The sequence below is a fragment of the Myxocyprinus asiaticus genome, chromosome 19, assembly GCF_019703515.2.
Source record: "Myxocyprinus asiaticus isolate MX2 ecotype Aquarium Trade chromosome 19, UBuf_Myxa_2, whole genome shotgun sequence".
NCBI lineage: Eukaryota > Metazoa > Chordata > Actinopteri > Cypriniformes > Catostomidae > Myxocyprinus > Myxocyprinus asiaticus.
The window spans coordinates 40,509,872-40,996,248 of NC_059362.1; the positions used below are offsets into that span (position 1 = coordinate 40,509,872).

The 486,377-nt window shown below is 37.8% G+C and overlaps 9 protein-coding genes and 1 pseudogene across 30 annotated transcripts in view; 6 read left to right on the forward strand and 4 right to left on the reverse strand.

Annotated features, from left to right (window-relative positions):
* Positions 1-6,817, forward strand: part of LOC127410022 (cation-independent mannose-6-phosphate receptor-like) — a 63,907-nt gene extending 57,090 nt beyond the window's left edge. The window contains exons 42-47 of the mRNA XM_051645010.1: positions 582-728; positions 1,003-1,187; positions 1,507-1,693; positions 1,809-1,964; positions 3,817-3,886; positions 4,418-6,817. Coding sequence (XP_051500970.1) covers positions 582-728; positions 1,003-1,187; positions 1,507-1,693; positions 1,809-1,964; positions 3,817-3,886; positions 4,418-4,768 — 1,096 coding nt within the window. The 3' untranslated portion in view covers positions 4,769-6,817. The remainder of the gene's footprint in view (positions 1-581; positions 729-1,002; positions 1,188-1,506; positions 1,694-1,808; positions 1,965-3,816; positions 3,887-4,417) is intronic.
* A 1,134-nt stretch (positions 6,818-7,951) lies between these two features.
* Positions 7,952-10,824, forward strand: LOC127409866 (solute carrier family 22 member 2-like). 2 transcript variants are annotated; one of them, XM_051644777.1, is made up of 4 exons: positions 7,952-8,377; positions 9,063-9,214; positions 9,732-9,836; positions 10,367-10,824. In XM_051644777.1, the coding sequence occupies exons 1-4, from the start codon at positions 8,331-8,333 to the stop codon at positions 10,384-10,386; spliced, it is 324 nt and encodes a 107-aa protein (XP_051500737.1). In that variant the 5' UTR covers positions 7,952-8,330; the 3' UTR covers positions 10,387-10,824. The 2 variants fall into 2 exon arrangements, with proteins under 2 accessions (XP_051500737.1, XP_051500736.1); XM_051644776.1 differs by having other exon boundaries at positions 9,732-10,824.
* LOC127409864 (apolipoprotein(a)-like) lies at positions 10,787-89,976 on the reverse strand. Of its 3 annotated transcripts, none has more exons than XM_051644773.1 (40): positions 89,891-89,976; positions 89,759-89,788; positions 87,323-87,449; positions 86,669-86,775; positions 85,747-85,861; positions 85,473-85,612; positions 85,268-85,388; positions 76,488-76,606; positions 76,240-76,402; positions 72,057-72,181; positions 71,768-71,924; positions 71,369-71,538; positions 70,780-70,906; positions 66,955-67,061; positions 66,124-66,238; positions 65,851-65,990; positions 65,643-65,763; positions 65,071-65,189; positions 64,823-64,985; positions 64,621-64,745; positions 64,339-64,495; positions 62,909-63,078; positions 54,199-54,325; positions 53,309-53,415; positions 51,977-52,091; positions 51,705-51,844; positions 51,452-51,572; positions 50,742-50,860; positions 50,494-50,647; positions 50,271-50,395; positions 49,989-50,145; positions 14,390-14,580; positions 14,133-14,281; positions 13,940-14,033; positions 13,695-13,809; positions 12,739-12,816; positions 12,397-12,537; positions 11,903-12,009; positions 11,652-11,797; positions 10,787-11,475 (listed from the first exon to the last, which is right to left on the reverse strand). In XM_051644773.1, exons 1-40 carry the CDS (start codon positions 89,937-89,939, stop codon positions 11,314-11,316), a joined length of 5,115 nt encoding a protein of 1,704 aa, XP_051500733.1. In that variant the 5' UTR covers positions 89,940-89,976; the 3' UTR covers positions 10,787-11,313. The 3 variants fall into 3 exon arrangements, with proteins under 3 accessions (XP_051500733.1, XP_051500735.1, XP_051500734.1); XM_051644775.1 differs by lacking the exons at positions 14,133-14,281; positions 14,390-14,580 and adding exons at positions 48,761-48,909; positions 48,986-49,116; XM_051644774.1 differs by lacking the exons at positions 10,787-11,475; positions 11,652-11,797; positions 11,903-12,009; ... (4 more) ...; positions 14,133-14,281; positions 14,390-14,580 and adding exons at positions 37,208-38,450; positions 39,056-39,201; positions 39,995-40,101; ... (4 more) ...; positions 48,761-48,909; positions 48,986-49,116.
* Positions 89,977-121,636: 31,660 nt separating this feature from the next.
* LOC127410049 (12-(S)-hydroxy-5,8,10,14-eicosatetraenoic acid receptor-like) lies at positions 121,637-123,664 on the reverse strand. Its single transcript, XM_051645061.1, has 2 exons — positions 123,045-123,664; positions 121,637-122,740 (listed from the first exon to the last, which is right to left on the reverse strand). The coding sequence occupies exons 1-2, from the start codon at positions 123,570-123,572 to the stop codon at positions 122,720-122,722; spliced, it is 549 nt and encodes a 182-aa protein (XP_051501021.1). The 5' UTR covers positions 123,573-123,664; the 3' UTR covers positions 121,637-122,719.
* A 7,227-nt stretch (positions 123,665-130,891) lies between these two features.
* On the forward strand, positions 130,892-156,657 carry si:ch211-140l13.3 (centromere protein J). 2 transcript variants are annotated; one of them, XM_051645107.1, is made up of 11 exons: positions 130,892-131,023; positions 131,689-131,782; positions 132,008-132,208; positions 134,503-134,610; positions 135,919-135,979; positions 136,136-136,206; positions 138,589-138,726; positions 139,024-139,108; positions 139,208-139,333; positions 149,457-149,521; positions 156,556-156,657. In XM_051645107.1, exons 2-11 carry the CDS (start codon positions 131,696-131,698, stop codon positions 156,631-156,633), a joined length of 1,020 nt encoding a protein of 339 aa, XP_051501067.1. In that variant the 5' UTR covers positions 130,892-131,023; positions 131,689-131,695; the 3' UTR covers positions 156,634-156,657. The 2 variants fall into 2 exon arrangements, with proteins under 2 accessions (XP_051501067.1, XP_051501066.1); XM_051645106.1 differs by lacking the exons at positions 149,457-149,521; positions 156,556-156,657 and adding an exon at positions 139,409-139,683 and having other exon boundaries at positions 139,208-139,328.
* Positions 156,658-191,301: 34,644 nt separating this feature from the next.
* On the forward strand, positions 191,302-386,513 carry LOC127409839 (afadin-like). Of its 17 annotated transcripts, none has more exons than XM_051644699.1 (35): positions 191,302-191,656; positions 285,470-285,665; positions 286,007-286,119; positions 288,167-288,327; positions 288,555-288,715; positions 291,450-291,607; positions 300,867-300,960; positions 301,454-301,591; positions 304,006-304,047; positions 306,520-306,614; positions 307,418-307,671; positions 317,585-317,654; positions 317,744-317,850; positions 319,544-319,599; positions 321,032-321,237; positions 326,450-326,470; positions 328,037-328,182; positions 330,421-330,515; positions 334,008-334,273; positions 335,430-335,573; positions 336,333-336,531; positions 336,867-336,970; positions 344,534-344,614; positions 361,239-361,304; positions 361,450-361,523; positions 362,912-363,030; positions 363,818-364,006; positions 364,343-364,431; positions 366,791-366,976; positions 368,157-369,290; positions 371,386-371,421; positions 375,336-375,470; positions 378,826-379,360; positions 385,337-385,418; positions 385,706-386,513. In XM_051644699.1, exons 1-35 carry the CDS (start codon positions 191,555-191,557, stop codon positions 385,860-385,862), a joined length of 5,811 nt encoding a protein of 1,936 aa, XP_051500659.1. In that variant the 5' UTR covers positions 191,302-191,554; the 3' UTR covers positions 385,863-386,513. The 17 variants fall into 17 exon arrangements, with proteins under 17 accessions (XP_051500659.1, XP_051500660.1, XP_051500661.1 ...); XM_051644700.1 differs by having other exon boundaries at positions 378,826-379,165; positions 385,367-385,418; XM_051644701.1 differs by having other exon boundaries at positions 378,826-379,129.
* An 8,599-nt stretch (positions 386,514-395,112) lies between these two features.
* LOC127409840 (DBH-like monooxygenase protein 2 homolog) lies at positions 395,113-410,937 on the reverse strand. Its single transcript, XM_051644717.1, has 13 exons — positions 410,433-410,937; positions 407,029-407,175; positions 405,507-405,659; positions 401,966-402,049; positions 401,725-401,877; positions 400,971-401,073; positions 400,697-400,863; positions 400,522-400,613; positions 398,701-398,797; positions 398,463-398,522; positions 397,183-397,313; positions 396,979-397,087; positions 395,113-395,745 (listed from the first exon to the last, which is right to left on the reverse strand). The coding sequence occupies exons 1-13, from the start codon at positions 410,703-410,705 to the stop codon at positions 395,608-395,610; spliced, it is 1,707 nt and encodes a 568-aa protein (XP_051500677.1). The 5' UTR covers positions 410,706-410,937; the 3' UTR covers positions 395,113-395,607.
* Positions 410,938-422,428: 11,491 nt separating this feature from the next.
* Positions 422,429-453,715, forward strand: LOC127410011 (sorting nexin-9-like). 2 transcript variants are annotated; one of them, XM_051644986.1, is made up of 19 exons: positions 422,429-422,687; positions 427,942-428,028; positions 428,158-428,232; positions 428,879-428,977; positions 433,287-433,367; positions 437,310-437,472; positions 441,040-441,178; positions 441,300-441,381; positions 441,939-442,064; positions 442,154-442,271; positions 442,390-442,520; positions 442,850-442,956; positions 443,036-443,139; positions 444,458-444,535; positions 445,206-445,282; positions 449,453-449,542; positions 449,714-449,828; positions 450,102-450,193; positions 452,423-453,715. In XM_051644986.1, the coding sequence occupies exons 1-19, from the start codon at positions 422,676-422,678 to the stop codon at positions 452,468-452,470; spliced, it is 1,824 nt and encodes a 607-aa protein (XP_051500946.1). In that variant the 5' UTR covers positions 422,429-422,675; the 3' UTR covers positions 452,471-453,715. The 2 variants fall into 2 exon arrangements, with proteins under 2 accessions (XP_051500946.1, XP_051500947.1); XM_051644987.1 differs by lacking the exon at positions 433,287-433,367.
* LOC127409980 (fibrinogen-like protein 1) lies at positions 453,712-466,162 on the reverse strand (annotated as a pseudogene).
* Positions 466,163-474,168: 8,006 nt separating this feature from the next.
* LOC127410093 (pro-opiomelanocortin B-like) lies at positions 474,169-478,196 on the forward strand. The gene is made up of 2 exons (XM_051645157.1): positions 474,169-474,288; positions 477,699-478,196. The coding sequence occupies exons 1-2, from the start codon at positions 474,169-474,171 to the stop codon at positions 478,194-478,196; spliced, it is 618 nt and encodes a 205-aa protein (XP_051501117.1).
* Positions 478,197-486,377: the final 8,181 nt, after the last annotated feature.

Below are 486,377 nucleotides of genomic sequence, written 5' to 3' on the forward strand. Positions count from 1 at the left end.
TTATACGTGTCCAATGAGATGCTGGTGTAATTTAGTAAAGTACAGAAGGTTCTCATGGTCATGAAAAACATGAAAATATCAGGGAATTTAAAAATTTGGATTTTGAGGCCTGGAAACTGAGTTAAGTTGTTAAACACATATTATACATCTTTATATTGTGTACATTTTCATTTTATTATTTTCTGTTTATATATATATATAGTTTTTTTTTACTGTGTAAAGTGCCTAAGTTACCTTTTAAAGGTGCTATATAAAAATAAAGACTATTATTAATGTTATGAATTTATTTATTTATTATTATTACTATTATTATTATATTATAAATTATTATTGTTTTGAAATTATCATTATTAATCTAATTATTATTATTATTACTAAATTGAAAGTTAAGGAAATGTCAGAAGTGAATATTAATTTTTTTTAAGCTATGCTCAGCTCTAAAACATTTTTGTGGCAATAAATTGCTCTTTGTGAGTGTTATCTCTATAAAAGATCTGAACGACTAGAAATTAAGTCAAGTGGAAACCCAGTACAGAGTGACATTTTCACATTCTTTGTTTGTGTGTGTGTGTGTATTTTAGGGAGGATAAAACCACATGTGAGTTTTGGGTGGAGTGGGAGACTCGATCTGCGTGTGCTGTGAAACAGGAGGAAGTAGAGATGGTCAATGGAACCATCAAAGTACCAGAGACTGGAGCCACTGTCAGTCTGGGAGCACTTTATTACCAGTGTGTATCTCTCTCTCTCTCTCTCTCTCTCTCTCTCTCTCTCTCTCTCTCTCTCTCTCTCTCTCTCTCTCTCTCTCTAAATGGTCTCTTTCAACACCGTAATCACTTTGACAAATTTCAACCATTAACACAAAGCATTGTTGGATTTAACTATTTAAGTGCCTCGCCTTTATTAAGGGCACAATGGTAATACCTTGCGCAGAGGCATCAGTGATGTTTTTCAAGATGTGGAGAGATGAGACAAACTGGGACCATGTGTTTCTGTTCTTTTCAGTTTCCACAATGCAACAGGAGATATTCGTCTTAATGGAGACCGTTATATTTACCACATCCAGCTGTCAGGCATCACCGACAGCTCCATAACCAAGTGCCTGGGCGCCAGTATCTGTCAGGTCAAGATTAATGACAGTTACCGCAGAAAAATCGGCTCCTCCAGCAAAGCCAAGTACAACATCAAGGGTGAGAGGAAATATTTTAAGTGGTTGTATTGAGAATTACATTTTATGATCAGTGCTCAAATGTTTCTCCAACTGTACCATGTCGGTACTGCTATGGAAGCCCAATTTTCTACACCAAAAATATAATTTCTGTTAAATGTGAATATATTTTTTTTTTTTTTTTTTTTCTCCACATATGCATGGTGCTCCGGAAGGGCTTTTAGGGCTTGTAGCTTTTGGCTAACAGTTAGCATGTAATATCAACTTTGACCACTAGGTGTGATTTGTAAAGTCAATGATGTTACTATTCTCTGATTTGACTGGGTTTTATATTTCTTCAGGTGCAAACCTTGAGGTAATCGTACCATCTGAATCGTTATGTGGGCGTGACAAAACCAAAGCAGTGTCATCCACCATCCTTTTCCACTGCAGCCTCACGGCAGGAGAGGGCATCCCAGAATTCCTGCTGGAGACGGATGACTGCCAATATCTGTTTGTATGGCACACATCCGCCATCTGTAACTTTTCGTGAGTATCACTAAAGCCTATGTGTAACTTTCCACTTTAATTCACCAGTTTTGCCACATAGATTTGTAAGCAATAAAGTTTAAATCAAGTCACAAGTATATTGGTTCTCACACAGTTCGCTCAGCTCCATGGACCAGAACATTAATGATGGAGGGGAGGAGCAAGCTGGCTTGTCTGGGCGGAGTCAGACGCTAGGCGCAGTGCTTAGTCTGCTGCTGATTGTGCTCTCAATCAGTTTGCTGGTTCTTCTGCTTCACAAACAAGACAGGAGGTAAAAGAAAAAAAAACTCATACTGATATAGTGCACTTTGCATCTGCATTAAAGGTGCACCAATTAAAAATGCTTTTCGCAAGCCAATTCAACAGTGATCTTAGACTTTATATCATCCCCTATGTAAAATAAAACAGCTTTCATTAGGCTACTGATATTACTGTTGCCTTAATCTTATGTGAGAGAACATGACTTTTAATCATTACATACATTTGTCAGAATTATTATTTATTTCTTTAGGTGGAAAACCTCTTTAAGTGGAAAGCATTACTTGGTGCGCCTTTAACAACATAAACTCAGCAAAAAAGAAGTGTCCTCTCACTTTCAACTGCTTTTATTTTCAGCAAACTTAACATGTGTAATGAACATAAAAAGATTCAACAACTAAGACATAATCTAAACAAGTTTCAGACATGTGTCTAACAGAAATGGAATAATGTGTCCCTGAACAAAGGGGGGGGGTCAAAATCAAAAGTAACAGTCAGTATCTGGTGTGGCCACCAGCTGCATTAAGTACTGCAGTGCATCTCCTCCTCATGGACTGCACCAGATTTGCCAGTTCTTGCTGTGAGATGTTACCCCACACTTTCACCAAGGCACTTGCAAGTTTCCGGTCATTTCTGGGGGGAATGGCCCTAGCCCTCACCCTCCGATCCAACAGGTCCCAGACGTGCTCAATGGGATTGAGATCACTTCGCTGGCCATGGCAGAACACTGACATTCCTGTCTTGCAGGAAATCACGCACAGAACGAGCGGTATGGTAAGTGGCATTGTCATGCTGGAGGGTCATGTCAGGATGAGCCTGCAGGAAGGGTACCACATGAGGGAGGAGGATGTCTTCTCTGTAACACACAGTGTTGATGACAACAAGCTCAGTCCGATGATGCTTTGACACATCGCCCCAGACCATGACGGACCCTCCACCTCCAAATCGATCCCGCTTCACATTACAGGCCTCGGTGTAATGCTCATTCCTTCGACGATAAACGCGAGTCCGACCATCACCACTGGTGAGACAAAACCGCGACTCGTCAGTGAAGAGCACTTTTTGCCAGTCCTGTCTGGTCCAGTGAAGGTGGGTTTGTGCCCATAGGCGACGTTGTTGCCGGTGATGTCTAGTAAGAACCTGCCATACAACAGGCCTACAGGCCCTCAGTCCAGCCTCTCTCAGCCTATTGCGGACAGTCTGAGAACTGATGGAGGGATTGTGCATTCCTGGTGTAACTCGGGCAGTTGTTGTTGCAATCCTGTACCTGTCCTGCAGGTTTGATATTCGGATGTACCGATCCTGTGCAGGTGTTGTTACACGTGGTCTGCCACTGTGAGGATGATCAGCTGTCCTTCCTGTCTCCCTGTAGCGCTGTCTTAGGCGTCTCACAGTACGGACATTGCAATTTATTGCCCTGGCCACATCTGCAGTCCTCATGCCTCCATGCAGCATGCCTAAGGCACGTTCACGCGGATGAGCAGGGACCCTGGGCATCTTTCTTTTGGTGTTTTTCAGAGAAGGGTCTCTTTAGTGTCCTAAGTTTTTATAACTGTGACCTTAATTGCCTACCATCTGTAAGCTGTTAGTGTCTTAATGACTGTTCCACAGATGCATGTTCATTAATTGTTTATGGTTCATTGACCAAGCATGGAAAACATTGTTTAAACCCTTTACAATAAAGATCAAAGTTATTTTGATTTTTACAAAATTATCTTTAAAATACAGTGTCCTGAAAAGGGGATGTTTCTTTTTTTGCTGAGTTTATTATTTAATTATTAAAGAAAATGTATTTGTTTATTATTAGAAAAACAAGAAATTTTTTAGGTGCTTTGTTTTCATAATATGTATTTATGTATTTTTAGGGAACTTGTCTTGCAGAAAGTGTCCAGCTGCTGCAAGAAAGGAAATCCAGTATCTTATAAATACTCCAGGGTAATATTTCATCAAGTTATGGAAAGAAAAAAAAATCTAAATCAGAATTAAAGGTTTTGTTCACACTGCAGACAAATCAGATTTGTTGTTCAGACTGAAACACATTTCCCAAAATCGATTTAAAACCAATCAGGATTGTAAAAATAGTTTTTTTCATGTTGGTTGGTTTTTTTTGTTGTTTTTTTTAAGTTAAAAAAATAATTCCGGATACACAAAAAAAAAATAATAATATTTTTTTTTCTGCAAATTTGATCTTGTAATAAAAAATATGGTCTGGCTGTTTAGACAGAGATGCATTTTCCAAAATCAGATTTGGACCCACATACGAATGTGGTATTTAGTGTTTTTTTTTTTTTTTTTTTTTTTTTTTTTCCTGAAGTTTAGACAATAAATAAATAAACCGATTTTTGGATATGCCCAAAAAATTCAGATTTTTGCATTCTTTCTGAATAAAGCCAAACAAAATGAGTATATACATGTGTGTAGATCAGAAAGCATAACTTTCCACCTTATCCTTCTCTCTCTTTGTAGGTGAACACAGATGAGATGGAATGGTTGATGGAGGAAACGGAAACACCCACGCGGGAGCCGCACGAGAACGGACACATCACAACCAAGCCCGTTAGCGCCGACGCTCTGCGCACCTTCTCCCTGGACGAGCAGGACAGCGAGGACGAAGTGCTCACAGTGCCAGGGGTCCAAATGGCCCACCCTTCATCATCACGGCTGCAGTCAGCCTTGCTAAAAGCCGAGAGTGATGAGGATCTGGTGGGGCTTCTGGAGGACACAAGGAGCCAGAACAAGACCAAATACAGCGGTAGAAACCAGAAGAAACCACATCCAGACCCAGATGACAGCGATGAAGACCTACTCAAAGTCTGAGGCTGCGGGGTGGCCCAGCGGAACTTTTGAATGTGTCTGCCACCATGTTCCAAATGCTTAGTTGCTCCATTTCTGTTTTTCTAATGGGAAATCTATTTATCTGTGAGCTGTTTACCAGACAGCATTGCAGTTGGTTGATTCGTCTGCTAAATAGTCAATGCCTTCCTGACAAAAACCCATTTTTGTCATTTGATTATTTATTTTTTTGTGTTTGATTGCCATTAGTTGAGATGAATTATGTACAAATATATTATTATGTGAATTCATTTGGTCTCCTACAAACTTCAGAAATGGACTATATAGATTTTTTTATTATTATTTAAAGATTTGGGTACTGTTTTTGTTTTTTGCACCAGTTCACTGGGAAAATACACTGTTTATCAAAAAATAATGGATGGTTATGGCAGGTACAGTTGAAGAAGTTTCTAAACTGCAAACTGAAGCAGTATTTATTAAGCATATCTTGAGCCATGTAGCACCAAGAGGAGATTGATTAGCTTTGCCAAGTTCATATTTAAATCACAAATCTACGAATTGTCACATGCTTCGCATTTGTGTTCTGCATTAAAACTTTAAAGGGAAATGTTTACCCAAAAATGAACATTATGTCATTTACTTGCCTTGTTATTCAAAACCTGTATAACCTACTTTCTTCTTTGGGACACAAAAGAAGAAAAAAGCAGATTAAATGAAAAAAAGAATGGGGACCACATCTGTCCTTAGTCCCCATATACTTTCATTGTATAGAAAAGCGTAGCTTTGACATTTTGCAGAAGATCTCCCTTTGTGTTTGGAATGACAAGGGTGAATAAATGATGCCAGAATTTTCATTTTTGTCTGATTTATCCCTTTAACATCCATGTGTTGTTTAAATGGATGTTTTCTGCAATGCTTTTGCCCCTTTTTCTGCCAAAAAAAAAAAAGCATGATCTTCTTATCCTAATAGAACACAGACAGCATACAGAGTTTTAGTGCCATGAAGGAATGACATCGCATGTATGACTGCTGCAGGTTTCCTTTTTCAAATGCCATTTCTAAGCAAAATCCAAAGAATTGCATAGAGTTAGTACATTCACAATGTGGGGTTTATTTTGGTTATTGTTCAGTTGCTTTTTTCCTCTTTGTTTTAATGTACTCTTTGCACAGAAGAAAGTGCCTATGTAAAGCCACACGTCCACTTAGATGCATATAGTCGAGCTCACACCTAGAAGCGTTTACATGGCACTTTGTTCCTAAGCATGAATCGTTGTTGTTGCTGCTTTACAAATGTTGAATATGACATCAATGAACAGATCGCCACCTCAGAAACACCTGCAAATTATTTTTATTTGCTGAATATGTAATTTGTCCATTTCAGCTCAACTTTTATACACAGCATCCTGCTAACTAAAAAGTGTAAAGAATGATGCATAAATTTGCTCAACCTTTTTGCGGGGATTGTAGTCAGCCAAAATGTTCTTCTCACATGGGCAGTTGAAGTTCTGTTTGACAGCATGTAAAGTATTTGTATTTTTTTTTTTTACTCTGGCTCAGCATACGGTACATTTGAATAATAGCTCAGTAACTGAAATAGTTTGTCATTTTATGAATTCTGAAAATGTAATTCTCACCTAGAGTATATGGTTGCCAAATAAACCCACACCAGTTCTGTATGTTTGTCGTAACTCTGCACGTAAGCAGGCACTTTGAAGTTAAGGTACAGTACAGCAGGACTGGGTGTCATTGAAAAGAAAAGTTTATTTAGTGCTTTGCACTTATGTGGATGTTTTTGTTCTGTCATTTAGGGCAGAAGGTGGACGGTATCCTTGATTGCTATTGGTCATAACGGGTTCCCTCCTTTGCTTATTGAAAATGTCTGAAACTGCTGTATGGGTTATCATATGGTACAATTTTCAAAAGTCTTTGAAGAGAAGGTCTCGAGATCTTCAACTGACGTCTTTTTTCCGATTAAGACTCTGGCACTTCTGAGACTTGTATTTGTCATGTTTTACAGCATTTTGTTTTATTGTTTTAATGGTTTTTATCTCAATAAAAAAAGTTCAGCTCCTCCGCATGCATTCTTAGTGTTATTGTGGTTTTGATGCCATGTTAGAAGTCTCAATATATGAACAAATTAGCATTTAACAACCAGGTTTATTATAGTTTTGAATTGTGTTTCTATATCTATGTTATTTTCACATTCTTCTATTGAATTTAGTTTTATTTTCACTCTTTGACTGTCAGTTTTAGGTAAGTTTTATTTGTTTCAATGTTTTCAAGCTATAGTTTAGGCCTGATGAGAGGCATGAATGTAACAAAATTAAAGTCACCTTCAAATTTCTTAATATACTGTGTATCAGAAACTAAAATTTATTAGTGGTCATTTTTAATTAGTCATGTTTTAGTTAAGTTTCAGTTTTTCCAATTACGTTTTATTTTTTCAGCTAATGAAATTTTTTAATTAGCTTTTGTTCATGATAATAATTTTTAATCAGTTAAATCAAACATTCACAGCTTACTAACCCATAGTTGATAGTTGCACGTGGTGTAGTGGTTAAATATCTGGGTTAGTGATGATAAAGGTTCTTGGTTTAAACCCCAAAAAGTTACTGAGCTCCCCTTTAACAATTGAGCAAAGTACTAAATTAAAAATTGTTTTGGGTGAAAGTTGCTCGTTTATTCCATTGCAACATTTTAAACCACTAAAAATCAAAAGATCTCGTCAGACACCTTTGGGTTTTGTTAAATTCGTAAATGTTTAGTTATCCATAGTTTTGACATTGTATCAGCGGTGAGTGGTGGTGGTGTAGTGGGCTAAAACACTGAACTGGTGAGCAGAAGGTTGTTGGTTCAATCGCCACAGCCGCCACCACCACCATTGTGTCCTTGAGCAAGGCACTAGCTCCAGGGGGATTTTCCCTGTGATAAGGGCACTGTAATTTGCTTTGGATAAAAATGTGTAAATGTATCAATGCTTACTTAACCATTAAAAATGATACAGTGACAAATTATATAAACTCTATGGCATCTGAGGCCTCTTCTATTAAAATGTAACTTAGTGGCCCCTGTGCTGCCTCAATGCATTATTGGTCAGTTACAGCATGAATGAGTCAAAGATCAACCACCTTCTGGACTTTAGATCAGCCAGGTGTGGGTAAATACTCTGTCCCTGAACTTTGCAGGAACACTAAAGCTGCAGATTTCTTTAGGTCCTCCACTGCCACGTGTACTACACTGTGACCATAGCAACTTTTGATGACATCTTGGAGGAAGCTGGCAAGTTTGGTCTGTGCCAGATGCAAATTGTGTTTTCTGTTTTGTCTCCATGCCTTTCGTGTTTGTCTACGTGGGGATTGTGTTGGTGCCGTGACCCGGGTGTTAGTGAGATTCGTGGGCGTTGTGGCTGGGGTCTTCAAGACACATGCATCATAACTGTACCCCTGGTGAACAGTTCTGTTGGTGTAGTGCACAGTAAGTGTGAGAGATGCAACAGACTGGAACGCAACTAGTCTTACCTGTGAAAATAACGAAAGCAACCTCAGCCAGGCCCAGTGCTCTGTGTTGCCTTTGACAGCTTGTACGGATGGTTGGGAGTATGAATATTAAGGGAGACAGTCTTTCGTCACTGAGGTAGGATCTCAAAACAAGCACTTTCTTAGGTAATAATTGTGTCAAATGCATTTACAGTATAATGATTTGAATAAGATGTCACTGGCTCATGTAAGACCTGTGTGTTACAGTTTCACCTAGTGTGTGCATAAGCCAGCTAAGATGGTCTTGGCTGGCTTAAGATGGTCTTAGCTGGTCTCCCAGCCTGGCCAAGCAGGTGTTTAGCTGGTTTGGGTTGTCGGAAAGCTGGTCTCCCAGCCTGACCAGCTGACAAGTTCCCAAAACAGACCAGCCTCACCATGCTTGGTGACCAGCTAAAACCAGCAAACTAGCTTAGGCTGGCATAAGAAGTTTCAATAGGGATGAACGCATCTACAATAGATCAAAATTTTCCCTAAATTATTATGTTGGCTTTGTCAAGCCAGCATGCTGTTTTTCATCAGACTTGGTTTAGGGTTTTCCCTAAACCAACACCAAAATTAACATTGTAACTCCTAGTGCTTTCAAGCAACAGCCACCAAATTTGGCACAGACCTTCAGCCTGTTCTGACTCAGGTTATTATGTCTTTTCTAACTGATCAGAGTTCTAACGCACAGTCGAAAATGGTGATTGTCAAACCTTGCCTAGTTTATTTTGGCATGCACAAAATGAATGTTTCAATAACCAAATGTCTCATTGATTCACCTTTCTTGTTTGTTCTTTTAGATTTGGTAGAATGAAGACTTTCCTAATGACAAACATCATTGCAGTAACGGGAATTCTGGTTGCCACATCCTCTGATTACACTGCCCTGCTGGTGTTCAGAGCTCTGTTTGGCTTTGGAGTGAAGGGTGGATGGATGGTTGGATATGTGCTATGTAACAAAACATTTTCATATTATTTACAGTTAAATGAAGAATGTTTCTGTTTAAAGTCAAATTGTGACACTCATGAGTGCCCCTTTAACCTTAAACCATTTTGTGAAGCATGGACTTGCGGCATTACCAAACAGTGACATGACATTTATATTTTTTTATTTAACAGTCGCTCTTTTCCAAAGCTGCAAAGTTATCTTGTGTGAATGTACAGCCTGAGATGCAGTGGCATTGCATTAAATGTTTACTGCAGTACTGGGATTCTTGACATTTCAGATATCTAGTTTTCTTGGCTGTAGTCACTGAGCTGGTAGGGGTGGAGTACAAGAGAACAGTCAGAGTGACCTATCAGATGTTCTTCAGCCTTTGTATTCTCAGCCCGAGTACTGTAGGAAGCACCATTGTTGTCCCGATGAATGATGCCACTAACCATAAATATGTCATTTTTATGAGAAATTATTCAAGAGATGTTGTACTCATCCCAGTATGAGGTTGGTGAAGTGAATGTTTATTCTCACAGGTGCTTTTGCATTTGTGGCTGGTGGACTAGTTCTGCTGTTACCTAAAACCAAAGGTGTCCCTCTTCCAGATACTGCTGATGACACTGAATGTCCAAACAGGCGAGGTATTTTCCTTGCACATACACCCACTGGACACTTTATTAGGAATGCCTGTACATCTACTTATTCATGCGATTATCTAATCAGCCAATCGTGTGGCAGCAGGGCAATGCATAAAATCATTATGGGTCAGGAGCTCTGGTTAATGTTCACAACATCAGAATGTGGAAAAAATGTGATCTCTGTGATTTCAACCGTCGCATGATTGTTGCACAATAGTCTTTAGAATTTATTCAGAATGATGGCAAAAACATCCAGTGAGCAGCAGTTCTGTGGACAGAAACACCTTGTTGATGAGGTAGGTCAAAGGAGAATGGCCAGACTGGTTCGAGCTGACAGAAAGGCTACGGTTACCACAAATATAGTAAGCAGAATAGCATATCAGAATGCACAACATGTCAAACCTTGAGGCAGGTGGGCCACAACAGCAGAAGACCACGTCGGGCACATTATTAGGACAGTAGTGTTCCTAATATAGTGCTCAGTGAGTGTATTCACCATGGTAATATTTGTCCCTTTTTTTTTTAACCCACAGAAACAAAGAAAAACATCTGAAGAGCAAACAACTTGAAAATTTGCTCCCTACTGATGTGACATGAAACAAAGAAGTTACAAATGGCTGATTTTCACAGATTTTGACATAAGACAGAACACCAGCATCCATCTGTTTTCATTGGAGGATGTAATCTAAATATCTATAGTGGAATAAATTTGTCATTTTCAATATTTCAACATAGTTAAAACAATTTGAAAAATATGTATCTTTAAGTTGAACATTTTATATTTTTGTGTTAATTTTTTAAATAATAGCTCTCCATGAAAATATCAGTTTTAAAATGTTGCTCAATTATCCATCACTTACTGTGGTTTAAACTTTAGTGCTTGAATGACATATCACACTGTTTATAAATAAAACTGTAAATGTAACAACAAAATTGTTGGAAGGTTTGTATGGTAAGATACAAATAAAGAGACTTTTATTTTTTTAACCTCTTTAATGTAGGAAAACTATTTGTATTTAATTAATTTTGATTACATTTTAAGATGTGATAAAACATGCTGACCTGGATGGCCTCATAATAGAACACATCTGGCTTGTGCAGACAATTTGTAAAAACCACCACTTTTAAACAAGGTCTGTTACCCTAAAATTAAACTTCTGTCATATTTCACTCACCCTCATGTTGTTCCAAACCCTTACAATTTTCTTTCTTCCGTGGAACACACACACAAAAATAATATAAAAAGTTATGGAAAATGCTCACCTTAGTCACATTCACTTTCATTGCATTGCAAAAAAAAGGTGGTGACTGATGTATGACATATGGGTTTGGAACAACATGAGGGTTAGTAAATGACAAAATTAAGATTTTTAGGTGAACTATCCCTTTTAACTTTAAAATGGCATTTTTATCAAAATATAATTCATAAAAGTTGTACATTTATTGCACAGAATATGCTTGTGTTTAGGTTGAACCATTCTCAATTTTGTTTTATGCTTTGTTCAATCCAGTTGACAAACTTGGAAACACGGGTGTACACTCCTGGTTTCATGGCATTAGCACATCCAAGACCCCATGATGTCACTCCCTGAAGAACATATGTGTTCTGTGAGAAGCAAACGAGAGGCCCACCGCTGTCACCCTAAACGAGAGTGAACAAAATGCACATTTGGATAGAGTAACTTGCTGTGAAGTCTTACCATTACTGCAAATAGAATAAATCAATGTCTGGCTGGTTAGTTTCTAAAGCCCCTGCTGGTAGCTGCTGTAACTACACCATTGTGCTGGCAAAAAGCATTTTTTTCTATATTCACTTACCTGACAACTGTCAGTTCCACCTTCTATGTTTCCTGCACACATCTCATGGTCCTTCACGCGGCCATTCAAAAATGATGGACGGTTGCAGATTTTATTCTCAATTACTGGGAAGCCAGTTTCTTTCAGGACACCTTCACCACCAGTTCCTGAGAAACGGAAAAACATGAAGCTTTAATCAAGTCTTAATTTCAGAAATTTCAGACTCAATTTCATAATCAATCCATTTTGCTAGTCTTGTTACAGTGACCTACCCTGTGTCTCTCCCCAGCCTGTGACATAGCATTCAGTTTTACTCGGCACAATATAGTCCTTTTCTGGTAGGCAAACAGTCGACACCTTATCGTTTATTTTTACAGGCCTAAAATGAGACACACTGTGAGTTTGCCCTCTGTGTCATTATAAATCAAAAAGGTGAACTGCGAATTTTCTGTGCCACTAGTGTCACCAAACGGATTTACAAAAAGTTTCAAATGAGTTGGTTTGGTTAGGATACTCAACAAAAAGCAGTGCAATGTTTTAATAGCACCACAGATCCACAGTTTTTACAATTTTGGTGGGAATTAAACTTTAAATGGCTTACTTATATTTGGCTCTGCATAATCACGCTGGGATAGAGAATGTATTTTAACATCCGAAAAAAAAAATTACACAATTCACCTTTAATATTTTTGGGAGGTTATAAGTGGGTTATTTGAATTGCAATTGCAAGTAACAGACATCAACACTGGACAGAAGACTCTCTAACCTATCCAGCTTGAGAAGAGCAATGTCAGTCCCGCCTGGTCCAGTAATAATCTTAGAGACGTCTCGCTCTTGTTTGGATGATTCAGTTGCACGTTCTGTGTGGATTCCAAGGAAGATCTTGTAGGTAGATGGCCTCAGAGACCTACGGAATGATAGGTACACATTCAAAGGAATAGTTCACCCAAAAATGAAAACGCAGTAATTTACTCACCTTTGTGTTGTTCTAAACCTGTATGGCTTCCTTTCTTTTTAACATTTAGTTAATTTCTTAGGAAGCAATCTTAACCGTACATGTCAAGCAATTTTTTTGCCTCTGATCACCTCAAAAAAAAAAGGCACTCACCTCTCAAGGCAATGAGCTGCAGTCAGGACCCACTGTGCATCAATTAGTGTTCCACCACAGAAATGAACTTTGCCAATGCTATGACAGAAATTGACAGGTAATATCTGTTGAAAACCATTCTTCAGGAATTAATGATGTTAAAGAGATTATTGTATATATTAGTGTATAGGGGAGACTGGGGCTAATTGACATAATGAATGTTGAAAGTCAACATGTGTTCCATGAACACATCATTCACCTTTTGTGACATGCCCTAAAAGTGGTTCAAACATTCGGTCAGCTAAATGTATTCTAGTGTGGTTTCATTGTGTTTACCCTACAGCTATAGCAAACATATGATGATATTACATTTATGTAGGACAGAATTCACAAAAATTATTCCAAGAGGGTTTTGATCTACAGGTAGGTGTTTCAAAGCAACATACAAAACCACACCTAGAGAAAACATACATTTGTTGATCATTGGCCCCCAAGATTTTCCTTGTGCCCCCAGAGTCGTATGGGGAAACAATCAAGGTAAGACAGATAAGACAGAGAGAGAACCTACTGCCCACCCTAAAGGCCAAATTGCCTGCCCCCCCAAAAAAAGATCACATCCTAGAACTGGCTAGCATTTCAATAATTATGAATGAGTCTTCCCCTGCCATTCTATGTTTCAGAAATCTACATCCTGGTCTCCCCTTATTTACATACCTCTTGCAGAATCTTCCAGATGTTTAGCTTTTTTTTTTTTTATTTTTTTTAAAAAAAGGAGGGATGATAAAAATTCTATATTCCACAGTGGTAGAACAGACTTGTATGTCTAAATATCTGTTACCTTTTTATGGTTTGTTTCTCTTATTATTTTAAGAAATGCTAATCTATTTTAGATTCTCCAGGGGTCTGCAGATTGATAGTGTTTTAAATGAACTGTAAATGAGCATACAGAATGAGGCAGGAGGAGGAAGTTTGTATACCTGGTCCGAAGACTGATCTGCCATGGCCAGGAGTGTGGCTTAGAAACACATCCCCCAACAATCCGGCCAAAGCAGCGTTTGGGTTTTGTCATTGGCTGCCCACATTTCATGCTCTCTGATTAGAAGGGAAAATGCATTCCATCTATATTACATATCAAGTAATTTTGATTCGTGAGCCTAGATAATAACAATTAGTTTTTCAAATGGAATGAAGCATTTCCAAAAGGAATATTAAGAATCTTTACCACAGTCTGGGATCTGACAGTAATCCCACTTCTTGTTTCGATCTGTTGTATAGCACCAAGGTCCATTCACATCATTATCTGGGTTTCTGCATTGCTAACATCGTAACCAAGTAAAATCACGTTCAACAGTTATCTCCTTTAAAATTGGTCACTCATCTTATGATTCAACTTCAAAAATTCTGTTTAGACCTACATTAGACTCCAGGCCCTTGTCTGGATGTGTCTCAGAGGTAAAACTGGCATGCTGATGAGGGGTCATAGAACTCCATGCTTGGCAGGTCACTCCCATTATGGTCGTAGATGTGGGACCCCGGTAATCTGCTCCGTTGCCAACCTTACAATCTTAAAAAAACAAACAAAAAAAAAAAAACACTGCAACTCACACCCTCCCTTAGACAATACTATGGCACTTCTGGCATTTTATATCATTGATTAGCTTGTAAGTTGAACCTTTGTCTGAAGCAGAAGTGGATGGAGATACAACTACTGCAGGTTTGGTAGTAGATTGAGGTTTGGACATGCTGGGTTTGCCGTCACACCGGTCAATGTTGCAATACTCCCACCGAACAGAGGGGTCAGTGGTGTAGCACCAAGGGGCTCGGTCACCATCTGGGTTCCTGCACAGGTTCCTCCTCAGATCTCTAATGGGACAAAAACATAAACTTAAGAGCCAGAGGGAAGATCAGTGTAGCAAAAGGTGCAACACTACAAGTCCAGTGGTTCTAAGTGTGGGGCAGAAGTATCCACAGTTTTTCTGACCAACTGTCTGCTAAAAATATATGTTGATGCAAGTGGAAACACTGCAGACTGGAAAACAAAAATAGGCTTGTTATGAATCATGGAACACTTCCACTTTCAGAGAAAAGCTGGATTGCAAAGGGGATGTGGAAGTGGGAGACTTCCCTTGTTCTCAGCAGGCCCGGCTCCACAGGGGGGCTTGGGTGGGCCTGGACTCATGAACTTGGCCTACCTTGAGAACTACACCTACACCCACCCCTCCAACTGTTCGGCCCACCCGGCAGATCCTATGGCCCACCTTACAACTTAGAGTGGGAGCCAGGCCTGGTTCTCAAGTCCCATGCACTTGCACACATTAGCACTTCTCGTAGTGGACAAGTAGCCTACGGAAGCAAAGGCAGATCACCTTGTTGCTGAATACATACATAAAGATGAACAAGTACCCCACTGTTATTTAATCCCACCTCCTTGTCAAAATGCATTTATTTCCTTCTTAGGAAAGAAAACAAAACAATAAGTAGCAATATAATGCTTTAACATTTTCCAAATAAAGCCTACTACAGTATAAAAATAGAAATGCACTAAAATGGGGGCCTGGGTGGCTCAGTGGTAAAGACACTGGCTTTATTTGTTATATTTTAAATGTTTTATGTACTTTGCAAGTGTACAAAAAATAAACATATAGGCCCACTGACAATATATTAAAAAAAGTTTAGCCTAAAATTTCGTTATTAATCTGAAAAACAATATAGGCCTACAGCTGATAGAAAATGTATTTAATGTTTTTGTTCCACACAAATACTTCAACAACTGAGCTGCTAATATTATAAACTCATGCATCAGCTAAATCATGAAATATAGCACAGCAAGTCTGTCAAAAATATGGCATTGGCTCCTGAAAATGTAAGGGTGGATTATATAATAAAGTTGTCAGTCCGAACTTTGTACTTCTTGTATTTAGCACTCAAAAAACAGGACTGGCAACCATATTCAGCTCCTGTGTGAACATGGCCTGTGTCTATACTGAAAGTTCGTACCCTTTAGGGAAGTTTTGAGGTGTTTTGGAATGTTTATGAGGTTCCATAGATGTCCAGAACTGGCATTTCTTTCCACTAATGGTCTCTGACATGGCACCACGGTATGAGCTTCCATCATCTTCATAACATTCGTCCCCCTCAGGGATGACCGGCTCCTCTGGGAATAGCATATGTTACATACAGTATTAATCGGTTCAGGCAGCATATGAAATAACGAAAAAAGAAACCAGAATTCATTTTATGTGATGCATATTTTGAGTCATGTAACCACTCCCTCAAAACACACCAGGTCCAGGCTGATCTCCGCAGCTGGGCACAGTGCAGTACTCCCAGCGGGTCTCAGGGTCTGTGGTATAACACCAGGGACTTCTTTCATTATCAGGATTCCTGCAGTAATTCCCTTCAAGGCCTCTGGAATGGAAACAAACTATAGTTGCATTTTTATGCAAACAAATAGCAGTCTCTTGTATTAAATATGTGCCCAGAACACTGAAGTATTGTTACATAACCTGGTTCAGATCAGATTTTGAGAAGATGAGTTATACACAGTTTGAGGGCTGTCTACTTGTTTCTTCTAGTTCAGTGGTTCTCAAACTGTGGTAGGCATGTACATGACTCTGGAAATGTATTTGAATATAGTTTTGTACTTCTAAAGCTTAAAGTATACAACGGTTTTGACGCGAACGCTTAACGTCTGCGTACAGTCAGGCGTGAGCCTGTCAGATTATACTTCATTTGACCGTGCGCGCATACACAAGCGGTTGGCGCATGCACTCTACAACTGCAATTAGAAACTGGACCATTTCTCCACAGGAGTTTAGACATGAGTTATACAAATGCAGGGATCTCATGACCTCCTCACACACACGCGTTCTTGACGTGCGCATTCACAGTTTCCAAATTCATCTGCTGTTTTTTTTTTTTAGCAGCGATAACATCTAACGTTTCTTCATGACAACAATGGCTCAAATGTGAGTGTTGCCACCTTGTGCACCCACTAATAAGTACAAATAATTCAAGGCGCATGCCCATTCTGCGCATTTGGGAAAAAAACCAGGCTGCGTGCGTTCATTGCTCGAGCACTCTGCTGATGACGAGATTTGGCGTGCTGTCCATAACGGAGGGGCTCAAGCACAGGACTGGGCTTGAGTTCTGAGATCCTGAAAATGGTGTGCCCTTAAACATGGTTTTAAACTTGTTTAATCCCCAAGGCAAGAGACACTGAGGGTTTTCATAGGGGTTTTCCACAGACAAATTCAAACGAGTTCTGTGTCTCACACCACACTTCTTGCAGCGCCGTTTATAGTGATTTGTGCTGTGTGGGTAAAACTGCTCTGCGCTCCCACTGCTCTGTTCATTGAGCCGGTGTTGTGATAATGACACCGGCTGATAATTGATCCAGTTAGTGGCTAGCACTGTTACGTTCCGTTTTAAACAGCTGCTATACGATGACATTGCTGTGAATTTGTGCGTGTATATGGTGGGGTCCCTTTCGCTTCATACACGTGTCCCATTTAATGCACGCTGTGTAGAAAGCATGCAACTGACTGGTGCTGGCAAGTGTTATGTAGCGTCACAAATATGAACCATGTGAAATGTCAATAATTATTAGCGGTGCTCATAATTCAGCAGCGGCACAGCGCCGCTACTGAAAGCATATAGGGGAAACACTGGTGTGTGAACTGGATGGCACAATGTACAGTTACATTCTAAATGTTAGTATTGTGGTGAATGGGAGTTTATTTTAGATGCTACTTTGGTAGGATCCTTCCTGAGATTTGCAAAAGAGCCAAACACTGATGAGGGTTCTATAAAAACATGAACTACAGCAATATTGATTTGAGTGGCATTATTAATGGTGTTAAGATTGTGCTAAAAAAAAAAAAAAAAAATATATCAATTTGTTAAAGCTAAAAAGAAAAATAGTGGGAACATTAGCTGGGTTTCTAACTCTCTTTATGTGATTTTGAAATTGCACATAAGAAATCCTGGATAGAAACGCTTGATATTCGAATAAATCTCAAAATTAGCATAAAATGTAATGTGCAAAACGATGACGTGTTTTGACCATTTGTGCAAGAGTGTGTGATAGCTTGATGCGATTGGCTTAACGAAAGGTCATAATTCTTCGAACATAACCCTTGAATTCACACAACCACCAGAACAGTTTTTAGCACTGGCGCTCCCAGTTATGCGGAGGCTGGTGGTGTATGGGCATCACAGCCATTTCAGCCCTCATTATGTCAGATATTACACTTATTCTGCGGCATCTCTTGGAAGCATTTAATAAAACAAGGTACAGTTGCTCTAATCCTGCAAATAAAACACTCCTTGAAGCAAGGAGCTCATTCAGCTGCTCAATCAAGACAAGGCGGCTCCCTCAAGATAATGCACATAACATAGTGGATGGAAGCATGCAACAATTCTTATTTTCTTTAGTAAATTTTTTTTACATTTGCTTAAATGCAAAACATTTAGATGGAAACCCACTAGGTGGTACTGTGATGTTCTGATTTGTTCAAACCTGCTGCTTTGACACTTACTTGCATGGGTAGTTCTCTGGTGTTCTGGAATGTTTTTGAGGAGATTGAGATGCCCAGTTCTGGCAAGTTTTTCCTGATATTGTCACAGAAATAGTGCCTCTGTAGGAGCTACCTTCTCCAGTCACACAATTAAGCTCTGGTACAATTGTGGGTGGTTCAGTTGCTACAAGAAAAAGATAACCAATGAATGATGAAATTATAATTTGACACATAACCTAGAGTGTTTTTGTCTGACTGGAATGTAGCTTACTGCATCGAGGAATGGGACAGTATTCCCAGCGTTTGGCCAAGGTTGTGGTGAAGCACCAGGGCCTGGGCTCTCCATCAGGGTTCCTGCAATAGTTCTCCTCCAAGTACTTCTCAGGAAGACTACAAAAACACATACCATATTCAAAATGTGTACTTGCACATAATGTGCAATATCTTGTTCATGCTAGAATCATTGATGATGGCTCACGCTGAAGGGGTGTAACCATGGTTGTGAGGTGTCTGAGAGTCCCAGTGTTGGCAGTTCAGTCCACTCTCAGTCATGGAGATCTTACCTCTGTAGTTTTCTCCACTGCACTGTATGCACTCTTCTGCAGATATTTAAGAGATTTAAGAGAATTATATCCTGCCAAACAAATGGACTTTTCACAATTGTTAAACCAGAATGATTTTCACTAAGCACTTTATTAGGAACACCTATAGATCCACTTATTCATGAAATTATCTAATCAGCCAAACATGTGGCAGCAGTGCAATGCAAAACATAATGCAGATGCCAAAGTGGTTTGCGCTGACAGAAAGGCTAATGCATCATAAAAATCTTAATGATTACACTTGATTGTGTGTGAAGAAAACTAAGAAAGGCCAAGCTGTTATTTTGATTATGCAAGAAATAATTTTAAATATTTGTAAATATTATTTAATTGCATCTATTTACATATAGTACAGTACATGAAATGCAAGCTATTAAAATAGCCTAAGCAAGACAAAGCTGCCTTTTTTCCCCCAAAAATGTTTAAAATATAATTTTGACCACTGCCATTTGAAATGACAAATGTAATTGTAAACGGAATAAATTATATGAACTAGTAAGACGGTGAAAATTGTGTTTTAAGAGTTATTTTCTAAAATTCCACAGAGCCAAGAGTGACCATAGTTGTAGAAATGCCCATCCCTGGCAACACCATTTAATTTTGCGGTACTAACCCTGCTTTGGGCAGGGCTTCATAATCAAGGGTTTAATGCAGTGATAATTCTAAATTAGTGACGGATGCTACATTTTAAAATTACAAGTAGGAAAAGCTGCTTAACCCCAGGGTTAAACAAGTTAAACAAGGGCTATGGGTAATGTGAAAAGCTTACATTTTATGTACAGTTGAAAAAATTAACTGTTGAATGTACCTGTGCAGTCTTGAATATCACAGTGCTCCCATCTTTTGTCTGGATCCATGGTGTAGCACCAAGGACCCCCTTTGTCTCCATCTGGGTTTCGACAAAAGTTGGACTCCAGGTCAGCTTTTGGATGCGTCTTTGGTGTTATGCTGTGGGAAGTTGCTATTGAGGTCAATTACTGTTTGATCTAGAATTGTTTCTGTATTTCTTAAAGCTGCATTTGAGTATCATAGGCAAAAAAGTGAGATTAGGACATGTACTTTGGCTTATGGGGGAAAGCTCCCTCCCATCGCTGACATGTTTTTCCAGATTTTGTCTTGGATTTTGTCCCTCTGTAGTCTGTGCCACTGCCATTCACACATTCCAGTAAGTACTCTGTATGAAGGAATCATTACAAGAATACATAATTTGGGGGGAATAAAAAAAAAAAAAAAAAAAAAACTGATTCTTTAAAAATCCCAAAACACATACTAGAAGTTCATTGTGTTTTAATAAATCTATAGTTTCAAGCTAGAACATCCACTTGGGTTTCTAATGATGAATAGCACTTTTCTCATTGGTATTTATTCATAGTATATCTATAAAATGTTAAATAAAATGTAAACAATTAAATGCCATATTGTTGTACATTGTTTGGCTTTTATGTAGGCTTTTATAAGGGAAGCAGAAAATGCTTGCATTGCTTTTATAGTTGATGTCAAAGGCCACATGTCCAATCAAACTCTTTGGTTTTTTACCACAGGTTCATCTGTCACTTTGTAATATGGCTAATATTAATAGAATATTTGGTCCAGTGATCCATGGTGGCCTAAATCTGGTAAATCACACTTCTTACCAAAATGCTATTGTTGGGCTAATTCCTGGTTTCTTGTTTGATTTTGTGCAATAAACAATTTTAGTGCTGTGTTGGGTCACCACTTGATGTGATGATGTCCAATGTAAAATTGGATCCTGCAGTGAAACAAGTAGAAAACTGCTGCAGTACAAAATGCCTCTTTAAGACAACATTCATCAGACAGAGAGAGCCACCCAAAACTGAAACATTTCTTAAAGCTGATTATACACATAACTCAATGCGTTTTTGCGCTTTCAAAAGCAATCCTTTGTTGAACGATAGATTTTTAGATAATCCTCTTCACTTTGTTTACTGACATGGACCAAGCTACACTTTGATAAATATGTGAAGATTATATATTAACTTGGGGACAGAGAGACTTTTGAGAGGAAACATAGCATTCTCTTATCATTCATAATGTACTTTAAACTAATTGAAACAAGAGTAGTGCATTTAAAAAAGATGTTATAGAAGGGTAACAAGGTCATCTGATATTAAACTTTAAAATCTGTAAACTCTAATTAAATTGATTGAGCTATAAAGTCTTACCCTTTTTCTCATACAGAGAAGCACTCATTCTTCGTAGTATATGATCAGTCTTAGAGTTGCCGGGTAATGTTATACAATCCTGATCCTTTTCAATATATGTAAAGGATCTGCAAAGCACAATATACAGTACATTACTGTATATATTACAGACTTTATATACACCATAGACTACTAGACTATACAGTATAGACTATTTGCCATAGTCAATTATGAGATATAAATTAAACACAATACACATTAAAAAACTGATTTTAGTGTGGTGTAAACTGCACCTGCATATAAAGGATGTTTCTTTATTACACCTGGTGGCACATTCTTCCACTGAGTTTACAGTATACTGCATTTTTGGCAATTTCACTATCCAGGCCCCATCCGTTTTAATATATGCATCGAGAACATCTGTAGAATGTGAGAGTCATGGCAAAAGGGTTGAGTTTTCAAGTTACACAAATGAATTGGTGAGTCTAGCATTCTTTGGTTACACATTTATCATTCATCCATGTTGATCATGAAAGTTGTCTGGACTGTTGAGTCCTAAGTTCTGTGGATTCTGCTATTGACCTAGGTCACTAAAACCAACAAAGCCACACTGTCCTAAATAAGATCCCATGTAAGCTATAATGTTAATTTTTTTTTTTTTTTTAAATAGAAACCTAGTTCTTCATCTATACACTCATAGGCAAATGGGAATATCTCATTAAGGAATTTGATCAGTTCTGTTTCAAAAGACTGAGATGGGAATTGGAAGAACACTTTTGCTTTAAATTTGCAGATGACAACTCTAAACTGATAAACAATTTCTTACCTGTGCTTTCAGTGTGGCCCTCAAGGAAACCTGGAGGTGACGGTGTTAATCATATTAATTACATCCAAATACAATTAGTGTTATTAATTATAGTTTGTTTTTGGTCAGTTCTTTTTATTCTTAATTATTTAAAGAATAGCAGAAATAGACTAATAATTAAAGCACTTTTATGAATAAATGTTAATTGGCTTACCTGAAAAAAGGAAAAGACAAAGAGCTGCTCTGTGAACCTCCATGTTGGAGCATTGACAAGCAGATTGGGCAAGTACTTTAGGAGGTTTTGAATCCTTTAAACATGGCAGTTGAATAAACATCATAGTACATTCAGTCATCAGTAAATCATTGTCATAACAAGGACATGGACCTGGTCATGTTGTGTTTGTCAATCAGTGTGTTCTGAACCCACCATTACAGTTTCTGATCACATGATTTATCAGATCTAGACATGTGTTTAATGCTTCTGACATTAACAGAAGCATCATGCCCAATATATTTTTAGCCAAGTGGATTTTGTATGCAACCCCCAAAATACAAAATAGGTAAAGAAAATACTTGTTATCAGTGTGATGTCCTTAATTTTATTTTACATTTAAGCTATTCTTGTATTGGAATTGCACCAAAGAGGTAAAACAGGGGATAACATAATAAACAGATAGATAGAAAGAATCATTCATTTTAAAGCAACTTTAAAAAGCATTTAAATACACACATATTCCATCCCACTAAAAAGAATAGCCTATTCCCATCAGCGTACAAATCAACAAGTTAATCAGCAACTGAGAGACCAAGAGCCTTCGTAAGCTAACTCAATAAACAAACAACCTAATTTTGCAATTGCGAACAAGTCCCATTTGAGTCAAGTAATCCATCTGAAACCACTGTTGTGGTGTTTAAAGGTTTGAGTGACTGGAAAATACACTGGATGAGAAATAACATTGCTTCCAAGGCAAAAGGGAATCTATCAATACAAGAAAAATAAAAAGGTTTTGCAAAGTTTGTAGTTTCTTACAAACAAACTGCAAGCTTGCTTTTTCCAGCCCACACCCATTTGGCAAAATGTTAAAATCAATTAAGGTTTGTTCTTTTAATGTGGTATCAACGTGTTCTATGTTGTGGGGTTAAATTTGTGTCGGGACTTCTATTATCTCTTTCTGGTTTGCTATTATTTAATGCAGTTTTCCATTGCTACTAATGCAACTAATGGGATGTGGACTAATTATTAACTACTAAATTGACTCCCTGATGGACAGAGATGCTTTATTTAAAAGTTTGAAAACACTTAGATTTAAACAAAATTAAAGTATTGATCTAGACATGTACAATATGATTCCATTTAATAGTTTTGTTCACTTTAAGCAGTAAGGTGCACAGATATGTTGCTTGTATGTATAGCCAATTGATTTTGCTCCTTGCTAAATAAAACGTACACTCACTAAGCACTTTATTAGGAACATCTACCTGTACACCTACTTATTCATGTGATTATCTAATCAGCCAATCGTGTGGCAGCAGTTCAATGCATAAAATCAAGCAGATACAGGTCAGGAACTTCAGTTAATGTTCACATCAACCATCAGAATGGGAATCAGAATTTTTATCTCAGTGATTTTTTTGACTGTGGCATGATTGTTGGTGCCAGACTGGCTGGTTTGAGTATTTCAGTAACTGCTGATCTCCTGGGAATTTCATGCACAACAGTCTCTAGAGTTTACTCAGAATGGTGCCAAAAACAATAAACATCCGTTGAGCGTCAGTTCCACGGATGGAAATGCCTTGTTGATGAGAAAGGTTAACAGAGAATGACCAGACTGGTTCGAGTTGACAAAGGCTACAATAAATCAGTTTACAACTCTGTACAATTGTAGTGAGCAGAATAGCATCTTAGAATGCCCAACACGTCGAACCTTGAGGCGGATGGGCTACAACAGCAGGAGACCATGTTGGCCACTTTATTAGGACCATAGTGTTCCTAATAAAGTTCTCAGTGAGTGTATGCCCTGGGAATGACCTAAAAATAGAACACTTCTAGCTTGTGCATATGAGAAATATACAGTAGCCTAACAGTACAGTCTAACATGGCTATGTTTAAATGTAACCTCCGTTAATAATCCAACTAATAGCTCATTTGGAATGAAAAGCCTTCATGTAAACACCTTAGTCTGGAAAAAATGACCCAGTTAAGTTTGATCTGAATATAATGTCTATTCAATTGAAAGGGGTGGTGTAAATCTAATCTGTTAAATAGAAAAATATTAGCTATGTAAACCATTGAATTTCTCAATCGGATTCCAAGATACCTTGCTTGCAGTGGTCTGTATTGCTATTTAGATTTATTACACAATACTCGACGCAGGAACCTAAGTTATACAAAGCAGTGGCATATTATTAAGGGTATTGGGGCTCGTACTGAATATTTTGCAGGACACATACTACATGTATGTTCTTTTATGACATTACATGAAGCAAACAAAATAAGGTGGTGTCATTCTAAAAAGGGACTCAAAATAAAATTGCTGTTTTATAAGAAGTCACAGACAATTTTGCCACATGAGTCAGTTTATGGCTCTCCCCATTTATTTGTATGCTATATGCAAATGGGGATTTACTGTCGTAACACACTAGTTGACTGTTTCGCTCTCTCCTAGCCGCAGAGTTTGGTGTCTCAGCATAAAAAATGTCTACAGGTACGACGTTCTGTGTTCCACTGCATGGATTGCAAAATTTAGGGTACATGAACAGTACATTCTATAGTTGCACATTTTATGTACATTCTAGTGTTGCAAATTGTAAGACATTTTTCTTATTCGACAATTGTTAACATTAATGAATGAAAATCAATTAATTGTTAACAATAACAAAAATAAACTGTATGTGGTGAACAGCTTGAAACTCAAAAAATCCAGTATGCATATTTTTCTTCAAAGCTTTATTTATACAAATTTTGATTTTTGACTGGCCAACCACTCTAATACAAACTTGAATGCGTCAACATTGCACCGGAGAGGAACTGACGTGCGAGAAGTGACGTGATTAATGGTGTGGATGATAATGGGAGACCGACGGATGATACAGGGAGACTGGCGGATCAACAGTGCTTGTTGTCATTTAGTACTTTAACACACAATCACGTTTTACAAAAGCCACCGCCGTGATGGATGGAGACACCGGTAAACAAAGCACTGTGTTTCTCTGGTACCAACGAGATGAAGAAAGAAATTCGAAACATTGTGACCGCGAAAAACAATTACGTTTATAGGAACGCTGGATAATATTTCACGTATTTCTATTTTTTATCCCATTTTCTATTCTATACATACTGAACAAAAATATAAATGCAACATGCAACAATTTCAAAGATTTTGCTGAGTTACAGTTCAATGAAATCAGTCAATTGAAATAAATTCATTAGGCCCTGATCTAATCTAATCAATGCGTATGGAACATTTCTGGGATCTATTATTTCAGCTCATGAAACATGGGACCAACACTTTACATGTTGCGTTTATATTTTTGTTCAGTGTATTTGTATCCCATCAAATGGTAAGGTAAAAAATTAAAAACAGCTACTCACCTCTTAATGCAATGGGCTGCTGTTAGGACCCACTGCGCATCAATTAGAGTTCCAACACAGATATGTCGTTTGTTAGTGCTGTAAAAAAAAAAGTGACAGATAGCCTAATAACTGAAAAAATATGCTTTGCAACAAATAATGACAAATAATTTTTTTGTATGCAGATAATTAATGCCTTATGCATCATAACTGTAAATGAGCAAAGAGGCAGAGGGGGGAGTTTGTATACCTTGGCCTGATACTGATCTGCCATGGCCAGGAGTGTGGTTTCGAAACGCATCGTCCAACAATTTGCCCATAGCAGCATTTAGGTTTATCGCTGGTTGTCCACATTTCAGGCCCTGTGATGTACCATGCACGTTAGGGATATTTGATGGTTGAGCCCGGATAACAACAATTAGTGAATTAAACTTGTGAATTTCCATGCTGAGTCAAACTTTTCCAAGAGGAATATCAAAACTCTTTACCACAGTCTGAAATTTGACAGTAATTCCACTTATATCGATTTGTTGTATAACACCATGGCCCATCTGCATCATTATCTGGATTACTGAATTGCTAACATGGTAACCAAGTAAAACTATGCGAACGTGTTATTTCCTTTAAAAGTATACTTCATAAATTATAATTTAATTTAATTGAAGGATTACATTAGACTCCAGGCCCTTGTCTGGATGTGTCTCAGGGGTAAAACTGGCATGCTGATGAGGGGTCATAGAACTCCATGCTTGGCAGGTCACTCCCATTTTAGTTGTAGATGTGGGACCCTGGTAATCTGCTCTGTTGCCAACCTTACAATCTTTAAAAAAAGAAAGAAAAAGAAACCAAACACGTTACAACTCACACCCTCCCTTGGGCAATATTATGACACAGTTGGCATTTGATATACTTGATTAGCTTTTATGTGGATGATCCTCCTTCTGCAACTTGTGAAGGCTTTGTAAGAAGCGGAGGTTCGGATGTGCTGGGTTTGCCATCACACCACTCAATGTTGCAATACTCCCACCGAACAGAGGGGTCAGTGGTGTAGCATCAAGGGTCACCATCTGGGTTCCTGCACAGGTTCCTCCTCAGATCTCTGCATGATGGGATAAAAATATGAAATCAGGAGCCAGAGTGATAATTAATGGAGCCAAAGGTGCAACATTTCTGGTGCAAGTAAAGGTGCAAGATCATGCAGTCTTTCAAGACCAACGCATGAAATTCTGATTCTGAATGTGTGGGCTTACTGAATAACAAAACAAATAACATACCACAACACATCACACTAACTATAGCTTTAAAGGAATAAAGTAATTTATCTTATGCTTTAGGGTAGTTATTTGGTGTATTGGAATGTTTATGGATGTCCAAAATTGGCATTTCTTTAAACTAATGGTCTCTGTCATGGCACCACGGTATGAGCTTTCATCACCTTCATAACATTCCTCCCCCTCAGGGATGACCGGCTCCTCTGGGAACAGCATATGTTGCATACAGTAAAGCGCATTAATCAGTTCAAAGGAAACCAGAATCCATTTTATGTGATGCATAGCTGTGTTTTGTGTCAATGTTGAATAAATGTATATGTTATCACAAGGAATTTAAAAATAAAATCGCAGAATGCTGATAATTGTTGAAATCATTATGAATTGTTTATGAAATGTTCGCTTGTTCGCAGGGCCCCATAGGCTCGTCTGGGCCTTAGGTGGCCACCTGTATCGCCTTATAGGACGGGCCAGCCTTGGAAAATGGCAGTGTGGGCGGAATGTGTTTTGAAAACGAAAACACTGTTTTCAAATTTATCCAGATTAATGTGGACGTAGTCTAAGGCCATTTCTTCTGTATGTGTGACATCGCTGTTTTCTCTTAACAAATGCAATAGATCAGGGTTGCCAACTTTGGATTTCAGGCTGGAGTGAGATTTTGATGTCATGGTCAGGGCCGCATTAATGAACAGGCAAATCGTCGTTCAAGCCCAGGGGGACCCATGCCCATGGCACCTTGATGTGTCCCTGGACATATAGTGTGCATTCTTGATACTAGTAGGCCTTCTATCTTTAATTTCTAACACCACAACAAGAACTAATCCAATCCTACAAGGCAATTATTATTATTTGTATTTATTGGCTCACTTATGCCAATTTATCTACCATTCACAATTTCAAAACAACCATACACTATGGCACAACCAGGGTTTTTTCTGGGTCCAAAAATGGTCTTCGGTGATTGCTGAGATACCAAGCTCACCCACAAGCTCAAAGTTGGTTAGTTACATAACTGCAGTTAATTACTAATTAACAGAATTACTAAACTGCATTTCATTTTTACATTTGAAATCTGGAACTTTTTGAATTTTACAATTTTGTTTTACTTCAAAATGCTATGGGAACTCAAACTTAATTGACTTAATTTAAATAAGACCTTATTTTTATAGGGCTAGTTATAATATTCTGACAGTACCTACTGTATGAGTGGGCCACTTTACTGAGCTGGGACTGTACTTCCAGGAGAAATGTTTGTGTCCTTTTGAAATATTGTTTTCCTTTCATCAGGCTCTTAATAATTTATATTAAGTCATATCTTGAAATATCTTAAACACGGCCAGTTTGTTAGAACAGGATGAAAACTTTGTCTATAATTTGCCGAAATTCATGGAGGTCCAGATTTTAAACCCCTTCCCCTTATGAAGCCTGTCACAGTTCTTCCATTGTTTAATTGTCATTGGTAGCCTAATAATAGGGCCATAACCACAATGGATGGCTCCTCATCATTTCTTCAGTTAGGTCAATATAGCTAGTCTTTCTAAAAATACTAATTGTAATTGAAACATACATAATATTGGGTTTCTTAATCGTGGCCCCATCAGCTTTTGACATCAGAAAAGGGGTTAGCTAAATTTAAATCACAAAAATTAGTAGAGTAATTAGTAACAAACATGCAACCAACTGTCAGTTGCTCAATAAATCTGTCTGGACAGTTGAGTCATAAATTCAGTGGTTTGTGCTATCTACCTAGAATCGCTTAAACCATCAACCCATGTAAAAGATCCCATGTAACTTTTAGAGGGATCTCTAAAATATATACCCAGTTCTCTATCATATTATGAAACTTGATCAACAAAACTCTGTGTCAAAAGACTGTGATAGGAATGGAAAGAACACTTGCTTTGAAAAGATAGTTCACCAAAAATAGATATTCCATCACCATTTACTCCAAACAACGAAAGTGAATGGTGACTGAGAGGTGATGATAAAATGTTCATGGTTGAATGACCCAAATGACATGGTTGTTTTTTGTTTTTTTATAATACCATACTACTATGCAAAACTGTCTTCTTACCACTGCTTTCGATGTGTTCTCTTACGAAACCTGTAATTACAAAAACAGGATTAATCATATGAATCACATCCAAATCCACTTAGTATTGTTATAGGCTGATTTTGGTCAGTTTATTAAAATGTAATCATGTAAATGATAGCAGAAATAGAATAATTAAAACACTTTTATGAATTAATGTTAATTTACTTACCTATAAAGAAGATCAACTTAAAGAGCTGCTTTTTGAAACTTCATGTTGGAGCATTATTTAACTGGACAAGGAGGTTCTGAGACTTATGTCATGATATGTAAGTAAAACAAACATAGTGTATTTAGTATCAATCATAGGCTGAATGCACCAAGGACACGGACCACATCATGTCGTGTTTGTCAGTTATTTAGGGTGTACTGAACCCATCATTACTGTAACTGATCACATGATCCGATCTAGATATTTGTTTAGCTAAATGGCTTTGGTTTTACATCACATTCATTTGAACACTTGAACACATAACAATTTCCCACTGTATACTACATAACATGTTCAGATATTTCAGACTGAAGTGCTGCATTAAAAATGCTAAACTGATAAACACAGATTTTTTTCTTACTAAAAGAACCCAATGTCACAAAACATCAAGTCTATTATCAACTAGGAGGCCAAGAGACACAAATAACTCTCATAAAAAAGAAGTGCATTCACGTTAATTTAATGTGTCTTTGACATGAACTTGAAAACATTTAATAGGAAAAGTATACTTTCTGTTAACAAATTCAATTAAATTAAAATGATTCGTTAGTCACGAAATGCTACACTACGTAAAGACACCTTGTCCAAAAAGAATGATTCTTTACGGTCGTTAACGTAAATCTGGAGATATTAACATGATTCGACGGTAGAGGTAATTGTTGCCCCAAACATCGCAGTACAGTTCTACTCTTCTAATGCTAACCCATGACAGGAAAGATCTCGTGACACAACAGACAATGATCCGCGACCACGGATATTTATCAATGAGTCGTGACCCAGTGGTTGACCCTGCTTTAGTGTACTTTAAGGGAATATGCTTTCATGTGTTTCAATATACTTAAGCACACTTAAAATGTGCACTTATTTTTAATGTCAACATTGATGTGTTGATCTTACTGTATTAGATCACCTGAAGGTTCATGTTGATGAAAGAGAAATGGGCATTTCTAACAGCTGAGAATATTAGTAAGATTCTACTTGTCCTAGGAATTATATATATAATTCCTAGGACAAGTAGAATCTTACTAATATTTATATATATATATATATATATATATATATATATATATATATATATATATATATGTATATTTATATGTATATGTATGTATGCATGTATGTATGTACACTACCGGTCAAAAGTTTTGAAACACTTCATTCTTTATTTTATATATATATATATATATTTTTTTTTTTTTTTTTTTTTTTCACATTTTAGAATAATAGTAAAGTGATCAAAATTATGGAATATCATAAATGGAACTATGGAATATCATAAATGGATCTATGGGAATTATGCTGTGACTAAACAAAATCCAAAATAAATCAAAACTATGTTATATTTTAGCATCTTCAAAGTAGTCACCCTTTGCCTAGAATTTGCAGACGTGTACTCTTGACATTTTCTCATCCAACTTCTTGAGGTATCACCCTGGGATGCTTTTTAAATAGTATTGAAGGAGTTCCCATCTTTGTTGGGCACTTATTGGCTGCTTTTCTTTATTATTTGGTCCAAGTCATCAATTTCAAAATCTTTTTTCTTTTTTAAATAAAATGTTAGTTTTATAATGAAACAAATTATTATGGTGGCATGATTATATTTTTGTCTACAAAACATTTAAGCATACACCTTCAGATCAAAAGATTTTTAAGATCATGAGAAACATTTCAGTCAAGTGTTTCAAAACTTTTGACCAGTAGTGTATGCATGTATGTATGTATGTATGTATGTACAGTTGAAGTCAGAAGTTTACATACACCATAGCCAAATACATTTAAACTCAGTTTTTCACAATTCCTGATATTTAATTGTAGAAAACTTTCCTTGTCTTTGGTCAGTTAGGATCACTACTTTATTTTAAGAATATGAAATGTCAGAATAATAGTAGAGAGAATGATTTATTTCAGATTTAATTTATTTCATCACATTCCCAGTGGGTCAGAAGTTTACATACACTTTGTTAGCAAGGGCGTAGAATTTAGTAGGGACGCTAGGGACACGTCCCTACCAATATCCAGCAACTACTGAATTGTCCCTAGCAATAATTTTGATCAAACAATTAAAATATATAACCACTGTTGTCCGTCAGTGTCGGTGTCTATTTTATTTAACCAGGAAAAGTCTTATTGAGATTAAGAATCTCTTTTACAAGAGCATCCTGGCCCAGACAGGCAGCGTCACAATTTGTGTTACACAAACGGTTAACAGATTTTGTTCTCTACTACAAGTCCAGCCTCCCTAACCCACGTCGCTAATAGGACTGGCTTTGCTATTTCTTGCTAATGTGTGAGAGGCTGTAGATACATCCAGTTGTACGAAGCGCCAAAGCTCCCAACTAGATGCGCATAATCATGCAGGCTACCCAGTGTTTCCAATTTAGCGACTTTTCAGGCCCCTTTAGCGACTTTTTTAGCAGACTTTAGCTACTTTTCATTGAAAGAAGTTGGCAACACTGAGGCTACCGGTAAGTGAGGAAGACACCATCCTTATACCAACAGTTCTGTGCACGAAAATACGGGACAAATCACGTCATATAGATTCAGGGACAGTGCATTTTTTCAATCACGGGATGAGTGGCAAGCCTAAACATTAGAATGTGTGTGTGTGTGTGTGTGGCAATTAGGCTAATTTGGTGATATGCTGAGTCAGGATGACAGCCAAAAAAAGAGAGGTGGATATTAGGAGTTACTTTACAACACGTCAAAGTCACTTAAAATATTTTCTCAGTTGCTAATGTGTAGAGTCAACAGTAATGGTAATAATAATGCTTCACTAAGCCATAAATGTTTTTCCTTACTGTTCATATGGCATGCATCAATGTGTTATTTTGTCAGGTCAGGTGACAGAAGCAGTCCTGCCAGGTAGTAACTCAGACAGAGCAGGAAGAGAGGCAGGGTCACAGGTGAGGTCGAACAATGACATGGTGATGTGTTAGTAGTGAGATTCAGTATTGTGACAAATGTTAGGCTGATGATGTACTGTATGGTTCATCAATGTGTGTTTGAAATGAGAGCTTTGAATAGGCACATGTTGTTGACTCATTGTTCATATGGCATGCATCAGTGTGTTATTTTATCAGGTGACAGAAGCAGTCCTGCCAGGTAGTAGCTCAGACAGAGAAGGAAGAGAGGCAGGGTCACAGGTGAGGCCTAGGCTTGTAACAACCAGGGCTCGAGTTGAGGGGGATGCAAGGTGATGCCATCCCCCTTGTTGCAATAAATATGAAATAGCACCCCCCTGTAAAACCACCATCCCCTTTAGATCATTTGTGTTATGTGTTGCTAATCATGCAAGTAAAATATAAAATTTTCTACATTTGATAAATAACAGACTTTAAATAACGGCAATTTGCAGAATTAGATTGGCATGTTTGGGGTTGCCAAATGTCTATAGGTGAAATCCCCCAATCAGATCTGGACACTTGTACAGTTTGGATATATTATAAAAGACGTAGTTTTATTTTTTAAAAAAATTTTTTTTTGGCAAACAGGTATGTCGGAGTTTGACTTGTCCTTCCTAGTGTTCACATGAAACTTGCGCCACTGAAGGTAATGCAAGTTTTCAAAAGTTTTGCACACTTTCAGAAAGAAGGAGCTGGCTCTGGCCCTGGTCACACAATTCCCATGACTTAGAGATTCAGAGGGCAGTGGATATGTGAGTATGCTCAACCCCAGTTGTCAGAACACTGGTCACTTTCACACAGCAGCAGAATACAATTGTCAGTCCTGTATATAAGCACTTAATATGGTTACGTTCACACACAGTTCTGTTATTTACCGAAGTGACAACCGCATTCAATAACCAAACTCGCACCCGTAAATTTTAAGGACTCACAACTGCATGTTTGGCGAACCCGTGCTGTGTGAACGGAGCTGCACTATACAACTAATTGTCTGTTACGTCATACAATGCGATAGCCACTCTGTGTTGCACACACCCATGTCTTGTGTGTGTTGCATGTGTACATGTGGGGTTCTGGTAACTCACAGAGACAGAGATATGAGCTGTATGTCATAGATCCAGTCGCTGTCTTCCACCAGAGCTGCTCCCGTCAGTTTTGTGCAACTCTAATGCTGCACTTTACACTTGGGTATAAAAGTTGCTGTCAGTTGATTAAGATTTGTTGGATGAACTCAGGAGGATGAATAAGAATTTCCAGTATTATGGACATTGCCGTATTTGATATTTACTTTAGTCACTGTCACTGGTTACAGGTGATGTTCACAGCTATTGTGAGAACAAAAAAGGAATTGACATTGGTTACTTACATGCAGTAACTCAAATAATGTATGTATGTAAACTGCTGTGTGAACGGGACAGTTTGAGTCACACCTGTTATTAAATATGATTGTCAATCCCAAACACTGACTGTGTGAACATAGCCAATAAGGTCAACTAGTTCAATATTTTACAGATCAAACAACAAAAAGGGATATCAAGAGTCATCATTTACTCACCATTATGTAATTCCAAACTCGTAGAAATTAATTTCTTTTGAAGAACACAAAAGAATATGTTTTGAAGTAAAATATCCATTTAACTTAATAATGTTGATGTTTTAGGGAGTATGGTATACACAAGGGCGGTATCGCCATTCTGCCACAGGCTTTTTTTTTTTTTGAGGAACAAAAGTGCCTCAAACAGTCACAGTTCAACGTCAGGACAGAGGTCACGGACAATATATGAGCGCTGAGCTACTGTGACTGATCGCATCACTTTATTGCCAGGTGAGAAAAAAATATCACGAAGGTGCTGGAACCCATATTGTGTTTATTCTGAATAGTTCAGCTTCTTCTTTGAGACCCCTGGCTTAGGTTGTTGTGATATTAATTACTCTGATGCTCTGTGATTCGTGCAGATTCAGATGTGAGTGAGGCAGACAGTAACAAAATGACGGAGTGGCTGAAGAAGAATAAGCAACCTGTCAGTCAAGTTGAAGAGTATATGAGATGAACAACCATCTACCGAGCACAGTGGATAAGACAGAATGGAAGTCTTTAATGGAGATTAAATGGTCCAAGACTTATGGACACCCCTGGAATGGTAAGGAACTATTAAATCTGTTATAACAGCTGTTTTTCACACCAAGTTTTAATGTTTTAAATAATAACAATCACACAGACAGACACACACGCACAAATTTAAGCCATATCACACAAACAAGAGTACTGTTAGGCCAATCAAATTCGATGAATGGAACTAACTGTAATATAAACATTGTTTATATATAAACATTGTTTATATTACATACATGAATCCACTAGTATAACAGTAAGAAACCAAATGGAAGACTGCTACCATGGCTTAAAAAAGTGCTTTGCAGATTTTTTTCACCTTCTTATTTGGAGATTAATCCATTGTTCTTTCCTTTTAATGTAAAGACACTCTTGGAGATGTTGCATTAAAAGCCCTGCCAGCTATTCTTCCTCCATTGTCATACTAAATTGGTAGCAAGATGCTTCGGCTTTCTTACCAGGAGGCAAAACAAGCATTTGTTGATTTGCAGCCTCTAAGTACATAATTTATGACAATCCATTTTTGGGTATTATTTAATCCTGCATATGTGTGCATATTTACCATTTTAAAATTCTGTTTAAAGGTCGGAATGAACATAATTCAGTATTTGGAGGAAGAGGAGCAATGGAGGCAATTCCCTCATGTCCTACAGCTTGAAGATAATGTCAGTTGCTCTCAAGCCTTTGTTATTGCAGGAGAAATGGCACTGGAACAAGACAGTCTTTTACAAGCAGTTGGTACATGCTTTATTTTATGTAATGGACATTGAGTATCCCAAGCCTGCTGCTGCTGTTTGGCAGTTTCTACAGCACACAATGTATTCTGTGCCAGGAGGTGTTCCCTCAACACACTGTAGCCTAATTAGGCAGTTTATTATTGGATAAGCTGGACTAGCTTTTGTTTGTTTCTTTGTGGTACCTGATTCTTGTAAATTGAAACATAATTGCAAGTAAATTCATTTGTAACACAATGCATTCTGTGCCAGGAGGTGTTCTCTCAACTCACCATTGCCTATTTATTCATTACGTATTTATTTGTGGTGGTTCTTGTAAATCGAAACATGATTGCAAGTAACTTAATGATAAAAAGGAAGTAAATTGATAACACAATTGCAATCATTTACTTAATTTAATGAAAATGTTTGCAACTTTTATTTTAATGGGAATAAAGCATTTTCAAGATATTTGTAACTTATGCATTATAATTTATGTACACAGCAATAATAATAATAATGTTAATAATGATAATAGTACCAATAATACTAAGATGGTTAAAGCAACATTTTGGCCCCAAAAAATAAAAATAAAACCCAACAAATTAGTTATTTTATAACCCAATTTATTGGGTAAAACTTGCTACCCAATGCATTGGGTTAAAATGACCCAACAATGGGTCGGTGCTATATCAACCCACCATTGGGCTAAGTGTTGGGTCATTTTTAACCCAGCTGATTTTAGTGAGTACCTCCTGAGTCACTGAATTCTATTTGGTTCCAAATTCCTATTGTTTACCATTGGTCTATGATGTTTATTGTGGTCTGGGGCCGGATTTACGAAACATTCTTAAGAAGAAATTTCTACTTAACTACCATTTTCTTCTTAATATCTAACTTAAGATAAAAGTTAAGAATATGTTGTATTCCCGAAAAAAATATTGTTCTTAAGAAAAACTTATGCAGCATTCAAATTCTCGAGAAAAATTTTCTTTAAATATTGTCTTAAATAACATCTAAAAGTTAGGATAACCTCACAGTTGTCTTAAATCCTAAAAGGTAAGTTGTTTAATTAATTTACTGGGTTTTTCATGTTGAGTCTCAAGTAGCAGTGGGCTGTTTATGTAGAAATGTGATTTTAGACCAAAAAAAAAACATTTTTGACTGTTTTGTGTTTAATTATATTTCTGTTTTCAGCTTGTAAACCATGTAGCCTAAATGTTATCACAAAATTCAAACAATAAATGTTGTTTTGAAGCTTATTAATGTGGTGACCAGTCAAGCTTATTCAAACGGATGCGCTGCATATAGCGCTCTTTCCGCAATCTTTAGAGTTCATAGAAACACAATAATTAGAACATTAGAAAGCTGAGACTTTCTTTTTCTCCACCATCCACATCCATATCGGAGTTGGGCACAGCGGAGACAGCCTCCGCCACCCTCTCATTTACCCGCCTATTACTTTCCGACGTGAAATTATCAAGCTTCCCAAGAAGAACTTTTTCCATGCAGTAGCCAAATTTCCTCATCAAGAACATCCAGCTCTTGTAGATTTTGTTTCTTTTCTTTTACTCCATGTCAAATTAAATGTTAACAGCAAGTTAATTCTCCCATGACGGTTAATGTCGTTAAACATGGCTACCACCCCTGGAGTTCGATAGTTCGCTAGTTCGAATCCCAGGGCGTGCTGAGTGACTCCAGCCAGGTCTCCTAAGCAACCAAATTGGCCCAGTTGCTAGGGAGGGTAGAGTCACATGGGGTAACCTCCTCGTGGTTGCTATAGTGTGGTTCGTTCTCGGTGAGGCGCGTGGTGAGTTGAGCGCGGATGCCGCGGTGGATGGCGTGAAGCCTCCACATGCGCTATGTCTCCGTGGCAATGCGCTCAACAAGCCACGTGATAAGATGCACGGGTTGATGGTCTCAGATGCAGAGGCAACTGGGATTCATCCTCCCACCCGGATTGAGGCGAATCACTACGCGACCATGAGAACTTAAAAAGTGCATATATATATCTGAATACTGTTAATATGATTCCAGTTAAGGGTACATAGGAAACTATGGGGACTAATCAAAAGTACTATCTGGATATTGTAGCTTTGGTCGGCCTAACCAGATCTTATTAATCCCTTCCTCTGATGAGAATAGTTTTACTTAAGGGTATGCATATCTAAGGGGACAGGGTCGAGGCTTCAAGTGCTGGCTCTGGGACGACAGAGGCTTCAGGCACTGGCTCTTTGACCGTGACAGGCGTGGGCACTGGCAGCAGCAGGGGAATGGCCTCCAATGAAAAAGAGCTGGGTTTTCCAATGGGGTTGCTACCATACACTGCAGTATAGGAGGAGAATGTGAGCCTCAAAGCATAGTCGATGAATTATTTTTTTTGCAGGGAAAGTTTAGACACATTTTTACATGTATAAATCTTTGATACAGTACACAAATCATTGGACATGCTGTAATTAAAAGTTGGAAAAAAATCTTTTGCCATTTTACAGTGGACTTTTAAAAATATATATAGAATAAAAATGGGCAGATTAAATGAATATCAAGCTTTATTGGCAAGGGAAACTTAAACATACATTGTCGATGCATTATTAGACACTATACAAATATAAAGCATATTGAATGCTGAAGTTTAATTATCTGAAGTTTAAAATCTCAAAGCTATTATTTTCTCTGGCTGCAGTTCAGTCTCTACAAGAATACCTGGCTTGCTGAATGGCCACATCCTTCTCTGTCTCTAACGGGGTACAAGCTGGATCTCTCTCGTGCAGTTTTGCTTTTGACACTGGTTCAAATGACAGTGAGTGAGCATTTTTGGGCAATGCATAGAGATACGGCAGCTTGCCCGTATCTCTCCCACACCTGGCTCACCACTTGTGGGTGAATTCTTCATTCAATAATCTGCTAGCGTATTTATTATGCCAGGGACAAGTGTTGCATGTAATAAGCATGCACTGCTCCACACAATCAGTCAAGCGTGTACCTCCTGGAAATGTATATATGCCAATTTTAAATACAGGAAGTGGAAAAATGTAGGGAAGTGAATTTCCATAAAAGTGAAAAGATGGACAGTCAACAATTAATTGCAGCCCTAGACATACTATAAACATAAGTAATATTAGACTTAGAGTCCACTCAATGGGTTTTACTGTCTATATGTTCAAGATCATGTCTAATTATCATAACAACCCATTATTTGTTGAGTTTGTCAACTGGTTTCTTGCATGGCCACACACTGTATTAACAACGTATGTGTCTGATCAAAGTAAGTATGATTCGATGTGATAGTTTTGTTCACTTTTAGATGTAAGGTGCACAGATATAGTGTCTGATCTATGCCTCAACGGAATTTGCATTTGCAAAATAAACCATATTTACTGGGGTTAGCCTCAAAATAGAACACATCTGGCTTGTGCCTATAAGAAATTTAACTGTAGGTAAATGTAAATGTAAGCATAGAATAGATTACCTCTATTAAGCAGGTATTATTAAGATACCACTTTTGAACAGGGTTACTTAAAACACCCTAGTATCAAGATTTCATTCTTACACATAATTTTTGCAGTTAAATTGCATTGCTAACCATATGCTTGTGTTTACGTTGAACAATTCTCAATTTTGTTTCATGCTTTGTTCAATCCAGTTGACAAACTTGGAGACACGGGTGTACACTCCTGGTTTCATGGCAGTGGCACAGCCAATACCCCATGATGTCACTCCCTGGAGAACATATCTGTTTTGTGCGTAGCAGACGAGAGGCCCACCACTGTCACCCTAAACAAAAGACGACAAGAGAGAACAGGAAAAAACGCTTGTATAAATAACTGTAAGGTCATACTATCATTGCAAACAGAATAAAAATCAAAGAATTTATAACCAAAACTTAAAAAGATGATTCCCTGTGTTTAGCTCTATTTAGTTGGGACAATGTTTCACAGACATACTTTGCCATTTTAATCTCGCCTGTTTTGCGTGCAGTCTTCCGACTGACCCGATTTACTTTCTTAATGCATGTTCCTGGTATTATTGTGCACAAGTCAATGGGGCAGGTTATACCAAAGAGACATTTTTAGTCTTTGAGATTGTTCATCAAAATATATACTTGCTCCACTTCTGAAATTATTTCAGTATGGAACACCAACTTTTCACAAGCACTACGTAATTTGGATAAAACGAGTTGTGTTTTAATAATAATATATTTTAACAGCCATCACATTGGGAGTGCTTCTATGATGCCTAGATTATGTCTACATTAGCAGCTTTAGAGAGTTTTAGAACAGAGTCGATGAAGTCACTGAATATAGAGATTCTATAGTCCTGTATAATCCATGGGTGTTTTTTAATCTGTGGAAATGAGACTTCACTGTTAACTCCTTTACCTCACAACTGCCAGTTTCACCATCTATGATTCCTGCACACATCTCATAGTCCTTCACACGGCCATCCAAATTGGATTGAAGGTTGCAGACTTTGTTCTCAATTACTGGGATGATGATTTCTTTCAGGTAACCTTCTCCACCAGTTCCTGAGAAACAGAAAAGCTTGAATCTATGAAATCTTCAATCTTTAAAGGGTTAGTTCATGCAAAATGAAAATTCTCTCATCATTTATTCACCCTCATTGCATCCCAGATGTGTATGACTTTCTTTCTACAGCAGAACACAAACAAAGATTTTTAGAGGAATATCTCAGCTCTGTAGGTCCATACAATGCAAGTGAATGGTGATCAGGCCAGCAATCCAGTTGGTTTTGGGTGAGCACAGCAAAATGTAACTCCTTTTTCTATGTACATCTTGACAGCCATCTCCTTCCATGATTTCATGCTCAATTACACTTCCTATAGCACCACCTAGGGCTCTGTGCATGAGTCAAGCACTAGGAAGTGTAATCAAGCTTGAAATCATAATCGTGCCTAGAGACTGCAATGGCAAAATGTTCAGTGAAAAAGGAGCTACATTTGGTCTGTTCTCAGCCAAAACCAACTGGATCACTTCAGAAGACATTGATTAAACCACTGGTGTCTGATGGATTATGTTTATGCAGACTTTATCTCCTTTTTGGAGCTTCAAATGCCTGAATACCATTTACTTGCATTGTATGGACCTACAGAGCTGAAAAATTCTTCTAAAAATCTTCCTTTGTGTTCAGTAGAAACAAGAAAGTCATACACATCTCAGATGGCATGAGGGTGAGTAAATGATGGAAAAATGTAAATTTTTGGGTGAACTATTCCTTTAAGTCTGTAAGTCAGAAATGCTATTAAACAATATATAACAATGTATTTGATTAAGAACCTGTTTTGCTCCTAAGCCACCTACCCTGTGTGTTTCCCCAGCCTGTTACATGGCATTCAGTACCTCTGGGTACAATATAATCCTTTTCTGGTAGGCAAGCAATCGACACCTTATCGTTTATTACTGCAGGCCTAAAATGAGGCACATTTTGAGTTTGCACTCTTAAAGTCATCAATAAATGTTGTTAACATAGATTGCACTAGAAAGCTAAAATTGCTCTTAATTTTACACAATGTAGAAGTAAAAAAAAAAAAAGTATTCCTTTGTTTTACAGGATTTTGAGATAATTAGTGGGTAATTTTTCAATTGCTACAGTTCAATTGCTACAATTACAGACATCAGCAATGGACAACAGAAGACTATCTAACCTATCTAACTTGAGAAGAGCAATGTCAGCCCCATCTGGTCCCATAATAATCTTAGAAACATCTCGCTCCTGCTTGGATGGTCCTATCGCACGTTTGGCGTGGATTCCAAGGAAGATCTTGATGGCGGATGGACTCTGAGACCAATCATGGTTTTCTCTAATGATAGATACACATTTAACATTTCATCATTAATAGGGACATGCACAGACATTTTGGAGGACAGGGGCTCAAGTGGAAAAAAAGGGAACTTCTCATAATTATTTATTTTAAAACACATTTTTTTAAACAAAACGTTAAATATATTAACACAACTCTGACTTCCTTACCAATTTATTTTAATTCCCTCACACTCATGCAATTGTTTCATACTCAACAGATTTCTACAAAATAATCAGTTCACACGGAGACCATGGTCTTCTTTAGTATTCACTAGGTTTATCACAAGAGCAGGCAACAACAAAGGAAACGTCATGGTTACTGGTGTAACCTCCGTTCCTTGATGGAGGGAACGAGACGTTGGTGTCGATGTAGTGACACTAGCGGTCACTCTTGGGAGCCCGAAACACCTCTGGTCTTTGATAAAAGGCCAATTGAAAATTGGCGAGTGGTATTTGCATGCCACTCCCCCGGACATACGGGTATAAAAGGAGCTGGTATGCAACCACTCATTCAGGTTTTACGCTGAGGAGCCGCTATAAGGTCCGGCCATTTCAGCGGGTAGTTCAGCGTTGTGGCAGGAGGGACCAACGTCTCGTTCCCTTCATCAGGGAATGGAGGTTACACCAGTAACCATGACGTTCCCTATCTGTCACTCACTCGACGTTGGTGTCGATGTAGTGACACTAGGGGTCCCTATACAAAACGCCACAAGGCTGAACTGTGTTACGTGAACTGGCGGTGTGTGGTGGGCAGACTTGCTGTGTGCCTCATAGCCAGCACACCAGGTCGACACGTAATCTCCCCCAACACAGTTATGAGTGTCGAACGGCCCTTTTTGGGGACAAGTCGACTACCCAAAGATAGAAACAGGCTTAACCCATTCGTGGCCTCTTTTCCCCTTCTCTTTTTCCACTCCCTAAAAAAGAAGGGGGATTATCCTACTGGGCCACCGGGTCTAGTCGGGGGGTGTCCCTCCCAAGGGGAAGACACCGCGGAGACCACACCACGCCCCAAGAGAGGGAGGGGATATTTAAGTGGAAGAATACATCACATGGTCTTTCCAACCATGTGGGGAGCCTTCAAGGTAGATCCTGCCCAATGGGGGAGAAGTTACTACAAACATGGAGACTGGGGCAGAGGGGCTCTGCCCAAGGAAGACGCAGTTTGCCAGCAGGGAAACGAACTAGCGGAGGATATAGATCGCATGGGGTTTAGCCTTACAGGGAACCACCACATGCGGAGCACCTACCCCAGAACAGGGCTCTTAGTTAGCACGTGTACTGGGCTGGCAGTGAGTCTATCTGAAAACTCGACTGCCACAGGGCTCAGAGGAAGTCAACCAGGGAACAAATTTTGTGAACACTGCTGGGAATTAACGGTGCACGTCTTCAGCTCAAAAGGAGGTGGAAGGCGCTATGTGCAAGCGATACACCCGGCCGGCTATCCCGGGCTTATCCGCTCGTGTTGCGTGCCACTACCTGGGACAAAACCGGTTCCACCCGGAGGTTGTAGAACCTTGCAAAGGTGTTGGGTGTTGCCCAGCCCGCTGCTCTGCAAATGTCTTTTAGAGAGGCACCTCTGGCCAGGTCCCAAGAAGCCGCTACACCACGGGTAGAATGGGCTCGTAGCCCTACCGGGGCGGCATGTTTTGGGCGAGATATGCCATAGTTATGGCATCAACGAGCCAGTGGGCGATCCTCTGCTTGGAGACAGCGCTTCCTATGCGCTGTGCGCCAAAGCAGACAAAGAGCTGCTCAGAGACTCTAAAGCTCTGCGTGCGATCCAAATAGATGCGTAAAGCGTGCACCGGACACAGCACCGACAGGGCTGGGTCTGCCTCCTCCTGGGGCAGTGCTTGCAGGTTCACCACCCGGTCCCTAAAAGGGGTGGTGGGAACCTTGGGCACATAGCCCGTTCGAGGTCTCAGGATCACGTGATAATAACCCGGACCGAACTCCAGGCACGTTTCACTGACAGAGAACGCTTGCAGGTCACCTACCCTCTTGATGGAAGTGAGCGCAGTCAGGAGGGCAGTCTTCAAGGAGAGTACCTTAAGCTTGGCTGACTGCAAAGGCTCAAAGGGGCTCTCTGTAGACCCTGAACAACTACGGAGAGATCCCATGAGGGAACGAGGCGCGGTCTGGAGGGATTCAGCCTCCTGGTGCCTCTTAGGAACCTGATGATCAGGTCGTGTTTCCCTAAGGACTTACCGTCAACTGCGTCGTGGTGTGCTGCTATGGCAGCAACGTACACCTTCAAGGTGGAAGGGGTCAGCCTCCCTTCCAGCCTCTCCTGCAGGAAGGAAAGCACTGATCCAACTGCGCATCTCTGGGGGTCTTTGTGTCGGGAAGAACACCACTTAGCGAATAGACGCCACTTAAAGGCATACAGGCTTCTCGTAGAGGGGGCCCTAGCCTGAGTGATCGTGTCTACCACCTAAGACCACTTAGGTCTTCCGCGTCCCATCCAGGGACCAGACATGGAGATTCCAGAGGTCTGGGCGCGGGTGCCAGAAGGTGCCCCGTCCCTGAGAAAGAAGGTCCTTCCTCAGGGGAATTCGCCAGGGGAGAGCTGTCGCGAGGAGCGTGAGGTCCGAGAACCACATCTGGGTGGGCCAGTGGGGTGCTACCAGGACGACCTGCTCCTCGTCCTCCCTGACCTTGCACAGAGTCTGTGCAAGCAGGCTCACTGGGGGAAATGCATATTTGCGTAGTCCGGGGGGCCAGCTGTGTGCCAGCGCATCTATGCCGAGGGGAGCCTCGGTGAGGGCATACCAGAGCGGGCAGTGGGAGGATTCTTGGGAGGCGAACAGGTCCACCTGTGCCCGTCCGAATCGACTCCAAATCAGCTGGACCACTTGAGGGTGGAGTCTCCACTCTCCCCTGAAGGAAACCTGCCGTGACAGCGCGTCCGCTGTAGTGTTGAGGTTGCCCGAGATGTGAGTGGCTCGCAGCGAATTGAAGTGCTGCCGACTCCGGAAGGAGGAGATGGCGGGCGAGTTGTGACATACAGCGAGAGCGCAGACCACCTTGGCAGTTGACATATGCTACCGCTGCCGTGCTGTCCATCTGAACTAACATGTGCTTGCCCTGGATCAACGGCCGGAACCTCCGCAGGGCGAGCAGAATTGCCAGTAACTCGAGGCAGTTTTGGTTTTCGAGACAGCGCCCCAGCCCGTTTTGGAGGAGTCTGTCATGACCACGACGTGCCTGGAGACCAGTTCTAGGGGAACACCTGCTCGTAGAAATGAGAGGTCGGTCCAAGGGCTGAAAAGACGGTGACAGACCGACGTAATGGTCACGCGGTGTGTCCCGTGGCGCCATGCCCGTCTCGGGACTTGAGTCTGAAGCCAGTGCTGAAGCGGCCTCATATGTATCAACCCGAGCGGGGTGGCCACCGCCGAGGATGCCATATGCCCCAGGAGCCTTCAAACAGGCCAGCACCGACTGGGCGCGCTCGTTCGTAAGGCGCGCTGTCAAAGAGACTGAGTCCAACTCCAAACCGAGAAAAGAGATGCTCTGAACCGGGAGGAGCTTGCTATTTTCCCTGTTGACCTGAAGCCCTAGTCGGCTGAGGTGTGAGAGCACCAGGTCCCTGTGTGCGCATAACATGTCTCGAGAGTGAGCTAGGATTAGCCAGTCGTCGAGATAGTTGAGAATGCGAATGCCCACCTCCCTTAACGGGGCAAGGGCAGCCTCTGCGATCTTCGTAAAGACGTGAGGAGACAGAGACAGGCCGAAAGGGAGGACTTTGTACTGATACGCCTGACCCTCGAACACGAACCGCAGGAAGGGTCTGTGTCGAGGAAGGATTGAGACGTGAAAGTACGCATCCTTCAGGTCTACCGCCACGAACTAATCTTGATGCCGGACGCTCGCCAGAATGCGTCTTTGCATCAGCATCTTGAACGGGAGTCTGTGTAAAGCCCGGTTCAGTACTCTCATGTCCAAGATTGGCCTCAACCAACCGCCTTTTTTCAGTACTTCATCTCGGCTGGAGGAACAGGTTCTATCGCATCCTTCCGTAGGAGGGTAGCGATCTCCGCGCGCAGGGTGACAGCGTTTTCGCCCTTGACCAAGGTGAAGTGAATACCGCTGAACCTGGGTGGGCGCCTTTCGAACTGAATCGCGTAGCCGAGTCGGACGGTCCGGACCAGCCACTGCGACGGATTGTAAAGCGCAAGCCACGTGTCCAAATTCCGCGTGAGGGGGACCAAGGGGACAACATCGTCGGACGTACCGGCAGGTGGGGCCTCGCGGCAGAGCGAGAGGAGCCACAGCACATCGTGGCGTGCTGATTCTAGGGACATCGAAGCACTTACCTGGCTCCTTGTGACCACCCCCGGAACTGCCTGGGACGGGGGAGGAAGAGGCCTGTCCTCGTAACCCGTGGAGGCTGCTACATTGGGGGCGGCTGTGTGCCACATCTGGGCGCTCAGGGGCAGAAAGGGCACCGCTGGAGCGCCAATCCTGCAAGAAAAAGCCAGTGGACGGTAGTCGTGGTGACGACCGTACACACTGGGTATGGAGGAAAGGAAGCCGCTCTTTTGCTGAACTGTTGGGTACCGCAGCCACTTGGGCGTGCAGCGAATCAAACAAAAAGTCAACAAAAGGTTTTCCACCCGGCCCTCCACCGGGGGATGGAGTGGTCTTCCTACCAGCTCCACGTGAGTGGGTTCCCTCGTCCCTGGGTTGCCCGTCTCAGGGGTGCTTCGAGGACCTCTGTGGGTTCTTCAGCGCCGGCTGTGAGATGGGTGGCGTCAGCTTCCTGCGGTGAGCTCCACGCCGGGGCCGGGCCGAAGGGGCAGGCTGCGGCGGAGCCGGTGCAGTCACCGCAGGGGGACGCCCTTGGCGACGAGCAGACGGGGTGCGGGATCTTGAGCCGTGCCGGGGCAGGATGTGCCGGATTGCTTCCGTCTGCTGCTTCACCATTGAGAACTGCTGGGCAAAGTCCTCAACGGTGTCGCCGAATAGGCCCGCTTGGGAAATGGGGGCAGCGAGGAACTGTGTCTTGTCGGCCTCGCCCATCTCGACCAGGTTGAGCCACAGGTGACGCTCCTGGACCACTAGTGTGGCCATCGTCCGCCCGAGAGACCACGCCGTGACCTTCATCGCCCGGAGGGCGAGGTTGGTTGCCGAGCGCAGTTCCTGCATCAAATCTGGGGTGGAATTACCCTCGTGCAGTTCTTTCAGCGCCTTGGCTTGGTGGACCTGCAGGAGAGCCATGGCGTGCAGGGCAGAGGCGGCTTGTCCAGCAGCACTGTAGGCTTTAGCCGTCAGGGATGACGTGAGCCTACAGGGCTTGGACGGGTGCTTAGGGCATCCACGCCAGGTGGCGGCGCTCTGCGGGCATAAGTGCACCGCGAGCGCCTTATCCACCAGGGGAATCGCCGTATAGCCCCTGGCCGCCCCGCCATCGAGGGTAGTGAGAGCGGGGGAACTGCGGAGTCGGGGCCGGGCAGTGAAAGGTGCCTCCCACGACTTCGTCAGCTCCTCATGCACTTCCGGGAAGAATGGCACTGGAGCGGGGCGCGGCTGTTTAGAGCGATCCCATTGAGGTCCCCAAATCGCCCCCAGGGCTAGCCGCGCTAACCTCATACCCGTAGGTAGAAGGACCGAGGCGGGGAGCCGCTGGGGTGGCTTGCTTTCTTACGAAAGCAAGCCGCGACCGCAACGTTGCCATGGTCATGTTCTCGCAGTGAGAACATGAACCGTTCACAAACACTGCCTCCGTGTGGGTCGCGCCCAGACACGAAAGACAGCGATCATGACCATCCGAAGTTGAGAGAAAACAACCGCAACCAGGAATAACACACGATTGGAAAGGCATCTTTAGAAAGATGCGTCTTTAAAAAGACATTCCGTGTGTGCGCTCTCTATTTTCTCTATTTCTCTATTTTTAGAGAAATATACTCTTTTAGAGGGGAAAAATGCTCTTTCAGAAAATATACTCTCTAGTTTTTCTGCCGAAGTGCCCAGGGGCGTTCTCTGCAGTGCACCAGTGCAGAGGAGGGAGAAGCCGCTGAAATGCACCGTCAGATCCAGCAGAGGTGAATGAACCTGCTATTCAGCTCAATGAGCATGACCGTTCGGCTCCGAAGAGAAAATCTGAATGAGTGGTTGCATACCAGCTCCATGTCCGGGGGAGTGGCATGCAAATACCACTCGCCAATTTTCATTGGCCTTTTATCAAAGACCAGAGGTGTCTCGGGCTCCCAAGAGTGACCCCTAGTGTCACTACATCGACACCAACATCGAGTGAGTGACAGATAGGGAACTATGCCACAATGTGCATGTTTTCTCCTTCCTTTTCTGTATCCTTTCCTTTTTTTTTTCTTTTTTTTTTTTTTTTGCATTGTGCAGCCAAGCAACAGAATACTGAATTGCCTGAATACATTAATGTATTGATCAAATACATTATTATTATTATTATTGCTATTATAATTACACTTATCGTGCACGCGCACACACACACACACATACACAATAACTGATGGTGACAAGGACTTAATTTCACATTTGAGGGAGGGCTGTCTGTATCATGTAAAGATCTATAAGCATACAAAAAACTAATAGAATGGATAGTTATTAGATGAGGAGCCTACAGGGGTGTAAAGTAACTAATTACAAATTATCACGTTACTGTAACTACTTTTTCTCAAGAATTGTACTTTAAGTAGTTTAAAAATTGTACACTTTTACTTGAGTAAATTTTAAGTGCTGTAACTGTACTTTTACTGCGCTATTTTCCCACCATCTGTGTTAGCTACTTCCCTGTCCTGATTGACATTTTATTTCCTGATGTCTGTAGCTGCGCGCTGTTTGATAGACAGGCGGCTAATGTTTGAGCGCTAATGCGGGTACACGCCTAAACGATCAAATACACTTTATAATTCCGCCAGTGCCCGTCTTGGTTAGGATATAATGTAAATGCAATCGTTTATGTCTAAAGAGAACTTAAACAGTGGGACAAATTAAGTACAGTACATTAGCCTGTATGGCCATGATATATTGCCTTAGCTAAACTTTAGCTAACTTATTACATTAGCTAGTAGCTCATGAGTAATGCATGTTAGCAAGACACAAGTTAACTATATTTGTCTTATAGCTGTAAAGTCGAGGCACTGGTAGCTTAGTCTTTTGTTCATCACCACTCACCTCCACACAAGCCAAGAAAAACAACTGGGATAAGAGCTGGGAGGGGCTGCTGCCTGCCTGTGTGTCTGATGTGCCGATGTGTGCTGCACTGCTGTGCAGCGACGCAGAGGGAGGGAGGGCATCGGAACTTGATAAAGTCTCATCTCCCGACCTGATATTTTGATTTTTTTATAATTCAATAAATATATTTGTTTGACAGGGAAGCTGTGCGCAAACAGGAATATATATATTAATTTATAAAAAAAAATTTAAAAAGCACCCCAGAAAAAAGGGCACTTTCTCTCGAGGAAGAAAAAGGGCAGGTGCTCAAGCCCGCTTTGATGTCTATGTGTGCACGTGCCTGATCATTAATGAGATTGGAAAATAACAGAAAAAAAGAAAGAAAACATCAATTGAAACCTTGCATTTTCTATTCTTGTACAGCCAAATGGTAAAGTAAAAAAAAGAAAAACAAAAAGCAACTCACCCCTTAATACAATGTGCTGCAGTTAGTACCCACTGTGGATCAATTAGTGTTCCACCACAGAAATGTTGTTTGCTAGTGCTATGACAAAACATCACTGTTAATAACTGACAAAAGATACCCTAAAGCAAATAACAATGTTTTTGTTTGTACATAGAATTTATGAAGTTTTATAACTGTAATTATAAAGGCAGAGAATGGAAGTTTGCATACCTTGGCCTGAAACTGATCTGCCATGGCCAGGAGTGTGGTTTGGAAATGCATCCCCCAACAATCCGCCCAAAGCAGCTTTTAGGTTTTATCGCTGGTTCTCCACATTTAAGGCCCTCTGATAAGAAGGCAATTAGCGTGTCATGTATCTTACATAGCAAGACAATTTCACTTACTGTGCAAGAATTATTTCACTTGAGAATTTCTATGACATTGGAGTCTAAACATTTCCAAGCGGAATATTTAGAATCTTTACCACAGTCTGGAATCTGACAGTAATCCCATTCCTGATTTGGGTCTGTTGTATAGCACCAAGGTCCATTCTCATCATTATCTGGGTTACGGCATTGCTAACAGAATAACCCATTAAAACCATGTTAAACCATGATATATTGTTCTTTCAACTTATAATTCAACATAAACTAAGACCTACATTAGACTCCAGGCCCTTGTCTGGATGTGTCTCAGGGGTAAAACTGGCATGCTGGTGAGGGGTCATAGAACTCCATTTTTGGCAGGTCACTCCCAATATAGTTGTAGATATGGGACCCCTGTAATCTGCACCATTTCCAACCTTACAATCTTAAAAAAGAAACAAAGAACATTGCAACTCACACCCTCCCTGGTGCAACGACTGATGTTCTGGTGGGAGGCTCACCTGTGAATATGCTGGGTTTGCTGTTACACTTCTCAATTTTGCAATACTCCCACCTAACAGAGGGGTCAGTGGTGTAGCACCAAGGGGCTAGGTCACCATCTGGGTTCCTGCACAGGTTCCTCCTCAGATCTCTGCATGATGGTACAAAACCATAAAATCAGGAGACAAAGGGAAAAATTGCAACAGCTCAAGATTATGCTTTTTGTCATAGTCTTTTAAGACCACCACATAAACTCATACTGATTTTGAATGTCTATGTGTGATTCCACAACACATCAAACAAACAAAAGCTTTAGGCTCTGTTCCCACCTGGTATTAAGATGCATTTTTGGTGATCCAATCACATGTGGTCAGTCCTAAATACAGGACTAAACAGGGTCTAAACCATTTTGTGTTCAGATCACAAAAACCACAAACGAATGTGGACAAAAATGCACATGTCCATCACATTTGAGGTGTGAACGCTAATCAGTCCTGTACACGTCCCAGCAGCAGTGAAGCTTCACCCCTCGCCTGTCAATAAACCGCTGCGCTAAAACAAGAGTTTAAACTTTGCCATTTACGAACGGCTTTACAAGGAAATAATCGTCCGTTTGGAAAATTTTAAAAAGCGGACACATACACAATCATGAGAGCTTCACGGATCTTCTTTAGTGTGTCTGATATCAACACAGATGACAAGCACGAGCACAAGCACCTTTAATACAGGTAATAACAGAATTCTGCTTAAAAAGTTACTGGGAGAAACATCGTGCCATGTTTTTGACTTTGTTGTGCTTTAATATTGTGCAGCAACACACTGACATTGTGATTGATATATGTCATCATGAAATCAAGACCCTCCCCTCCAAATCTGAACACAAGTGGTCACAGGAGACACACTTAAGTGACCAGGTTTAAACAGTGATGTGTCTCACCTGACCACATGTGATCGGACCACCCAAGACGCATTGTAATACCAGGTGGAAACGGGGCCTTAAAGGCATAAAGTGATTTGTCTTACGCTCCTGGGAAGTCCTCAGGTGTATAGAAAGGAACATGTGGTTCACTGGATGTCCAGAACTGGCACTGTTTTCCACTAACGGTCTCTGATATGGCACCACGGTATGAGCTTCCATCACCTTTATAACATTCCTTCCCCTCAGGGATGACTGGCTCCTCTGGGAATCAAATGTTTTTGTTACATATGGCACTTTCACCAGTTGTAGTGGCACATGAAATAAACAAAAAAAAAAAATAAATTTGACAAGTTTTTGAGTCATGTAATAACTTCTTCCAAACAGACCAGGTTTCGGCTGATCTCCGCAGCTGGGCACATTGCAGTACTCCCAGCGGGTGTCAGGGTCTGTGGTATAACACCAGGGACTTCTTGAATTATCAGGATTCCTGCAGTAATTCCCTTCAAAGATTCTGGAATGGAAAGGTTCTTCTAGTTAATTATGGCAAACACATGGATACCTTAACAGCAACCAAAACCAGTTTATCAAAACTGCTGCATCGATGCTTACGTGCATGGGTAGTTCACTGGAATTTTGTTGTGCATGTGAGGAGTTTGAGATGCCCAGTGCTGGCAAGTTTTCCCCGATTCCGTCACAGAAATAGTACCACTGTAGGTGCTACCCCGTCCAGTCACACAGGTAAGCTCTGGTATAATTGTGGGTGCTTTAGTTGCAACAAAAAAACAAAAAAAAATCAATGAATGTTGAACTAATTATTTGATGCAAAACTTAGTTTCAGACTGATAAAAAGGCAGTACTGCATAGAGGAATGAGGCAGTAATCCCAGCGAATATTTGGACTAGTGGTGTAGCACCATGGCATGAACTCTCCTTCTGAGGACCTACAATAGTTCTCCTCCAAATACAGCTCAGGACGGCTAAAAAAAATTAAAAAAAAATAAAAAATCATTAAAGTGTATACTTGAACACATTTGGAAATGTATCAATATTTACAGTACATACAAAAACAATCACAAATGATTCTCGAGGCACTATTTGGGCTTACTCAGATATCACAACTTCTCAAAAGCCCTTTCAGTTCTCTGAGAAATGTATTAGCTTTTACAAAAACTCTAAAGACTGCCAATGGTTCCTTCAGTAGCAAATAGGTTTTTTCCCCCCTCAGGCTTTTAGGCTTCTGGAAATATTTAAGTGCAAACAATCACTTTATAAATGTGTAAGCATTGTTTATTGTTTTCTTGTATTCTTGTATAGTGATGTGCTGACATAAAGCTCTGTTGAATCTTGAATCTCATCAGTGAATGTTTTTTAGACACTTTGAAATAAATGTTGAAGTTCCTTGAATACATAAATAGGATTTTTGTGATTTTAAACTGTGCCTTGTGTTTCTCCAGATGGTTCAGCCAGTGTGGCATCTAAGAAACCCTAAATGCTTCTTTAAGTATCTTAATTTTACAAATTAAAACGTGCAATATCTCATTTATGCAATGTCAGTGATAATGTCTCACTCTGAAGGAGAGTAATCGTGGCTATGGGGGCTCTGAGAGTCCCAGCGTTGGCAGACATATCCATTTGCAGTGGTGAAGAGCTTGCCTCTGTAGAGTTCTCCATTGCATTGCATGCATTCCTCTGCAGATAATAAAGAGTAAGTCTTGTAAACTCACTAAAAAGACTCGGCTCATAAAAGTTATTAGTTCGGGAATCGGACAACACTGGTAGCACTGGTAACTGCAGCGCAGTTAAATGAACTGTTGAATGTACCTGTGCAATTAGTGATATCACAGTGCTCCCATCTTTTCTCTTGATCTGTGGTGTAGCACCAGGGACCCCCATTGTCTCCATTTGGGTTTCGACAAAAGTTGGATTCCAGGTCAGCTTCTGGATATGTCTTTGGTGTTATGCTGTGAGATAATACTGTTGAGGTTAATAAGCTGTTTGATGCAGTATTTCTGTTTTTCTTAAAGCCATTTCATTTTTTTATATAAATACAGTATCATAAATGTAAAGTCAGATTAGGACATGAGGAAATATACTTTGGCAAATGGGGGAAAGTTCCCTCCCACTGTTGGCATGTTCTTCCTGATTTTGTTGTGGATTTTGTCCCTCTGTATTCTGTGCCAGTGCCATTCACACATTCCAGTAAGTACACTGTATGAAGAAATCAATGCATGAACACAAGTCTAAAACTAATCTTTACATTGATATTGCAACATAAATGATTTTTTAAAAATGTACAAAAACTTTGTTTAGCCTGCAAAAAGTTTATTTTTTCTTGTTTGTGTTTTGATGCATCTGTAATTTTGTAATTTTAAGTGTAATCATTTCAGTTACTAATGATAAGTAAAATAATTTCCTCATTAATAGTTTTCATACATTTTTATCATTCATTACAGCAGTGGATCTCAACTAGTGGGTCACGATCAAAAATATATCAGTTTTTTTTTCTGATGGATGGCAGCAGGGAAAAAACAATGCTTCATTTAAATAATAAATGAATCTAATGATGCATTCTTAGGAACAGGGGCATCTCAGGATTTGAAAACAGCAGGGGCTATACACTCACTGAGCATTTTATAAGGAACAACTGTACACCTACTTATTTATGCAATTATATAAACAGCCAGTCCTGTTGCAGCAGTGAAATGCATACAATCATGCATATACTGGTCAGGAGCTTCAGTTAATGTTCATATTAACCATCAGAATGGGGAAAAAAATTTATCTCAGTGATTTCAACTGTGGCATGATTTTTGGTGCCAGACAGGCTGGTTTGAGTATTTCTGTACTGCTGATCTCCTGGGATTTTCACGCACAAAAGTCTCTAGAATTTACTCAGTTCTGTGGATGGAAATTTCTTGTTGATGAGAGAGGTCAACGGAGAATGGCCAGACTGGTTCAAGCTGACAGAAAGGCTATGATAACAATGGTAAAGGTGTACAATTGTAGTGAACAAAATAGCATCTCAGAATGCACAGCACATCGAACATTGAGGTGGATGGGCTACTACAGCAGAAGACCACGTCAGGCACTTTAATAGCACCATAGTGTTCCTAATAAAGTTCTCAGTGAGTGTATATTCACAATTATTATATAATGTTATTTTCATCTGTTCTTCAAAATATAATCAAGTGTGTTTCTTCAAATGCTTTTTGAAGAAATTACTTGTCATATGTCACTCCGAGTTGTCTTATGGGTCGCTTGCCACAGTGGCAGGTAGATGATCAAAATTACCCGCCACTACGCATTAAATAACCGCATTTGGCGGGTTGGTGGATATTGCTTTCAAAACCTGGTATTGTTGTTAAAATCCCAAAATTTCAGGGGAGGATAGAGCGGAGCCTCTAGTGGAATAAAATAAGACTTACCCTTTTTCTCATACAGGACATTACTCAATTTTTGTGTTACTTTATCAGTCTTAGAGTTGGTAGGTAGTGTTACACAATTCCGATCCCTCTCATTGTATGTAAAGGACCTGCAAATTACACACATGCATAGTATTTGTATCAATAGCCTAAATAGTCATAGTATTTCTTTAATATTATTGTAGCAAAGGGTCTGGGCCCAGTTGCAAATAACCCCTTGAGTTGAGAAAACCATTAGTTATAACTGAAAGTGTATTTTCACTAAGCATTTTAATAAGGGTTTTTTTTTTTGCAACCAGCTGCCGGTTCATACTGCAGCTTATTCTAGCCACTTAGGCTGGAGGACCTGCCTGACTGACATGTCAAGCGATCAGTCACTGTTCATATTGTTCTAATGTGCCATCCGGGCTTGTCCAAGATATATTATACCACAATAATAGAAACAGAAAGGACATAAAAATAAATGGCGAAAAATATATAATTTAGAAACTCTAAGTTCAATACTGTACAGTACAGAAAATTAGTTCAGGCTATTTCATACATGATTTCACAGACATACTGTAACTAACAAAACAAAGCAGAATATACAGTTCTACTAGTGAACACAAATTTGTTTCCATGTAGACTGACATAAAAGCCTATGTGCATTACTCTCAGGAGTTGTGTAAAGCCAGCCAATAAGACTAACACAAAGTATATTGAGAAAGTTTTTTCCAGTTTTGTGTGCAATATGCATCAAATAGTTAGTGAATGGACTGCATATAAGTATAAGAGTAGAGAAAATCACCATCTGCCATAGCTTCTTAATGTCAGATCAGACAACACTAGTTCATTTGTGAAAGGACTATTATACTGCAGAATAAATAGTTTTTTAGATGTGGTGTGAACTGCACCTGCATGTAAAAGACGTCTCTTTGTTACATCTGGCAGCACATTCTTCCGCTGATTTCACACTATACTGCCTGATGGTACTTTTCACTATACAGGCATCTTCAGTTTTAACATATGCCTTCAGAACATCTGTAGAATGTAAAAACCATTGGAAAAGGGGTAAGTTGAGTTTCAAGTCACACAGATTAGTGAAGGACATAGGTACAAACATGCAACCAACTGCTGGTTGCTCAAGAAAGCTGTTTCGATAGTTTTGTCATGATTTCTGTGGATTCTGCATATCTACATAGAGTCGATAAAATAATAATAGTGATATTATTATCCAAAGAATAGCATAGGATTTATAGACAAATGGAAGAGTTTTTGGGGAAGACTTGACCTGCTAAAGAGAGATGGACTCCATCTCTCCAGGGAAGGTGCCACTCTCCTCTCTAGTAATTTGGCTCATAGTCTTAATAGTGATAGTATTTGACTAACTGGGGCCCAGGTCAGGAAACAGACAAACTGGTTAATCCGAACATCTGCTAACTGCCTTGAGATGTTACACAGGCCACATAAACTACAACACATAGAGACTGTATCACCTAGATATCATATAGAGACTGTGTCTGTTCCCCGAACTACCAAACACAAACTCCTCACTAAATCATTTAGAAAACAATTTATTAAGGTCAAACTTGATTTTTTTTTTTTAAGATAAACATGATATAAAGGTTGTGCTACTAAACATTAGATCTCTTTCAACCAAAGCACTAATTTAAAATAAATTATTACAGATCATAGTTTGGATGCGCTCTGTCTGACCGAAACATGGCTTAAACAGGATGAATATATTAGTTTAAATGAATCTACTCCCCCAGGTTATTGTTATAAACATGAGCCTCCTTTGAAGGGTCGAGAAGGAGGTGTTACTACAATTTACAGTGAAGTAAATGACGTCCAGCAAGTTCAATAAATAAACTTCAATTAGTTCAAAATGTAGCTGCCAGAGTGCTGACTAGAACCAAGAAATATTATCATATTAGCCCCATTTTATCATCATTACACTGGCTACCTGTTACATTTTGTATTAATATTAACATTTTGTTAACTACATACAAAGCTTTGAATGAGCTAGCTCCACAGTACTTAAGTGACCTTCTGTCATGCTATATTCCATCATGTTCATTACGATCACAAAATTCTGGTCTGTTAATAGTTCCTAGATTATCAAAATCCACAAAAGGAGGTAGATCCTTTTCCTGTTTGGTTCCTAAACTATGGAATAGTCTCCCTAACAGTGTTCTGGACACAGACACACTCACTAAGTTTAAGCCTAGACTAAAGACTCATCTATTTTGCCAGGCATACACCTAATTTATCCATCAACTCACAATTAGGCTGCTTTAGTTAGGTCTGCCGGAAACAGAAACATTTCTCAGAAACATTTCTCATAATCTATAACCCTGCATTAAATTGAATGGCGTCTACACTAATATTATTCTATTTGTTTCCCTGTCTCAACCTCGGGATTCATATCCCGTATTTTACGATGGACTTCAGAGGATGAACTGATGCCAACTCCAACTGTAAGACATCGGATACTTCATATGCCACTGCCTGAACCTTGGACTGGTTGAACTGTGATGCACCTCATTGATCTCTGCCTGCATTACATTTGTCTATTGATGGACTACACTCTTGAAATGGAATACAAGAACTAACCAATGTAATACATCAGCCAACTAACAAAGGACAATGCATCAATGTGAACTTCTGCAGCTAATCCAGGATGGACTTTAAAGACATTAGTCATTGGGGTCGCGTGGCACCATGCGAGGTTCGGACGTGTGAACGGCGAGATCTGCTTACTTTGCTAGTTTTAATGCTTTTTGTGTCATAAACCGGTGAGATTCGTTACACCCTGATTCTTAACTGTTCTAGGAAGACAATATGTCAAAGAATTCAAAATCAAATAATGGAGACATTAAAAGACACTTATGCGCTCAAGCTGACACCCCCTGAGCAGCAGGCCGCAAGCCCAGGAGCCAATTTGGCCGGTGAAGTAAGGGAAATTCGGCGAGAACTGTTGAACGTGTCGGCAATGCTGATGAAGGTCATTGCTGAATTGGAGGATCTCGCTGTAATACGCTGATCGATCACTGCCATGGAGACAAAATTCACTGAGGTGGTTACAAGAGTGGGGGATGTTGAGAAAGGATCGATTATCTGGAGTCATCGGAGAGGGAATAGCTGCTAATCCGCTAGTGACCAGGGTGGATTTGGAGCATGTCTGGGAGAACCTGGAGGATTTGTAGAACCGTAACCGGTGGAATAATGTCTGAATTGTTGGAATTCCTGCTTGTTTGGCTCTTCTCGAGTCTGCTCGACATAACAGGCCATAAACTGGAAATCGAGCGAGCTCACAGGGTTCCGGCTCGGGGATCCGCTGAGGGAGGCAGGCCCCGATCAATTCTGGCCAAATTTCTGAGATCATCCTATAAATATCTTGTGTTACGCGAGGCGAGGAATAAAGGAAGGCTTTCTTGGAACAACCACAGCATTTTCTTTTTCCCAGACTTTGCAAATTCGACAAGAGAGAAACATGATCGATTCAAGGAATGCAAGAAACTCGTACATCAATGGAAGGTCGCTTTTGCACTGATGTTCCCGGCCAAATTGAGAATAGATGCTAAGGATGGCCACAAAATATTTACACTGCCCAGCAAGCAATTATCTTGTGATACTCACGTTGCAGCCAAGTGAGCCTGACTCACTGAACATTCATTTGACCATCCGAGGAAACTGAGTGCCTTTTTTTGTTTCTTTTTGTGCTGCTTCTGCCTAGCGACTGGAGTTGCTTTGCATTGTAGCACTCCTTCGGGACAGTGTTGTGTATGAATCTGCATGTTCTTTGTGCTTATGCCTCCTATTGTTTGGAGTTTGTTTTGTGGAGTATTTCTTGCAGGAAATTCAAATGGGCCAGCTTACTGAACATTCATTTGACTGCCCGAGGAAACAGAATTTTGTTGTTTTGTGCTGGTTCAGCTAGCGGCTGGAGCTTGTTTTGTGGAGGAACACACCTTCGGAGCAGTTATGTGGATGAATCTACATGTTCTTTGTATTTACTCCACCTATTGGCAGAAGTTTGTTTTATAGATTATATTCTGTTGTGTAATTCTGTCTCACAAAATCTGTATAGAAAGTGAGCAATCCGATTGCAGAGTTTTCACAAGGGCTCTCATAGGCGTACATGGACTGTTTGAGTTTAGAGGGATGGACGGGGTTAATGCGCACATTTTTCTTTTTTCTGTTTGTTTGGTTCGGGGGGAAGTTTGGGGTTTGATTGTTGCACTAATGTTGGAATTGGTCTTTAAAATTTTATTTTTGACACACAATCTATTTTTTCTAATATGTCAAAATGTAAAATGCTAATATGAGTGGATTGTCTCTCTTCACATGGAATGTGAATGGGTTGGGGCACTCCATAAAAAGAAGGAAGGTTATTTCTCTTCTTAAACGTAAGAAATATGATATGGTGTTTCTTCAAGAAACGCATCTTTCCCCACAGGAAGCTGAAAAATTTGGGAAGATATGGGGTGGACCTGTTTTCTTTAGTGTTGGCTCAAGTAAGAGCAGGGGAGTCATTACACTGATAAGTAAGCATCTACAATTCAAATGTCTCAAACCGATTAAAGATAAATTAGGAAGAGTCATTATTGTTTAAGCAGAAATTGAGGGGCAAAGGTTGATTTTGGCTAATATTTACGCACCTAACGCTGATGATCAGGGCATATTTATAGATCTTGAAGGGATGTTGCAAGCCGCTGGCACCCCTCATGGTATAATATTGGGAGGAGACTTTAATCTTTTGATGGACTCAGCCTTTGATCATAGTGAAGCAAAAGTGTGTAAGCCCCCTAGAGCAACATTGACGCTTCACAGGATGTTTAAAAATATTGGTCTTACAGATATTTGGAGACTTTTGAACCCATCTGGTAGGGACTATACATTTTTTTCCATCAGTCCATAAGATTTATTCTAGAATATATATATTTTTATATATCTAAGTCCCCCAATTCATCTGTTGTTGATTGCTCAATTGGAAACATCTTAGTCTCAGATCACGCCCTGCTGAATTTAGAGATGTTGCCACATACGGAGAAAAAGAAATCATATAGTTGGCGCTTTAATGTATCACTTTTGCAAAATCCTGAATTCCAACAAATGTTAAAGGCTGAAATCAATGTTTATATGGAGATCAACTGTTCCTCAGTATCCTCTGTGGGCGTGGCTTGGGATCACTTAAGGCGATTCTTGGGAGGCACTTAAGGCAGATCATACAGTATGCCTCATTCACCAAAAAATCCAAAGCACGAGAACTCGTGGAGTTGGAACAGAATATTAAAAGTACCGACGCAGAGCTGAAGCACCGAATGTCATCTGATGGCCTCAGAGAATTGACCTGATTGAAATACAGATATAATACTATTTTGTCGCAGAAGGTGGAGTTTTGGCTATTCAGGGCAAGACAGTCATACTTTGAGTCGGGGGACAAAGCAGGGAAGATTTTGGCTAGATATATAAAGCAGAGAGAGATTTTTTCTAACATTCCCTCAGTGAAATCTGCTGGTGGTAAAATATTTACCATGGCCATTGATATTAATAATGCTTTTAAAGGATTCTATCTTGATCTCTATAGCTCCACCTCTTCATCTACTGATGAAGACATTAGAAACTTTGTGGAACAATTAGAACTCCCGATACTGATGACTGAGCAAAAAAAAAATTCACTTGATTCTGAGATAAACTTGGAGGAGCTTTGCGAGGTAATTAAGGCCTTGCCTACAGGCAAGGCTCCGGGGCCAGATGGTTTTACCGCTGAATTTTTTAGATCTTATGCTACAGAACTGGCTCCACTTTTGTTAGAAGTTTATACGGAATCATTCAAGAATGGAAAGCTACTGCCAACCATGACACAAGCCCGGATCAGTCTGATTCTTAAAAAGGGAAAAGATCCAAGCGAATGTAAGAGTTACCATCCAATTTTCCTAATCCAGCTAGACGTTAAAATATTCTCAAAAATTCTGGCTAACCGATTAAATTATGACATCTCTTATACATATAGATCAGATAGGGTTTATTCGGGGCCACAGCTCTTCTGATTACAGTGGGCATTTTAGCAATATCTTGTAGTCAGTGGCGAATGATCAGACTCCAGTCGCTGCCATCTCACTTGACGCCGAAAAGGCGCTTGATATGGTAGAGTGGGATTATCTGTTTAAGATTTTGGAAATATACGGGTTCGAGAATACTTTATAGAAGTTACTTTATTTACTTCCCGGTAGCGGCAGTACAAACAAATTGATTAATTTCAGATTACTTTACTCTGGATAGGAGCAACCAGCAGGGTTGCCCTCTTTCCCCATTATTGTTCTGTCTTGCCCTGCAACCATTAGCAGGTGCGATAAGAAGGGAAGATGATTTTCCAGGGGTGGTGGTGGGAGGTATGGCGAATAAGCTTTTGCTTTACACTGATGATATTTTATTATTCGTCTCCGACTCCATTAGATCTATGCCTTGCCTCCACAGAATTATTAATTCCTTTTCTAAGTTCTCAGGATACAGAGTCAATTGGTCTAAATCCAAAGCTTTGGCTCTGACAGAGTACTGCCCAGTAACGGCTTTTCAGCTGGGCACCTTCCAGTGACCCAAACAGGGCATTAAGTATTTGGGCATTTTATTCCCAGCAAATTTGTCTGATTTAGTTAGTTCATTTTGACCCCTTAATAAAAAGGTTTTCGAGTGATGTGGGCAGGTGGGCTTCATTACATTTATCTATGATTGAGAAGGTTAATGTTATTAAAATGAATTGTATTCCCAAATGTAATTAACTGCTACAACCTCTCCCTGTAGATGTCCCCCTCTCTTATTTCAAGCAATTAGATAGCATAGTGAAGTCCTTCATTTGGAATGGTAAGCATGCTAGATTACATTTCAATAAGTTACATAGGCCGATTGACCAAGGTGGGCTAGGCCTACCCAAGATTTTGTTTTATTATTATTCATTCGGTCTCAGACATTTGGCTTATTGGTCACTTCCACCTGAGAGAGAGCCCCTCCCTGGTTTTGTATTGAACAGGAAGTTCTTGCCCCTATTTTGCCATTGCAAAGCCTTTCTATCAAACTAATCGGAGAAGTTAAGTTACACCCTGTTATCTCACATTTGCATTCGTTATGGACAAAAGTGTCCAGAACTCGGAAATGTATTTAAATGTTGCCTCGAGCATATGGCTGAACCTCAAATTACGTATTAATAAGTCCCCTTTCTGCTGGTCAGAGTGGATTGTGAGTGTTGAGATCCTTTGAAAATTTGGTTCAACATTTTGGGATTCCCAGATCTCAGTTCTTTAAGTATTTACAGCTGCACCACCTGCTCTGTACTATTTTTGAGAGTAGCACACCCCCCCCACCCCCCCCCCATAGCGGCAGATATTCTTGGAGTGGTGATTACTGCTTTTGGAAAAGGTCATGAGGCATCAGTGTATTACTCCCTGCTAATTCAGAGTCTGGGGGACAGAGCTTCAACTTCTCTCAAGAGATTATGGGGTAGGATTCTAAAAAACATTAAGTCTGTATCTAGAGATGCGAGGGTGCGCCTTATGCAATTCAAGATTTTACATAGATTCTATTAGATCCCTAGATTGTATAGGCTTGGTCTTAAAGACACACCCACCTGCTGGCGATGCCAATCAGAAGATTGAGACACAACCCATGTTTTTTAGTGGTGTGTTAATATCCAATAATTTTGGTTGAAGGTTCAGAGTGTTATGTGTGACATATTGGGCACTCAAATTTTATTTTGCCCCAGACTCTGTATTTTGGGCCATGGGGTAGTCATCAATATGGGGGATGAACATATAAAAAAATTGGGTTCTGACCAGTGTTCTGATTGTCAGACAGCTTATTTTAAGGGGATGGAAGTCGGCTGGAGCGCCCTCATTTCCGGAGTAGTGTGCGGAGATGGGGAGGGTGGCAGCTTTCAAGGAGTGTCATGTAGAAGGCTGGGGTTTTGGGATTTGTTTGACAGGAAATGGGGCAGTTATTTAGCATTTTTGGGGGACTCTCGGGGAGGGGCTCTGGAGAAAGAAGTATAGTTTTAATTATGTATGATTATTATATTTTCTCTTTTTTGTGTGTGTGTGTGTATGTGTGTATTCTTATATGTGACCACAGGGGTGTTCTTTGGGGGTCAGGGTGGGGTTGGTGATTGGGGAGGGTGAGGGGTAATAGTGGGGGTTAAATGTTGATTCAATGTATATATGTTGTGTTTTTCTTCATTATACATATTCGAATCAATAAAAAAATGTTAATTGGAAAGACAGGAGTCAGTCAATCTTCGGTTCCTACAAAATCTTTGTTTAAACACTGGACCTTAACACTTACTTAGTTTACAAATTTTAAACCATGACTTGCTCTGCACACAAATAACTACTATTGGCATTACATTCATTTATATTATTTATATTCATTATAGTCATGCTGTTTAGCCACAGGGCCCCCAAAGTGAGCCTGGTTTCTCCCAAGGTTATTTTTCTCCATTAATCAACATCTTATGTAGTTTTGTGTTCCTTGTCACAGTCGCCTTCGGCTTGCTCACTGGGGTTATAAATACAATTATTATTTAATTATTTATTTTTATACACAATTAAAAAATCATATTTAATCAAACTAGACAGTGATGACTCTAAGACTTCATAGATATTACAGTTTCATTTTCTGTTAATACACGATTTTCTGTAAAGCTGCTTTGAAACGATGTGTGTTGTGAAAAGCGCTATACAATTAAAAATGACTTGACTTGATATTATTAGTGATATTACACAAGCTGGGCTTTGAAGGCTGTATCAGTGGTGCATTAGGACTAAACCTAAATCATTAATGTCTTGAAGTGGTATTTACTTAGCTGACTTTTAGTTACTGCTGTCAACACAAAAACACTCTCCAAGAAGTTGCATCTCTTAATTATTATTATTGATTTTAATTCTCAATTTTCTCCCATTTTCTCCCCAATTTGGAATGGCCAATTCCCAATGCGCTCTAAGTCCTCGTGGTGGCGTAGTGACTCGCCTCAATCCAAGTGGCAGAGGACGAATCTCAGTTGCCTCCGTGTCTGAGACCATCACTCCACGCATCTTATCACGTGGCTTGTAGAGCGCATTACCGCGGAGACGTAGGGTGTGTGGCTTCATGTTATTCTCCGCGGCATCCACATACAACTCGGCACACGCCCCGCTGAGAGCGAGAACCACAATTATAGTCATCACGAGGAGGTTACCCCATGTGACTCTACCCTCCCTAGCAACCGGGCAAATCTGGTTGCTTAGGAGACCTGGCTGGAGTCACTCAGCACACCCTGGATTTGAACTCGCGACTCCAGGGGTGGTAGTCAGCGTCAATACACGCTGAGCTACCCAGGTCCCCCGCGTCTCTTAATTATTAAAAATTTGTGTCCCTCATTAAAAGCACCACTGCTAAAAATATTAATGTTGTTGGACGACTAGTCAATTAGTCAACCACCCTTGGCCGACCATGCCTAATTGGTATGGGAAGAACACTTTTTCTAAATAGTTTGATAGTTCACCCAAAGATGAAAATTCTGTCATCATTTACCCAATTTATTAGCTTTAATTTAGAAATTAGATTAATGTATTATCTTGTATGTGCATAAACCTCTTTCTGCATCTTGTGAAGAATCTGTAGGAAACAGAGTTGTGGGTATTCTGGGTTTGCCATCACACCGCTTAATGTTGCAATACTCCCACCGAACAGAGGGGTCAGTGGTGTAGCACCAAGGGGCTTGTTCACCATCTGGGTTCCTGCACAGGTTCCTCCTCAGATCTCTGTATGACAAAATTACAAAAAAAATATAAAATCAGAAGCCAGAATGAAAATAAGTGAGGTCAAAGTTGCAACAGCTCAAGATGAGGCAGTTTGGCATTGACTTTCGAGATGACCACAAACACTCAAAAACTTATTTTGAATGTCTATCAGCCCTTTTCCATTGAAATGGCAATGTTCTTGTACCGAGTCTGTGCTTGGCTGGTTCACGGCCAGGGAAATCTGGAGCCTATTGCAAAATGGCCGTGCTTTTCCACTGACTTAAAAAAGATAGTAGTGTGGTAGTTTTATGTGACTACCTCACCTACCCAAAACAAACCTGGTGTGTCACAGTGTTTGTGTACAGCTTTAACTCCTGTTATTGTGGACATATTTACATACAGAGAAATGCAATCCAACGTTATTACACTGCTCAGCAAGATTGCCAGAGATGACATCAAAATGACTGGTAAAGTGATCACATATTTTGTATCCAATTTTTAATGTTGTTTAACTTGTACTATAAACTGTAACAGTGGAATCGTTGTTATCATTGGTGTAGAAGATGGTTATATTTAGATTTTGCCATAGCAAATAATGTTATGTTTACAACTTTATTGAGAATCCCACCGGTTTACATAATAATAGATAGCTGCAATCTTCTTAAATAAGTGGGTAGTCCCCCTTCCTGAACAAAAAAATGCACAAAATAAGTTGAAAAGAGCGTAAGGAAAGCTAACAAAGTTGGCAAATGTAATAACTTACCGAGATCAGCTACAGAGGTACAGTTTATCTCAAAACACCAACATGCATCATTTCTTGCCTTGTATCCTCATAGACCTTTTTTGTCCTTTTGTGATCACTCTAGCTCATCTTATTGCAAATAGATTGCTCGTTTCAACTGAACGCTTTTGATGTCTGACATTTTTGTAGGTTTTTTATTGTTGTTGCTTTAGAGTGAAGAAGAACTCTTTTCTGCATAAGGTAGCTAATGTTGTTTTTTGGAAAAACTTTACCTGTTGATGATACATTAACCCGCCCTCCACCCCCTGACATAATTCAGTTTCTGCGGATGAGCAAGCTTTTGGAGCTGGGGTGGAACCAGTTTTTCCGCCCTGGAACAGTCTTTACCGGAGTGGAAACGCGCAGAACAGTTCCAAAATTCACACCAGCCCAGGAACTTGCCCCGAACCATGTCAGTAGAAAAGGGCTTTGTGTGTACTACCCAATTAAGAAAAAAAAAAAGATTTGACGACATCACACAAAAAAGTGATATGTCTTACGATTCTGGGAAGTCTTCAGGTGTATAGAAAGGAACATGAGGTTCTCTGGATGCCCAGAACTGGCATTGTCTTCCACTAATGGTCTCTGATATGGCACCATGGTAAGAGCTTCCATCACCTTCATAACATTCCTTGTCCTCAGTAATGAAGGGCTCATCTGGGAATCACATATTTACATTACACATGGCAATTTCAACAGTTTTAGTGGTACATTCAAATAAACAACAAAGAAAAAAGGTTATGTGGTAAGTTGTGTCATGTAATGAGTCCTTAAAAACAGACAAGGTGTAAGCTGATCTCCGCAGCTGGGCACATTGCAGTATTCCCAGCGGGTCTCAGGGTCTGTGGTAAAACACCAGGGCCATTTCTTATTATCAGGATTCCTGCAGTAATTCTGTTCAAGGCCTCTGGAATTGAGAGGTTCTTGTTAATACCTCAATGTCCCTCAAAACCAGTTTATCAAAACTGTCGCTTTGTTGCTTACTTGCATGGGTAGTTCTCTGGGGTTCTTGAATTTTTGTGAGAAGTTTGAGATGCCCAGTTCTGGCAAGTTTTCCCTGATTCTGTCACAGATATAGTACCCCTGTAGGAGCTACCATTTCCAGTCGCACAGGTAAGCTCCGGTACAATTATGGTTGGTTCAGTTGCTACAAGAAAAATATGACCAATGAAGGATGAACTAATTATTTAATGCACAACCTAGAGTTTCAGGCTGACAGAAATGTAGCTTACTGCATTGAGGAATGGAGCAGTAATCCCAACGTTTGGATGGACTTGTGGTGAAGCACCAGGGCTTGGGTTCTCCACTGGGGTTCCTGCAATAGTTCTCCTCCAAATACTTATCAGAATGGCTACAATAAAAATCCCTTTAAAATTAGTACTTGCAAATTTGTCAAAAATAAATAAATAATAATAATAATGTAAAAATTAAAATATTCGAAAGGCACCATTTGGGATTCCTCAGATGCCACACTAGCGGAATATCAAAAGCAGGGTTTTGCGAACCTCTGAGGGTTCATGAGGGAAATGCAAGGGGGTTTGTGAGATGTGATGAGGTTTAATTTACCAAATATGAAAATGTGCTACTAAATTTTTATGTGATATTTTTTTTATTTATTTTTTACTAGCACCAGTGTTTACACCTGAAAAAGTAAGTATATAGCCCTGCTTTAATGGGTGACTTGAGATACTTCTGAGGGTTCTGCCAGTTTGGCATCTAAGGAACCCCAAATGGAGCCTCAAGTACCTTTTCATTGTACATTTATTTCAATAACTCAGTTATGCTATAAATGATAACGTCTCACTCTGAAGGAGAATAGTTGTGGTTGTGGGGGCTCTGAGAGTCCCAGCGTTGGCACATGTATCCATTCTCAGTGGTGAAGACCTTGCCTCTGTAGTTTTCTCCATTGCAGTGCATGCAGTCATCTGAAGACAAACAAGAACAGATTCAGGAGGATGATATCCTACCAAACTATGCAACACACAGTTGTATAATTGGCGTGTTGAATGTACCTGTACACTTCTGGATATTACATTGATCTGTTCTTTTATCTGGATCTGTGGTGTAACACCAGGGACCCCTTTTGTTTCTATTTGGATTTCGACAAAAGTTGGACTCCAGGTCAGCTTTTGGATGTGTCATTGCTGTTATTCTGTGGGAAGGTATTAATGAGGTTAATGGACTGTCCGATCCAGTTGTGTTTCTGTATTTTTTAAGCTGATTCTGTTTTACATAAAAACAGTATCATAGAATTCAAAGTTAGATTAGGACATGAGGACATGTACTTCGGCAAATGGGGGTAATTTCCCTTCCAGCGCTGGCATGTTCTTCCTGATTTTGTTGTGGCTTTTGTCCCTCTGTAGTCTGTGCCAATGCCATTCACACATTCCAGTAAATACACTATATATAGAAATCAATGCATACAAATAAATATAAAAACTCATATCCACATTGATATTGCAACATAATTTTTTTATAAATTCCAAAAAACTTGGGCCTGCAAGAAGTAAATTGTTTCTTGTTTGTGTTTTAATACATCTGTAATTCTACGCAAATGCACTCATTTCAGTTCCTTATTGTGACCATCCATTCCTATGGCTCACTACAGCAGTGGTTTTCATCTAGTGGGTTGTGACCCAAATATAAGTCCCAGGTCTGTTCTGATAAGGTCATGGGCAACAGGGGGAAAGTAATGCTAAATGCAAATAAAATGTATATAACCATATATTCACGCATATTTATGCTAGCAAAATAAAAAGGCTAATCAACTTTGAAAGGGAAGAAAAAACGCTTCCCATGTTTTTGTTGTTGAGGTCAAAGACTGTACATCCAATCAAACAGTATTTTGCCAATTCAAATTCTGCATTTACAGAATTTACCATTTTCCAATGCAGCCCATGCAGTAAATAATTTTGTATATTGTTGTATATTATTTTTTTAAGCTGCTGGATAAACTACACTTTGATTTCTGGGATGGAAGGAAACTTGATTCATAATGTAAGTAATTATGTAAGCTAAAGTAGTGCATGTTGAAAATATTTAAGGCAAGGGCCTTTAAGGTAATCTGATAGTAAACTTTCAGATCTAATTAAATTAATTTGGCTAAAAATTCTTACCCTTTTTCTCATACAGGACAGCATTCTTTGCCTTCATTACTTTTTCATTCTTTGAGTTGACAGGTGACGTTACACAATTCATAAAATAGTCCGAGAATGTAAAAGACCTGCAAAACACACACACTTACATACATAGAATTTCAATAATAGACAAGAGCAAATTAGTCTCGCCTTGACAGACATTTTGTGCGAAGGGGTCTGGTTTATAACGCAGCTTATTCTGGCCAAGAACCACCCACTTAGACTGAAAGAATCGTCTGACCAACATGTAATGTGTTTAATCACTGTTCATATTGTTCCTATGTGTCGTTTAGGGGCAGGTTCATCTGAGATATATATTATACAACACTAACAGACACATAAAAACACACCAAAATAAATAGCGGAAAATATGTAGAGACTAAGTACAGTACAGAAAATAAGTTTCACATAGGAAAACAAAGCAGAATATACAGTGTTTCCTGCACTGCAGTTTAGCTGCAAAAAGTGCGATGATGTGCACTTGCTGTCCAACTTATAAAATACTGGGTGCTCCAAAATAAGGAATAAAGCATGCAACTTTCTATTATATTGTTCTGTATGGGTTGGACTCAAACAACAGTCACAAAGCGAGATATTGCGAGGCAACTCTCATCTTACAAAGCGACCTCTCCATCAGCTCAGTCTACACTAGCCCATCAGGATTTTTCCTGCATTGAACATTTTTTGGCAACCGCCTAAGTGAAATTTCGGGCTGCCGAAGCAAATTCAGTGATATTGGAGTGATTATTTGGATTAGGTTTAAATAGCACCTGCCACACAGTGCAGCTATTTGCCAGTGGCAATTTCTCAGGGCCAGCAAAGCCTTCTCTGCTGGCGTAACATGCCTAATAAATATTTTTTCATCCTTTCATTCTCAATGACCTTTTCGCATATGGATTTTCAATCGCTATCCACTCCTAATTAATCTATAAATGAATAGCAAAAAACAAATTATCCAATCAGAATTTATTCCTCGATGCTTACAAGCAAAGTGTGATAACTGCTTCACAAATTGCATGCCCAAAGCCATGCTTCTTAGCTGAAGCAGCGCATGAGTCTGAGCTCCACCCCCTCAGGCCTTCAGAATTTCCACAGAATCCCTCAACACTGTATTGAATTGGCAGCTAAAGTCAGATTGTCAGCCAATCAGATTGATTTATTTGTTCTTGTGGGTGTGGTCTTTAGGATATGTCCCAACCCAGGCCTTCTAGTTGGCCTTGAGTGACGCAATCACGCTTTAAGTGATGTAATTTGAAAGCGAAGAGCGCGAGATCTTGCTGACGAGTCGGCTGTCATCACTGCCGCTATTGCCATTGAGAAAGAGATCCTTATGGATTTTAAAACCTGAGATGGTCTGCATGATCGTGCGATTGATTAATTAAACAGGAAAGGAGGACTGATTTTCACTTCAAGTAAATTGGTAAGTGCTTTTTGCATTGTTATAGCAACATTAGGAGTTTTCTAAGTGTAAATTAGGCTGCTTGAGCATTCAGTATCGGATCAAGTAGTGAAAAGTGTACCCTGACGAAACAAAATTTATTGCAAGCAAAATTGAAATCGCAAATATTATTAGAGAGCATTTTCTTGGTATTAGACCTCCTTGGTTCTGGTTTTCATGTGTGGATGTGTTTTTACAATTTCAATTGGTATTATTAATTGACGTCTTATTCATTGTGAAACTGTGTTTTCTTAATGGCATGAATCGCACTGAAGGCCTAGATTAAACTGCACGGGCCGCGGCTGCTATTTGCTCTCCAATAGTATGGTGGAAACGCAGAAATTAAAGACAAACTGCACCTCCTGTGTTGCTGCAGTGGTGTGAGGTGTAATGATGGTGTGACTATGCTTCTTTCGTACAGATGACCCGGCTTCGATTCCACCTTTTGTCCCACTTTTTTCCATCAGGTTTTCTCTCTCCACTATTAATATTCCTTTAATACTAATAATAACACATGAAAAAGAATATAAAGAGTGATTTCCTGGCAGTGATCGCTACAACACTATGGCCATTTTCCAAATGGCATATTTGTGTCCTTAAGAAGGGGACGCCACTCGAAGGGTCGTTCCAAACGAAAGTAGGAAAATATTTTTTTTCATGAAGGGCCCTTCCACAAGGCTCTTATTGAAAGGTATGTTTATATGGTAATGTCATGCTCACTTCAGAGTGTCCACATTAAGAGCTCTGTCCTTTCGCAGGGCAGTTTAATGACAAAAACGTCAAATGTAGCAACTTTTTTTCCTGCACCATCAAAATGTCATTGTGACACCGTTTAGGTACGTTATACTATCATATTTATATTTTAGATTCCCTAACCACACCTCATCCCTAAACCTAACAACTAATAAACAATATAAAACATGTAAGAGGCAAGTAAATGTAATATGCAATAAAATGTAATCATTTTATTTACATTACACTATAATCTAGACATTTTACACCTGACCCTACCCCATACGCCTAAACCTAACCAAAAAGATAACAACAATATAATCAACCAACAATATAAAAGACATAAGCAGATACAAGTACGATCACAATGATTAATTTAAAAAATTGACCGTAAAAGTTTTCTAAATAACTAATGAGTATTCATACGATAGCTCAGTGTGAGGAACAGAGTGAAACTGAAGGATTAATCACTAAAAACCTTCCTCTCTGTGAAGGCAGTCTCATCATCTCATTCAAAAATATGTATCCAAAAATTAGAATGCCGCATTTGGTCACATGACACGAGGGCAATGATATTTGACATCACTGACGTCACAGCTGTCTTAACCGGTCTAAACACTTCTTGAGGCAGCAATTTTAAATGTTTAAATGAGCTGCAGCTCAGGATCTGACTGATACGGCGGATGGGAGCACTGATTGTCTTACAAAGCGATCACATGGCATCGGAAGATCCGGAGTACAGCGCAGAAATACAGTAGCATGGATTATTTTGTGACTATTTTTACCGTATTTTTCACATTTTTTGAGCTGCAACTCAGACATTTTTCCACTGCACAAAAAACAAAAAAACAATGGGGAAAGAAGCAATAAATAAATAAAGCATTGAGTAAATAATAGCATAATTTTTTTTTAATTATTTTTATTAAAATTTTCTTTGGTGTTGGGTTAAGCAATGGAGTGCTCCGAAATGAGTTAAATCTGGCATCAGTGACATACTACCTACACTACTTTTACTGCTTACTGCTATGTATGGCAGAAATAGTGAAAGTAGTATGGTAGTATGCCATTTAAAACAAGGCCAATGTCTTGTTCTGCTTTTAGCATTAGCATTGCCCACTTAATAATACTTCAACTGAATTGTCCGGTAACTTTGAGCAGAGTGTTGACTGACTTTCCATGGGAGAACTCCAAAAAGCTAGCCTAACACACCTCATCATTGCCATGATCTATCGTGTGTTTGGCTTTTAGGTGATCTATGAATGAAAGTGTCCAATAACAGGAGAGCTACTGAGATTAAGCGAGTAGTATTAAGCGGGTCATGTGATGCTAATATGGCTGCCCCATGAGGCGCCCCTGCTCAATATAGACTAAAAGAGCTTTTATAAGGTATAAGGCTTTTATATACTGATATGACTGAACTCTACATCTCACATGTGTGGTCATGATTTTTTACTTATTTGCATGTTTCAAAATTACTATTCATTTCTTTAGAAGAAACATTTTTTTAAATAAGGAAATAAATTACTGAGTGAACCTTTACAGAAAATGTCAGACATTTTAAATAAGTTGCATGCGTTAACACATTAATTTTGACAGCTCTATAAAATACAAATTAGGTGAGTTGTGAACTGAACCTGCATGGAAATGACGTCTCTTTGTTACATCTGGAGGCACATTCTTCTACTGATTTCACTTGATACAATTTGCTGGTTCTTTTCACTATGATGACACCATCAGTTTTTACATATGCATCCAGAACACCTGTGGATTGTAAAAACCAATGGAAAGGGGAGAGTTTTAAGTCACAAAAATTTGTAAATTGATGAGTTACAAACATGTAACCAAATGTTGGTTGCTCAAAAAAGATGTCTAGACAGTTGAATTCTGTGGATTCGGTACATCCACCTAGACTCGATAAAACCAACAAAGCACCAAGGTCCTAAAAAAAAAAAGCCATGTAACCCAAGAAACTTGTAAAGAGATTTTTTAATTATAACCCAAGTACTGCATGTATGCACTCATACTAGGCAAATTGATAATTCACATTATGAAACTTTGTCAACAAATCTCTCTATATCAAAGACTTTTGATAGAAATGGGAAGAACATATTTTCATTAAAGTAATTTTATCACCCAAAAATGACAATTCTGTCATCATTAACTCACTCGATTACTTTTCATTTAGAAATGAGATATAATTTATTAGCTTGTATGTGGATGAACCTCTTTCTGCATCTTGTAACTGATCTGTAGGAAGCTGAGGTTTGGATATGCCAGGTTTGCCGTCACACATCCGAATGTTACAATACTCCCACCGAACAGAGGGGTCGGTGGTGTAGCACCAAGGGGCTTGTTCACCATCTGGGTTCCTGCACAGGTTCCTCCTCAGATCTCTGCATGTTAGGACAAAAATATAAAATCAGGAAACCAGAGTGAAAATCAGTGGAGTCAAAGTTGTAACAGTTTAAGATGATGCAGTGTGACATAGTCTTTCAAGACCACCACATACACTCAGATACTGAATTTGATGTCTATGTGTGCTAACCACATAACAAAAATACTGGAATACCACAACACATGACACAAACAATAGCTTTAAAGGCATAAAGTGAAGTGTCTTACGCTTCTGGGAAGACCTCAGGTGTAAAGAAAGGAACATGTGGTTCACTGGATGTCCAGAACTGGCACTGTTTTCCACTAACGGTCTCTGAAATTTCACCACGGTACGAGCTTCCATCACCTTCATAACATTCCTTCCCCTCAGGGATGAACGGCTCCTCTGGTAATCACAGATTAACTTTACATATGGCACTTTTAACAGCAAATTAAATAAACAGCGAAGAAAGAAAAACAAAATCTTTATCTTATGTGATACATTTTTGATTCATGTAATAATTATTTTATAACAGACCAGGTCCAGGCTGATCTCTGCAGCTGGGCACAGTGCAGTACTCCCAGCGGGTCTCAGGGTCTGTGGTATAACACCAGGGACTTTTTTCATTATCAGGATTCCTGCAGTAATTCCCTTCAAGGCCTCTGGAATGGAAAGGTTCTTCTAGTTAAAGGGTAAAGTTTATTGTTAAGGGGAAAGTGGTTATTTTTTTTGTTTTTGTTTTTTGTTTTATTGAGCCATTTTATTCTTCCAGTTTAAAAGCAGAAGTTTAAGTGACTAGGAATGGGTGAGATTGCACATTTTTGTTTTATATTTTTCAGCCTATTGACGATATTCGATATACATCTTGATAACTAGGTATTTGCTCTGAAATGGCTCAAAAGAGGAACCATAATTTCATCCAAACAGCCACTGTAGCCAAGTATGTAGATTTAATTTATTAAAGGCATAGAATAAAAATCTATTTTAAAATAATGAAGGCATGTTTCCTCAGTTTTTCACTAAATTATCTCAAAGGAGAATGAGTTCTAATCATTTCCATTGATATGCACATTTATATAATATATACTGTATAATGATACATAGTAGCTTAATAAAAAGCATTTTTTTACCTACATTTATTTTTACTTAAACATTTTTTGTGAATAAACAAGGTGGCGCTTTTATTTTGACGTCACTTTCACCTGGAGCTTTTATTTTGACATGGAAAGTGTTGTGTGTCATTCACAATGTTTCTCATCTGGTGAAACGATTTCATCTCTTCCTTTTGTTATCCAGTGCTAGCTTTGAAGATTTGTATAATAACTTGTAGCGGTTACTAATGTTTGGAATTGCGAATGCTTAAAACCTGCAGTACTTTTATTTCGCAATGCACACAATCTGCTCTAAAAGCGCTAAAAACACGAGCCCATAAGCCCCGCGTATACACAGAACAGTGCAACTTCTGAAGTGCACACAGACATGTTTATCTGTCTTTCACTGCAGCCTTTTGCAGTTTAATAATCACATATGAACATAAAACCGTTTTGATTGGTTGTGTAGCCCTGAAGGATTGTGAAATTAGTCAACTGATGCTCTTTATGAAGCTAAATGGCCAAATAAAAAGCATTTTAAAATCATTGTTATATAAACGATTTTGCTTAATTTTATATCGTCAGCAAAATCATCACAATTATATCATTAATATTCTATATATTGCCCAGCCCTAGAAGCAACGTCACAAAAATACAGATATATGCATGAACTCTGAGTTGTAATTGGTAGGACAGTACACATGTACGTTAGTAGATTCTGAGCGTTTTTTCACATTATTCACGAGAAGGAACGCTTCCATCCAATCACTGCGCTGCCTCATGCATGAGCTCACATTACTATGGAAAATTCTAAATCATTCACAGACGTAACAGCTTTTCCAGGCAGGCGAAAAGACTTCAGGCACTTGGGTAACAGTAATATGAGATACTTTTACACAAAACACCAAGGTGAGATCCAAATCACTCATCAAAATGGACCACAGTTCATAACCGCACCGAAGCGAGCATGTTTGTTGACCGGCCACTGTTGTGCTCCAAACATAAAGCAGCTGTGTTTGAAGAGAGGCTGTTCTGTTTAGATGGTGCACATTTTTCATGGCGTCTTTTTGCAGTGCGTCTGATTATGGACAGGATAACACGACAGCTTTTTCAAAACCAGCGGACAATGATGAAAACCGAAAACTCAAAGTCATGTCAGCTCTCTTTTTTGTATGAGGGCACGCTGGCTAGTTGTGACTGACATGTTGTTGTAGACACGTGTAGAACCATAAGGAGATGTTCCGTTATACACAAGTCCAGATGGTTGTGTAAGTAGTTTTAACTTGCATGATATGACTTACGTTATAGTAGTAGAATGACCATATACTGTTTGCACAATGTTATCAAACTAAACTTTTTGATTGCACAATGTTGTCATGCTTATCAAGTAAAATAATGGTATTTTACATTCTGTGTATTCTCCTGTTCTTCTTTCAAGGGGGAAATTTGTCTTAATTCACAGTAAGACAAGATTGACATCGAAGATCAGTCATAAAGTCAAATATTGCTTTGTATTCTGTTATTGGGGAAGAGGAAATAACTTTAACCCTTACCTCTTCAAGTCACACAATGTCGAATGAAAAATACTGCTTTAAAAATTATATAAAACTCAGGCCATACTGTGCTTGCATAACGTTGTTGAATGCAAACACAAACAATAAAAGACTGTCAAATGATTTAATAGATACATAAAAAGGAGGAACCCATCCACAAGAACACAGAGTTGAACCAATACAGTGTTCCAGAAGTATCCAAAATAAAGACAACTGTCTCATCAGAGCTTTGTGTGAACTGTGAATATAATGACAAGTGCATAGCCAGTCTCTCTCTGTGCCGGTTGCGCGGAAGCTGATTTAGATAGCTTTAGTTAGATTACGTTAACATTCAAACTGTGGAAGGAGACACACAGGAGAAATATTTATGTTGATAAATAGTCAGTCACCGTGATTTTGACAATCTTGGAAGCTGGTTTGGTATAAATTGGCCATATTGACTATGGATTATTGTTCTGATGATGTCACAACCAGACCTGTTTGCAACCCCCCCAATTCAAAACTGGTTCTGGTGCCTGTGAAAATATCCAAATCTTTTTGAGATTTGCAAAGTATTCTATTGTTTTCACTCTTCAAACTTTTTTCCCCATGACTGATATACAGCATAGTTCCCTCAAAACCTGTTTTCATCTCCACTCATAATGTGAAGTTCATTCATCTCTCTTGTAGCTCTTGACCCCCTCCCATGCTCCCACTTCCCACCCCATTTTTACATATTTTCACACCCATTTCATAAGCCTTTTTTCAGTCTGAAGTGTGAATGACTGGTGCTGAACTAGGGGGGTTTCATGACACTTTAATGCCTGTGATTCCTCAACTGCATGGACAGTGTTCACTGGGGAGAAGGAAGGGTCGGCGGCGGCCAGGGAAGAGAGGACTGGAAACGGGGGAACAGCCTCAGAAGCATTGACAGGTAGTGCTGGTGGCTGGGGAACAGCCTCCATGACCTTTGAAGCGCCTCGAGGGGAGCTGCAGAAGTGAGGGAAGGTGCCTCCAGGGACGCTGCAGTGGCGAGGGCAGGTGCCACCAGGGGGCAACAGCAGTCCTCCATCTATGACGACACTTGGCTCATGGTGAATCCGAGGGAAGGCAGGGCACAGACAAAGAGGATTTATCCGGTGTGAAGGAAGGGCCTCCATCTCTTTTAGCTGGCAAACGTGGTTCACAACTCCCCAATAGGGCCACAAAATGGCCACCCTCAGCTTTTCCGAGCTGAGAGGCTTGTCAAGTTTGGCTAGGAATAGGTGTTTGAGGAGAGTCTCACGCAAGCACAGCTCCTTGGCTGCATTGAGGAGAGCCACGGCATACTTAGCAATGGGTCAAATGTCTTGGGGGCAGTCCAAAAATGTGGTGTTCAGAGTTGTACTTCAGGACTCTGACTCCTGCCTGATAGGAGCGGGGCGGAGAAACTGACCCATAGAACAAGTGCTGACTGTGTGCTTGGTTCAAAGCTGGCTGGATTCTTCTGTCAGGTTTTGAACTAATTAACCCTATCACAGACAGTCAAAAATCTTTAAAATATTTATTATGGGGAAAAAATACAAAAACAAGATGCAAAAGAACAAAAAAAGGCCCAGACTGTTGCCAACAGATCAGTAAATGAAAACACCCATAAGAGGGCAAAACCAAAAAGCAAAAACAAACAAACTGGCAAACAAAACAACAAAAGGAAAAACAGAAAGAACTGGACCAAAATTCGGATTAAAAAAAATAAGAAAACAGTGTCAAAGAAAGTATCCATACAGACGGGGACACACAAAGGACAAGGAACAGTGAGAAAAAATCCAGACAGAGTACACAAGGGGAATATAAAGAGGTAGAAATTAGGAGGCAAACAAGCAGGTAAGGCAAATAAACAGATAATGAGGGAAACGAGGGGGCGGGGTCAGGGAATGACAAGGAAAGAAACAAGCAGGGCAGTGAGCATGATACACAACAAAGCAGAAGAAAAATAAACAGTATAATAAGAGTGTCAGTATCCTGCCACTAAAGTGAAAAATAAGACCAGGCAGAGATGGCAAGATTATGACACAACATCCCTCAAAACCACTTTATCATAATAATATTGATGCTTACTTGCATGGGTATATCTCTGCAGTTGAAACATGTTCATGAGGATATTGAGATGCCCAGTTCTGGCAAGTTTTCCCTGATTCAGTCACAGAAATAGTACCCCTGTAGGAGCTACCTCTTCCAGTCGCACAGGTAAGCTCTGGTACAATTGTGGGTGGTTCAGTTGCTACAAGAAAAATATGACCAATGAATGATGAACTAATTATTTGATGCACAACCTAGAATTTCAGGCTGACAGAAATGTAGCTTACTGCATCGAGGAATGGAGCAGTAATCCCAACGTTTGTTTGGAGTGGTGGTGTAGCACCAGGGCTTGGGTTCTCCTTCTGAGTACCTACAATAGTTCTCCTCCAAATACATCTCAGGATGACTATAAAAACACACTTCATCAAAATTTGTATTAGCACACATTCATAAATAAGAACAAAAATGTAAACATTTAAAGATTCTTGAGGCACCATTTGGGGCTCCTCAGATGCCACATTGGTGGCACATGCTAAAGAACTGCTTACAGTTCTCTTAGAAACGTACTCAAGTTTGTTGCGGTTGGCGCGTAGCTCAAGTTTGTGTTTGTAGCCTGCTAGCCTACATAGCATTTTCTATTTTTAACCTTCTAGTCTTTAATCTCTGCTATCTTAGTCTTATTTCCGCTTTTCTACTTTCATCATGATGCTACTACATCACACAATGTTTTTCTGCGTTTTCCACACTAATTATTGCATCGATCTCAAACCTCTGCTACTCAGGAACCTGTACAACAAAAAACTGTGGTAAGTCATGGAACCAACACGTTATAGCTACTGCATTCCATGCCACATGTTTAGCATAGCTTCATCCATCACCAGTGATGAATTTACATGCAATAAATGTAAAGAATTTACTAGGCTGAAGGAGAAGATTGATGAGTTAGAGACACGCATCCAAACGCTAGTGGAGGTCAGTGAGAAAGTGAAGCCGCTGGATAACGTTTCAGGTGCGGGTAGTTCAGCAAGCCATGCACACACTTTGGTTCCGGCAGTAGAGCCATTGCAGCTGGGCAAATAGACTAGGGGGGCATAGTCATAGGACAAAGCAACACCACACTTCCATTCCTGTAAGGATTTCCAACAGATTCTCCACACTCAGTGATGCAACCACTGAGAATCCTGTTGAAAGGGCCTTGGTTATAGGGGATTCCATTTTAAGGAACATGGAAATAGAGATGCCAGCCGCCATTATCAAGTGTGTCCCATAGGCCAGAGTGCCTGACATCAGATCAAATTTAAAAGTGCTGGCTAATTCTAAATGTAGATTTTGACTGTTATTCACGTAGGAACTAATGATGTCCAGCTTCGCCAATCGGGGATCACTATAGATAACGTTAAAGAGGTGTGTAAAATTGCAAAAATTATGTCAGACACTCCATTATGCTATGGCCCCCTCCCTGCTTATTGAAGTGACGAGACATATGGTAGATTATCATCACTGAATGGCTGGATGTCCGAGTGGTGTTCGGAGAATAGCATAGGATTTATAGACAATTGGACAAGTTTTTGGGGGTAGACTTGACCTGCTAAAGAGAGATGGTCTCCATGGTGTCACTCTCCTCTCTAGGAATTTTGACTCACTGGGGCCCAGTTCCAAAGGATTGGTCTATACCCACCAAGCTACTGAAAGAGGTGTTTCCTGTAAACTTAGAACCTGTTTTCAGTATTATTATCTCCTCGTTATAGTCAGGATTTAAGTCCTATCATAGTACAAAGACTACACTTATCAGTGTTACACATGACTTGCTCTTATTATCGAACCACGGCTGTATCCCTCTTCTAGTGCTATTAGATCTAAATGCTGCTTTCAACACCATAGATCACAACATTCTCTTGGATAGGCTTGAGAATTATGTTGGCATTTGCAGACAGGCATTAGCATGGATAAGGTCCAATTTATCCAACCGCTACCACTTTGTGTAAATGAGTAGGAATATGGAGTGCCACAGGGCTCAGTATTAGGTCCTCTGCTTTTCTCCTTGCATATGCTTCCCCTGGGAGACATTATTAGAAACCACGGAACTAGTTTTCACAGCCGACGATACTCAGCTGTATATTTCCTTGAGACTAGTGATCGACCGATATGTTTTTTTTTTAATGGCCGATGCAATATCTAGAGAGCAGGATGGTTGATATGCTGATATAATGCAGATATATATATACATTATATATATATATATATATATATATATATATATATATATATATATATATATATATTACACACCGCTCAGGCACAACATTAATACCACCTGCCTAATATTGTGTAGGTCCCCCTTGTTCTGCCAAAACAGCGCCAACCCAAACAAAGCATTTTGAGATGATAATCTTTTTACCACAATTGTACAGAGCGGTTATCTGAGTTACCATAGACTTTGTCAGTTCGAACCAGTCTGGCCATTCTCTGCTGACCTCTCTCATCAACAAGGCGTTTCTATCCACAGAACTGTCCCTTACTGGATGTTTTTTGTTTATGCCATCATTCTGAGTAAATTTTAGAGACTGTTGTGTGTGAATATCCCAGGAGATCAGCATTTACAGAAATACTCAGACCAGCCCATCTGACACCAATAATCCTTCATGTGATTATCTAATCAGCCAACTGTGTGGCATCAGTACAGTGCATAAAATCATTCAGATATGGGTCAGGAGCTTCAGTTAATGTTCACATCAACCATCAGAATGTGGGAAAATTTTGATCTCTGTGATTTGGACTGTAGCATGATTGTGCCAGATGGGCTCTGAGTATTTCTGCAACTGCTGATCTCCTGAGATTTTCATGTACAACAGTCTGTGCAGTCGCGCTGTGAATACTTTCCGGATGCACTGTATGTATATATATATATATATATATATATATATATATATATATATATATATATATATATATATATATATATATATATATGTATATACACACACACACTGGCAGCCAAAGGTTTGGAACAGATTTTGCTCTTATGGAAAGAAATTGGTACTTTTATTCACCAAAGTGGCATTCAACTGATCACAAAGTATAGTCAGGACATTACTAATGTAAAAAAAAAACACAGCACCATTACTATTTGAAAAAAGTCATTTTTGATCAAATCTAGACAGGCCCCATTTCCAGCAGCCATCACTCTAACACCTTATCCTTGAGTAATCATGCTAAATTGCTAATTTGGTACAAGAAAATCACTTGCCATTATATCAAACACAGCTGAAAGCTATTTGGTTCGTTAAATGAAGCTTAAGATTGTCTTTGTGTTTGTTTTTAAGTTCCACAGTATGTGGGCAAATTTCGCCATTTCGCTTCTATTCCGCAACACTCCCATAACGTGAGTCACATTCATTTATCGGGATGATTGGGACCACAGTCGGCTTCGATGTGTATCGTGCAGTCTGACATAATGTCAGTGTGCCGTGGCGATATCAATGATATCAAAAATCAATTTTGCTCGCATGTCCCCTCCGTGTGCGAATGATGCGAAGATCTATTGGGATTTTACTAAAGTTTGTCACTGAAAAGTTTTGCTCACAGACTTGGCACTAAACGGCACATGTAGCCTCACGAATGGACACGGAGTGGCTGCATCACACTTTTCTTTGAGCATAATATTGCACTATTGAGCGCTAAGTATTTTATTTATTTATTTTTCGAAGAGGAGAGAAAAGGCAAGGTTGCCAGATTGCATAAATTGAGTAAGGAAATATTTCACCTTTTGTCAATTTGTACAAGTATAAATTTCTGCTTGGGGTGTTCCATCTAATTATCTGGCAACCCTGAGAATATTACAAGCTTGTGAATGCGCGATAGGTCCCAAAGCCAGATAAATGAAAGATCTAATAAAAAACGTTCATGATAATTGGACCCGCGGGCAGTAGTTTGCCCTGGTCTGCAATTGAGGGTGTATAAGTAAAGCTTTATTTAGCACCCTCAAGCACCCCTGAGTGTTTGGGAATCATTCAACAATGGAGCTTGTATTTGCCACTCATTACATATAAACATTATGACACAGTTTTCTATTATTTTTACATTTCAGTTGATATTTTTATTATATTTTATTTATATAAAAATTAAGACATGTGTTTATTAACAATTAACTTTAAAAACCAAGCATGCCAAATACCTCAAAACATGTGAATATGCACAAAAAGGAATGATGACATTTAATGCATTGCCATGGCAACAGTATTTAAGATATCAAGAATCCCTTCAGAATTTTATATCTGCACTGTCTTGACATTATTCTAAAATTGTTTGAAGCAATTCAGGTTAACATAATAGGGATATTTCAAAGTCTGTTAAAAGTGATATGGGTTTCAGAATTGGGTGTGGCAAAATGGCTCGATAGCGCCACCTACAAACTTTCAATGATGTGCGCTTTACACTAAGTTTCACCTATACTTAAGAAAATCTGTACACGTGTAAGATGCCAATACCTACAAAAAAGTATCTTGGACCCATGCACTAAACTCAACAGGAAGTCAGCCATTTTGATTTTTCTCTTAAATTTTTGCTCAGTTTTTGCCATTTCCAGGCCTCGTACTTTAACAAACTCCTCCTAGAGATTTCATCAGATCTACTTCATATTTGGATATTCTAATCTAAAGGCCTTGGTGATGCTAAATTGCAAAGCTTTTGAGTTTTCACTGCATGGCGTGGCCGTGACACTCAGGGAAGTTTGATGTTTCGCCATGAAACAGGAAGTTGTTATAACTCATACATACAATGTCCAATCTGCCCCAAACTTCACATGTTTGATAATAGTCCCAGCCTGAATACATCTATGTGCCAATATTCAGTTATAGTCATAGTGCCACCTACTGGCTACAGCCAATTCCAAGTCTTGTACTTTAACAAATTCCTCCCAGAGATTAAATCAGATCAACATTATATTTAGTCAGTCTTAATCTAAATTCCTTGGTGATGTTAAATTGCGAAGTTTTTGAGTTTTCGTTGAAGGGCGTGTCCGTGGTGGCCTGACAAAATTTGATATGAAATGAGTCACATTTTTGAGACCTAAACATGCTCGAAAACTCATGAAACTTTGCACACATCTCAAAAGTGGGGAAAATGTACATCTGATACTGGTTTTAGAATTAACTGTGGCAAAATGGCTCGATAGCGGCACCTACAAAATTTCAATGAAGCAGCCCTCACGCCATGTTTCACCTACACATAAGAAAATCAGTAGGCATATGTAACATGTCAACACCTACAAAAAAGTCTCTAGAACCATATCCTAAAAGCCAACAGGAAGTCAGCCATTGTGATTTTTCTTTTAAATTTTTGATCCGTTTTTGCCATTTCCAGGCCTCATACTTTAACGAACTCCTCCTAGAGATTAAATCAGATCAACATCATATTCGGTCAGTCTAATCAAAGCCTTGGCGATGCTAAATTGCGAAGCTTTTGATTTTTCTTTGAAAGGTGTGTCCATGGCGTCCTGACAAATTTCAATGTTTTGCCATGAAACAGGAAGTTGTTATAACTCAAACATAAAATGTCCATTCTGCTCCAAACTTTACATGTTTTATAAGAGTCCCGGCCTGAACACTTCTATATGCCAATATTCAGTTATAGTCATAGCGCCAGCTTCTGGCAACTGGAAATGACATGTTTTACACTGTGATACACGCTTAACAACATTTAAGTGCTAAAAAAAAAAAAAAAAATTGGAGTGACATTCCCCTGGCACAGCAGCCCAAACGTGCACCAGGGTGCGAGGGCCCGTTCATCGCTGCTTGCAGCTTTAATAATAATAATTATTATTATTATTCTGTATTCTTTTCCAAAGTGAAATCGCATTTTTGAGGGCCTAAACATACATTGAAAACTCATGAAACTTTGGACACACGTCAGAAGTGGTGAAAATTTACATCTGATATGGGTTTCACAATGAAGTGTGGCAAAATGGCTCGATAGCGCCACCTACAAAATTTCAACATTGTGCGCCTCATGCTACGTTTCACCTACATGTACGAAACTCGGTGCACATATGTAACATGTTGAGACCTACAAATAACCCAAAACTTAACAAGAAGTCAGCAATTTTGATTTTTCTCTCTAATTTTTGCAATTTTTTTGCCATTTCCAGGCCTCGTACTTTAACGAACTCCTCCTAGAGATTTCATCGGATCGACATCATATTCGGTCAGTCTAATCTAAGGCCTTGACAATGCTAAATTGCGAAGATTTTGAGTTTTCACTGCACGGCCATGGCGGTCTGACAATTTTCGATGTTTCACCATGAAACAGGAAGTTGTTTTAACTCATACATACAATGTCCAATCTGTGCCAAACATCACATGTTTGATAACAGTCCCGGCCTGAATACACCTACGTGCCAATATTCAGTTATAGTCATAGTGCCACCTACTGGCAACAGCCAATTCCAGATCTTGTACTTTAACAAACTCCTCCCAGAGATTAAATCAGATCAACATCATATTCGGTCAGTCTAATCTAAAGGCCTTGGTGATGCTAAATTGCGAAGCTGTTGAGTTTTCTTTGAACGGCATGTCCGTGGCGGCCTGGCATATTTCAATGTTTCGCCATGAAACAGGAAGTTGTTGTAACTCAAATATACAATGTCCAATCTGCCCCAAACTTCACATGTTTGATAACTGTCCCAGCCTGAATACACCTACTTGCCAATATTAATTTATAGTCATAGCACCACCTACTGGCAACAGGAAGTTACATGTTTTAATGTATAGTTATAAAAATAATAAGTGTCTTACCACAGGAAAAATTTACTTTCCAGTCAGACATAGCAGAAGTAGGCCTACTAAACTGCCTGAGAAAAATGCATTGTCTTGTTTAAATATCTGCTGTGATATAAGATTCTGTCAGGCTATATGTCAGTATCATTATTCTGATGTTATTTCCGTATCACTGATAAAATTTGTTGTGAAATAAAAAGCCTTTACCTCTTAAGTCTCCTGTCCTTTTAAAATTACATACAAATACATGACCTGAAGAATGAAATACATTATAACATAAAAAGTGCTAAATAAGTGCTACAAAAATGTAATGCCATTCCCCTGGCACAGCAGCCCCAACGTGCAACAGGGTGCGAGGGCCCGTTCATCGCTGCTTGTAGCTTTAATTATAACTGAAGTGCATCCTTAATATCTACAGTATAGGCCAATACCTTGTCAGTAATCAGCAAATCCTGTACTACATTAAGAGTCCCCAAGCATTATTATGATCAAAATATTGTTTCATTACAACACATTACACAGTACACATAATACCAGTTCAAATTAATACACAGATAAATAGAAAATCATATTCATAGATATTCTTAAATATTTGCACACTGTGTATCTTATCAAACATTCAGAAATAGGTTTAATTCAGAAACACTAACCCTCTCAGAAAATTACAATTCTTGCCTTTTAATCTGAAATAAATGCCTGTCTGCTGTTCTCACCCTGAAAACAACAACTGATCATTTCTATGGATGCCTTTAACTTCTTCACTGACTCCACATATGACTCATGTGATATATTTCATGTTTTCTAAATTCATACGAAAGTTTTGTAACAGACCTACAGATAGAAATTGCACATGTTGTCAGTCAGTCATAAGACAGTCAGTCATAATACTGACTGTCTTATGATGGGACACAAAGTTTTCTTCCTGCAGGGGGCGCTTGATGCTCTGAAAACCGATTCCTCCATGCATCCGCATTTAAATATCAGGAGGTTTTATATCTCATTGCAGACATTTTACACTGTATAGTTATTTTTAATAAAAACTGATATTTGCAAGGACTCATACCTGTGAATGGAAATTTGCCTCAGCATTACCTATAAAAGCATTTTTAAAAACTATTATCCTGTAATAATAAATGGATGCCTTGCCCATCTTATCCAGCGCTGAGAAAAATAACAGGTACCGTGTGTCAGCACCGTCAATGTGCTGTTAATTATTTAAATCTCAGAACGTTTTATATCGTATTGAAGACGTATTTACACTGGATAATATATACTTTTTTTTTTTTTTTTAACAAAAACTAATTCTTGCCTGTGAATGGAAATCTGCCTCAGCATAATCTATATGATTTTTCAAATCTATATGAGCATTTTCAAAAATCCTCATCAAGAAATAATAAACGACTGTGATTGGCCCATCCTGGCCAGCGATGAGAAAAGTAAAAGGTAACGTGATAACGCCATTTCACTAGAGGGGATTTCACAACACTAGTTTGGCAATACCAACTCCTACAATGGAGGGGGGGACTTCAGATTTGTCTCATTTTGTCACGCTATTGCAAGATATCTCATATTAAATTATTTTCAATGTTGATAAAACATTTCTAAACAAAGATAGATGCATGATTGGGGGGGGGGGGGACAATTCACCCCCTTCCCAGCATTATGACGTGTCCCCCGTCCCCCCCCAATTCTACGCCCATGACTGAAGTTTAAAGGAGGCACTGAGACCAAAACTAAGCATTTCAGACAGAGGGCCAAAGACAGGATGGAAAATTATCACATATTACTAAAATATGACTTTTGGTGCAGATTTTGTTACTAACATTACCATTGGATCTCAGGGAAGATAATAAAATTATTAAAAATAAATAAATAAAACAAAATAGTATGTCATGACTCCTTTAAACTGCATAATGAGGACTTTTAAGACATTACAGCATAATTTTCTTTCACAGCATCATTTTCTGTAAAGCTGCTTTGAAATGATGTGTGTTGTGAAAAGCGCTATACAAATAAAAATTACTTGACTTACTCTTAGCTTCTGAAATAACTCTTAAGATTGCCAACAGCCTCTTCAGTAATACCATCATAAGGGAAAGGTTTCAAGGCACTTAATGTTAAAGTTCCTTAAGTAAACGGCATATTAAGATTCCTTTAAAGGGTGCAATGAGGTTCTTCTGAGTGTTCTACCAGTGTGGGATGTGAGGAACTCCAAATGGTGTCTAAAATATATTTAACATTTTACAAGTGAAACGTGCAATTTCTCATTTATTCTACAAGTCATAATGACTCACGCTGAAGGAGAATAACCATGGCCGTGGGGACTCTGAGAATCCCAGCGTTGGCACATGTATCCATCCTGAGTAAAGGAGATTTTGCCTCTATAGTTTTCTCCATTGCAGTGCATGCAGTCCTCTACAAATAATCAGGAGCAGATTCAAGAGTATATCACACCAAACTATGCAACACACAGTTGTTTAAATGGACTGTTGAATGTACCTGTGCACTTTTGGATATCGCAGTGCTCCCATCTTTTCTCTGGATCTGTAGTGTAGCACCAGGGACCCCCTTTGTTTTCATTTGGGTTTCGACAAAAGTTGGACTCCAGGTCAGCTTTTGGATGTGTCTTTGGTGTTATGCTGTGGGATGTTACTGTTGAGGTTAATGAGCTGTCTGATCCAGTATTGTTTCTGTAATTTCAAAAGCTATGTTCTCTTCGCAATAAATATAGTATCATAAATGTAAAGTCAGATTAGGACATGAGGACATATACTTTGGCAAATGGGGGGAAACTGCCTTCCAGCTTTGGCATTTTCTTCCTGATTTTGTTGTGGATTTTGTCCCTCTGTAGTCTGTTCCAATGCCATTCACACATTCCAGTAAGTACACTGTAGAAATTAATGCATGAACAAATTTACAAACTCCTCTCTAGACTGATACAACATACATTCCTAAGGCTCACTCCAGAAGTAGTTCTCTCCTGGTGGGTTGTGACATTAGGGGAAAAATCAATACTAAGTATTAATAAAGCTATTTAAATAATACAATTAAACTAACCATATAACTAATAGTGCATATTTAGGATAGCAAAATAAAAGGCTCATCAACTTTAAAAACACTAATAAAAACACTTTCCATATATTTTGTTCAAAGGCTATATGCTCATTCAAACTTTATATTGGTGCAAATTCACCTGTCGCTTAGTAATATCGCTAATTCTAAAGCAATAATTGGCCAGTGTTTATTTTGTGGTTCTGTAAATCTGGTTAATCACACTTCATGTCATGTTAATAATTTAGCAAATTCATCCTATACAGTTTGATTAACTGCACTTCCTACATTTTGCTAGTCTTCTTCCTGGGGTCCACATTTTTCAAAAAATAAAAACTACTGCCACCAAATCACCCAAAATACTTGTTTTCATATGAACATTATAAATTAAACACGAAACACAGAACAGAATTTAAAGAATGAAATAAAGTAATTGAAATGCCAAGCATCCAAAAAATAAAATTAAAAATTAAACAACAAGAGCAATAGAAAATAATATGAAGAGCACATCAATAATCCTGTGCTTTTGTGAGCATATCTTTGCATAGGAATAGTCATTTGCTCTGCGTATTATTTTCTTTCGTTATTGTCATTTTATTTTTGTTGATGTCTAATGAAATTGATTGGGCTATAAAGTCTTTTACCCTTTTTCTCATACAGGGAAGCACCAGCTCTTTCCCATAATTTGTCAGTCTTAGAGCTGGCAGGTAATGTAATACAATCCTGATCCTTGTCTATGTATGTAAAGGACCTGCAAAGCACATACAAATACACAGTCTTTCAATAACAGATTAATAGACTTTTGCATCTCATACTGGCCAAGAACTGCCACACTTCAATAGCAGTTGTATTGTATTGTTCCTATGTGCAATGAAGTGGCAGGCCTATATATTACATAACAATAAACACAAAAAGAACATTCATGAATAGCAGAAAATGTGCAGAGACTCTAAGTACAGTACAGAAAAATAAGTTCAGACTATTTCATACATGATTTCACAGACATAACTAGAAAAACAAAGCAGAATATACAATTATATACAGTGAACATGACTTCCAGGTGGACCGATATACAAAGCCTATGTTTTCTTACTCTTGGACGGTTTAACGGCCACTAGATTGAAAAAGGGTTTTAAGTTTAGTTTCAGTTAGTTAACAAACTGCTCATGGGTGTCTGAGGCTGAGAAATCACCATCTGCCATAGCTCCTTAACATCAGATCAGTCTATACTAATCCATTTGTGACTATATGACACAACATATATTAATAAACTGTTTTAGCTGTGGTGTGAACTGCACCTGCACGTAAAGGACGTCTCTTTGATACACTTGGTGGCACATTCTTCTGCTGTATTTACAGTATACAACTTGCTGGGTTTTTTCACTATCCAGGCCCCTTCAGTTTTAACATACTCCTTTAGAACATCTGTAGAATGTAAAAACCATCATAAAAGGAATAAGCTTTTCAATTCACACGAATTATTAGAGGAATTAGTTTCAAGTGTTGGTTGTTGCTGTCTGCTATTTTCCTAGACTTGCTAAAACCATCAAAGCCCCACTGTCTTATAAAAGAGCCCATGTTTTCCAACAGAAGGATTTCTAAAATACAACCCCTGGCAAAAAATATGGAATCACCACACTTAGAGGATGTTCACCCAGATTTTCTACTACAAATAAATCACAGATATGACACAAAACAATTTTTGTTTAATAGCTGAACATTCTGGCTTAGTCAAACATCCCTCAAACAAATTAAATTACATTATTTTAATTAATGGCATATTTTTTTCCAGATCAGGTAGAGGAAAAAATTATGGAATCACTCAATGTTGAGGAAAAAATTATGGAATCATCAAAAAATATAAATAAATAAATAAATATATAATCACAATAAGTTCTTTGTTGCTCCTCCTCTGGCTTTTATGACAGCCTGAATTCTTTGAGGCATGGACTTCACTAATGAAAAACAATATTCTCCATCAAGCTGGTTCCAACTTTCTCGAATAGCAGTTGACAGATCAGCTTTGCAGGATGGAGCCTTGTCATGGACCAATTCTTTCAAATTCCACCACAAATTTTCAAGATCCGGACTGTTTGCTGGCCATGTCATTGAGTTGATATGCCTTTCCTGCAGAAAAGCTTTAACACTCTTTGCTCTGTGGCAAGATGCATTATCATCCTGAAAAATGACCTCATCATCACCAAACCTATTTTCTATCGATGGAATGAGAAAAGTGTCCAACATCTCAATGTACACATGTGCGTTGACTGTTGAGGTAATGATTGCCATCTCCCCTGGTCCTTTACCTGACATGCAACCCCATATCATAAATGACTGGGGAAATTTGATTGTTTTCTTCAGGCACTAATCTTTATATGTTTCATTAGAACGGCTCCATACAAAAGTTTCAACATCATCGCCTTGGCCAATGCAGATTTGTGATTCATCACTGAATATCACTTTCATCCAATCGTCCACACTCCATAATTCTTCTCTTTAGCCCACTAGCCTTGTTTTCTTGTTTAGGTGTTAGTGCTGGTTTTCGTTTGGCTTTTCTATATGTAAATCCCATTTCATTCAACTGATTTCTTACAGTTCTGTCACAAACACTGACTCCTGTTTCCACCCATTTGTTTTGTTGTGCATTTTCTATTTTTAAGGCATATTGCTTTGAGTTTTCTATCCTGGCGCTTTGACGTCTTCCTTGGTCTACGCGTATGTTTTCCTTTTATAATTTTGCCATTTTGTTTATACTTGCACCAAATTTTAGACACAGCTGACTAGAAACAACCAACTTATTTTGCCACACTCTGTGAATTTCCTTCTTGAAGGAGTTTTATAATCCTTTCTATTGTTTCAATTGACAACTCAATTGTTGGGGCCATGTTTCCTTTCAATTAGCCAAGTCCAACAGCTCATTAATATCTGTAAGCACTCTCTATTAACTGCTGACTAATTTGCATTTTTTGACTTGTGCTGGTATTTGTTTTAGAAATGCAAATTACAAGGTGATTCCATAATTTCTTTTCTCGACATTGAGTGATTCCATCATTTTTTCCTCTACCTGATCTGGAAAAAAATATGCCATTAATTAAAATTATGTAATTTAAATTGTTTGAGGGAAGTTTCATGAAGCCAGAATGTTCAGCTATTAAACAAAAATTGATGTGTCATATCTGTGATTTGTTTAATCGCTACGAAGTAAAAAATCTGGGTGAACATCCTCTAAGTGTGGTGATTCCATATTTTTTGCCAGGGGTTGTATAAACCAGTTCTGCATGTAGACACTCATACTAGTAGGCAAACAGGCATACTGTATTACATTATGAAACTTGATCAACAAACTCTCTGTATCAAAAGACTGATAGGAATGGGAAGAGCACCTTTTCTTTTAAGGGATAGATCACCCAAAAATGACAATTCTATCATTTACTGACCCTCATGGTGTTCCAAACCCTTATGACTTGCTTTCTTCCAAGAGAAACAAAAGGAGATGTTGCATAAAATGTTAGCCTCCGTCAAGAATCACCTTCAATGCACTTTTTCCAAATACAATAAAAGTGAATGGTGACTTTATGCTAACATTCTGCCAAACATATTCAAAAAGTCATAAAAAATTATTACAGGTATGGAACAACATTAGAGTTAGTAAATTAACCAGAATTTGTATTTTGGGGTAAACCATCCTTTTAATTTTGCAGATGACACCTCATTCCTAAAAATAAATTTCTTACCTGTGCTTTCATTCTGACCCCTTTGGAAACCTGGAGGTAAAAGTATTAATCATATATCATAATCATTTAAATGATAGCAGAAATAGACATAATAATAAAATAGATATTATGAATTAATGTTCAGTGGAATACCTGTAAAAAAGAAAAGACAAACTAAAAGAGCTGCTTTTTTAACCTTCATGCTGGAGCTTTGACTGAGTGGTCAAGGAGGTTCTGAATCTTTTAAATGTGTCAGTAAAACAAACATATTGCATGGACAGAGTCCACATCAGTAATCAATTATTTAGGGTGTATTGAACCCACCATTACTGTATATGATCACATGATTTATCCGATTTGAACATTTGTTTAGCGCCCCAGCCAAGGTAATTTTGCACATTCCGTTTGTCTTAGGAAGGCAGTCTTGTTTAAACGAGGACACTCGGTATACTGCAGCCTTCAAAGGACACGTCCTACCTAGCATGCAGCCTTCCAAACGAGCCACAGCCACTGACATGCTTACTGTGCTACCAACACAGGGAACTGTTCACAGATCAGCAAAATGTTTTAGATGTTCTGTGCTCTTCGCAAGCAGTTCTTTAATCTTTACAGAATATTAATTTTCAAATGTTTTAAAATATGTATAGTGTATGAATGTTTATTTCTTAAAGAAAACCAAATACATTTACACAAACACTGAGCATCACCTAAGTGATCTTACCAAGGACTAAAAATGAAATGATTTTCATTTCGGTTAGTTCTGAGAAAATATTGTAACACAGACTCCGGGGAACAGGGATTAAAATCCATATGTGGTTTAACAGTAAAAATGCAACTCAAACAGAATCAGTAATCGAACAGCATAGGCAGACGAGAAACATATATAAACAGGCAAAGGTCAGGGCAAGCAGAAAACAATCACAGTAAAGAGTCCATGTAAACGATATGTTAACAAGGCAGGCAGCAGAGTATCAAACGGTGGGTAGCAGGCAGTATAAACAGAGGTAAACGCTCAGAAATGTTAGCAGGAGCAAAACTCAACTTTGCCATGACTAGTGTTTGAACAGGGCTTAAATAGGCTATGAAATAGGGAACAGGTGTGAGTGTAATTAGTCCAAGTTGGCATGCTGGGAAGTGTAGTTCGTGGTGCCCTCAGAACTCGGGCGAGAGAGATCTCTGGTGGTGAGCAGGAGGAGTCCTTGAGTTTGTGACAGATATGGTATTTTTTCCAGTGTTCTTCTTCCTCCTTTCCAATATGTAACCAGTTAGAACAAAATTAAAGAACGTTTAATAACATCCTTTTTTTTTTTTTTTTATCTCGGTACTCTGTGCTAAGGGTGGGTGATGTGCTTGAGGAATTTGAAACTTTAGGTCACAAGCCAGGACATTTTTGTGTCACTTTTTTAGACACGATGCAGTAAACCTCTATTTTTTCTTATAAGTACTTACTGTATATTAGCCTATTTGCATCCTGCTACATTCTAACTTAAAGCACCCAACAAATCTGTAGGCGCATTCCAAACAGCACACTTCTGCACTATTCTAAGTCATTTTGTCTTGTAAATAGTTAGAGAAGTATGTTAACACTACAAATGCAACAAAAAGAAGTGTACTTGAAGTACTCGGATGATGCACTTCTTCAACCGTCAAAACGGAGTATGAAATGTTGGACACTTCATGCACTCAGTGCTCGCAGCTTGCTGTATGTAGCAGAAGAGGCAGAATTACCTGGCTTTGTTGCTGGTCTGACAAAACAATTGTAAACTCGTGACTGTGTGAATGACTTTTGCTATATCTTTCCATACTGATTCACCTGTGTGCTTTCTGGTGCTTGAATCCAGCTTTGCAAAGAAACACTACCTTCTTTTTTGTGAAAGTGTGGTACTGAAAACAATGCAATAATTTGAACATATACAATATGCACAGCATAATGTGATGCCTGATATGCAGATCTGGTGTTATTTAACATTATGCGGTTAAATGTCATGGTTACTTCAGTGTTATGATCTCTGTCTTATTTATATATATAGGACTGAAATAGGCTTTATGTGTACTGTATATATTCTTTAATATACAGTAAATTGTAGCAGACAGCTTGCTTGATATATTCTGTTCAGCAACAGTTCAAGGGCTCATTTAATCTTTATCATTTATATTATAACATTATGATTTAGCAGTGCAGCAATTAATTGGAGATTCTTCAGTTATGTTTAAATAACAACTAAATGAAAGAAAAGTATTAATTTTTAAAGACTTATGTTAGCTCTGCGATCTGATCATTCACCTTATAAAATTGCAACACTCTCACTGATGATCTGGCTCTGATTAAATGTCTAGGGAAAACTACAATTAAATTACTAGTGATGCACTTATAAATAATAAATTTCAGAAAAATGCAGAATAATACAGAATATTAATCAAAAAATAGTCAACATCAAGGTTTAAATAAATTAAAAAGGAACATTTGGAGATGACTACAAATGTCAAGCACAAATACAATTAAACACTTCAAAACAAGACAGAACTAAAAAATATGTCAATTCAAACATTTAATTTGAACATAAGAAATAAAAGAAATGAAAAAAAAAGAACCCAGCTGGGGATCTGAGTCCCTCGTTGGCACGCATGGAGCTCAGTTTAGTTCAGAAATCAACTGTACTCACGAAATCCTGCTGAAGCATGAATTTTGAAGCAACAAACAGCAAAGCTCACAAACTCTGATGAGAAAGGGAGAAAAAACACAGATTTAAATGTTTCTGATGTCTGTCCGCGAAGAATCAGGCACGATGACGATGAAGCACGAAGAAATGTTACATGCAGGCCGATCATCTCGCTCGCTCACTCGTGCTCCCTCTCCCAGCTCGTACGTCTTCCCCGCTGTGGATTATGGGCAATTAACATCGAATGTACACTCGAAATAAGAGTGCATTTTGGGTAAGAATGAGTGAACAAAGTAGGGGAGTGGCTCATTCAGATTTCAGACACTCTTACAAAATGGTAGACCCCCGAAATAAGTGCACTATATAGTGGATGGAGGCGGTTTCAGACACAGCGTCAGTCTTTCTGCCACGAGCAGGCCCATCTGTTCACATTGACTTTCTCACTCGCTCCAAGTGAGTTGATACACTCTTAAATGTCCATCAATAAATCTATGATGAAATTTGAGCTAGAGTACTGTCTTTTTCAAAGTATTTTGTCTAATGGATGCACTTAAATCAAACAGTTCTGATAAAATTTCACAAGCATTACTTCCCATGTGCGCACCTCTTTGCTCTCTGCCGATCTGGGCACGTAATCCACGGAGTCCTTCTTTACGCTCTGAAACCTCACCCCTTTAACTTCAGAGGTTGAACAGTAAACTTCTCCCATTAGCTAACAGTTAGGATTTCTCAAAACACCAAATAATTGTTTTTTTTCTTTAAACAGAAACAATCATTTTAAACACTTTAGAATGAAATAACGTTAATTATGAATAAAACATGCTTATATTTTAAAACAATTTCCAACCATGAATTCTATCTTTTTTCATCCACATGACATCACAAACAGCTAATTTTAGCAGGGCTCTACACTCTCCCCCCACCAAACCCATTATGTCCTCATAACGAGGAAGAAGTTACAAATGTACAGAGAGGTTAACTGGGCATGTATTTAGTTAACGTGAAGGAATATTAATTCACAAAAACACTGTAGAACAGTATCTGACTATGTCATATGCTTTAACTTGAGCTTAGGCTCAAACGTTGGCTCTCCCACATTATCATAAGTAAAGCGCTTTGGAATGATAGCAGTTCTCAGTCTTATTTCTCAGGGACCTTCTGTAGTCTCCATCTACTTCACTACAGACATCTTGTTCTGTGACACACTCTACATCATGGGAGTTGTTGTGCATCCTCTGCATCGTCACAAGAATCTATAGATCTGACAAAATCTGTGAGCCATCTGAAAGTCTCAGAGGAGGAAGCCTTGTGTCAGAGTCTCCAGATTCATCACTCAACTCTTTAAGCAATTTCAACTATTTCATCAGATTGCTCCGCAATTTCTGAAGCAACATCATCAAAATTCAAATGATCGGTTTGTGAGTGTTTTTTCCTCTCTGGAATCACTGAATGTTTTTCAGGCACATGAAAGTTTCACATACATCATCATCACTACCAGAATCTCCTTCTGAACATCTCTGGTCTTTTCTTGTCTCTCAGTTGAATTTACAACCTCAGGTTCTGAAGTCTGTTTCTGCTCTTTGTTCTTTCTCTTTCTCAAGGTCTTTTTTAAGGCTCTGTATCAATGTCCATGACGGTTCAGTGTTTTCCTTTCTCCTAGATGACCTGCCATGGGATTATAATGAGCCGCCTGGAATACCATTTCCCGACGGCTCCTTGGAATCAAAAGTTGGGTTGTATCCTCTTTGGTCCGAGTGTCCTGTGTCACTCGATACAACCGCTCATTTATAATTGCAAAATAGGGGTATGAAAGTGCGATGTCAGGCTGGAGTCGTTGACCATCGATGACACTCACTTGGTCAAAGGCGTGTTTGAGGGTTTCGTCTCGCGACTGCTCCAAAGGGAAATCCCCCTCAGGGAATTCCCTGAGAAGGGGAGGGGCTGCAGCCTCTATCCCTCTCTCGTCATCATGACGTGGAGCTGTTGAGGACGGCCCCGGCTCCGCCTCCCCTGCCAGAGCATCGTACATCACACATCTCCCTATTTTCACACAGGACCCATCCGCGCAAATTCCCTTTAATAAAACTCTAAAATCAGGCCAATCAGTCCCCAAAATCAGCGGATGGGTGAGGCGGGAACTAACCACAGCCTCCACTCTATGCTTTTTCCCCCAAAATTTAATTGTCAAGGTCACCATCGGATATTTGTGAATATCCCCGTGTACACACTTCACCTTCACTGTTTTGGATGTGACCAATGCCTCGGGTTGAACCAAGCGTTGGTGGATAGTGGTTTGATTACACGCGGTATCCACCAACGCTTGGTGAGTACCCCCCTTGACACTTACCGGTATCCGGTACGCTCCGGCCCGGTCGGGGGCAGTCTGTGGGAGGTCAGAGACCCGTACCACCGTCCCCAGCTCCATCAGAGGGCACTGATCTCGGAAGTGGCTCGGGTCTCCGCACCTCCAGCAGGCCGGCCACTTGCGTCGGCGGGCGCCCCCCCTGAGGGGGAGAGCGGCGGGGCATTGGAGTAGGGGAAGGTGTCGCCTCCCACACCCGGGGAACTGGTCTCAGGGGCTGAGTTCCTCCTCGTCTGCGTGGGGCAGTAATGGGACCTGGAGAGAGAGCAGATGAGAGAGAGAGAGGGGAGGGGGAAGAAACAGAGGGAGGAGAGAAAACGTAGGAGGGATCTTCCGCCCTCGGGATCACCGCCATGTGGTCCTCCGCAAGTCAGATAGCTTCCTCCAATGACGCCGGGCAGTGGCACTGGACCCACTCCGCCATCCCTTTTGGCAGTCGAACTATGAACTGTTCCAGTACCACCTGGTTGATAATTCCCTGGACGTCACGATCCCCCGCTAGCAGCCATCTTCGGCAGGCGTCACGGAGCCGCTGGGCAAAGGCAAACGGGCGGTCAGAGCTTTCCAACTTCAAGCTCCGGAAGAGTTGACGACTTTCCTCTGGAGTGCGACCAACCCGTTGCAAGATGGCTTTTTTTAGATCTCCGTAGGCCAGGAGGCTCGACGCTGGCAGTTGTTGAGCTGCGAGCTGGGCTTCCCCAGACAATAGTGGGATCAATCGGGCTGCCCATTGGCCAAGCGGCCAGCCCCAGATCTCGGCGGTCCGCTCAAATAAATCCAGGAAAGCCTCTGGGTCGTCCGCCGCCCCCATTTTCTGTAATGCTGGCGGGGGTAATGGCGTGGGTGTGTCCGGGGTCATGGCTGAGGATGCCCCCTGGCTGAGGAGGCTCCGGATTGCCTGCTGGTCCTCGGCTTGAGCATGCATGAGCTCGACAAACTGGCGGTCTTGATCTTGTCGGAGCTCAAACAGCGTTTGTTGGTGGTTCCGATGTAGGCTGGCGAGGGATTGGAGGATCTCTGCCAACTGGGAGGACTCTACGGGACGACCTCCATCCATCTCCGACCCAAACTTCAATCCCGGGTTTCGGCACCAGTGTAAAAGAGGACGCAAGAAGCAGTTTTCCTTCTTCAGGTGAAGCTTTATTTCCCCTCTTCCTCGACACCACTTTACAGTTACCTTTATACGCTGTCTAAACCCTAACACACACTGTTTCTACAAATAAACTTTCACTACTAGGGAATCGTTGCTCTGGCTTGGCTCTGTCATATCCAGTCTTTCTCTCCACTGAGCGTTGTGTCGCTCTCTTTATGCCGCTCTCCCCGTGCTCACTGAAATTAGAGACAGGTGTTAGACATAATTTAGCTCAGGTGTAAGCGCCCTTACCGCTTTCTCTCTCTGGAGAGATGCTTGACCACGCCCCCACCGCCACACCCAGGCAGTTTACATATGGCTCTCATCCCAGAGGATGAGATATTTTCCAGCTCTCATCTCTTACCAGACTCCTGTGAGGATGATGAGACAAAGCATCAGTGTCTGTGTTTTGTTTACCAGGCCTGTACTTAAGACTGAAGTCATACACAGACAAAGCCGCTAACCACCTATGCCCTGCAGCATCTAGTTTAGCAGACATCAGAACATAAGTTAGCAGATTGTTATCCATCTGTACTTCAAACTTTGCTCCATAGAGGTAGTCATGTAGCTTGTCTACAACAGCCCATTTTTACACCAAGAACCCTTGACCTTGGTCTTGGTACAACACACTTCCCAGACCTTCACAGCATGCATCAATGTGTAACACATACGGTAACTTTGGGTCTGTAAAGGCCAACACGGGAGCCTGAGTAAGCCTATCTTTTAATTCTCTGAAAGCAGCTTCACATTTATTATTCCACCTGTTGTCAAAAGGATAAGATGCTTTGTAAAACACCTTTTCTGGGTTCTTTTCTGTTTTGCTTTTTAGGTTTTTGTTTGGCAAGCAACCCTGTAACAGCTGATTCAACGGGTAAGATACTTTGGAATAATGTTTTATGAAATGTCCATAATACCCACAGAACCCCAAGAATGAGCATAATTCAGACACGTTCTGAGGTCTGGGCCACGATCTGATGGCTTCTATATTAGAAGGATCAGTTGAGACACCATCGTGAGACACAATGTGACCAACATAGCTGACAGAGGTTTGACAGAAAGTGCACATGCCTTGTGATAATTTGAGTCCCTCACTTTGCAAGCGATCCAACACTTTGAGGAGCCTTTCCTCATGTTCTTCCAGGGTTTGCCCAAAGATGATGAGGTCATCTAAATACACCAAGACTTCCATCAGTTCATATCTCTGACTGTCTTTTCCATCACTCTTTGGAAAGTCGAAGGAGCTCCAGAAATTCCCTGTGGCATCCGTTGAAATTGGAAAAACCCAACTGGACAAATAAAGGCGGTCTTTTCTTTGTCAGCTTCACATACAGGGATCAGATAATATCCACTGCGAAGATCTAATACACTAAACCACTTGCTTCCATTTAGGCAGGCAAGAGCATCTTCAGTGTGAGGGACTGTGCATTGATCTGGGATGGTGTGGCGATTCAGTGTTCTGTAATCCACACACATTATTATCTGTCCATTCTTTTTCCTCACTACTACAATTGGTGAGGCGTAAAGACTCCGTGACTCAGAAATTATGACAGCATCCTTCAGCTTTTCCAAATGCAGTCTGACATCCTCAATGTCGGCTGGTGTAAGCCGTCGAGATCTTTCATGAAGTGGTTTATCCTCAGTCCTGCTGAGTACTTTTTGAGCAGCCCACATTAGGAGAAAACATCTTTCCTTTCCAACATCTTTTGAGCCAGCCTTTTCTTCCACTCCTCAGGTACAGGTGAATCACCAAAATTGAAGAAGTCTAATTTCAATTGTGTTTCAGAGCTGCTTTCACTTGATGAAGAGGCAGAAGGCACAACATCAACAGGAAACACATGAGCAATGGGCATACCTCGCTTAATAGTGATAGTTTGAGTGGAGACATTTCTGACAATGACACAAATTCTCTTAGAGTGTACAGCAGTATCTGGCTGCAATTCTGCATCAATGGTCTCAGTTACTCCAGCTACAGATCCTTGAAACTCAAGCTTAAGAGAGAAACAGCCATCATATGGGGACTGCTGAGAACTTAGGCCCCAAATTTCCAAATTCTCAATTGGCATTAATGGCAGGTGCTTCAGATACTTGTCATAAAAGGATCGATACAAAAGAGTGATTTGTGATCCATTGTCAAGCAAAGCTTTTGCACAGACTTCTATCCTCTCAGCAGCTGCAGCTAAACTATGCATCTTGGGAGATTCATGAGCCACAGGTTCAACACTGACAGTCAACAAACGAGACACTTCACTCTTTAACCCTCTAACTTCCTTCTGAAGTTTTTCAACTTCAGAGTCAGCTGAATTTGTTTTAGCACAAGACTCATTATTTGTGGAGGATACAGCAGATACAGCTATACTAGCCTGAAATGAATTTCTGTTGTGAATCATATTCTCTTCTCTCACCTCTTTCAAAAGTTCAGTGAAAGACGGTGGGTCACACAACTTGTGTGTCATTCTCAAGTGAAGAGCTACCATGTCATTAGGAAGAGCTCCTCTGATTATTTGCTGAACACGAAGCTGATTCATTTCAGAGAACTCAATGCCTCTTTTGCGCAACACACTGTGCAACAACTTCTCCAATCTCAGTATATACACTGAGAGCTTTTCACCCTTATTCTGAAAAGTACTCCTAAACCTCAACATCAGATCATCAGCATTTTCTGTGGTACCAAAAGCTGTCTCAAGTGCACAGAGATAATCACTAGAAGTAGCTGAGGGATTTTCAAACCTCACCATATCTGCTGCAGGACCCCTTAGACATTCTACAAGTCTTTGTTTCTTGATATTGTCAGAACACTGCCATTCTTCAAGAATGTGTGTGGTCTGTTCAGCCCACATTTCATACTCATCTTCACCATTTGGTGTGGGTGTCACCCCTGAAAAGGTACATAGCTTTCTGTAGCTTGGATCTTCGGCAGGTGAAACCAAGTGACAATTTTGAATAAGAGAGTTAATAGCCCTAACAAGCTCAGTGCTAAGGGAAAGTGAAGGGGAACCCATACTCTGGACGTTAGCTAGGGATTTTCCCTCTTGCTGTAGAAAAAAGAGAAACTTAGTGTGGAACTCATTACCTCTATTATGCTCAGGTGTTTGAGTTGTGAGACTAACAACATTTCTTATGAACTGTAAATTGCTTTCTGTAACTGAACCAAACATGTTCAAATGTCACGAGTTGTACAGATAGAGACTAGCATGCTTAAAAAAATTATTTGTGTAACTATTTCGGCCAAGGTCAGAGAGAAAAAGCAGGCAGATAGCTGTCTTATCAGAGGACACAGCCGAAGAGTGAAAAACATATTATTATGGTATGTACATAGACTAGTGTGGATGAAGATTTGTGTATCCAGCACAGGAACATGTCCATGTAAGGTGAACAAAGATAGGAGGCTCTATGGTAATTATTTTTTGTATTTTGCCAATCATTAGGTTGATTCTTTGTCTTCTGAAAAATAAATATGTATGATTGTGTTGAGTAAGTATTCTGTATTTTGTAACTGACCCTTGTAGCTCTCTGAGGTATGCTTTGGTGTTAAGAGACGCTACCCGGTCTCATGAATATAGATTTTCTTTGCTTAAGCTTTATCACTGGAGTGGCCTGATTCAATTTACAGGTGAATTTCCACCACACACATCAGAGCGATGGCCGCGCACTTTGGACTTACTCATGCCCGAAATGGCATCGAGTACATTGTACACAAATTTGTCTTCACAATCTGAAGGCACATTGCTCAAAATAATGGCATTCTCAAGTGCAACACGTTCCTCATTACACCAAGCAATGAACTCATTGACATCCATATTGCTCATCTGTCTCTTTAAGCAGTAGGCCTATGTGTGCAGAAAACATGTGAGTAGGCTTAAAATAAAAATGAACTGCTCAGCATTAAAGATTGTTCACACTTTGCCCACAAAAATACACAGTATCAATATAGATCACCCCAAATAAAAATAAAATAAACAGTAAAATAACAGTTCTTCATTTTTAAATTTCAGGAAAGAAAGAGAAGGGGAAAAAAATGGTAATCGATACCGGACAACGATGCCCCCACAAATGCAGCACTCTCACCGATGATCAGGCTCTGATTAAATGTCTAGGGAAAACTACAATTAAATTACTAGTGAGGTGCACATCTAAATAATATCAGAAAAATGAATATTAACACAGAATATTACTAAAAATATTAAACATCAGTTTTAAATACATTAAGGAAAATTTGGCAGTGACTATAAATGTCAAACACAAATACAATTAAACACTTCAAAACAAGACAAAACTCAAACATATGTCAATTCAAACATTTCATTTTGAACATAAGAAATAAAAGAAAGAAGAAAAAAAAAACCCAGCTGAGGATTTGAGTCCCTCGTTGGTGCACATCGCTGGAGCTCAGTTTCGTTCAGAAATTAATTGTACTCACGAAATCCTGGTGAAGCATGTATTTTGAAGCAACAAACAGCAAAGTTCACAAATTCCAATGATAAAGGGAGAAAAAACACAGATCTGAATGTTTCTGATGTCCATCTGCGAAGAACCAGGCACGATAATGATGAAACGCAATGACGATGAAGCACGATGAAATGTTACACGCAGGCCGATCATCCAACAGGCCTTGGTGAAACTCAGTCTTTCTGCCACGAGCAGGCCTGTCTGCTCGCGTTGACTTTCTCACTCGCTCCAAGTGAGTCGAAGCACTCTTAAAGACCCCATATTGTGCTAATTTACAGGTTCATAATTTTATTTTAGGGGCCTACTAGAATAGGTTTACTCTGATTGGTCAGCTGGCCTAGTCTGTTGTGATTGGTCAACCATATAGAGCGTGGTGGAAATGTAACGGCTAGTTAGTGAGCAAGTTAGCCGTGGACTACCTTGGATAGTGGCCGTAACATTACAGCTTGTAATTATAAGTAAACCTCCACACTTTACCACTGATAAAGACTCTTGAGATTGACCATTTTGTTACACAGTTTTAGGTCAAAGCCGGCCCACACTGAATAGGAAACCCTTACCAAAACAATAACATTACATAGCAAGTTAGCAGAGCACTACCATGGATTTCAGATGTAAAATGACCGTTTGTAAAAATAAATCCATCTCCACACTTGATCACTATACATGATAGTAAGAACGACAAACAATCTGCATAATTCTACACAATTGTAGGTAAAAGTGGGCCTGCTGCTGATTAGCAAAACTATTTCAACACAATAACATTAGCTAGCAGGTTAGCAGAGGCCTACAGCTGTGCACTGGGTGTACATAGTAGTTACAACACAAAACTCCACATTTTAACTCTCAGTACCAGATAAATCCACAAATAATCAAACATACTTACAGGTTGTGATCCTGAAGTGCCAGATTGTCCCAACAAAATGGGAACTACACCATCTTTCAGGGGTAACCGACTTGAAAATCCGGCATTGGTTGTAGTTGTACTGCTAAATAATTAAAATAAATTGGAACCACTGGTTCTTCAATTCATCTGCCTTTAGAAGTCCAAACAAAGAGGTTTTGCTTTCGCAGTGAAGAAAACAGCATCTTCTCGACATAGCGACAACACTAACCCAACTCATCCTGGCCTCTGCTATAACTACGTTTGATTGAGGGCAGGCCAAAGTAGCCCTTAGGTGGGCATTATGCAAATGTGTTACATAGTGACGTAGATACTTTATAGAAGAAATGGCTGGACTACAATCCAGCCATTTCTTGTAGTTCTTGAGTAGTGTAGTCTTGCATGGACTTTGTGCTTTGTAACTTTGCAGACTTTTAACATGCATAAAGAGCTATATTACACACTAAAGGGAAGGTAAAATCCCTAAAAGCATAACAGGGCCTCTTTAAATGTCCATCAATAAATCTGTGATGAAATTTTAGCTAGAGTCTTTTTTCCAAGTCTTTTATCTAATGGATGCACTTAAGTCAAACAGCTCTGATAAAATTTTGCAAGCATTACTTATCATGCGCGCACCTCTTTGTGCTCTCTGGCGTTCTGGGCGCGTAATCCACAGAGTCTTCGATACGCTCTGAAACCCTGCCCCTTGAACTTCAGAGGTTAAACAATAAACTTCTCCCATTAGCTAACAGTTAGGATTTATCTCAAAACACCAAATTACTTTTTTTCTTTAAACAAACAGTCATTTTAAACACTTTAGAATGAAATAACATTAATTATGAATAAAACGTCAGCAAGTCAATTCCCATCATGCTTCCAGTTTGCACAGCTCTGAAAAAGCAACTGCTCTGCCTGCTACAACTGCAGCCACTTTGCTCTCGTGTGACATTTTTTGACATACGTTGTCATGATATCGCAGCAAGTCGGACAGGTTTCTAACCGGCATGCACCTGTCGGTGATCGGTTCTATGCAGAACTTGCTCATCTCAAACGAGCCTTGTGTCTGAGTGTGGTCCGACTTGCTGGTATGCCAAAAAACTCTCGCGACGGCGAGGCGGCCATGCCGGGCAGTGCAGTTGGGTGCTGTTGCTCTTCCCCCAACTGCGCTGAGTCAAGGCATGATGGGAAACGACTTGCTGATGACACATCTTAATGCTCATTGGCTTAAACAACCGTGATGTTTCATTCTCTTCTAAAATGTTTGATTTTATCTCTAATATATTCTTTTTTTCTAGTAAGACCTTTGATATTATGGCAAAAATCATATTCTTGATTATAATTTTTGTCTTGTTTTCCTGTAAAAATATCTAAAAACCCTTAAAACAAGATCAGTTTGATTGATCTTGTTTTAGAAACAACACTGCATAAGATATTTAGGTTTTTCAGAGAATGTATTTTTAACATGTGTATTTTGTCTTACTGTACTGGCAGAGTTTTTATTGTTTTTACTTACCTTGAGTAATCTAACGGAATATGTAACAAATTACATTTTACAGCATGTATTCTGTAATCTGTAGTGGAATACATTTCAAAAGTAACCCTCCCAACCCTGTGCATATTTTTTATGAAAGTTTCAAGAATGAGGCCCACTGTGTAAATCATGAGCAAGACATCCGAAAGTTTTTGGTTCTTTCGGGAAAACTACCATGACTAGTGGCAGACAGAAGTTAAATGAAATAAGTAATGAAAAAAATTAATTTTTAAAAAGCAGTTTGTGTTATCTTTTTTTAAAAAAATAATTAAAAATATTTCTTTAATGAAAGGATCGGCAACCTATGGCACGCATGCTAGCATTGGCACGTGGAGGGGTAATCAGTGGCACGCCAGTAACGGAGAGAGAGGAGTAGACTATTTTATTTATATGAAATGCCACACCTGCATTCCAATCTACATCTCGATGTAATCCATCCTCATGATCACGCAGCGTGTTTTCATGAGCTGAATTGGAGGCTAAACAAAAAGTTAAAATGTGACAAGGCTGCAATATACCGAACAGACCCAATATTTTAACAGAAATATTTAAGATTCCACACATTCGCACATCATGAGCAGTGTTTCACTTTTGGTTAATCGGTGATTAAACGCGCCCGCTTTGCTTTGGTCAGGCTGCACGGATGACAGCTTACATTCCGTGTTTCATTTGTTTCTTTTTGCTTTCAGAACAATACTTGATGTAATAAGAAAAACACAATTACAGGTACACCCTCCTTAAGCCATGGTCACACTCAAAACATTAAACGATTTAGAGAGAAAACAAACCCATATCGTGGGGTTCAAAAATCTGAGCTATTAACCTGGAAATAAAGTTTTAGGATTTTGCAGGTGCGATTCACAGAAAAGGGCTAAATAGTTGATCGGCTTGTGATGCGCAAATGGCTTGCATGCGCAGTGTGAGTCTAGTCACACTTTAATAGTGTTTAACCTCCCATACAGCAGATGAAAACACGCTGCGTGATCATGAGGAAGGGTTACATCAAGATGTAGATTGGAATGCTGGTGCGAAAACTTCTCTCTCGCTGTTGCTTGATTGCTAGTGATTACCCCTCTGTGTGATTTTGAAAAAAGTATGACATAATTTAAGAAATATTTAAGATTCCACACAATTTCGTGATCAGTAATCAAATAAGCAAATTTGTGACATTAACTGTGAGGTTTTCTTTCATTAAAGCACTTTCACAAGATGCTCTGTGAAAATTCACATGCAGGATCATGATTATATCATAATAAGGATTGGGTTTTGCACAAATTTTTCACTCAAACTATAATGCTTATAATATCATTTGTAATGAAAAATAAATGATTAAATTAGAAAAATGCAAAATAGAAACATTTTCACAAGTGGACTCAAACTTTGGAAAATCACACAGTTGCAGTCAGAAGTTTACATACACTTAGGTTGAAGTCATTAAACCTCCTTTTTAACCGCTCCACAGATTTCATATTAGCAAACTATAGTTTTGGCAAGTCGTTTAGAACATCTACTTTGTGCATGACACGAGTAATTTTTCCAACAATTGTTTACAGACAGATTGTTTAACTTTTAATTGACTATATCACAATTCCAGTGGGTCAACTGTTAACTGTGCCTTTAAGCAGCTTGGATAATTGTCAAGCCTTTAGGCAATTAGCTTCTGATAGGCTAAGTATCTATATCCACAGTCAAACGAGTCCTATATTGACATAACCTGAAAGGCTGCTCAGCAAGGAAGAAGCCACTGCTCCAAAACCGCCATAAACAAGTCAAACTACAGTTTGCAAGTGCACATGGGGACAAAGATCTTACTTTTTGGTGAAATGTCCTCTGGTCTGATGAAACAAAAATTGAACTGTTTGGCTATAATGACCATCGTTATGTTTGGAGGAAAAGGGTGCGGCTTGCAAGCCGAAGAACACCATCCCAACCGTGAAGCATGGGGGTGGCAGCATCATGTTGTGGGGGTGCTTTGCTGCAGGAGGGACCGGTGTACTTCACAAAATAGATGGCATTATGAGGAAGGAATATTATGTGGGTATATTGAAGCAAAATCTCAAGACATCAGCCAGGAAGTTAAAGCTCGGTTGCAAATGGGTCTTCCAAATGGACAATGACCCCAAGCAAGCCTCCAAAGTTGTGGCAAAATGGCAAAACTCTTCATTTTTAGGAATATGTGTAACCGATGACTGTAATAATGGAAATCATTTAATATACTAATCAAATTAATGCAGGAAGTAAGGATAATTAGTCAATATAAAATATGTGATCATTTGAAGTGATTACAGTATGTTTTATACATAGAAAATGAAATAGTCATGCTTTTGCCATCATTGAAGCACGTTGGGGTCAAGGGTGACCATCTAGAAGGGAAATGGCGAAGATGAAACTAGGGAGGCATAAGACAATTTCATTGGATGAAGAGGCCATCACTCAAAGAGATAAGGGGGAACAGAAACTGTATAAAAAATGCATGATTCTGAAGTGTAATTTTAGATGCTCCATGGACCACCTCGGCTTTGTTACTCTGTAATAAAAGTCTATTTTTGGAATCAGAACTTTGCGCCTCCGAGAAATCTTTGACTCGTCTTTGCTTCGATGGCTGTTGTGGGGAATCTGACACGAAACTATTTGATGAGTTCGATGTTTTTTCCGATTACAATAATATGTGCAAACATTTGAATAGATTGTCAAAAAGGAACACTTCTGATTTGTCTGCAAATTTCAAAGCACTTGTTCAGTTTTGGTCATATTGCCTACTTGCATTGTAAAGTAGAGGTTCAAAGCTTTAAAACGATGCCTATTTTGTGGTTGTCAAGGAAGTTATTAACATTTTGATAGTTGTTTGTTATCTAATTTTTACTAAAAAATTAGTCTTCTTTTTTTACCACATAATATGTACTGTAGTGATAACATCATAACTGACTGAAAAATATGAAGTATGTGGCAGCACTGTGCAATCTACTGTTTGAAAAATGAAGTTGCTCAGCCCACTTTTGAGAAAATCTGAATTGATGCATTTGTGAGAGAATTTGAAATGCATTGATGCATTTGTGAGAAAATCGGAGCAGTTTTCAGCATATAGGGCATAAAACAAAGAGTGAATATGGGCATATTATGAATGAATTGAAGGAATGTGGTTGTCTGGCTAGCCTTTGAAGTTGCCTTTTAGACGATTCACTTGACACTGTCTTAGAACATGATCCATAAAACACGAAGTAGGAGTGTTATCACCCTCAGTTTAGAACTAGAACAAGGTACGACTTGTGACTTGTGGCTTGCATGGTTTTTTAGGTTGTGGCAAGGACAGTGTTATTCTGTGCTATAAAATAAGCTACCAGAAAATTCTGTCAATTAGTCAACCTTATGTTATTCCAAACCCATCTGCTGTCACTTTTTCTTAGAACATAAAAATAGATATTTGAATCAACTCTATTTCATACAATAGCAGTTTATATTGAGCAGAAGCTGTCAAGATTCAAAAAGGACAAATAAAGCACTAGTAAAGGTGCAGTATAAAGACACCTTAAAAGTAGTCCATATGACTTGTACACTATATTCCAAGTTTTCTGGAGCCATACAACAGCTTTGTGTTTGTGAAAAGATTGTGTTGAGATTCCAATGGTTAAAAAAAAAAAAATAAATAAATAAAAAAAAAAACACAATAAGGGACAACTTGAGGTTGAGTAAATCATTTTGTGTAAGTTTTTCTTTTTCTTTTTTTTTTTTTTTTTTTTTTTGGCTAGCCAGCTAACACAGTGATGATGATGAAAAGAAATTTGAATTATATAAATCTTTTCTTTGTATGTGCATAAACCTCTTTCTGCATCTTCTGAAAAATTGCTAGGAAACTGTGTTTTGGATATGCCAGGTTTGCCGTCACACTGCTGAATGTTGCAAAACTCCCACCGAACAGATGGGTCAGTGGTGAAGCACCAAGGAACTTGTTCACCATCTGGGTTCCTGCACTGGTTCCTCCTCAGATCTCTGTATGACAAAATCACAAAAATGTTAAATCATTCAGAGGAATCAGAGGAAAAATTCTGTGGTTTCAAAGTTGTGACAGCCCAAAATGATGCATTTTGACATCTATGTGATGCCACAACACATCACACAAACAGTAGCTTTAAAGGCATAAAGTGATGTGGCTTATGCTTCTGGGAATTTCAAAGGTGTTAAGAAAGGAAAATGAGGTTCTATGGATGTCCAAGACTGGCATTGTTTTCCACTGATGGTCTCTGATATGGCACCACTGTAAGAGCTTCCATCACCTTCATAACATTCCTTCCCCTCAGTGATGACCGGCTCCTCTGGGAATCACATATTTACCTTTCATCAGTTGTAGTGGCACACGAAATAAACAACAAATAAAGAAAAACAGAATCTACATTTTATGTGACAAGTTTTTGTGTCATGTCATGACTCCCTCAAAACAGACCAAATCTAGGCTGATCTCCGCAACTGGGTACATAGCAGTACTCCCAGGTGGTCTCAGGGTCTGTGGTAAAACACCAAGGTCTTCTCTCATTATCAGGATTCCTGCAGTAATTCCCTTCAATGCCTCTGAAATAGAAAGGTAAGTTTGGTTTAATTATGGCAGGCACATTAATACCTCAATGTCCATCAAAACTCTTGCTTTAAAGCTTTCTTGCATATGTAGTTCTCTGGAGTTCTGGAATGTTCATGAGGAGGATTCTGACACAGAAATAGTGCCCCTGTAGGAGATACCCCATCCAGTCGCACAGGTAAGCGCTGATTACAATTGTGGGTGGTTCAGTTGCTACAAAAAAAAAAAAGAATGAACATTACATTTATATAGCACTTTTCTGACACTACATTCAAAGTGCTTTACACAGTGAACAGGGGACTCTCCTCAACCCCCACCAGTGTGCAGCATCCACCTATGCTCACCACACACCAGCTATTGGTGGAGAGAGTGGAGTGATAGAGCCAGTTAATGGATGGGGATTATTAGGAAGCCATGATTGATAAGGGCCAATGGGGGGAATTTGGGATTTTTATTGACCACAGAGAGTCAGGACCTCAGTTTAACATCTCATCCAAAGGACAGTGCCTTTTTACAGTATAGTGTCCTCATCACTATACTGGGGCATTTGGACCTACACAGTCCACAGGGTGAGCACTCCCTGCTGGACCTCCCTAATACCTCTTCCAGCAGCAACCATAGTTAGTTTTTCCAGGAGGTCTCCCATCCAGGCACTGATCATGCTCAGCCCTGCTTAGCTTCAGTAGGCAACCAGTCTTGATCTACAGGGTGATATGGCTGCTGGCAGCACAAAAAAAATAAAAAATAAAGAATAAAAAATAATAATAATAATAATAAAATAAAATAAAAATAAAATAAATGACCATTGAATGATGGTCTAATTATTAACTAATTATTTCTTAGGCTCACAGAAATGTAGCTGACTATCAAGGAATGGAGCAGTAATCCCAACATTTGTTTGGACTGGTGGAGTAGCACCAGGGCTTGAGTTTTCCTTCTGAGTACCTACAATAGTTCTCCTCCAAATACATCTCAAGATGACTGCAAAAACAGACTTCATCAATGCTTACTTGCACACATTTATAAATAAGAATGAAAATTTAACAAATTAAAGATGTTGGGGTACTTCAGATGCCACATTGGTGGCACACACTGATGAACCGCTAGGCACCATTTCAGTACTCTTAGCTTCTGAAATAACTCTTAAGATTGCTAGCAGTTCCTTCAGTAACTCCACCATAAGGGAACATTTTCAAGGCACTATTGAAGTTCCTAGAGTAAATAAATAGCATATTGAGATTCCTTTAAAGAGTGACACAAGGTTCTTCTGAGGATTCTGCCAATGTGGTGTCTGAGGAACCCCAAATGGTGCCTCAAATATCTTTAAATTTTAGAAGAAAATATGCAATATCTCATTTATGCTACAAGTTGTAATGATTCACATTGGAGGAGAATAACCATGGCGGTGGGGGTTCTGAGAGTCAAGTCATTTTTATCTGTATAGCGCTTTTCACAACACATATCATTTCAAAGCAGCTTTTTATAGGAAATCATACATTAAAAAAATTAATAAAAATGAAACTGTAATATCCATGTCTTACAGTGATCATTGTGTAGTTTGATTAAATATGATTGTAAAATGTGTATAGAAATTAAATAATTAAATAATAATTGTATTTAGAACCCCTGTGAGCTACCTGAAGGTGACTGTGGCTAGGAACACAAAACTCCATAAGGTGTGGGGGCCAGTTCCCTGTTCAATGCTGTTCTACAAACATTGGAAATTTGATTTTCAAAGGACAAATTGGTATCAAATATAACACCTAAGTTCTTTGCAGAAGAAGACAACATAACAGTACATCCATCTAGAGTCAAATTATATTTTAGCTGCTTATTTTTAGAGGTTTTTGGTCCAATCATTTGAACCTCTTTTTTGTCGGAATTGAGTAGAAGGAAATTTCTGGCCATCCAATCTATGATTTCATTGATACACTCTGCTAATTTGGAGAATTGTGAATTTTCATTGGGATTCCTGATAATATCTCCCAGGGGAAACATGTATAAGGAGAAAAGCAGAAGTCCTAAAACTGATCCCTGTGGCACACATACATACTTTTGTTTGATTTGACAATTCCTCATTTACACATACAAAGTGGTAGTGGTTTGATAAATAGGACCTAAACCATGCTAATGAAAGTCCACTAATGCCAACATAATTCTACAGCCTATTCAAGAGAATGTCATGATCTATCGTGTTGAAGGCAGCAGTAATATCTAAAAGCACTAGAAGAGTAATGCAGCTGCGATCAGATGATAAGAGCAAGTAATTTGTTACTCTGGTAAGTTCAGTCTCTGTACTGTGATGGGGCCTAAATCCTGCCTGAAGTTGTTCATATATTCCATTTCTCTGTAGAAATGAACATAGTTAGGAGGTCACTACCTTTTCTAGTATTTTTGACATAAATGGTAGATTTGAAATCGGTCTGTAATTAGCCAATTCTCAAGGATCAAGCTGTAACTTCTTAATAAGTGGTTGGATAACTGTCATTTTAAAGTTTCTTGTGAGTTAATATTAAGAAGAGGTTCTGAGATTACTGGGAATACCTCTTTTAAGAGCTTAGTTGGTATTGGATCTAACATACATTTGAAGTCAGAAGTTTACATAAATTTAGGTTGAAGTCATTAAAACTAATTTTTTTAACCACTCCACACATTTAATATTAGCAAACTATAGTTTTGGCAAGTTGTTTAGGACATCAACTTTGTGCATGACACGAGTAATGTTTTCAACAATTGTTTACAGACAGATTCTTTCACTTTTAATTGACTAAATCACAATTCCAGTTGGTCAGAAGTTTACATACACTAAGTTAACTGTGCCTTTAAGCAGCTTGGAAAATTTATGTCAAGCCTTTAGGCAATTAGCCAATTAGCTTCTGATAGGCTAATTGGCTAATTGGAGTCAATTGGAAGTGTACCTGTGGATATATTTTGAGGCCAACCTTCAAACTCAGTGCCTCTTTGCTTGACATCATGGGAAAATCAAAAGAGATCAGCCAAGTCCTCAGAAGAAAAATTTGTGGACTTCCACAAGTCTAGTTCATCCTTGGGAGCAATTTTCAAATGCCTTAAGGTACCACGTTCATCTGTACAAACAATAGTATGCAAGTATAAACACCATGGGACCACGCAGCCATCATACCGCTCAGGAAGGAGACGTATTCTGTCTACTAGAGTTGAACATAGTTTGGTGCGAAAAGTGCAAATTAATCCCAGAACGACAGCAAAGGACCTTGGAAGATGCTGGAGGAAACAGAAGACAAGTATCTAAATCCACAGTAAAATGAGCACAATATTGACATAACCTGAAAAGCTGCTCAGTAAGGAAGAAGCCAATGCTCCAAAACAGCATAAAAAAGTCAGACTACAGTTTGCAAGTGCACATGGGGACAAAGATATTACTTTTTGGAGAAATTTCCTCTGGTCTGATGAAACAAAAATTGAACTTTTTGGCCATAATGACCATCGTTATGTTCGGAGGAAAAAGGGTGAGGCTTGTTGGCCAAAGAACACCATCCCAACCGTGAATCATGGGGGTGGCAACATCATGTTGTGGGGGTGCTTTGCTGCAGGAGGGACTGGTGCACTTCACAAAATAGATGGCATCATGAGGAAGGACTATTATGTGGATATATTGAAGCAACATCTGAAGACATCAGCCATAAAGTTAAAGCTCGGTCGCAAATGAGTCTTCCAAATGGACAATGACCCCAAGCAAACCTCCAAAGTTGTGGCAAAATGGCTTAAGGACAAAAAAGTCAAGGTATTGGAGTGGTCATCACAAAGCCCTGACCTCAATCCGATAGAAAATTTGTGGGCAGAACTGAAAGAGCATGTGCGAGTAAGGAGGCCTACAAACCTGACTCGGTTACACCAAGAGGTGTCATGCCCATTCAAAATAAGGGGGCGCATGCCCCCTCTTGAGCCAAGAGGATTTTAAATGGATTATTTGAACTTCCAAAAACATATTTTTACCTTTGATAATTAAATTGAATGATTATTACATGTAAAAAGAATGTGTATGTGGCAGAAATCTTTATTAACATTCTAAATTTGGTTTTTTTGTCAGTCCAATTAAGTCTGTTTCTTAAGGTGTTTCGCTAAAGACGACGTCCTGTGGCTGCTTTGGATCGCGCTCACGGGAAGATCGAGCACATATGGGAAAGCAGGTGTTAAGCTAATTAATTAAATCAACTTATATGCAGTTAACCTTTCCTAACTGTTTCTGTCTCAGTGGAACAGTCAATCTTTTTTTCATAGTCTAATACAGATTATGTCATTATTTTTGTTTGATCTGTTCATTTTCTTTGGTGCTGAAATGCGTTTGACTGGTTTTGCAGCGTAACACTCTTTTCTTCATGTTTAATGAAAGCAGCAGTTCCTCTCCTTTCCAGTCATTATAAAAACGTACTGTAACACAGTTATTAGCTTCATGGGAAAGGAGGCGGGAACCAGCTGAACAATCAAAGTAATAGGAACTTAAACAAAAAGACACAAAAACATAAACACACACATGGCAGCTGCATGTGGCTCTCTCTCTCCCGAATTGCCGCATTCCACTGCACTTATCCCTCTCCTCGGATGATTAGTCCGATTGGGGGCCGGGCGTGCATAGTCACGGCTCGGCCCCGCCCTCCTCCTCATTACACTTATTTATTTATTTTTTAAAGTAATGAAAGGCAGTTTTACATAGTTCCTCTGTAGCAGCAGATTTTGTATCTGTTGAGAAAGGCGGTGGGTGGTTGAACGGATCGAGACGACCCGCACTGTTTACATTTACTGTCTAGGGGAAAACTGTAATGTGTCAAACAGTGATGGCAATTGCGATAACTGGCATGTTGAAGAGACAGTATTCCGTGTTTTCTTGGCATTTATTTTTAAATGCATCGACAGATTATGTTTTTTATATATATATAGCCTACATATGAGCCATTAATTTATTATCGCAGTATTCTGAAACACTGACATTCGACCTGAAATTTAGACTCTTAGACTATCATCTAAGAGTGAGTTAGGCTGCCTTTTGTAAATTAATGTTTGGTTTGATTGTTCTAAAGTTGATATTTGATATATTTTATGTGTCATTTAATTTCTATATTTAGATTTTTTAAAGTGTAGGTTTAAATACTCTGTAGTTGAAATTAGAGGTCAAACTAAAGAATTTAGCCCTTAGAATTCATTTATGAAACAGAGATAGGCTAAATTTGCACCTCAATTAATAACATCACATTATTTCACACCTTTGTAAATGTACTATTACACCATATCTATTGTTTTTTAGTGTTATTAGTGCTCTTTTATTTCTTGTTTTGTACACCCGAATGTATATATCCAGGGCCATTTCTAGGCATAGATTAACTAGGTGGTCGCCTAGGGCGCCACCTGCTGGGAGTATCAATGTAAATCATTGTAAATAGAACAATTTATGCATGTGTACTATAAACATGTAATTTTATTATTTTTATATATGCAGATATATAGACATTTATTGATGGAATATAAATTAATTTTACCATTTTTCAAAAGCTAAAATGCAACCAATATGATGAAAAAAATGACAAAGTATAATTTGTCAAATTAATACTTTCAAATTGTATCTAGAAGGGTTACCTAGAAGGTTAGAAGGTCCTTTCATAATTATCAGCATGAGCTAAGAAATAATTTATTTTATATTTAAGTTAAATGGACATTGTAAAATATCAGTTAGCTAGATACGACTTTTTAAAACTACCTAAGAACAGAAATGTCTCAGCACTGACCAAACAACCTGGCACTCTTCTCATTTCAGAAATGTGCTGACTTTTCCAACAAGAAAACTCATAAATTTATACATGTATATTTTATTTTGTTAGTAGGCTTTGTATATTTTTAATAATGTATTGCTTGAGCCAAATTATATTTGCATTTAAACATAAAAGGTAATGAATTAGCATGGTTAAATATCTATCTAAAATGTTTATACTGGATATTATCCCCACCACAAACCCAAATTGGTCAGCGGGCCCTAAAATAATTTTGTGCCTGGGTCCCAAACTTGGGTGCTATGCCCCTGGAAACAGGGATGTAAGCCATGAAAAACCATTAGTGTGGTGGAGATTTCAGCTGAAATAGAGTGAATGAGAATGAAAGCTAACATCGCATTTAAGGCTATTCTCATTTGACAGAACTCAAGGTTTGTTGTTTTAATCTGATATCCATTGTTTACAGTTACTATAACTACTGACAGTTGAAGCTCTCAGCCACAGAGCTTGCATGTAGCGCATGTGTACATTTACTTAAAGAAGATTAAAGAACTGAGCAAGGCAAGTATGATTCTGTTTAATAGTTTTGTTCATTTTAAGGTGCGTAGATAAAGAGTAACCATAGGAAATTTGAATTTGCTTTCATATCTCAGTAGATTTAATAGAGTTGCCATATGTTTCATTTTGGTACCATTGTATCACAAATGTTTCTCTTATGGCTTAGGAGAAATAGACACAAATGAGACAATTGTTCCATACATTAAGAGTATAGAGCAATAAAAATTAACATGGACAGCATAGTTCAGCTAATTTGGTCATGGAATATTTTAATGCAATAAAGGTATATGTGGGTATGAAAAAAGAATAGATAATTCATAAACTTAATACTTTTAAATACACACACACACACACACACACACACACACACTTATAACATAAAATAACGTATAATAATAATAATAATAATAATAATACTTATTATTATTATTATTATTATTAGGCCTACTACACATACACACGGTTCAAGCCAAGCCAGTAATACAATTAGTACCTTTTATTCACCTGATTGTTATTATTATTTTACATTTATATAAAATAAGTTTAAAAATTAATAGTTTATATAAGTAAAAAAAAAAAAATATGTATATATATATATATATATATTAATTCCAAACTGTAAATTTGTATATATTAATCATAATCATATAAAATATCATATTGATTACATAATCATTACTCATATAAATGATAGCAAACAAACATGTGTTGTTTAAAATAAGCTGTTCTTTGTTTTTCTGTGTGTTGATTCTCTCTTACAACTGTACTGTTTTAACACTGTGCCAACCAACCCCAGTCTCCTCTAATCAGTGTATAGGTTTTTCATATGTCCTCAATATCGTTTACCATCCTGTTAGTCTTTTTTAAATATCCCTATAACGAATAGAAGCCAGTTTTTTAATTACATCATTCTCCAGGAAGTGACATCATTTTGGTGGGAAACTTCAGAAAGTCTTAACAATGGATTATGAGTTCTTCAATGTTTTGTAGTATTGCTGGGTTTGTCTAACTCTAAAACATTCCATCCTGTTTGAATCAGAATGATAATATCACAATTTCAAAAGATGGATATAAATGATCAAAATTAACTTCACGTTTGCACTTTAATGAAAGCAAACTCTCAATCCTTCACTCAGCAGTCGCTAACTTTAGCTCTTTCTTTTTCATTTGAAACTTCTTTTACAAAAGTTCTGCGATCAAACTTGAGGGTAATGTCTGCAGAAATACCCCAAAACCGAACTCCTGTAGAAAGCAGCTCTGGTCATAAGAAAGACACTTTGGGGACCATAGAGTCTGTCTGCTCTGTTGTCCAGTACCTTGAGGAAAACAAACCGAGCTGCCAGCAACCTCAGATGAGTGAATCTGACCCCAGTTTCCCATCTCAGTCATTGAACCAGGAGGCATTTGAAGGAGAGCAGATCTCTGACTTTGGCAGAGGAACATGCCAACCTGCCCAGCAGTTAATGTCTCAAAGATTTCCTCAAGAGGTTAGTCATAACACTTTTGATATTTGCCTATTAATTTTTCAATCTTTTAATATGTATTGTTTACTGCAGTGTTTGAATGTGCCATTTATGGAGACCAGGGCTTGTTGTTTTTACTTCAGTACATATTTCTCAGGGTGGCTTTATTTTTGAATGTCAATTTCTATATATTCACAAGCGTTGACTTGGCTACCAAAAAAAAAAAAGAAAAAAAGAAAAAAAAAATTTCAACCATTATAACACAGGAGAAAGACGCACATCATTGAGCACACGTTCAACTTTTGTGACAACACGACCCAATAGCAGGTTACTAGAAAAGACCCACTGTTAGAGAAAGCCCACGTTTGTGTAATTGGGCTTTTGACTCAAAACCTTATAGTTACTGAAATACTATAGCCCTTGTGACAACTTCCCCTATTGCACTTAACTCTTAATTCAGTTAGAAACAATCTCATGAAAAGTCGTACATAATTTAGGAGTTGGCTATTTTTATGGTCTTTGTTGTTCCCATAAACTCATAGGACTTCATCACGTGCAAATTCCCGGATGTCTAATGCGGAAGCGCGAGTTCTGCAGGAGGCGTCATACTTATTAATATCATGCCCTAACCCAAACCCCTTACCTAAACTTAACCAGTCAGTAGAGTGTGTAAACATGATAGGAAGCTGTTGTGTGTGACAGAAGCAAGTAATTGTTGCATATTAGGTGGAAACGATGTCCAGCGATGTCATTGGCTGTAGTGAAAGTCGTAGAGATTCAAACGAGTGCAGTCGCCTGGTATCATACGAATTAGCCAAATTTAGAAAAGTCGTAGGAATCCTGATGATTTCGCCATGAGAGTGTGTTGGTTTGTTGATGCCATATTTAAACTTAAATCCAATGCCTTGGTACCACCTTTAGAGGGCATTGTTACATTAAGATGTGAAATCACATGTGAAAAGGATGGAGTTAATGGTCCTGGTGTAGACTGTTAAATATCTCTGATTTTACATAGAACTGTTACAAAACAGTTTTATCATTATTCTGTTTTTCGTCTTGTTCTATTCTATTCTTCTGTCAAAAAGATCACATAGCCATCACGTATATTTGCAAAAACTCTTTGTTTGTGTGTAATTTGCTGCAAATGTGTTTGCAGCAGAGTTGCATGTGAAAATAAGAACCTGCAGCAATGTTAACCAGAAATTTCCCACATGGAAACTATATTTTGAAAGGGTGACCCATAGACAGTGACGCATGAAGTTAACCCTAACCCTTTCAGACTAAGGCTACATCCACACTAATACAGTTTCATTTTGAAAACACATTAATTTTCCTTTGTTTACACCTCTCATCCCCACTTGTATGGCATTTTCCTCCATCAAAAACTGAGTCTATAACTGTATACTTTGGAAAATGATATCAATAACTTAATAGATTAGTGTGGACGTTGCCTAAATTATTAAATATCAGACCCACCATTGCATACAGTATTTCTGCCAATTTATATAACCTCTTCAAACAGAAAATAGTTTAAAGCTTTTCCTGATTATTTATAAAGAGACATCTATTGTGTAACACCACATACAGTTGACTCTTCAGATGAAATTCAAAGGGATTTTGTGATATACTGTATATTATTAATTATAATTAATCAGGATAAACAGTATTAAGTAGAAATATAGATTTTAGAAATTCTATTTTAATTTAGATTTTATATCTAATCAGCTTGCTTTTTCTGAACAGATTCCAGGCCAAAATGAATTGCTCCTTCAACTTCAGGTGAAACAGTTGCAGAGGGTTTTACAGGAGCAGAATGCACTGTTATCTCTCATCAGTCCAGGTGGCTGCACGCACTCACATACATATCTTGAAAACCAGGAGCTGGAAAGAAAACACACTATTACTCGAAATGGCAAAGTGTTTTGGTTGCACTTTATAATAACTTTCATTAATTAATCATTAACAAAAAATTATATAATGCTTAACAGATCATTAGTTCATGTATATTCAAATAGTTAGAAATATGAGATAATGTGCTTGTTAATGTTTACTAATTAATTAAACTAACATTAACTAATGATCTGTTAAGCACTATGTACTTTAAATTCAAATGCTTACAAATGTTATCAAACTTTCATTCATATATGGCCTTACAAAATGCTTTTAACAAAGTTTATATTATGAATAACAGATCATTTGTTAATGTGCATTTGAATGCTTACAAATGTCATTCATCTTTTTCATAAATGATTCATAAATGAGCTCATGCACTTTTGCAATTTTCTTCTGAAATTATTCATATTTTTCGCCACACACACTATTTACTTCACACACTATTTATTTTAACAAATATGATATATATGGCACAACGGAGCCTGTTTTTTAATAATAAATGTGTTACTGAGGCAATAAACAGTTCTTCTCTCAAAGTAAGCTGTTCTTGTTAATATGTATTGTAATTGATGTCTGTTGCAAGTATACAACTAAATTGAACAAATCATCCCTCAGACAAACTTTGTTACTGTAGCCTTTACACAATAAACATTTACAATGTATGAATATTTGTAACTTTGCATTGGGTAATGCAAAAATATGAAAAAAAAAATATTTATAAATAATTTATAAAGATGTATAGAAAGTAAAGGCATAGTTGAGGAGATTACCCTATGAAAAGCGCTTTCAGTGCCTAGAAAAGCACTATATACAGGAAATGTAAGGAATTATACATACCACAAAAACCTTGGTTACTAATTGGACATTAATTAATCATTTGTAAACATTAATAGTGTTTGAAGTGGTGAAAAACACTAACAATTTCTGAAAACATTTGTAAATGTAAAAAAAGTGCATGAGCTCATTTATGAATCGTTTATAAAAAATAAAAAATAAAAGATTAATGAAATTTGTGAGCATTCAGATGTACATTAACAAATTATCTGTTAATCACATATAACAAAGTGCAAGGCCATATATGAATGAAAGTTTAATAACATTTGTAAGCATTTACTGTACATAATGCTTGACAGATCATTATTTAATGTTATTTGAATTCATTAGTAAACATTAACAAGCGCATTATCTCATATTTCTACTGTTATTGTTTGAATATAAATTAACTAATGATCTGTTAAGCATTATATAATGTTTGTTCATGATTTTTAATTATTATAAAGTGTTAACAGTGGGGTTTTTTCTGATTCCTTGTAGAAAGCACATCTACTCTTTATCATGTACAGTATGTTTGCAGTCTATAACTGGATCTGTAGAAGATTACCTTACCTGTGGAAAGATAGGTTGAGAGCAGGGATAATTGTAACACTTGAAAATGTTTAGCGTAATGCTTTGACATTTTGCCTCAAACATCTTCGACATGTCAGCAGTCATTATCTTTGTTGAATTAAATGTATAACTTAATCGAGTCGAATACAATTAAACTAAAAAACACAAAGGCTGATGTTACATTCATTACACCCATGCTGTATAATTGTAACAGTGGAAAGTAGGGGTCTGCCAATATTTTTTTTTCAGGGCCGATACCGATAACGAGTATTAGTAATCAAGGAGACCAGTAACCGATATTTGGGGCCGATATATATTTGCAGTACAAATAAAAATTTTAAATCAACATTTAAAAAGTCTCTTAAGAACTGGGCAAAAATGAGGACATTGTGGCCCAAAGACAACCAAAGTAGTGGGCTATGGGGAATCTTTAACTCTTTTTATATAGATAGGAAAGATACTGATGTGGGATTAGGGGTAACCCCTGAGAGAAAATGTACGTAAAATGTCTCCAAGTTTCTCCCCAATTTGGAATGCCCAATTCCCAATGCGCTCTAAATCCTCGTGGTGGCGTAGTGGCTCGCCTCAATCCGAGTGGAGGAGGACGAATCTCAGTTCCTCGCCCTCCACGTCTGAGACCGTCAATCCACGCATCTTATCACGTGGCTTGTTGCCGTTACCGCGGAGACGCAGGGCGTGTGGAGGCTTCACGCTACCCTCCGCGGCATCCACGCACCTCTCACCACGCACCCCACCAAGAGCGAGAACTACATTATAGCGACCACGAGGAGGTTATCCCACGTGACTCTACCCTCACTAGCAACCAGGCGAATTTGGTTGCTTAGGAGACCTGGCTCAATGAACCATTTTTATATTTTCCTTAAAATGCAAATCTACCAAAAACAAACAAACAAAGTACATCTAAATTGTGCAGTTTAAAAATACTGTTTGCTTGGGGGCCTGGGTAGCTCAGTGATAAAGATGCTGGCTACCACCCCTGGAGTTCGCTAGTTCGCTAGTTCGAATCCCAGGGCATGCTGAGTGACTCCAGCCAGGTCTCCTAAGCAACCAAATTAACCTCCTCGTGGTCGCTATAATGTGGTTCATTCTCTATAATGTGGGGCACGTGGTGAGTTGAGCGTGGTTGCCGTGGTGGATGGTGTGAAGCCTCCACACGCACTATGTCTCCATGGCAACGTGCTCAACAAGCCACGTGATAAGATGCGCAGGTTGACGATCTCAGACGCGGAGGCAACTGGTATTTGTTCTCCGCCACCTGGACTGAGGTGAATCACTGAGAGAACTTGTAATTTCAAAGTTTCAAAGAGATGATGTTATCTCTGATTAAGTTTCACAAAATTTAAACAAAAATCTCTGTTTATCATCAAAAGGCTCGAAACATGTTGATTAATAACGCTAAATTTAGACGGGAAAAAATAGTTTGTAGTCTAAAGGTGCTCTGGAACCACGATAGAGTGTCCTGTCACCAACCTTGCTTAGCTGAACCGTCGGAGTCATAATAGACACATGAAGATTGTTTCTGCTTCATTTTTGTTTTCTGCAGTGTATTTTAGCGAAAGATGCTCACTGTATTTCTCCACTACGGTCTACTGTCGTTAAAATAACCGCGTCTGCAGCTCTTCTATGCGGCGCCTCGTGACGCGGGCCGATGGAGAGAGGAAACGCATTAATGAAGCATGTTCTGTGCTAGAGAAAAATATTCAAAGGATATAGTGCTGAAAGATCAGTGCTACCTACGCACTTGTGGTTTACACAGCTCCGTCACGCTGCTAACCTAAAGTGTAGAAACAGTGTGATGGGACAACCGCTGTCATGATGTCTCACGGTCCAGATGGAACAAATCCGTGGTCCGCTAATTAGTGACCGCTGGGATAGAGTATTATGAAGTTTATTGCAACTTCAGTATCTGCATTCTTACCTTTGAAAACAGCTTGTCCTCTCAGTGATGCATATTTCTCTCCTGCTTTCCTTTTTCCCACCTCTCCCCAACGAATATGGAGTACAGTGTTGATTGGCCATTTACTCGTGACATAACCAACCCAATAATACTGTGGGCGGGACATTGAGCCAGACTACAAGCAGTAATCTTTCAGAGAGGGGCAGTGTTATCAGAGCCAACAGAGCGCATTTTAAAATGTATCGGCAATAAGATAAGCCAAAATAACGATTCCGATAATTAGAAAAATTATGAATATCGGATATGATTATCGGCCAGGCCGATAATCGGTCGACCCCTAGTGGAAAGTAATAATTGTAATAGATAAAGCTCTACATTATGCATAAAGTATGGTATTTGGACAACCTAAAAATGTGTGAATGTTATAATGATATTATATAATGAAATATCAAACCAAATATTTTAGGCATCAAATTATAAAACAATAGATAAGTTCAAGGTAAAGACAAAAGGTATTTGTACAATTTCTGGTTGTCAAACTTTGTAGAACATGTCCATAGTTATTATTATAGTTTCTCTGCAAGAATACCTGTGTGAACTTGAGAGAAGCTGACATCAGTCATCCATTATAATGAAATCAAAACCACTTCGAAAAGTGAAAAAAAAAAAAAAAAACTCTAGCATCATTTTTATCTAATACAATTATATTAAAAACATTTTTAAGTGTGATTTAAGTGTGGAAACGTGTGCATCACACAAAAGCAATAATTTTCAGGTACCAGTCCAGTGCAATTGTATAAATGCACTGCTTGCAGCCAACAATTATTAATTGATTCTTTGAGTGAAAATATCCCATAATAGGGGGATTACCAAGTTAAAATTAATAGTTTTATGCTGGCCATGTGATCTCACAATATTTGACCCCATAAGAAAGCTCATCACCATATTAAAAAACTTTAATGAAGCCTGACATGACTTGAGTCATCAATATTTCAGAAGTGATATTCATCTCTTTAGGTGTCAAAGTTTTATTAATGAAGAAAAAAATGATGAGTGTACCTTTAGCCACCTCCTCCATCACACATTTAATATTTACTTACTACCATATGTCATATAACATACAGTATAGTCAAATGTACCACTGTTTCTTTCACCTTTTCATTTTGTTCCTTTCTCTTCAGGATTGATTGTTTCTCCTACATTCTTAGCACACTGGCAAGCCCAGACACCTTCAAGCTTTCTGTACACCGATCCTGTCAACCTTACTGAGAATTCAGCTGCCTTGAAGGAAAGTTCACATTCTGGTGAGGTTGATAATGAGCCAGAGGCTCTGACAATTAATAAGGGCACTGGCAAGAATTGATTTGTTGGATCTTTAACTTCATAGAGGAAATGTGCACTGTATAATGCTGTACTTTACTTTATACTTTACAATGTTGTTGTAAGAAAATTCAGTTTAACATACCCTATGATCTAAATATTTATATACAAAATCATAAACACTTAAATGCAGATTTTGTTAGACTACAACAAAGTAAAAACCCGGAAATTGATCCTTCTCTGTGCCTGACAGAGAAATTCCCCACATTATAAGGGGCTGTTCACACCAAACGATTTGTATTTCTATGTAAACTAGAGATAGTTGTTGATTCTGGCAGTTTTTTCATTGTCTCACGCTGGGAAGCCACATTGTTTTTAGATGCTGTGTCAAGTCAGAAGAACTTCTTTTAGCGCAAGGACATGTTTGGTCTGAACAGCCCCTAAGGAGGTACAGAGAAACCAGACAGCTGTCTGCAATCACAGAACATGAATCAGATTTACATCACATAAATCAGCTTTGATAGAAAGTCCATTATGTGCAAAATAATAAAAACCCAAACGTAAACAGATGATTAATTAAAGAATTAAGGTGGAGATAGACATGAAATAGTTTTGGAAAGTTTAGATGTTAGAAGTTGACTTTAAAATAGGATATTGTTGATTCTGTTATAATTATACATTCCACTTTTATGAGAGAGTATATGGAATGTTTGTTCTTTGTTCTTAAAAATTAATTTGTCACACCGCCGGATCATAAAATTCACTAGTAAAGGGAAAAAGCAATGGTGACCAACAACAGCACCTAAAACGAACCTATTTTATATACATATTCAGGGGTGTAGATTCCGGGGATGAGGTGGGTGTGGCAACCCCCCAATAATTAAAACAAGCAAGTACAACACCCCTCCCCCCACCCCCCACCCTCCATTATTTATGCATAAGTACACATTTACATAAGTAACTGAATAAAATTTTCTCTAAAATGTCTTTACAAAGCATCTTTTTGACACTATTTTTGTTCGATCAGTCACTGGGAGTTATCTTCTGAAGTTTCTGTTTGTTCCTTCTCCAACAGACAGGGGAAATATATTGACTCGTATAACTTCTTAAATTTTGTGCTGCTCAGACAGTACAGAATTGGATCTAAAAGGCAATTCAGATAAGAGAGACAAGTAAGGCCATCAAATACTTTAACAAGAGTAACTTTTTTCTCTGACAGTACAAGTCCATTGCGCTGTAGCTGCACTGCCCTTGTAAAAGCATACGGCAAAAAGCACAGAGCAAAAACGAGAACAACTGAAGTGACAAGGAACATTGCTCTCTTGAGCTTCGTCCTGTCTCCCACTGTCTTCTGTTTAAGCCTGTTGATAATCCGTACGGAACAATACACAAGAACAAAAAAGGGGATCAGAATCTGGGTAAAAAACACAATTTCCCTCAATAGTACCATAAAGTTGAAGACGTCATTTTCATTGCTCTTGCATCTGATAAAGCTCTGCGTCATCGCCGGAATGGTCAGAATCCCAAGCAGCACCCAGATGAATATGGAAATTTGAGGCGATCTATTCAGAATCCTTATGACTTTCCTCTTCTTAGGATGAACCACGCTTAAATATCGATAAATGGAGACGACAGTCAGAAAGGCAATGCTGGCTCCTCGATTCAGAAACTGCAAAAAGAGCTGCACTTTGCAAACTACCTTATTTTCGCTGCATTGCTGAAAGTTATACGCCTTTACAGGCAAACCAATCAGCAACAAAATATCAGCCAAGACCAGATTGAACAGGAAAATGTAGATGGTTTTAGATTTCCAGAACTTGAGCTTGAAGATGAAGACATGGATAACAGTGATGTTCAGAAGGAGTCCCAAAATGAACTCAAACATTACCACAGAAGAGTAGAAAATATATAGCGGTCTGTATTTGTCTATGTTATCCTGACATTCTGTGTCACTGTCACTGTCACTGGTATTCATTGTGTTGTTGGATATCTTCAGATTTCCAGATTCCTTGTAATGACTGATTCCTGATGTGTGCACAGCTTTGGATGTCTGTTCTCCTATGAGCTGTGCATTTTAAAGCTGCTCAGACTTGTAGGCAAAGCCCTTCCTGAGCCTTTCAAGTCCTGACCTGTTAATGCATTAAACACCCAGTGTCACAGATTGACTTGACGCATACTTGTCATCAAAGAGAACTAAAAGAGATAGTTTACTCAAAATTGAAAATTCTGCCATCAAGCCACATGTTATTTCAGACCTGTATGATCTTTTGTGAAACACAAAAGGAGATGTTATGCAGAATGTCCCTTTAAATTTCTGTACACCAGGGTTTAAAAAATCAAAACAATTTGGCCCGTATAAGGTGACATTTAGTACAAAAGCTCCCATGCACTGTGTGCATGTAAGAGAGAGATTTAGGCCTTTAATTGATTTTAGATGGCCAGATGTATATTTGAAATATAGGGTTAGGTTTATATTATTAAAATAATATAAATTATGTAAAAATAATAATACATTTAAATATATTTATTAAAAATAAATTATTTTATAAAGGCTACTGTATACTCAGGGTGGGAGGGTTAATTTTAAAATGTATTTCAATACATATTACAGAATGCTGTAAAATGTCATTTGTAATTGTATTCCATTAGATTATTCAAGGTCAGTAATGTAACCTAATTACTTTGGATTACTTCTTCAGCACTGGTAGATTTTTTCACTTGTTTTGACTATAAAAACTCTGCCAGTACAGTAAGACAAAATACACATGTTAAAAGTACATTCTCTGAAAAAAGTCTAAATATCTTTTGCAGTGTTGCTTCTAAAACAAGATAAATCAAATTAATTTTGTTTTAAGGATTTTTTGATATTTTTATGAAAAACAATAAAAAAAATTATATCAAAGGTCTTACTAGAGAAAAAAAATATGATATAATTTGGATTTTTTTATACAAAAATATGATCGTGCCTTGTAAAATGGCAAGAAATAGCATTTTAGCTTAGCATAAAGCTAACTGTTTGCATGACAATTTACACAAGGTTTATTTCTATTTCTGCTGCTCCAAACTTACCTAAAACTTACTTCTCTGTTTGGTCTTATGAATGTAACACGTTTCTGTTCAAATGCTCTTTGAATCGCATCATTTATATGGATAAATATTTTCCATCTGAAAGCACTAAATATTAAATGAAACAAATGACAATAAAATTCAAAGTAATCTCTTCAGTAATCAAAATACTTTTTGAATGTAACTGTATTCTGATTACCAACTATTTAAATTGTAACTGTAGTGGAATACAGTTACTTATATTTTGTATTTTAAATATGTAATCCCGTTACATGTATTCTGTTACTCCCCAACCCTGTGTATGCTATGCTTGTAATGATTTCTATGCTGATAATTCCCCCACATTGGAAAAAATTGGATTGCTTATTTTTGCTTATTTTGGGTGAAGCATGTCCCTTATTTTGAGCTTGTTTTTCCAGACCAGGTCGTTTGTTTCTCTTGTGAGATCTGACAACACTGTGCTAAGAGAAGGTGATAGACCAGTTTCAGAGTAGTTCCATTTAAAAAAAAATAAATAAAAAAAAATAAAACATTTTTTATTTTGTTCTAAACGGTTACCATTTGGAAAGGAAGCTGCAGAATGCAATGCAACACAACGCAAAAAAAAAAAAAAAAATTGTGTTTTTGATCACAATGAATTACATTTTTAGTCCCTGCCAAAATGGTAGTTCTAAATGAATAACAAAATAAAATTTTTAAGATGCCTCTGAAACATCTTGCAGATTCTGCGAGGGGGATGCAAACTAATGCACTCAACTGTTGATCTTATCTCATAAGAGCTGGAATGTTAAAATGTTATTGAGGTGAGATCTTTAAGAAAGAAATGAGCAGATTAAGGCAGTACAATGGTATGGCATGTTGACTTTTCCATGCAAGTTATAACAGATGTACTGAGGGGGGAAAAAAAGAGTTTGGTGGTTACTGAGATGCTGTCTAAAACACCTACGCATGTTGGATGAGGACTTTTTATGGGCTTGTCCAGGCAAGCCTAAGTGGACTAAGGGGCCAATATTGCCTTTTATAGAAAGATGACATGGTCTGTTTAAAAGATTTCCACGCCCCCAAGTGTATTCACTTAACAAGCCGATTTTCAAAGCCGTTTTTTCGCTTTTTTAAAGGTGATGTGTGTAATTTTACAATAATGTTACAATACATTCTCATATCCCAGTATAATATGCAGAGACGACGATAAGTAAGCCATTTGTAGACAATTTCTCTGAAAGTTATCAAAACCTTATTAGTTTGTTTGAGCCAGCTTGGTATAGCAACATTGGCTTAACCAATGTTGTGATTTTTAGGTGGGGCTACCTATGGCCAATGGTAGACAGAGAGTGTTCGGGAATTTAGGTGTGTTCAGTATTATTTTTGTAATTTCATTTGGTGACCCTACTGCTGCACAAATTTGCACTATTCTAGGAACTGACATGTTTCAGATTCTAATATCTTACATAATAATTGGCACACAAAAAAAGATGAATTGCATGAGATGCCTCTCCCACATTTTGGGGGACAGCATGTCAAGTCAAGTCAAGTCATTTTTATGAGTAAAGCGCCTTTCACAACACACATCATTTCAAAGCAGCTTTACAGAAGATCATGCATTAACAGAAAATGAAAATGTAATATCTATAATGTCTTAGAGTCATTACTGTGTAGTTTGATAAATTACGATTGTGAATTGTGTTTAAACATAAGTAATTAAATAATAATTGTATTTAGAACCCCAGTGAGCAAGCCGAAGGCGACTGTGGCAAAAAACACAAAACTCCATAAGATGTTGGTTAATGGAGATAAATAACCTTGGGAGAAACCAGGCTCACTGTGGGGGCCAGTTCCCCTCTGGCTAACATCATGAATATAATGCCAATATTACTTTTGTATATTGCAAGTCATGGTTTAAAATTATTAAACTAAGCAAGTGTTAAGGGTCAGTGTTTAAAACAAAGATTTTGTATGAACTGTAAGATTAATGACTAATGTCTTTGAAGTTCATGCTGGATTAACTGCAGAAGTTCACATAGATGCAATTGTCCTTGTTAGTTGGCTGATGAAGGGTTTTGTTGGTCTTTGTATTCCATTTCAAGAGTGTAGTCCATCATTAGACCGAGGTGATGTAGGCAGAGATCAGTTAGGTGCATCGCAGTTCAACTTGGCCGGTAATTTCGGTGAGGTCTATCCTAAGTTCAAGGTTCAGGCAATGGCATATGAAGTGTCCCATGTCTTATGGTTGGAGTTGGCATCAGTTCATCCTCTGAAGTCCATCGTAATAGACTGAAGTGATGTTTGGCTGGCACCGGCTGCTATTAGTCATCATCACTCAGCGACACGTAGCAGTGGAGTCCAACATGAAGCAGGAATGGCAATTTATTTTAATTTACAACCAATTGGTTTCATTAAGGTTGGGGTTATCTGACTCATTATACACATAACTAAGTACGTCAGTAGGTTGAGTCATAACTTTAAAGGAGATATTCATTTGGATTGTAGATTTTGTACCATCAGCAGAACACAGAAGCTTATCTCCTATTAAAGAAGAGTTTTCAGAGCCTCCACAAGAGGACTGTCCTCTTAGCCCTTTTGGATCAAGATGAGATCACCCACCAAACCCAGAGGAAAGGTATTAAATATGATTCGAACATATATTTGTAAATGTATAGTTCCGACTCTATCTTCGTTTTATGAAGGCTTCGAAACCCAATCAGAATCCAAACGCATACATGTTACATGCATACATTCATAAATACATGCACATTCTATATTTAATGGATAGTTCACCTCACATGAAAATTCTGACATTATATGCTCACCCTCATGTTGTTCCAAACCTATATGCCTTTCTTTCATGGAACACAAAAGGAGGTGTTAGAAAGAATGTTAGCCTCAGGTACCATTCACTTTCATTTTGATGCAATGAAAGTGAATGGTGACTGAGGCCAACAAAGTTGCTTTGTTGTTTGACGACAGCCTACAGTTATTGAACTATATTACTTAGTACATGAAACTTTTATGATTAATAAATGTAAACTATTTATAGAATGTTGGTGTTTTTATCATATTGCTGCTGCCACTGTTTTATAAAAGCAGAAGGACACTCGAGGCGTATACAGTGATTTTTTTTTTTTACAGATAAGAGGTACTCTTAGCTGAAAAATGAAGCAAAAACCCCCTTAAATGTGGTAATAGTACAAATATGTCTTATTTTTATTATGAGAGCTGTACAATTTATAACAACAAATAATTGAATTTAAACACAGGCCTATTCGACCAGGATTGAAAGAGAAGCAAAGAAGTTTTGAAGAGTTTGTTGAGGAACATCTCAAAGTAGACCAGGCTGTTGTCCAAAAGGATAATCAGGTATGAATTGCATTTAAAGAGTAAAGGCCCCAATATACTTCTGGAGAATTTCTTCTTCATTCTTCATTCAGGGGTAAAAGGAAGTTCGAAACAGCCGAACAACGGTATACTTTTTGCAAACATTCGTGAACCCGCCACATAGCTGTGGGAGGTATTTAGAGGTACATTTAAATATGAGGACGCTTAAGACTACATGTAAAACCTTAAAGGAGACCTATTACTGCCCTTTTTACAAGATGTAATATAAGTCTCAGGTGTCCCCAGAATGTGTCTGTGAAGTTTCAGCTCAATATACCCCACGGATCATTCATTATACTATGTTTTAAATTCCTCTTTTTGGGTGGAATCAAAAACACGCTTTTCGTGTGTGTCTCTTTGAATGCAAATGAGCTACATAGCTCTGGTCTCCGTGAATACAATCAGAGGCAATGGTAACTTTAGCTGCATTAGCCATGGAATCAGCTAACAAGCACATTCGGAAAGGCGATTTGCAAACATTCACAAAATATAAAGTGTGATACTTACATCTTCAGGATATAAAGCTGGAACACGAACAGTTGGTACTGATCTATGCTTGAGAGTCAAATTTTTAGAAAATCCTGCTTTATATTGACCCTCATTCACAAAGCAGTCCGGTGTAAAATTATTTGCACAAACATACACGAATTTTGGTATGTTTTGGTGCACATTTGCTTCAAAAATAAAACTTGTCCACTGCGTCTTCAGTGGATCTGATGCCGGGAGTACATGAAGACACTTTTTCACTTTTACAGCCAACAACAGAACACGTATGACGCTTACGAAGCTGAGACATTATTCTTCTCACCATAGCTTCTCCAGCGCGAAAAAAAATGGCGGACTGTGTGTAGATCACTCAGGGGAGGATCTATGATAATAGGGTGGAGTCCGTCACCAGTCGTGGGTGAGGTCACGTTAGAGCAGAAATTAAAACCAATCACTTTGAGACACTGTTTTAGATTAATAGAAATATAAGAAAGAGTGGGTGGACTTTTAACATTGTAGGGTGGTTGTGTACACAACCTGCCGACTCACATTTATGTTCAAACACCATGTAAAAGTGAATTTTGCATAATAGGTCCCCTTTTACTAATGTGACATTAAAATGTATTAGCAACGACTTCATGCCAATAGAATTCACATGAGGTCAGTAAAAGAAGCTGTTTTAATGACTAGATAATGATTTACGGTATATATATATATATATATATATATATATATATATATATATATATATATATATATTAGTCAGTAGATAATGCTTACTTTGTCTTGTTTACATTCTGAATTCATGATGCTAATGCTCTAGCACGCTATACGCTGCCCTAATATGTGGTGATTACACTCTGTTATTGTAATATATGATGATACTGATACTACTGCAAATATGGGTGTATAAAAGAGTGTTAATGGGCAGAATACAGACAAAAGAATGATGATAAGAGAGGCATATCTCACTATGGGCATATGTGTGAATGGCTTTCAAATTTGCACCAGCTCGCTAATAACTTTGCATGCCGGTGTGTTCATGTTGACTGATCTTGACTGACTGAACAACGTAAACAGAATTAGCTGTCGGCCTCAAAGTAGGTTGAGCTTTAGGTCATACCTACTGATGTCGTGGACCAATAGCAGAAAGAAGGTGTTTAGCGGTCTCTAAGAAGTTTTCCTTAAAGTTTGCCCAGGCGAGCTGTTATGAACCACCGAAACGATCTCAAAAACACCTTCTTTTGGCCAGATTTTGTTCTAAATAACGTCACACCCATTCGTTATTAGATTTCGTTATGAAGTATATCAGGGCCTTAACGTGACATGTGACCCGCAGGTTCGATGTAGTCTAAATATTATCATCTCTCTTGTACAGGCTAATACAAAAATTGTAGGAGCAGAAAGGAGGAATTTTCTTCGTAAAGGTGAAGGAATGTCTAGAATTGCAAAGGTTAAGGACTGCTCACAAAGGATCCAGAGGAGAGAGTCTGTTAGTCCACAGATCCACAAGATGGTATGCCCCACTGAACTTTATCAAACTTCTGAAAAGAGAGAGATGCAAAATATCAGCCTTACCGAGCACAGGAGCAGTCCTGCATTAAGGCATTCACTGCCAAAGGTAAAAGACATAGGCAACCTTGGTGACCAAAGATCCAGCACTGAAGAATCTCTTAAGAAACCTAGCACTCAAAAACATGACACTATGCAAAAGCAGGCCAAAATCATATCATCAAACGACAAAGGGAAAATCAAAGCTCCAACTTCCAATTTCTGTGACAATGTGGTCTCACTTAAAAATAACCGTTATTTAGGTGTCCTGAGGAATTATGGTAAACCCAATGGAAGTAAGTGCCAAACAAGGGGATTAATCAAAAGCAGCACCACTCTGGCAGAAAGCAAATACGCCCAGGAAGAAAATGTCAGCTTTAAGAAAATCAATGACCACATTGTCAAAGTCAGTGAGAACAATGACCTTGTTACAAACCGTTTGTATAACCAGAGTGAATGTACCAAAGAGATGTCAAAAGGGTTAGACCTAACCAATGAGGTGATGGAGTCGCTGGCCCTTAGCGATTCCAATGACAGCACTAGCAGTGAGGATGGACCCCATTCTCAGTCTCACAGACCATTGCCTCATTATGTCTCAAGGCACACCGATCACAAAGATCAAAGTTTGGATCTGTCTGATGATGACTATGCCAGTGATGCCCCAAGTGAGGCAGAGATAGTTAGTTATCTCCATGACAAACATCGCACCTCTACTCCCACCTCCAGTTCCTCAAGCTCTAGCAGTGATTCAGAACTTCAGATCTTAATGGAATCTTTGGATAATCATTCCAAGATAACAGATGAAAAACTTGATGAATCTGAGAGCACAAGAGCAAGAGAGAACAAGCATTTCAGACCATCTACTTCCGAACCTCTTACGAAGACATTTCCTACCTCAGAAGATACTGCCCAGTGCATAGAATCAAAAAAGAAATCACAAAATTTAATCAGGTTTTGTATTAGCACTTACATTTTTACAATAGTTTACCATTTTTGTTGTATATTAAAGCCAATGTTTGTAATTTATTCAGTGTTAAAATCTTGTAACAAAGCGTAATATGCAGAGACAACTAGGTTGAGTTTACCTAAAAGTGTAACACTGTGGCTCTTTTTGTTTGAGTGGCCAGTCCAGTCCAACACAGCGATATTGAATCAACCAATGGTATAAGTTTGGGGCAGTGTAATCTGTTTGTTCAACCAATTGAACCTTTAATTTTTTTGGAATCTGTTTGAGAACAGTGTCTATTTTTGCAATTCCCTAGTTGTGCAGAAATTACAGGTTTCACTTTGGTAAAAAATGCATTCTGTAAAGATTCCTTCAGTATGAGTCTGTACAATTTTCCTAAAGGTTATTGTTTCTATGTGTGGTTTGATTTGAACACTATTTTCCTTTTTTGTTATTTTATCCTTAACATTGTATCAGGGTATGATTTGCATGTAAGTTTCCCCTGTTGTGAAAACATAAGTTACCAAAAAAGATAACAGTAATGAAACACTACCATTTTTTTCTATGCTTTATAATTCTTCAAATATATATATAGAGAGAGAGAGAGAGAGAGAGATGGGAAATTGTGTTTATTATTAAATATATTTAACATTTAACTGAATTTGACTAGGGTGGAGATGGGACAGCATTGTTTTAATGGTGAGCATGGCTACAGACCTTTGTCCAGGCATAAGGAGGATGCATCTGATGTTCATGAATCTCAGGTAGAATCAACAAGACACGGTCAGTAGCCAAAGCTACTAAATTTCTTTGTCTTCATGTAAGACCCTGGAAAGACCCACCACCCTACTTTTCTTTATATTTTAGGACATTGCCTTATCCTAAAACAGTTAAGGTTGCAGTATGCCTTTATATGCTGTTTTTTTTTTCTCTTTCTGTCTGTGTGGCATATGCACTTGTACTGTAAGCGCATGTCTTTTTGCATTCAGGACCTAAGACAGCAGATCGTATCTCTGAACCAGCAGTTGATGGATAAGGAGGCTCACTGGTTACAGGTCAGCAGTCTCCTGCAAAGCCGTGTGAAAGCCCTCACCAGAGAGAACCAGGAGCTTCACAGAAAGCTTAATGTGAATGAGATATCACACCAGAGGTCTGGTTTCTCTGGTCCTCAACCTGGATTAGACAGTACAGTGAGAACAATTGCATTATTCATTCTATGTTTACCCATGTTAGGATTTAAATTGTTTGCAGAAAATTGCATGTTTAAGTATGAACTTTCTAGCTTAGGCACACCGAACTCCCTTGTCCAAGTCGTCACACAGTTAGTTGTGATTAGTACACCTGTGCTGTTAAGATATTTTGCATAATTTCTAGGCTTGGGATCAATGCCTTTTTCATGCAGTGAAAATCTGAAGATTTTCCTGATGATTATCGATAAATATCGGGATTATTTTCAGATATAAATAAGGCTTTGCACAATATTCTTTTCTTTTCAAACATGTTGCGTTTGGTGGACAACATGGCACTTTCTAAAATTTGAAACAATTATTTTCTACAAAGGTACGAACACGTCAACGCTCAGCATCAAAATTCTGCAGTGCTACGGAGTGCAATTTGCATAGTTTTCCATTAAATTCAACAAAAATTATTTACTTTAGCTGTCAGTGGATGATTTATTGTGTATATGTATCTTACATATAGCCTACACTGTCAAAGAGCGAGACAAAGAGACCCAAGAGCAGAGGAACAGTTCAGAGGATTTATTAATAATAAATTATAACTTTAACTGTGCTGGCGAAGACCAGATGCAGTTGATGGAGTTTTGTGGTTGAGTGCGTGCCATAGCCGCACAATGGGCAGATCCATGAAGAGTGTGTTCGTAGATGAGTGTGTGCATTGAGGAAGTCATGAGCAGATTCGTAGGGATCCTCCGTAGAAGCGTAGTGAGGTGCAGAAAACAAAGGCCAGCAGACTGGAAGGCAATCACTTTCCCAACACGCGGGCAAAGACAAGGAATCCTCCGTTGAAAATTCATGAGCGCAGCGAACAAGCGTATAGCAAGCTGGAAGGTAACCACACTCCCGACATGTAGGCAGAGACGGGAAACCAAACAGATACATGAGACAGGACCAACTAGGCAGAGAGAGTGAGTTAAGTTACTTTACATCAAACAACAATTTAGTAAGGATACTGAGAACACTTATGGTTTAAGTAAAGAGTGAATTAGAGGAGAACCAGGTGTTGCTAGCATGCTAATTAGTGGCATGATCAGCGTTCCCCTGGGAACAATCAATGTTCCCATGGAAACACTGATCATGCATGCCGGCTTCACCTGCAAAACATGAGGGAGAGAAAATAACAAATCACACAGAATAAACCAACAAACTCACCGGAGCCGTGACTACACAATGTAGTTTCAGTTACAAGTATGTCGTTTTGGGGTTTGACAGGTTGAATGAAATCTATTCAAAGCTACATACAGAGAAGTTGCATAATAAACGTCGCCATTTCTAATCGTTCAGTTTGCGCAGTTACACCAGTTTCATACACTAACCTGCAAACTCATCAAAGTCACTTTGTTCGTTCTTGAAGAAGTACAGAAACCTTCATAACTTTGGACTGACATCTGCTGTGCCACTCGTCCTGTTTGTTTGTGTGTGTGTGTGTGTGTGTGTGTGTGTGTGTGTGCGCGCGTGTATGTATGTGTGTGATACCTTGACCGGCTTCATTAAATGTTATATCACCCTCTTGTGGTCTCCCAATGCTATTACACCAGATTGTTAAACAGAGGCCAACTGAGTGAATTGGAAAGCAAGCAAATTAGGCTTCTAATTTAAATGTCGGCTTATTTGAATGTCGGCTAATTTAAATATATCGATGCCTTCAAAAATGTATTGAAAAAATAATGTGCTGATCAATAATCAATATATCGATATTTTATGACATCCCTAATGATTTTAAAGGAAATACAGCTGTGTCTACTTAATTACTTAATTACAGAAGAAAGCACTGCATATACTCTATAAAGACCAAGGAATGTCTAAAGCTTTTAATGTTATTAAAAAATATTATCATAGGCATTGGAAAGTTGAATATAGAAAGCGAACTAAAAGCTGTATACCTTGAAATACTGTGTATTACAGCACTTCTGTTATTGCCTCCTTAGGATGAATCGCTTTGGATAAAAGCATCTGCTAAATTAATATATGTAAATGTGTGTATCATGCAAAAGGTGAGAACCACCCAGAACACCCCAATATGGGGCAACTACAACTCACATTTTCTGCAAAATGTAGTTCTTCAAATCTAATTGAAATGATGTTGATCAAAATATCTCATGGCTCTAAATATTTAAACATACCATTTATGTTGCTCAGAGTAAAAGTCAAGCCTGAGGTTTGTATAAGCTTTATGCAGTTCATTTTATCCATTAAAGAGATAGTGATTATTCAATAATGTACCCTCAATGTATGTTGTATTCCAGTGTAAGAAGAGCAGAGAGGAAACACAAAGGATCCCTTGTGTAAGGAGTGTAACTCCTGCCTTTAACAAACCCTCTGTCCATAAGAGGGAAACACTAACAGAATATATGGTTCGTAATTATTTGAAAACCTTTAAAACATTTTAATTGACAATATATATACTGTATGTCCAATAGCTTCCAAATACAGAGTGACTATTTGCCAACTATGTACACTCACTGAGCACTTTATTAGGATCATCTGTACACCTACTGATTCATGCGATTATCTAATCAGCCAATCATGTGGCAGTAGTGCAATGCATAAAATCATGCAGATACAGGTTGGGAGCTTCAGTTAATGTTCACATCAACCATCAGAATGGGGGAAAATGTGATCTCAATGATTTAGACTGTGGCATAATTGCTGGTGCCAGAGGGCTTGTTTGAGTATTTCTGTAACTGCTGATCTCCTGGGATTTTCACCCACAACAGTCCCTAGAGTTTACTCAGAATGGTGCCTAAAACAAAAAACATCCAGTGAGGGGCAGTTCTGTGGATGGACACGCCTTGTTGATGAGAGAGGCCAATAGAGAATGGCCAGACTGGTTCGAGCTGACAGAAAGGCTACGGTAATTCAGATAACCACTCAGTTAAATTGCAGTGAGCAGTATAACATCTCAGAATGCACGTCGTACCTTGAGGCGAATGAGCTACAATAATAGAAGACCACATCGGGAACTTTATTAGGGTCATAGTGTTCTTAATAAAGTGCTATATGAGTGTATATGTTATGCTATATATACTATTTTATAGGTTACATAATATACTATTTAAATAGTAAATGAATAGTAAATGTTACACTAGACAAAATGTAAATAGTATCTGTTTCTATTTACAGACAGGTGCAAATAGCATTTTTCAAACAAATATTTCCTTTTTTAATTTTTAGTAATTTTCCACTTAACACCCCAATCCACTACACGTGTAGTTGGGCTTAATTGAATTTTTATAAACTTACGAGTTGTATAATGAGCTCTGAAGTGCTCTTTTAGCTCTCCAGAAATAATTTATGGTGGCTCTCAAAGCCCAGTGTCAGATTATTGATATTGACTATTCATAATTTGTTCATACCTGTGCAATGAATCTACCCTTCTCCATTTCATACAATGTAAGTGTTAGATCCTGATTTTATATTGTAGTTGTTTGCCCTGTTCATAATTTATGAACACAAAGAACTATTCAACATAAATGGCACACAGAGACCCTGCCGAGGCCAGCATGCAGCATCAGTTTCACACATTATCTTTATCCAATCACTGTGCATGACATTGTGAAATGCATAAGCATAATTCTCTATTTCTTTATTTTTGCACACTATTGAAACAGTTGCATTTAAAATATGATTCTTTTCATTTCTTCTAAACCTTTAATGGACAGCCAAATGGACGCTCTGTTTCCAAAGCTAAGAAGATTACAGACTGTTCAGCCAACTCTTTTAGTAAGTTTGTGTTCTTTTGTTCACCTTTTCCTGTCAGTCGATATACAAGATTTCATCGCCTTAAGCTTATGTAAATAATGGAATTATAATGTACTTTATGTTCAACTTGTCATGTCTTGTGTACTGTATTGAATGGTTTTTCATATTTTTCAAAAGGTAAGAATTCTACATATCCCACTGGGCTTGACAGCCAAGGAAATAATGCCATGATTACACAGGGCAAAAAGGTATTTACATTTCACTTTTTTCACCCAAAAATGACAATGTTGTCATAATTTACTCAACCTTATGAACACAACAGAAGTTTAGAAGAATATCCCAAGTGCTCATTTCCATTCCAAGAGCACCTAAGACATTCTGCTTAACTTCTCCTATTGCGCTCCATGGAAAAAATAAAGACACATGGGTTTTGAACATGAGGGTAAGTAAATGACTGAATTTTCATTTTTGGGTGAACTATTCCTTTAACAAATACTCATATTATAGTGTATTATATGCAGTCTTCTTGTAAATTCCTAGTGGAGTGTGTCAGATCCATTGGTGAACTGATTCTCTCCTGGATGTTCAGGGCTTTTGTAGGCCTGTGGAACAGCCGATGAGAATCAGAAATCCACAGAATAGATGTTCTAGAGTCAGCCAACCATTATTAGTGCTCTCAGAATAGAATGTGAGGTACTGTAATTACACAAAAACCAGCATTCTATTGTATTTCGTTGTATGACTTTTTATGATGAAATAGTCTCTGCCACTGGTTCTATTTGTAACAGTAAAAGGATGGGCAAGGAGGTGGCTGGGAACCAGCTGAACAGTCAACATAAACTTTAATGATATAAATGAACTTAAAACAACATAAAACATAAGGACACAGACACACATGCAGCGCGGCCACATGCATCTCTCTCTTTCTCGAACTGGCGCCTCTGGTCCCCCTTTCTCTCGCTCTCCTGCTGATCAGCTGATTCAGCGTCAGCCATGCACCATCACGGCCTGGCCACGCCCTCCTCCTCGTCTATTGTACAATCATACTCATGCGTAATACCACATAGTATCATAATGACTTGTGTTTTCAGGGAAGTTTGTTTAACCATAATGTTGACTGCAGTGATGCACAAATATCACCTCAAGGCAGAAAAGATAACAAAAGGCAGGAAATACGCTATCCAGACGGAAGGGTAAGGAAGACGTTTTGCATTTTATATGGTAGATGTAACTGGGTCATTCTATGAAACAGACAAATACTGTTTAATTGTTAATAAATTGCATAGAACCATCTCAAGCTAAATTAATCAAATAAATGTATGTATTTGAATTATTGGAATTATACATATAATGTCTTTAATTACACTGAAAAAAAAAATTACTAGCAAGATTTACTTAATATTTATTTAGCATGTTTTTGCACACAGTAAATCTTAATGGTATAAATTAAGTAAAATCCACTTAAATTCATGACATAATATTGATTAAAATGAGTAAACTGAACTTAAACATTTGAGCAAATACAGTAAATTTTACTTACAAAGGTGTTTTACGTGGTACTTAAATAAACAGTAAAATTTTGTCACATTTTGAACTTTCCTAACAAACACATGTTTACCACATTACACACGGAAGCCTCCCACAAGAAAGCTTAATGCATGCTATACGGTCTGAGACAACATCACCTTGCATTACTGACCACAGAAACAAGATTCAGACCTCAACACCTGGTGCACAAAACACGATGATGGAATCAATCAACAGATCATTTTTTGGATCAAGAACGAGTAAATTTGAGTAGAAAATGAACTTCAGACTGCACAAAACAAGAAGTTACCAAACGTAACAACAAAATTAACAATAAAACAGTGTAAATAAACTTGCAAATAATGAAATCATGCAAGCTCATTCATTATTCAAGCCCAGTGCATACTGGGAACATTTTATTTTAAATACATTTTATTTATTTTATTTACCAGTTAATTTTTTGATAAGCCAGTCAATATGACAATTTTTTCTGCTTTCATATTGATGCATGATGACACTTTGTAGAGATAACAAACAATCATACATTATATTTATTTATAAGCTATAGCATTAATTTATACATGTTTGAATGTAGAATTTACTTAATATTTTCAAGTTCACGATTTAACTTATTCAATGTAGAAAGTACTTAATCTTTTATGCTATATTCACCAAAGAAAAGAAAAAAAAAAGAAATCTGTGTATTTCATTGAATTACCCTTATTTGGGGGCCTTTCTCACCAAATATTGATATATACAATAAATATGATTAATTAATGGGCATTTCATGTGATTACTTTGAATACAAATGTAATCGATGGACAGTCCTAATTTTAGTAAACAGTATGTTGTAATTGTGCCTTTATTAAGGAAACAGGGTTGATGGTAACAGAATTAACAGTCTTACAAAATTAAATTAAATTAAATTACTAAAGCCTTGATCTCAAGGTTACGAAACTACATGCTTATTTGAAAAAAAGGTAATGTTTACACAATTTTAAAAACATTTATATGTACTGTACATGATGGTCATAAATGGCACCAGCTTTGTTGAATATACTTTGAATGTACCTTTGTCCTCAAAATGCTCTACGTTCTCCCAGGTAGAACGTCTTTTGTTGAACGGATGTCGTATTATCACATTTCGCAATGGAACAAAGAAGGAGATCGGTGTTGACAAGTCTGTCACAGTTACCTTTTTCAATGGAGATGTTAAGCGGATACTGGCTGATGGGACTGTGGTATGTGTCATCAATTCTTTACAGAACATCAAAGTCAAAGGTATTCCCGAAATTTCTGCTGCATTGTCATTCACTAGAACAGTAACATGTTCCTACAAGCCCAAATTGTAGTTTTTTGTTTCTTGCAATTATATGAGTGTGCCACACCTTTTGTTTGAGTTTCTGACTTTCAGTTGTATAGGTCTTTGAATGGACTACATAATAGCCGCCAGGCAGTTTTTCTTCTGGCTTTAGGGTGATTGTTTGGCTTTTGGCCTGTAGTTACAACAAATTACCTCTTTACTGCTCTCCTTTTAGATATACTACTATTGTGATGCTCAAACTACACACTCAACTTATCCATCTGGTTTGGAAGTTGTACAATTTCCAAACAACCAAAGAGGTTAGAACAAAATCATGCAATGCCCTTTTGTTCACATAAATTTACTGAGAATTTGGAACGTTTGATGTGCGGTGTTTAAATGTCTCTTACTTTCCACAGAAAAACACCATCCTGATGGCACTAGGGAAATAGCCTTCCCTGATGGCACAGTCAAGATTCTCTACAACGATGGTCGAGAGGAAAGCATTTTTCCAGATGGAACTGTTGTCAAGATATCAAAGTACAGTAAGATTTTTTTTATTATTCTTTTTTTTTTTTTTCTGTTTTAATTTGTTTTGATAACCCCCTTACTGTACACAGACATGGGGAAAAGATGGTGGAGTTTACTAATGGGCAGAGGGAAATCCATACTTTACAGTACAAGCGGAGGATGTATGCGGATGGAACTGTAAAAACTGTCTACACAAATGGGAGGCAAGAGACAAAGTTCTCATCTGGGAGGGTTCGCATAAAGAACAATGAAGGCATCATTATAATGGATAAAAAATGAACTTCTTAAAACCCTTTTCAATGTATTTATATGATTTTTTAAATCATTTTATTTTATTATTTATATACATACACATGTTCATATATTATTTACATACACATATATATATATATATATATATATATATATATATATATATATATATATATATATACACACACATATATATATATATATATATATATATATATATATATATATATATATATATATATATATATATATATATATATTACCAACATAACATTAGTAACTACTGTAGAGTGTATGGCTTAGAGAATTTAAATTATACCAATTGATTTGATCTTATATAGCATGCTAAATAATGCATATAAAGTACACTCACTGAGCATTTTATTAGGACCACTATGGTCCTAATAAAGTGCCCTAATAAAGTGCCCACTGAGATACATTTTTCCCCATTCTGATGGTTAATGTGAATATTAACTGCAGCTCCTTATCTGTATCTGCATGATTTTATGCATTGCACTGCTGCCACATGATTTTATGATTAGATAATCACATGAATAATAGGTGTACAGGTGTTCCTAATAAAGTGCTCAATGAGTGTATAGTGTCTAGTATAGCAGACAAATACACATAAGCCATATTTAAGAAGCACCAGTATGTAAAGTGTAAAGTGTACTTTTAGTGACTACTGTAGAATGTAAGGTTTAGAAAAATTATGTGGAACCAATTGATTTTAGTATATACACAGCAGTATGAAAAATGCATATACAGTATATTATAGTGTCTAGTATAGACAAATCTACATAAGCCTTATTTAAGAAGCACCAGTGCATTTTAAAGTTTTTATTATGATTTCAACTGGCCTGAATCATCATTGCCTGAACTCTGTTTGAACTGAAGAAATAAATACACTGTATAGAACAATTAGCCTTTTTATTCTTACATATAGTGTCAGCAAGTTTCTTATGTTGCAAAGAGCAGCCTATTATTTATAAGGGTGTGAAACATCTCTCTCAGTACGAACACATCTGATACAGGTGAAGACGTGTGACCCTCTGACCTAGTGCTAACAGTTTACTACCCTGCAACTCTGGTTTCAGTTGAGGGAAAAATTTTCCTAAAATAGTAGGTGAGAGCAGGTACTGTATACAGTAAATGTAAAACTGTTAATAGCTCAATGCACTTACAGTTGAAGTCAGAAGTTTACATACACCTTAGCCAAATACATTTAAACTCAGTTTTTCACAATTCCTGACATTTAATCATAGAAAATATTCCCTGTCTTAGGTCAGTTAGGATCACTACTTTATTTTAAGAATGTGAAATGTCAGAATAATAGTAAAGAGAATTATTTATTTCAGCTTTTATTTCTTTCATCACATTCCCAGTGGGTCAGAAGTTTACATACACTTTGTTAGTATTTGGTAATATTGTTTAACTTTGATCAAACTTTTTGGGTAGCCTTCCACAAGCTTCTCACAATAAGTTGCTGGAATTTTGGCCCATTTCTCCAGACAGAATTGGTGTAACTGAGTCAGGTTTGTAGGCCTCCTTGCTCGCACATGCTTTTTCAGTTCTGCCCACAAATTTACTATTGGATTGAGGTCCGGGCTTTGTGATGGCCACTCCAATACCTTGACTTTGTTGTTCTTAATCCATTTTGCCACAACTTTGGAGGTATGCTTGGGGTCATTGTCCATTTGGAAGACCCATTTGCAACCGAGCTTTAACTTCCTGGCTGATGTCTTGAGATGTTGCTTCAATATATCCACATAATTTTCCTTCCTCATGATATCATCTATTTTGTGAAGTGCACCAGTCCCTCCTGCAGCAAAGCACCCCCACAACATGATGCTGCCACCCCCATGCTTCGCGGTTGGGATGGTGTTCTTTGCCTTGCAATCCTCACTCTTTTTTCCTCCAAACATATCAATGGTCATTATGGCCAAGCAGTTCAATTTGTGTTTCATCAGACCAGAGGACATTTCTCCAAAAAGTAATATCTTTGTCCCCATGTGCACTTGCAAACTGTAGTCTGGCTTTTTATGGTGGTTTTGGAGCAGTGGCTTCTTCCTTGCTGAGCAGCCTTTAAGATTATGTTGATATTGGACTCGTTTTACTGTGGATATAGATACTTGTCTATCTGTTTCCTCCAGCATCTTCACAAGGTCCTTTGCTGTTGTTCTGGGATTGATTTGCACTTTTCACACCAAACTACGTTCACCTCTAGGAGACAGAATGCATCTCCTTCCTGACCAGTGTGATGGCTGCCTGGCCCCATGGTGTTTATACTTGCGTACTATTGTTTGTACAGATGAACGTGGTACCTTCAGACGTTTGGAAATTGCTGGACCAGGATGAACCAGACTTGTGGAGGTCTACAATTTTTTTTTTTCTGAGGTCTAGGCTGATTTCTTTTGATTTTCCCATGATGTCAAGCAAAGAGGCACTGAGTTTAAAATACATCCACAGTTTCAGTAATGTTGCACAGGGCTATTTTTGAAAAACCGTTTTTAGTAAAAGTGAGTTTAGTAAAAATTTCTTAATTATATAACTTTGTGTCTGAGGGTCTTAGTTTCATTTGTAGTAAATCAAATTATACACACATCATTTTATAGTTATCTCTCTTTCAAAATGTACATATTATGTGTTTTGAAATGAGACCGTGTACACAATATATGGTGTTTTTCAACTTTGGGCACTTTTAGCACTGTGGACTTATAGAAAGTAAAGTCTTGTTAAAATATTTTTTGCACTCTCAATAGTTTAATTTTCCTGCTAACAATGTACAACAGTGTACTGTATGTACATGCACCATACGAGATTTATGTGATTTTTTTTTTCTCCTGAAATTCATAAGAATTGTGGCCACAGTGTCATTTCCACCACATCTCAAATTCTATATTGTGTTTAATAGAATTTTGTGGTAAAAATGACACTGATGGAAATGAAATTTTTACTTTCTAAATACACATAATTTGGCAAAATTACAGCTTGATTGAAAATGACACCCCATAAAAATATTCTGCTCACAAAAAAATATTTACCTTGAACATTTTATCTTTGTTTTGTTTATTTCAAACATCACTTGTCTCACATTTCATCTCTTTGTCCACTTGCTTAACAAGTAGGCAAAATTGTTTGGTGTGGTGTAAATTACACCATAACTGTGAGACTTTCGTTATTTTTGACAAACATATTTTTGATAAATTATTTTCACACAATAAATATTTGGTTTATGTTTAGTTCTCTGTTTCTTTAGATTATCATAGTTTTAAACATAATAATTCGAATTTTTATAATGGATTTTCATAGTTTAATATTGAAAATCTGGGTCTGGGAGCCTTAATAAAATCTATAAATAACAGGCATTTGAAAAGAACCAAAAATAATTAATGAAGGTTAAAAAGTTAGAAGTCAGTTTAAATGTGACCATATAACAAAAAGAAAAAAATTGAAATCAGTTAATGTAATAAAAATCAACTCCTGGGACAGTAAAAATGTCTTAAGTTGAAGAAACACCCATACACAGTATAACTTGATTAAGCTTTAGTCTAAATATTTTCTGAATACAAGAGCAAAGACCAAAATGCGGTACATTTATACACACTTTCCCTTAATATATCATTCTGTGTTGTAATAGATTACAGATTATTGAAAAAAATAGGCCTACTTAAATTATTATTTGATATCTGAACTTGAGGAGCAGCATTTGCTGAAAAGAGGTGGGTTTTTTTGGACCCTAAAGCAGAGACTCAAATTTGTCCCTGACAGCACCACCCATCTGGCTTTCGTCTATTTTCGTCCTCTCTTTCTCACTAAAAGAAGAGGCCAGTCAACTTGTGAGTTTATGGACCTCATTAACAATAGTTTTAACATCCACTTCATCCCAAGAGGCTTTCCATGTAGCCTCATTAAATGGAAATGTCAGTATGAGTTTGCCAACACGAAAAGGAGGGATGCTTCAGTCATGAGTTCTGCGATTCCTTAGGACGGTTTCGTACTTCGGTTTATGGGCATTGTAACGTTGAGGCAGGCAAACAGGAGTAATACAAAGATTAAGTTTTGGAGAACCCAAGTGCAGTTTAATTAGGTGACAATAAAACAAATACAAGAACCAAACTGAAAGACAAGACTTAACTATGACTTGACTGCGACTTGACTATGACTAAAACAATGAATAAGACCATGAATGCAACATTACAAGATCAATACACGACAAGAGACAAAGGCAGACATGAAGGCTTAAATACCGAGACTGGGGCAAACAAGATAACAAAACAACCAATGACAAGACTGAACTGATAACAAGATAACCAATGAACAGACAGAAATAAAAAGGGGAATAACAAGACTAATAAACATAAACCAATGAGAAGACAAGACTTATGAACTTGATAACAAGACTCATAAACATAAACCAATGAAAAGACAGGACTAATAAACATAAACCAATGAGAAGACAAGACTTATGAACATGATAACAAGACTCATAAACATAAACCAATGAAAAGACAGGACTAATAAACATGGTGAAACAAGAGGGTCACATGACAGTCACATGACAAGGAAACCACATGACATGAAAGAGGAAACAGGAACAAGGAACTAAACTATCAAAATAAAAGACATGAACACAAAACATGAACGAAAACACATTTAAACGTGACATATCCAACCACCCCCCCCAAAGGGGTGGCTCCTGACGCCAAAACATAAACAAAACTAAAAAGAGTTCATTAGGGACATGAAGAGAAGGTAACTTGTATACATGTGATTGCCTCGTGCTGTTACGTGCTGTGAGTTCATCGGATTCCACCTCATATTTTTGAGAGACATTAACCATTTGTTTATGAGAAGTATGATCCTTTTTATATCCACTGGAAGTGGATTTTGAATTGTGGTGATTGTGGCATGCAATGTTACAAGCACAGACTTTCACAGAGCACAACCCAGGGTCTTCAGGACTTGACAAGTTCAACATACAGTAGATTGACTCCAAATTCTCTTGCCCGACTGAGTTGCGTGCAAAATCTTGGGTAACAAAAACACTGGATGGATTTTTGGCCGTAAATAATGGCTACCCGAACAGCATGCCCTCGTAAATCTCTTCCTGAACTATTCCTTCTGTCTGAAACTGTTTGTTATCCTGTAGTTCATCAGGTCGATGATGTCATTGATCAGCCCTTTCTTGACCGTAACGTCTGCAGGACAATCCAGTGGAAGTGCAGGGCTGTAGTTCACCTCTAAAAGCCACAACTTGAAGCTGGCGTCAATGAGAATGTCAAACCCCAACAGTTCCAGACAGTTAGGGCTGGAGGGAACTGAAGGAGCGGCTGTGAGAAGAGGTAACGTGACTATATTAGTGATCCTACGCCACAAGAGACATTCATTAACGCCTTAGTTGTGAAGATAGCAGCGGAATTTTGTCATAGTCCACTTGCATCCACGGCCCACTCATTCTTTATCCGTAGTGTAGCACAATTCAAACTTATTGATGCTGGTGTTCATCAGGTGAGAGTACAGATTGTCTAAAGAGGCCAGGGTGTACGGACTCCGATGTACGTCATTGCTTAAGTTGCACGAGTGCCCACTACTGGTGGAAGACGTGCAGTGGGTTTAACTGGAACACCCTTAACCCTTGATCACTTGGAGCACATTTAGGGCTGATGTCAATTTGTGGAATTATTAAGTCATTTTTGCACCTGAGAAAACAACATTTTCGGAGATTGATGCAACCACAGATTTGGGTAAAGTTTAGTTGTAATTTCAGAGGCTTATGTATAAATCTCATATGTTTTTTTTTTTTTTTTTAAATTAGAATTAATTGTTAGAAAGGATTAATCAAGCTTTACAAAAACGAAAATGGTAATATAACAATGAATGCATAGGCTATAACTGTGTGATAAACAGTTTAAGGTAGCTACAAGTATTATGCTGTTAAATCACAATATAACTTTTCTAAACTGCTTAACTGACCTAACTTCACTTCCATCATACATTAGAGGGGTGGGGGTTGATGAAGTGCGATCTGCTGTCACGTCACAATCGAGTTGTGTTGTGAGATATACAACTGCCTGAAGCGTACATTAGAGTAGGCTCGTTCCTTCTGTTGAGGGTCTGTCAGCAGAAACTTCCATCGCTCACTGAATTAAGTGGAACAGACTTCCAAAATGGCAGCAGGATTCCCCTGAGGGGAAGTGCTTAGGGGAGTTAGCTAGTGTATGTTAAAAATTAAGTGGAACGCAGTCAGTGCTCCTTGTCGCTGACACGCAGTGTCATGTTGCGCACCTACAGCTGGTGACGTCACAAGTTTTGATCCAGTGTGAGAAGTAGCTGTGTCTGAAACTGCCCCTACCCACTATCAGGGTTGGGGAGTAACGGAATACATGTAACAGGATTACATATTTAAAATACAAAATATAAATAACTGTATTCCACTACAGTTACAATTTAAATCATTGGTATTTAGAATACAGTTACATTCAAAAAGTATTTCTATTACTGAAGAGATTACTTTGCATTTTATTGTCATTTGTTTCATTTAATATTTAGTCCTTTCAGATGGAAAACATTCATACATATAAATGATGTGATCCAAAATGCATTTGAACAGCGGTGAAACACTTTCTTATGATGTGTCACATTCATACGAGCAGACAGAGAAGTAAGTCTGAAGTTTGGAGCAGAAGCAATAGAAATAAACCTTGTGCAAATTGTCAGCTTTACGCTAAGCTAAAATGCTATTTCTAGCCATTTTACATGCATGTTATCAGGCACGATCATATTTTCTTATCAAGAAAATTCACGTTGGATCATAATTTCTTTTTTCTAGTAAGACCTTTGATTTTAGGGCAAAAATCGTATTCTTGATAATTTTTGTATTGTTTTCCTGTAAAAATATCTAAAAATCCTTAAAACAAGATCAATTTGATTTATCTTGTTTTAGAAACAACACTGCATAAGATATTTAGGTTTTTCAGAGAATGTATTTTTAATGTGTATTTTGTCTTACTGTACTGGCAGAGTTGTTATAGTCAAAACAAGTGAAAAAATCTACCAGTGCTGAAGAAGTAATCCAAAGTATTTAGAATACGTTACTGACCTTGAGTAATCTAACAGAATACGTTACAAATGACATTTTACAGCATGTATTCTGTAATCTGTAGTGGAATACATTTCAAAAGTAACCCTCCTAACCCTGCTCCCTGCCTGTGCACTATTTCGGGTGTCCAGCCATTATTTAGGAGTGTCTGAATTCTGAGTGAGTCACTCGTTCCCTACTTTTGTTCACTCATTCTTACCTACAATGCATTCTAATTTCGCATGTACATTCGATGGTTAATTGCCCATAATCCACCGCGGGGAAGCCGTATGAGCTGGGAGAGGGAGCGTCAGCAGTTTACTGCTCCTTTCACTCCTGCAGTGTTTTATGTCATGCTGAATATATTCAATTAATTTTTGACATATCATTACTTGATTAAAATAGCATAATAAAATATAGAGAGGCAAAACATACAGATACATTTTAAAAGGTACTTTTTATTTATATTTTATACAGAATTTTGCCATTAAACTGAAGAATTCTTTATTTACTAAATAATTCACTGAGGTGATATTAGTTTAACTCAGGAGACTGCACACAGTGGAAATGATAATTCTGTGGATGATTTAAATATTCGGTTATAACATGTAGGTTATGATAACTTTAGTGCTGTTTATGGTCGGATGAGAAATGCTACCAAGCTTGTATTGGAGTTTAAAGATACTAAAGTATAACAAATGAATACAATAATGTACATTTGATAAAATGTGTTTACTCTTTATATTAATATAATATTACAAATGACAAATAGAATGAAGATTTATTGTATTAATATATTATTTAATAAGAATAACAACTAAGGCCCAAGTATTTTAAAAGTTCATATGTGACGTTGTTTCTGCGACAGCACCAGAGCTCCGACGCTTGGTGTATGCGTCAGCGTCTGAATTAATTAACTCATTTTGTTCACTCACTGCTGAGATAGAGTGTACTCACTGCCATTCACTATATAGGGAATAGTGAATAAGTGAATGAGTGAAAGATTTCGGACATAGCTGGCACAAGGTAGTCCACTGTTGCCCATATTTGTAACGCTCTCGGGAGGCTATTTCCAGTCATGCCAGTGCAGCTCCTATCTACTTGAATGGAGAAAGACCAACTTCTCAAAAACAGATGGTCAAGATGACAATCTAAGAAAATTTTTCAAACCAACAATAAAATCTGACAAAACTGGTATCATAAATTGTGATTCTTTACCTCATATTACGCTAAAAAACGCAATTTCCCCGGCTTATATAGCTAATGCGCATGCGCGTTCTAGAGTTAATTGACAGGTGATGTCTGTATCTAAAAGGTGATTGGCTCTTTTAACTGTAAAGCGGGATTCCTTTCTACATCCGTTGACTGTTGGGCGCTCAGAGCTCCTTGGTTGAACGTTCCAACTTCTTCCTTTCATTTAATAGAAGTGGCCCATCTCTACTAAATATTCTTTGAAAGTAGCCATCAGTTATGTAAATTAGACAATAGCTAAACGTTAAAATATGAGCCATCTTTGTTTTTGCGTTCATGATTATATTACACAGCATAGGGTTGAGTAAAAGAACTATAAAGGGAAGATGTTTTAATTATTTTAAACGTATATAATACACAAAACCTTTATTATTATTATTATTATTATTATTATTATTATTATTATTATTATTATATTTAATACTTCTTTCTTTCCAGCTCTTTTCAAAATGTCATTAATATTGTGCACTTGGTTTACCTTCACCTTTTTAAAACAGTGGCACATTTCAAATGAATTGGCTTTTTTTTTTTTACTATTAGATTAGGTAGGTAGGTTACATAAAATAAGCTATTAACATAAAATTAGCCTACCTTGTAAAGTACCTTAGCTTTAAACAAATAAAATTTGGTCTTTTCTATGTTTATTAAATAAAACAATAACACAAATTAGGGTTTAAAACTGTATTTGGACAAAACTGCATACATCATAATAAATGAATAGAAAATTAAACAGCTCGTATAATATTTAGTTTGACCTCCTGAGATTGAATATACATTTTTCTGAAGGATAAGCATCTCCTGTCACTGATCTTTGGTTCAAAAAGAGAAAATGACTTCATTTTTAAGAGTTTCAGATGCTAGTTTTTTACGCTATTAAATAAGGTGTCTTCCATTTTTAACAAAGTTGGCCGGTGGTTCCTGTAACCATTTTTTGTGTGGAGATCTTTGCTTAGATTGCTTACCTAGCTTACGTTATCAAGTTTTTTCTCCATAACACTCTACTATAGTTTTGTCTCCACATAGTGGCAATTGCTCAGACAAATACAAAATATAGACAGGTGGAAAATGCTGCCACCCTCTTGTCATCAAAAATATTTCAACAAAAGCTTAAGGTTATAGTAATATCCATGAGATCCTTGTATGGCCAATACAAATGCTGCCATCTATTGCTCACAACCCCGAATATTGCATAACTCTTCTCATAATTCTGTTTTACAGTTGCTTGAGAGCTGCTATAAAATTATTTGTTGCAAGCTGTGAACTTCTTAGTTAAATATTTATCAACATCTTTCAGAGATTTAGTATAGGCCTACAGAATTACTGTATTGCCTTGTCTTAAAGATTTGAACCAATCACTTGCATTAACTCTCAAGATCCCAGTGTTGATTTATTTTAATTTAACCATTGCATTGATTCGCTGTTAAATTTCCTGTAATGCGCAGTTTTGCCTGTGGGGATGGGGGCATGGTCGTGTATCTGTCTGCAGGAGAGGGAGAGCGGTAAGACTCGTCACCTGGGCTGTCATTATCACTAACACCTGTGTCTTGTTATAGTGATGGCAAAGGGAGACCTGAAAAGGCAGACAGACCCATCAGTCGGCAGAAAGAGACAGCAGAGGGTGAGTCGGTTAGTGTGACCGCAAATATTGAAGTGAACTCTCATTGACTTGTTTGTGTGTATATTTGGCCACGAAGAGCCCTTTTTGTTTATGTTTTTTCTGACGCTGAAGGAGTAATAAAAATACTCACGTTGAATGTTTCCGTTGCCTCCTGACTCCTCCATTTGCCCCAAAATTACAAACTATGTTACACTGGTGCCAAAACCCAGGGTTTGGAGGATAACGTCGTCATGGAAGCTTCAACACTGGGCGAAGTAATCCAGTCCCTCGCCAGCATCCAGCAAAACCAACATCAAGCCCTCATGGATTTGCGCCTGGAGCAGGATCAGCGTTTCCAACTCCTGCTCCAGGTCCAAGCAGAGGATCGGCAGGCGTTCCGGAGCCTGAAGTGGTGTGCGGCGTGCCATGAATGTCAGTTGGTGAATCCACCGGCCACCCCAAAATTGTCATTGCTCCCTCTACCACTAATCGAGGTCCCCTTCGAAAGAATTGGCATGGACCTCGTTGGCCATTAGAACGGACCGTATGCGGGCATCGCTTTGTATAAGTTCTGGTGGACTATGCAAAGCGATATCCGGAAGCAGTGCCCCTGCGCAACATCTCAGCATGTAGTGTTGCGGAGACACTCTTCAGAATTATCTCCCGAGAACTGTTAAGTATTAAATCGATTCGCACCAGTGTTTACCACACACAAACGGATGGGTTGGTGGAACGATTTAATAAAACCTTAAAAAATATGATTCGTAAGTTCGTACAGGAGGATGCTAGAAATTGGGATAAGTGGCTCGAACCCCTGTTATTTGCAGTGCGAGAGGTCCCACAAGCCTCCACAAGGAGGGACCTTCAAAAAGTAAAAATGAAATTCAGTATGTTCTTGATCTTAGAGCAAAACACACTTTGCCACACTTTGGGTCAATTAACACAGGAGAATTTGCTCCAAGCTCAGGAACGTCAAAGCCAACTGTATGACAGGGGCACTCGACAATGGGAATTCACTCCGGGAGATAAAGTGCTTGTATTACTACCCACCTCTATCTCTAAATGACTTGCCAAGTGGCAAGGGCCCTTTGAGGTCACATGGCGAGTCAGAGATTTAGATTATGAGGTTAGGCGAACGGACAGGGACGGGGCACGTCAAATTTACCACCTCAACCTCCTAAAATCATGGAGGGAGGCAGTCCCTGTGGCCTTGGTGACGGTAGACCTGGAGAGGGCAGAGCTTGGGCCGGAGGTGACTCTCAAACCTAATTCATTCACCCCGGTCCCGTGTGGAGACCACCTCTCATCATCTCAGCTCACAGATGTGGCCAAGTTGCAAGTGGAATTGCAGATGTGTTCTCACCTCTCCCCGGTCGCACAAATCTCATAGAACACCATATCGAGACCACCCCGGGGGTGGTGGTTCGTAGCCGCCTTTATCGCCTTCCTGAATGCAAGAAAAGGGTTGTTCAGGAAGAGTTGGAGGCAATGCTCGAGATGGGCGTAACAGAAGAGTCGCACAGCAATTGGGCCAGCCCGGTGGTTCTGGTACCTAAGAGCGACGGGACGGTCTGGTTCTGTGTAGACTATCGCAAAGTGAACGCGATGTCCAAATTTGGCATGTACCCGATGCCTCGTATTGACGAGTTGCTCGATAGGTTAGGCGCTGCTCAATTTTATTAAACACTGGACTTAACAAAGGGTTATTGGCAGATCCCTTTAACTCCAATCCCCCAAGAATAATTGGCTTTTTCCACACCGTTCTGCTTACACCAATTTGTAACTCTTCCGTTTGGTTTGTTTGGAGCCCCTGCCACGTTTCAGTGTCTCATGGACAAAATTCTCAGACCACATGCAGCATGTGCTGCCATGTATTTAGATGATATTATTATTTATAGTAATGACTAGCGGCGGCACATGCAACATCTGAGAGCTGTCCTGAGGTCGCTGCAATGGGCGGGGCTCACAGCCAACCAGAAGAAGTGCGCAATTGGGCGGGTGGAAGTTTGGTGTCTGGGGTTCCACTTGGGTCACAGGCAGGTGCGACCCCAGGTGAACAAAACCACAGCGATCGTGCCCTGCTCGAGGCCCAAGACCAAAAAGGAGGTAAGACAGTTTCTGGGGCTGGCTGGCTACTACCGAAGGTTTGTGCCTAGTTACTCTGACGTCATCAGCCCATTGACTGATGTTACTAGAAAGGGGGCCCCTGATGCCAGCAGGCTTTCCTAAAAGTAAAGTCTGCGCTTTGTGGGGGACCACCTGCAGACAGATACATTCGACAGAGGGCTGGGAGCGGTGCTCTCGCAGGAGGTGGGGAGGGGGGTTGTGGCCGGTACTGTTCATCAGTCGCAAGCTCTCCTTGAGGGAGATGAAGTACAGTACCATCGAGAAGGAGTGTCTTGCGATCAAGTGGGCTGTCCTCACCCTCTGCTACTACTTGCTGGGGCAGGTCTTCACCCTCTGCTCAGATCACTCCCCACTCCCACTGGATCCACTGCATGAAAGATACCAACGCGCGGATCACCCATTGGTACCTAGCTTTTAATTTGAGGTGATCCACAGACTGGGGGCACTGTTGGCTGTGGCTGACTTTAGAAATGGTGTGGGGTGGGGGGGGGTTTGGCAGGCCGGATGTTGCCCCGACCTTAGTCGGGTGGTGGGGGTATGTGGGGATGGGGGCGTGGTCGTGTATCTGTCTGCATGAGAGGGAGAGCAGTAAGGCTCATCAACTGGGCTGTCATTATCACTAACACCTGTGTCTTGTTATAGTGATGGAGGAGGGAGACCTGATATCCAATTTCTAAGGCAATATCCAGAGATAAACAATCCAGAAAAGCACATAGGGCTGCGGCACTGCTGATATGAGATTTGGACCATGACGCATATAGCCTATGATTTGTTTTTTGTTTGTTTTTTGCAATTTAAGTTAATATAAGGTTTAGATATGTTTACAGAAGGAAGATAATTAATGGACGATTTCTTTTTATGGGCTCAATTACACCTTTTTATTATCTGGATCTTATCCATAGATTTTATTAAGTTGATCTGGCATATGATATTATACAACACCAAACTTTAAACTAATCTGATCCTCAGTAGTGCAATAAGAAACCGGCATACTTGCTGGTGTAATTTAATTCAAAATCATGATGTTTTCAAGACATGATTTTATGTTAAAACAGCTGATAAAAATATGTTCCATGTAGACATGAATGACAAAATTGGTAATATATTGGGACTATTTCCGATTGTATTTGATATGATATTTGCTATTGTACTAAATAAACACTTTTAATAATTAAAATCAGAGACCAAATGTTTCACTTAACCTGGTGTTCACATTGCATGAACATTTAACATCTGAGCATGCCATAAACACAATAAACAGCAGTATTATAGTGGTTCAAGAGATTTTTATATAAACATTTTAGCATTTTAATACATATGATACTAAAAGAAATAATTTGAGCCTTTGTACATTTAAATTACATTTAGAAATAAGCTGTCCTATCAAAATATTCATTTGCTACATCAGAAAACAGGGATCTTTCTCAACACTTTGTGAAAATACTGTAAACATAGTGTCTCAAAGAAGACAAAAACATTATATACACCTGAGACACAAATTGGGGCAGAAACATCAATCATGTATTTACAGCTGTGTCTGGTTAATAACATATTTCTCATATATATTTTCATTTATTTTAACATTTTTTTCTTCTTTGGGGTCATTCTTCTCTGAATTAAACATGCAAGTAATTTGTGCAGTTGGGTTCTTGTACTCATTGTACTCGACATATAGGTAAGTTACCATGGTAAGGGCCAAAACAGCTAAAACGATGTAAATCTTGGTGGATAGGCAGATATATGTGCTGTAAGCGAAGGCTATGACAAAACCGAGCGACTCCCACATGCGATAGTTAGCAAATGCAGCTTCTTTATGATCAGCAAAGAGAATCCCATACAGTGCTGCATTAAAATAAAAATGAAATATGACTTTAATTATATTGAAATATAAAAAATTAAATATAATGCTAAAGCATTAGCATAATATAAAGCACTCACCATTGGTTTGTGTTTGCCACACAGCATCTGCCATGCCCCACAGGGCAGGAATTACAAAAAATACAGGCAGCTGGTCTGGATGAGGGCTCCAGTACAGCAGACCCAAAATACAGCCTAGATTTGTCAGTGCAGCTGTGAAAGTCGAGAAAGACGGAATGAGCATTATTTCCAGCAACCATATTTAAAGGCAACCTGTTCTTGTCTTACCCAAGCAAAAGAGAGCAATTCTTCCAGTGTATGCCGCCAATCTCCCAAAGCCAAACGAGCACAGGGAGTTTGCAGCACCGAAGCAGATCATGACAAAACCAACATAGTGTATTCCTAGTGCACAGGTCACATAGTTCTGCAGGGAAAGGAGAATCAGACATATTAAAGGAATAAATTCTGTCATTATTTACTCGCCATCATGTCCTCTTAAACCTGTATGACTTTCTTCCGAGGAACACAAGGAGAAATAATTTTGTTTCAAGCTTATCTCAATAAGCTCCCTGGTTCAGTAGTCAGAGCACTGATCATTAAATCAGCCATTTTTAGGGCTGTCTCAGTCGCACAATCGTTCAAGTGCACTAAAATGTTCGCTCCTTAAAAATTCCCAGAATGCACATAAAAACCATGGAGCATCGTTGCTCTTTATGTTCCCTTACCAGAAACGTTGCAATGCCTTCTAAAGTCTTGAAATTCATTAGAAGACTAGCACAAGTGTAAACTTATGAAGTCAAAGCCTTATTTTCTCTTTAAAAGAGATGTTGTTTGAAATATCTTTCATCCATATTGTGCATGAAAAGGAAACATTTATGTAATTTATCTTTTATATTTACACTGTAATTTGTAATATCTACCACGAAAATGCACGGCAGTGTCATTTAGACAGCGATTTTGTTTATGAATAACAACTGAGCATTGAATGTGTGACCTTGTTATCATGTCGCAGGTCATAAGAGATGAGACTTAGCTTCTTTTTTTAAAAAAGTAGTTTGCTGCATAACAAGTAACTAACAAAAAGTAGCAAGCTACACTAAATTTTTTTTTTTTTCAAAAATACTGTATATCAATTAGATTCTGTTATTTAATTCTGCAATCAGAATTCATTAATATCACCTGCTATATATTTAATTAGTGTAATTAAATTGAACTTCTACATTTATACTAAATATTAACTAATACAATTAGAAAACACACTATTTTATCCACCTTATTTTGCAACGCGGAAGTAAGCAGCGGCTGCATTTCCGGCGAATGTGACAAAGTTCCGCTGGCTTTGACTGCGGTGTAAATAACTAGAAGGTTATAATACCAGAGTTAGTGATCTGGTGTTATAAACTATCACACAACCACAGTATGTACAGCAAAATTATGTGCCAATGTCGGATAATTTTCTAACATTTACAAGAGTAAATCATTCACTTGTTGCTGTGTGTTGTTGTATTGAAGAGACAGTAATAAAATCTGCTTCTTTCTTTACCGAGATTGTGACGATGCAGTCTCTTCTTGTCTCCATGTAAACTTCCATTCAAATGTACCTGCATTACCTCCGGTGATGCCAACCCAATCTCATGAAAATTCGTACATAATTTACGAGTTGGCTATTTCGTATGGTCTTGCACGCTGTTGTTCGCATAAACTCGTACGACTTCATCGCATGCAAATTCCCGGATGTCTAATGTGGAAGCAATTGTGAGTTCCGCGCACGAGGCGTTAAGGACATACTTATTAATATTATGCCCTTACCCAAACCCCTTATCTAAACTTAACCAATCAGTACAAAGTCATACGAATCCTGACAATTTCGCCGTGAGAGTGTGTTGGTGATGCCTTTATTTATTTAACGTTTGGTATTGTTAGTTAGATGGGTAATGATAATGAACGCTAATCTTGGCTCTTTTCCCTCTCTCTCTGCTTTCCACCACCCCCAAAGGTGAGATGAGCTTTACCTCAGGTACAAGCCCAGACACCCGGCACAGCTATTTGAGGGAAGCTGCATTTAATCAGAGCAAAATCTCACAGAATTCCAGTGGAAAATGTCAAATTAAGTTCAAGCAGTAATAAGACTATAATTGAAGCAAAATGTTTGTAGAGAAATAAGAAAAACGTGGATGTTATTGAAATGATGTGATAAAAGTTTACTTTGGGCTTGTTCTCATCACCCCAAAATCTCCTTTGTTGTGTGGCCATTCACATAACGCATTCTTGTGCCCAAAACAGCAAGACGGAGCACAACGGAATAGTGAATGCAAGGGTCTTAAGACACGTATTTGCATTATTTTTTAAGTGTTGGTCTATTGCGTCCATCTTTGGTCATTGCGTCACGTCTTGCTGCTTTTTATCGTGCCTTGTGTGTTCCGTTTTTAAGACGGTGTGTCAAGTTGAAAGTTCAGCTTTTAAAAATGCAACTTTTAAAAAGTTCAACTTTTTAATGAGTTTTAAAGTCGCGAGTTCAAATCCGGGGAGTGCTGAGTGACTCCGGCCAGGTCTCCTATGCAACCCAATTGGCCCGGTTGCTAGGGAGGGTAGAGTCACATGGGGTAACCTCCTCGTGGTGACTATAATGTGGTTCTTGCTCTCGGTGGGGTGCGTGGTGAGTTTTGCGCGGATGCTGCGGAGTATAGCTTGAAGCCTCCACACGCGCTATGTCTCCGCTGTAACGTGCTCAACAAGCCACGTGATAAGATGCGCATATTGACGGTATCAGATGCGGAGGCAACTGAGATTCGTCCTCCGCCACCCAGATTGAGGCAAGTCACTACGCCACCATGAGGACTTAGAGAGCGCATTGGGAATTGGGCATTCCAAATTGGGGAGAAAAGGGCAGAAAAAAAATGCGTCTTCAGACCTGCGCATTGAATATTCCGTTGTTCCGTCTTGCTGTTTTGGGCAAAAGAACACATTATGTGACCGGCCACACAGTTAAAGATGATTTAGAGAAGTATTGGGTGTGATGACTTCATTCAGGACTTTACCATCAACACTAATAAAATATTCTTTTCTTTCAGTGTTCACTTGATCCTGGTGGTGCTGCATTGAATGACAACGACTACTCCTTCAGTCTTTCACAAATTGTTATGCTTTAGTTCCTCTTTTCTTGCCATGCTCCAATAAAATAAATTTTTTTAAAAAAGATTGTGTTTTTATTATTAATAATAATAATAAATGATATATACTTAATAAAAACAAAGTATTAATGCATGACATAATTACAGCTAGTTACTGTACGATTTATATTTTTACAGTAAAATACAGTACCTCAGCTACCAATTACAGTAATCTGTAAATTACTGTACACAGCAATTGCAGTAGCTTACTGTAATCAGATTTTCACATTAACAAGCTGGCAACAGAGTTGCCAGAATGTTACTGTAAAAAAGCACAGTGAGGTCTAACAGTGCAGGATATTCTTAAAAAATCAACTGTTTGTGTTCCACATATGAAATAAAGTCATATGGACTGGGAACAACATGAGGGTGTATTTCTTTCATGGAACACACAAAAAGAGATGTTTAGCTAAATGTTCTTGCTGCTCTTTTCCATAGCAATAAAGTAGATGCTGACCTGGAGCTTTCAAGCTACAAAAAGGCACCATAAAAGCAGTCCATATGACTTGTGGGAAAAAAATTAATTCACATTTTCCCTAATTTTTCTCTTAGATTCGGATGTAGATGCAGACTTTAGATTGGTGTTGTCCCTGAAAACATGACTGCCCAAACTCCACATGCCCTCAGTGGTCTTTCAAGAGCTGTCTAGCTTTTATTTATAGAAAAATAAACTGTTGAGAATTTCAAACTTTTTGCACTAAGTTTTTTGCACTACATTTTCTAGTCACCACAGCTTTAAATGTAATATTACAATTTATTACTAAGTCTTAAGTAAGATTAGTACACATTCTTGTGTATATTAACTGAAATGGACATATTCAGCTAACTTGATATTTATTACTTAACTTACCCAGGAATAGTATGTTCACTTTACTTTTAGCTGATTAGTAATTTGACTTAAGTTTTACCTTTAGGTTTGCTTTGCAAAAATAAGGCAATCGGTTTCCAAACTTATAAGTAAACTGAAGATATTAGAATTTACAGTGCATCACTACATACAAAAGAAAGAGGATGTTTAGATGAGCTCCTTTGGCTCCATTGCTGCGCTTGCAATATAATGTGGTAATGTGACACCACCCCTACTCTACACTATGTAGCATGTTACTGGAAAAGCTACACTATTATGAACATAGCTGAGCTACTGTCACACTGTTGAATACTTGGTATAGCGCTTGAGTCACATGGACCACTTTTATGATGCTTTTATTTTGCTTCTGTGTCCTTTTTGAAGCTTGAAAGCTTTTGTTGCCTTTTAAATAAGCAACCAGTGCAGTCTTCAGAATTTCTCCTTTTGTGTTCCACAGGATAAAAAAAAGTCATGCAGGTTTTTAATGACATGAGAGTGAGTAAACGGTGACAGCATTTGCTTATTATGCCTTTTAAAGGAATAGTTCACCCAAAAATTAAAATTCTCACATCCTTTACTCACCCTCATGCCATCCAAGATGTGTATGACTTTCTTTCTTCTGCTGAACGCAAACAAAGATTTTTAGAAGAATATTTCAGCTCTGTAGGTCCTCACAATGCAAGTGAATGGTGGCCAAGAATTTGAAGCTCCAAAAGCTTTATTTAGCTTTTTTCTATAAATTCTCCTCCTTGCCCAGTAGGTGGCAATATGCACAAAGAATGTGAATCGTCAAAAACAAAACAAGAAGAATGTGAATGTGGAGATTTATAGTAAAACAATGACTTAAATATTGATCTGTTTCTCACCCACACCTATCATATCGCTTCTGAAGATATAGATTTAACAACTGGAGTCTTATGGATTACCTTTATGCTGCCTGTATGTCCTTTTGGAGCTTCCATTCCATTCCATTGGTTACCATTCACTTACATTGTGAGGACCTACAGAGCTGAACTATTCTTCTAAAAATCTTTATTTGTGTTCAGCAGAACAATCAGAAAGTCATACACATTTGGGATGTCATAAAGGATAGTACATGATGAGAGAATTTTCATTTTTGGGTGAACTATCCCTTTAAGCGCATACTTCAGAAGAAGAATTGGTATTCACATATCCCAGCTTCTGTTTATTGTACCTTTGTATATTCACTAGAAAGAAAGCTTTGTTCGAACCCACTGTACATGGTCAACGGAATGAGCATCAACAATTTAGGGTTTCTCAGGAGCTTAAAGGTGGCCAGAAAGGTGTTGCAAAAGGATACGTTGCCCTTGTTTTTCCGAAATTCTCTGGCCAGATCTCGGTCTATGTTGTCCAGAAACACCGCCACAAATATTATGGCTAGAAGCCCCACACCTACATGAACCAGAAAACAATAGGTTAGAGAGTCTTGACTGAACCTTTAGAGTAATGGATTCTCTATTTTTACAATTTATGAGAAAATGTGAGTGGTCCTTGCAAAACTCAATGCTAGGGTGTTTTGATTCTTTGTCAAAGCATTGTTACGGTTGCTAAATTGTTCTGAGTGGTTATTATTGCATTGTTATGCAGTTGCTAGGGTGTTCTGGGTGGTCCTTAGGTTGATAGGGTGGTCTTGTCATGGTTGTTTAATGGCTCAAAAGAGCCTACTCCTAAGTCTCAGGTCCCTATTTCAACCCGTCTATGGTATTTTTCACCCATTTAAGAAAATCACCTAGAAAAGTAATACCATATATTTCTGTCTGTAGCAGTAAGATGCAGAAGTTTAATACTTGGGTTTGGGATGAAGAAAAAACCCCTGACCCTAAGTAATGGACCCTTTTCACAGACCTTGTTGCCATTTTCCAGGCAGAATAACAGTTAGTGGTTTAAGTACTGCCAGCATTTTCAGAGCAGTTTCCTATTTAAAAAGAAAGTTACATCAATAAAGAGTGTCTGACCATGGACCACTCAGAACGGCCACTTTAGCAACATCAGGTATGATCTCACCTTAATTCATTCTCTTTATTATATGCATAATGTTAAAGTATTACATATACAAGTCTTATTTTTTCAGTAGGTTTTGTGATGCATGAGTCCACAGTACATGACCTTACATAATGAACACATAAAGAAAATACTGTAGACACTCCCATCTTTGATCCCAATCTCGTCTGAATAAGTACATAAAATCATAGACGTCCCATGTACTGTTTATAATGGTAACTCAAACGTCGTTTGGAAAACTAATTCTGTCCAAATAGTAAAACTATACATTTTGTAAATTATTTCTTTTATAATGTCAAAGAAAAAGCCTCTTCTTAATCTCAAGATAAACTTTGGAAGAGATTGAGATACTTACATTCATTATTCACTACATATAATGAGCAAGTCTGGCCACAAATATAAATAATTGTTGCCTACCAATGTAGCAGCCTAGCAGTGTGTCCACTAGGCGTTTTGCTGGACGGGTTGTGTTTCCAGTGGTGGTAAAATTCTCAATGCACAACCCTGCTCCACAGTACTGCAAGTTCTCCTCTGGAATTTCGACTATAAACACAAATAAATGTTCAATGCATTTAAAACAGAGATTAGTCGTTTACAGCAGTGTATAAAATTCAGATCTACCTATGTTCGAGTCCTGTCTAAATATTAGGGATGACATGAGGTTGCCCCACACTGCGGAAGACTGGAAAATGAAGAAGAAGAGACCAAAGTACTGGTTTATGATGTCCTGGCTTTTCTTGTTGTCTTTTTGGCCTTGTATGTTTCCACTTATTGTGAGATAAGCGCATTTTGCAGACCAAAGTGGTGAACCTCCCAAACCCAGAATGGCAGAGGTGGACATCAGACTTGCCCTGGGAAGAAAATATTTAGGACAAAATGCTGAAATGCACTGTAGATATCCTACTAACTCTGACAGAATCCAAATCAAATCCCTGAACTTTGTATTAAAGGAATAGTTCACCCAAAAATGAAAATTATGTCATCGTTTCTCACCCTCAGGTTGTTCCAAACCTATATGACTTTCCTTCGTAGAACACAAAAGATGTTAAGCAGAATGTTCAGTCTCAGTCACCATTCACATTCATTGTATTTTTTTTTTAATTTTTTTTTTTAATCTATACAATGGCAGTAAATGGTGACTGAGAAACATTCTGCCTAACATCTCCATTTGTGTTCCAAGAAAGAAAGAAATGTACACAGGTTAGGAACAACATGATGGTGAGTAAAATTTGAGAGTTTTCATTTTTGTGTGAAGTACCCCTCTAAGACATGAGAAATTGAGTGTTTTTATTAAACAAATGTTTCTGGTTAAATTAGGAGCAAAGCTACTTTTGACTAATCCCTCTGCTTGTAAAACCAAACAAAAAAAGTACATTGACAGAATCATCGCTACAAATAATGAAGGTATACATTTAACTACATTCCGCAGTATAGCGAGGTGGTGACGTTTTTGGTTTTTTTAAGTAATGTAGCTTAATTATTTCTTCAAGGCTTGGGATTTGGACACATTTTCTCTCCCATTTGCACAATATTATCAGTGATAATGTGTTTTTAGCTTTCTCAGTATCTGTGCAAGTATTGTTGATGAACAAATCATCAATGCAAAGTGCAAAGATATGTACGCACCAGCCTGGCGATAGGTTTCCAAAAGAATATGCCACATAACAACCCATGGAAATAACGATGGTCCATTTACAGCCCAGATTTTTTATCATTATGGGAGGCAGAAACATCGAGGATAGAATGATGGCTCCATAGATGACACTGAGAGATATAACACCCATTCCTTCCTCTGCATTCAGACTGCTCTGTAATATACAAGTTTTTCTCAAAGGAATACTCCAGGTTCAATACAAGTTAAATAATGTCAACATGATGTTGATTAACACACAAAAAAAAAGAAATACAAAAAATCAAGGTTACAGTCAGACACTTATGATGGAAGTGAATGGTGCCATTTTTTTTTTTCAGTTTTAAATACAGAAATGTGAAGCTTATAATTTTGTAAAAGCACACATGAATTCTTCTGGTACAAGTTGTGTATTATTTGAGATGAAAAGTTGTTTAAATCGTTGTTTTAATGTTTTAGGGTTTGCTGTGATATGTCCTCATGGCAACGAAGTTGTAAAATTGGATGTAACATTACACAGAAAAGATTAGTAAGCGATTTTATGCACTAAAATCATGTTAACATGCATATTGTTCACATCTTGTGGCTATACATTTGAAACAGGCAGTATTTCAACATTTACAGATTGGCCCCATTCACTTCCATTGTAACAAGTTCCATTGGGACAAGTTGAAATTCATTTCTGTGGTAATCAAAATTATTCCACAAATGGTGTCAGTACAGCATAACTTAAACCTGAAATATTCCTTTAAATATCCATGGCAAAGACATTAACTAAATACACATACAAATCGATACCAATAATGCGCTCATTTGTGCAACAAAGATGCAACATAACATGGTTGAGAGTTTCTAAAATATCATGTTATCCTGTATCTGGTGGCAAAAGCCAACCCTTTTATCCAGTTCAAATGTTACAATACCGCAACACAATCTGTGATTGGCGATATTTATATTTGTTACCTGTAAACTTTGCAGTCCTCCATATGCTGTGAATAAGAGCAAAAATCCAAAAGAAACCACAAGTACATTTTTAGTATTTCGACTTATCATTTTTGCAGGTCTCAAATCCCTTGAACACCTCAAACGGAATACTAGAGGAATCCTAAATGTCCAGAAAGTCCTGTTAAAATGTTAATGGATTATGGATTGACTCACATCCAATTTGTACAGAACTAATATAGCAAACCTGACTATGCTGTAGGACAAAGTTCAATGTATTGGAGTCATAAAGGTATTTGGTAGCTTATTTGGATGACTAAAGCTGGGTCAATGAAATCCCTTATCAGTCACTAAAATATGTTTTTAAGTTTTCTCACGAGCTTTAAGTTTGGACAAGCAAAAGCTTTGTGAGTTGGAAAATGCATTTTAACTGAAAACATTGAAATAAGGTCAAAATATATATGAATGATTCTTGTGTTTGTTTCTTGAGATTGTTATTGTCAAGTGAAATGTTTTTATGAGATCAGAGTGTTTATTGTTTTATCATGCTCATCTCTCACGTGTAATTGGACATCTGTAAATGTAGAATTGTTTGCCAAGGAGTAAATGTGCTGCAAATTTTTAACTGTAACATATTTAAAAGACAGGTTTTATGGTTTGTGCATGGTCTGTCCTCTCTAAATCTGCAGACAAGAAGATACTTTTAAAGTGCTGACTGTTTGTCTTGTCAATTTTAAGCATTTTTGTCACATGCTCAATGGAATGGCAGTGAAATGCTTTTTTTCTGCAAACTTCAATGCTGCTTCTAGGTAGAGTGAGCAGGACAGTGTCTGTTGCGATATCACATAGGCTACTGCATTTAAAGTGACTTACAATACACTTATTATTGGGACAGTTTCAATGAATAAAAACATGGACTTAAGCGTCTAACGGCACAGTTGAGATAGTTCAGGGATCGGCCCTTGTGGATTTTCAACCTGAAACCTTTCGGTTACTAGCCCAGATCTTTAACCACTTACTAGTTGCTACACCACTGACTTGTGCACCTGAAAATTTAGTATCCATGACAACACTGTGAATGGACAACATTCAAAAGTAAAGTAAACAAACTTTCTGGATGTGAATTGCTAATCTCAAACAGCCTTTAGTGGCAGTGGTTTTTAATTATTTATATTCTGCTAATACACTGAAAAAGTGGTAGGCTACCCTGCAATTGTTAATTCAAAGATATATGTCTACCTGATTGAAACAATTAAATGGACAGTTCACCCAAAAATGAAAATTATCTCATTATTTACTCACCCTCATGCCATTTCAGATGTGTTTAAGGCTTTCTTTCTTCTGCTGAACACAAACAAAGATTTTTAGAAGAATATTTCAACTCTGTAGGTCCATACAATGCAAGTGAATGGTGATCAGGACTTGTAGGTTCCCTTGCAATAAGGTTTGCGTGCACTCGGAATAGTTTTGCGTTCCATCGCAATAAATTTACCATGGTTTTACTATAGTAACTATATATTAACCTTGATATTTGTAGTAAAACCATAGTAATAATAGAGGAAAATGAAAACTATAGTAATAAATTCATAATTTTGTGGTTATTATGGTTTTACTACAAATATTTGTGGTAAAACAATAGTAACCACAAGAATTACCATGGTTAAGCTATAGTAAAACCATGGTTACTATATGGATATAGTATACTGTGTTAAGACCATGGTTCAAAACATGGTTAGCCTACAACATTCATGGTTACTACAATATTACTATAGAAAAATGATTTCAGCCAAAAACTATGGCTACTACAGTCTACAGATTAAACCCTTATAGTTAAACTATGGTATTTGTATAGTAAAACCATAACAACCATATTAATATAATTACTATAATATTAATTTTCCTGTATTATCACTATGGTTTAACTATCATGGTTAAAATATATTAATCAAATATCATGGTTAAAATATGGGTACTGTAGTAAAATATGGTTAATTTATTGTGAGGGAATGCAAACCTTTTGCAAGGGCACGCAAAACTTATTGCGGAGGAACACAAACTATTGCGAGGGAACGCAAACCTATTTCAGAAAAAAAAATCCCAACCTGTCCTCTAAGGGGCTCCGTAAGAAACAGATCAATATTTAAGTCCTTTTTTATTATAAATTCTCCTCCCTGCTCAGTAGGTGGCGGTATGCACAAAGAGTGTGAATCGCCAAAAACAAAAGAAGAAGAATGTGAAAGTGGAGATTTATAGTTAAAAAGGACTTAAATATTGTTCTGTTTCTTACCCACACCTATCATATTGCATCTAATGACATGGATTTAAGCACTGGAGTCATATGGATTACTTTTATGCTTCATTTATGTGCTTTTTGGATCTTCAAAGATCTGGCCACCATTCACTTGCATTGTATGGACCTACAGATCTGAGATAATCTAAAAATCTTCGTTCGTGTTCAGTAGAAGAAAGAAAGTCATACACATCTGGGATGGCATGAGGGTGAGTAAATGATGAGAGAATTTTCATTATTGGGTGAACTATCTATTTTACCAAGAAACTACAAGAAATTAGAAATTAAATTTTAGGTGTATACAGTATACTTTTTTTTTTTTTTTTTTTGGTATGACCAGCTGGTAGATAGTTTGTTCCTTTACCACGTTTTTTCCACACCCTTATGCATTATGTAATCAAAACATCTATTTATATATGGGGTTGTATTCATTATTTACTTTATACAAACCTTGAACTTTTGTAGCCATCATAAAAAATTATGTTAGACTGTTAAACATTACAGCCTATGTTTCAGATATATTGTATTTATTCAATAAAGTATGAGGGGTTGATATAGTGAATATAGTCATGCTTAAAGGGCTTTGTGGGGCACATCACGTGGCAGATCCTTCAAGCCATGACTATATTAAAATATGTATAACATACCTATAATATGCGCCTAGTGCCGTTATGCTTTAATAAAAATGGCTACTGCATAATTATACTATTAAGTACAAACATTTTCATCAAAACATTATTTTATATGCAACTTCATAAAATGCCATCCTTTCGCTTGAAGATATATTCTATGACGAGGTAAACAGTAAAACAGCAAAAAATAAAAATAAATAAATAAAAATTAAAAATTAAAAAAAAAAGAAAAAAAAAGCCATTTGATATAATTACGAGACACAGTTGTCCAGCATCTGCGAAGAGCATCAAAAACTAGCATGGGTGCAATAACGTGCAGTATTTTCACAAAGTTTAATTGCATAGGTCTAAGTTAAATTTAAATGTATATTTATATATTTACGTTTAGCAGGGAAATTTACAGCGCAAATCATAGTTACTCCAGGGCTGCTTGTGCTTCAGCATTAGACGCTGGAAATATCCCGCCCCTTACTGAAACGGAAAATATGATTGGTTACCAATATCCAATCGCGTCTGAAATGGTCGTTCTGATTGGTGGATCAGATTAGTCGGACTGTCTGTCTTGCCTGTGCCATCGGTTGCTCTCCCGCCTCCCGCTTATTAAAAACACACACAATTCACTCACCGGTGCTGCGGCATCGCTAGTAGATTCAAAAAGTTCCGGGTCAAAAGCCTAGTCGTTGTTCTGGCGGCCATATACGCAGGGCTCGAGCTGAGGGGGGATGAAAGGGGATGGCATCCCCCTTGTTGCAAGAAATATAAAAAAGTATCCCCCTTGTAAAACCACCATTACCCCCTTACCATTCCCTTTAGATCAACTGTTTTATATATTACTTAGAACTAATCATGCAAGTAAAATCCTGCATTTTCTACATTTGAAAAATAGCAGACTTTAAATAAGGGCGATTAGCTGGTCAGATTTTATTTCTACATGTGAGGTTGCCAGATTTGTATAGATGAAATCCCCCAATTAGATCTTGATACTTGTACAGTTTTGATATATTCTGGGAGGGCGACGCCCCGCAATCTGGCAACCTTGAGCGCGCGAGCTCTCTCTCCACTGTGAAAAGACGCTGGTTGTCGGAAAACACTGGCAAACATGTCGGAGTTTAGCATGGGTTGATTTGTCCTTCCTAGTGTTCACTTGAAACTTACGCCACTGAAGGTAATACACGATTTCAAAAGTTTCGCGGACTTTCAAAAATGGCCAAGAGAACAGATCAAGGAATTATTTAGCCTTTCATTAAAAAGAAGAGAACAGAATGTAAGATATTGCTATGACGAGTGTACAGTTAAAAATGTGCATGTTTTTATTTCAAACAATTTTCAGGGTTTCGCCTATAAAACGCTATATATATATATATTTCTTCTTTTCACAAGATTCATCATAAAATACAATAACGGAGGGTAACAGGTGCATGTTATGTCCATGTGTTCTAAGGGTTGATGCTAATACAGGTGCATCTCAATAAATTAGAATGTCGTGGAAAAGTTCATTTATTTCAGTAATTCAACTAAAATTGTGAAACTCGTGTATTAAATAAATTCAATGCACACAGACTGAAGTAGTTTAAGTCTTTGGTTCTTTTAACTGTGATGATTTTGGCTCACATTTAACAAAAACCCACCAATTCACTATCTCAAAAAATTAGAATACATCATAAGACCAATAAAAAAAACATTTTTAGTGAATTGTTGGCCTTCTGGAACGTATGTTCATTTACTGTATATGTACTCAATACTTGGTAGGGGCTCCTTTTGCTTTAATTACTGCCTCAATTCGGCGTGGCATGGAGGTGATCAGTTTGTGGCACTGCTGAGGTGGCATGGAAGCCCAGGTTTCTTTGACAGTGGCCTTCAGCTCATCTGCATTTTTTGGTCTCTTGTTTCTCATTTTCCTCTTGACAGTACCCCATAGATTCTCTATGGGGTTCAGGTCTGGTGAGTTTGCTGGCCAGTCAAGCACACCAACACCCTTGGTCATTTAACCAACTTTTGGTGCTTTTGGCAGTGTGGGCAGGTGCCAAATCCTGCTGGAAAATGAAATCAGCATCTTTAAAAAGCTGGTCAGCAGAAGGAAGCATGAAGTGCTCCAAAATTTCTTGGTAAACGGGTGCAGTGACTTTGGTTTTCAAAAAACACAATGGACCAACACCAGCAGATGACATTGCACCCCAAATCATCACAGACTGTGGAAACTTAACACTGGACTTCAAGCAACTTGGGCTATGAGCTTCTCCACCCTTCCTCCAGACTCTAGGACCTTGGTTTCCAAATGAAATACAAAACTTGCTCTCATCTGAAAAGAGGACTTTGAAACACTGGGCAACAGTCCAGTTCTTCTTCTCCTTAGCCCAGGTAAGACGCCTCTGACGTTGTCTGTGGTTCAGGAGTGGCTTAACAAGAGGAATACGACAACTGTAGCCAAATTCCTTGACATGTCTGTGTATGGTGGCTCTTGATGCCTTGACCCCAGCCTCAGTCCATTCCTTGTGAAGTTCACCCAAATTCTTGAATCGATTTTGCTTGACAATCATAAGGCTGCGGTTCTCTCGGTTGGTTGTGCATCTTTTTCTTCCACACTTTTTCCTTCCACTCAACTTTCTGTTAACATGCTTGGATACAGCACTCTGTGAACAGCCAGCTTCTTTGGTAATGAATGTTTGTGGCTTACCCTCCTTGTGAAGGGTGTCAATGATTGTCTTCTGGACAACTGTCAGATCAGCAGTCTTCCCCATGATTGTGTAGCCTAGTGAACCAAACTGAGAGACCATTTTGAAGGCTCAGGAAACCTTTGCAGGTGTTTTGAGTTGATTAGCTGATTGGCATGTCACCATATTCTAATTTTTTGAGATAGTGAATTGGTGGGTTTTTGTTAAATGTGAGCTAAAATCATCACAATTAAAAGAACCAAAGACTTAAACTACTTCAGTCTGTGTGCATTGAATTTATTTAATACACGAGTTTCACAATTTGAGTTGAATTACTGAAATAAATGAACTTTTCCACGACATTCTAATTTATTGAGATGGCCTGTATTTGTCCAGATCAATTCAATTAAAAATGCATAAAAAATGCAATTCAAGCAAACCATTTAATTGAATACTTCTATGATGAGCATATTTTCAATTTCTGAAATTGTAACATATTGATATTTTTTCTGGGGCTTAAAATAAAAAAGGTCATGTGGTGTCCAGAGACAGTAAAGTCAAAGTCTCATTAAAAAGTCAAATTCCTGAAAAAAAAAAAAAAATAAAATAAAATAAAAATTTATTTTGGTATGACTAGTGCAGAATAATATTTTATTGTTATTTCTTGAAAAAAAAAAAAAAAAAGCAGTGAAACAATTGTGTTTTAAAATATTTAAAAACGCTTTTGTCCAACAAATAAAAGTAATCGGGCGTAACCAACATGTAGGTTTATGTTGACCATAAAAACCATAAAACAGAGCGGACACCTTTAGACCCTCAAGACTGCACTGTAAAAAGTGATTCATGTTTCAAGTAAAGCTGATTAAAAAAATTAACATGAATGTATAAATATTATGGATATTTTATATTTGAAATGATGACCTTGCAATGTATAAAAAATGTTGGGTACATTTAACTACTACATTTAAGAGAGAAGACAACTACTTTATTTTGGGGAAATTTGTGCAGTTTTGTGGTTTAATTCATGGACACCAATTCAACTAATAAAATTAAAAAAGAATACTACCTAATTATTTTGGGAAAATTTGTACAATGTTGTGGTTTAATATATGGACACCAAATCATTTGAAAGTGCACAACTGCTAATTTGACGACTTTTTGGCAGACTGGTCGACATGTGTACACGCTAAAAGATAAGCCTTAATAATTTGTAATTTCCATTTATTTCTTAATTTTCTTGTTAAATGTTGACCAGGTGTGTTAAATCCAGTTCTGGAGCGCCACATCACATATTTTGCCTGGCACCCTTATTTTATATTCCCAGTTTATTTCGAAGCCTGTCCTGATGAGCTAGTTGAATCAGGTGTGTAAAATAAGTGAGATATCTAAATGATCGTTTATGATACCTCTTTTCTTCACCCATTCGCGCGGAGACGGCACATATGGTTATGCCATGTTAACTGTAACCCGAAAAAAAAAAAAAGACAATTCAAGATGTGCTTCAAAAACGGTTTGAAAACCAACGTGATCAGACTAAACAAATTGTCACTGTGTGCTTTATCTCAGTTCTTGTACATTGAGAACTTTGTTCAAGTTACGCTAGGGTGACCGGATGTCCCGATAAAACCGGGCCAGTCCCGATTTTACGGGCAGTGTCCATCCCGATGGTGTTACAGAACTTCATTTGCTGTGCTTTTTTATCATGAGCAACTTGCAACATATAATGAGAGAAACATTAATGCCTGCAGTCTCATAATCAGTGGTGCTGATCTTTCCCCCTCAATGCTGCTGTCTGTCAGCCCAGTATTTTTACCAAGCTTTTTATGGGCCATGCGTTCCCGCACCGATAAAGATTAGAGTCTTATTTTCTATAATATGCCCTGAGGAAAAAAACAGGTAAAGGTAGTCCGTAAACTTTAAACCAGTATTTTTCAAACATGTTCTTGGAGACACACAACTCTGCACATTTTTAACCCTTATTTAACACACCTGATTGAAATCATCACTCCATGACCTGATCTGGGTGTCAGATAAGGGGGACTTACAAAATATGCAGAGCTGTGGGTCTCCAGGAGCAGGATTGAAATCCCCTGGTCTAAAGTGGTTGTTTAAGACTATAAAATGAAAAGGCAGTTGGTTAAGCTTTATGGAAGAGAAAAACCGCCTAAATTAAAAATAAATTTCCAAATAAATATAAAAAAATAAAAAATGTGTACATATAAATAAATGTATTTTCAGGACCCTGTTGCTTGATAAATTACTTTGGTGAGGAGGAGAATGATCTCTTCTAAAAGCACGATGCAAGTACCTGAAACTATTATGAAAATGTATGATGTTTTCCACACACACACACAGACACACACACACACACACACACACACAAAATGTATTAGTACTTTTGTCTATTTAAAAAAAAAAAAATACTCAGCTTCATGTCTTTCTAAACCGGGACGAGTTTCTCTCTGTGAAACACAAAAGGATGTGATAGGTACAATACACTAGTAATAGTTTTGACTAGTGTTCATTGTTACAGCCTGGTAACTTTTAACAAAACTTTATCTGATGAATTTTGTGCACCCCCTCAAGAGTTGCATTGCAGAAAGCAAGTCAGAATGGATTTTATGAATGCAGTCAAAGAGTCACAATGTTTACACTTTTCAGAGAAATCAGACAACATATGGTTTACTAATAGTTGTCTCAGAATATTAAAATGAGATACAAGTATTTTAACAGAAAAAAATACATGCAACACTTTTTAAAATGCTGACATGCTAGAAACACTTGTGTGTTTGTGTTCTATAGTGCTCTAGATGTTCAGCAAGATCTCTTGCAGAACTTAATGAAAATTACTGTCAGCACAAGGGGTGAGCAGAAGGACTTCAGCATCATTTTGGAGGGGGTCCAAGTCATGACTGGGTTGGAAAATATGGCTAAAGCCTGTGCGATTCTTCTGGGACTCACATATGCCCTTAACCTCAGCTATCCCAAACAACTGAGGTATACATTTGAGGCCTTTCAGAAGATCTTATTAGAACTGGATGTATGCAAGTTATCCACCAAAATGCAAGCACTTAAAAACAAACTTATTTTATAGTGTTTTGCAAGCAAAGCCTTTTCTTTGTTTTTCTGGACCAGGTTTTGGTCCAGAATGCACTGAATAGAGGGATTTGTTCTTAAAGTTCAACATTAATACAAGCTTATAGCAAGTATCACTGTCATTGGTTTTGCAAGACAAGTTGTTTACCAAGTTTTATTCCAGAATAGTTTTTTTTTTTCCACAAAAACAATTCTGTTTAGAGACATGTTCTTGGAGAATGTTATTTTAACAGCAAGTGTGGGTATAGTCCAGTCCAGTTAGCCAAGTGTCATGTATGGCATTTTCAACACACTCTCATGGCGAAATTGTCAGGATTCATCGAACTTTTCTAAATTTGGCTAATTCGTTTGATATCGTGCGACTGCACTCATTTGAATTCCTACGACTTTCACTACAGCCAATGACGTCGCTGGACATCATTTCCATCTAACACGTGACACTTTTTTCTGTCATACAACAGCTTCCTATCATGTTTACACTCTCTACTGATTGGCTAAGTTTAGATAAGGGGTTTGGGTAAGGGCATAATTTTAATAAGCATGTCCTAAATGCCTTGTGTGCGGAACTCGCGCTTCCGCATTAGACATCCTGGAATTTGCACGTGATGAAGTCGTACGAGTTTATGCAAACAACATCGTTCGAGACCATAGGAAATAGCCAACTCGTAAATTATGTACGAATTTTCATGAGATCGGGTTGGCATTTTTGTTTTTGGAAAACATTTAAAGCTTTGAGATTTTACCTTGTTTTTAATGTCTAGCAGCTTTATATCATGGATGTGTTCTTTTTGAAAAGTTCTTTTAGGATATGTTTTATAGCCTAAAGGAATAGTTCCCCCAAAAATGAAAATTCTCTCATAATTTACTCACACGTGTGCCTTCCCAGATGTGTATGACTTACTTTATTCTGCAGAACACATACAAATCACAGATCTCACCTCTGTAGGGCCATACAATGCAAGTAAATCATGCAAGGCTCAAAGCACAAAAACATCATTAAGGTAATCCATAAGACTCTGGTGGTTAAATCCATTAAAACATTTGAAAATTACACTCTAGTATTTTAATACCTTTTAAATATGATAAATTCATTGAAAAATACTTTTGAAGCTATCTAATCAGTTTTGGGAAAGAACAGACTAAAATAAAACTCCTTGCTCATGATCGCCAAGGAGACTGCTGATGTCATAATTCATATAAAAATGAGTTATAGTTTGGTATTTTCTCACCCCAGACTCATTGGATTACTTAAGACATGAATTAAACTACTAGAGTTATATGGATTCATTTTAGGCTGTCTTTGTGCTTTTAAAATCCTCAAAGTTTTGTTCACCTATCACTTGCATTGTAAGGACCTATTTTAACGCTTTAAAATATAAATGATAAAGCGTTAAAAAAAATGCATAATGTAAAGTGTTTTAAGGTGGTAAAATGGCACTTTTATAATTTGTAAGCTTATAAAAATGACTAAATTAGCTTAATATCATTAGAAGAATAAAGCATGTTAGATTTAATTAATGTGATTTCATAAAAAAAAAAAAAAAAAAAAAAAAAAAAACAAGGCTTAATTACTAATTAATTTGGATGACTTCACATGATTTTTTTAAGGAAATTCCATTAAAAAAAAAAAACAATGCTTAATTACTAACTAATTTGGACGATTTCACATGATTTATTTAAGGAAATTTCATTTTAAAAAACAAGGATTGAAAAGTTCTTAAAAATATTACGTGTAATATTGTTATCATACTTTTTTTAAGTAGTTATCACATAATACTTTTTACAGTGTGAGTGTAAATTAAAAAAAAAAATCTGATATTTATTTTGACATTTTTATCAAAAGGCACATTTTGGGGGCCTGGGTAACTCAGTGGTAAAATACGCTGACTATCACCCCTGGAGTTCGCTAGCTCGAATCCCAGGGCGTGCTAAGTGATTCCAGCCAGGCTTCCTAAGCAACCAAATTGGCCTGGTTGCTAGGGAGAGTAGAGTCACATGGGGTAACCTCCTCGTGGTCGCTATAATGTGGTTCGTTCTCAGTGGGGCGCATGGTGAGTTGAGCGTGGATGCTGCGGTGGATGCCGTTAAGCCTCCACACGCCCTATGTCTCCGTGGCAATGCACTCAACAGGCCACGTGATAAGATGCGCGGGTTGGCGGTCTCAGACGTGGAGGCAACTGGGATTCGTCCTCCATCACCCGGATTGAGGTGAATGACTACACGACCAAGAGGACTTAAAAGCACATTGGGAATTGGGCATTCTAAATTGGGTGAAAAAGGGGAAAAATCCCCCCCCCCCAAAAGGCAAATTTCGTGAATTTGGGTGAAAAAGGCAAAAAGTCATGTGGTGTAATCCTGAGAAAACTTCTTGATAATTTTGACTCAAAAATTCATTATATATATATATATCTTGGAAAATGTGTTTGAAAACTTTTAGAAATTAATGATTAAGTTGTTTATACTCTCATGTATTCAAGGTGCAAGTATTATAATACATTTTACTTGATGGTTCACCACATGACAATTTTAAAGTTTAAATTTGTTTTGTAGAAAATCCTATAAAGGTTTTAAAAAAATGTATTAAACCAAATTGGAAACAAAGATTACATTTCTGAGAACAGAAATATATGTACGTATATATATATATATATATATATATATATATATATATATATATATATATATATATATATATATATATATATTGCGCTTGGGGAGTTGAAAAATATCTCTCACATATCCACTATTGTCTATATACAATTATAACACCCTCTAAATGTTGCCCTAGAACTGAAACGAATGCAAGTATGATGAATAAAAATAGACCATGACGGAAATGTTAGAATTTTTTCTGTCAGAGTGATAAAGATTGGGAGCTCACACGACAGCTGAAAATCCCACCGTGTACGCCCGCCTTTACAGGCTTTGTAGCCTATATATATGAATGTTTACTGAGCATGAAATTATTTAAACCTTTTTATTATTATGATATCTTTGCAGACACACCTTTCACAGTCAACATTCTTAGATAATGTTTTAGAAATAGGATTAGGTTTTGTGAAGCAAACTTATACGATAACCTGCTGTAATCACTGACATGTCTCTGATTGCAAAATGAATATTGTTTTACTGTGTTTGTAAAATTTAAACAGCTGAGTGGTAAAAAGTCACATCCACAGCAGTGACTCAACCCAATTTTATCTTTATATGTTTTACTCCTATTTCTCAGCATTTACTCTGTCAGACTATTTCAGCCATATCACTTTTTAATCTCTACAAGAACATTCCATGTCTTCCGCCAGAACAATTTAGTGTGCTATAGCTATAGATTACAAGATCTGTTATTGCTCTAAATATGATTTAAAAAGAACTTGCATAACAATTCCTTTTAATAAGAAATGTTAATTGTTAATGACTGGAAAAGATACACAATACAAAGCTCTGTAAAACTTACTGGGCATCACCTTTTCTCTTCTGCTTTTTCTGTATGTTTTTTGAGTTGATGATGTAAACTTGATACATTAACCTTCTGGAACTATATAAATCTGCTTTTCAGTTTAAAATGGTTAATCACCATAGTGACTACAGAAGGGCACATGATGACATGAAGTTTATCAAGAGTGGACAATCCAGGAGCAATGACCATTAAACATGTGCAGAGTGTCACACATACAAACAAAAAACACCATCAGCGTTGCACATGTGACACTAAAATAATGCAATAAACATTAACTGAACAACATAAAATATAACACAGAACACCCCAACGAACATAACTGATATAAATAAAATAAGAAGAAACATAACAGGCATATTAAATGAAGTATTGCGGGGTTCAAGGCAAGGTCTATACTCAACAAATTCACTTTCCTCTGTTACAAATAATTTCCTTCTTGAGCTAAATTCCTTGCATTACATATAAGGGTGAATAACGCAGACAGAAGTTTCTGCATTGCTAAATCCCCTACATATTTTAAAAGGCATGCAGGCAAGTCCAGCCTGAGGTCTTACATTTAATGGTGGAGAATATTTTATATTAGATTTCTAAACTGATCATTTGTCATAATCCTACATATATTGGTGGAGAATGCGGGCAGAAGTCCCAGCGTTGCAAAATCTCCTACATATTTTCGTAAGACATGCAGGCAAGTCTAGCCTGAGGTCTTATTTTTAATGGTGGAGAATATTTTTAATCAAGTTTCCAAACTGATCCTTGTCATAATCATACACATAACTGATATGAAAAATAAGAAGAAACATAACTATTCCCATAAAATGTAATGAAATGTGATGGAGCATGCAGAGAATTCTGGGAACACCCGATTATTGTTTTTCACTGTAATTTTAACAATAGTTTACTGTAAAAAGTACTATTCTCTTGTTAAACATAATATACATTTTAACAGTTAAGTAAATGGTAAAATTATACTTTTACATCTAAAAAACATAATGTTTTTACAATATTTTACCGTATATGTTAATTACCCGTTTACAATTAAAGGTTATTTTCTGTAGCATTTTAAACATTCTTTTACTGTTAAAATTACAGTCAATTTTTACAGTGAGGAAATTCTGCACAAAAAAAAAAAAAAAAAAAAAAAAAAAACTGTTACTGTAGCTTGAGACAAAAACATACAAAAACATACAAAATCAACTAGTCTTGTTGCATAGAAAATATATAGATTACCCAAAACCCCACGTGTTTCCATGTGAAATAAAAAAAATATTTACAGAAGTTCCTTTAAAGAGAAGTTTAGGCTTTACTGTCCTGTCCATTCCAGGTTTTACTATAATTTTCAGGTTTTCCTAAGAGATTGAAACCTGACACAGATAAACACAGGAGTGTGTTCATTTTTAGAGCACTCATGGGTTTTACGTTCTTTCCTCCATTGCTTCAGAGCTCAGACTGAACCCTGCAGAAAATAACTGACTAATAATTTCTGTATGGAATTTATTAAAACAACTAAATTCTGATCTCTGATGTCAGATAAGGCAAGAGAAACAACTCCTTTGGAGTTTAACTGTGTATTTGTTCTCAGGGCCACAGCCGAACAGTATTCTGATTTAACCCACAGAAAGCAGTCTGCTCTACAAAACATGTCTAATCCAGACCTTGTCTGCACTGCATACAGCATGTTTCACTTGTTACAGTACTCACAATTTATATCCCAAATATCCCAAAGATTTCCTCAACAGTGTGTGCAGTGTGCAGCTTACTGGACATTAGGGTGAAATAAAGAAACATCCAGGTCCTATTTAACACTTAAACTTAAATTATATTTTGCATAAAGAAAACAAAACCTATTTTAAGACTAATAAGATTTTTTGTTGTTGTTTTGTTTGTTTGTTTGTTTTGCTTTGTAACATTGCATTTTTCATGACACATTTCTCTCACAAATTCTCTTTACTACAATGAAATTAAAACATTTTGTTTACATTAAAATCACCATAAATACATTAATTAGGACCATAAATTAAATTCAGTACAATAAACTACCACGATTAACAATTATAACTATAATTTATAAGTATTTTACCATTTAAATAATGTATCATCACTGAAAAAAATAATTTTGTGGTAAAGTAAATATATCATAAAAGATTAAGTAGCCTACTTTCTACACAGAATAAGTTAGTATAACCATGAACTTGAAAATATTAAGTAAATTCTACATTCAAACGTACAAATTAATGTTCTAGCTTATAAGTAAATATTATTCATGATTGTTTGCTCTTTTTACAATGTGTCATCATCTATTAATCCTAAAGTAGAAAACATTGTCATATTTCTATGCTAATTTGAGTAACTTTCACTGGATCACGTCACTTTTTGAATCTGGTGTCCCCAGCATGCACTGGGCTTGAATAATTAATGAGCTTACATGTTTTCACTGTTTGCAAGTTTATTTACATCGCTTTTATTGTATATTTTGTTGTAACGTTTGGTAACTTTTTGTTTTGTGCAGTTTTAAAGGTGCTGTAAGTAGGGCTGGGAATCGATTCCAAAAAGAATCGATTCTTCGATTCCGAGGCATTGGGAATCGAGAATCGACTCTAAGGCTTGGAATCGATTCCGCTCGGGGAAATGGACTGATATGATAATTTCCGTGACCACTGAACTACTACACGTTCCGGAAGCCTTAACAGTACTAATTCAATTTACAAAAGGATTATAAAATTACTTCAGCTAAATGATCATCAACCTGATTCTGAATCTTTTGCAGTTAGTCATCCATAACATGTGCTCCATTTGTTTAAATCTGTATGACGCAATCGCACAAGCCTTTCAACACATCGGACAGCTGCTTTCCAGACTGTAGTCTGCCAGTATTTTACTTTGGATCAAACTAATAATCCAATAAAATACCAAATTTGTGATGAAAAATTGTTGTATAGTAACAACTTCACCGATGTTACAACACCTGTCTACAACCAGGAGATGGCAGAGGAGGATCAAGTAACAGCTAGTTAGCTTCCAAGTTCACATCAATAAATCGGTAGGTTAAAGTTTAAATGATGAATGGACTGCACTCATAAAAGCAAGAGACTAACACTTCTCTATTCATTCTTAATATTTTTGCACTAATCCTATGTTTTAAAACATTTTTCATATTTCATATTCTTTTTACACAATGTTTACATTAAAATTATTCTGTGAAATCAAATTCAAAACCAAAATTTTAAATACGCATTATGAAAAATATTGGAATATTATATGAAATAAACCAGTACAAAAACCTGGATTTTTAAATAAAACTAAAGTGTATGTTTGTACATTTGCATTTAGTGTACAAAAGGTAGTGGACAACTGCATACTAATATAAACCTCTTTATAACAAGAACTGATGTGTGGTAACACACTATTTCAATGTAGATAAAAGTTCCCTCAAATGGATCCCGATTGAAGCGTTGCACTTTGGGATGTGCATCTAGGACCAAATTTAATAGGCCTACTAGAACAGACCTATAAATAGTAAATGCCATTCATTCTATCACAAATAGTGCAAAGAACGCTTTAAAATGAGCTGTTTATTATGAGATTTAACTTTGCCTCCCTTTTTTAATGGAATCAAAAAAGAATCGAAAAAATGATTCTGGAATCGACTCTTGGAATCTTCCAAAAACAAGGAATCGGAATCAAACAACCCTAGCTGTAAGTGGTTTTAGCTGTTCTACTTCCATAAGACTGAGCGGTTGGATTAGCCACGCCCCTCTTTCCAAAACCCTGCACTTCAAAGATACCAAATGAGCTTTACTGATGCAGAAACGGTTGTTAAAAACAACAGCAGCAAAATAGCGCCCTCAACTGACAACTGTTCTGAGCAATGTGGCATAAAAATGTCATTAAGCCTCAATTCGCTGCAACTACAATACTATGAGAACGTGCAAAATGACTGACAGGTCGAAAGCGTCAGAGACCACAGCCCGCAGACACATATTTGTTTGCTGTTTACAGAGTCTAGTACTGTCACAGAGACAGGTGATATATCTCAGGGCACGTATTTCATTAATATCTTTCATGGAGTGGGTACATTTTTTGTATACCTTTCCATGAAAAAATCGCTTGCAGAACCTTTAAGTTAATTTTCTACTCAAAATTACCCATTCCAAATAATTATCTGTTGATTGTCACCATCATGGTGTTTTGTGCACCAAGTGTTAAGGTCTGCTTGTGCAACTCAATATTTTGCTGCTGTTGCCATTAATGCAGGTTGATGTTGACTCATAGACGACATATGATGTTCCCCATGCTTCTGTATATCACGTGGTACATGATGAAACATACATTGTGTTTATAAGGAGAATTCAAAACTTGACATGTTCTTATAAGATATTTATTTAAATTGTACTAACTTGAAGTACCATGTATATCATGTTTGTATGTTAACGCTACTGCATTTACTTAAGTTACATTTACTCACTTTAATCAATATTATGTCATAAAGTTGAGTAGATTTTAGTTTTATACCAAAAAGGTTTACTTAGAAAAACTGTGCAAAAACTTGCAAAAAAGTCAATCTTACTAGTCATTTTTTTCAGCAAGGAGAATTATATTTTTGATTATCTTACTACTTTTGGGGTAAAATAGGACGTGAATGTTTTTTCATGAGATTCACATTAATAATTAATGCTACACACCCTATCAAAGACACTTTGGGAAATGAAATACTTGTGAAAATGCTTACGGAAAAACATTTATTGACACTTTTCATGACATTCACATTAGCTCATCTGTTTTGTGGTCCAATGATACAACTTGACAAATACAGAGTAGAGCTTAGACATTCATAGAGTGGCTTTGGAAAGTGTGATCTTCATAAACACTTACCTTCTCTGATCTCCAGCTCCATTTAAATGATGTTTTCTGACTTGTTAACAGACCTCCTGCCCCCACTTACATTACTTTATTAAAGTGGCCTATAGTGTACTTCTTATGAGGATTAGATCTACATGCCTATCTGCTGAGGCACAGACATTCCCGAAATTGCTTAGTTCTACCAATTACTGTTTAATCAAAGAGGATTACTGGAATTTATCAAAAGTATCAAAAGTATGACATTACATTATAGCTCAATAATAAAATGAGCTGAAAATCAGTTTGAAACCATCCTGTATTCTCAATTATTTATTAAATGTAGATTTATAATAAATATATGACATACAGTACATTGTTTCTGCATTTGATTGTGTCTTCAGTCAACATTTTACTCAAATTATGTAATCCTATTAATTTAAATATCTTTTATTACATTTTTTGTATTACATTTTATGATTTTAACATGAATGTGAAGTATTTAATTAAACTTAATAAGTATAAACTTTTAAAAGTTCATAATGGTTTGGCATTAATTAAACTAATTTAATACTGTACTTTGGCTAAATGAAGCATTTTTAAGTACATTTAATTTAAACCATTTGTGTAAATCTTCCTATTGCCAGGAATCATCTGATTATACCACTAGAGATCAGTGTTTGACAAACCTTGGTGAGAAACCTTTACATGCAACACTACCTACCACTACAGTATACCTTCACACTTTTATATGAGAATGTATGATGTGACCTTTACTTCTTTTAACACTTAAAACAAACATCAGAACTGGTTAAACTACCTGGGGAAGATATTGTCCATACACTCACTAAATTAGCAGTGTTTCTGTGGAAGCTTTTTCCAGTTTTGCCCCCTTTATCAACCCTCCTGTTCTTGTGCAAATCCCCGATGGAATGCCAGATATTTATGCAGCAGTCTAATCCTGTGGGACGCTGAAACAGTCTTAATGGGCCGAACAACTAAAATACTTACACTTTTTAACCAAACGTCAGCCCTTCACTCACCTAACAAGACATGATAAAACAGTTGACCACAACCTTCAATGTTCAGCAGAATGCACTTTGCTTACCTAGAGGATATTTTTAATTTCAAATGAGACATTGTTGACCTATAGTGAGTAATCTCTGACTTTTGTTTGCAGATTTTGGTGTCATGTCAAGTCTGAGCACAGTTTGTGACATTGCTGAAAAAAAAATTTACATGACACATGAATTTCCATTTGCTCTTCATTTAAACTCATTGCTGTCTGGGGAGAAACAATTAAGATTTAAAAAAGATCTCACTTGTGATTTGTTCTTACTGGTTACTGTACTAATTCAGAAACTAGCCTTAAAAACTTTTTTCTGTCCTGAAGTCTGGGCGGGACATATCAAAGGGCTCATGCCTCGTGCCGCCGCCCCCCTGCAAGATGCCGCTCTGGGCAACGGCACATGTCGCCCATGCCTAAATCCACTACTGTGTGTATGACTTTCTTTCTTCTGCTGAGCACAAACAAAGAATTTTATATGATGAATATCTAAGCTCTGTATGTCCATACAATGCAAGTGAATGGTGGCAAGAACTTTGAAGGCCAAAAAGCACATAAAGGCTGCATTCCATGTCCATGTCTTCAGAAGCAATCTGATAGGTTTTGGTTAGAAACAGATCAATATTTAAGTCAATTTTTATTATAAATCTCCACTTTCACTTTTACATTCTTCTTTTGTTTTTGATGATTTGTATTCTTCATGCATATCGCCACCTACAGGGCAGGGAGAAGAATTTTTGGTAAAAAAAAGGGCTTAAATATCGATCTGTTTCTCACCCACACCTATCATATTGCTTCTGTTGATATAGATTTAACTACATGCCTTTACATGCTTTTTGGACCTTCAAAGTTCTAGCCACCATTCACTTGCATTGTGAGGACCAAATGAGCTGAAATATTCTTCTAAAAATCTTAATTTGTGTTCAGCAGAAGAAAGAAAGTCATACACATCTGGGATGGCATGAGAGTTTTTCATTTTTGGGTGAACTATCACTTTAAACACAAAAATAATAAGTATCGTATCGGTCATTAGAAAATAATATCGGTCTATCTCTAATTTTGACTGGATTACTTTTTTATTATTTTTTTTGTTGTTTTGTATGGCTTTAGTTACATTACATTATTAAACCATGATTTCTTACTTGTTGGTTGGTTGCAAGGGGGAGGGATCTTCTCATTCTAGAGAGCATTTGATTGGACAGAAATCTGTATAGTGCAAGCCAAGATGAGTCATCAATATTTATGGTTTGTTTTCCTGGAAGAGAAAGGCTCAATTTTAAATCTGTACATATCTGCTAAAGTACATTTTGTCAATGTTTAGGCAAACACTGGCATATAGCTGACCTCAAAGCAAACACAATATGCTAAGAGCCTCAAAACTAAAATTTTGATTGCATGGGGCCTTTGTTAATGGAAGCACTAAGAGACATTTACCAAAACACATAAATGGACAGTAGCGCATAATGAGTGCATGGCATCATTCCAATGCTATAGTTGGAGGCGCTGGTGGTTGTTACAATCAGGCATGGCCACCAGGTTTACATGACCCACGGAAGTTCATTTGTTTTCTTTCTGTGTGTGTGTGTGAGCAGGTTTGGGTGGTTTACGAGGACATTTTTAAGGTTACAAACTGGTAATTGCAAGGGTATTATGCTATAAATTTGGTTTATGAGGACATTTCTAGTGTCCCCATGATTCAAATCGCTTAAAAAAACATACTAAACGATGTTTTTTTGAAAATGTCAAAATGCAGAAAGTTTTTTGTGAGGGTTAGGTTTAGGGGTAGGGTTAAAGGATATAATCTATAGTTCATACAGTATAAAAATCATTATGTCTATGGAGAGTCCTCATAAGGATGTGTGTGTGTGTGTGTGTGTGTGTGTGTGTGTGTGTGTGTGTGTGTGTGTGTGTGTGTGTGTGTGTGTGCGTGCCTGTGTGTGGGTAAGCAGGCGAGACAGGTTTTTCCTGCTGATAGGGACCGATGACAGGCGTGAGTCATTCACAGTGTGCCCATTGTTAACTGTTTGCTGATGTGGATGTAGAGCTTCAGGGCATTTTCTGGTGCTGTTTCCAGCACAATGCTCAATGGTACAGAGATGCTGACACCCCACAAAAATGTCTTTATTTAGCAAAATTGATGCGGCTCACAGTGACATGAGTGTACTTCACCTCTGATTCTCCCTGTTTTCCCCTCACCTCCTTCCAAAAGAGAGGAAGGGAGAAGATAAACAATAGACAGATGGGGTTTTCCATTTGTCTGTTTAAATCTCTGCAGATACTCAGCCTTGTAAAACGTATGAGTTGTTATGAAGTTCTGAAAAGCCACAATTTGATTTGTCTGTTGGGATTGATTTTATTGGCCCATGGAGGCCACAAAAATATGTTTTCAGTCTTTAATTAAAGTCTTTCTGCTATGGGTCATGTTTATTAACTTTTGGTTTCTGTAACCAAAGAGATTTCTTTTTAGTTTAGTTCAGTTATGTATCAAGAACAGGCAGAAGTCAAAATTTTCAATGAATAATGACTTGAAATTTTGGTCTGTCTCTCACACAAAGCTATCATATGGCTTCTGAACACTTGGAATAAAGCATACAAGTTGTCTGGACCATTTTTATAATGATTCTGTGGGATTTTTTTGCCCTTTGTGGAGCTTTCCTGGGTGCGTTAAGGCTGGAAACCATTGCTTAGATCCTGTAAATGTACCTCAGTGCCTTTCAGCTCCTAATCGTACCTGTATGATCCTCAATGATGAGATCAGGTGAAGCAACAATGGCTGTTTTTGTGTGTGCATAGTTCAGAATTTAGTCAGATGGGGGGCACGCATGAATGACAGAGAAGGATGACATATTTGTGATCATGTCTGGGGCGTTAAAGACAGGATTTTCTGCAGAATGAGTGGTGTCAAGGCCGGAGAGAAAAAAATAGACAGAAAAGTAGTTTAACTGTGACAAATCTAACATGAATTATTCATATGCTCCTTTTGTCTTAAGCTCTTCTTCACAGCACACAGTCCTGACAGCTTTATTCCAGCTCAGTCTAGAGAGTGTCGTTTTCAACACCTTCTTACTTTACAAAATGGCCTTTTAATTATGCTGACAAATTACAGTCGAAGCTCACTGCTGCAGCTATTGGGAAAAGGAACTGTGGGAAATGTGTGTTCCTCAAGCGTTCTATTGTGTGCTGACTGTAAAGAGAAGTAGCAGTCGGTGGGAACCTATTACTGAAGCAAAAATTCAAAGCACTACCATTAGCATCTTTTAAAAGTGTCATTTTCTCTTTTACTCTGAATATTTCATCACAGATATTTTATATTTATAGGATTTCTAATGAAAGCACTTTTGAAAATTGATTAAAATGTTTTATAATGTATTGTTTGTGCTTTATAATGTTTTATAAAGTATAGATTAACATTAACATTCTATCGCCTTTTTTCAGTCGTAGCAAGTTTTAAATATTCTGTCTCTGTACGAAGATTGTTATAATTCATAACAATTTACCATGTTTGATCATTCACTCAAAATTTGTGTTTTAAATATTTATGTATTTCAATTTCATAACAAAATTCCTACAAATTGAATTATCTTTAAAAAAAAAAACCTAATTAAATAATCCTAAATATTTTAATTTTAAATGTTAGTAATAAAGCATTAAAATTTTGTTACAAATAGAAATGCGTAAATCTTAGAAATAGGCACAAAAAAATTTTTTACAGAATTATAATTTCTGTTTAAATAAGAATTCTATTTTCAAATATTATTATTATTTTTTATTATTATTATTATTATTATTTTAATTTTTTTTTTGTAAATAGATGGTAAATAAAATTGGCATCTGTGGTTGCCAGAACTTTACTGAGGGGAAAAATACAGTGACAATGTGTCAGACATTATTGGACAGAATTTTGGCTGCTGTGTGTTTTACAGTTATTAACTTTATAAATAAAAAAACATATATACACTCAAAAAATATTTTAGTTTTTAAGATTTACGCATATCAAATTTCATAACAAATTCCCATCATATTGAATTAAGTAATTTTTAACTAAATTATATTAATTAAACTTATTTTTGTTAAAGATTGCTTAATTTAATTGTTACATACATAATAGAAAGCTTAAAGGTGCACTCAGTAATCTATATGACTCGAGTTGTCTCCTGAAGTGATCACTTCAGGAAACAACTCGAGTCATATGGATTAACTTTATGCTGCCCTAATGTCCTTTTTGGACCCCATTGACTTGCATTGTATGGACAAAAACACCTTGTGCATCTTTAAAAATATATTTATTTGTGTTCTGATGGAGAAAGAAAGTCATACGAGTTTGGTACGGCATGAAGGTGAGTACATTAGAGAACTGTTATTTTTGGATGAACTATCCCTTTAAAAGTTGACAGCCCTAAAATACCCTAAAAACATTTTCCTCAAATTTTCTGCTGACCTCCTAGCACCCCCTTGCAGCCCCTGGTGGTCTGAGGACCACAGTTTGAAAACCCCTGATATAGTGCAGTTTCAACTTAGCTATGGAAAAGCTATGAGCAAATTGAATAAAAATGAGCTTACCTCAAAGAAAAGTAGTAAACTAATCTGATTCTACAATGCAAACTCTCTGCAAGATATTAGTTTGGTTTGAATTTTCTTCAGCTTGATGTACTTGATGGGCTTGAGTGTCTGAGTATGTGTATGTGGGTGTAACTCTCAGATACAGCACAGGTTGCCATGGGAAATGCAATTAACAGGTGCAACTTCAAGGCATCTCCTTTTCACTTAACGCTCATGAATCCTCCCCCATCATGCTTTATGGTCTGTTTAAACTGGTGGTTCTCTTCAGACCGATTCAACAAACATCAGTTGAATGCAAGAGAATGTAACTTATTGTTCATCCCATGTAAACTGAATTTTATCAGAACGGAGCAGCCTCTAATAGAAACTCACAGGCAGCCTATCTGTTTGTGTGGACGGCTAATCAGATGCGGAGACGTCTGCCACTTGACAGACACTGAGGCTCAGTGAGGTGAAGCTTCCCCCTTTGCCAAGCCATCACCACGGAAACAGCATTCCATGCTATAGCACATCCCCAGGGACTGGAGGCAACTGCCCACTGCTTCTATCTGCACTGAATAAGTGGGTTGAATAGGAGCTGGAAAGAGCACAGACACTTTCTCCGAAGACTTCCTCTGGCTCTGTGGGCACCGAGGCTTGTGCTGTCTCACTACAAAGCTGCAATAATATCGAACACAGCTGTGCCGGCTGAAAGCTATCACAGGCCAAGAGCTGACAATTTATGTTAGTTACTGGAGTGCTGCTCCAATTTGGCAACCATTTGGTTGTTAGTTCAGGGAGTCTAACCGTGACTATACCTACAGGGTAATGAAGTTTTTTACATTGAATCAGGCTCAGTCTTGGTAATTTGATTAAATACTATGACAGAAATGACACATGAGTCGATGCCTTTTAAATTACTGTCATTTAAAAAGCAAATTGGATATGTCCTTTTTGGACATAGAGTTTTCACAAAAGGGTAGTTGACAAATAATGTGGACATGAGCTTTCTCCAAGATTTTTTGCTTAAAATTTATATGACCGTAAAAGAAAGAGTCTATATTTAGATGCTGTAACTGGTCACCATTTCTTTTAAGTTTTTCAAGATTTTTAATTACCTGTTTAGATTTATAGTTGCACTCAGTAACTTTTGTCTTTGTGTCATCTTGAACTTACACTGACATCTACCGGCTTGGAGTCCTCATAAGGATAGCCGCACCAACGTGTGTGTGTGTGTGTGTGTGTGTGTGTGTGTGTGTGTGTGTGTGTGTGTGTGTGTGTGTGTGACTATATCTTATTCACTATAGTACAAGAATGTATTCAGACCAGTGCTTGAAGTGGGGCGGTACCCAGCACCTGCACTTCTATCATTTACTCTACAGCGTACCGGCAGGTTTTCTTGCATACCACCACTTCTCTTTTAAATACCTCTTTTAATGTAATTACATACTATTTTAATGTAAATAAATGATATCAGCAGTTTAATTTTTGTGTTAGGTAAGATAAATCGCGTATTTGATGGAAACAATATCCAGCGACGTCATTGGCTGTAGTGAAAGTCGTACGAATTCATACAAATTAGCCAAATTTAGAAAAGTCGTATGAATCCTTACGATTTTGCCATGAGAATGTGTAGGATTCAGACATGAGTCTATTGCTAATGTTTTGATCTCCAAATAGCACTGAAGAAAGAACAGAATCTAGTTTCCATTATCAGTACAGTTTTCATTGTCATTGTGTCCAGTGTGATGTGATGAAATATTCATCATCATTATATGTTTTTGCCAACCTTTCTGGGACAGCTTTATAAACCGCATGATTTCTCCACAGGCCGTGTGGGCCACTCCTAAAAAAAAGGGAAATTCTGTGTTGGAAACTACAGTAAATCGTATATTATTTGTCAAGATATGATACATCAATATATCCAACTCTTGACAAGCTGAAGCTTACAGTAACAGACTAAACTGACTAAAACAGTATAGTACTGGAGAATTTGCTGACTCAAATACTTCAAGAAATTCTTCCAAAGTGTAAAATATGGTAAAAGTTCTTAAAGGGATAGTTCACCCAAAAATGAAAGTTCTGTTATCGTTTATTCAACCTCACATTATTCCAAACCCTTAAGATCTTTTTTTCTTCTGTGGAACACAAAAGGAGAAGTTTTGAAGAATATTTATGTTGCTCTGCTCCATATAATGAAAGTGAATGGTGACCAGGATTATTAAAATATTTATATGACTCGTACTACATTTCAAGTCTTCTGAAGCCATATGGTAGCTTTATGAGAGATGGAGATTGAAATTTAAGTTGATATGCCTGCCTTGAAAATTGTCTTTCAGATGTCAGAAGAATTAAATTTCTAATTCGAAGTTCATTGTTAAACCTCAGCATAAAGTAAGCATGTATGTATGTGTGTGGAAGAGCAAGATAAAATGAAACTGGTGTTAAGAAAAGAGGCCTAGACCGCAGCAGAAAGCCATATTACAACAACATTCACCCGCTTCCTGTTTCAACCACAGATATTACGACTTGAGACACTGTGATTTACTTAATCTTACACTTGACCTCACATCATATCACAATTAAAATATGAGCAATGGACTTTTTTATTGCAACATTTTAGGTTAAAATTTGAATTTATTTTTTACAAGGTTTTTTATTTTTAATATCAAGATTTTAGGTTAAAATTTGAAGTTATTGGTATAAGCAAAAAATCAAGATTTTAGGTTTGTAACAGGTCACCATTTCTTTTAATTTTTCCCAACATTTTTAATCACCTTTTTGCTTTCACTAGTTTCACTAGGAGAAATGCATTTTAAGTACAAAATTCCAGGTATGTCTCTCAATTAATATGTGGTGATAAAAAACAGCAGCATTATGATTATAGTGCTAAAGCATTAGCAAAATGGCATTTGAAATTCCTGCTAAAAACATCCTTAACCAGCCTAAGCCGGTTTGCTGCTCTGTTGGCTGGTTTCGGAAGGGTTTTGGGCACTTTGCAGCTGGTAAGGCTGAGAGACCAGCTTGTCAACCAGCTGAGCACCAGCTTGACCAAGCTGGCAGACCAGCTAAGACCATCTTAAAGGGATAGTTCACCCAAAAACAAAATTCTCTCATCATTTAGTCACTTTCATGCCATCCCAGATGTGTATGACTTTCTTCTGCAGAACTCAAACAAAGATTCTTAGAAGAATATTTCAGTTCTGTAGGTCCATACAATGTAAGTGAATGGTAACCAGACTTTCAAGCTCCAAAAATCACATAAATACAGCCCAAAAGTAAACCATATGACTCCAGTGGTTAAATCTATGTCTTCAGAAGCGATATGATAGGTGATAGGTTTTTTTTTACTGTAAATCTTCACTTTCACTTTCACTAAGTGAAAGTGGAGATTTGAAGTAATAAAAAAAAGGATTGAAATATTGATCTGTTTTTCACTTTTTAAAATAGTGATTGCATTGCTTCAGAAGACATATTAAACCACTGGAGTCATGTGGATTACTTTTATGCTGCCTTTATGTGATTTTTGGAGCTTCAATGGTCTGGCCCCAATTAACTTGCATTGAAAGGACCTACAGGGCTTAAATATTCTTCTAAAAATCTTTGTTTTTGTTCAACAGAAGAAAGAAAATTATACACATCTGGGATGGCATGCAAGTGAGTAAATGATGAGAGAATTTTCATTTTTGGGTGAATTATCCCTTCAAGATTCTCTTAGCTAGTCTCCCAGCTTGGTCAAGCATGCTGGTCATGACATGCTGGTCAATGAGCTTTTACCTCAATGAGATAATATTACAGTTAATATGTAGCTTATTTTCTGTTTCGCTCTCTAAATTTGACTTCTTCAGATATTTCTAAGTTCTGTCCATTTGTGCTTTGTCATTTGCTACCACCCAAGCATCTGCGTCAATATGAAATAAGATAGATAGATTGAGGTGAAGAAAGCTGCCACAGAGGATGCTGACTCACACCACACATATCAGTTAAATTGCAAACGATGATTTGTTTGCTACTCTATCTTGTCTTTAATTTGCCCTTCAAATGGACAATTGATGTCTGTCTTTCCAGACCACCAAAGTGCTTTGCTAGATAGAATCTTCCTGTAGCATCCCTTTAGACGAAATGCAAATCAATCCTGTTTTTTGTCTTGGTTTTGTCTTAACCTCTTCTTTGAGGTTGCATACCACATTGTGTCAATGTTACCCACATTTAGTTTATTTAGATACTGAACTTCGATAGGAAACCCAACTAGATTTTTGCCTGTGAAAAACTCACCGCCATGATGCCAAGGTGTTTTACATTGCTCTATCCTAGGGTGTTCTGTTGTTGCTAGATGGTTGCTTACTGGCCCAATTTAAAAGAGCCCATCCCTAGAATAGTCTCTAGAATATTCTGGTCCCTATATGGTACGGGTCCCTTTTTTATGTTAGGTCTATTGGATATTTTGGGCTCTTTGGGCACACAAATGAACTTAATGTGTTATGAGGATGTAACAGGCTCATATTGAGTTATTTTTACATGTTGGATCTTCCTGGCTCATTGAGCTGAGTGCTATGCAGATGTGCACAGCTGGCCTTGCTAGGTCTAACATGATGCTCTTTGACTGAGCAAGTCTTGTGCCCCTCAAACCATGCATAAGCAAAAGAATGATGGGTACTTGAACCAGTGGACCTTAACCATAACACTATCAACATACAAAGGCTTATAGTAAATAAATATGGAAATGCTGTTAATTCTTATGCAAAGTATATATATATATATATATATATATATATATATATATATATATATATATATATATATATATGTAGTCAGCAAAACTACATCTGGTAAGAAACCCCATTAAGTTTTTACAATAAAACCTGTTTTTGAGTCAGAAGATTGGAGCCCCTAGTTTCATTATGTCATCGATTTATCGCTAAACAGCACGCTGTTAAACACAATGACCCCGTACATGGACTATAGGCTCATTTTCCTTAAAATATCCCATCTTCACTGAGCATTATCACATTGAGAATCAACGGGTTCATCCAAAATATGGAAAATGTTGCTTTCAGAGGCTGTATACAGAGATAGGATGAAAATAAGGTGCATTTCAAATTGTTCTGAGACCAGTGCAGACAGACAACACACTGGAGATTAAGTCATTCCCTAATTAGAGAGCAAGAGAGTATCCTATAGCTTTCCTATGCAGCCAAGTGCATTCACTCATAACATCCGGTCAGTAGTTCAGTTTGAGGCTGCAGATGATGCTTGGACCACTCAGCATGTTTGGCAGACATGGGACAATCATAATCAGTACATAGATTCAGAATTTGTAATGCAAAATTTTAATTTTACATTGTTGGCAGTGATTGACTGATGCTGGCCATTACTTTGAGTAAGAATTAAACATGATAATTTCTGATGTAATGTCTGTAATGTCTCAAAAACATGAATAATCAACACTCCTGGAAACACAGTAAACAATTTGATAAAAGAAAAATCTGACTTTCTACAGCTTGGTATTATTAAAAAAAATCACACTGTCCACAAATGTGGACATCAGTTTTTAGGAAATGTATCTGGTCCAAAAGAATGCATTTTTCTTTTACGCATATTTCTTAGGGGCTACTAGTTCAAATCAAAAATATTTTTTTCCGACCACATTTCAAAAAGTGGAATGGATAATGCACTCAGCAGTCACGCTCGGGTCTCAGGATTCGGGAGGTGTATCCTGAGACCCGAGCATGACTGCTGAGTGCATTATCCATTCCCCTTTTTGAAATGTGGTCGGAAAACAATCTTGAACGATCGTGATCGGAGATCACTAAAACGCTTTGTGAAGTCACATTGTAAAAAATTGACAGTAGAACTCACAACTATGTTTAATAGTGAAAGTAAGAGCATTTCCACACGCACAGTGCATCGAGAACTTACAGGATTTGGACTAAACAGCTGTGTGGCCACAAGAAAGCCACTTGTTTGTGAGCTTTTCACACATGAATTGGCCACCACAGAGTCCTGACCTTAACCTCATTGACAGTCTTTGGGAAGTGCTGGAGAAGACTCTACGGAGTGGTTCGACTCTCCCGTCATCAATACAAGATCTCGGCCAAAAATGAATGCAACTCTGGATGGAAATAAATGTTGTGACTTTGCATAAGGTTGTCGAAACAATGCCACAAGGAATGCGCGCTGTAATCAAAGCTAAAGTTGGTCCAACTAATATAATTCTTGATATATAGTAAGTATTGTGTGCAGTTAAGCACCAGAAAAATCTACTTTGCAATGCTTTTGTGGATCAGATTTTTATTTTAAATGTTGTGTAAATTAATAAATGAAGCTCAGAAGTATTAAAAAGTAAAAATCCTAACTTTTATCATGTCAAACTATTTGTCAGTTTTTGAAAAAAAAAAAAAAAAAAAAAAAAAATATATATATACCTTGATCATTTAGTGAAATAATTCCAAGTACAAAACAAAGTATTGCTTTATCGCTTTGAGAGAGAAATAAGTGCCTGGCACAGTTGGTTTCTTTAATTATTTGTTCATACACGTCCGTCAGCTTTCCTCGTGAATCGGGCGCGTGCACAGCTCCAGCAGTCATTCCCACCACTCTGCCACAAGGAGCGCGCACAGAGCACGAGAAGACAAACGAGAGCAGGGAACGCGGAAACAGTAGAAGCGGTGGACGCGAGAGCTGAAGTGTATACACCGGCGACTGCGGGAGAGAGCGATATTCACCACAGAAACCGCTTTAAAAGCCCATATTCTGGGTGTAGGGTATTTTCTTTTCTTTTACCTCGTCGGATAAGAAGCACGTTTGAGTGGATAAAACTGAAGCACCGACCAAAAGGTTTTTTTTTTAATTATTATTCTCCGACTTGACTAGATTTAGTCAGGATTTGAGCATGTCGGGGAGCCGAGAGGAGGAGCGGCGGAAACTCGCCGACATCATCAACCACTGGAACGCCAACCGGCTCGACCTGTTCGAGATCAGCCAACCGACGGAGGTGAGTCCGCGGAGCCGCGAACGAGCGCAGGCCGCACGCGCTCCTGCCAGTCGGTGTGCTGCGCGAGGGAGATCTATTCTCTCAGCAAGCGAGATTGTTATTGCACAGTATCCCGTATTGATGGTCTAAACGTGCTCGTTACATAGAATAAATGATCTTTTTTTTTGTTTTGTTTTTTTGTCTTTGAGTGCTCGTGGAAATTGTAAAAAAAGGAAACGAGATTTTCTTTGACTTTATATTTTGTTTTAAGGCAACAAATGTCATATTATGGCTTAATATTAGAGGTGAATACTGTAGGATCAATATTAGACAGGCACGTGTATCTGAGTTCCTGTTGCTTTTCAACATTATATTGGCCTCCTCGGGTCGTTTCTTCCCGTGATTGAGCCGGTGGTTACCGAGATTAAATCGGTGCATTTAGTTTGTAGTAGAGAGACATGCATGCATTGGTGTCCGATCAGATCAAACCTGCTGTATAATAATGCATGAGGCTTTAGGTGGCATATGTTAATATAATACATATTCACTGGTTGGTCAGGATGTCTGGTTGCAGAGGGCAAAGCAATGCTAGCTAAAACAAGTTATGTGGTCATCATAGCGGCCACAAGCTATCGAGATCGCGTTTGGTTATGTTTTTAGACATTTATAACGCAAGCGGTCATTGAATCTCATGCATGGTTACACCAGACTGGTGCATGAGGATTGCTGCTTGAATATTTAACCAGCAAGTTTAAGATGCATCTGGTAAACAAACACGAAATTAGTGGTATGTTTAACACGTATTGGTTTAAAAACGTAACCTGCTACAAGCATTTGGTACCTGCAGTTGCATTAGTTGCAAGCCAGTTTGCCAGGGAATTACTGCTTTTAGGCGGGCAATGCGTGAATGCATGAATGAAGGGGGTTGGGGATGATGCATCAGGTCGGGGGTCTTCCCTGCTGGTTTACTGGAAGAGCCCATAGACTCTGAGAATATCCTTTTGGCCCTTAGTAATTCATGCATAAGTGATATTAACCCCAATTGGGCACCTGCTGATGTCACATAAAAAAGCCCAGATTAGGTTTGTTTTGGTCTACAGGGTGATTAGAAAGAAGTGGACAATGCATAACACAACTCCTCCACACACCCCCTTTTAAGACCACAAACTCCTAGATCAGCAAGGGTAGATGATGACGTAATTGTCTCGTTCTCCAACCAATTGTGACAGCCTACCTCTATTGTCGCATATGATTCACTTGCACATTCTAAATTAATAACACCTCATTTTAAAGCGTATTAGCTCCGCAAAACATGCATGCATGGATAATATGCATATTTTAAATGTGTGCTTTTTCCGCATGGATGTTCAAGGGCTTAAACAGGGAGCTAAAGTGTATGGATTTGGACAGGTTGCACATTCTGAAACAGTTCAAATGTAAGGATTGCTTTTAAAACCTCGATCCTGTGTATTAGTCTAGTATATAGATTGGACTCACATTGTGCTTTTGTTGTGAAAGGACTGAAATCACTGCTGTTAAAAACATAAAAAGTACTGAATTTTCTTAATTTTTTGTTCTATTATTTCTATTCATTGCTGTTATTGTTATTTTATTACTGACTGTTTACTAGTCTTAATTATTATTAAATATTATTCATTTTTTTTTTTTTTCCTTTTTCTCCCAGTTTGGAATGCCCATTTCCCAATGTGCTTTTTAAGTCCTCGTGGTTGCGTAGTGATTCTCCTCAATCCGGGCGGTGGAGGATGAATCTCAGTGGTCTGAGACCGTCAGCCCGCGCATCTTATCACGTGACTTTTTGAGCGCGTTGCCACGGAGACCTAGCATGTGTGGAGGCTTCACGCCATCCACCGCGGCAACTACGCTCAACTTGCTACGCGCCCCATTGAGAACGAACCACTTTATAGTGACCACGAGGAGGTTACCCCATGTGACTACCCTCCCTAGCAACCGGGCCAATTTGGTTGCTTAGGGGACCTGGCTGGAGTCACTTCAGCACGCCCTGAGATTCAAACTAGCGAACTCCAGGGGTGGTAGCCAGTGTCTTTTACCACTGAGCTACCCAGGCCCCAGTCTTGAATAATTACTTAAGAACTTGAAACCATTCTTCTATTATTAACATATTAGTTAGTGTTATTATTTGTTGTGGTTTTGAAGCTGGTATTGACAATTGTCAAATTTCACTACCGACTACTGAAATTTTGGTATTGTAATAATGTATAGCCTTTATTGTACATGATAGATCTTGCTGCAATAACATGATGAAAAAGTAAATCTCATTCCATGTGAGCATTCCTGCTGATGATGATGGAGGCTTTCCTTTATTTGACTACCATACATAACATAAAATAATTATCATATGACAATAGCCTCCTCCCCTACACAGTGCAGTTTACATTTCTGTCGCAGAGACTTGAGTTGATTGCATAGGTACACTATTAGGTTGGGCATCGGTCATAATTTTAGAAAAATATACAACATAAACTTTGACATGTTACTTGAGCATGTAACTTAAATGTCCTTTTTTCTCTCCGGACAAGTAATTTTTATTTACTCGGACAAGAGAATGACCAATTTACTTGTCTGGAGGACAAGCACATGACAATGCTTAATGTCGAGCCCTGCCTGACAAACGTCTTTGGCTGCTGCATTGCGTCTTGTTGTTCCAGTGTAGCGTCTCTTCATTATTATAGGCTGTTATAAAATAATCTGTTACAAAATGTACAGAAGATTGCATTATCAAAATATAATGCATCATATTTTGTCATTATGTGAAGATATGTAAAGATAAACATCCAGATGTTGCATTAGGAAGAAACGCTTTGAACACATTAGAAAGTCTCTGGAAAAAGGCATATAGTTCATCATAACTAACATCGTAATATACAAGATGTATATGTTTTGAGTAACGTTTACCGTAACTTTCTTCGTCAGCATACCCAAGCCATATAAAATTACCTGTCAGCATTTGACATGAATCATCATGTAACTTGGCATGCTAACGTTGGCTAACTTTATCTAGCACACAGCAGATTTGTTGGACGCAGTCAACGGATAAAACACAAGAAAAAGAAACTTATCGGTTGACCAACATGTTGGCTCGTACTCGCTGTGTCCCCGGGATAAATCGATGGAACCACGTTGGGCTTCAATATTTAAGTTTAGTGGCAAAACCCATCTGTTTTTGGGTAAAATTTTCAAAAAAGTTCTCTGAAAAATGACTACTGCAAACCTTTGTGTTTTCTCTTAAGGATTTGCTGGTACATTATGAGTTTTCCAAATAAACTGCACCCATTTATCTCAGATTTTCAGATCCTTTGGTAATACATGAAGGCTCACCATTTGCCCTTTCGCAACATTGCATCTGAAAACTGAACATGTCTTGCAAAATACCAATACGTATCTACACCTGGCTTCTCCTGATACCCGTTGCTTAGCCTTAGCGTATGCTATTGATGTGGAAAGCTCCACCCCGCAAGTTGATGGGATTGGTTCCTTAGGTTTGTGATGTATGAAACCCTGGCTGTCTGAATCCGTGTTTTTGAGACTGTCTTTGGTACACTGCAGTTCCAAGGCGAAAATGCTCAGCCATGGCGTTGACTGCTGATTTCGCTCATGGTATGTCTTCTATCATATAAAAAAACATCATATGGACATGTAAACAAGGTTAAAAACTTGATTTTTACTCAAGGGGGTCTTTAAATAATAAATGTTGTAGATTGTGGTTCATCTAGTTTTTCAATAGGAATGAATGTGTGAGTGTAGGTAGATCAGGGTAAAGGTAATGTGAAACGGTACTCAAATCAGGTTTTCCCATGGTACTATCACAGCTTAACCCGACTGGTCAGTTTACAGCAGGTGATAGTTTAGGGTCACCTGTGGGCATGGTATAGTTTAGTATGCAGGCTTTCTATCTCTGTCCATCTATCTCTCTCATGGTTAAAGGACAGTTTACCATGCAGCTCTGTCTTTCTGAAAGCTTGGACAGTTTAATATAGTGCTTTAGATCTGATACAATTTACTTTCTCAAAATGTATGAATTCTGTCCACATGTTTCATGCTTCTATGTTTCAGTGTGAATATTGCTGATCATTTCAACATGTCTACTGTTAGTGAAGGCTGTGGCTATGTAACACCACACATTTATGAATGTATTGGTGTTTTTGTGTGCAAACCTTGTATAACTTGCCCTCTGAGATGTTGGAGAACATTAGATGTGACCTCTTTGCCTAGCATTATGACACTACTTGCTTGTGGATTATGATCCCATAAATATTATAATCATTGAACTTTAATTCTGGTTTCTTGGCCCACTGGAGACCTTATGTCTTTGTTTTAAATGAGGAGCATAACCTAAGGAGGTGGAATATTTTGATGAGTCTAAAAATGTCACTCTTGGAATGATGAGGTTTGTCACCTTACCAGTGTGAATCTCAGGGACATTTTCCATGGTGATTTTCATACCTTTAAATGTGCACAATATAAGCATGCATTTCCTCTTCGTTTTTACTGCTCTGTATTGCTGGGCGATATGCAGGAAAGATTTTCATGATAATTTTATAAAAAAAAAATTATGATATCAGATGTCATCGTCAATCGGCATGATGTTTCCAACTGGTGCGATTGGCAGCGTGTTGCATCAGCTGCGTGAGAAACTAGGGTTCAAAGCCAGGCAGTAACCACGTTTGAATAATCAATGACGAGCATGATTCGGAGGTTTCACTTTTCCCTCTAACATTACATTTTTACTCCACTAATGGTTAAGGTAATGTTTGGGTTTGCATTGGTGGATAGAATCTATAAATGTATGCTTTTCTCTTAATTGTATAACGTCCTGTAAAGCTGAAAACAACTTGCTTCACAACTAGCTTTTGGCGACCTCTCCTGGACATAAATGGAGCTCACACATGCCCATATGCTCTACAACACTTACCGCTTTGGCCACTGGGGGCAGTGTTTCGAAATTTCTGTCAACGTTTACCGATTTTGACGAAAGAAAAGTCGGTCTACTCTTTCCGATTTCACTGTGAGATCAGGCTGATGTAAATATATTACCTACCTGACATAAGTGATGAGCATAAACAGGATTAAAAAAGATAAAAAAAAACCCCATAAAAAATATTATTAAAACCTGCACCGAACAGAACGGCATCACATCATTTTCCCCTCATGTCCTGCAATCCGAAAGTTTTTGTGTGTCTGTGACAAGCAGTCAGAGCAGGTTTTCACCTGGTCATGTAGTAAGGCTATTTCATTCTGCAGTGCTTTAACCTTTGAAAAGGTGAATAGGCTTTTATTGCTTTCTAGAAACTGGGTTAGATGTCGCAAAAATAGGTTCAATTTTTGGCTGTACTTTATTCAATGATAGCTTTTTTTTTTTAATGTAAATATTGTTTGTGTGTTGGCCTTCCAGGTTAGGCCGTGGTAATTCATTTATTGAAACATGGAAAACTTAAACCAAAGCCATTTCTAAATTCAAATTACACTTCAAATGATTCGAAAAAGCAATTAAAATTACAAAGTCGTAAAAAATCATATATAATCACCTCCACAAATCTAATTTACCGTCTCCAATTTCCTCCACTGGTCCCCATTTGCCATGACGTAAGTATCTGTCTATGACAAGAGGTGGGAAATTATCAATACAATTTAAGATCATTAAGACAGTTCTAAATGTTAACATAATAAGTGAATTATAAACTTCAACACAACCCATATAATTTCTACTTTCATAAAACGGCTACAACAGTTTGTTTACTTCACTTAGTCTGTGCTTAAATGAATAGAAAACACTAGTTTTCCTGTTAGGTGTAAGCCTAAACTTCCCTTGTGTTCCCAGATTAATACTGCCTAATAATTTCACTCTGTTCTTATCGAATTTGTGTTTGTAATGTGTTTGGTTAATGCAGTAAAGCTGCCTAAAAAAATGAAATAAAACTAAAAATATTAGGTTCTAGGTGAAGGTTTTTGTTTTATTTCATGATTTAATCACTTTCATCTGTTTTTTTTTTTTTTCAACTGCTTTCCCTAAGCAAATCGTAAGGTTCTTTAATGGAGCAAATAATTAGATAAGATTTTCCATCACTCATTTTCACATTAATGACATTTCATAATAATGTCCTTTTAATGTCTGTATTTCCTTAATTATGACATTTCTAATGTGTGCTGTTTTTTATCAAGTTGCTAAGCCATAGCGTATTTGTTACAGTTAATGTCTAGAGAGTAGGTTATAATCATTTTGGAAAATGTTTCATGCTATTCGGAAAACATGTCAGCAGTAAAAATGAGCACGCAACCGACCACTTTAATCCATAATGTATTTAACGGTTTTATAAATTGAATAGTATCTAAAAACGTAAGTGTATGATAACTATTGGGCTAATATTTAATATTTTTTGCAACTTCCCAACTCCATGGTTTGTCATTTCCCGATATTGTCGATCATCACTCGTCTATGACTGTCGACATTGGGGTATTTGTCAGATACCATCGATATCCAGTTACATTGTCCTGTCACCCAGGACCAATCTGTAGGGAGCACGGAGGGGTGGGATTAGTGTCTTGTTTTCTATCTTTTATTTTGGTCAACAGATTTTTTTGTAAATAGCCAATAGGCTCATTTATATATCTCTGTATACAATACGTAGGCTACATAGTTTTCACAGCCTGGCAAAACCTCCTTTGAGAACTTGTCACACGGACAAAATTGATGAAGCTTTCAAAATGCAGAAATTACAGCCACTTCCTTTGCTACCAATTTATGGTCGGGAAAGGAAATTGGTTAGCACAACCAAAGATGCCAACAAAGCATGATTTACCACTTTCTATTGCTAGTTCGAAGCAATTGGTATTTATAATTTAGAGAAGGGCAAAGTTCTCATTCTATATTGGACAAAAGTTTGCATGTGTATAAGTGAACAAGATAACTCACTTTGTGCTCGTTCCATGAGCACTGATGGTCTCACACAATCAGCACTCGGACGCTTCACTGTGTGTATCACTCCGCTTGTGTTCGTGCTATTCTAAACTAAAGTGTAAGAGCAGTGCAGATGTGTTAAGAGCTACTGTATGCAGGGCTCAATGCTAAGGATCTTTTCTACTGGCACGGTTGGGCCAGTGCTTCAAATTTTCACTGGCCCTGCCAAAATTACTGGCCCCAACACAAAAATGACAAATAGCTGTTTTTACCATCATGGCTTTAAAAAATATGTCTGAAGATAAATATTTTTTTACATATCTTATGTTTTTAATACAATGCCCCCCAGGGGCCTGGGTAGCTCAGCGAGTAAAGACAATGACTACCACACCTGGAGTCAGGAGTTCGAATCCAGGGTGTGCTGAGTGACTCCAGCCAGGTCTCCTAAGCAGCCAAATTGGTCTGGTTGCTAGGGAGGGGAGAGTCACATGGGGTAACCTCCTCGTGGTCACTGTAATGTGGTTCGCTCTTGGTGGGGTATGTGGTGAGTTGTGCGTGGATGCCGCGGAAAATAGTGTGGGCCTCCACATGCGCTACATCTCCGCGGTAACGCGCTCAACAAGCTACGTGATAAAATGCGCGGATTGATGGCCTCAGACGCGAAGGCAACTGAGATTCGTCCTCCGCCACCCAGATTGAGGCGAGTCACTACGCCACCATGAGGACTTAGAGCGCATTGGGATTCAGGCATTCCAAATTAGGGAGAAAAAGGGGTGAAAAAAATAAAAAAATACAATGTCCCCCAAAATTGAATCACATTTATAAATTGCAAGATATGATTTATGCCCTATGTAATCCAATATAAGTGCTTTACAGATATAAATTCATAAATACATCTATATTTAAGCAATGTCTCACTCGCAATCATGCTATATGGCCCTAAATCAGCACTGCTGTGAATACCTACGGCACTCGGCCTGTGGCCTCGTGCCTGTGGTTGAATCGCAGCAGTGCTGATGTAGGGCCATATCGCACTCTTGTTTGTGTGATATTGCTTAAATATTTAATAAATCTTGGTCACTTCACTTCATGCAGTTATGTTCCATAACACAGTTGTTCAGGTTTTGATAAGTCTTTTTGTGCTCTTAGTGGCTGGTGTTTTTCTTTGAACCTGCAACTATTGACTGAGCTCCTGGGCAAAGGCTGTGTGTTGAATCATAACAAGCGTCCTCACGTGGTGCAAAGGGTGGAGTTCCTATTGGGATGATTGTATTCCACTCTCGGGCTTTTCCTCTTTGTACAGCGACTGCATTCCACTTGCTCACGCATTTGCTTCACCCATGTGCTTCACCCTCCCTACTGCAGGAGAGGTTGGAGAGCATTTCATTTCCCAGCTACAGGCTGAAACAGTTAATCGGCTCTATTGTGCAATTGCACCAAGTTCAGCAAGAGAAGTTGTCAACAGAGAATAGAGCCAACTTGATGTAGTAGTGCTAAAACTAACAACTTTTTTGATCATTTATTAAAGGAATGTTCCAAGTTCAATACAACTTTAGCTTAATCGACAGCATTTGTTGTAGAATATTGATTACCACAATTTATGTTGAATTGCCCTTTTCTTAAAAAAAAAAAAAAAAAAAATCTGGTTTACAATGAGGCACTTACAGTGTAAGTGAGTGGGACCAATCTGTAAACGTTAAAATACTTACCGTTTCAAAAGTATAGCCAGAAGACATAAACAATATGCATATTAACATGATTTTAGTGTGATTAAATCGCTTGCTAACCTTTTTTGTGTTAAGTTATAACCAATTTTACAATGTCAACAAACTCTAAAATCCTAATATGACTGTAAAAATGACGAAGAATTAATGTAAGTACTTTTTATATAATTATAAGCTTCACATTTTTGCCTTTTAAACCCTCAAAAAATTGCCCCGTTCAATTCTATTGTAAGTGCCTCACTATGTTTCCATCCAAGGGTTTTTGTTTTTTTTTGCAACAAAAGGTGTTGCGCATCAAAAAGTTTACCGATATAGCTGATGGAAATGCAAATTATCGATAAAATTTCACAAGTGTCGACATAATATTTTTCATTTTAACTCTAGATACACAATACTAGGAGAAAATCTACAGTGTGCTTTTTTGAAACGCTAACATAGTCCAATTCTATACAATTATAGTTTAGCTTACTTTTGAAAAAATGCTGGCAAAATTCCATGTATTAAATTAAAAAATTACCAAACGAATAAAGCATTAAATAAAAAAATAAATTACCAAATGAAAAAATAATATTGTTAGCCCTGTAAGCTTGCCTTTTCTTTACACAAACTTAAATTAGCCTTACCCTGTTCTGTAGATGGAAAAAGTCGACTGAATGATATTCTCAGAATGTTCTACACTTTTTCAAGATATAAACTATAAACTATCAGAACTATTTGTCCAATGCTGAGTTCACTTTCAGAAAACTAACTTTTGAACATTTTAAAACTTAAATTTTTTTTTTTTTTTTTTTTTCAATTTGGATTGCCCAATTCCCAATGTGCTTTTTAAGTCCTCGTGGTCACGTAGTGATTTGCCTCAATCCGGGTGGCGGAGGACGAATCCCAGTTGCCTCCGCGTCTGAGACCGTCAACCCGCGCATCTTATCACGTGGCTTGTTGAGCGCATTGCCACGGAGACATAGCGCGTGTGGCGGCTTTACGCCATCCACCGCGGAAACCATGCTCAACTCACCATGCGCCCCACCGAGAACGAACCACATTATAGCGACCATGAGGAGTTTACCCCATGTGACTCTACCCTCCCTAGCAACCAGGCCAATTTGGTTGCTTAGGAGACCTGGCTGGAGTCACTCAGCACGCCCTGGGGTTTGAACTAGCGAACTCCAGGGGTGGTAGCCAGTGTATTTGACCACTGAGCTACCCAGGCCCCCAACTTTTAAATATGTTAAATCTAACCCTCTTTCCCTCGGATTGCATTTGCTGTGCTTCTTCGGAAAATGTAAATTGCATTAGCATGACGCTAAAATTAATTTGAGATAACAATCAAGTTCGTTTAGTTGTTAAAAGTTGCTGGACAAATATGCGGGACATACTGCAGTTGTGATGGCAATGCTTTAGATTAGATGATTGCACAAAATAGCCTATTAATTATCAGTAATGTATCATGTAAACCCTGATAGATCAATTTTTCTTTAATAGCTGTGCACACAGCATATACACATCGATGGATGATCCTTGTACTAAGACCGAAAGTTTTCCCCACTACTTGATGCAGGTTGCCAGCTTGAACAGGGCCATAACTAGTGTTGTCAAAAGTACCGGTACTTCAGTACCAAGTCAGTACTAAAATAAAAAAAGATGTGTTTCTGCAGTACCGGTAGTACCGAGCACAGACTCTATCCGGTACCAGCGTGCAGCTTATTTTGAACACGTGCTTTGTTGCTCCTTTTACACTGAAATGGACAATTAATCCAAGTGACATGTCCTAGTGTGATTTATTAAACAGCTGAAGGCTGCAATCTTACTGTGGATGAGCTGCATACTTTAAATCCGACCGCTCATCCACTAGAAACTCCACAGACATTGAGAATCATTCACATTGTATCAGATGACAGAGCAGAGCACTTATCCATTGTGAACCACGCAGCACATGTAAAATATTTATTTATATAATTAAAATCACAACATTTGCACTTTAATCTTAGTTTATCTTTATTTATATCGCATTTAAAACAGTTGACCAAAGTGCTTCGCAGTAATATAATTTAAAACATAACATTTCACAATTACCACATACACAAACACCAGTAATCTAAAATACAAACACTCCAAAACTGTGTCCTAGATTTCATTTTTCAGACTCAAAGGACAGTGTAAAGAGATGAGATTTCAGACGTGACTTGCGTCTTCAGTTAACACACTGGGGTATGTCGTAAACTGTTTATCCGGTAAAGTGAAGCTTCTGGCAAAAAACACGTCATTATAAAAGCACGATTCAAAATAAAAGCTAGATGCTTGAAATTGAAGAAATTCAAAAAATGTAATAAAAATATATTATTAATACAACTGTGTAGTAAAATGTAATATTCTCTGTAATAATACTAATAATAGCAATAATTAATCAATTGATCACAAGCAAGACTGCTGTTGAATAAAAGTTTGGCAAAAACAAAATGCAATGACGTTAAGTTCTATTCACTTATTAAAAGTTTTAAGAATGAATTGATTAGACACCATTTTGATGACTAAATTAAACTTTAAAACATGTTCTGGAAAATAATAATTATTAAACTATAATTATTAAAAAATAACTAAACTTATGTGATCAATAGCACATTATCATATTAGAAAATTTTTGCTGTGGTATCGAAATTGGTATCGAGAACAGTGAAATTTCACTGGTATCGGTACTGACTACTGAAATTTTGGTACCGTGACAACGCTAGCCATGACGATTTGCTTTTGGGTCGGAACCGGTGGTAACCTGCGATAGGTGCAACATCAGGACCAATATTACAGTCCTATCAGAAGGGCAACTGCTCCCTTTTGATGACAATTCCTCATCTTCTGTTTGCATTTATTTGTGAAATTAAAATGACAGTAAGCTGACTAATTTCAATGAATTGTCTCAATACTCTCCCCATTTTACCGAAAAAATTAGGGACCTGTGGGAAGCGAAGGGTACACAATTAGCGATATACACACATTTCTGTATGGAAACGGCTTTAGGGCAGATTTCTTTTGCGATAAACCAAAACGTATGCGACAGTGTTTTTTAAGCATGACGTCATCACGCACACCATTTTTATCGCTAAAAGGCCATTTGAATGGAAACGGGCAGAAGACGGCAAATTTTGCAAATATTTTTTTACGCATTTTCACTTTGTCGACAACAAAACAGTGCGAAAAGTGGATGGACACTAAGTTACTGTAAACTTGATTTTTTCTTTATTTTAAAGAAAAGGAGGGACAAGTCGAAATTTTTTGTGGTAATCAACATTATGCCAAAAATGCTGTCGACTGAGCTTAACTTGAATTGAACCCAGATGATTCCTTTAAGCTCAATCGACTATTGTGTCATGATATTGATAACCACGAAAAATACTTTCAACTCGTCACTCGTTTACTAAAAAAAAACAAAAAGCAAAAATCCAGATTTTAAAATAAGCAAGAGAAGAGTCAAAAATATTTTCTATCAACATTATGCTAAAAATGCTGTTATTTGAGCTGAACTTGGATTTGACGTGGAACATTCTTTTAATCTGTCTATTAATTCTTTGATTACCTAATTATTTGGGGGGAAAGTTATTTTATTTCCAGCATTTTATTGAAAAATCATGTAAAATTATTATCGATTAGTTTTCTAGAAATGTCACAAACATTGTCATATTTCACTCCAAAATTAGGAAAAATATAATGTCTTGTTTCTTTAAGAAAATTAAGCTTATGTTTAAGACCTTTAAGATTTGTAGCATTTTATATAAGCATTTTCATGACAATTAAGCACATTTTAACCCCTCTCCCCAAATTTTCAGTAGCCTAACTGTACTTTTTTAAACTTTACTATAAAAATGTATATCGTAAAAGTATTTATTCATTATGATAGTATTTGTTTTACAAAATTTTAGCTGGTTTTAATAAAGAGAATTGTTTTTGGACAGGGTGTTTTTTTTTTTTTATTTTCTTTTTTTTTTTTTACAGTAATGAGTGACATTTTTTTCGCAGTTCCATAGTGAGAATAATGTAAGGGGTGTACTTGATTGTCAAAAATAATGTCACATTGTAAAAATCATAATAGTCTGAAAGGAGGATTTTCTGTTTGCAAAATATAAGTTCTAGATATGAAATGGACTAGAACTGGTCGAAATATTGAGAAGGTTTGTATTGGTTTATTCTGTGTGTTGCTGAAGATTTCAGTATAATACAGTTGTCTATTCACTGTTCAAGATCAAGGCATCTATTTCCTTCATCAACCCTGGCTACTTTGATCCTGTTGTTTTTGTGAGGTGGTTCTGTGGTCTGTGCAAACAAATCCCTTATTGTCACTATGTTGAATGGCTGTCGTTGGACTATGGATGTCCTGTGAAGGGGAGGTCTGAGCCCTGGCCTGTCAGTCTCTATTAATCTCCCTGGAGGCCCCGATGGTCAGTCACTGGCCGCTCCAGGTCTGACCCGATTGGCCATTGCTCCCTCCAACAAACACACTTTGTGTGCAGTCTTGCTGGCCTTGTGTGTTGTGTGTGTGTGTGTGTGTAGTCACACACAGGTGACCTCGCTGGATCAGACGGCTTTTCTGAGCTGTGGACATGTCTGTTTACACTGTTCTTTCTCACATGTTTTCTCTTCAAAATGTACATCCACACAGCAGATTTCTTATGCATGTGTTTAGGTAATTCTTTATTTTTAGTCTCACTGAATATCCTTGCAGTAAGTTTGGGTGCCCAATATCAGATTTCGTTGTCAAATCTTTCACAAATCAGTGGGAGGAAAATCACTGAAGATATTGCTTTGAATGCTTTGTGTTAAGAAATGTGACCTCTCACACCCTTCTAATATCTAATTCCTTAAACAGGCTTGTTTCTTAAGCACAAATGGCCCTCAATGCTTTGCCAAGTATTTTGGGGCGTGTTGCACATTTTGGAATTTAATTTAAAGTGTTTAATGTTTTTTTGGTTATTCTGTGTATTTTTTTATGAGTGTAAAAGTCACTCTTAGTAGTTGGGCAGGGAATGAAACAACATCTCTAAGGTCTCTCAAAGTCCAGCAGCCATTTGCAACAAACCCTGAAGTTAAGAAAACTCTGACTGACAATACACTTAGAAGTGTAATAACTAAGGGTTTTCTAGACTTTTTATAAAAGGAATAGTTCACCCACAAATTTAAATTCTCTCATCATTTGCTCACCCTCATGCCATTCCAGATGTGTAAGACTTCCTTTTTTTTCTGCAGAGAACATAAACAAAGATTTTTAGAAGAATATTTCAGCTCTGTAGGTCCATAGAGTACAAGTGAATGGTGACCAAATTTTTTAACCTCCGAAAAGCACATAAAGGCAGCATAAGTGTAATCCATAAGATTCCTGTGGTTTAATCCATGTCTCCTGAAGCGATTCAATCGGTTTTGGGTGAGAACAGACCAAAATATAACCCAGTTTACACTAAATCTCCTTACCGATCATGATTTCAAGCTTGGTTACACTTTCTAGCACCATATAGTGCTCTGCGCATGCATTAAGCACTTGGAAGTGTAATCGAGCTTGAAATCATAATGTGCCTAGATACTGCAATGGCAAGATGTACAGTGAAAACAGAGTTACATTTTGGTCTGTTCTCACCCAAAACCAAATGGGTTGCTTCAGAAAACATGGATTAAACCACTGGAGTCTTATGGATTACTTTTGTTGCTTTATGTGCATTTTGGAATTTCACCAATTTCAATTTTGTCACCATTCACTTGCATTGTACGGAGCTACAGAGCTGAGATATTCTTCTAAAAATCTTCGTTTGAGTTCTGCAGAAGAAAGTCATACACATCTGGGATGGCTTGAGGGTGAGTAAATGATGAGAGAATTTTCATTTTTGGGTGAGCTATTCCTTTAATGGGTTACTTGGCCAAGTTCTTGTTTACTTTTTTATTACCAATATGGCTGACACATTCATCTTGAACCTAAAATTGAGTTTTATTTTCTTTTTTTTAGGCAGCATTAACTGTATTACCGAAACGCAATACAAACACATTCGATAAGAACACACATTTGGCAGCATTATTTTGGGAACAGAAGAGAATTTATTAGACTTATTTATTTTTAGTATTATTGTCCTTACATTTATAATTGTCTTTAGTTTTTAATCTGTAAGCTATTAGTAATTTTCCATCTGTTGTCGTTGACAGATTCCTAATGCAAATGGAGCCATTGGAGACGGTAAATGTTTGGATTTGGGGATGTGGTTAAATACGATTTTTTGATCATTTTGTTATTTTATTGCTTTTTCCTTTAGAGTGCAATTTGAATTTAGAAATGTCTTTTGTTTGTTTTTCATGTTTCAATAAATGAATAACATTTTTTTTAAAGCACAATCAATAGAACAAAACAATTCACCGACCCTTGGCAGGGGGGTTGACTATGTAATCGGATATTTTTTTAAGACAGTTATCGCTAAAATATTTTTTACATATCGCCCAGCCCTAATTACCAACCCTTACAATAAAGTGTTTTGGCTGTACCGTGGTTAGGGCTGGGCGATTAATCAAATTTTATTTTCAGTTACTTTTTTGGCTTCCAATGATTATGAAAACAAGATAATCGAGATAAAATGATTATTGTGCCGCATTCCGTTTCGCAATGAAACACCCCGACATTATATCTTTAAAGCGTCCTTTATTATAGTTAAAATAATAAGGAAGCGGGTTATGAAAATAAACTCAGAAACTGGCATTTCTCTGCGCTGATGCACACTCTTGCGTGGGGACTCTCGTCACTCGCGTGCGATTTCCGCAGCTATATTATAACGTGATAGCTCACGACGTATTGAATCATAATATATGTGTCACATTCACTGTGTGTATCTCATCATGAAGAAAATAGGCAATACGCAGCTCTATTAAGAGGAGAAAGTTTGTTTTTGTGAGTTAAAGATGGATCGAAGTGAACATGAGCCCATTTTACACTGGAACAAAATATGTTTTTGATTAGTCTTTTTTGGTTTTTTCCAAAATCATATCTAAAACTCACCTAAAACAAAGTACATTTACTTTAGGAGCTATACTGCTGAAGAACCAATTGTTATCGGAGAATGTTGAATACAATATTTAATCAGGGCTCGACAATAATGCTTGTTCGGGTGGATTTTTGAAGGGGAAAGTGAAAGAGAATTTTAGTTGCCCAACCGGACAAGCAGACTGATTTAAAATGTCAGTAACGAAAAAATAACCGGTTATATTTGTGATAGGCTTGACCTGTGTCACTTATTAGAAAGTTAATATTCTTATTCTGCTGTTGAAAGTAATCCAGAGCACGTCATTTTATAATTCGCTATCAATCAAGTAACAGCTGCTCCCTGTTTGATTGACAGGCGGCGTATATGTGTGTGCTGAACATGCATGTGTTTTCCGAAAATACTTGCGCTAATGCGTGCCTGAATGGTCAAATACATTTCAAAATTCCGTCTCAGTGAGGTATTCATGTAAACACAGAGAGTGATGTCTAACGGACTTGTTAGTATAAATGTAGGTTAATAGACCTGCTGCCGTCTAGTGTAGTTTGTCATTATAATAATCATACAAACATAAGAAAATGAGAAAACACTCACTGTTCTTGACTTTCAATTTCTATTCATTGCTGATTTTTTATTGTTATTTTATTGCTGACTGTTTACTAGTCTTGAATAATTGCTTAAGAACTTGAAACCATTCTTCCATTATTAACATATTAGTTAGTGTTTTTATTTGTTGTCAAAAAATTATTTATGTCAAAAAATAAAAACGTGTTGCTACTATAATAAATGGTGAAACATTCATTGTGTGAAATAATATGTAAGCCATATTTCAATATTTAAGTGTTGGCATCTCCTAGATGGAAATATTTTTTATACCGATTACGATTTAATCCAAACATAAGTAAAATTTAATGTTGGAGCGATTAGTTGTAATGTCATATGAGTAGGTGGGTGGGCATAAAGGCTTTTCCTAACATAATTAAGGAAAACTAAGCAGGCAGAAATTTTGAGGACTGGAACTCCATGTTTGTGAGTAGCACGTTGGCCTCTTTCATTGTTCTGGAATGTTCCACACTTTCAACTCATCCTGAGACATTCTAGGGATGTGTGGTCAAACTCATTAAATGTTCTCACTCGGTTGAAAGAGGGTATGCATTCAATTCTATTGTGTTGGTTCAGTCATGGTCCCTAAACAACCGTGTTTGGTGTATGTGTGTGTGTGTGTGTGTGTGTGTGTGTGTGTGTGTGTGTGTGTGTGTGTGTATATAAAATTATTATTTTTATTTTTTTTGGGAAACTGGCTTTGTGTTCTCGTTAATAGTTCAGTAAAATAGAGCTTAACAATTTGTCATGCTGAGGAATGTTGCATCATAGACTGTGCCTCTATGACATCATAATAGGTCTTTGAAAGGTTCAGGGTACAGAGCACTGAGAGCAGTGACTGCATTATTGCTTCAGCGACGTTGTAACTGCGAAATAGTGATTTCTCTGAGTGAAGTTGGGCTGTATCGTACTAGCTAATATCATAGTACTTCTAATGCATGTTGTTAAGTGCTGAAAACAGCTTTTGTTGTGCAATGTTGATAGCTAATCCAACTACCTCATTCAACAGCGTATGGAAGTGTTATTTAATACTGCAAACAAAATGCAAACAAGAGATTTGAAAGTATTATAGACATAATACCATATTTTAAATCCATTCATCAGAATTCTGACTCTTTTCCCCGAAATCAGTGCTGAAAATTTTCAAAATGCCCAAAGATTCCATCTGGGTCTGCATAGGGCAAAGAAAACCATGCTTGGACCTCAGCGCTCATAGTCATTGTTGAATTATGGGGACCAAGCTCGGCTGCAAAGAGTGGTTGAGGAAAATGACCACAGCATCAGCCCTCTGTTTGTGTTGGACAGAGGAGATAAGCACAGCCATCCTGTGAGTGTGTGTGTTTATGTGTGTGCTGGCCTTAAGATAACACTGGAATTGGAGTTTAGCCGCAGCAGAAAGGCCTCCCGCTCTCATGGGATGGGAACGGGGATGGCCCTGTCAGCTACTCGCTGTCTGAAAGTGCTCTGCTAAATCGCAGCGCAGGAAACGCATAATGACTGATGGTCCAAGCTAGTGTGGAAGAACCACAGGGCTCAGAGAGGATGTTCTGTTTCCTGAGTCAGCTTGTTTAGCTCTTAAATGCATTTAGAATTTCAGTAGAAAATACTTTCTGTTCTAGCAAACTGTCCACACTTAAGGCCCTATGAAATCCATTTTAAAAATTCTGTTTTATTTTTTTCCCCAAATTCCGTATTTTCCATTTTATATTTCTGAATCCCGTGTTTAAAGTTTAATTAAATTTTAGTGTCAAAACCTGTCTAATCAAATTAATTTAAAAACTTTAAACAAATGAAAATAGAACAATTACTTTTAATATAAATATATAGTCTGCATGTGCTATGCATTTCAAGGTCAATGAAGGCTCTGCTCTCTGTAATCATCTACACACACATTAGCGTGATGCTAATGATCAGACACTATTTAACCTTGAAAGGGACCAATGCAGCGTTTTCCAGTGTGTGAGCGGCCGGCTTCACACGTTAATTTTGAAGTGCCCAGCACATGCAGACTGTTTATTTATTTTGTTAAATCACAGCCTTTTGTTAATCATCACACTAGGACATATCACGATTTTAATTGGATTATTTTTGCTTTCATAAATTTGATCCTAAATAGGCCGATGTCAAATTCCGTGACATTCTGAATTTTTATTTCCAGTTTTATGACCGGATTCCACGATTCCATCCGTGTTTTCTGCATTGTGGAAATCATAAGGCCCTACACACTGATATTTGCTGAGAGAATTTCTTTGATATGTTAGCAAAATGGATGTTATAAATGAAATATACCCAAATGAATTCGAAACAAATCGTTTTGGAATCGAATCGAGAGCTTCGATGGTCTTTTAATCCTTTTACACTGAAATGGACAAATTAAAATCATATGTCCTAGTGTGATTTAAACTGCAAAAGGATTCTATTTAATTAAATGAATATACAGTCTGCATGTGCTGCGCACTTCAAAGTGAATGCGAAGATGCCTGAATCACAGCATTTTGTGCTTTAATAATTGCACTGGGCCATACAACCAATGTCTTATCCGGAAGTGTGAAACTACCATCAAAAACACCAAAAAAAGGAAAGCCTTCATGTCAAAATAAAAGCTTGATTCAAAATAAGTTTGATGTGTGAAATTTAAGAAATTGCATTATTACTACTGTAGTGTTATACTGTATAATATAATATACTGTATTATAATAATAATAATTATATTCAAGCAATATCTCACAAGCAAGAATATATGTACCGAATAGAAGTTTTCATCAATGTTTTCATTTATAATGTGATGCTCTGTTGTGCAGCACTTTATTTGACAAAAATAAGACCAACATAGCTGAGTATCTTTACTGAAGCACTTAATTTGATTAAAATATGCAATGGTATGTTGAAAAGTAATTGTTCTGTTTTCATTTGATTTAAAAATTTTATGAATTAATTTGATTAGACACTATTTTGATGATGAAATTGAATTTTGGGGGGGGGGGGGTAAATTTAAAAAAAAAATGTAACTGATATTATAGGGTCCTACTTAAAAAAAATAAAAAATAAATAAAAAATAAATAAATAAAAAATAATACTTGAAGCAGTGATTGCTTAATTGAGAAAAACTTCAAGGAAACATGCAATTGTTTCAATGTATTATTTACACTGATACATTTAACTTTGTTAAATAGGCTAAAGGAGTGTGTTCAATAGCATTTTGTGGTAGCAAAACTGGTATTGAGGATCGTGAGGGTATTGGTGTACTGACTAATGAGATTTTGGTGTCGTGACAACCCTACATGAACAAACCATTTAATGGAGTCTTTAAAATCCCCTGAGCACCCTGCTTGTGCTTTTCAGTTGTGTTGCCCACCTGTTCACACCACCTTTTAAGATTAGACTTTCATTGTTTTATATAAACCCTTTTTGAATGTTTAGAGCATTGTTAAACGCTTATAGAATGTATGTATTAATCCATTAACAGTTTGGTAAGCTTTCAGCCGAATGTCTTTTTCTCAGCATTCTAGAGTCCCTACATGAGCGGAGCAATAGCTTTCTTTGGCAGTCATCCGGGCCTTTCAGTTGTAGTTCTCCACCCTACCAGGGCCTCAAGCTGGGGGGACATTACCTACTGAGAACAATAATATTGGAACAAGCAGACAATGCATGTATGTGAGATGACCTCTGCAGGGGAGAGGTTTCAAGTATAACACTGCCCCTTAAATGTTTATTGCACTACACGGCGATTCTGGCCCCGGTGTATGTCTTGAAAGTGAAAGCGGCTCCTCCCTTCACAGATGTCTTCACTTTATCTGTTTCTGTTTATGAAACGTGCTCTGCCCATTCTGAAATCACACGCTAACATTGGAAGGATAGGTGTTTACAAGCATGACACACCACCTTAGGCCCTGTTTACACCTGTTACCAACATCGATCTCGACTAGGGATGTAACAGTATCACGGTTTCACGGTATACCACGATTTTAAAAAGAGACTGTTATCAAACCGTTGATATTTATAATTCACGGTATTGCATTCACTGTATTACTTGGATTTTTTAAAATCTAAAATCCAAGTAAAGGAATTAAAGTTTCCATTGTAAATATCAGTTAAATCAAGAGAGAATCCTCTACATTTACACAGCATCGTATAAACTTTATCAAATAAATCTCTAACTTGCGACATCCTCCTGTTTCACTCAACCGTCACTTCATTTTAAAAGCCACATGCATGAACTGCACGGCCATTCAAACGCACGCACATCAAAGGACGCTTTCACTCAAACAGAATAAAACATCAGTCATGGAGATGGTAGAAACGTTTTAAAGTGGCCAATTCAGAATATTTTGCCTTCACAAAAGGAATTTATGCAACTAGTTGAAATATTCTGTCCATCATAACATTATTTTAACAAACTCTACATTTCATCACACTTGTAGTAAAAACATTCAGTCAGTGAACTGGGAAATTAATGCACAGCATCGAGATTTCAATCTCTGTCATTGTGACTTATACTGTTATGCAACTTCTGTGTTTTTTTTTCTCTGAACAACGCAATTTTGATCAGGTGCTTCTATTCAGTTGTGACTTTATTTAAAGACGCTATATCATAAATAAATATTAAACTGCTAATAATTTTAACAAGTTTCTGTGATTCTGTAATACTGTGGTATTTCTTGTGAAGGTTATCATTCCATGAACATTTCATACTGTTACACCCTTTATCTCGACCATTCTGATCACAAATGGAAAGTTCTAAATACAGGTGTAAATGAGGTCCAAAATGGTTTGTGATCGGATCACTCAAACCACTTTTGGGGGTAGTCATGACTCCTGATGTGTCCCGGACTGCTTACCTGTCAGTCATCTATTGCACTAAAACAAGAGTTTAACCTTTGCTTTAAAGAGAAATAACCATTTGATCAAAACATTTGGAAGAGCCTAATCATGTGCACAAGACTTTGCAGAACATCACAACATGAAACGACACAGTGTAGCATGCACATCCGAAGTACAGTTGACATAGGAGCTTGACTAAAGTAATGAGCATTCCGCACAAAATGTCACGTTTGCATTTCGATTAAATTCCGACAACGTATATAGTCATGAAATCAGAGACCCTCTCCTCAAAATCTGATCACATGTGGTCACAGAAGACACATTTGAGATGCATGTTACTACCAGGGGAAAACGGCAATGTGTTTTGGCTGACCACTTGTGATTGAATCACCAAGACTGATCTTAACACCAGTAGTAAATAGGGCCTTAGTCTTCAATGACAAAGCGGGGAAAGACATGACTGCGGTTTGTCTGGGGGTTTGCGGTTTGGCCCAGTGGGTGGCGTTAGCTGTATCGGATGGGCCTCTGTACACTGTCTGGTTCTGGTGGGTTGTGTCGAGCTTGGCGTGAACCTTGGGGGAAATCGTGCTCGAAAAAATGACTTCCGCTCTCATCATCCCATTTATTCACAGTAGGAGTATCTTGGATTAGAGATGGGTATCGTTAGGATTTTATCGATATTGATACCGAGACCAATACTGCTTATCGATACCGATACTTATCGATACTCTTATTGATACTACTCTCCATAATTTGGTGCAAAAAATAAAGACATGACATAAAAAAATATGAAAAGATTAAGCAGTTACTTTATTATTAGTTTTTTGCAGAAATAAGTTAAATTGTTTCCTGAGTTTCCTGTATATGAGGGAGGAGCAACAACTACAAATGTCTGGTCATCAAATGTCTGGTGGTGATGTGCTTTAATACTGCTTCACTACCAAAAGCTAAACTTAAACAATATAACAATTACCAAAGAACTATAGTCCTTGAGCTTCTCAGAAGCTAACAGAATTAGATAAAGAAAATAACTTAAAAACAAAGTACACAAAGAGTAAAGATATGTAAACAGAACAATATAATACTCTCCTGTATTATTTGGCCCTCCCAAAAATACATCAACACTTTTTATTCAAGAAAATGAGCATTTTGACTTTCTCAGGGAGAATCTCTGTGTCTAGCGATGGAGAATGGGTTGGACTTGGGTGTTTGATTTCTGCTATCCGCTGACGAAGCTGTGGCTGCTGCTTGACTGACGTCTGTGGGATTATTTAGGAACATAAATTAGTGCTTAAAAACTGATGCTAACTGTGTCCTAACTGAGTTAATAACTACAGACTTATTTTTATAACGATAACGAGTGTTACCTTGACTTGACGAGGTTGAGACACATGCAGTTTTAGTTTGGAAAATTACATCAATCATCGAAGCCGTGAGGCTGCACCGAGGACAAAGGAGCTGCTTTGCTAAAGCAGTCAAACATGCTGCACTGCTTCAGACTGATAGAATCTTGTATTTGTAAGTGTTTCATGAGGTTGCTGGTGTTACCCCCTTTACACGCAACTACCTTTTTACATGTATTGCATTTAGCTGCATTTTCATTAAATTTAGTAATGTGAGCCCACACTTTCAAACGTTTTGCTCTCTCAGCCATGACTGGAGAGAATGTAAACACGCAGTTACGCAACGTCAATGTAATCGACTGTGTGTATGTTATAAGCTGAATGCGATACGGTTCTTTGCATGCACACACATACACTGTGTTTTGGATCTGACAAATCAATCATGAATTTGCACATGCCCCATAGGCTTTCCAACATGCAAATGAATGCTAATATTTAGTGGTGCAAGGCAAGCATACTCCTGTTGCTCATGCTTCAGGTAAGTTTTTTTCTTAATACCTAAACCTACCTCATTTGTTCAAAATAGTTACAGATGTGATGACCTGAATTATACCTCAAATAAAACCTCAAAGACATCAATTTTAAATAGCTTCAAATCAAAGTTTGTAATGTTGTGATTCACCTTGGAGTTGGTTGGTTTGGTTCATGGCTCAGAACTCTTATGTGAAAGATTAGATGAAATCCCTATGGAAGAAATGAAGCAGGGATCCGAGCCATATCCACTATCTAGGAACCTCAATATCATCAAAGTCATCCAGAACACCCTAGCAACCACCTAGCAATGCTTTAAGAACCACTCCAAACTAAAATTAGGCTCTTTCCCACTGCAGGGACTAAAGCCCGTTTTAGGTACTGTCCCCTGGGACTAGTACTTTTCATCGTTTTCGCACCTGAGGAACTATAGTTCCTCAAAGCCATTTTAAGGGACGTTTTTAGCTCCTACTCCCGGGTATAGGGACTGTGGGAGGTCTGCAGCCTGTGATTGGTCAGAAACCTATGACGCACAAAGCAGTGAGTGTTGCGAGGTGTTCGCAGCCGCCTTTTGTGGTCAAACTTGTAGCTGTTAGCCTGCTACTCAGAGGATTGTGCTTATTTTGCAGTTCACTTAACAAAAATAACAGAAAACTAACAAAGTATCCAAAGAGTATCACCCGTTTCACATAAATGTGTGTGTGAGTGTGTTTGAGGGGTGAGCAGCACTGCTGCTTAACTTCACCGGGAGACACGCTTTGAGTTCCCTTATGACTCCATACACTTGACATTGCGTCAGGAAGCTGACGCTGTGGGGAAGTGTCCTTCTGTACTACCTAGTTAAAACCTTTTTACAATAACACCAATTCTACAGTTGGCTATGGTGTTTATGCCCCGCCTTTTTAGGTGCGAAGCTGTCCGGTATAAAAGCAGGGGCGCAAACACCATTCCTCAATTTTCTTCCTTCAAGACAGTTTTTCATCTCTCATCTTAGACACCCTCTACATTTCCACTGTCGAAATACACGAGCCAGCAGACAGAATCTTCGAAGCTTAGAAGCCCCCCCCCCCGACGCAATGTCAAGTGTACTGAATCGTAAGGGAACGTCTCTGTTAAGTATGTAACCACATTGCGTAAGCTGGCCACACTACTGACTCAGAGTTCTTTGAGGTGCGAGTGATGCGCTCTTGTCCCTCAGTCAGAAAATTCAGAGGAATGGTGTTTGCGCACCCACTTTTATACTGGAAGGCTTTGCGCCTTAAAGGGAGGAACACCATAGCCAATTTTAGAATTGCCATTATTGTAGAAAGGTTTCAACTAGGTCGTATAGAAGGACACTTCCCCATAGCGTCAGCTTCCTGACGCAATGTCTCGTTTCCATCATCTCAGAACCGAGGTTACATACGCAACCGAGATGTTTTCATCTCATCTGTACTGTTTGTACTGTGTGACTATACAGAAAATAAAAAGTGATTTCTGGATGATTACATGGAGTTTTTCTTGGGATGCAGATATAAATAATTGGGTATTTATTGAGAGTCGGTAATTAAACTCTATTATAAACTAAACCGTCATAAAATCTAGTTTACACACGGGAAGGATTGCGTGCCTGTACTGAGTGTTAACTTGCATCAAGTCGTCTTTAAATGAGTTTTTCAGTACAGTATTTTGTATGTTGAATCATAAAAGCCTTTATTGTAAAAGATTGTGTTGATAAGTTTATAGTGCTTTTTCAACATATTTGCCACTGAGTTCAGTGTGTGCTGTGTGGTAGTCTGACCGCCTCACCTCTCCTGTCACTGTGGCTTCGAGATGCAGCATGACTCGCACAGCTCACGCGCCCAGTCTAAAACCATAACCAAGCGAGCATCAGCCAAAACAATGATGTAACGTACAAAGAGACTGAACGTAATCCACCGTCATCATGCTGACAGATGAGGTAGCATAATTACAATTACACAGTTATGATTGTTTTACTACAAACTTTGAGACTAAACTAAAACTACTTATCAGCTAACATAGCATACTGATACACACATACAGCTACATACTACCAAACTATACCAGTTTACTGTTGCACTGCACTGTTATGTTGCACTATTGTATGTTTTGTATGTCATATGTTGTACTACGATCAAGAAACCAGCGTATTTGCTTAAATTGATCCTGTGTACCTGAGTTTTAGTATAAAGAGAAGATTGTTGAAATTATTTGAAAGGTACGAAGCAAGGTAGCTTGCAGTTCGTCAGTGTTAGCAGGCAAGATCAAGTTAGCTATAATTACACAGATCAATCCTTATAGCACTATATTTCACATGCTTTACAGTTATGTAAGCGTACCTGTCCAATAAGAAGAATGCCAATTCGGGGTCGGTTTTGATCCTCAAAACCGAACAAAGGTCCCTCCAGGAATCAAATGCCCTGCTGATGTTCACTCTAGTTTTTGCTCGACCACTATCACGTTCCCGCTTAGCCAGACGGGATTCAGTAGATAAATGTTGTTTTTATTTTTGTTTGTTTTTTTTTTTTGGCTTACTCTGAGTTTATGTAGGAGTCGGTGTTGTGCTGTTTGTTGTCCCTCTTGAATAGCGGAAGAGAAGCACTGAGGCAAGGCTCTTGGGAGCGTGCATAAACGTCACATCCTTTGGATTTTCCCGGCAAAAGCGACCCGCTCCCTTCGCATGAAAATCAGTCTACAGGCTTTAATGGGCAAACTACGACGTCCGGGAAGGGCTCATTTTCTAAGTTGCTTTACAAGCCGTTCACACATTGGCAAAAAAAAGGTGAATATTACATGAAAATTGTTACATATTGCACCTTTAACATTTGAAAATATGGACCAGATAAAACTTTTTATTTATGCACATTAGTTGAAAATGGAATGCTCTTCTTTTTTTTTTTTTAACAGGCAGGAATGTTATTTACAGTAATTTAATGGTGCTGTATGGTTTATGTATTTAATGCACCCTCTTGTGGACTAAAGAAACAACGTTAATTTAAAAAAAAATCAGCTGACTTTAAAATTCAAATATTATTTAAATGTGGAAAATATTTAAGATAAAAATTCGAACTTAGTTTCTCTGCCCAGTTGCTTACCATTTCAGTGCTTTAGTCCACTACGCCACCACCACTCCAGTTTTGCACAGGCAAGCACCACTTGCGTTTTCTTCATAAAACTCTATATATATTTTTTTTTATTCTGTCTTTTTATGGAATATTGTAGGTAATGTAGTTATGGAATCATAATTCATATTTCTTTCATAATTCATCATCTATGCTAAAATACACACTAACCCATAAAACACATGTGACCTTTCTATTAAAGGTTAGACACCTAATGTTTTATGTCTGCGTTTACATCACGTAAGACTTGTAATTTTATGTTGACTGTATTTCAGGGAAGGGAGAGTGTGTCATTTTCCCGTCTGATTATCACCAGTTCTGACACACCACAGGTTTATGTTTCTTCAGCTATAATGATACGGTGTGTCCACAATGAGGGTTTTATGGGAGGGATCCTTGTACCCTTCCATGACTCAGAGCTGAATTGCAAGTAACAAGGGAAAAAAATCCCTCCCACTCTGTGATCGTTGGGGCATTTAAATCTTCTGCCACTTAACCGCCAGAATATATTGAACTGCCTGACACTATTTCCTCCCTTCAATTTACTGCCAGTTTGAGCTGAAGGGGCAGTTCTCATCAGGCCCAGTGGCCTTCTGGTAAGATTTCAGGAGCAAGGTAAATTACTCTAGCTCAGGACACAGTAAATAGTGAGCCACCTCAGTGAACCTTTCGTTTATAGTGCTACCACTGTAATGCTGTGGCCTTACCTTGGTCCTCCCATTTATTAACGTGCCTGACATCGCGGTTAACCATTTGCTGTACTTGATTTGTGACATTGGCATTGTCAGTTAATAAACAGCACCTACAGACTTTATCGTGCTCTTGCCTCTTGAATAGAAGATCGCAGTAACTCCAACAATACTGAATGAGTTACATGATAAAGACATTAAAATGTATCATTGTTTGTGTTTAAGCAGGCTGTTTTTTTTCTATTGTGACTTAGTAGAAGATTAGATCAAATTGTCTGACCAATTTATGCAGAAAGTTAACTGTAAAGGCTAGGGTATAGTGATGTCAAAAGTACCGGTACTTTGGTACCATGCCGACTTTAAAATAAAAAAGATGTAATGATACAAGTGTTTCTGTTGTACCGAGCACTGACTCAATTTGGTCCCTACGTGCTGTCTAAGTGATAGATGGCTGCTTACAAATGCTCACATGCTCATTTGAGCGAGTGTTCTATGACTCAACACTTAAGTGGACAATTAATCAAATTAAAATTGTGTGATTATTAAATCGCAAATGGATTAGATTTTATTAAATACATATGGTCTGCATGTGATGTGTGCTGCAAAGTGAACGTGTGAAGCCGCTCGTATGCTCAAAACACCACATTTTATGAGCATCGCACACTGTGCTTATTGTAGTGGATGACAGAGAGCTCTTTCACTTTGACGCGAGCAGCGCCTGCAGACTAAATATTTATATAATTAAATTGAAGCATTTTGCGTCTAGTAATCACACAGGGTCATATAACCAACGTCTTATCTGGAAGTGTGAAACTACTGCCAAAACACAGATCCGGAAAAGCCTTCACGTTAAAATAAAAGTTCAATTCAAAATAAAAGTTCGACACATGAAATGTAAGAAATTGTGATAGAATTTGTAACGGGTTCACGATGGACAAGGAGGCGGCGGGAACCGGCAGAACAGTCAACATAAATGAAGTAACTGAACTTAAAACAACATAAAACAAACATACACACACACACACATATATCTTTTCTTGTAGAGAAAGGTACGAGCAACACTAATATTTAAACTTTGAACATTTATATTGTGTATTGAACTTTATATTGATGAGAAATTATAATAAGCATTTTGCTCAAACATTTTTCAGAAAATAAAAATGTTCTGTAATATTTTGACACTTAAGTGTTATATCGAATTGAGATTATATCGAATCGTGAACCTCATATCGTCCCATCCCTAGTATGCTGAAAAGTAATTTTTCTATTTTCATTCGATTAAAGTTTGGATTCATTTGATTAGACACAATTTTGATTATTTTTTTAAACTTTAAAACATTGAATTCAGAGGAAAAAAATAAAACGTGAACAAAAAAAAAAAAAACAATCACATAGGGTCCTACTTAAAAAAAAAATAAATAAAAAAAAATCTTGAAACAATGTTTAGCCTACTTAATTGAGAAAAACTTGAAGGAAACATGCTACTGCTTTAATTCATAATTTACATTGAAATTAAAAATTTTAATAGGCTAAAGGAGTGTGTTCAATAGCATATTACACATTTTTTTCTATGGTATCAAAATTGGTATAGAGAATCATAACATTTTACTGGTTTTGGTACCAACTACTGAAATTTTGTTATCGGGACAACACTACTAGGGTATATATTTTTTTTTTTTCTGTGTGCTGATTCATCTTGCACGCGGTCGAATGCTCTTGCTTTTCAAAGTAGACTCCTTTGACCGTGAGCCCATACTGATATGTTCTGACAAATGTGCACTACGACTTCATTTTAATACTCTTTTAGTACAGTTAACTCCAGGCACATGTGTGGATGACATGCACAGATGCAGACTGTAGCATGTCTAGAAAAATTGGGCTGCAGATAGACAGTATGTACACTACCGGTCAAAAGTTTTGAAACACTTGACTGAAATGTTTCACATGATCTTAAAAATCTTTTGATCTGAAGGCGTATGGTTAAATGTTTGAAATTAGTTTTGTAGACAAAAATATAATTGTGCCACCATACTCATTTATTTCATTATAAAACTAAAAGTTAATTAAAAAAAAAAAAAGTTTTTGAAATGGGTGACTTGGACCAAATAATAAAGAAAAGCAGCCAATAAGTGCCCAACATAGATGGGAACTCCTTCAATACTGTTTAAAAAGCATCCCAGGGTGATACCTCAAGAAGTTGAGAAAATGTAAAGAGTACACGTCTGCAAATTCTAGGCAAAGGGTGACTACTTTGAAGATGCTAAAATATAACACAGTTTTGATTTATTTTGGATTTTGTTTAGTCACAACATAATTCCCATAGTTCCATTTATGTTATTCCATAGTTTTGATGACTTTACTATTATTCTAAAATTTGAAAAAAAAAAAAAAAAAAAAAATAATAAATATATATATATATATATATATATATATATATATATATATATATATATATATATATATATATATATATATATATATAATAAAGAATGAGTAAGTGTTTCAAAACATTTGACCGGTAGTGTATGTACTGTGTGTGCTGATGTCGAATGTTGGGTGATTCACACAAAACATGTCAATAAAATGTCTTTTACTCCAAAATCAAAAGAAACAAATAAGAAATCATATCTTGCATATAGAAAATGAAGCCTATTTTGGGGATATTAAGATTTTTTTTTTTTTTTTACATTGTAACATTATTTTCATAACCGTTACACACAAATATGACTAGGACATTTTGTTGACAGGTTTCGTGAGAATCACCCTATACTTTGAAGTATACTTTGGCCTCAACAGAGTGGACAATTGCTGTTACCGAACATGTTTTCATGCTTGTTATGGGAGAAAATGGATATTAAAATTTTGATCATATTCTGTGCTGTTTGGTGATTCATGGATTATTAATAGGTTAGATGGGGGTGGTGTTGTGGTTTCTGTCAAGTATCAAAGTAGCAACCCATTGTGCTTATAGGAAGTCTGTGACATAATTTTAAACATAGCCCTCTTCCCTGTGTAGCCATGCATTGATCACGCTCTTCAAATATTTACTCAGAAAGGAGACTCTTTCATTTTGCTGTGCTACTCCTACTGATCAGTCACGCCTTAAGGAGACTTCATGGACGGGAGGGGTGGGTGTCAGGCGAAGGACATGAATCCACGAGAGATGACAACTTGCATCTGGAATTCATTACCAACAGTGATGTGGAACAGGTCATTTATTGGAAAGACCGTTATCGACTGATACAGAGCCTCAAAAATGTTTCTTTGCAAATGGACCTGCACATTTTTGGTGGTTTTTATTCTAGAGACACCTTGCCTGGTCATGTTGTGTTAGACTTATTTTTTTTGGGACTAGGTCTGTCATTAGTGTGTAATATTAGCCAAGTATCTGCACAGCTGGTTGTCTGATAAAAAAAAAAAAATATATATATATATATATATATATATATATATATATATATATATATTATAGTTTTGACCACATGCATTATCTCTAACCTCCAACACACTTTTCACAAGACAATATGAAATCAACGTTGGATCTTTTTCATTGAAATGTGATTGGCTAAATTTCTCTGGCTCAGAATGGACTTTTCTCCTGATGTATTGAAGGCTGCATGGGTGTGAAAACAAACATTAACCAACAAATTCTTAACACACTCATCAGAATCTAATCAAATTAGGAAAGGATTAAATCAAGTCCCACCCTACATTCTTTCCCAATTAAGATTTGGTTTTGGTCGTAAATGTCACATTACTGACGCTTAATGTGCTGCATTTGTTGTTTTATGTTGTCTTTGAGTCTCTTTGAAATGTGCAGGTTATTAAAGCACTGAATGGAAAATTTCCAAAACATATGATCATGATTTTTTTTTTTTTTTTAATGTTTTGTTTTTCCCCACCTAGGACTTTGTAGTGACTGAGATCAAAGTCCTTTGTGTGGCTTTGAAATTCACACTTTGCAACCTTGATTTTAAAAACAAAGAGGTTCTGTTTGTCTGCTAATGCTGTGACTGGTAACAAACTCTGAAAGCCTGGAAATAGGGCGGTCACGATTATGTAATTTGGCTGACGATTAATTTTCAAACAAATAATTGCGATTTATGAAGATTATTGAGACATCCCTTTTTATCTTTATATTAATCTTTCATTGTGGCTGTCTTAAAATTGTGTCCTGTCATGTGTTCAACAAATGCAATCCATGTTAAATAGAAATTATTTATTGTTAGAACAATAAAATCGCTTTTTTACCACTTTATTCATTTTTAAAGCATAATTCCTTAGCCTTGCCACTTAAAGTAATCGTTTTATTTTGTCATCAGTCACTTTTTGCTGTCAAAGTAAAATTTGAAATTCAAATTCTTGTTGAATTTAAAATAAAAATGCACATTCCAATTCTAAAATAAGCATTAGAATTTTGGATGCGTGCCAGGCGCTGATGATGACTTCTAAAACAATGCAGGTGTCCCGAGAGCAACTCTTTAGAGCTAAAGCTTTAAGTTTCGCAATTCAGCAGTGTTGAATGTATAATAATTATCGGCCTCAAAATTCAGGAATTTTGAGGCCGATACGATCTCTGATTTTTTTAACACTAAGATCGGCCGATACCTATTTATTTATTTTTTCCCTCTCTCTCTCAAGTGCCCTTTATGCAAGTTATATTGTGCAGTTATGTTTATGCCCCACACAGTAAAATTACGGTAACACTTAACAAAAATGTTCCATTTGTTAATATTATTTAACAACATTAATGTAGTTAACATGAACTTATGAACTTAATGTTAGTAACAACATACTGTATAGTATATTAATACATTTTTAAAATCAAAAGTTGTATTAGTTAACATTAATGCACTATGAACTAACAATGAACAATTGTATATTTATTAACTAACATTGATTAATAAATACTGTAAAATATATTGTTCATTGTTTGTTCTTGATACCTAATGCATTAACTAATGTCAAAGAAATTAAACCTTTTTTATAAAGTATTACCAAAATTACATTCAAATTATATTAATTGTGAATGGCTAACATTTATTTGTATTGAAAACAGTTATGAATATTTCTGTTGTCAATATCAAAAGGTCATTGTGAAATACTGGCAACCAGTAAAAACCATGAGAGCATCACACACAGCAGAGATACGTTTAAAAATAAGAAAAATATATCCATTACAAGCACTAAAACTGCTCCAGTGAGAAATCATTAATATCTGTTTGTTTACTGTCTTTGGTGTCTTGTTGTAATGCAAATCGCAAATTATTAAGCAAATCCGTGAAGATGCGGTGCCGTATTGAAGGTTAAACTGTTATAACTGTTATTATTGGGACTGTGACTAAAATTAATCTGATTGGGATCCTCACCTAATAGCACTGGAATGAGTGACTGATGAGATATTGAGAGCACATGGAGAGCCGAATGTTTGATTGACACTGGGAGTGCTCATGTTAAAGAGAGTAAAGCTAAAAGTTCGCATGATCGCTCAAACAGTCTCTATCGCTCCACACACCATCTGATTGTCACGGCTCACGTTACATCACATATACTCAGATTTGTATTTGCATGTTTATTTGTTCGTTTTATACCCATTAGCAGCCTCTTTATCCTCTTCCTGCTCACTTTGCAGCGGGTCAGAATTACTACCATAATGACTCTAGAAAATGGGCAGCTTAATATTCATGTAATTCTTACACATTTTTTAAAACAAAACGGCATATTCATGTGAATTACATAATGTCTGAAAGTTTAAATTCGTGAACGCTTAGAATTTCCTCTAACTCACCCTCCAAAGGCCACTCCGTCATGCATCAAGGGCTGAGAAAGCATTCATTATTCATTAGAGTAGCAGTGCATTTGTGATTCCTTGCGTGCTGCAAAAAAGATCGGTTCTAAATCTTTGCACTATCGCTGATCACGAGTTTAAGACGATCAGCCGATTTCGATCGGTGGCCAATCGATCGGTGCAACCCTAATAATAATATCAGATAATAGTGATGAATTATGTTGACATCTTAAGGACTCCTGGTGTGTCTTTTGCTGTGATGCCAAATAATTTCAGGGGCCTTCCAGCATGCTGTGTCTTTCATGACCAGGACGAGGATGTCTTTTTGTTTAACACAGAACACTGAGCTAGGGCTGTCAAATTAAAATTTGAAATTCAAATATTCATTGAATTTAAGAAAAATACGCACATTCGAATTTTGGATGTGTGCCAAGCACTGGCGATGACCAGACCAATCGCATTCTTGCGCTAAAAAAAGGCTAGATGAAGCACAGCAAAATATAGTTTATCTAAAAAACAGTGTTCCAGCGCGAGATGCTGAATAAACAAAAATAAAGTGAAACAAAGACGTTCGTCTAGCGCGTTTACATAGAAAAACAAATGTAAACTGGATAGTTGCAAAAGCATTCGGTGTGGACAGCCCCTTACAGTAGGTTGAAGTCTTTGGCCTTTGCGTCTTACTCTCTTATCAGCATTTCTCCGATTAAGCAATGGGTTTGTCTGTAAAGGAGTTCAAGTTGGAAATGTGTGTCTCGAAGATCCTCGCGTTCTGTTCCTTTCTGTTGTGTTCTGTCTGTTTGAACAGTCCCTGACCAGGGATCATGAGCCGCTTTACCACTGAGTTCAGCTGAATACCACTGCTATCTGGGAATAATTCTACCCTATATACAGCAGTAATTAATGAAAAACACTGTGGTATATCGCTGTTATTATGAAGTGTGAGTCTGTGGTAGTATATAATGTGGCACCAGTGCAAGTGTAAAACCATGTCAACACAGAACTGCCTATTGAAGCGTTTCCCCCCTCGTTTTGCTTTTGACTTAAAATTTAAAAATATGAACCGACTACAGCTTTTATTTTTTATTTTATGAACTTTAGTTTAAAATGGAATGTTTTTTTTAACAGCCAGGAATGTTCTTTGCAATAATATAACACGGTGCTGTATGGTTATGTATTCAATGTGCCCTCTTGTGGACTAAGGAAATAACGTCAATTTAAAACCGGCTGATTTGAAAATTAGAATTTAATTCGAATGTAGAATATTTTTAAGGTAAAAATTCAAATTTAGTTTCTCGGCCCAGTTTACAGCCCTACACTGTGCTAATGGTATTACAAGCTGCTGTGGTTAATGGGCTCTCAGTAAATGGGCTGGCTTTTCCCTCAGTGAATATCTGTCAAAGTTATGCTTCATTTGTCAAGATGTCAAAGGATGATGGAAAGTGCTCTCCCTGGTAACAGAACCATGTGGAATCTTACAGGCAAGGTAAAGTTTATAAAAGAGGTTGACCGATATATGAGTTTTGCAGATTTATCGGTGCCGATATTTGCTTTTTGGAACTATCGGTTATCTGCAAAAATGTCAGCTGATATTTGCAGATGTGTGTGTATATGTGTGTGTGTGTGTATGTATATGTATGTGTGTGTGTGTATGTATATGTGTGTGTGTGTGTATGTATATGTGTGTGTGTGTGTATGTATATGTATGTGTGTGTGTGTGTGTGTGTGTGTGTGTGTGTGTGTGTGTGTGTTTGTATATATATATATATATATATATATATATATATATATATATATATATATATATATATATATATATATATACAAAAAAAAATTATATATAATGTTTTTTTTTTTTTTTTTTTTTTTTTGTAATTCCTCATCAGTCAACCTCATCTGGTGAAATGTGTATACTGCTGTGTACAAATCTCTTCGTCTGAATGTATAGGCTATAAAAAGCTTCATTTGGTAAATAATTGCATATAGAGCATTGTAACAGAGCCAAGTCCCCAGTGTATTTTGGGCTTGTTTATTGTTAAAAGTCCTGTGTTATGGACCAAATCGTACTTTTCTAGGTGTTATTAGGATTTTGGTTGCACAGTAAACTGCTTTTAGAATTGTATTCATTTTGGACTCATTTGGTGCCTCAGTGTCTATGCCCTTCATAGTAAGGAAAGACTTAGAAATGTTTAATCATTCTATAAATCGATTAAAAAAATATATATATATATATATATATTGGCAGATTCATCGGTTATTGGCTATTTCAACCAACTTGGTTGGTATCGGCAAAATCCACTATTGGTTGACCTAGTTTATAAACCGTTTTTAAAAAAAGTCCACTACTATCCACCAAACAGACCACACCAACTGTCTAGGGTTGTTATTCGCCTCTTCCCCGGATGAACCTCATGAAGTAAAACTAGACGTTGCCGTCATGTCTAAATAGATGTTCTCAGTTATGAATAGTTTGATGTTTGGTTCTGGAGACCTGTAAATCCAGTCCCGTTGAGAGGCATGCTTGGAAAAGTCTTGGGGTCTTGACAGATTTATCTTGCACTCATTAAGACACAAATCCCAATGCCGTTATGGATAGAAGTTCTGGTTAGTGTATGTCTCACTTCTGTGATAGTAGTCATGATAGCAGAGCACTCTGCAAGAGGTGGCAGATGTTATACTAATCTCTAACTGATAAGAGAAGGTCTTTAGTTTGTGTTGGAATTTACTTTAAAACTGAAGGCCCAACAGGAGCCAGAACCACTTGAAGATATGGTCCTTAAATAGAATGACATGTCTAAATGGGGTTTACTGTTCCATTCTAGAATTCACCTTAACACTATGTCCTAACCAGACACAGCCATGGCATGTCTTTTTGTCGATTACTCTGTTTCTTATTTGGTTGTGCTGTGCTGGGGAGCTCCACCCACAGTAAAATCTCATTGGTAAAAAATCTTGCATCAAAAGTTCTGATTGTCTGATTTTGTTGCTTCCAGAGCATTTCGCTTACATGGAGGACAGAATAAATAATTGTTGTCACACCTGGCTAAGACATGGTATGAAAGGAATGTTTAATAAAAGTTAAGCTCATTTGATAGCATTTGTGATTTGTTAGCAAGTTGATTACCATTAAAAATAATTTTGTCCCTCATTTATTTAAAAAAGGAAAAAGTGAAAAATTATGGTTACAGTAATGATCCTCCAGTGGAAGTTAATAGGGGGTCAGTCCATAAACAAAAATACAAAATCAAAGACATAAACCTTATACGTGTTAACATGATTTTAGTGTGATAAAATCTTACTAACCTTATCTGTGTAATGTTATATCAAATATTCCAACTTCTTTGTCATGATGATAGTAAATGCCTGATTTTATCAAACTCAAATCATGTTAACACAATTTTTACATCTTGGGGCTATTCTTTTGAAACCACCTTTATTTTAATGTTTATGGACTGGCCCCATTCACTTTCATTTTAGTGCCTTACTACACCCGCGATTGATGCTTTTTTTGGGAAGAGACAATTTTTGTGATTAACACCATTATGCTACCAATGCTGTTGATTGAACTTAACTTGTATTGCAACCCCTTCTCACTCCCAAAACGTCAAATACAGCTGCTTGTGCAAGAGCCCAACGCATTAATCTATGTACGCAGAGAGTACCTTCTAGCATCCGCAAGTGGCAGGTAAGCCCAGGGCAGTGTCATAAGGCAGGTGTAACTGTCAATCTTTTGAATATTATCGCATGTTCAACAGCAATATGTTTTAATATATTTATAAATATATTAATGTAATTACATTATGCGATGGCATTGTGAGGAACAGAGTGAAACTGAAGGGTTTACTTGCTGGAAATCTTCTCCCTCCCTAGCTAGGATGTTAAACCTGTGTTGTAATGCTTCTTGAGCAAATTTTGAATGTGTTAGAATGAGTCGAAAGCGGGATGTCAACAATGTGTATAGAAAACAACTGATTAAACATTAGCCACTGTTAATAAATGTTGCTTAGTAAAAATGAAATGAAAATCATACCCCAACATATCATGTCACAATGACAGTATTGTACCTCAACAGATTATTTCTCAATGAAAAAATTCTGATGATATTCGCGTCAGTCTATTTACAAGGCTTCTCAGTGAAAGGAATGTGCTCGCTGGATGTGTCCGAAACTGACACTAGAGGGTGTTTTTGACTTACACATGTTGACGCATGCAAGTCTTGCACAAGTGTCAGTATTTGACGCCTTGTGAGTAAGAACATGCAATTTTTAAATTTAAAGGGATCTGCTCGTTAAACTTTATGCTGCATAAGAGAACGCTGCAAATCTATTAAATGGGGATGGTGCTTCGTAAGGGCTTGCGAAGTGATGTTCTGTCATGCAACCAGAAGTTGAGAAGATTTAACTTTTGGTGTAACACTCTCACTTAGGCCTTTCCATTGATCAATGAGAATTTCTGAGAGGAGGGTCCAGCTCTGCTTTCGGAAATCCAATTGCCTGTTTTTCCACTTGATTTCAAACTGACATTTTCCACACACTCATAATGCATTGCTTATGTATTCCTATCCATCTAACACACTGTCATAGCTTTCACAAATGTGTAGGTGCATAAGTCACCATCCACTTTAATGGCATGCATGAACTGTGATGGAATCTCTCATGTAGTGTTGTCACAATCATGTAGTAGTCGATACAGACACCAGTGAAATTTCACTGTTCTCGATACCAATTTCGATACCGCAGCAAAAATATGCTAATATGATAATGTGATATTGAACACACGAGTTTAGTTATTTTTAATAATTGAAGAATTATTTTAATATGTTTTAAAGTTTAATTTAATCATCAAAATGGTGTCTAATCAATTAATTCTTGAAACTTCTAATAAGTGAAAATAGAACTTTTCAACATGTCATTGCATTTTTGAAAAACTTTATTTTTCAACAGCTGTCTTGCTTTTGATAAATCGATTATTTATTGTTATTACAGAGAATGTTACATTTTACTAAGCATCTAGCTTTTATTTTGAATCGTGCTTTTATTATGACGTGTGTTTTTTGCCGGAGGCTTCACTTTCCCGGATAAACAGTTCGCAACACGCAGCTCAGTGTGATCAATGAAGACTTTTAACTCATGTCTGAAATCTCATCTCTTTACACTGACATTTGAAGTCTGACAAATGAAATGTAGGAGTGTTTGTATTTTAGATTACTGGTGTTTGTGTATGTGGTAATTGTGAAATGTTAGGTTTTAAATTTTATTACTGTGAAGCACTTTGGTCAACTCTGTTGTTTTAGATGCGATATAAAGTTGAGTTGAGATTAAAGTGCAAATACTGTGATTGAATTATATAAATATATAGTTTATATGTGCTGCATGTTTCACTGTGGATTAGTGCTCTGCTGTCATCTTAAACAACGTGAATGATTCTCAATGTCTGTGGAGTTTCCAGTGTAGGAGCGGTCGTATTTATACATTCATTTAAAGTGTGCAGCTCATCCACAGTAAGACTGCAGCCTTCAGCGGTTTAATAAATCACACTAGGACATGTCACTTGGATTAATTGTCCATTTCAGTGTAAAAGGAGCAACAGAGCATGCATTCAAAATAAGCCTGTAAGCATTTTAAAGCTGTCATGTGTCAGTTATACTGCGTGCTGGTACCAGATAGTCGGTGCTCGGTACTACTGGTACTGCAGAAACACTGGTATTGTAACCTTTTTTATTTTAGTACCGACTTGGTACCGAAGTACCAGTTCTTTTAACAACACTACTCTCATGGGGGTTTCATGGCCATTTTTTGGTTGCAAAAGTGTCCTAAAGTCATCCCCAGACTTAACCCTCTGTGGTCTATAGACCTGTCCTTTCTCTCTCAGACTCAGCCTCTTGTGGCCTCCATCTTGCCCTTGACTGAACCTGCCTCAGTCTGACTCAGTTCTGCAGAGCATCTGCCTCAGCTAAACCCCTGATGACGTGCTTGTTATTTCAGCAACTAAACTTCAATATATCAGCAGAAAAACCATGCCAAAGTCCATTAATGTCATTTTCATAGTCTAGTCCCACCGGTGAAGAACAGCCTCTCATTCCTTCAGTATATCCTATCACTATTTTTTTTCCCCCATGTCCTGCTGAGAGCACTTTGGCTGGTCTTGCAGGAAATGCTGAATTGAGGAGTCATTAGTTGACCCGGGTTACAGGCATGACAGAAAGAACACATCCCTGTGGTCTCCTGCTGCCGTCATGGCCCACACATGATTAATTCAAGGCTTGTGGCCTGCCAGCAGCCGGCCTGCATGAGAAAACCTCTGCTGCTCTTTATCAGAGCTTAAATTTTTACAACATATCTGTAAACTGTGTTTAGTGGCCATTAGGGTTGTGCAGTTTACCAGTACTTACGAAGTATCGTGATACCAAAACAAATTAAAATGGTATGATATTATCTTCGGTACCATATTACAGTATGCTGTCATTAGTAAAATGATAAGAGATGTGACAAATTTGAGATGAAATTAATGATAATTTGAAAATGAAATAAAAAAAACTCTGGATATGGCCAAGTGTGATCATTAAACAGCAGAAGGATGTAATTTAATTAAATAATATACAGTCACATGCGCTGCACGCTACAGAATGAACAAGAGGTGCTGCTCTGCTCTGTCATATGATTCCCACACACACACACACTCGCACAAACTCAACACACACTGCTGGTGCTTAATTTTCATGCAGTGTGTTTAGAGTATAAACGGCAGTTAAATTTTAAATGAACTCCTTGGGTGCAGCTCGGAGATTTCAGCTCGAGAGTCATGTAGGGAGTATCCCAGCATTAATGGGAAGCTTGATATAACTAACCCGTAAAAACAGGAAGAACTCAAAGGTATGTCAAAATAAAAGTCCTGCTAACATGAAAGCTCTATTCAAATGGATGCATGAAATTGAAGACAGGAAAATATAACTACTGGATAAAAAGGTCATATTCAAAAAGTAGCAATAATACTCGTAACAATTATGTAGTATTAAATGGTTTTATTATTATTATTATTATCTGCGAGCAATATCACAAATGCAAGCAGCCTTTGCCACAAGTTAATCAGATTTTTTTTTATAAATGCTTTCATTAATTCTGCGAAGCTCTGTTGTGCCGCATTTTATTTTACAAAAAATTAAATAGCAATGTTTTGTAAAAAAAAAAAGGAAATAAAAAAGATATATATATATATATAATTATATTTTATTTGATTAAAAACTTTATGTATCAATTTCATTTAATTAAATAATTTAACATGGAATCCAGAAAAATGTTAACGGAAAATGCGTAATTTGTATTTCTAAGACTTTATGCAATTCTTTTAATCGTGTAATTTTATAAAAAATCGGAGGCTTTTTATTTGTTGATTATAGTACCGATTTAGTATCGATACCGAGGTACCAGGGCTGGTATCGTACTGAAGCCAACATTTTGGTATCGGAGCAACCCTAGTGGCCATCAAACAAGGCTATAATGTAGTGCTGGGCAATATAACGAATGCTCGTGTTATATTCCAGACTAATCACACTGTGGACTCCGATTGCGTACTGAAATTTGAACCACTGCGCCCAGTGGCCGAAGCTAGAAGTGTTGTTGACCAGTTTCCAAGTGAAATGTTCACAGGGTATTGGCAAAAGCGAGTTTTAGATGTAGTTGTAAATTATGTAATGCAGGAATGCATATTTTATTAACCCCTTCCCCTTAACCCAACCACCAACCCTGAACCTGATCCTCAGTGGAGTAAACTAAAATATATATTGGCAACTGGCTGGTAAATGTTAAGATTTCACTTACCAGAGATTGTGTATTATAGTGGTGGAGTATTCAGCAGCGAGATCCTTTCATTGCGTGTTGAGAGTAAAACATTTTCTATGTAATGTGTGTGTGTCCAAAGACGAGATCCATGAAACCCATTTGTCATTGAATAATGCCTCCTAATATGCTTTCTGTACTCTACAGTCAGTTGTTGATCAAAAACAACAAAAAATAAACATTTAATTCTAATCACGGTTAGGACAGATAAGAAAGCAGTTCGAGTCGCTCTCGGTAACATGCGCTCATTTAAAGATGCTGTTTACAGAAATGCCGTCTTTCTTAAAGAGACAGTACCGGTTTTTAACACGTGATCAACAAATCAATATAAATACCTGTAAATATTAGAAACAATTATTAAACAATAAACATGTAACACAAATGTATATATGTAGTATATTATCTAATTTATTGATTGAATACATACACTACTGGTCAAAAGTTTTGAACACTTTCACTGTGTGTGAAACACACTGATCTTAAACTGATCTTTTGATCTGAAGGTGAATGCTTAAATGTTTGAAATTAATTATTAAATATTAATAATAGTTCCATTTATGTTATTCCATAGTTTTGATGACTTTACTATTATTCTAAAATGTGAAGAAAAAAAATTATATTAAAAAACAAGTGTTTCAAAACATTTGACTGGTAGTGTAGATTTGTTTATTTTTAAAAGCTAAATTGTGGCCAAAATGATCAAAAAGTAATAAAATATAATTTAATAATGTATATTTTTTTAATGTACCTAGTTAGAAGGTCCCCTGTATAATTAATAGCATTAGCTGGGAGATAATTTCTTTCATATGTAAGCAAAAGGGACATTATAACTCAAATATATCTATATGAATCGATATTGAGTGGAATTGAAATCAGAATCGAATCGAGAGCTTGTGATTCGTAATTGAATCGGGAAATCTGCAAATATCGTCAAAATGGGGTGAAAAAATATTGATATATAATAATTTTTTTAGCCATACGGCCAAATTCTTGTTGTTCGATTTCACTTTATCCATTCTGTTTCTAGGTAACAAAAAAACAGGGCATCTAATTTTGTTCATATGTTGCTTTGAGTTTTGCGTCAGTCTCGCACATTGACTGTGCAGGGAGACAATCAAATCTTCCTTTGACGATATGATCGTTCTCGCACCATAGATATGATAGTGCATGCAGCTCTGCACTAAAATGACCTTAAAAAAAAAAAAAAGAGTCCTGAAATCACAAAACATGCAGTGATTCACACTAACCGATACACCCGCTGGCTAAGACATCACAGCACTCCTTTAGGGAAAGCAAATATTACATGGAGAGAGAGAGAGACATTGATGTTGTTCCTGTATGCTGCAAATATATTGACCCACAGACTAACCTGAAAGAGCAGTCTCTTTGCTGTGCATTTGTGCAGATAATTAACAAATGAACTCGGCCTCACCCTGGCTATTAACCAGGGAGGTGGAGAGCGAGCATCATTCCATGATTCATCCTCTTCCCTTGGTTTTAAATTCAGCAATGCTCACAGCTTTCAGATCACTTTGGTTTTGTTTTTCTTCTTATAGCTTTTCTTCTATTTAAAGCATTACAGCATATAAATGATTGTTTGTCTTCACCTTGTAAAACAGCTTGTTTGAGCATGTTGCCTCTCTGTTAAGGATTGTAAATGCTAGCAGGTGACTATTTTTATGACATGAAGATTTTTAGAAGAATTTCTCAGCTCTATAGGCCCATACAATGCAAGTGAATGGTGATCAGACCTTTTAAGCTCCAAAAATCACAAAGGAAACATTAAAGTAATCCATATGACTCCAGTGGATAAATCCATATCTTCAGAAGCGATATGATAGGTGTGGGTGAGAAACAGATCAAAATGTAAGTCCTTTTTTTACTCTAAATCTTCACATTTACATCTGAAAGGGACATGTGGTGCCTGTTTAGTTTCACTTTCACATCTGAAGTGAAAGTGACAGTGGAGATTTAGAGTGAAAAAGGACTTGGATTTTGACCACTGGATTCAGTTGAATTACTTTTATGTTTCCTTTATATGATTTTTAGAGCGTCAAAGGTCTGATCACCATTTACTTGCATTGTATGGACCAACAAAGCTGATATATTCCTCAGTCTTCATGTGTTCTGCTGTAGAAAGAAAGTCATACACATCTGGGATGACACAAGGGTGAGTAAATAATGAGATAATTAAAATTTTTGGTATCCCATTAAGGCACTGATGTAAGAATAACATAAGAGTATTAACTGCATTTTGGTGGTTGTGTATGACTGGCAGCAATATGTATAAAACATGAAAAGTCATTGTTTTGGTAAGCAATTGATTTGATTTGAGTAATATGGGGTACCTCAACCAGAAAAGTTAATGGCGACTACTGTTTGGAAATGGGGTTTCATGTTTGAAAGTGGCCATTGACATTGTATGTTGCTACAAAAATGAGTTCTTAAACTGATGTGCTATTTTGTCACCATTTCTCCAAAAGATCGTCAGTCTAGGACTATCATTAGTGGAACACTACAGCTTTCATATCAGGTAGTTAAACTGCAACTTTTTGGGTTATTGTGTTCACCTTGAAGTTTTTTTTTTCTCCTTGATGTAGGTGGATTAATCTTTTAACAGGCCCTTGCATAGTTGTCATTACAGCTGGGTCAAAGTAACACATATTTGCACTGTTTCTGAATGTCTGGTGGGCCAAACATATGGAATGAGGAATGTTAATTTGCTTAAATAGAAAGAGAATGTGTATTTGAGATGTTTGCCGCCTCTCTTATCACTGAGACCTAACAAACACACTCTAATTCAGACCACAGCAAACATTCCAAGAATGAAAACCACAAGAGTTGAGTTAATTTGGTTGGTTTCAAAGGCCATTTTGGGTACAGATTATGTGGATTCCAGTACGGTTTGTAATTGGTTTGAAAGCAATCCTTATTTGTGGAAGTGAACCACAATGAATCACTTTCAAGTTGCATATTATTGTATAATGCATTTTGTTTTTGTTTTTGATTAGGTCCACAGCTTGCATTCTTCACGTCTATCGCAATGCATCTGTGGCAGATAAACACAAATACTGTATTAGGGCTGGGCAATATATCGAATATTCACGATATAATCGCAATGATTTTGTTGGCGTTATAAAATTAAGCAATATTGTGAATTTTGACGGTTGTGAATTTAGCAGTGATTTCAATGCGGTAAAATGTAAAATAGCTAGACACTGCAACTCAAAGGTGGTCTTTCAGTTTCCACCAAAATAAAGGCTCCAGGTGAAAGTGAAGTAAATATGTCAGAAATCTAATCCTCAATATAATAATAATAACAATAATAATAATATATCAGTTTTCGATTGTATTGTTATAATATTAAACTTGACTGAGTCCCAAAAAAAAAAATAATAATAAAAAAAAATCATTATTATAATATTTAAACTGGGTTCCAAAAAATAAGTGAATAAAGTTGTAGTTTTATACACCTTGTTTATTCATATATTTTTTTAATTAAAAATAGTGGGTAAATAGTGCTTTGTATCATTATGTGTTGTTGTGTGTTGATTTATGTGTTCATTTAGTCGAGAAACTGGAAAATGCTTTAATTTTTACTAGATTTTTATTTCATGCATTAATCGTTTTGAATCTATTTGGCTACAATGGCTGTTTATGTTGAAATGACAGTTCCTAGAATCAAACTTCAGTTCGGATAACAAAGCAATCAAATCAAATGTGAAAATAGCCTTAAACTAGCCATTGCACATCTGCACCTGTTGGACAAACTACACTCTTTGTCACTTCAATCTGCAGGGCATTTGGGCACTGAAAACATGCCCTGGCTGGCTTGAGCCAAGTGGACTTGATGTGGTCTCAGGTGTCTTGTCTCGTGGGTGTCTTCGTCTGCCATAGTTGCTCCACTAATTAAAGCCATCAGGACTAAGAGGAGGCTCACACTGACAAGGAAAATTACAGTCAGGACAAACTCCCGCTGAGTGTGCATGTAGACTCGGGCATTAATGTCAGCCTGTGAACACAAGAGTAGCAAATGGGTAGGAGGATTATTATTTATCATTTATTTATTTAGCTAAGACAAGACTTAAAGACTCTCTGGCACGTTTGCATTTAGAAGGCTGACAGAGCGCTGCTTCAGGATTTCTTAATTGGTCTCTCTCGACTTAAGTGAGAATAAACTTTTTGTAATTCAGAAGCAGACAGACGAAGACTGAGTATGGTGCAAATGAGGTGAGCTAGAAGCATAGGCTGATTTGTTGAAATGAATTGTGATTCATTCATATATGCATCTACACAGATTGAAAACAAGCTGTTGAAGGCTTATTTTAGATGCTTTTCCTTTTTAAACAGTTGGCAGTTTAGTGATGGCTTCATGGGTTTTGCTTAAGCTAATGGTTATTCCAGCTGGGAGTCTAGAAATACTTAGTTTCTGGTGGTGGTCCGGTTACTTTCTTAGGTCACCCATTTCAAGAAAACGATCTATAGTCTCAGGACTTTAAATGGCCCACCTGCCCTTGCCAATAACCTCAATGAAGTGAGATGGATGATCGGTGCAGTAAATTAACTCAAGCCTGACACTTACTTAGTCATGGTGAACATGATTGTTCCTCTTGTACCCTCTGGCCCATTTATAGCCCTTTTCCATCAAAATGGTGCTCTGCTCGTGGCATTAGCTGGTGCTCGGCTAGGGCATCTGCAAATTTTTCTCAGAACTAAAATATTTCGATATTTGCAACATTGTTTTCTTTCCATGTGATCCATGTTCATTTCCATTTTAAGTGCCTCACTGTAACCCAAATGCTGTCGATTGAGCTTAACTTGTACTGAACCCGAAATATTCCTTTAAGTGTTATATCGATATAATAGAGATTATATCAAATTGTGAGCCTCATATCATACATTGAACTGAATCGTGAGAACCATGTTGTCCTTCCCCTACTGAAGTAGCTCTGCTGTGCGCAGAGAATACTTGCGTATCTTCATTGTCTATAATGGAAGCAGTCTAGTTTTTTTTTTTTTTTTTTTTTTTTTTTTTTTAAATACAGTTTTTGTTTTGCATCAGTCTAGCCAGACTGTTCATTGTTGTTTTGAAAGCTGGACATGATTTGGGACATTATTCCCCCCAATTTAAGAGGGCGTGTTGGTGGAAAAGCAGTATTTGACCTCCAAGGTTTTGCTGGGCTTTCCCGAACTGGCCTAAGATATCTTGAAACAATAACTTGCTACTGTATGAAAGAAATGCCCTTTTATGGTGCTGTTTCTCCTATACCTGCTGAGAGCATGAAGTGATTGCTTTTTCTGCCCATATCCGGTCAATTTGGCTGTTTTTGAACTTAGTACTTTGTGTTTTCAAGTGGTAGAGATGTTTGATCTCTTAAGCCTGGAAATTTAGGGTATTTTGAACTGGAACTGAAAGACTTTGGAAAGTATTCTTGCTACATTGCATTTTCCAAGCCATCCTCACCAGGAAAGGTAAAGAATGAGCTATTCACTTGAAGTGGTACATTGTTTTCTGCAATGACACAAGGATATAGCAAATAAGACAGCTCTGTGAATTCTCAGAAGAGGCTTGGCTGTTGTTTTGTTACCATTACTTGTGTGGTGTCAAATCTCATGGAACGGGCCGTCACAATGCAGCGAAACTGGAGAGTTTGCCAACACGACCTCACAGTCACACGCCAAAACATCGGTAGAGAGAGAGCCAGAGAAGGGGGCAGTAAACAGGAAATATTTCTGCATGATCAAATACTTTTCCATTGTGCAAATGAACTCTCTCAGATTCCAGAAGGTTTGTCTCTGACAACTTCTTAAGGGGCTGAAACTCTTATTCTCCCACTCTGTGCTGTCAGATGAAGAGTTTGGCCCATGTATCTTCCCCTCGCTCTGCATGTGGTGTAGTTCATCCTCAGCATGTGGTCTTCTCAGTGAAAGCAATTACAATTTTGTGTTTCGTCAGGTCCTGGTCGGTGCATACCTTGGAGGTACTGTCTCAGCCTGGTATGAGAAGGGTATAAGCTCCTCGCCTGTGAGGCAATGCAGACATTACTCTGTTTTTTCATTTGTTTCCCAGTCATTGCTGAAAACAGCCCATGAGATCATAAACTGTTTATGTAGGGACAAATTATACTCTCGGTAATCACAATAAAATAATCAATACCGATAAGTGCTGATGCTGTTTTTGAAAGATTGCACCACTTGTTTGTGAAACCAGTTTTATTTTCCAGAGTCTGCATGCAAGAGCATTGCAACACTAGATATTTTTTTTGGAATGACATAAATCTGTCAAGTTTTTCAGGTTTATCGTAGTAATTGGGTGTGCTCTGTGACAAATTAAAATTCTGCAGTGAGATATGAGTGGCCATATAATGCACCAAATCTGTGCCTGTTGAACTCAGTGGAAAGCTCTGCAGAATTCAAACGTTCGTCAGTCACCTTCCCGGCCCATTGTACTTTTGCTTTTTTTTCTTGTTACAATTGGTGATCAGTCAGTAGTTGGCCCTATTTTGAGATAATTAGCATCAGCTGATAATTGTTGGTTGACAGAAGTTGTCATTTCCAAAATGTGCTGACAGCCTTGTCAATAGTGCACTTTTTTGTTTTCAAATATTTTTAGTGAATATTAAGTAACATTGTATAAAATAAATTCATTTAATTTCAGCAATTTTGTAATGTATTCGCTATCGTTATATCGTATGCCGTTATACCATTATATCGGCATCACATCGGCCACTCTGCTTTCTAGAAATCGTATTGTCATCGACCTTTAAAAAAACATTGGTTTTCCACTAGTAACTGCATTTTGAAATAGTTTTGAATTAATATTACTAAAATAGAGTACAGTTAGAATATATTTTATATGATATGATTATACTTTCAGTTACTGCTAAGTGCTGTACTCTATTCTGTGTAATGCATTTTAAAAGTTATTTATTTGTATTTATTTTGGAATAATAATAGTGACTATTTAGAGACGGGCCACTTTTTAAATAAATGGGACAAATTAAAACACCCAAAGGTCAATGGATGTAGAAAGGAAGTCCTGCCTTACAGGTAAAAGAGCCAATCACCTTTTATATACAGATATAGCTTGTCAATCAACTTCAGAACACGCATGCGCATTAGCTATACAAGCCGGGAAAATTGTTTTTTTTATTGCATAATCTGAGATAAAGTAGCACAATTTATGATACCAGTATTGTCAGATTTTACTGCTAATTTGAAGTATGTTCTTTGATCGTAATCTTGACCAACCTTTTTTGAGATTTCGGTGTTCCCCCATTCAAGTAGATAGGAGCTGCACTGTCATGACTGGAAATAGCTTCCTGGGAGCATTCCAAAGATGGCCGCCAGTGGACTGACTTGCTAGAAAGACTTTGATAATAATATAATACATTTTATTTGTACATCATTTGTACATTCATACATCAAGTGCAGCTCAAAGTGCTTTACATATCAGAAATGAAAAGTCAAAGAAAGTGAATGCATAAAAAAAAGATATATTTTCAAGCACAACTAAATAAAAAATATATATTAAATAGAAAAAATTACAAAATAATAATAGTTAAACATGCATTTGTATTACGCAAAAATAAATATATAAATAAATAAAAATTCACACATACATACAGTATCTCACAGAAGTGAGTACACCCCTCACATTTTAGTAAATATTTTATTATATCTTTTCATGTGACAACACTGAAGAAATGACACTTTACATTGTAGCAAAGTAGTGAGTGTACAGTTTGTATAACAGTGTAAATTTGCTGTCCCCTCAAAATAACTCAACACACAGCCATTAATGTCTAAACCACTGGCAACAAAAGTGAGTACACCCCTAAGTGAAAATGTCCAAATTGGGCCCAAAGTGTCAATATTTTGTGTGGCCACCATTATTTTCCAGTTCACCAGAGCTTCACAGGTTGCCACTGGAGTCCTCTTCCACTCCTCCATGACGACATCACGGAGCTGGTGGATGTTAGAGACCTTGCGCTCCTCCACCTTCGGTTTGAGGATGCCCCACAGATGCTCAATAGGGTTTAGGTCTGGAGACATGCTTGGCCAGTCCATCACCTTTACCCTCAGCTTCTTTAGCAAGGCAGTTGTCGTCTTGGAGGTGTGTTTGGGGTCGTTATCATGTTGGAATACTGCCCTGCGGCCCAGTCTCTGAAGGGAGGGGATCATGCTCTGCTTCAGTATGTCACAGTACATGTTGGCATTCATGGTTCCCTTAATGAACTGTAGCTCCCCAGTGCCGGCAGCACTCATGCAGCCCCAGACCATGACACTCCCACCACCATGCTTGACTGTAGGCAAAACACACTTGTCTTTGTGCTCCTCACCTGGTTGCCGCCACACACGCTTGACACCATCTGAACCAAATAAGTTTATCTTGGTCTCATCAGACCATAGGACATGGTTCCAGTAATCCATGTCCTTAGTCTGCTTGTCTTCAGCAAACTGTTTGCGGGCTTTCTTGTGCATCATCTTTAGAAGAGGCTTCCTTCTGGGACGACAGCCATGCAGACCAATTTGATGCAGTGTGCGGCGTATGGTCTGAGCACTGACAGGCTGACCCCCCACCCCTTCAACCTCTGCAGCAATGCTGGCAGCACTCATACGTCTATTTCCCAAAGACAACCTCTGGATATGACGCTGAGCACGTGCACTCAACTTCTTTGGTCGACAATGGCGAGGCCTGTTCTGAGTGGAACCTGTCCTGTTAAACCGCTGTATGGTCTTGGCCACCGTGCTGCAGCTCAGTTTCAGGGTCTTGGCAATCTTCTTATAGCCTAGGCCATCTTTATGTAGAGCAACAATTCTTTTTTTCAGATCCTCAGAGAGTTCTTTGCCATGAGGTGCCATGTTGAACTTCCAGTGACCAGTATGAGAGAGTGAGAGTGATAACACCAAATTTAACACACCTGCTCCCCATTCACACCTGAGACCTTGTAACATTAATGAATCACATGACACCGGGGAGGGAAAATGTCTAATTGTGCCCAATTTGGACATTTTCACTTAGGGGTGTACTCACTTTTGTTGCCAGCGATTTAGACATTAGTGGCTGTGTGTTGAGTTATTTTGAGGGGACAGCAAATTTACACTGTTATACAAGCTGTACACTCACTACTTTACATTGTAGCAAAGTGTCATTTCTTCAGTGTTGTCACATGAAAAGATATAATAAAATATTTACTAAAATGTCAGGCATCAACCAAATGCTATTCTTTTTAAATTATTTTTTAAAATGTTGTTAAAAGGCAAAAGTTTATTGCCAACAACTGCAACTGTAGCAGTAATTCTACTTGATACACTTTATCAATAATGAGTAAAAGTCCCACCTACTTAACAAACAGAGCTTACTTGTTGTGTATCTAATGCAATGGCCTTGCAAGTTAGATGAATTGGTGAAACAAGTTTTCCCTTGACTTCCAGTTTCCAGTATGTTTTGCTGCTGTCATGGTGATTCAACCCAAAAAATAGTCTGACCGCAGCTGGTGTCAGTCACTGTCTGTCAAACACCTATAAATGACTAGTTCGGAGGGGTCCTGTCCATCTGTCCAGCTGAGTCTTGCTCCTTAATTTCAACCCCCTTGGCGAGGAGCGCTGCAGGCTCAATAAGGGAGCTGTGATGCTTCAGCTGCTGCACCTGTATTATCTTCCTTCCTTAGCTTCATTTTGAAGCCATTTTTCTCAGTTTCTGTGCTATGTAGTTTACTGTGTTTTGCCTTTGCTAGGCAGAATAGTTTGCAATGTTTCTGTGCCTGCATCCCTAAAGTGCAGTGGCTAAACACCCACGCTAGAATGACTGCTGTGCTTCATGCAAGGGATTGTTCAAGCTTCACTTGGCAGTCTTAAGGGAGTAAAGGGAAGCCATCATATCCTGTCTCTTCACCACAAATGCCAGACTATGTTTGCATGAGAGTGTGTGTGGAAGCCTTACAATATATTGTCATGGTCATCTGACTTATTTCCTGATTGTTGATTGAGGGGAGCAATGGTACTTTGAGAATTTAGTCTCTCTCTTGCTCTCATTCAGACTTTCCTCCCTCATCTTTAATCTTGAGGAGAAATAACAGCTGCCAATTATATCGTTTATCATGTGATTATCCAAATGAACAATGCGTGGCCTGATCTCGGGAGAGTTTTTGGAAAGGGTCCGGTGCTCCGAGGAACCAGAAGACCAAATATCTTCACTTCCTCAATAGCTGTTTGAGGATAAGTGTTCCCAGGTGTTCTCTGTGAAAGAGTCCAACTCTTGATACTTTCTCTTTGCGTTATGCTGCTTTAGGTATTGTCCGATCTGCTCAGTCAAATCAGAATCAAATTATTTGGTTGGGAAGATGAGACTCATTTAGGACAACCCAGAGAGGCATATTCTTTGTATGCATGTCTGCATGTGCACGAATGCAAGTGCAAGTAAGAGAGAAGGATAGTTGCAGTGGAGAACACATGCAGAGTCAATGAAAGCATTCTCTCCTTTTGTGTCAAGATATAGAAGAGTCCTTTTTTATATAGCTACAATGGATCACTACTGGCCAAGGAGGATATGAATGTTCCTGCTGAGTCACTGTTACCTCCTCTTTTTGAAGCATTCGACTGGAACACGGCTTTGACAGTCTCTTAATAATATACAAAGTGATCGGTGACTTTAAGGAATATTCCTGGTTCAATCAACAGCATTTGTGGCATAATGTTAATTACCACAAAAATAACCAGTTCCTTGTTTAATAAAAATAGAATAAAAGCAAAACTCAGTTACAGTAAGACACTTAAAATGGAAGTGAATGGGGCTAGTACGTAAACATTAACAGGGCTTGACATTAAGGATTGTGATGTGCTTGTCCTTCGAAAAAGTAAATTGGTCATTCACTTGTCTGAGTAAAAGTTACTTGTCCAGAGAGAAAAAAAGGGAAATTTCTTTCAACTGTGGTGTACATAAAATGTATTCAGAAGCAATATTATCATCCACATTCTTATTCAGTCACTTGTTTTCCAGCAAGACGTGATACAATCATGTTCCAACTTAGATTTACATTGTTGTTCTTGGCGAATCAAACACTTAAACAGGTCATTAAATGGATATTTCACTCAGAAATTAAAATTGTCATGATTACTCGACCTCATGTTGTTCCAAGCCCACAAAAGAGAGAAATGTAAATAAAACACAAAAGGCAGAATGCTAGCCCTAGTCACCATTCACTTTCATTCATCTTTCTTCCCTACAATGAACGTGAATGGTGACTGAGACTGTAACATTCTGCCTAACATCTAACAAAGTGTATGTAAATTTTACTTACACTTTGTTAGTGTTAATAGTTTGTACTTGGGTCAAATGTTTTGGGTAGCCTTCCACAAGCTTCTCACAATAAGTTGCTGGAATTTTGACCCATTCCTCCAGACAGAACTGGTGCAAATGAGTCAGGTTTGTAGGCCTCCTTTCTTGCACATGCTTTTTTTTCAGTTCTGCCCACAAATTTTCTATTGGATTGGTCAGGGCTTTGCAGGGGCGGACTGGGAAGAAAATTCGGCCCGGGATTTTACATAGAAACTGGCCCAACTGGTTGCTGTCCTTTTCTGCATATCGCTGCCCCCTTCTGTATATCGTGGCGCGGTTTTGTGGCGCATTCTGCATAACGCGGTGGCCCCATTTCGCGGCCGGCCCACCGGGAAAAGTCCCGGTTCTCCCAATGGCCAGTCCGCCACTGGGGCTTTGTGATGGTCACACTTTTGCCATTAAAAAGCCAGAGTACAGTTTGCAAGTGCACATGGGGACAAAGATCGTACTTTTTGGAGAAATGTCCACTGGTCTGATGAAACAAAAATGTAACTGTTTGGCCATAATGACCGTTGTTATGTTTGGAGGAAAAAGGATGAGGCTTGCAAGCCGAAGAACACCATCCCAACTGTGAAGCATGGGGGTGGCAGCATCATGTTGTGGGGTGCTTTGCTGCAGGAGGGACTGGTGCACTTCACCCAAGTTAAACACTTTAAAGGCAATGCTACCAAATACTAACAAAGTGTATGTAAACTTCTGACCCACTGAGTATGTGATGAAAGAAATAAAAGCTGAAATAAAAATCATTCTCTCTACTATTATTCTGACATTTTACATTCTTAAAATAAAGTAGTGATCCTAACTGACCTAAGACAGGGAATGTTTAAATGTCAGGGATTGTGAAAAACTGAGTTTAAATGTATTATCTTATGTAACTAATATAACTTATCTTGCTGGGTTATTTTGTCTGTTATCACTGGCATTGACCTAGCATTTGGGTTCCTTGGCGCTCTCTCTCTCTCTCTCTCTCTCTCTCTCTCTAAAGATAGATAATAGGATGATGTTTTAATTGTGTATATCTAATATTTATATTACGTAAATCAGTACATAGGCCTACTTACATTATTCAGAAGGCAGAAAAATGCCTGTATATGTCAGATGTAGCTCTAGGGAGATGAGAGATGTAACAGGTGTTTAAGGATGAAGTTGTTTGTTTTAAGCATTTCGCTTCACCCAGCAGCTGAGTAGTTCATGCCCAGTTCGTAATAAGTGACACAGGTCTAGGCTATATCACAAATATAGCCAGCTAATTTTTTTGTTATTGATGTTTTAATCAGGCTGTTTGTCCGGTTGGACAAGTAAAATTCTCTTTCACTTGCCCCTTCAAAAATCCACTTGTCCCAGACAAGCGGACAAGTGTTAATGTCAAGCCCTGACGATATAACGCTGGTAGACCCTGTAATCTGGTAAACTTAGTAACGCAGTAAATTGATGATCTATCACACTAAAATTGTTAACATGTATAATGTTTAGCCTCGAGGCTATTCTTTTGAAAAAGTCTATAAACAATAAATATTGTTATTGTTTATGGATTGGAACCACTCACTTTCATTGTGTGCCTTTTTTTGTCTTTTAGTTTTTCAATGAATGAGGAACAAGTCCAAATAATTTTTTGTGCTAATCAACATTATGCCACATATGCTGTCCATTGAGCTTAACTTGTATTGAAGCTGTAACATTGTTATACATTTCCCAAAATCATATCTCTGGCTTGATTTGGCCCAGCATAGAGGCAGCAGGGCCTCTGTCTCTGGAAAGTGTTTGTTGCTGAGATGAAGAACGCTGGGACTCAATGCATTATTCAGTGGTTTGGCTGCTTGTCTCTGCTTATAAGGTGACAGCTGCCAGATGAACAGTCAAATATATCTGATAACAGGGGATGATATAGTGCTGCAGCCTTGAGGTAGGGAAAAGCATTGGAATTTTATAAAAAGAAACATTGTGTGAGACAGAAAATGCCCCTTTTTTTTTAATTGTCTGGACCCTAATTGGGTACAAGTTGGCAATTTGTAAGATTTGGTTTGGTTTGATGCTTAAAGGAATAGTTCACCCAGAAATGAAAATTGACTCACCATTTATTCACCCTCATGCCATTCCAGATGTGTGTGAGTTTCTTTCTTCTGCAGAACACAAATGAAGATTTTTAGAAGAGTATATCTGCTGTATAGGTCCTCACAATGCAAGTGAATGGGGTCAAACACTTTCAAGCTCCAAAAAACACAAAGGCAGAATAAAAGTAATCCATATGGCTCCAATGGTTTTATCCATGTCTTCTGAATCAATTTTTGCTGAAAACATTAGCCCCTTTATTATTAATTACAGTCCCAGTACTTTTCCCATAGTAACTTTCTAGATGAGAACTCTTACGAGAATGTCACACTCGAAGGCTTTTTCCCCTCTTACATTCGCATTCACAAAAGTAACCCCCTTAGTGACGTCATCTAGTTTTGACCATTTTTCTTCTGAGTTTGTTAGCATGTGCGATTCAATAGCAACAACAACAACAACAAAATCAGCAACACCGATGGAGGATGCCAAGATTGGAGCTTTGTAAGGGCTGTTTTACACAAACTGTGACAACATCTGAAAACATAAGCAGCTGTCTTGCTGCCTAATCAGTTAATGGTTTAAACGACAGCATTTTTGGATTAATGGAACTCTTAAGGGAACTGCTCACCTCTCATACACATGTGAAATGGTTGATTCTCTTTGGATACTTTGTTTGTTATATGTTATTTCTGTTAAGGGAATTGTAAAATTAGTGCAGTCCTCTGAGTAGCAGGCTAACAGCTACAAGTTTGTTTACAAATGGCAGCTGCAGACTCCTTGGGTTTCTCAGTGCTTTGGGCGTCATAGTGTTTTGACCAATCACAGGCTGCAGCACCACCCACAGTCCCTCTACGTCCTCAAAAGTACCTACCCTGGAGTAGGAGCTAAAAATGTCCCTTAAAACAGCTACGAGGAACTACAGTTCCTCAGGTGTGAAAACTATGAAAAATACTAGTCCCAGGGAAAAGTACCTAAAACGGGCTTTATTTTCTGCAGTGGGAATGGGCCTATAGTCAAAATGGTAATTTTTTACTGTACATCTTGCCATTTCAGTCTCTAGGCACAAAAATGATTTGAAGCTTGATTACACTTCCTAGTGCTTGATGCATGCGCAGATGGTGCCAGGAAGTGAATCAAGCTTGAAATCACGATTGCCAAGGAGACTGCAGATGTCAAGATTTATAGTGAAAATGTAGTGACATTTTGGTCTGTTCTCACCCAGATATTCTTTTAAAAAACTTCATTTGTGTTCAGCAGTCAAACACATATGGGATGGCATGGGGCTAAGTACTGTTAATGATGAGAGAATTTTCATTTTTGGGTGAACTATCCCTTTAACAGTCCATGCATCTTTTCCATCTTATGCAGAACAGTGTCTGAGGACATATGGATTTGTTGTTCTCTGGCCTTCATGCCTTGAATGTCCGTACTTTGAACCAAATTATCTTATTTCAGTTGTGCACATTTTGTAAGATGGATTACATTTTGCAGGAGGCTTAAATATCTTGTGTGGCCTTCCTCTTCCTGTCATAGTAAAACAGTTCTCTTTGACTGGCTTAACTTGTGGCCTATGGTAGTTTTTTGGTGTGAAATTACTGCATCAGCATTTTATATCAATGTGTTTTGTCCAGTTGTACAACATACAGTTACGTATTAACTTTGGCATCCTCTGTGTCCAGTCAAGCTGTTTTTCCCTTTCCAGAATGTCTCCAATTGAAAATGTCTGCTTCATGACCTAAGTGGTGCCATCTAGGGCAAAGCTGTGTCCAAAGTCGCCCGAAACATGTCAACCGTAAAATGTATTTGTATGATTTTGGATCTCTAGATTTTGTTATTTATAATCAAGTAATGATTTCTTAAAGTAAAACACTTTAAAACACAGCTGCAAACTGGTGTCTCTCGCTCTTGCTCGCCCACTCACTCTCTCACTTTCCCACTCGTGTTCTCTTTCCCAGCTCGTCAGTCCTTCCCGTGGTGGTTTATGGGTAAAAAAGCGTTGCAAGTGTACAGCGGCTGTACACTCGGAATCAGAGTACATTGTGGGGAAGAATGAGTGAACATTTAGGGAACGAGTTTTTCCAATCAGAATTCGGACACTACTACAAAACAGTTCACACTCAAAATAGTGCACTGTATAGTGAATAGGGTGCGATTTCGGACACAGATCAAGTGTCTCCCCTCCAAAGTACATAATATTTCCCTGCTGTACATTCAAGCGTAGAATGTTTTTGGTAAACAAGCCCAGGAAACCAGTCACATTTCTGGGGGTAGGGGGCAAGGACTGTATGACATCTGTCTTCAAGACACTATTGGCTATTATTCTTCCTGTCTCCAACAGGAAATTAACAACAACAGGGTGGTCAACCAGCTGAGCCACAATCCTCTGGTGTATTCAGAACAAAACATTCCACATTTATGAGAATGAAATGCTCCGACAGTATTGGCTCATAAAGTAATATGCAGGATAGCAGAAGCTTAAGGGGGGAAAATGGATATGATATGTGGTAGAAGATACAAGTGTTTTTGTGGATTCTGTTTCAGAAAAAAAAAGCTCTCCAATCAATGGCTTCTAATCATAATGGTGCAAACATTATAGGCCTATTGCATTTCCGTTCTCCAGGCATGTGGTACCACCACTGCATTTCATGAGGTTTTCACACTTATTGCTGAAAATGTGTAGAATCAATAGCAGTTCACTCTCAGATTGCATTCACATCAGCCCTGAGCTGTATTGTAGTCTGCATGAACCCAATCCCAGACCCCCTTTTTAAATGGACTCTTTTGGAAGAAAGCGACTTTAGAAACGGTGAAACATTGAGACATTTAAAAAAGACTACAGTCACATTGGAGATTATTTCAGCCTGACACTATAAAAGTTTCATCAGATTATCTGATAATCAGAACTGCTGAAATGCTTACCCACAATGAGCATCCATTTTTCCCAAGCAGAACAGTCTGGCCAGAGTCTGACTTATCTTGATAAACACATGTTTGCTGGCTGCTTCTTCCTACATCTCTGTTGGGCCTCTTTGATGAGAGTTTTGCTAGATATGACTTAAAGAAAAAAAAAAAGAACATCAGGATCTTCCCTCTCAAATCATTAATCTGGTCTCGTTTACAAGTACTTAATTTTTCCCACCTTTCGTCATTCTGGTCTTGTTTGTTGTCTGTTTTACCTGCAAGAAGATACTGACAGAAGGATTAGTCCATCAGATTCAGGCACCTGCTGATGTGGCAGTATTTTAAACAAAAGGTCGTCTGCCCTGGATTTTGATACTAATGCAAGACTACTGTGTAATTCCAGGCCATGGTATGCCTCTGCAACTCTGTTCAATGGAGAAATCCCTATGCTTTGTCTCCCTGACAGCTATGGGCCAAGTAGACCCAAAGCACAACGTCCACCACTACATACCTCCACTTCGGATGCGTTTAGGGGGTGCAGCATTTCACCAAATGATGAATGAGCTGATAAAATGCTGCGCACAAACTCGGTCTCATGTTGTTTGTTGCTATTGGCCTGTTTAGAAGAAATGTGATGAAAGTTCTTAACACCGGGACAGTCAACTTAGCATTGCAAAACCCATATTTGGCTTGGAAATGTCAGATGAGCTTGGTGTTGGTAGATGCTTGTTGAGTCAGGGGTTGTAGTCAAGACCTCACCAGGACTGAGCAGATATTAGCTAAGTGGTATCTGAGCCCCAGTTTTGGGTTTGCCCCCTATGCTTCAGGGCTGCTGATTCAAAACTCTCCAAACAGTGGAAGTTTTGGTTTGCTTTTGAATAATTAAAAGGTCAAGAGCGATTTCCTAAGTTGTTTTCATTCAACACACCTGTCCATTTAAAGCATAGCATTCCATGATTTTGATAGAGGCCAAGTGTTATCCTGAGGACCTTCTGCGCTGTAACTTTATCCTGGAGGGTTTGGAAGCCATAGCGGTAAGGAATTTTCACTCTGGGACTCTTGAGTCATTACCGGATATTTGAATTCAACTCAATGTTGTCCTCTGCATCTTGCAGACATCCTGATTACATGTGTGTGCGTGTGCTCTCAGCAGGCCAAGGGTGATTGGAGCCTGATTCTTCTTCGCTGTTGATGGACGTGTAGACGTGTGAGGAATAGAATCGAATGTGTCCCCTGAGGCCCATAGGGCTAGAGGTGGACTTAGCCGGTTCTGAGAGTGGAAAGCTGATGACAGCGGAACCCTCTTACATTGACTTTTCCTGCCTGTGAGATGATTGAGAGACCCTTGGAGACCTTCCCTGCCCCCTTCACCCTCGATCTTGTTGGATGGGCCCTGCAGAGTGATTCTCAGCTTTAACATTGGTCCTATCTGGGGAATCCTCTGCATATGTCTTGATGAGCCATTTGTGAGCTATGTTCCAAAACCTAGCTTACCTACACAACTAGGAGCTGCCTGATGTGTACATATGTTCTGGCTTGCTCCCTCTGTCAAAAACAAGGGGTTGAGGGTCTGTCAGCAGAAACTTCCCTCACCCACTTCACTAAGTAGAACGGACATCCAAAATGCCGACAGGGATTCCCCCAAGGAGAAGTGCTTGGGGAAGTTAGCGAGTGTATGTTTAAAGTGAAGTGGAACGCAGCCTATACTAGGGCTGGGCAATATGGCCAAAAACATTATCACAAATGTTTTTATTTATTTCTTTTTTTTATCGTTTGATATGGATATTTATCACAATATACATTTCATAGCTTTAATGGGGGTGGACCTGCATTCCATGTTTGTTAGACCTCAAGAATGAAACAACTTATTTGTTCACAAGTAAACTCTAGAGGGTAAGCTACCTTTAAAGTATATTCAGTTTAGGATTTAATCCTACATAAGGTGTGTATGAACTTTGATGAAATTTTGCCAGTTTAATCCCTTAAACGCTCTACAGTTCTACCCAGTAGGTGGCGGTAATGCACCATAAGCTGGATTGCCAACTGCCAATAAACATCACAACAAGAAGAAACACTTTCTTGCGTGTGACAGCACTATGGATCATGATTTTTTTTTTTTTTTTTTTACTAAATAGTACATAAGTAAACAGCAATGCTGTTAATGTGGGAGTTGTTGTTGTGTTCAGTCAACAGCTGTATTGCATTGTCAGTGCTGTCTTTTTCGGTACACAGTGATGTCATATTAGCCAGATAGCTAGCTGCTAGCTAGGGGACCCTTCATCTGGCCTCATTACCGGTTTATATGACAGCAGGGCTGCCTGCTAACAGGTGTTATACTTCCTAACCAGCTGATTTTGATGACTTTTGATTCAGTTAGCTAGTTGTGTGTATAACTTTGCCGAGCTGCTTGCGTCTTTAGTGGCACGTACCTGATCTGATCGTCTAGATGTATAACATACAGGTGCATCTCAATAAATTAGAATGTCGTGGAAAAGTTCATTTATTTCAGTAATTCAACTCAAATTGTGAAACTCGTGTATTAAATAAATTCACTGCACACAGACTGAAGTAGTTTAAGTCTTTGGTTCTTTTAATTGTAATGATTTTGGCTCACATTTAACAAAAACCCACCAATTCACTATCTCAAAAAATTAGAATATGGTGACATGCCAATCAGCTAATCAACTCAAAACACCTGCAAAGGTTTCCTGAGCCTTCAGAATGGTCTCTCAGTTTGGTTCACTAGGCTACACAATCATGGGGAAGACTGCTGATCTGACAGTTGTCCAGAAGACAATCATTGACACCCTTCACAAGGAGGGTAAGCCACAAACATTCATTGCCAAAGAAGATGGCTGTTCACAGAGTGCTGTATCCAAGCATGTTAACAGAAAGTTGAGTGGAAGGAAAAAGTGTGGAAGAAAAAGATGCACAACCAACCGAGAGAACCACAGCCTTATGATTGTCAAGCAAAATCGATTCAAGAATTTGGGTGAACTTCACAAGGAATGGACTGAGGCTGGGGCATGTCAAGGAATTTGGCTACAGTTGTCGTATTCCTCTTGTTAAGCCACTCCTGAACCACAGACAACGTCAGAGGCGTCTTATCTGGGCTAAGGAGAAGAAGAACTGGACTGTTGCCCAGTGGTCCAAAGTCCTCTTTTCAGATGAGAGCAAGTTTTGTATTTCATTTGGAAACCAAGGTCCTAGAGTCTGGAGGAAGGGTGGAGAAGCTCATAGCCCAAGTTGCTTGAAGTCCAGTGTTAAGTTTCCACAGTCTGTGATGATTTGGGGTGCAATGTCATCTGCTGGTGTTGGTCCATTGTGTTTTTTGAAAACCAAAGTCACTGCACCCGTTTACCAAGAAATTTTGGAGCAATTCATGCTTCCTTCTGCTGACCAGCTTTTTAAAGATGCTGATTTCATTTTCCAGCAGGATTTGGCACCTGCCCACACTGCCAAAAGCACCAAAAGTTGGTTAAATGACCATGGTGTTGGTGTGCTTGACTGGCCAGCAAACTCACCAGACCTGAACCCCATAGAGAATCTATGGGGTATTGTCAAGAGGAAAATGAGAAACAAGAGACCAAAAAATGCAGATGAGCTGAAGGCCACTGTCAAAGAAACCTGAGCTTCCATACCACCTCAGCAGTGCCACAAACTGATCACCTCCATGCCACGCCGAATTGAGGCAGTAATTAAAGCAAAAGGAGCCCCTACCAAGTATTGAGTACATATACAGTAAATGAACATACTTTCCAGAAGGCCAACAATTCACTAAAAAGTTTTTTTTATTGGTCTTATGATGTATTCTAATTTTTTGAGATAGTGAATTGGTGGGTTTTTGTTAAATGTGAGCCAAAATCATCGCAATTAAAAGAACCAAAGACTTAAACTACTTCAGTCTGTGTGCACTGAATTTATTTAATACACGAGTTTCACAATTTGAGTTGAATTACTGAAATAAATGAACTTTTCCACGACATTCTAATTTATTGAGATGCACCTGTACATGTATAACAAATATTGAACATGTATTTTTTCCCGATAACTATCATAAAAATATTATTTTATTGCCCAGCCCTAGCCTATATAGTGAAGCATCAGCTCCAGCATTACCCCTAGCACCACCAGTGTTGGGCAAGCTACTCAAATTTAGCTAGCTAAGCTACCAACTACTCAACAACAAAAAAATTAGTTAAGCTAAGCTAAAAGCAATACCTCAGAGAAAGTAGCAAGTTACACTACAAGCTACACGGCAAAAGTAGCTTGCTACATTTAAGCTGCTACTTTATTTTTTTTCAACCAATGCACAGAGCATACTGTCAGACAAATCATCTAAAATACTAATCACATGATGTTTATCTAAGCCATGGTACAGTATAGTGCAATACAGTATGGTGCAATATGAAATGTATGTGCATGTAAAAAAAACATGTACATTTATATTTATACTTGCTACCTATACAAACCCATGTGTTCAAAATGAAAAATCACAATTTTTAAAATTTTTCATATTTATACTACTACCTCTACAAACCCATGTCCATTTGAACATAATTTCCTTTGCACAATCCTGTATAAAAACTCATACTATTAATCTTATTCTGTAATTCTGTGTCTAGCTGTTGTATTTCTGTATGTACTAGATGCTTCTGTTCAGAGGCCAAATTCTTTGTGTGTGAGTGTGTTTGTGTGTGTGTGAGAGAGAGCACATCTGGGTATAGATGTGATATCTGATGGTATAAAATGGTAATACCATGGCACTTTGAAATACAGTTACCATATTTATGTACTATTCTGTGTTTACATGGTGCTTCAAAGTACTTAAAGAATACCATGGTACTACCATTGTATTTTGATATATGATTACCATATTCATATACTGTACAACTGAATTTAAATGGTGCTTCAAGGTAATTCAAAGAATACCAAGGTATTACTATGGTACATTACTAGCCTATATGATTAACTTAGTCATATACCATTGTCTTAACATGGTGCCCCCAGGTAATGGTACATGTCCATGGTAATGCCATGGTATTTTTTTAAATGTGTTTCCGTGTAGGCTGCTAAATGTTTTTATACTGTTTTGGTGGTGTCTTTACCTGCAGTGCTGCACAAGCAGCAAACTTAAAGACCTTCTTCATCACTGGCAAACGATAGGACGCATTTGCAGGTTTCGTTTCCATTGATTGTAGATCCACTGCAACCAGCATTGTCTTATTTTCCGTATATTAAAAATATTCCGTGAGCGATTTAGCAAGCGAGAGCGCGCACCAAATGATTCAGCAGCATGCACGTGAGCTCCGAGTCATTCAGATTGAATCGCGAACTGATTCAGATCGCTTTGCTATCACGTTTGACCGATATATTGTAAAGAATCGACTCAGATGAGTGATTCATTTGCGAGTCTGACATCTTTAAGTTCTGATTCAAAACTGGTGTTAGGAAACACCAGGTGTGCGCATGATGATAGTGGTGTAGCTTTTGTCAAAGATACGTTGCTGCCTAATCGAAAATATCAGAAAAGCTACTTGATTTAAAAACTAGCGAAGCTACCACGTCACTACTCAGAAATGTAGTTAAGCTAATATCTTTGCTATTTGTAGCCCATCACTGGGCACCACATTGCGCTTCCGTCAAGTGTTGTGAAACGCCGCTCAAAGTTAAAATAATTTGTAACTTTAACCTGCTGTGGCAGCCATTGATTGCAGGACAGTTCATTTGGTGTATCATTATGTGGGCGGTGCCAGCTCTAAAATCAAAAGACGTTCTCTGCAGTGCATTTCACGTGAAGGTCAAAGCGCACTTGACACCAGCGTTGAGCGGTGCTTTGACATTCTAATGTGAGTCATGTTGACGCACCTTTTGTCATGTTCCTGATTTCAGGGCTGTTTCAAACGGTATATTAGTCATATGGTAGTTTGGCCTATCACTATTTTAGCCAATATTTGTATGCATTTTTGTGATTTAAAGTATTAAGTTGTTAGCTTATCAACATGTTAACATAAGACGCTATTAGAATCAATAGTGATTAGTGAGCGTTTAATCATGTGAGGAGCATACCATTGTTTTCTCCAGTTCCTCTTCTGACTAGGGATATGAAGAACTACCAATTTTCATAATGATTCATTATCCTTAACACCGACTAGTCATTCAAACAACCATCCGACTAGTCGTGTTAAGGATAATTAATCATTAGACTCTGTTATGTTCACGTGAACCCGATCAGACACGTTACAGAGGGATATACGGCCGCTAAGCACAGCACTTCAACATAACGTAACGTACAAATATTCAAAAAATAAATAGGCTTGATAACTATAACATCATATTGCACAAAATTATCAAAGTAAGAAAAGTAAGAAATAATAAAGGCTCCAATACAGAGCGGCACTAAACCGCATCCTCAATGCAGAATGAAATGCTTCAACGTAAATGGAGAGCTTCAGGGCGATCCTCGCTGCACATTCAAAAGCACAGAACTGCAAGATAATATTGCGGGAACACATCTAGTTCACGACATCAAGCAGTTTAAACCTTTTTTACTGCAACTATTTATTTAAACAGTGTCCGACAGAATCACGATAAAGACTTTAATCTCTCCACATCACCTCACAAATACGGGAGTATTACACACAGCATAGGATTTAACGTACGACAGTCACGTATGTGAAATGTATTGTTGTTGATTCGGCGCTTTGATTGCTGTTACAGTAGCACATAAAAGGCCTAAACCTAAAGCATTAAAGAAACAAAACTTCTTGCAGCAGGTTTTACTGTGGAGACTGTTATTCACTGTAAGCACAGCAAGTTATCACCATGCAGAAACGCTCTCCAAGAAGTTGCTGCCCTTAACTTGAGTAATGCATCTCCCATTAAAACAGCCACCACTAAAATGTTAATGCGAATTAATGTTAGTAGTCAAACCACAAGATGACAAGTTTTTGGATGAATAGTCGATTAGTATACCATCCTAGCACATCCTTAGTTCTGACATGCACATTCCCTTATCCGCAAAGGTATTCAGGTTTTATCAGTTCCTATGGAGACCTGGTACAGCAGGCAATTAAATTTAGACACACAGATGGAAACGAGGTTGAAATTGCGACATGAGAACTGGAGAGGTGCGCTTGTTTCCTAATCTTTTTCTCTTCCCTTCACTTCCCCTCATTCCATCAAATGTAGAAACAGCAGCGAGAGTGTCTCTATACAGTATTAGGATAAATATCAATATCTGAAAGACAGGGAAGCTGTTTACCCTTTTTAGCTGTGAATCAGATGGCTTTGCAGGGGCGTTTTAGAATTGCAAGTTAGTTTAAGGAGGTATTCATAGTGGAGGACTGCACTGTCATTCTCATTGTCATGCTACATTTTCCCTTAAACAGAATCCACTCCTGCTTTTTAAAACGGAAAGGAAATAAGAGCACCAAGGAGGCAAATGGATAGATTCACTCATCAAACCCATAGGGTGGAGGCTTAACCCTCAGGATGTGGCTATTCTGTGAACTTTCATCCATGTTTCCTGTGCACTTTGTGTAGTCTCACATGAGAAATGAGCTGGGCTTAGTTCTCACCTCGCACTTGCATGACTCCTTATTGAATCTTAGCTTCATGGCTGGGCATGGGATCAGCACTGCTCTCTAGTATCCCAGCATGCACCGGGGTCCCGTCTTTTGTCTTTCTCACCATGCCATTTATCCTGCATGACTATGCTAACCAGCACATAGCTGAGTGTTGTCTCCAAGGAGGAATAGCTCTGTGGATAGGCTTGACTGACTCGCTCAGTGATGTAGGCATTTGGTGTCCCACATTCCTGCAGTAATTCACTAACCTTTTATGTTTCTTAGTACCCTACAGCCCCTCTCCAATATTTAAGGCTAAGTGACCCTTCACAAAACTACTCCTAAACTGTCAACTGTGTATTGAAGAAAGGAATGTGTAAGAGTTTAATTTACAACATTTCCTCCCTCTTTCGCTCTCCGCATAGTCTCTTGTACCTTTCCCCGCCCCCTCTCATTTTTCCTCTTTCTCTTTTGGGAGCGACCGAAACCACACTATCTCGTTGTGAGTACAGGGAGGGGTTGGCTCATGGGGGGGATTTGGCTAGAAAGCAACAAGTGTTCGGCGTGAAAGAGCCTCATTGTTCCTCTATGTCTGAGAGACTGTTCCCAGGTCTGCAGCCTTCAGCACTCAGCCCATCACACTGAAGTTACTGTAAGACTCCCAAGACGCCTTCAAATCACCCCACTGATAACAGCTGCTGGGTCCCTGCTGTAAACATGGGCCCTACTCACCCACTAATGGTGACTTTGGTCAAAGTGGGAGTACTTATTGAATGTCATCCGCCATCTTTAATGGGGTGCGTGTTTTTGTGGTCAAACGTAATGTTGCGATTTCTTGCTCAGCAAAAAATTAACTTGATATTTTCATCCTCTTTCTTTGAAAGGACTGGAGGATGATTACCATGAACATTGGTTAGGTGTAAAAATGAGTGTAGGCTTTGTCATGTTTGGGTTGGATTATTTTTAAAAAGGTCTGGAATAGGCAGGGACCAACTGACAACATTGTAGCGTAAAATCACATCTTTTGACCTTTTTTAAAAAAAAGATAAAGTATGTGTTTTTCATGTTAAAGGAATGTTCCGGGTTCCTTAATCGACAGCATAATGTTAATTACCAAAAAAAAAAACACACATATATATATATACATATATATATATATATATAAAATATACACTGGCTGAGCACTTTATTAGGAACACCTGTACACCTGCTTATTCCTGTGATTATCTAATCAGCCAATCTTGTGGCAGCAGTGCAGTGCATAAAATTATCAGGAGAAAATTTTAGTCGGTATATTCTCAAATATTAAGTCAAAAGTAAATGAGGGGGGAAAACGCTTCAATAGACAGTTCACATGGTGTTAAACTTGCACTGATTCCTACTACTCCAGACTCAAGCTTCATAATAACAGCGAAATACCACATTGTTTTTTATTCAGTGAAGTTGTATGTAGAGTAGCAATATTCACAGATAGCAGTGGTATCTGAACTCGGTGGTTAGGGCTGCTTTCTTAAATATTTTTATCAAAGAGTATTTGACATTATTATTATACATTGTCAGCATTGGAAAAAGTACAATATTTCCCTCTGAAATGTAGTGGAGTGGAAGTATAAAGTAATAGAAAATGCCATGGTAATACTCAAGTAAAGCACCTCTAAATTGAACTAAAGTACAGTTTTCTTGCTTATCAAAACATCATCAGAAATATTTCACTGTTAATATATAACAAAACAGTCACAAACAATAACTCATGGTTTTCTGCTGCCGAGTCAAGAGATAAACAGCGGTGGAAAAACAGACTTTTAAATATAAAATTTTGTAAATGCAACGACTGGAATTGTTCGGTTGAAGGGGGTACCAAACTGCGAATCCTGAACAAAACAGTTTGGTGAATATATGTTTACACATTAGCTTCCACTCAACTGACGAGGTATAAAAGTAGCTAGGTGACTAGCTAGTTAGCTCTAAGCTCATTGTCATGGAGAGAAAAGACGGACATCGTTTATTTACTTTCTAGCATTGCGTCTCTCCAACTAGGTAACAACGTAGAGTGAAATCAACACTCAGCAGACACAATCCACCACCGCACCATTGTCTGCTGAGCTGCAAAAAGAGGCTCTGCTTACCTTTGAATCTGCTACGTTACTGACTTCACTGACAAACTATAGCTGGCTAACAGCAAATAGATGTGATAAACATGAGTGACATGGTTGTCAGGGACAGTTAATGTTGTATTAGTTATATTGAAAAGGGAAAATGGAGTCAATATTTATTGACATTCCAGTATGTATTTCACAAACTAGTTAGCAACTTATCGAGAAGACACCACTTAACTTCGCACCGCTTAACTCCACACCACATAACTTCGCACTGTCTGCAGATCCACCGTCAGCTCAGCTCTGTAAACAATGGAGTCGAAGCACGCTCTGATGGACAATCTACGCTATGACACCAATTCTAAATCACCCAAGCATTGTTTTCTGCATTATATTTTCTGAAAGAAAGTTTTAATATCTGCACATATCGGAAAACATATATGCAGATACCAATATATCTTATGTCGGCTGACCAATAAATCGGTCAGGCACTAATGTAAACGTGTACTAGATGAACGTCTTTGTTTCCCTTTGTTTTTATTTATTCAGCGTCTCGTACAAGTGCTGTTTTTTTTTTCTACTAATGTAGCATCTAGTCAACAAATTAATTACTTTATAATGATATGACAACGAACTGTAGTGTACTGTATACATACCTTTTCGTTGTTGATGTTTTAAATCTGCATCTGAAGTGTTCCAGTCCATGCAGAGTGTAGTCTCACGTGTCAAAACAAACACCACAAAGCATCAGTGAAGTGATAGTTTTTATTTCACCTCTAGAGGCTGCTCTCATACTGTATAATGACAGCGGACCCTTCCCAGCAACTCCAGCACCGGACGCAATGGGGAAAAACATTTGGTGTGTATTTTTGCTGATAACTGATAGTTACAGAAATCTGTTATTGGTGCCGATTAATCGGCAAAACCAATATTTCGGTCTACCTCTAGCTCTTACACTTTAGTTTAGAATGGTACGAACACAAGCCAAGTGATACAAACAGTGAAGCGTCGGAGTGCTGATGGTGTGAGACCATCAGTACTCATGGAACGTCTCTTGTCCAATCAGATTCAAGGACCGGAACTAACACACACCATAGCCAAATACATTTAAACTCAGTTTTTCACAATTCCTGACATTTAGTCTTAGGTCAGTTAGGATCACTATTTTAAGATTGTGAAATATCAGAATAATAGTAGAGAGAATGATTTATTTCAGCTTTTATTTCTTTCATCACATTCCCAGTGGGTCAGTAGTTTACATACACTTTGTTAGTATTTGGTAGCATTGCCTTTAAATTGTTTAATTTGGGTCAAATGTTTTGGGTAGCCTTCCACAAGCTTCTCACAATAAGTTGCTGGAATTTTGGCCCATTCCTCCAGACAGAATTGGTGTAACCGAGTCAGGTTTGTAGGCCTCCTTGCTCGCTTGCGCTTTTTCAGTTCTGCCCACAAATTTTCTATCGAGGTCAGGGCTTTGTGGTGGCCACTCCAATACCTTGACTTTGTTGTCCTTAGGCCATTTTGCCACAACTTTGGAGGTATGCTTGGGGTCACTGTCCATTTGGAAGACCCATTTGCGACCGATCTTTAACTTCCTGACTGATGTCTTCAGATGCCGCTTCAATATATCTACATAATTTTCCTTCCTCATGATGTCCTCTATTTTGTGAAGTGCACCAGTGCCTCCTGCAGCAAAGCACCCTCACAACATGATGCTGCAACCCCCATGCTTCATGGTTGGGATGGTGTTCTTCGGCTTGCAAGCCTCACCCTTTTTCCTCCAAACATAACAATGGTCATTATGGCCAAACAGTTCAATTTTTGTTTCATCAGACCAGATAAATTTCTCCAAAAAGTAATATCTTTGTCCCCATGTGCACTTGCAAACTGTAGTCTGGCTTTTTTATGGTGGTTTTAGAGCAGTGGCTTCTTCCTTGCTGAGCAGCCTTTCAGGTTATGTCGATATAGGACTCGTTTTACTGTGGATATAGATACTTGTCTACCTGTTTCCTCCAGCATCTTCACAAGGTCCTTTGCTGTTGTTCTGGGATTGATTTGCACTTTTTACACCAAACTACGTTCATCTCTAGGAGACAGAATGGGTCTCCTTCCTGAGCGGTGTGATGGCTGCGCGGTCCCATGGTGTTTATACTTAAGTACTATTGTTTTACAGATGAACGTGGTACCTTCAGGCTTTGGAAATTGCTCCCAAGGATGAACCAGACTTGTGGAGGTCCACATTTTTTTTTCCTGAGGTCTTGGCTGATTTCTTTTGATTTTCCCATGATGTAAAGAGGCACTGAGTTTGAAGGTAGGCCTTAAAATACATCCACAGGTAAACCTCCAATTGACTCCAATTATCCAATTAGCCTATCAGAAGCTAATTGCCTAAAGGCTTGACATAAGTTTTTGGAATTTTCCAAGCTGCTTAAAGGCACAGTTAACTTGGTTTATGTAAATTCTGACCCACTGTAATTGTGATAGTCAACTAAGAGTGAAACAATCTGTCTGTAAACAATTGTTGGAAAAATTACTCATGTCATGCACAAAGTAGATGTCCTAAACGACTTTCCAAAACTATAGTTTGCTGATATGAAATCTATGGAGTAGTTAAAAAATGAGTTTTAATGACTTCAACCTAAGTGTATGCAAGCTTCTGACTTCAACTACAGTTGAAGTCAGAAGTTTACAGAAATTTCCAGAAAATTATGTCAAGCCTTTAGACAATTAATCAATTAGCTTCTGATAGGGGGTGTACTGAATTGGAGGTATAATGAAATTGATGATCGATTTTGATCATGCATGATGAGACTTTTCACTTAAAGGTGCACTCAGTAATTCTAATCCAATACACTTTTTGTCAAATTCTGCAAATATCTCCTCACAGTCTGCTAGCTGTCTGTTCTGTGGGTGAGCTGAAAAAAAAAATCTAGTATTTGTACACAGCCCTGGCTCTGTAAATAGGACAAAAACAAAGTGGATTGGACTGATCCATACAACACTACTCCAACCAATCAGCATCAGGGTGTGGTTCTTGCGTGTCCACAGGATTGGGGGTGGGGGCAGAGTGATGGGGAAATTCATTAGAAGAGTGATGGCAAATCTGGCTGATGTGAACTTTCTAAACTCCAAGTAGGACAAATGGCTGAGAAACAGACCAAGAGAAAAAGTTCAGACGAATATAAACTAAAAAAGAAGGATTATGAGAACTCGAGGGCTAGGAGCCGCATCAACATCGGTGAGGCTTTTCAGTGGCAGATGCAGAAGTTGCTCTTTTTCTTCTCGATAGGTGGGTAACATAAATTTTGGTATGTTTCACAGAACCCTTATATGCTCTTGTTGTAATGTTAGATTTAGTAGCAGGAGAGTTATTAGTGTCTGGAGCTGGTGTACGTAAAACAGTCTAGTCTTCTCTGCAAGTTATCTTAGCAGCAGCAACTTACTGAATTTGTGGGGCGGAGCTTCCAAAGGAGCACTGAAGGGAGGGGTTTGTTTGAGGTCGAATATCAACAGTGTTTCTCAGAAATCGCTGAGTACACCTTTAATTCGAAATTCAGTGACAATTACCTGATAACTAAACACACGGGAGCTTATTTTTAATTTTAAGATTGATTAAGTTGTTATATTGAGGGGTATATTGATTGTCAGAGACGTCTTATAGCAACCAAACTGATATACGACGCTGCAATGCTATCGCTGCGATTAATAAAATGAGTATAATTAACTGTGTTTTGAACACCTGTCTCTGCAAAACATTTGCTAAACACTATTTGTTATCATTTATTGTAAGAATTTGTACTCGTTAATGGAACTTCAAATTCAATAAAAGTGAATGTGTGTCACTGACTATAAACCTCCCTGCCCTGGGTGCCGAAATGTTTGCTTGACGTAACACACACCTGCATCGCTGTTGTGGGGTGGAGCTTCCAAAGGAGCACTGAAGGGAGGGGTGTGTTTGCATCTCGACGAAATGGGAGTTGAAGATTTCCGCGTGAGTTTCCAAGTTAGAAGTCCAACATAATTGTCATTCAGTTGCACTTTCCCCAGTTGAAAGGTGGAAATTCTGACTCATCACAGAAACAATAATACAGAGCATCGTGGCTTTCCCACAGGAGCAAACACTTGGGTACACACACACACCAGGCGTGTGGTAGTGGACTCAACACATATACAGCAGGTGAGTGTTTCAAACAGCTAGACAGAGCGTAGCTAAATGGAACAGAATGCAGCGTCTTCAAAACTGAACTTCAACTTAACATGCATATTAAAAACGTGATGGTTATGGCATCTCCTGTTAAGCCAACCGTGATTTGAAAATAGACGGTTCAGACAGTCACAAAAAAAACTGGTGCACGCTTACCAAGATTACTACGGTAACCTGAAGGAATCTTCACATAATGACAAAATATGATGCCTATAATAATGAATAGACGATACACTGGAACAACAAGACGCAATGCAGCAGCCAAACATTTGGCAGATGTGTTATTATATATAAAGTTATGTACATGTCATTGCCCCTCGAGTACTCGACGAATAATTAGTAGATTAATTATCCAGAGTACTCGTAGACAAAATTACCAAAATGCCCATCCCTAAAATGTAGCGTGCGTGTGTATATATCAGGGGTTTACCAGATTACAAGGTTTGCAGCAGCGCGTCATTTAATGACAACAAAGTTGTAATATTGTATATAACTTTCAACAGAAGATTATCAAGTTATTTTTATCCCACTAAAATTGTTAGCATATTATGTTTGTCTTATGGCTATGCTTTTTGAACCGTGTATATTTGAGTGTTTTTGGAGTGTCTCCGTTCACTTCCATTGTAAGTGCCTTACTATAACAGTGAATTTAGCTTTTTTTTATTAAATAAATGATGGATGAGACAAAATTATCTTGTTTCAAACAATATTATGCCACAAAGCTGTCAAAGCTTAACTTGTATTGAACCTGGAACATTCTTTTAAAATACTTTCTATTTTCTTATTACTTTCTTCTCTTTATTTATTTCTTAATGGTGAAGTGTAATTTTTTCGATTATAAAATACTTTATCCTGTTAATATGCAGTATTAAAATATTTCAGTATAAACTTGACTATAAGTAAGCCATTCATAGGTTGACTTCCTCAAGAGTGTTCAGAACTGGTACTGCTAGTGGTGCAAAAATGACTCACTTCCCCTTAAAGTAACCTCTTTAAAGTGGGGTAATGATTGTTTGGGGGATTGGTATAGAGACTGGCATGGGAATGCACAAAAAAAAGAAAAAAAGATTTGCCTTGATTTATTGTAATTGTTTCTGGACCAAACGATCTTGCTGAAAATGTTGGGTTTCAAATCCTTATGTCTTTTCCCCTGTGTAACAGAGAAAGGGAATCTCCTCATCCGGCCCATCTTTGCTTTTCCAGTGTAGGAAAAGCATCTGTTCCTGTATGTCACTCCACCCTTTACTCCAACGCACATGTTTGCATTTGCCGTTAAATTGCAGGACTTGTGCATTAATCTGTATAACCTGGGTCAAAGGTTGTGTGGTCAGATCAGTTAGTGATTTGAATGTGTGTGTGTGTGTGTGCATGCATGTGTGTGTTGCTGTACTCACACCCACATCTGCTAAGCTTTTCTTTCTCAAGTCCAGCTGATAGTACTGCCTCTTTCATTAGCCTTGTGTTGGCTGCCCTAATACATTCTATGCACTCCTGTTTTGAAATATGAATTATAGAGGGTGTTTGTTTTTCCGTATTGCATCAGAGGTCATCCCTAGTGTGCACATGCGTACTTGTGTTAATGTTCGCTGGGGTCGTGGCCAGATTCTGCCTCACTGCTCGCTCCATTCTGTGTTAATGCTGTGCAAGCACTGTGCTTGTATCAAACACGAGGGCACGAGGCCATTTATTGGATTCCTATCGCGGGGGAAGGGATGCCGTGTTTCCAAAAATCGACGCCTGATAGAGAATGTCTCCCACATAGCCACTAATTGAAGATGAATCTCTTCTCGAGGACTTTCATTTTAAATATAGCCCCTTCTCTAAGAATGAACCTTAGTCAGGGTAGATGCCAAATTTAACTAAACACAAATGAAAATGAGGGTGTGAGGGATAGTTGTACAGTTCAGTATGTTATGTTGTCTGAAAAGAAAATTTCAGGTTCAATACAAGTTAAGCTCAATTGACAGCATTTGTGGTATAATATTGATTACCACAAAAACACATTTTGACCCCTCCTTTTCTTAAAAAAAAAAAAAAAAAAAAAAAAAGCAAAAATGTGGGTTACAGTAATACACTTACAATGGAAGTGAGTGGGTCCAATCCGTAAATGTTAAAATACTCACGGTTTCAAAAGTATAGCCACAAGACAAACTATGTGTGTTAATATGATTTTAACATGAAGTGTAAAATCACTTACTAACCTTTATAAAGTTTTTTTACATACAGAAAAATGTATGTGCTTTTATAAAATTCTAAGCTTTAGTTTATGCCTTTAAACCCTCCAAAAATTGGCCCCATTCTTTTCCATTGTAAGTGCCTCACTGTAACCTCGATTTTTGCTTTTTTTTTTTTTAATAAAGAAAAGGACAGATGAGTCTAAATAATTTTTTGTGGTAATCAATATTATGCCACAAATGCTGTCGTTTGACCCTAACTTGTATTGAGCCTGGAATATTCCTATAAGACTTGGGGTATACTTTGTTTTTGCGTGTGCCATTATGTCTCATGCACAGTCGAGTGCTCTAGCCTTTCAAAGTATAGTCTACTCTTGACCACAAGCCCATATAGACTCGTTCAAAACATGCGTTCTATGCCTGCTTTGTGATGCTCTGTAGGACAGTCAACTTAAGGAGCATGTGCAGATAATGTGCACAGATGCAGACTGTCCATGTGTCTAGAAAACCTGGACTACGCGCGGACGTCCACACATACTTTGCTGATGACGAAATATGTGTCAAGCGCATTGTGCGTAAGACGTAGCGGCATGTGAAATAAACCAAAGTATACTTTTCCCTTTAATATTTCTTCTGATTTTTCAAACCAAGGTAAACAACCCATTTATCAAATAGTATGCCTGTCCCTCACAGCCTTGTTTTCGTTCAAATTAAGGCTAAAGTGTCTATTTCTGTGCCTCTGGTGACACCAAACGAAAATTGCAACAATAATAATGTTTTCATGCAGGTCAGTGACTATTTAGCAGAGACGGGCAACTTCTATTAAAATGAATGGGAGAAATTGGAACGCCCAGTGGTCAAAGGATGTTGAAGGAACAGACATCGCCTGTCAATCAACTCAAGGAAACACATGCGCATTAGCTATACAAGCCGGGAAAATTGAATTTTTTTGTTTATTTTTTGTTTTTTGCATAATCAGTGGTAAAGCAGCACAATTTATGATTCCAGTGTTGTCAGATTTTACTGCTGTTTTTAAATATGTTCTTTGATCGTAATCCTGACCAACTGTTTTAAAGAGTTCAGTCTTTACCCATTCAAGTAGATAGGAGCTGCTCTTGTATGCTGCTTGTTTACATGAAAAATAGCTGCCAGAGAACTTTCCAAAGATGGCCACCAGTGGACTGACTTGCTAGAAAGACTTTGAACAGGTCTCCCAAACACTCCCTCCAAATTTCTTTTGGTCGACCAAACTAGTGGTGCACGGTCAGAATATTTGAGGCCGATACTGATCAGCGTTTTTTTTTTTTTTTAAACTAACATCGGCTGATACCGATACGATTTTTTTTTTCAAGTGCCCTTAGCCACACTTTTGTAAGTTATATTCTGCAGTTATGTTTATGCCCCACACAGTAAAATTACATTAATTTGTATTGAAAACAGTTATGAATAGTTCTGTTGTCAATATCAAAGGTCATTGTGACATACTGGTAAGCAGTGAAAAACCATGAGGGCATCACACACGGCAGAGATATGTTCAAAAATAACAAAGTTGTCTATTATTGGCTCCAAAACTGCTCCTGTGAGAAATCGTTAGTATTTATGATTTGCTTACCGCCTTTGGCATTTTGTTGAAATACAAATCACTAATTATTAAGCAAATGCGTGAAGACGCGGTGCCGTTATTTAAGGTTAAACTGTTATATCTGTTATTAGTGGCATTGCGACTGATTTATATTGGGATCCTCAATTAAATTGGGAATAGCGCTGAGATGAGTGACTGACTGAGATATTGAGAGCACCTGGAGAGCGTGGTTGTTTGATTGACACGAGAGTGCTCATATTGAAGGGGGAGAAGCTAATAGCACTCATGATCGCTCAAACAGTCTCTATTGCTCCACATACCGTCTGATTGTCACGACTCACGTTACACCACTTATACTCAGATTTGTATTTGCATGTTTATTTGTTGTTTAGTTAGTTTTTATGCCCGTTTGCAGTCTCTTTACCCTCTCCGTGCTCACTGTGCAGCAAGTCAGAATTACTACCGTAATGACTCTATAAAATGGGCAGCTTAATATTCATACACGTTTTTCTTACACATGTTTTTAAAACAAACTGCCATATTAATCTAAATTACAGCATGTCTGAAAGTTTACATTTGTGAATGCTTAGAATTTCCACCAACTCACCTTCCAGTGGCCACACTGTATGCTTCAAGGGCTGAGCAAGCGCTCATTTATTAGAGTAGCAGTGTATGCGTGCTGCAAATTAGATGGGCCCTGAATCTAGGCACGATCGCCCCATCGCCGATCATGGATTTAAGACAAAAATCGGCCGATTTAGATCGGTGGCCTATCGTTCGGTTCACCCCTAGACCAAACAGGTAATATTGTTGCAAATTTGTTATTGGTTGAGCCATTGTTGCTATAAAAATATATTGTCATCTAAAAGCTTGGAATTTGGACTTGCTGCTATTTAAGGTTTGGATGTAACATGAACAATAAATGTGCCTATATTACAGATATATGCTATATATTTGAAAAACAAATAAATTACAATACAGTTGCATAAATTGTGTGGTGCCCATTTATATGAATCTTTACGTAATCCTCATGATGCTCTAACAGGTTGTGTGTATGTATGTATGGCATTGTGCTTGCGCGTCTCATTCACTGACACAACAATCATAATGGGAATAGGTAAGATACTGATCAAATAGTCATAATGTTAGAAAAGTCTCAACTTGTAAAATACAACAAGCACATCAAATCAAATCACTTTTATTGTCACACAGCCATATACACAAGTGCAGTGGTGTGCGAAATTCTTGGGTGCAGTTCCGATTAACATAGCAGTCGTGACAGTGATGAGACATACCAATTTACAATAACATCAAATTAACACAACACAATAACACGCAACACAATATACAAATAATAACATATACTGTACAGTATACAATACACACAATATAGATTCACATTATTCAATAAAAATAAAAATAAAAAAGTGTATATATAGTAGTATATATAGAATGTGTACAGTAGGTTGTATTGTACTGTATTGACATTCAGGCTGTCGGTTGATAGTAAGTTGTTAAGAGAATATAATATAATAATAATATGATTTATGACCTCGTGGGAGATCAAGAGTTCAAAAGTCTGATTGCTTGGGGGAAGAAGCTATCATGGAGTCGGCTGGTGCGGGTCCTGATGCTGCGATACCGCCTGCCTGATGGTAGCAGTGAGAACAGCCCATGGCTTGGGTGGCTGGAGTCTCTGAACCTCCGAGCTTTTTTCACACACCGCCTGGTATATATGTCCTGGAGGGAGGGAAGCTCACCTCCGATGATGTGTCTGGCAGTTCACACCACCCTTTGCAGTGCTTTGCGGTTGTGGGCGGTGCTGTTGCCGTACCAGGCGGAGATGCAGGTGTAGAACCGTGTGAGGATGTGGCGGTTCATTCCAAACTTCCTCAGCCGTCTCAGGAAGAGACGCTGATGAGCCTTCTTCACAACGACTTCAGTGTGGATGGACCATGTGAGTTCCTTAGTGATGTGGACACCCAGGAACTTGAAGCTGCTGACTCTCTCCACTGGTGCTCCATTGATGGTGAAGTCCACCACAAGCTCCTTTGTCTTACTGACATTGATGGAGAGGTTGTGCTCCTGACACCAGTGTGTCAGAGTATGCACCTCCTCTCTGTAGGCTGTTTCATCATTGTCAGTGATCAGACCTACCACCGTCGTGTCATCAGCAAACTTAATGATGGCATTGGAGCTATGTGTTGCCACACAGTCATGTGTGTACAAGGAATACAAGAGTGGGCTGAGAACACAGCCCTGCGGGGCTCCAGTGATGAGGAGATGTTGCTGCCTATTCTAACCACCTGGCGTCTGCTTGACAGGAAGTCCAGGATCCAGCTGCACAGTGAGCTGTTTAAGACCAGAGCCCGGAGTTTCTTATCTAGCTTGGAGGGCACTATGGTGTTGAATGCTGAGCTGTAGTCTACAAACAGCATTCTCACATAAGTGTTCTTTTTTTCACCCACAAACTAGTGTTTTTAGTCATCTCACGTCACTCTGTGAGAATTAGTTCAAGATAAATGTATAGTTTTAGGTTGTTTGTGCACTTATAGTGCGTTTGTGAAAATATAGGCGGTAATGCCAATATATCGGCGATTTTCCTTGTTATCGGCCAATAATATATCGGCAGCCAATATATCGTGCATCCCTAGTTGCTATGTTGGGCTGGTCAGGATGCTTCAGCAAACAAAGCAATACATAAATGTACTATTTGGGAGAAATTATACTACCAATTGCTTAAGTTGACCTGTGATTGGAAACAGTATTTTAACAAAGAGAAAAAAAACACATTTCATCTTTAAACATGTTGTCCGAATGCAGACTTTTGTCCCAGACGCTGCAAGGGGTGGGTGCATTTTAAAAAGCGCACCCCTCCCAAATTTTGCTAGCATAGGGTAGCACGAGGAAACCGTGGGGGAAGGGTGTGGTCAACAGTGCATTATTAACACGGTTAACCCTTTATTCCTGCACGTTTTCTCAAACGTTTAAACAAAACCGCATCTTCTGCTCATTCAAGTGCCAGACCAGACCACGAGGAACACCTAATCCAGCTACACAAACAGACTGCTAATCAGATTTAATGAGGCTGCTTGGCTCAGTGACACTCCCTTCTCAAACAGCTAGACCTGGCCCTAGGGTGAAGAAAGAAGTACTCCAACCTAATTGGCCAAGCAGGCCTGGAACTCTGACCTGATTGGCAGAGTATAACTGGCCTCATCTGCATGAAGTGTTTTCGGACTGATCATCTGGTTGTTGTAAGTCCTTGCCAAAAGGGAGTCAAAAGAAAACACATCACACTTCCATGAAATATTTGTCATTGACCCCAGAATGTAGAACAGGTTGAGGAAAACAACAACTATGTATTGAGTGCCTGTGCTTTTACATTTGCGTTAAGGAAGTGATTTGAGATCAGCGTGACAGATGGAGACCCAGATGTGTTGTGCTGTTATATGAAAGTGTGAGTTTATAGCCTGATGCAGGACGACTGTCCATAACGCACATACAGATGATGATCATGTGTAAAATGGGGAGGAGCGGTTGGTCTCTGGTGTGCTACATTATCAGGACATGGGTTTGCAATGGAAGGGGGGCTGCCATTGAGACAGGCTGATTTGATAGATTAAAAGATTTAGTTTTTACGGAGATTAACCAAATTAATTTGTTAGTCTGCTGTTTTCATGCCCCGAGGAAACAAAACTAATTACCTCTCAGATGAACTTGATCAGTACACAAACGTGCTTTATCTTATGTAGAATTAAATTTGTCCCACGTCAGTGCACTGGCATATCAAGAGTGATAATTCAGTAATGTCTTTCCTAGCATGTTTTCTTTCTCATTATTTTCTCTTAGTCTAATACATACTAGCTACAAATTAACAGACAAAACAATATACAAGTAGATGTATGAAATCAGTCATCATATAGTTTATTTTACCATAATAAAATAGTTATCGTCTATTGATATGGGTCTATCGATAAACCTGTCGTTGTGTTTCTAAAGCACCTGTGTATTTGTTTGCATACATAAACGCAAGAACACTGTGCCCTGGGGAAGACTGAGCATGTGAGAGTATGTGTGTGTTTGTTAGAGTGTGTAAGGCGGCACATACATTCTCCCGCTGGCAGCAGCTCAGACAGTGTTAGGATTAGGCATCCCGCCTGAATGCGGTTCAGAACAGAGCCTGGTCCAATCAGCATGAGTCTGCTCAGCCGGCCCATTTATAGAATCCTCTTCCACCAATGCTGTGAATGAAATTAATTCTCTGAACGTGGAGCCAATCGGGTGTAAAACATTTGTTTATTGTTGAAAACCCAATAACCGTTTACATGTAACCTTCATAGAGTTTTGCAGTGTAATACACACTTCATATGTTTTTCCATTTGCATCATTTATGCATATCTTTTATATGTATACGCTTAATTACAAATTTATGTCTTTCATTGTAACTGAAGTTCCGAAGTTCTTTCCAATCCTGCGTCCTCCTGGGCTGACATTGTTTTGTCTTCGCTATATGTTATGCATAATTTATTTAAACAGACTAATCTCAGTTCAGGATGCTCTGGGCTATGAGTTAAGGGTTAAACTTTTGATGCATCGAGTCGTGACAAAACAATATGTCGCCAATCTCAGCAGAGTTTGTCTTTGGGAGAAACGTCAACAAAACTACATCTGGTAAGAAACCTCATTAAGTTTTTACTTCGAAACCTGAGTCTCTAGTTTCATCCGATATGCCATTTTGAAAATGTGTGCGATTTATCGCGAAACTGCATGATGTTTAACGCAATGACTACTTAAAAGGACTATAGGCCATTTTTCCTTTAGAAATCCCATGTGCATTATCACATTAAGAATCAATGGGTGCATCCAAAAGCTGAAAAATTATGCTTTCAGAGGCTTTATAAAGAGTTAGGATGAAAATTAGTTGCATTTTGAACTGTTCTGAGACCAGTGCAGACAGACAGCACACTGGAGGTTAAGTCATTCACTAAATAGGGAGCATCCTATAGTTCTCTTTGCAGCTAAGTGCATTCACTCCTAAAATCTGACCAGAAGTTCAGTTTCAAGCTGCAGATTATGTTTGGATGACTCAACATGTTTGGCAGACATGGGACAATGGTAATCAGAACATAGATATAATGTATTCTTTTATTTTAACATGGTTGGCAATGATTGGACGATGCTGGCCATTACTTGTATCAGAAGTAATTATGCAAATTTCTGATTGGTAAAATGCTTCAGCACTGGCTATCATTTATTTGTTTGACAGTACAAAGAGAGAACATTGAGATTTTGTTGCCAAAGCAGAAAAAAACATTGTAATTTAAGTCAAATCAAGTCAAATAATTTTTATTTGTATAGTTTTTATGTTCTTTTCCCAATACACATTGTTCCAAAGCTACTTTACAGAAAATCAGCTGTAATATCTGTAATGTCTCAAAAACTTGAATAACCAACATTCCTAGAGACATAATAATTTGATTGAAAAAACCTGACTTTCTATAGCTTGGTATTATTTAAAATTTCACAACTTAGTCCCGCTGTCCACAAATTTAGACCTAAATTTAGAGAAACTATTTGCTTTGAAAAAACATTTTATTAGGGGCTACTTGTTACAGATCAAAAAAGGGAAATGAAAAATGCACACAGCAGTCACGCTCGGGTCTCGGGAGGCTAAAACAGTAATTCCCAACTGTTTTCTATAGCTGTTTCACTGGCTGTCTCACTCAGTTCTGACCTGTATTGTATGTGTTGTTATCAGTAGTTCAGTGTTCTGCAAGCGTCCTGTCTAGCCCACCTTGGGGGTTATACAGCATCTTCATCGAGAGCTCCTGGCCAGATCTTCCAGCTGCCAGCAGGACAAGCCATGAAGATGCTTAAATATGTTTCTATTCTGGGCATCTTGCAGGCTGTTTATAGCTGGATGTGGTCTGTTTCCATCATATTTTTACACGCTTCTTTCTAGTCCTGAGTGGGGAAAGTGGGAAAAGTGTTTTGCAAAAAAGACACTGAAATGCTTAAAGAATTGACGGAGCTTGTAGAGCGTGAGGTTTAAAAATAGTGATATTAAGAAGATTGTTGCTTTTACTACATTTTTCTAATTGGAGCTCTAGAACATTGAACAGTGGGTGATTTAGGCAAGCTGTTTGGCTCGAAGTATATGCACGCGCACACAACTTGGAGCATCATAGCTCATTACACTGTATCCGAAATAGCTTTTTATTAATAAAAAGTGGTGTAGTTTTTTCAGTGTTAAAATGGTTAATTCTCATGAAACTGAGCTTGAACCATGGCAGTGAGGATTTCTATATAAAAATCAATATGATATTCTATTCTGAGAGTTAAACATAATAGATACTGTATAGGTTCCATTTGCACGTAAAGATTACAATGATTTGTTTTATTTTAGATTTTAAGAATGCTCTGCTTAATTTCTCATTACCGCAACACTTTAAAATTAGGACTATTGTATAAAATAGACGATTTAAATTGAGTTTTTTTATTTTTATTATGTAATATGTATCTTTAACTACGTTGTCATATAAAAATCCAGTCAGGATGTAATTCGATATTAATTAAATAACTGTTCTAACGGATTCCACATTTCACCGTATTACAGCAATATTGACTTTTTTCTTCTGTCTGACCAATAGGCCTAGCTGAAATAGTGGATTTGCAAAGTATTTTCATCAGTAATGTTGATGATGAAATTTTTGACTAGCAGTCCATCACCAGTGGATACATTTACTTCCGTGCAATTGAATTACCAGTCTTAACACTAAAATTGAGTTTTCCTCTGTGTATGGAGGTGAAGTCAGAGCTCTATGTAAAGAGGGAAGTTCATTTAGAGTTTACCGTTATTCAGGACGCTCCCACAAGCTTGCGGCTTCTGAGTAGATTCATAACACGTATGCAGAGGTTAAAACACAAATGTCCTTCCACTCTCCATGACCTAGCTTCAAATTTACAAACCACTTCTGTTCCCACTCAGCCCATCTCTATATATTGTTAATACTTGGCTGTTTTGAAAGTCTTTCTCTGTTTCCTGCTCTCAAATCTGCTCCTCGAAGAGAACCGAACAGTGCTGATTTGATGTTCGATTGGAACAGATGCTGTCATCACCATGGCAGCATCCATGTCCTAATAATAAGTGGTCGACCGATATGGGTTTTTCAGTGGCAGATATCGATATGTAGAGAGCAAGATGGCCGATATAAATGCCGATAAACATACAATATACACATACAGTATATAAGTTAACTCTTCTATTAGGCTACATCCACATCAATCTGGATACATTTGAAAAAGGTGTTTTCGTTTTGAAAAACATTCTCTGTCCACACTGGCATTTTCAAGCGTTTTCCAAAATGTTCTCATCCACACTGAAATGTATGAAAACCCTTAAATCCCCTTACAGAGCATGCTAAAAATGGCCGTTCCATGTACGGGCTGAAAAGCAATTGTCCTCGTGTCGCAAGACAGCATTTCTGAGTAAACTTCCCATCGCCTTTGATGAAATGCATTGTGAAGGTTGTACAAAGTAACATTTATCTTAACAATGGTATCAAAGTGAATATCAGGCACAGCAATGCCGCTACAACACGGGCCGCCATCTTGATTGTTTTGGGTTGAATTGATCACATGACTGCGTCACATGACAACAAATACATAACAGTTTTCAGATATCTCCATTTCTCTGTCCACACTACAACGCGAAGATGGCGTTTTAAAATGTATCCACTTGGGAGAGCGTTTTCGAAAAGCTCCGCTTTCGCTGTCAAAAACGCAGTTTCTGTGTGGACGGATTACGTAACAAACTTATTAGTGTGGACGTTGCCTTTATCGCCCATGTGAACACCGTTATCGGCTGATGCCGATAATCGCAAAATGTCCCTGCTCTTAACACTAGATAATAACTCATTCTAATGATTCACCTTGGAGTTGTTTGGTTTGGTTCATGGCTTAGAGCTCTTTTGTGAAGAATTTAATAAAAATACTTCTGAAACAAAGATGGCTGAAAAAGTGGGCAGGCACTGTTGAGCTCTATTTCCACAGAATACGAGCACATGTCAATCACAAAATTCTGCACATTTCGCTGGAAATTGCTTATTTCTTAAATATCTTGGCTAATTTGGTTATGCTTTCAGCTGCCAATTGGAGTATAGTGCTCTCAGCTCCCTAAAACACATTTAGGCTACCATCTTTTAATACATCCATATCCATAAATCATATGCTATCGGTATCGGTTGAAATTTTTGTATCTTTACATCCTTAATAGTTTGAAAGAGAAGGCAAAGAAAAAAGGCCCTCTTGTGCCCAGCGGCAATGTTTTATTAAACACTACAGTGATTAACCTACTTTTAAACCTGTGATTATAGAGCTGTCGTTTAGGGCTGTGCTCCTGTGGTGTTATCTGCCTATGATGTCACATGTTTTGCATTTCTACACACTTACCTCATTTGTGCCTCATTGTTTGTCTAACATCTCTGTGAATAAACTCACTGGATCTCTGTGGAGTAAACCAGTTACTACATCCACAACAGTGAATGAGAACCATTTTGTGTGTGTGTGTGTGTGTGTGTGTGTGTGTGTGTGTGTGTGTGTGATTTAACATTAGACCAAGAACAGTGTTGTACTGATTTCATAGTTAGAAATGACTAATCGGGAGAGTGAATGTGGATGGGGAAGTTTCCGATAAACTAAATAAAGGCTTGTTGGATAATTTGCCAGTATCACACATTTCTCTCTTTATTTGCCTGGAATACAAAGTAATTGATTAAAAGACAGCGCCATTTTTAGAAGACCCTTTTTCCACCCTTCCTTTTTTCCACCTTTGACTTTTTGTTGCAGAGGAGGATTGTTATTGTTAAAAAAAAAAAAAAAATCATGTATGAATCAAAACTGTCTGTGGCTGAAATGTCATCTCTCAGACAGGGTGTGATATGACTTTGGGCAGCTCTCTTGCCCAGAAAGACAGTGCTACAGAGGTCAGAGAAGGCAGAAAACAAATCTCTCTCTCTCTCTTTCTCTCTGCAGCCCGGTTCTTCCTCTTCACTCGTATTGGATTGACATTCCTTTGGCTTGATATCTCTCTGTCATCTGTCTGTCTCTCTGTGTGTGTCTGTGCAGTGTGTGTGTTTATAAGGTTTAAGTGTTGTTTACACACTGTGTTTTGCTGTTTGTCTCTTATGTAAACTCAGGTGTAATTATATTTTCGACTCTTCTGCGTTAGTCTGGCCTCACATCTGATTTGGGACACCTAGGAATTGCCTCTGCTAAAATCACAGCGTTTAATACAGTTAATAAGCTTTAAGAGTCTCCTTTCTGCTTTCTCTTAAACACCAATTTCTTGTTAAATTAAGAGAGTTAAATAGAAAATGATTTTGTCTGGCAGATCCTTCTATCGTCAGTAGACTGGAAAAGTCTAGGTGACTAGCAATGGGTAAAAATATCGATTTTCCGATGCATCACGATCTTCATTTGAACTTTCTCAATATCGATTCTTAAATCCCAAGATCTATATTTTACTATTAGCGCAACTAAATCACTCGTGATTGAGTAGTATATTGGCGATTAATATGTTGGCAAGTTCAGCATCCTTTCACTGCGTGTTGAGAGTAAATGTTTGGTTTGACTTGTTCTGTGTAATGTGTGTCCAAAGACGAGATCCACGCAATTAATTTATCATTGAATAACCTCTTTTAATACTATTTCTGTTATTTACAGTCAATTGTTAATCAAAAACAGCAAAACAAAGATTTAACTCTAATCACGAATAGCACAGATGAGGGTGTGAGCCATTCGTGTCCTCTCTCGTTAACATACGCTTATTTACAGATGCTCTTTACAGAACTGTTGATTTTCTTAGAGACAGTACAGATTTTTAGCACCTGTTCTACAAATCAATGTAAATATTTGTAATTGTATAAATTGTGCATTAAACAATAAAGATTTAATAAAATATAATATATGCATCACAATATTTTATATTTATTGATGGAATAAATTGATTTGTACATTTTTAAAAAGCACCAAAATGATGAAAAACAAATAAAATAAAATGTGTAAAATGCCTTAGAATATCCCCTGTGTAATTACTATACTAGCATTAGCTGGGTGATAATTTCTTTCATATGTAAGAAAAATGGACATTATTACTGAAATATATCCATATGAATTAATACTGAATCAAAATGAATAGTCGAATTGAGAGCTTGTAAATCTGTATCCAGCCCAACACTTGACATCTGTGAGATGTCATTGTCCCTATGCAAATAACTATGGTATTACTATAGTAATGCTAGTTGTAGTATCTCTGGTGTTTTGTTGTATATTTTGTTGATTTATATTGATTTAATACACCGATATTTTATTTATTTATTTTTTAATAATTGATTTTCATTTTATAACAGCTGTGATTTCTGTTTTTGAATAGGCTTCTATTTTGACATAAATATCATAGTTTGTCTGATAGAAACAATAGTTTCATCATAATGAGCAGCTGTCCATGATTTTCCCATGGTATTACTAAATCCTGCAGATAAACTATGTTTACAATGCAAGAACTAAGGTAAACTATAGTATCAAAGGAAGATATTAACTATCATTTTAGGTAAGATTGCAAAACCATTGAACATCTTTATATATTCTTCTTCCTCTGTTAGCTTCAATAGTATCAGATTGCTCAGCATATAGACCAGATTGTGCAGTAGACGTACCTGTACTGCACATTTCATAGCTTGATAAACTTGCATCTGGGTTAAAAATAAAAATACATCTGGGTTAAAAATGTGAAGTATAATCGTGTTGTGGAAATTTGCCCTCTGTCTCCACGGGCGAAGTGTCCTGCTGACGAGGGGCTAACGCAGGCCCCTGAACACACTGCTCCGTTAATCCAGGCCAGAGACCTGTTGAACACATTGATTTCTCTTGGGATCAGCTTCTGTCAGAGGTGAAAGGTGCTCATGCAGGAATGCACTTTTTGTGCTTAACTGCATTTTTAAACCAACTTAATAAGGCGCTCCTGACCTGTCAACCTCATACATACATTTAAATTAGCAGAATCTTAAAGGGACCAAATTCTACACTAATGGAGCATTTAAGTGCACTTATAATGGTAGTCACCATTACTTGCACAAAAAAACATAGTTATTCAGTTTAACGTAACCAATTTCGTTGCCCTCTCTGGCCCTTATTAAACACAGTTTATGCAACTGTACCTTTTAAGACTTATGACCTGTGTTATAATTGATCAACCTCTGCACACCTGTGTAAAGGAGGACTATAAAACATGTCTACTTGTGAATGTCTGTAAAATGCTTAATATTCAGATGGTTCTGGTGGAATTAGTTTAAATTGATCACCATAGCAGACAACTAAAGCCTGATTGTGTCTTACAAGCAATTAGCTCGACACATGTTTCTCTGTAAACACACCTTATGGAGTTTTGGGTTTCTTTGCCACAGTCGCCTTCGGCTTGCTCACCGGGGTTCTAAATACAATTATTATTTAATTATTTAATTATTTATTTTTAGACACAATTTCCAATCATATTTAATCAAATTACACAATGATGACTCTAAGACTTTATAGATATTACAGTTCCATTGTCTGTTAAAGCATGACTTTCTGTGAAGCTGCTTTGAAACGATGTGCGTTGTGAAAAGCGCTATACAAATAAAAATGACTTGACTGTACAGAGATTGATAGGCCAAGCTGTTTCCACATCAATACACTGGACTGTCAGGAACAGAGCTGGGCTTTTAGAAGGCTAATAGTCCTCAAAGAGAGACAAATGACCCTAATGTTGTGACCTTAAGGCTGTTTCCCCCAACCTTTTTTCTGGCACGGCACACTTTTTACAATTGAACAAATCCCATGGCACACCTCTATGCCTCTGTCCCACATAACCATCGTTGATAGTTTTCCTTTTGAAGATTTTCCATGTTTTCTGTCCACTTTAGTTGCATGTCTACTCGTGATGTTTGAAATTCGGCTATGCAAAAAATGCAAGTCACGTAGGTACGGTGTATAATGAGATCACAGGTGGGAAGAGTGCTAATTGGGTAATGAATAAAGCAACAAATTTGCATCTTTTCTTTTGCAAATTAATTCTTGCAACGCCACAGCAAATAATTTATCTATTTATTTACGTGGCTCCAGACTAACATTTAAGAGTGGTAGCACTGGTGTTAAATTCTACAAATGGTCGCACCAGCTCTTGAGTTGGTCGCACCGGTCCAACTGAAAGAAAATTCGTTTTTGTTTTTTCATGGTTTCTTTTTGTCAGGATCTTGATGATTAAAATACAGTATTCTGAAGACAAACAAAGCCTTTTTCTACAATCAGAGGGCGTTAGAAAAGATTTTACACAGAAGACAAGTTCCATTGTATCCATAGTTTTAACTGTGGCATCATAGTAACCAAAAGTATAAGTAAAACCATGATAAGCAGTAACCATAAAACAAATTATGGCATTTTTCGTAAGAAAAACACATCCAGAAATTCAATTGTATTCTCTCACTACTATATTGATGTATTTTCATGGTAAATATTTTTTTAAATATCTGTGATGTGTGGATTGAAACCTTACAGTTTCTGTCTGTTCATTGTGTAGATTTCTCCTTTATTCCTTTTCAGTGCTGTTTAGAATGTTGGGGCTGTTTAATAAAATCTTTAGTTTAATCATCGACACATTAGGGGATTTCAGAGGTTTTAAACAAATAATCAGTGCCGAATTTGTGACCCAGCCCGTGCTTCTCGCAGCTCTGTTTATGACTATTTGCGCAGCTGAGCGCTCGAGACTGGTCCACGTGTATATGCGCGTCTCTGCACTGATCTGTCCATTGAGCAGCGCTGACTGATCCGGGTTGAGCTGTTTCCTTTCGCGTTTGGAACGTTTGCCATTTGATATTTCTCATACGGAACAAAAAACGACAGAGCACAATCAGAGAGTCAGCCAACTTTATAGTCGCACCAATGCGACCTCTTGCAAAGTTTAATCGCACTGTTAGGAAAAATGGTTGAAAAATTAGTCTCAGTCTGGAGCCCTGATTTATTTTGTGGAATCTGATAATTTTCCACGGCACACCTGACAATCTGACAAACTAGTGTGCTGTGGCACAGTGGTTGGCGAAACACTGCCTTAAGGTTGTTCTATATGACGGTTCTTGTATTCCACATACATGTACATAGTTTAAACTTCAATGCATTTGTTGACACTGTCCTATCCTAACTATCTGAGCCGGTACATGGAAATTGTTTGTTAAAAATGGTGTCTGGTGAGCAGATTTGTTTGTTTTGTTTGTTTGGGATGTGATTTAGGAGGCAGCAGCTGTCCCATGTGTTTTGAGTTACCCAGGGAATGATCGTCAGGTCGGCTCACCGAGTGCTTGACTGAAATTCCCCACTGACATGCTATTAATTTTATTTTTTTGTTCGAAATAGAGGTACTTGCTCGTAAGCTTGTTATTGTCAAACTATCTGGTGATTTGCATGAAGGACCTATTAACGTCATCATCGCCGGCCGGTAATATTTCGCCATTCCTTATGGACACTGACTGATTGCATCCTTTTGTTTTAAAAGGGTAGTTCACCCAAAAATGAAAATTCTGTCATCACTTACAGCCTCAGTCACCATTCATTTTCAATTCATATTTTTTCTAAACAATGGGAATCTTTTCAATCCACAAAAATCTTTTGTGTTCCATGGAAGAAAGTCAGGTTGACCAGGTTTAGAATGACACAAAAGATGGTACATTTTTTGTATATTAATAAACCCATGCAGCCTGTTGTTTATCAAATATGAAGTTTCCACCTCTGTCAAATCGTAATCGTTCAGCCTAAATTGGAGTGAAACGGTCACCGAGAGACCAATTCTTCCTCGACGTATCAGGTATCAAGGTTTTCGGGAATTTTTCAAATTCTGTCTCTGATATTCGTCCAGTTGCCCTGCACATGTTTTTCCATGCCAAATGAAGTGACAGTTGACATATTTATGTTCCTCAGCAGACAAGAGCATGATGATATCAGTCTGGATAGAGGGAAAACATTAGAGGTTTGACTCTGCTTTGGAATTCCTGAAATTCATGTGGATAAGAGATGAAAGACTGGATTCCACCCCATTAACTGATTTATGAGCTCCACGGTATGGTCCAGGATATAAGACCTGCTCCATATGTGTATGATGATAGAGCTGGGATGAGTTTTCTCCAGGATGGTATAGAGTTCCAAGGTCAAAGGTGTGACGACGGGGGGCAAACAGTCAGCTGTAGTGTTCATATATCTCTGTGTCATTGGCAAACCCTCATACTGAGCTTCAAAGACATTCTTGAGTGATGTTGAGTGTTTCTTGCTTTCCAAGCTGTCTTCCTGTGTCTGTGTGTGCAATGTAATTTTATTAGATTTTGTGAAGTTGTAAAATCCAGTTGTAATGTATGAAGCAAGAACGGTGATTATAAAACTGATAGTTCCTGCTCTAAAATCTGATTAGAGGGTGAGCGGTGTTCATAGTCATTGGAAAATAGCCAATATACTTGTGACCGCATATCAGTTTATCAGCATATCATGTATTAATGCGTCTGGTTGCTTAGAAACCATAAAGTCCAAAATGTACCAAACGTAAATATGTAAATGCAGATGCTTCTAACTATGCAAGCTTGAGTGTGTGCTTAGTTGCGTTCCAAAATGTGTCAGACCACAATACATAGCACAAGGCAAGTTCTAGTGGTGCACCGGTCAGGAAATTTGAGGCAGATCCGATCTCCGATTGTTTTTTTTAAAGTGCCCTTTGCCACACTTTTGCAAGTTATATTGTGCAGATATATGTTTATGCCCCACACAGTTAAATTACAGTAACACTTTACAAAAAGGTTCCATTTGTTAACATTATTTAACAACATTCTGTAGTTAACATGAACTAATTAACTTAATGTTAGTTACAAGATATACTCAGTGTTTCCCATTAATTACCTAGACTGTAATGTGTGTGTGCTGAACATGCGCGTGTGTTCCGAAAATGCTCACGCTAATGCGCACCTGAACGGTCAAATACATGTAAAAATTCTGCCAAAATGCCAATCTTGGTGAGGTATTTCTGAAGTGGACGTAAACAGCGGAGATAAAAGTGGATTTGTATTAAAATGTTGGACTTGTAAGTATAAATGTAAGCTAATAGACCTACTGCCGTCTAGTGTAGTGTGTCATTATAATAATCAAACAACCATAACAAGAAAACGAGAAAACACTCACTGCTCTTGACTGGGTAACTTAAGTAACTTTAAAAATATTAATGTATTATAATCATACAGTGAAGACCAGGAGTAGTTTTATGTTGCATTTCATTCTGAATGTTGACTTGAATACTTGATAGCCTACTGCTGTTAAAAACTTTTAAAGTTGATTAAAAAAAAAAGCACAGAATTTTCTTAATTTGTATTTTTTGTTCTATTATTTTTAATCTATTTATATTCATTGCTGTTTTTTATTGTTATTTTATTACTGACTGTTTACTAGTCTTGAATAATTACTTAAGAACTTGAAACCATTCTTCCATAATTAACATATTAGTTAGTGTTATTATTTGTTGTGGTTTTAAAGCTGGTATTGAGAATCGTCAGATTTCACTACAGACTACTGAAATTTTGGTATTGTGATAATGTATAGCCTTTATTGTACATGGTAGATCTTGCTACAATAACATCAGTCCATAGAAGTGTGAGCATCCCAGATTTAAATGATGGCGATGGTGGCTTTCCTTTATTTGACTACCATACTTAACATAAAATAATTATCATATGACAATAGCCTCCTCCCCTACACAGTGCAGTTTACATTTCTGTCGCAGAGAATTGAGTTGATTGCATAGGTACACTATTAGGTTGGGCATCGGTCATAATTTTAGAAAAATATACAACATAAACTTTGACATGTTACTTGAGCATGTCTTTTTTTCTCTCCGGACAAGTAACTTTTTTACTCAGGCAAGTGAATGACCAATTTACTTGTCTGGAGGACAAGCACATGACAATGCTTAATGTTGAGCCCTGGCTCAAATGTATGCTGTAATCGATTTTGTGTTTTGACCATTTGCGAACTGTGTTAATCTCTGTCTCGTTTATGCTTTGTGGGTGTGACTTTTTTTGCCGTGTCATCACCATTCATATCTATACAACCAATGTGTTTGATTAAATTACTACTAGAGCACAAAATTGTTTACAAGAGCGCAAAGTTCTTCATAGATCTAGCCTCTTAATTTTGCTCTCAAAGTGCACCAGATTGGTGCATTTAACTTTAAAATGTACTACATTTTCTTACAGGGGAGCATGCCCCCTGACCCCCCCTAGAGGTTCCGAGGTCCACCCACCACAGTCTCACAAAATTCTGAGACTGAGAGTCATGCATCAAGGGCTGAGAAAGCACTCATTCTTTAGAGTACCAGTGTATGTGTGATTCCTTGCGTGCTGCAAAAAAGATCGGCACTGATTCTAGGCACGATCAGCCGATCACAGACATAAGACGAAGATCGGCCAATTTAGATAGGTGGCCGATCGATCGGTGCACCCCAAGCAAGTATGTTTTGCATTCTCAGTGTTGCTGCAAAGGGTGCTAAAATGAACATTAGTGTGAACTGTCTGCTTCTACAGTGTGTTTTCACTTTCATGTCAAATATATCATGGTGGAGCAACAGTTTGAAGAGGATCTTTCTGAACAAGTAATATAAAGTCAATATATACTCACTCAGCAATTTATTAGGAACACCTGTACACCTTATTCATGTGATTATCTAATCAGCCAGTCGTGCGGCAGCAGTGCAATACATAAAATCATTCAGATATGGGTCAGGAGCTTCAGTTAATGTTCACATCAACCATCAGAATGGGGAATTTTTTTTATCTCCGTGATTTCGACCGTGGCATGATTGTTGGTGCCAGACGGGCTGGTTTGAGTATTTCTTTAAGTGCTGATCTCCTAAAATTTTCACGCATAACAGATTTACGCAGAATGATGCCAAAAACAAAAAACATCCAGTGAGCGGCAGCTCTGTGGACAGAAATGCCTTGTTGATGAGCGAGGTCAATGGAGAATGGCCAGACTGGTTCGAGCTGACAGAAATGCTACGGTAACTCAGAAAACCACTCTGTACAATTTTAGTGAGCTGAATAGCATTTCAGAACACCTTCACAACAAACCTTTAGGTGGATGGACTACAACAGCAGAAGACCATGTTGGGTATGTCATTAGGACCATAGTGTTGCTAATAAAATGCTAATGGAGGGTATTTATAGCAACTTGCCTAAATAATAGCACATCCAGTGTAATGGCACAGACATATAAAGGGGACTCTATCGCTCCCTTGAGGACTGAGAGTTGTTACCACCTCGGTATCACAAGAACACATCCTAGTATGAATGTTCAGTGTGTTGCCCAAGCACTTAATGAAATGTCAGTTACTTGTTATTAACTACTTATACAACTGATGTATAAAAACAATATTGATGTTGGTTGATTATTAATTGAAAATTACATTTAATTACATTTTACTACATGGCATGCCTCATAACACCCCTTAAGCATGGTAAAATCACTGCACTGCCTCTCATGGTTTATTGCTTTATTGACTTGTACAATAGTCCTGTTGTGTTACAAATCAAATCATACGGAAGTTGGTACACACACATAATAACATTGGAGCTCGACAGGAAATTGTCCTTTGTGTTTTACGGAAACACATGGTGACTCTCCTGACACCCATTGTTCTTGTTGCCATGGCGTTTGTTCTCCTGATGTTTGTAGCCACACCTCTCGTGCACACACACACTGATTTCTGCCAAAAACTAAAAATTCCTTTTCTATGTTTTGTGTAATATTTATAATGTTAAAGAGCACCCATTATGGTTTTTAAACATGCCTAATTTTGTTTTAAAGGTCTTATACAATAGATTTACATGCATCCAAGGTCAAAAAACACTTTCATTTGCTCATAAATTAAATTGCAGCATTACCTTTTTTCCCCAGTGTCAAAAATGACTCCAATGATCCGTTCTAAAGGATTCATTCTAAACTCCTCCTTTCAGAGAGCCTACTCTGCTCTGATTGGTCAGATGTCCCAGTCTGTTGTGATTGGTCTACCGCTTAGTGTAGTGTTTGAGGGCGGGTCAAAGCTGTTCGCGAGCAGCCAATGAAGACCAGAGGCGGGTTTTTTGTTACCAAATTACGTAGGTTAGTACAGGAAGTAAGTCTGGAATTACTAACGACTCGTTTCAGGTGTTCAGAATCGGTTCTTTCTTTTGGGAGTCAATAACTCCATTTGTCGTGCACTTTGATTTTTGAAACTTTGCAGACTTTTTTTACGTTCACAAACAGCTATATAACACACTACATGAAAGATAATATTTGAAAAACCATAATAGGTGCTCTCTACGAAATTGCTTTTGTTTCCTAAAGACAACATGAAATTAATTTGTTTTTCCTATTAACTTTCTTCAATAAATTTTATTTTTATTTGTTTATTTTTGTAAACTTTCATTAAAAAAAAACAAAAAAAACATTCATTCTCTGCCTGTGAAAAACTTTTCTGCTGACTTAACCAAGGCAGTGTGGGCGGGGAAGAATTTTAATCAATAATATCATGGCCTAATATTTCACAATTCAATCAAATTCTGATGCATACAGCCAAATTCTGCTGTACATTGTTCCTGCTTTAATATGTTCAGAAATGTCACGCAAAAACTAAATGCTTTGCAAATGCCAATTTATGTTATCTTTAATGCCTTTTTCACATTATATTTACTGATATGTTGGCTTACTTGCCATTATTATTACAATTAGTCAATTATGAAGTCCGCTTGTGTTCACTGTCTGTTTTCCAGATTTGTCAGGTTGTCGTCTTACTGTTGTGTTCATCCCAGTGTTTTCGAAGGGGCCTTTGTCATGACTCTAAAGGTCCTGATAGCTCATATGTGAAACGGCGTTTTACAGTGAGATATAAGCAGGCGTGTGGTCTGGTGTGGTGTGCCCGGAAACATGGTATAGTGTGATTGAGTTATTTACCAGTGGTGTGGCATTATGTCTCATCTAGACAAGGAGTATAAAACCCTCTTGATGCTCCTGTTGCTGTAGTATAATCAGATAATATCAGTGAATGCTGATACGCCTGCTTCTCTATTATACAAACACAAAGGCCTCTTTAAGCACATCTTCAGTGTTGTCCTAAGGCTGCTGTCCTCTCGTCCCAGATACGTCCTGCTTGGCCAGCTCAAATATCAGCCTCTGCTGCAGGTTATGAGTCTAATGTTGCCACACAGAGCTGCTCATTTTGTCACACAACAGAGATGGTACAGATGTAGCCTCTCGCTAGATTTAATCACAAAACCGCAGATTGGGAATAGATGAACTTTGGCGGCAGGGTGAATCTGAATTTGAATGATCTAGATGTTCTTTAAAACTGCAGATAGGATGATAAAGAATAAAATAGAAAATAATAGGAAAAAAGAACATGTACTGATTGTCTTTTTCCTATTCTGTTGTTTTCTTTCAGGACTTAGAATTCCATGGCGTGATGCGATTTTACTTCCAGGACCGGGTGGCAGGGAACTTTGCCACAAAGTGCATCCGAGTGTCCAGCACGGCCACCACGCAAGATGTGATCGAGACATTGGCGGAGAAATTTAGACCTGACATGAGGATGCTGTCATCGCCAAAATACTCCCTCTACGAAGTCCACGTCAGCGGCGGTGAGTGGTCGTAATTGCTGAATAAAGGAGTGGAATAATTTCAAAGAAAAATAAAAAACGCCATTGAAACGCCATTTTGTGAGATTGTACAATTAGTAAATGTAGCAGCAAAAAGTTGTAGAAGAATTAGGCTGAAAACATGCTACACAAGTACGTGGAAAATTTACAGGTATGTCTTGGAATTATTACAGTATGGAAGAATTTATAAATGATTTACACATTTGTTCTGTGTCTCATGAATGAAGCCCATTAAATGGACTGTGCTTGCCTCATTTTCGTTCACGTCAAATTCAATAATAAAGAAGCAAAGTTCTGACTGGTATGTTCTTTATCTCTGACAGAAGAGAGGAAACTGGACCTGGATGAGAAGCCATTGGTCGTGCAGCTGAACTGGAACAAAGATGACAGAGAGGGGCGCTTTGTACTCAAGAATGAGAACGACATTATGCCCAAGGTGAAGAAACGTCAATGAAGCACAGACAGTTAAAAAAAAAACACAAACACGCCCTGCCCAAACTCTCAGAGGCCAATTCTGTGGTCAACTTTCTTTTGGATGCTGGAGCTGTTCTTTGCTGATGACTGTGTTGTTTTTCCTGTTGGTCTTGGTTACATTGGAACCGTTTTTTTAGTCCCCTGCTGTTCAGAGATGCCCTGAAACCATCCTTTCCACAAGCTGGCCCATTCCCGTCAGTTAAAACCCTCTCAGGACATACAAACACAGGCATCAGCGCACACTTCATTTCCTCACTTAACTGGATCAGATCAATTTTTCTCTCTTTCTCTTTCCACTTCAGTGGTGCTTAGTGTTGTGTGCAGCAGGGCTCCCTAAAGAGATGTAAAAATCTGAGTCAGGAGTGTCTGAGACTTCAGGAATGTGTTTATGTGTGGGAGGTAAATCCCTGCATCTTTCTGAGAACATTTTAAACAAACTTTACAGTTCAGTAGCCATGGAAGTCTTTGGGCACCTCACAATTTTCATTTAATGCCACGTAATTTGTTTTTGTGCTCCTAATTGTTCTTCATTACACAGCTGCCATAGCGACAGTCACACTGAAGGACTCTGACCAAGAATTTCTGACATTGTCAGAACTTAGGGACTAAAGACCTCAGCATACTTCATATGAAATCGAAGAATGAACGGTTGTGACGTAATTTCAAACATGGCCATACCCGCATTTTTAAGTTTGCTTCGGTGGTACATAACAGCTCACCTGCGCAAACTTTCAGGAAAACTTTGTACCGGCTGTGAAACACCCTCTTGCTGCCATTGGTCCATGCCATCGGTAGGTGTGACCTGAAGATCCACCTACTTTGAGGTCATTCTGCTAATGTTGTTTAGTCACTTAAGATGAGTCAACATGAACACACTGGCAAGCAGAGTTATTAGCAAGCTGGTGCAAACTTACATCTTTATGATTGTTTACGTAGAGACATTTTCCCAGAACACTGGCAAAAACAATTTCTCACTCCGTTGTTTGATATGCTGCCATTCACACATCTGCCTAAAGTTATCATCATTCTTTTGTCTGTATTCTGCTCATTAACACTCTTATACACCCATCTTGGCAGTAATATCAGTGTCATCATAAATTACAATAACAGAGTGTACCCGGCACATATGTCCACGTAAAGCGTGTTAGCGCATTAGCGCCATGAATACAGAATGTAAATATAACAAATTACACATTATCTGCTGCATACTGTAAATCTTCATTGAGTGGTTAAAACAGCACCTTTTACTGATCTCATGTGTATTGAACTCAGAATGAGGCATGAAGCCATTGATAACACATTTTAATGTCACACTAGTTAAGGTTATACATGTAGTCTTGTGCATCCTCATATTTACAGTAAATGCTCCTCTAAACACCTCCCACAGCTGTGTGCTGGTGTCTGAATGTTTGCAAACAATATGCCGTTGCTCAGCTGGTTCTAACTTCTTTTTGGCTCTGAGCAAGGATCAAAAAAGTGTGAATGCCGGGGCCTTTTTAGTTTCCTAATGTCATTGTTTTCCAGAGTATGTGGCAAAATCAATGCATTTTCAAATGAAAACGGATTAGTTTGGACGTGGCCACACTAAGCGATCAAAGACTGCCAGTTTTTCCCCCAAAAATGAAAGAAATATTTTACAGTCCCCAAAATGTGTGTTGGACACAAATCATAGTGTTCAAGATCCTTTGCAATTTACACCACACTTTATAGTGTTAACAAATTAGCCAGAAATGTTCACATTTTACCTTATATTTAAATATAAGTTTTGGTTTTTTCAGAACTCCTTGAAATGCAGCTGCAATGAGAAAAATCTAATAAGTGAACATGCAAGGTGTTGGGATGCTTAGAATTTGTTTGAATGAATCTCTAGAAATCAGTACTGAATGTTTGTCTTTTGAGTTCTGCAGGTACAGATTTTGTGTTTTTTTGGGCTTTGCCATAACCCACTTTACATATCCCGTTGCAATTGTATTTACCTCTGTATTTTTCCCCTCCTTATCTCTCAACAGAGGACACTGACAAATGGCCCAGAGAAAGAGAAAGAGGGGGTGATCCAAAACTTCAAAAGAACACTGTCCAAGAAAGAGAAGAAGAAAGAGAAGAAGAGGGAGAAGGAGGCCTTTTCCAGAATTCCAGATGGAGACGAGCTCACACTGAACCAAGAAGATGGGTGAGGATCCCAATCTGTTAACCTTGTCTGATGGACTCTGTCAGCTGTCATGGAGTAATACATTGACATGCAAAAAAAACTCCAGCTGGGTAGCTCTGTCTACTGTAAAAACTCACTGGTTCATTGTACCCATTGGTGGTTGTAAAAGACTTCTTAGTGTCTTTCAAAGTGAGGGTTCTGTTACCTCATTTTTTCATTATCACTCTCATATTCTGTCTTGTTGATAGTGAGAACTCCAGGTTGGCAGCTGAGGTATATAAAGACATGCCAGAGACAAGTTTCACACGAACCATCTCTAACCCTGAGGTGGTGATGAAGAGAAGACGACAACAGAAGCTGGAGAAGAGGATGCAGGAATTCCGCAGTGGAGATGGTCGGCCGGACTCAGGTGAGTCCAGCAAGATGGTACTGATACACATAAATGGTCTTGAACTATCTTCAAATTAGGATTGTTCTTGCTCTTTTGGAATGTAGTTTGATAAATTATATGTAGGCATACTCTAAAGTTAACAGTGCAAAGCTCCCTTCTGAGTCCATCCAGAGCATTTATTGCAACTAAGCTGAAAATACATGCATTCTGAAATTGTTAGCGTTGTGATGTCACAGCCATGAGTAACCCGTTTAATTCTAAGGGTAAAAGAGTGTGAAAATTATCATGTAAAGCTGAATTATGGTTTTCAGTGCAAGATGCAGATTAACATTATGAATGTACTTTATGGTCATTGATCTTCAGTAACAGATTAATGTTTTTTGTTCTTCATGAGTTTCTGTGAGAGAAAGAGTGTCTGTGTTTGTTGTTCATGCAGAATGGGTTATGATGTCAGCAGTCTCCTTAGGACACTGAAACCTGTAATTTTATAATGAGAGGTTCCACCTGAGGGCATTAAACGGCTTAACCAGAAGCTTTTATACAGTCCTCAGACTGGCATTTCCATTGCACTCGTGGCATTGCATCTTTTTCCAAAGAACCACCTTTCAACTTTCAAGTGTCTGGAGAAATAGTTTCAGACTTTGACATAAACAAAAATCGCCTTTGTGTCCTGGACAGACACAGATGTGAAGATATTTTGATTTTACGAGCTTATGTAATCAGGGTTATAACGTATGTCTGCTGCAGAATGTTTATATCAGAGGCAAGTCCTCAGTGTGTGACAGATCATAAAGTCTCCCAGTTACTCATCATATTAACCCTGTCCAGCAGGAGTTAAGCACTGTGTGAACTGGGGAAAAGAGGCTTAGACCGACAAGCGACGGGGTTTAGATCCAGGTTTTGGTGCGTTGAAGTTCTCTATCATTGGGTCTCTCTCTCTTCTAGTAACCCACTAATATATTTTAAAAATAAAAATAAAAAAAAAAGTAAAAACAATTGTGTCCAATACTGGGGCTGGATTCACGAAAATGTTAAGAAAAGTTTGTAAGAATGTTTCTAAATGCAATTCTTGAAAAATTCTTAATTTCTCTTCTTTTATTTTTCTCCTCTTTTCTCCCCAATTTGGAATGCCCAATTTCCATTGTGCTCTAAGTCCTTGTGGTGGCGTAGTGACTCAGTTGCCTCCGCGTCTGAGACCGTCAATCTGCGCATCTTATCACGTGGCTTGTTGAGTGCGTTACCGCGGAGACATAGCTCGTGTGGAGGCTTCACGCTGTTCTCCACGGCATCCACGCACAACTCACCACGCGCCCCACCGAGAGCGAGAACCACACATTATAGCAACCATGAGGATGTTAACACAATGTGACTCTACCCACCCTAGCAACCAGGCCAGTTTGGTTGCTTAGGAGACCTGGCTGGAGTCACTCAGCACACCCTGGATTCGAACTTGTGACTCCAGGAGTGGTAGTGAGCGTCAATACTCGCTGAGCTACCCAGTCCCCCTTAATTTTTTTTCTTAAGTAATCTTATCTTTTAGGATTTAAGACAAGTGAGGTGTCAGCCTAACTTTAAGATATTATTTACGACGATTAAAAAAAAAAAAAGAATTCTTACGTTTTTTTTTTTTCTTAAGAAAATACAAAATATCCGTAACTTTTTTTCTTAAGTTAGAAGTTAAGAAGAAAATGGTAGTTAAGAGGAATTTTCTTTTTATGAACGTTTCATGAATCTGGCCCCTGATATGTAACGTCAGTTATATATGATTTAATGCAATATAATGATTGCAAATGAGACATACACAAAATTGGTGAAGTTGAGCTTTAAGACGACACAATATTTACTCAGAATTCACTCATAAATAATTGAAAACCATAAATCCACATTATTCTTTGGTGAGGGTGTCAGTACATTTCAAAACTGACACAAGGAAAAGCTTACACCAGTGGTTCCCAACCCTGTTCCTGGAGGCCCCCCATTTGGATATCTCCCTAATCAAACACACCTGATGAACTCATTAGCTCGTTAGTAGAGACTCTACGACCTGAATTGGGTGTGTCAGATAAGGGAGATATACAAAATGTGCAGTGTTGAGGGACCTCCAGGAACAGGGTTGGGAACCACTGGCTTACACACTTCTGTTATCATCGTCAGATGCTGATCATTTTAAAATGGCAAATATGAGCCAGGTTGGTATATCAGTCTACTACTTGATTTTGGAACTGACACAAGGCTAGAGAAAGCACCCTCCTGTAGTGGGCGTCAGCTTCAAGCGCCGCTTTTCTCCACATAAAAAGCTCTTGCTGACAAAAACGTCTCATTCTGGGTTTTGGTTATAGTTAAGACTTGACATGCTTCTGTGGTCATTCAAATGCACCTTATTTGTTTCTATCACAAGTCCCATCTGGGCTTATTTTGAACATCAAATAGCGTCACTTTATCACTGACACTGAATCACTACTGTGTGTGTTTGTGAAGTGTGCGTCAGTGTAATGACTCCCGGCGGACACATCGCAAAGGTTCTGCCCTTCCAACCAGTGTTTATGCTGTATTAACCATAAACGGCGAAAGGTAGAGCTTACATGCCTCTATCGATGGAATAAGTGGGCATGATTATCGTCCAATTGCGATTAATCTCAAAACAGCAAAAACTGGCTGATTAATTGGCCTGGCCAATACATTGAATCGCTACTAATCTGCATTAATCTTTCTGCACTCCCTTTAAAACACACTCTCTCATTCTCTCACACAGGGGGAACGCTGAGGATCTACGCTGATAGTCTGAAGCCCAACATTCCCTACAAAACCATCCTGCTGTCTACTACTGATATGGCAGACTTTGCTGTGGCCGAGGCCCTGGAGAAATACGGTCTTGAGAAGGAAAACCCAAGAGATTACTGCATCGCCCAGGTGAGAATTAAGTGCAACCAGAACCTCTCTTAAGAGTTGCTACCTATTCAGTGCATTTATAAGCAATCATTTATGTAGTTCTATTTCCATTTGGATTCTGGCTTAAAAGGCAGCTGTCTATGTTGGCGGCATACAGCAGCTCACTAGGGATTGGACTAGACCAACAGTGTTTCAGGCTGCCCTGTTACAGCATGACTCCAGAGTTATTAAGCTGATTGAATGTCTCTGCCGTGTCCGGCTCTCTCAGTGGATCCCTCCTCTGATCAAATCCAGTGTATTTCGTCAGGCTGCTGCGTAATTTGTCTTCCAGATTAAAGCCAGGAGCTGACATCTGCTTCACCTCTTCAACTGACAGTAATTGAATTGTGCAGTTCTGAGGTGCCCTGCCTGCACATGTTAGTGCTGTACAGAGAGAGGAAGAAAAACACAGGAAAGAGAATGGATGGGAATCATAAGGAATTTTAACAGTTCCGATTTCAATGAACCAGGGTTCCCGCAGATCCTTAATGTCTTAAATTCAGTTTTCCAAAATGTAAGATCATAAAAAGTTACATATCTTAATTAATACAACAAAAGTCTTAAATTTGGGGGTGGGAAGATTGTGATATGACCTAATGTGATTATCAAAATTCAAAAGAATATGATTTAATTAAATAAATGCATGCATTGCATCCTTCAAAGTGAAAACGTGACACTGTTGTATTTTTTACAGGCACGTGGGGGCTTGTGAGTTTTTCCAGCTGTTGCAGAGCAGATCACAATTATTAAGCCATGTCGAAAATTTATGTCAAGCGATCACTAAAGATCAACTGATGATGATGATATAGTGTCGATGAAATATTACAATGCTTACTTTTAATTGTTTATATTGTAATATGTTGTAGATTATTGTAGGAGTGCGCATTTTATATCCCTTATTTGTTTGAATGAGCAGCTGGAAGCATTGAAGCCCAAACATTTCAAAATAAGAGTCCCCGGCATATTTAAAAGTTAAAGTGCCTTTAAAGTTAAAAGATCCACGCTATGAATCTTGTAGCCTCGGTCTGGCCCTGCCAATCACAGGAAGAAAAGACCATTAAGAACATTTAATATAGGCAGCCAATTTTAAACTATTATTACTATTATTAACTATATATACATTATCGAATCAGCACAATCCAATATTTGTCGACCTCTAATTTGTATTTATTTATATAATGGTACATAAACCAATTTTAATGTGATATATATGTGGAAAACATGTCTTGAGTATTTTAAACTTGCATATATCGTACCCTGTTTTACTGATAAACAATGTTAAGGCCATGTTGAATGTGTGCCCCTGCCTGATTAAGTAAGAGGCTGTGATACATGATTTACTTTGAGATTGTGTGGTTTTGTTTCGGTATAGGGATATGGTATTAATTTTATTTGTTCAGGTCTTGAGAAAGGTCTTAAAGTCTTAAATTTGATTTTAAAAACTCTGCAGCAACCCTGTGAATGAAACGATTTCCACATCGAATCCACCTGTGCATCCTCTCTCATGCCTCCTCATAAAGCTTACTTTGTCCTCGTTTCAACTTTTTCCATATAAACGTGCTAGATGAATGTCTTTTTGCCATGTTTTGCTGTGTTTTTAGATGCTGTAAAAAGAACTTCAGCTGTTAAAATCACTTCACTTTTATTGTCACACAACCATATACACAAGTGCAATAGTGTGTGAAATTCTTGGGTGTAGTTCTGAGCAACACAGCAGTCGTGACAGTGATGAGACATATACCAATCTACAATAAACATCAGATTTACACAACACAATTTACATATCTAATATACACATAATTACAACACATTATACAAATAATAATATACAGTCTACATTATACAATACACACAATATAGAATACACATTATACAATAAAAAATAGTATATATAGTATATATAAAATGTACAGTAGGTTGTCTTTTACTGTATTGACATTCAGGCTGTTGGTTGATAGTCAGTTGCCAGTGTGTTGTTAAGAGAGAATATAATTTATGACAGTCCAGTGTGAGATAATAAGATTAATAAAGTGCAGTGCTGATGTATATTGATTGTGAGAGATCAAGAGTTCAAAAGTCTGATTGCTTGGGGGAAGAAGCTATCATGTAGTCGGCTGGTGCGGATCCTGATGCTGCGATACCGCCTGCCTGATGGTAGCAGTGAGAGCAGCCCATGGCTCGGGTGGCCGGAGTCTCTGATGATCCTCCGAGCTTTTTTCACACACCGCCTGGTGTATATGTCCTGGAGGGAGGGAAGCTCACCTCCGATGATGTGTCTGGCAGTTCGCACCACCCTTTGCAGGGCTTTGTTGTTGTGGGCATTGCTATTGCCGTACCAGGCGGAGATGCAGCCAGTCAGGATGCTCTCTACAGTGCAGGTGTAGAACTTTGTGAGGATGTGGCGGTTCATTCCAACCTCGAGACACCTGCGTTCTGCCTTATTCATTGCACTGCATCTTGCTTTTTTTTTAGTGCAAGAATGTGTTTGGTCTGAACCAGGGTCAGAAATTAACAAGGGCTCAGGGCAATAATGCCACTGAAGGTGACAAAAAGTACCCATCCCCCCCCAAAAAAAATGTGCCACTGATTTCTATTTCTTATTAGCAGTATCGGATATTGTAGATTTATTTTTCTATTCTAGACCTAATATATACGTATCACATGAAATTATTTGATGTTCATTTAAATTTATAGGTAAACGCTTATCTTATTATTCTGGTTGAACATGTATTTTAAGGAATTGATTAATTTGAAGTATTTGAAGTAACACAATGACGTCATATTGTCATATTTTGTATCGTTATAAAATATGCCATAACAGTGCCCTCATAATGGTAAAAAAAAAAAATGCACTTAACAACTCCAGGTGGCAAATGTTGCCCCTTAATAGAAAAGTAAATATCTGACTTGAGTCTGAGTCCCGAGTCCAATCTTAATGGACTTGGACTTGTCACTGACTCTGATGCATTTTTACTCAGACTTGACTTGGACTCGAGCCTTTGGGACTCGGGATTTTTTTCCAAGTCCAAAACAGAAATTAATGAACACATCTCTGTCTGCATGCAGCTGTATTAGCCCCTGAAGTCGTAGACGTACCCAGAGTTGTTTCACTGTTTAAGCAAACACATAACATACGCACGTGCACAGGCACACTCATCAGTAAGCCAGTATGCTTGAATGTTACTACAGAGACTACTGTATAACATCGACTACCGATGTGGCTGGCATGATGAAAACATAAAGACGGATATGTATCCAATGTAATAGAAACTAAACAAAGCAGTTTCACACAACACGGGACCTGACAACTGGTAAAATTACGTGTGGCATTTGTGCAGGCAAGACTGCTCGCATTGCGGTTTCATCATGGTTAAAAACTTAAAATCAAGAACTTCATTGAGTTAAGTCACCCACATCGCGTCTTTCACCGTTTACTAAAAACAGCATATTGAATTAAAAAAACATACAAATAGTATTAATATTGGATATTAAGTCTTTTTAGGCATAATGTATCTACACATGTAGGCTTCTGTAGTCTGTTGTTGTCCACGCAGTATTGTCAGCTTGAACTGGTCCATAATAGCTTGATGAATTAACTGTAACTTTAAATATTCGGGAGAAAAAGCATTATTGCTAAAGCAGACAGTAACTCTAAACAGATAAACAGCACCTATTTATTATTGATTGACTATTTTCAAAGCATTGACGAGCTGCTTAAAATGCATTCTTTTACAGCATTTGTCCACCATTCACAATATTCAACCATGCACAATAAAATATTAGGATATTTTGTGCAGTGAAATGTTTTGTTTATAATTTAATTATAGACTATAAAATAAATTTATTATTCGATGACAGAGTTTGTGTATGAAGCTAAACTTCATGTTACGAGATAAATTTAGTTGGTTATGACTTTTTTTATTGTAAATGTTTATTTTTTTATTTTTATTGTAAACCACCGGCTTATGCACGTCTTTTTTTTTTAGCCTATATCTCTGACACATTTGAAGGACAATTCTATTAAATTTATGACTCCATATTATTATTCTCCATGTTTTTGTGGTTAAAGAAGAGCTCAATGAAATTTTCTTTGGTTGGTATTTAAAGATTTCAGTCTGATTGCAGACCAACGCGGCTGCTGCTCAAGCAAATATCAATTATTATTATTTTTTTATCTTCTGCGGCAGCTGCTGCGAGGCACACATGGACGCATCAGGAATTTAGGTACACGAGCAGCATGCAGAACTGCCCTGCATTATGCAGTTTCCCGCAAATTAACTAGAAAATCATGTCCGTGACAACATGGTCCTAATATTATCAGTGGGCTTTTCCAGTGTTTTTGGGTGTAGCATTTGCAGTCAAATCGTGAGATGTGACTTCTCAGCGAGTGCTAATTACTACTGTGCTGACTCATTGCATGTACTGTATTTTCCCAAATCAGTCAGCAGATAGACAAAAAAGATTCAGAAATAAATCTCAGTATAGACTATTATTTCTTTAGATAAGGATAATTTTAAATAAAACTAAATTAAATTGAATTGACAAATTGAAAATGAAGTAGAAATAAAAACTGAATTAAAAATCGAAACAGCCTTGGTTGTAATGACTAACGCAGCTTTCACTTTCTTAGGTCTATGTTTGAGTGGAGAGGAAAAAGCAACAAATAATTGAAATATCAACAGAATGCAATAAGAATTGTGTTGAAGGACAGTTTTGTCTTCATACACCTAAAGTATATACTTTCATTCTGAAACCACTTTGAAGTCTGTTCAGCAGGATACTAATCATAAAATGTATATATGAAATGCAACAGAGGTGTTTTTGTTACATTTATATTGACAAACTGTTTTTCTTTAGTTGTGAAATTTAAAATAAGCTTAAAATATTGATGTTGAGTTTACGGTTACAATTTAAATTCAGATTCATGAACTTTTTTCATACTCAAGATGGCGCCGAGTATGGCTGCTGCGTTGTGAGCTCAAACAGCATTGTGGTTTTTTGTTTGTTTTGTTTACAATTCTTATGTTTTTTTGTCTTGGATGTTGTCTGCCTTATTGTCTACGATAGACAAACCCTTTTGGACATTGGTTCTGCAATTACACACCGTAAACCGGACTTCATATTCCTCAATGCTGACCCACTGTTTACAAACACACCAGCGGAGCCCTTTGTCTGGGCTGCCTGGCCGCGAAAACGCAGAAGGAAAAGGAGAAACAGAGCCGGCATTATCATCAGAGTAAGACGTCGTGCAAATCGTCCCCCGCTACCCAGTATTCTACTGGCAAATGTTCAGTCTCTGGACAACAAGCTCTGCGAGCTGAAAGCGCGGATCTCTTTCCAACGAGACACGAGGAACTGCTGCATTATCTGCCTTACAGAAACTTGGATGTCTGCGGAGATTCCAGACTCAGCCATCGAACCCACTGGGTTATTCGTACACCGAGCGGACGGAGCGAAAGACCTCTCAGGTAAAAGCAGAGGTGGTGGTGTATGTTTTATGATCAACAAATCCTGGTGTGATCAGAGGAACGTACATTCTATCAAGTCTTTCTGCTCCCCTGATCTGGAATTTCTCATGCTTCTGTGTCAACCATTCTGGCTACCGAGGGAATTCATAGTGGTCATTATCACAGCTGTGTACATTCCCCCACAAGCCGACACAGACCGGGCACTCAAGGAACTGTACGGGATTATAAGCAAGCAGGAAACCGTGCACCCTGAGGCCGCGTTCATTGTGACCGGGGACTTTAACAAAGCCAATTTTAAATCAGTTGCACCAAAATACCACCAACACATCAGTTTTAACACACGAGGGGACCGGGTTTTGGACCATTGCTACTCTCCCTTCCGGGATGGCTACAAATCCCTCCCCCGCCCACCATTTGGCAAATCGGACCACTCTTCCATTCTGCTTCTGCCCGCTTACAGGCAGAAACTGAATCGGGAAGCACCCACCCTCAGAACGATCCAGTGTTGGTCGGACCAGTCAGACTCTATGCTACAAGACTGTTTTGATCACGCGGACTGGGAGATGTTCCGGTCCGCCTCTGGTGACGACATCGAGGTGTACGCTGATAGCGTAACGTGTTTCATCAGAAAGTGTGTAGAGGATGTTGTTCCGTCCAAAAAAATACAGATCTACCCAAACCAGAAACCTTGGATTAATAGCGATATTCACGCGCCACTCAATGCATGGACCTCTGCTTTTAATTCCGGGAACGTGGAGGAGCATAAACAAGCCAGTTATACCTTCCGAAAAACTATCAGAGCAGCAAAACACCAGAACAGGAACAAGATTGAAGGACAGTTTAACACCACCAACTCTAGAAGCATGTGGCAGGGAATTAATATCATCACAGACTTTAAAGGGAATAAAAACTCCACCTTGAACACCGCTGTCTCTCTCCCGGATGAGCTAAATACTTTTTATGCACGGTTCGAGGGAAATAGCACAGCCCTTGCAGAGAGAGCTGTCGCGGATGAACCTTCAGAGGTTAGTTCACTCTCCGTCTCTGTAGCGGATGTAACCCGATCCTTCCTACGGGCGAATATCCGTAAAGCCGAGGGTCCAGACGGTATTCCGGGCCACGTCATCAGAGCGTGCACGAACCAACTGGCTGGTGTTTTTACGGACATTTTCAACCTTTCCCTCTCTTTGTCTGTAGTCCCCACATGCTTTAAAACATCCGCCATTGTGCCTGTACCAAAGCAATCCAAAATCACTTGCTTAAATGACTTGTGCCCTGTTGCTCTGACCCCCATCATCAGCAAATGCTTTGAGAGACTAATCAGAGATTACATCTGCTCTGTGCTGCCTCCATCACTGGACCAATTGCAGTTTGCTTACCACAACAACCGCTGATGATGCCATTGCATTTACAATACACACTGCTCTCTCCCACCTGGAAAAAAGGAACACATGTGAGAATGCTGTTTGTAGACTACAGCTCAGCATTCAACACCATAGTGCCCTCCAAGCTAGATGAGAAACTCCGGACTCTGGGCTTAAACAGCTCGCTGTGCAGCTGGATCCTGGACTTCCTGTCAAGCAGATGCCAGGTGGTCAGAATGGGCAGTAACATCTCCTCATCACTGACCCTCAACACTGGAGCCCCTCAAGGCTATGTTCTTAGCCCACTCCTGTATTCCCTGTACACACATGACTGTGTGGCAACACATAGCTCCAATGCCATCATTAAGTTTGCTGATGATACGACGGTGGAAGGTCTGATCACTGACAATGATGAAACAGCCTACAGAGAGGAGGTGCACACTCTGACACGCTGGTGTCAGGAGCACAACCTCTCCCTCAACGTCAGTAAGACAAAGGAGCTTGTGGTGGACTTGAGGAGAAGAGAAAGAGAACACAGCCCCATCACCATCAATGGAGCACCGGTGGAGAGAGTCAGCAGCTTCAAGTTCCTGGGTGTCCACATCACCGAGGAACTCACATGGTCCGTCCACACGGAGGCCGTTGTGAAGAAGGCTCATCAGCGCCTCTTCTTCCTGAGACGGCTGAGGAAGTTTGGAATGAACCGCCACATCCTCACACGGTTCTACACCAGCACTGTGGCATTATTGCCCTGAGCCCTTGTTAATTTCTGACCCTGGTTCAGACCAAACACATTCTTGCACAAAAAAAAAAAGCAAGATGCAGTGCAATGAATAAGGCAGAACGCAGGTGTCTCGAGGTTGGAATGAACCGCCACATCCTCACACGGTTCTACACCTGCACTGTAGAGAGCATCCTGACTGGCTGCATCTCCGCCTGGTACAGCAATAGCAATGCCCACAACCACAAAGCCCTGCAAAGGGTGGTGCGAACTGCCAGACACATCATCGGAGGTGAGTTTCCCTCCCTCCAGGACATATACACCAGGCGGTGTGTTAAAAAAGCTCGGAGGATCATCAGAGACGCCAGCCAGCCGAGCCATAGGCTGCTCTCACTGCTACCATCAGGCAGGTGGTATCGCAGCATCAGCACCCGCACCAGCCAACTACATGACAGCTTCTTCCCCCAAGCAATCAGACTTTTGAACTCTTGATCTCTCACAATCAATATACATCAGCACTGCACTTTATTAATCTTATTAATTTTATCTCACGCTGGACTGTCATAAATTATATTCTCTTAACAACACACTGGCAACTGACTATCAACCAACAGCCTGAATGTCAATACAGTAAAATACAACCTACTGTTCATTTTATATATACTATATATACTTTTTTTATTGTATAATGTGTATTCTATATGGTGTGTATTGTATAATGTACGTTGTATGTTATTATTTGTATATTGTGTTTTGTGTAATTGTGTATATTAGATTTTAAATTGTGTTGTGTAAATTTTATGTTTATTGTAGATTGGTATATGTCTCATCACTGTCACGACTGCTGTGTTGCTTGGAACTGCACCCAAGAATTTCACACACTATTGTACTTGTGTATATGGCTGTGTGACAATAAAAGTGATTTTGATTTGAGATTCATTCGGACTCAACTCAGACTTGGCCTGTTATGGACTCGGTCTTGAGTCCAACTCGGACTCGATTGTTTAAAGACTCAGACTTGACTAGGACTCGACTAAGGTGGACTCGACCCCAACACTATCTGTCACTATAACCACTGTATACTGCCTCAGAGTGACGAACTTTATTGCTGTTTAGGCATGAATTTAAACAGAGAAATGAAATAGTGTTCTATTGCTGTATTTACATAAGACAACTGAATTTGTGCAGGTGGACAACATGACACTATTACAATACTGTATACGTGTTACACAGGACTTAGTGGGGCATAATATAGCACAGTAGTATCTGGTGTCGGACCATTGCAGAAATGGCGAGATCTCTTAAAGATCGCTGGCTTAAAGGTATAGTTTAAAATTCCCCAAATTAAAATTCTCTCATTTACTCACCCTCATGCCATCCCAGATGTGTATGAATTTCTTCTGCAGAACACAAAGATTTTTAGAAGAATATCTCAGCTGTGTTGGTCCTTACAATGCAAGTAAATGGTGACCAGACCTTTTTGAAGCTCCAAAAATCACATAAAGGTCACACAAAAGTAATCCATGCGACTCTAAACTATGGTTGGTGTGACTTTGCGTGTTAACCAGACAGTCTCATCCTGTCTAATTGAAGGGGTTCTTGGCCAGAATAAGCTGCATTGTGTTCATGTTCATAGTCAAAAGTCTGGCTATGTGAAACTAAATGTTTTGAATGTGTGCTTTGTGCAGGTTATTCACGCAAATGATACACCAGTAAAGGAGGTGATTCTGGATGACACAGATTGCCCTCTGCAGATCCTCAGAGACTGGACGAGCGATAAAGGTCTGACTGCCATTCACACCTTTTCATTACTAAAGTGAATGCTTTTAATTCTCTCTGACAAATTTGGAGCCTGTTTGGTGCTAAGTTTGGTTTGGTACGGTACGCTAACCTAACCCTAACCATTACCTTTTTACATGCTTGTTTAAAACGTAGCATAGAAGCAAGGGCGTAGCCAGGAAACTACTTTTGGGTAGGCATCAATAAAATATGGGTGGGCCAAATTCTCACCAAAAATATTTATTTTTGTACCAAACTTTCCTTTACAACAGAGAGGCAGCTCATTCAGACAGTTCTTTGACACCTTCAGAAATCAGAATATATGCATTTTATAAACTATTATCATTTTAAGTCATAGAATAATCTCTATTCTGGGTGGCTACGCCACTGCATAGAAGTAGAATAAAAAGGAGCTGTCTCATTTGTATACGCTAGTGGCTAATGCTGCCCCCTGTTAATTTTAATGTGCTATTACATCACAACTGTCCTTTTTCAGAGGCCTTAGTGTTCCAGCTGAAAAAGCGACCTCCAGACTACGTTGCAAGGAAAGGACGTAAGCCTGACATCAGGGTGGGGCCACAACACGGATCCATTCCTCCTGAGAAACTGCCCTACCTGGTTGAACTCAGCCCAGGTGACACATGCAAACACACCCCATAACATCACATTCACTTAGCAGGAAACATACAGCAGAAACAGAGGGAATCAGTCAAGCTGATCTAAGCTTGTTTTAGAGTTTCAGTTGCACAGGATCTGACCGCTGTGAAGAATAGCTCACCAAATTTCCCACTGACATTCACGCATGAGTACAACAAATGATGCTAAAGCTATCTGAGTTCAGTCTCTGGATGGCTGTAGAGTTAGCTAGCAAGGTGTTGGCTATGGACTCCTCAAAACCAGGGCTACAGACTGCGACTGAAATGGTCACAAATACGACCAAAAATAATTGATTGCGACAATAATTTAAAATCTAGTCGCCATTGGCGACATTTGGGTTGGGTGCGTTCATATGCGGTTTCGTCAGATATCATCTTGTGAGTTATTGAATACATCTTTATAGCATGCACAGTGTGTCTCATGCCACTTTACACCCATTCTGTTGTGATGACGAGCTCGCTGCACGCAAAAACAAACCCAGCGCAAGAGAGTCGTGAACAAATTACTCGTTTGAACTGGGTCTTTCATGAATCACCTGAAAAGAACTCAGGAGCTCAGGCTAGCAGTTTGAATCAGATTCACTTTCTCAGCGAATCAGCTGTCAGTGAGCTCACAGCTGGGAGCACAGACATTTCAAAATAAGAGTCCTATGTGTATTTCGGGCTTACTTATAATTAAAAGTACCGTATTGTGTACCACTATGTTTTTCTTCTGGTAATTATTTATTGGATTTGGAGTAGCACAATAAACTGCATCTGGGATTTCATTCAATTTGCACTCTTGTAGTCTCTGTGTCTGGGCCATCACATTCATTGATGCTCAAGAAGACACACGTATGCATACTATACTTTATGTAATTATCTGTAATGTAGATTCTGAAGAGCAGTACTACATAAAATAATAATCTTATCTCTTATATTTGTATAAATTATGAAAGGGGTGTGGACATTTATGAGACAAAAGGGAATGCAAACTTATCTTCTCAACTATGTATACTGTTTATTAAACCTCCTATTAATGGGATAAATATTAATTATCAGCTGTCTTTTCTTCGGCTTTCTATCTTGTTTCTGAACAGCAATCTAAATTGAGCAATTCTGTGATTTGGTGACTACAAACAGCCATTTGGCTCCTTAATGTTTCAGTTTAGGAGCCAGTGGCTCCCAAGTCATTTTTTTTTAGTCTGGAGCCCTGCAAAACACAATGTTGTTTCAGTCGACTTTTTATAGTTAGATCTGACCCCAGTCTGACTAACACTCTCTCAGTCTAACTGCTGCATGCATATTGTTCCTCTCCCTGCTTGTCTGACCATGAGCCACGGACCACAATTAACCCCTACCTCTGCTTTTATAACCATTGCTTTTTAACTGCAAACCTAAGCAATCCTGAATAGCAGAGGTTGAAGGACACTGTCTACACTCAAAGCGACCGGTGACAATCTATCAGCTCTAAGCAGTAGGCTAGGTTTTAGCAATGGGATAATGGACAACACTATATATTTTTCTATTGGAAATCCTTTGGCATAAAAATAGACTTTGCATGGACTATTTTGTATATACATTGAATTATTTAGCAGACAATAAACAACAATGTTAGCAATGCCACAATACTGAATTTCAAGAGTAAACCAGAGTAGTAAAAGCTAGAACTAGAGAAAAGAATGAATCATTTTTTGCTTTTTGTTGTACCTGTTAACAGGACATGCTTTTATTTATGGTTGTGGACTAATAAATGAAATAGCTTACAAAAGAGGGGCATAATTCTCTGTTTAAGAATAGAAAGACAATTTAACATCAGTTTGTAAGTATTGCTTTGACTATGTATAGGCTACATTTTGTGAGAAACAATTTAAATTAGTAGGTCAAAGACCAGAAACATCTCGAGCTGGCTTTGATGTAACTTTGATGTTATTTTTAAATTCATAGCTATTCAATTTGTTAATAAAGTTATCTTATTTTAGACGGACGTGGACAATAAAGTGGCTCGAGGAGTTTTAGAATGCCGAAAAAAGCTGCAGGCGTCCGTCGACTGAATGCTTGTCGCATCAGTTTTAGTGTAGTCTGCTTTGTTATATTGGGAGCAATTTAGTTTTGTCGCTTGTGTCTAGTGTAGACTGGGTTAGTGGTCATGAGGGTTCTCGAAATTTATTTTGGGCCTAGGAAAATGTGTTTTGATTGACGTGTGCACTCATCTCTGGTTTTTGTGCGAGCTGACCCCTTGCTTATGGCGCTCTTTTCTCTTTCTTGCTGCGTTTGGGACTCTGGCTTCCTCTTTCTGTCTTTCTCTCCCCATCCCTCTCTCTATTTCTCTCTCTGTCATGTTGTTGGTGTGAATGGGTGTGTGTCCCGCGCTTTCTCTACTCCTGGCTCCTGTGCATGCATCCTGTTCTAGGGAGAGGGAGTCACTATGCCTACTACTACCGCCACCATGAAGGTAACATACACTTGTCTGCACTTACCCTCCATCAGCTTTACAGTACCACTCTCACAAACACTTCTGAAGTTTGACCTTTTAGTTTTTTAGTTTGTTTTTACCCCAAATGTAACTTGTGGAATTATGTGGTCAGGTTGTTGACACTACGGATTTTCTGGTCAGGCATGTAGTTTTATTGCGCATTGATCCATGTGTTGGTAAAAGTTCCCAGCTCTTAAATCAGTTGCTTATTCACACTCTTATGTAATTGTTAAACACACCCATTGAATATTTAGGTAAGTTACGTTATTGCATTTTATTCATTGCAATATTTTAACTTGCCTTAAAGGGATAGTTCACCCAAAAATGAAAATTCTGTCATCATTTAATATGCTCACCATAATGTCATTCCAAACCATATGATCCTCTTACTTCTGTGGAACACAAAAGGAGAAGTTTAGCATAATGCTATTGCTGCTTTTTCTCTCACAATGAAAGTGCATGGGGAAGGGGGCTGTCAAGCTCAAAAAATTACATAAAAAGCCCCAATGACTCATCCTCTGTTCCAAGTCTTCTAATGCCACACGGGAGTTGAAATTTAAGTTATTTGCTGAAAGTGTTTGCTGCTGCAACAGCTCTCAAATTTCAAATTCTTATTTCCACATATTCAAACTTGGTAGATGGCACATCACAATCAGTTACTAGACATGCAAGAACCAATGCCGTTTGGTGTCATTGATGTCAAACCTGGTGTAAAATGTTTGGACAATCCATATTTGAATATACTTTATGTGAACATTTGGGTTGGGATCGATAATCAGAAAGATTCCCCAGTGATTATCGTAATAAATATCGCCATTTGGAAAAGTGTGAGTGGCAGGCGGGTCTGGCAGACGACATGGTGCAGCAGCTGGCCGTTTGTCGGCAGTGCCCAGCTACGACTCTGGAGGCTGCTCATAATTCTGCAGTGCCACGGAGAGAAACTTGCATAGTTTTCCATTTTATTTGACCAATATCATTTTCTAAGCAGAAAGATTATTTACTCTAGCCATCACTTGATGATATATTATGTATATGCATCTTTCATATAGCCTACACCAGTGTTTCCTGGAGCCACACCAACAGTACACATTTTGGATGTCTCCTTGATCTGACGCATCCATTTCAGGTCTTGGAGTATCTTATAATGAGCTGATGAGTTGAATCAGGTGTGTTAGATTAAGGAGACATCAAAAATCTGTACTATTGGTGTGCCTCCAGGAACAGGGTTGGGAAACACTGGCCTACACAATGTATTTTCAGTAACAGGTATGCCTTTTTGTGGTTTGACTGCTTGAATGAAAAATGATTCAAGGCTACATACAGAGAAATTGCACAATTAATGTCACCATTTCTAATCATTCGGTTTGTGCAGTTACACCAGTTTCATACACTTACCTGCAAACTGCTCAACATCACTTTGTTCATTCTTAAAGAAGTACAAAAACCTTCGTAACTTTTGTGTGAATGGTGACTAGATTCACAACTACCACCTACAGCATCGATACATCCTGTGTGACAGTTATACCTGTGCCTTTTCCTACCCATGATCGGCTTCAGTAAATGTTATATCACCATCTTGTGGTCTCCCAAAGCTATCACAAATTAGGCTTCTAATTTAAATGTTGGCTAATGTTAATATATTGACAGTATTGTAGTGTTAATATATCACGTGGCTTGAGCGCATTACCGCGGAGACATAGCTTGTGTGGAGGCTTCACGTTATTCTCCACGTCATCCATGCACAACTCACCACGCACCCCACCGAAAGCGAGTACCACACATTATAGCAACCATGAGGAGGTTACCCCATGTGACTCTACCCTCCCTAGCAACTGGCCAATTTGGTTGCTTAGGAGACCTGACTAGAGTCACTCAGCACGCCCTGGATTCGAACTCGCTACTCCAGGGGTGGTAGTCAGCGTCTTTACTTGCTGAGCTACCCAGGCCCCCCAGAATTTTCATTTAAATAAACTATCCCTTAAAGAATGCAAACCATTCTTACATTTCAGTAAGTTGTTATTTAAACTCTAGTACAAGGATATTTTTGCCGTCTGATATTTTTAAACTCTGCTAGCCCCCACCCCATAACTCCTATTTACCAAATCATCTCACTAATTTCAGCTTTAAACTATTAATCAAACCATTGCATCATCATCTACTGTATAACCACCCAGAATATCCTGAAAAACTTTCTTAGGTGCCATTGTTTTTCAGACAGCTCCATGAATTGTTTCCTTGCCAAGAAAGGATAACACATTATCTACTGTGCCATATTTGAGGAATGTTCTTTATAATTATCAGCAATAGTTTGGCCAAACATTACAGCACAGAAACAAGTGTTTATGGATTGTGTCCCAAAGTACATGTGCTTGTGTTTAAAATGTATACTGTAAGTAAAACTAAAAATATGTGAGTGTGAGTGTGTCTCACTGCTGTGTGGCTGCTCTTCAGACGGATCGGACTCCAGGGATAAACCCAAACTCTACAGACTGCAGCACAGCGTCACTGAGGTCGGATCTGACCGGAGTGAAGATGGAAACATCCAGGTAGGGAAAACACTAGGGATGTGTAGAACTTCCTATTTTCAATAGCAACAAATTAGTGGGTTCTCCTTAGCATTTTGTTTTAAGAAAGCCTTGTATAATTAGGCTGGATTCAGGTTTACTTGGCCCTGATTGGACATGTTCCTGCATTCAAAAACAACTAGAGAGAGCGCAATGGAATGAAACAGTGGCATAAGTTGGGTTGGATATTTTTTTAATTTTTTTAAACCATTTCCGTTAAAAGTCTTAATGCAACACTTGTTGTGGGAAGCTAAAAAAAAAAAAAAAACAGCACAAAGAACAATGTAGTAGCCAAAGATGTGTTCATTAAAAGTACAACTGCTAAAAATATTGAAACTGAAATAAATATGTAGATATTTAAAAAAATCTAGATAAATTAGTCAACTTCACTAAATGACTAGCAGGTTGGATGACTAGTTTCTAGCAAATGCGCCAAATGGAAAGTTTTATAACACTCATGTATATGTGTGTGTGTGTGGATATACTGTGTGTGTGTGTGTGTGTGTGTGTGTGTGTGTATATATATATATATATATATATATATATATATATATATATATATATATATATATATATATATATATATATATGTATGTATATGTGTGTGTGTATTTCGGCATTCATTCAGATAATTAACTTCTGTGAAAGATGAAACATTTTGTATGAAAGATCTTTTACGAATGTCTTTTGTTGTATAATGGATTAAATAGATTTCTAAACAGTATATGAAATCTATGAAATAATTCCATAGATGTGTAAACCTTGCTTAATTTTTCTGCCCGCAGCTGTTTGGGCCTGGAATTCTTCCTCATCACTGTGACCTAATGTATGCGGATGGGCTGGTGGCCGTGACCCCGGTTAGTTTGGATGCTGAGACATTCGTGGATGGACAGCAGATCTCTGACACTACGGTGCTGCGCAGCGGTGTGACCCTCCAGTTTGGAGCCACTCACGTCTTTAAATTTGTGGACCCCAGCTATGACCACAGCATGTCCAAGCGAGACCCAGGGCCCATGATGAAGGGCAGACACAAATCAGGGTGAGTCATATTCCTTGAACATAAATTTTACTAAATAAATTGCTATTTAACCATATACAACCTGATTAGAATTATGTTTAATTGAATTGCACTGGTGAAAATAGAATAGAGATATAATATGAATAGAATAAAGTGTTTAATATAGCCCCTTAATGTATAATGTGGCACTGTTGCTCATTAGATGTTTTGCACTTTGCACATTAGATGGCAGTATTTACATCAAGTGTCCAACAGCATGTGTGTATAATCTTGTCTTTGACTCTTTTTGTTTATGATGTGCATATCTGTAAAACACTTCATCAGTCTGAATGCAACCAGTGCGAGTTGTGCTGTGGGATGCTTTGCTGCCATGGCAACAGCAGTTCTGCAGGTTTTGCAGGCATGGATGCGGGTGTCCTCTGCAGTGCCTGTCCCAGATGGTTTCTAGAGAGGGCATCTTTAAATACAGCCTTCACTTTGAGAAATGCTTGAGTAGTGACAGGAGAGAGTGAATGGAAGGTTATGTTGGCCACAAGCGGAGAAAGACTGTATATTATATGATCAGTGTGGGATGGAGAGGGGTGTGTCACTGTGTCACTGCAGAGAGAAACTCAGTGCGTGTTAGAGACAGGGTGGAGAGTAGTGGCACTCCCACAAACACACACATGCAGGCTTCATCATAGTCTACTATACAACATATCAGACAGTGAAGAAAGAAGTGCAGAGTTGTCGTGGTGAGTAGATCCACATTTTCTGTGCATTTTCTGCAGTTTGATGCGAGTGACATGGTTACCATGAAGGTTTCATGTACTTGTACTTTTACCTAACAAACTTTGCTTTGATCATAAGCTTGTTATTGCATGTTTTTATATGGGCTTTTGATGTTTTGTTTTTATAAGCATAAAATGGCGATTTACACATTTCGGTTCTTTAAACTGATAAACGCAAATGTAGTGTTGAATAGTTTTGTAATAGTAATAGTAGTTGTAATTAAAGTAATATCTGTAGAGCAGGGTGATATATGATTAGCGGTAAACCAATGTCTTTTTATTTATTTATTTTTTTATACAGCAAATGCCAATTTCTAGAGAACAAGTTGGCTGATATAATGGCAACATATGTGTACTACAGTTTAATGACAGCAAATTAGGTGCTGAAATGAAGTGAACATTGATTTTAAACAACATAAAATTCACTAAAATATTTAAATAGAAATAATCTATTGACTAAGACTGTTGTAAGATTTTATAATAGAGATATAGTCAAGCCATTTTTATTTGTATTTCACAACACACATCGTTTCAAAGCAGCTTTACAGAAAATCATGCTTTAAGAAAATTTCAGGAAATGAAACTGTAATATCTAAAATATTATATTACTTTTACATGCATATTTAACAAGTTATTCGTAGTAAAGCAAAGTGTTTTAAAAATTAGTTTGCACATTTTTATATATATATATATAAGTAATATTTTTTAATATTTTAAATTCATCTTTAAGAACAGTCTCTAATGTGTTTCTGAAATTTGCAGATTTTTTTTCTTCTTTAAAACCCCAAAAAATATGCTAAAAATTATAATTTTGGTATACTTTTTATACAAAAATAAAAAGTATACCAAAATTATAATTTTTAGCATATTGTATCAGTGATATTGCATTATGTTGGCCAACAGCCACCCTTCTTTCTAGACATCGGCATTGTTATAGGCTGCTGAAACATATTAGTATTGGTTTATTTTGGAACTGACGCAAGTGCATTGTAGCACTTCAGTTAATCAGCCAAGCAGACATGGTTATCAAACAACAGCGATAATCTTTAATTGGCCAAATAAACCATCTGTACAATATATTGGTCTAAATATTTTGAGCCATGCCAAATGTAGCCAATGTTGCTCCATCTGAATTTGTTTCATTCCTGTTTCTTGTGTTATGGCTTCTTTAGTGTGTGTGTGTACCATGCATATCCCGTTGGAGAGCATGTGAATGTATTATTAAATATGCGTTCATTACAGGACACTTCAGGGCATTTGTTCCTAGTGTCCCCGTCCTTTCAGAGACACTGATTAGGTTCATTTCCTGCATTAATTTGATGTTAAAACATATCATCTCTTAGGTAACAGGCTTGTGGCAGTAAGCAGAAATCTCTCATCTGATGTCCTGATGTTGTTCAGGATTACAGCTGTGCTCATTCCAGGACAGTGAGGCATGCAGATAGGAAAGATCAGACAGTGTGGTCATGAGTGGGTCAGACGAGAGCTCAGGCCTTTAAAATCTGATTTCTCTGGTCTTATCTTTTTGAAATATTAAAGTATGTCAAAGATTGTGGGCTAGATAGAAGTCATGTATTTTCATGATAATAATAAAATGAAATGTTCTGTAATACAGTGCCACTTTTTTGAAAACTAGATCTTGCAGTATTTGATATCAATACCAGTGAAATTTCAAATGATACGATACCAGTTTCAATACCATGGCAAAAACGAATTTGCTATTGAATATACTCCTTTGTAGAAAGTATCGGTAGTACAGGTATAATATTATTATTATTTATTTTAGAATCGACTTGGTACTGTATGGAGCTAAAATCATGACTAAAGTCTTTGATGCATAAAAGCATGTTGAATTGCTCTAATCGAAAAAATAAATGCATTGAATTATCAGTGCTTGCATTTAAATGCATTGAATTTACAGTGCTTTTAAATCTGTTGTATTTACAATGATTGGATTTTGGGAGGCTGAATTTGAACAAAGTTGTATTTAAGCATTGAATATTTTATTTGGAAACATTTCACAAATAATTTCATTATTAAAAATGAAATCATAAATATTCACCTTCCAAAGTTCATTTCCAAAATATTCAGTTCATTTGAAAATACAATCTGGATTTTTTGACAAAATTCAGCCCGTTAAACTTCGCTTAATAAAATTCATTTCCTCAAATTCAGTGGTTCAAATTCAGAACATTTCTTTATTCATTATTTATTCAGTTTCCAGTAAAAGAAACAAACTTTTGGCTACATTAGAGACGCTTATTAGGATTCATGTTGCGTGCGTTCACATACATGCATTTCTATCATTAATCTCTATAAAGGTGAGCATCAATCTGAAACCCCATTTTACCAAAGTCATCATAATTTAATTAAATGCTGTGATCATCATTAACTTTTGGCTTCTCAACAAGGTTACTTATAATTTCCAAGCTTGTCAGTATTTCTGCATTATTGTCATGTTGAGAAGACAAACTCCTGAACATATTGGCCAAGGTTTCAGCGTTGGACCGGATAGCTCCCGTAACGAAGTATTCTACTTTATAACGAGTAATCTAAGTGCCGTTTTGGGAAACAGGCGTTACTCTGTTACAATTTTCCCCATCTAGGGGTGAGGGAGATAGTAACAAGGTAAAAATAAATTTAAATAAATCGATAAATGGAGTATAAAATTAATTTCTAGTCTCCGGCCCCAGCACAATACACACAAATAAACAACGGTCAGTTCAAATATTGAGTTATTTATTTTGTATAACAATAATGGGAATATCATAAACTTCTGGAGGGGATACAAGCCAAAACAAACATAATGTTCTCTTGAGAGGGAAAAAGATTACTTGCCTAAAAAGAAACAAAAGAAAAACACACTTTCCTTTCTCCCTCTCTATGAATAAACAGGAGAAAATATTTATTAAATAAATCTGCACCCACCTCCCCACTAAATTTCCCAATATATTAAACAAATCTTCTAACTAAATTATAACAGGTAAACAAGATAATTAAGAATATAGTTTGTCAACAACAGACTAACACCAGCACAGCTGAAAAAGACACCAGAGACGAAACTCTCCTGTGAAGGATAAACGCTCAACTCTGTTCTTGCGGTCACTCGCAGTGCAACCTCTATATACGGCTTACAACCAATGCTGCCAATGCATGCCTCTCTTCTCTCCTTCTTATGTGAGCCACAGTCCTCTTAGCGGCCAATCACAGCAGGCAGGACTCCGATGGTAACGGGAAACAGATGGCAGTAATTAGTACCTGCTCGGAGGAAAGTGGGAGAGACAAAAGGAAAAACTGACAGATAGAACACACCCAAATAGTGACAATTCACACACCACAAACACAGATGTAAATAAATACATCCAGGGATGTAACAATGTAAAATAATGAGCGGCGTTAATTAAGATGATCATAAAAGCTCAAGTTGCAACTTGTTATCGGGAAACTTGGCCTATATTATTCGTATTGTTGTAAAAAAATACACATTAATTTATTCTCATTTATCCTATGTAAGGTCGCAATGTTATTGGAGCCTATCCTAGGGACATGTAATTTTTATCAGCGAAATCGTAAGGATTCATACGACTTTTCTAAATTTGGCTAATTCATGTGATATCGTTCTCGTATGAGTTCGTACGACTTTCACTACAGTCAGTGACGTCGCTGGATATCGTTTCCATCTAATACGCGACAATTACTTGCTTCTCTCGCACACAACAGCTTCCTGTCATGTTTACACACTACTGATCAGTTAAGTTTAGATAAGAGGTTTGGGTTAGGGCATGCAAAACTCACACTTCTGTGTTACACATCCAGGCATTTGCACATGATGAAATTGCTCAAATTTGTACGAACAGATGAATTCATACCAAATAGTCAACGCGTAAAATATGTACGAATTTTCATGATACTGGGTTGTTTATCTAACATTAGAAAAGCTGAAAATGAGCTTTGACTTTCACAAATGAATATCATGGCAAATGTCTCTACTAGTAATTAATAATATGTTAGCCTAGATAAGATTATTTGAATGTTTATTAAGTTTATGTCTGTCTATACATTACTGAATTTAAAAATCCTCGACTGTGTAGTCTTTTTTTTTTTTTTTTTTTTTTTTTTTATAACTTCAGCACCGGACATTAATATGCAGATATTGATGTAGTTCAAGAAACACAATAAATAAATAAACAAATATATAAATAAATAAAACAAGGTTCAGTTTTCACCATGTTATGTTAGATAAAAAAAAATTACTAAAAAAAATAAAAACATGTTCCAGCAAATCATAATGGAATGATTGCATCTTACATATTAATTTAATAAACTGTGGTCACCATACTTCATTATATGTATGTCTATACATAGCAATCGTGATTCAGCGCTGGTTCTAGACATTGAGAGGCCCAAGGCATCATTTCTTTTGGAGGCCCCCCAAATGGTTGGTTGATTTATTTATTTATTTTTATTATTATTATTATTTGCTTTTTATTATTTAATATGGCATGACATACAACAAACTGGTAGCTTGTTCAAATAATCACTTTAACAATCTGTCTAAAGCAATACACTGTTAAAAATGTCTGTAATTTTAACAGTAAAAGACTGTAAATATGCTACAGAATAAAACGTTAATTAACGAGTATTAACTGTAAAATATACAGCAAAACATTTTTGTATATATTTTAAGACAATACAGTAGTTTGTCAAATAAAATGTTTGTACAAATTAAATTTTTTAGATATAAAAATGATTTTCCTATATAATTAATGGTAAAAATTTACATTGTTTAACGAGAGAGTACATATACTTGTTACAGTAAATTATTGTTAAAATTACAGTAAAAAACAATAATCGGGCGTTCCCACAATTCCCTGCATGACCCATCATATTTCATCATATTTTATGGGAATAGTTGTTTCTTCTTATTTTTAATATCAGTTATGTACGTTGGGGTGTTCTGTGTCATATTTGATGTAGTTTAATGTTTATTGCATTATTTTAATTTCACATGTGTTACCCTGATGGTGTTTACTGTTAATATTTTTATTAACATTTATTATATATTATATTCATTATAATGTTATTATATTAATTACTAATTACTTAATTACATTAATTAATTAATTATCTTTCAACTACTAATATGGGACGTAACTCCCTGCTTAACCACCATAGTAAGATGCATCATTGGAGAAATTAACTAGCTAGTCACGACTGTTTCCCGAAACCGTAGTTACTAAGTCGCACATCTATCGTTCGTACCACGATGGTTCAACAACATAGAACTGTCGTTAATGACGTTACACAGGGGGTGGAGTTATGACTAATATTTAGCATTTTATTTGATCACCTCTCAATTTCTCCTGCTCTTGTTTTTGCGTACAGCTCATTAAATTATGGATTTCGTCTCTTGAGCGTGGCTGCGTGATACAGCACAGAAGGAACATTACCTCCACCCAGAACACGTGTCCGAGATTTTGCGATGGCAAAGTAGACATCAGATGCAGTTTTTTGTTTTTGTTTTCAACGCTGTTAATATGCTACACTTGGATTTTTCAAGATAGAAACAAAGATTATCGCTCACATGTGAATGGGTTCAAATTTCTGGTCGCAAGTTTTTAATTACAAATGTGAGAGCACTGCACAATGAGCCTTGTTTCCCAAAAGCATTGTAAGCCAGGTAACAGGAATGTACGCGATGTGAATCATAAGGGGTTCTCACGTAGCCTAAAGTTTTTTGTCTGGAAACTCAACAAATACACTGAACTGGATATTAAAATGATGGACATCAGTACTGAACTACTCATAGACCGGTCTAAATATGAATAAATCATCTGGTTAGAGTTTAGTGTACTTGTAGCATTACTGCCATTATGCATAATGCAATTTATTACTGCCTTGTAAAAAGACTGTATGTGAGCCAATTTGAACCAGCCGTTGGAGGAAGAAAGAAGAGGAGGAGGATGAAGACAGAGAGAGAGAAAGAATCTCTCATTGCACATTCTCACTCTAATCTCCTCTGTTAACCATATTTTAATTATTTATTAAGGCATATTTATTTCAGTTTTAAACTGCATGATCACATTACTCACATGTCTTCTTAATCTGTTTAATAATAGTTGATGTTATTAATAATAAGAATAAGAATAGGCTAATAATAGTAATAATAATAATGCATAAAATAGATATAAAAATGGATGAATAGATAAAAAAAAATCAGAGAGAACAGAAAAATGTCCATGTCTTGGTTTCCCGATAATGTTGCAACTTAAGTTTTACAATCATCTTAACTAATGTTGCTCATTATTTTATGATAGAGTTATGCCTGTTTCCCAAACCAGTCCAGCACTTGGATTGCTCGTTATAAATTAAAACTTCATAAACTTTGTTGCGGGAGCTGTCCGGTCCAACGCTGAAACCTTGGCCAGTATGTTCAGGAGTTTGTCTTCTCAACATGACAATAATTAAGAAATACTGACAAGCTTGGAAATTATAAGTAACTTTGTTGAGACGCCAAAAGTTAATGATGATCACAGCATTTAATTAAATTAAATAATGATGACTTTGGTAAAATGGGGTTTCAGATCGATGCTCACCTTTATAGAGATTAATGATAGAAATGCATGTATGTGAACGCACGCAACATGAATCCTAATAAGCGTCTCTAATGTAGCCAAAACTATGTTTCTTTTGCTGGAAACTGAATGCACACGGTATTGTCATTTTTCTATTTTATAAAATGCATCACACATTTAATGCTTTTCCTAAATTAAGTTTTGAATCGGTAAATGTAAAAGCCTGGTGTAGTACTTTTTGTCGGTGCACATTGTCCCTTCATTTACCTGTGCATTTGTCTTCTGGATTTTGGAAAATAATTAGGTAACGTTCTAAAATGAATGAATCAAATTTTATTAAAAAATATTAAGCCTAATATTTGGACATATTTACAGGCCTACCAACACTAAAAGTGTCATTAATTTGTGTAGGCTACTAAATTCATTATAATGTAATGCTGGGCTAAATAGAAAAGAAATTTAGCACTAAAAAATGGTTACATTTGTGAAAGGCAATTGTAAAAGTTACAAATAATGTCACTTTATTGTGCTTCAGTTCTTGAACACAATTTTCCCTATAGGCACACCTAAAGTCTTGTTTCTGGCTTTCCAATTATCCAAATATATCAATGCAAGTTATTGAATGTTCCTTATTCACTGATAAACTGTGAAAAATGCAAGAAAGATACATTTAAGTTGCACTTATGATTTAGTTTTATGTTACTATAGTGATGTTTTTTGGGAAACACGCCGTAGAGATTATGTACTACTTTAGTGATACTAACGTTCTAGTGCCTCGGGAAACCCAGCCATGGACAAATAAATGAAATGAGACTCAAACATCTGAGTTATGTAAGAACCTGGACAATGTATCGGCAATCTTTTTATAAACATTTTTATAAGCCAATGCATTCCACATACTGCTCTGCGCTTCACTACAACGTAAATGCATCCGCTTCACGTGGTCCAGTGGGTCACGCTGTGTGCAGCTTTGCCACACCTTTTGATAGAGATTTGATAGCTGTCAGCTAAATAAAACAGACTGTGTGTCTAAGAAGTAGGTCAAGTAATTTTGAGTGCATATGCGAGGGACATCAGTAGGCTATTTCTAAAACAGACAATTAATATTTCTCTGGCACATGTAGGTTACAGAATCCATGCCTACGCAGAAGAATTTTGGCACGAAGCCCTGTCTATAGACCCTTCCCTGACTAGTCCGGTTTGTTTCACAGGCATTCCTTAGTCCGGATGTTTGATGAGAGAGAGGTAATATGTAGTTGTAATAAAAGTTGAGCAATGGTGGATAATTATTCTGCACGGCATTGAGGAACTGATGATGACGCGGGTTGACCAATCAGTGGAAAGGTGTGTTTCATGCCCACCCACATGCACAAATCAAATATTTGTCTATTTTCTACCCATGAACAATTTTGAAAAACAAACTATCAAAACGTACGTGGCTGTTCTCTCTACCTGTAGCTTTGGTCTTCAGCAGTCAAAACACAATCGCATTGCACCACCTACTGGTGAGAACGAATAGCACCAGGTTGAGATTGTGAATCGTAATCTGCTGCTTTTCCTGAGCTTCCCGGATGTGAAAGGTTGAATTTCTAACCGAATTTGAACCACTGAATTTGAGGAAGAGATTTTTATTAAGCGAAATATAACGGGCTGAATTTTACCTGTCGAAAAATCTAGATGGTATTTTCAAATGAAGTGAATATTTGGGAAATGAACTTTGGAAGGTGAATATTTATTATTGAATTTTTAATGAAATTAGTTGTGAAATGTTTCTAAATGAAATATCAATGCTTAAAAATACAACTTTGTTACAATTCAGCCTCCCAGAATGCAAGCACTGTTAATACAACGCATTTAAATGCAAGCACTGATAATAAAATACATTTATTTTTTCGATTAGAGCAATTCAGCATGCTTTTATGCTTCAAAGACTTTAGACATGAATATACAGTCATAATCACTGATGTACCAGTGATTATGACATCCCTGTTCATTCATTGTAATATTCATATGTTTACTTTTAGTTTATAAGTTCCAGAAAATTCTTAACTCTGCTTATTTTTAAAAAATAGTTAAAAACCCTTCAGTAATGGCAGTTGCTGATGGCGCCTGTGTGCACGGAGACTTAGTGCTTTTGCCCATCTGGTTGACTGCTGTTACACACAGTAGCATTTTGCTGCCTTTTAATTTAGTCATAAAATGATGCCACTACTTTCAGTTTGTATAATTTTGTTAAAACACTGTGTGGGTGTATATTTAGGATGCTCATTCATTTAGGCTGTTAACAATGTCCGGCACACCATTGATTTGTCTGCTGTGTGTGTTAATGTGTGCATGCATCCGGCTGTGGGACGCTGTTTTTGTTTGACTTTCTTAGTAGCTCAGGTGTTATGTAATTGTGTGTTATAGAAGGTGTGTAGGTGGTTATAAATGGCGTGTTTGTCTTAGTATGTTTGGATAATGTTGCCATGGATAGTGTTTACTATGACATCTATTGAAAAGATTGCTTTTTCCAGCAGAATCCCTGGGTCTAACCTTGTTCCCTGCTTTTTCCCCCCTCTTTTTTTGGTCTCTCTTCTTGTCCTTCAGGAGTGTCCCAGAGACGACCTTTGAACTTCACGGGGACATTCACAGTGGCTCTGCACTACCTACAAGCAAGGTGTCGTATCTGCCAGGCTTTTTCAGATCTGTGTGTGTGTTTGCGTGTGATGAGATATATCTTAAATGAGGAATATTTGATGGTTTCAGAGCTCAGGGAAGCTGGAGATGGAGCGTTCAGGAAACGGTAGTGAAAGAGGTCTGGTTAAACCCATGATCAGAGGAGAACAGCAGGAATTCAGCAAACATGACGGAAGGTAAGAATTCAACCAGCTCTGTGTGCTTATACTGTAGTAGGGTCATAGTGAGGCTTGCATGGAATCTGCACCCAGAAAGTTTAAATGCCAGCATTTACAAGAATTTAACTTTTTCTTTTTTGTTTTTCTTTTACATGTATTTCATAATGCTTTCTGCAATCAGTTAGTGTGTATTATTCCACTCACCTCTGTCTAACATTTTTTTATCTTATTAAAATACAACTTGCAATGACATTCGTAACACTTGTGGTGATTTCCATGTGCAACAGATAATTAAAATAATTTTTTTTCATCAGGATTTCATTTGTTTTGGGTGAATATTATTTTGATATTATTTTCCCCCGCCCATGCAGCCTTTTAATTAAAAGATTATGAAAATAAACCTTTTTGCCACATGGGATCTGTGGACTGAAATACAAATCTAACAAAACACTTTTTTATTATTATTACAAAAAAAATAAAAAATAAAAATACATAATAATTTTATATATTTAAACATTTTTTATAACCTTTGGTAATTTGTTGTGTGGGGGTGTGTGTGTGTGTGTGTGTGTATGTATATGTATATATATATATATATATATATATATATATATATATATATATATATATATATATATAATTTTCAAAATAAACAACCTCTGATATGCTTGAACAGCAATTTTAAAGGATGCCTCGTTCACTGATTTCAGGACCATGGCAGTTGAAAGTGACTCAATTTAAAGCTTAAAAAAGGACCCCCAAAGTGTCAAAGTAGTCTATGTAACTCGTATGTCATATTCCAAGTCTTCTGAATCCGTTCGATAGATTTAGGTAAGAAACAATCTAAAATGTATGTAATTTTATGCCTGTTTTATTTTACTGTGAAAGCAGTGTTTTTGCATTCACTTTTTTCCCATGAACGTGCAAAGGAGAGTTATGGTGGAAGTCAAGATTTTCACTGTACAATTTCAGATCATTTCTCACCAAAACCTTTCGTACACCATCAGAAGGCTTGGAATGTAATGCACGAGTCATATGCACTGCCTTGACTGTTTTGGGTCCCTTTTTAAGCTTAAAAGTGAGTCACTATCAAGTATCAACTGCCATTGTATTGAAATCAGTAAACTTTTAACATTCCTCTTTTAGTGTTTCACAGAATAAAGACTTAATGGTTTGGAACGACATGAGGGTAAGTAAATGATGACAGAATTTTTGTTTTTGGGTGAATTATTCCTTTAAGAATTAAGTAGGCGAAATTGTGTTACCATGTTTTCATTAGATCCATTCCACACAATAAGTGCAGAAAATGGCAAGTAAGTGTGCCAATCCACTGTAAGTCTAAAGGATGACACATTTAGACTACACAGCACCGTTTGCTGTATTCTGTCTTCAGTATCAGCAGGTTTTGTGTCCGTCAGCTATCAGTCAATGAGGGTCTCTGTGGAGTCAGTGCAGGGAGCAGGTCTCTATATGTAACATGAACCTGAGATACCCGAGCCTGCTGCTCACCTGCCTGCAGTCTCATCATCAATTATCCAGTGTGATGAGAGCACACATTCACTCACACATGCACATCACAGTTTGGCATCTCTGGCAGGATGTTGTATGGCAGGACAGGAGCGGGGTCTCTGGAGCGATGGGCGTCAGTAGACAGCGGTGTCAATCTGTCCTATCTTAACTGGTTCATCGAGCGTCAATTTTTTCTCCACAGGTCCCAGGACGGACCCGAGCTCACACTGCCGGCCAGCATCGAGTTCAGGGAAAACTGTGAGTGCCACATCTGTCCCACTGCGAAACTGATTGATTTGTGCTGGTTTAATTTCTGTTTGTGCAATCGAACATTAACTGGGTCATGGGTCACGTGCGGTGTCTGCTGTGTGGCTGCTTTTTAACTTTCAGTTTGTAAAAATATTTTGCTGTAATCTTTTCTCTTGTGTCATTTGCAGATACAACAAAGTATTTCTGCTTGACTGTTTTCATGCATTTTTTGCACTGGTTGTCCCTGGTGTAAAGCAAAAAAACAGCAACTTATAGAAATCACTAATGGTTTGCCATTTCATAGATCAATGCATGGAAAGCATTGACTATTTGAACGCTAGTTTGGTCGGTGCTTTTCATGTCTTAATTTTCATTTAATGGGAGTTTCAGTAAAACAATCATCCAAAAATTAAGTAATTTTGGACAAAAGAATAGGTTACAATTGTTGTACCATACCTCTAGGTGGCAGGAGTGAGTTTCATCCTCAAAAAAAAAAGTATACTTTTAAAGATAATTATTTTTACTCTAGCATCACAAAATTGTCATTCCTGTAATGAAAATGATCTTGTATAAACACAGCATCTTTTAAATTAATATAACATTTTAAACAAATACTAATGGTTGATTCTCATGAAACCTGTCAAGAAAATGTCCTGGTTATAATAATTAATAATAATTTTATTTATTTATCACACATTATACATTTGCACATATACAGTGAAATTCTTTTTTTTTTTTTTTTCACATATCCCAGCTAAGCTGGGGTCAGAGTGCAGGGTCAGCCATGATACGGTGCCCCTGGAGCAGATGGGGTCAAGGGCCTTGCTCAAGGGCCCAACAGTGGCATCTTGGCGGTGCTGGGGCTTGAACCCCCGACCTTCTGATCAGAAACCCAGAGCCTTAACTGCTGAGCCACTTATATTATATATATATATATATAATTTTGCCTATAGAAAATAAAGCCTGTTTTAGGGCCATTAAGATTTTTGTATTGTGACAGTTACACACAAAAACATGACTGTTATTCATCATTGTCCCCATTCACTTCTATTGTAAGTGCCACACTGTAACCTCGATTTATCTTGTTTTATTTATTTTTTTTAAGAAGAGGAGGGACGGGTCGAAACTAATTTTTGTGGTAATCAACATTATGCAACAAACGCTGTCGATTGAGCTTAACTTATATTGAACCCGGAACATTCTTTTAAATGTAGGCTCCATTGTCTTTATGCAAAATATTATTCTCTTTTTTTTTTTCTCGTATTAAATTGAGGTTAAATATGACCAGGACATTTTCATGACAAGTTTTGTGAGAGTCACTAAACCCTATAAATATTTTTTCATGACTTTCCTCTCTTAAATGGGTTTTAAATGTAATGAGTATGTTTGTCCCAACTAAATCAGTCCCAACAATGCTCTATCCCATGATTCTCTCCTGCAGCCGAGGATGCCTTCCTGTCCGCCATCATAAACTACACCAACAGCTCCACAGTGCACTTCAAACTGTCACCCACCTACGTGCTGTACATGACCTGCCGTTATGTCCTGTCCAGTCAGTACCGGCCCGACATCAGCCCCTCAGAACGCACGCACAAGTTCATCGCCATTGTCAACAAGATGGTGAGCATGATGGAAGGAGTTATCCAGGTGAGTGTTGGGCGTTTTTACTTCAATTCTTCCTAGAATTAGAATGAGCCCCTCACTATCATCTTTTGATGTCTGAGGCCTGTTTCAGATATACTGTATCTGCACGGTGTGAACATTGCAGCTGAGTTTTCACACCGACTACGTTCTGCTGTGCAAACTGAGCTGTGGTGCTATACAGAAAAAAAAAACTGATTTCTGGTTACTGAATTGAGAATTTCCTTTTTAATAAATTCTAAAATGGTTATCGTGAGTGGCCCTTTGATGATTATTACAAACTTGAAAATCATGTACGACTGGGTGATGTATAGAATATTTATGATCTACTCGCAATGATTTTGCTGGCCATATAAAATTAAGAGACATTTAAATAAAGACCAGTTTTGTATTATTTCCTTTTCTCGTCACCTGCAAGTTTGAGAGCGTTGAAGGTGCACTAAGTGTTTGTTTGTTTTTTGAGAATTGCAAATAATTTTTTTTTAATAGTATTACATATAAATTGTATTTAAAAAAATACAAATAAAATGATCTGCACTCACATTGAAATACATACGCAACAACACTTATAGCCCAAACATACTTCACTCAAGTGCGCAAACGCAGATGTGAGTGCTTTGCCAGCACATGGCCAACACGTGGTCCCGTTGTACATACATTACTTGCAGTCTTGCGTTGCTCTGGCGGGTACAAACCTTGGACCACCAAGGGGCAAAATAGTTTTTTAGGTGCCACGAAACCGGATGTGGTTGACCGTTGAGGAGTGTGCTTTTGTATTTGCTAAAAAGACGACAGAAATATGTTTGTATAATCTAACCTAGCCTAGCTGGGATATGTGAAAAAAGAAGAATTTCACTGTATATGTGCAAATGTATAATGTGTGATAAATAAAGAAAATTATTATTAATTATAACTTGTTCGTCAAGACTCCTCAAATTGCTGCTCCGCCATGACCGTTGTTGATTGAAAAAACTAAATGTGCTGTAGCACCCCTTGCAGCAACGCTAAAAAAAAAGCGCGTACTTGCATTAGGTTATGAATTGCGCTGTGACACATTTCACAATACAACGATGCGTTAAATCGAGCTTGCGTAGCAAGATGCGTCTGCGTTCACGTACTTGTGTAGAGTAATTTTGGGCCTTCACTCTTCGTAGATGCAGGATGTGTGAAATTGGCCTGATTATTGTTTAGTTTGGGAGTTAGGTGTAATAAGCTGTCCCTGTAGCTCTGATTTAGTACTGTGTGTGTAGTTACATTATATATTCTTGTTAGTTGTAGCGCTAAAGCTTGTTTCAGTCTGCTTTCATCAATCCAGGTCTTTGCCTCAACAAACAGTGTCTAAACTACTGCACTCAGTGTTTCCCCTGTGTGTGTGTGTGTGTGTGTGTGTGTGTGTGTGTGTGTGTGTGTGTGTGTGTGTGTGTATATTGTGTGTTTGTGTGTACCTTGTTTTACCTGATTCATGCACAATGTTTTCCCAGCAGCGCTCGGTTCAGCACCCTCTGACAGCCTTACTGTTCTCAAATGAGGCCCACATGCTCTTGGTTTATTTACCATTCTTATTTGGTCAGGGCGTGCGCTTCTTTTGTGTGGCCCACCCAGGTGTTCAAAGCTATATCTCATACACTAACAACAATGATCAAACACAAATAGTGAAGTTTAATACATCTGCCTTATCCTTACCATGGTAACAAGAGTTTAGATGAAGTTCAGCATTTCAGATTAGCTTCACCCTGAGGCCTGAGGTTTACAGACTGTTGTTCATGTGAACCTTAGCAGTCTGTCTCTAAGAAAAAATATAAGCCCCAAACACATTTTTGAGGCCCAAACCTAGAAATTTGAAATTGAAGACGGAGGGAATGGATTTTATAAGGCCTGGTTTTAGAGCCATTATAAAATAGAAAAACAGTTTTCCTTAGGACACTTGCTAGTTTTTTTTTTTTTCTTCTTTTATTTATTTCCTAATATCTAGTGTTTTTTAGAGCTTTGAGTTTGAAAGCGCCATAATCTACCCCTTTTTATTTTTTTTATATTTTTTTTATGTTTAAGGTTTCTTGCACCCCAAATAGTCATAATTAAATTTTATATAAGCATTTTAGTTGTTCCCCCAATATTTTCAATATATTTTAAATATATACAGTATATATGAAATCTGTGTGTGTGTGTATGTATATGTGTGTGTGTGTGTGTGTGTATATATATATATATATATATATATATATATATATACACACACACAGACACACACAACACACACACTCACTGGTGGCCAAACGTTTGGAATAATGTACAGATTTTGCACTTATGGAAAGAAATTGGTACTTTTATTCACCAAAGTGGCATTAAACTGATCACAATATATAGTCAGGACAATAATAATGTGAAAAATTACTATTACAATTTGAAAAAAATGTTCAGAGCTGCTTAAACTATTTCAAAGAGTTCTCATCAAGAAATCCTCCATGTGCAGCAATGACAGCTTTGCAGATCCTTGGCATTCTAGCTGTCAGTTTGTCCAGATACTCAGGTGACATTTCACCTCACGCTTCCTGTAGCACTTGCCATAGATGTGGCTGTCTTGTCGGGCGCTTCTCATGCACCTTACAGTCTAGCTGATCCCACAAAAGCTCAATGGGGTTAATATCCATAACATTCTTTTCCAATTATCTGTTGTCCAATGTCTGTGATTCTTTGCCCACTCTAACCTTTTTGTTTTTCTGTTTCAAAAGTGGCTTTTTCTTTGCAATTCTTCCCATAAGGCCTGCACCCCTGAGTCTTCTCTTTACTGTTGTACATGAAACTGGTGTTGAGCGGGTAGAATTCAATGAAGCTGTCAGCTGAGGACATGTGAGGCATCTATTTCTCAAACTAGAGACTCTGATGTACTTATCCTCTTGTTTAGTTGTACATCTGGCCTTCCACATCTCTTTCTGTCCTTGTTAGAGCCAGCTGTCCTTTGTCTTTGAAGACTGTAGTGTACACCCTTGTATGAATCTTCAGTTTTTTTGGCAATTTCAAGCATTGTATAGCCTTCATTTCTCAAAACAATGATTGACTGATGAGTTTCTAGAGAAAGCTGTTTCTCAAAAACAAACACAAAGACAATGTTAAGCTTTATTTAATGAACCAAATAGCTTTCAACTGTGTTTGATATAATGACAAGTGATTTTCTAGTACCAAATTAGCAATTTAGCATGATTACTCAAGGATAAGGTGTTGGAGTGATGGCTGCTGGAAATGGGGCCTGTCTAGATTTGATCAAAATTTTCAAATAGTGATGGTGCTGTTTTTTTTACATCAGTAATGTCCTGACTATACTTTGTGATCAATTGAATGCCACTTTGGTTTTTTTACCTAATATTTTTACCTAAAAAACAAAAGTGGCTGGGTAGAGAGTGTGTGTGTGTGTGTGTGTGTGTGTGTGTGTGTGTGTGTGTGTGTATATATTACACACACACACATATATATATATATATATATATATATATATATATATATATATATATAGACCTATAATTTATAGGATAGTGGAGAAGTTACCGGAAACAAATAAGTAATATATTTCGCCTTTTTGCAGCCCAAACCTTAGAAGATAAAATGTGAAGCATAACTTCTGATGCAATTAACAGATTTTTAAGGGCTGGTTTCAAAGCTGTTCTTCATTTTAAAAAAAAAATTTAAAAAAATGAAACAAAACAAGGATGCTAATTTAACCCCTTAAATTCTACATTTTTGGGCTGCCACCCACAATTTTTCACGCTCAAATGTAAAAGCTCACCATTCACACATACTTTGGACAAATTGTAAAAAACTAATTGGTAAAAAAAAATAAAAGACTCCAATTATTCATAAATAATATTTTATGTGTTTATAATCTTATGATAAATAGAAATTAAAAAAAAACTTTTTTGTTGTTGTCCTTTGTAAACATGTAATTCTGGTTTTGTTCACTATTCCTCACTTTGAAAAGTCTCATTTTATTCCACTAGGTGGCAGAAAGTGCTTGGAAAAAATATTTGTTTCTCTATCACATTTCATCACAATATACAGATCTGAAATGTAGGTGGCGCCTAAATGCATTTGAGCTCTCACAGATGTGCTCGTCCATAGACATTCAGTCTAATTTTCAGCTCAAGCACCACCCTTGTTGTTTCATTGAATATCTTAGCCTCTGAGTGGACTAGAAGCTCAATCTAGGTGTCATTAGAAAGCTGAGATCCTCCTCTTTGCGATGATATACAATTTCCTAAGGTAAAAGCAGATATAAAGTTTTAAGCTATTTGGGGCTTACAGCGGCAGTTATCGGAGCATAAAAGAGACGTTTGTATTTGATGACTTCAAGAAATCATATTTCACTTTGGGATTCTTTTGGAAAAACTTTCAAACTGTGGTATTAGAGCAACAAAATTAACTGTACAGTCACATTTCTGAGAATGAGAGCTTTCATTTGATAAATGACTTGTCCATTCTGTGCTATGTGAAGGACTATTATTTTTATATAAATATTTCTACCCCATTACCTCTGGAGGGGGCGCTAATTTTCAACATGAATGTTTTGAGGCCTTATTTTGTTATTTTAAGTAACAAATGCAGAAGTGATTTAAATGAGAAAGTTGAGATTCTAAGCTTTCAAATTATACCTCAGATGCCTGACTTATGTATACAGAGACTATAAAGTTTAAGCATAAGACTGGTTATGGGGTTGAATCAATCACCCTTTGATCTGTCAAGAGAGGTTACTGAATTGACAACATACTCACTAACTGACTGGATGTTTATAACAATGTTTAGTTAAAGATACATGTTCACATAACAGTTTTTTTTTGTAATAAATGGTATTTTAATTAAAAATATATTAAAAATATGTTACACAAAATGTTTGGGGTCGAATTAATGTCACAAATCAATACAGAATTTTGTAGTAAACACTGAAAAAGAACAAAACTAAAATAAACTATTGCCTCAGCTAGAGGTTAAACGTGAACTGCTTAGCAAAAGATTTCAGAAACTTTGCTGAAATATTCATCACCTTGTGTGCTAGATGATGTCCATTCTGTGTGAGACTGATGTGTGTATGCGTTTGTATGTACGTACATGTTTACATGCCTGTTAAATCTGTCCATGCCGTGACTGTTGTTGACAGTCTCTCTCTCTGTCCTGTCGGATGTCTGTCCTCCCCTCTCCCCCTCCTCTCCCCCCACACCTACTATTTCTACAGGAGATTCCTGAAGGTGAACAGGTAGGAGTTCGCACAGCTAGGGAGGCATCTCATTCTCTCTCTCTCTCTCTCTCTCTCTCTCTCTCTCTCTCTCTCTCTCTCTCTCTCTCTCTCTCCTATTTGTCTTTCACTCGTTCAGCTTTTGCTTAGTCTTCCATGCCTCTTCCCATCCCCCCCCCCCCCCCAATAACAGAAACCAAGCCAACCAAGTAATCCCTCCATCCTACAGCTGGACTCTAAAAGCAAATGATCATAACCCTCATTACGACTGAACCTGGAACATGTGATACTAAAAACTCCAGATATGATCTCTGATTGCAGCAACATTTTAATTCCAGCATCCATTTTTACCTCTGCTTTCTGCACTTCAGTGTGGATGAGAGACTACCACATATTTCTTTTACTTTGTTTTTGAACTTTAATTTATTTTCATTTATTTGATGTCTGTGGTTAACATCATTCTTTTGTATATATTCTGTCGCAAGTATGACGTAGGACTGGGCGATATATATCGAATTTACATGATTTCGCTGGCAAAATAAAATTATGCAACATTGTGAATATTGCGATGATTTTTGTTTTTTCAGTGTCTTAAGACTAGTTTCACGATCCTTTTTGTTTCGCGACTCGCAAGAATCTCTGAATTAAACTTCAGTGGCGAAAATGTTGTTAGAGTTCGTAAATTGTATTTATTTCTGAGTCTTTCAATTAATTGATTCATAACTGATTCATTGATTCTTTTGCGTTATCAGTCGAAATTTTTCACTGAAATATCTGCATGGAATGTTTCAGATTTTCACATTTTTAGTATGAGAGAATTAAGACCGATGTTTTAAAAGCATTTGTGATTTAAACTTCAATAGCAAAAACAGCTTTTGAGTAGTTTGATTCATTTCTACGAATCAGTGCAAACTGTCAATTTCAATGAATTGACACTTAACTTTGATTCAGCTTATTTACATGTACCAAAATATGTTAGTACAAAAATATTTAGCTAAATATTTGCTGTTTTTTTAAAGGATTGTTAAATTGGTGCATTTAAAAAAAAAAACAAAAAAAACATTCATATTAAGAAATGTATTGAATATCTTAGAGGCTGAAAAATTCTGAGATATAACTTGTTTAACTCTATCGCCCAGCCCTAGTATGATGCATTTGGGAGGGTTGGGGTGGGGGTTACTGTCGTCGTCATTTGGGATAGACGTGTGACGCTATACACAGGGGTCCAGTTCGTTTGGGTCGAGTCTGGACCGTGTGTATCCCTCTCTGTTTTGTATGGACGTGGGTTTCAAAGCAACCAGTCACTGCTGCTACCCAGTCAGTCCTATTTACTTCCATTTTGGAGTTTATGCTAATGCTAACATGCTCTCTGTATAATTTTTTATTTCTGTCTGGACACAGTGACTAGTTGTTGGAGGCAGGGTGGGTTTGACAGAGGGCACAGGTCTATCCCGGGAGTGCTACTTTCAGTGCTTCTCATGGCTGTAACCCTTCTCTAATTGTTTTGACCTTTGGTGTTTTTGCTTTAGCGATGTCTAACAGCTCATCCTGCCCTCTCTGTCTTCTCCGTATGTTGTTGTATTACAGAAACAGAACAATATTGCTGGGGCTCTGGCTTTCTGGATGGCCAACGCTTCAGAGCTGTTGAATTTCATCAAGCAGGACAAGGATCTGAGTCGCATCACGCTAGACGCACAGGATGTCCTTGCTCATCTTGTTCAGATGGCTTTCAAGTGCGTATTAACATGCACACATGCTACCAACTCACCACGCGCCCCACCAAGAACAAACCACATCATAGCGACCACGAGGAGTTCACCCCATGTGACTCTACCCTCCCTAGCAACCGGGCCAATTTGGTTGCTAGGAGACCTGGCTGGAGTTACTCAGCACGCCCTGGGATTCGAACTAGCGAGCTAGCGAACTCCAGGGGTGGTAGCCAGCGTATTAACAGTATATTGTCTTTAATTGCATCATTCATAGTGCGTCAGAGCTTGTCTGGTACGCTTTGTTGGCCGCGATTCTCTGATTGGTGGATGTTTTTCTTCAGTATCATCGGTAGTGAAATTCTGCTTTGAAACATGATATTTTAAAAGTGAAGTTGAAATAATGTGGACTGATGTCTTCAACAGAAGCATATACCACCAATTAACGACCTTGAGGCTCACAGTAGATTGGACTTAAACCTCGTGCGACCCCGCATACACATGAGTGGATGTTGTATTTAGGTTTTGCTATACACAACGCATAATTAAAAATTATTTACACAGACTGAACTCAGTTCAGTTTTCAGTAAAGGGTTAAAAGTCTTGTGACAAAATAACATGGCACCGATTACTGCAGGGATTGTCTTTGGGAGAAACGCCAAAAAACTAAGTCTGGTAAGAAACTTAATTCAGTTTTTACATTGAAACCTGTTTGAGTCAAAAGAATAGAGTCTCTAGTTGCATCTGATAAGCCATTTTTAAAATTTGAGCGATTTATCTTGAAACGCCTCGCTGTAAACCCAATGTACACTAATGTGTAGTTTAGCGCATTCTTTCCTTAGAAATCCTATATTTACTGTTCATTATCACATTAAGAGTCAATGGGTTCATCCAAAAGCTGAAAAATGTTGCTTTCAGAGGCTTTGTATGGAGTTAGAATGAAAATAAGGTGCATTTTGAACTGTTCTGAGACAAGTGCTGACAGATTGGACAGCACACTGGAGGTTACATCCTATAGCTTTCCTATTTTTTCCCAAGTGCATTTACTCCTAAAGTTTCAGGCTGCATATGATGTTTAGACCACTCAAAATGTTGTCAGACATGGGACAATGGTAATCAGTACATAGATTTAAAATAATTAAATTAATTTTATTTTATTTAAACATGGTTGGGAGTGATTGGATGATGCTGGCCATTACTTTGAATCAGAATTAATTATGCTAATTTCTGATGTAATGTCTGTAACATCTCAAAAGGATGAATAACCAACACTCCTGAAAACATAAACAATTAAATAAAAAAAAAACTGATTTTTATAGCTTGATTTTATTTAAAATTTCACAATTTAGTCCCACTGTCCACATATGTTGACATATGTTTTTAGGAAAACTATTTGGTCAAGAAAAAAACATATATTTTCTTGCATGTTTATTAGGTGCAACTAGTTACAAATCAAAAAGGAAAATGGAAAATGCACACAGCAGTCACACTCGGGTCTCAGGAGGTGACAGGTTTACATTGAAAGTCAATTCGACTATAGAGAAAATTAAGGAGATTTTTACTTCCGGAACCAGACTGTTGCTATACTATTAAATAGCATCTTGTGTATCTTAAAAAGCATGTTTTCTCTGTGAACCCAGAGTGTTGCCTGCTAAACAGTATTTGGAACTTGTCTTGCTGTGTATAAGCTCGCAAAAATTGGAATGGATTAAGAATAATAGCTAGACTGCACTGTCTGCACTCTCCTTACATGCTTGTTTAGTCTGGTTGTTAAAAAACAACACTATTCCTATGTCATATGTAACCCAATATGAGCCATTTATGTCCGAAAACAATGTTCCATAACTTAATTGTCATCTAAGGTAGCGTTTTGATTCACTACAGTCATGAAAATGGTTTGAAATTTTGGCCTGTACGTACTGTGTTCTCGGAACCATTGTCAGTCTGCAGGAAGTGCTGAAAGTATGGAATGTTCTGGGTCTGGCTTGTATTGGCCGAGCTGTAGTTTTGGGTGCATGCAAGAAGGGGTATGGTCCTGGGGCCTGTGTTCAGCACAAACAATGCGGTCGGAGCGCCTCCGCTTCTTTTAAGGCACTGAAATGACCAGCTGAAACAACTGTGCTTTTGTGCCGGACGTGCGGTTTGTTAAATGGCCAGGTCTTAGATTTACTCTGGGATTCTACAGGAAGTTCCTTTTGGACTCTTAGACTGTGTTTTCTTGAAGTTGGTGGATATATGGACACTGAATAATGTGTTTTCCTGCAGGTACCTGGTGCACTGTCTGCAGTCGGATCTGAACAACTACATGCCTGCTTTCCTCGAAGATCCTGATGAACAGAACCCACAAAGACCCAAGATCGGTGAGCAGAGACCAGGTCTCACAAGTTGATTGTGTTCACAGTTAAATTTGTTTTTGTCCTGGTAAGCATTCTGTGTTAATATGTGCTAAGTTAATCTTTTGTTTAAAAGGCATGAATGCAGTGTCCGAGAAGTGCAAAACACAACCAGATTAGCAAAGCAAATAAAAGCTTAAAAAACAACGGAAATAAGGCACTGCACAATGGAAATAAGCCACAACACAACAAAATTAAGCTGCAGCGAAAAAATAAAAAATGTAAGCACCGTATTTTAAGTCTGACTGAATGCATGAGAGATTGTCGTCCCACTGCAAGTCACTACAAGTGTGTACTGAGTATTTCCCCTGAGCACTTCGCCGTTCAAGCGGGAACTACAGCCTGCATACAGCCCATTTTCACGGGAGCAGGTCACCTTAAGTACGCATGAATAGCTGCAGATACTGTGACGTCATTTTCACATCATTGCCCGGTACAGATTCAAGCAAATGTTGAAGTTATATACATTGAATTCTGGTAGAAACCCAACCCGGTACTGACCATAGCACTTAAGGTCAAATAAGTACAGCTTTTTTATAACTTTCTTTTCTGATAATTTTGTTGTATCTTATTAATTCCATAGTGTTGTGGCTTAATTTTGTTTTGTTGTAGCTTATTTCCGTTGTGTTTTCAGCTTTTATTTGCCTTGCTAATTTGGTTGTGTCGTGCACCCCTCAGGCACCTTACATAAATAATTTGTGTCTTAGTGGTAAGTGAGAATTAGAGTTCTCCTAGTGGTGGTTTTGAAACACTGCACCAAAGCAGAAATATCCGGTTGTCATACACATGTCCTTAAAACGTATAAAAAATTTGAGGCCTTAAAAGTCTTAAGCATCTTAAATATTTAAAAGGTTTGCTGAGGTCTTATATTCAGCGATAGAAAGATAGGGGACAATTAACTGCACATGTATTTAAAATAAAATTGTGGTACGGCCTAGTGCAATATCTAACTGTCGAGTAACTGTTGAGAGAAGAAAAATGTGTAATACATGATGTATTTTGAGTTTGTGTGGGTTTGCTCTGGTATGAACAAAGTATTCATTTATTTGCTCGGGTTTTAATAAGGTCTTAAGCATAAAATGTCACTGAATATATCAGTTATCTTTGTCAACAAAGATTGTCTAGTAGAGTGACTCTAACCAACTATAAGACTAGAACAATGACAAAATTATGTCTCAAGCAACAGAGTAACACTTCCAGTTGACTAGAACAAAACTTTCATGTCTCAAGCAACAGGGAAATATGCCCAATTAAAAAAATAAAAAAAAATAATGCTGAAACATCTTAAACACTGATGTTTCAGTATTGTTAACAAAAACAACACTGAAACATCTAAAGCAAAAGAGAAACTTACCTATTTAAATAGAAGAATGGCAATATGTCTTAACAGAAATACAGTTGAAGTCAGAAGTTTACATACACCTTAGCCGAATACATTTAAACTCAGTTTTTACAATTCCTGATATTTAATCGTAGAAAACATTCCCTGTCTTAGGTCAGTTAGGATCACTACTTTATTTTAAGAATGTGAAATGTCAGAATAATAGTACAGAGAATGATTTATTTCAGCTTTTATTTCTTTCATCACGTTCCCAGTGGGTCAGATGTTTACATACACTTTGTTAGAATTTGATAGCATTGCTTTTAAATTGTTTAACTTGGGTCAAACTTTTTGGGTAGCCTTCCACAAGCTTCTCACAATAAGTTACTGGAATTTTGGACCATTTCTCCAGACAGAACTGGTGTAACTGAGTCAGGTTTGAAGGCCTCCTTGCTCGCACATGCTTTTTCAGTTCTGCCCACAAATGTTCTATCTGGTTGAGGTCAGGGCTTTGTGATGGCCACTCCAATACCTTGACTTTGTTGTCTTTAACCCATTTTGCCATAACTTTGGACGTATGCTTGGGGTCATTGTCCATTTGGAAGACACATTTTCGACCAAGCTTTAACTTCCTGGCTGATGTCTTGAGATGTTGATTCAATATATCCACATAATTTTCCTTCCTCATGATGCCATCTATTTTTTTGAAGTGCACTAGTCCCTCCTGCAGCAAAGCACCCCCACAACATGATGCTGCCACCCCCATGCTTCACGGTTGGGATGGTGTTCTTCGGCTTGCAAGCCTCACCCTTTTTCCTCCAAACATAACGATGGTCATTATGGCCAAACAGTTAAATTTTTGTTTCATCAGACCAGAGGACATTTCTCCAGTAAGACCTCTGTCCCCATCTGCACTTGCAAACTGTAGTCTGGCTTTTTATGGCAGTTTTGGAGCAGTGGCTTCTTCCTTGCTGATCAGCCTTTCAGTTTATGTCAGTATAGGACTCGTTTTACTGTGGATATAGATACTTGTCTACCTGTTTCCTCCTGCATCTTCACAAGGTCCTTTGCTGTTGTTCTGGGATTGATTTGCACTTTCACACCAAACTACGTTCATCTCTAGGAGACAGAATGCGTCTCCTTCCTGAGCGTTATGATAGCTGCGTGGTCCCATGGTGTTTATACTTGCATACTATTGTTTGTACAGATGAACGTAGTACCTTCAGGCATTTGGAAATTGCTCCCAAGGATGAACCAGATTTGTGGAGGTCCACAATTTTTTTTTCTGAGGTCTATTGATTTTCCCATGATGTCAAGCAAAGAGGCACTGTGTTTGAAGGTAGGCCTTAAAATACATCCACAGGCACTTCCAGTTGACTCCAATTAGCCAGTTAGCCTATCAGAAGCTAATTGGCTAATTGCCTAAAGTCTTGACATAATTTTCTGGAATTTTCCAAGCTGCTTAAAGGCACAGTTAACAGTAACAGTTAGTGTATGTAAACTTCTGACCCACTGGAATTGTGATATAGTCAATTCAAAGTGAAACAATCTCTCTGTAAACAATTGTTGAAAAAATGGTGTCATGCACAAAATAGATGTCCTAAACAACTTGCCAAAACTATAGCTTGCTAATATAAAATCTGTGGAGTGGTTAAAAAATTTGATTTAATTACTTCAACCTAAGTGTATGTAAACTTCTGACTTCAACTGTGCAATGTAAAATTAACTATACAATGTTGAAACACCCAATTAAATAGAACAACTCAAAAGCATCTTGAGCAACAAAGAACATGGCTTACAGACCAGAACTGTGAAACATCGAAAGTAACTGAGAAGTACGGCTGGTTAACCAAAAAACAACTGCTGAACATCTTAAGCAAGAGATGAATGCCCAGTTAAAGTCAACACTGCAAAAATGTCTTTAACAACAGAGAAACTTTCCCAGTTAATTAGAACACATACAAAAATGTCTCAAGTACAATGGTGAAACATTTATAGCAACAGAGAAACATGGCCAATTAAGTACAATTGAACAATGCTGAAACGTTGTAATACTGCCAATTAAAGAGAACAACTCTACTCGACATGAACTTGCAGCATATATTCTACTACACTGACTGTTTTTTGTTCCACTGCAGAAGACGTCCTGCACACACTAACGGGCGCTATGTCTCTTCTGCGCCGTTGCCGTGTCAATGCGGCCCTCACCATCCAGCTTTTCTCCCAGCTCTTTCACTTCATCAATATGTGGCTCTTTAACAAACTGGTGACTGAGGCTGACTCTGGCCTGTGCTCGCACTACTGGAGCGCCATACTGCGACAACAACTCAGCCACATCGAGGCGTGGGCTGAGAAACAGGGCCTGGAGCTGGCCGCAGACTGCCACCTCAGCCGCATAGTGCAGGTGCCACACACACCTTTATCTTGCTGTATTATTAAGGACCTTGTATTGTTTTTAAATTAAGCTGATTGTAAATAATAGAGGCTAAACCTATCCCTAAAAGAAAGCTTTTTGCATTTTTGTAATGCAAAACAAATTGTTGCCTATTTTATGAACCACTTTTCCCTTATAGGTCATCCCCAAAAGGAAGTCACATTTAACTCATTTTAAGGGATATTTTAAATGATTATGTCCTCAAAGTATAGCGAGGTTAGAAACATGCAAAAAAGCTTGTAAATAGCCTGTGGCATGTACTGTATATATTATATACTGTACATTTTCAGGAGATATTTGCTCCACTGCACATCCTAGCTCAGAAGCTGATCGTGAGGAGCTGTGCACATTACGCGCGACACATGTCCTATGCATAATAAACACGGGAGCGAATTTACTCTATGGAGTATGAAGATTTCACCCGCAAGTGTTGAGCCTGGTGTGCGAGAGATACTGTAAAGCTGCCGTATCTCTACGCATCGCCCGAAAATGCTCACTTACTGTCATCTGAACTAGTGTTAAAAGTGAAACAGCATGTGAGACGCAGCCAGAGAAAATAAAAGTTTTGAGATTTTAAACTTTAGCAAATTAAATTTCAGCATTCAATTTGTATTATATCTGTATAGTGTCTTATAATGTACTGGCAATGTACACTTAAGATTATATTCCCCAAAAAGCTTGATATTGAATTTAAATGTGCCAGTTTGATCATATTATTAAAAAAGTCCACTGGAAAACGGCCTAAGATTTTGCCCAATGTTTAATTACAGCATGCCTGCTGATTTCATGGCATGTAAACATATACTTGTATTAAAGATTTATACCTGTAAAAATGTGTCTAATAAACTCTATCTGCAATAACGTATACATATTTAAATAATTAAAATAAATGACTAATCAATTTCTTGCAAGTTCTTTGAGACTAAATATATGTATGAATATATTTTAATGTTTGTTTAAATGTACCAAGATTAATCGTGACAAAACAATTGTGCAATTTATTAGTTAAAATGTATTAATCAATTCACAGCCCAGATGTATGTTCATACAATATAGTTGTTTTGGCCTAGGTTGTTTGTGCAGTGAACAAAGGCTGTATCACAGCTGTCCCTCTTGTCTTTTTAAGGCAACAACCCTGCTCACTATGGACAAATATTCCATGCAAGACGTCCAGAACATCAACAACACCTGCTTTAAGCTAAACTCTCTGCAGCTAAACGCTCTGCTGAGCAACTACCACTGCGCTCCTGATGAGCCGTACATTCCTCCTGTAAGTCAACAGCTATTTCCTCCTCTTGCTCCGTATATCCAAAGAAGGGAAAAAAGACTGGTGATGATTGGCATGGCTGGTTCCTTTTTTTGACCTGTCTCACTCAGTCCTGGTCTAATGGTGAATGTCCTGTTTGAGATAAACTGAACCAGGTGTTCAACAAGTCCACAGTAGCTCTGCTCGTTTCCGTTGACTGCAGGGGTTCATCTAATGTGACTTTGATAATTGATGAAAAATATAGCCATTACCATGAAAGGTATTCCTAAATAGGGAAGTACAGAATCAACTACTGTAGTTGGTGGTTGCCTGCACAACTAGTCAACTAATCGGTCTTAAGGACCCCTGTATAATTAGGCTGGATTTGGGTTCACCTGATCCCGATTGGATGCATTTCTTAGGGGGCATTTACATAAGACATGTTACTGCATTAAAAAGTGTTGAGACGGAGTGCAACAGAATTCAGAAATCTCTTTTTAGCTTGACACAATGTCTTAAAAATGAAAAACTTTGGCTTTTCAAAGCCAACAACTTTTCAGAGAAGGTTTTAACGTGTTTAACACACTCTCACTATGCTTTTTAAAGCACTGCTGCTAAAACAAAAAACAACAGAAAATAAATTCTAGATAAACTGGTTGACCTCACTATTCAACTACTTGACTATCATGACCCATCCCTATTCATAACTAACAATGAGTTTCACTACAGTGGAAACGGTTTTCTTATGTAATATAATGGTCATCGTTCTCTTCGTGCCCACAGGAGTTGATCGATCACGTGGTGGCTGTGGCCGAGAACACGGCGGACGAACTGGCCCGAAGCGACGGGCGCGAAGTACAGCTGGAGGAGGACCCTGACCTGCAGCTTCCTTTCCTACTGCCTGAAGACGGCTACTCCTGTGACGTGGTGCGGAACATTCCCAATGGATTCCAGGAGTTCCTAGAGCCGCTTTGCCAGAGAGGTACAGACGAAAAACAGGCCGCTGTGGTTCTAAATGATTTTTACTGTGTTTGATTTTAAGGATTGTGGTGTGCACAGTAAGTATCAGGTGAATGATGAATCAGAGCACTGGATGTGCTTGTTTTCTTTAAGACTGATTTAATAGCAGAGGAATGTGGTTTGTGAAGGCTCTGTTTGCTGCCATTCCTATCATTATTTGTTTTTTGGAGTAGCTGGCAAGTGACGGAGAGAGAGAGAGAGAGAGAGAGAGAGAGAGAAACAGGGAGAGACCAGTGGATTTAAACTTTTGTGTTGTAAGTGTAGTGGATGTGTTCTGATTCATTGATTCATCTCCAGGATTTTGTAGATTGACCCCTCATCCGCGCTCTCCTGGAACTTGGACCATCTATTTTGAAGGAGCAAATTGTGACAGCCACTTCTCGACTGAAATTTCAGAGCTGGTAAGTTAAATTAGTTTTGTGATAGATAGGTAGTTTGGTTGGTAGACACTTTAAGAGGTGTAATTATGGATGGATGGATAGTATTTGCAAAACAGCACCAGCGTAGGTCTGAAATCAGTTGCTAGTACATGTTTTATCAACCTAGCATAACCTTAGATTTTAACCAAAACCAATTACACCACAGAGGGCAATATTTGACCATAGTGCCCAAGGACTGGCTGTAAATCATATGCTTGTCCACACCCTAAACACACAAAGCCCCTAATTGCTCCAGTTACCCTGTAATTACCCTGTTTTTATTGTTTCTCGTACTTTTACATAAGTGGATTTTTTATATAATGTCATAATTTTTTTACATAATAATGGTCTGCCCCACAGCATTCAGAGCTAGAGCTCGGATCACATTTAAATACCACAAAGTCTGGTTAATGCAGCTTGGTCGTGTGCCAGACCACCCCACCCACATATCTCTTCCTTTCACATGTCCCAGTGTCATAAAGGATCAGTGCTTACCGTAAAACTCTGACATTGTATCGGTACCATTGACTTAATCAAAATGAAATCATAATTGAACCTATTTACTTTCCTTTTGCATCAAGAAACCTGTCAAGAAAATGTCCTGGTCATATATTACTTCAAAAGAAATAAGAAATTATATTATGTATATAGACAATGAAACCTATTTTGAGACTTTAATATTTTTTACATTGACTATTTTCATGATAGTTATACACGTTTTACCCCCCTAATTTTTTTATTACTGCAAGTGAATGTAACGTGAATTTTAAAAAAATTAAAATTAGTAGTACTCCCTTGGTATTGTCTTTCATTTTTCGCTGATTATAAACGGAAATGCCAATGTAAAGGATCATCGTTGAAAACAATGGGAATAGTAAAAGTAGAATGTTCAGGTGCATTGCGGAGAATTGGGAGTGAAATGTGCTTAAGTGTCCTTAAAATATGTCACCATGCAAAAACAATTTTTCGTGCGTGAGTATATATATACAGGTGCATCTCAATAAATTAGAATGTCGTGGAAAAGTTCATTTATTTCAGTAACTCAGCTCAAATTGTGAAACTCGTGTATTAAATAAATTCAATGCACACAGACTGAAGTAGTTTAAGTCTTTGGTTCTTTTAATTGTGATGATTTTGGCTCACATTTAACAAAAACCCACCAATTCACTATCTCAAAAAATTAGAATATTTTGACATGCCAATCAGCTAATCAACTCAAAACACCTGCAAAGGTTTCCTGAGCCTTCAAAATGGTCTCTCAGTTTGGTTCACTAGGCTACACAATCATGGGGAAGACTGCTGATCTGACAGTTGTCCAGAAGACAATCATTGACACCCTTCACAAGGAGGGTAAGCCACAAACATTCATTGCCAAAGAAGCTGGCTGTTCACAGAGTGCTGTATCCAAGCATGTTAACAGAAAGTTGAGTGGAAGGAAAAAGTGTTGAAGAAAAAGATGCACAACCAACCGAGAGAACCGCAGCCTTATGATTGTCCAGCAAAATCGATTCAAGAATTTGGGTGAACTTCACAAGCAATGGACTGAGGCTGGGGTCAAGGCATCAAGAGCCACCACACACAGACATGTCAAGGAATTTGGCTACAGTATTCCTCTTGTTAAGCCACTCCTGAACCACAGACAACATCAGAGGCGTCTTACCTGGGCTAAGGAGAAGAAGAACTGGACTGTTGCCCAGTGTTCCAAAGTCCTCTTTTCAGATGAGAGCAAGTTTTGTATTTCATTTGGAAACCAAGGTCCTAGAGTCTGAAGGAAGGGTGGAGAAGCTCATAGCCCAAGTTGCTTGAAGTCCAGTGTTAAGTTTCCACAGTCTGTGATGATTTGAGGTGCAATGTCATCTGCTGGTGTTGGTCCATTGTGTTTTTTGAAAAGCAAAGTCACTGCACCCGTTTACCAAGAAATTTTGGAGCACTTCATGCTTCCTTCTGCTGACCAGCTTTTTAAAGATGCTGATTTCATTTTCCAGCAGGATTTGGCACCTGCCCACACTGCCAAAAGCACCAAAAGTTGGTTAAATGACCATGGTGTTGGTGTGCTTGACTGCCCAGCAAACTCATCAGACCTGAACCCCATAGAGAATCTATGGGGTATTGTCAAGAGGAAAATGAGAAACAAGAGACCAAAAAATGCAGATGAGCTGAAGGCCACTGTCAAAGAAACCTGGGCTTCCATACCACCTCAGCAGTGCCACAAACTGATCACCTCCATGCCACGCCGAATTGAGGCAGTAATTAAAGCAAAAGAAGCCCCTACCAAGTATTGAGTACATATACAGTAAATGAACGTACTTTCCAGAAGGCCAACAATTCACTAAAAATGTTTTTTTTATTGGTCTTATGATGTATTCTAATTTTTTGAGATAGTGAATTGGTGGGTTTTTGTTAAATGTGAGCCAAAATCATCACAATTAAAAGAACCAAAGACTTAAACTACTTCAGTCTGTGTGCATTGAATTTATTTAATACACGAGTTTCACAATTTGAGTTGAATTACTGAAATAAATGAACTTTTCCACGACATTCTAATTTATTGAGATGCACCTGTATGTATATATATATATATATATATATATATATATATATATATGTATGTATGTATATATGTATACCGATCAGCCACAACATTAAAACTACCTGCCTAATATTTGTAGGTCCCCCTCGTTTCGCCAAAACAGTGACAACCCGCATCTCAGAATAGATGTGAGATTTTGAGATGCTGTTCTTCTCACCACAAATGTACAGAGCAGTTATCTGAGTTACTGTAGACTTTGTCAGTTTGAACCAGTCTGGCCATTCTCTGTTGACCTCTCTCATCAACAAGGCATTTCCGTCCACAGAACTGCCGCTCACTGGATGTTTTTTGTTTTTGGCACCATTCGGAGTAAATTCTAGAGACTGTTGTGTGTGAAAATCCCAGGAGATCAGCAGTTACAGAAATGCTCAAACCAGCCCATCTGGCACCAACAATCATCTTTGTGATTATCTAATCAGCCAATCGTGTGGCAGCAGTGCATAAAATCATGCAGATACTGGTCAGGAGCTTCAGTTAATGTTCACATCAACCATCATAATGGGGAAAAAAATTAATCTCAGTGATTTCGACCGTGACATGATTTTTGGTGCCAGATGGGCTGTTTTGGTGGCACGAGGGGGACCTACACAATATTAGCATGTGGTTTTAATGTTGTGGCTGATCGGTGTATATACAGTGTGTGTGTGTGTGTGTGTGTGTGTGTGTGTGTGTGTGTGTGTGTGTGTGTGTATGTGTGTGTGTATGTATATATATATATATATATATATATGTGTATATGTATATGTGTGTGTGTGTGTGTGTGTGTGTGTGTATATATATATATATATATATATATATATATATATATATATATATATATATACACACACACACACACACACACACACACAGTGCCTTGCAAAAGTATTCAGACCCCTGACCAATTATCTCATATTACTGAATTACAAATGGTGCAATGAAATTTAATTCTGTTTGATATTTTATTTTAAAACACTGGAACTCAAAATCAATTATTGTTAGGTGACATTGGTTTTATGTTGGGAAGTGAAAAAAAAAAAAAAAAATATATAAGTATTCAACTCCTGTGCTGTGGAAGCTGCCAGGTTACACCGATGAAAGAAATTGCCCTAATGAGGACACAGTTACTTTACCATTGGCATCCACCTGTGAATCATTAAAGCTGCAATCACATTTTCTTGATAAAAAACCCATTGTTGAAGGATCATTGGTCAGGCTTTGAATCCCAACATAAAACCAATGTCACCTTACAATAATTGATTTTGAGTTTCAGTGTTTTAAAATAAAATATCAGTCAGAAGGAAATTTCAGTGTACCATTTGTAATTCGGTAATAAGAGAATTGGTCAGGGGTCTGAATACTTTTGCAAGGCACTGTGTGTGTGTGTGTGTGTGTATATATATATATATACACATACACACACACACACGTATAAATACATGTACAGTACTGTGCAAAAGTTTTAGGCACTTGTCAAAAATGTTGCGTAGTGAGGATGTCTTCAAAAATAATGCCATAAATAGTTTTCATTTATCAATTAATATCATACAAAGTCCAGTAAACATAAAAAAGCTAAATCAATATTCGGTGTGGCCACCTTTGCCTTTAAAACAGTCCCAATTCTCCTAGGTACACCTGGACACGGTTTTTATTGGTTGTTGGCAGATTGGATGGTCCAAGCTTCTTCGAGAATTCGCCACAGTTCTTCTATCTGTTTAGTCTGTTTCAGTTGCTTCTGTCTCTTTATGTAATCTCAGACTGACACGATGTTCAGTCTCTTGCAGTGCTCCCTGTTCTTCTATTCTAATCTTTTCTATTTGCAAAAGTAATGTTTGGGAGTCTAAAATGTTTTTTTCCTATTGACACACTAAAGCTGAAGATATAAATAACCATCTTAAGACAAATGCTTTTGTGAAACATCTTATGTGCCTAAGACTTTTGAACAGTACTGTATACACACACACACACACACACACACACATATATATATATATATATATATATATATATATATATATATACACTGTATATATAGAGATTTATATATACTGTATATATAGAGATGTATTAGGGCTGCAACTAACGATTATTTTGATAATTGACTAACGAGTATTAGAATGATTATTTGACTATTCGGTGATTATTGCAACAATTAATCATTAGCTCTTAACCGACTATTCAGCTTGTGCCCGACTTAAAAGGTTGTATTAAACGTGCTTGCTAACAATAAAGAGGACAAAATCATCTTTTAAAAGTACCTCTAAATTGCATTCAGTGAATTAAAGGAAAAAACACTTTTTATTAAATTTAATTCAGTTAAAAAAAATTTTTACTGCAAGTTATCAAGTGTTTTGTCTTGTTTTCCATTTAAAATTGTCAAAAAATTCATTAAAAAAAGATACATTTTCTTGAGAAGCAACATAAGATATTTAGACTTGCTTTAAGAGAATGTATCTTATAAGTGTATTTTTTCACTTGGTTATACTTCTGCGAGTGCAAGACAAAATATACTTAAATTCAAGATCTATCCTCAAAGCAATTCTAAATATCTTATATGCTGCTTCTCAGGTGAATGCATCTTTTTTTTTTTTTTTTTTTTAGAGGATTTTTAGATATTTGTAAATATTTGTAATATTATATTCAACATTCTCCGATAACAATTTTTTCTTCTGCAGTATAGCTTCTAAAGTAAATGTACATTGTTTTAAAGGAGTTTTAGATATTTATATTGGAAAACAAGCCATAACAAAAACGAATCAAAAAACGTATTTTGTTGCAGACTACCCTCTCTTACCTTTTTTTTTTTCTCACTTCAATCCATCTTTAACTCACAAAAAAAGAAACTCTCTCTTATTAATAAAACTGTGTATTGCCAATTTTCTTAACAATAATAAACACACAATGATGCATATATTATGATTCAATAAGTTGCAAGCCATCACGTTATGATCTAGCTGCAGCAACCACGCACACTCAAGGGATGAGCGTCCCCGCGATAGTGTGTGCATCAACCGGGTGCATTTTCAGTCTCTCCCCCTTAGATCGGGACATTTGCGCAACTCATAGAAGAGGTGCTGACTGCACAGAGAAATGCCAGTTTCAGAGTTATTTATATGAACGGCTTCCTTATTATTTGAACTTTAATAAAGCTATAACGCATTAAATATAACTGTTTCCTTTAAATACGCTCAACACACAAGGTTTGCTTCAGCGGAGCGGCAGCTCTGGCTCTGCTTATTCCACAACGAGAGTGCTACTGTATTTACTTATTTTGTATTTTTGTATTATTCCCTCATACTTTGTGATCTACATCACCTGAAGCTGGTTGGTGGGTCGGTGGGGGTGTGTGTGTGTGTGTGTGTGTATGTATATATATATATATATATATGTTTATTTATTTATTTATTTGGATTGGGGTAAAATATAACCAGGACATTTACTTGACAAGTTTTGTGAGAATCACCACCAGGTGTCATTGTGCAAGATTTTTCAGTGCACGTTATTCCAAAGAAAAAAAAATTGTGTCTTTGTTATCTTGCTCAAAATATAATAACTTGCTCCGCCTCTCAAGCAACTTTACTTTTCGTTTGACGTCACCTAGAACGGAAATGCTATTGACATGTAATAGTGGTTACGCTAGTAATAATGAAAAACAATATATCTAAATAAATAAAAAATTACCATTGGAATAATTTTAAGATTCGGGATTTCCAATCAAAATCAGTTTCATGTCGAATTTTCTTTGGCACTCGGATATATGTCACATTATGGAAGTAAAGTGTATTGCTTGTTCATGTTCACTTTAAGGCTGACATCTGCTTTGTCGGCTTTGGATTTGGGCTGTGCAGAGCCCACAAGTACAATGTAATGCCAGACACTTTTTCAATAGAGCGCTACAGTGCCCACCCACTTTTTCAGCCATCTTGGCTCCAGAAGTATTTTTCCCATTCATTTTTTCCTTAGGGATTTCATAAAAACCTTCATACGGTTCTAAGAGTTCTAAGTAAGTCATTCACAGTGCGTCATAGTAGTTGGCGATTGCGATTCAATGATTGGTGGATCATTTCCCTTCAGGATCATGGATAGCGTATTTTTTCCACCACAAAATTTTGCTAGTAGACACTATTTTTAAAAAAGAAGTTGAAATAAAGCAGACTGATTGCTTCAACACAAGCATATGCCACCTATTAACACACTTGGAGCTCATGGTAGGTCTATCTTTAAAGGTTTATAAGTTATCGTTTAAAATTTTTCGCCTATGAAGAAATTTAATGGGATTTTTGCAGTCTGTTAGGGAAACCTGTTGGAATGCTCTTAACCTGCTATCCCAGACACTCTTTTGTGAAGAGAGCATGCTTTCACTAAGCAAAGCACTTCTCCTAAAGTCATCTCATGCCATTTTGCTTGTGTAACCAAATATATAGTAATAATAATAATACCAAAGTCTCCAGGGGTTTTTACCCATACTATGAGTTTATAAACCACCTCTGTTTGAATCAACTCTATCCCCCACACACCAAGCCATGCTCAACAATGCGGGCAGGCAGCATAGCTGAAGTTCTCTATACAATGCATGCCATGTGCAACATCTACGCTGTGGGGCTCACTAAAGGAGAGGCCATGGCACAGTGCCTCTCTGTGGGAAGCTGGTCTCTTTCTCCCAGGCCCAGTGCGTAAGCGAGCCCACTGAGGCCTGACGCACTCTGGAGCCGACGCATGTGGCTTTCATTCTTGACTCGTCTCCAGCGCCCGCCGTTTCTCTCTTTGCGGTCGGCTTTGCTCTGAGAACCAGCAGCAGAACCTCCTTAATTCTCCCTCCACCACCACCACCTCCTCAGTTTGCTCCAGGAACAGCCACCAGACGCAGCTCGCAAAAGCAGGACTAGAGTTAAATATATAGTAGCAAAACACTGTCAAAGAGACAACCAACGATTTCTTTGTCCCCAAGTAAACTCACCTGCCTTCTTTCTTCATAGCCAATGCGGAAGGAACCAGAAGTTGTGACTGTGACTTTGAAGAAACACAATGGCATGGGTCTCAGTATTGTGGCGGCCAAGGTAAGTGCAGATTATTTATTTAATTTAATTTATTTTCTTTTTAGTAAACTTAAACAATATTCCTTCCATTGCAAAGTTGTGACCTTGAATGGACTTGACCTCTGTAGCAGTGATAAAATGATAAAAACGTAAGTGTTGCTTAGTGAAAAGTCTAGGATGTAGAACTTTTTTTTTGAGCAGATAACATTTTGGCGCCATTAAAGTGATAGTTCACCTAAAAAAAATGTAAAAATCTGTCATCATTTACTCACCGTTCATGTTGTTCCTAACCCAGATGACTTTCTTTCATCCCTGGAACACAAAAGAAGTTAGTCAGTGTTACCGTTCATTTTCATTACATCTTTTTTTTTTCATGCAATGAATGGTGATTGAGGCTGTCAGTCCCTTACATCTCCATTTGTGTTCCATGATAGCAAGAAAGTCATAGGGGTTTGTAGGTTAAAGATAACAGGATTTTACATTTTGCACAAACCATCCCTTTTAAGAGAGCTAACTCTGAGGAATAGTGTTGTGATGATTTTATACCCGATGTTGGTAGCTGCTATAATCTGAATACCAGTGCTATGCTGGTCATAACAGACAATACAGTTTCCACAACACTGAGTTCTTCCAAACACAAGGATGTACTTTAATGAGAACTCACTTTGTTTGATTTGTCACAAGCTCATCTGTATGCTCAGCAACTTTCAAAACTGAGTTGTAAGCAAATTGTATCTGTTTCCTCGTTAGCGCTGAATGCTGTTCCAATCCAGAACTTTGAAGAAATGCCCTGTGCCGTATTTCTCCATTAAAAACAATGTTGTTTTATGCTGAAGAAGTGATGGCACTGTTAAATGGTTAAGTTATTAATATATATATATATATATATATATATATATATATATATATATATATATATATATATATATATACACACACACACACTACCGGTCAAAAGTTTTGAAACACTCATTCTTTATTAAAACACTTTTTTTTCACATTTTAGAATAATAATAAAGTCATCAAAACTATGGAATAACATAAATGGAACTATGGGAATTATGTTGTGACTAAACAAAATCCAAAATAAATCAAAACTGTGTAATATTTTAGCATCTTCAAAGTAGTCACCCTTTGCCTAGAATTTGCAGACCTGTACTTTTGACATTTTCTCAACCAACTTCTTGAGGTATCACCCTGGGATGATTTTTAAACAGTATTGAAGGAGTTCCCATCTATGTTGGGCACTTATTGGCTGCTTTTCTTTATTATTTGGTCCAAGTCATCAATTTCAAAAACTTTTTGTTAAATTTTTTTTTTATTACATTTTAGTTTTATAATGAAATAAATGAATATGGTGGCACAATTATATTTTTGTCCTTCAAACATTTAAGCATACGCCTTCAGATCAAAAGATTTTTAAGATCATGAGAAACATTTCAGTCAAGTGTTTCAAAAATTTTGACCGGTAGTGTATATAATAAATAAATAAATATATATATATATATATATATATATATATATATATATATATATATATATATATATATATATATATATATATATATATATATATACCTACCTGCCAGTGGCCAAAAGTTTGGAATAATGTACAGATTTTGCTCTTATGGAAAGAAATTGGTACTTTTATTCACCAAAGTGGCATTAAACTGATCACAATGTATAGTCAGGACATTAATAATGTGAAAAATTACTATTACAATTTGGAAAAAAATTTCAGAACATCTTAAACTACTTCAAAGAGTTCTCATCAAGAAATCCTCCACGTGCAGCAATGACCTCCACCTGCACTCTGACCCCAGCTTAGCTGGGATATGTGAAAAAAAAGAATTTCACTGTATATGTTCAAAAGTGGCTTTTTATTTGCAATTCTTCCCATAAGGCCTGCATCTTTGAGTCTTCTCTTTACTGTTGTACATGAAACTGGTGTTGAGTGGGTAGAATTCAATGAAGCTGTCAGCTGAGGACATGTGAGTTGTCTATTTCTCAAACTAGAGACTCTGATGTACTTATCCTCTTGTTTAGTTGTACATCTGGCCTTCCACATCTCTTTCTGTCCTTGTTAGAGCCAGCTGTCCTTTGTCTTTGAAGACTGTAGTGTACACCTTTGTATGAAATCTTCAGTTTTTTGGCAGTTTCAAACATTGTATAGCCTTCATTCCACAAAACAATGATTGACTGAGTTTCTAGAGAAAGCTGTTTCTTTTTTGCCATTTTTGACCTAAAACTGACCTTAAGACATGCAAGTCTATTGCATACTGTGGCAACTCAAAAACAAACACAATGTTAAGCTTCATTTAACGAACCAAATAGCTTTCAACAGTGTTTGAAATAATGGCAAGTGATTTTCTAGTACCAAATTGGCAATTTAGCATGATTACTCAAGGATAAGGTGATGGGGTGATGGCTGCTGGAAATGGGGACTGTCTAGATTTGATCAAAAATGACTTTTTTCAAATAGTGATGGTGCTGTTTTTACATCAGTAATGTCCTGACTATACTTTATGATCAGCTGAATGCCACTATGGTGAATTAAAGTACCAATTTACTTCTGAAACATCAAAATCTGTACATTATTCCAAACTTTTGGCCGTGTGTGTGTGTGTGTGTGTGTGTGTGTGTGTGTGTGTGTGTGTGTGTGTGTGAGAGATATATATATATATATATATATATATATATATATATATATATATATATATATATATATATATATATATATATATAATTAAAATATATACACTACCGGTCAAAAGTTTTGAAACACTTGACCGAAATGTTTCACATGATCTTAAAAATCTTTTGATCTGAAGGCGTATGCTTAAATGTTTGAAATTAGTTTTGTAGACAAAAATATAATCGTGCCACCATATTAATTTATTTCATTATAAAACTATTATATTATAGTTATATTATAAAACTGTTTCAGAGCAGTTCAGTGGCAGATTTCCCACCCTTGGGGCACCAAAGAAGCATTTTCCCCCCAGATAAGTCAGGTTCATGGACAGAGAGGAGGCAGCCCATTGATGTGTAGGTGTGGGAGGAAGAAGGGGCTCAGAAGAACTGTTTATTTTCATAGCAAAACCTCCCTTTTACTGCTTCTATTTTTATCTGACTGCGTGCCTGAGGAATTGCGAACTGAAGCAGTTAGTAGGAGGTAGAATGGAGGAAAAGAAGGGAAGAAAGGAGTGAAAAAGGGAGGGAAGGAAAAGAGGCTGGGAAACAGTGGGAAGGAGGGGTAAGACACACTAAGGGAGAAAAGAGGAGGATCTGAAGAGGCGAGAAGGTTTTGCTTGGTGTGGAACTAGCTGGGACGCAGCTTTAAAAGTTTACCTGAACTGTTAGAGAGTCGCTGGAGTTTCTTACGTCTGGAGTGGGTTGCATAACAGTCTGGATGTGGTATTTCCTAGTCTGGCTTCTGATATTTACCATATGGTGCTGTAGCATGTAGCCCAAAAGTCAGTCCTCAGTAGACCTGCCTGCTTTCAAAGAGTTGGATACGTTTTCCTGGACCGTTATCGGTTGGTTCCTCTGTTCTTTAGCTCACAGTCTCAACTCCAGAGTGGAGCACAGCACCATGTGGTTTTCTGTGGTCGGGAAGAAGGAGCCGGTAAGAAACTGCTTGGCAAAAAGTGTGTGCGTGTTTTATGAGTGTATAAAGAAAGGCTGACAGATAGTTTGGTGCTAGTGGATAAATGGGAAAGGGCTTCACACAGTTGTTTAAAGAGTTTGGTGGCAGTTTTATGGAGATTCTATAGACATTAAAAGAATCAAATCAGTTATCTGAAAATAAAAATACACACACAGAACATGGTTCGATTTAATTTATAAATGCAAGGATGTCAACACTTGCTGACATTTTAATTCAGTGTATTATTTGAATGTGTTATTGAACGACTGTTATCAACTGTGAGAGTGAGTTTTTGCCAGTGTAAACAAAGTCATGCGACCAAACAACACATGTATGAACAGGTGGTAGATTTTCAGCATTAGCATTTGCCATACATTTATACACACCCTTGTAACACTAGAAAACAAAAACTGCATTTGTTTGCATGCCAAAACACACATAATAGCCCAGTTTAAAGTGCATATCTCCATTTTTATGATGCAATTTCTCATCCCATCATAGATTGAGATAGCTTTGTCGAACTGTTCTTCATTAAGTAAATGTTTACGTTTGCAAAAAAAAAAAAGAAAAAAGAGTGATTCGGGTTCAATACGAGGTAAGCTCAATTTACAGCATCTATGGCATAATGCTGAAAATAATTTAGTCTTGTCCTTCGTTTATTTAAAAGAAATCACAGTTTAAGTAAGGCACTTGCAGTGGAAGTGAATGGGCCCAGTCCATAAACTTCAAAATACACATCGTTTCAACAGTATAACTACAAGATGTAAACATTATATATATGTTAACATGATTCTAGTGTAATAAAATCTCTTGCTAACCTTATCTGTGCCAAGTTATATCCAATATTGCTATTTGTTGTCATGAGCAAAACATGTTAGTAAGTGTTTTTATCACAATTAAATCATGCTAACATGTAAAATGTTTACATCTTGTGGCAATAATTCAGAAACAATGTATTTAGCGTTTTTGCCTGGCCCATTGTAAGTGCCTTACTGTAACCATGATTTTTTTATTTACTTTTTATAAAATAAGAGCTGTCAAATTGTTTTTGTGGTTATCAACATTATGACACAAATGTTGTTGCATGAGCTTAACTTGTATTGCTATCTTGCAGTCAGGGTCAAAGGGTTAATAATTACGAGCTCTGAACATTGAGTTCTCCGTTATGTATTCCAGTGTTAGTAAGTCGTCATCACTTGTTGCATACAATTTGGTTGGGTCAGTCTAGCTGAACGGCTGTGCAGGCAGCCAGGCTACTGTTGCAGTGTTTGATTGCTCAGGCTGCAGATGTTTATCTGATAACAGCTCTGTTGTGACAGTGTTGAGTTTCAGAGGGAAGAACAAGGGGAAATCCTGACTTCTCGTACTTAACACTGACATAATGGCAATGGTGCCAACAGTACTTGCCATTCTTCCCCGCTTCTGGATCTATTCTACTTCAACACAGAAATGAGCGTTGCCACAAGAAACTATGCCTTCAGGAATTTTCTTCTGTTTTTATCACATAACCAAACTTACCAAAGTAATGTAAACTTATATTTTTGTTTGTTTGTGTACTTGGTGTGGAGCACAATAGCTCCCTAACTTCCTTTTCTGTGGGCTTCTTGATCTCATATACAACAATGGAAGGATGCGACTCCCAAACACGGCTTGGATATCCTGAAGACTCTGACAGGAGAACAGAATGTGAGCACGGCAACAAGTTTGCTCTAATGTGTCTTCTAACCTGCCTCAAATGGCTCCTTATACTATTCACTCTGATTGATATACTGTTTGAAATAACGGCAGTCGCCCATTCTAAATGAATCCATTGCAATCAAATTTTTTGTTCTGGTTCATGGGTTGCAGAACAAAACATGGCCAAACATAAATGTTTAGACTGACTTGTCATGTTCTGCATACTTACAATAATGTTTGCTAGCACGCTTATTACCAACTTTCTCTTCAAGAGACCCCAGAATTTACTTCCCAGTCTCTATAGACTTCACAGTTCATGGGTTCTTGGGTCTCATTTTGAACATTCAATTGGCTCAGGATGGGATCTTTTGACAGCTGTGAAATGCAACTTGTTTCAGACTTCAGGCTAAATAAAACCTGACCCCAACATTTGTCCAAATTGAGACGTTTCAGACTATCAGCTTGCGTTCATCAAGATGATCACATTTTTGACAATTCTTACCTTGTTTGACTCTACATGTACAGAGAAAGGAAGGAGGAGCAGGGAACTGTGGCCTTTTGGAAGATTGTCTTTCAATAAATACTCAGATTCATGTATGAGAGGGTGCACTAATTGGGTAAATGGTTGGAGAATCCCATGTTGTTCTACAGGGTTGTAAAACTTAAAGACATTGTTTTATTTGAAACAAGGGAAAGCCTTGTAGGTAAGACTGAACCCTTAAATTAATTCATGAGTCATGTCTTGGACTTATTTATATCTCCTTGCAGCAAAAGATTCAGGATAGACATTGCTTGGAGTTTAAGGGACAGCCCAAAACAGTTGTCCTCTCAATGCACATTCAGAGGTCCATGATGGAAGACAGACTTTTTGTTTGGTCTTTCTTTACTGAAGCAAGCCGCCCAGAGTCTGCAGATCATTAGAGCCAGAATGGAGGCCACTCAGACGTGATGAAGACTGTCGGCTGAAAGCAGCTCATTATTGAAAGCCTGTTGTGTTAGTCATGATATTTTGCACCCATCATTAGCTGACAATCTCAGCAGTTTATCTGTCTTCCACTCGTCTAGACTTTAAGAACCGGCTACGTTCAGGGCAAAACTACTGTCCTGTCTGCTAGACATTTTCTGTTTGTTAGGGGTGATTAATCACGTCAGGAAATGGTAGCGGGTCTAATTTCAGTGCACTGTATGAATAGATGTATTTTCTGTTTTTCTAGTGCACCGTGTGGTCCACTGTTTCGGTCAAAGGTCAGGCACTGCCTTGACTCCCTGGGGCTGTTAACAAATGGCCCTCAGTTGTTTATGCTCACACGTGCAGATCCCAGAGTACTCAATTCACCTATCACATCCACAGGTATAAACATTTAACAGGAAGCTGTGGATTTGAGGCATGCGTACTTGCAGAACACAGCAGTTTTATGCAAGTGTTTGAGACTGAGGAGGGGGCATGCACACCAAAGTTCAATTCCACTTCGGTCTGAAAGGTTCTGTTACACAGCAAAGCGGGAGTCTTGCCTAGCTTGGTTTCCAATTTCCTGTGTTTGCAGCGGCAGGTTTAGGACGCTTTTCCATAGACAGGAAGTGTCAGGGTGTGGTCTAGAAGCTTTAGACTTTTGTTTACTAGGTGCATGGTGTTTTAGGACCATCAAAGGAAACTTTAATTCTGTGGTTGGAGCATATGCTCACAGTGCTATTATCAGTGAACACCTTCAAAGCAGAATTTTTCCTGTCAATGTCTAATGTCTGTACTGCAGATGCAAATATATCTTTGCATGCAGACTACGCCAGACAAACACATGGAGGGTTAATATGTGTTTGGAGAGTTGTGTATGAGGTAGAGATTCTTTTTTTCTAATATCTAGCCCCCAAACATACAGTTAGACATTCAGTTTGTCCCCATGTTTATCGACCATTCCCTTCAATGCACTTAAAGACTGCAACACTTCCATGAACAGGCATAACAGGTTCTATTTTTGCTTATGAAGCATTTCGCTGCTGTAAAATGTTATTTATTGCTGGAGGTGTTTGAATAGACACTCAAATTTGGATGTGCCAAGACATCTATTGGCCACACAGACCCTATAATTATCTCTGAGCTGTCAGCTTGCCTTCTGGCAATCTATAGTTACCTTCAAATGTCCATAGAACATTTTTATTCATGTACTTGCTAGGTTATTCCACATCAAGTCAACCAAATTTTAGAAACTTCCCTGGAGGAAATTTTTTATTTGGTAAACGTAAATGATGTTGAAAGACAAAATATTAAGTGCTATGGATCAATATTTACGGAGTAATAAATTTTTTTGTAGAATGGGAGTCAAAATGATAATTTGTTCCTATGATTTTGAAGCTAAACTACAGGTCAAAATAAGAACCTTAAATAGGTAGAAGAGTCATCATTTTACTTTTTATACAGAGGTAGGAAGGTCTATTACTAAAATCAGTTGACTTCAGCACCCTTTGTTGCACTGTATGCCAATGCTGAGTTCAAAAATTGGAAAAAAGCGTTGTTGTTTTTCCAAAGTTGGAGGGCCTGTATCTCCGGAAGCATTAAAGATATCTTAATATCCTTTTATATTCTGGTTCAGAGCAAACTTTCCTTTTTGTATCTTTATTTTTTAAGGCCCTATATGGTTAAATCCCAGAAATATTGTGCTCTCAATGTGGCTTCGTCTGAAAATGGTTAATTTTATCCATTTTCAATGGTCAAAAACCAAATGTTGGTCACATGGTATGAAGCTATTTTTGGTTGTCCAACAAAACAAACATCTGTAGTACAAATAATACTGAAGACTCCAGAAATACACTATTAAGAATAAGCGACACGTGGCTCTTCAGTTAGTGCGGTACCTATATTTAGGTTTTTTTTTTTTTGTTTTTTTCAGAAATGTACATCTGCAAAAACACACATTGATCCATGGCATTTAATTTTTTGGCTTTCATCATGATTTATGCATTTCTTTTACCAGTAAATAAAATATTAAAAAAATTTTTAGCCAGGGACCTTTGAGTTGAAACTAAATGACCCTGCTTAATTGTACAGTCAAGCGACAAAGCCATCTCCTTTTGAAATAATTGAGCCTGAACCAAAGTCAAACTGACTTCTTTAGCCTTTTAGAAGTATTAATAAACTTTTTTTTTTTTTGTGCTGACCACCTCAGTTCTGCTTGTTTTAAAAACAGCAATTCGTTTTCTTGTTAACATGCATCTGATATTTAACAGTGGCTTTTATAGGCCTTATTCCTTGTCATGTTCTGCACACCAGAGATACAATGAGGTTTTCCAGATTTGATTAAAGCTGGTTAATGCAGGTTTTCCTGAGGACGGCTGCAGGTCGGCTGAGGGACTCGGGGAGAGAGCTCTCCTCCATCAGTCATGTTCAGACAGCATGGAAACCGCCCACCTCAGAACTCAACCTCAGGGCTTCTCATGTTTCTCTCACCACAGGTTCGCTCTTTAATGTGGAGAGACTTTTTTTTTTTTTTTTTTTTAAAAAAGCTTGTTTCTCATCAACGTAATATGTACAGTACTATTAAAGTCTAATCAGGGAGCTTTTGGGCTTTACCAGGTGACAGGTATCCCTCTCAAGACTTAAGACAAGTTGAGACCTTAAAGAAGATGGCAAGCTGCAGAACACTGAGAATAAAAGCAGTGTCTTGTCTGAGTTGGATTGGAAATATCGCACCGGCCATGTACTGGAGCATGGGTTTTAACCACTAGGCAAAGGCTACGACTTTGGTGTCTTTTTATGGAACAAATATATAAATACATATATAATTTTAAAAACTAGTGTTTATCACTATGTATACAATTCAATTATAGAAATGTATGTTTTTATTTCTATGTATTTAGTATAAATATGTGTTCATGTTTTGATTCCATCACCCTAAATAAGATTGTTTTTGAGCCAGAAAAATCCTATATTAATGTAATGCATACAGTATATTATGTAATCTGAGATAACTGAAGAGAAATTGTCCCCTCAGCTTTTAGGCTGTTATCTACCTTTTTGTTTGCAATATCTAAATAACAAACTAGCTACTAACTACTTCAAAACTTTCAAACAACTTAGCCGGACTGTAGTTTAATCATTTCAGTGTTTCAGAACTTCACAATAAAAACCATTTGTTGTAAATACCTCCTGAGGAGGTGCGATTCTCCAAGCTCGCATACTGTAAACCCTACAACATACAGGAAAAAGTTTCTTGTTCTATACTCAGGCAGAGCACATTGCGGTAGGTCCTTAAGATGATTTATGACATATGGTTTACATTTTTTGCCATTTTCTTACCTGTTCTTTGCATTCTCTCTGTACTTATTACAGTAGACTGGTTTTGTAGCATTTTGATTGATTTATTGCATACTATTTCATTTGAATTTGCCTTTTTGTGATTTCCATGCAAACTACTGTCTAATAAGTCATGCAGTTTGTATTTGGTTATTCCACCCTTGACCTAATGCTGCAGATCTTTCTTTAGAAGTTTGTGGTTTGTCTTTCTTTTTTTTTTTTTTTTTTTTTTTTTTTTTTGACTAAAAAAACAACAAAAAAACATTGTTAAAATTCTGTTTCTAAGGAAGAGTGTGCTCTTTGTAACTGGTGTGACCTCAATCAGTTTTGGGGCCTGTTAGCTAAGTGTTCATGTGCATATTGATTCATATTTTTATTATATTTGTGGTTAAGTCATGAGTATGCTATCTGAGAGTTTATGTTAAGGGTGTGTTTGAATTGGTGTGTGTGCATGCATGCGTGTGGGGGTCTGCGGCTGATGTTGGCTTTTGTTAAAGAGGGCAGAAATAAAAGACGTTCCTGTGTTTCCCAGGCGGATTCTGTTACTGGGTGTCTAATTCTCAAATTCATTACTTCCCTTCAGCTTTCCTTTGCTTTTCCACTTATATAGATGACATAGAGACATCATTCATTGCTTATGAGCAATATGGCACATATACAGTACTTGTCAAAACTGGGTGATAACCAAACCCCTATATGATCATGTTGCTTGCCAGCAAAGATTACATTTTTATTAGCTTTTTCCCCCTTGTTGACTGTGAGCTGGTGAGCTTAGCCTGTATGAGGTGAGTGTAGTAGACTTGTGTTGCATGTGATTCAGTAAATGGTTTGTTTTGACCGTGTTCTTGGAACGGCACTTAAAGTATCATTTGCAGCATGGCACGGACTTCGGTGGAGGTCCAATCCTGGAATTTAGAAGTAAATACTATACCGTTGAAAGAGTTCATATTGTAATATTGTAATTTTTATGTAAAAAATGGAGACGAACACCTAAGTTTGAGTTGTTAAAACTAGTTAGCAATCGTTGTTAAAGCAGAACCTCTGTTAATGTTTAAAGGAGTAGTTAAACCAAAAATAAATTGTCCCTCATACCCTCTTGTTGTTCCAAATCTGTATGAATTTCTTTCTTCTAACACAAGAGGAATTTTTTTATTATTTATTTTATTTTTTTATAAAGATATCCAGACTTTTTTTTCCATTCAATGCAAGTGAATAAGTGGTAAAACCTCCAATACAGTTGCTTTGTGTGAGGAACAGACTGAAATTTTAGTCATTATACAGTATACATCTCCACTGTAGCTCTCAATTTTCAGCCACACATTCAAATATGTTACCTCAAAATGTCTTGGGTGACTTAAGACATAATTGGTTCACTTGTGTTGTGATTGATTGCAACTTGTTTGAATGTTTTGAATTAAACAAAGGCACGAAGGAGAGAGTAAAAATGCTGACCAAAATTAATATTTCGGAGTGACTATTTGCACCCAGGTATAAATAATACCTACCACACAGCGTGGCTATTTGTACCCCAATAGTCAATTGGAAACAGAAATTTACAGGAAACTGCATTGTGTGTGTAGCTTCAGTGGCACGGGCGTAATGCCGGTGAGACTGTGCCTTTTCAACCCGGGTTCAATTCCATATTACTGCGCCATGCGAGGGTCGGACGTGTGAACGGTGAGCTCTGCACACTGCTAGTTTTTAATACTTTTTGTGTCATAAACCGGAAAGATTCGATACACCCTGTTCCATAACTGTTCTATGAAGACAATGTGTCAAAGAATTCAAAATCCTCGGGAGTCATTAAAAGACACTTACTTGCTCAAGCTGATACTCCTGAGAGGGCCGCAGACCGGGGACTCAGTTTGGATGGTGCTGTGGGAGAGATTCAGTGTCAATTGTCACGCATGTCAGCAATGCTGGCGAAGGTCGTTGCTGACTTGAAGGATCTTGCTATAATACGTCGATCGATCATGGCCATGGTTACAAGAGTGGGGGACGTCAAGAAACTGATTAATTATCTGGAGTCATTGGAAGAACATAACTGACAAGTGGAAAAGCAAGATGACGCCGGTGTGTGGCTTGCCATCTGCTCCCTGATGTGTCTGTTAGTTAGTCTATTTTAATGTGTCTTTGGTTCTTTTTATTCCAAGTTGTCTCGCCGCTTATAGTATATGACCGTCAAACGCTGTTGGATCTCCGGGTTTTTGCGGATGAGATGCCTAAACAAGTTCAGATAGGCCAACAATACTCTCCTCCTCCCTTCCTGGCATCTCTACCTGTGCCACCCTCCGTGCTCTCTACCTGGGAAAAGACGCCGCAAAAGACGGGGAAGACGGGGAGGTGCTGCCGTTAAGCTCAAGCTCCTGGTGTTATCAAATAAGTTTTTCGTACTCGTGATGTGGATTATAAACGTTTTATCACCTGGCGTTCCTCAGATCCTGTATGCTCTTGGAATATACCCATTGTTCCGCCTACCTTTGATCAGCGGCCCCAGCACTGCTTGCCTTGTCTTCGCTGTGGCAGTGTGTGTGCATGCCTTCTCCGCTCGCTGTGTCGGACCTCACAGTTGACTGATGTCCTGGTGTGGATAATGATGGCTTTGATCAATGCGAGATCAATGGTAAATAAAACTTTTATTCTCAATGACGTCTTCACTTCACGTGCCTTAGACTTCCTATTTTTCACTGAAACGTGGCTTACTACTAGGGATTTGATCCCTTTTTCTGAACTACTAACTGCTAATTGCACATTTTTCAATTCCCTGCGAGCTGCGATACGGGGTGGAGGGCTGGCCTCTATTTTCAAAGACAATTTATCATGTCGGCTTTTAACGACAGAGGCATATAACAGTTTTGAGTTACAACTCCTGGTTCTGGGCTCTGTCAATCCCTTGGTGATTGCGCTGGTATGTTGACCCCCAAAACCTCACAAAGACTTTCTCACTTAATTTTCTGACTTTGTAAGTGGCATTTTGCCTAAGTTTGATAGGTTTTTAATTTTTGAGGATTTTAATGTGCATGTGTGTTGCCCATCCAACCCTCTGGCGAAAGATTTCATTAGGCTTATTGACTCTTAATTTAGTCCAACTGGTGAAAGACCCTACTCATACACAGGGTCATACGCTCGATCTCGTGTTGGCTCATGGTTTTTCTGTGCTGGACATTGAGTTGGGTGATTACAGTTTCTCAGATCATAAACCTATATTATTTACTGTTCCTGTGTCGTCATCTGCTGTCAAATCCTACAAACCCGCCTGTTTGACTCAGAGACTGTCTTCTTCCACCAGTGCTACTTTCTCTTCAATGTTCAAGGATTCTTCTCAATCCTTGCTCTCCTTCCCAGCTGATCAAAGTGCGAAAGAGCTCCTGGGTTGTATTAATGATGTCTGCACTAACATCTTGGACTCGGTAGATCCTCTAAAGCCTAAACTCCATAAACCTAAGTCTATGCCTTGGTTAAATGATACCACTCGCGCTCTTAGACAGGCTTGCAGTGGGGCTGAAAGAAGATGGAAGAAAGACAAGCTCCAGATCTCGTATGAAATGTTAAAGGACTCCCTATCTCAGTATCAAAAAGCAGTCAGATCGGCCAAGTCTATGTACTTATCTGATCTTATTGATAAAAACGCTCACAGACCTAGAACTCTTTTCAGTACTATAAATTCTGCTGTGAATACCACCTATTTGTAATTATCCTGAGTCAACAGATATGTGTGAAAGCTTCTGTCAATTCTTTTGTTGACAAAATATTAGTCCAACATCCTATGATCCTGCTGTGTGTTCAAACTGTATTGGTATTTTTAGCCATTTCAATTCGGTGTCCTTTCCATTTTTACAGGAGATTGTTAAACAACTTAAGCCTACGGGGTCTCCATGCGATGTCATCCCCCCATGTTTTTGATGTGGTTGGGCCCACTCTTCTAGTTTTTATCAATAGGTGCCTGGAATCAGGAATTGTACCTGACTGTTTGAAACATGCTACTGTTAAACCCCTTTTAAAAAATCTGAATCTGGATCCTACAATATTATCTAATTTTAGGCCCATCTCTAATATTTCATTTTTATCCAAAATTATGGAGAAAGTGGTTCTTCACCAATTGCAGAGCTTTTTGGTTGATAAGGTCTTATTTCAATCAGGTTTTAGAAAACTTCATTCGACTAAGACGGCACTTGTAAAGGTTTTAAATGATGTCTTAATAGCCACTGATTCTGGTGACTCGGTTGTCCTGGTTCTTTTAGATTTAAGTGCTGAATTCGATACAGTTGACCATGATATCCTTCTTTCTTGGTTAGAGCATGTTGTGGGCATTAGAGGAACTGCCCTTAGTTGGTTCCAATCATACCTTAAAAATAGAAGTTTTACTGTAAACGTAGGAAAATTCCACTCGAGTGTTGCTCCCCTGACTTGTGGGGTCCCCCAAGGCTCTATTATTGCCCCAATACTGTTTTCTCTTTATATGCTTCCCTTAGGCTAAATTTTTTTAAAAACATGACTTGAATTATCACTGCTATGCGGATGATACACAAATTTATCTGCCCCTGAAGCATAAATATGGCTTAGACTCTCTCGTTGCCTGTTTGTCTGATGTTAAGGCCTGGATGTCTTTAAGTTTCTTACATTTAAATGAAATTAAAACTGAGATCATTGTGTTTGGCTCTTCAGAAGCCCCTAAAACTTCTCATTTAAATTTTGGTGTCTTATTGTCTTCGGTTAAAACTTGTGTGAAAAATTTGGGGGTCTTTTTTGATAGTGCACATTTCAATAAGTAACATAGGCCGGTTGACAAAGGTGGGCTTGGCCTATCCAAGATTTTGTTTTATTATTATGCATTCGTCTCAGACATTTGGCTCATTGGTCGCTTCCACCTGAGAGAGCCCCTCCCTGGTTTTGTATTGAACAGGAAGTTCTTGCCCCCATTTTGCCATTGCAAAGCCTTTCTATTAAACTAACCGGAGAAGTTAAGTCACACCCCGTTATCTCGCATTTGCACGTGGTATGGTCAGAAGTGTCCAGATTGTTTAATTTGGACATTTATTTAAATGTTACCTCGCATATGGCTGAACCCAAAATTATGTATTAATAAGTCCCCTTTCTGCTGGCCAGAGTGGATTGTGAGGGAGATTAATACGCTCGTTGACCTATATGAGAGTGGAGTGTTGATCGTTTGAAAATATGGTTAAACATTTCAGGATTCCCAGATCTCAATTCTTTAAGTATTTACAGCTGCGTCACCTGCTCTGTACTATTTTTGGGGGTAGCATACACCCCCCTAAAGCGGCAGATACTCTAGAAGTGGTGATTACTGCTTTTGGAAAAGGTCATGAAGCATCAGTGTATTACTCTGTTAATTCAGAGTCTGGAGGATGGAGCTTCAACTTCTCAAGAGATTATGGGAGAAAGATTAAAACTTGGTTTTGGAGGAGGGAGTGTGGGCTAGGATTCTAAAAAATGTCAAGTCTACATCTAGAGATTCAAGGGTGCATCTGATGCAATTTAATATTTTGCATCGATTCTATTGGACCCCCTCTAATTGTATAGGTTTGGTCTTAAAGACACACCCACCTGCTTGCGATGCCAATCAGAAGATGGGGACAAAACCCATGTTTTTTGGGGATGTGTTAAGATCTAAGATGTTCAGGGGGAGGGGTTTAATGTATATAATTGAGTCCGTATTTTATGTTGTGTTGTGTCTTGTGAATGGAATCAATAAAAACTGTTAATAATAAAACAATGGTGTTACTACAGTAATATGGTGTTTAAATAGTAACCATGTTTAATTTTGTGGTTGCTTTGATTTCAAAATACCATGGTGTTACTTTGGTTACTGTAAAGGAAGGTTAGGGTTATGTTTTGCAGGGTAGGGGTTGGTGTAGTGCGTCTTTGGCACTCTAAATAAACACAAGAAACATGCTGCAGTGATACCCCTATACTGTTAGTATTTAGGGGTGCCAATAGTATCTGCCACTATTTACACCAGGTTTGGGGTTCAAATCATATTTGCCACTCTTTGCACTTGTAAATAGTTTCTCCCTTAAAATTTTCAGTAAACTACCCTTTAAATTAGTATAAACAGTGGCATTTAGCTCTGTGTGCTGGTTTTGCTATTCTAGTGCTCATGTTTTGTGAAGGTTTTTATCAGATTTTCTGATATTAGTGGGGCAAATAAAGTCAGTCTAAACTTTTTTTGTTCATGAAACACTTGAGGCGCTGCAATGACTGGGAACTTTCTACAGATCTCCAAACTTTATAGTTAAATTTAGTATGATCCTTTTCAAATTGAACCTTTGGCAAAAGCTGGGGGTTTGGGCTGCTTGCTTGCTCGAATAGGAAATCCAGCCATCGAAAAAACAAATGTTACAAAGAAAAGTTGAAACCATAGCCCTTAAAAGCAAACCCCTCTGAAGCGAAACTCCAGAACACCATGTCACTGGCACTTTGTCAGCATAAAGCTCTAAACAGACCATTTAACTTGCCCAGTTATGGAGCATTATGTGTTTGAAATATGATTTTGAGTGTTGAAGCTTATGTGGTCTCCTCCATGCAAGGACAAAGCAGGAAATGTTGCTCTCTGTGTCAATGGATGCATTGTTTTAAATTTAACTTATAGATTGAATTTTGAAAGACATTTTCTATAGCATGCATTTAGGCCAAGCTGAAGTCTCAATAACTGCATAGTCTAACAGAAGATGGTCTATGTCAGACGATGACCTCTGACCTGGGATTGGTTGAAGTATTCAGAGTGGATACAGAGAGTTAAAAATGGCTAGCTTGAACAAAACTAGCACAGATCTGGTCAGATTTTATGAATTAGCTTACTTGTGTGGAAATCTTCACTGCCAGCTCGAGATTTCTAGAACCTTTCATGAATGAACGCTTGATTTCTTTGTCCTTGTACACTACAGCGAAACATCCAGTGGTTTGTCCTCGTAGCAAATGTGAATTTCCCATCGGAAAAAGTATGTAATTGACATTTCTACTAGATAATTTTCAGAGAGCTTATAAACTGTTTTTCTCTTTCTTTTGTTTTTTAGGGTGCCGGGCAGGACAAACTCGGCATTTACATCAAGTCTGTTGTCAAAGGAGGTGCAGCAGATGTGGTAAGTTCAGTTTGGGGGAAAGAATACTACAGTCTGTTTTTTATTTTATAATTTTTTTTAAAGGCAAATACAGATGCTGTGGCCTTATGTCTCCAAAAACCTCTGGAGTGTCTAATTGTGTCTCGTTTTGATTATTTCTCTTAAGGATGGTCGTCTGGCTGCTGGAGACCAGTTACTCAGCGTGGATGGACGAAGTCTTGTCGGCCTCTCACAGGAGAGGTAATTTTGAGGCAACCTTCAATAATGACTCAGACCTTCAATAATAAGTTCTCTAGAATGGGATTTTAAATGATTTAAAATGGACTTAAAGGGAAAGCAGTCAATATCCGGCTACATCGAAGACGACGAAAATCTCTGTTAAATAAACAAAGATTTCATACTAAGACCATTTTATTACTCTTGAATGAGCAAGTACTGTGTCTTAATACACTCAGTTATGTGGAACAAGAACAAAAATAAAATCCATTATAGTGACTTTTCTTGGCCTTTAGCAGTTTGTCATGTAATTATTAGTAAATTCACAGGATTTAACTTAAAAGAGATGTTAGTCTTAGTTCAACAAGCTATTCAGCTATACTGTTATATACTCTACAAAGCACCTTTGTGGTTTGAATGTCAAAACGGCTAAGCAAATGCTTAGATTCTTTAAAATTGTTTCAAACAGTTTAAGCTGAGCTTTGAGATGCGGCACAATTGGTGAAACTTCAAAATATGTGGATTTTAGTTAAATAAAAAGCACATGGCTCATTACACTTTTATGAATGTGAATGGGCAAAACTTGAGATGCCATTAGGATTCATTCCAGCGTTGGTCGCTTTGAGATATTTCTTTATAGAAAATGTTGACTTGATCATTTTAAAACAGTTTAAAACCGTTTTGGGGCATGCTGTTGGATTAGCCTCTTTAAATGTAAGTATTGTTCAGGTGTGTTACATGTCAGTATCAATTCCTTTGCTATACAAGTAATGCTTTGAACATTCATTATAGTGTACGGCAGTGGTTCTCAACAGGTTTTGCTTCAGGTCCCAAAAATGCCCGTATAATCAAACATTTAAATGTATTAATAATAGCATGAACTGCTTTCGGCTGCCAATAATTCACAGCACAAAATACATTGTGGTTGGCACATACCATGTTTATCCGTGTTGGTATTGGACCTACAGTATATTTATTGTAGTCTGGGCTATATTGTCTTTCACCTAGTTTTAAAACTAGTAGCGTAGTTTTGGTTATGATTTTTGAGGGTGATGGCATGTCACGTAACCATGTTGTGATCTATCAAATTTGGCTAGCTTCTATCAAATGACAGAAGAATTTGCACCCAAAATATAGTGGCATTTGATTAGATGCACAACCTTTGATGCCAAAAACAAAAAGCTATAGGAAATGTTTTCTTCTCCACTTTTAAAAAGCTGATAATCCTATTTATTTAGCTGTCTTTACTTTGCACAATTATATGTTTAGTTGCATTTTATTATTTGTATTTAGCATTGCTTTTTTTTCTGCTGTCTGCAGCCCTGTTACAACAGAACTGCTACCCACCAGCTGAGAACCCTTAGCCTACGGTATCACGTAAGGCTGTCATTTACTCATCTTTTGTCTTATAGGGCGGCAGAATTGATGACACGAACCGGCTCAGTCGTTACGCTCGAGGTGGCCAAACAGGGAGCCATTTTCCACGGGCTGGCCACACTCCTGAATCAGCCTTCCCCCATGATGTCCCGCGGTAAGCGCACTGCATTACTGTGGCAAGAATATTTATTTAAAGATCTATCAAGCTCGCGTGTGGGAGCTTTAGCATTCTGCTGAAAAATATCAGCGGCTGCAGCACAGCGTGTTGGCGTGACTAATTCCTTAAAGAGGTGGATCTGGCACCCAGAGCTTTCCCAGTCACACATGGAACAGTTCGGGAGCTGAATGAAATCGAAATGCTTTTAACACATGTTTGTAGTGTATTTCTATGCTTTTGATTTTTAGAAGAACCCTCCATTATTGATTAGAGATCAGAGTCAGGTAATGACAAGTTATGGCAGAACAGTGCTGTTCAGTCGAGACGTCAATTTGTTGGATAAACCAGAAGGCTTATTCGCCATGGATTCCCTCAGGAATTTTCAATGGATTTTGAAAAGAGTAAAACATTTGAAGAAATGTTCATGTTTTGTTCTACAACATAAATGACATGGTCATATCTCAAACACAAATTGGATGTTTTTAAAACTTAAGTTCCTAACAAGTTGCTACATAAGGTGCAAGCACGCAAACTCCCATCCTGGTGGTTGTCCTTATTTAGGAACTTATGTTTTTAATGCAAGTACCATAGTGCAATTTATGTTTTTGTACAAAATGTGAAAGTCTCTTCAAATAATTTTAACCACACACCTTTTTATTTATAAATTAAAAACCTTAGGAAATGAATTCTCTTCCAAGTTTTAGGCCTACAAACTGAACAGCTTTAGGTGGTGCTTTCCAGTCCTGTTTTCTGTCTCATTTAAGTCTCTCTCTCTTCTTCTCAGCGTCAGACCGTGGACGTGGGGACAAGGGAAAAGCCAGACCAAAAAGCGAAGGCTTTGAGCTCTACAACAACTCTGTGCAGAACGGCTCACCTGAGAGTCCTCAAGGCACATGGGATGCCTATCCCGAACCAAAGGACGACAGGTTACTGAAGAACCGCGCAGACCACCGGTCCAGTCCAAATGTGGCTAGTAAGTTATTTCACTTCAGAAGTTTGCATTGTTTCCTACTGAATTTTATTTCTGCAACGGAGGGGAATTGTTTGAATTATTCATGACTCGTGAATGTCTCGTTGCATGTTGTCCATTTATTTTCTTAATATTATTTTGCGTTACCCAATCTTATCACATTCAGTTCAAACTACAAACTTAAAACTTGGATATTATAGTTCGATTTGTCCTAGTTCTGTAGATTGAGCAAGGGCGCAGTGCTGCCACTGAATATGGCAGGCAACAATGGAAGCTTTTTGCAGTGTGACTCATTTTAAAGCTGATGCTTTATATTCATGTGTACCTCTTTCCCCATAGACCAGGCACAAAGTCCAGGAGGAAAGCCTGTTTACCCAGGAGCACCAGGAAAGATCACTTCGGTCTCAACGGGAAACCTCTGCCCTGATGTGAGTAGACACAATTGTCGACACTTCTAAGATGAATGTCGCAGGTGTGTGCTAAAGCGCCTTTTGACTAGTGAATAACTCTTCCTTTGAGTACCGATGTTACTTTGAAACTGTAGCTTGCTGAGCTACAAGCTACTAAAAATATTTAAACTACAGCCAAGCGACCCATTTGAAACAAGAGATAGCTACACTACAAGTAACTAACAAAAAGTAGCTAACTACAAAAAGTCGCATACTCTAATATTTCGTTGAACCGCTTTTAGCTTTGATTATGGTCCACATTCATTGTGGCATTGTTTCGACAACCTTATGCAACGTCACAACATTTATTTCTGTCCAGAGTTGCATTCGTTTTTGGCCGAGATCTTGTATTGATGACGGGAGAGTCGAACCACTCCATAAGTCTTCCGCAGCACATCCCAAAGACTTTCAATGGGGTTAAGGTCAGGACTCTGTGGTGGCCAATTCATGTGTGAAAATGATTCCTCATGCTACCTGAACCACTCTTTCACAATTTGAGCCCGATGAATCTTGGGATTGTCATCCTGGAATATGCCCGTGCCATCAGGGAAGATGGGATAACCTGGTCATTCAATACATTCAGGTTGTCAGCTGACTTCATTTTATTGCCAAATAACATTGCTGAGCCTAGACCTGACCAATTGAAGCAACCCCAAATCATAACACTGCCTCCAGAGGCTTGTACAGTGGGCACTATGCATGACGGGTGCATCGCTTCATGCGCTTCCCTTCATACCCTGACGCTCCCATCGCTATGGAATTGGGTAAATCTGGACTCATCAGACCACAAGACCTTTTTACATTGCTCCGCAGCCCAATCTTTATTCTCCCTAGCAAATTGAAGTCATTTTTCCCGATTAGCTTCACTAACAAGTGGCTTTCTTGTGGCCACACAGCAGTTTAGTCCAAATCCTGTAAGTTCTCATCGCATTGTGTGTGTGGAAATGCTCTTACTTTCACTATTAAACATAGCCGTGAGTTCTACTGTTGATTTTATTTTTTTATGATGTGACTTCAAGCGTTTTAGTGATCTCCGATCAAGATCATTCAAGATTTTTTTCCGACCACATTTCTTCCGCAAAGCTGACGGTTCACCACTATCCTTCCAGGTTTTAATTATGTGTTGGACAGTTCTTAACCCAATTCCAGTGATTTCAGCAATCTCCTTAGTTGTTTTCTTTGCTTGATGCAGGCCAATAATTATCCCATTCTGAAACACAGTAACATCTTTTCCATGACCACGGGATACGTCTTCCGACATGGTTGTTTAAGAAATGAGAAGCTACACACTGCATCAGTTAGGGTTAAAAGAATTGTTGCCAGCTGAAACATATTAACCACTGCAATAATGATCCAATCATAGGCTCTTAAGTATCTGCTTATTTAAATCCAATCGGCGACTTTTTTTTCAGTGTACATTGAAGCTATCTAGGGGACATTATTTTTTAAATACTATAAAATTATATAAATGTATGTGATATGATTTTTCAGTTTGATTGAATGCAGAAATTGACCCCACACAATTTAATTTGATTTTGTTATGAAATTGAAACACGTAAATATATATTTTATATAATTTTTTTTTATCAATAAAAAAAATAAAATGACAAATGTTACTAAATTTTTCATTAAGAAAAGATGTAAAATGCCACACAGGACTTTTGACCGATGACTCAAATGACTGAATTTTAGTCTATTGAACTGGACAAACTGATTCGCTAAAGTGAATAATAGTGTGTTTTTTTTTTTTTCGTGCTTCATGCTGCAACTTGTTGGAAAAATGGCCCTTTATGCTGCACTGTTTTTAAAATAGCTGAGCTGCTGTCACGCTACTGAAATATGTAGTTTGCAACAAAACGACACAGCTGTTCAGATCATATCCAGAAAGTCTTTATGCTGAAATGTTTGCCACTTTTAGATGTGCTGAAATTGTGTTTTGTCTTCGTGTGATGCCTCTTCTGGTTTTAATCAAATCAGAAACTCTCATATCCGAACGCCCACCAGAACATGTTTTTGTCTCTGACCAACCACATTATTTGTCGGAGTCTAATGGATACCTGATTTTTGACTGTTTGTTGTGTTCTTGTTGTAATTAATCCTATTGAAGTCTTTAATCACCATCCCTGATTAGCTGATCACCCTTTGTTTTACATTCCTCGGTGATTTATACACATACACGCTAACTTTCACACTTCTACCCTCAACTAGTTTCCATTACCACAGTTTGGACAGTAATAATACAAAAATAATGCACTAACTGAAGTATATGAGAATTAAGAAACTGAATTCAGACTGTCACAGCTCTTTGTAAATTGTCATTTCTCTGTTTGTCCAACAGGAGGAGCCATCTCCACCCCATCCAGAGGCATATCCAATCCCCACTCAGACGTACCCTAGAGAGTATTTCACTTTTCCAGCCTCTAAATGTCAGGACAGGATGGGCCCTGGCCAACCCTGGCAAAATAACGAACCAGAGCCTCTACCCCCAATGGATAACCACACTAACAACAACATAGCTATGCAGGTTAGCTTTCAGTTATGCATACTAGTGTTGCACAGTATCCTGGTACCATCTAGGGATGCACCGATATGCAATTTTTTTGGCCAATACCAATTTTAACAAAAACTAAAGGCCGATAATGATACTGATATTTTGCAACTTGCCTTATTGTGTCATCAGATCACTGTCTTCAGAAAGTTTTAAGAAATTTACAAAGCGCTACAAAAGCCTTTTCACTGTTCTAACAATAAATAATTTCCATTGAACATGGATTAGAACACGTGAAAGGCCAGAATTTTAAAGAGAGCCACACTGAAAGATACATACAAGATAAAAAAATAAAATTAAATAACATGATGATTGATATGAAAAAAAGGTCATTTTGAACTTCCAAAACATTTTTGCACTTCTGTCTTTGCAATTTAAAACACAGCCTTTAAGGTTTATTAATTGCACAATATTCCAATTTAAATCTTAATTCAATTAACCATGCAGCATTAACGGATATCATACCGATATCTCCGAAGACAAAGTCTGCTAGTTTCAAAACATTTTGACGTCACATTAACGTAAGAATAAGAAAGAATAAAATGTTTATTTTTTAATGTTCTTAGGAGTGCCAGCCCTTATACATATTGTGGCTATTATTATTTCTGGATTGTGCATTTGAAATCAGAGTTTTTATTTTATTAATTATAAATAAATCATAATTTTTTTTTATATAGCTGTTTTCATGGTTATTACCGATATGCTGATGGTTTTAATTTGGTAAATAATTGGCCAATAAATATCAGCAGCCAAATTTTTTTTTTTTTTTTTTTTTTTTTCCCTCAAATGGTAATACTGCAAAATATGGTAGTTCCATAGATACCATGTTAATGTGATTGCTTCTATAATATTTTAATTTGAATCAGTTATGTCTGTAAAAAAATTATAAACAATAACATATAAAATGTGTTTTCCTGTGTTTTGAAAAAAATTATGAATTAGCCTTTTAGTGTAGCGCCATGTGCTCTAAGAAACAACATATTTAAAAACAAGATGAGTATCTTCATGATACAAATTTTTTTCATAAATTAACTGTTATAGTTTTGTATCTTAAGGTTTTGTAACAACCTAATGCATACTAGCTTGAAGTAATTTGTGTATTCATTGTTCAAATATCAGAAATTAATTTCGCTGCTGTATCATTGTGCCTTGCCAGCGGGTAGCGCGCTCGCAGGAGGAGCTGTGTGATATGCCTGGTGGTTACCCAGGCGACCGTCTGCACCAGGAAGGCCTGATGCACCTGCAGCAGCGTGAGGCAGAGTACCAGCGCGGAGGCGAGAACTGGAACCACCAAGTGTCGTCATCGGTGGAGTCCAGCACATCCAGCCAAGAGCACCTCAACTTCTCCTCCTCCTCTGCCTCCAGGAACCAGGGCAACCACAAGAGTGGCCCTGGTCGCTGGAAGACCCCGATAGCCCCCCAATCCGGCCCTGTTGGTGTCTCCCAACCCTCCCGCTCTGACCTACCCCCACCCCCTCCTCCTCCACCTGCACACTACGACTACGAGCCGCAGGTTGACCTACCCCTTCCGCCTCCACCTTCTGTTGCACAACAACAGGCAGCAGCCTCCATGGCCGCAGCCGACCGCAAGAAACGCGAAGAACAACAGCGCTGGTATGAAAAGGAGAAAGCTCGGCTCGAAGAAGAGCGAGAGAGGAAAAGAAGAGACCAGGAAAGGAAGTTGGTGCAGATTCGGAACCCTCCCGTCTCCGTTATGCACAACAACCAACATGGCCCCCTACCGCCCGCCCCTCAGCACCAACAAATTCCCCATCCACAGCCTCCAGTGCAGGTGCCTCAACCCTACTTGCCCCCAGTCCAACCTCCCCAACCACAGCCACCACAACCAGCCCGACCTGATAAACTCTCCAGCCTCCCTCGCCAGCCCTCACAGTCCCAGGACACGGTAATCCGCGAGTTCCTACCCCAGCAACAGCCGCGCACCATCGAGAGACGTGACCTGCAGTACATCACCATCAGTAAAGAGGAATTGTCCAACAGCGATAGCCTCTCCCCAGACCCCTGGAAGAGGGACGCTCGTGAGAAACTGGAGAAGCAACAGCAGCTTCACATCGTTGATCTTCTAGACAAGGAAATACAGGACTTGCAGGCAAAGCCTGAGCGCACGGCAGAGGACAACGACCGGCTGCGCAAACTCATGCTGGAGTGGCAGTTCCAGAAGAGACTGCAGGAGTCCAAACAGAATGAGGAGGATGAGGAAGAGGAGGATGATGAAGATGTAGACACCACACTTATTATGCAGAGACTGGAGGCAGAGAAGAGAGCAAGGGTAAGTAGATACAGTAAGTGCGATCCAGATTATTGTTAGAACTAAGTGATCAGTACAGCTGATACTAATGTGTAGGTATGAACCAAAGCTAGACAGGTGCATAAACTGTTAGTCAACATGAAATCAAAATTGATGCACATTCCTAGTCTTATTGTGACTAATTAATTAGTGCACATAATTCCAAAGAAAAAGCTGTTTGTCTTTGCAACTCTACATTTTTTTGTATATGTTTTCTCACTGAATATCACTCAATACGTCACAGGTAAAATTGGTTGCAAATTGATTGCCATTTAATGTTGACTAAGTACCAGAAGAAACTTGTAAAATGCTTTGTAATATACTTTTCCATGCTTACACGCCATCTGAGGACTAGTGAAGGAGAAATGTGTACTCTTTAAAACAACTTTAATATTCTCTCATTGCTGTACAATTTTAACCATAAAATTAGTTGTACAGCTCTGCAGAACTGTTTGTCAGTTGAGCGCTGTCTAGTTTGTATGTTCATAGACATTTGCATTGCTTTTGAATCCACAGCAGGAAATATTGTTGATGGGTTGTAACTATCTCAGCTAACACTGTTACACTGAATGTTTTGCCGTGTGCACCTGCAACATGCCTATGTCATTGCTTTTCCATGCTGCTCTGCTGATATACGCTGCACTGACGGAGGGGAGGAGCAGGGCTTTCCGATGCCAAGCACTGGACACTACTCCAGTGCTTGCACCAGCATCAACCTGCCCAGTTCAGACCAGTACATCTCTCCTGATCTCATCTCTCATTAAAATGAATGCTCATTAACCTCTAAATCCAAATAATAACCGAACCATTTCTATCTATATCTATAGTTTACTTGTTGATCAACCACTTAACAACTTAATTGATTTAGGATTATTTGAGATGTTCTAACAAGACATGATCATCGATTATTGGTGTGCAAAGCCTTTTCAGGCACATGTTAACCCTCGTCTTTGACCAGAGATGAAAATCAGAACTGTTGATTGTGTTTGTAATTAGGGATGGGTGATAGTAAAATCTAGTTAAAATATAATCAAAGCATGTGTTCCACACCATTTATTTACTGAATGAAAAAAACAAAAAAAAACACAAGGAACTAAATGTACTCATTTATATGCACCAATATAACAATACAATGTAATAAACAGCACTATGTATATATCTTTTTTTATTAATGTAATTCATTATTTGTTTATGATGATTATGCAGGCGTATTGGCAAACTGATTCACTGAAACAATTCACTAAAATTAAATTCACTGCAGTAGTCACGATGTTGGTTAATTTTATATTTCCAACAAAATAACAGAATATAGCATAAATATTGGATATGTCACCCAGGCCTATGAGTAACTAAGGACTTGGTTTAACCTGTGCCCTGGAAACCATCTGTAATGAATCTTTAAAACAAGATCATTGCTTTAACATTTTAGTTCTGTGCGTTCATTCAGACTCTTGACTTCCTGGTGGGCTGGTGTGTGAGTGGCCTTTCCAAATGCCTTGTTAAATCACCATCTTTCTCTGATTGTCATGATTTACATTGACTTTCAGCCTTCGCACAGACATCAGCCCCCCTTTAAGTTCACTAACGTTCTTTCTTCCAACACCTGCCATAGTTGCTGTTATGCGCAACAAGCCCCACTTGCGCAGCGTCAACATAATGTCCACCCGAGAGTCTGCTGTTTGTAGCACACTGCTGGAAGCTACCTTTGATATTCCGTCATCTCCTCCGAGGAGTTGGCAGGTCGAGCCGTCTAAGGGAAGGTCAACACTCGTATGTGTTTGAAGGAAAATCATAGCCTATTCTTCAGTGGGGGGGGAATGTGGAATGATGGGGAAATTCCTCACCAGCTTTCCAGGGCGTGAGCCTTTCTCCAGTTCCATGCAAGTGTTTGTGGAAGGGAAGTGGGCGCTAATTAGACCCATACTGCCCTGGAATGTTCCTGGCAGCACATAACTGCGCCATTGCTTTTTTACTTTTATCTTCTCTAAACCCCGTCTTTTCTTTATTTCTACTACTTAATTTGTTCTCTCTCTCTCCCACTCCTTTGGTTGCTGTACGATTTCTGTTTCTCCCGCAGCAGACTGCTGTCCCAGCAATCTCTGTTCTAGATTTGGTATGTTCTTTACACTCTTTATCTCTCTTCCTGTTTTCGGCTCCACCTGTGTCTCCTCTTGTTCACTACCTCCTTCCCCCCTTCATCGGCCGTGGCGTGCTCCTTTTATCCAAGACTATTTAGAGAGAGATGTACCACTTCTTCAAGGAAGCCATCAACTTGGAATGTTCATTGTTTGTGTGCTTCATTGAAAAAACTGCTGCTTTGGAACAATGTCTAAAGCCTAATAAAACCATAAGGACAGGCAGTGGTCTGCTCATTTAGGGGCATCTGATTAACCACGTCATATTTCGTCAATAATCATTAAAGCCTAGTGCACATTACAAGCTCGTCATCCATTCATGTTTTACGTCTGCGACTAGTCTGTGGAAAAAGCTAGATCTTACACCACGTCCTTAGGGCCATGTCAGCACTACTATGTTTTAGTTTGAAAATGCATTGATTTCGATACGCTTACACCTCTTATCCACACTGGAACAGCGTTTTACTCGCACCAAAAATGGAGATAGATAACGTGCTCCATTACTGCATACTTTGGAAAAATATGACGTTAGGAAACTGAAACTAGATTAGTATGGATGTGGCCTACTGTAGGTGAGATGAGTTTCTAGCATCAAGCATTTTGTCTGTCCTCACTGAACACAAAACTGCTGTGCTATATGACACAATCACAGCCAATCAGAAGGGATTTTGGCTACCCATTATGACATCTCAGAAATAGAAAAGAAATCTTCTGCCGCATGTCGCGTTTAGTTTGGACAAAAACCCAGATTAACATGGAAGAGACCTTTTATTTTTTCTGGTTAGGACGTGGCACACTTCTAGTGCTCCTCTGATGCTCTTCTAGTGTGCACAATTTTGAGACAAGCTCAGAGTAGTTGTAGAAACTTGTTGGAAATTTTGTCGGCCAGTTGTCAGGTGTACGCACTGTCTTCGAAAAGATAGAGTGAAGTAATCTGCAACAACCAACAAAATTGCGTGAGAGGATGGCGAGACAGTGAGAAGCAAGGGGAAAAAAGCCACACAAAAAAAAAAAGATAAGTGACAGCCCACGTTTTCCTAACAACTGTGCCATCCATATGTTTCAGCTTTTATCTTCAATTCTGTGCAAATCATGCAATAATGCAGGCCATTCCATGTTGTTTTCGTAACACTGTCGAGAACCAACTCGTGTTGCTATGTGCGGGAGTGCATGCGAGGTAAATCCAGTAGGAGTTTAGAACAATCTTAGGTACTTTTCCACCATCGGGCCTAACAGTTCTTGTTGTGGAACTGTGCCATTCCATACTGATCCGGGCTCGTTGGCATCGTTACGTTTCTTTTTGTGGTGCTGCAAAATCAGGATTGGAATGGACTGACTGAGGAAGTGACCAGTTTTTTTTGTCAGCATATCATCAGTATGGTTAGCTAACCTTGCGGAGAAATCAGGGCCGGGAACAGTTTGTAATTGTACTGTACTGAACCTTCCACCTCTAGTGGAAATGCAACTGGAACCCTTACTGACGATGCTCAGAACCGTTCGGCCCAATAGTGAAAAAGCTTTTAATGTAATTGACGCACCTATTCTGAGATTGGTTCAGTAAGTGTGCCCCACCATCAACAATATGACAGCAAACAAAATGTGAGCAGGGCAACAAGCCTGCCTTGGGTCTTGCAGTGTGCGCTAGGCTTTAAAGAACAATTTTACGTAGAAAACCACCAAATTAATTCCAAAGACAGCTTTGGAGTCACGCTTTCTTGGAAACCATTGAAGCTCTGCTGGTTTCTGCAGTCGTTGTTTCAGTGCAGTGGCACCATGAGAAGGCTGGCACATGTTTTCCCGGCCCTGTCTCTCTGGCCCAGAGCCTGTCTGCATGTGGGCCTCATTACAGTACCATGATCGTCATTCCTCTCTCCTCCATCACTCCACTTTTCACTGCTCTGTGTGTGTGTGTGTGTGTGTGTGTGTGTGTGTGTGTGTGTGTGTGTGTGTGTGTGTGTGTGTTGACACTGGCACTTTGCCATTCATGTACTCTGCATTTTCTTTATGGTTCTATATGCTGGGTTTTCACTCCTATTCTGACTACTGACTACCTGTCTTTATTTCTTTCCTTCTGATTTGGGAGAGAAAAGGTGTCTTGCTTTATTTTGTGTTTCCTTCTGTGCTGAGCATTGTTAATGTCTTGTATTTGATATTTGAGCAAGGTGTTTGGATTACCGTTTGAGTAGATTATGGTAGATGTGATAAACTGCAGGTCTGTCACAAAGTTGTTTTGCATGCGACTGTGTATGTGCATGTTCTGTTTCCTGTGTACTTGTATACAGTGCACAATGCCTCTCTCATTGAGCACTTACACAAGTTCAATAAGATATCAATTATACAATTGGCAAATCACCACAGCAAGCTAGTCTTTTTAATATGGTTTTACCTCAGAAGTTAGCCATTAAAATAGTTTAATTACACAGAAGTTTATTTTACATCGCTTGTACACTGAGCACTTGTCCAAACCAATAAATGTGTTCTTCGCATACCTATGATTTTTTTTCATCTTATAAACAAGTGACAAATTCTGTATCCAATCTGCTCTCGTATTGACACTGAATTTGAACCCTTTTTCAGATTTGTTTTTTTTTAAATGATCAGAAAAGATTAACCAATAAAACAGGTTTTTCAAGATTATTGTTGTATTAACTTTAAGTCTATCACTTAGGTTTAAGATTAGGATTAAAATTGCAACATCAACTATTGGATTTAGCTATTAACCTATAAAACTGGCGCATGGACCAATTTTTTCTAGATTATAATAATTGTTAAATTTAGGTTTAAAATTAGTTGGGGTTTTTTTGTGTTTTTTTTCTCCCCAATTTGGTATGCCTAATTCCCAATGCGCTCTAGGTCCTCGTGGTGGTGTAGTGACTCACCTCAATCCAGGTGGCAGAAGACGAATCTCAGTTGCCTCCGCATCTGAGACTGTCAATCCGCGCATTTTATCACGTGGCTTGTTGAGCGCGTTACCGCGGAGATGTAGCGCATGTGGAGGCTCACGCTATTCTCCGCGACATCCACGCCCAACTCGCCATGTGCCCCACTGAGAGTGAGAACCACATTATAGCCTCCACGAGGTGGTTAACCCAACGTGACTCTACCCATCCTAGCAACCAGGCCAGTTGGTTGCTTATGAAGCCTGACTGGAGTCACTCAGCACACCCTGGATTCGAATTTGCGACTCGAGGTGTGGTATTCAGCGTCAATACTCGCTGAGCTACCAAGGCCCCCCTTAAAATTAGGTTTTAAATTTAGGTTTGAGACTAGGATTAATATTGCAACATCAACTATCAGATTTAGCTATTAACCAATAAAACAGGTGCACGGACCAATTGTTTTAGATTATTGTTACTTTTAAATTTAGGTTTAATATTAGGTGTTAAATTTAGTTCAAGACTTGGATTAAAACTGCTACATGAACTATCGGATTTAGCTATTAACCAATAAAACAGGTTCACGGACCAATTTTTGTAGATTACCATTATACTTAAATTCAGGTTTAATATTAATTTTCAAGTGTAGGTTTAAGACTAGGATTAAAATTGCAACATCAGCCGTCTGATTTAGCTATTAAACAAAAACAAAAAACAGGTCCACAGACAAATTTTTCTATATTATCATTATTCTTTTTATTTAGGATAAATATTAGGTTTTAAATTTAGGTTTGAGACTAGGTTTAAGATTAAGACTAAAGTCGCAACAGTAACCATCAGAATTATCTGTTTGCAAGTAAAACAGGTTTATGCACCAAATTACCGTATCAGATTTAAGTCTGAAATTTTGGTATTAGACTTAATCAATTTTAGAAAGGCATTTCAGCCAGGTCCATGCATCTTCTCTGTGTTACAGTGCTTTGCTCTAAAGTTGACTATGTTGTGCACCTCCTCAGCTACAGGATGAAGAGCGACAAAGGAAACAGCAACTGGAGGAAATCCGTAAGCGTGAGGCAGAGGAGCGAGCCAAACAGGAGGAGGAGAGACGCTGGAGAGAGGAGGAAAGAGCCAGACGAGAGACTGAGGAGAAGGTATTGTGATCGGAGCGGACCAGCAAAAAATAGGAACTGTCTAGACTTAGTTGGATCCTTATATTAAAGTTAAAATTTGATATTATATGGTTTGACAAAAAAGAATTTAGACACCAGAAATGCAGATGACAAGTTTTAAGTGTAAATGTGCAGAATGCACACCAACGAAGATCTTCATTAATCATCAGAATTAGCTATTTACCAATAAAATTGATTTATAACGGGGTTATTTTTATACAGTTTTTAGAACTGCAGGCACATTTTAAGCACACTCCATATAGGATGCAGATTGTCTTTAAAGAATTTTCCCCCTCATCTAGGCTTTAAAAAGATTAAGTTCACGACAATCACCGATATTGTTCCCAGACTTTTAATCTTAGGGTGTGTTCACACTTGGCAGATTTGGTTCGATTAAAACGAACTCTGGTGCGTTTGTTCTGTTAGTGCGGTTCATTAGAACAAGTGTGAACGCTGCCATCCGAACCGGGACCGAGACCGCCTGAATAGTGGGTCTCCGTCCGCTTCCAAACAAACTCTGGTGCAGTTCGATTGATATATGAATGCAACATGGACCAAAGACGTCTAAACTGACCAAAAAAAGGAAGTAATTTGCTAATACTGACCTCAAGCATACCTGGTTCTTCTCATCATAGGAGCTATGTTGCCCATTACAGTTCGGTACAGGCGTCGGAACCGCCGTCAGCCGTCCTTGTAGCATATCTTCATTTGTGTGTGCAACGGAGGAATTCCTGGCGCTGTTTTCAGCTGGTAAAAATACCACCATATATACATATATAAATCTAACGAGCATATTTCGCCCAGCAGCCAGCATTGTCTTTGGATGCAAGTTCCGTCGCAAAATATACGTCATAAAAGCTTTCCAATCAGGTTGTGACTTTTTCCTGATGCCTTTTGTTTCATATCTTTAGGTTCGGTGTTAAAAATGCCTGTGTGAACGCTAAGCGAACCAGGACTAAATGTATCATTTTCTTTTTTGGTCTGGACCAAGAGAACCAAACTACAAGTGTGAACACACCCTTAGTATTGATTAGTCAGTATACTTATAATTTAGCTCCAAGAACTTTCCTTTTTGTCTCAGCCAGATTCTTGGAAATTCCCTGTACCCACAGAACAAGATCTTTCAATATTTTTACATGAAAGAGACAAATGTGGACGGCTATGTGCTAACTTGAAACTTTTTCAAGGTTCAGTCTGATTTCCATATGGATGGTTCATTACGATCTGTAAGTGGGTGTGATTGGAGAGAACAGCTGGTATTAAATTTTTAGGCTTGTATGAGATCACATCCCCCTTGTTCTACATTTAAAATTATATGTGCCTGTGTATATATACTATGCTATAAATAGGTCATAATAATAATATTAACAGCAGTCCTGAATGTCTCATAATGAATTCAGACTTTTAATGTGTTGTGTTAACTGTCAGAGGCTAAATTAAGTTTATGCCCATGTGTTACCTTCTCACAATTCTGTAATGCCTCAGCGGGTCATTAACTTACCAGTGGTCTGAATTTACATTCTCTATCTAAAATGTGACCAGAACATTCTCACTATGTGATCATTCAGTTTTATTTGTGTGTGCATGTGTGTCATTTTTCAGACCACTGGTAATTTTAGAGCCCAGTTGTGATGTCCAACTGCATGTCTTCACAACATCTCCTCTGTGTTTGTGACGTATCCCCAACCCCTTCAAAGACACGCATGAAAATCATGTGTCAGATTTGTACGCACAATCCAGCGTTTTGTTGGGAGGCCATTTTCATTACCATAAAACATTGCTTGGAAATGCTGGTGGAAATGGCCCGCCTTGGTTTTGTAGAGGCCGTCGCAGATTGAACTAGCTCATTTGTGTTTTGCCTCCACTTGCTCATATTAGAGACATTCCCACCGCACACTAACCCAGGGGATCCATGCACACACACCAGACCAGAGCAGCAAGCCTCTTGGTGTTTTTTTCCAGAGCTTAACCACCAAAGTGCCAGCCAAACCTTGAAATAGTATCTCATACTGCAGTCTTTCCATTCCAGTTACAACCAGACACATCTGTTTGGTTGTAGTCAGCAATGACTTGTTTCACTTTGGCAACTCCTGGTGTACACAAAAGGAAATGCAAGTGTCTACACTGCAAGCAAGCGGCGCAATGCAACAAATCTCGATCACTCCTATTATGGACTCTTTTTTTTGCTATTCTAAAGGCCCTGATTAAGTAGTTTTTCATTCAGGGGTAAAAGGAAGTTCAAAACAGCCGAGATATGGGATACTGTTTGCAAACATTCAGACACCCGCCACACCGCTGCGGGAGGCCTTTAGAAGTGCATTTAAATATGTAGACTCTACATGTAAAACCTTAACTAATGTGACATTAAAATGTGTTATCAATGACTTCATGCCTCATTCTAAGAGTAAAATTCACATGAGGTCAGTTAAAGGAGCAATTTTAACCTCACCAAGATGATTTAAAGTATTATACTGTATATGCAGTAGATAATGTTTAATTTGTCATGTCAACGTTCTGAATTCATGATGCTAATGCTCTAATATGCTATACCAGTGGCAGTAAGTGGTGTTTAGCAGCCGGTAAGATGTTTCCCTAAAAGTTCATCCAGGCGAGTGGTTACGAACCACCAAAACGAAAGCAAAAGCACCTTCTTTTTGGCCAGATTTTGTTCAAAATGACGTCACACGCGTTCGTTCTTAGATTTCATATGAAATATGTTGGGGCCTTAAGAATATTCATATGCAAGTTCCAAAACTAATATACCTAAGGCTCTTTGTAGCAAGTTAACTTGATATCCACATGAAGAATTATAGTCTGTTTTGTAGTCTAAATTTTGTCTGTGAAATAATACATTTTTATTACTTTATTGGACAAATTCTGTTTACGTGCTCTACGTGCACTTTGACTTTTTCTTCAGTATTTCTGGTCATACCAACAAGGCTGTTCAATTATTTGAATTCCCACGGCAGTTTATTATAATGGTCTGTGGAGTTTATACTGTATAGACTGCTTTGTTGATTTATAGCATGAGCATTATGGTTTTTGCTGTGACATTCGCTTGCTGTGTAAACACCACTGGCTCTACCCAGACATACAGTATATACTGTAGGAGTAAATGTTTTGGTCTACCTTATTCACTCAACTTATCAAATTCAGAGTACAGATCTTCAAACACATTTCTTCTAATACAGTGTAGCCATACTACATTGGTACATTCATTAGCCAGAGTACCATTAGCGTTGACCCAGGCCTCGTCAGTAATGTGGCGTTCAGTGACAGCGGGCGCAGGCTAGCAAAGGCAGCTCTAACCAGCTTTTCCCATGTTCCCCCCCTTCAGAGGAGACAGGAGGAAGAGTACTACACCCGCCTGGAGGCAGAGCGGCGCCGGCAGCACGAGGAAGCCGAGCGCAAGCTGCTAACACCAGATGAGCCTGGTCTGTACAGACCCCCCCTCCCCCGGGATTACCAGCCCCCTTCTCCCGCATCTGCCCTTGCCACTAACAGCAACAGTGCCCCTCCACCCCCGCCTCAGAGAAACACCTCCTACCTCAAAACCCAGGTCACCTCCCCCAACACCATATACACTGCCAAGTTTGTCTCGTACAATGACGAGGACGAGGACGACGACCCGGGCCTAGCAGGTCAGGTTAAGTTCTCAGCCACCCGGAAGTCCTACGGTGATCTTCCCCCCAACCCAAAGCCCCAGCCGCCGCCAACCGCGCGCAAGCCCCGCCCCGTCTCAGACGGCATTTTTCTGTCCAGCTCATTCCAGCTGCCCGCTGCGGCCAATGCCAACAGTACCGCTACCAAGGCAGGGCAGCCCCCTCCCCCTCCCAACAAACCCAGCTTCATCCCATCAGCCAACTCTAAAGGTAGACATGCCGAGGAAAGAGGAGGGCCCGAACTCAGCCAACTCTTCCTCCATTTTTTTTATTGGTTCATTCATTTTCATGATTTTTGTGTTCAGTTATGTTGAGACAGCATTTTCCCAATTCCTTCTACCTTTCTTTCTGTAAAAAAAAATAAATATATACGTAGTACCATAGCCGATCAATTCCGTGAATCGTCTGTCCTGTTTTCTATCTTTTTTTTTTTTTTTTTTTTTTTGGTAACACTTAACAATAAGGTTAAATAATTTTACATATATTAATATTTTTATGTTAATTTAGAAATATACCATTTGATTATTGTTAGTTCATAATGCCTTAAGTTTACCTATACTAATTTTAATGTATACAACTTTTACTGTTAATCATTTATTGATATAGCGGAGACCGGGGCTAGTTATCACACAGGCTATAAGTAGCGATAAGATTTGGCATCAAAAGTCCAGTTGTGAAAATGTTTTTTTCTAGCAGAGGTTTTGTATGTTGGTTTCAAACAATTAGTTTAAAACCCTTAAATTAGAATAATGTTTGGGATTTCTACCATCCAGCACAAATTTTTACTATCAAATTTTTGCAATAGCTCTTGGGTAAACAAGCGATCATAATCAAACCACATTGGCATACATCAAAGCAAGAGTGAACTATATCACAAAGGCAGACATTTTTATCGGCCAGCTTGTCACGTGTTTTAAATGTCATATGTTATAAATTTTCTCAATACAATATTTGTTGGACAAAACAATGTTTTGATATTTTTGCACATTTCCTTTTCCATTTGAATTATTTATTAATCGTTTTGTGCTTCATAAAATCTTTTTAAATTGTGCTGAACATTCTATATTAGGCTGTTTAATGCAGCCATAAATCTTGTCTTAGTGGCTGTGATGGTGGGGACATGTTCCCCTGTCACCCCTCAGTGTTCACATTAAACCTACACCACTGGTTTAGTGGCAAGTTCCATTGTGACAACTTGCCCCATATAGTGTGACAATATGCCCTGCTGTTGGTTAATGTGTTCAATGATTTTTTTTGTTTTTTTTTTGTAGCCAAGGCATTTAGGTGTGTGACTTTGCAGAAATGAACTTTCAAAAATAATATTCAATATTGTGTCACAAGTAGCCCCAGTCTCCCCTATGTAGAAATTAACATTTGCAGTATTTATTCATCTTCGTTAAAGTATTTTTCATTGTTGGTTTGTGTTAACGATTGTGTTTACTAATGTAAACAAATGCAACCTTAATTTAAAGTGTTACCATTTTTATTTATTTTTTGGTGTCTTTTTTCCCCCCTCCTTTTAAGTAGTTAATTAGATTTTTTGTTTGTTTTCAATCATCTTAATCTCCACGATTCCTCTTCCTCGAATCATCCTATCACTATACAAGCAATCGATAGACCTCGTGTTTCGCTGTGCGGTCCAAAATCAGTCCGAGTACTGTTGGTGTTGCCAGCCGTTCCATGTGTGTGTGATTTGCTTTGGGGCAGGCCCGGGCCTCAGCAGCTATACGCCTGGTCGTCCATAATGGACTTGGGGAACGAGACACTGGCTTCTTATCACTTAAAGTGGTGGGCAAAATGCTGCACCTCTCCTCAGTCCTGTTTATACTTGGCAAAGGGGACAAGATCTGTCATATGAGGCACTTTCTTTTGTGCATGACTGTTTAAAATCCATCTGAATTTGCTGTAGTGCTGGGACCATTAGCAGTCTGTCTTGCTTGATACCTGAAGTCTTGCCCGAGTATTATGTTCTAGTTTTTGGCTCCCTCTGTTGTTCATGTTACATCAGTGCATTTAATTCAGCCAAGTTCAACATATTTAAGATCTTTTCAAAGTAGTATATCAAAGAACCACAGTTTTAGCATAAAGTCATTAGCCAAATTGATTGATATAAATTTTAATTGTATATAGTTTTTCATTTTGATTGGGCCGAAAAGTTAAAAGGTGAAGTGTTTTATTTCTGTGCTGCTAGTGTCAGAATTAAATAATGACCATTTTCAAACAGGTTTCCAAGCACTCCCCCGTCTTCCATTGGTCAGCATATCCCAAACTCATGCCATAGTCTGAGCCAATTTTACTGTTTCTGGATGGTCAAACAAACAGCAATATATTGATAGGATCACTATCTGCATATTAAGCTGGCATAGAAAAAAGTATTTTAAGTATCACCTTTAAGTAAAATATGCAAATAATAAATAATTTTTATCTTATGAACTGCTTATAAACAAAAAAAAACTTTTATAAACATTTGTAAGTTTTTGTAAAGCAAGTTCTTTATATCTGTGCGTACTTTTTAGTTATAAAGTAACTTATACAGCACTTCAGATTTGAGACTTTTTAAACAGTCATGCACAAAAAAAGCAATTCAACCCAATTTCTGAAAGATGCCCAGTGTATCTGACCTTGCATGTAATACTGTATGCACACGCTTCACCCACTTAACCATCATTGGGTCCTGTTGTGATCAGGATTGCATTTATGCTTCTGAAGGAACTAACTTTGCATTAATCAACAAATAATAAGCAATCCCGCCTGCTCAGACTGACTAAAGCTTTTCAAGTCTTGATACAACTGCTGCAATTGCTGCTGCTTAATGTGTCTTTTACCAAATCAATACAATCATACTTGTGTCTGCAACACTGCTGAAGCCTAGTTCTGTCGAACACAAGTTAGTGCCTTGAAAGGCAGCTGCCTATGTAAGCAGTAGACATCAAAGTAGGGTTTGGAACAGAGCTTTAGTATTCAGGCATCAATAATGACTTTGCTTGGTTTCAGCTGTGTTGTAGTTCTCGCTCTTTTTTCTGTCTTCTGTTTTGCTGTTCTCTTTTATATGTGTGTTTGGCATTATTTTTTGCTTGGCTCCACCCATCCTCCCTAGTTCCTCTCACATTGGGCTGCATGGAATCCCAAAAATATCTGTGATTCCACAGCCCTCCCATCACCTTCTCTACGAAGGTTCATTGACCTACTGGAACTGCCAAGTCCTTGAGCAAAACAGAGCCCAAGCTGTGGAAAACATTTCAAGTCTTGAATTACGTTTTGTGCTTTATCTCCATATAAAATCATTAACAAAAAATGTGGCCAAAGTTACAGTGGGCTCAAAGATTATGTGCTAAGATTATTAAGTAAAATAGAAGCATCTTCACTAGTGGACTCAGACTTTTGAACCACACTTTAAGATCATGGCTTTGTTGGTATTTTGATCAAAAGGAATAACATTTCCAACAGCCACAGAATACACACCGATAAACTGTTCGCTTCATATTTGTATTGCATTGAAACCCACAGTTTAAAATTTCAGTATAAACCCATTTAGCCTTCTCTATATGGGCCTTTTCTACTTCCCGTGTGTGTTGCTGCAATTGCTCAACATGTTTTTCATTTGAGCGGCCTGTTTTAGGCCAAAATCACCAGCTTCCCTTTTTTGCTCTTGATGCACTTGGCCGTCACTAGTGGTGAAGGTATTTTTTGGTTCACATGTCAATGTGTTTGTGTCTTTCTCCCTCCGGCCCAAACTCATTCCATTATCAAACAACCAAACAGCCAACATGCATTTGGATTTCCGTCATGCTCCTGCACCTCATTGGTTAAAAGCACAACCACGTGTTGAGTCAGATTGAAGTTCTCAGGTTCAATGCTGACTGCCTCCTTTGCCCTGACAGACACACGGACACGTGAGCATCATTGATTACATCTACTGTAGGTCAGAGGTGGGGGTCACTGTAAAGGCCAGCCATGCCGAGTTGGGGAGCGTCTCACTTACAGGCGTTCATCAACTGACGTGTAGTTTGTTTAGAAGCATAGAGTAGCTATGTACAGCTGGCAGTTGACCTCCACCTTTGACTCGTGATCCACAGACCTTACGTCGGGTGTGCTTTGGAATGCTTCAACGTTTAACAAGCTTTCTTCTTGCTGTTCAGCTTTTGGTCTGTGGAACAGTTTTGAGATGTTTAAACATTGGTAAAAGTTACTGGGCCAACGTTGTGGTTTATTGTACCTGAGCAAAAGTTCGAATTGGATAAAGTTATAATTGTTTTAACTGTATTGCTTACGTTGTGGGATAAAGTCAACATGAAGTCAAAATTGACCCTATTTACTTTCTTTACACACATTGAATGTTATTCCAAAGACAATTTTTGAATCTTTCATCAAAATCTAAAAACTTGCTCCACCTCTAAAATGTTTTGCCTCCTTGGCTGCGTTACCTTGGCCAGAAATAATATTAACCAATGGCCAAATAGCTATTCAGTTTTTATTTTACACATTAAACCCTTAAGTTGCAGTAAAATTGTCAAAAAAATAAATACAATTCTGGTATGTGTGCCACATCTGCTATTTGCATGCAATCGGTTTTCCATCTTTTATCCATTTTGCTACCATTCGCACATTAGCACCATAATGTCGTTAAACTCTGATGTCATTTGCTGGGAAGCCTTTTGGTCTTGTGTTTACCTCGTTCCCGAAGGAGTCTAGTTATTTTATCATAAATAATGGAATCACTTACTACTGTGAGCTGTCGACAAATTTCTGCATCCGATGGATAAAATTTGTCCAATTTGACAAATTTTTTTTTTAGTCACAGGAGCCAAGTAATTGCGTTATCTCAATCAGAGCTTTGCGATTGGTCTAAAGCAGGGTTCTTACATCAGTGTGTCCTGACTACATACATGCTCAAACAGTTAATCTTATGGCTTTGTTTACACACAGCTTAAAACTGAACTTTTCTGGTAAAGTTACAACTTCTCATTACAGGAAATTGAAGACTTGTGTCTCTGCAGAACAAAAATGGCCGTTTCACAATCAGTGGCCGTTTTCAAACTGGGATGGCTGATTTTCAACCGCTTTACACGATTTGCCTACTACTTTGAGATTCCCTACTTTCATTGGATAGTTGAGATGCCCATTCGGGTTTGAAAACGCCCACAGATTGTTATTGTTATTGCCCGTTATTTTTCCGCAGAGACCTATACTTCAGATATTGCCAGAGCTTATTTACCGGTATTTCCCAACAGGTTCTGTTCAAACATGATCTCTAAATGGAAAAATGCTGTCAAGCACCTATCGCTTTATGCTACTGTAGTAGGTAATACTGCCTATCTAATATGTTGCCAATAGTTAACGCAGTAATGTCAGCAGTGTTGGGTGTAATCTAAACTAATCTAATTACTTTCAAATTCTTATAAGATTACAGGTACTGACTTTCATTTAAGTTAATTACTTTTAACTACGTGGGTCACACATTTCTAAAATATATGTAGAATACATTTAAATCATGAATTACGTTAATGTTTACATCTGTTTGTGTTTTGTGACAGCTGAAAGACGTACGCTTCCCAATAAATCAATGAACATTATTTTTCATTTTTAAGAGGAAAAACAAAAGCTTTTCTGTGAAGTGTTTTAGAAAGTAACTTAAAAGTAATAAGCATTGTTATTACTTTTTGAAGTAGTCAGTAATCGATTTTACAGTAGTAATTTGTAACTTTCCCAATACTGAATGTTAGTTAATATACTAAATGGCGATTATATAAAAAAATGATGGATTTGAAAAAGGCATTAGCATTGGGGTATTCCAAGTTGCACTTGAGATTGAATTTGACCTTTAGCCTCCTTAAAGTCTTAGTCAAAACGGAGGGCGTAGTCCACTTTTCATGATCCAGTCAATTCCCGATAGATTAAAAAAAAAGTGCCGTCCTGCAGCCGGTTTCACTCAGAAATGCGTAACTATACAGAAGTAAAATGGGTTGCAAATTTTGACTTTAAAGCACCACTCCTCAACTCTGAATAGATGGGAGTACGTAACCAGATATATTACATAATGTCTTTATTGTCCATTTAAACTACACAACTCACTATTATGGGCCCAGCAGCTTTTGCAGTAACCTTGCCAATCACTCTTCAAATGATATTTCAAATGTTCTGTGGGAAATTCATGTTTGTTTTTACCATTTGACAAAATTAAAACAGGATTTAATTCATACACTGGAAACTCAACAGGACTAGGATCGGGAGAGGTTTACAAGGACCCACAAGAGAAATGGACAAAAGGGTGAGGAATGCACTCACGCATCTGGAATGTTTCTCAAAACACAACTTTTTGGGAGGCGCTTATATGATACATTCAAAACAAAGTTGTTTACATGGTTTGGTTGAGCCACGAACACAGGTGGTACAACATATAAATGGAACCAATCTACTTGGTACATTTCTCAATGCTTTAAATGCTGTTTTTAGATTACAAAACACACTTAAACAGTAGGCAAATGTTTGTGGACAAAGTTTGGATGAACTATTCTTTCAGCTTGTATTGCTGACAAATGTTGTGTGTAATTGCAGCGGTCCCGACCAGGAGAACACAATAGGAGGAGCCCCAGAGAATCTAACATTTAAGGAGCGCCAGAGATTGTTCTCACAGGGAAAGGAAGTGTCAAGCAAGATGAAAGCTTCCCGGAAGCTCATGGAACTGGAGAATGAACTAAACATAAAACAGTAGTAAAGAGCCCGAGCAGGACTTATTGCCAATATCCGACACATCCCTGGAAAAGCATCAGCCATCTAGAGCTTCCCACTCATTTTACGAGTTTCCTTTTGGTTTCATTGAATAACTGGATGGTTAAGAATCATTTAGCTGCATAGTTGCAATAAGAGACAATACTCCATAAATTCCCTCAAAAGTATCAAAGAGATATGATGATAAAGCACTGTAAATTGTTTTAATTATATTAAGAAATTTGAAATGACATGAAAGGGGTATATTTTTGTTTGTGAAAGTCTTTGCTCATTTTATTTTTTTTAATAGGCAGTCATGTGGGATATTTTATGGTGTTATTTTATTATCTTTTAATATCTTTCCACTTTTTTTCTTTCTAGAGTAAGTGCCGATATAATAGACCAAGGTTAAAATCTCAATAGAACGGGGACAGAATTGTTCATGTATTTTATCGAACTGCTAAACAAAACTTGTATAGGATGTTTCCATTTTTCATGTTACACCATTTTTGTCCTCCTGGTCCCTCCACCTTCACGGATACACAGACACCTTTAGCATACCTCGTGTCTGCATTAAAATATTCATTTTTCCGCTCTAATGAGCTTTCATATTCTCGTTTGCACCATTCGTGAATTAAACTTTTTCCTCTTCTTACTGGACCGTCTGCAAGTCTGTCATTCCACGAGCACTGAGGGTTACCACTTTTATAATAATTTTGTTTAAATGGACGATCCACTGACACAGTAGCCAGATGCCATTGGCGAAACAAATTTTGATGGTAGTATAATGATAAAAAGATGATTTAAATAAGGAGGATTGTGATTGTGAGACGCAAGAGCCTTTTGATTAGAAGGTATTTATTTTAACCTTATTGACGTGGTTATAGATTTGTTTGTATTTATAAGTCTGGACAGTCTGCTGTTTAAATTTGAGGGATGAGCAACAAACATGACGATTATATGCCTCCTATTGTTTCTGACAGAATAGGCCACTATTCCGCTGTTTAATTGTGTATTGACTAGGTCCCCACAGCTTACAGTATTGCAGACTTTATTTAAATGAAAGATCTGGTTGTGTCTCCTACGTTTGAAAGACCCGCATCTTTCCATTCATAGTCTAGATCTGTCGCCGCCTGTGTAAATAATTTTCCGGAGAACACAGACTTTGTAAATTCAAATGATGCATAAGGGTAATGTGTCAATATCTTCCTTTGTGCCACTTTGAAAAACATAAACTGACACATATAAGCCGTCGTGTTTTCATTTTAGGTTAAAGATGGATTCATTTTAATGGTTGTTACATAGGCTTTTGTAAATCATAAATAAATACGGATTTTACAACAACAAAAAAAGGTGAAAATTGTCTGGGTGTTTTGTAAGAATTGTTTATGGGGATGAAGTCCACACGTAGTGGACTTTAACCATTGGAAACTTGTTGCTTCAAGGATATATGGAGGGCCAAATTACTAAAACTTCAATGATTAAGTTAATAATTACATAATGAAATTAAGTTAATAATTAAATCACTACATAAATCAGTAAATGGGTAAATTTTTTCGTGTCTTTTCATTTTCAGGATTACGGTACATTAGTCAGTTTCACTGGGCGTCACCTTTCAAAGTAGGACGTCCTCTTCCACAGTGACCTTCTCTCACTGAATCAGTATCATGTTGTGCATTTTCCCGGTTGATCATTCTGCTTAACGCTCTAAAGATTGGGCCACACACCTAAGTGAATTTTACTGTCATTTTATACAGTTTATTTCGGCCAACGTTTCCCATTAATTTATTATGTGGGTTAAAATGAAATTACTGTCAACGTTTTGGTTTGCAACTTCATCTGCAAGAGTTAACAGGAAATCTCTTATTGTACCATGCTCAGCCATAGTTGTGATGGGGGGAAACGCACCTAAACTCATTAACAAGAAAGTAAATAGAAATTTGTGTCATCTTGGACACCTAGCAGTTTGGATGCAACATCATTTAATAAGTCAATAGTTTTCGGTTTCTGATGCCATTTTAGAAATTTAGAATTCACAGTCAGCCATGGACAACCCTTTAATCCATGAGTGAAAGTGTCAAATAACAGGAAGTTTAAAATGTGTGCAAAGTTCTTGGAAATACGTTTTTGAATTATTTTTGTCATAAGGTTTGATTTAACAATTAAAAACATTTGGCGTTGTCAAGAAGAAAAATTAATTTGTGATTGTGTGTACACATCCAAATAAATTTTTTATTTTTTTTTTACTTTGCTCAACAATTCCTTTTTTACAGTGTTCAACATTACGCAAAATTTTGAAAAATTAACATGTTACACTAACACCGTTATGATTCCCAGTACTCTTGTTGTCTGTAGTGGTTATTACCCTCTATCTTTATTTTAAAGCAATCACACAAGTAAAGAAAGTATTAGGTGCTAAACTGTTTTCCTCACTATGCCAGAAATAATGGTTTTAAAAGGAATAATTCCATAACTTAAAATGAGTCAAACAAAGAACAAAAAGGAAGATTTTTAGAAAACTATCTCAGATCTGTAGGTCCATACAAAGCAAGTCAACAGGGCCAAAACTTTGAAACTCCAAAAAGCACATAAATGTAGATAAAAGTAATCCATACGACTCCAGTGGTTAAATCCACATCTTCAGAAGTGAAACGATAGGTGTGGCTGAGAAACAGATCAATATTTATGTCCTTTTTAACTATAAATCTACTTTCAAAGAGCCCTCCTATGCACATTCACGAGAGTTCTTCTGTTTTTTGGCGATTCCCATTCTTTGTGCATGTCACACCCTACTAGGCTGTTGTGCAAATAAGAATTATTTATCCTTTATCCTTCCCTTTTTTCTTTCTCCTCCTTGCCCAGGTGACGATATGCACGAGAAATGTGAATCGCCAAAAAACAGAATAACTCGTTAATATGTATAGGAGTAGAACCTGACCGATATGGGATTTTCGATACCGATTTTAGAGGGGGTAAATTCACAGATTACCAATATGGTGGCCGATATAGTTAATTTTTGAGCTGGAATGAAAACAGACCTTTTCTATGTGGATTTTGCACCAATTTGACTATGCAAAGGTACTCAGAAGGCTGCTTTCTTAAATATTTTTATCAAAGAATATTTGACATGATTATTATAATACACTGTCAACCAATTCTAGAAATGAACACTGAGGAAATAAAGAATAAAAATACAATAAGTAGCTTAATAAACATCAGTACTGTTTAGTATCAGTCAATGGCTGACCATTTAAATAAATACAAATAAAATAAATAGCTAAATAAACATCAGTATTACTGTTTAGTATCAGTAAGATGCTGACTATTTTAATACCGCCAGTCAATTATGAGCAGGTTGTAAAACAAGAAGAATTTACACCTGCCGATTCAAGAGAGAAACAGCGGCAGCGGTGTTACACTGTATTCTGCTATACAAGTTCAGGGGAAACTTTCAACGGTGGAAAAACAGACTTTTAAATATTACATTTTGTAAATGCAAAAACTGGAATTGTTCGGTTGAAGGGGGTACCAAACTGAATCCTAATCAAAACAGTTTGGTGAATACATGTTTACACATTAGCTTCCACTCAACTGACAACAATGAAAGTAGCTACATGATTAGCTAGTTAGCTATAAGCTCATTGTCACGGAGAGTAAAAGATGGACGTTGTTTATTTACTTTCCAGCATTGCATCTCACCAACTAGGTAACAACATAGCGTGAAATCAACACTCAACAGACACAATCCACCACCACACCGTTGTCTGCTGAGCTGCAAAAAGATGCTCTGATGTTTACCTTTCAATCTGCTACATTACTGACTGCACTGACAAACTATAGCTGGCTAACATAGCAAACAATAGCAAAGATAAACATGAGTGACATGGTTGTCAGGGACAGGGTTAATGTTATATTAGTTATATTGAAAAGGGAAAATGATGGAGTCATTATTTATTGACTTTCCAGTATGTATTTCACAAACTAGTTAGCAACTTACAGAGAAGACACCACTTAACTTCGCACTGTCTGCAGAACCACTGTCAGCTCAGCTCTGTAAACAATGGAGTTGGAGCGCGCTATGCTGGACAAACTACATTATGACACCAACTCTAAATCACCCCATGCATTGTTTTCTGCATTATATGTTCTGAAAACAAATAATTTAATATTGATGTTTTTTTTTAAAGAACAAATATTTTATGTTGTCTTTAAATAAATATGAGGTCATAAAATAATTTGCATTTAATAGGATGCATGTAAAATAAGAATTAGAAAAAAAAAGTTTAAATGACATTTAAAGGAATGTTCCATGTTCAATACAAGTTAAGCTCAGTTGACAGCATTTGTGGCATAATGTGGATTACCACAAAAAATAATGAAAACTTAAAAAAAAATTGAAGCAAAAATCACAGTTACAGTAAGGAATTTACAATGGAAGGGAATGGGGCCTGACCCATAAATGTTAAAATACACAGTTTCAAATGTATAGCCACTATAATTGCTTAATTGATTATTGCAATTTTTTTTTATTATAAATAAACAAGGGACGAATCAAAATTATTTTTCGTGGTATTTAACATATAACGCAATATGCCACAAACGCTGTCGGTCAATCTTAACTTGTACTGAACCCAGAACACAACATTCTTTCAATGCAAAAGTGCATAAACATTGACAATTATGTCACGCATAGCAAGAAAATAAAGAAAAGCAATTTTAAAAATGTATAATACTCAAAGAACCACAAATAAAAGACATGAAAAACAAAACAAAAAATTGAACCACAACCAGGAATGTAAAGAGCAAAAACAAAAAATGGTATTATAAAGATTTACAGAGGCTGTAACACTACTAAAAGTCACTAACTGACAGTTATCAGTCTTAGTCTTGAAGATGAGAAACACTTTTCAGAATTTACTGTGAAGTGCCCTTTGGTCCAACTCCTCCAATGACAATATCAGCTCCAGTCATTCCTCCTGTGGGGCTGAAGCCAAAACCAATCCAGCCGCTAGTGGTGACGCTAAGCTCGAACAAGATGGTGCCCTGGATCTCATCAAATCCCCACTTCAGACGCACCTTGTGGTCGGGGTCCAGGTCTTCTGAGAAAGGGAGAAGAGGGTCTTCCTGAGTGGACCGTGAGCAAGACCAGGGGCAAGACGAGAAATAATATGCCCATGTTACCTTTTAGAAACCTGACAGACATTCTCCCTCTTTCTAATATGTTTCAGAAGGCTGTGCACTCTTTATAAGCAGTCTGTAACCTCCACTTTTATTGAGTCACAGTTCTCCTCTTTCTCTGTTGTTGTGAATCAGGTTCCAGTTCACCTGTTCATTGAGTATTATTGTGATGGTTTTGACAAACACTTGAAAACCAATCGTGGAATCAAGGAATAGTGGCATCAGACTATATGTAAACACATTAAATGATTACCAATTATAAATGTATTCAGCTTTACAATTATCCCTGCTAGCAGACCATGACTAGTTAAAAACATTGCATAAACAAAAGTAAACATTCTTGTCAGTAGCGTGTGGTGGACTTTTGAAATGTGGTGGCAGAATCCCATCTCTGGGTTCAGTTTAACAGTTCCATTTGAGCTTACACAGTTTCCAGGTTAAAGGCTTATGGAATACCTTTTAATTTGCATTATCAACAAGCAATCAATATTTTTGTATGCTCACATTAACAGACTATTGTTTAAACAAAGACTCAAGTTTATGCATTTTTATCGTTTTACATTGCTTCAAAAATAATAACTATAATACATCAACAAGCATATGTTTTATATTGTATCTGTTACTGAACCAGAAGCAATATCAATCATGAATTTGTTTCATAACTCATTATTTTATTGAACTGCCAAAATTAAGACATTTTGACACAAGACATTTTATAAACAAATCGAATTAACAATAATACATTTTGAGATAATTACTGGACACCACTTAGCATCATTATGAATTTTTAGTCAATAATTTTTAATTTAACCAGGCTTGATTACTTGCATATTTAGGTTTATTTTCTATCTTTTTTTTGTACTGAAAGTTTGTTATTGTGGGTGCTTTAAATTATATTGCCTTTATTTTTAATTGTCAGTTTTAGAATTTTTATGAATCACTTCATACAGCATGTTTTTATTAAAAGTAAGATATAAACATGACTAAAAGCTAAGATGTACACATAGTGAAAGAGATCATTCTTCACAGCAGATGATATCAAACAATGGCATATCAAACAATAAGCGTAAAATATTTAACATGACAAAATCTAATATTATTAAAAGTTCAAATTTAATTTGCTGCCTCAGGGTTTATTTGTGGTGTAGCTTGTCTTAGATTATCTATACCCTTTGATACAAATTACTTTATGAGGTAACCAAAAAGTAGACTATATTTCCGACCACTGAAAACACAATGTACACTGCCTGGCCAAAAAAATATTTGCATACTCAAATATTTTGTTGAACTGCCTTAAGCTCTGATTACAGCACGCATTCCTTGTGGCATTGTTTCGACAACCTTATGCAACGTCACAACATTTATTTCTCTCCAGAGTTGCATACATTTTTGGCCGAGATCTTGTATTAATGACAGGAGAGTCGAACCACTCTGTAGAGTCTTCTCCAGCACTTCCCAAAGACTCAATGGGGTTAAGGTCAGGACTCTGTGGTGGCCAATTCATGTGTGAAAATGATTCCTTGTGCTCCCTGAACCACTATCACATTTCACAATTTGAGGCCGATTATTACATGGTAGGATCTGTCTTCCATACTTAAGTGCTCAACATGTAGTGAAAAACTTAGTGATATTTCACCCAAAAATGAAAATTCTCTCATCTTTTACACACCCTCATGCCATCCCAGATGTGTATGGCTTTCTTTCTTCTACTGAACACAAGCAAAGATTTTTAGAAGAATATCTCAGCTCTGAATACTGATGAACCAAAACATTATGACCACCTGCCTAATATGCTGTTGGTCCTCCGCAAGCCACCAAAAGAGTGCCGACCCACCATGGACTCTACAAGACTCTACAGCATGGACTCTACAAGACCCCTGAAGGTGTCCTGTGGTATCTGCGTCCTGTGGTATCATGGCTATCCTCATGATGTAAAAGAAAACGGGACCTATCAAACCAGGCGACCTTCTTCCACTGCTCCAAGGTCCAGTTCCAACGCTCACGTGCCCATTGTAGGTGCTTTCGGCGGTGGACAGGGGTCATCATTGGCACTTTGGCCAGTCTGTGGCTATGCAGCCCCATATGCATAAGGGTGCGATGCAATGTGTGGTGTGACACATTCCTCCTGTAACCATCATTAAAATGTTCCGTAACTTGTGCCACAGTAGACCTTCTGTCGGTTTGGACCAGATGGGATAGCCTTTATTGCCCTTGCTCATCGATGAGCCTTGGGCACCCAACACCTGTCACCGGTTTGTGGTTTATCCCTCCTCGGACCACTGTCTGTCGGTACTCACCACTGCTGACCGGGAGCACCCCACAAGCCTTGCCATTTCAGAGATGCTCTGACCCAGTCGTCTGGCCATAACAATTTGGCCCTTGTCAAAGTCACTCAGGTCTTTCCTCCTGCCCATTACCCCTGCATACAACATGTTGACTACAAGAACTGATTGTTTGCTTACCATCTAATCTACTCAGAACTTGACATACAGTATGGAGCCACCTTCTAAGGGGTCTTTCAGACAGAACATATTCGCGTCGCAGAGTTCAAAGACGTACGTCTAGCGCACATTCAACAATGTGTCCTGTGTGAATGTCCCTTTAGGCACCTGCTTGTTTATCTAAATCATGATTCTAGACCAAACCCACAAGTGGATAGACTAAAACATGTACATTACAGATATATGATGTTTAATGCAGCTTTGAGTTTATTCTTTCAGGCCGTTATCTGGCTGAACAACTCTCCATGTGATGTTTCCGGAGTTGATTTATACTATTAAAGGCCCGGCTCATAATCGCCCTACTCATGAGCAACATCTTCAGTCCTATAAATGGATCCAGAGTCTGAATCCAGATAAGTTTTCATGTGTGAATAGTCACTGGAATATCTTGTTTCCTTTTTTATGTTAAGACAAAAAGTGCAAATATACTTCTTTTTCCTCAAAACTTGAGTTCATTTATGTTTGTTCATTAAGAAAAATCTAAAGTTTATGTCTATTGTATCTAAATCCACTTGACTGATCCTGATAATCATGATATGATCAGCTCATGAACATCTACTGATGAGCAACAACTTCAGTGCTGGGAGTGGATCCATAGTCTGATTCCAGGTAAGATCATGTCATCTCATATTGCTACGTATCTTTGGTATCACTTTTTAATCCTTTGTTTCCTTTAAATGAATGAAAATGCAAAGTGGAAATCTGATGAGTAAATTGAATGGCGACAGATCAAGGGAAAGTAGGCTACTGTGTATGTAATGGCAAAATCATGTTTCTTGTCATAGTAAAACACATGGTTTGTTATTATTTCAGTGCTGACTGTCACAACTTTGTGAGACCATGATTCAACACAACATCAGCATCAACTGCTCAGATGAATCATCACAGCAGAATGAAACTACAGAATTTTTGGAAAAACAACAGTTTGCAGAAAAAGATTTCAGTCATGTGCTTGACTTTGCTTGCGATGTGTTTTCTGATCAAATCTCATTAAGCTGCTTCAGTTTATATCATACATTTGATTATTTCAGATCTCATCCAGGTCAACTGTCTGATATCAATAACAATCAAAGAGACAGAATTGCAGTGGAGTATATATAAATATTCTGTGATTGTGAGTGTGTATTTAATGGCATGTATTGCTTTTGAACGATATCTGTTGGTTCTCATCCTCTCTGGTTCAGAACTCACCATTCACCAAAATTCCCTAGCTTTGTTTCTTTCATCGTCTGGTTAGTGCCTCTGCCCTTTGCCACAATGACACTTCATGATCTGCATTTTGATAACAAGACCAAGAGTATAGCACTTTTTATCCCCTACTCAGTAATCCTTCTCTGTTTTGTTGGCACTTGGAGGGGTCTCTCTTACTCAATAGAGAGGGGAGAGAGAGACACGAGAGTGCGGTGTTGGCATTTACAGAGAGTATAATATGTATAATATGTGTGTACATGCATATGCGATACTGATAATTCACCACAGCTGCACGGAAAATCGTCATGAATATAGTACTCATTTGTCTTGTAATAAACAAAGAAATAGATCTCAAGAGCAAAGAGCAAACGTAAAACATAAAAATATGATTTCTGGAAGCACAAATATATTTTGCAACACTTTTATAGTACATAGGTCGGGTCACAACCCTGTTTACGTGTGATAATTAAGCAATTAGAAATAAATGTTACATTGCAGTTGTGGTATTTTTGTTATTGTTACACTATTCATAAGGGTTTTAGAAAGGTTTAGGAAAACTTAAGAAAGTGGGGGCTCCAAAAAATGGATTAGGTAAAGGTGGTGGAAGAAGGTCCCGGGTCACTAGAGGTATGCATTCAAGGTTTAATTTAAACAAGTAAATAAAAATCTGTTAGTGAAGTAAGACAAAATACACTTATGTTATAGAAACATTCCCTGAAAATAAGTCTTAATATATTATGCAGTGTTGCTTCTCAGGTAACTTTATTATGCTTTAAGGATTTTTAGATATTTTTACTGGAAAACAAGACAAATTTATGTTAAGAATATATATATTTTTTTTTTTTTTAAGTGCACTACAGTATTTTGCTCATTAAAGTTTCATAAGGAAACCCATTGCATGGCTAAGCAGAGGAGCAGCGATATCCAAGCAATAAATTTGGTGGCACAACCGCTCATGCAGGGTGCAGGCGTGATGACTTTAAGATCAGGAATCATCCCTATGTCGGAGGAGAAGTTCTGGAAATACATATACAAAAGGCTGTCAGGTACAGTTGACAAGGATCCTTTAAAAAAAAATTTGAACATAATGATATAGTGTTGCACTTGCACTGAAGAGCACGTTAGTTGACACATGAGTCAAAAGTGTCATAGAAACACAACAAACTAAAGTGGTTGCTTCAGCAATTGTGTTTTTCATGTCACATTTGCTTTTTATTATCGGTTAGGTTTAGGTTTAAGTTAGGGAGGTAGGTAGGTTTTGTTTTTTTTCAAACTCGATAGAGCATTAAAGGGATTGTTCAACCAAAAATTCTCTCAAAATTTACTCACCATCATGCCATCCCAGATATGTATGACTTTCATTTTTCTGCTGAACACAAACTAAGATTTTTAGAAGGATATCTCAGCTCTGTAGGTCAATATAATGCAAGTAAATGGTGGCCAGAGCTTTGAAGGTCCAAAAAGCACATTAAAGCAGCATAAAAGGAATCCATAAGACTCCAGTGTTTAAATCTATATTTTCAGAAGCAATATGATAAGTGTGTGTGAGAAACAGATTCATATTTAAGGCTTTTTTATATATAGAAATCTCCACTTTCACTTTCAAATTCTTCTTTTCTTTTTGGAGATTCACATTCTTTGTGCATATTTCCACCTCTCATCCACACCTATCTTATCGCTTCTGAAGATTTTAACACTGGAGTTATATGGATTACTTTTATGCTGCCTTAATGTGCTTTTTGGACCTTCAAAGCTCTGGCCACTATTCACTTGCATTGTATGGACCAACAGAGTGGCGATATTATTCTAAAAATCTTCATTTGTGTTCAGCAAAAGAAAGAAAGTAATACAAATCTGGGATGGCATGAATGTGAGTAAATGATGAGAGTGAATTTTAGAGGGAACTATCCTTTTAACCTTTAAACCTCATCTGTTAAAGTGAACATTGAACTTCTTTTTAGCACCATACAGTGGTAATTTCACCTCAGAACAGATGCAATACGTGTAATTAATTATGTGTTATAATTTTGCAGAAGTCGCAACAGTCACATAATTTTCATTAGTTCAGGCAGACTTCACCTAGGCTGCACAGGCGGGCCAAAAAAAATATTGTTTTGGGCTACTGCTGTAGATAATGCAGCCTTTATAACAGTACAGTACATTTCCAATAGTTAATGTAGTTATTAGTACATGTCATTAATGTTAATGTAATAGAGGTTACAGCAATATTGTCGAGATATGGATACTTACATCAGAGTTAGCAACTATGACAAATTGGTTGATTCTTTTCAATGTCTGTTGGTATTGATTGATAGTTGTCTCATTCCAAGTCTTCGTGTACATCATAAGGCCCCAGTCACTGCAAAGTTATTAAATAAAAGCCACAGTCATAATTAGGGCAACACTTGTGACCTAAAAATGCATACAATGATCTAGAGTTTGTAATTGGATTACTAAGCATTTGTTGCCCCCATCACAGATTGTAAGACTCTGTGATCAGGGAAGCTCTCACAAACGCTTAAACTCATAGCTGGATAGTAATAGAGGAAAGCCAAGCACATCTCCTCCAAAGTTGAGAGACCCCCCTACAGGCAGAAATAAAGATCAACATGTCAGAGCACACATGCTAACGCTGTGTTGTATTCAAAGTCGGATGCGAGATAGACTTCCGACTATAAATGCATTCCATTTCCACACGCTCAGAAGATGACATATAAAGAAACAAATGACAATGCTAGCAATTGCTAAGTCTCTTAGCGACTGCGAAAAATATAAATGTTGCTATGCAATGCTAGCATTTGTTTTGCAGTCATTCAATTGTCCACAAAGAAATCTCCCCTAACGAAAACCACTGATAATTTTCACATGCAAATGAGCCTTGCAGCAATCTTGCAGCAAATTGTTCATTGTTACCAAAGGTTTGCCAGAAGTTCACCAATTCAGGCGAAGAGCTGCAAACTTCTGGCAAGTTTGCAGCTAGTTTAGTTTTTTGCAAGGGTACTAGTGACTGCAGAAGGTAAATGTTGCTATGCAGTGCTAGCATTTGTTTTGCAATTGTTCGATTGTCAACAAAGAAGCCTCCTAGCGAAAAACCAATGCTAAAAAATGTTCTCATTCATTTCGAAGCCCTTATAAATATAATCTAAACTAGCCGCAAATTTGCCATTTTTTTATTTTCACATGCAAAAGAGCTTTTGATTCCCTGCAAATGTTTGTCAGAAGTTTGCAGCTCTTCGCCAGTAGTGGTGAACCTCCGGAAAACCTTTGGCAACAATGGATAAATTGCCGCAAGTTTGCCGCAAAGCTCATTTGCATGTGAAAATGATCAGTGGTGAATTTGTGGCAAATTTGCCATGAACTCTCAATTTTCGTAAGGGATGTGTCATATTATCAACAGAAGAACGTATTTAGTGTTTGCACACCTGTATCTGCAAATAGGTTTTATCATCATGTAATATAGCAGCTTAAACTGATTTATAAATTTTATTTAAATGAGAAATGAATGTTTAGGATCAACTGTCTATGTCTCCTGGGGTGCTGCCATGCTGACGTGACTCCATACATCTGTATTTCAGTGAAATCAGAGTACTAGATTTTCGCACGTCAAGTAGGTAGATGGAAAATTCAAACTTTCCGAGCTGAATGGAACACAGCCACCAGGATACGAAATTAATAGAAAGAGGCAGTGAAATTTTATGCTATGTCATTGTAGGTTTATATGTAAATGTACTAACCCATGTAAGTGTGGTGCGACTTTCAGTATTATAAGTACACTCCACCAGCAATTTGTCACCCTGTAAAAGAAAAAAATGTTTTGCTTTCCTTGTTTAACTTTCCTGGTTAAACAATACCACTTTTTTGACTTGACTAATATATAAATGTTAGCAGTGCATGGTATATTTGAGATTTATGCCTGAAATCCATGTAAACTGAATGGCATGGAAAGCTGTATTCTAACTACTTAACACTTACCAACTTCACTGTCTTAGTTTTACCCAAGTTAACCACTTCCTGGAATTCAAAATTGTAGTTTTCGTCCGCAGCTAGGAGATCAATCTGTTTTTCTTCTCTGAAGAAGTTAAAAAATTACAAAAAGAGGCAAACATAAAAATAAAATAAAAAAATAAATCAAAAGTTTGATACAGTGACTTTAGGTTACGGATGTAACCCTGATTCTCTGAGGGTAATATCTCACTGATATAAACTTTTCAGCAGGGATGGGTAAGTTTAACTCTTATTTTCTTTTTCTCCCCAGTTTGGAATGCCCAATGCGCTCTAAGTCCTTGTGGTGGCGTAATGACTCGCCTCAATCCGGGTGGCGGAGGACGAATCTTAGTTGCCTCCACGTCTGAGACCGTCAACCCGTGCATCTTATCACATGGCTTGTTGAGCTCACTACCACGGAGACCTAGCGTGTGTGGAGGCTTCACGATATTCTCTGCAGCATCTACGCACAACTCCACGCACCCCACTGAGAGCGAGAACCACATTATAGCGACCACAAGAAGGTTAACCCAACGTGACGCTACCCACCCTAGCAACCGGGCCAATTGGTTGCTTAGGAAGCCTGACTGGAGTCACTTAGCATGCCCTGGATTCGAACTTGCGACTCCAGGTGTGGTAGTCAGCATCATTACTTGCCGAGCTACCCAGGCCTCCACAGTTTAACTCTTACTTGAGTTCATTTCCATACAGGTATATTCAATTTCACTTTAGTATGTCAATTAGGTGTTTATACAACATTGTTGCTTGGTCACACACACATTCCCTCACACATCAAACACAGCAGAGTTGGTCCACCCAAGTTCACCATGTGGCCTCATGATTAACCCTTCGGTCAAACCATCACATTTCTCTCATTAACCCCGTGAGAGAAAATACATCATGAAGCATTCATATCATGGTCTGAAAACCTATCACAACAGCGCCATCTTTGATTTTTGATGGGAATGACAATGAGCTGTGAGGGGTACAGTCTCTTCAGTGGGTTGTACAGTTGTTTTTTGGATCGTTCTGCTGACAAAACATTGAAAAAATCTTTCCATTGATTTTTTGATACAGTGCATGTCATTGGAGAGACTATACGTCTAACCCTCACAGCCTCTTTTTCATTCACGTCAAAAATCAAAGATGCCGCTGCTGTGAATAATGTCTGTTACTTTCTTTTATAGTCTTTGTTTACATTAAATTCTACTCTTAAAGGAATATTCTGGGTTCAGTTCAAGTTAAGCTAAATCAACAGCATTTACGGCATAATAAAAAAATAGAATCATCCCTCTTTTACTTTACAAAAAGCAGATATCAAGGTTACAGTGAGGCACTTACAATGGAAGTCAATGGGGCCAATTTTTGGAGGGTTTAGAGGCAGAAATGTAACATTTATGAGGGTAGCCTAAACCTGAGATGCTTCATTAGCTCAGCACAATCTTTGATATTTTTGTTTTCATTTTGTTTAAACTTTGTTCCCGCTTAAAGAACCGTTGCATTGTTCTTTACATATAATAGCCCAAATCCATCTTATTAATGTTCAGTTGTGACACGTGCAGCTAAACTTGATTTTTGAGCAAACTGTTGCCTGTAGAAACTAACAGTCATTGCCCTGCTAAAAAAAAAAAAAAAACTTTAACCACCAGCTGGTTAAGCTGCTCTCCTAGCCTAAACAGCAAACAAGTGACCAGAACCCCTCTGAAACCAGAAAGAGAGAACAGCCTTAACCCCTTAGACTGATTTAAGCTGTTTTATACAGTGGTCATTATTGTCATTATTGCTGAACTGTCACACTGAGATGTTTACCTGAAGTGGCCAACTCGAACCTTCCGTCCAGCCAAGTGTGTGTGCAGCATCACAGAAAACACCTGAAGATCCTGTGGAGTTCCAGGCAGAACCTGCAGAACACCGAACAAGACTGGATTATAAAATCATCTACTAATGCTGTCTCTTAATAGAATATGAGAAGTTAAACATGTACCTTTGGAATATAAGCAGTGTCACACAGGCCATACGTGAGGAAAGACTTGGCGTTGGGCGGGATGGCGTACCCAGGGAACACCCCGAGCCCTGTCATGAGAACAGCTGCATCATGCTGACGGAGTTCAGATGTATAATAGAATCGTAGACCTGAGTTATCAACTCGACCTGTGTAGAGAAAAGACAAAGGAGAGTCCACTTGCATTGTGGTGGTCAAAAGCCTCATACTGTATGGTTTCATAGCATAAATCACACATGGTTTACATTGTAAGTACCTGCTATTTTATTTGGATTGTTGTAATGCACTTCAAGCCTGTAGAGAATATCACCAACATTTCCTCCAATCGGAAGTCCTGCCACCTCAGGGAATTCAAAAGCCTGAGAGAAATGGGTAAAAAGGCTGAAATATTTTTGCTAATTTTAACAGTCAATTTTAGAACCCACAAAACTTCAAAGCTACATATTAGTCTACATTTCATGAATTAATATCTCCTATTGTGTTCCAAGGAAGAAAGATAGCTAAATGGTTTTGGGATAACATGAGGGTGAGTAAATTACATTTTTCATTTTTGGGGGAACTATCCCTTTAATTAGTGAAGATATCACTGTCAAAATATAAAAGATTCTCGAGGCACCATTTGGGGTCCCTCAGATGCCACACTGGCGGAACCCTCTGAAGAACTTTTAATCTATTATATTTACAGTGCAATGGTAATACATAGAATAAATAAATAGAAATAGAGGTGGATCTGGGGTGGTTAAGGAATACCGGAAGAATTATCACAAGCAGCTCTTAACTACAAAACTACAAAATTTCTGACCATTTACTTTAAATTATGAGAAGCGTGTAGCTTGCTTAGCTACAGTTTCAAAATAGCTTCCCCAACACTAGTTTATACACCATTGCATTGTGATTGACAGGAGATGATCATCCTCCTCCCGAACTTTTGTTTATAACTTTGTTTAAAAATAAGGAAACATAACCATTTAATGACAATGGTTGAATCGCAATCCAAAAAAGAGACTGACCCCTCCTCCAACTCCCCACACTGAAACGACCTCCATGCAATTTTCATTTCCCCCTGTGTAACATTCAGCTTCAGATGGCTCCGTCACACTTGGGGGGCAGCGGTACAGCAGCAGGTGATGCACTAGGTCAATGTTTTCAATAAATGGCTCAATCTGGAAATGACGAGAAGAAGTCAAAGATGGAGAAGTTGAGTGATGGGTTATTTAATAGATAATCGTAATAAAGGTCATAGTCACTCACCCGATAAATATGATGTTTCTGATCAAAGGTCGGGGCTCTCAGGATCTTACAGTGATAGTATGTTTGATTAGCTGGTACTGTGAACTGAAATGATAAAAAATTGTAAAGAATAATTCACACAAACATGCAACTTCTGTCATTATTTTCTCACACGTATATGTGAGCCGTTATATGGCTCTAAATTAATTTCTTTCTTCTAGAATCAAGTAAATCTTTTACATACAATGACAGTTCATGGCGACCATTGCTGTGAAAAAAACAAACCAAAAAAAAGCATCATAAAAGTCGTCCATATGACTTGTGTTATATATTCGAAGCCTTCTGAAGCCATATGATACCTTTGTGTGAGGAACCGGCTCACTAATTCAGTTCTCATTAACTCAATAATCTGGTTGCAACGGTTCTCGGGTTAACAGCTCACTGGAGGGGAAGATTATCAGAGTAACAATTATCAGTGAATAATAGGGGTGCAGCGAAGCAATTATCTGTATCTGTTGCTTTGGCAAGATTATCTGTATCTGTATTCAGACAGAACCGGACAAAGGGCACGGCTTAAACCAGACGTGTGTTTATTATTATTAGGTTTTGATTATTTAAGTGTGCCCTATTTTAAGAGTGCTAGCGCAAAGTCAGTGGGCATAGCCATGATGTTTTGGTATTTTCGTGAAAGCAAGCGCTAAATCTAGGCCCAAGTGGGTTTGGCAAAATTACGCACGCAAAGCCCTAATGGGCTGGGTCAAGTGCAATTTAATTCTGAGATTCTTCTCCAGCACTGTCTGCATCAGGGACGTGCCGTCTGTATAAGCAAGGTAAGCAGTTCTTATCTAACATAAGGGTAAAAAGAAAAATGACACTATGAAATATTTAAATCTAATTGTTAATATAAACTACAGTTTTCGTCTAAATTCGTCATCTTTCATCTCAGTTGAGCAGCACAGACAGTTATTAATTTATTCGCTTTGGCGCCACACTCGGGTATAAGCACTTTATGTTACGCTTTCTCTGATTCAAAGCATTGTTTACCGCCCTTTCATTCAACACTCTACATTCAATCAAATTGAATCACGCCCGCTACTACAAATGGCCAAGGTAAGCATGCCTACCAAAATGAGTAAGCCAATCAGAAGCTCCTTCCTTCAGTCATGCTATCCGATAGGCTAGATTTTAGTTTTGCTTCAGCATGTTCAAGTTCAAGAATCTAATGCGTTATTAAGCACTAAAATGGATATCTGCAGTGTAAGCATCGACGACCTATGCGGAAGTTAATTTCAATTAAAAATCGAGAAAAAGAGGCTATCGAAACTTACAACAAAGTGACAAAGATGTTCATTTGCAAGGAGAGACGCATGGATTTTGTGTTCCAGGAAAGGTAAGTTGATATATGTATTAAAAATCTGTGTTATTGTTACTAGGTCATAGATACTAGGTCATTGTTTCTGGTTTGTTTGAGGCTAAGAAGTGGTGATCTGACAATCATGTCCTTCTTGTGTAATGTCTGTTTTATAGTTCCAGAGGTTCTGAACTGTGGGAAGACTGACGTGTGAGGCCTATGATGTTGAAACTAGTAACTGGCAATCTTTTCTTTTTTCTTTATGTTGTATGTCAAAGCAAGCTCTTCTGGCACTATAGCTAATTGTGTGATTTAATGGACATAAACATGCTCGGCTCAATATACGACAATCTTTAGTTTGTGTGATATGAGCAATATTACTGTCCTGAATTTAAAACATTACACTCACCTGCACTGTACAATATGTGTATTGTATGTGTTTTCATTTAATAATGTGAATTAAAAATCTTTGATGTTCCCAGTCTCAAAGCCCTCGGCACGTGCCTTGTCTGCATCCTATTATACAGTCTATTCCCTGTCAAGCACCAGCGATATATAAACAAAGACAGCAACTTAACTTGGCATTGTAAATAGACTGTATGCAATGAATTAGAAGAATAGAAATATGGATTTATCTCTTTTATGCATTAACCTTGTCCTTGAATGTCAGGCATTTTTCTTTGACAGTGACACGCTCCTTTTAAACGCATGGAAACTGTGGTTCTCATCCAGATTTGTAGGCTCCGTTAAATTATACAGAATGTAAGCATTATTAATAATCTACTGACACACAAATCATGGCTTAGTATTGATTGTATTGGCATGCACTTCACTTTTGATTTTGAAACATTTAATTCATTTATTGAAACCCGAAAATTAAACCAACCATATTTCTAAATTCAAACTACACTTCAAACAAAACAAAAATATATTCAAAATAAAGAAGTGGTCAAAAAACTCCAAATCCAAACATTTTTCGCTGTCCAACTTCTTCCACCAGCCCATTTTAAAGTGACTTAAAAAACACTACGACAACAGGTGGAAAAATACCAATACACATTAGATCATAAATACAATTGTAAACATAAACATAACAAAAATAATCACTGAAAAATAAACCATGACCTATAGATACGTAGTTTAACAAAAATATAATACATTTTTGTTTCATAAAACAACTATTGTCAGGGACATAATTTGATGTTCCACTATATTTTTTGAGTTTGTACATGAACTTTATTTCCACCTGATGGTGGAATCTCCAAACTGTTTGAAATTGTGTGACAAATTCGCATAGACATTTCAAGAAGTGAAAAACAGGGGGCCTGGGTAGCTCTGGGTAGCTGGAGTTTGCAAGTTCGAATCCCAGGGCATGCTGAGTGACTCCAGCCAGGGTAGAATCACACGGGGTATCCTCCTCATGATCGCTATAATGTGGTTCACTCTCAGTGTGGTGTGTGGTGAGTCGTGCATAGATGCTGCAGTGGATGGCATGGGCCTCCACACATACTTTGTCTCTGTGGTAACATGCTCAATGAGCCATGTGATAAGATGTGTGGATTGACAATCTCAGACACAGAGGCAGCTGAGATTCATCCTCCACCACCCGGATTGAGGTGAGTCATATGCCACCACAAGGACTTATAGCAAATTGGGAATTGGACATTCAAAATTTGGAGCAAATGGAGTCTAAACTGCTGCCATCCTATATGAAATCACACTGTGTGTATTTTCCTTCATAAGGTTTACATTTTAGTAAAATTTGCTTCACAGACTCATAATTTTGTTATTTTGGATATGTCTATTTGAAATATCGTTTTGTTCTTGTGCTTCTTAGATAAACATTTTTTATTCATATTATTCGTGCCTTTCCGACCGAAAAATTTAAATTCGACCTGTAACTCACACAAAGCTATCATATGCCTTCAGAGGACTTGGTATAGTGTATGAGACGTATGCACTACTTTGATGTTTGTTAGATTTTTTTTTAATGTCATTTCTTTTTGTCATTTTTGGTCACCATGAATTTTAATTCCATCAAAAGGAACTGCGTAAATATGCTTTAAAAAATTACCTTTTGTGTAACATAAAAACAACATATGGAATGACATGATGGTGAGTCAGTGTGTTAAAATGTTCATAGTTATTACGTTTTCAGGAACAGAAAATTATAAAGGCAAAAAAAGAAAAAAAATTTAAAATCTCTCTTACATTGACCATGGTCATGTCGAAAAACTTGCTGTTTGGAGGGGTGACCCGAGGCATGTACCTCAACAGGTTCACCTCCTTCGTCCCTCTTTTGGTACTGTGGTATGTGATGTCATCTGTCTGTCCGTATGCATAGATCAGCTTGATGGGAAGAGTCTAATTATGGGATGAAACAAAGAGTGTAAAATCCTTTTCAATTGTAGACTTTCATTGATACCTGAATCTCCAATACCAGTTTAAAAATCTAAACAGAAATGAGAAATGTTTTGGCCACATGCAGCTAAATGTGTTTGTCACTCCCAAAACTTTGCAGTGAAATAGTAGAAAAAGTTCACCCAAATATGAAAATGTACTTATCATTTATTTAGCATAATCTTGTTCTAAACCTGTGTGACTCTCTTTCTTCTGTGGAACCCAAAAGACTGTGCTGGTCGCTCTTTTCCATGCAATTTTATAACTATTCCAAGTCTTCTAAAGCCATCAGAAGCTTTTGAAGTTTAATAACAACATAAACATTAGTTTGTTTCTCACATAAAGTTATCAGATGGCTTCAGAAGACTTGGAATATAGCACATGGGTTGTACGAACCAATTTTATAGTGTTCTCAACCAATGGAACAGGACCACTACCAGACAATAACGAAACACTGTGCCACATGCATAAAATGGAAAACATTACATAACAAACTACTTTTATTTACACTTTTTAATATTTCTTTATTTTATTGTATTTTTACATTTCTTTAACTGCATGTACTGTATATGTGTGTAACTGTGTATATATGCATATTTAATGTTACTATGCTTTGGCAATGTAAAGCTTTTCTTTCACCATACCAATAAAGCTATTTGAATCTTGAGATCGAGAGAGAGAGAGAGAGAGAGAGAGAGAGAGAGAGAGAGCGAGAGCGAGCAGTTCATAGAAACGTCCTGGTTCATTGCATGGATTCACTTACATTTTCGTGTTTGTCCTACTATGCCATAGTTACACTGTCATTGTTTACTGAATACAACTGCAGAGAAAAGCTTACATATTATATAAGAAGAGGGTTAAACTGATGGTGTTGATTTCCTTGTCATTGTAACCAGTCCTGCTCAATCCACTCTGAGCAGGATTTGAACCGAGGTCTCCAGCATGGTAGGTGGGCATGTTAATGAGGCTAAAGGCTACAGCCTCCAGCATCAGTTGCTAGTGTACCTTTTGAGGCCAGGGGAGTGAGGTTTACACACTGCATTGCTACCTACCACCAGGCTCCTGTTACACTCATCCCCCTAAACATCACTCCCATCTGAGTCATGGCACCACTGTAACCAGTTCTGCATGACCTGCTCTGAGTGGGATTTGAACCAGGGTCTCCAGCATGGGAGGCAAGCATACTAATGAGGAGGCTAAAGCCTGTAGCATCACTCAATAGTGCACCTCATGAGGCCAGGGGAGTGAGGCTTACACACTGCACAGCTACCTACTAGCTGGCTATCGTTACATTAGGAATATATAAACGTATTTAATGATTAAGCTTGCTCACAGTAATGGGAAGATCATTTTCATCACAGGCCTCAATGGACCTCTGAAACTTCATGACAGTTGTCCCATCAGACTCAGTTAGAGACAGGCATTTGTAGTTCTGGTGCTGGTCAACCACAGGCATGGAGGTCCCATCAGCATGCCGGTCCTTTACACAGAAAACAAATGTATTTACATGCCTGTATTTTTGCAAAGATACAGGTGTTGTTATGCTATGTTGTTGTAACCAGTTTTGATCTAATTAGGAACTGACTGGAAATATCCAGTTCAAGGTCAATGACACGACACTCATTTTTTGTCCAGATCATTTAAATGATTCAAAAATACATTTAAAATGAAATTCACACAAAACAGTTACTTGATTACACCTTTTCAAAGATGAACATGTTTATTTTTATTATTATTTCTAGGTTTAAAGTGATTTTGATATTTTTTCTGGGGCTTCAAGTAAAAAAATTCATGTCATTCTGTTCTCATGTGACAATAAATAAATAAATAAAACAGAGAGGACCCCTTTAGACCCTCAAGACTGTTTATGAAGTAAAAAATATATATATATTTAGACATATCGTTAAACATCAATATTTTGACATTTTTATGAAAAGGCACATTTGCAAGGAAAGTATCTTAATTCCTTTTAGGCAAGGAAAGGCAAGTTTATTTATATAGCACATTACATACACAATGACAATACAAAGTGCTTTACATAAAAATTATAATGAAATTACAAGATACACAAAAAATAAGAACAAGAAATAAGAATTAAATGTAATAAAATAAATAATTAAAAATAACACAATTATTCAAATGAATAAAAAAGGAAAAGAATACAGAAATAAAATCAAGCAGCGCAATTAGTATGTGCAGCACAGAACTCTATAAATGCATAGCTAAACAGACATATTTTCAGTCTGGATTTGAATGTGACATTTGGAGCACATCTAACCTTTTCTGGAAACTGGTTCCGGTTGACTAATGATCTGAGAGGTCTGTTAGGTTTATATTCAACAAGCATATCTACAATGCATTTAGGTCCTAGGCCATTGAGTGATTTATAAATGAGTAATAGTACTTTAAAATCAATTCTATGTGTAACTGGAAGCCAGTGTAAAGACCTGAGGACTGAAGTAATATGCTCAGATTTTTTGGTTCGGGTGAGAATCCTTGCAGCAGCATTCTGAATGATCTGCAGGTTGGTCTTTTTGGGACCTACTGGTGATGAATGCATGAACAAGTTTCTCTAAGTCTTGACTGGATACAAAACATCTAATTCACACTTTATGTTTGAGATGAAAGTAGGCTGATTTATTTATTCTTTGATATGACCACTGAAACTAAGATCTGACTCCAAAATGAAACCAAGATTCTTTACTTGATTTTCTGTCTTTAGACCCCTGGAGTCAAGGTATGTGTTAACCTTGGGAGTTTCGACTTTATTGCCAAATACAATGACCTCTGTCTTGTCGTTATTTAACTGAAGGAAGTTTCGGTAGATCCAACTATTAATTTCATCAATCCACAGCACAGGGAGTCTATGGGGCTGTAGTCATTTGGCGATAAGGCTAGGTACTGTATATCTGGGTGTATAGTACACAATTTGGTTCTTTCTCATAATTTGGCCTAGTGGGAGCATATAAAGGTTGAACCGGAGCGGTGCAAGAATTGAGCCTTGTGGGACATGTCATGGATGTCCACTCAGATTCATAGTTGCCTATGTTCACATAATAACCCCTCCCTGCACACAAATACACTGACTACTCCCCCAAAATAAGCATATTTAAAAAATCTGACAAAGTAAGAAAACCGTGTTTACATGAGATTTGAAATAATCGCATTATTCTCTGCTTTTGACGTCAAACCGTGAAGAGACATGCGCTTAGCACATGTGCACATTGGATAAACACCAATAAAGCTGTTAACATGCCACGCAAATTCGGCATAATGGGCAAAAATTGACCTGTGTTGACAGGTTTATTCTTACACCATTTATGACCTTACACCGATAAAGGAACACCGTTTATTGCTTTTACATGATCACACGCATTATCAGCTTATTCAGCATAAACGGTGTAAGAACGTGCATGTAAATGCGCTCACTGAGATCTAGTAATACCAGCACTGATATTTTGCCTGAATCAGTATTTAGCCAAATATCATTATGTATCTTTATGAGTGCCATCTCGGTGCTGTGATGTGGACAGAAACCAGACTGGAAATTGTCCAAGTAGCCATTCGAGTTTTATAATTTGTTAAGCATGATAGGACAATTTGAGATTGGTCTGTAGTTGTTTAATATGGAGTTATCCAGATTGCTCTATTTATAGGAGGTGCTTAACAACTGCTGTTTTCAGGGACTTTAGAAAAGTGCCCTTTAAGGAGTGAGGCATTGACTATTTCTAAAAGATCGGCTCTAGACATGCTAGACACATTTTTGAGAATTGATGTGGGGAGTGTGCCATCAATTGCTTCAAAATCAGACATAGTAACTAATTTCTGAAGTTGTTGTGGCGGGTGCTGTTTAATCTCAGTGCAACATGAGGATGAGCATGAGCAAGTTTATAAAAAAAATTTAAAAAAAAGTTTTTTGTAAACAGCCATTCTAATGTCATTGTCCTAATTGTCATTTTCTTCCTAAAGAAAAAGATGCAAAATCGTTGCATTTGCTGTCAGAGAGTATTTCACAGGGACGCTGTGTTAGTTAGTCTCTCTACAGTAGCAAAGAGAGTCCAAGGGTTGTTTGTTACTCAGTGGTTACCCCACATGACGTTTTCCAAGTCAGTTGTTTTTTTAATTTGATTTATTTGAAACCAATATGGACACATAGATTAACTTATACGAATTTGACATGTGTTTTAAATTAGATTTTTAAAAGATTTCTTATTTTTAATACCTCAGATAACCTTATTTGTCAATGACCTTAAACTGGACTATATCAACACTAGGTTGCACAATTCTATTGAATTGTGGCTAAGTATGTTTTGATTTTACCTTAATTTGCATCTGTTGCAAAATATACAGTTTCTAAACAGATTTAACAACATCTAATGACTTGTTTGATACAGATTGCATGAAGCACATTTCCAGACTTTAAATTATGTCAAAATTGTGAATTATGCCTCATAATTTAAGGATTTACATACGGTAAGGTATATTCAACTGACTACATTTGAAAAATTTGAAAAAATAAATAAAATAAAAGAAAATAAATTAGTAATCATATATATATATATATATATATATATATATATATATATATATATATATATATATATATATATATATAGCTTATATAAAAGAATGTAAGAATAGAATGAAAAAGAATTATTGAGGTTGGAATTAATTTAATTGACAGTTATCAGTCTTCATCTTACACTTGTTAAAAAACATTTCAGACTTTGAGTTTACCTTGAAATAAGTGCCCTTTGGTCCAACTCCTCCAATGACAATATCAGCTCCAGTCATTCCTCCTTTGGGGCTGAAGCCAAAACCGATCCAGCCGCTGGTGGTGACGCTAAGCTCGAACAAGATGGTGCCCTGGATCTCATCAAATCCCCACTTCAGATGCACCTTGTGGTCGGGGTCCAGGTCTTCTGAGAAAGGGAGAAGAGCGTCTTCCTGAGCCCAGGACAACTGGACCAAGAGCAAGACCAGGGGCAAGACAGGAAATAATATGCCCATATTACCTTTTCAAATAGCTGGAAAACAATTTCTAATCTCAAAGATGTTGCAGAAGGCTGTGCAATTGAAATTGTGCTCTAGTGTTCTCTATTAGAACTCTTTGTAACACTCCTCCTTCTTTGTTGTGGTGCATCGGGTTCCAGTTCACCTGTAAAGCATCTGACATAACAGACAATGCGAGAGAGCGTTTGTGATAGTCACTCAAAAGGCCACAAAAGGAGCTGTAATGAATAGTCCACTGAATAGCAGAAGTTTATAATTCATTATATACGTAATATTACGTAAACTAAAGCAAACATTCCATGAAAAGCAAATAGAAAGGGCTATCACAAAAAATAAAAAGGATAGAGAGAACTCTCTAAGGCAGGGGTACTTAATAGGCAAACTCCTGTCCGGATCCGGACCGAGCTCTCAATCTTTGTGCTATCTGATACCTGGCTAAGTGAATGCGTAAGCATACGTGTATACCCATGCAATGCACTTTATTCCCACTATATATAGAATGAGGAGCCGCATAAAGCCTAATTTACTGTACCTACCAGTTGCAGTTGTGGTTATTTTAACATCAGAAATATTAACATCAAAAACGTTAACGTGGCACCTTTAGACTATAACGTATTTTTCCTTGTCTAAATTTAGCTTTATTAATCAGCATGTTACAAGCCTTTGATAATAAACAAACAGATTCTATTTCATGAAAATTAGATGTCATCATGGATGGCCAGGAAATCCTATTTATACTTATTATGCAAACAGTATTTTAATGCTTCATTGTTATGTAAATTGGTTGTTTGTTGTTAATAGATTCTCCCTTTAAGGAAAATATAAAAATCATCCATTCAGACTTTACATTTTTATCAATGTTTTCTCAGGGGATATCCCTGAACCCCCATACAGTGTTTTTTATGTCTTAAGGCCTCCTGTGTCCCATACATATATATATATATATATATATTTAAACACAAAAACTGTACTGCTGTCATTCAGCTTCAAAACGAACTGTTGATCTTAGAACATTATGGTCCTAATAAAGTGCCCGACGTGGTCTTCTGCGGTTGTAGCCCATCTGCCTCATGGTTCGACGAGTTGTGCATACTAAGATGCTATTCTGCCCACTACAATTGTACAGAGCTGTTATCTGAGTTACCGTAGCCTTTCTGTCAACTCGAAACCAGTCTGGTCATTCTCTGTTGACCTCTCTCATCAACAAGGCATTTCTGTCTGAAGAACTGCTGCTCATTGGATGTTTTTTGTTTTTGGCACTATTGTGAGTAAATTCTAGTGACTGTTGTGCGTGAAAATACCAGGAGATCAGCAGTTACAGAAATACTCAAACCAGCCCGTCTGGCACCAAAAAATATGCCACGGTCGAAATCACTTAGATTACATTTTTCCCCATTCTGATGGTTGATGTGAACATTAACTGAAGCTTCTGACCCGTATCTGCATGTTGCATTGCACTGCTGCCACACAATTGGCTTTATTATTGTTCCTAATAAAGTGCTCATTGAGTGAATATATATATATATAAAATTAGAAATACTTTATATAGGCCTACTATAATATTAAATTTTTTAAAGTTCTATGTAGCCTAATTATTTTGTTTAATTGCTTATATGGACCAATCATATTACCAACCATTTTGTTGTAATTTCACTGTTATTTGACTACATTGGCAAGAGCTAATGGCCATCATTTTTCAAAACATGGTAAAAACAATGTAGTGAAAAAATATTTCTTCACAGTTTGGATGCCTTTTAAATTAATTTACTCACTTTCATGCCATCCCAGATGAGTATGACTTTCTTCTGCTGAACAATGCCATGCAAGTGAATGGTGGCCAGAACTTTGAAGCTCCATAAATCACATAAAGACAGCATAAAAGTAATCCATATGACTCCAGTGGTTTAATATATGTCTTCTGAAACCATGCAGTTATTTTGGCTGAGAAACAGATCCATTTTTCAACTCTTTTTTCACTATAAATCTCCACTTTCAGTTTAAGAATGTGAAAGTAAAAGTGGAGATTCATAGTAAAAAAGGACTTAAATATTGATCTGTTTCTCACCCACAGCTAACATTTTGCTTCTGAAGACATGGATTTAACCACTGGAGTGGAGTCATATGGATTACTTATATGCTGCCTTTATGTGATTTTGGAGCTTGAAAGGTCTGATCACTGTTCACTTACATTGTATGTACCTACAGAGCTGAGATATTCTTCGAAAAATCTTTGTTTGTGTTCTGCAGAAGAATGAAAGTCATACATGTCTGGGATGGCATGAGGGTGAGTAATGATTATGATTAGAGAAATTTCATTTTTGGGTGAACTATCCCTTTAACCCTCCTGTTGAGTTTAAATTTTGGACTTCAGTGTTTGGGGGCAAAATTACCCCAAACATTTAAAAATAAGATTAATTCCTCAAATTCAAAATGTTATTTGCTTTTATGTCATACCTGCTGACTATGTCCCTTCTGACCAATCATTTTATACAAAGTATTAGGAGAAAACATGGCATTCGATATGTATATGTTTATTTTATATTTATAATGACATGTCCGGTTTGCACAGGAAAATCGTTTTCTATACCAGCAAAATCACAATTGTGTTAACAATCAATACTTTGTGCTGTTTAAAGGCTCAGTAATATATTTTCAGTTTTGTAAGAAAGGGCATATTTTGGCAAATTATGACATTTATTATGTTTGGGGTTAATTTGACCAAATGTTTGGGGTTAATTTGACCAAATGTTTGGGGTTAATTTGCAAAAATCACCACAGATCCTCAACAAGAAACATTCAACAATAAACCAGTGATACTAATGTTCACTGATACCCAATGTTCAGTCCTCCTCTGTGCTACTGTGCACATAAAGTTCAGATCATTTGTAAATGTATGTTTATTGCATCTGTGAAAGGGGAAGATCATTTTCATCACAGGCCTCAATGGACCTCTGAAACTTCATGACAGTTGTCCCATCAGACTCAGTTAGAGACAGGCATTTGTAGTTCTGGTGCTGGTCAACCACAGGCATGGAGGTCCCATCAGCATGCCAGTCCTTTACACAGAAAACAAATGTATTTACATGCCTGTATTTTTGCAAAGATACAGGTGTTGTTATGCTATGTTGTTGTAACCAGTTTTGATCTAATTAGGAACTGACTGGAAATATCCAGTTCAAGGTCAATGACACGACACTCATTTTTTGTCCAGATCATTTAAATGATTCAAAAATACATTTAAAATGAAATTCACACAAAACAGTTACTTGATTACACCTTTTCAAAGATGAACATGTTTTTTTTTTATTATTATTTCTAGGTTTAAAGTGATTTTGATATTTTTTCTGGGGCTTCAAGTAAAAAAATTCATGTGATTCTGTTCTCATGTGACAATAAATAAATAAATAAAACAGAGAGGACCCCTTTAGACCCTCAAGACTGTTTATGAAGTAAAAAATATATATATATTTAGACATATCGTTAAACATCAATATTTTGACATTTTTATGAAAAGGCACATTTGCAAGGAAAGTATCTTAATTCCTTTTAGGCAAGGAAAGGCAAGTTTATTTATATAGCACATTACATACACAATGACAATACAAAGTGCTTTACATAAAATTATAATGAGATTACAAGATACACAAAAAATAAGAACAAGAAATAAGAATTAAATGTAATAAAATAAATAATTAAAAATGAAAACATTATTCAAATGAATAAAAAAGGAAAAGAATACAGAAATAAAATCAAGCAGCGCAATTAGTATGTGCAGCACAGAACTCTATAAATGCATAGCTAAACAGACATATTTTCAGTCTGGATTTGAATGTGACATTTGGAGCACATCTAACCTTTTCTGGAAACTGGTTCCGGTTGACTAATGATCTGAGAGGTCTGTTAGGTTTATATTCAACAAGCATATCTACAATGCATTTAGGTCCTAGGCCATTGAGTGATTTATAAATGAGTAATAGTACTTTAAAATCAATTCTATGTGTAACTGGAAGCCAGTGTAAAGACCTGAGGACTGAAGTAATATGCTCAGATTTTTTGGTTCGGGTGAGAATCCTTGCAGCAGCATTCTGAATGATTTGCAGGTTGGTCTTTTTGGGACCTACTGGTGATGAATGCATGAACAAGTTTCTCTAAGTCTTGACTGGATACAAAACATCTAATTCACACTTTATGTTTGAGATGAAAGTAGGCTGATTTATTTATTCTTTGAAATGACCACTGAAACTAAGATCTGACTCCAAAATGAAACCAAGATTCTTTACTTGATTTTCTGTCTTTAGACCCCTGGAGTCAAGGTATGTGTTAACCTTGGGAGTTTCGACTTTATTGCCAAATACAATGACCTCTGTCTTGTCGTTATTTAACTGAAGGAAGTTTCGGTAGATCCAACTATTAATTTCATCAATCCACAGCACAGGGAGTCTATGGGGCTGTAGTCATTTGGCGATAAGGCTAGGTACTGTATATCTGGGTGTATAGTACATAATTTGGCCTAGTGGGAGCATATAAAGGTTGAACCGGAGAGGTGCAAGAATTGAGCCTTGTGGGACACGTTATGGATGTCCACTCAGATTCATAGTTGCCTATGTTCACATAGTAACCCCTCCCTTCTAGATATGATCTGAACAATCTAAGGATTGTTCCAGAGAGCCCTACCCAGTTTTCCAGCCTTACTGTGCAAATAATGTACAGATCATTTTAAATGTATGTTTATTGCATCTGTGAAAACAATGCCATTTGACTCATGGTTGTAAAATTTGTGTTTATTTGTATAGGCCTACTGTGTTTATAAACACATGATTATGTTGTTTTCACATAACATTTTCTCCACATTTTCTTCCTTCATATTAGGAAAAACTATAATAATAATAATAATAAGCTATAAAAACAGTTACATTTTCAAATTAGCTAATTAAACATTCACATAATTTATTTACTGATAAATACAATTGAAACCCAAATATCTCAAATATTCCAGCACCTTTATATCGACCCCATTCTGCTGAGTTACTGGCAAGCGACATACCCCATCAGACATCTTTGCATCAGTTCAAATGTGTATACCTTTTTCTGTGGCACTATTGATAGTGTGTTTCATGCCAAACACAAATTCAGAATAGTTTCTTGCACAAAGTTTACAATGTACAGATCATCTGTAAAATTATGTTTGTTGCATCTGAAAGCGATGCCTTTTCATTCATGGTTGTTAGAAAAATAGAGTAATGTGTTTATAAATATATCATTATGTTGTTTTTACAAATATTAGTTTTCTTCCTTTATTTTAGGGAAAGCTGTTGATATAAAGCATTCACAATGATTCAAAAAGAGGTTTTCAGAGGCCTGAAACACTGAAAGGGGACCAAAAGATAATAAAAGCTCTCTAATAGAGAAAAACTAATGTTAAGGCATAGATGTATGAGATACTTTCGTTATAAGTTGACAATATCATGGGAGACAGTCAGCAAGAAATAGTAAAACAGTGGAGAAAAATGAAGTTGTACATTTTTCCAGGTTACCTACCATAAAATATGTTGGGGTCAAAATGACCCCAAACATAGCAGATGTTTTCAAAATGTATACAGGGATTTTGAAAACTCTGAAAAATGTTAAGTACATATTTAGGTATTCTTCTAATAAATTTAGGAAAAGTCAGAAAGATTCAAGTTGTTCTAAAAAGTTTAGCATTTTTTAAGAGATGGCAAATTTGCTGTGGGGTCAATTTGACCCCAAACATAACAGGAGGGTTACGCAATCAAACAATACCTGTAATTTCCACTAAACAGTGCTCTAAGTACTAATCACACCTCTTTATTTCAGTGAAACTATTTCTGAATCTCAGGACATCTGGAGATATTTAAATACTATATAATAATAATAATAATAATAATCTTAGAATCTCATCATCTTTTCCCTCTTAAAATCAAAACAGGACTGGTATCCGTCATACATACAGCAAACTAAGTAAAATAAGCCCATTGTACAAAGTGTCCTCAGTTTGTTCCTGGGAGGCAGCCCGTCTCTACTAAATAAAATCTGGCTGTAATCAGAATCAGAATCAGCTTTATTGCCAAATATGCTTACACATACAAGGAATTTGTCTTGGTGACAGGAGCTTCCAGTACACAACAATACAAAAACAGCAACAAGACTTTTAAAAAATAATTAAAATTGAATACAAAATAGATAAATATTGAAAAGATAAAAGTATATATAGAATACATAATAGACAATATATATACTGTATACAGGTGCATCTCAATAAATTAGAATGTCGTGGAAAAGTTCATTTATTTCAGTAATTCAACTCAAATTGTGAAACTCGTGTATTAAATAAATTCAATGCACACAGACTGAAGTAGTTTAAGTCTTTGGTTCTTTTAATTGTGATGATTTTGGCTCACATTTAACAAAAACCACCAATTCACTATCTCAAAAAATTAGAATATGGTGACATGCCAATCAGTTAATCAACTCAAAACACCTGCAAAGGTTTCCTGAGCCTTCAAAATGGTCTCTCAGTTTGGTTCACTAGGCTACACAATCATGGGGAAGACTGCTGATCTGACAGTTGTCCAGAAGACAATCATTGACACCCTTCACAAGGAGGGTAAGCCACAAACATTCATTGCCAAAGAAGCTGGCTGTTCACAGAGTGCTGTATCCAAGCATGTTAACAGAAAGTTGAGTGGAAGGAAAAAGTGTGGAAGAAAAAGATGCACAACCAACCGAGAGAACCGCAGCCTTATGAGGATTGTCAAGCAAAATCGATTCAAGAATTTGGGTGAACTTCACAAGGAATGGACTGAGGCTGGGGTCAAGGCATCAAGAGCCACCACACACAGACGTGTCAAGGAATTTGGCTACAGTTGTCATATTCCTCTTGTTAAGCCACTCTTGAACCACAGACAACGTCAGAGGCATCTTACCTGGGCTAAGGAGAAGAAGAACTGGACTGTTGCCCAGTGGTCCAAAGTCCTCTTTTCAGATGAGAGCAAGTTTTGTATTTCATTTGGAAACCAAGGTCCTAGAGTCTGGAGGAAGGGTGGAGAAGCTCATAGCCCAAGTTGCTTGAAGTCCAGTGTTAAGTTTCCACAGTCTGTGATGATTTGGGGTGCAATGTCATCTGCTGGTGTTGGTCCATTGTGTTTTTTGAAAACCAAAGTCACTGCACCCGTTTACCAAGACATTTTGGAGCACTTCATGCTTCCTTCTGCTGACCAGCTTTTTAAAGATGCTGATTTCATTTTCCAGCAGGATTTGGCACCTGCCCACACTGCCAAAAGCACCAAAAGTTGGATAAATGACCATGGTGTTGGTGTGCTTGACTGGCCAGCAAACTCACCAGACCCGAACCCCATAGAGAATCTATGGGGTATTGTCAAGAGGAAAATGAGAAACAAGAGACCAAAAAATGCAGATGAGCTGAAGGCCACTGTCAAAGAAACCTGGACTTCCATACTACCTCAGCAGTGCCACAAACTGATCACCTCCATGCCACGCCGAATTGAGGCAGTAATTAAAGCAAAAAGGAGCCCCTACCAAGTATTGAGTACATATACAGTAAATGAACATACTTTCCAGAAGGCCAACAATTCACTAAAAATGTTTTTTTGTTTGTTTTTTTATTGGTCTTATGATGTATTCTAATTTTTTGAGATAGTGAATTGGTGGGTTTTTGTTAAATGTGAGCCAAAATCATCACAATTAAAAGAACCAAAGACTTAAACTACTTCAGTCTGTGTGCATTGAATTTATTTAATACACGAGTTTCACAATTTGAGTTGAATTACTGAAATAAATGAACTTTTCCACGACATTCTAATTTATTGAGATGCACCTGTATATACATACATACATATACATATATATATATATATATATATATATACATACATACATACTGTACATATACATACATATACACACACATCCATACACACACACATACATACACACACACATACACACACATACACATACGTAGTGCAAATCTAAATACAAATCGGTTATGTACAGTGCAAGGGAATGTAATGGCAGAAGAGGTAGGATGTGTTGGATAATATAAAAAGACTAAGCTGTGTATTGCACATTAATTATTGCTCAAAGGGGCAGTTTTAACTGTTCATGAGATGGATAGCCTGGGGGAAAAAACTGTTCCTGTGCCTGACGGTTCTGGTGCTCAGAGCTCTGAAACGTCAGCCAGAAGGCAACAGTTCAAAAAGGTAGTGGGCAGGGTGAGTGGGGTCCAGAGTGATTTTTCCAACCTTTTTCCTCACTCTGGAAGTGTATAGTTCTTGAAGGGGGGGGGCAGGGGGCAACCAATAATCCTCTCAGCAGTCCAAACTGTCCTTTGTAGTCTTCTGATGTCTGATTTCGTAGCTGAACCAAACCAGACGGTTATTGAAGTGCAGAGGACAGACTCAATGACCACTGAGTAGAACTGTATCAGCAGCGCCTGTGGCAGGTTGAACTTCCTCAACTGGCGAAGGAAGTACAACCTCTGCTGGGCCTTTTTCGCAAAGGAGTCAATGTGGGTCTCCCACTTCAGCTCCTGTGAGATGGTAGTGCCCAGGAACCTGAATGACTCCACTGCTGCCACAGTGCTGTTTAGAATGGTGAGGGGGGACAGTGTTGGGGGGTTCCTCCTAAAGTCCACAATCATTTCCACCGTTCTGAGCGTGTTCAGCTCAAGGTTGTTTTGACTGCACCAGACAGCCAGCTGTTTAACCTCCCTTCTGTATGCAGACTCATCATCATCTTGGATGAGGCCGATGACAGTGGTGTCTTCTGCAAACTTCAGGAGCTTGACAGAGGGGTCCTTGGCGATGCAGTCGTTGTAGAGAGAGAAGAGTAGTGGGGAGAGCACACATCCCTGGGGGGCACCAGTGCTGATTGTACAGGTGCTGGAAGTGAGTTTCCCTGTCTCACAAGCTGCTGTCTGTCTGTCAGAAAGCTGGTAATCCACTGACAGATAGACGTGGGAACAGAGAGATGGTGTAATTTAGTCCAGAGAATAGCTGGGATGATGGTGTTGAACTGAAGTCCACAAAAAGGATCCTTGCATATGTCCCTGGTCTGTCCAGATGTTGCAGGATATGATGCAATCCCATGTTGACTGCATCATCCACAGACCTGTTTGCTCAATAAGCAAATTGAAGGGGATCTAGAAAGGGTCCAGTAATGTCCTTCAGGTGGGCCAACACCAGTCTCTCAAATGACTTCATGACCACAGACGTCAGGGCGACATGTCTGTAGTCATTAAGTCCTGTGATTGTTGGTTTCTTTGGGATGGGGATGATAGTGGAACGTTTGAAGCAGCATGGGACTTCACACTGCTCCAGTGATCTATTGAAGATCTGTGTGAAGATGGGGGCCAGCTGGTTAGCACAGGATCTAAGACATGCAGGTGAAACACCATCTGGGCCCTGTGCTTTCCTTATCCTTTGTTTTCAAAAGACGCCGCTCACATCATCTTCACAGATCTTAAGTGGAGGTTGAGTAGCAGGAGGGGGGAGGAGGGGGTTGTAGGAGGTGTTGGTGTTTGTGTGAAGTTAAGGTCAGACTGTGTGTGGGGTGTGAGATTGGGCCTTTAAAATCTACAGTAGAACACATTCAGGTCGTCAGCCAGTTGTTGGTCCACCACAGGGTTGGGGGTAGGAGTCCTGTAAGTTGTTTCATGCCACTCCACGCTGATGCAGGGTCGTTAGCTGGAAACTTGTTTTTCAGCTTCTCAGAGTATCTTGTTTTAGCCACTCTGATTCCCTTATTCAGTGTGTTCCTGGCCTGATTGTACAAGACTTTATCCCCAACTCAGTAAGCATCCTCTTTGGCCTGACGAAGCTGCCTGAGTTCCGCTGTAAACCATGGTTTGTCATTGTTAAATGTTAAATAAGTCCTAGTAGGAATGCACATATCCTCACAGAAACTGATATATGATGTAACAGTATCTGTGAGCTCATCCAGGTCTGTGTCTGCAGCCTCAGAAACACTCCAATCAGTGCAATCAAAGCAGGCTTGTAGTTCCAGCTCTGCTTCGTTGGTCCATCTCTTTACAGTCCTTACTACAGGCTTAGCAGATTTTAATTTCTGTCTGTAGGTTGGAAGAAGATGAACCAGACAGTGATCAGATAGTCCCAAAGCTGCTCTAGGAACAGAGCAATATGCATCCTTTATTGTTGTGTAGCAGTGATCCAGTATATTTCTGTCTCTGGTGGGGCATGTAATGTGCTGTTTGTATTTGGGCAGTTCACGTGTGAGGTTTTCTTTGTTAAAATCCCCAAGAATAATAATAACTGATTTGTAATGAACTGTATTGTTGTTCTGTGTCTGTGATTTAATCAGCCAGCTGTTGCAGCGCGGCATTCAAACACGCGTTTGGCGTGATATACACACTCACCAGAATTAACGAGGAAAACTCCTGCGGCGAGTAGAAAGGCTTACAGTTAATAAAGAGCGCTTCCAAATTAGGACAGCACATCTTCTTTAACGTTGTTAAATCTGTACACCAACTTTCATTGATGTAAAAGCATGTTCCACCGCCTCTTTTTTAAAAATCCATTTTTTAATGGAACGGTATGCAGAAAATGTTCCTTTTCCATATCCTGAGATATCCCATAGGTATCTTTGACCACACTAAACAAAAATGTGCTTTCTGCCTGTTAATAATTTTGCATGTTCTCATAGTGTAGTTGAAGTGAACATTCAGGTTTAATGTCATTTTCAGATTCATAACAGTTGTCAGCTCAGGATGCTGTTTTTGTTGCTGTTGTGTTTGACAACAGTGAATTCTACAGTGATGGTCTCAATCACAGATCTACATAGATAGGATCTATGGTCTCAATGCTACCTTTTGGAGGGCGGTGTTTTGGAAAGAGGGGACGTGTTTAATTCAACCTCACAGACTCGTGGAAGTTCTAGAACGTCTAAAATCGTTTACAGCACCTTTAATTGATACAAAATAAATATTTAAAACAATAACATTATTATTTAGATACTTACCTGATCCATTTGGTCTCTAAGAACTGCCCTGTTTGGCTAATTCTACATGTGTCATTTATTTTTGAAAGAAATACTTATTTTTTCTCCACTAGAGAGCGCTGTATAAACACACATCTATAATTTTAGCCCTCGCCTCTCAGTTTGAACTTGACAAGAATTCAACAAGCTGACACAACTACATGTAACACTGCACCCACTAGCTATGTGGAACTATTTTGTTTCTACTATTTTGAAGAAAAAACATTTTTTTGTATGTGTTTATTTATTTATTTTATTTTATTTTTCCTTTCCTTTGAACAGTAGGATGTTTATTTACGTATTTTATGCTTACTACACGTTTTTTCTTTACATATATATATATATATATATATATATATATATATATATATATATATATATATATATATATATATATTCCATTTGAGATACATTTCTGTCTTTTGAAACCATGTTCTACATAGTCACTCACACATTATATAAAGAATACTATTTTTACACTGTGTACATATATAGTAAGCATGAAACTTTATCCATTATATATAACAGCAGTTGTAGTAATAATAATACTAATCCATTATATGTTTGTATTATATGCATTATAAATGTTATGCATTATTATTATTATCTATAAACATGTGTTACCCCTACACACACATACACACCAGCTGTGATTAGTTTTTCAGGTCACATACAGAGTGAGTTTGTTTCCGGTTGTGTCTCTTATTTGAAACACGCACTCAGCTGCACTGAAGTTGGTCTGCTCATAACTGGCGAAAACGACGAGTTTGGATGTTTACACATTTCTGACCCGCTTCATTTGAGTCTGTTGGGTTCAAAGCCAGACGATAAACTCTTCTAGTCTTAAAATGATCTAGTTTTAAAAAGGATCGTTTTCGCACCGGAGAAATGTCTGAATGAAGATAGGGTTTATGACTGGTTAATGCGAGCAGAATGGAAACGAAGGTAAGGGTTCATGTGCCATATGTTTGGTTAAAGTTTGTGATCAATCTGTTTTTAATCTCTTTGCACTAAGATCAGACAGTTTGGGCTGGCAACATATTTTCACACACACGCCGATATATTTGCTTTTATGTGTTTATAGGCTTAATTAGCCTCATAACTGAATTGTTATACTCTCTGTAATGCACCCAAAATGTTGGCAAATGTTGCTTTTTGGTATTTAAACATTGTTTAAGGGGTTTCTGGTAAACATAGGAAAATATGGATCATTGGGATCTTGTGACATTTTAGTGCACGGGCTGACGTCACCTTGCGATGCATGCTGGGATATGTAGTGTTAATAATTTACCAAGATAGTTAATCATAGAGTTTATAACTGGGACTCACTGATTTCTGAATGCAAATCCTTTCTGGAATAATGTGTAAAGTGTCATGAGACCCAGTGATGACAGTCTGTCTCTAATAATATAATATAATATCTATCTGCTTTTACATGTAGCCTATGTATAGATAGATAGGTGTGAAATTTGGACATTATTCAAATTTTCTTAGCACTTCAACTTTCACTTCTAATTAATGTAATTTTTATTTTAATTAGGGATGCACCGATGTATCGGCTGCCGATATTTATCGGGCAGTTATTGACCAAATTAAAACCATCCGCATATCAGTAATAAGCATGAAAACGGTGATTAATAAACAAAGGTTTATTTTATAATTAATTAGTAACACACTTTGTAAAAACTCTGTGAATTCAAATGCACAGTCCAGAAATAATAATAGCCACAATATGTAGAAGGGTTGGCACTCCTAAGAACATGTAATATTACATTTGTATTCTTTCTCTTTCTCATGTTAATGCAGAAAAAAATCCATAAACGGGCGGGACAGTTGTCAAAGTGGCACTTACCTATTTTGACTTCTGAGATATCAAAAATAAAAAAGATTTATTGTTAGGACAGTAAAAAAAAGCTTTTGTTCCTCTTTATACATTTTTTATGCATTCCTAAGTAAAACAGTGATCTGATGACAAAATTTATATTGGTATCAGCCTATCGTTTTTTGTTTAAATTCGTAACCGTATTGGACCAAAAAATTCATATTGTTGCATCCCTAATTTTAATTTTAATTTAGTTTTTACTTTTGCTTTTAAAGGTATAGTTCACCCAAAAATAAACACTGCTCGAGTGATGCAGAACATTTATTAGTGAAATGCAGGCCCTTTTATCTGCCGAGGAAGTTTACCACTGTATTTCTCTTTGCTGTTTACATCCCGCCACACACGATCTCCGTGGCAGCGCTTAGGATTCTGTACAACATGATAAACGCACAAGAAACAACACATCCAGATGCTGTGTTCCTCGTCGCAGACGACTTTAATCACTGTGATTTACAGAATGTGCTTCCAACATACCAACAGCATGTTAATTTCCCTACGAGGGAGAAAAACATACTAGACCAGGTGTACAGTAATGTGAAGGAAGCTTACAAGGCTGCACCCCGCCCCCACTTTGGACCGTCTGACCACATCTCAGTGTTCCTCTACCTCGCATACAGACAACTACTTAAGCAAGCCCCCCAGTAAGTAAAACTGTAAAAGTGTGGACTGAAGAATCCGATCATTTGCTTCAGGACTGCTTTGAGTGCACTGAGTGGGTGGTGTTTAAGAACACTATGCATGAGGACTGTACTCTTGACCTGGAAGATTACACTTCAGTAGAAACTAGCTACATAAGCACCTGCATCGACAACATTGTGCCCTCTAAACAGATCCGGACATACCCTAACCAAAAGCCATGGATAAACTGTGAGGTTCGATCCATGGTGCATGCCTGCTCCGCTGCATTTGTCTCAGGTAATGCCATTGACTACAAGAAGGCCAGATATGAGCTTCGAAGAGCCATAAGGAATGCCAAGAGACAGTACAGACTGATGCTGGAGGGTCACTATACCACTGTTGACACCCGGCACATGTGGCAGGGATTACAAAACATCACAGGATATCAAGGCATGAGCAGGGGCGAGATCATTGACAGCCGCATCACACCAAATGAGTTCAATGAATTTTATGCCTGCTTTGAGGGTCTCAACACCGAGCCACTGGGGAGTAAGCTAGTCAGTGGGAGCACGCAGAACCCACCATTCACAGTCTCATCTGCAGATGTGGCAAAGATTTTTAGGAAACAAAATCCATGGAAAGCAGCTGGCCCAGACAATATTCCTGGACGAGCATTTAGAACTTGCTTATCGATGCTAGCTGGTGTCTTCGCGGATATATTCAACTTGTCTCTTGCACAAGCCTCAATTCCCAACTGCTTGAAGAGGACCACCATCGCACTGCCAAAAAATAATAAAGCAATCTGTCTCAATGACTTCCGGCCAGGTGCACTGACTCCAATAGTGATGAAGTGCTTCGAGAGAATCGTCATGACTCACATCCAGACCATCACACCGGACACTCTGGACCTTCTCCAGTTTGCATACAGACCAAACAGGTCCACAGAGGATGGGGTCAGCACAACAATACACACTGCCCTCACACACTTGGAGAGCAATTATAGCTATGTTCGAATGCTGTTTATTGACGATAGCTCAGCATTCAACACGGTGATACGATCTAAGCTCATCAACAAGCTTTCCACCCTTGGTGTGCCACCCACCCTCTGCAACTGGGTTCTAGATTTTCTAATGGGCAGACCCAAGTCTGTTAGAATAGGAAACCACACATCCGGGACAATAACCATAAACACAGGAACTCCACATCACCTATGACTGTGTGGCCTCCCAGAACAACACCAACATCATCAAATTCGCTGATGACACGACAGTCATTGGACTGATAACTGGGGGTGATGAGTCAGCGTACAGGAGGGAAGTGGCTGACCTAGTGAAGTGCAGGACAACAATCTCTCCCTAAATGTTAAGAAAACAAAGGAGATGATTGGTGATCCACGGAGGAGAAGGGGGCAGCACTCAGCACTGTTGGCGAGACAGAGGTGGAGAGAGTGAGCACTTTAAAATTCCTTGGTGTTCACATCACTGAAGATCTCACCTGGTCTCACAACACTATATACCTGGTGAAGAAATCTCGACAGCGTCTCTACTTGAGAAGGCTGAGGAAATTCGGCATGTCAAGCAGAATCCTCAGCAGCTTCTACAGGTACACAATCTAGAGCATCCTCACCAGCTCCATCACAGTCTGGTTTGGAAGCTACATAGTTCAAGACCGTAAGGCTCTACAGAGGGTGGTGAGAGCGGCCCAAACCATCTTTGGAACAGCCCTACTATTGCTGGAAAGCCTCTACCAGGTCAGGGTCATCAGGAGGGCCCACAACATCATTACGGACTACAGCCACCCCCAACACAGCCTATTCACACTCCTATCATCAGGTAGACACTACAGGAGTGCAAAAGCAAGAACAACCAGGCTGAGAAACAGTTTCTACCCACAAGCCATCAGGCTTGTGAACGACTCTCATCCACTGCCCCTCCCCCAGCACTGCAAACACAGTTTTCACTCTGTTCGTAAGAGTTGTCAAGCTTTACCCCACCCTGCCTACACACACATAATTATGAATGTAACATCAATATGGACCACTACTGAGACTACCTCCGCAGTCCGTTGCACATGACAGTCTCCATGTTTACAATGCACGTATACACTTTCTCTTGTACACTATTTTTAATTTATGTTTCTAATGTTTACACTTATATGTATGTGTATACACTTACTTGTGCACTATTTGTAATTTTTTTTTTTTCTCCTCCTTATGTCCTATTTAAAGTATGTCTGAGGTTGCTGTGAGGATTCACTGAGTCAGAAATTCATTGTACTGTGTAATACTGTTTCTTGTACATATGACAATAAACACTTAACTTAAATGAAAATTCTCTCATCATTTACTCACCCTCATTCCATCCCAGATGTGTATTACTTTCTTTCTTCTACTGAACACAAATGAAGATTTTTAGAAGAATATTTCAGCTCTGTAGGTCCATACAATGCAAGTGAATGGAAGCCAGGACTTTGAAGGTCCAAAAAGCACATAAGGCAGCATAAAAGTAAAAGTAAGACTCCAGTGGTGTAATATCTTCGGAAGTCCTTTTTTACTATAAATCTCCACTTTCACTTTCACATTCTTCTTCCTTGTTTTTGACGATTCGCATTCTTTGTGCATATCGCCACCTACTGGGCAGGGAGAAGAATTTAAGTAAATTATGACAGAATTTTCATTTTTGGGTGAACTATACCTTTAATTGAGTAATCCTGCCTTATTGCTTAATTTAGTCCTGCTCCTAAAATGAGGATGTTTCAAATGATGAAAACACTGTGATGAGCTCATCGTGGTCAAAGTTTGTCAGTCTGCTTTTATGATTTTCTCAATTTTTTCTGTTTCTGTTGTTATATCCTATTTTTGTCCGCACATTATTACATCAGAGAACACAATTTCTTTTTCACCATCACTTAGCTTTTTTTTTCTCTCTCTATTTTTCAGACACGTTGTCCAAATTGTTGTCAGACACAGTTATGAAATCTAAGGGTTTGTAATTCATCCATCACTGATGTTGATATAGTTCCCAAAAAATATGTACAGTATTTCATTTGAATTAGAAGTGAACTCTTACCCACAGAGACCCTCTCTGTCTGAGCATTGAACCCCTACATAGAGAGACCCTGTTACACTTTTCATACAGACCTCACTGTTTGTCGTTTCGACAGCTCCAGGACAAGAGAGAGTGTGTGTGTGTGTGTGTGAACTTAGTGATTCTGTGTTGGCATTATGCCTGTTAGAATAAGGGAAGCTTTGTGGAAAGTATTTTTTATTTTTCTAAACTGAGGAATTCCTTGTTTTCATTCTGAGCTTTGAACATTTGTATATTTTATAACCAAAATGTGGCCTATATTACTATATTCTATTTTTTACCATCATTTTATCACCTAGATTCAAAATCTCATGGGTGAATCTCACAGACATGTCCAAGTCATATTTCACCCCAAAAATCAAAACACAAAAAATATGAAATTGCATTTTGCATCAAGAAAATTCCTAAAAATACTATAATTTCTTATTTCTTTCTTTTGTGTTTGGAGTGAAATATGATTCTGAAAATTTATGAATAAGCCTGAGAAAAGTGCTTTCAATGGTTTTCATTGGAAAAAGTCCAGCCAAACAAGTCAGGCCTGATTTATTCCATGATTTGAATAATTAACCTTTACTAACGTCTTAACACATTTCTTGTCTGTATATGCACACAGGCACAGGTTTTATATGACTTCACAGCAGAGCCTGGCAATAATGAGCTGTCGGTTCGAGAGGGTGAGACAATCACAATTACCAATCAGGTGAGTCTGTTTCACTTGCATTCGCTGTTGCATAACAACTGTCCGATCTGAGATATAGCACATGTGTGAGTGTGTAAGGATGGATCAGAACCTTACCTGTAAAGATCATCCATTCTCTTCCATTCCCAGGGCGTTGGTGGGGGATGGATCGAGGCACGAAACTCCAGAGGAGTGGTCGGATTGGTACCAGAGGATTATATAGAGGTAAGTAATAGCTGACTGAAATGGGTTTTTTAATGGCTGATACAATATCTGAAGAGCAGGGTGGCCGAAGGTGGCTATCGATTCAGTATCGATTCATATGGGTATATTTCAATTATAATGTCCATTTTCTTCTGGACATATCATGGAAAACAGAATTTTCCTTGTTTTTGTTCAATAAGGTTAGCCAATTATATCAGCTACAGGGGCAAAAACAGACTGTTTAATTCAGAGAGAAGGTAAAAATGGCCATTTTAAACTAAATTGTGACCGTTTTAAGCACTCTTCATGGTTTTACATGCATTTAAACCATGGCCTCTTTAACAAGGAAAAGCTACAGCTGTATCTTTAAGTCAGTTACTCTGTGTTTAAGGCAAACATAATCACTTTATAAAGACATGAGAAGTCCTAAGGAAGTAACACACATGGAGGACTGGTAAACAGTTCACTCTCTGTATAAATAGGAGAGGAGAGGTTCAGGCTGTCACGGACACACCACATGTTGTTCAAAAACCATATGATTTTCTTTCCTCCATGGAACATATTCCGGAAGTAAAATTGATTGTGAGTGTCATTTCATGTTGACTGTATCAATATAGAAACTCGAGGTGAATTCCCCTTGTAAATTTGTTTACCCCTGCTTTCGTAGGTTAACCAGGCTCAACCTTTTTCCTCCGGAGGAAAAGCAGCCCCCCTGGACCTGTCAGTCTTCGACAGTCACATGCCTACCCCAGCCAGCACCGCACAAGTAAGCCACCATAAGAATTAACGAAGGGGAAATTTCACATATGAATAATTCGCTCGTTTTCACTAATTCTGATTAAGCGTTAAAGAGAGTGAACTTTATTTTTCGTTTTCAAAATGTTTATGTGCTGTTCATTCTCCATGTAAAGCTCCTCCTCTACCCAATTCTCCCTCTATTCAGCTTGCTGAGAGGAAGTGGGCAGGAAGGGAGATTCCTGCTCCGAAGCATAAAACATCTTACTCAGAATATAAAAAATGTGTATGCAAGCAAACTGTGAGACTGAAGAATGTGAAAAACGGTGGATTTCTCCCCAAAATGAAACTTCTGTCATCATTTACCCACCCATGTTTTTCCAAACCGTATGACTCTTTCGTCCATGAAACCCATAAGGAGATGTTTGGCTGAACATTAGGCACTGACAGTCTCAGTCACTATTTGCTTACATTGCATGTTTTTTTTTCCGTACAATGAATTTGAATGGTGACTGAAGCTAACATATTGCCTAACATCTCCTTTTATGTTACAAGGAAGAAAGAAGGCAGTAGCAGTGGTTCCCAAACTTTTTTAAACTGCGGCACCCCTTTATAGTGTTTTCCCCCGCAGCAACCCAACCACTGACAAATAAATAAAATATCTGTGTATTGAAAACACTCCTTTCTTTAAAAAGTTTCATATTAATATTGACAAATTAAAAACAATGAAGCCTCCTAGTGTTTCTTAAAGCTGAAGTATGTCACTTTTTCTGTGTTAAAATACTTTCAGCTATCCCTGCTTAATCCTTGCAGAGATAACGGTAAGTAGGCCACTCATAGGTTAATTTTCTCGAAAACTGTAAACACTGTGTCTCTCTGGTGCTAGAAAAATTCCTGTGTTTGTTTTGAGCGACCCGCTTCGACCCAACAATGCTACTCAACCAATGGTGTTAGTGGGGGCGGGGCTATTTGTTGTGCTAAGCTGTTTTGAAAACATTGTTTATTTTTCCAATTCCATTTGGTGGCATTAGTGTCGCTGAAATTACATACTTCAGCTTTAAGTAAACATTGCTACAAGCTTTTAAAGTAATTATTCAAGAGACAGTATTTTCTTTTAAATATTGTTGTTTGATTAAACACTGCATTTACACCGCGCAGAACGGGTATTTTGAGATGTATGATTTTTTTCCCATCTTCTTACACTCATGTAATACATTAACTGCTGTGTACGGCTGCAACTTACGATTATTTTGATAATCGATTAATCTAACGATTATTAGAACGATTATTCGACTATTCGGGCGATTATTGCAACGATTAATCACTAGCTCTTAACCGACTATTCAGCTTGTGTCTCGACTTAAAAGGTTGTATTATATGTGCTAACTAACAATAAAGAGGACAAAATCATCTTTTAAAAATACCTCTCAATGACATTCACTGAATTACAAGAAAAAAAAAAACTTGGATTTGTATTAAATCCATTAAAAAACTCACTAAAAATCCTATTGTTATTAAGTGTTTTTGTCTTGTTTTGCATTTAAAATAATCTAAAAATCCTTAAAACAAGATATTTGATGACATTTTTGATGCTGAGATTACATTTAATTTTAAAATATTAAAATATATTAAATATTCAACATTCCAAAAAAAAATTCTTCTGCAGTATAGCTCCTAAATTAAATGTACGTAAGGAGTTTTAGAGTTTCATATGATCTCATGCTGCGATAAATGAGATCAAACGATTATTTGACAACAAAATTGTTTGACGACGTTGTCGATAACGTTGACTAATCGTTTCAGCCCTACTGCTGTGTTTACATTAATATAGTCTCAAGAGGGTGCATATTTTCGTCCATTCTGCTTACCCTCTCCGAATACATTAACAGTTGTGTTTACATTAATATCGTGTCAAGACGGCGCAGTCTGACCAAGAAGCGCATTTGAATGTTCATGCCACAGTTATATTCTACACGAGCGCTCGCAGACATATGCATTTGAGCGTTTGAAAGCAGCCGGCTGTAGTCAAACATCATGCGGGTACCGAATTGAGTCAGTACTCTGTACTGCCGGTACTTTTAACATCGGTGGGTATTAAAATATTGAACTGAGCAGAGATTCCGCTACACCCTTAGCTAGTCGTGGCAGCACAGAGTTGGGGACCACTGCCATAAAGGTTGAGTAAATGATGAAAATTTTTATTTTTGGGTGAACATTTCCTTTAATATACAGTATGAAGTGCTTGCACTTCTCCGTGTGTTAGTAAGTTACTGCTGGTTGGCTTTCAATGCTGAGTGAGAGCGTTTTGTTGAGTGGGCTGAAATTCTTTTGTATGAAGCTTTGTTTTCTGGAAGAACCATGGTTTGGTCAGCAGTATTGTGAGGAGTAAGAAGCTGTGGTTGTGTCTTCATAGTTTTGAAAGACAGCTTTGCCTTTAGTTGCAGAAAATTAGTTTTTAATGCCCTGTCGTTGGGTTTTATTTTACATTTTTGAGCATTGATAAAGACAGCAAGAAACGACAATGCATTTCACTTGCAAAATCTGAAATACGAGTAAAATATAAAATTCAAAGGGATATTATGTAGGGCATGACTTGATTTGATGAAAACATTTTATGCTATGACATTGGTCAATATTATTTTTCCCTGCCTGCGTGGCCTTCGTTACATCAGCAGAAAAGTTGTTTCAAAGTTGGAGATAGTTATTACATTTTGATGAAAGTTTATAAAAAACTTTTTTTCTTTCTTTTAGGATAATGTGCACTCAATAAGAAACTAAATACAGTCAGTTTTGATATTATGTTGTCTTTAATGGTGATGTGTGCAATTTATGCACCACTAATAGAATTGAACAGTTGCAAACACTCCCCACATCTTCATGTTCTCATTTGATCACTGATAACAGATATGAGAGCAGGAGCAATGTATGATACTTATGAGTCATTGTAAATGTGCGGCACAGTGTGTTAACCACAACAGTCAGGGCCTACCATATTAGTCATCAACCAAGAGAAATTATTTGTAGGTGGGTCATCTTTTACAAAACAATTTCAGTGTTTTCAGGTAGAATACTGGGGAGTCCAAAAGTCTGAGACCACTAGTAGTGAAAAGGCTTTTAGTTTTCAATTTGCATTACAAATTATATAATCAGTATTACAGTTGTGCACTGGAATCCACAAGTTTGTGCAAAACTTGATAATCCACATGTTATCCAGCATGATCTGAGAATGTTCCAAAGAGCATCCTGTGTGCTTCTTTGGAAGCAAGAAAGTCTGACCTTGCTCCGTGTTACAAATGTGATTTAGTGAACTAGAAATAGTGCAGAATTTGAAATATTTGTCATAACGTTTCTTTGTTTTAAAGGGATAGTTTACCAAAAAAGTGAAAATTGTCTCATCATTTACTCACCCTCATATGCCATCCCAGATGTGTATGACTTTCTTTCTTCTGCTGAACACAAACAAAGATTTTTAGAAGAATATTTCAGCTCTGTGGCCACCATTCACTTGCATTGAATGGACCTAGAAATCTGAAGGTCTAAAAAGCACATAAAAGAAGCATAAAAGTAATCCATAAGACTCCAGTGGTTAAATCTATATCTTCAGAAGCAATAGGAAGATATAGATTTCACCACTGTGGCGCCTGTTGAAAATGAAACTAAACAGGCACCACATGTGACTTTCAGATGTGAAAGTAAAAGTGAAAATGGAGATTTATAGTAAAAAATGACTTAAATATTGATCTGTTTCTTACCCACCTATCCTATCACTTCTGAAGATATAGATTTAACCACTGGAGTCTTATGATTACGTTTGTGCTTCTTTTATGTGGTTTTTAGACCTTCAGATTTCTGGCCACCATTCACTTGCATTGAAAGGACCTACAGAGCTGAAATATTCTTCTAAAAATCTTAATTTTGGGGTGAACTATCCCTTTAAATTCATCCGAATCCTAAAGCTTTCTGATTATTTCCCGGTTTAAATTAGATTTTCAATCCCAGATTTTCAATGTGGTCTCAGGCTTTTGAACCCCACTATGTCTTTTGCTGTTAAAAATATGATTTCCTTTGTATGTAATTGCTTTATGTGAGTCATGTGGTTTTTTTGTAGAGATAAAAGTATTTCATTCAGCATGTCTTAAGTCAAGTGGTCACTGATGATGCAGCTGCATAATTATGTGTGTGCGTGGATTCTGGAACATCTTACAGGTGTTGTCTCTGCTATTAAGAAAACCAGTGGTTCGAGTGGTTACTGTGCAAGGTCTTTTGTTTAGGACTCTGTTGTCAGGGTAACCCTTCCCTTTCAGACGCTTTGTGACGACGTCACACCTCTTTCCCCCAAGGTGGATGTAGCTCAGCCGGAAACCCCAGTTACCCCGGTTACCCCAGTTATCCCGGTCTTCTCTTCCACCTCCACTGATGAGGTACCCAAATGCCAAACTGCATGATGGACTCTGAGGCCGTGCATGGGCCCTCATTTCCAAATGCTCAATCCTGGAGCCCTCCCTTACTAACATGAACAAAACTTAAACTCACTGTTCTTGGGATCTGACTACATTCAGATTGTATGGGTCCCCACTGATCACACCGGACATCTACAAATCACACCAAAGTGATCAGTCACACATTGATCAAATTGATGAGCACTTTTCAAACCAATGGTCACATCACAGTCTATCTGTTGACTATCTAAAAGTATAACATTTGCAAAAATGCAATGATTCAATCACTATGATGATAATTTATAATTATAAATTATAATTTTATTTATTTATCACACATTATACATTTGCACATATACAGTGAAATTCTTTTTTTTCACATATCCCAGCTAAGCTGGGGTCAGAGTGCAGGGTCAGGTATGAAACTGAACGAATCAGTTTGATAGCTGTTCCTGTCGCAGAATGTTCATTTAGATTTTAAATTCAGAGTTGTATTTTTTCATTTTAAATTGAAGCGAGGGTATGCAAAGAAAAATGTGACTGTATAGAAACATCCCTCATCAGCAGTCAGCACATACATTGTGTCTCCAACTTCATATTGTGAATAATAATATATATAGGCTATAAAAAGCTTCATTTGGTAAATATTAAATATAGAGCATTGTAATGGAGCCAAGTCTATGTCACTTCAAAATAAGAGTCCCTGGTGTGTTTCAGGCTTGTTTAGTGTTAAAAGTCCCATGTTATGCACCCAATCTTCATTTTTATTCTGATTATTATTGGGATTTTGGTTGAAAAATAAATGACATCTGGGATTTTATTCATTTTGGACTCTGACCTCTATGTCTGTGCCGACTCAGAAAATGTTGTAACATTTCTATGAATTGATTTGAAACATTATCGGCCATTTAATCGGTTATCTGACTTTTCCGCCACCTAAGTTATCGGCATCTGCAAAATTCACTATCGGTCGACCTCTAGTTAATTGTTGATGGAACGCAAAGCCAGTCTGTTATCAATATTAGACTGATATCAAGAAAATTAAATTGTCAAGATTGAGCTCAGTTAAATTGATCTATTTATCAATTTTATCAATATTTATCAATTGAACACTATCAGTAAACGGTCACAAGCATTAAAGGGCCATATAAAAAATGCATGGTTTATAAATTATAATTATTAAATTGTATTGTAATTATAATTTAATATAATTCAATTGGTATTTATTTGTATTATTATTTTGTTATTTTAGTTTTTATTTAATTAACATTAAAATTATATTTATTTATTAATTTGTTAATTATGTTTTAAATAAATTAATATAAATATAATATTAACATATTAATAATTAATTACATATTAACAATAATATAAATGTACTACATTCATTGTGTTGGACAGAGCCTATGATCAGCTTTTTCTGGGTGTAATATTATCAATAAATACCTTTCCAAAATGAATGTAATCTGGAAAGCTTGTTGGATGCATCTTTGTACGCATGCATCAGACAAATGCGTGCATTTTGGTTTTACTGTGGTGTTAAAAGAAGTTCATCTTTCAACATTTCATTTAAGTTTGTCCGTTTAACATGTTAATTGAGTACAATTATTAAAAACATAATGCAATAAGAAAATGAATGTATTTAATCATACCCCCTTCCCTGTATGAACATTTATTGATAGTGTTAGTCTTATCTTTACTGATATGGAAATAAAACATATATTGACTTATAAAGCCACTTTTTAAAATATCGGTTTAATGCTTTACTCATCTGCCACAAGAATGTCATGTCTGAATTATCAGCATTTGTTTTTTCTTAGCAAATACTAATATGCGATATTTGTGTGAGTGTGTGTGTGTGTGTTATTAATTTAATGAATCAGCATATAGTATTATTCATTTTAGTTTTCGAAATCGATTGACAGCCCTAGATCTAGTTGTTTTTGAACCCAAGAACACGTCTTGCACAGACAGTGAAAGATCTCGTCATCAATAAAAAGAATACAGACGTAAAGTACAATATCAATGAAAGAAACAGACTGAGCTGTGAAAAACAAAAAAGCTTCTGTTAGTAAAGAAAATATGCAAATAAGTGGCAAAATATGTTAACTTTTTGTTAACGCTGGTGTTGGTATCAGCCAAAAATTTCCAGACACACTCGCACACAAAACAATCTGAATCACTTACGTCATGCAAACTCTTTTGCCGCATGGTGCTCCTGTCTCATTGCATGACATGCAGTTTTTGCATGAGTACACAAGTAATATCCAATCAGACAGCTATTTGTCTGACTCACTTTTTGACTTTGCATGTCCATCGTCGATATTTGGAGAGCAAGAGGTCAAAGGTCATGCTATTGAATGCGACTGGATGGTGACTTGAATGCGGCATGACGCATTTGGTGTGTGGGTGGCCAGATGGTGACTGGGAAACACAACGCTTATGGTCTCTGTTACCGTTGCTTTGTGCTTTTGTGTCGTCAAGGCCAAAGAACCATTGATAGAGTCGACTGATCGCTCCGTGTTATTAAAATCTCTTACACAAACATCGACAAGTGAAAGCTTCCGTTAGGGAGAAGGCAAACGCCTCTGTCTATTCAACATTTCCGTCTTTGTACGTATATTCCACTGGCTTTCTTATGAAGTCCTTGAATCTATCTGCTTCCTAAATTAGACTCTCAAATGGAGTCTTTCAGGCCAATATAATAATAACTAAAGGTTATCAGGGTTCTTGTCGTCGGATGTGAGTGGGCTGTTGTGTATTGAAAGTTTTTCAGATAAAATTACCTGTAGCCATAACTACATGTTTAAGCTAATGGTACATGTTGCTTGTGTTAAAAATTGTGATCATATGCACTTACAACACATGCACACAGACTACAGGCATACAAAGCCTTTGGCTGACCTCAACCAGTCGAACATAAATTGAATTTTTAGAATAGGAATACAAAGGTTTTTGATTTTTTTTTACATTCAAGACAGATTTGTGCTATTGTGTGGAAAGGAATTTATAAATCAGTCAGCATATACATTACCCTATTTCAGTAGCAGATACTGTTATAAACCCAGTGGATGACAGGGTCAGAAATTGACTTGGGCTAAGGGTAAAAAGTGCCACCAAAAAGGCCCCAGATATTAAAAAATGTCCCTGTAGTAAATTCCTTTGTTTGTTTTAACATTTGATATATTTCAGAATATTCTATTCTTTGCTTAGACCTGATCTTGTGCATTGTTTATAGCCTATTTAGTGCTTATTTGATTAAGTAACGGCCAGAATTGTTGAGATTGAGAATATATTTCAATTAATTGATTATAATTAAGGATTTGACATAAATGGGCGAATTGTTGTGTCTTGTGTATAGTTAGGGAAAAATGGCCCTGAAGATCAACTCTAGGGAGCAAATATTGCCGCTTAAAGGAATAGTTCACCCAAAAATGAAAATTCTGTCATAATTTCCAAACTCGTATGACTTTCTAATGGGGAACACAAAAGGAGATTTTTTTAATGAATATCTCGGTCGGTCTTTTCAATATCAGTATCATAAATGTAGTCCATGCGACCTCTTTTTTTTTTTTTTTTTTTTTTTTTTACAAAGTCTTGGTGGTTTCTCACTTCTTTTTTTTTTTTTTCTTTAAAGTGAGGAACTATCCACTGCGATATTCCGCAGTATTCATTAAAACATCTCCTTTTGTGTTCTGCATTATAAAGAAAGAGTTTGGAATAACATGAGGGTGACTAAATTATGACAGAATTTTCATTTTCTGGAACCACCCCTTCAGTTTTAAAGTAAATTTCTTGACACTGCAGGATGGCGATATTTTCTGCTTTCCTGAAATCTGTAACCAATCACAGGTTGGTATTCTGATAAAATAATATTTTCTTACACATTCCCTTTTCTCTCTTTTTTTCTTTTTTTTTTTTCAGACGAGTAACGGTAATGACCCGTGGGCAGGGTTTGATAATAACGCCTCTGGTGGGTTTTCTAATAACTGGGCAGCTCAGCCAGAGGGCACAGAGACTGGCAAAAGCAGCAACAATGCGTGGCAATCAGGGGGACACGGGCACCCGCAGGCCTACCAGGGTCCAGGTAACTTTACCACTAAATGTGAAATGTGTCATTTCTGCATCACTAGCATTCACCAAACAAAATTTGAGACAGTAATTACTGTTTTCAAACAGGTTTCCTAAACACTCGCCCCGATCTTACATTGATTGGACAGACAGTATTTTGCACAGTATCCACTATGCATTTTTAGAAATGTATACCTAGCATCCATGTATTTCATGCATACAGACAATTTGCATATTGTAAACTACAGAATAGCATAATAAGTATGGTAGTATGCTTTTCTAAACATACTGTAGCCTAAATATGTAGCAGCAGTTTCATGTTTGTAGTGCTAAAGATACAACTGCCATAAAAGTCCAGGAAAAACACTAGTACACTTGCAGTGTTGCTTACAAAAAGCCATATAACCATTTAAACCAAATAAGTGGCAGTTAAAAAAAGGCCCGTTGCTATTACTGTTGCTCTTTAGTGCGATAGAAGAAGCACAGTTTTTCGATTTGGAATGGTAAAGGGAAAACTTTGTTAAACCTTATGAAAGTTATTTTATGTCGTGTTGTGAAAAATGTGGGTGTGGTTCATCACTGTGACTGTGAGTCATATGTTAGGGTAAAGTTTGCCAACACGGATGATGTCATTCCTGGAAGGTTTGCAATTTTTGTTTCTGAGTTTCGTAGAGGCTGGAATTCAACGTGTTGTAAAAAAGCAGCTTCATTTGTTCCTCTTCTACTTAGCTTGCCAGTTTGTGTCCTAAAAAAACTAGAGAGTGGAGGCAGACAGATTTGTTTTCACAATGTTCTTTTCCCCAGAACGTCTGCTGGTTCATACCCAGAAGTAATGTGACACTTTTTCATCGCATAGGCATAAAATCAGAGGAATTAAATATGGTTTGATTTTACCTTCGGTTTGAAAGTTCCAAAAGTCTAGAGTGTGAAGTGTAAAAAATTTTTATAATGACAAATTATCTTTTCCCTTTTATTTTTTTCAAAGACATTTACCCTTACCCATGTCTTATTGATCTCTCAGGTAAACCATAAATTCCATGCAAGGACTTTTTGATGTGGTTTTAATAACAAACTGCATGAGCTCGACAATTGCCAGAAACTCACAAGAATGTGTGTGTGTTAGAGTGCTTTGTTTGGGATTTCTTTGCTTTTTGGTCTTTATTTACAGCTGAAGTGTGTAGTTTCTATGCCACTCGCCTCATCAAACGGAATTGCAAAAATGATTGTTTTCAGACAGGTTTCTTAAATACACTGCCCTTCTGCCATTGGTCAGATAAATAGATAGTCCCACGCCAAACTTGCACCATTGGTTGAGCCAGTGGGGTGGTTGGGAGGCTCAAATGAGCAGAGCAATGGTTTGAAAGCCCCACAGTGTTTACAGTTTTAAGGGAAATTAACCTACAAATGGCTTATTTTATAACAGGGATGCACCGGTATGAAATTTTTTTGCCGATATCGATTTTAACCAAAACCGATAGACCGATACCAATATTTTGTCTCTTACCATATTTTGCCAGTAGATCCCAGTTTTGCTTAGGAATTATGCTTCAAAAAGTTTTTTCTTGATCTAACAATAAATAATTTCCATTGAACATGGATTGGATCTGTTGAACACCTAACATGCCAAAACTGAAGCGAGCTACAATAAAAGAGGAATACAAGATAAAAAAGATAAATTATAATATCATGACAATTGATGTGGGGAAAAAAGGTTAATATGTACTTCTAAAAAAAAATCCACTGCTGTTTTGGCAGTTCCAACTTTCAAATAATGGAAATCACATTTTATATATTATGATAGAACAATACAAATTCATATTATGCATATTCAACATGCTTTCCTTTTTTCGGATTTCATTTATTTTGTTTGGTGTTTCTTTATATTACACACAAAAAGATGGTTGTAAACTTTATTCAATGCAATAAATGTATGTAATTAATTTTATATACAGTACTGTGCAAAAGTTTTAGGCACAAAACATTTTCACAAAAACATTTGTCTTAACATGGTTATGTAAACTGTAGACTTCCAAACATTCCTTTTGCAAAAATAATAGAATAGAAGAACAGGGAGCCCTGCAACATATTGCATGGCTCCCATAGTGCCCCCAACTGAACACTGAGTTAGTCTGAGATTACATGAAGAGACAGAAGCAATTTAGACAGCATAGATAGATAGAAGAACTGTTGCAAATTCTACAAGAAGCTTGGAACATCCTATCTGCCAACAACCAAGAAAAACTGTGTCCAGATGCACCTAGGAGAATTGGTGCTGTTTTGAAGGCAAAGGTGGTCACACCGAATATTGATTTAGCTTTTTATGTTTACTGGACTTTGTATGACGTTCATTGATAACGAAAACCATTTATGGCATTATTTTTGATGAAATCCTCACTATGCAACATATTTCACAAGTGCCTAAAACTTTTGCACAGTACTGTATATATATATATATATATATATATATATATATAAAACGATCGTTTTCATGCCTGTGATCAATATGATTGTTTTAATTTGGTCAATAATTGGCTGATAAATATCTGTGGCCTATACATCAGTTCATGTATCCCTACTTTATAATAATTTCTGCACATTAAGCTGGGATAACAGAAAGTGTTTTAACAAAGAAATAAGTTACACACTTCAGTTTTAAAGGAATGGTTCACCCAAAATGAAAATTCGCTCATCATTTACTCACCCTCATGCCATCCAAGTGTGTATGATTTTCTTTCTTCTGAAGAACACAAAGATTTTTAGAAGAATCTCTCCGCTCATTTGGTCTTTACAATGCAAGTGAATGGTGACCAACACTTTGAAGCTCCAAAAGGACATAAAGGCAGCATAAAAGTAATCCAAAAGACGTGTTCTGAAGCGATATGATAGGTGTTGGTGAGAAACAGATCAATATTTCAATACATTTTTACTATCAAGCTCCACATTCACTTTCACATCATTCTTCTTTTGTTTTTTGGCGATTCACATGCTTCATGCATATCACCACCTACTGTGCAGGGGGATAATTTATAGTAAAAAAGGACTTAAATATTCATCTGTTTCTCACACACACTTATCATATCGCTTTTCTAGATATAGATTTAACCACTGGAGGCATCCAGTAATTTTATGGATTACTTTTATGCTGCGTTTATTTGCTTTTTGGAGCTTCAAAATTTTGGTACTCATTCACTTGCATTGTATGGACCTGCAGAGCTAAATGTTCTTCTAAAAATATTTTTTTGTGTTCAACATAAAGTCTGTCATACACATCTGGGATGGCATTAGGGCGAGTAAATAATGAGAGAATTTTAGTTTTTGGGTGAACTATCCCTTTAATACAAGTTCAATTTAAATGTAATTTTTAACCCACGGTCAGTTTTCTGTAGTGACATGAAGTAGTTTTGACATCATTGTAAGATGTCAACAAGATGCAAAGAGAATGAATTGATCTCAGTCATCCTGTGAATCTTATTAAAATTTTACATCCAAACCATATCGGATTTGTGCAAACTAACACATGGTTCTTGCTCTCACAGTGCTGTGTTTAGTGTGAAGGAAAGTAATGAGTGTTAACTGTTTGTAGGTGCAGAAGATGATGATTGGGACGAGGAATGGGATGACGCAAAGTCATCGGGAGGTTACGCTGAATCTGAGGCTGGAGAGGGCGGGGCTATCAACAGAGGCGGAGCTCATGGCACATCTATGAAAATTGCTCTTAACAAGTAAGACACATGGCTCAAACTGTTTTCCCAGTATTTACAACACAGATTGGACACCTCTATTTCACAGTTTTTTTTTTTTAAGGTTTAATTATGTCCCTTGAATGGTGTGTCCTCTTTGTAGATTCCCTGGTTTCTCTAAATCAGGTCCTGAGTTATACCTTCTGTCCAAACAGACCTCCAAAGGAAACAAGTTGCCTGTTTATGTAAGCCACTCATTCACTTTATTTTATTAAGACTTGCTTTTTTTTTTATGTGAATTTTCCCCCTTTTTCACCCAATTTGGAATGCCCAATTCCCAATGCACTTTTAAGTCCTTGTGGTCGTGTAGTGATTCACCTCAATCCGAATGGCGGAGGATGAATCCCAGCTGCCTCCGCGTCTGAGACGCCAACCCGCGCATTTTATCACGTGGCTTGTTGAGCGCATTGCCATGGAGACATGCCGCGTGTGGAGGCTTCACGCCATCCACCGCGGCATCCACGCTCAACTCTCCACGCGCCCCACCGAGAATGAACCACATTATAGCGACCACGAGGAGGTTACCCCATGAGACTCTACCCTCCCTAGCAACCAGGCCAATTTGGTTGCTTAGGAGACCTGGCTGGAGTCACTCAGCACGCCCTGGGATTCGAACTAGCGAACTCCAGGGGTAGTAGCCAGGGGTAGTCTTTTACCACTGAGCAACCCAGGCCCCTATTAAGACTCGTTTTTGTATTTATTATTGTATTAAGACTTGCCATGGCTATTTACTGTATTTCAGAGAGGAGAAGTTGGGCCAGTATGGGCCTATCCAGAAGTTCAGTTGGACTGTGTTGTCGCTGACCCTAAAAAGGGCTCCAAAATGTACGGCCTCAAAAGTTACATTGAGTACCAAGTCACGCCCACTGTAAGTACAGGCATTATCAGGTTCAAATACTGAAGAGCTTGTTATTAGTCAATTCCAGCTGCTTTTTATGGTGTGAAATGCTTTCGCAGACCACGAACAAGCCCGTCAATCACAGATACAAGCATTTTGATTGGTTGTATGAAAGGCTTTTGGATAAATTTGGCTCGGCAATCCCAATTCCATGCTTACCTGACAAGCAGGTGACAGGTAAGCACTTTTTATTTATTGATTCGCTGTGATACACTGCCACGTGTAGTTGCTACAGGGAAATTTTAAACTAAAATAGGTTGTAGTTGATTAACTCCACCCCCTTTTTACCTTTTAGGGCGATTTGAGGAAGAGTTTATTAAAATGCGTATGGAGAGGCTTCAGGGCTGGATGACGCGAATGTGTCGGCATCCAGTGGTCTCCAGCAGTGATGTCTTCCAGCTCTTTCTCACCTATAGAGATGAGAAGGTAAAGATAACTGATTTCAACTTCGAACCACTTTTTTTTTATAAATGAAACCTTATATTTGTTTTATTACCTACAATTTGAGACTCCCTTTCCGTATGCCAAAAAAGTAACGCCATGTTTTTTTGGAGGTCTGCAATGGTAATACATTGGAATGACATATGGTAATCATTCAGTACCATAGTAAATGTAAAAGTACCTTAATTCTACCCTCTGAAACCATCACTGTACCATGGTACCCCCACATTACATTTCTGTAAGAGCTGTCATTCCCAAAATGCTGTTTAGGAGACTTTATAGTGTTAATGTTAATTTTTATGAAATTATTTCAGGATTGGAAGATGGGAAAGAGAAAATCAGAAAAAGATGAGAATGTTGGCGTGATGATCTTTTCTATGATAGAGCCTGAGGGACTACCAGACCTGGACATGGTTGAAGTGTGAGTCCTACACCCCACTATGGATTCTCTTTGACTTGATTGTGAAAGTTCTCCCAGTGATGTTTTCTGTTATCTTCAGAGAGCAGAAGTGTGAGCAGTTCAGCCGTTTCACCAAGACGATGGATGATGGTGTGAAAGACTTGCTGACGATAGGAAACGAACACTGGAAACGCTGTACAGGCCGTGAGTATCACTCGTTATAGGAATAGTTCACTCAGAAATGAAAATTCTCTCAATTTACTCACCCTCATGCCATCCCAGATGTGTGTGACTTTCTTTCTCCTACAGAACCCAAATGAAAATTTTTAGAAGAATACCTCAATTCTGTTTGTTCATACAATGCAATTAAATGGTGACCAAAACTTCGAAGCTCCAAAAAGCACATAAAGGCAGCATAAAAGTAATCCATCAGACTTCAGTGGTTTAATCAATGTCTTCAGAAGCGATCCAGTCGGTTTTGGGTGAGAACAAGCCAAAATGTAACTCCTTTTTTTACTATAAATCTTGACATCAGCAGTCTCCTTGGTTATCATGATTTCAAGCTCGATTACATTTCCTAGTGCCATCTAGCGCTCTGCATATGCGTCAAGCGCTAGGAAGTGTAATCAAGCTTGAAATCATGATCGTTCCTAGAGACTGCAATGGCAAGATGTACAGTGAAAAGGTAGTTATATTTTGGTGTGTTGTCACCAAAAACTGTTTGGATCGCTTCAGAAGACATGGATTAAACCACTGGAGTCATATGGATTACTTTTATGCTGCATTTGTTCAACGTTTGGTCACTATTCACTTGCATTGTATGGACCTACAGAGCTGAGATTGTAAAAAAATTTGTTTGTGTTCTGCAGAAAAAAGAAAGTCATACACATCTGGGATGGCATGAAAGTAAATGATGATGAACTATCCCTTTAAGGCCCTTGAAAGCAACTCTAACTATACTACCATGCAAAGGCAAACCGTAGTAGCTACACATTTTGACAAAATTGACCGATATTGAACTATGTTCTGTCCTGTGACAGGCGGATTTTGTAAATTTCAGAAGCTACAATATCAACACTAAAACCAAGTCACTTTAAAGCTATTTTTCCTCACTTTTAGTGTTGTAGTTACTGCATTTTGTACTTGTAGACCTATATTATTTGTCATGTAGTTAGCAGTTTTTATGCAAATAAAGTTACAGTACCCTTCTTGCTAGGACAGTCCCCTGGTTATAACAGTTCTCCATTTAGAATAGTTGGCAAAAGTATTTAAAACACTTTCAGAACCAAGTTAACAAAAGCATTTATAATTGTACTGGAAAAAGAAGTGCAGTGAGCTGTTCATAGTTTTCATATAGTTTTCATAAAAAACAAAATTCAGACTTTTATATTTAGTTTTATAGTCTGGGTGTATTGTGATTTAATTTGGTTTATAAAACATCTCTACAAATTAAATTGTATATTTTCAAGTTTTTTTTTTTAGACTTGTTGGTCTAATTTTCCATTATATTTGTCTTTCTTAGCCCTGCCAAAGGAATATCAGCGGATAGGCAAAGCATTTCAGAACCTTTCATCAGTGTTCACCAGCAGTGGATATGAAGGTATCAGAAACTAGTGCTTCCTATTACTAAAGAAATCAATGACGTTAAATATGGTTTCTTCTCTTTTTAGCATCCGCTCTAGTACTGCGAAACTGTTGAACACCTTGTTCCTTGTTAATGTTAAGTAGCATATTTTCATTGCAACTTGTACTTTATTATTTGCAGAGACTGCCACCCTGAATGATTCTGGGCTTAAAGCTGAAGTGTGTAATTTCTGCACACTAGCGTCACCAATTTGAATTGCAAAAATAATTACTATTTTCAAACCGGCTACCCCAAACTCTCTCCTCGTCTTCCATTGTTTGAGCAAACAAATTGCCCTGCCATTTTTTGTCTGGCTGGTCGGGATACTTAAAAAAAAAAAAAAACCAGAGTAATGTTTTGATAGAGCCACAGTGTTTACATTTTTCAGGGGAATCTACCTATAATGAATGATTATAGTTGTCTATGCATATAAAGCTGGGATAGGAAAAGTGTTTTAACCTAAAAAAAAATACACTTCCCCTTTAAGTACACTTACTTATGGTTTTAAAGCAGGATTGTGACCTCAACTTTCCAATTCCTGGGTCACACCTGCTTGAGATTAAACCTGCAGTTTTTGTTTCCTAGATGTTTGGCCATCTGTCCGCCATTTATTACTCGGAATGTGTGCTTCTGTTTTGGCTTGCAGGAGAGGCTACACTCACCGATGCATTGACAGCAGCAGGAAAGACCTATGAGGAGATCGCTCAGATGGTGGCAGAACAGGTACAAAACACCTTCACAATATATATTTGCACCCTGTTAATCATAGTAAGACACTGCATCAAAATTATTTTATTGATGTCTCTCAATATTGTTGCGTTGAAGTACACATGTGCAGGTTGCTTCTTTAGCTACATTAATAGCGAGGGTCCAAATTAACCTTAACCTCACTTGCCTATGTAAATTTAGAAAATGTACCAGCCAAGAAATGTTATTTTGCATTTGTCATTTATTTTGTCCCAATGACAAAGGAAATATTTATGGAAGTATTGTAATGACAAATGTCTTTGAAAAAAGCACTCTGAATTGCACAAATTGAAAAATAAGCACATTAACAGTGCTTGCATTGCATCTTGTATTGCTTCTCACATTTTGGGGGGTGCAATTTTATATGGTTGTATATTAAGACTTTAATATCAATTGGATATTATAAGCTTTTAATATCCAATTGAAAACATTTCGCACAAAATTTCATCATTAAAAATTCAGTAATTAATATTCACCTTCCAAAGTTCAGTTCCAAAATATTATGTTTATTTTTCAATTAGTGCAATTCAGTGTGCTGCTTTTTTTATTTATTTTTTTGTTACAAAGTAATTTGTCATTAATATACTTCCATAAATATTTAGCTGTTTTTCCTTGCATATTCACAGCAAACGGTCTCGGTGCAACTCTACATCTCTTAACACTGTAACTCGTCGTAATTTTGTTATTCACATTCTCATTTTTACCAGTTATCTCTTGTTGAGATACTCAATCATCCAAGTTTTTGTTGGATAAACTTGTGATAATTCAGTGAACTTAGAAAAACGATTTAGCTGAAATCAGAAATATAAGTCAATAGGGGGGCCTGGGTAGCTCAGTGGTAAAAGACGCTGGCTACCACCCCTGGAGTTCACTAGTTAGAATCCCAGGGCGTGCTGAGTGACTCCAGCCAGGTCTCCTAAGCAACCAAACTGGCCCGGTTGCTAGGGAGGGTAGAGTCACACGGGGTAACCTCCTCGTAGTCGCTATAATGTGGCTCGTTCACGGTGGGGCACATGGTGAGTTGAGAGTGGATGGCGTGAAGCCTCCACACGTGCTATGTCTCCGTGGAAATGCGCTCAACAAGCTACGTGATAAGATGTGCGGGTTGGTGGTCTCAGACGCGGAGGCTGCTGGGATTTGTCCTCCGCCACCCGGATTGAGGCGAATCACTGCGCGACCACGAGGACTTAAAAGCGCATTGGGAATTCCAAATTGGGTGAAAAAATAAATAAATAAAATATATATATATATATAAGTCAAGAGAACTAACCACATCACACTCATGTATTTGTATTCAGAATCAGCTTTATTGCCAAGTATGCTTACACATACAAGGAATTTGTCTTGGTGACAGGAGCTTCCAGTGCACAACAATACAAAAACAGCAGCAAGATATAGATAATAATTAAAAAAAAATAATAATAATAATTATACACATACGTACAGACACACACATACATACATACACACATATGTAGTGCAAATCTAATACAATCTGTTATGTACAGTGTAAATACAAATCTGTTATGTACAGTGCAATGTTGTTGTTGTTTTTTTTGAGAGGAATAAAATGGCAGAAGAGGTTGGATGTGTTGGATAAATATAAGAAAGACTAAACTGTGTATTGCACATAGTTATTGCTCAATGGGGCAGTTTTAACTGTTCATGAGATGGATAGCCTGAGGGAAAAAACTGTTCCTGTGCCTGACGGTTCTGGTGCTCAGAGCTCTGAAGCGTCGGCCAGAAGGCAACAGTTCAAAAAGGTAGTGGGCAGGGTGAGTGGGGTCCAGAGTGATTTTTCCAGCCTTTTTCCTCACTCTGGATGTGTACAGTTCTTGAAGGGTGGGCAGGGGGCAACCAATAATCCTCTCAGCAGTCCGAACTGTCCTTTGTAGATTCTGATGTCTGATTTCATAGCTGAACCAAACCAGACAATTATTGAAGTGCAGAGGACAGACTTAATGACTGCTGAGTAGAACTGTATCAGCAGCGCCTGTGGAGGGTTGAACTTCCTCAGTTAGCGAAGGAAGTACAACCTCTGCTGGGCCTTTTTCACAATGGAGTCAATGTGGGTCTCCCACTTCAGGTCCTGTGAGATGGTAGTGCCCAGGAACCTGAATGACTCCACTGCTGACACAGTGCTGTTTAGAATGGTGAGGGGGGACAGTGTTGGGGTGTTCCTCCTAAAGTCCACAATCGTCTCCACCGTTTTGAGCGTGTTCAGCTCAAGGTTGCTTTGATTGCACCAGACAGCCAGCTGTTTAACCTCCCTTCTGTATGCAGACTCATCGTCATCTCGGATGAGGCCGATGACAGTGGTGTCATCTGCAAACTTCAGGAGCTTGACAGAGGGGTCCTTGATGATGCAGTCATTGGTGTAGAGGAAGAAGAGTAGTGGGGAGAGCACACATCCCTGGGGGGCACCAGTGCTGATTGTACAGGTGCTGGAAGTGAGTTTCCCCTGTCTCACAAGCTGCTGCCTGTCTGTCAGAAAGCTGGTAATCCACTGACAGATAGACATGGGAACAGAGAGTTGGTGTAATTTATTCTGGAGTATAGCTGGGATGATGGTGTTGAAAGCCGAACTGAAGTTCACAAAAAGGATCCTTGCATATGTCCCTGGTCTGTCCAGGTATTGCAGGATATGATGCAATCCCATGTTGACTGCATCATCCACAGACCTGTTTGCTCGATAAACAAATTGAAGGGGATCTAGAAAGGGTCCAGTGATGTTCTTCAGGTGGGCCAACACCAGTTGTTTCATGCCACTCCACACTGATGCAGGGTCGTTAGCTGAAAACTTGTTTTTCAGCTTCTCAGAGTATCTTGTTTTAGCCACTCTGATTCCCTTATTTAGTGTGTTCCTGGCCTGATTGTACAAGACTTTATCCCCAACTCTAAGCATCCTCTTTGGCCTGACAAAGCTGCCTGAGTTCTGCTGTAAACCATGGTTTGTCATTGTTAAATGTTAAATAAGTCCTAGTAGGAATGCACATATCCTCACAAAAACTGATATATGATGTAACAGTATCTGTGAGCTCATCCAGATTGATGTCTGCAGCCTCAAAAACACTCCAATCAGTGCAGTCAAAGCAGGCTTGTAGTTCCAGCTCTGCTTCATTGGTCCATCTCTTTACAGTCCTTAATACAGGCTTAGCAGATTTTAATTTCTGTCTGTAGGTTGGAAGAAGATGAACCAGACAGTGATCAGATAGTCCCAAAGGGTTAACGGAGGGTTGTTGATTCCCAGCATGCACTGTTTTTAATTATGCAAATTGCAGTGTTACTGTCTTAATTTTCCTTTATACGGTTTGTTGCTTATTTATGCTTTTGTTGATGTGTTTGTTGTCACTTTCAGTTGTTTGTCATATAGCTCATCTTTTTACTCATTGTGTTTGGTGATTGTCACCATCATTTTGATTTGAGTGTGAAGTGTTGAGGCCTATGCGTGTCTCCTTGACAAGTCTGAATATGATAGAAGGATCATTATTCAAATTCATCCTTGTCAATGAAATGTGCTATGAATTAAATCCTAGTTTTTGTTGTTGATTGGTCTCCAAGCTGCAACAATTGAAAACATTTGTCTGGTAAGTGTCCTCTGGCGCCAATGTAGCCTTGAATATTTTTAGAGCTCCGTTAACCCTTTTTGATATCCAGCAGTAAAGTAGTACACATCTTTACAGATATTCATTTTTAAAATGTGTTATTTTAAAGTACAGTGGAATTGTTTTAACTGTGCTGCCATATTTCTTATCGAAACAGGAAGTTGGTGTTTCTTTTTTTTTTTTTTCTTATAGACAATTGCCTTCAGTTTAAAAAAATTGCTATTGCTAGTTGGTGACAGGGTATTAGGAGGAGGAACATTCTCATACTAGAAAGCATTTTATTGGAAAGGAAAATATGTACACCGTAAAAAATACTTTAAGTATTTTTGTCTTGTTTTCCAGTACAGTTAACCGATGTTTGCATCTAACTAATTATTGTCTGGATGCTTGCACGTGAGAGATGCAAGCAGATACACATTTATGAACGTATGAGAGTGCCATAAGTGTTTTGTGAGCGTTTGAATGAAGTGGCCCTGGCCCTGGGTGAGTGTTGTGCCCTGCCTGGTCTATCACTCTGTTTTGTCTTTCTTTCTTCCTCTAGCCCAGGAAAGACCTTCACTTCCTCATGGAAACCAACAATGAGTACAAAGGTCTACTCGGATGCTTTCCTGACACCATTGGAGTTCACAAGGTAAACGAGAGGGAAAACTACTACTCACAATATTCAGACTGACTAGTCTGCCAACAGACTAGTGTCACACAGTCCTTATAGACAGAGATTTTTAGAAATAGAAAATATACACACAAATATTAATAATCAATATGGATAACTGGCTTTTAAATATTCTGTTTATCTTTACAGGCTGCCATAGAGAAAGTAAAAGAAGCAGATAAACTAGTGGCCACAAGTAAAATTACCAATTCAGATAAAGTCACCATGGCTAAACGCGCCAGCACGATGTCATACGCTCTGCAAGGTATTGTAACACACATACAGTGGCCCCCTAAAGTATTTGGATAGTTAAGCCACAATTTAAAAATGTCAAATTATCAAAGCAGGTGATACCTGTAAACAACAGATGCTAGTGTTAACTTTTCTGATTACTTTTAAATCGCTGGTTACAAGCTTATTTTTAGTGGATGTATGAAGTCAGTTCTCCTCAAGTTCACACAAGTGTCCTAACAGAGTAACCACAGGTGTACTTTATCACATATGGAAATATTTATATATTATTTGTGCTCTTCTGCAGCGGAGATGAACCACTTCCATAGCAACCGTATCTATGACTACAACAGGGTGATGCAGCAGTACTTGGAGCAACAAGTGAAATTCTATGAGACGGTAAATTGTCTAAAACATTTGTGAAACCCTCAGCTAAGATAGTTTACCTAAAATAAAAATTTAGTTCAAAAAAGTTTTTTTCCTTCCATTGAGAACAAAAGGAGATATTTTGCAGAATGTCCTGGCTGCCCTATTCTGTACATTGAAACTGAAAGCAGCTGTCAAGCTCCTAAAAGGGCAAAGAATCAATGTAAAACTAGTCTATATGTCACATCAAACGCATTTGGTTCTTGCATGTCTTGTGCACATTTAAACTTGGTGTGTCCCAATTGTACAAGTGTGAATGATGAGAGCTATGGCAGAGGGAAGGTTTTCAATGAATAACAACTTAAATTTCAGTTTGCTCCGAACACAAAAAATATATTATATGGCATCATAATACTTGGACAAGTTTTATGGACAACTTTTATGGTGCTATTTGGAGCTTGATAGCTACTGGTCACTAGGGCTGGGTATTGATACAGTATTTCGATTCTGATTCACAAGCTCTCGATTCAATTCCGATATAAATTCAAATGGGTATATTTTATTTATAATGTCCCTTTTATTTACATCTGAAAAAAAAACTCTCTCCCAGCCAATGCTGTTAAATATACTGGGGACCTTCTTACAATGTACATTATGGACATATTAATTTTACAATTATATTTTATTTGTTTTTCATCATTTTTAAAAATGAACAAATCCATATATTCAATCAGTAAATTAGATATTATATTTTGTATATTATTTTTTGTTACATGTTTATTGTTTAATTGCATAATTTTTACTGTATACAAGTATTTACATTGATTTTTTGAGCATGTACCGGTACTGTCTCTTTATCAAAGCCAGCATTTCTGTCTATAAATGAGCGAATGTTAACGAGAGAGGACTCGAATGGATTTATCTCATCTGTGCTGTGCATAATTAGAATTAAATGTTTATTTTTGTTGTTGTATTTGATCAACAACTGACTGTAGAGAACAGAAAGGTTATTAAAAGAGACATTATTCAATGATAAATGGGTTGCATGGATCTCGTCTTTGGACACACATTACATGGAACAACTTTTACTCTCGTCATTCAATCACTGGTGAGTGAAATGTAAACATTTACCAGCCAGTTGCCAAATATATACATTTATGTCACATTGCGTGAAATTTGGCTGCATATGTGATTGATTTCCTCTCATTGTAGTAGAAGGTTGTGCTTAGAGTAAAAAAATCGATCTTGGAATTTAAGAATCAATATAAAGATTGTTCAAATGAAGATTGCAATACATCAGAAAATCAATATTTTTACCCACACCTACTGGTCACTGTCTTTTTAAATGTGGGAAAGAGTAGCATGGACATTCTGCTAAATATCTAACCCTTTAAAAAAGCTTGAAAAAAAAAGATTCAGGTCATGAAAAACCTGGAAATAACAGTTACATATTTCCAGGCCTAGCAATGTCATGCAAATTAATGCAATTGTATTTTATTTTATTATTTTTTTGGTTTTTTCCCCTTTTTCACCCAATTTGGAATGCCCAATTCCCAATGTGCTTTTAAGTCCTCGTGGTCGCGTAGTGATTCGGCTCAATCCGGGTGGTGGAGGACGAATCCCAGCTGCCTCTTTGTCTGAGACCGCCAACCCCCTCATCTTATCATGTGGCTTGTTGAGCGCGTTGCCACGGAGACCTAGTGTGTGTGGAGGCTTCACGCCATCCACCGCGGCATCCACGCTCAACTCACCACGTGCCCCACCGAGAACGAACCACATTATAGCGGCCACGAGGAGGTTACCCCATGTGACTCTACCCTCCCTAGCAACCGGACCAATTTGGTTGCTTAGGAGACCTGGCTGGAGTCACTCAGCACGCCCTGGGATTCGAACTAGCAAACTCCAGGGGTGGTAGCCAGCGTCTTTTAGCACTGAGCAACCCAGGCCCCAATTAATGCAATTTTTAAAAGTCACTGAAAAGTTATGCAGGCAGCCTTTTCTGAAGCTAATTTTCCCTAATTGATTGGTAATATATATATATTGGTTATTTTCAGTTAAAAAATGACATAGGCTTGTCCAAAAATCATGAATGACTAGAAAAGTCATGAAAATTAATTGATCAACAGGTGTGGGAACCCTGTATATTAACATTCATACAAGTGTGCATTTGTGATGAAATGATGTTAAACAGTAGATGAATGCAAAATAATTAAAATTCGAGAGATTTTGGTGAAAAGTCAATAAAACGTCTTGTTTTCACAGATTGCAGAGAAACTACGACATGCACACAGTCGGTTCACTACAATGTAAAGATGGAGGAGTAACTGCCTACAAACTGCCTCACACTCTTTAATTTTCTGTTCCTCTTACATTATTTCTGTCGCTCTTTTTCTGTTCCTGTTATCTGTGTCATATTGTCACTTGTGCCATGTAAAGATCCTGTCAACCTCAGGCCAAAGATAGTGTCTTTAAAAAAAAGCTCAGAAAAAAAAAAAATATTATTGTGTGAGCCCTGGCCAGCAAAAAGCTCATTGGGTTTTTTTTTTTTTTTTTTTTTTCTTTAAAGCAGCAACAGATTGTCTTTAAAGAATGAGATAATGTCAGGGGCTTCAATAATTATAATTATCTAGTGTTGATCTATGAATTTATTACCTTGAATGGATGTTTCACAGTCTCTTTCACTAGTCATTTATGTGTCTGTCTGTCCGTTGTTGTGGTGTAAGGTAAATATGAGAGATTAATTATCATTTAGCGAGTTGTAACAGTTTAAGACAGGTTAATTCACCTTTAAGCAAGTGGCCTAAACATATAGCAATGCCTGTTTTTGTTCTAGCATTTGCACTGCAAAAAAAAAAATCATTACATTGTGTTTTTGTAATGTTTTCCAGTAAAAAGCAAAACTGCAAAAGATATTATTCAGAGAACGTTTGACTTTTCTTACCCCTTTGACAAATATTTTTATATGTATTTTTGGTTTTAAGCCTAATCTGTCAGTTTTGTTAGATTTATGCGTAAAACATGAATACATTTGCTAATGGGGTAAGAACAATAAACTTAATTCAAGATATAGTCTCTGAAAACAGGTTTTGATATTTTACGCAGATTAAGAAAATGATATTTTGCAGAGCGAACTACGAGGCCAAGCCTAGTTTCACTGTGCCTTAATTTGTATAACTTGCAAAAATGTACCCACTGCACTTTACTATAGCCTTTCAAATGCATTATTCTGTTCGTAGTTTGTAAATGCCAAAATATCACATGAAAATAATATTGATTTCAAGGGTTTTTGGAGATGATACAGGGGGGCTGGTCCTTTTTCCAAATTACATGTATTCATACATTCTTCCCAAAGTCAAATTACAAACAGATATTGCTTTGCTTCCACCTGGGTGCCATTATCACATATTTCTTATCCTGTAAGTATGAAATTATACTCTAATGCATGTTCACCAATTGTTCGTATATTTTTATGTAAGCAGTGTTTGCAAGTCTTTTGCACACAGAATGACAAAAATTTTGAAATTGTGATTTAATAAATACTGATTTGTACTTTTATGCTTTTTTTTAGCTACTTCAGTCCCATTTTATTTCAGTATTATGATGTATTGCTGAGTGATAAAAGATAATCCATAAGAAAAAAATGTGGGGTGGGGCTTGATTTTCTTTCTCAGGAAAAGTGGGTGTTCCATAACAGAATGGAAATCTGAATGTGCGTTTGCAATGGATAATATTACTAATTACTTCTCTAAATCAGATTACTTTACTGATTACTTAATCTAAAAAGTAATCACTTTACAAAATATTTTCATTTCAAGTTACTTTTGAAATCACTTTTCCTAGAAAGTTTTTGGTTTTCCATTCAATTTCAAAATGTCTGTATTTCGGGGGCCTGGGAAGCTCAGTGGTAAAAGACGCTGGCTACCACCCCTGGAGTTCGCTAGTTCAAGTGACTGAGTGACTCCAGCCAGGTCCCCAAAGCAACCAAATTGGCCCGGTTGCTAGGGAGGGTAGAGTCACATGGGGTAACCTCCTCGTGGCCGCTATAATGTGGATTGTTCTCGGTGGGGCGGATGCCGCAGTGGATGGCGTGAAGCCTCCACACGCGCTATGTCTCCGTGGCAACACGCTCAACAAGCCACGTGATAAGATAAGTGGGTTGATGGTCTCAGACGCGGAGGCAACTGGGATTCATCCTTCACCACCTGGATTGAGACGCGACCACGAGGACTTAAAAGCGCACTGGGAATTGGGCATTCCAAATTGGGTGAAAAAGGGGAAAAAACCCCCCCCCACAAAAAAACAATTTCTGTATTTCCTCATTCATTGTTGCACACCTTTCAGCTGTCACATTAATGCTAATAGACATGCATATGAATTCATATTTTAGATGTATTATACAGTACATATTTAGTGCATGTACTTAAATGTAATTAATTGAAAGTCAGTAACTGTAATCTGATTACAAGAATTTAAAATGTAATGCGTTAGACTACTTTTTTGATTAAAAAGTAATTTGATTACCGTAACTAATTACTTCTTTGTCGGATACACCCATCACTGGTGTTGACTATTGGCAAGATTGGAGAAAGGTTACATTGCCTACAACAGACTGGTTAACATAAATTAAACCTGTCTCCTGCTTATTATTGGATATGAATGAGACTCCCTAAAAAGATGTATTGTTTTATGTCTGAATGGTTTATTATCTTTGGTTTCTTTTTATTATTCTCATGTTAAAACAGAAAATTTCACAAAGTATAATATACGGTAATGAAACATCCAGAAAATAAATGTATTGTTTAATACACATTTATAAAATAAGTCAACAAAATGTTTCTTTTAAAGCTTGTAATCATGGGTATAGAAAATATAGGCATGTAACATAGGCTCAATGAATGGCAAAGACGGTCTTTCAAGGATTGAAAGGATTATATTTACAGCAGTCATTCTCAGTTTTTTGGTGTAAACCTAAAAAAAAAAAAAAAAAGTGCCTTGTTTCATTAAATAATACATTGAGGATTGAGCCCATCCACACTTTCCCCTCTGTGCTACAGTGGAGGAATCCATCTAATCATCTTGCATCAATGTGGCTCTGAGAACTCTGATTGGCTGGTTGTAGTTTGGGTTCAGGGTGACAGATGTGGTCGAAAGGTTCTGGGTCGAATCATCATGCTCACCTTCCTCAGAGAATAGTAATCAGAATCTTTCCAGGTGTACCACACGATGCCATCTGGGCCAAGAGGGTTCTTCCCCTTCAGAGAGTAGCGGCCACCCTATCAAACAAGATAACAGAACATCATTTTGAGAGAAATGTGTTTTTTTAAATTTGTTAAAAGCAATGGTACTGCTAATACATGGTACTGGTATTTGAAACTTTTATCTGCCAAATCAAAATCAGTGTGGTGTAATCAGCATGCAGATTTTTTTTTTTTTTTTTCAATAAAAAAGTATTCAAAGTGTAGGAAGATGTATTATTACTTAATATTTTTAGGCTCATTACATGATATAAGTAAAAAAAAAAAAAAAAAAAAGTTCTTGAACGTAGCAAATGTTTACGTTTTTTAAAGACTTTTTTTCTTTTTAATCCTGTTTGATGTCCATATTTTTATTGACTTAATTACTGCATAAACACAAAATTGTGTTAGTTCAGTTCAGTTTTTGCCCATAAAAGCTGAGGGTAAACATTTTTTTACATCTTGATATTATTTTTATTTATAAAGGACAACTTGACTGTTGTTCTTTATTTTATTCATTAATTTGGTATGACGAATGAAGCAAGGGTTGTAACACCATTGACAAATTCTCTTAAAAGATTAATTTTCTAAGATGGTGTCAATAGCATCAAAAAACATACATCAGTGAGACTGAAATCAATAAATCATACCATTAAAAAGAACAAATTTCAATTAAAATCTTTCACATGAACAAACTATGTAACACCAATGCCATATTTAAATGAAAAAAAAAATTACAGTCAAAATGTAAATTAACTTATTCAACATGGTGGTAAATTCATGATATGCCCATTTGAGAAGCCTTCTCTCCCTCTAAACTTTGACCTTGGAAGTTCTTTTCCGCAACCTTTTGTATATTCAAAATACACGTTTTTAACATTGACAACTCCAATGACATGTATTCAAGGGACAAACATTCTTTTTAAACAATTTAAAGTACTAATTTCTTATTTTGATTAGCTTTTTTTTTTATTTTATTTTATTTTTGCACACTTGTAAGGCCTTGACCTGAGAAAACAAAGTGAGTAAAAAAAGAAACATAAATACAGTGGCAAAAAAAAAAAAAAAGTATGTGAACCCTTTAGAATTAGCTGGTTTTCTGCATTATTTGCTTATAAAATGTGATCTCATCTTCATCAAAGTCACAAGTATAGACAAACACAATGTGCTTAAGCTAACAACACACGAACAATTATAATCTTTCATTGAACACATCCATTTAAACATTAAAAAGTAAGTGAACCCTTGGATTTAATAACTGGACGATCCTCCATTAACAGCAATAACTTCAACCAAGTGTTTCCGGTAGCTACGGATTAGACCTACACAAGGTTCAGAAGGAATTTTGGACCATTCTTCCTTACAGAACTGCTTCAGCTCATATTCTTAGGATGTCTGGTGTGAACGGCTCTCTTGAGGTCATTCCACAGCATCTCTATTGGTTTAAGGTCTGAGCTCTGACTGGGCCACTCCAAAAGATGGATTTTATTTTATTGAAGCCATTCTGTTGTGAATTTACTTTGATATTTAGGGTCATTGTCCTGCTGCATCACCCAGCTTCTACTGAGCTTCAGCTGGCGCACAGTCACCCTGACATTATCCTGTAGGATATCTTGATAAACTTGGGAATACATTTTTCCCTCGATGATGGCAATTGGTCGAGGCCCTGAAGCAGCAAAGCAGCCCCAAATCATGATGCTTCCTCCACCATACTTCACCGTTGGAATGATGTTTTCATGTTGCTATGCAGTGCCCTTTTTACGCCAAACATGTTCTTCCCCAAAAAGATGTGTTTCATCAGTCCACAAAACATTTTACCAACAGCACTGTGGAGTGTCAAGGTGGTCTTTGGCAACCTTCAGGCACGCAGCAATGTTTTTGTTGGAAAGCAGTGGCTTCCTTCATGGTGTCCTGCCATGGACACCATGTCTGTTTAATGTTTTCTGTATAGTAGACTCATGAACAGAAATATTAACCAGATCTAATGATTCCTTCAAGTCTTTAGCTGTCATTCTGTGGTTCTTTTTTTACCTCATTGAGTATTCTGCAGTGTGCCCTTTGAGTCATCTTGGCTGGACAGCCACTTCTAGGAAGAGTGGCCACAGTACTAAATCGTCTCCATTTATAGACAATTTGTCTAGCTGTGGACAGATGAATATCTAAGCTCTTCAAGATAACTGTAACCCTTTCCAGCTTTATGCAAAGCAACAATTATTCATCTTAGGTCTTCTGAGATCTCTTTTATGCGAGGCATGGTCAACGTCATCACATGCTTCTTGTGAATTGCAAACTCAAAATATTTTAATGCTTTTTATAAGTCAAAGTAGCTCTAACCCACACCTCCAATCTTGTTTCATAAATTAGATGCCATGTTTGCTAACTCCTAACTCCAATTAGCTTTTGTTGATGTCATTAGCATATGGGTTAACATACCTTTTCCAACCTACACTGTGAATGTTTGAGTGCTATATTCAATATGTACAAGAACTATACAATAATTTATGTATTATTAATTCAAAAAGATTGTGTTTTTTCATTATTGTAACTTAGATGAAGATCAAACCAGATTTTAAGACACATTTATCCATAAATACAGGAAATTCCAAAGGGTTCACATATTTTTTCTTGCCACTGGAACTGTAAATGTCATATGAGTGGTGTACCAGATGAAAGGGACAAGGGTTTTTTTTCAGGCAATTGACAAATTCAAATATATTTCCTAAAAATAATTGTAAAACAATAAAGTCAAACCATTTCATATTATTTGATAAAAGGTTAGGTTATGTAATGATGACTTTTAAATGCTGGTTCTTAACTATTTGAAACTGAAATTGTTTAAGCTACACCACATCATACCTTGTAGTAGATGCCATTTAGGTTTGCGTAGAAACATTGATTATACCACCAGCCTGCATGGGAGATCTCAGCACAGATGTTACCTGTGTCGGGTGTACTGAAGCCCTGCTTGTCCTGGTACCAGCTGAAGGAGTCTTCCACTGTACCACTAAACCCAGACACATGCAGTCAGTACTGAGTGGTCTCATCTTCCACGCTGCAAATCACACAGAGAAATAAGGAACAGTGACGCCTTTACAGTAATCCACCAGGGGTAACATGGGGCTATGTTCACTGATAGTTCACAGTTTCACCCTTGCAGTGTTTGAAGTTGAACCTTCAACCTTTTGGTTATCAGCCCAGATCTTTCACCACAATGCCACATGTTCACATGACACTTTGGCTCTGTTCCAAAATCTAGTGCACTGTCAACATAGGCAACTGCCTTGTAAGGCAGCATTCTAACTGAAATGTGATCTCATCATAAGTGACTGATTTGAAATGCTCTACATACTGTAGGCAGCAAGCACACGAAGCACATAGGAGACTCAAATCACAATTGATTTCAGAGTTTGAGTTTGGCAGTAACCTGTTGCTAAACTAAGAGTATGATACTCTAATAAGAAGAAAAATACTTAGCATACACGAATACTGGTCATCATATTTTTTATTTAAATGAAACAGAACTTATTTAAATTGGACAATTTTATCAACACTTTTAAGTACTGCAAAAAATATATATTTACTCTGTCTGCTATTTTAGGTGGTTGTGTCTAGAAGGGAACCCTTGAACTGGGAAAAGTCTTGTGAGAGTCGCATGTGACATTCATACAGTTTATCTGGAGTCCCACAGAAAATCTTCCCCTAACCCTCACCCCAACCCTAAACCTACCCTTAACCTTAGTAGCTGCAAACATGACTCTCTCGAGACTTTCTGAGATCAAAGGTTCCCTTCTAGGGAATTGGACTTGCAACGCATGTAGGATACATGTGATACTGCCTTAGATTTTGGCCAAAAGAAGGTGTCTCTGGAGGCCACGTAGTTATTATATTTCATATTTTATTATGGGATAACTCTTTTCAGTTTGTCAGCGATTGATGTACTTCACCTAAAACTCTGATAAACAGCATGTTTGTGTTTGCCACTCCAGTCCTCCATGTCGATACGGAGCGTGTAGTCTCCCTGACTGCTCAGGTCATGGATGTGTTCATTTCCCAGCCAGTATTCCGTGTGCAGGTCCCCAAATCCCTCTTTATACTCCTTCCAGCTCCAGTCAAAGTTAACAGAGCCATTTTGCCTCTGTTGGGTCACAGTCCAACCGCCACCTGCAAATAAAATGCGACAGACATTGCGCATGTGCTCAGAAGTCCATTAGTGTGTTTATATGAGAGGAAATGTACACTGTTCCATTCAACAATCAAATCTCCTTTTATTAGTTTAATGGACGTACCAAGTCATTTAGTTTTCATATTATGACCATCACAATTATACTTATGGTCAGAAAGCATTTTGCAGGTCATCAAATATATATTTGCGCATCCTATTTTCAGCCTCAAAAAGTGCCTCATATGTCCCACTGGTGCAATTTCAGTAAAAACAGAAAAACAGACTTATAAGAGAAGTAATTTGGAAGATCATTATATGAGGTTTTGATCTGATAAGATAGGTAACTCTCAAAAAATTCCCATAAACAGTGCAAAAATAAAACGTGATTCATCCACAATAGGTTTCTGCAGTTTTCTGGGTTTAGTTCACCCAAAAATTACAATTCTGTCATCATTTACTCACCCTCGTGTTGTTCCAAACCCCTATGACTTTCTTTCTTTCATGGAACACAACAGGAGAAATTCTAAAGAATGCAGATCCACAGAAGATAGAAAGTCACAGTAAATGAGTAAATGAAATATTTTCATTTTGGGGTGAACTATCCCATTAAATATAATGAGCTCCAGTTGGTTTATGCATTCTGTGGTTTCTTACCATCTGTATCCATATCACAGTAGACTTCCATAGGCATGGCTCCCAGTGAGGGCACCACGGTGTAGATCCCAGACTGACACGCTCCGTTGTAGTAGATGGATGCACAGTCGACAGGACAGTTTCTGACATGCTGCACCTCTGGATTTGTAAACAAATTTTAATATTATACAAAAAATATTGCCTTAGGTGTGAGCAATTTTTGTTCTGGTTAAAAACAATTCGCTGAGTCATACCTCGGATGTCTGATAAACTGTTTGATTATTTGTCACCCTCTGTTGGTCAATTCCAGTAACTGTCTATGGCTTTATATTGGCTAAAAGCATGGAGACTTGAAGCTGAAGTGTGTAATTTCTGTGTCACGAGCATCACCAAATTCACAATAATTCTTTCTCAAGTCATTTGTAGGTTGATTTCACCTAAATGTGTAACACTGTGCCTGTCCAGTCTAACAGACTAACATTGGCTCTACCAATATTGTGAGTTTGGGGCGGGACCAACTGTTTGTCCAATCAATACAAGACGGGGGGGGGGGGGGATTGTTTTCTGGAATCTGTTAGGAAACAGTGATTATTTGTGAAATTCCGTTTGATGACGCTAGTAGCAGAAACCACACACTTCGATTTAAAGCAGGGACACCAGCTACAGAATGAAAATTGCCAAAAGTGGCCTACCGGGATACAGGGCTTCCTGCGCACTGAGCACGGGGCTGGTGAGAACTATGTTGATCATGCAGCCCGGGTTACGTCTGACTTTTTCCACCAGTAGGGAGAGGTTATGGATCTGAGCCTGGAGATCATAGATTAAGGAGCCCTGAATATGCAGCAGGGTTGTGGCTTCAGCATAATGCTCTTCCAATTTGTGCGTTTTTTCTCTTCACTCTGTGAAAAGCCACATAGAAAAACATCACGACTCCTTTACATTACATGCAAAAAGACAAGAACAATTCAGGTTAGCTTTACAGAAAGAGACATTTTCAAGAGGCTGAGACAAGAGCTTTGGTTGATTGTGTGTTTGCGTTAAAAGGCAAGAGAGAAAAGGAAAAACAGAGCAGATCTAGGTGTGTGGTTGTGAGCTGTGAATCATCCCAGCTTTTAACACTGCATGAAGATTTAAAGGGTGTATACTAATCAAGGCACGTGCATGTGGAGAGGTAAGCACTCTTGTGATAATCTCATTAGTTCTCAGGTCAAGCAGACTTCAGACAGAAAACTAACAAGCCAAGTTGGATGAAGCAACAAGGAATGATCACAAGCACTCAACAGGGGAAACTTGCGAAAAGTAGAGTATCGTACCATGGTATAGAAATGGTATCATCAGATGGTACTTTGATTTATAGCGTGGTACTGAATGATTATAATATTCATGTATCATGGTATTTATATGGTACTCCATGTTACTTCAAAAATACTATGGTACTACTATGGTGCATGTCCAAGAACCATGGCATCATGGTAAAGGTCCAAAACCCATGCTATCACAAAGGTATTACAAAGTTACATGGTACAAAGGTATGTCTAAACACCCTGGTGCTACCATGACAAAAAACATGGTAATACCATGGTACATGTAAAAAAATAAAAAATAAAAAATAAAAAAAACATGGTACTACCATGGTACCATGTCCAAAAATCATGGTATTACCATGCCAAATGTCCAAAACCATTGCACTACCATGGTACCTTGGTAGAAGGTCCAAAACCCATGGTATTACAATGGTACATGTCTAAACATCCTGATACTACCATGACAAAAAGCATGGTACTACCATGTTAAATGTCCAAAAACCATGTTATTTCCATAGTACATTTCTAAACACCATAGTACTACTATCATGGCGAACAATCATGTCCAAAAACCATGGTATTACCATTTTTTTTTTTTTTTTTTTTGACACTAATCAATCAAATCACTTTTATTGTAGCAGCTCTACCCCTAACCCTTGCCCTTACTAACCCTTCTTAACCAGTCAAGCTTCCTGATTCCCTGATTAAATATCTAACCTTTGTCACATCTGGCCTGACCTATTTTCGTGTCTCCAGACTTTTGATTTTTTCTGGTTTTCCTGGTAAAGACTTACCATTATAAGGTACAAATCACTTCACAACCTTTTAAAGATTCAACGCCACAAACCTTGCAATCTTTGCCTAATCCAGCAACTAGTTCTTCCTCGGAAGCTCTCATTGTAGTACTCTTGCATCTTTAAAAAAAAAAAAAAAAAATCTTGTGGACTAATGAAGCAATTGTGATTCCAGAAATTGTGCAGGGGCAGCCAGTCAGTTTGGAACTTGCGATTTTGGAAAACTTTTTTTGGAAAACCTTTTTTTTCTACAAAATCGATCAGACAATCCATGAACGGTCCCTGGACATATCGTCTGAGGCTAGGACTATGCAAGGATAAATATCACATCTTTCACTCTATGCTAATTTTAAAGTGGTGAGCAAAGTTGTGCCAAAAATCATGGAAAAAAGAAATGAAAATCCATAAAATTTTCCCACTGTTCATTCTTTGACTCACCTGTAGTTCTAACACTTTGACTCGATGGTGGTGATTGCGAAGCTCCTCCATGAAGTTTGGACATAGTCTCCTTCAAGGCCAGAATCTGCTGTTTGCATTCTTCATTCTCATGAAGCCAGTAGGAAACCTCATCAGTACAGCGGAACATGTCCGGGCAGCGCTGGTCATCCAGTTGAGGCAAAGTGGCCATTAGTCGACACATCCCATCTTCCAAGACCTGATTGCTGTACTCCCCACATTGAGAGGTACTGACCCAGTGTTTGTGAAGTGAGTGGTCATCATTGCTCGCACCTATTACCAAAAACAGTACGGCCATTGAGAATAGCAAGAGAGGCCTTCCCTCCATATGTTCGACACGACTGGCCCCCCTTCCCACCTTGTTGGAAGGACCCCAGGGGAGAAGGCCAGGGTACGAGCTCTCTGACCTCCAGTCTCAAAAGTTGGGGACTAACATGTCACAGAAGAGCGCTGTTACATTTACAATGTTTCAAGTTGAATGTTATGGAGTTGAAGATGAGTGCAGAAATTGCTAAAATCTAAAACAACAACAAACAGTCCATCCTGTTACTTTCAAATTGGTTTGTGGTTGAATGTTACAGGGTTGAAGATCAGTATAAAAATGGCTAGTACTTAAAACAACAACAACCAGTGCACCCTTTTACATTCACGTTTCGTGTTGAATGTTACGGGGTTGAAGATCAATGCAGAAATGGCTAATACCTAAAACAACAACAACCAGTCCATCCTGTTACTTTCAAATTGGTTTGTGGTTGAACGTTACAGGGTTGAAGATCAGTATAAAAATGGCTAGTACTTAAAACAACAACAACCAGTGCACCCTTTTACATTCACGTTTCGTGTTGAATGTTACGGGGTTGAAGATCAATGCAGAAATGGCTAATACCTAAAACAACAACAACCAGTCCATCCTGTTACTTTCAAAATGTTTTGTTTGAATGTTACAGGGTTGAAGATCAGTGTAAAACGGCTAATACTTAAAACAACAACAGCAACAAATGTAATGGAAATGTCACTGCATAAATGAGTTGAAACAGAAGTTAGGGACAAAAACAATTTTTGTATTGTCTTGTAAATTGAATAAGGTATTTCAGGGAAAAAAACTACACAAACATTATATTTTTATTTGAATTAAAGCAAAATGTAGCTATAATTAGATTTGTCTTAGTTCTATATAATATTAAAATGTAATGGGGATGAACATGCAAAATTATGATATTCCAATGAAAACAGAGAAATAAAATTCTGAGTTATAAGCCCATGTTTTAAACCACTAAGCAACACCACCCACACAGTTATGACATCACTGTCAGAAGCAAAACAAAGTCTAGACAGATGGTTTATGGTCTTTGATGACATCAGTAGGTCATTTATTTAAAGTAGTCTAAGGTGACATTTTAATTCACACTACACGTCAGAGAGCTATAGGTCAACTGTCAAATATTACACTGTATTGGGTTGGGAAGACGATCTTTGGGTTTAAGCTTAATGGAAAAAAAGACATGATCTGTCATAAAATCTCTTAATCTCAATGTGATATTTCAAATAAATCCCACACAAACATCTTTAGCCACGATTGAGGAACAGGTTAAGGTGCTTTGGTGACCTGTGCAATTTCCTATTTGCTTACATGGATAGAACTCAGCTGCAGTGAAAGTATTTAACCTCGAAGAGGATGGGCACGCTAAGAATAGGTGAAGTAGGTGTTTTGAGACGATAACAACCTTGGCAATTTGCAGATTTACTCATGTATGTTAAAGGAATGTAGTGAAATCTGTTGAGCTTGAATGTATACAGTTGCCCCAAATGCAGTTGGACACTTAAATCACACTTCAAATGTATAAATGATACTTGCATTAGATAGCCAAGTATCAAACCAAGAGACTTGGAAAGATAGATAGCACTAGCGAAACATTTCACAAAAGGAGTTTTTTTTAGATTTTAAATTTCAAGACAGTTTATATACTGTTCAAAATTAATTTTGAGTAAAACAATTTTTAATCAACTTGAATCGGTCAAAATTATTCAAAAGTCTGTACGAACTATTAATTTTGGGAATCTATTCGCGAATCTGAATCAAAATCACAAGGAGAACCCAAAGTATCCACACTGAAATCGAAAGGGAAGAGGCTGTTATGTAAGTTTTAATCTGTGTTTTAGGCTATAGCTTACATGAATTTGATGTTTTGTCTCAAACATTATGAAAGTTGTGAAATTCTGATGAAGTTATACACGATAAGATTTTTTCAAATCCGCTACTCTACCAGGTTGTCTTGGGTGTAATTAGCTGTGCCATTTTTTGTGCCATTTACTTGAACTTTTGATACTTAAGTACATTTAAAATAATTTACTTTAATACGTTAAGTATTTTATCATGAGCCACTTTTTTAAATCACAGTTTTACTTAAGTCAAATTCAAAGAAGATATCTTTACTTTTATTTAAGTATGATGAATGGAAACTTTCTACAACACTGCAGCTTGGTTTGATATTTTGTTGTACTTTATATGCAATGAAATCCATGCATTTTTAAGTTTGGCTTTAGTGTGCAAATACCCCGTTCACCTTTGCGCATACAGCACAAGCTCATCATTAGGGCCCTCAGCTACTATTTTAAGTCATCTAAGGTTACCCTACCAAAACATGTGTTTACTAAATATTTTAGCCAAATTGCTATCCTTGTCACTTGAAGTACAAAAAGGGGTCTGCCACTTGGGGTGGATTGGGGGGAGCCCTCCAAAGGTGTGTACACTTGGGCCTCGGAGGACTATTATCTGGCCCTGTACCAGCCCTGCCTCCTGTCTACTTTGCCAACAACTGGAGCAGACCTGTTGATACCAAAGTATCACACCATCACTTCAACCAAAAAAATAAAAACAAACTTGTGGTTCTGACCCAAGTTCAATGAACTAGACAAACAGGGGATATTCTGAATAAGCCAAACCACATTAGAGTGCACAGCCTGAGCCCCTCTTTATTCACATCCTGCAGTAGGAATAAAAGAATAATACTGAGAATGAATCATGATGATAAAGCACAACATCCTATGCCTTGAAGAGACATTTTGATTAGACGAGCGTGAACACAGTCTACAACCTGTTTTTTTTTTTTTTAGGGTGTTTCATTTGCCCATGACACCACACCTCATGCATCATATAATCTACCCTGAGAGGTTTCTCAAACTGTTTCCAAACTGTTGACGCACTGTTGAATCATCAAGTTACGATCGACCACATTGACACCACAGTGGTAACAGTCAACATTTTCCTCCAAGAGAGGTCAATTTGCAATTATGCTCTATAAGGAAACAGTTCATGCTATAACAGAGCTATAAAAAGGTTCATCTTTACCTGTTTCAATGCTGTAAAGCCTCTTCTTTGTCTTCTGAGGACAGCAAGGAAATACTGATGTGTGTTGCCATTCTACCTCTCTTTCTACACTCTATGTGTTGCAGTGTGACTGATACAGTGGGCATCTTATCCTTGTAATCCTGTGTAATTGGATTCCTGATTATGAGACAGAAAGGAGAGACCGTCCAGCCACTGTATTTTAGCCACCCAGACTATCCTCCTCTATATGCAGAATTCTGGTCAATCAAATTAAATGGACAAACAATCAATATGTATACAAATAAATATTGTTATTGTTTGTAATCAGTAACCAGTAATCATGCTTATGCTTTTCTTAATAACAATATAAAGTGCTTAAAACTACATTTTTATGTTATACCAGGTGCATAATTAAATTAGGATAATGCAGCAGGATTTTTTAAGAAGCAATTTTACAACACCTGTAGCAGCGAATGTGCATAATCCAGGTAATAATGCCTTATGATAAGACAATAATGCATTGTAACTCTTTAAACAATATGCTTTATTATTTTATAAATAATCCACCTAAGTGTTTCTGTAAGAAGTGTTTTTTAGTTAATTCTGCTTTAGTCATGGACAACTGCATATTGAATGCTGGAAGTACCATGCACAACATACTGTATACACTGTATAGGGTACAATGGGGCTTTTTTTCTGCAAGGTAAAGTGTTTCAAGATTGAAAACATACATTTCCTTTTATTGATTATTGATGGAGCCACATCATTTGCGTGGACTGAAATATAATGGAAAGGCCAGCATGGGTTCTATAGTGTAGATAGGGCCAATAGTTGAGACAGCAAGATGCTTTTTGAGTTACAAATTAAGATTATGCTTATTAAAAATAACCACTCCAGAAAACGGTGCACGCATGTCGTGACATCTTAAGTATTCTCTGAGCAAATGAATCGTTATTGTGATTGGATCAGTCATTGTGAGCCCACATCAGTCTGAGTCTTCATAACAAACATATTCCCTCACTTAAGAGAGGGTCCTTTTAGCCCTTGCAACAAGAGTGCTTTTTACCCCAAATAATATCTAAACTGAAAATGAAAAATAAGTATTTTGAATAAAAATAAGATCATTTTAGGGATTCTCATTAACTACATAAACTTGCAATATTTTAAAAGTTATAGAGGTGCACTCAGTAATTTTTTCCTCATTCAAAAAGTTTAACTCCTAAAGACATGGTGTAATTTTGCAATATATGTAGGAAATCATGACCACTCACATTAAAGTGAAGACTCCAGTCATATCAGTAACCTTATATAAGCTGTTTTAATCTACATGGAGAGGGTCCACACATGGGGGCTGCCATGTTAGAATCACATGACCAACCAAATGCTACTCGCTTAATCTCAGTAACTGTCCTGTTATTTGACACTTTCACTCATTGATTAAAGTAGTCATGGCTGACTGTGAATACTGAATTTCTACAATGGCATCTGAAACTGAAAACTATTGATTTTAAATGATGCTGCATCCAAACCGCTAGGTGTCAGTGTAAGTCTAAGATGATGCAAAGACAAAAGTTACTGAGTGCACCTTTAAAATATTAAATAAAATGACCTCAAAATTTTGCAGTGCATAGTGTTTAGGAAAGTGCTGTGGTAGTTTCTGTTGCTATTTAGTGTTTTGGGAGTAAATAAAATAAAAAGTGCCTTTTATCCCCAGGGGGGCTTTAGCCCTGTTGTACCCTATGACAAGTACTGTATACTGTACATATATACATATAATATACACTACCATTCAAATGTTTGTGGTCACTTGACTGAAATGTTTCTCATGATCTTAAAAATCTTTTGATCTGAAGGCGTATGCTTAAATCTTTGAAATTAGTTTTGTAGACAAAAATATAATTGTGCCACCATATTAATTTATTTCATTAAAAAACTAAAATTGTATTTATAATTTATTTATTTATTTAAATAGATGACTTGAACCAAATAATAAAGAAAAACAGCCAATAAGTGCCCAACATAGATGGGAACTCCTTCAATACTGTTTAAAAAGCATCCCAGGGTGATACCTCAAGAAATTGAGAAAATGTCAAGAGTACACGTCTGCAAATTCTAGGCAAAGGGTGACTACTTTGAAGATGATAAAATATAACGTAGTTTTGATTTATTTTGGATTTTTTTAGTCACAATATAATTCCCATAGTTCCATTTATGTTATTCCATAGTTTTGATGACTTTACTATTATTCTAAAATGTGAAAATAAAGAAAGAAAGAATGAGGAAGTGACCCTAAACTTTTGAACGGTAGTGTATATGCTACTAAAGAGTTAAAACTACTTAGAAAATCAATTCTAGAAATGTTTAGTGAGCACATAAGGGTACAGCCCTCTATAGGCTGTGCTTTCCAAAAAGGGAGAAGTCTCAAATACTGCTAACTAATTATTCTGATCTTGTTATGGCCTGAGGTGAGAAACTACTTCCTACAAGAACTCAAACATAATAGCTGCATTGTCAGCACATTTGATTTATTATACTTTTTAAAGCAATAGTTCACCCAGAATGATATATATATATATATATATATATATATATACAGTATATAAATGATTTCAAAGGTCCAAAGTATACACAAGTTTTTGAGTGTTAAAGTTTAACAATAAAATATTCAGAACGTTCTCTATTTGCAAACCATTATCTTTACTACATTGTACCCTGCAGCTACATTTGTATAGAAATGTTCTTTATAAAGGTAAGTGCATAATCAAACCTTGAAAACTACGCAGTTTTTTAAATTACTCTAAAGTTCTGTTTTTTTTTTTTTGTTTTGTTTTGTTTTTCTAAATGAACCCGAGTAATAAAAGTCACCAGGCGGACACGCTAACAAGGAGGCTAAAAGCTACGACCTCTAGCTTTAGTCGCTAGTGCGCCTCTTGAGGCCAGGGGAGTGAGGTTTACACACTGCACAGCTAATTACCAGCTGGCTACTGTTACACTCATCCCCCTAAACCTCACTCCCATCCAGGTCACGGCACCACTGTAATCGGTCCTGCTCGAAGTGCTCCGAGCGGGATTCAAACCGGCGTCTCCGGCATGAGAGGTGGGCGCGCTAACAATTTGGTTAAAGGCTACAGCCTTTAGCATCAGTCGCTAGTGCTCCTCTTGAGGCCAGGGGAGTGAGGTTTACACACTGCACAGCTACTTACCAGCTGGCTACTGTTACACATGTAAAAGTGAAAGAGTAATTGATTTATCGTGAGTTACCACAACAACACAACACAATCTTCCTCCAGTAGTAATTACATTTGCTGTTGATGAACATTTAGGCATAAATGGGCTTTAGATGTTTTAAAGAAACAAAACAATAAAGAGGGGAAATGTCTTTAAAAGTGTAAATGAATTATTGTTATACTTGATCTTGATGGCAAACATCTAAAACGTCTTTGTTACAGGGTGTAAAAAGCACATCTGGTCGGTCTAATTGATTTGCACAGTACTTATATGTTGTTCTGTAAGACAAGGAAACTCGGATGTGTAATCACATCATTCCACTTCAATTTCCTGTCAAATCCAAGAGTTAGATTTCACTGAAAACAGCTAACAGGTGTATCAGATTGCAAGAATCAAGAAAACCCCAGTATGTGATTGATAACACCCCGTCACATAATATCTTCATAAGTCAAAGAATGGAGAGGTATTGAGAGGACAAGTAATTTCCCTAATGGATCCTCCCTCCCCACTTCAGCTGAGAAAATAAAACAATAATAATAAAAACATATTTTATTGATAAAATATATATGGTAACACTTTACAATAAGTTCCATTTGTTACATTAGTTAACAAAATTAGTTACATTTACATTACATTTACATTTATTCATTTTGGCAGATGCTTTTATCCAAAGCGACTTACAAAATAGTTAACATGAACTAACAATGAACAATACTTTTACAGCATCTTGGTTAACCATTGAAGCTCTGAGGATATTTTTAAAGATTTCCTGATTCAGTGACATCCCAAAATTAAAGGCTTATTTCTCACCAAAAAAAAAAAAAAAAAAAAGTGTTTGTTATCATTGTCATCACATTTTTTAATGATATAAATTATGATAAATTATGTGACTATCAGCTTAAGAAACTGCTGAAAATTCACAAAATAACTTAACTTATACACTTTTTTAAAATTATTATTTTGATTTTACATTATATATCTCAGGGTGTAAATAAGGTGGCTCCGAAAACTTTTTCTCATGTCAACTGTAACAGAAAAGTAAATGTTTGTGTTGATATGACAAAGCAATCAAAAGTTACAAAAATAATTTATCCTAGAGTACAAAAATGTCTCCAAGTGTCCAAAAGCCTCTCCAAACAAATAAAACATAATAATTGTACATAAGAACTAATTACACATGCAAACAAAACAAAGACTAAATGTTTGCATTGCATGGAGACATAATTTTAGTAATGAGGTTCACAAAATGAGTGCCTTTTGACTCAATGAGTCTGCATCATTGAGTCTGTGTTATGTACTTGGCGCCATCTCCTGGTGGCCATATGTAGCACTGTGCTTTGTGTGGGTTATCTAATGATCTATCCCATTACTTTGTGTGTTGGCTCGTTTGAAAGATAATCGCCTCCTCTAATTAATGGTATGTGATATTTTATGCTTAGTTTATTTTTTTGTGAAGTTATAAGCAAAAACGCAGCATGTAATTATGGACACCATGCCATTTTAATGTTTTCCGAATAGTAGACTCATGAACGGAGATGTTAACCAGTTCCAGTGATTCCTTCAAGTCTTTAGCTGTCACACTAGGGTCCTTTTTCACCTCTGCGGTGTGCCCTTTGAGTCATCATGGCTGGACGGCCACTTCTAGGGAGAGTAGCCACAGTACTAAATCATTTCCTTTTATAGAAAATTTGTCTAACTGTGGACAAATGAATATCTCAGCTCTTCGAGATAATGTTGTAACCCTTTCCAGCTTTATGCAAAACAGCGATTTCTAATCGCAGGTCTTCTGAGATCGTCTTTTTTTTTTTTTTTTTTTTTTTGTGAGAGGTATGGCCCACGTCAGCAGATGTTTCTTGTGAACAGCAAACTCTAAATATTTGAGTGCTTTTCATAAGTCAAAGTAGCTCAAACCCACACCTCCAATCTCATTTCATTAAATGGATACAATGTTTGCCTGACTCTAATTAGCATTTGTTGATGTCATTAGTCTAGGGGTTCACATACTTTTTCCAACCTACACTGTGAATGTTTGAATGACGTATTCAGTATGTACAAGAACAATACAATAATTTGTGTTCTTAGTTAAAACAGATTGTGTTTGTTCATTTTTGTAACTTAGATGAAGGTCAAACCAGATTTTAAGGCAAATTTATACTTACAATAAATGCAGATAATTCCAAAGGGTTCACATACTTTTTCTTGCCACTGTATTTTGTGTTGGTCAAGACTGAAGTTATAAATATTTTTCACGGCCCGCCGGTGGGGACCCATTCGAACTTAAAGGGTTACATTTTTTTAATCAAAGTTGTATGGGATAACATTAGTTAATGCACTATGAACTAACATGACCTAATAATGAACAATTGTATTTTTATTAACTAACATTGATAAAGATTAATAAATGCTGTAAAACTATATTGTTCATTGTTAGTTCATGATACCTAATGCATTAACTAATGTTAACTAATGGAACCTTATTTTAAAGTGTTACCATATTTATTAATAAACTATACATTTTTACACTTCAAAGAATGGAGAGGTATGATGAGGAGGACTAAGAAGTAATTTCCCTAGTGGACAATACCACCACCATCCCCACCAACTCTCCCCTCCCTTTGTCTAACCCCACCTCAGCAGAGGCCCACCTGATCATCACCTGTGAGTATATAAGAGACCAGAGCTCATTGAGAATAAATAAGAGCGAGCAGGAGAGTGATCCATTCACAGACGTCAGAAAAGTGATCAGAGATAGGGGAAAAAAAATAAAAAACAGAACTGTGGAGGCAACGAGGTGAGCTTGACTTACACAAGGGCTTGAGATCCAAAGAAGAATCAAGAGAGAGATATTCAGCTCGTCTGCAAATAAAGAAAGGTAAGGAAATGGAATTTGATGGTTTCGTTTGAATCATTTTGTGTATTTCCTATACATGCATTGCTTGGTATCCTGATAATTACTGCATCTGCTTATAAGAAAATGTGTTTTTCACAGAAAATGTGTTATCTGTTTTATTTATAATGTTCAATAAACACAAACAATCTGACAAAAGTATAACTTTAAGAATAAAATATGTTTTTAAAAAGTTAATGATACATGAAATCTGATTCATACAGCATGTATGACAGAGAATTTAAATGTAAGAAAAAAATATTGATTCTTTTGGAAATAACTTTTATTATTATCATTATATATTATGACTCTCTGTTTAGAATATGCTCATTGAATCTCAATTAAGAACATGTTTCAAGAGAGAAAATCAAATAGAACAGTATAAAAATAAAGAGACTTCTCTATGGTTAACTTGATGTTGATATTTTCTATATAACTTTGACTTAATAATTTCATGTGTTTGTTAGTAATTTCATATTAATAAAACCATATTTCAGATGCAGTAAATTAGAGTGCACCAGGGTCATAAATTAAAAGGGCTCTGAGCAAAAATGCAACCAAAAATGCCCCAGAAATGTAAAATGTGAAGAAAAAACAAAAAGCCTAATGAATTCTACTGATTTTTGTTTGAAAATTCTCATGTAGTTCTTAATACTCTATTATAGTCCTAGTTATACATATTATGGCATAAAAATGAGTTGATGTTGATTGCATTTTTAGGGTAAGAGCTAATTAATTCTCTTTCTCGAGAATTTGTATGAATGAATTGATTAAATTGAAGTCAACAGATGAGACAGTTCATTTTAAATGGTTAGAAAAAATATATGCAATATAATCATAAAGGTAAAAATAGCTCAGAAAATCAAATTAAGGGGGTAAATATTTCCCCTTGATAAAAAAATAATAATTTCTGACACTGGAGTGCACTGTCACAAATATTAAGACAATCAGTGAGTTCTGATTGCATTTATTATACAGGATATTTAGTCACAGGCATACCATTAAAAAAAAAAAAAAAAAAAAAATCTGCATTTTGTTCAGATTTTAAGCTATAATCATTTTGTGTTTTATGATTCTTCTACTAGTAATAATTAAAAAGGCATAACTTGTATTATTAGGGGGCAAATTTGCATATTTGCATGTTGTAGATCCCTAAATGGGTAACGTGCAAAGCCAGGATGAATCATCAAACTATTTCCAATGATAATAATGAACAGAGAATTCTTTTCAAATTCAATTACTTGATTAACTTTGGTTTAAAGAGAATATTCTTAGATCTTTCTGTGAAATGCTGTTATATATCAAAGGATCATGAGAGAAAACAGCTCATTCAAATCAACTAAATCTAGAATGTTTTCAGACTAGAATAGTGAGAAACTGAGTCATCATCAGCAACATAACTGATATTTTTGGACTTTTATGGAGAATCCTAATAATATGTATTGAAACTGCAAGACAAGAGAGTCTACTAAATTAATTCTATTAATTTCAAAGCTTTATTTCCATCATCACTGACACAACACTGCAGTTGACTTCAGGGTACAAAATGAATGGACCACTGCAGCACTTGCTTACAAATGTATGTGTCGTGAAGTCGCCATAAAGGCCAGGTACAAATAAACGAACAGGAGTTGATCAAAATCTATACGTTTAATTCCCTTCATTATTTAAAGCATCCTAAATAGTCAACATCAATGCCACAAATTACAGAGCATTTTAAGATATAAAGCAGAGGATTGAAAGTGTGTTGAAAAGACATCTGCTTCTCGTAACCTTCCCACACGTTGCAGAAATCAATGTAACCGATGATGATTCAAGATATCTGAATAATGAAAAAAGTTGTCCTTGACGGTACAGTGTATATCACAAATATCATCCCTTTTCTTTACAGCATTCCACTCTGAGTCACTTAAATGTTTCCTGTGGCAATTGAAGATATATATATTTTCTTGTATTGTTTCTTCAGTTCTCAGACACTAAAAATGCAGTGTCAGGCCTGGATTTTGGTTGCAGTCGTCTTGTGTTTTCAGAGCCCATATGTAGATGGACACTTCTTGGATTTGTCAAATTGCATGGGCCTTAAATCTAATGAGCAAATAAGGGTAAGATGCATTTAATGGCATTAATTACATTATTGAAAAAAATAGAAAACTATACATTTCTATTGGCATTTTTTACAATTTATCAACATGAGTAAACAAATTACTCGAGCATAGTAATACAAATCTGGCAACACTTATTGTACATAATTAGGCGAATCTCATTAAAACATGTCAAGGTCACATTTCACTCCAAACTTAAAAAAAGAAAATAAGTAATTGTATTGAGCATAAAGAAAATGAAGCCTAAGGACCTTCATGATTATTTGCACCATGACCCGAAGCACATTCCTTTACTGTAATGCACCCGGATGTTTTACCTTTGAGTTTTTCATAATTTCCATTATTCTCAAATGTAATTCTCATTAGATTCTCATTACTTTAGTGTAGTATTTTTCACAGTATTACAGTAAAATTACAGTAATAGTTTTTATTTATATCAGCTTAAAAGAAATACATTAATATCTTAATATATCTATATAAACTCACTGGCCACTTTATTTATTTGTCTATTTGCAGTTTTAACACGAAAAACATCATTGCCATCTGTGCTGATGGGGAGAACGCTCATCCAGATCCCAGACATTACTTGAAAAAAGAAATAGACATTGTGACGAATTTTAGTGATCACCAATACCATTCCAAAACTTCATCTACACCTGTACATCTACTTATTCATGCGATTATCTAATCAGCCAATCATGTGGCAGCAGTGTAATGTATAAAATCACGCAGATTTGGGTCAGCAGCTTCAGTTAATGTTCACATCAACCATCAGAATGGGGACCGTGACCGTGATTGTTGGTGCCAGACGGGCTGGTTTGAGTATCTCTGTGACTGCTGATCTCCTGGGATTTTCACACACAACAGTCTCTAGAGTGTATAGTGTATAAACAAAAAACATCCAGCGAGTGGAAGTTAATGACAGAGGTCAGAGGAGAATGGCCAGATTGGTCCAAGCTGACAGGAAGGTGACAGTAACTCAAATAAACATGCGTTACAACAGTGCTATGCAGAAAAGCATTTCTGAACATACAACACGTCGAACATTGAGGCAGATGGGCTACAGCAGCAGAAGACCCCTCTGGGTACCACTACTGTCAGCTTAGAACAGGACACTGAGGCTGCAGTGGGCACAGGCTCAACAAAACTGGACAGTAACATCATCTGATCTGACAAATCTGGACTTCTGCTGAGATACACAAATGGTAGGCCCACTTCAGCCTCAATTTTCTGTTCTTGACAGAAGTAGAACCCAACGTGGTCTTCTGCTGTTGTAGCCCATCCGCCTCAAGGTTCGACATGCTGTGCATTCTGAGATGCTATTGTGCTCACTACTAGTTGTACAGAGTGGTTATCTGAATTACTGTAGCCTTTCTGTCAGCTCGAACCAGTCTGGCCATTCTCCTCTGGCCTCTCTCATCAACAAGGCGTTTTCGTCCACAGAACTGCCGCCTGCTGGATGTTTTTTGTTTTTAGTACCATTCTCTATACACTCTAGAGACTGTTGCATGTGAAAATTCCAGGAGATCAGCAGTTACAGAAATATTAAAACCAGCCCGTCTGGCACCAACAATCATGCCATGGTCGAAATCACTGAGATCACATTTTTTCCCCATTCTGATGGTTGATGTGAACACTAACTAAAGCTCCTGACCCATATCTGCCTGATTTTATATATTACACTGCTGCCACACGATTGGCTGATTAGATAATCGCATGAATAAACAGATGTACAGGTGTGCCTAATAAAGTGGCCTGTGAGTGTTTTTTTTTTTTTGTTTGTTTGTTTTTTTGCATAACAATAATGAGAATGACATTGTTTTTGCATTACAGTAATGACATGTTTTCATTTTCTTTATGCAAAATATAATTTCGGAAACACTTTACAATAAGGTTCCATTTGTTAACATTAATTAACAACATTGTATAGTGGCAAGAAAAAAGTATGTGAACCCTTTTCTGCATTAATTGGTCATCTCATCTTCATCAAAGTCACAAGTATAGACAAACACAATGTGCTTAAGCTAACAACACACACACAAATATATTCTTTCATGTCTTTATTGAACACAACCCATTAAACATTCACAGTGCTGTGGAAAAAGTAAGTGAACCCAAGGATTTAATAACTGGTCAATCCTCCTTGGCAGCAATAACCTCAACCAAGCGTTTCCAGTAGCTGCGGACTAGACCTGCACAACATTCAGAAGGAAATTTTTTTTACGTAAAAAGGGCTGAAATCTCTTTTTTGCGAAGCATGGTCCATGTCAGCAGAAGCTTCTTGTGAATAGCAAACTCAAAATGTTTGAGTGCTTTTTATAAGTCAAAGTAGCTCTAACACACACCTCCAAAATCGTTTCATTAATTGGATGCCAGGTTTGCCAACTCCTGACTCTAATTATCTTTTTTGTCATCTTTAGCCTAGGGGTTCACATACTTTTTCCACAGCACTGTTAATGTTCAATGGGATGTGTTCAATAAAGGCATGAAAATTATAATGGTTTGTGTTGTTAGCTTAAGCATATTGTGCTGTGTCTATATTTGTGACTTTAATGAAGATGAAATTACATTTTTATGAGCAATTTTTATTAATGCAGAAAAACAGCTAATTCCAAAGGGTTCACTTACTTTTTCCTGCCACTGTAGTTAACATGAATTAACAATGAACAATAGTTTTACAGCATTTATAAATCTTGGTTAATGTTAATTTCTTTAATTTAATGTTAATTTTTTTAATCAAAAGCTGTATATGTTAACATTAGTTAATGTGTTATGAACTACCATGAAATATCATTGAATAATAGTAGTGTTATTAACTAACAAAAACAAAGATTCTAAAATGCTGTAAAAAATATATTGTTCATTTTTAGTTCATAAAACCTAATGCATTAACTAAAGTTAACGAATGGAACCTTATTGTAGTGTTACCAGAATTTCTTATTCCTTTCCTTTGATTTTGAGGTGATATATGACCCAGACATGTTATAGACAGGTTTCGTGAGATTATCAGAAATATTGCTTAAAAGATCATGTATATACAAACGTAAATACATATGAATTGAAATCTGTCATCTTCTAAAAACTATTTCAATGCAGATTAACTAATAATCTTTTAAGTGTTCTATAATGTAATAATTTTTATTAATGATTTAATTAATAAAAGCTGTTATAAAGAATTTGTGTGGAACACAGAATAAGGTATTTTGCAGAATGGCCAAGCTGCTCTGTCTCTGATCACCATTAGTAGCTTGGACATTCTGCTAGATTCCTCCTTTTGAGTTCCATGCATGAAATAAAGTCAAACGGATTTGGAAGAATGTGAGTAAATAATGACAGAATTTTCATTTTTGGGTGAAAAATCCCTTAAACTTTATGTATGTGTCATCTTGTTCTTTGTCCTGACTTGGCAGCAGTGTATTAGGCAATGCAGATCTAAGCAGGACGTCTCTAATTATGGGACAGTTTCTTCATCTGAACAGAAAAACAATGAGGAACAGGTTGAGGAACAGAGCCTGAGTTTGGGTCTGCTCTTATCTGCTCTGGCACCTGGTTCACCCGAGACCCAAAAGCCCACTGGAGAACCTCCCCACAGTGAGGAGAGGAGATCTTACTCCATGGAGCACTTCCGCTGGGGAAAACCAATGGGTCGCAAACGCAGACCCATTAAAGTCTTCATCAACAACGCCCTGGAGGAGGAGCCAGAGGAGTCCACGGAAACCTTCCGCGTGCAGCGAGAGCAGGGCGCCGTCCTGGACGTTCAACAAAGGAACAATGTGAAGACCAACGGAAAGTATCGCATGACCCATTTTCGCTGGAACACTCCACCTGAGAAACGCTACGGCGCATTCATGAGACCTTATTCAGAGCAATCCCAGAAGCCCCTGCTCACGCTGATACGTCATCGTTAAAGACAGACAGCAGTTCAAAAATTAAGAGAGGAAAGAGAATTAGTGTGTTTATTTATTTTTTTAAAGTTAAATGTTATTATTAACATAATAATTTTATTAAAAAGCTTCCTTTGAACCAAAATTACAGGACACTGAAACTTTGTGTCTTCTGAAAAAAACAAAAACAAAACATTTTGGGATGAACAGTATGCAAAACAAGCTTCATTCAGACTATGAATGCTCATTGCTTGACATTCATGATTTGATTAGACACCTGCGCTGTACTTAATCACATCTCTGGGATTAAAAAAGAAAGGATTTTCAGAAATGCTGGTTATTTGTCTAGTTTAGTTAGTTCTATTGTATTATTCTGTACATGGAATATATTAAAATGATTTTGCAATGTTGCAAGCTGTGGATTCATGAGTATTTGCATGATGATTGTATCCTGGAGTATAGACAATGTAATGCAGAAATATACGCTATATCGGTAAGAATGTCGGTATCAGATAATATTGGCATTTAAAGATCAAGATCATTAAAAATTTTAACCATTTTTCTATACCAGGTTATGAAAGTATTTATAAGTTATCCATGACTGGTACTGTACGTCATGAAGACTAATTTCACTCATGTAAAATGTAAAATGATAAAATATTTAATTCTTTATAGTATTTAATTATGATTATAAAATAAAATATTAAATCATAATACAATGAATAAATGTTTTTTAAATCTTTATTCTTTATTAAATATTTATTCTTTCATCTTTATTTTTAATAATATATACACATAAATTTACTATAAATAATAATTTTAGAATATACATATACTTATAAATAATGATATAAGTAAATTACATTTTAATTAATATATTGTACTATATAATTTATACTGTGTGTATACAGTATTATATATATACACACACACACACACACACACACACACACACACACACTGTATATATTTATTCTGTATCTACATACTATACAGTGCATCCGGAAAGTATTCACAGCGCTTCACTTTTTCCACATTTTATGTTATAGCCTTATTCCAAAATGGATTAAATTCATTATTTTCCTCAAAATTCTACAAACAATACCCCATAATGACAACGTGAAAGAAGTTTGTTTGAAATCTTTGCAAATTTATAAAAAAATAAATAAATACAAAAATTTTTAAAAAAATCACATGTACATAAGTATTCACAGCCTTTGCTCAATACTTTGTTGAAGCACCTTTGGCACCAATTACAGCCTCAAGTCTTTTTGAGTATGATGCTACAAGCTTGGCACACCTATTTTTGTTCAGTTTCTCCCATTCTTCTTTGCAGGACCTCTCAAGCTCCATCAGATTGGATGGGGAGCGTCGGTGCACAGCCATTTTCAGATCTCCCCAGAGATGTTCAATCGGGTTCAAGTCTGGGCTCTGGCTGGGCCACTCAAGGACATTCACAGAGTTGTCCCATAGCCACTCCTTTGTTATCTTGGCTGTGTGCTTAGGGTCATTGTCCTGTTAGAAGATGAACCTTCGCCCCAGTCTGAGGTCCAGAGCACTCTGGAGCAGGTTTTCATCAAGGATGTCTCTGTACATTGCTGCATTCATCTTTCTCTCGATCCCGACTAGTCTCCCAGTTCCTGCCGCTGAAAAACATCCCCACAGCATGATGCTGCCACCACCATGCTTCACTGTAGGGATGGTATTGGCCAGGTGATGCGCGGTGCCTGGTTTCCTCCAGACATGACGCTTGCCATTCAGGCCAAAGAGTTCAATCTTTGTTTCATCAGACCAGAGAATTTTGTTTCTCATGGTCTGAGAGTCCTTCAGGTGCCTTTTGGCAAACTCCAGGCGGGCTGTCATGTGCCTTTTACTGAGGAGTGGCTTCCGTCTGGCCACTCTACCATACAGACCTGATTGATGGAGTGCTGCAGAGATGGTTGTTCTTCTGGAAGGTTCTCCTCTCTCCACAGAGAAATGCTTGAACTCTGTCAGAGTGACCATCGGGTTCTTGGTCACCTCCCTGACTAAGGCCCTTCTCCCCCGATCGCTCAGTTTGGCCAGGCGGCCAGCTCTAGGAAGAGTCCTGGTAGTTCCAAACTTCTTCCATTTACGGATGATGGAGGCCACTGTGCTCATTGGGACCTTCAATGCTGCAGACATTTTTCTGTACCCTTCCCCAGATCTATGCCTCAATACAATCCTGTCTCAGAGGTCTACAGACAATTCCTTGGACTTCATGGCTTGGTTTGTGCTCTGACATGCACTGTTAACTGTGGGACCTTATATAGACAGGTGTTTGCCTTTCCAAATCATGTCCAATCAACTGAATTTACCACAGGTGGACTCCAATCAAGTTGTAGAAACATCTCAAGGATGATCAGTGGAAACAGGATGCACCTGAGCTCAATTTTGAGTGTCATGGCAAAGGCTGTGAATACTTATGTACATGTGATTTTTGTTTTCGTTTTTTATTTTTAATAAATTTGCAAAGATTTCAAATAAACTTCTTTCACGTTGTCATTATGGGGTATTGTTTGTAGAATTTTGAGGAAAATAATGAATTTAATCCATTTTGGAATAAGGCTGTAACATAACAAAATGTGGATAAAGTGAAGCGCTGTGAATACTTTCCGGATGCACGTGTGTGTGTATATATATATATATATATATATATATATATATATATATATATATATATATATATACACACACTGTAAATAGACACACACACACACAGTCTTAAAAAAAAAAAAACAGTCCTATAGTTTTATGGCAAAGCATTTAAACTGTGCACACCATACCATACTGAAAATGTTTTATTGTCTATTTGCAGTTTTAACACAAAAAACATCATTGCCATCTTTGTTGATGGGGAGAACGCTCATCCAGATCCCTGACCTTACTTGAAAAAAATAGACATTGTGACAAATTTTAGTGAACACCAATACCATTCCAAAACTTCATTAACACCAGAAAAAACACTTAAATTGCAGTCTTTATTATAAATGACCAACCCTGACATGTCACAGCCCAGAAATTAATATTCTCACAAACAGAAAATTCATCACAGAACTACAATGCTGAAGAAACGTGAGATCTATTTATAGGATCTTTTTTTATTTATTTATATAATCAGGAAAAGCATTTTAATTCAGATTAATTTCAAGGGAATAATCATATTGCGAATGCATTTAATACCAATACTTCATCTACTTCTGTTGGGGTAAAAGGTACTACTGACAGCTACATGTGTGATGGAGTTTCCTGTTTAGGTATCTCTGGTTATTTTGTTGGATATTTAAAACATCTAGTGCCCTGTCTATGTAATCTAAATTAATAACTAATGGCAATAAGTAACACTATTTTTAATGGATCAGAAACTAAACAGTAATTTATGACTAATAAATGAACTTGTAAGGGACTAGTTACGGACTTGTTCAATAATATTAATAATAATAAAAATAGCAATTCCTTAAATTTATATAGAGCTTTTCTAGGCACGCAAAGCGCTTTACATAGTATACTGGGAATCTCCTCAACCACCACCAGTGTGCAGCATCCACCTGGATGATGCAATGGAAGCCGTAGTGCACCAATACACTCACCACACACCAACTACTGGTGGAGAGGAGAGAGTAGAGTTATAGAGCCAATTAATGGATGGGGATTATTAGGAGGCCAAATTGAGAGAAGGGCCAATGGGGAGAATTTGGCCAGGACACCAGGGTTACACCCCTACTCTTTACGAGAAGTGTCCTGGGATTTTTTTAATGACCACAGAGAGTCAGGACCTCGGTTTAATGTCTCATCCGAAAGACGGAGCCTTTTCACAGTATAGTGTCCCCATCACTATACTGGGGCATTAGGACCCACACAGACCACAGGGTGAGCACCCCTTGCTGGCCTCCCTAATATATCTTCCAGCAGCAACCTTAGTTTTCCCCAGGAGGTCTCCTATCCAGGTACTGGCCAGGCTCAACCCTGCTTAGCTATAGTGGGCAACCAGACAAGTTTAGAATTATGGGGTATTTATTATGCTTTTGTTTTCTTACCCTTGCCTAATAGCCTCTTTACATTATTATTTTCCTAACAATGAACTTATTAGGTAAAAACAAAAGATACCAATAGCTAGTAAGATGCAAAATACATCCTTTATAGGTTCTCATTACAATGTGTGAATGTGCAGCTTATAAGTATAAAATAAATGTAGAAGGCAGACTTTTGTTGCTTAGTGTAAATAGCAACAAAATGCATCTTCTTTGCACAAGTCTTCATGCTATTTGCACCCCTAATTTAATACTGCCATACTGTACTGGGGCATCACGGCAGTGTGTTTATTGTGTTTATTTAGAGTCCCACAGACACCCTACACCAACCCCTACCCCTAAACCTAACATTCCCTGCTTTGTTGAGATACTATATGCATTCTACAAGTATTTTATATTTTATAAGCCATGCATTCACACAGAGTACTGAGAACCTATAAAGAACGTCATTTGCATCATACTAGCTATTTATGTTTTGTTTTTAGCTAATATTGTTATGACTAAAGCAAATGTAAAGGGGCTATAAAGAAAGAATAAGAAAACAGCCAATAAAGGCTTAATAAATACTTTATAATGCTATTCCATAACTAATCACAAGTGTAATTATTAGTGATGAATCACTGTATATATGATATATATATATATACCGATCAGCCACAACATTAAAACCACCTGCCTAATATTGTGTAGGTCCCCCTCGTGCCGCAAAAACAGTGCCAACCCGCATCTCAGAATAGCATTCTGAGATGATATTCTTCTCACTACAATTGTACAGAGCAGTTATCTGAGTTCTAGAGACTGTTGTGTGTGAAATTCCCAGGAGATCAGCAGTTACAGAAATATTCAAACCAGCCCATCTGACACCAACAATCATCTATGTGATTATCTAATCAGTCAATCGTGTGGCAGCAGTGCATAAAACCATTCAGATACGGGTCAGGAGCTTCAGTTAATGTTCACATCAACCATCAGAATGGGGAAAAATGTGATCTCAGTGATTTGGACCGTGGCATGATTGTTGGTGCCAGACGGGCTGGTTTGAGTATTTCTGTAACTGCTGATCTTCTGGGATTTTCACGCACAACAGTCTCTTGAATTTACTCCGAATGGTGCCAAAAACAAAAAACATCCAGTGAGCGGCAGTTCTGCAGACAGAAACGCCTTGTTGATGAGAGAGGTCAACAGAGAATGGCCAGATTGGTTCGAACTGACAAAGTCTACAGTAACTCAGATAACCATTCTGTACAATTGTGGTAAGAAAAATATCATCTCAGAATGCTATTCTGAGATGCGGGTTGGCACTGTTTTGGCGGCACGAGGGGGACCTACACAATATTAGACAGGTGGTTTTAATGTTGTGCTGATCTGTGGGTGTGTATATATATATATATATATATATATATATATATATATATATATAAATAAAAGCACACACACACACAGGCGGCCAAAAGTTTGGAATAATGTACAGATTTTGCTCTTATGGAAAGAAATTTGTACTTTTATTCACCAAAGTGGCATTCAACTGATCACAATGTATAGTCAGGACATTAATAATATCTCAGACTAATAATGTTCAGAACTTCTTAAACTACTTCAAAGAGTTCTCATCAAAAAATCCTCCATGTGCAGCAATGACAGCTTTGCAGATCCTTGGCATTCTAGCTGTCAGTTTGTCCAGATACCCAGGTGACATTTCACCTCACGCTTCCTGTAGTCTTATCGGGCACTTCTCACGCACCTTACAGTCTAGCTGATCCCACAAAAGCTCAATTGGGTTAAGATCCATAACACTCTTTTCCAATTATCTGTTGTCCAATGTCTGTGTTTCTTTGCCCACTCTAACCTTTTCTTTTTGTTTTTCTGTTTCAAAAGTGGCTTTTTCTTTGCAATTCTTCCCATAAGGCCTGCACCCCTGAGTCTTCTCTTTACTGTTGTACATGAAACTGGAATTGAGCAGGTAGAATTCAATGAATCTGTCAGTTGAGGACATGTGAGGCATCAATTTCTCTAACTTATGTACTTATCCTCTTGTTTAGTTGTACATCTGGCCTTCCACATCTCTTTCTGTCCTTGTTAGAGCCAGTTGTCCTTTGTCTTTGAAGACTGTAGTGTACCTTTCTGCATGAAATCTTCAGGTTTTTTGGCAGTTTCAAGCATTGTATAGCCTTCATTCCACAAAACAATGATTGACTGATGAGTTTCTAGAGAAAGCTGTTTCTTTTTTGCCATTTTTGACCTAATATTGACCTTAAGACATGCCAGTCTATTGCATACTGTGGCAACTCAAAAACAAACACAACCACAATGTTAAGCTTCATTTAACGAACCAAATAGCTTTCAACTGTGTTTGATATAATGGCAAGTGATTTTCTAGTACCAAATTAGCAATTTAGCATGATTACTCAAGGATAAGGTGTTGGAGTGATGGCTGCTGGAAATGGGGCCTGTCTAGATTTGATCAAAAATGACTTTTTTCAAATAGTGATGGTGCCGTTTTTACATCAGTAATGTCCTGACTATACTTTATGATCAGTTGAATGCCACTTTGGTGAATTAAAGTACCAATTTCCTTACAAAACAGCAAAATCTGTCCATTATTCCAAACTTTTGGCCACCAGTGTATATAATAAAAATTCCATATTCATTGGAAATTACATTTTAAAACTGCTTTAACCTTGGCCTTGTTTTATATGCTCTTAAAAAAAGTCACACACTAAACATTTACAGCAATCAGCCAATGACAAAAACAATTATCAAGTTGACAAAACCCCAACAAAAAGCACAGCAGTTCAGTCTATGGCACAGTATAAATCCACACACATACAAAAAGAGCCCTCACACATAACAGGACAAAAATATACAATACACAACCACAAAACAAATGTCTGTTAGATGAACATCAAAGCAATAAAATAAGTTTGATGTATGGTGATGCTGTTTCTTTCCTGATGGATTGCAAGTCTTATGTCTAGGTAAATATGGTAAAACTGCTGGGTGTTTATCTTTATTTGTGTCTGAGCCCTCGAGCTAGCAGTCAATCACAAAAACCATAACTGCCATTGGCCAACTCTTAAAATGAAGGTGTCATGCTATTTAGTTCTTTATGGGGAACACACACACACACACACACACACACATAAAGACAATTACCTAACCAATAAACAAGACTAAATCAGTGCATTCTAAATCTAATAAAGTAATTTACATATATTTATGGAGTTCTTATATGGAACATTATATACACAATGAAAACGTTTATGCTTACATTTAAAAAAAAAGGCTGATGTCACAATAATGTGAGGAAGCACTTAAAATATGCACAACTTTGCAGGTTATAGATGCTATGAGTACAATTTGATAAATAGTAAAAAAAAATGCTAATTAACCACTTCCTTCAACACCGGAGCTCCTTAACATTAGTCAGTAAAAACAGTGTTTAGCAAGTTTAGCTATCTGGAGCTAAAGCTAATTATTCGAAAAAATAAAATGAACTCCAGATTTCTACACAGATTGCACTGTGTGACAAAAAAAGCTTTCAATGACTTAAAAAAGAAACAAAAAAACAAAAAACAAACAAGTAAATATACCAAAAATTCAACCTATTAGAAACAAAAATTAGCACCAAAAAGTACAAATTCTTTGCGCAGAGAAGTTCTTGTGCAACTAATTGGACAATCAGTCCACTGATACTGATAGTATTTAAACTCTTTGTAAGAAATACATGCTTTGTCATCCTACGGTAAATTTAGACAAATAAAAAAAATTTAAAATCATGCGGTACTATGAAATAGTGAATCTCGTATAAAAAATGTCCAGGTCATATTTCATCCTAAAATCAAAGAAAAATAAATAATATTATGCTTACACAAAATCAAGCCTTATTTAAGGACCATTCATATTTTGACATTGACATTATTTTCATGACATTTAAGATAAATTTCCCCCAAAATTCTTATTATCATAATGTGTCTGGATTGAATGTGTCTAATTTTGAGTAACACTCTCAATGGTAATTCTCATTACTGTAATACAGTCATTTTTTACCATGTTTGTTTTTATTTAAACCAGCATAAATTACTACCATGGTGTGTTAAAACTTTGCATTACAATAATGAGAATGAGATTTTTTTTTCCATTATGGTAATGAGAATTT

Coding starts and splice junctions, on each gene's coding strand:
- LOC127409866 (XM_051644776.1), top strand. CDS start 8,331: ATGGTTGGGAGTATGAATATTAAGGGAGACAGTCTTTCGTCACTGAG. Junction 8,378..9,062: donor GACAGTCTTTCGTCACTGAG/GTAGGATCTCAA, acceptor TTGTTCTTTTAG/ATTTGGTAGAATGAAGACTT. Junction 9,215..9,731: donor GATGGTTGGATATGTGCTAT/GTAACAAAACAT, acceptor TTATTCTCACAG/GTGCTTTTGCATTTGTGGCT.
- LOC127409864 (XM_051644773.1), bottom strand. CDS start 89,939: ATGAAGGTTAAAAAAGCAGCTCTTTTAGTTTGTCTTTTCTTTTTTACA. Junction 12,010..12,396: donor GCTCTTCTCAAGCTGGATAG/GTTAGAGAGTCT, acceptor GTCTCATTTTAG/GCCTGTAAAAATAAACGATA. Junction 11,798..11,902: donor AGGCTGGGGAGAGACACAGG/GTAGGTCACTGT, acceptor TCCGTTTCTCAG/GAACTGGTGGTGAAGGTGTC.
- LOC127410049 (XM_051645061.1), bottom strand. CDS start 123,572: ATGAATACCAGTGACAGTGACAGTGACACAGAATGTCAGGATAACATA. Junction 122,741..123,044: donor ATGACGTCTTCAACTTTATG/GTACTATTGAGG, acceptor ATTGCCTTTTAG/ATCCAATTCTGTACTGTCTG.
- si:ch211-140l13.3 (XM_051645106.1), top strand. CDS start 131,696: ATGGGACAGCATTGTTTTAATGGTGAGCATGGCTACAGACCTTTGTCC. Junction 139,109..139,207: donor ATTTCCAAACAACCAAAGAG/GTTAGAACAAAA, acceptor TACTTTCCACAG/AAAAACACCATCCTGATGGC. Junction 139,329..139,408: donor ACTGTTGTCAAGATATCAAA/GTACAGTAAGAT, acceptor TACTGTACACAG/ACATGGGGAAAAGATGGTGG.
- LOC127409839 (XM_051644699.1), top strand. CDS start 191,555: ATGTCGGGGAGCCGAGAGGAGGAGCGGCGGAAACTCGCCGACATCATC. Junction 319,600..321,031: donor CATCGAGTTCAGGGAAAACT/GTGAGTGCCACA, acceptor TCTCTCCTGCAG/CCGAGGATGCCTTCCTGTCC. Junction 361,524..362,911: donor GTCGGCCTCTCACAGGAGAG/GTAATTTTGAGG, acceptor TTTGTCTTATAG/GGCGGCAGAATTGATGACAC.
- LOC127409840 (XM_051644717.1), bottom strand. CDS start 410,705: ATGGGCATATTATTTCCTGTCTTGCCCCTGGTCTTGCTCTTGGTCCAG. Junction 398,798..400,521: donor GTTCGAGTTGGCCACTTCAG/GTAAACATCTCA, acceptor TAACTTCTTCAG/AGAAGAAAAACAGATTGATC. Junction 397,314..398,462: donor GTCGCACCACACTTACATGG/GTTAGTACATTT, acceptor TTCTGCCTGTAG/GGGGGTCTCTCAACTTTGGA.
- LOC127410011 (XM_051644986.1), top strand. Junction 442,957..443,035: donor GACCTGGACATGGTTGAAGT/GTGAGTCCTACA, acceptor TGTTATCTTCAG/AGAGCAGAAGTGTGAGCAGT. Junction 449,829..450,101: donor GATGTCATACGCTCTGCAAG/GTATTGTAACAC, acceptor GCTCTTCTGCAG/CGGAGATGAACCACTTCCAT.
- LOC127410093 (XM_051645157.1), top strand. CDS start 474,169: ATGCAGTGTCAGGCCTGGATTTTGGTTGCAGTCGTCTTGTGTTTTCAG. Junction 474,289..477,698: donor AATCTAATGAGCAAATAAGG/GTAAGATGCATT, acceptor CTGACTTGGCAG/CAGTGTATTAGGCAATGCAG.